Genomic DNA, 576,716 nt, shown 5'->3' with positions numbered 1-576,716 from the left:
TATTTGCTTTTCTTCTTTTTGTCTACTAATTAATTTGTTTTTCAAAACAATTTAAATACTATGACTAACAAAACCATAGGATTCTGCAAAATCTTGAAACATTCAAATCCTGACAAAGAAAAGCCACATTTAAATATTGTCTAAATAACTTTGTAGTATTCAACATGAGACAGCAAAAACCCAGTTACAGTAAAGTCTGGCAGAATAATGCAGATTCCTCATAGACTAACCTGACTCCTCCATGAGTCAGCCACCATAAAGAACTTGTGCCCTGTCCTGCTTCTCAATAAACATGTAATGGCAAAGTGTGCTAGTGAGGTCTCGTATTACCACAACCTCATTAATTTCACAAAACATACTGCAGAACATTTGCTAGCATACTCTGAAGTATTATTGTAAATTATTTAAGCTAAACTACACTTGTCAAACAAAGGACTAATTACATTTTGTGATGCAGAATCCAGGTTTTTCACTCAGGTAGTGTTTTCCCAGCTTCCTAATTGTGCAAACTAAAAATTAGTCTGGACTGTTTTTATATCCTACCCCACTGAGAGCAGTACAGCCCTGAGCTGATGCCTAGTTGCTCTGTAGCAGCCTTGTATATACCACAAGGTCCAGGGGAAAACTGCATTAAAGCATGGGCCGTTCAGCTCAACTCATGCTTGCCCAGTCTAACCTACAGAGAAGGTCAGCTTTCCACAGGTGAGGAGGCCATTTGAGCCCTCAGTAGGGAGCTCTGGGGTCAGCACTGAGTGAGAACAGGGAGTACCTTTTCCTGCAATACCAATACATCTAACAGAAATATTAATATTTACACAATACCTCTTGGTTTCATCATAGAACCTCCAAAGCTATGCCTCACCAGCACTTCAAGAACAGTCCAGAGGAAAGGCCATGCTGTCCCTTCTTTGCAAAGGTGATGGAGCTCTGCAGTTAACAGTTTCACTACAGCACCTTGTGTTGTACAAAGCCTGCTCCACCACACGTTTTTTTGGTGCTAAAACATAACCACAACTGAGAAGCAAGATAAGTGGAGCTGCCAGTCTTTTACTATCTTTAGTAAGTTTATCATTCTGCTAAGGCACACAGGAACCCACACATACACTACAGATATATCTCAGTAATGAGGGGAGAAAGAAGAACTTGTTTGCTGTGTCACTTGGGGTACAGATTGAATATGTCTTACATTAACATAATTTACAGTAATTGCAGCTATAGGTTATTAAATGTCAGTGTTGTGCTACCAAAATTAAAGACACTAATTTATTTTATAACACTTTGAAGTATTATATGGTATATTATTTCTTTATAAGCTTTCAATGTCTAACCCCATTTAATTTACATACATAGTTAGCAGCTCATTAACAGCTCATTAGAAAAACCAGGAAAAACGTGTGACAATAACAAATTCAGGGCAGCAGAGGGGACCAAAATTCTATTTGGGAAATTACACAGAAATTTCTGCTTCTAAATGACGTATCTATGGTATTTTGCCAGCACTAGGCCTGCAGGGCTTACAGTTATTACATGAAAATAGTAAAAATAACTCAATTTCTATAGCTGACTTTTCTAGTATTTATTTAGACAATACTTGAGGGCAATGCAGTGAGAGATGATCACAGGGCACATGGCAGAGAAGTCACAACCTAATGCAAATATTGCCACAGGTAAGTGCTGCATTAAACACTGCGACCTAACAGTGCATTTAGGTTGATATACAGTTCCCCAAAATTATGCTTTCCTGAAGTGCTACTCCTTTTTAATTTTTAGATCATCTGTTTTATCGTAAAAAGCAAACGTGCATAATCTAAAGCCATAGAAGTGACAGAAATGGATGTGCCAGGTCAGATTACAGCCTACGTAGCTCAGCAAGCTGTCTCCACCAGTGAAGAGGAACAGACTTTTAAGAGAGTGTAGATAGCATTGACATCTTTCCTTGGGTGAACCTTCTAGCAAATACCAAGCCAGAAATTTTCCAGGTGGGATTACCGTACATCTAGACTGTCATACTGAATAGTGACTAATGGACCTATCTTTCATTACTCTAATCCATGCCACAGAGTCCCTGTTTATACAGTAAAAATAAGGATGCTGACTACCATCATAAAGCACTGTTAGATCCATGGAGTGAAACTCATGAAATACTGTCATCGCCTCCTCATAGGAATTTGGAGACACAGCACAAATCTCTTCAATAAATCTCAGATAAAATATCAAAATAGTGGCACTCAAAGAGATGATTTAAGGGAAACTGAAGGTAAATGGGTCACAGAGGCCACTAGAAAAAGTTTCTACATTAGAAAATAAACCACACATTTTCAACAAAGATGTCAGTTTCCACATAGCGAACTCCAGCAGGTTCTCTGAACCCTCTGCAGTTCACCTGTTGATGTTCTCTGATAAGGATGTAGGATACTTCAAATTTGAGGGTGGCCCTCTCCAATTTTTACTGCCTCTCTTCCAGATCTCGTGGAAGAGATCTCAGTTGTCTCTTGGTCCTTTCTCATTCTCAGCATAATTCTTCAACTCTCCTTTACATATAATCCCCAGGCTTTCCTTTCTGTTATACCATAAAGTTTTGTTCCTGCCTCCCAGCCCTCTTCCTCCCACTAGCTCCCAAATCTTGAAAGAGAAAATTGTTTTTGATCACTTGTTTTTTTCATTCCTGAACCGTCTACATTATTTTAGATTTAAACAGTCATTTTCTCAAATCTAGATTGCCTAAAATGCTGTTGAAAAGGTATTCAAAGACAGTCTCACTCACATACCTTCCCCTTCCTTAGTATCATTTCTCCATATTCCATCTGATTATATTAAAAGTTTAAAAAAACATCTTGCTAGCACTGCCTTCTCTAGTGGGCATCTAACCTCCTACCTCTTTGCCAAAGAAATACATCACTTATTTCTTCCCTCTGCCTTTCTGATATTTCTGTATCTTTTCTGCTCCACCAGTTTGGCTCGTTCCTCTGTTCTCAAGTGTATTTTTCACAGAATCTCAGAATTTTTGGAGTTGGAAGGGACCTTAAAGATCATCGAATTCCAACTACCCTGCATGTGCAGGGACACTTTCCACTAGAACAGGCTGCTCAGAGCCCCATCCAACCTGTCCTTGAATGCCTCCAGGGATGGAGCCCCCACATCTCTGGGCAGCCTGTTCCAGTGTCTCACCACTCTTACACTGAAGAATTTATGCCTGATCTCTAACCTAAATCTCTCTTCTTTCAGCTTAAAACCATTACCGCTCATCCTCTCACTGCAAGCCCCTGTAAAAAGCCCCTTCCCAGCTTTCCTGTAGATCCCCTTCAGGTACTGGAAGGGCCACTATGAGGTCCCCCCAGAGCCTTCTCTTTCCCAGACTGAACAACCACAGCTCCCTCAGCCTGTCCTCATAAGAGAGGTGCTGCAGCCCTCGGATCATTTTCGTGGCCCTTCTCTGGACACCTTCCAACAGGTCCACATCTTTCTTGTGCTGGGGGCACCAGAGCTGGACACAGTATTCTAGGTGAGGTCTCACCAGGGCAAGAGCAGAGAGGCAGAATCACCTCTCTTGATCTGCTGGCCACACTTTTTTTGATACAGCCCAGGACACAGTTGGCCTGGCTGCAGCTGCACATTGGTGGCTCATGTCCAGCTTTTGATTCACTAGTACCCCAGGTCCTTTTCCAAAGGGCTTGAATTTTTCAAATTAATTCAAATGGTTTCTAAAAGCCAAATCCAGCAGACTCACCTACTTTACAAGAAAGTCAAGGCACCAGGATATTTACAGAACTAAACTTAGCTACCACGATCATACACAAGCGTAAATATGTGCATGTGGATGATTATCTGTAACTTAGGGGTAACTTCCTTCTTCCAATGCTCAAGTCAACTTGCCATCTCCAAGAGAGAGATCTCTTTTTGATTATTTTCTTTCTTTCAGTCACCTACCCACACATTAGCTGCTTTAGCTATAAGCAGCACCTTAGCAATGCCATCTGACACAGACATTTCTAAGCCGCTGAGACATCAACACGTTCTCTCTGCCTTTCCTTCCCTGCATCACGGACTATCCACCCGAACGAGACAGCTCAAACCACCCTCAGCACTGGCATCTCTAGGAGACGCTCGTCCAAGCCGAACCTTCAGACCCGCTTCCCGTCACCGTTTCAATCTTCCCATCCGAGGCGGCTCCAGGCGAGGCGGCCGCTGCCCCGGGCGGCTCCCCGCCCATCCCCGGTGCGGTGCTGCCACCTGCTGCCGCCCGCCCGCCCCGGCCCCGCAGCGGCCGCAGCTCGGCCGCGCGGGATCCGCTGCCCGCCCGGCTGCGCGCCGTGCAGCAGCACGAAGCTGCGGCGGGGCTGCGCGGAGCCCATCCGCCTGCCCTCGAGTGGAATTCGATAGAAATTCCAGATGCAAATTTTCCAGCAGTTCCCTTCGAGGTGCCGGGAGAGGCGCGGGACCCCGGGCCTGAACTACTGCCCGCAGCAGCACGTTCGGGCAGCGGAAAGTGCGGGGCCAGCCTCGAAAATCCGCAGGGCAAAGCGGGAGCCATCGGCATTTGTTGGCTGCTTATCTGCAGTTCTTCAAGTTCTGAACTGCAAAGAAAAAAGCTGCTGTAGAATAACGATGAAAATAAACGAGTTAATAAATCATCAGTGAGATGACTTGCCTATCTAAAGGATAGTGTCAGCTTAAAAGCACTGAAGAGAAGTTTTACAGGACAATACAGTTAAACCCACTGAATGTAGTTTTTTTAAAAAAAGTTATAACCAGTGAACTAATTTTCCTTTCAGAGTACCAGCAAGTATCCCTGGCCCGCAAAATCACATTTATTCAGTGCAGATGTTCATTCACTGATGACTGTTAATTTCAAATTAGTCTAAAAGTCTACAGGTACATTTAAAATTATTGCAGTTCCAAGCTTAAATCTGCAATAAAACTTAACAAGAGAGCAGGTTGTTGTTTTTTAAAAAAATGTTAGGTCAGTTAAGCAGTAGGGAACAAATTAAAATAGGCAATGACCACCTCTCTGTGAATTCTCATACTGCTTTAGCAATTAAGGAGATTTTTCATACTAATTTGTGTACTTAAGTTACATCTGAACCTAGTTGTAAATGCTAAACATTTTCATGGAAGCTGTGCTCTGTTATTTAATGACTGCCACACTAGTGCTCATTGTTTTCCACTCTAAATCCTCCTCTTCTACATGTGAAGATGCTTCTCATGCTAAATGCTTAGCATTATCTAAGTATAACTGCTTTTTAGTGAGCTCCCAGAGTATGACACACAAGGCCTTTATTACATTTCTGCTCTTTTGCTTTAGTCTCCGTCAAATGATATTTTAATTCTAATAAACAATTGTACATTTTATGTTCAACCTTACATTGACGGTGATTCCTTTTTACAGCAGAAAGAAGAGCTGCTTCCATAGCCAATATACAAAAGAGAGATTCCAGATTCTGAAATCAATCCATGTTGTAGCAGAGGAAGACAATTTGTTGTAATAAAGGTAAAGGAGCTGAATTTGCGGAAAAGTTAAGCATATGCTGTAGTACAAGAAAGCGGATTGATGACTACAGTTTCTGCACCATGGTAATTCCAAGTGTGTGGAAGTCAGCAGGATTCCTCTGCATGTTGCTTTTCACTGCAGTACACTCATACACAGTATTTTGTGAGCACCCATAACCAATACTGTGGATAAATGTTACTTGTGGTATGGACACTTCCTCCATGGTTTAGCATAACTAACCTCATCTTAAATACACTTGATATTCTTGGAAGCCACTAGATACCACACCATTTTAGACAAGCATGCAGAGGCTTTAATCCATTTATCCCATCAATTTCAGCAATTGCTTTGGTTTGAGTGTTTAAATCAGGAGTTTAGGTGAAGCACTGTCAGCTAGCATGCAAGACGCTTCTGACACCTTCAGACATAACACCAGGGAGAAGTTTAAGCTAGCCATGGTTCTTTCCTTGGATCAGAACAGCCCCAAACTGATACTGTGGAGCTTTTCTAGACTTGCACAAACTTCAATCACAGCTGAACTCAAAACAGACTGGAAGAAAAGTTAGTGACAGTGAATTACACCTCCAAAATCATAATGCACCCATCAGTCAGAGTCACAATGTGGCTGTCCTCTAAGTAAATTTAGGAACATTTCTACTCCATGTCATCTTGAAGTACAATGTGAGGGGGGGATGGGGAAAAAGCAAGAGTGATTTCAAATATAATACAGAAGGGAATCGTTTAAACTGGGCTGGGCATAGATTCACACTACGTGACTATCAGAAGTGCCACTGGATGACTTGCATTCCCGTTAAAAACACATGCAGTGATCATTGCTCACTGCTATCCAGCAAAAGGCAGCTGAAACCATGCCACACCACAGGAGGAAATAGAGCACAAAAGCAGCTAGGATAAGTTGTCAAAAACCCTGAGGAATAGAGAGATTTAGCACAACAGAAGTAAGAAAGGACTAAACTAATCATACAGGCATATGAGATCATAATAATTTTAATCTTCTATACAAAACCACTTGAAAATATGAAGTATGCAGATGTCAGTGCATCCTATTTAAAATCATTGATCTGAAGTGCATACAGAAATAAGGTATACAATGGGGATCAGGTACCTACCAAATTCGGTCCTTGTTCCCTGTTGCATATTTGTGAAGAGATTTCTCTTTATTGCTTTTTAATTCGTTATTGTAAGCGTAATCTCAGTCAAGTCAAATCACTTCATTAATTAAAAGGGATTGAAAAGGTCCTTAGCTACCCGATTCCACAAAGGCCCAAAAGCTCAGGCCTGTTTACAGGAGGTCGTATTTCATTTGCTGCCTATGTCAAACTAGTACCCGTCAGGCCTTTGCCAGGCCCCAGAGACGAGCCAATCAATGTCTGCTCACTAAAGCCCCTCGCACGAATCCATTTAAGCAGTGTGGATGCTTCCTGTCGAAGAAAGAAATGGTCTCTTGGTATCTCTGATAGAAATTAGCCATGAATTAAAAGGGAAGCACAGTTGTTTTGGAAGAAAGCCAGAACCAGAATTAATAGGCCATCTGAGCCTCCTGAGCGTTGAATCCCATTTGTTAGCAATTCTTTATGAAAGGTTTTCCCTCCCTATACCAGTTGTGACCCAACCCTGTATGCTGCCTCCTGAAACTAAAATCATTCAGTTACTTTTTAACCAGCAGGGAAAATATGAAAAACACTGTCTTTTGTCAAACAGTTTCAGAAACTTGTTTCATATAAGTATGACAATAACCCATTTGCCCTGTTTCCTCTAAAATACGTACTTCCTCCTGACTCATCATATCTCTGTGCTTAGATGTGGCAAGACCACTGACACAGATGAAGTTGCACTAGAGATGAATTTGGCTCAATATAATTTCAGTAGTTCTGGCAGAATCTTTTAAAGTCTCTCATTGTACATGTAATTACTATTATCATGTGTGAATGGAATAATCTATCTTGTTGCATATTCTCCTAGCCTTAAAAGCTTTGCATATAAGTTCAGTGACAATGAAATTAAAAAATTTTTAGGTATCTCATCTTAAAATGCTCCAGACTCACATTTTTACAAAGGAGAATCCGGTTTAAGTGCGGATTTCCAAAGCTAGTTGAATTTTCTCCAATTTTTGGTGTCTAAGCATAGGAATTGGTGGATAACTTGTTAGTTTACTTTCCAAAACATGTTATAAAATGCTGGTCTAATTACTAAAACCTTTAGGTTTTCCAAAAAAAACTGAGTACCCATTTTTGTCTGAAAAGCTTATGAGGACTTACCGCATGGGACATCTCAAAAATCCGCTGCTGACAGCTAGGGTGCTCAAACCCTAAGTGAAGCTGCATGATCTACAGCCAGGAAGTGAGGTACCAGGTAGACCTCAGTATCCAATAACACAGAAAAAAATGTAAATCAAAACACAACAACCCATCTATGTTCTCTTCAGCCTCCTTCCTTCTTTCAATCTTGCTATACTTACCTGAGGTATCATATTTCTCTTTTCAGACTGTAATATATTTACTATGGTCTGCATTATTCATTCTATTTATGTAATACCTGGAAAAATAAGATATTAATCCAGCTTGATGCTTAGGCTATGCAAATCAATAATTTGTTAATAATATTTATAAACTTATAATTGGGAATGTGACTAGTTTTAGAATCATCGGCTAGCTCAAAGAATCTCACTTGATGACAGTGAAAACTTGTAGCAGTAAATGGGTTTTTTAACCACTCATTCAGAATATGTTGATTTTTATTATAGGGAAGGTGAAACCTGACCTTTAATGGCTTCTCTCCTGTAGAGAAGTAGGCAGTTTTACACCTCATTCTCTCTTGTAGATGCATACACCTCATGAATTTGCAGGATAGAGGGCATAATTTGTGTAATTTAATTTTGAATTGTGACTGGGAAGAATTTTCTGGTTTCTCTAAACAGCAGCAGTCAAGTGATTATTTGGCTGCTTCCTAACTTCTCATTTGTTCTCATTATTTTCAAATACTTTGTTTTAAAATTGATTATGCTTTGAAGAACAAATAGAATTTTAACAAACATCTCTGCCAGTCTTGGTTCTAGTTGCAGTATCATTTCATCATTTAGGATGTCTTGGCAAAAACACCCCACACGTTAGAGCATACAGAAGAATCTGGTAAACAACTACTCTGCCAGGCATCAGCTCCAATTCATTTTCACTTGATTTGCATTGTCTGATTTGTTGATTTCATCAACAATCAGAAGATACCCATTTCTGAACAGTCCACCATACAAATGTTTTTCTCTTTCTCTGAAGGAAGCCTTGCTATTCAATCATCTATTCTTAGGTTGAGGAGAGAGAACTGATCCTGAGTGTTTTAAGTATCAGGTTGACACAGGACAGGCAAAGAACATGGGTAGGAGCTGGAAGAGAATACCACAGCAGCAGGAGTCCCATCAAGTATTGCATAAGCTCAGTCATATGCCTGTTCTTATCCTCACCCAGAAAGGGAGGAAAGGAAAAATGCACTCAGTCCAGCTGTACCAGTATTGGCAGACAGGTGCAAGGAGGAGTTCTCAGAAATAAATGGAGGCACAGGGTCACTGTGGGATAAAAGTGGTTTAATCTCAGTTATTTCTCAGAGCTCACCTAGAGGCAAATAAAAGAACCTACAGCAGAATGAAGTGAACCGTGAATGTTTCACAATTCTAATTTCAATTTAAGGCCAAGGAGCAGAAAGTAGAAATAAATATTTGCCTCCTTACAAGTTAAAGGAAAACTAGAATCCAGATCAGTTTTTGGAATTCCCAAATGCCATCTCTCCTGCATGTTTGTCTCCACCACAATGCCTGGTGGCCCCTCCCTTCTGTGTGGCTCAGTGAGATAATGGTTCACAGGGCACACACATGCACAATCTATATAAAGCACCTTTTTCTGGCCAACTGCTTTGGTTTGCTTCTGTGAACTTTGTGCCAGGTCTTGAAAAACTCTTCTGTCTGCTAAATGCACACCCACGATCCCCGCATCTGCACCATAAGCACCATGTTCCGGCCTGGCACCTCTCTATAGGCTGCAGAATACTGTACATTTGTACTTGCTCAGTACAGTTTGCCAGGTTTGTCTTTTAATTTATTTTATGGTCTCAAGCTGATTCTTTTCAAAGGGCTATTTTTAGGTTTGCTGTTCTCCCCCTCCTTCTTCCCTCCTCTCCTGAGAATTCAAAGGCATTAATTGATTTGAAAAGGTGTTGATGCTGGTAACGTGGCTATTACTTCTAGCCTGGCTCTAACAGTAGCAGGGATCATTGTTGCAGAAATAAATATGAATCAAGTAACATTGTTTTAAAGACATCAAAAGTAACAAAATGGCTTAGAAGCCACACATCTTGTGCTGCAGAAGGGTATACAGCTTACTGAATGCTTCTACAGTAAAAGTAAAGCAAGAGGAATGCCAGAAACAAATGTCACTTGTCAACAGTGTTACAGTGTTACATGTAAAGACATTTCATGACAAGTGGCAGAAACATCAGTCTGTCTTCATATATAGCTACCTCTGGCAGGTAAGCAGCACACAAAATGCATGCAGCATGTAAGTTACTGAGACAGAATACTTAAAGATTTTTAGGCCACTGTTATTTCAGCCAAATACGGGCAGATCTGAAAGTGAGTAAGAGGCTAAGCCAGTAAATGACCTGAAGAATACTCAGAAAGTCTATAGGGACTCCTCAGATTTCAGTTTGGTATCTTTTAGAAGCATGAAGTGTAGAATTTATTTATTTTTTCCAGAAGTTAAAATCAAGTAGATACAGAGCAGTCTCCACTTCCTTAGCCAAATCAAAAACATCTCCAGATAAGGTGTTTTGTACTTTGCTTTTCAACAAAGCTGAAACATTATAGGCTTCAGTTGGATAGCATCTTTCCTGACAATTTATGCTGTGCTGAGAACAAAGCAGAAGAGCCCCTCAGCAACTGCATTTTTCCATCCATACTTGCAAATTTTGCTATTCATCAAATCCTTCTTGTACCAAAAGTGAAGGCAGAACTTAAGACCTTTTATTCCCATCAGGCAAGGTCACAGTATGATGGCAAATATCACAGATAGAGCTGTGAAGGACCTTTAACACTAGAAAGTCAGAAAATTAATTTATTCTACCTGCAATAAGGAGCACAACCCTTCCTCTGTCACCAGATCAGCAGTTCTGGAAGCAGGAGGTCAAATAAAGTTCCCAAACAATTTTATCCTGCACACCTAGTAGATGGTGGGCCAAACAAATTTATCCTATGGTTCATAGCACTATATACTATAATAACTCTTCAATATGTGATGTGTGTTGCACAGCAGCCTGTGTGTATGCAATGTATTCATGAAATATCCAATAAACTTAGTATTTTGACTAACCACTTAATTCAAAATTTATGGCAGCAAAGTATGAGAGGACAGATGCTTAGAAAAGCCATGCCTACACAGAGAAAAATTCACAGGGATTGCTTGTCTAGGAAAAACAGAATGGCAGTGTGTCTGCCAACCATGTCCTGCTACTTGAGCTTCTGAACTTCACAGCTTTTAATGATGCAAAGGTGTGACACACACCTTAGCACCTTTCTAGTGGTTGGAGTTGAACACACTGATTTCCACACAGTATTTCTGTCGGTGTGATGTCAGCGTCATCAGTTACAAACAAGAGAGGAACTCTTTAGATGGGCAATCACTATCTCCTATTCCAAGTGACAGTGAAAGCAATGTCAGCTGAAGGTAGACCCAAGCAGAAGTCTCCTCAAATTTCCTTTTAATGTCTCTTCTCCCGGAGTAACTGCAGTCCAACCTATCCTGAGCTAAAAACCAACCAACCAAACAAAAACAAAACAAACCACATAAAAAACCCAAACCTAAACAAATAGAACTACCTACCTATTGTTTGATTGTCATTTAAGATGACTGTCTTGTACCATGCGGTGTTCACAGCCACTTCAAGATCCCTTTATACTTCTGGGGCAGTTAAACAGGCATTTAAGTACATATTAATCATGAGCCCTTCATTAATAAGGGAACATGGTCTATGGCAGTTCAAGTCTAAGACCCACAATTTGTTTTGGGCACTTCTACAACTGGAGCCAGACTAAGGTCCCAATTCAGTAAGGCACTGGGAATATACAAAAACTCAATTCTAACACTGTTCAGAAAAGCACTAAAACTAGCTCTTTCCTTCCCTTCAGAGTGCCCAAACTGCAAATGTTTCCTACTCAGGTGCCAAAAACGCTAACTTCCCCACATTAGCACCTAAGATGCTGTTCAGGTTCACTGAGAAACCAAAATAGTTCCAATGAACAGCTAAAAAGCAATTTTTCTTCTCATTAGCTTCCTTTCCCCCCCTTCTCCTTATGTTTCTTTGTTTCTTTCTCCTTCATGCTATAGCAAACTTTGGCAGCACTACAGAATGCTGATGAGACACATGCTTACTGAGTGAAATCCCAACAGCTATTTTTGGCTGGTACCTGGCATGAACTGCCTCCTCTTTGAGGACTAAAGGAGTTTGCTTTTCAGGCTGTCTTGAAAAGTTCAGTGCCTCATTATGACTCACCAAAAGCCTTGCAAGTTTTACGAAACTAGCACCACATTAACTACAATATCTAGCAACCCTTTAAGTACAGCCCCAAGGTGACTTTCCCTTTGAGAATACAAAAACCATAATAAAAGCATTTTTATTCCATCTCTTAAAACAATATCAACACTATATGTATATGCAAAGTCCTTATTCATATACCTTGACATTGTTTGGTTTTTTTTTGAAAAGTCTTGGTTAAGTGTAGGGTTATCACAAAAGGCAATTATACTGTCTTCACAATACAGTATTTCCAAAATCTGTCAATCCTGACTTGTCACAGTCCTCAGAATACCCTGAGGAATGCCTGTCACTCATGGTCTCCTGTTTACTGTGAGAAGATATCCATCAGCACCCAAACTGAAGGCCTGAACTGTGTCACAGAATTACTCAGGTTGGAAAAAACCCTTAAGATCATCGGGTCCAATCATAAATAGGTCTAATTCTGTGATATTTGAGGTCTGCTTATGTCTGAAGATTTACAAACCACTATTCCAAACCCACTCCTGCTACTTCTGAACATCAAGACTCAAAGCAAAAGATTTTTCTTATTCCATCACATACCTAAATAAATTATTCAGGAAATATTTGAGTTAAGTTTAGTAGTGATTGCATTTTATGCTGTTCAATTTCCAGTTCTTACTTGAAAGGAAAAAATTGCAACCACTGGCAAGTAAAGTTTGCTAAAGGTACTGTTTATTGCATTAATTTGAAGGTTGGAGTGTAGAAAGACTGGCAACTCCTATCTAACCTTTTCTGATCACTAACCTACCCATTCTAAATATATTTTCAGAAAGAAAAAGAACTGAGGAACAATTTGAGGGTGATTTCCAGAGACAGAGAAACAAGTCAGACTCCATTCACTCATCTAAGAGGAGGCTTCTAACCCTTTCTTCCTAGCCTTCAAAGCATCTTGATTCTTTGACATCTGAATCAAGTCCCAGGCTACTTCTATCAGAGGAAGGGGTCTCACTGCTGTGAGCCTGGATCAGGTTGGTTTTTCTGTTTTGCTTTGTTAACCTGATGAAACACAGTGTTTTAAGAGAGGGAACTGTCAGCAGGGGAATGTGCTTCATCCTCCAGTCACCTCATTTTATGAAGTTTAGTCAGCAGCTGTATCAGAGCCATTTTAATTAAATAGGTCACTAAAGGATCTACTTCTTACTTTGAAAAAGATGTGGTCAGGACTTTACCTGAGTTGAAAGGTTTCTATTTCATTAAGGCTTTAAAGTGTATTGGTTTTTTTTTTTCTCCCATGCAAATACAAAAAGCACCCTTTTTGTTCAACACATCAATACAGCTATTTGCATGAAGCATTGATTAAAAGTCATTATAATCACAAAATGTTAATTACACCAATTAATTCCCAATCTGTTTGTACCTTCAGCTTGTTTGGTTTCAGCACAGAAGGTTAAAGCAAGAGTGAATCAGTCTTGGCTTTCTCTCTGGGGACAATTTTTTATACATTTAGGACTCATGCTGTAAATAACCAGTTTTCTGTATGACCAGGCTTTTTCCCCAACTTTGTTTCCTAACTCCCCCATACTATTTGCAAGTATTACACAGGGATACAAAACCCTTGGTCTCCTAATCACTAAGTGGTTTCCTTACGGTCATCATAATTAATCTGTGGTTTTGTAATCACAGAATCACAGAATCTTAGGGGTTGGAAGGGACCTCGAAAGACCTTCTAGTCCAACCCCTCTGCCAGAGCAGGATCATCTAGAGCACATCACAGAGGAACGCATCCAGGCGGGTTTTGAATGTCTCCAGAGAAGAAGACTCCACAGCCTCTCTGGGCAGCCTGCTCCAGTGCTCTGTCACTCTCACAGGAAAGAAGTTTTTTCTGATGTTTATGTAGAACCTCCTATGCTCCAGTTTTCACGCATTGCCCCTTGTTCTATCACTGGACATCACTGAAAAAAGCCTGGCTCTGTCCTCCTGACACTTGCCCTAAACATATTTGTAAACATTGATGAGGTCGCCCCTCAGTCTCCTCCAAGCTAAAGAGACCCAGCTCCCTCAGCCTTTCCTCATAAGGGAGATGTTGCACTCCCTTAATCACCTTTGTGACTCTGCGCTGGACTCTTTCAAGCAGTTCCCTGTCCTTCCTGAACTGAGGGGCCCAGAACTGAACACAATATTCCTGATGTGGCCTCACCAAGGCAGAATAGAGGGGGAGGAGAACCTCCCTTGACCTACTAACCACACCCTTTCTAATGCACTCCAGGATGCCATTGGCCTTCTTGGCTATGAGGGCACATTGCTGGCTCATGGTCATCCTTCTGTGCACCTGTCCACTCCATTAACTCCATCACTTTTCTTAAGCTGCCAGTAAAGAATTATCAGCTTTTTACAAAATATTTCTTGGATCAAAATACTTGGTGTGCAATATTTAAGGAAGTACTGTAAAGCTCTGTTTAAAGTGATGCTATTGACTCAAGTGAAAACAATAGGCTGATTCCTGAGTCATTCAGTCCTGATTGCTGCAGTGCTTGGTTTGGAAAGATGTTATATCCAAGTGGTTAAAGTCTGACACTGAAAAGGAAAATCACTTCAGTGTAAAGTGGGGGCAACATATAAACTCTGTTATCAAAGGCATCCAGAGATCAGGTCATGGAAGATAACTTCCATGTTATCAGGATTGCAGAATTCAGAATGCAAAACTTCGTAGTTCCACCAAGTAAACTATTTCTCCACAAAAAACGAAGATAGTACTTGTCAGCTCTATACAGCATACCCACTGCTTTACTGAGACTCATTACTGACCCCTCAAGCCTCTTTCACATTTATCTCAGACATTAGATGTCCAAACAGGTAGGTCTCCTCTATTTCCCAGTATAAGCAGTTGCAAAGTTTAGAGAAAACCACTGAAATGAAAAGCAGCCACTGAAGATATTCTGACATAGACAGATAACTTAGCTAAACTTACACTGAGCTCCTCTGATTTCACACATATTGGTCAAATGAAGGAAATACCAATGTGAGAAACAGTTCTGGAGCTCAATACACCCTTCTGACATTATCTGAGCATTGTAGTGTTACCTCTACTGCGGAATAGTTTGGACTTTGTACTTGCATAGCTCAAAGAAGTAATAGATCAAATATCAGACAAAGTTATGTAATAATTGAATACATATAAGAGTTCATGGGACCAAGGAAGATTTAGACAGAAATAGTTAGGACATCAGTAGAACACCCTCTACTTAATATGGTTGATACAACATGAAAAAAACAGTTTCTATAGTTTTCAAGTTCAAAGATGGTTTTTTTGGGTTTGTTTGTTTGTTTTTAAACCCAGAAACAGATTAACAATGTCTCTTGAATACAATCACAGGATTCTGTGCTAGACGTTGGAAAGCTTGCTCTCCTAAGCTACCAGCATTTCCAAGTAAAATTAGCTATGGTAAGCTGCTCATGGTAAAGCACAGTGAAAAACAGGGCAGGCAAAATGCATAATACCAAAACTCAGAACTTCCTGACAATTTTGGCTTTTGTAATAGACCACTGCATTTTAACAGCTAAAAATCTAGGGATGGATTTTTTTTATGATTTTATTTTTATTTTTAAAGTAAAACCTCTTTGGAGACCACTGTATTATAATCACAGAAACAATGCAGTGATCTTTACTATTAAAAGGTATTAAAAAAAAAAAAACAAACACAAAAAAAACCACCACAACAACAAACACTCCCACCTTTCTATCCATCCCTTTGGAAGGGATTTTGTGGCTCACAGAAACCATCTGGCTAAAAGTAATTGAGTGCATAATCCTTTGCACTTGCATCCATGCCCTTCCAGCACCGTTTCTTTAAAGATTAAAGTCTGGGGATCTGGCTGTAGGCCCAGTCAAAACAGGCAAAGCAAGTGAACAGAGCTGACAACCACCCAGCCTGAGGCGGTATTAACTACCCTGTATCTCCTTTTATATTTGCTTGAAGAGCAATGGCTGCAGCTGATGAGAACCTCAGAGCCACAACTCCAGTTGCATTGCAGAAGTACACTGAAACCTCAGGCGTGAAAGACACATCTCTGGCCTTCCACACACCCCAGGATCTGGAAGCTTTGGGCAGGAATCAAACCTATTCACTGAAGGGTTTTGTCCTGTTACACTCCCTTGTTTCTGAAGAAAGAGATTATCTGCATGAGGAGCACCCAAAACACCAGACTATTAATATCTTCTCAGCACTGGAAATCGTGACCATCCATCAGAGGATTACAAAAGACTGGTTTATGAATGAGTCAGACTACAGACCTAGTATCATTTATGAGTTAAGGCAGACATGGATATTTCATGCAGGTCAGACAAAAAGAGCATACGATTTTCTGTCATGATCATTTACGAGGTCCTGACCTTAACATAACCTCTCTGCAGTGCCTATGACTTGTTTTCTGTGGCAATTCCCGTGAATTAGCTTTTTTGCTTAGCTGTCTAAACTAATTTTTATCACATGTAAAAGTCTTTTCATGAAGAAACAGAACAGCTTTGCTTCTTACCTTTAAGAATATCTCTGGATTCTTTCTGTATATTGATACAATTTCATAGTGAGGACAATTTTACATAAACTATTTTCTACTCCACTGAATGTTATGTTGCTCTACATGAATATATTTCCTGGCTGATGCTAAGGCAAAATATTGCTGTAAATGCTGTCTTTTCATAAAAGCTGTTCTTTGACTTTTTAATAGATTCATTCTGTGCATACTATCAATACCAAGTCTTAGTGACGGACCTGTATTAAGCTGCCAGCATAATTTCCTCTGTTGTCCCCAGAGCCCTCGCCTATGAGTCAAGGGGAAACAAAAATAATAAAAAAATCACTAGTTCTGTATTTCAAGGCAAGAAAGAGATCAAGATGGAGGGACAAGATCCAATGATTTGAAAAACTCCAGTCACTAACACAGGAATAGAGAAAGGGAATTTGAGACATTAACACAGCAAGTGGGAAACAATGGATATTTGTGTGTGTTAAAAAAATAAATATTGAAATAATAACAACATAGAATTACCAAATTCATAGCCATCTGTAGATATGGGTAAGCTAAATTCATGCCAGGTCCAGCAAAAGTAAAGCAACTGTAAGTTTCTGATAGCATATAGCATACAAGAAGTCCCTCTGATCGTAATGCTAACAACGCAGGAGATGAAAGGCAGCCTGACTTTACCAAATTTAATGTTAAGTATCATTTGGCTCACACTGGGACACATATTTTGTTCTCTTCTTCATTATTTTAAATCTAATTTCTGAGTAAGTGACTCCAGGGTTATATTCTTCTAAAGGAGACTAAAGTTCAGTGCTGCCTAGACTTCTTTATGGAAAAGGCCCAAGAATACTAGCAATAGCTACATATTTTATTCTGGCTTTTCAGCATCTTAGGAGCAATTAAACCCAGTGCATTAAATCCAAATGCAGTGACTTTGATACTTCATTAGCATATACCTAAACCAAATTTTTCCTTGGCTTTTCAGAATTTGTGATTACTGATACATTCTTGACTTTGTCTATTTTGTAACTGACTACGAGTATACTCTCTATGCCTTATCAGTCCCCTCAGCCTTAACAGGGTTCTTGAAACATCACACAAAGTTCTTATTTTTATAAAGGCATCCATTTTTACAGAGACTGAGCTTCTGAGATGTAAGTTTTGTCACTGTCTAGAAATAACAAACCCATAAAACTGTCTTTTCAAACTATGCTATATTTGTTCTGAGCCACTGCCAAATATGAAACAGCAAATAAGACATATTGCATTTAATCACCTAGCTTGTATGATTATCTAATAGAATAACACAAACTGAGGGTAGGTTGACAGTTCTACCCAACTTCCTATTGGTTCCATGGTATTTACCCATAAAAAATGTCACATTTTAAAAGCCGTACCAAAGTGATTCTGCTAATATAACTTCACAGAAGGAACAAAGAGCATGGGAAATTATTTTGGTCAATTCATGCTCCATTTTCCTAAAAAGATATATCTGCCAGTTTAATCCAGGGAAGATAACAGTGTAAAGTATTTCTACTTGAAGGAGAGTTCTGCTACAAGACTTCAGATCCACAGAGACTACGAAGGCAATAGATTCTTGCATTGTTATTTGTGTTACTATGAAAGCCAAATCTCACAAAAGGCAAGGAGTTCACATCTCCAGCTGCTTTTAGTCTGTGTTGTTCAGTGATTTACACAGGCCAGCTGAAAACATGGCTCTCTGCGGGGTTGGAATCCCATCACATATAGACAGGGAGGAAAAGAGATGAAATTGCCACAAAGCAGTCCAAACGCATTTAATCACACCTATTTCTGAACTTGCAGTCTTCTGTAGTTTATTTTGGCAGTTCATCACTTCAGAAAACACATGATCTTTTAGGAAAGTCTTTAGCCTCCATCTTTAAAGACTTTCAAGATGTGAAGTATAGGAGACAAGCTACAGTAACAGCAGTTAGCCTGGGTGTGAGACATTTCATAAGAACCTGTAAGTATCTTTCTCAAGCTTCCCACACACATGAAGTTTGGGAAACAGTTGTTTATCATCCTTATTTTGATTTTTAAAGTTGAGGCTCCACCTCACACAAAAAAAAAAAGCAGGGCAGAGAAACATTCACAAGAAGCATCTGCTGCAGCTCTGGAAGCCCAACCAGGAAATCCTTAGGAGTGAACGCAACTTGAAGGACTGCCCATAGAGACTTAAGTCAATTTGCATAACATTACCTATCATGTTGTATTATTTCTTGAGCAATATTTGGTTCCTTCATTTATGAAACAGATGATAGCAGAGAGGTGTTTGTTGATGGAACGCTAAGTTTAAAAGTTCCCTCATGGCGTTGTGAGGCATCAGTTCGGCTGCTGAATTGGCTTGAGGAGGACAAGGGGAGTCATTAGCAGTAGCTACACACACTAATTAGGTAGTTACTGGCACAGAGGCAGTGTATCACCACCTTGACTTAGTGCACAGAAAATTTCAGCTTTTACATTTTAATGTCTCCATCATCTCACTTCATGTTGTCTTGTTCTGAATTCTTTACCACTAATTAATACTGAAGCTAAAGAACCTGCCCAGTGAGCGTATTTTAATGTCATTATTAAAGCTATTAATCTGGGAACATTGTGTAGATGTGCAGACTGTGGGCTTCTTTGCTGTGGGTCACAAATTGTGACTAGGACTTCAGAAACATTGTCAATAGTCAGCTGAGTATGGATTGTAAACAATGCTGCAGCCAAATGGCTAATCTCATCCTAAAATGTTTGAAGAGTGAGTAGCAAGATAGAATCAAGAAGTTTTATTCCCCTTAGATGGACATGAGGGTAACTAGAATTAGAACACCATCTTTAGTTTTAGTATCCACAGTCCACAGACGCTATTAATAAATTAGAGATGAGAAAGCCTCGAGATTAATGAAAATTTGGAAGATACTCCATGACCAGTACCACATATACAGCTGAACCTGTACCTGGAACAAGAGAATGTTAAGACATAAACCATGATTGCAGTCTCCAAGTACATAAATGAGGAACAAATGTTGGTAAGAAATTTCTTCAAAGGCAAAAAACAACGAGTCCTAGTGCCAGGAAGCCAAAATTAAATATAGGCAGGCAAATACCAGAAACTAATCTTATTTGAGAGCTACTTTTTAATTTAATATTATTGCTGCTAACCAGCTATTGAACCTGACCAGAACCTTTGGGGGTTTCTTCCTCACTAGCCATATTTGAACATCTTTGCTAATAGTTTTCCCTTACTCTAGATGAGTTTCAACCTGTACCTTGCATACAAACATCTTTGAATCTTTCTATTGTCCTATCCTTGTGATGCCTGCTGGCATTCATTTGCTTTAGTTTTACTGCAGCCATATAGTGGGCTGATACTTTCAAGGATTTTGTATTCTAAAAAATGTCTTAAATTCTTCTCTAGACAGGATTGCTGCAAAACTGCTCTGACTAATGCATATCCCTAGCTTTGTTTTATTGATCCTAGACATTATTTTCCCCTGCTTGCAAAGCTGTGGTGAATGGAGTTAAATCCAGCTGGTGGCCAGTCACAAGTGGTGTTCCTAGGGCTCAGCAGTGGGGCTAGTTGTGTTTAGTATCTTTATCAATTATTTCTATAAAGGGATTGAGTGCACCCTCAGGAATTTTGCAGGTGGCACCAAGTTAGGTGGGAGCATTGATCTGCTTGAGGGTAGGAGACTCTGCAGAGGGACCCAGACAGCCTCAACTGATGGGCCAAGGCCAACTGTATGAGCTTCAACAAGGCTCAGTGTTGGATCCTTTACTTGTATCACAACAATCCCATACAACACTACAGAAATGGGGAAGAGTGGCTGGAAAGATGCCCAGCAGAAAAGGACCTGGGAGTGATGGTTGACAGTGGATGAATATGAGCCAGCAGTGTGCCCAGGTGGCCAAGAAGGCCAACAGCATCCTGGCTTGTGTCAGAAAATGTGTGGCCAGCAGAAGAAGGGAAGTGCTTGTCCCCCTGTACTCAGCACTGGTGAGGCTGCACCTCAAGTGTTCAGTTCTGGGCCTCTCAGGAGAGACATTGAGGTGCTGGAGCATGTCCAAAGAAGAACAATGAAGCTGGTGAAGGGTCTGGAGCACAGGTCTTATGAGGAGAAGCTGAGAGAACTGGGGGTGTTTAGCCTCATTTCAGGCTGTAATGAGGTGGGTCTTGGTCTCTTCTCCCAAATAGCAAGTGATAGGACATGAGGAAATGACCTGAAGTTGTGCCAGGGCAGGTTTAGAATAGATATTAGGAAAATGTTTCTCCACTGAAAGGCTGTCAGGAAGTGGAACAGACTGGCCAGGCAAGCAGTCAAGTCACCATCCCTGAAGGTATTTAAAAGCCATGCCTATGTGGTGCTTAGAGACACGGTTTAGTGGTGAATTTGTCAGGGCTGGGTTGCTGGTTGGACTTTATGATCTTAAAGGTCTTTTCCAACCTAAAATATTTTATAATTTGATGTTTACACAGGTAAACATGTTTACTTTAAATTCTATTTTGCATTACCTAGTCTCTTCACTGAGAAGTGACCTAGCTCAAAGTTTTCCTCTTTCTTCCTTGCATCAATTTTTAGTCTTTCAACACTAATGCATTCCACAAAACTGAGATACTTTGTCCAAATAATTGTTAGCACACACTTCAACTTGCTCCTATGCATCACAAATGGAAAATTACTTCAGAGTAAGAGAGCCAGGTTTTCAAATATTGGCTTTCATTTTTTGCACATGCAATTATTTGCTGGCAAAATCTATCACACACAAATGGCTAAATATATGATGGTACCTCACTATAATTTACAGAGGCACATTAGAGGCTAGACTGAAATTGTAGTCCTGAAGATCTAACCCGAGCCTGAAAAACCCCAGGATATTTAGAATTAGTACACTTAGTTTGGCATATTATGACTAAGTAGTACGAGGAAAACAATATGCAATATTATCTAAGGTCATCATAATCAGGCTCAGAAGAGGATGCATTACTGATGTAATGTCAGTCTTCATTGCAGAGTATTCTTTGTCAGGATTTCCTCATTTTCCTATACTTGATGCTCTTGGCCATTAAAAAGCCTTACGAGCTAAGAGACCTCAATTAATCAGAGAAAAAGATCAGGATATATATTTACTTGTTCATTCTCCCTCCCCACTCCCCTTCTCCAACTATATGTTTGGTGATGAATAGAAACATCACTGTTGCTGGCTGGTTTGTGTTTTCCTCCAGTGAGCTTCCCTGTTTGATTTGATGACTCTTAATTTTTACACTGGGAGAAAAAGATGGGGAAGACTCATCAAGGAGATCCTTACCATCCATTAGATTCTCTCCCCTTTTAATTATAAACAAAAAGAACAGGATCAAACTATAACAACTTGCAACAGGGTAAGCACAGAATACCTCCAACCTCCCTTAGCCATAAGAGAGATTACCTTTTAATGCAGCTATATGTGAGGCAAAAAGATACTCCTAGGGCTGAGGCAAAAAGATACTCCTAGGGCCCAAGTTTGGCATTTCTGCACTGAAAAAAAAATACAACTTAAATATTATGGGCATGTGCAAACAACTATCCTTGCCTCGTCTGCCCTAAGCAATATTACCTACTGTATTTAACTGCTTTGTAAAGAAGTCTGCAATTTAGGTAAGTAATCATAAAGCAAGCTGCAAACATGACCTCCATCAATCTACAGTACATGTAAGTACTTAATTTAATTTTTCCCATCAATTTCCAAATGAATGAGGCTCATTGTATTGAAAAATAAAAATAGCTTGGCCTTTAGTTTTGTTTGAGATTACTCTTCCACATTAATGTCCTGAACAGTGTTTCTTGTAGGCTTCAGAAGAATTAGTTGAAGAGTGTTCAGACAATACACAGAAAATATCCATTTGATCTTTACACATTTCCACCCACACTTAAGGTCAACAAGGCAGAGAAGCATTTAAAGTAAGTACACATTCAAACATCAGCACAATATGCCTCAAGGAGAACTGAAGGCATTGGTAAGAACTTATTGAGACGTATTGCCAAACAAAAAGAGGAGTATACACAAAGATCAGAACCTCACTTCCAGTATGCACAGTCTGCATAATACATTGGTAGCCTTGTCTCTTCTGCTAACACATTTTTCATATTTAGTGTTCCTGAAGAGAACCATTTAATTAAACACAGAGATTGAGAGAGGCTGTTCACTACAATCTGAATTTCATTTTGTTTTGAATCCATTGTCAATGAACATAAATTGTAGAGCTATTAAAGACAGAACTCAAAGTTTGACACTGCTTAAGCAAAGAAAAAGGGAGTTTAACTACACACATAGTGGCATTTCAATCAACCAGGATATATGACTGGAGTGTAGAGTCATTCATGTACTAGCCTTAATCAAGGTAATTTAATCAACAGAAGGGAAGACACAGTAGAATGGGCTTAATGCAAGCTTAGGGCAAGCAGTGAGCCAGCAGGGTACCCCATAAGCTTGCAAAGCCCATGCTGCTGCCATCCACGTCTCTTGTTCATACTGGTTGTCAGAGAGATGGTTCCAAATCCTCAGTCCTTAGGGAGGATCTCTGCCCTACATAGACAGTTGGGGGCGGGGGAGGTAGAAAGAGGGCTAATTGATATCAGCTGGCAAGATGTTTTTGCTGATCAGGTTGGGAAGTGTCCAGCACTCACCTGCTAACATATGTCTTACATCACAGCAAACAGGAGGTGATGGAAGAGTCAGGTGTTTGGCTAAGTGTTAGAGCTTCTCACACTGGGAATTTCCACCTAGCCAGGTGACAGTTTTAATGCCTTTGTGTTCATCAGATTGTGCAAAGCATATAATTACATTCAATTTTCATTCCATGCAGACAAAGTGCACCACATTTACTTGAGAAAGACCAGAGAAAAAAAGCCCTCATGTTGAGAGACTGATAAATGGAATGGATGCATCTTTGACAGTACCAGCATCTGGAGGCATTACTATTTTAATATTTACTTTGTCTAAAGTGTTTTATTATTAAAATGTAATTCTTTCTCACCTCTATGAAAAGCAACATCATGTATCAAATCATTTTGACACATTTGCTGCTAAGTATGTATTTCATGTTACTAAATTACATTCAGAAACTAGCCTGGCCCCAGTGGTCGTCAACAGCAGATGGGAGGGTAACAGATTCTACCTACAATGTCACAACATGAGAAAATGAATACATGTGAAAAACTAGAAGATAGCAGTGAAAGCATCTAGAGCCTTCCATCATTGCTGTGTTGTGAAAGAAATATTCTGGGCCACAAAGCTCTTGAAGTTTCAGTTCCAAAGATAAGCTCAAATTTTGACGAAGAGTTTAGAAAGCCTAATTTAAATCTTTCCTCTCATGGGCAGTGAACCAAATTTCAGGAAACAAGAAAAGTCAGCTTTCTCAAATTAAAGCATGTTGCTTGGCCTAAGGAACTTGGCAGGCAAAGCCTCAGGTACCATCAATTTATGCAGGTACCACCAATTTATGCAGGTCTGACTTATTAGCAAACTCTTATTATCCTTCATTGCCTATGATTTCTTTGTTTTGATGTTGGTAACACCATCAAAGTAACTTGAGTAAAGCACTAAAACTGATGACATTGTCTATGGGCAGTGTCTTTCTAACCTCTCCAGGACATACTAGGCAGCTGTGAGTACAGAGAACAAAAATGAAAGGGATTCTGCAAAGCTCTTCCATCAAAATTATTTATTTAAGGACATCAGCAGAGCTAGGAACTGCCTCAGATTTCAATGAGAAATACAGTTATTGTACTTCCATTTCTTTTTTACACAAGTCACTCAGTTTTATTTGCCCACCAAGCTCCAAGCAAAACCATTCCAATCTGTATATTCATTGGGTTGTATGTAAGTCTGCACACCTTTACCCATTTTTGCTACGTTAATTCTTTTTTCTCCACCATTTCCCACTGTCCTCAATAAAATTTCACCTTCTGCTGGGAGGTATAGCCCTACCCAACATCAACTCACAGGAGTGTAGTTTTCAAAAAACAGTGAAACAGTTATGCTATAAAATGTCTTATTTGAATCTCAAACAGTACCAGAACAAAAACAAAACTCCTGTCAATTCAGTCAATTTAGGCCCTTCAAATACAAAAGCTTCTAAATCCTTTTAGACCTTTGTGGTCTCTAGCTGTTCTGTATTCACCCCAGTTTAGGAAGATGCCCAAGTAAGCCTTCCTTGACTTGCAGGCTACAAACTGACTGCTTTGCTGTAATCGTGGTTAACCAGTTTGTCTCACAGTGCTGTTCTCACTGTTCCCAGCAAAAAGCTTTCAGAACTAGAAAGCCCAGGTGCTGCCTACCAGACTTTCCCACCCTGTTTCCTCTGTCCTCTGCAAAATAAGAGCACATTCCAAAAATATATACCCTGTAACTGAGAACTTGGAAAATACCCTACAGAAAACAGTTCAGTGTTAGAAAATAAAACAGCAACAGCTGCCACTTCCTGCACACAAGTTATAAATGACCTTCAGAGAAATTCAGCAGCAGAACAGAAAGCAGTTGTTGTTTGAAGACCTCAGACATCATCTACTGTCAAAGGACCTCACATCCTCAGATAAAGACCTCAGATAAGACATTATCACACTTTGAAAACTACTATACAGGAATCAAAACCAAATTGCCTGTGGCCATTTTGAACACTTGAGCTAACCACTATCCAGTATCAATTTAGATACTAAGGTTAAAGACTGATGTCATATTTGTAATATAACAATGAGTCAAGCACATTGTAGGTAGTAAAGACTGAGTCACTGTTTCCAAAACCGATGTGTTGGTTTCTTTTCTTCTACAGGTAAGAGGAGGGAAACATGACAACACAATCTTTGCGGTAGCAACAGGTATTACTACACATGGCAAGGAGAGAAATCAAGATTATAACATACCTTTTAGCTCAGAAGTCTTCCAAACAACATCATCCAACACTGGAGATCAATGACAGCAGCAGCTGCCAATGCACTGAAAGGGCACCGAGATGCAATTTCTATTAACACTATGGGTTAATAACTGATGTCAGGGTAACCAGCAAGAAACCTGACAGACCTTGCAACATGAAGATGACAGATGTCTAATTTTCATTATACTGCTAAATACATGATAGTAACAAGGGAAGTGGAGATGAGCTACAACTTCTTAATAAAAAAAAATTCTTCTGTATTTACCTACTCTTATTACATTAAGATATCACCTACCCTTAATAATGATATATTGTCTCAGGAAATTTGTTTTCAAGTTGCACCCAAATTTCTGTGTGTGGAGATAACTACACCATCACACAGGCTCCTTTTTTTCCTCCAGGAAATAAAAAGCCCTAAAAACACTTCTGTTCCCAAGAAAGGGAGAATATCCTGCAACATCCTCTCACTCTTAATTCAAAGTATCTCCTAGAACACTTTCAAATACAATCTCTTTTCTACACTGGCAATTGGTCTTCTTAATTTTGACAGTTTTTGGAATAATAATATTCCATAAGAAAAAAAAAAATCAGCAAAGAAGGCAGCAAATGTTTTCTCCACAATTTTGCTATGCATAGCAACCATTTTATTTTTCACTGTAACTGCAAAATTTTTCACTCAGAAATGTAAAGCAAAGTACAGAGCCCTGAGTCAAACAAATATTTTAAATATTCTTCTAAGATTTAATAAGATTGAATTTGTAACATCATTTTACAAAATGCAATTAAATTGGTAATTAGGCAAATGGGGCACTCCTAGTTTTGAAACAACCATGAGTGTACACAGTTAATCTCAGCCATATTTGCTTTCATTTTGTGTCTTTTATCTGTACCTTTGCTTTGGCTAGGTAAATTCCAAAGGTTTATAATGGGTTTTTTCTCATTTTTTCAGTCCCACTAACAGAAAAGATGACAGGTAATAATATAATGTATGGTAGAAGGAGAAATGCTGACAGACGTTGTGTTACTTTGCTTCAATTAGGCTCTAATTACTTCTTCTCTTCAATTAGAAAAATCACATGAACCAATTATGCCAGATAATGTGTGCTTATCCTATTCAAACTGCACAATGGGTAAGGTCTATTCACATTGATTATCTTCAATTTATGCTTTTAGCCTTTTTTCCCTTCTGTCTGCATGGCCCATTACAGTTTTAAAGTGGAAGCTCTTAAGTAGTTCACAGTATTATGATATCATTCATAACAATTGTTATGTTTTGATGGAAGAATAATTTTGATGCCTTGAATGCAGAGGAGAAAAATCTCTTTGGATTGAATGTATTCCAATTCTGCTATTTTGGTTAAAAATATTCCCATGTTTTTTTAAATAAATATGATACAACATGGTCTGCTGTTAATGGACAGAGCTAAGTGAAATGCTGGTTGTATGGGAACAAAGACGGATTTCAAAACCAAACACATGGTATTGAACTCAAGAACTGCTCACTCATTGTCAGCACAGAGGTATCAGTTCTAAAAGCCCTATAAGAACTCATTCATGAATGATCTGAAGAGTGGAAGGTAGTCAGCAAAAGCAAAGTGACAGGCACAAAACCTAGAAGTGGAGAAAACCTTAGAATGTTTTTCTGCAAAATAAATGGCAGAAAAACTACAATCCTCACCGGTCAAAGAACAGGATGAGCAGAAAATGCAGAGAAACAATGCTGAATACTAGAGGCAATTTAAATTATTTCACCTCTTCTTGTATAAGGATTTAAGGGATTCTGCTGATACATGGTTTTATCCACCCTTGTGCTGAACTGAGGAATTAACTCCTTTCAATTCTCAAAGAATTAAATACAGAATATACCCTTTGCTGTCCAGCAATCTCCAGAAATGGCCAAACACCAGATAAGGTGTCATCTGGAACCAGCTGAAACTATCTCTGTTTGTGGGCATCTTTCTTGCTTAAAACACACAAATTCCACTCACACTGGCTTGCTTGAAAATAATTTATATGCAAAGAGGAGGAGTCTATTTCCCGGGTAACTGAGTAGATACAAAAAGACAAGAAAAACCCCAAACAAAACCAACAAGAGGTTCTCAAAACTGATACTGTCCTTTATTTCACCTAGTCAGTAAGTGGGGAGGAGAGCAGGAAGACAACCCTTGAGTGCTCAGTCATCCCAGAAAAGGCTTCCATACACCACAAAAAGCATGGTGATCCCTCCTCCACAACACAAGACAAACCAATCCTTCTCCTGAAGACACAAAACTATCCCAGAACCTACTATTTTAAATGTGAAATTGATTATTTTCCCCTATGTACCTCATCCAGTATATGCCAGTTCTTTGCCCAGCCATTCAGTCTCTTAAGGTCCTGCTGTAATTCCTTATAGTCAGCTCCTATCCATACCACTCTGAACAGGTACAGTATCAGCATGCATTCCTCTTCCTAATGTTTGGAGAACATGGGTTTAAGGTCTTTCTTTGCTTCCCTCATTCCATTTTTATATTCATCCTAACTAATAATGGTTTATATTTTCTTATTTTGGACTCAATTTCAGTTTTTAAAGGACAATTTTTTGCTACTAGCATCCTTTCTTGCCCTAATGTTTAGCTACCCTAAACACTTTTTATCTTTTCTCAAGCGTTTCTCAAGCAGACACTATGCATCATCCCTGTGCTTCCAATACATCTTTATTAAGTGGCATTCAGGCTACATGCAAGGATTTAAGTATTTTAGATGTCCCTTTTAGCTTCTTTCAGAATTGAATACTTCTGTTGGAAATGACCTGCAGTGTTCACCTAGTTCAACTGCCTGACCAAATCATGGCTGACCAAAAGTTACAGCATGTTATTAAGGGCATTGTCTGAATACCCCAAACACTGCCAGGCTTAGGGCATCAACCACCTCTCTAGGAACCTGTTCCAGTGTTTGAGCATCCTCTCACTTAAGAAAAAAAAAAAAAGCTTCCTAACTTCCAGTCTAAACCTCCCTGCTGCAGCTTCAGCTTTACACCATTCCCATGTATACTATAACTGGAATCCAAGGAGAGATCAGCACCTCTCTCTCTCCACTTTGCCTCCTCAGGAAGCTGTAGAGGGCAATAAGGTCACCCCTGAGCCTCCTTTTCTCCAAACTAGACAAGCCCAAAGTGCTTACTCACTCCTCATAGGACATTCCTTCCAGCCCCTTCACCAGCTTTGTTGCCTTCCTCTGTATGCATTCAAGGACCTTAACATCCTTCTTAAATTGTGGGGCCCAGAACTGCACACTATTCTGTTCTATTAAAAGAACATCATCATTCAAAGAGTGCTGGAGAGGAATCAGTAGGGTAGGGTTTCTAAGGTAAGTGGGACAAATACAGAAGCATTTTTTTATATTCATACTGAAAGTCCAGGAGTATAGCTTAGCCTAGGCACTTCTTGATGGGTATATGTAAAAAGATTAATTCCATTCTAAAAGTTTTCTGATACGTTAAATATAAACTGAGAGTTAAAGACTTTGTTAACTAAACCAACTTGGGATGACACAGCCACTGAGATTTTTTTTAACTAGCTTTCAGTCAAGTACATAAGCAACTAAGGCTCTGATCTGTGAATATGACAAATATGAATACACATGAGGTAACAAATTGCACTCTTTTTACATGTGGCATACATACATTCCCTAGAAAGTAGGCTGCCCACGAACAGTAAAATCCTACTGCATAATGAAATAAAAAGAGTGCAGAAGCTAAACAGCTAAACAAAAGCAAGTTATTCTTTATAATGTTATGAACATGAAATGTGTATTTGTCAAAATGTAATTAGAAAGAACTCTTTATATTACATAATACAATGAATGCCATAACGGAAGTTCAAATATCACAGGAAAAATAGTTACTTTTGATAGGCAGAATCATTTTTCATTGAAGATGTGTGAACAGCTAAAGTATTTGTGAGACCCCACTATTTTACTGCAGAACTCAGAGTTTAGGTAAAACAAACCTGTATAAAAAAAGCCTCTGGTTTGGCTAACAATATTCTCTGTGATCAAAATGCTCCGGAAAACTCAGCTTTGGAATTTCCCCTGCCCTCCATCCCACGTGTTTTTGAAGGCCAGATCTAGGTCCTCTAAAATCAAGGTCTCACCTTGTTTTTTTCTGACAGCAGAAGGGAAAGCAATCAAGAGAGAGCTTTCTCATTCTTTTTTTTCTTCAGTGGCAAAAATTTAAAAAATTAAAATATCAGATGCCAAGAGATTTGCAGTCCATCTGCCAGATCAAAGACTGGAAAAATTTTAAATCATAACCTAAAATTTTGGAAGCTGATGTGAGCAGAAGTATTTATCTTCAGAATCTTCCCATTGCCATTCAAAATTCAGTAAAATTCACAAAGGTTTTCTGAAGCCCAAGAACACGTGTCTAGCATTTTTGAGTTACAAAAATGACAAAGAAATAGAAGTGGTTTTTTTTTAAGATGCTTTTTGCACTCAAAAAAAAAAAAATTGAACAGATTTATTTTTGAAGACCAAAGTTTCATTTCTCAATGGCTCAAACATTCTTCATTTGATGGCCATTAAACTTGGTGGCTCTTGCCAGCTTGAATGGAATGACTAAAAACCTTTGGAACCATTTGAAAGAACCCAACTGAATCAATGTTTCTTCTTTTTAAAATAAATAGTCAATTTCTGTGAAATGTCTTAAAAACAGACAGTTAGACAAGCCAATTGGTTTTGTGTGAACGTGGACACTTGGACTGGGAGAAAGGCAAGGAAGGTCATTATTTGTTTTAAACATGAAGGATGCTAGACCACATAGAATAGGTAAACTTATTTTTCCCACTTAATAGAAATAAACCACTAAAAGTAACAACTTACTGTTCCTGTCATTATACTGGCTTCTATCCAGAAGTAGAAATAGCAGTACCAACCATTCTGTGAGTAGGTTACATTATTGCTAAGGAAAAAAAAAAATTTCTTCTCTAATTCAAAGGGCTGCATTAGTGGAGGGGTCATACAAAAAGGGCTTCTATTGAGTTCAGACATGCTCTTACCTTAATAGAACTGAAAATTCTCTTTATGTCTCTTCAGCAGTATTATGTGCTCTCCAACTGGTAAGAATAAGGAGGAATAAAATAAGACCTTGCCTGTACTTAGAATTATTTGGGGCCAGGTATGCTGCAGCAATAAAAACAAGGCCAGAGGCATGAGGTAGCAATTCAGCAAGGAAGTTTTCATGCACACAAAAAAGGAAAGAAAGCCCCTGTTTTAAAATGTATGTGTGCAAATTCATTGTCTCTTGGGTATTCGTAACAGTTTAGAAGTGAAATGCAGTTTATGAGCATGAAGTATTCTCATGGTTGGTTTAAAGTATTGTAAATTGCACTGCATTTACCCCTTATAAATACTACTTAAAAACAATTATGACCTATAAGTAAATGCTTTTACTTGAAATATTATTTTTTATGGCAGGCACTATACCTTTATCATTCGCCTCAAAGTTTCAGAAATAGATTACAAGAAAGGCAGAACTTAAATATTTTGCCCATTAAAAAAAATTCACGTATGTAAGTCTCTTCCCAGATATTACCTGTTCTTGATAACAGTACAAGAACAACTTTTGCATACAAATGGAAACAAACACCCACACAGAAGTCAACAGGGATCAAACAGTGCAGGAGGGAAGTAGACACTCAGAAGAAGCAGAAGACAGTATCTGGAAGTTTTATAGCATGCATATGTCCTCGTTTTAGATATGAAAAATAATTTGAAAAGCTTGGGGTTTAAAATCACTACTTAACCAAAAGCCTAGTTATCCTAAAAACTCATCTTTGAAATAGATCGCTTGAAATTCATTTTAGCACTAAAAGGAAAAAAGGTTGATGCAATTCAGTGGGAGAAAAATAGGATTTTTCTAGGTAGACAAATGCTGTAGCAATCATTCAATCTAATAACGTAGCACATTTGTTTAGGGGGACTTATGTTTAACAATTATAATTATGGAACTGTATCAGCAATGAATACTCTGTGTTGTGAATACAATAGTATTCTATTTTTTTAAACTACTATATAATTCCTGGACATACTTTGATGATTTTTCTGGCAACTCAGCTATTTTGTCAATCAGCAGGAGGCTTGACAAGATAAGGAAAAAAAAGGTTTCCTCCTCCCTAGATTTATATATGCTCAGTTATAGTCATTGTTAGTGCTGTTCTGAACAACTTGCTCATTGATTTATGGTATGTGCTCTGTAAAACCTTTTTAATGTTTTTATGTGCCCTGCATTTATCTCATGCTTTCCAAAAAAATTTTAAAAATTGAAGAGTATTTTCAGAAATTAGGTTCAGCCGCCTTCAAAACAAGCCAAATAAATTGCCTCTTTTCTCATAAATCTAAAACACCTACATGTATATTCCTTACTCTCAGGCAGGTAAAGGAAATGCCAATGTCTTACATCATGGGTGAACTAAACAAAAATTACAAAAAAGCAACCCATGCCTTCAGTCAATCAAACATTTTTCAAGATCTCTCGTAATTCTGCATGTTTCCCCTCTCTCTAGCACTGAAGACATCTTGGGTTTTCCACTACATCTGCTCTCATGGGGATAAATTATGAAAAAGGAGATACACACATCACTTCATCAAACAGGCTTTGGCTGCTAAACCAAATTAAACATATGTTCACATGCTCTAAAGGCCCTACTGGTGGTATCTTCCTTCCCTTCCACAACCTGCTCTGCAACACACTGGCTGCTCAGCTAGGTTACTGCCCTGTGTCCCTTAATTGTTTTCCTCTCTTATCCCTGAAAAGCAGCCAAAAGTTAAGTACAGGGAAAAAAAACTGCACTGTTGGTAAAAGTTGAAAGGAAATAACAGTCTCTCTTTCTTTCATAATTATACCCATCTCAAAGGATTAAAGCAGGTGCTAATGTAATACACCACTCATTGCTCTGTAGGGCTTCCATCTAAAGTATTACTGGTGCCTTTAAAACAAAATAAATAAAAAAATACACTTAATTCCTTTAAATAACTTTTTCAGTTTCTGGGCATTTAGTCCAGCCAGTCCTTAGTGCTATTGAAACGCAAGCAATAAATAATTATTCCCTCTCCACTGACTAAGAAAATTATTGTTCCCATTTGACAGTTGAAATTCAATAAATTACTTTCCAGATTCCCCAGAAAGTCTCCTGGAAACTGTTAAGTGCCACAGCCACAATATGTCTTTACTTCTTTTTAAGGCATTGAGTGAGTTTCTCTCTGTTTCTTCAGAAACAGGGCAGAAGGAAGTATCTGGAGAAAATAGGGTGAGTTTCTGGAAGAGACTGTTCTCAGGTTCTCTCTGGTTGTGCTAGCAAGCACAAGGACGGCCTGCAAGCTTGCACATTTGATACTTGGAGCAGAGATGCCTCATAGAAAAATAACAGAAATCTCACTTGTAGTGTTCCAAATCTGAGAATCTGAAAGACAAGGGAGTAGGAACACTGAGGAATGCTCCATAGAATCAGTAAGGTTGGAAAAGACTTTCAAGATCATGAAATCCAACCATCAGCGCTACACCCCTGTGACCACTAAACCATCTCCCAAAGCACTATGTCCACCTGTTTTTCAAACATCTGCAGGGATGGTGCCTCCATCACCTCCCCGGGCAGCCTGTTCCAATGCCTCACCACTCTTGCTGTGAAGAAATCTTTCCTAATATCCAATCTGAACCTCCCTTGGTGCAACTTGACCCCATTTCCTCTTGTCCTGTTGCTGGTCACCAGAGAGAAGAGGCCAACACCTGCCTCACTACAACCTCCTTCCAGGTAGTTGTAGAGAGCAATGAGGTCTCCCCTCAGCCTCCTCTTCTCCAGGCCAAACAGACCCAACTTCCTCAGCCTCTCTTTCTAAGACCTGTTCTCCAGACCCCTGATCAGCCTAGTTGTCCTTCTCTGCACCCTCTCCAGCACCTTGATGACCTTCCTATACTGCAGTGCCTGAAAGTGCACACAGTGCTCAAGGTGCAGCCTTACCAAGGTTGAGTATAGGGGTAAGATCACCACTCTGGTCCTGCTGGTCACACTATTCCTGATGCAGGCCAGGATGCCATTAGCCTTGGCCACCTGAGCACACTGCTGATATGTCCAAGGTTCTCCACTGTAAAAGCAGAGGCAAACTGAGCAACCCAAACTTTCTTTGCAATAAAACTACAGTTGAAAGTCAACAGCTACCTCAGATTCCGCTGTGGGTATGATAGCAGCTGGGAGCTGAGGGGGTAAATCACAGCCAGAAGATAATTACGAGAAGCAGCTGCTAGTCTGGAAGCAGGGTTAAAATACCTTTAAATAAAACCTTTGAAAGGCACTCAAAGTGAGGTTGAAAAAAATGTTAATGCATCAGGTTTAGCACATAATGAGTGCATTTTGGGTCCACCCCCTCAGTGGAAAATAAGACACTACCAATACTGCCAATGTGATAGAGCCCACAGTGACAGAAAAGAACATGCTGGTAACAGCCTAAGAACATCACATACAATAGACAAGCTAATGTCTTACACCACGTCCATCATAGCTTTGGCCATGTCCCCAGGAACCTACATACTCAACAGACTCTGTGCTTCTGCTCTCCATTTGGCATTTATCATTCCTTATGTGTTTCAACCTGGTGCCTGTGATGCAAGCAACACCACACTATCTCATTGAAACACCACAGCCAAACTCAGGACAGCAGAAAGCAACAGCACTCTCCCAGCCTGCTCCCACACACCAGTGTCGACTGCATTAAAAGTGTCTCAATGCAGTACTATTCTCAGCACTGCCACCAAACCTGGCAAGCAACAGTGCACACTCCACCACAACCCTGACCCACTCACCCATCTCCCCTGTAAGCCAGAGCTGAGGAATACAAAATTGGAGACAGAGTATTTTGAAAAACAGCTTAATGGAAGTTACCAAAGAATGTGAATCCGACTTTATAACAAAGAGACATGTACCAATTTGAGTTTGAGTCCAATTCTCAGAATTACATTATCTGTGTAGTGTTAATTCTTCATTATTCAAAAGATTACTAACTGTTCATATCTGCACAAATGTGTTCATGCTTCATTCATTCCAAGTCAATAATAATGGATTCTTACTATTGATTATACATGAGCCTTTTTGTCCCATCATAATGAAATTTTAATGTTGATGGTCCCCAAACTATTATTTCAACCTAATAACAGTGAGACTTGACAATTACCTCGCTCTGTGAGTTGCAGATAGAACTAATAAGGTCATCCTTAATAACTTTTTGTTTACCTGACATTTTGTAATTTTATAGTTATTATGTATTATTTTAAAGTCAGAGGAGCGTTTTGCAAAGAAATGTTGTTTCTCTGTGGAATAAAATATGATTCTGGCAGAAGGAAGCCTTTCCCTTGCCTGCTCCCTGACCTGCAGTGTGGCGCTTGCTGCCATTACCTGAGCCCCTCATCTCAGGGGGAGAGGAGTCCAGCTCCACAGCTGCAGCTCAAAACATAATTGCAAGAGGGAAAAATAAAGGCAAGAGTCTTTAAACCTTAACAAAAAAATCTGTATGGGAAAAAAAATTTACTTTAAGAATCAGCAGGGGTAGGATTGCTAGTGATGTGGTAATAGCCTGGTTCTGTGAAATGGAGTATGTCTTCATCTCGCTGCGCATACAGCATCGTTATGGGACTGTTCTCAGGAGGTTTCCCCTCTTTCTGGCCATCAGCAGCCCTACTGTCCTTGAATAACCAAGTGCCCCACAGCACCTCCTTCACCACCAGAACACAGCCAAGGAACAGCGGGTTTGGCTCCCAAATCAAGCTGTTTCCATTACCTGGTGCTGCTCGCTGCCTGGCCTGCCACCTCGCTCCGTTCCCTCCCTGGAATGGGTCGCCCCAACGCTGCAGCTCAGTCATCAGATCCCCACTCCCCACAGCAGTGGGGAGGCCCTGAGACCAAATTTCCAAGTAAGCAAAGAGCACACTTTTCCCTGGTCTGTTTCCAGCACTTTTGATCCCGTTTTGAAGGGCTGCAGAAGCACTGTCAGCCACAGGCTGCAAGCATCGTGCTCTCCCCGAGGCACTGACAGGCCACATCTCCCCTCAGAACCCTCCAGAGCCAGCAGCGGCCAGGGAGGGGCAGGCCCCACAGACAGGGGAGGGAACAACTGCGCAGCCCTAAGAACTGGGCTTTCTCACCAAAAGGCAAAGAGTCACAAACAGTAGCCCTGGAGGTACATACGATGAAGGAAGAAGATTTAAGCTGAGGGAAACTAGCAGCAAGGAGACCACCACAAGGTTTCAGCAACTCCAAGGTGGCCTGATGGCTGCCGGTCTCTGGGGGAGACACTGGGGAGAGAAGCAGCAGCTGCAGGAGGGCTCCCAGTCCAACCAGGCGCTTAAGGACAGAGCAAGCAAACAAATGGGATTTGAACAGATGTTATTAGAGTAAAAATGTGTGGAAGCACTCTGTGTTGTTAGGTTAACTACAGGTGCAAGCATTGTCACAAGTCTGAGCTTAAGTTACTTCCCAGGACTATGTTTCCACACTCCACTCTGGCACACCTGCAGTGTGTATTTTTGCTACAAAAGAAACACTTGTGGTTATGGTCCTGCCTGTGCAGCAAGGAAATACAAAGTCCTTAAAGGTCTTTCAATTTAGGAACAAAGATTTACATTTGAAACACTCTTCTGGTTGTTCTGGTCCATGTGGTGGTGACAGGTTAGCTAAATCTAGGAATCCTTTCAGGAATTATAAGGAATTCTGATGAGAAAGCTGGCAAGACTTGCAAGGCACTTGTGTGAGGCTCCCTGATCCAAGGGGTTTTCAAAGCAAATGGCCATACTTGCTCGGAGGAGACAGATGTGCCTGTTATCTTTACCATGCCAGTGGCCCAATTGCCTGACATTACCCTGTTGCTCAAGACTGTTGGGGTAGAAGGCATCATTAACAAATGTTTTTAATGATCAACATTTCTGGAGTAGGAGACAGAAGAAAAAGCTATAGTAATAATAAAAAAGATACCCCAGGGATAATACCACTTCTGTCATCCAGTCTCATGCACACATAGTTTCCTGGTTAACCAGCTTTTTTAGTACTATCAAGATGCCAAATATAACAGGGATACAAATGCTGGGAATAGCTGTTTGCAATTATTAGCCTGTTTCACTTCCTGCATTCTCCGGATGTACTGAAGTAGTTAGGGTTTGGTTTAACTTAACACTCAGTCCAAGGCAGGCAATTTTACACAGTTAAAGAATGTATCTCAGAAGGGGAAAAATGAGTGAGTCCATACCTGGGCTTGCTGAGCAGTAGCATCCATGGCCACTGCTTCAATAAATGGCACTGGTTATGCAAATGGCAAGACAGGGCTTACATTTCCCTAATTTATTTTTCTTTCATTGCTCTATTTTTTAGCTCCTTTTGCACACTGCCTCTTTCATTACACTGTTTGAAACCCAGGCAGTAACCCATTTGTCAATACCCATTCAATATACTCTGAAATTCCTACTAAAGTTTTAGTCTCCTCAGCTAGAAGTTTGCAGGAACTACTTAAAACAGAGAAATAACATCCACTCATCAGTACCTCTAGTGAAAGTATACTTTTGAACTAAAATCTCCCTATACTTAAAAATAAAATAAAATCTTTCCCACTTTCCAGAGACTCGAAAAATGTATTCGGCTTTCTACAACCAAAAATTTAAGGCTTTTCCCAAAGAGCAACACTGATTTTATGATCACCCTTAATTTTGCAACAAGCTCCAGTCTTGCTATAATCCTGCAAAGCTGCAGCTGTTCAAGTACTGGCACTTGGATTGCTGAGAAGACAGCACAGAACCTTTGCATCAAATTTATCAGGTGTTCCAGGGGAAGATAAAATTACACAGCTAGCTTTCCAGGACAGAAATCCACTCACATCTTCCAAATAAAGGATTGGAAAGGAAACTTGATTTAAATTTCTGTACTTTCCTTTTTAGGTCCTTTCAGCTCAGAGGAAGCTCTTCAAAGCTTATTTTCAGGCATGCTAGAGGCTAAATTTTTGTTTGTTTACAAACTTGCCCAAGCTCTAGCACTCCTAAGGCTGCTGGCAAGAATTTAAAAGCACTGTAATAGGATGCCACACTGCTTAAAATCTCCCAGACTTGTCTCAAAAATGAGTAGAAGGCTCCTGCAGACAAGAGACATAGCCTTTACATCCCTCAGTACCTGATGTTGCTGCTCCAGATCAGCACAAGCAAGGTGAAATGAGTTTCCTAGGTATGGAAATTAGTGTTGCATTTCTGGTTTTTGCCACCTTTCCAACTCATGTTTTCCTGTGCTTGCACACAGCTGCTCATGCTGCATTCTGGGGAAGAAGGGAGAAGAAGCAGAAGTGTCTCAAAAATTAACTAAAAAACCCACAACTGTATACATGGAGAATCCTGAATTAAAAGACTGGAAGCAAGGGGCCTAAGTAGTGAAACACCCAGTTAGAAAACTGCAAAATATTTTGCACTGACCCTGGGATAGCATAAGGATAAAAGAACAGCTAGGAGATGAAAAAACAGTGTTAAAAGGGAAAAAAAGCAAACAACAAAACAAACAAACCCACACACAAATCCACCCCCAAAAAACAAAAAAAAAACCACAAAAAAAACCCAAAGAAACAAAACAAAACAAAAAACCAAAGACTATTTCATCTTTCTAAAGAAAAATTAGTTTTGCTGACCTCAAAAGAGAGAAAATATCTGGACTAAGGTATTCCAAAGTGTTCCAACAGTTAAAGTTAATTCACAACCAAATGTCTCAAACTGAAACAAATAAATACTGAAAAGACAGTAAGCTAGTTTTATAGCATGTTTTTCCTTTACCTCAAAAGTATATTAAAAAAAACAGTTAACAAAACTAAATGGGCTTGCTCAGCCCTACTCTCACTGCAGTCTGTGAAAGCTCTAATGTACAGAAATCATAGCCAGGCCTCTATATATTTTCAACACCACCAAAAAAAGAATTATAAAAATTCCTGTAGTCTTGCAGTGGTGTTCAGATTTCTGAACTCTTTTTTGTTAAATAATTTTAGAACATTTGTGCTGCAAGGTTCTTTTTTTAAATTTATTTTTAAAAACTATTTGGGGTAAATATTAGAGCCTCAGGGAGGGTTATTTCATAGAGAAGTACAGGTGCTGGGATCCCTTTTATGATACTAGAGTGATCAATACATTAATAAAAGTGAGAGAGCTGGTAAATTATTTCCATAAACAGAGCAAATGGAAAGGTGGAGGAAACTTGGGCATTCGAACAATGCCACAGAAGATAGAAAAGCACTTCCAACATCTACACCAAACACCCAGCAGCCAAAGCATGTGTGCACATTACACTGCTTAGAGAAACCAGACTACACCACACCAAATCCACTCCAGCTGTGATGAGGGTGAAGTACTTCAGAAACAGTCTAATCAATAGCTCTGCTTTTCTACAAGTGCACACTCTGCTAAAGCAAACTTCTTAGTAATAAAGAGGTGCTTAATGCATTGCATTAAGGGAAAATACAGCCACCTTAATGAACACACATATCCCCTATCTTTGAAGGTAAAATACAATAATTAAAAAAAAAAAAAAAGCACACACCTAAAACTTCAGGAGAACAAGTTTCCACCACAACAATTACACCAGTGAAGTTCGCTGCTGTGCTTGAGAGTCCCTAATTAAAGGCTCACACATTCCTGCATCAAATTAATGAGGTACATTTTGCTTCTAAAAGCCATCCAAAGTTCCAATTATGTGAAAAATTTTTGCTTTACTAATTGCAAAAGGTTCTCAAAAGTTATAAAGTTAACTTAGACTTTGATGGAAGTCCAACCTACCAGAGATGTTCACCACCTGCTGCCTGCTCTGTATCTACCCACATGGTGACCCTTCACTGCTTTGCAACACCTGCCTTAACCAGCTCCAAACACTGAGAGAACTTCGTTTGCATTTGAACATCCACCTTCAGAGCTCCCATAAAGCAGCAATACTGATGCTACATCATGCTATTTTAGGAATATATACATGTCATGTGTGTCTTATGAACCCAATTACTTGTAGCTAGTTTTAAAACTCCCCATACAACATCTGGAGATCCCAGCAATACTTGTTACTGCTAACTTAGAGATTTGTGTCCCTCTCAGAGTTTCTGAACATTCCTTTGCACTGCTGACCTTTCAGGGCACCTCTCCCTCTGTCTGTCAGATGAAAGTCAACTTTAACAATTCTCCTGCAACCTTCCAAAATGCTCTGTGCTATCCTATCACAGCCCCCTCTTATATCTTATCAACAGCTGTAACATTATTGACACCCCTCAGGAGGGACAGCCTTAGACATTATCAAATGCATCAAATTATGATATATAATAGATCCTGAGTCCCACAGAAGCACTATTTCTGATACTCTTTGAAATGCACTTGAAAACACTTCTCTTTGACCTTGAAATCAGAAGCAGAAACAGTTCCAACTCAAGCTATTCCTGCATAGATGTTTCTTGGACCAGCACTTGCCTTGCACAGCAGAACAAGTGTTTTATCTCCCCTGGCATACTCCCATGGAATAGTAGCAAATATAGCAAAATAATTTATTTCCTGTAATTTGTTCTATGTTCTGCATTTTAAATTTTTAGCCAGATGGAAAAAAAAAATAATGCTTTCATCCAATAGATGGTGTTGGTCTTTTTAAACATCAAAGCCAAAACCAAAGGAAAACTGCTGTTTTGAGCAAATTAGTTTGTAAGAAATTATATCAAATTAAAAAAGCTAAAATATTCCACCCCACTACCTCTTAATCATTCAAACTCAAATTTGTATTACAATTGCATATTTTATTTCTTGATGTGCCAAAGGTCTTTTAGAACCCATCACACATCTTGCCACCCAGTTGCTTCATTCTGGTTACTTTTGCTCTGAAAATAAGTAGTTCCAGCCACACTGCACTGACCCCTGACGCACAACAGATATGCTAAAACTCCCGTTAGTTATTGAAATCCTTAAGTTTCCTCTTGGCCTATGAGAGCATACCAACAACTGACTCCCAGCCAAAGCTGCCTGCACCAGGCTACCTAGGCTGACTAATACAGTAACTCAGGAGGTCTTTTCCAGAGCTTCAAAATTCTGTTCTTTTCCAAAGCAGGGCACTTTCACTCACTATGGCCAAATATGGGCCCTGGGACCCCTATGCATGTAAGCACAGACTTCTGGCTTTGCCTCTACTCAGACATATTGGTTTCTTTCTTCCCAAACATCCCTTAAGCACTCAAAAAAGTCAATAATGAATTTGCTATCTCATCTGCCTGAGAGAATGATCCACTTAACTTCTCCTCACCCACATCTCAGGCATGGCAGACATTGCCCAATTCACACGTACCAAAAATTCTCCATTCAGCAAGAGCAGCTACATATTTCTCTCAAGTTTATTGCCTTCACACTGATCATTCCCTAGAGTCCTCACTAGACACCCTTGCTCTACCACCCTCCATCATATTTTGAAAGATCAGCTCATTCTGGAGATCATCTCTAAGCACATGGAAGAGAAGCTTATCAGGAGTAGCCAGCATGGATTTACCAAGGGAAAATAATGTTTGACTAATCTGGTAGCCTTCTATGATGTTGTGACTGAATGTGTAGATGCAAGAAGACCAGTGGATGTAGTCTACCTAGACTTTAGCAAGGCTTTTGACACTGTCTCCCATAATACTCTCATAAACAAGCTCAGGAAGTGTGGGGTAGAAGAGTGGGTGGTGAGACAGATTAAGAACTGGCTAAACAACAGAGCCCAGAGGGTTGTGATCAATGGTGCAGTGTCCAGCTGGAGGCCTGTAAGTAGTGGAGTCCCACAGGGATCAGTGCTGGATCCAGTCATGTTCAAGATCTTAATCAATGACCTGGATGAGGGGATGGAGTGTATCCTCAGCAAGTTTGCTGATGACACAAAGCGGGGAGGACTGGCAGATACACCTGAAGGCTGTGTGGCCGTTCAGTGAGATCTAGACAGGTGCAAAGAGCAGTAGATTAACAAAAAAGGAAAATCCAAACTATTGGGTTGAAAAGAAAAAGTATGGTAGACACTTTATAATTAGCATTTAGAAGTATTTGAAAAAATGAAAGAAGAATCAAAGAAAAGACCACATGGAAAAAATAAGAAAGAATCCATTTCAATCTGGGCAACAGATCAGAACTTGTCTTTAAGAGACAAAGATTAAAATTAAATCATGTCTTAGGGTTCACACAACAAACTGGGATGTTCAGTTTTTAGATCTGCAACAGACCTGCATGACCTTGGTCAAATCTCGCTCTAATATTCAGCTCCTGTCTTGCAAAATGGAGATGCTAATGCTTCCTTTCTAATTTACATTTAAATCATAAGACAGTTGTTGGTGTATATCCACATACTACCACAGCAGCAGCTCTTGCACAGGCCCCATTTTAGGTGGGACATTTTTGGAGCAAACACTTAGTGACTACCTTGGAGAGAAAAACATGTCCAGGTAGAAAGAGCATTAGATACACAGCAGAGTTTAAAGATGGGGGGAGGGAAGTGGGGAGGGGATATGAATGACACAATCGAAATAATATTAATGCAACAGAAGAAGCAGGCAGTGACCTCCTCAAAAGCAAGAAACAGACCCAGGTACCAGCTCATAAAGAGAGTTGCTCCAAGAGCACTTCTATCAGACTTTTGTTTCCTTGGAAGCTACTTTTAGATGGGGCAAGGGTTGACACTTGACTGAGGTGTTATATTTGTACTGAGACATAACCTCAACATGAACTGACAGGTAACAGAGATGCACATCTTCATCCCTTTACTCCTATCTAAGCGCCAGCTCTGCTAGCCTCCAAGCTTTAAAGATCTTCCTTTCCCTCTTACCAGCATACCCCTCCATTCAGCAGCAAGCAGGTTTGCCATTTTAATACATTTTATGAACTTGCTAAAGCACATTCTTTAAATCTGCACAAATCCACCTTCACTCAGCACGCCATTAACACAACCCTGCTTGCTGTAAAGCCTTTGCTAGCTATTAAAGTGGATACTAAGAAAAAGAAATCACTAAGGTGGCTCAGGAAGAACAGGTATCAAGCTGCCTGTATTACTCCCAAACTGGCTGACAGTGTTATTTGCCAGCACAAATTATCTCAGAGTAGTTCTGCACATCTGCAATTTTTGGTACCCACTTCTCTGCCTGCCTCCCTCCCTTCATCCTTATTCCCATTAGGAATAGCCTAGATTCTTTAAATTACAAGAGACACTGCCCAGAGTTTGACATTTTTATGTTAAACTAACAGTCGCATTACTTTTTCATTTTGAAAAGGTACTATTCTTGATCAGCGCCAACACACATATTATTGAGTGCCTTTCAAGGACAGCATTTAAATATTGCTAATGGAATTTCTTTGTAATCAGTCCCAGAGAGTTGAATTCTATCACACAGCAAAGCCTTCCTGGCATCTGCCATCGACTCAAATAAGAGAAGATTCATAACTAACTCTCACTTCAGTTTTTGTAAACATGATAAAATAAGGAAGTGACTTTTCAAAAGAAAGCTTGTGAGTGGTGCACTGGTAAATCTCATCTGGAGATGAGCAGTGTTTGGGGAACCTCTGAAGCCTTTTCTGAGCATGGCAATTAAAATAATTATGCAAGGAACTTAAACCCATTTGAATTTCTTCTGTGTTGTCAGGCTCCTTCCTTTGTCAACAGAGGTAACTATTATTAACCTTGCAACAGATGCTTACTGCAGCACTAACAAATGTGGGTTTCAGGCTTATATTCTTTTCCTCTTACTTTTAAAAAATAATCTTCTTATTGCCCACTCTTGAAGTGAACATGTTATTGAAATAAATTCTGGACAAGGACAGGTTGGTGGGTTTTATTGTAGAAAGCAACCAACCAGTTTCTTTTAATCTGCTTTTACTCAAGAAGATATGATTTAACACTTCAAGAATCTATTGGCCCAGTTTGTGTAAAATACAAAACCTTTGGCTTCATTTGGGGTAACATTGCCCTAGGGAGTCGCGGACCAGTGTATCACAATTGGCAAGACAGGGGTTTCAACATTTCCCTAGGTCATTCTTTCATACATTTCTCAGCCTTAGCAGAGCTACCCTGAGAAATGCTGATCAACTGGACCCTCTCTCCACCTGTACAATAAACAGTAAATCTACTATCAATGCAAAATGCAAGTTTTAAATCCAGGACAAATTTCTACTTTTTTTTTTTTCCTCAATAATTTTGTATGAAGGTCAAACTGCCTTACAAAAAAGTTCCTAGTGCTGAAAATACTATAGCTATCTTCTTGTAACTGAAAGCTGAACCTCATCCAGACAGAGCATGTCCTGACAAGCCCTGTCCATGCCCCACAACAACTGCACTAGGGAAAGGAAACTCTTTTTTATCTATCAGGAAATTGTCTTACAGTGTCTTGCAAGCTGTGCTGGCCTGACATAATCCAGCCCTTGGGAAATAGTATCCCATCCAACACAGCTGTGGATCATTATTCCTTCTACACTGATGTCTAATCCAGTTTTTCTTAATTAACATCATGGACTCAGTGGTATGATAGGCCAATGGGTTTCACAGACCAAAAAATCCTTTAAAAGTTGATTGCCTCTTGGCATAATCAAAAATGAGAATCAAAGAATTAAGGTTAGAATGGACCTTAGAAAATATTCTGATCCAAATCCCCCACTTCCCAACACAAAGCCAAATGTGATGTTTAATTCAACCTTCACTATAAACGTAAATAAGTATTCCTAATTTTACCCCTCTCATGACCACTTAAGGAAAATAAATAATCTGGTTTCAGTTTCACGAGATTAAAATATTTGTCTTTCTTGCTTTTTTCATGCCTCTGAGTACTTTGACTTATCTGACACTTAGAGCAGGAACTGATCACCAGGAATAATCCCTTCCTGAGCACAGATGTGACAGGATGCAGTGCTCGATGAGCCAGAGTGCCTGTGGGATACTTTTACAACTATCATTTTTCTCCTCATCACTACAGCCACATCTCAGTGCTTCCAATATTGTCCTGTTTTGTTCTACAGGATCTTGCAAGTTATGGTTTACAAAGTGGCAAAACTGCCTGCAATATCCTCGTAGATGGAAGTAGTGCTTATTGAGTCACAATCCCAAATATCCCAACAGGTCAACCTGCACAGGCAGAGGGAGGCAGGCAGCTAGCAGGTACATAACACTTGATTTCACAGAGGCTGTTTTACCTCCTGTATCACATGCTCTTAGTCCTGGTTCCATGTACCACTGACTTAGTCCACTGACCATGTCTTCTAAAGATGTCACCAGCACTGGCTGAAGTGAGCCTCTTCCTTTAGCCAGTGGCTCTTAAGTGTTACATGTCCCAAAGCAGAAAATTTGCAGGAGTGGTTATCAAATGAACCGCTAGTCATCATAAACCATTCTCCAGATGAACATGGTCCTCTCCAGGAACATATCATGCTGGAAGCATCTACGCTTTCTGAGACTTAAAGAACGTCTTCCAGATTTCACTAAGTGTTTTGTCCTAAACAAATTCTCTTTCATAGTAATTTTTCCTGGTTTGTTTCATGTTTAATCTATGTCTCCCTCTGCAGAAGTGATTTTGTAGTAAAGTAAGAGTTATGCAAAACTAAAAAAAATAGAAGAACATTTAAGTAATTAAGTAGTAACTAGAATTAGAGTCTCATTATACCAGTTTATCAAAAAATTCAATAGCAGAGACAAGATGTAACTAATTCCATAGAAACAGGCAGAGGAATTCAGACAAATGCAGGAAGTTCTGTGTCAAAAACACATTTGTCAAGTTACAAATGGGTGAAAATTATACAGTAAATTTTTTTTTAAAAGTTAGTGTTTTCCACCATAAATATAATTTTCAATTTCTCAAAGATTTCTTAACAGCACTAGCTTTATGACTTGGAACAACCAGAAATTCTGATTCTAGTAAGTGCTCCTACTCAATGGCTTATCTATTAGGTTATTCCTCAGATACAAATAAATTTGTTTTATGGAATTTCAAATACATCTGAATATCTTGGGTCAGCTGAAAACACAACCATTATTAGCTTTACATGCCACCTGAGGGAGAACAAGGAATTAACAAACAACAAAAATTGCAACTCAGATGCACACAAGTGCACCCCTTGCTAAAATATATTTCTTTGTATAACATTATTCTGCCACAATTACCTCAATTGCACACAGACGAAAAATTTTCCCAATAGTCAGAGCCTGACCAGAAGCCCACAGAATCCCTAGTGACCACAAAAGTGCTAAGGACCTATAGCTAAACTGCTCCCTGGCTTGTACTGTCATATTAGTTCCAGAAATACTGCCAATATTGTGTCATTCCCACAGGAAAACTAATGGAAAGCTATTCAAAATGAGAATCCTTCCTGCAGGTGGGAAGGTATTTCTTCAATCTCAGGGTTAATTTTGTCTCTGCTGTGACCTGGAGCACCCTTGTTATTTAAGTCTACAGCCTCCCAGGGGCACAGAAATCATGCTAAGTTATGGTGCATTTATACTGTGGAAAATGACTGCTAGATGCTAATGCTGAAGCTATTGCACTCTTATTCGTGATATAAAGAAGACCTGAAAACAGGTTTCTCTCTTTTTCAAGCACAAAAAGCTTGCTCACTGACTCACTTCAGCCCTTTTCCTTCCCTCACAATTTTCCCCGAGTTGCATGGCATTTCAACTACTTAGAACCACAAGCCATAATTTCCTGCTTTTGACAATAATTTAAAATAGGTCCTAGAGCCCCATCCAACCCTCAGTTACATCCAGAGATCACTGAACTTGCACCAAGTCTCCCCACCTGCAAAACCAGGAGCAGAGTCTGTACTTGGAGATACTAACCCACTCAGTACAATGGGCCACCCATGCTTTAATTATTATTATTAATTCTTTGTTTCTTTACTGATATTAGCTGTCTGCAGTGACACAGCAGCATGAATGGAGGAGGGGGAAAATAATAGAAATTAAATAACAACCCAAAACCAGTCAAAGAGAGACCTGTGCCAACATTACCCTTGGAAGTCCAGGAAAGCTCATGGCCAAAGACATTCCTGCCTTTCAATTTACACAAACCCTAACAACGAAAAAACCCCTAGGTGGTATTTTGCCTTCTCTGTTCCTCTTGTGGCAATCATCCTCCACTTTCCATAGTTTACAGGTCTGAATGAATAATCTAACTTCAGATATTTCCTCACTTTGATTCAGAGAGCTCAATGTACCCTTCAGCAATTTCAACGTTTAGTTTCAAAAATGTTTCTAGCCCATCTGATTGCAAAGCTAGACTCACATCTCTAAATCAATACCCCACTATCTCACTGAGCCTGCTGGCAGAGCCCAGGAAAACAATCATACCTTGCAAGTTGCTCCTCTTTCCCAGTCAGTCTGATGCAGGGAAGGATGCTAATGTCAAAACCTAATTGCAACCACTTACTGCAGCCACCACTGAAAAGCACCGAGTCTCCTGAAGGTATTGCCAAGTCAGCAGGTTCCTGCTGTGCCAAACAACACACTGAAATGGACCTTCCCTGCTGCACTCACAGCTCATGGGGCCTGTAGGAACCAGCCCCGTCCTCTGCAATGATATCTACTTTATATGCTAATACTGTCAAAGCAGCACATTGGGAGAGAAACTGATCTGGGTTCTAACTTCAGTCACCCTCTAAGAACAAAAAGACAAGATACTGCAAACCTTGCTCATTGCCAGCTCAGTGAACCAAAGCAAATCTATGTCATAGTAATTATATTTACACTGTAAATCTAGGCAATAGCTCTTCAGGTGGTATAAATTGGCATTGGCCCATTGCAATCATGGAAGCCTTATTGATTTACATGAGCTAAGGTTCTTAGACGAATTTTCTATCAGTTACCAACCTAAAGCTACCTCCAGACTTGAATTGACCCATAAACAGTACACTTCTAGAATGTCTATAATTCCTCTTCACTGTGTAATTTCTATTACTGCAGCTGAAAGTTTGGCCCATGGCATTCAATTTCTGATTACTAAAATCTATGCTAGGAACATGTGGCCATAACTTCAAGTCTCTTCACTGCACCAGCCTTAACACCAAATTACATTATTTCAGACAAGGATGTATCAATGCTTTCAATTTAAATGTTGAATTTTCAGGAATCTGAAACACATCCATAAGTTTTCCTTGACAATGGAGCTTTTTTTATGAGCCCAAAGCCAGCATTTTTCTTACTTGTTTTGAGGAAACCATGGCTTTCACACGCTCCTACCTAAGCAGGCAGTAGTAACTCATAAACCCTTTTATTTTTTGCTGCCCTACAAAATAAAAGCATCTGAGACCTGGAAAAAAAGAAGTCATACGGACATCGGGTATTCCATGTTCCAAATCTGAACTATTCAACTACTGGAACCGAAAATGTGCCAAAGGTATCTGAACAGTAAGATTTCTCATTCAAAATTTCATCAGGCTAGGCTTGAGAGCCAGAGGCAGTTCTCTAGTACTTCAAGTAGCATGTTAGATCTGAAACTTCCCTGGATAGCTCATTTACTCCATACACAGAACTTTTGCATGTATAAACAGATTATTTTCTCTCCTAAATATACATCCTAAAATATTCACTTTAAATACATACACTACCAGACTGTGTACATGTACCCAGAGCAAAAGACATCTTCCTACTTTAGTGTACCCTGCTAATCACATACCATCTGGTAATACATTATGTATTCAAAGATACACATAACATATCCAAACACATCCTGTAGGCATATTATGGTGCGAGGGAAGAAGGAATATATCAGATGTATTCACACAAGTGTAAATAACTTCTCATCCAAGAGAGCAGAACAGCTTTAAAGTACAATGACATTTTGAAAGATCTGCATTATAGCTAGAAACGATAATTTTTTTAATGAGTCTGAACACTCACTGATGCATTAATTAAAGACTTCATCTGATACCCATAAAAATAATTGGAAGGACCTGCCAACTTCACCCATCTCTGAATCAGGCCCAGTAGCACATTAATTGAAGGCGAGTTTACATCTGCAGCAAGCTGAAATTAGTTCTCAGGACAGTAAATAGTGGTTTCATGCATTAGATACTGATGTGCAGTTGATTTTACCTCTTGAAAGATCTCAGTGAAAAAAGTCTGCATTTCAATGCTACTCAATACTTAATGTTTTAACACTTAGAAAAGCTTATAGTGGTAGATTTCAACTATATGCACAAGCAGGCAGTGGTCTCTTGACAGACGAATGTAGATGTTTAATTATTTCTGTTCATAGCTAAAAAATGAAAAGCAGTATCAGTTGCTCTACTTCTCTGAAAAACAAAAAAACACACCCAAAACAAAAAACCCAACAACTGCAATTTTTAAATCTGTGGCATTTATACTCTGCTCTACAGTAAATGCATTTAACTCCTGTCTCCTTTGAGATTCTCACAGTGGGGTTGGGCAGACACACTCAAAACACACCTTCAGCTGCTTCCATCAGATCTTCATTAATATGCAAAGGATAGTATTTACTCAGCTGGGTAGGATTTTCTTTTCAATTGCATTTTCATTGCCACTTGTTTCATCTCTTATTCAAAGAGAAGAATGTTTCATGCTTACATATAAATACAGTATAACAACTTACGAAAGTCACATAGGACTCGATTAGCATAAAGCAAGAAGGAAGCTGTTTGAAGGACTTTTTAAGAGAAATAGAGCAACTGATACTAGGGTGAGCAACTCCAGGGGCATCTGTGGGACAAGAGGAAATGGTCAATTTCCCACTGAAATCTCAGATTAAATTTGCTTTCCCTCTGAAACTGCAGATTGCTCTGGAGTTCATTGGTACAGATAATAAAAAACTAGATCCCCAAAGAGACCACACTCACCACTATAAGGGACAGAAATCAGCATTTGCAGCCACATAAATCATTATGAAAGAAAACATGTACAGCACACTGGAGAAGTTTATCTCCCAGGCATTCACTTTCACCTGCCTTTCTGGGAGACAGAATTTTTAGAACCAACTGACCCACATTTGCAGCTGAGGTTACTGATGCCTAATCTGGTGTTGAAGTTTCCTCCTTGGGACAGTGTAGAGAGGGCTGATTTCTAGGAGTGTCTGAGCAGGCCCCAGATCTCAGACCCTTTTCAGGTTTCTCCCACTGGGCTTCAAACATCTTAAATCACCGTCACTTCAAACAAAATATGCCTTTTACATTGCAGCTTATTACTTAGAGCAGAGTTAACCCACTTCCTCTTCACACTAACAATCCATGCAAATGCTGTCTGCAATTCCAATCAAAGGTTTAAGATGACTGATTAGACTGACACAACATTGTTGTAAAGGAGATGGGGGAAGAACAGAGGAGACCAAAGAGCACAGCCACACTGCTTTATTTGAGTGACATAGTGGACTGATCCAACTGCATCCATTTATACCTGGGCTATTGCTTTTAGATAAATTTTGGGTTAGATAAATTTTAGATAAAATTTGGGTTAGAGAGAGGCCGTTTCATTAATAGATGAACCTTTGAAGGAACATAATTAATGCATATTAGATAGTCAAGCTGGTCACTGCATCACAGTGTTAATTTCCTTCTTCTAACTCTTCCTCACACTATTTGCTTTCTTACCTCTCCACTGTCTGCAGATTTAGTTATTCAGAGACCAAATTTTGATTCCTGTGTATGCCATACTTCAGCAGCTCTAACTACAAACAAGACACTCCTACACTCTGCAGGTTGCTGAGTTACCTGGAAATTACTGTTCCCTCATTGTCCCTAGGGGGGGAAAAAAAAAAAATAATAAAAAAGAATCAGCTGTTGCCCCATTACCAGCTGTCTTCTGATGTTAATGTAACTCCTGTCTCCCTCAAGGTATTCTTGCCACTGTTGACCCCGTATTTTCTGATAGAATTTGGGATCTTTTTCATCTCAAAAAGATCACAGACATGTATTTGTACATACAGCTCACTCATCTCTAACCCAGGTCTCTAACTTGTGTTCAGGCTGCCAGAGCCTGAAGCCTGCTTCTAGTTTCCAGACTCCTCTATATGCTGCATTTCTTCCATAAAATAATTCTTCTGCAACTTTAACCTTATTGGCACAGCTTAAAACCTTGAATGCAAGATAGCATGCCATGATGATAGGGATGGTGGGGAGTGAAACCTGAAAATGGGCCTATCTTGATAGCACTTCAAGACAGCAAGCACCAGTGTACAAGTGTCAGTCATGCAAGCTGTTTTACATAGGGGACTTAGTAAAAGCATAAGGTTTGTTGGATTTTTTTGTTTTCTACTTGTGGAACATATCAGACACAGGTAGATTCAATATCCTAAATGAAATCTACCCTCAGCTGAGGTTGAAGAGTCTTTCAACAATCTCATCTCTATACTGAGAATCAACATGGGCAGCAAGTTCAACTTCTGCATGAAGGAACCTCAGTAGTGTGCAGACCCTCAGCACAAAGTGAAGTTTTTACCATTAAAAAACCTAGAAAATTGCATTAATTATTTCAAGAGATCATTTTTCTTTGGATTATCTTGGTGCATAAACTTTAATGATCACAGCTTATGCTAATTATCTTTAGTATTCTCTCACATACTTCATCTGGATACTAGCCATGTATTTTCACACAGTCTTTTAAATTGTGCTTGCTGAGTTACAGAGGTGAAGAACAGGGGAAGTGAATGAAGTAAAGTTATTTCTCTAAGCATGAAGCACCAGCCTTGTACAACAGGTTAAATGTTTACTAGAATGTGTTATTACAAAGGCTTGCATTCCCTTTAAAGGCTTTTACGGGGGGAATTACAGAGGAAGAAAAATATTAAAAACCACAAGTACCACGGGCTATTAATTTAAAATGTAAATAAACTGTTATCAAAATGGCAACAAATGAATGCTGTGCCTGCAACTAGCAACACAGTAAGTTGTATCAGCATCTGTTACCACAGCAGATGAAAAACAGGAAAATAGGAGTATAAGACTGAGGAAGAAAAAGAAAAAAGCTTCTCTCTAAAGGAGTGTCTTTTCAATGTATTATGAGATACACAAAGGGCATCTTCATCTCACCTTGTTATCTCTTCGTATTGTAGCATATTGTGCTATACATTTTATAGGATCATAGAACCATAGAACGGTTTGTGTTGGAAGGGACCTTGAAACCATCAAACCCATATCCTTTCAATTTTGAGACCAGATGTCATGTGGGACAGGAAAACTCCATGGTATCTATATACACATATGCTTCATTTTATATATATAAATATATATATATATATATTTTTATATATATATATATAACGAGAAAGAGCCTCTTCCAAGGGTGATGCAGCAGGAAGTCTGTTGACTGGCCAAAAGACATTTTATTTTACTACTGCTTCTACTGATGGACACAAAACGCAGAGTCTTGATTAACCTTTCATTTAGGTCAATAGATACTATAATGCATTAAATGTGTTATGAAATATATTATTTACTATTATGAGAGGTATAGTTAAAGAAAGTAAGAGGGGAATACAGTGGTTTCTCCTCAAGTTAGTTTACCTTTACTCTTCTTGATGCAATTCATTATTTATGATTATTTTAATTCCCAGCATCTGAAAATGAAGCATTTGTATCAGTCATTTGCTGTTCACAAGCATGTGATTTGGTCACCTACACTGTACAAAATTGTTCCTGTACCTTTTTTTGACTGAGTTGCACATTTTCAGCAGACTATTAAAAAATAATTAAAGACTGGATTTTCAAATGGAGTAAAGAGCCAAGTATCAACTGACTTCCAACAAAAAGCACCCTTATTTCTTGTCCCTTTGGAAAAAGAAAGTGATCTGGACTGTACTAAGCTGATGGCCTAAGATTCATAGAACCCTTCTGTTTCCAGGCATTTATTGAGCAGCTTTGCTCTGCTATTCACAACTAACACAGGGCTCTCAAATCTTACTGGGCAACACAGTACTTTTATTCATTAGTATATTCTAAAATATATTATTTAAAACTCACCCAGATCCTACAGGGATGACAAATTTTACACAGCAGTGTAAAATTAGAGATAGAAGCCCAGTTTATAAATAGGCCAGTATTCAAAATAGCACAATAAGAGATTGACACTAGAGGGTTGTTTCAAGACTGAAGGTAAATGCACTGCATAGATGAAGCTATACAAGTGTTACTAAAAACTGAAAAGAACAAAGGCTGAAGGCCCTGTATGGGGAAGAGGCTGGAAATACCTCTACACATGAGAAAAGGAAGCAACTTGCCATTCACACAGAGAAGTAACAGCACCTATGACCAATAGTGCATGACTTGAAGTAATTTGCTCTCTATATGTTTATGTGAAATGCTTTGTATGGTGAAACCTTGATCCTGACCACAGCCTCTAGATGCTACCAAGATAATGGCTAATACCTCTGAAAGAATTAGCAGCAGAACCTTGATTTCTTCAGTATGAATAAAATGCAGCCTTAATTCCTATAAATGTTTTATATAATACTACTTCAAAAGCTAGAAGCATTTGCCAACTACAAGCCCTACTTTGTAAGAGCTAATTATACTGCTCTAGGACTGCAGAATGTCTATTGCCAGAAAGCAGGGGAGTGACAACCATGGTGGTAAGAGGATCATGACAAATGCTGATGTACTAAAATTCATATACAAGTCTACCCAATTTTTCAGCTGCAATACACAATCACTGCATATAAATTCTTCACTCAGTGCAGGCAGTATATGTTTAGCCCAGTTCTTTGAGAACTCAGACACTTATCTGTATGCAGACTGCTTTTGTTCTAAGCCTTTCTTCATGTTCTCCCTCTCTTCTTAATTAACAGAAAATTGTTATGAATATTAAAGAAGAAATTAACAACAGTGTAAATAATTTCTGGGTGTTTGTAGATTCCACATCTCATTTTTAATTAACCCCCACTGGTTTCAAAAAGCTACTTAAGAAAAAGATATCCTTTTAAAATTTCCCTTGTGTTTAAAAAAGGAAAAATAAATAAGGTAAGACTGTAAAATGGCAGTTTGGCATTGCAGAAACCAACAACATATGAGGATGTTATTCTGACAACATTTCTCCTTCACTTAACTTTGTTTAGGACCTGCTTTCAACAGGACAATTCAAATACTACCTCCTTCATTCAAGAAGCAAAACACAGGGGGTCTGGCCAACGCTGTGTAACTATGATAGCACAAATCCACCTTCTGTGGAATGAAAATCGTCCAACCCTTTGATTCTTGCTGGGTAAAATCAGAACACAGGAACTTGGTCAACTTCAGAGGTCAGTTGAACCCCACATTGTAACCACTGACCACAGCTAGTACTAGATGCTTTAGAGGAAGATGCTAAAAGTGTCGATGCAGCCATTACAGAATCTAGCCTTTTATAGTATATCCATTGTCATCCCAACCCCTACAGCCTGGAGAATTTTGGTTTGGTTTGTATAACTCTTCTCACAGCAAATCTGTATGTCCTTGCTCGCCATTTAAACATCCAGTCATTACAGCTGATTTCACCAATCTACTGTTCTTCAACTCCTGTCCACAACCAAAGTCACAGAGCAGGCTCTTCTGGATTGCTGGAAATTCCTCTGCCATTTCTTTAAATGGGCTTATTTTTCCAGTGCTTTGGCATTCATGTAACCCAAAAGTGCAGGCCTTGAAGTCAATCACAACCATATACACAGGCAAGCATCTGTACAACATACTAATAAGAGCAATTTACCTCTATTTTATACCTCTTCAAGATACAACAAAGGAGACATCCCCTACCATCAATTTTTTTGTGCAGCAAGCCCTGTAGAGTCAGTGGGAGTTCTGCGTGTGTGACAACTCAAAGACAGATGTTTCAAGAAATCTAATTTAAAGATGCCTCAGAAAAGCTTTAAATTGCACCTCCCAGAGCATGCAATGGGGCAGATTCTCCTCTCCCTTGTGCATAACACCCATTAGTGTTAATCTGAGTTATCCTTGTTCACTAGAAGGAGAACACAGCCTGGTGTTGCCAAAGCAATTTCTTGGTTTCTCACCACCACCACTTACCCCTCTGCTTCCCTGCACAGCCCTTGTGCACACAGGTACTAGAGAAATATTTTGTGTTCTGCAATCAGCCTGGAAGCTGCACAAGAGGCAGAAATTACTATACAGTGACTAAAAATGTACCCTCAGATGGACTGATAGATACTGATGGGTCTTGTTGCCTCCACATAAGAATGACAGTACACTCACATCAAGGAAGCACATAGAAAATTACATTTAAAAGATTGTCTTTGGATACAAATTTTGAGTTATTATTTGGCAAAACACTTGTCAAGGGAAAAAAATCTGCAACACTGTCGAGTCTATACAAGCACTTTATCAAGAGCCAAATAACTGCATTCTTTGAGCCACAATTAACACATTTTATAAGAAGGAGGAAAAGAAATTTGTTTTATCCCATCTCTTCCACTTAATTTTTTATATTTTTTGAGATACCGTTTTATCCTAAAAGTGTGGTTAAGTACTAATATTAGAACAGCATGTACTTTTATGAGAAAGTGGATTAACTGCACAACTGCCAACACAAAGTCACAAACCAACAGAAACCACTGCTGAGAAGGAGGGTGGAAGCTGTCATTCATGCTGCTGGGACACATCTAGGTGCTCTGCCTCCACATCAGGAGAAGCAAAATATTTTAGGTGAGAAAGCAGGTAGGAGCTGAAGAGGTAGCACCATATGCACAGCTGGTCACTCTGGAGTGGTTTTCCAGAGAAGGAACTGGGAGCAGATTAGGAGCCTGGGAACACATCTGGGGAACAAATACAATCAAGGCTAAATCCCTACAAAGGCAACATCCAATGAGCAATACAGAACACTGCAGCAAGTGATCCCAGAGGATTGCCACCCACGTTGTATCTCTCCTAATTCTTATGTGAGGCAACGTGGCAAGTCCAGTTCCCAAACTGGAGAGGGGCACAGGGGAATAGGCTCCCATGGGAATCTACCAGAGAGAACCTAGACTCCCCATCACAACATAGGAGAGGGCCAAGAGCTGAGGTCGGGCTTGGAAGAGAGCATCCTCTTATCTCCATCCATCGTGACATTTACCACCCTGAGAGATGCCCCCTATCAATGGAAGAACAGACCTTCTCTCATGATGAAAAGCCTCAGCACAGCAAAGTGGATCTCCTAGACAGAAGCACCACGTTCCCAGTGGGTGCCAATCTTTGCCATTTCAAATTGGCTTCACTTACTGACAATAGCTACAGGTCTGACCCAGGAAAGTAGCACAAGTTCTTTCGTGTCAGCACCAGCAGCTTGAGCAGAGAGAGATCAGGAAGGCACATCATACATGTTGATTTAACCTCATACACAAAACACACCACCAGTAGCACAACTGCCTTGGCTCTGGCTGATCCTGTGACAGACCTTTTTCCTGCTCTGGAGTTGGACAGGCAGGTGGTGGCACTTTGGTGGCAGGTACAAACCCAGCAATGGCCAGATAACAGACGCAAACATGGCAAGTCACCTTCCCACACAAGCTGGTTTTCATGCTTCCTAGGCCATTAGCAATCTTCAATCCCTACACATTAGAAGTTAATCCTGCCTCAGGCAGCATGAACTCACACATTAGCTCATTAATGTAACATCTGCAGTGCTGGAAAAGAGTCACCTGGTACAAATATTTTCCCACATGTCTCCACTCACTTCCTGACTTATTACATTCCCTATTCACTCTGGACAAGGTCTTTTAAATGTAACTTCACCTTGTAAGGCTATAATTACCATGGCAATATCCCACAAAGGTGGTTTTTATCCTGTGCATGGTAAGTTTGAGCCTGGTTTTGTGGGACCTTCAAAATGCTCAATGGGTGGTGGACAGGGACAGAGGAATGTGGTGTGTGTGGCCAAGGCTGCTGCCAACTACACAGCAAAAATGTTGAATATTTTTATGCAAAGCCCTCCCTGCAGTTTGCTATTAGCAGTGGGGTCATCATAAAGGTGCTATGTATTTTTGAAAACACGTACAGATCAAAGTATCCTGAATTTCAGGACAAGTGATGGTTTATTTAAAAATGCATACTAAATGCTAATTCATAAACTATTTATAACCCAAGGAGCAGAAGCTGTACTGTTTTACAAACTTGCCTGGCAAAAACTGTAAAACAAGTATTTTAAGAACAAGCTGGATTGATTTCCAGCTTGTGTAAATCAAACTAACTTCACTGGCTCTAGTTTTACATGCACAAATTCTTCCTTGTTTATGAATAATAAATATTTCCCCCCTGCCTCCCCCGATAATTAGAATAAGATTGCATATCTTTTGCTGTCCTAAAAACACAGATAATCTATTTCATAAGGATGGTGTTTTACAGTAGTTGAGCCCACAATCCTTTAAATTGCACGTTTAAATAACACTTACAGAAATATCACAAGGAAAAAAGCATTTACAGAAATTAATGCAAGAAAGTCACTAGAATAAGAAAACCAAAATTGTCGTAAATAGGTTTCTGAAAGTGTTTCACAGGAAAGTCACTAATGAAATCCTTGGAGACACTAGGCAATCTTTAGTTCAACAATTCAACTTCAGGTTTTTTGTGTTTTTTTTTCTTTTCACATTTTCAGATGTTCCCCAAGGTGCTCTTGCTCCAAAAAATACCTTTACAGTAAGACAAGTTCAAACACAACTTAAAAGAAAATGTATTTTATGTCATTTTGATAGAGTGAGGTTGTCACCTTATTGTTCAGCAGCATCCCTGGCAGATCAACTGTTGAAAATCAAGCAGGTGTTAAGCTGAAACAAAGCTATCTAAGTCAAGGTGATAAAACCTCTTTTGGTTAAATCACAGGTTCCTTCTTTTTCAAGAAATGTCTCCTGACCTGGCCCCCCTGTTGCTGGAGGCTTCTAAAATCCTTTTTTTCATGCAACCTAATCCCCACCTAAACATAATACCCCCATCCAACTCTTATTCCTGTACAGAACTTGGCTCTCCCTCCCCAAGACCACTTCAGGTGCCACACTCCTCTTACTTTAAAGCAAACAAAAGCCAAACTAGAGATGTCAGAGGAGAATACAGCCACTAGCTCACAGCACCAGGGCAAGATCCTTCCCAGTGCTGTGTCCTAGTGCCCAGTCAGCAGGGGTTTAAGTTACCTCAGCAGCAAGTCTGCCACCAGTCCCCTTGGCAGATCACTGTACATCCTGATTGACCTAAGGGACATGAATTCCCCTGTGCCTCTGTAATTTTTTAATATTTTTTTTTTCAAACTGTCTCCTCATGGGCAGATAGGTTGATATTTCAACAGTGAATAAAAGAATTAGGTACCTAGCATAATTCCTAACCATGATCTATGCACTGCTGAAAGGTAACTATACCATAGCAAGACAAGTATAGCCCATCCATCCTACAAAGTGCTCATAGCCTCCATTATCACTGGGATAATCTACTCTGCTTTTAGTTTAAGAGTAATGTCATGTGTTGATGCCTTGCAATTTGATGGGATTTCCGTTCATTAGTAGCAATAAAAGAACCTCTTTTTATTCATTAAGTTATTCTAAGTGATGGGGGGGAAAAAAAAGCCCTTTTTTAAGAGAAGCATATGCACAGCTGCATTTTTTTTTTTTTCTCATGCAGTTGGGATCACCCCTCTCAGCACATTAATATTGTATTAGAGGATGTAGATTGCTTTTTCATTCTTAATTGGTACTTAAAAATTTCTCTCTAGTGAAAATACTGATTGATTTGGTCTTTAAATGAACTTGTTCATTGCAACTGCAAATATCCTGAATACTAAGTAGTTTAAAATAACTTGTCATAATAAAAAGACAGATTGACCATAACTAGAAGAAAGTACTATTAAAATTAAAACTCTAACTTCATAGCTATTTTGTAGTATCACTGAAAAAATAACTTTATGAAGGAAATGTGTAATAAGTCTGCTGTAATTGTGCTCCATTTTTGTGCATTGCCAGGTTCAAGGGTTCAAAAATTATGAAACTGCTAGAGAAAATGATCAGACTATTAATAATAAGAAAATCATACTGATTATATTTGCTTTTTCCTCTCCAAGTCTTTTCAGATTTCACATTTGCAGTATTTTCTCTGCATCCACAAGACCTACCATGTTGGATTGTTTTTTTTTTTAAATCTGTGTAAAAAGGACAGCACTGGCAATCCTGAAATAATCACACTACCTAAGAAAAAAATAAAGATAAAAGATTGGTAAGTGTTGAAAGTTGGTTGCATTACCCCCCTCAGCTGACAGTGTTTGTTCATCAGCCCTTACAAGTGTCCCTTGTATATGTGCTCCCAGGTGCTGCAGCATCAGGAGTTTCATGTACACAAAAGGTTCTAAAAACTAGTGGGTGTGCAGACCAAGATTGGTTTTTCCCCTCAAAAAAACCCATTTTTGTGCCTCAACAACCTTCAAAACAGCAACAGAATAATACAGCTCTAACACAGACTGCTACCTTTGCTACATCAAGTAAGCTGCAAAAACAGGGGTAACAACATCAGAAAATTGCAGAGAAACTGGAAACCCCCACGGTCAGCATCATGTTCGGATGATGTGCACTGAGAAACAGCAACAAAGACACTGTCAAAGGTGAGGATTAGAAGGAAAACTCAGTCATTACCTGTGGGTGAGCTCACTGGCCAGCAGGGCACCAAGCACCCTGCAGACCCTGGGGCTGTGGATGGCGGCAGAGTTAAAGCTGCCCAGGTGAGTGCAGGTACCTCCAGGGCTGCAGCCTAGAGCTCCTGCCACACTCAGGTCCCCCACTCTCTCCTTCCTCAGCCATGCTTAGCACAGCTGGCCCAGCCCAGCCAAGAAGGATCAATTTAGCTACCTAAGAAAGACAGGAGCCCACTAGCACCTCTTCACAGGCTGGCGAGAAGTCCTGGCCAAGCAGGGCAGCTCCCAGCACCCCCAGCCATCAATAGGCTGTGTTGAAAACTGGCTTCAGCTGGCTCCTGCACTCAGGTGCAGTCGTTAGCATTCCCAAGTGCTGTGTTAAGGCTGGGGAAGCTGGGGTAATGTGTCCTCATCTAGTGCTATGTATTAGCATGAAAGACAAAGCTTGTGATTTAATGTATGTTCTCTGAAGACCAGAATGAAAATGTAAAAAGTAGGTTCATTATAGAATCACAGAACAGTGTGGGTTGGAAAAGCCCCTTAAAAACCATCTAGTTCCAACCCCCCTGCATGGGCAGGGACACCTCCCAGTAGACCAGGTTGCTCAAAGCCCAATCCAACCTGGCCTTGAGCACTTCCAGGGACGGGGCTTCCACAACTTCCCTGGGCAAACCTGTTCCAGTGTCTCACCACCCTCACAGTGAAAAATTTCTTCCTAATGTCTAACTTAAATCTCCCCTCTTCCAATTCAAAGCCATTACTCCTTGTACTACCACTACACACCTTGGTGAAAAGTCCATCCCCAGCTTTCTTGTAGCCTCTTCAGGTACTGGAAGGCCACTATGAGGCCATCTTGGAGCCTTCTCTTCTCCAGGCTGAAGAATCCCAACTCTCTCAGCCTGTCTTCATAGTAGAGATGCTCCAGCCCTCTGATCATCTTCATGGCGTTCTCTGAACCCACTCCAACAGCTCCAGTGCTGGAGCTGCAGAACAATTAATATATTGAGAGTTTACAGTGCTTATTATTTTTGTTCTATGTAATCTAATCCAATTTACCTATTAGATACGGTTTTATTAAATAACTCATTTGCCCAATAGAAGACTCTACAGTCTTTATTTAACATCCTTTGAGGTACTTTTAAATTTTGAGTGCCTTATTCAAAGTCTACTAAAACAGAAACAAATGTCTATAACCATATACATTTTCTACTCATTAATTGTTTCCTCAATGTAAAGTTCCTTTAAAAAGTCTCTAACTTTCAGGCAATGCAGAGCCTGAAAACCTGGCTTTTTAAGTGAAGATTCTACCTTTGCAAGCATAGGTTTTATGTCAATACTTCATTTTTACCTTTGTTTTTCAGAAACGAATGTATTCTTAAAGTGGCTTGATGTTCTGCTTTGTTTTTCTGTTCCCTGTTCTGCTCAGCAGCATTGTTGATTGTTTCATCAGGAGTGGTCACAACTCAGGGAAGAGGGTTTAGGCAAGTCAATTAACATTGCTGTAGAGCAGAGCCCAAGAGAGCAATGCACATCTGGCATGTGATGATGTGCAACTTGCTATTTTTTAATTTCTTAGGAAACAGAATGGGCTAAAGGACATTCTTGGTCACATTAGGATGAAAGACCAAATACAGAGCTTTACTAACCTGGGCCACTTAATATTCACGTGTTTTATATGTCAAATAACATAACCTCTTGGAGATATACAGGAACGAGATTTTAAAAACAAGATTCTTTTGCTGTACTAAATATTTGCTTTCATTATACATTCATTAGATTGGGAGAAGTGCTAGAGGGCAGAATTTGGGCTGCTTAATGTTTATTTTAAATATCCTCTGTTAAACACAAAAACATCCTAATAGGTCATCAAATTAATATCATTGCACCACTACAGCCTGACCCCTGTTTATTTCCTCATATGCATCTAATCAATTTTTATAGCTGCTCTAGAGTAGTCAATTAAGAGTTCTATTAATAGCAATGAACCCACAGCTCCAGCAGGCAGGAAATATCTACCAGGATTTCCCTGTTGATAATTTTTTTCCCCGTGAAAAAGAGAAGTCCTCTCCCAAACACAGGCTTTATGGGGCTCTGGCACAGGTCAGCATCCTGCTTTGTGAAGCAGGGTGCTGCCCTTCTGGACATACATAATATGTCTCCCATGGCCCTATCTTGCATGAGGAGTCAAAACAAAACACAAAATTCCCCAAAGTCCTGGGTAGAGAAAACAGGATTAAGCTGTTAGAGCAGACAACCTCCTTCAAACACCTTTTTGTTTTATTTCAGTCACCAAGAAAACTAGAATCCAGGAAGGGAATGAATACAGACAAAGCCAAACACGTGCAGGTCCTCCTCAGAGCAGTCTGAGGACATTCTTCTTTTTAACAAGTCACAGTAAAAGTTCCCCAGCTTCCTTGGCAGGTGCAGTGAATGGAAGTACAGCAAAGAGCAAGCAGGGCTTATACATGGTAGGCAAACTTCAGGTACCTGTAGCTATAAAGCAATGCTGCTGGCAGTATGGAATATTTCCTTTCTATTTTTTTAATGGATCTAAGCACTCCCACCATGAATCACATTGATTCCACACAGTGCCATTTTAAGTCCATATAGACAATATTTTGCTGCTTCTTCCAGGGGAGCTTTTTTTTAACCAGCCAGCCAATCCCACTGTTTGCAAATTCCCTCACAATTTCCTCACAATTCTAACAAAGAAAAAAAAAAACACCAAAGAAAAGTTTTGAACTTTCCGGCTTTCTTATACTCCTGTTCTCCTTCTGAAATTGCCCCCCTCTCGAGAGTTAGCAAGGAAAGCCACCCATAGATCAACAGGCCACAACAGCAACAGCAAGACAGGACGTGACAGTGGTTCTGGTAGCTGGAATGAAAAATGAATCTCTGTCTCTGGCTGGCCAATTCAAAACCAGGTTATCAGTACCTGAAATTCATCACTATCTAATGTCTTTGTGAGATGAGACTGATGTCAGTTTAATTTAATAGGCCAGGCTGAAAAATGCGACAGTTCAATAATTGATTCATGAGTGGATTAGACATCACTGCCTCAGGGGTGGCAACATCCACCAGAGGGCGGAGACAATGGCTGGGGCAGGACCAGCATTAGCTGCTTCATTTTAGTCCAGCATCCAAGTCTGCCAGACACCCCAGTGGACACCCACACTCTGCAGAAGTGGGGAAACAGGCCCTGACACACCTTGGAAAGAAAAGCATCCCCTACCCTACTCATTAGGAGAGCAAACAGGGGAAACTGGAGCCATAGATGTCTGTACTGTATACCCTGCTGGCAATAAACCATGGATTACAAGGTACTGAGCTGTCAACCAGGTGCTTTCTGCAAGCACTGAAATTCACTGAATAAATAAAGGGAGAAAAGGGAGATGAGAGTCATTTTATCTCTTTCAAAGATGTTCTTGCTGAATTTCTTCATTCGAGATAGGTGCAGCTTTCTTTCCTTCTCAGATACCCATAACAGCATCACCCTTGCACTGCTGTTTTCTCTCCCTGGTCCTTCACTCCAGTCTCCTTTTCTTTGATAGCATGTAGCAATGCACCATCTTTCTCCAAAGAAGCCTCCAACAATTCCATAATGCATTCTTCAACAGGCAGTCACACTTGAATTATAACTGCTTTATCCATATGTCTTTATAGATAATTATCAAACCACTTCCTTGTGGAAAGGGAGTAGTTGGTTTTTTAGTTATCATCTTTTATTTGCAGACTCTGAATTGGGATACAGTAATTTTTGCACACCACTTTCCTGTTTTTCATGAAAATTGTAAGCATAGGCATGATAAGCTGTGCTGCACACTTCCCAGTATCCACATGAAAGATAAATTCACTTTTAGCATATATTTTAATTAAACCTTAATTCTACGTTAAGTTCAAGTTTTGCCAAAAAAAAAAAAAAAAAAAAAAAAAAAGAGTAATTATTCAGATAAACACTTCTCTTGGTATGTTTTATTGGGATGAAAAAGCCAAATAACTCCAACAGCTAAAACTGGACTTATTCCATCTGGACCCATCGATTTATGGATGTCCAGATTGCTTAACTGATCCCTAACCCAATCCTCATCTACCAAAGCAAACTTCTTCATCCTGACTTCTGAGGCTTTAGGGATCTGGATCAGCTAAAAATATAAAAATATCAAATTAAAATATAAACTGAATACAGCTCAGGTAAAGGCATTTTTATACCTGTAACAGTGAATAAAAATAGTCATGCTTGACAACACTCTCTCAAGAGCAGTAAGAGAATAGTCTGCCCTCTTATGTGTACATACTGCTGGTTCTCTGAGCCAAGGAACAATCCAGCTGTTGTTTGTGGTAGCAGAAGGACTCCAATTTAAATTGATCCAGGTAGAAAGTGCAGATTAAGAGACTTTTTAGGGTACTTTTCCCCTCCTCACAAGTACACATATACCACTCAGCACTGCCAGGACTAAGAAAATCAAACACTTGTAAAGACTTAAATTTCAACTTACCTGCAAGGCCCATCCTTTCACATAGCAAGTAAGTACTTTCTGTGTTGTATTACATGACCAGAACTCTAGTCAGACAACAAGGACCTTTTTTTGATGCATATGATGCCACGCATCTCCCCTTTTCTCTTTTGACTTTGTACACTAAAATTAATTTCAATAATACTTCTGCTGATACTGACAATACAGGAAATACACTTCAGACAAAAGAGATATTAAAAAAATAATTCAAATGAAAGATACTGTAGAAAAGTTAAATATTGAAGAAAAGTTAAATATTGAGAATTATTTTACAAAGCCAAAGGAATGAAATATGGTCAGTATAGTCACACAGCCATTTTGTAAAGGAAATATTCCTGGTGCCTTGGCCCCGTGTCAATGGCCCCATCTTGTGTACCAGTTATTTTTAAAGCACAGTAAATAAGGTTGGAGGTAGGGAAGAGAAAAGGAAAAAACACCACCAGTCTCCTCTTAGGAAAATAAGACTTAATTAAAAAGCCTGCCATTGCTCTGCACTTAATTAGGGCTAACACAGCTGTTAATAAGTTTCTGATTGATAGTAAACCTGATGTCTGCACAGAAAACTACTCACTTGGTTCAAAGATGCTGACAGTTTCATACAGAAAAAAGGTTCTGTTTTGTAATTGTGCATAATGTTAATATTTGAAACATCCTTAAGGGTGATTGTACCTATTAAAATTTCATATGTGAGATGAGAAATAAATGAATTGGTGCTCCATTTTTAAATGATCAGATTACTGTTGATTAAAGCTTTGTCTACACTTGAAATTTCCCAGTAGAACATCTCTACTCGTGGTTGTAATAATAGGAGGACAAGCAGAGATAGGCTGCCAGCAACCACTATTTAAATTACATTGTCATACAGACCCGATCTGTAATGGATTATACAAGACTGTGGTTATAGTGTGGCTGGAACAGTTAATACTGCCAACTCAGCTGCTGTTATTGAGTGCATCATAGAAAAAAAAAAAATAAAAGAAAAAGGAACAAATAGATGCAGTCAGAAAGTTAGTGTTTGTCAGTAAAGCTGAGTACAGATCCAAGTATTTATCCACATCATGGTAATCTGAATACTACCGTGAATTCTCACTCTTCCTGAGAAGTTAAATGTCAAGAAACAGTAAGTGAAAGAGAAGATTAAATGGGAGGACAAAGCAAGAAAGGAAAAGATAAGTAAAATTATTTGGAAGTAGAAAAAAGAAACATTTAAGGATGGTAAGCCTCACAGAAATAGGAGGGAAGAGAATCAGGACTCTAGAGGAAAAGGTGGAATAAGAAATTCCCATGCAATCTACTTTTAATTTTTCAATAGCACTCCTCCACATAGTAAATACAGTGAAGAGACTAAAGGAAGCTCTGAGGGCTGAAAGGGAAACACAAAGAAAAGCCACATCAAAAGGAGAAACAAGAAAGACATTTGTGGAAGAAGAAATCTTTTGACAAATGAAAAAATCAACAGAGAAAATGTAGGTATTGAAAAGGAGTGGGAAAAGGCATGAAGAAGAAAAGAGGATAAGCAAGAAAAAGGAAAAATGCATGGAGCTTATTGTAAGAGCTCTCTTTTGTTTAACAAGAGGTTTAACACTATGTATCACTGACATAATTAAAGTTTCCTCTCCATCCCTTGGGAAGATAATTTTGTACTTTCTGCAATTCCAACACAAGCTCGACTGCTTGGCACCTCCTAACCACTCCCATCCACAGTCTGGCAACATCACCTTCAAGATACATGCAGCCTGTATCCTAATTCCTCATCCCCTGCTTTCCCTGACACAACTCAGCTTTGGTCAGGGGGCAGGTTACCAGCAGTGGATGTGGCTGCTGCTGCCCTGTTTCGTGTGAGCCTCACAGCCCTCCACTGGACAGCATCAAAATGCACCAGTACATCAGGACAACACTAGACATATGTGAGACAGCATACACGGGGCAACATAGGGCATACATCTGGTCTCTGGCAAAAAGCATGGGAAGTTGTGGAAACAGAAGTGTACCTAGGCAAACCAGGACAACATAAAAAAACAAAATCCTGGAGTGCAGAGGAAAAAACAATGAAGTCAGAACAGGTGAGCTCAAAGACAAGTCTGTTGAGGAGCCAGCCACAAAAGGTGTGTTCTAACCAAAACATCTTCAGATTGACAGAGCTGGAAAATGACTTAACAGCTCAGGATGGTAGAAAGCACCCATGACAAGTAAATAGCTCACTCTCTAAAGGTAAATTCTACTTACTGTGTTCTGCCAGGGCTGCGAAAGTGACAAACCCTTTGATGTGAAGTAGTGCATTTTCAAGCTTCCTTGGTTCAAAAGAGCAGCGATGGCAAAAAATGTCAGCATGACTGCTGGGCTTCTGAAAATTTTATCTGTGTTACAAAAAAGTGTGGCTGATCACAGAACACCAGCACCCTTAGTTCTGTGCCCCACCAGGGAGAGAAGTTTACCACTCTGCAACTACAGTGATCAGGTAGGAGTGCTGCAAAGTTGGGTAATGATTCAGCCACTATTTTAATAGTGAGTCCAGACATGCCCTTCAGGTGACTGTCTCACTAAATGAAAAGAATGAGCAGTGCTGGTTAATAGCTGAGGAGCTAGTTATTGAGGCCACAATCTGACCCAACATTTTGGTGTCATGAGAACCAGAAAGCTGTCTGGACTTTGTAAAAGATTTGAATCACATCAAATAAAACCAGTGTGACTATTAGAGCTCATATATGAAGCAGACTTTGCTACTGTGTGAGTGCACAACAAAAAGAGAAAGGACATCTTCCTGCTTACAGTGAAATTCATACTGAATTCTGCCAGAAAAATATAGAAATCTGTGACTTTCTCACACTCACTGTGTTTTGTAGAACACATCTTTTTTGCCCAGCTTCTCAACAGACTTGACTTTGATCTGATTTGAAGAACAGAAACCAGAAGATTAATACTGCCAAAAAGGTGCCTGATTATACAGACAGCCATGGTCGTCAGTGAGAAGGGGATTGATCTTTTATCCTCTTAATATTGTATGATGTCAAAAAGCTCTTTCTTCGTTTACTGTAAATAAGATCTCTCCAAGTTTTCAGATATGCACAGAGAAAGATTTTGGCCCTGTGATAGAAGTACTTCACACCTAAATAAAATCAGGGCTGTAACAACTGGAAAAGGAAAATAAAGATTATTGCGGTGATCAGAAGATACTTAGGTAGGTGGTGTCACCTCAGAGTGATACTCTCAGCACACTTGCTGGAATAGGCCCTAACACAGAATGCACATATATTTAAGGAAGTGTTTTCAACCAGCCAGGAATGTGTGTATTTTGCTCACAAGGTGTACACAACGCTAGTCTACTGGAAAGACCTGTCCTTAGAGAACAGCTTTGTCTTTGGAACAGTAAATCACATTGCAATTTACACATAGGTATAATAATATGTGTAGTAATAATAACCTACTCTTAGTGGTAGGTCATCCTTTTGAAAATGAAGATTAATTAACTTGTAAAGGCGACTACTCTAACACCTGTAAAGAATTAAATCAACACATCAGAAGTTCAGTAGTGAGAACCATAGCAGTTCCTTTGTACTTAAAAATACATTTCCTATTCATCAAGCTTAAAGCAAGTTCTGCTTAAAAATAAGCAATTGACAGCAACCTAAAATAGGAGTAACAAATTCCATAGACTGAAGCACTTGTGCTATAATGCTTCAAGCAAATTTATAAGCAATTTCCTAGAACATTCTCAGAGTGTAAAGCATGCAGTTACCAGGAATCCCTATTACACATTCTGGCCTCATTTTTTCCCCCTAAATGTTTGTGACAAATGTAAAGAAAGTAAATGCAAGTAAAACACAACAAAACAGATTTGTGAAAGTAAACCACCTACCTGGCATGAGGCCCATTAGTGTAGAACAAATAAATTACATACATTTTTTGACAATTCTATAATTTGTACTCTGACAAAAATACTATCAGTGGATGCCCCCTTACAGGTTAGAAGTTCACACGACTGTTAGGTTTTCTTCAGTGCTAAAGGAAAGCTACATCTTTCTGATTAAAGGGCTTGGGAGAATAAAGAGGCAAACACTTCATAATATATCTGTACACCTTCATACAGTCTCTTCAATTTGGCACAAATAATAGTTGTTTACTCTTAAGTTGTTCAGAGTTGATGGATGTCTTATGATTTCTTTTTGGTTCTGAGTGAGGCAGCAGACTTCAGTAAGCTTTCCCAGTTCCTGGGTGGAAGAAAAGGGCTTGTCCAATTGTCCTTTCTTTTCTTGACAATCCTGATTCCACTTTGGATTTGATATAGGAGATACTGACCTACCTGTAGGGGACTACAATTAAAGAAAAAAAACAGACTAAAACTTTATAAACGTTACAAAATTGGGAAGAACACAGATATGAACAAAGTAGTGCAACAGAGAAGAATTACAAAATACTATACCTCTACTGTACTAGGTATCATAGAATATGTAAAAGTAATATACAGAAATAAAAGAGCTGCATTATTTTTAATCTCTCCTACAGTGTGCAGAGACAAGCCTCTTACCTTTTAAATCCAATCTTCTCGAGATAAAATTTTCTTGCTTTAATAAATGCATACAACTATTTTCTTTATTTTAATCACTTTACATACTAGGCTTCTGAATCAAAATCACAGATATTAACTCATCAGAATATTCAAACTCAATTTAAAGTAGTATTTTCATATTATAAAAATGAGAGACAAAGAATTACATCTATAAGATTACTGTAAGATTTATCTCTTCTGAAAACAAGACCAAGCATTTGCTAGTATTCAGCAAAAGAGCTGAATATTCCTTGGTACAGATCTTAAATTGATAAGAATAATTTAATGTAATAATAATGGTAATAACGATTTATACCTACTGAAAAGCTAAGCCTTTTGCTTCAGTACAATGACAACAATTTCTTGACTGAAAAACACAACTCTTCAAATGCTCCTGCTAATACAAATAATGTTCAGGACTAACAGATGAAGTAGTCCAGTATTTTTAAAGCTTAAAATCACACTCCTAAATAAGCAGGTGGAAACCTATATGCCTAAACCCTGGTCATCTCAAAGGGTTCTTCTGCATTGTGTTTCCCACCTGAATGCAAAATAGCATTTTACCAGGGAAACATGAAACAATGGTCTTTATTTACACATTACTCTATCTCTCAACTTAAACAAACTTTCAATAAAATGTTAGCAAGGGCACTTGGTAAGGTACTCAGCACTGGAAGTCTTGAGGACTTTTCAAGCCCTCTTTCCAAGAGCTCCATTTGGCAAAGTAGGTGTTCTACTTTTTTCCATGTCAATCCATGAAACAAAACTGAAGGGGCTGAAACAATTAGCTGATACACTTTGGAGGCTTAAAAAGGCCCTAGAGAATCAGCATAAATTAAATAATCCTGAGCATGGCTCTGTCTGGGGCAAAAGAGCAGTCCAGATAAGTGGACTTCGTCACCAGTAAAATTCTTAAACAGCGAAACTCCTGGAACACTTTTAACCTTGGGTGACCCCGTATTTCTTCTCCCTTGCAGAACACAGAGAAACAGACTTCAGAAAAGGAGAAGGAAAAAGAAAAAAAGGAGGAGAAAAAAGTTAAATTATACACTTAGGGAAAATTACTCCAAAGTATGTCTACATGATCCTGTTGTTCACTACTTCTCATATTTCTAGAATTAAGAGCTGTCTGATAAAATCAGTAGGGGATTGGTTTAAAACAGTAAAAAATAAAAAATAATGCTTTATTCTGTAAATAGTGCGTTTCTGGATCTTGCAGCTGCAGAGGCAGATGGAGTCAGCATATTCAAAAAGGAATCAGACCTATTAATTGACAAGAGGTCCATAACGAATACTAAAAAATTATGTTGAGATATTTCTTCTAACAATCCTAAGGACAATTCTGGATTTCAAGGTACTTCATGGAAGAAAATATCCAGGCTTGGTACTACATGGGAGGAAATAGCCAAGTTTCTATATTCTCCCTAAATAGCATTTCCTGTTGTCATTTTCAGAGAAAGTGCTGACCTAGATGATCTCACCCATTAAGTAATTTCTTACATTCTAGGCTTTTGTCTACTTTGCTATGACTTCCTATCCAGTTGATTTGGAAGGAAACAGTTCTCCTGAGGAGGTGTCCTGTGTAAGTCTGCGAGACATGCTGATCAACTTCCAATTTAGTAGCAGGAACAATTATCTCTGTACAGCAGTGCTACACTTTGGGTATGGAAAGACTGGGTGCTTTTTTCCCCCCATCACTACTTAAAATACCTGTGCCAAGTTCTGTCTTTTGTGTGGGAAAGGAGGAATAAGAGAAAGGAAACATAATAAATTCCAAAACAGACATTGCCACAAGTAATTTGTGCATAGATGATCCATACAGTGGAATTCAAAATACAGCACTGTCCTCTATGTGTGGAAGAAGCAGTAGGGTTCTTTGAGTGATAGTGGTGAATGATGTGAAGGGAGATAAGAAATGAAGAAGTTAAAGTCCTCCCCGAGAAAGGAACTGCCTGCAGGCAGTGTACACAGAAAGAAGAGGAAAGTGAAGTCTCCTGCAGCTTGTATTCCATGCCTAGGCGAGCATAAAAAAGAGCAGTAGCACTAACTTCACCACCTCTACCTCCTCAGGGCCCATTTCTGAGGAGTAGTTTTAAATGTTTTTTTATAAATCCTGTCCTAGCACCATCTGGAAACACCCCTTGACCTAGTTATTCAAAAGGGCCTAAGCTGAAGACCAAGACCAGGCACTTCTGGGCATGCTCAGCAGACAAAGTTGAGCCTATGGAGCCTGGAAGTAAGGGTGGCATTTTTCCATATCTTCAGTTAGGGTGGCATGAAACAGAATTTCTAGAACTTTGATTTTGGCATATAAAGTGTATTTAAATCCTTTTTTGCATATAGACTCCTTACTTATAATTCATACAAAAATATTCAGCTATAATAAATATGCATTATTACTCCATATCAAGAGCTCATTCTTTGCTAAATAGCCTTTTTGAAAGCAGAAACTGTCCAAGGTAACAATGCTGCTTTCAGACTGCAGTACTGCAAACCACCTTGACTTGACAAATCTGAGAGCCTTAGAGGTCACAGCTAACGCAGAATCCATAGTATTTGCATTATGTTTTTTCCTTGCTTCAGCTGAAGGACCAAGAGAGGCAGTATGAAAGAAATCCAGTATCTTGGTCAATCATCTGAAGAAATCACATGACTATCCTAAATGTTAAACATTGTACTTCAGTATTAATTGGGGGGTTATACATTTGTTGTTCATGAACAACTATTTCCCTTTTTTTCTTCTTTTTTGATTTCTTCCTCTAGAGATACCATCACAAGATGGCTACTTATATTATTGAGAGCTGTCTTGTGAAGGCTCATCTTCAGTGCACCTAAATAAAACTGCCTTAGGATCCTATGGTTTTCTGCCACTTTCCTCCTCTCCCTTCCCACTCCACATAGACACAGACCCCTACTCCTGAAGAGAATGAACAAGGAGATATTACCTGTATGGACTCGGCAGCTAAGTCAAAGTGGCTTCTTATAGTGTTCAGCACTTACATGATAACTCTGTGGTGGAGAGTTCATCTTAAATGCTAATAATTATTTCTGCTCTCACACTACATTACAATGTTCCTACAAACATCAGCAATTTTTCTCTGCACTGGGTCATACTTGACGTTTCCTAATTCACTCTCAATTCTACTTGTCATTTACTTGGTTGTATTTTACAACAAAGTAAAACTTACCTGTTTCGCTGATGTGAAGGGTTTGTTGCCCCCATTCTCTGTTTCAATTTCTGCACCAAGTTCTATGTTACCGTTCTTGTGCTTCACTGTTTTCATCCTGCTGACATGTACTACCAGAGTTACTTGATTCTTCTTCTGTGCTGCACACCTCGCCAAAGTCTAGATAATTATTCAATTCCTTCATTAACTCTGGTCCCTGGAAAACATGTGTGACATCTAGACGTTAACACTAAATTTTATCAAAATTTTACTTCAAGAAATCCAGGAACTATTATTAAAAACAACACAAGAGTAATAGCCTTGATTGTTTTAAGAGCTTCACTTCAATCCAGAGTCAGAGAAAAAGTTTTCCAAATGCCAGTCCCCTCTTTTATAAGAACAACTCTGCAAGCTTTAGTACTTTACTCCTTACTGCAGCCCAGAGTGAAGTAGGTGATCTTTTCACCAGAACTCCTTCAACTATGGATCACAAAAATTTGCAAAGCAATTTTAGCTCTTGAGGTTACAAAAGTAACAACAAGAAAACCCAGAGTTACAGAATGGCTCTGAGATTTTCTGCTGCCCCTCCTTCTCCCTGTTTATGTATCCATCAGTTTTTCTTTACATTGCTGAGCAAATGAACCTGCCTAGAAAACACCTCCATTTTACTCAGCCTAGAGCTGAACAGATATTTTAGCAATCTATGGGTCCAGAAGGAACAGTTTTCCTAAAACTGCTTGGGCTTCTGCCCTCTCAGCTCATACCAAATGATCTGAAATAATTTTGGTTTGTCTGCTTTGATTGTTCAGTAAGGCTGGCAATTATGTCTCTGACAGTTTGGAAAGAAAGGCAAGTGCCTAATGTATGCAGAGTTTATACACAACTCTGAAAACTGGAGTTGTCTGGTTACTTATTTTAAGGAATTATATTTTACATTAATACTACCAATCTTTAATGTTCTTAGAGCACCTCACTAACAGAAGGGATATTTTTTCAAAAAATAATTAATATTTATATATATATTTACTAGATAATTTTTTATCTGCATTGCACAGAGTGGTAAACTACACAGCAGAAAGTATAATTATAATGGCTTTTTCTGAGGTCATATAGTACATCCAACAAAAGAAAAAGGTCATAGACAGGATGGTTTTTTCAAGCTCTTTCTCTCCTTTGCAATTCTTATTTCAAATTTCTATTTGTTTTCTTTTACATCAAGACTGGTATTTAGAAAGTGTTTCTCTCATTTGAAATAGGTATCTATATATACATACATGCCAAATGATCAAAGCATAAGCACACATATCAATTAGAAAGGTAAGTTTTGATTCTGCAAACAACTTCATCTGCAGATGCAGATTTACATCTACAATTATGACAAATGTGGGCATAGCTAATTACACACACTTTAACTACCTCTATTGCATGAACAATTATGTAGTTAAATATATAGCACGCAGTGAATTACCCCCACAAAATCAGAGGCTGAGTTGAGGCCTTTTTAAAACATCTAGGCCTTACAGAGTGCTAGATAATTATATACCACATAAAAGAGAAGAAGGAGTTTATTTTCTTACAGTTTTTAAGAAAATAAGACCATTTAAGTTAATTATCTGTGTTGGCTCATTTGAACACCTGTTCGGTTTCATTCACTAGCACCTGGTGCCAACTGTGGGTAAAAGGAGTGGAGGTTTACTAACTGACAAGACTGTTCTTTGTTTCTTTTGTTTCCATTTCACCTTTTTTTTTTTTTCTGCTATATTTTTATGAAGCAAACTTTAGCAGGATTCAAAACAAAACTGCAGAGATATCCAACTACTCATGGAAAATAAAGGTTTTTTTCTCTATGAACACATCTAGCAAACAAAGTTTCAAGCCTGATCAGCCCCTTTAGTCTGTTCATCTCAGTGGCACATAAAGCAATCTAGAAGCACCAAGGAGAAGGGCAGGTTGAAATGTTCGTTTTCAAGAGCTATTCAAAGCATTAGTTAAATTCTTGATTCATTATCAGACATTCAGAATCCAATAAACATTCTACAGAACCAACTAAAATATTGCAGAGGTAAACAGAAGAACCTTCAAATTAGGTACGTTATGCAGTAAACTGAAGAACAAGATATCTGAAAACACTAAAAACCTGTCTGATTCCATGGGAAAAGTTAACAGAGCCAGAGAAAAGCCTTGATGCATACAGAAAAGTTTAGAAAAAAAGCCAATGTAACTACAGATAAGGAAAAAAGGAGCAATTGCCTTGCCTGGTTTCTTAACTTTTCTATAGAGAAGAAAGCCAGAGACAATGTTTTTGATTTAGTTCAGAGAAATCTTGAGTACAATCATCAGTTAAAAAAGGAGACTGATATGCAAAAATGGAAAACTTAAACGTAATTAAGATGGAATAAACTTAAAAGGGCAGTAATAAACCCATATGTACTTACAGATAACTTAAACAAAAGGGAAAGTGTTAAGAAAATCTCATGGAGTGCAATGCTGTTTCTTTTATGGAGGTATGACCACAGAATGCATCATTTTCCCAGTAGCAAAAATGTTGAAGTGGTTTCAAGTTCTATGTTTTGTGTGGAGTGAGGGTGTATGTGTACTAAGTGCACTTGTGTAGTACATGTTTTAGTCCTTATCATTCTTCTCAAATGCCTGCTCTACAGAATCACAGACAGTGATTCTCTCACAGCCCACCCAGCCCCGATGTCATCACTTCAGTCAAGGCAAGAAAAAGCAACACTGTGCTCTCACCCAGCACAAGCCTTTGCCTCTAAGCAGACGTGTCCTGTGTATCAAGCCTGGGTCTCCCTCATCTTCAGCAAGTAGTCTGACCACTAGGCTGCCACACAAAAATCTTGTACCTTTGCCAGTTGTTGGAAGAAAGCCATGATTTTCACCACATTCTGTCACCACGTTCTGTCAGGAAACTGCCTGGTTTTGCTTTAAATTGGCTCCAAACTGCCCAGTGCTACCAAGGGTGGGAAGTAGACATGCACAGAAAGATACAACTCCAGAGAGTTGAGAAAATATAAAATGGGAAAGTGAGAACTTTGTTGCAGTGAGAGCTCTATGTAAATTTCTTCTCAGAATCATCAGGCAGCCTCAGGCATCTCAGTCCCTCATTTGATCAAATTTTTCAAGTTCTTGCATAACTTTGGAAATATGTTTAAATAATTTGCAGAACAGGAACACACACATATGCTTTTTGCTGAACTGCGGTTGTCAGTCAGGCATGAGAGAACTTGTGCTTTAGGCATTTAATTTGCTTGTAAAAGTCAACCTGCCCCCAAAGAAACATGAAATCTCACACACTGTACACATACATTTTATATTTAGGGTCTTGCTTTTAGTGTTCAGTCAAGCATACTCAGGTACCTGTAAATTTCACCAAAATTCACAACAATAACAGAGAATTCTAAACCAGATCTCACTTTCAATGTGCTCAGAAGGTCTTCTGAGAAAAACAAAAATCAGGAAAGAAGAAAAAAATCTCATTAACTGAAACGAAACAACACCTTCTGTTAAATCAGATCTAAAAAAAGAAAATGAGGTGGAGTATTCTTATAGTTAAAATAGAGCTATCACAACACTCACAATATGTAATATAAGGTAGAAAAAATTGAAACACTGTCTTTTTAAAATCTAGCTTAAAGTAATTGCAAGTTACACTATTAACTCGAATTATGTGTATCCATAAAAATGTATTACAAATCAAGATTTACCCTATATTTCACTGGTGTTTTATGCAGTATATAAGTAATATGCTCCTGCAGATTATGCAGAAATAACACAGAGAGATAATACAACCTCTGTGTTCCTTGGAAACTTTAAAATGTTCTGTTACCCTGTCATATCATTTGCTCTTACTTTTTAGCAGATATAAAAAGTCAAACATGTCTGGAAAAGTTTTAACTGGTATAAAGATCAGAATAATCAAAATCAGTAACAGAACTGCAGTAATTACTATGTCTGATAAATAATTCATGATCAATCCTTTGCATAGCCCCTGGCCAAAACTGTGTATGGTCTCAAACTGACAACACATAAACCTCCAGAGGTATCCACTAACTTGAATGGAACTTGAGGTCATTTTTTTTAGCTATAAGTACATGGTAACTTTTAAATTAAAATTTGTATTGTCAAGGTATTGTTCTGGAATATTAAATTGCTCTACCTATGTCTGAAATGCCAGTTTTAATCATACAGGATGGCTTGTGACTTCATAAATTTTTGGTACAGATGGTAGGGATTTCCTGGTGGGAGACTGTGGTGCCAAATGCATTTATTCCTATGCAGAAGCTCATGTGTCACATGGCACCAAGGGGTTAATTTTTTTTACACACAGAATTCTCTACATGATAATGCACTTTCATGTTCCCCATCTGCCTATTGTAAAATCACAAAGGCTGTGAAGGCACAAGCGTGAAGTAGAAACTGGTCCTGATTTTCAGTGGTGCTGAGTATCTGCAACTCTCACTGAAGTAAGATGGGAGCCACAGGTGCTCAGTAGTTCTGAAACTGGGCCGTATTAGGACGTCTTAATGAGTATTTGTTAAAGAGTTCTGCATAGTATCACTCATCACTTGTCCCTGTTTCTTCTTTATACTGCTCTAAAAGTCTAAGATTTTTACTAGAAATGGAAAAACATTGAACTACCGCTTTGAACACTGCAATATCTAATACAAATGAAAGCCATGAGCAGCACAGGAGAATGCATATAAGACAACTGGGGCCTTCAAATGTAACATGCAGATGGAACGTAGAAGGCACAGAACAACAAGGGAAACTCTCCTTCACAGTCTACCTACTGAAGCTGGGGAATTCTTTGCCACAACTAAAGTTTTATATGAGTTTAAAAACATTTGGACAAAGAAGTGGAAAAAAAAAGCCAGTTGAGCTTTATTATCACCACTCTCTTTTGGTTGAGGAAACCCTGAGCAACAAGTGACTGAAGGATGGTATAATATTCCAGTATTGAATGCTTTTCCTGTTCTTATCCTCTGATAAGCATTTATACTTGGCCACTGATGATGATGATGTGAGAAAGATCTTTGACATTGCCTTGTATGACCATTCCCATGCTTTTAGCTCATTATACAAAATAAATCATTTATGTCAATGAACGAAAAACGTTATTAATTTGGAAGTGTCAGTGCTGAAGACAGATGAGGATTCATTGTAAAATTGCTAAGCAGGTCCATCAGTACTCAAGAGAACAGGCACGTTAGTTGAGGCCACATTTCAAGTAATTCAACAGAACCACACCAGTAGAACAGACACTGCACATGCACAGTGCTGAACCCATGGAGCAAGTTCAGCCAAGTACCATCTGTGGGTAGAGCAGCTGCACACTGTGTTCATACACAGTACATCCCAAGCATCTGATGTTGCTGTTACTGCTCACAGGCAGACAGCTGCCAAAGACTCCTTTAGAATTGGAGTCCCAGGCAATAAAATGGCACTGAAAGTCAGCTCATGCTAACATGGAGATATTTAAGAGACCAAAATGCCTCTTTGCAGTTCTACTGTCATAGAAAACACTGGCTGGTCACTGGAAAGGTAGAAACATGAAGGAAATGTCACTGTCTGTATCACTGTCTCTCCCAGAAAGGTTTTCCTTAACGAAGCAGCTTAAAACTGCTAGGAGTAGATCAGCTGGAGAAACAAAGAGGTTCAGTGTATTTCCAGAGCTCATTTCTGGTGGTATTTATTTCTGATCAAGCAATGTCTGCAGAAGCTGTCCATAACAGCTGACTTCAGAGGGAGATCCCTGGCATGAGGGAATTGTGTCAGCAGCCTCCAATGGCCATCTCTCAACATTTAGAAGTATTCAAACTTGATGAAAAACTCTAAAATGCAGTTCTGCATTGAAACTGATGCTTAAATGTTTTGCACACTTACTGTGAAAATGCAAATGGAAGATAACTAATACGGGGTGGCAGTCGTAGATATTTTATAGTTAAGATAACCAGCCTGCTACCTACTTCTTAAATGAAGAAAAGCATTGTAAATTAGAATCTGTTGTCCCTGAAATGTTGTATAGTATGGAGAGAGGGAATAGTTTACAATGTGCAATAGGAAGGTCTTGTTACATGCAATTTTGTTGTCATATGGAATTTAGTCTCAACCTTTATAAAGATACATGGCGAAAAGTCAGCAAATCACACAGATGGTAGCTTTCCATACCTTCAGTTTAATGAAGCAAGGGCAGTGCTGGACTCATAACATGGCAGCACAGAACCGGGTGAAAATTGTCTCATTTTTTTAGGCCATTGTTGAGTTACACATTTGTTTGTGGCCATTAAGAAGAAAGAGATACACTGGTCCAGAATTGTTCTTTTGTAGATGGAGGTGTGAGGCAAAACCAGTGGTCCATTTGGAATGGAGTGTTATTTATCCTCCCACATATCATAATATTTTTCAATTATTCACAGACACTTTTCTTTCCACATGGCATTGAAGCCGACTACAAAAGAAATTCGGGTTTGCTATCATCAGTGTCATCTTCAAGTAGCAGATATGTCCATTCCCTCTGCTTTAATTTCAACTACAAAATAGTGCAACTGCTTTATCAGCTGACAGTCCAGTATTCTCACAGTGACATGGTCTGCAGCCCAGCCAGGAAGCTGGGAACTCACTAGTTCCCTTTCCAGCACTACAATTCACTTGCCTTTAGAATAGCCAGACTTCCATGTAGTAAAACATCTGAGTTTATTTTAAAAAAATATATATTACAAGAAAAAGAATGCTGAGTGAATTAATTAAACCTGACCTGAACCCATACTTCTATATTATCTCAAAACACATGGAAATCAGGTAAAGTTGGTTTGTGTTAGGAAGGCAGTATAAAGCTTCTCCTGCTTAAGGGGCTTATGAGAAGCCCATGAGATACAAGCCAAACATGTCAATGGGTCAGGGAGCTTTGATAAGGCCCCTGCAAGTGTTCTATTGCATAGGTTGTGCTTTTTAAATTTTCCACCCTTCTGGGTTCCACTGAGAAAATACAGCATCTTTATGTACCAAATAAGAAAGAGGTAGAACACCAGGTGAAGAAGTAACACCTCCACAAAACTCATTGTTATCCACTGGCTATCAAGTGATTCATTAGATGTGGTTTGGTGAGCAGGATTGACTTTCAGAAGTAGTCTCTGTACCTGCTTTGCTAGGAAAAAAACCCACAACTCAATACACCCCATTTCTATTAACATTTCTATTAACAAGTCAACACATTTTCAACAGAGTGTTTTCATTTGGCAGAGAATATTTTACTTACTGTGTTATGAAATTAGATCATGGTATTTACATCAATTTACTTTTTAACACCAATTTTGCTTTTTAGAAAATGCATGGTACTTTAAAGAAAAAAAAACCACTAAAAAATAAATTAAAGAAACAACTACTACATTTGTGAAATTCATTGCAATACAGTCAGCATTTATTTAGTGAGAGCATTGTGTACTTACCAGCTTCACTGTTTCCCAGACCAGATTTTTATAGCACAGGTCTCCCTTTCTTATTAGTTGAAAAAGCTTTTCTTCTAAGCTTGCTCTAAAAGGTGTAAGAAAATTAGGGTCAGTGAATGGATACCTATTATTTTTCACTGGTGAGACAAAAACTATGTATTATGGGATCACCGTGAAATCAAAAAGTTCACAGGACTGGGAAAGCTTCAGAAGAACTCCACAAAGGTGACTGAAGTTCTTAAAAATGTATCTGAGAGAGATTTAAAGGAAAAAGGTTATGAGTTTAAAAGGTGATTTAATCTTGGTCACTAGTTATCCACATAAGGAAAATATAACTGATATTACAAGGATTTTAAAAGTAGCAGCCAGAAGCTTAACAAGATACAATAACTTAAATAGGAGCTAGAAAAAGTTAAACTAATACTATAAATTTTGCCATTCTGTAACTCATCCAACTCCCTGGGCTAACCAAAAGCAAACCCATTGCCACCATATACAGTATTTCCACCACAGAAATTTCATTTCCTGCAAACACTTTATACGTACCATTTATTTAGATTTCATGTCAAAGTAATAATTCCCACAAAACAATTAAACAATTAAGTCCTAACAACCACTACATTTCAGTGATAAGAAGCATCACTAAGCCATGCCCCCCTGTTTCTTGGCTAGTGAGCTAAAACTCCCCTGAGATCATAACAACTGCAAGAGCTGAAACAGCAGCAGCAAGACAAACCAGACCGCTCTCAACTTAGCCATTTAACTCCTGATCAGCTGCCCTTCTGAAAAACAGGTTTTGGATCAAACACAGGTCATGGACTCAGTATAAGAATAACTAAATCAGTTTCATTCTGTGGTCTTATTTAATATAAGAAGTCAGTTTAATCATACATAATGGTTGCTTGTGTCCCTAGACTCAAGTTTACTGCAGTTTAAAATGTGATAAACTCTCTTCCAAATTCTTGTAATCTATGAAACACATCCAATTCTCAGTCTAAGTTGCTGCTATTCATTTAATAGCAGTAAATTAAAAGTAAGTGTGATTCACAGAAAAATACTGAATAAAATTCTTTTACTGCTATGGAAGTTTCAGAACAAAAACATAAAGCAGAAACACTATGAGAAAACAAAACATCATTTTTAATTTTTCATATAGGCATGGTGTATAGGTTCATTAAAACATCCCTTGACTGCATTGTATTTATTTCATGTTATATTGAGTAAAATAGTTGAGTAAATGTGGTATCTGAATGTTTGTAAATTCCATGTACTTTTTCTTTATGCCAATTGTGTTCTTAATGATGTGGTAACAAAAAAGCATAATATATATGAAATTAAAACAAATTCATTCCTAAAAATTATTATGTCAATATCAACCACAATGCTTAAGCTTGCTTTGTATTTGGTTTTAGTTACTATTACTGTTTACCAACAGAAGTATTGATCAGAAATATCAACTGTAAGTGCTTATTAGATAATATATTTCAAAAGTAAATATTGATCTGTGTTCTATTAATCACATAATGAATTAAGAACTATGTCATGTGATCTGTGTTTTCAATCAAAACTAATAAAGACAGATTCAATTTCTAATGATTTTACATCATACTATTCATGCACAACTGACATGCAAAAATTTCACAGCAAATACTCTCAAGAAATTAATACACCTATTTGTGGACATTTAAAATTAACTTCATCAAATAAATTATTTGCATCCAGTTATGTTTTCAGGTCTACTCCCAAAACACAGAAGCAGCTACTGAAAATGTAATTGTCACATCCTACTGAAAGATGCGTGTCACTTTATATCAAAGTAAAATATTCTGGAGTTTCATTCACATGGCTTTAATTTTTAATTTTAAGGTAAAACATAAAATTAATATTTTAGAGAATTTTCCCCAAAACTTTTAATCTCATAATGTCTTCAACAAGTATTGCTGTTTTCTTTCATTCTCCAATTCTCCTCCCGAGTCTCCCACAGGACTTGAATCCACATGGAACTCAAGCTAAAAAGCAGAAAATGGGAAGAATGCATTCATTTCAGGACAGGATACTGTAAGTATTGGCTGGTGACAATGCCCATTATTCTGTTATGCACAGACAGGACTAAATTCTCCCCAGACTAAGGCAGTGACAGACAACAGATAACTTCAGCTAAAGAAATCAAGTTAAGTAGGTGAAAAACATCACTTGGAACCTTGAAAATCTGTGAAGAAATTTTCCGTGCCTTTAGAAAGGAGCACAAAACACCACATTTTCGTAATAGGTTTCTTATTGCTACAATGCAGGAAGTAATTTATTAGGCATCACACACTTCTTTAGTTGCACAAAGGCTTTTGAGAACTATTGCACAAGCCAGAGTCTCTGAGCACACTTGGAAGAATGAGCAAGAAACCCAATAGCGTGGACTGCACAGGCAAGAGAAGTCCCTGACCTCTCCCTGTTAGAGAGCAGTACGGGGGCCATGCTCCTGCAGAGTGACAGGCAGCAGGACTCTTGCTAGTCTGCTCTTTCAATGTGCTGGCATTCTTCTGTGTTTTAATGGATTTTCTTCTTGTTGGTTACTATTGTGTGTATTTCTATTAGTAGATGTTAAAAATAGAAATCAAATTGAAAGTATAAAGTACACCTCAGTTTAAATTACATATAATAATCCATCACTCTGGCATTGCCCCATTATGCAGAGGCAACCCTGTGCATTAACATTCATGAAAACAGAGTTCATGAGTCACCTCAGGGCTTATGCTCCCCATATAGGTAGAGACTGAGCCTGTCGTGGCAATAATACCCTTGGTACCAAGATGGAGAATGCCATCTGCACTGCACACAGAGCCCTGGCAGCTAGCAAATTACCAGGGAGCCATTAGCTGTAGCCTGGAAGGGTCAAAGTTGTGATGGCAGCAATCATGGCTCTAACTGTATCTTTAAGTCAGTTAGAGAAGCACCAGGAGCAGAAGCTATTATTCAGGGTGGGAAGAAAAGTAATTTGCAAGAACAGAATTAAAATCAGAAGATGATCTTATGGCTTTTGTATTACTATTTTCAAATTAAGCAATAAAAAGGAGTGTGAACTGTATTCTAATAATTCATACACAGTATTTTCATTCTTGCGTAGTCAACACAACAAGCGGTGAATTAATGTTACTTTGTTCTGACACTGTTGTGATTACAAAATGCTAATTTTAAAAAAATATTTATATTGCTAATTAAGGAAGAAGGTCAGAAGTTTCATGCTCTGGCTGCAATCAACACAGTTCACTGCTCTGAATTTTACAAGTTCTGAGCTGTGAATTGTGCTGATTACAGACACTGCTCTGGATTCTTATTAGCCAGTCAAACCATCCAATTTCTACCAACCATTTTATAATATATTCTATTGTATTACGTTGTGCAAATCCTACCACCGTGAAGCAAACCTTAATATCATGAAGTACAACAATAAAACTCATTCTGTATCAGCATAAAAAGTACACATGGATTTTAGAAAAAGAAAAAGAACAAAAGCAATAAAGCTGTGAACACTACATCATGCTGACACAAGAAGAAAAGTGAGCTAATTGTATAGAAAAGAAACTGACGAACCAAACAAAGTGGAAAGAAAAAACAAACAACAAAGAAAATCTAGAAAAGAGGAAATTATGAAACTGTGTGGCTGTGTCTGCACACCCATGTACAAAGTCTTAAGCTGTAGAAGAACTCAGCTGCATGCAACAGAATTAAAACAATCACAGGACAGAAACAGCAACAACAAAAAATTAAGTGGCAAGTGGTGAAGTTCGAAAACCTTGGCATTGAAGCATCATTTGGGGGCAACAGAGAAGAAAAAGACTGAGAGTGGGGGAAAAATAACCATGCGAAGACACTCAGAAAGAAACAAGTCCCTGTACTCCTACAAATGTGAAATTTCATTTCTTCCTCTACTAACAGCCAAGTAATAAATTTTCAAAGGACACAGAGACCTGGAAGCCCTCAAACATCTCAGTTACAGAGTTTCCACAGGCAAAGGTAAAGAAGAAAAGCCCTTACACCATGATTGTATGGTTTATGCAAACGATTCGAGGATTTGAGCAATAATCTGTAAATCAATAACTGCTTTCATACATAGATCCAGGCAACGTCTGAAAAAGAGAGCCCTAAATTCTCAGTTTAGTTTTACAGTGCTGCACTGCAATATTCTGTAACTTTCTGTTATTTCAGGATTATAAAGTGGTTCATAAATCAAATACTCCGGTTTTAACACTGAACTGTATCTTTATATGTTGTATAGAAATTTGTAATGTTTTCGTACAGGCAATTGCAAGAGTTCAGTCTTTTGTGAAGATTTAGAATGCAGGTTTCTTTTTTATTTCAGTGCAAAATTGTAACTACTTGTATTATAAATGGGTCTGTACATTTTATATTACTTTTACAAGCTACTTACAGCATGTACATAATGACACCTATGCTCCAAACGTCACACTCTTGACTCTAGTTAAAGGCACTGATAACTTCAGGGGCTGCCAACCAAGCAGAAAAAATATTATTAATAATACAAAAAAAAACTTTTAAATGCTTAAACACAAAGCATGAAGAATGTGCTGATGTGGTATAATTTATTCCCATATGTAAAGAGGAACCAACAGCAGATGTTTAAATGAATAATGTACAGAGCTTAACAATTCATGCTGATGTGTCCTCGCTTTCATCACTTAGCTGTTAAGGGGTTAGTGACATTGTGACATCAGCTGTATGATTAAACTTAGTATTCTTTTTCCCCACAATAAGTTATTAAAGCAGTACTCTTTAACATACTGACTTAAAGTACTGCAAGGCACCACACCAACTTTTATTTTTCTCCCAAGCATGTGTAGTATGTAAGAACACAGGGTGTTTGCAAAACAAAAGAGCCTCTGTTTTCATGTATTAGCTTGAATACAACATATGATGAATAAAATCAATGACAAAATACTCTAAAATAAAAATTTTCAAACCCATGTATTGATATCCTTGATTAAATATTCACAAGTTATAATCTAATCACTTTATAACATTTCAGTCACATGTCAAAACATGCTGCTGTGGGGCGAGTGTAGTGATCCCTTATCTACTACATCACAGAAGAGGTAGTTGGGAGTTCAGAGCAAAAACTATGGTTTTCACTTCCAGAATCAATGGAGGTGACATATTTAGCCCCAGTGAGGAATGGAAGATAAAAACCCTCACACAATAGAGGTGGAGATGGTCAGAGATTATATTATTTAGTTTTGTCCCACCAAATCAAAAAGCTTGGTTAACTGTCATCTCAGGTTTTTCAGGTGGGAACCAAGCTTTGAATATCTAATTATTATGTCAAGGAACTTAAACTGGTTAACCTAATGGTTTGGTAATACCGTGGCTGGTAAAACAAGACTTGAAAGGATATTCTTACTACTAGTATTGCCAAACTGGCCAAAACCTACAGTTTCATCTCATTTTTAATCAAACATTTTAAGCCAGCAGTAATATGTGCTATTAACATCCTGTGAAAAATTTGCAAACTTATGTAAGTTTATACCTTCATATCCACATCATACACAAAATGAAGTTACTGAACTTGCTATTACTTTTATAGATTATTTAAGTTAACAAACCAGTCTGGTTAAATCACAAATTACCACAAGTCTCATATATAAGAAGGGAGCACACAAAAGATGGAAACAGGAACACCAGGAAAACATAAGTGTAGAGGGGTAAAAAAGAAAGGTTAAAATGAGCAGCAACTAACAAGGGACATAACTAAAAATGAAGTAATCTATAACTGAGTATACGAGTAGTAGGAAGACAATTAATAAAGAGACTGTTTTTTATTCAATGAAGAATGCAACTGACAGATGATGCTCAGGAGGCAAATGAATTTAATGTCTTGTTACATCAATCTTAAGCAAAATGTCAGCTGCAAGCAGTGGATAGCACAATCAGGATCAATCGCAAAGGGGCAAGAGCTCAGTTTTTTACAGAGAAGCAAAAGCTTAGCAAGTACTTAGGTTGGAAATTTTAAAATGAGCTGTAACTGTTAAAACTCATTCTAGGGTACTTTAAAAACTGGCAAGAGTTTTCAGAGCTATTAGTGGTTCAAGAGCTATTAGTGGAAGGCAGGTAAAATAGTTGAAAAATGAAAAAGGCAATCATGGATTCTATCTATAAGAGTGGGGAAAACCTGCAGAAAAAGAGTTACAGATGCACCCCATTAATTTTAATTCCCAGGAAAATACTGGAAATAATAAGCACCTAAAAGAAAGCAAAGAGGTAAGTAACAGCCATTATGCACCTGTCAGGAACCAATCTCCATGTAGCACAGGTTGACAGGCTTTGGGGTTAGAGGAGGAACACTAAGTATCACATCTCTATTTTAGTAAGGCTTTTCATACCATTTCATGTAACTTTTTTCATAATACTATCTACATTAAAAATCACAGGAACAATGAAAACACGCGTATAAAAAATGCTTCTCAGAAAGTAGTTGTAACTTGCTCATTGTCAAAGTGGAAGGCTGTGTCAAGGGATGTTTTGTAGGTGTCTGTCCCGGGCATGATACCATTATAATTGATGACCTGGATGATCCAAGAGAGAACACACTTATTAAATCTGAAGACAACATCAAGGCAGGAATGACTGTAAGTATATTGATAAGCTCAGAATGCAAACATGAGAAGAGCTGGTCAGGCAGTAGCTCAAGGACAGTTGTGAATCACAAGCTGAGTGTCAACTAACAGCTCCAGTGTTACCAGACAATACTTTTGTGAGGCAGGATTAGCACGAAACAACCACTCTGGTACAAAACCTTGTTGTGCACACCTGCCCTTTCTGAGGAGGCTAAGGGCAACACTCCTCCCCTTGTCTGGATTTGTAGTCTATTTAAATATACCAGGTGAAAAACAGGCCAATGGCCTGATTCCCAGCACTTTCTTCTTGTTCTTTGATGAGGACTTTGGAGTCCTTACATAAATTACAAAATGGCAGTCACCATTTGTGTTCTACACACAAGCCTTAGGTCTGCAGTACATTCAACACAGTATTTTCACTCAGCCCAACACTGTTGAGGCTTCAATTAGATATTTATGCTCAGTTTTGGACATCCCCATTTTGATATAATAAGCACCAAACGGAACATGGTGAGTCAATTGCAGAGATAAAAAATGCAGGGTAGAACTGAGAAAACTAATTTTGTTTAGTCAAAAAAGAAGTGACCAGGAGAGAAGTGTGATACCAGATTGCTGAAAAATAGGACAGTGGTTACCTGTTCTTCATATCCTTGATGGACAGGATGAGAAAGAACAGTCTGAAAATATGAAGCACAGTTCTACCCTTTTCCTTATCCCCACACATAGGCTCCCACTGCCTCCCTTAGATCAGCTCTAGCAATTACATGGTTGCAGGTAAGTTAGCTGAACATTTACAATGAAAAAAGTTATTACATCATGGCCCATAGGCATAAGTTTAAGCTGACTGTCAAGCTGAAGGTTGAGGGCAGATAGGAGGAAAAATTTTTAGAAAGATAATGAAGTACCAGAATAGAGTACCTGGGAAGATTACAGTGTCTCCATTACTGGAGGTCTTTAAGTACATTTTGCACAAATATTAATCAGAAATGACTGAAGGATAGCTGCTTCTTTATTTGAATAGAGAAATAAATCAAATGACTTGAGGTCTCTTCCAGAGTTGAGACTCTGTGTTTTTGTCATGATTTGTAAATTGGAAAGTAATTTCATCCCATGCAATTCCCTGACTTATAGAAGTATTTAATGCTACTAGTACTTCATCAATCAACATGACAGAAGGACTAATTATCTTCCTTCAAAAAGGATTTTTTTTTTTTTTCTTCAGTCTGCTTTTGATTCAGCTGTGAAATGCATTGCTGGTATATGCCATTAAGGAAAAGAACTTCATAGAATTAAAAAATTAATGCTATATTGGATAACAAAGTGAAATATATTATAGTATGCAGATACTATAAATCAGAAAGGGGTACAAATCTTTAATAGAAGGCATTCATTGCCTAAATAGACAAAGAAAAAAACCTCTGTGAAGTGTTCCTATGGACAGGCTACATCATAATTATCTGCCTGTTTGTTTGTTTGTTTTTCAACTTCCGTTTCAATACTGGAACAGACACATTGCTTGGATGGAAATTTTCCAAGAAAAAAATGGTTTAGAATTTAATCCCATTGTTTATCTGTAGAATCCTAAAGTTTTCTGCAGCATGTCAGAAGTCACAACTGAGCTCTACATAACCAGAAGGCTGTAGTTCAGATAGCACCGCTAGCATCAAAAACACCCAGCATAAGAGAAGTTGGCTTGTAACAATGGAATATGTTACTTGCACTGAACTCAACTTATCAATAATAAAAGGCAGGTTGAGGCAGTTCTAAGACAACATGTAGAATGAAAATGCAAAGTGAGTGTTGCCTGCATGGAGACCATGATAAGGATAATGAAAAAATAAGAATAAATTAATTTGGTATATTGCCTAAGAGATTATAATGCTTGCCTGATGGGCTAGGGGAGCAGAAAGAAAAAAAACAACAGAAGCACCTGACCGTGAACAGTACAGCATCACCAAGGAGTACCATCAATCAAGAACCTGGACTTCTCTACAGCAACATCAAAGACATGAACAAAATCTTGCCTAACTGCTGCCTTCCTTTGTTGTAGTAAACCTAGAGTTAAAATTCATGCACCCTGTGAGTATTGATTATGAAGTGTCTCGTTACATGACACAGCACATCACTGCTGGCACTCTGAAGAGGTACAGTCTGCTGGCACAGCTGTTTGTCCTCACTGTAAGGACCTGCTTACTCATGTCCTTTCAGAACTCGATAGTGAGCAGAGTGAGAGCTGACCCGAGTGGTGACTGGCAGTCCTCAGCTGGTGTACCACTGTTGTACCACTTTTTCCATGAGTAGCTGAGATGTATGGAGTTCTTCCATCTCTCATATGCAGAGTTAGAAAATAATCAGTTGCCTTGTATCAAAAATGGCTCTTTCAGTCTCTGATTACCTCTGGCCACCAATGGCACATTTTCAAAAAACACACACACCTTATTCAGATTCTTTGGTCGGTAATGTCTCCTGTCAACTTTGTCTAGGCTTTAAGTATCTATAAACCTTCCAAGGTAGGCTTAAAGGATGGTACAACCTTAAATACTCTTCAAGATCTTAAACAATGAGAATTTCAAAGCAAGAGAAAGAATAAGTATGTGCAGGCAAACTGTAGAGCCAATCTGGTTGCCTGTTTTCCTCAGAGCCCCACTTACCTCCACTCCAGTTCATTGAAGCAGTAGAGACAGACTATTAAAGCCCATGACTATTAAAAGAAACCTTACAAGAAAACACTACTCATCACCTATCATTGAAAAAGTGATGTAAAGAACCTACATAGCTGTTCTATTTACCTATGTCACCGTTTGACTCAGGTCCAACAACAATGCTCTCCATCCCTTCCCCCTCCCACCCTGGTAGGGAAGGAGAGAGAGAAAAAGGGAGACATGGCTGGATTGAAAACTAAACTACACAGCTTTAATTAAACACTAATGATATAAGAAAATATATACAATTATATACAGATATGTTCAGGTATGTGCAAGAGCCTCTGGCCTCCCCTCACACCCAGCAACTCCCATAGCACTCCCCTGAGCTGGAACAGTCCTGAGAAATCCCGGAGCTGCTGCTGGAGAAAGTGGAGAGTGATGAGGGTCAGGAGAGCTCGAGCCTAAGGGTCGATGGTGCTGGATGGACGGAGTCCTCTCTGGACACTGGCCATGGATGGAAGAGAAGGGAAAAAGAAGAAGGAAGGAAGTTGTCTTCTGTGATCTCTGACCTTCCTCTGAGCTTACATAGATATATGGAATGGAATATCTCTGGCCACTTTTGCTGTCTGTCTAACTCAGCCTCCTACGGGGGGGTCACAGATCTCCCCGTAGTGTCTGAGACAGCAGAGTGAAGGTGCAACCTTGAAGACCCAGCAGTTAGAAAAACATTCCACTGTCTTACCAGCTCTAGCTAGAACACACTGTTGCTAGTTAAAAGAAAGCTTGCTGAAGGAAAAAAAAATCAGTAAAAAGGAAAATTGGCTTCGTCCTGGCTCAAACCAGGATAACCTACCAGGAATATATGCCTCAAAGGAATTACAAAGGCTGAGTGAATAATAGCACAATAAAATACTATTATTTCCAAGATATCTTAGTCACCCTTAATGTTGCTTGATAGAACATCCAAATTAAATTGATGATTCCATACCCTTTCAACAAAAGCTACAAACAGCTGAAGAGTTCATATTTTTCTATAAGAATAAACCTGAGTTTGCAAGCCATGTATCTTAGCATCCATTTCCTTTGAGTAGAACTCAAAAACAGATGATGAATCCTAACAGAAATTCAGAATACAGAACCTTGAAGTTAATTCTGCACAGTGCAGTCTTGGTAGCCAACAGTGAAAGATGACTCTGCCAAACAAGCCCAGACTCATCTCAAAAGACTGGAGGGAGGGGTAAAAAAAACCATTCAACTATTGGGTCAAGGACAGTTCTATCATTCCCTTGAGAAAAACCTTAGAAGTTCAGACAACATGTGCTTCCTGGCTGCAGGTACGAGTAATTTGTGGAACTTGGCTACCACTGGCAGACAATGACTCAAGAGATCGGACCCTTGCACATCTCACAGACAGTCTATATATTTTTAAGAAGTGATGACATCTCAGATGAATAAAACCTGTAAGGGGACACTCCTACAAGATGCCACTAAACAAAAGAAACGGAATGGCACGTAGAGTGATGTGCATATGGACAAGCGTTTGAAGAAGCCACATAAATTCACTCATTTTTTCATATATATATATATATATATATATATATATATATATATATAAACAAATGGTGAGCAACCTGATCTAGTGGGAGGTGTCCCTGCCCATGCAAGGGGGTTGGAACTGGATGATCTTTAAGGTCCTTCCAACTCAAACCATTCTATGATTCTATAAAGTTGTCGGGCTTTTGCCAGCTGCCTTGCCCTGATGCCTCTTGATACCTGATGCAACCTGTCTCCACAGATCCTCATGAGAAGGCGTCATCTCTGACAGACCTTGGAGAGAGAAAAGAGGGAGACACTGTGAGAGGTCTGCCAAGGACCATACTAGTCTTCAGCCTCTTGCACTCAAGTTATTCTAAATCAGGCTAACAAGATGAATGGGGAAAGATATGCTCTCATTCACAGGACAGAGGTGGGAAAAAAGTGCTTGCACCTTGAAGGGAAGATGATAAGAGTGTGACAGCTGCTGTTCCAAATGCATATATAAAGCAAGGCCATGAAACAGTAGTTTGCCATGATGGTTTCTACAGATGGAAATGGTGAACTGACTACAAGGATGGAAAGCCTGTTGATAAACTAGAAGATTTTTATCAACAACTTATTCACATCTAGGGTTTGCAGGAAGAAAGGTACCAACTGAAGGATATAGGAAAAACCGAAATTATGTTTCTTAAAATGAGTATTATACTACATGAAAATACATAGGCTCTAGGAAACATAGCAAACAAAGTTCTGTACCCTTGGTTTCCCTCACCATGAATTACTGAGTTGTCCACACACTTCAGTGTCTAAAATGTTTTTTGACATGGATTTTTCCACCCAAAAATTCAGTTCAAGAAGGTTATTTTAGAAGATGCCTATATTTTCACAGTATCTACTACTAAAACAGAAAAGCAGCAATGGCTATTTAGCATAGGATTTATTAAGCATCAAAGACTATATTCTTCAATAAAAAGAAGATGTAAGTATATGGCACAATGAGTTTAGGCAGTAAATATTCGCTAATATCAAAAGAATCTGAGAATATATCTGTATTTTAATCCAGGCACTGTCAAAGTTTTTTTTCATAACATTGTTTTTTTTCATAAATTACTAATAGGTTTATATTAAATTGACAGTATTCCTGGTTTCAAAATTAATAACATCTTACAGCAGCTGCTGGCTTCTTGTAACTAATGGCTTGAGATTATACTAATGTAAATCTAGATGAACAAGGTATGGCTGCTTTAAGAAACTATTATTTTTTAATTGACCTAGAAATAAACTAAAAAAAAAAGGCATTTTTCAGCAGTGGCACTTAGCTGCCAAAATTATTTTTTTCTCCCTAATAACACCATTTAGTAGCTCATTTCAAAAGCTACTAATAGGTATCAGAGTCAGGCCTCCCAGTAATATGTGGATATTAAAACCAGTTCTTGAAGCAGAACTGCTACAATTGTCTTCTTACTTCTATGTTTAATTTCATTTCATTTGCTTCATAGATGTCACCGCTTTTAACTAAAATGTTTTCCCATTTTAGATCTCTGTGAACAATAGCTGCCAAGAGAGAGCAGGAAATAAAATGTTATCAGTTGCAGTGAAGATATTCTGACAGAAATTATTTAAACTCTTTCGACTGAGTAATTTCTTTGAGCAATTCCAGTGCATTTTACTCTGAACTAGTGGAAACCTAACCAAAAGAATCTTTCCCATTTCATCCAGGGAGTCATGTAAGTATTTCAAATTTTCAAACCTCATTCCTCCCCAAAATGCTGTAATATAGGAAAAAGTTAATGTTGGTTCAGTCTTTAATATCAGTATATAACCTGACATCATCTAACAAAAAAAAGTAGGGTTTACATTGTATAATTGTCAAATTTGCATATATTCTCACAACCGCCATTCATTTTCATATCCAAAGCCAGTAGAAGTTTTTGCCCTTTCAATGAGTACGTAGAAGAAACAGGCTCCAGACAGGGCACCGTTCCATAACCCTCTGTATCTGTATGTAAAAAAAGGTAAATAAGAATTCCTAGAAGCAGTACCCTGTAACAGAAAGATTAATAACTTCAGTGAAGAAAAATGCCAAAATTATTCACAATTCTAAACTATCTGCCAATTCTAAGTCTTTGGCTGGATTTGTTAACTCTGTTGTGAACTGTACAGACTTGCAATGCTTCTGTGGGGTGGATGAAAATGCTGATGTTTACTGCATCCTAAATGCAACATACACTGTTAAGAAGTACCAGAAACAAACCACTTCTGCTTTTTTACCTCCTGTAATAGACTATACACTTAACTACTCAACTAAGTAAATGTGACAACACAAAGCAGTTGCAAGTTAGGAAAATATAGTATGTGTTATTACCCATAGCTGAAACAGAAATAGAAAGAAAAAGGGCAACAGTTATGGCATCTATAAGAAAAATAAAGTTCAAAAACAGCATTCATGTAGTATATTTTCTTTTTTTCTCTACTGGACTATTTCAATCCTACAAAATAAATAACAGATAAGAAGCTCAATCAGTACCTGTCATTAAATGTATGAATACTCAAAATCAACATATGGGAGAGGCAGAGGAACTTAGTTACCATTTTTTGGTGAAGAAACACTATTGCTGAAGCAAGTCTCTGAATGATGTGCCTTGTCTCATTTTCTGTAAAATATCCTTTACTGCAAAGACTTTAAGTTCTCCCTCCTTACACAGCTCCATTACAAGATACATCTGGTGATATTAATAAAGAGAGAACGTAATGATTGTTATTTCTGAATTTAGTTTCTTCTAATGTAATAACAAGATGTTATTAATAGCAGTGCTCCAGCTGCAGAGATGATCTAGAACCCCATTGCACTTAATATTTTATGGACAGAGGGCAAAAGACAATTGACCTGCCACAAATATTGCCAGTGTTTACTATGACAAACTCTCCAGCTTCCAAAGCACATGCATTTTTAAAATGTATAAAAATACTATAACTTTAAAACAAGGACTAAGCATGGATTTAGCTTAAAGACTGTTGCATTCAATGCATCATCAATGGTTTTTCTAGAAAACCTAAAAAAGTACCAACATTTGAAAAAAACAAAACAAAACCATAAAATGCAACTTTTCAGCTTGTAGGAATGAAAATTATAATGCATTACTCAAATGAGACTCCTGACTAAATCAATATCCCAAGAAAAAACCCTAAACTTACAGCTAATAGCAAATACTATTTTACATTTGTTACTGCAATAGTTGTAATATGGTGCTGCAGTTATAGTGTCCAGAAATATTTTCTGAGATCTTTTCTGTTCAGATCAGCAATAACACCTTTACAACAAGTAATATTGTAAGTTAAAGACAGAATAATAGTATTTTAACTTCAAAAATTAGATTTCCACCATTCTTCAGCTTAATAACAATTTCTGAAAAAACAGACATCTACAAAATATTGAAAGGCTGTTTATGGGCTGGTGTTCCTGCTGATAGAAGTGCTATGGACACACAAGAGGACCAATTTCCTTATAAATTACCACAGTAAACAAGCAGAAGGAAAAAGTATGTAATTTTCATTATGATTGTATATAATTATTATTGCAATAGTTCTGAATGGCAAAGGGAAAAAGGGAAACGGGGAAAAGGGAAAAAAAGGAAAAAGAAAAAAAAGGTGGAAAGGGGAAAAAAGGGGCAAAGGGGAAAAAAGGGGGAAAAAAGGGAAAAAATGGGGGGGAAAATGGGCAAAAAAGGGGGGAAAATGGGGGGGGAATGGGGAAAGGGGGGGAAAGGGGGGGAAAGGGGGGGAAAGGGGGGGAAAGGGGAAGGGGAAAGGGAAAGGGGAAGGGGAAAGGGAAAGGGGAAATGGAAAGAGGAAAGGGAAAGGGAAAGGGGAAGGGGAAGGGGAAGGGGAAGGGGAAGGGGAAGGGGAAGGGGAAGGGGAAAGGGGAAAGGGGAAAGGGGAAAGGGGAAAGGGAAAGGGAAAGGGAAAGGGAAAGGGAAAGGGGAAAGGGGAAAGGGGAAAGGGGAAAGGGGAAAGGGGAAAGGGAAAAGGGAAAAGGGAAAAGGGAAAAGGGAAAAGGGAAAGGGAAAGGGAAAGGGGAAAGGGAAAGGGGAAAGGGAAAGGGAAAAGAGAAAGGGGAAAGGGAAAGGGAAAGGGGAAGGGAAAGGGGAAGGGGAAGGGGAAGGGGAAGGGGAAGGGGAAGGGGAAGGGGAAGAGGGAAAGGAGAGAGAGAAAGGAGAGAGAGAAAGTGAGAGAGATAAGAGTAAAAAATAAAAAGGAGGATTGGAAGAAGGAAGGAATTAATAAAAACCTAAGCTGTAGTAACTGTCTCCACCAGCAAACAAAGAAAGCTTAGTCAGGCATTTAACTTGTCATAGACTTTTTTATCATCTATTGAACTAGTTTACATTACTTGAATATAATACTGGGGGGGAAAAAAAAGTGTATTTCTTATTAAAAGGGTGTCGTTCAATTCAACTTTCTCTTGTGTTTTCATTAAACTTCTGTGAGAGCTCAAATTGAACACTGTTTAGATGCCAGCAACTAAATAGGCAACTAGATAACAACTACACGTTCAGTTCCTAAGGGTAACAAGTGATTATCCTATATAATGCAACACTGCCCTTGTAGTAGTGCCAAATATCTATGGCTATACATCTCTAACTTCCTTGTTGAGACTTTTTGTGCCACATTTTCCACATAATTCACAAAAGCAAATAATTGGCCGTATATTCAGATATGACTACCTTAGAATGGTAGTTACTTTCTACCTATATATCTATATATGAATATAAAGAAAAAGACATGTAAAAATGCTACTTGAAAGGGGACTCGTTTATGGAAATATCCAAAATTATGTATTTTAGTCTGAATATCAGTTTCAATGCTTTTTTCAGTTTTCTTTTCAGATGTACATATAACACAAAGTCCTCCAAGCTAATCTTTTAAAGTTTTCAAACTTAAAAATTTTTAAGCCTACAATGTTCAAGAAGGGATTATGATACAAGTGTCTCCCATCAATGGGTTAACTATGGCAGAAATATAAGAAAAGAGGCTCTCTACATCAACAATAATGAGCTACAGAGAAATTAAAGACAATCCATTTCAAATCCAGGTTCTTACCAGGTTTTTTCACCTATTCTCATTAGTAGAGTATTACCATTTGCACTCTATAGCTGTGTAGTACTACACTTGAAAGACATTGGGGTACCAGTGGGTAGCAGGAAGAACAGAAAATCACCCACCACATGCAAACCCTGACTCCTAAAATGAAAGCTTAATTTTCAAAATATGATGACCACACAAATGTCATTAATTTCTACTGAATGTGTGCATTCCCAGTACTTCTATCAAGTTAGTTGCAATCAGAATACTATTCAGCAGAGCTGTAAAGCGTGTGACCTTAGAGGTCAGTTTCTGGGGAGCTGAGTCAACAAATAACCCAAATTCAGAAAAGACTGAGAATGTATTCACTGATCACGGGATGGATTAACTAATTGGGTATCACCTGATTATTGCTGACATGGATTTAACAGAGTTTTACTTATTTCTTTAACTTTATTGTTTTCCCTACACAGTTACCCCGACCTAAATCCTTAGACTAATTTATAAATTTAAAGCCTATAAACATAACCTAGTTTATGTTATGCTACTTGTAGGACTAATAAGTGCTTTAGAGCATGCATTTCCTCATTGGTTTATACAGGGATAAGAAAATACATCTACAGGGTGTGCAGACAAATCTTCTGCATTAAATGACACAAGAAGTAAGGCATGATATCACCATATCACCAAATGAATATTACTACAAACCTACATAGTCTTATGTGGGGGGAAAGATGGACTGTTCCCCACATCACTACACCATTTTAACCCCTTTTATTATATTACCTTGAGGTAAAATAATAATGTTAAATTTATCTTAAAATTAAACCGTTTTTAAAGTTTATTATTTAAAATCAGTTTGTTCAACACATCTTCCAATGAATAAATTATTTTAACCAGTGAAGCTTCTGCCATGGAATTCCTGTCATGCCTACCTGGTGTAACTACTTCCTCTGTGTTTAAATTAATTTCTTGGAAACCAGCACTTTCTATGACCACTGAAAGTAACAACAAATTGTAAATAGTGAAAGAGTTCAAAAAACATTCTCTTTGGAAGAGATTTTACTCTGTTATATAATACTTCAGAGAATAATTCATTTAGAAACATAACCTTTGCTTTACTTCAGAGAAATGAGAATAGAACTGTAGAATATGAAGAAATACACAACTCAAAAATACATAGTAGAGAAAGATAGGTCCAATTCTACTTGGCTTACCTCCTTCAGACATGCTGGATCCTTCACAAGGTGAGGCAATTTGTTATCCTTTCTGCCACTGGCTGTTTGGCTTGATGCCTCCACTTCCAAAACATATGGGATCTTTGTTTGCAATGCAAATAAATACAACATTGTTGTGTTCAAAAGAGGCTGAGCACACGGTACTTTTTATGATCTTCCCCTCACTGCTTTCAGCCATTTGTTCAGCCTTATATAGGCTTTGCCTGAATTAAATAAAAGCACAGGGACTGGCAGAAACATGTCCACTGCTTGAAGAAATGGAATAAAACCTGGGAGATGAGGGGGCTGGTGGAAAAGAAAAGCCCTGTATTCTAACTATAGCTGCCTGCTGCACTGTTGAGGAAGCAGATTGGCATAGCACAGCACACTGGTTTGGACAGCACATCTGCAAAAACAAACAAACAGACAATATTCAAAAATTATACTCCAGCTTGTCTATCTACAGAATGCTGGTTGCATTCAGAGATGGAAGAAAAGCAATTTTTCCACCAGGCAGAGCTATAATAGATCTTTCCTTCAAAGCAAATGGTATACAAGGTATTTTTAGAGGATTTTAAAATACTTCATTAAACCTGGGAAGTTGTTGATCTGGAGTGTCAAATAAAAATGAACTTTTGCTTCTAACTGATACAATGTGAGGACATACTTCAGCAGTGCTGCCAAGACACTGATAATGAAAGCAAATATTTTGGGGTACTCTTATAATTCCCCTGGACAGCTATTGATTTGCACATGATTCCTCAAAGCCTACTTTTCTCAATGAAAAAGCTGTGCAAAAAGACTCAGAGGGAGTTAAAAGAAGGTATTCTTCTCTAAGCATTTCCAGACAAGAAGTTCAGTTCTTTCACAGTGGAGAACTGAGAAGAGGCAATACCTGAAAGTGTTAGAGGATTAACTAGGGAAAATTACCTACCTTCAACTCTTGGGAAACCATCAAGTTGAAGATGCCCAAATTTATAAAAGATTAAAAGAATGTTCTTGCATTCCAGATGGCTAGCTTGAGCAAGACACTGAAAACTACTTTTAACTGCAAATACTGGATCACCTCCTGCAGGACAGGGGCCCCGAGTGCCTCCACTTGTGGTCATCCCTCACCAAGAGCTGACTCCATCTACTGAAGCAGCCACTGCCCTGCCCAGCTGTGAAAGGCAACACCCCTTATCTCAGGCAATTTGGGGCTTCAGTCTGTGCGGACTTGAAGGGTGATGGCATTTTAGAGATGAAGAGAGACAAATGCACTAGAAGAAGTGTCCAAATTTCAAGAAAATGAGAAACATTAGCTTAAACTGAGAGCATACAACCTGCACTTCTGCAGAAAACAAGCCAAATTTTCAGTACACATTCTGCATCATCTCCTCTGGTCCAATACCTCTGATACACCTTAGAGATAAACTCAGATGACATTTGACCATCCTGAAGTCCTTTGGTTCCTCCCTACTCCTTCACTTCCCAGATCTAGGACTTCTCTTTTTGAATGACAGATGGCTTATTAGAAAACAATAGTGTAAAATCCTTACATGCAGGCAAAAATTACTTAAGAGAAAGTCTTTTTCTGATATAGTGTTTCTAAAATAAGAGATTGCTTCTAATCTCACTCCATTGCCTACATTCTGCAACTTACATGGAATGTGATTAATAACCTATTTTCATGTTGAAGTTCTGACAACATTAGTACTCTAATTCCTACAACCTAAAAATTTTTAAATGTAATATGATTCTCTTAAACTTACCAGGAAAGAAAACATGATAACTAGCACAAAGAAGTGATAAACTTAATGATAGGTGGAAATATTTTTGCTTTGAAGATATTCTAAAAATATTTTGAAAGGCTAAAGTGCTGGATTTATTTTACGTTTTGCTTCTGGAAAAATTTTTGCATTAAGAAATTCTCAACTGAGTGAAGTCTTTTGTTGACAAATCAATAAACTGAAGGATATATATTTTTAACACTGTCAACAAGACCATGCAAGAAAAAGGAGGGATTACTTTCCCAGAAAACCTATGTCAACTCTGTCTAGCCACAAGATAGTATTATTATTAAAAGATTAGTTCAAATTAAACACTTAAATAAACGAAGGAAGGACATACAGCTGCTTTAAATCAAACTATTGCCAATAGAAAAAAAAGAACCAACTGATCCTGCATTAACTATTACCTGAGAATTTCTATTCTCAATATTTACTCACCTTTTGAGAGTCATGTGACCTGTCTCAGAGACCTTATGGATGCCAGTACTATAGGGCAAGACATCAGGCAAACTCTACCACAACATCTGTGTGCACTTTGCAAAGTATTGGGCAATGTTTTATTTATCACTTAGACTAGAAGCTGTAACAACACATTTAATTAATCAATTAAATAATGAACAAATCTAACCATAGGGCAGACAGCCCTATGGTTAGATGAAAATGACAGAGGAAGAGAGGAATCCAGTGTACAGCAAGAACAGAAAGTGGTGTGAAATGCACAGTACAGTTGTTAGATATCCTTTGGTAATAAATATCCCAAATCTAAAATGCTCCAACAGTGAATTAACTACATTAACTGCTCTAAGTAACTATGACAAATGCATATTTTATACAATTAAGAGTTGTACAGGAGAAGCAGATTAATATTTGCTTTGCTTTAAATAGACAGGGACAATATAATATGCATGTGATACAAACAGGGAAATAGCAGAGGAGAAAATGTTACATGACACATTGAGGCACCTAAAAACACTTCCCTATTAGACTTAGAGGTTGCTTTCTTTTTCCATTGTGAATTAACAATGCCATGAAAAGCACTGTGAAGTTATTTTTCTTTCCTAACTCAAAACTATTTTTAGGTGGTTTTGATCAAAGTTACAATGGAGAGAGATCCAAAAGGAATGCAAGCCCTCATCAGTATATTCAGTTGTTACTGGTCAAGGTGGATACACTAATAGACACGGTGTCCATTGAGAATAAAGAACCATCACACACTAGGAATTCCCACTTTCAACTTACTGGTGTTGAAAGGAAGGAGCTACTTGGCCCATGTATCAGAATCAAACATCTCAGGTCTTCTTTTGTTTCGGTTCCTCTACAAAGTTTAGCACCTGTGATACTCAATTTAAAACAAAACTAACCAGAATGTTGGGTTTTAAGATTTACTGTTACTTATCTCTACTTTTACCATATCTGCTTCTTCAGAAATTAAATCTTCTCTCAGGTGTAGCACCTCCTTTTGGAACTGAGAAGTTATATCACCTTCTTCCTACTACAATTTTCTTTATCTTTTAAATTAAGATGCCATTCATCACAATGTTGTGAAATACTAATACATGTAAAATAATTTGTCCAGGAAGACAAGAGGTATGGGTTAATAGTGTTGCCTGCTCCTGTAGTTTTACTTATAAGAGAGCAACACCTAGAAGACACAAAAGCAGGGCCAGGACCTCACTGCAGCTGGCAGCATGTGCATACAAAAGCAAGATGACAGCCTCTGCCTACACAGAGCTTAATGCAAACTGCTCTAATAAAGCTGTGAAAAATCTTTTCATGTTATGTAGGTTTTCCCAAAAACTGACAGTGCAGCATTCTTCAGAAAGAAAAGCTAGACTTAATCCTACCCCCTTGCAAAATACAAAGGCTCAACACAGAAGCCTCAATATAAATTATTTTTAAAAAAAGAAGTTGATCCCATTAGTTAATAAATAAATACATAAGCATTCATACAGAGTGTGCTTTTACCCTCATTTGATATGAAAATAATGTCATTTCCAGAAAGCTAAAAGTGAATTCTAAGAAAGCCCATGATAAATTCCTAGAAAGGAGTGATTCCTCAGAAACCTGTGGAAAATGTCTGCAAAACACATAAAAAATGTCTTAGAAAACAGAGGGGAAATTCCTAGAATTTACAGGAGAAAATATCTGGACAGAACAAAGCAAATTCCAGGAGGGCAGAGGGAAATTCCTAGAAAGCACAAAGAAAAATTTCTAAAACGTACAAGGTAAATTCCTACAAAAGGACAGAAAGAAAATACACAGAGCCCCTGTAGAATTCTAGCCTCCAGGGAAGATTTCTCAGAAAGCACAAGGAAAATTCCTAAAACAGAGGAGGCAAAATTCCCAGGAAGGTAATAGAGAGAATTCCTGGAAAGCACAGGGAAATTTCTGGAAATAAAAGGGGGGAATTGTAGAATGCACATGGACAATTCCTGGAAACAGGCGTAATTACTAGGAAGCATAGGGAAAAACCCTACAAGCAGGTCAGAAATAAACCTGGAAAGTGATGAGGAAATGTACTTAGAAAGCAGAAGGTGGAGTTTCCTAGAAAGTACAGCGTAAATGCCTAGAAAGATAAGGGCTGAATTCCTAGAATGCAAGCCAGAAATTCCTAGAAAGCACATGAAGACTTTCCTAGAGACTCACACTGTCAGATCTCTCCTACACAGCATGACAGTCCAGCTTTAACAACTGCAATAGTTCTTGTTTGTACAGAGACAGCAGAGCTGGGATGCATTATCACCCCTTCCCTCAGTGACAAAATAAGTAACTTGGCAGTGCAAACAAAGACAAAGCCATCATTTTGCTCAAACAATTCTAGATCCTTTCTCTTCTAGACTGATCCACTTGCTTTATTCTGCAGCCCCTACAGGCCAGATAGACTAAGGAAGTGAGGCAGAAGACAGGTGTAACCTTCCCTACTGTATGTTGCAGGTACTCAGAGTCTGAACACACCTGAAGTTCTGCTTTTGCGGATGTCCCCAAAGGCCACTTTTGTGCCAGGAAAAACACAGCTCAAAAGTTATCTTGCATCTCAATCCAGACCAGGTTTCCAGCACAGTCAGCCCCAGTGGCTGCTCAGCTAGGGAACCTCAGAGAGCACCTGCAGCACTCGTCTAGGAGAGCTGTCACCCCAGGCAGCCTGAGCAGCAGGCTGCTGGCCCTGCACAGCCACACAGCCAGCCATGGAGGACACATAACCCCTATCACTGACAGACCACGGGGCATATCTCATGCACTCCCCAAGGACCATGACATTTTAGGCTCCTCGGGGATCAGGACCTGCTCTGCCAGCTCCAGGTTGCACACCATGCCTCCTTCTTTGGCCATGTGTTAAGGAAAGGTACAGACCTGCTCAGTTCTTTCAAGAGGAATACTTCAGGGCTGCCCTGCAAGTGAAGCCCTGGGAACAAAAAGGACAGAAGACACATCCCTCCCTGCAGAACAAACACAACTCTCAGGCAGACACGTCTCCCTATACACAACAGAATGAGGTCTTGCACACTTCTCCGTAACTGAGACACCTAGAGGGAATGTGATGTAGCACTGACCATGAATACACTTCCAATATTTTGTTGATCTAACTCTAAACATGCCAGTGTTTCAGGGCTTTATAAATACTTACAGATAATTATGAGCAACAGTCAGTAGCTATTAACACAGATATCTCTGACTTTCATCAATTGACACTTTTTATTCAAAATTTTAAAAGACTGAAATGGAAGATTTTGAGAAGCGCAAGTAATAAACAGGCACAGCATTCCCATTAATTTCCATTGGTCAGTAAAGGATTAAAAAACACATCAGGCTCAGCATCAAATTAACTTGTCTTGTTAAAAAAACACCAAATCCTGCTGAAGGGTCTGCTGTGGAGATTTTGGCTTACAAGTCTGAAAAGTGAGCTTCCGGTGTCAAGAAAAAGTATTCAGTAGATAGCAAACATTAATGTCTGTGCCACTGAAGACATCTGTGCTATAAAATCTACTGTGAACAAGCTACATTTCTGTTCTGTAAAAGCCTAATGCCTTAGTCCCTGCTATGAAGACAGATCTCCCATTGACAGTATCGGAGGTGGAAAAAACAACTGCAGGATTAGATCCTGCATTTCAATAGTTTATTTTATTTATAGCCACTTACCAGAAAGTATTCTAGAACATGTCCAATTACTCTATCCATCCACAGACACTAAAATATATTCATATCAGCTTCAAACTGACTATAAAGTCAGCATGAAAGCTCATGAATAAAGAGAAACTCTAGCAACAAGCCGCAGGAACCTTAAAGCAAGGCAAACTGCCTGTGAGACAATGAAAATCAACTAGTGTGTGCATTTAGCACAACGACCTTGAGTCATCAGAACAAACACATGGACAGATACATGATGACAGCTTTAACAAGTGGTCAGAGATAAATGCCATTTGACTAAGAAAGCAATTATGAAAAGATGGGAAAAGTCAACCACACCTTTATTTCTTTGGTGGCTTCTGAAGAGCCTATGGTGGAACCATAAATGCAACGAAATAAATTCGGATTTCATTTACACTAGAATGTTCACAGCAATTCCACTGAAGCCAATGAAGTTACTGTGCATTTACACCTATGACAGAAGGATCAGAATAAAATCTTAAATTATTAAAATCAACAGAGCACATAATCTGCTGATATCACTACCCAAAAAATTGCAAGAAGCTTCAGGCATTCTATTACCAGATTACACAATTTCACTGTCAGGTTGATGAGTTTGAAAAGCAGCTACAAACTGTGGAGGATTTAATTTTCACAGGCAAAGGACTGTTTCTTTCAATTAAAAGGACAAGACCATGTCATTCCTTCAAAGTTAAAACTAAGTTTTGTTCTTCACTTGTACATTCTAGACAGAAACATTCTTGCCTGAAGAATTTTACCTGAAGCATTATTTTTACCTGTGACCGGAATGTGAAGAACATAGCGGTCTGATCTTGCTTAAGAAGACCATACAGTGCTTAGGGTGCAACATCACCAGAGATCACAACACTGTTGATTCCAACATTACAGTTGACGCAACGCTGTGAAGTGATTCTGCAAATGGCAAAAAGAGTGGCCACAAATTTATTTAGTTCTTAGTGATGGTAAGATGTAAAAACAGAATCGTCCTTCCAAACTCAGGCTGAAGCTTGTCTCGGTAAAGGCTAATGAGATTACAAAAATTCTGGCTCAGGAAACTTCTAAGAGAAAGTGTAATGGTATGAACTCGATACTTGTAGATATTCAACAAAGATCTTTCTTTAACTCTAACAACATTGAAAATTTGTTTATATTTTTAACACTTTCATATTTTGATTGCAGCTTTCTCTCCACAATCTTCCTAAACCCTTGCTCTCTGCATTTTAGAGTGCTAGTATGCTTGGTTAATTAGTTTGAATTAGTAAAGTAGACATAAAACTTCACAGCTTTCTCACTGAAACAAAAAATATCAACAACTATGCAATCTTTATTAACTCGGAACAATCTTTTTGAGACTACTTACACTTACTAGTTAGTAAAATTTAGCAAAGCAGAGGTCAAGATGGCAGTTTTTGGCAAAATAGAGTCCAGAAGCACAGACAAAAGGGGACTTAATTTTTCACAGCTCTGATTCAAGATTTCTGCCTGCCTTTCCACACACACAGTTGTCCTACTCCAAGTCTGGGTGAATGTTCACAGTCACCATGTGCCAGGGCAGCCTGAGATGCTTAAAACTCAGAATCATAGAATCATAGAATCATAGAATCATAGGGGTTGGAAGGGACCTCGAAAGATCATCTAGTCCAACCCCCCTGCCAGAGCAGGGTCACCTAGAGTACATCACACAGGAAGGCATCCAGGCGGGTTTTGAATGTCTCCAGCGAAGGAGACTCCCCAACCTCTCTGGGCAGCCTGTTCCAGTGCTCTGTCACTCTTACAGTAAAAAAATTTTTCCTGATATTCATCTTAAACCTCCTATGCTCCAACTTGTATCCATTACCCCTTGTCCTATCACTGGTCTTCACTGAAAAAAGCTTAACTCCATCGTCTTGACACTCACCCTTTACATATTTGTAAACATTGATGAGGTCCCCCCTCAGTCTCCTTTTCTCCAAACTAAAGAGACCCAGCTCCCTCAGCCTTTCCTCATAAGGGAGATGTTCCACTCCCTTAATCATCCTTGTGGCTCTGCGCTGGACTCTTTCAAGCACTTCCCTGTCCTTCTTGAACTGAGGGGCCCAGAACTGGACACAATATTCCAGATGTGGCCTCACCAATGCAGAATAGAGGGGGAGGAGAACCTCTCTTGACCTACTAACCACACCCTTTCTAATACACCCCAGGATGCCATTGGCCTTCTTAGCCACAAGGGCACACTGCTGACTCATGGTCATCCTCCTGTCTACCATGACCCCCAGGTCCCTTTCACCTACACTGCTCTCCAGCAGGTCAGCCCCCAACCTGTACTGGTGCATGACATTTTTCTTCCCCAAATGCAAAACTCTACACTTGCTCTTGTTAAACTTCATCAGGTTTTTCCCCGCCCAAGTCTCCAGCCTGTCTAAGTCTCTCTGAATGGCAGCACAGCCTTCTGGTGTGCCAGCCACTCCTCCCAGCTTGGTGTCATCAGCAAACTTGCTGAGGGTACATTCTGTGCCCTCATCCAGGTCGTTGATGAAGATATTGAACAACACCGGTCCCAGTACCGACCCCTGGGGGACTCCACTAGTCACAGGCCTCCAACTAGATTCTGCCCCATTGACTACAACTCTCTGACTTCTTCCTTTCAACCAGTTCTTGATCCACCTCACTGCCTGATCATCAAACCCATACTTGATCAACTTATCTACAAGGATGCTGTGGGAGACGGTGTCAAGTGCTTTACTGAAATCAAGATAGACCACATCCACTGCTCTACCATCATCTATCCACCTAGTAATTTCCTCATAGAAGGCTATGAGGTTAGTCAAACATGACTTACCCTTGGTAAAACCATGTTGACTGCTCTTGATGACCCCCATCTCCTTGATATGTCTAGATATAGTGCCAAGGACAAGTTGTTCCATCACCTTTCCAGGGATGGAGGTGAGGCTGACCGGTCTATAGTTACCCGGGTCCTCCTTCTTGCCCTTCTTGTAGACTGGAGTGACATTTGCTATCCTCCAGTCCTCAGGCACCTCTCCAGTTACCCATGACTTACCGAAGATGATGGAGAGTGGACTATCAATGACCTCCGCCAGCTCCCTCAGCACCCTTGGATGCATTTCATCCGGACCCATCGATTTATGGATGTCCAGATTATGCAACTGATCCCTAACCCAATCCTCATCTACTATGTCCTCACCTATCTTGACTACTTCTGGAGTTATATGAATCTGGGGCTCATGGGAAAAGCCTGCAGGAGTAAAGACAGAGGCAAAGAAGGCATTCAGCACTTCTGCCTTCTTCATATCCTCTGTCACCAGGGCACCCACCTCATTCAGCAGTGGGCCTATATTGCCTCTGGTATTAGCTTTGTTGGCTATGTATTTGAAAAAGCCCTTTCTACTGTCCTTAACCCGACTTGCAAGGTTAAGTTCCAAGGAGGCCTTAGCTTTCCTAGTTGCCTCCCTACATTCTCTGACAACAGTCCTATATTCCTCCCAAGTGACCAGCCCCTCCTTCCATGATCTATAGATTTTCCTCTTCCACTTGAGTTTCCCCAGCAGTTCCTTTTTTAACCACGCTGGTCTCCTAGCTCCCTTACTAGATTTTCTACCCATTGGGACACACTGATGCTGTGCTTGCAAGAAGTGGTCCTTGAATATTGTCCAGCTATCTTGAGCCCCTTTACCTTCTAGCACTCTGTCCCATGGGACTTCCCTTAACAATTGGTTGAGGAGGCCGAAGTTTGCTCTGTAGAAGTCCAGGGTTCTGCTCTTGCTGGAAATTCTGTTCCTCCCACACAGGATCCTGAACTCCACCATCTCATGGTCGCTGCAGCCAAGGTTGCCATTGACCACCACTGCTTCAATAAGGCCCTCCTTGTTGGTGAGCACAAGATCCAGCAGCGCTCCTCTTCTAGTCAGCTCATCCACCATTTGCATTAAGAAGTTGTCATCAATGCATTGGAGGAACCTCCTAGACTGTGAAAGGCTGGCTGTATAAGTCTTCCAGCAGATATCGGGATAGTTAAAATCTCCCATGAGGACCAAGGACTGCAGTTGTGAGGCTGCTTTCAGCTGCCTGTAGAAAGCCTCATCAACTTCCTCATCTTGATCAGGAGGTCTGTAGTAGACCCCCACAACTGTGTCACCCATACTACCCTGTCCTTTAATTCTTACCCACAGAATTTCAACTCGCCCCTCATCAGCCCCTGTACAAAACTCAATACATTCTAGTTGCTCTCTCACATAAAGAGCAACTCCACCACCTCGCTTCACCGACCGATCTTTCCTAAAAAGCACATAGCCATCCATGGCCACATTCCAGTCGTGTGAGCTGTCCCACCATGTCTCTGTTATTGCTACCAGATCATAACCCTTAGACCGCACACAGACCTCTAACTCTTCCTGTTTATTCCCCATGCTGCGTGCATTGGTGTACAGGCATTTCAGGAAGCAAGTAGAGCACATCGGTGGGACTAAATCCTCCTTAGCCCATCCTCCTACAGGCCCTGGTATGTTCCTCTTGGGCTTGTCCCTAACAGACCCAGTTTTCTCCCCTTCCCCCTTCACATCTAGTTTAAAGCTCTCTCAATGAGCCCTGCTAAGTCCTGCCCCAAAAGCCTTTTCCCCCTCTGGGACAGGTGCATCCCACCCGCCACCATCAGGCCAGGTGTCTCATAGAGCAGCCCATGATCAAAAAAGCCAAAGCCCTGCCTTTGGCACCAGTCTCTTAGCCATTCGTTCATCATTAAACTCTTCCTGCTTATCTCTCCACCCATTCTTGCAGGAGGTATGGAGGCAAACACGACTTGTGCTCCAGACCCCCTAACTAGCCGTCCCAGGGCCCTGAAGTCTCTCTTCATTGCCCTTACATTTCTTGTAGTAATTTCGTCACTGCCAACCTGAAAAATCAGCAGTGGGTAGTAATCAGATGGATTTACCATACTAGAGAGTTTCCTTTTAACATCTCTAATGCGAGCCCCAGGGAGGCAGCAGACCTCCCTGTGGGATGGGTCAGGTCTACAGATGGGCCCCTCTGTTCCCCTCAGAAGGGAGTCACCCACCACAACTACCCTCCTTTCCTTCTTAGTTGAAGAAGTCCTAAGTCGTGGAGCTGAGAACTGGAAGTCTTGTCAGCAAAAGGAATTTATTCTGACTCCAAAAAACCTAGACCAGCCAGTAAGACCCAATTTAGTAGCCACTACCCACCACTACATTGAAACTATCAGAGAAGTAGATACCAAATATAGAGCTAAGCCCAAGGGGCTGGGAAACTACTAAAGAAATATATGGAAAATATCTACATTTGGCAGCCAAGAACAGGAAAACAACAGTTCAGACAAGGAAAATGTAATTAACTGTTGCCTGCTGAGTTCTGTTTTAAATTCCTTCCCATACAGAGTAACTAGAATACCCAACCTGAAGCTGTGACTGAAAAACATCTCGGTATTAATACCCACAACTCAAGCAATTCTGCTTGACATTGTAACATTGATATAATCTGCTAGGCAGTCACCAGATCACAAGCCTGCAAAAAAGGACATCCCGTTAAAATAATATTTGGGTTTTATCAAATAAAGCAATCTGTACTAAGTTGTTTTAAGTAACATAGTAACAACCAGTGTTACAGACAGATACAGAAAACCTAGCAATTTATACTTTTGCTGCAAATTAATAGAAGTTAATTTTTTTAGACCAAAGAAACCCCAACAGCTAGGGTCCATCGATACACTCTTACAAAATGTACAAATACACTTGTGAGTATCTGTAATTGCACATCCAGCATAAATGCTGTTACTCTTCAGTTACACCCTGATCCCTTTTTTTTTATCTTCTTGAGATTTTTTGGAAGTGATGTGTTCTGTGTCTGTCCTACAGCACAGCTATTTGACTGACTGCTCAAGAACTGCATTAGAGGGGGTGAAATATCAAAAGCTATTGCTGTAATTTATTAACAAAATGTATTATTTTTAACAAATTAGGGAGCTGTGCTCAACACTACCTGCTGATAATTTTCATTTCCTCTTATTTAGTGTTACTGAAAGACTGTATCACCTTCATTAATAAGAAAACATACTTCTCCCTTATATTTTTCCTATAACTCTTTAAATATCACTCTTCAGCTTTCTCCCCAACAAGTCAGTATAGCTCAGTAATTCTCTTTCACCTCCTGAAATGGGATCCTACAGCTGTTGTCCAGATGGGCCTTGATTTGAAGTAGACCACAACACCCTAAGTTCAAAACACTGGGAAGGGCTTTGCCTTTAATAACCAAATGCAAAGAAAGACCTTCATGCAAGCGTTATGGCTGAGTACATGTACACATAACTTCACTGATAAATGCACCCCAAAAACCCCTTTTATCAGCTATTTCAATTTAATATTTGATGCATATCCTTATGTTGCCACACGTTTAAAAAAACTACAAAATCCTAAATTACTTTTTTCTCTTTCATTCTGTTCAAATGTTTCATAACTTAAGCCTATCATATTACAAGGCTCTTCAGATGGCTTAAATAGTATTAAAATACTATCTTCAATTTGAAGGGCAAAATACCTGGAAAATTAAGGTCAGATGATGTTACAAAACCTAATGGAGTATAGATTTCTGCTCGAAGTACTTCAACCAGAAACTTCAGTAATCTTAAATCTGTCTCTCCTAGACATAATAAGTTTTCAAAGTTTGAATGAATTTCAGAATATGTTTCCTATACCCTGTAACTTCTGAGCAGAGTGCAAAGTATTAAGATCAGAATATTGAGCTGCTGTGGGACAGACAAATATTTCAAAACAAAGGCACTTTTATGGGAGATTAGGAATGGATAGCTGCAGTAATGTATTTTGAACCAGTAAATATAATATTTATTTATTGCAATATATTAGTTTTTAAATACACAAACACCATAGCAATAATAGGTCAAGGAGTTATAAAGCAGAGCTTGGCATGCTTAAAAGATGTGCACGATCATATACAAAAAATAAGCTGCATCTGACAGTTATTAACAGAGTATTTACCAGGCTTCTTGGATGATTCTAATGTCACCAAGTATTTCCTAAGGGTACACAAAGCAGCAAAATTGAAACATGACAGAGAACAGCCTGGAACTTCTTCAAACAAGAAAATTTTTTATTATACAATGCTGCAATAGTTTTTTTAATACCTGACCTTTTATGGTCAACATCACTCAAGAAAAGCCACCACACTCCTATTCAGCCCCCAGGAGAGATGGGATAGAGCATGTCTGACAGTCTGAGGCCTGCTCAGCACAGGGAAGAGCTTCCAACCCCTCTGCAGCCCACTTGGAAGTTCATGATGATCCAGCAGGCAGCAGATTTTACTGTGACCTGGTGTCAGGAATTCTGCTACCTTTCCAGCTACCAGATAAAGAAGGTCTAATGCCATCACTCAACTAGAAGTAAAATTAGTCCTTTATAAAATAATCTGAGATTCCAGACATGAAGAAAGTAATTGCCAGCCATGACTTGCTCAACTGCATAGCAGAACCCCCATCCATGATTACTCCGGTTGTCCATACAAAAGAGAATGGACAGAAATTGCCTTTGCAGAGGTAGTCATGGAAAAGAAGAAACCTACCTACGTATTTATATACATTTATATAATCCTCCTGAAGCCTACAGACAAATCAGCATGAGCTGTATCTAAAGCCTAAGGAGCACTATGCTGCTCATAGATATTTCAAATAAGCAGGAAAACCTAGTACTACACTTTTATTTGAAGCTGTGTTAAAGAAAGCAGCTTTAAACAACTTCTTTATTTTTTTTTTTCCCCTGACTGAGTTTAGCATTTCTTAACCTGTCTTTTGGAGGCTCATCAAGCTTAGTAACCTGGTTTCCAACAGATACCGAAGTACACATGATACATTTTAAATGGAGTACAGTCTTAGGCATAAAATCTCTCAAGCAAGAAGGGAAAAAAACCAATCTACTCACCTTTCAAAGACCAATATGAGCTCACTTGAAGACTGCAATACTAAAAATAATATCACAGAATCACATAATGTTAGGGGTTGGAACATTGCAGTCTCTTTCCAGGAAATGTCTGGGTAGCCGTCTCCATGAAATATTAGAAATGCCATCACAAGACCTGCTTTATCATGTACTGTGTTCATGTAGATCTTCATTTTTTTCCTTTGTCCACTGAGATTATAAACACATCAAGCTAGGGACCCACTACCTGTTTGGCACAAGTCTGTTAGTCTATGGCCTGCTTTATTTGACTAAGTTGAAAAGAATTGCATCATGTATTTCTGGATCTCTCTGAAATTTGGACAACAGAAAACCATGAAAAACAACTACAATAAAAATGTGTTTACTGTTTAGACTAATGAGGCCATGGAGACTGTGGCCAAACTGAGGGTCAAGTACTCCCTACTGTTCACCATGAAGCCCTGATTCTTCAGTAATTCACATCAGGAACTGGACTGTGTCGTGACAGCTTTCCAGTACAGACATCAGGATTTTATGGAAATGGATGCTTTAGGAGAGGCTGGGTCTTGCTCTGCATGTTGGAGCATGTGAAGAAGCAAAGCAGAAGACAGAATCTCTTGACCAGTCTTCTACAGCTTAGACATTATCATAGGGAGGTAAGTACTTGTGCAAACTCTTATCTTTGCTATTTACAAAAATAAACCTTCTCCGCCTTGTAGATCATAATCTTCTCCAAAAACCAAAATAATAGTGTTCTCATTAAAACAAAATCTGAACACCTAGAAGTTAACAACCCTCTGAACAAGTACAAGACATGTAATGCAGAGTGAAGGTAAGGGTCTGTTTCCTTGGTGCAGGAGTACCAGGGCTCACACAAGGTAGATGATTCCACTAGAGGCTGGATTTTGACTTACAGCTGGCTTCCAGGATAACCTGACACCAGTCTTGTTAGCCCTCATGAGCTTATTTCTTGCTGCATCTGAGATCTGGGTGACTCCAATGCTCTTCCGCATGCAGACTCCCTCAACCAGCAACAGAATGCTCATGCTATATAGCAACAACATTCAAACTGTGAGTTGCGTGGGTCACACAACTCTGAGCTCCTCAACGTGACCCATGAAAAAACAGATCTTGTGCTGCATGTAGTCATAAGGGTACTTTTTAAAATTCTAATGATACTGGGAAGTTTTCCCCACACCAATGTCACATCAAAGATTCACAATGCCACAACAAGCCTAACCGATCCTGAAGAGTTTGTCATGAGATCCTTATGCAACAAAGTTTTTCTGAAGCAAAAGACCAGTAGGAATCAGCCTTCAAGAATCCATGCAAGAATAAAGAGGACACGTAAAATCAGGTAAAATGGCCAGAATAAGAATAGCACAGGTTTTATCTGGTATCTTTCACCTGAAACAATTCACACAACCCTCTCAGCTCTGCAGAAGTTGTACAAACAGGACACAGGAATGCCACACAATACTGCATGACAGGAACAGAAATAAAACTGCCTGAGGAATGCCTTGTGTTTGACTGAACTGTGGCATGGAGAACAAGCATCCCTTCTGCCCTTCAGCTGATAGGTCTTGTGAGCTGACTCAGCCACAGTCTGCTAGTCCATATTTACAAAGCTTTGTTATAATTTCTCTCAGTTATGTTCCCCATATACAGCAGCTATGAGAGGTCATCACCACCGAAGGAGGAAAGAAACCTTAAAATAACGTCCACAAAAATCCAGAACACAATTTATAAGCCTAAGAAAAAGGTGATTCAAAACCAGGGCACCAAGATCTGTAGATACCTGGTATTTCATTGACTGCTGTAAGAAATCCATTCTTTTCAGCTAAGAAAAATTTATACATGTAAAATGTTAGTTTGGGTATGTAGTGAGAAGAATTCCAGCACAGGAATGCATCACTTTTCTTTTTACATATGGGGTATATCTACAAAACCATTAATTCCAATTATCCAGTCAGGTTAAGATAACTGCATTAAAACTTTACTTCGACACATTAAGAGCAATACATTTCATTGATACCAGTATTATGTGGTGATTAGGAGCCTGAATTAAATTATATCTGTGATTTTTAGCAGTCATTTAACACTTAAGACCAGGATGTCTTACTTAGGTACTTTATACAAAATACCAAACATAAACTCCCAGAATAATTACAAATGTTTAAGAAAATGCAAGCCAAAATTCTAGCAACCAGTCACAAGTGCACAGAATCTATTTGGAAATGAAGTCACTTTGAATCATGTCTACTGTGCCATTTATTTCACCCACAAGGTGGCATCTTTATTCTGCATTTTCCTTCTTTAATAGCCTAGATAGGACCAATCTATCTTTTATAAATTTTGTAACTTCAAATGAAAAGTCATGGCCATGTTAGAATTTATATTCAGAAATCATTAATATTTCTTCCTTTAAGATCAAACGTTTACTATTCAACCACGGAGATAGGAATCAACTTGTAAGTTATGGCCTCCAGTTCAACATTTTTCCAATTTAATTTGTCTACTAAATATAAAAGACAAATTGCTTTAGACATGATTGCAGAAAATCCCTTGGTATTCTGTGTACTAATACTTGGTACTGTCAGTATGAAAGTTTTGAAAATAAAAACTCCATAAATGTGTATAAAGCTGGCCTTACACCTCTCTGATCCTGATCAAAACAGTTCTGTCATTCAATACTTACACCCAAAGATCTGAATTTTCAAAGTTATATACATTTTATCACTAAAAATAAAATTAAATATCAGCTAAATCTGTGCCTGCCATATGTAACTTCTGCACTGCATGAAGTTACATACTGGTAAATATACTACCTAGGTAAACAGCTATAGCATTACTTATTTAAAATAAATTCTAAAATGATAAGTAATTGCAGATCTTACTGCATCTGTGAAAATACACTGAAAGTAGCACTAATTAAAAATTAATCATGAATTACAGAAAGATATCTTAGATGACAGCAAGGCAGATTTAAATGCAAGGTCACCAAAAAAGTTATTATATTAAGAAGAGGAAAAAGCTAAGCAACCAAACATGCTTTTGTCTCTAGAAGTTATGCTAACCTTGCTGGCTTGTTTTCATGACTGTTCTTTTGAGTTTGGTTTTCTGCCATAAGCAAATGTGTATATTTCTTAATTCCATACTTTGTTATCATGATCTGGGAAGCTTCTTTTACATGAAATAAAACAGTTCACAGGAATACACATGGTTGTTTGCACACAAACATGTGCTAAGCTAACTGCTTTATTAAAAATAATTCAAAATATCAAATATAATTTCAAAGATTGGCTCTCAAAGATCAGAAGGGGGAAAAGTGTACAGAATACCACTCCTAGGATCTTCCTGAGTATATCACATTCATGCATTTTACTTAGATCTCTCTTGAAAATGAAAACTCAGTGGTACCAAATTAAATGTCATTCATTTATATACTGCCATCGACATGCAATTTTAACAGTCATAAAAACCAGAAATCTATCAAAATTTAATAATACAAACAGGGGAATGTGAATTATATGCACTGTTGCAAGGTCGTATTTACTGAACAGAAATGGCAAAAGTTAATTCTTACAGTTACTTTACTTTGCTCATCCAATACAACTTTTTATATCCCTTCTTAAGATTGCCTCATATTAAATTTAATGCACTCATTTTAAACTTCTTCAGTCTGAAGAACCCTAGAAGTTTTTCAGTAACAACACACACTATTTCAGAAATTTTGCAGACTGCTGTACAATGAATATGAAATAGTTTCCATAGTTAAAAAACTAGTAAAAGTTTTATAAGATATGCAAGAAAAAAGCACAGCACACCCTTACATAAATAATTATCTCTATGCATTGTCCTGTGGCAAAGAAATATCCCCCAATAAACTATATAAGCCTGTTGTTTATTAAAGACTTCTTCTAATATCATTTCCTGCCTTCCCTCTAAACTTCTGCCTTGGCCAACAGTAGATGAAAAGATAAATCACCTCAAGGAAAACCTGGAACATTTCTACTTCTACATGCTAAAAAACGTGAGAAATTAGAGAAGTTCAAATCAAGACTTCTCAGCCTTGGATAAGGAAGCAGATGAAAACTCATATCATGTCAGTGAAATGGAGCAAACAAACAAAAAGAAAAACCAAGTGAAAAGTCCACTTGGTTGGTCTTTTGGTAGCAGGTACAGCAGCATGAACAGATCAGCAGCCACCATAATAATAACCACATAAATAATAACCTTAGTCTGAGTTTATGATTTATTACTTGATGGAAGTTAAAAAAAATAAACAATAATAAAATAATAATTTTTAAAAAAACACTACCTGTCACTTTTATAGAACCATAGAATCATTTTGGTCAGAAATGACTTTTAGGATCATCAAGTCCAACCATTAATCCAGCACTGCCAAGCCCACCACTAAACCATGTCCTTAAGCACCACATCTACATGGCTTTTAAATACCTCCAGGGATGGTGACTCAACCACGTCCCTGGGCAGCCTGTTCCAGTGCCTGACAACCCTTTCAGTGAAAAATTTTTTCTTAATACCCATTCTAAACCTTCCCTGGCACAACTGGAAGCCATTTCCTCTTGTTCTATCGCTTGTTACCTGGGAGAAAAGACCAACACCCACCTCTACTACAGCCTCCTTTCAGGTAGTTGAAGAGAGCAATCAGGTCTCTCTTCAGCCTCCTTTTCTCCAGACTAAACATCCCCAGTTCCCTCAGCTGCTTCTCATAAGACTTGTACTCTAGACTATTTACCAGCTTCAATGTTCTTCTGTGGACACGCTCCAGCACCTCAATGTCCTTCTTGTAGTGAGGGGCCCAGAACTGAACACAGCACTCCAGGTGCGACCTCACCAGTGCTGAGTACAAGGGGACAATCACTTTCCTTCTCCTGCTGGCCACACTACTCCTGATACAAGCCAGGATGCTTTTGGTCTTCTTGGCCATCTGGGCACACTACTGGCTCATTCAGCTGGCTGTCAACCAACACCCCCAGGTCCTTTTCCCCAGGCCCTCTTCCCCAAGTCTCTAGTGTTGCAAAGGTTATTCTGACCCAAGCACAGGGCCTGGCACTTGGCGTTAATGAATCTCATGCAACATGAGCTGGACTAGTATAAGAAGAAAAGCTTTTTGCTGTGTGCGGTTGCCCTGTGTCCAGCCATGGTCCACAGAGAAAGTTATTTGAAACAAGAGCATCTATTGATTTTATTTTTATTTTTTTTAACTACATGCATGAGTTAAATTCCCTGAAGTATTTTAAGGTGAGGCTTACAACGTGATGTATCTAGCTGTCATGGATTAAGGACAGACAAAAAAAGAATGTCCCTCATATCTGAAAGACAAATCTTCTTGCCACAGAGATAAATAAACTACAGAAACACTTCTGACATATCTTAAATAGGAGCTACTTGTAGAAAAATACTCTGTATTTCATTGACATCAAACATGGGTAAAGGGTCCCCTCACTCCTTCATTGGAGTTTATACCTGGGACTGTCTGAATCATCAAGTCCAATTCCATGCAGTTGCAGGCAGCTACACAAAGAAGGCTTACTTTGAAAATATCCACGAAGCAATCTAATCCTAATGATAAAACACAACATTTTTCAAATCCCAGAACAATACAGCAACTGTAGTAGAAATTAAGAAAGCTAACCAAATCTCTTATTCTATTATTCTATCAATGATAATGGACCCCAGGAAGAAGGAAGAAATCAATACCCTGTGCTCCTGCAACAATAAATTATTTATTAAATAAAATATCTTTCTTACCACTTTCTGTTATGACTTCTACTCCTTTCACTTTTCATATTCAAAACTACGTATACATAAATCACTTTGATTAAAGCCATATGCTGTTTCAATACTATTTATGCATTTGGTATTTTGCTGAGAGCTTCTGGGAGCAGGAGTCCCCAGTCTCAGCAATGGATCCAATTGTTCCTGGAGCTCCTGCATGCTCTTCTGAGCAACCATAATTTGTTAGCTATTGCTAATTAGCATCTGTAATGAAAAATGCTAGGCAGAAATTATGCTGTTTCTCCAGATGAAAACATTTCAACATCTAGAGAAATTAAGCAGTGTACAAAACCTACATTTTTTCCTCCCAACTGCACAAAATAATAGGCTATCAGGAATGCTTTTCCAAAGAAAAATTTATGGAATTGATTTCCTTGTGAAATTGAAAGCACAGAAGACATTACATACAAGTTCCCATTCCTTTCTTGTTAAAGTATTCCAAAAAAGTGCTTATTTCTGACAATTATTTCTCACATAAATACAAGGAATGAAGATCACAAGATCTTGCACACCTCCTGGACCAAATCTAACACAGAAAATACTGCTTTGGAAGTCTTGCAGCTTATGTGAAAATATATCCTGACTATTTTCAAGGTAACAATTACCATTACAATTCTAGAATGATTAAATCTGTTTCTATTTTTCCTCCCCTCAATACTGCTAACCAACATATAAAACATATACCTTGCTTGAAACTACATTCAAGAATCATGAAACCCATTCGTTTTCAATTTGCCCAAGTATCTACTAATATCTAAAGGGATCACAACTTACATGATGAAAAGAAAGGTAATAGCTAAAACATTTTATTATGTTAAGACGTTTTCATAGAACAATATAAGAAAGTCTTTTCTGAATGACAGGTGGCATTTTCTATATGTAATAAATAACATAATTTGGGTAACAACATGTAATAGTCAATATATGTTAAGCATTTAAGAACCTTATATAACAAAAATGCATGTTCTGTTGTAAACTGTGTATTTATGGCATTTGCCAATTAAGGGGGTAAAGCACAATCATTTCAGTAAACCACTAATTTCAGTAATAATCCCCTACTAGGAGATCCTGATCTCTCTCAGACTTGGGGATGAAGCACATGATTAATCTCCACTTTAGAAAAAGTGGTTTCTTAGTTTCAGGGTTGTTTGCTACCTCCCAGTTGGCATAACTGCAGTGTGTTTTTGTCAAACAGAAAAAGATGAGGGTGGACAGCCCAGTTCCGAAGTCCAGTTAGGCTGTTCTTTTATAACCAGGGTTACTGATAATTAGTTGTGGTTTTGTTTCACCTAGATCACCTTTTATTTTCAAGGGCTTCTCTACACATACTCAGGAATCATTCAAACTATTTACCAAAATGGCTAGTATTTAGAGGATGTGTTTGCTCTGGAAGAGTGACAAACCACACATTCTTTCAAAAACTGTTATATTTGTGTAGTTGAATTTTCATGCCACGTGATGTTCTAAAAAAGCATATCTACAAAATACAGAAACTCTTTTCAATTGTTAGGTCAATAGGGAGCAAAGACCCAATCTTTCAGCTCTTAGTTAAAATTTGGGTTGACAGAAGAAACAAAATATGCAGGCGTGCAAAATAAATGCCACACTATGTTACTGCAGTTTTAGAAGAGTATTAATTTATGAAATATATAATTTAGATATTTTTCTTTGCACTTCAGTATTAATTATCACAGCATCTGACCAGTGCCAGGCATTGCTTCAACAATATTTTTTAATGAGTTAAGAAGTTAAAAGCTTTTGGTATACAGCAACCTAATGGACATAAAATTAAGAATTGTATCCAACATAAAAGATGAAGCATTAATGCTAATGCTGTGTATCTATAGAAAAGATTAAAATTAACATATTATATCATAAAAAACATTTAAACTACTTCAAGAAGAACAAGATTAATCTAGTGAAAGCTTGGGTTCTATTCCTTTGGATATTGACTTATCATTCAAAACCCACAAGCAACTAACAGGACACATTCAAATTTTCTGAAGGCTTAAAGGATATGGTACTCCTTCAGACATGCAAACACAATTTTCCGACCTGTGCTTGCAGCTTGTCAGAAAATATGAAACAATAAATATTAAAAACATTTAGAATTCCCAATAGTTCTGTTCACAATTTTCCACTTTCAAATTACTGAGGACAGTGAACCTGTTCTTACTTCACCAACCTTAGGGGTTTCTATTATAAATATGTGAACTCAAGTTGTTATCAAAAGCAAACAGGACTAACCCTACCAGAATTACTAACATCACAATCATTCAAGACTGACCTGCCACAGAAACCTAAGATGATCCTCTCTCAGATAGAGAGATGTGGATGAACACATTTCAAATCTGAATTGATGGAAATTATGGAGAATTTACAAACAATTAACATTTATTGGGTTTGAGAGATGACGTTTTCTCAAGCAGTCCAGGAAAGGCAATTTATATCTTGTGATTTTTCAGCAAAATGAAAAAGCCTAGACAAAAAGTGCACAACATTCTAGCTCAAGTGAGTGAGATTTATTTATCTGAATATACATTAAAATACAAAATTTTAGAATACTAAAATCCTAAACTTACCCACATTTTGTGGGCCTGTGCTGCAGCCCAGTCTACGCTTAGCACAATAAAACTTCAGGTTGGCACGTTTAGCACAACAAATGTTAATAAAGACAGAATTGTCAAAGGAGACTTTGCACAACTCTTAAGTATGCTTGTCAGGCATTCCAGGTTGCTCCACAGCGTACTTGGCACAGCAGGTTGGAATTACACTAACACGAGATTCAATACCAGGAATCTCAGGAACCTGTAATCTCAGCAAACTTCTCAATCATCTACTGATCCCCGAAAACTTCGGAATTTGCTTTAAAGGAAGAAATGTTATTACAGGCATTCAGAGAAACAATAGTCCACTCTCCAGCCATCAATATTTATAGAAATACAAACCATGAAAAAGTGACATAACACAAATTATTTGGAAGTGATCAGTATTTCCTGATTTTATACACAAGTGGTAACTCTACTGCAAAAAGAAAAAGAATGTACAGGAATCCACGAGGGGGCCTGTCCTTTAAAACATATTTGCAAAAGAAATGGTAGTGAGAAAAACTTTACACTCCATCTCAGTCCTGCCTCTACTATCTTATTCTACCAAGTATACCACTAAAGCTGCCATGAGCAGATGCTAATGCTGTAATTAATTCTCAGGACCCTTTTGTTTTACTATAGGGAAAGAACATGAAATAGTTGGGCAAACTAAATTGAGCATCAAGTACATTGTTTGCTGATGGCAAATTGATTTTTTCACAGCAGGCTATCAGCACAATTTCAGACAAGCATTTCATTAAGACACAGCATACGTAACTCCCTATAACTCTCAACTACCTTCAGCACAACATTAGGCTCAAAGAGCAATCAAGGCTTGGAGACTATTCTTAAAACAAAAAACACCATGTTCTCCAGACAGGGTAAAATAAAAATCAAACTCAAAAAGCTTGCTTGTACAGCACTTGAGTTTACTAACAACATAACTGCCATGAACTGTTGCATAGCAATTTCTATTAAAATTTCACAGCATTTTCTTTAAAATGTTTTAGACACCTGATGTCAGTTCTAGATTAAAATCCCACACAATCCCTGTTACTTTTTTTCCAAGTGGCTTGTCACAGCAGTGCTCCTCTGATGATTAGGCACAGAGGATGGCTGGCTTAGCAGTACAAGAGAACACAGAGAAATATTTTTACTAGTATCTGACAGGCAGGTAGGTCATTCTTTGTGTATCCTTTAGGAAATTTGTCACATGGGTGGAAGCAGTAATACAGAGATTAAAAAAAAAAAAAAAAAGAACTCTGAGCAATGCTACTCACACAATCCAACTTTTCTCCAACTCATCCCAGCAGAAAGTCCTCCACAACCTAGAGCACTGCCTGATACGAAGCAGGAGGCTGAAGGAGTGTGGGCTGCATGAGTGAGTTGGACTGAACTGGGGAATGCAAAAGAGGGTATTGCCCAAATCTGACATTGAATTTATTGCATTTAATTAGAGGGTCAAACATGTTAATTATTCCATTAGGTTCTAATTTAGTTTCAGCAGTGACTACAATTGTTCCATCACTTCTGACAGCAAGCTGAAAAGCATTTAAAGGCTGAACTTTCAACTAAAAATTCTCATTAAGTAGAGGTCCAGTAACCCTATCTGAAAGGTAAGAAGAAAAACAGTAAAGAAGGCGGCATTTTTTCCACTGGTTTTCATATAACTGCAGCTGATTGAACAGAACCCAGAGGAAGTACTGACTTGAACAATTAGAATTTTTTTCCTTGAAGAGGAAATTCAGCATGAACTCTTTGAAGTTTTGTCTTTCACCGTCTTGGTATTCTACTCTTGCCTCTTAGCAGAAAAGGGCTGAATCCCTCTACCAAGGTCAGGCTGACAGGCCTGTAGTTTCCCAGATCCTCCTTCCAGCCCTTCTTGTAGATGGGCATCACACTGGGCACGCTCCGGTTGTCTGGGACCTCCGCTGTTGGCCAGGATTGTTGATAAATGATGGGCAGAGGCTTAACAAGGTCCTCCCCTCAGCTTCCTTAGCACTCTAGGGTGGATGACACCAGGCACCCTAGACTTGTGTCTTGGTGCAGAAGCAAATCATCAACTACCTCCTCCTGGATCTTGGGGGAGTTGTTCTGCTCTCAGTCCTTATCTTCCAGCTCAGGAGGCTAAACACCCTGGGGGGAGCTGGTCTGACTATTAAAAATGGAGGCAAAGAAGGCATTAAATATCTTAGCCTTTTCCTCAACCTTGGTTGCAATTTTTCCCCCAGATCCATTAAGGGATGTGCATTTGTAAAATCTTTTTTTTTCATCCCTTGTATCAGTGACCAAGTTGAGCTCCAGCCGGGCTTTTGCCTTCCTAATTATCTCTCTGTATCACCTAACAAGGTCTCTGTACTCCTCCTGAGTCGCCTGTGCCTGCTTCCAAAGGTGGTAGACCCTGCTTTTTTTTCTAAGTCCCAGCAAAAGCAGAGTCGAACTCAGCTGTGAAATAAACATTCAAAACAGTTTTGTAAGTGGAACATAAGTATTTAGTTTATGTAGCCCAAATTAGGACAGAGTGTCAGATTACCATTGAATTTTTGTAATTACAAGAATTCTTAATTTTTTCACAGTTGATATAAAAAAATAAAATTGTTAACTAAGAGTTTTAGATGGCTTGTTTTGTACATTGTAACTCAAGCCAATTATTCTGCATACTTGAGTGTTTTTTAAAATGCAAATTTGATGCAAAAAAATGTCAATATGGGGAAATTAATTATTTTTTCCATGTGGAACAATGCAGTCATATATCTAACTGTATGTGAAAACTCAAAGAACAAATGTAACTAATAAATCACAACCAGAGTTTCCTCAGTTCTGTTACACTTGCTCAAGATGATGAAACAAACCACTTTTTTTTAATTGGTTGCTCCATGTTGCTTTCTATACAGTGCTGCTTTCCCTGTGAGATTTAAAATGATAAGTAACTGGAAATTAGGAAGAGAATTAGTCCATTATTCTGTAGCAATGACACAATGATTAATTATATTAGTTTACTGCCCATTCTGCTTCAAAACCCTGCAGTCATAAAACGAGTTTTGTTCAATATTCCAGAAGGGATATGAGAATTAAATTTATACAATTTAACAAATTCCTGCAGGAAAGCCATACTCATGTAAGATAGTAGACTGATGAATCCTCTAATTTACAATAATATGCAGATGGCACACCCCTTACTGAGCAATGCACAGATAGATAAGGAAGCTTCCCAAATGAATTAGAAAAAAAGACTGAAGAGACATGGGTGGAAATAGATCAGGCAAGTCTGAGCTTGTGTGCCCTCCTGAAAAGCACTCAAAAACTTTTTACTGTAGTTCTATCTATATCTAGCAATTATATTTTATTTTATCTAGTTTTTTTAAAACCACCTCATCTTTTAAACACCCCAAGCATTTTCTAAGCCCCACTGAATATGAAATAAATTAATGGCTACTGGGGTCTCGGGAGGCAGATGGAAGTTTAAAATCACTGCCATACCAACACGAATTCCCACATTTTCCACCTCTCATAAATAATGTACTTAAGGAAAAGTATCTTACTTCTGAGGAACAGTATTTCTTCCATGTTGGAAAACACTCAGCTGTAGTCTTACCTTGCCACTGTATGCCTTTCGCATGGCAGTAGTACATAAATAGAAAAAATTGCTTTTAATTAGTTCCTTTTCATAACTATGAATAATATCAGAGTTCTGGAAAACAAAATACATACCTTAACCACAATACACCTAGGACAACAGAAGCAAGACATCGCAGCTAACCTTTGTGCCTTAGCCCTGACAGGGACACTGCTTACTAGTTTTCGTAAATCAGAATAAACTGACTGCAAAGAATTAATTATGTGTTTAAATTAATAATACAAAACAAAACAAAGCTTCTATGTGAAGAACACAAGGTATTTATAGGATCAGGGTCTACATAATCATGAGGTTGATTTGACCAAATAATTTGAATGTTTGTACTGCAATATAATCAGGGCATAACTACGTTATTGGAAAAGAGGAAAAAAGTAGCAGTAAAGTTGAAGGATGTATTTATTGCTTGATTCAGTAAATTGGCATTTCATATACCAATATGCTGTATTTCAGTAAAGTTGCTCTTAGATGACCTTTTCTGTAATCTCTGGATAAACTGGATTACCAGATGCAAACAAAGTTAGCAATACACATTACATTAGAATACTTTTAATATAAAAATTAAACCCTGTACTTTACCACAAATTCAGCTCATGATGAAAACAGGCATGCCATTAAATACGAGAGAATACCAAAGTCTTCAGTTACTAACCAATAAAAAAAAAATTCTCATTTTGTGATGAATGAACTTGGCATTTTTCGAGGCATTTCGGACAAAGCGCATGACACGCATCGATCGTGTTGGCCATGCCAGTCACCTCAGCGCCACAGCAGAGCTCCAGCAGGTCCCACATGCCGGCGGAGCTGCGAGTTGAGCGCAGGGGCCTGGCCCTGCTCACACAGGGAGGGGGGAAACCACCCAGGGCCCCACAGGGGGCTGCGGGAACCAGCGAGGGCCCCACAGCCTCTCCCCCTGCACCCCGGCCGCCCGCACGGGGCAGCCACAGGCTGCTCCACCAGCCAGGGAAGGGGCCTGGAGTTTTCTGTGCTCTGCTGCCCGTGTGACAGCTGAGCATGTGCCAGGGCAACGCCAAGAGAGGGTCTCACCTGGGCAAGACTAAACACTCTCCTCCTATTTAAAGGAGAGGAAAAAAAAAACCATAAAAATCCTAACACTCACAGTGCTCTCTAAGAATCCCCTGGGCATCCACCACCCTCGAAGTCAGGCCCTAAGCTTTGGCTCAACCACCTCACTCCTGGCCCAGCAGCGCCTTCCCGAGCCCTCTCCTGCCACACAGGGCTCAAGGGGCCATCCCCACCCCACATCCCCCGGGGTCACTCCACGCCCTGAGTTTCTGCCAGAGCTGCAGTAGCATCCCTGCATGCCAGGTGCCTGTGCTGTCCTGGGTGGGCTCAACAGTTAGCAAAAGCACCATGTTCTGTTCACTGAAATTGCCTTTACACAGGACCCAGCTGCAACAACCCACGTCCATCTTGACCCTCTGCAAATGCCAGAGCCCCGATGCCCTTTACTCAGTTGTGTTTTGGTTTTGTTAGGTTTGTTTGTTTGATTTAATTTAGCTTGTTTCTAAGTCTCTTTTGTAGGTTTCTTTAAACCTACGGAGCTGCTGCTTGCTCCTCCCTAATGCTGAAATACAGAACACTCCTCTGAAGGCTCCTACATGAAGGTCTGTAGCCTGGCTATACCTCATCACCCCAGTCCAGGCAGTAGCTGAATCATGGGTACCCTGCTTTCCAGCTGGATCAGTCCTGCCTGTCTCTCAGATGTGCCATGAACAGGTACATTCATGTGCTCTGACCCACCAGTATGTACCAGTTATCACAGCAATTTTGGGTTGATTTTCGGTAGCCATGGGCTAGATCCTGCAAGTGAATCCAGGCCCAGCATTGTGTATTCACAAATTCTGGTCTTTTCATAAAACTCTGTGGGAGAAGTTGAGCAGTAAGAGTTACTGCCTGGCCTGCTGGTAAGAAAGTGTATAATCCTTAGCATCAGATTAACTCAGACCCAGAGAGGTTTGTCTTAGAAAAAACCCCAATATTCTTAAATATTGGTATTTCTAATATATGTATAAGTACAGCTCAATTACTTAAGCCTTCTCTCTCTCTTGTCCTTTTAGGCATTCTTTCCAGATTACTTCAGCTTCAGTCGAGAAAAAATGCATCACAGCCAGCAGAGACAATGAGTGACTGTGTGAGTGAGTACATATGAGAAAGGCCACTGCCAGTAGAAGTCATACGTAACATGCCAGCTAGAGAAGAAAAATTTCTTGTTTGACCACTGTGGCTTGTGAATCAGGAACAACTCAGACTCCTCCATCATGTTCCAATGCACAGCTGCCAAACAAGTGCACTATTTCTGGCATGTCTGCCTGCCCCCAGGAAAGCAGGCCAAGAGCCAGTTCACACAGCCACCCAACAGACACCTGGGGAAAAGGAGAGAGGTCTTCATGCAGCATGCAAGATAACAAACATAGGTAATCTAATCTAATGCAGGGCTGTTTTCAGAGATTTTTGCCCCATTGTCCCTGTCCAGATGTCTGACTCTCTAACTGCCTTTTTGAGTCGATTAGAGCATGATTACTCTTCTGAAGTAATTGCACACATACAATGTGTGGACTTCTTTTATAACTAGCATTAATCCCCCTATTCAGATCTGAAAGGTTATAATACAATCTCTTCCAGCCCTTCTAGTGGTTGCTCCAAGCCTGCCTGTGCTGTAATTTCCCTTCATTGTGTCTGGGTTGAGCTGACCTGGCGTGTTCACAATCTTCTACCAGTCCATAATTTGTTTATTCCATTGGTAGCTCATACAGAGGAGACACACTGAATTGTTTCTATGTTCCTTTCCACTGAAAGGTTCAAGTTCAAAATGTCTGTGTGCCTTGCCAGGAAACTTAAGACCAATGAAAGTAAACAGTCCTGACAAATAAAGGGCATCAGTTAGTAAGAGAATAATCATTCAGTGTTACGACAATATGACGACAGTAGTGAGGCTAAAAGAAAAAACACATCAAAGCCTTACGTAGAAAACGATGGTTTCTCATGCTACATTTCCTTTTTTTAGTTCAAAATGTTAAGTAAAAGCTAGATATGAAGAATGCAAAGACTGTGAAAGCTGCTGGGCTTCTCTCAGTACAAGACAATCTTGACCTTCATGCTATAATATTAATCCAAAGTTCTTGAAAAGCTGCGTTGTTTCAAAAGCCAGCTGTTTTTTCAAGGGTGAGGAATGCCTGTTAAGGACTAGTTTGAAACCCTGAGGTCACATTATGTTTGACATGTAACATTTGAATCTCTTTATCTGAAAGAGGAATTTTAGAAAGCTCTCACTCTTCTGTGCTGCTTAGCTGTGCTTTGTACAGAATCCAGCATAAGTATGTACTAACAGAAAGTCAATGGGAAAGCTTTAGATATGGCTTTAGATACCCTTGCTGTGTATCTAAATATTTATCCAGTGATGTACTAGTATACCTGCTTCCCTCCTTAGGCCTGCAGAAAGTTATTTTTGTCTCAGATAAGTATGGCATTAAATACCCAGTAGATACAGTACCACCACCACCCCACCCCCACCAACACCAGAGGAAACAATTAGCAGAGTAAAATTATGTCTTTTATCAAACAGCAGCATGATTCTAGTGAGAGGCCATATACAAACACAGACATTTTTACCTCCTTCACAGTACAAAGCATAATAAGCTTATCAAGTGCCAGTACCTTTAACTAATTGCTTTGACAGTGACAATGAGACATTAATAGCTGCAGTGCCACTGACAGTGGGTGGAATTTGGGAAGCAGTATCTGGACAGAGAGACACAGCAATAAATGCTTATCTAAATTTGTTTAGACAACCTGACTTCTCAAATCTTGCGACGTTCCTCATTTGTATTAATTCCTAAATGTAGGTTCATTCGGGGGTGGGGGGAAGAAATGGCGCAGCAAAGGGCAAATACTGGCAGCACACGAAAATGGCAAAATCTTGTGCACCTTCGGCATTAATTTTACCGTCCCTTCAGTGACTGGGATCCTTTAGCTCCATCTACTGGTACCATGTCCCCTGCAGGAGCGGCAGCCGCGCAGGGACACACCTGGACAGACCGCTCAGCAGGCAGCGGCAACTGCAGGCAGAGCGGCAAGTTTAACCTGATCCCCCGCGGGGAGCTGCTGCGGCAAGGTCCGAAGATCTCCTGCCAAGTGACGATGGTGCCTGGTCGCGATGTTCAACGGGCTGACAGCAGCAGCGCCCACCAACCCATCTCACCCGTCTGTGCGGTGAGAAAGGCTCACCCAGGCACACGACACAGAGAAGATACACACGGGTATCTGCAGGGGAGGCAGGGCATGTCGTCTTCATTTGGCTGCTGAAAGTCCCAAGTACAGAGAACCACAGAATCACAGCATCGTTCTGGTTGGAAAAGACCTCTGAGGTCATCAAATCCAACCATCAACCTGAAAATACTGCCAAGTCCACCACTAAACCACATCCCTAAGCACCACATCTACAAGTCTTTTAAATACCCTTAGAGATGGTGACAACTCTTTCAGTGAAGAAATTTTTCATAATATCAAATTAATTTTTCCTAATACTCAATCTAAACCTCCCCTGGCACAACATTAAATGAGTTTAAAAAATCACTGAGACTCCACAGTAACTTCCATGTGATACAGCACACAGAGACATTTCAAAAGGCATGAGCAGCTTAGTTTTAGGTAATTTGGTTGCACCCAGATTGTCAAATTCTCATAGGTGACCCTTTTGAAAAGTGTGTGATACAACTATATTTACACTTAACGTCCCTAAAACGGTGGTGAAAACCCCACAAGCAGAGGAGTTTGCTTAGTTTGTTTTTTGCTGTGTTGTTGTTGTTGTTGTTGTTTCAATAGTGTCTTAAATCAGTTCCTTTTTTATCCTGCCACAGTGGAAACTGGCCTTTCACAGCCCTCCACTGAAGTGTTCACCAATTTATCCCAGGTGGTCAAATAATCACATAACAGCCAGGTCATAACAGTAAGGCTCATTTGTGTATCTTCTCAGTGTGAATCCAGCTTACAGCTATTTACAAAGCTCTTTTTCTATTCAACAGCTTTGATGAAACTCCGCATATTTTTAAGAAATGTTGTGTTTATTTATTCTTACTATCTATTTATATGGCCACGGCTTTGTTAGAAATGTGGCTCTTCTTTTTCATAATTGCTGCATGAGGGTTAGACAGACTTTTTGAAAACTGCTATTTTGACACTATCCATAAACTAATAAAGCTCCTTTGACAAACACCTTCAACTTGGTTTTCTCATATATTTGAATTTAAGCACTAATGTTTTTTTCTAGAAAGAAAATAAAGGAGGAAATTAATTTCCCTCTTTCCCCATAATACCAGATTGAGAGAGAGAGCCATCAAGAGATTTATAAGCACTAACTGTTTTCTGCTGGATACTTAAGGAAAACAGATAGGTGCAATTATGGTTTTATGAAGGTGTTACCTAAAATGCTTATGCTCAACTGCCACATTACAGTTTGATTCTTGGTTATAAATACACACATTAATCTTTTTAAAGGTTTGTACAGATTTTAATCTAAAGGGGAACATACAGCTTCTATCTACTTCACATATTAAAACCAGAAGGCACCATCATACTGAAACCTCCAGGACCTAGAGGAAAGTGCATGTTGCTTAAAACAAAAAATCGTGCTGCAAATCAGCAGAGGGAGCCAACTGCTTTGTTTTAGCAGTACCAAGGCTGCGTGCTACCCCACTGCCAGCCTAGCAGCCTGCTGCCAAACCTCTGCATTGCTTTAGCACAGGCTGGTGGATCTCCCATTACCCGAGAGGGGCAGGTTGTCTTACTGTGTAACTTGGTTTAAAGAAAATACTGGGAAAATCTGAGCTTTGCTGCATCATTAAAGTTTACTGACTCACGCAGGCAGTATCACCTCTGGAAGCAACCAGTACCTAAATGCTTTTGAAGAACCTAAGAAAACACTGATTTGGTTGCAAAAGGTAACTAAGGGAGAAACAGACATCACCTTCATCTCCTCCCAGCCCTTTGCAACTGTGTAAGCATTTTATCTTTTCACATGAGCTGCAGGAGTTTTGCTCAAGTAATGGGGACAGTTGTATACAGAACTTGACTTCTCTGACAAAAACCAGCAATAACAATACTGCAATGACCCCCTTCTGTGCTTAGTCACCTTTAATTTCTTCAAAGGAATTCTCCTTTTGCTCCCATGCTACAAGACAGTGTAAAACACAGAAGAAATGATCATGAAGCAATTTAAAATTGGAACTGCAGTTTTGACAAGTAAAGTAACACAAACATGAAAGTCTATGTCATTTTGGATCCTTAGTTTTAGAACCATTTTTTTTCCCCAGAGGAATTACAAGAAGATACATACAGGGTTCAAAGACACAGTCCTCCTGCCCCCAGCTTGGAGAGCCTTTTCCCTCATGAGATCCATTTCTCTTTGTTTCTCATCTTTCATGATGGTGAGTTTGAAGGCTTAACTACCTCTGAGTGACCTCAGTTAAATCAATCAGTCTTCAATGCATTTACACAGGTACCCTTGAGGGAATAATTTGATTGGCTAATCATTTAATTACAAACTGCTGAACTAATAATTATTACCAGGAGAACTTAACTCAAAAAGAGAGACTGACAGCTGGGAAGAGGTGAGGCAACCAATGTAAATTTATCTGTAAAGTGAATATACATTATTTGGAAACAGTAAAATCCAATAAATGCAGAATTAGATTAATTCTGCAGGTATCTTCCCTTTTCTAGACAGAGGAGCAGAGGGCTGAGTTCCGTAGCTTTAAACATAACTCTGATATTTACCATATTTCCTAATTAGGACAATTGAAGTGAGAGAAAATACATACTCCTTCAAATGGATATCCTTCCGATACTTAAATCATCTAGCTAGCAGATGAAGGGTGTGCTGGAGCCACACTTTTCCCAGCTCAGGGGCTGAATGTCTCCAGGGCTCTCCCATCTCTCCAGCACGTGTCCACAGCAGGCTGCCTCTCTCCGGCCCCGGGGATCACAGGCCCCATGGCACTGGGCTCAGGCTGGCATGATGCAACACAGCACAGCCCAGTGCCAGCAGGCTGGGAAAAGCTTTGAACATGATGCAAGAGCTAGGACCAAGCAGTGAGGCTGTCACCTCTAAAGATCATCAATGCGATTTCCTTGTCCAGCAGACTCATGCCGATCAATAGGGCTGGCACTGCAGAGATTATTGTGGTATTTAAAAGATCAAAAACAAAGATGAAGACTTTAATGCTTCTCACATGGTATGGGACATGACTTTTGGGAGAGACTTTATGAGGTCTGTTCTCTGGAGAAAAATTCATCCTGTTTGTAGTATCTCCGAGATAACCTCTCTCAGCCAGAGGTTATCGTTACAGCATCCGCATTGCCCAGGCTGCTGTGACTGCTCCCATGCTGCAAGGCAGTGGTAGGTTTGCAGCAGTGGGTTGAGCAGTGCCCCATTCCTCTTCCCTGGAGGTAAGAAGAGGTTTGTGTGATTCACTCCAGAAGTGGAGCTGGTAACCTCGAGCATCATTTACAACATGTTGCCAGAGCCAAATCCCTCCATAATGAGTAGTTTTAGCTGTGCATCCCAAACCTGAAATGTCGCACAATACTTTGATTTAACACTGCTAGACGATAATCCTGCAGGTCTGAGGGCTATATTCAATTTCCAACTCTGCTGCTCATTTGTTCCATTAGCTTATCATGCTGGTTTTCACAGTTCTAAATGGGAAATATTTATAACTGCAGCACAAACATGGATGAGAGCCAGTTTACCAATGTTTCTAAAACTCTGAGAGACCACAGGGGAAAAGAACCAGAGGAGTGTCCAGTGTTTGCTTAAAGCACTGAGTATTTTAATGTCACTTCTCCTAAGCTGAAGGCCACCAGTATGTGCTAATATACTGCACTGCAGATGCCTGAGGGATTTACATTTACATATAAGATGCAGCAGATTTTGGGTAGAATGTAAAGATGATTTTTTAAAATTGATTTTCACTTTTTTAAGCTCTATATCATTTCTTTATACTTTAGAATTAAATATCCTATAAGGTTTTTGTTTAATTTCTGTGATTTCCAGGACATTTCTGCATAGTCTGCTATTATCCCAATCTATTAATAGTTTTATTATTAGAAATTAAATGTTTTCTATTCCTTGTTTGGCTGCAGGGAAGAACTGCTTAGCTTGGCTCAGTGATCTGTACATTCAGAACTTCAGTGCTGCACTATGCACCACAGACTATTCTGTATGGTATATCCATGTGCATAAGCTGTTTCCTTGATTTAAATTTGTCTGGTTTAATGCTGTCACATGAAGCATTTAAACTGTAGTAAATAGCAAAAGCTTGAGTATTTATAGAATGAACACAATGACTTACAAATTACTGTACCATCCAGAAATTATTACATAAAACATCCCCCCACTCCAATACCCTAAAACTTTCCTAATATGTTCACTAGGCCCAGTATAAAACCAGATTAACTTCTGTAAGTTTCTATGAGCATAATTCATCATTTCAAACACAATTAGAGCACTGTGTTTGTTCATTCAGCCAGGAGAGAAGTTCAGCCCAGAGCAGGCAGTCAGCACAAGACCTGGCAACCTGCTAAGTCTATAATTTCTATCAACATTCCAGAGGTATAATTAAAAAAATTAGTTCCAATTCCAATATTTTACAATGTTTTCACTGTAACTTTCCCATAATGCATCTCATGGCTTCCCTGTTTGCCCCCCCCAAACTACATCCATAAATGCCAGAAAATAGCACCAACACGTTTTCCTGGAGCAGGATATCATGCAATAATGAGCAAGTATTGAATTTATAAGAGATGTAAGATCTACTCCTACTCTAACTTCATGAGAAGCAAGAGCAGGCTAATAAGCAAACAAGGAAAAATATTCAGTTATGCTTAATTTCCTGCCCAAACATCAGGATATAAAAATAGACACTTCCATCTAAAGTGAACTCACAACTCCTAATGAGAAACATTGCAAAAAAAGTAATTCTGGTGTGGCAAGTAATGCTCACCTCAAAACATTAGGTAAGGGAGGAATGTTGGAATAAAGGACAAATATATCATCTCAGCACAGACTATCTGGGAAAGTGACATCTAATTTATGCCTAAAATAACCAAGTGACATCTCTAGAATCTGTACCGGAAACCTGGATTCCCTCACTGACTTCCACAACAAATTTAATAAGTATTGCCTCAGGACCAGGCTGCCTCTGGAACACTTCCATACTGATAGCATTTTCCAGGCATAACAATCAAGATCAAGAATAGTAACTTACAAACTAACATCCAAGGCACAACCATAAATCAGTGTTCCTGCTTCCACAAAACTCCAAAAGCAGTAAAATACTTCCTGACCTTCAGAGGCTACCCTATTTGCTCTGAGGAAATCATTTGCACATCTCCTTAACCTAAAAAAGGATGAGGGGGGCTGGTTCCACACTGGAAGAGGGTAGATTGAAGTTAGATATTATGAGGAAATTCTTCACTGTGAGGGTGGTGAGACACTGGAACAGGTTGTCCAGGGAAGTTGTGGTTGCCCCATCCCTGGAAGTGTTCAAGGCCAGGTTGGATGGGGGTTTTGAGCAACCTGGTCTAGTGGAAGGTGTCTCTGCCCATGCAGGGGGGGTGGAACTAGATGATCTTGAAGGTCTCTTCCAACCCAAACCATTCTGTGATTCTACAATTCTATTAGTTTTGTAGAGAAAAATACACTGTGAGATACAATTTACAGGGAATCCATTACAAATTACACCCCGTGCAGGAAGAAGTTTTCTGAAAAGTGTCTTTCAAGAACCTCTTTCTTCAGACACTCAGAATAAAAATGGAGCAAGTGGAGCTAGAAATTTGACAACAGATTTGAATGTTGCAATTTCTCATCTCCACAGTAAGTATCGTCACTACGGTGAACACATTTTCACAACAAAGCCATGCAAATATCACATTCCTAATGTTATATGTCCTAACATAAACTTCTATGGAAGTCTACTTAGTAGACTAAATGCTCACAAACTACTAAATGCTTTCATGAAAACACACATAACTACACATTAAAATGAACTTTCATGAACATTTACTAAGAAACACGAGCAGACAGTGGGGTAACATCTCTCAGAAAACAATCCCTTCACTTCTCACTCCTGATCTACAAAGACAGTTTCAAAAGACATGCATCCTCCTTAGCCCACAACTACTGCCTATCTTTATTTTCCCTCAGATTTCCTCATTGACATCTAATTGAAAGTCAGAGCAACTCAGCTGCTATTTAGCTTTAAAGTCTATTGCCTGTACTTTACACTCAATGGAAATGCATGCCCAGAAGTTTTAATAGATTTTCCTGGTTGAACAATAAAAAAGCTACATCTATCTACAAATTCTGTCTTAATTATATCTGAAGAGCAGCACAGTTGTAACTCTGGAAGGAGGATTCCTCACCCCTCAAACCAGGAGGTCTCCAGGTCAGAAAGTTGCTGCTGCTATTTTACGCTCTCATAAACAAAACTTGCAGGAACAAATGATGATATAAAAACATTCGCAGTGTCTTCTTGATTTTTTGCCAATACAGTATTTTTGTTCTATTGCTTGTAAAATATTCCATAATTCTTCATTTTGTAGCATTTTCCATTTTAGAGTATCTTTTATGATTCATTCTGATTGAATAATATTAAAACAGTTCTTATACCTTTCTAGTATGTTCCTTGAAACTTTAATGTAAACATAGATTTAAACTTCAAATGTTGTTCGTTAATTGTTCACGGCATGTTTGGTTCTCACTAACTTACACTAATTGGAAAACAAAAAGGCAAAATATCTACTTGATATTGAAAACTCCACCATGAATAGAAAGATGATGTCCTGTGTAAATATAGCTGCTTTTGTAACCATTCTGCTCTGCCATCACTAGTTACCAACAACTTAGCTAACACATGTTAAATTACATTATATAATCCGTATATTAATTGAAAGCAGATGCACTCAGAGTAAAAATTTCAGATTGATGTTCAAAAAATACATTTCACGTATTTTATTGTTCAGCAAAGCACATTACACATATAAACATGCAGTCATTTGATAGCTGGGATTGTGAAACACCTGTTTGTAGTAACTCTAATATCATTCTGCTGTAATGATACTGGAAGAAGTATGTCTTTGAAATTATCTGTAGGGGAATGAAGGTCAAATTTGTAGATGTCAGCTCTTCAAGAGACCTATTACAGAAGTGTTATTTAATCTCTTTTCCAACTGCTTAAGCACAAAGAGAATTTTCCCATTCTACATGTAACTCATTACTAAAGACAAAAGGAAAAATTGTGCCCTTGGTTGCATTTGCAGAAGCCTAGTGCATTCACAGAAGCCTAGTGCATTCACTGAGGTTTACAGTGTTCCTGGCATTCATTTCTGCTAGACTTACTTCCTATGGGGTTCTTTTTTGTTTCCTTCCTACACATTCTGGATTGCGAAATAGGTTGTGTGATAAAACAAGATGTAAGTATAAAACTTATCACTTCTCTTTGGGCCATGTGGGCTGTTGGATGTTAGAAAAGACCCTTCCTTTCATACCTGTTGGAGCTGTTCCCAGCGTGCTCCAACACTGGTGTGCTCCACCAGTTGGACTCCAACAGAGTAAACGCCCCAAGAATTTATGGGCCCTGGTGGTATGGTCTCCAGCAGCAGGAATGTCACAAGCCAGCAATTTTAAGGCAACATCCAAGATGGATAATGCTCTTTTGGCATGCAATGGATTGTGAAGCTGCTGATCCACAGATTTGTGTTTAAAAGTATGTGAAGTTGTTCGTATTAGTTCAGTTTTTATTCTGCTTACCAACCTGATATGAAGTTTACAAGTTGTTGTGGTTTTTTTTAAACTCTTACTATATCTTAGAGAAGTAGTCAAAATAAAGTTAGCCTTAAGAGTGCTCAGGGCATAGAGCCCTGCCAGCACAAATTCAAAGGGATATATGATGATGAACTGGTACACTTCTATTTTTAATAAAGGCATAATATACACTGGATGCATTTTATTAAAACAGGTGTTCTCCAAAACTAATGGTACAGTTAACAAATTTACAGCCTTTAAGAAACAGAAGCAGGCCCTGGTTGACTCTGCTTTTTCAGGAAAAGAGAAAGTTGCCAGTAGTCTCTCCCATTTCTACCTTTGCCCCTAAATGAAGGCTATACATCCTAACATTTTTGTGCTATTAATGGTAAAAGATAGGTCTTTGGTGCAGGAGTTAATTGCCAACTGAGAAAAGGTGATACCTGTAGCACAGATAAGGGTAATTAATTAATTTACAAACCTGCACTCAATTCTCTGTGCCAAGACACTATTTTGAGAACTGGAGCATGACAGAAAGAAAACACAGAGGAATTCACATAGAAAATTTGAAGACTATTACTTGATCTCACAGTTTTCCAGTCAGATTATAATATCCAGATTTTCATTTTTTAAAAGAAAGCAGTAGTTCACTACCAAGTTAATGGCAAACAGTAAGTCACATAGATAGTAGAATGTAACATCCATGTCTTATTTCATATATAAACCTTTACTTTAAAGTGTTATAGAAAATAACAGACATGGTTACCAGACCAAATAGCCCATATAAACTATGCTGAAAATATAATCTCTATTTACAAGAAGCTAATTAAAATTAACTTTTACTGTGTTTAAGACCTGCAACAACCCTTCTCCCTCAGAACCAGACCACAGCCCAGCTTTATGCTGCTGGGCAGAGCTCCAAGAAGGAAGATGCCCCTCACAAAAATCAAGTATTGGCCACACCTGCTTCTGAAAGAGGTGGGAAATTGCTTGCAAACCATCACTCTCAGATCAGGTTTCATGTCTTCTCACCTACCCCACCCTTCAGGCTTTACACTTAGATGCTACCCTTTGTTCAAATTAACTCTATAATTGCTCTTCCAAGCCTTGGTGGTGTTCTGCCAATACCTCGTGGAATTCAGAAATAAAAAAAGAAGCTTTTACATCCTGTCATTCTGTTTCAGCTGTTACATAAACACATTACCATCACTTTCTAGCACTGTTGGTAATCACAACTACAAGAAATAAGGAAAGGGAAAATCAGAAATACATGTTATTGTATAGGCATTTCTATAACCATGTAATTCACTTCATAGTTAATTTACTGAATTCCAATACCTACTTTAAAGAAAAACAACTGGCTTGGGTTGTAAAAAAATGCTACCTTTGAGACCCAAGAAATGCCACACTGTTTTACCAAGTAGGAATGAGATACAGGGAAAATAATTCATTGCAAACAGAGCATCCAGCATGCATTAAGAAAGAGCTCACACAGGCCCTAGCATTAGCACTATTATCACCTGTTATTTCATGATTTAATGAAAATGCTCTGCTTCAAAAGAAACAGCTAATCAGATAATCACATTACACTGTATCTCATTGGCCTTGAGCAGTGAAGCTCCCAGAAAAATCACTGAAGACAACAAGAGGATTATTACCTTTATGACTACACATTGTATTTATCACAAAGCATGGCCAACTATGAGATTGAGGTTGCAAGATTATTACATGGTTACCTATGCTCTATAAAACAGAAATGTCATGTTGAACAGATTATAAAATGGTACTGCAGTATTAGATATTATTAGCATGTTACTTTTATTATGAATATCATTACCTATCACAAAAGCAGTAGTCCTTCATTGTAAACACTGAAGAACATATACAGGATTTAACAGATTGCATATTGACAGATTCAAACACTTTGAATCTGTTCTCTATCCACAAGATCTAGAAATAAGGCATATGGTCAGCAGATTAGGAGAGTTTAAACCAACAGCTCAAGTGCTTTGCTTTCCTCCCACACACCTTAACTCTGTCAATTATGCTGCTGGATTCCTCATAGCAAATCTCAAATCTTGCAGAGGTCATACCTGAGGAAGGCTGTTAGCTGGCTGAAACATCACTCTTTTAGGGGTTTTTTTTCACTTCCCTGTGTACAAAGGAAACAAACAATGAATAGTTAGAGGGCTCTATCTTTTTTAAGATATTGACAGAGTTTTCTGCTAGGAAGATAACTGTGTGGCCTGAGAGACTTTATTAGTTCATGCTCACACATTTATACACAACTGCCACTTCTTTCCATTCAGAGGGTCTTGACATAAAACTGTACAACTGATCACATCCCTGTGATAGAAGCTTGACAGCTTTCCCACACAGCCCTGTCAAAACTTCCCATCAGTATCTGTAAACAGAATTAGCAGGGTGGCCACTTAGCAATCAAGTGCTTTTGCTTTTGCAATCTCACAGCGTGGCGGCGTCTCCTTTTCGGCGGGATGCTCTCCTGTCCGTATGGTGGCCACTGGCAGTCCTGGGCTGGCGTTTTGCTACTCTGCCTCTCCACTTCTTCTGAATCAGAGTCTTCTTGTTGCATTGAAGGAAAATCTCTATCTGGATAAATCTCCTTCAGTTTGCTCTCAAAGAATACATCTAGGCAACGTCCAGCCTCAGCAACCTCTGAATCTGGCTATAAGAGAATAAATAACCATTCGGTGTTACCATGCAATGATCAAGGATCAAAACCAAATGACTACCCTACCCTAATGTTTCACCTTGGTTCTGTCTGCTACATCTTCTTTAGTCTCCTGAACACTTTGTACAGCCCATTAGTCCCTCTGCACTTACATTGTAAGTAAAAGCCAGATGCTGCTATTAAGGAACAGGTTTCTGCACCTCTAAGAAAAAGAGATGTGCAATGAACTAGAAAGAATAGCAGTCATTATTTCTATTCACCTGAATTTTCCCTAGGTATTTTGCTGGCTGTGACTGGCTTCTCACAGCAAGCTCAACATCATTCCAAAAAGTTGCCCACTAAGATGTCCCTCTTTAATTTTAGATCCATATGTATCTCACATTCTCAGAGCCATGTATATCTCCATTTCTGTCACTAAGAGAATGTGTATCATTTCCAAAGAGTAAAATTGATTAATACTTCTGTTTATCCCAGTCCCATATCTGATGTCAATGGAACCAATAGTTACACCAGTGTGACAGCTTGAAAGAGCAACCCTCTGCCTTGCATCCCCCCACCATGCATATTAGAAACGTACATAATTGAACTTTGCACAGTTCCAAAACATGAGACGCACGTCAGTCACAAGGTCCTCCGGTGCAGAATAGTGGGACTTGTCCTTTTTTTGCAGCTTTTTCCGTATGGTTGACAAATCCATTGGCCTTTTGATGATCTGATAATAATGCCGAGCCTGCAATAAGAACAAAATGCAATTATGTAATTGTTTTAACTAAAACTTTTCCTCTGCAGTGCCTTCTTTCCAAGTTTGGACAGAAGTCACTGTAGGAGGTTCTTTGCATCAAGGAAGAGAGCCTGAGTCTTTTGGTGCCTACACTTGCATATCATCTTCCTGAGTACTTTTTAGTTTGATTAAAAACTTACTTACTTGCAAGATTTATCTTGAAAATAGCACACGTCAGTGACTACTCTGATTTTAAAGTTTATCCCCAAGTATAGATGTCATAGCTTAACCATAACTGGTAATATATGTAACATTGACAATGAGCAGATATTTCCCACAAGCAGTTACAAAAATACTGTGTGGAGACACTGGCTACAGATACTGTGGGAAATAGTCTGCCAAGAATGACTAAAGATATGGTACTACACTCTCCTTCTAAAGTTCAACAACAGTCTTTTTCAATGGGCACCAGCTACCAGGGTATCACACTCCTTAAATCTTTCTGGATCAAAACCTACTTGTTACATAACGTGTTCCATAAGCTCAGTGCAATTTTTATTACGAGGAATGTTTATTATGTTGTTATTTGGACTATTCCTTCACATAAATCTTTTTTCTTTTTTTTTTTAATTCTCGTTTTCCTCCTCCAACTCATTTCAGTGTCCTATTTTTACAACAGCATAAACTTACATCTTCCTTAAAATAGCCAGTTAATATTGCAAATGCTGAGTATATGAATGAAATATCCATCTCACCTCTTTCCCTGAACACAGTCACATTACCACCTTTGTGCGAAACACCAGAGAAGAAGGAGCCCAGGGTTATTTATAAAGCATACCTCTCTCAATTTTCAATTTTAGAATTCTACCAACATCTTAAATTGACATCCAAACCTACCCTAAAAACACTGGCCAGCATTTACCTTCCTCTAACCTGGCACCTTCCAAGCACGTGCAAGAAGTAACCACCTACCCTTCCCTAGGAAGCAATACTGTCCAGAAAAAATATATTTCAAGAAGACAAAGGAGAAACTCGTGGGGTGTGCCAGAGTGTACTTTGGATTCCCTCTGCCCCATGTGCATGCAGTACTTACCAGGGGGCTGACAGGTTCATGGAATGGGAGGCTCATACTACTGCAGAACAGGGAAAGCACCAGCTTTTCACACTTCTGTAGAGCCAAATTTTAAATGCATTTTAATTAAAAACAAGCGAGTTTCATTCTTGCCCTTAGTTAATCAATCATACTAACAAGGGGAGTTTTCATGTAGTCCATGCATTTCTGATGGAAAACAGCACACTTCTCTCTAACCTGATGCTTTGCCTCACAGCATTTTTATAGTTTTGAAAGTGAGGATAGTCAAGAAATGCAAGAAAAGACACATTATGTAAAAATTTTTGTATGCTTTCATCTTTCCTGGAAACTCCTAGGAATTCATTGCTATGACTATTTCCTTTCTGCAATCCAGACTTATTATTTTGGCTCTTGTCAAAAAGAGCAGCAGCAACAGTATGGAAACAGGTAAATTGAAAATGTTTCACACTGTTTATATCCATTCATACAAATGGATGTAAGTTATGTAGTTGGTAATACTGTATGAAAACAGTTCAGCTCAATCACCGTTAAGCTGTAAAATACTTATACTAGTCTTTGGTGTTTTCACTGATGCAAAAAAAATGGACTTCAAAAAAATTATAAGCCATGCTTGCTCACAAACACTGGAATTTCTAATCAACTCCATTTTCTAAACAGAGCCTCACTAATCAAGACCCAGATCCCAAGTATTTCTGGCCAGTTGTAGCCTGTCCAATAGAAACAGGGATCACATCAACAGCAAGAAGTTTTGTCCAGCTCTTTATGGAGAAAGTAGCTGAGGTCTGGAAACAGCATGGATGAATTTGAGCAGTGTTCACAAGCCTTGCCAAGGGGCAAGAACCATTGTTGTTGTTTTTCTGAATGGTGCTCAGACAAGACCAGTGCCTTTATTCCAGGCTTCTTTGGACAGAGCCAACCTAGCATCTGCACTCAGCTGTGTGGGCCTCCTCACTGACCAGCTGTCACCAATAAACACAGGACATTCAGCTGGAACTTGTGGCTTCCAAGTACCAAGAAGACTTTAAGAAAAGGTCTTTTTTTCATGGCACATTAGGTAGAGGAAACTGGTGATGGGGATGTAAAGAGCATTCATCTAGGCTGGGTTAACAGTGCCTAAAATGTCATCTTAGAGGGGATTGTTGGTACACATGAAGACTGTATAATGATTTCAACCCAACTGAAAGTCAGAAAGTTTCCACATCACAAGAAAATCATTGCAACTGGCCTAAGTGGATGTCTGAGAAGGTGCCAAGTCTTAAAGGAAAAATATCCAGTGGCAGAAAGCCAGGCAAAGTTGACTCAGGGAACTTTGCTCTGCTGCTGCTGAGGTCAGCCTCCCTGTTCACAGGAGAAAGAAATTCCAGATCTGCCTGTTTCATCTTTCTATAACATCATTCATTTTAAAATTGAACAGCAATGTCTAGACAGAAGAGAATGCTATCACAGAATACTAATAATGCTTTTGCTGCATTTACTACTCTCTGAACCATTCCAGTAGCAACCAAGTCAAAACAGTCTTCTTCCCCATGAAGAGGCAAAGCCTCATGCTGAGATCACAAGTCCTTTTCTAAATAGTACAAGATAAGTTATTCCCACCTTCTGGTCACAGTCATCAAGGCCATACTGGGCACTGTAGGTGTGGCTGTAGCGTGTGTTTTCACAGTCATATTCTACCTCTGGCTTCACTGGATTACGGCAAAGCGTGCACACCCATTCTCCCCTGGACAACAAGAAGCCAAAAACTTATGTTAACGTTTTCAGCAACCTTGTCAAACAACAAAGCTCAGGAATCACTGTATTTGGAAAAAGGCCTCATCCTTAACTAGTATCACAACAGCAGGCAATCTGAAGCCCATTGCTCTTTGGGAGATTTGAATCTAATTAGAAGTGTAATAATTTCAGATTCTCTTCATTGCACTTTGCCTGGCACAGAGAAAAAGACAAAATAGTAAGTGTTTGAAATCATGTACCAGCAGTGTGTGCAGCTGCATTGATTCAAGTGCTATATTTAAAAATGTATATCAAGGAAAAATAACAGTTGGGTCCTAAGACAAAACCAGTTCCGTTTGATAATTGATATATTTATTGTCCAGTAATATGATAATTGACATATCTAAGAAATCTACATCATCAAAAAAAGCTTGTGATGTGTGCTGGTACACAGGTTCCCAAACCAAACAGACATAATTCTGGAGGGGCATAAATGTCCTTCTGAGAGGATCCGTTTTCAGAAACCTCTTCAAGAATTTCATTAAGGCAGTGATGTAACTTCTCCAACATCAGGGCCTGAATAACTGTAGGTTAAGGTATATTAAAGAACTACGAATACAGAACTTTTTAGTCTAGGAAATTAATTTGCTTCATTCAAATTTAACTTTGCCTAGGAATTTTATTTTCAAGGGAAAACTTGGTTTTCATGTTGTTTTGAAACTAGAGTTTTAATAATGACTTCGCTATTAGAGAAAAGCGTGAAAAGAGATGGAAATATCTGCTTTTTGAACAGAAAGAAAAAACAGAATTTCTAAACCACTAACTTACAATTTATTTTTCTCAGCTGGAGACTGTTATTATAGCTTGTCACAGATGAAGTAGCTTCTGGTCCTACCTAGTAATGATTTGTAACATAACTCAGTATCATACACCACCAGTCATGCACACTGTTCAGCCTCACTTTTAAAGTTTGGTATGTGGACATGTACCTAATGTCTGACTCTTTGTCACATACAATTCATCTGTGACAAGTTGCTAGGGAATGTACATCTTAGGGAAACCAATGTCCTAAGCATTTCCACAAAAGCACTAGTAATCCTAAAATTTCCCATGAAAGTGGACAGAAAACTGAATAGGAACTCACTGATTGCTTGTTTCTTGTGCTAATCACTGCTCTAGCAGAGAAGAGCTGACAACTACACCACAGATGTTACATGAGGCTTTGGATATTTTTCTCCAGTAAGTTGTTGAGAATGTTTTTAAAGCTCAAGTCTGCCACCTCCTCTATTGTACTAGCTGGCTAACTGCAGAAAGGGCACACATGGCTGGAAACAGTTCTTGTTAATAATTCATCTAGTTCTTAGCGTGTCAGACAATTCTCCCCTCTGCAAGAGAAGTAACATAAAAGGCAAGTGAGAGATGCAGTCCTTGCTCCTGTGTAAGGCTGACATATTCATTCCTGAGTATATATTCTGCCCCAAGGCAGGGAGCAGAAACTAAGCACATTAGTGAAATGTCATATATACTCACACTGGAAAGCTGAGCAGGGCTGGAACATGACAGGAGAGATGGAAAACCTTGGGGCAGTGATCGCAGCACAACAATTCTCCTCCATTAAGACACACAGCACAGAAATCCTCATTTTCAATTGGATTGTCTTCCTGAGTAACTGGAGACTTTTTCATCATGGAGATGCCATTGCTGAGCTTCTGATCAACAGACAGAGTATCTACAGGAGGAGACTGTGTCTGGCTGGCTGCCTGGGGTATAAGAAATGTCCCATCCTCTGAGATCTCTTTGGATTTCAGTCCTTCAGGTGGACTATCTTTATTTATCTTGAAGGAAGAAAAATCTGGGATCACAAAATCATCATTTTCATATATAAGCATATAAAAGTAGTGGTTATCTGCAGACATAATGGTTTCTCTGCAGTGAACTCTATTGAAGAGGACACTGGTTTTCAAGAAGGCCCACACACAGCTCAACATTTGCCACTGGCTGGTCACCTTGGTCAAGTAATTTCCTCCACATACCATAATGTAATACAACTACGAGAGAGCTGTGATTTCATATCACAGATGATAGAAATAGGATGCTTTGCAGTCTTACACTGTGATTTCTGGAATTGGTTGCTATCACTCAAATATACATTCAGGACAGCTTGAAGCTATATACACTATATTTGTAAACAGACAGATGAGCCAGGTGGTTTGCTAGAATACAAGAAGACTACAGCTATCCAATCCCAAAGACAGATTTGTTAGAAGGATCAGGGAGCTACACAGCAAACCAAAAGCTGCATTGTCTGTTACTTCAACCCATCACAGAAGTATCTGAGGATAAAATGAATCAACAGTCTTGTTTTAGTGCATAAGAACTTCAGAAACTGTGAAAACAAGCCAGTGGGACAAAGGGCAGAAAGCAGGTAAAGCCTCAAGGAAATTTCACTCACCTTTATAGACATACTCGAAGACTGGGTCCCACATTCAATTATCAGGAGGAAATTGCCATCCTGCTCATTATGCTGTGGCTGGAGCTTAAACACTGGGAGCTCCCCTGCCTCCAATGTCTGAATTTTTAGGCGTTCCAGTCGTACGTAGGGGATCTTCTGCTCCTCAGGGCCAGCTCTGAAGTCCAAATGACATATGATAGAATTCAGTCAAGTTCCACAAAGTTCTCCTCCTTATTCAGTTTCAACGTTTTTCTCATGCTGCTGCTTGTGCTCCTTTCCTTTTGTAACTGAGACCCTGCTGGCTAAACACTGAAAATCTGGGCCTTTTTTCACATGCTGATTCTTTAAGAAATGTAAAGGCAGTCACTGTACATTAATTATATGTGTAAATGCCTTACTAACTTCTGGGCTAACACTTTGCCCTGCTCTGATTCAGTCGTGCTTGATACTTTTCAGTGTGACTGACTTCAAGCAAGAACACAGCACACTATCAACTTTACAATATTACCACAGCAGTAGCTGAAAACAAAATGTTATAAAATTTTTGAGATAATGTTAAATTATGCTTCCATTATATTTCTTAGGTTATTTGCTAAAGAGTTTCTAACTGTCTGAGCGACATAAGTTTGCAAATATTTATTCATTCTGGAAAATTACAGAATAACTGAAATTCATTCACTTGACTTCTTTTAAATTGTTGTGAAGTTTAAGAGAATAATTTACAACTTTCAGAATTATCATCTGTAAAGAATCTTGCATTCTTTTTAAGTTAAGTTCTCCATTATCATTAACTATGACAAATTTTCTACATACATGCATAAAATTTCAGAGCTAGTACTTTTGTATAAAGAAAGACTCCGTTACCTAACATTCTGATTGCTTTTCATATCCATTTCAAAATGTTCCTTTTCACAGTTATTGGAATCTGGAACAGAAGATAAGAATATGAATAAAATATTTATAATATCAGAGTCAGATCAGGGTAGAAAGGACTTCAATATTCATGTCCTTCTGACTGGTGTTTAATATGGTATCATAAGTGAATTATGGAATAATTTCATCTATATGTATAGAAAACGTGTATGGTATTTTCTATTCTGAGATACAGTCTTTGTCTTTCTCTTTGCTTTTAACCACAGCTTCTGTACTGAATGTGAGGAGCCTTTACAAAATATTTTGTCAAAGTGGTTACATCCCCAGGGAATTATATTTGTACAAAGCCATGCCATATTCATCTATACACATGGAACAACATAAGTAATCCTCTTTGCTATACAGCTTTTGCTTGAGAAAAACAGACCTACTGAGGTCTGAACCCCTGAGGCTCAGGAGATCTCTGAGTCTAGTCTCCTGCTTCATACTAAGAAGCTTCTGGATAATTCTAGTTACTTGAAAACAGGAAGAAAATTGGGTCTCCCATCTACCACTAAGTGATGAAAACTGCACAGCATGATTCTTTTCTGTCTCCAAGATACATAATGTATAAACATGTGAATTCAAAACTATTCCTTATATAAGCATGCAAGTAACTGTAACTCTTGTCTGATACTAGTTACAAGAGTAACAAAGCAACTTTGGAGAGGTGGGATAGGGTAGAGATGAATGCCCCAGTGGATGCCCTTGTAAATACAAGGACACGGACAAAATTCATAATAACTCTTTTTGTTAGGAATTAGCTTGACATCGACAATAGTAACAAAAAAAATATAAAATCAAACCAAATATCATGCCTATCTGGAGATAGCCAAGACAATATGCATTTAAAAAGAAAATTTAGCTTGGGTCAATGGCACCTAACCCACAGCTTGAAAGTAATGTGCTTCTAAGATACTCTGTTGTATCCGGCCACAGGAAAAACAATACAATCAAGACTGACAAGGAACAGTACATTTCATGTCACTCCGAAAGTATGATTCACTTGGTTTTGTTGCTCAGGTGAAGGGTGGTAGCCAGGACTCTGGCAGAATTACTAAGAGGTGACTGCACACCGAGCAGATCTCATTGCATGGTGTCAAACCAGAGGATGTTCCCAATACTAATCAACATTTCCATCAGCAACTTGGCTCATGAAATAATAGTACCTATAAAATCTGTGGAAAGCACCAAACTAGAGGGCTTGCAAACACACACACACAAAAAAAAAACCTCCTCAGTCACTAAGACTGAATTGAGGTAACTGCAAGTATTATGCTTCTGAAGCATCAGATGAATGTAATCACAACAGAAAATAACTGATTAGGAACTGTTCTGTAGAAGGAACTAAGGAGTAATGTGGACAATTCACTGCACGCAAGTCGACTACTAATGCTGCTGCTGCAAGAAGGGTGGATTCCATCCTGCAGTGTGCTGCCAGCAGTCAGGAATGTAAAACACAAGAAGTTGATACCCTGGCTCTGCATGGCACCCCAGAGGCCTCAGCTGCAGCACTGCCTTTGGCTGTGAGCAGCACTCCTGGTTGCAGAGAATCCAGAATTGTGCAGCAGGAATGAGATGGTTCTTAAAAAAAATCTCAACCCTGACCCAGGAGAAGAGACTGAAACCATCAAATTTGTTTAGTCTATGAAGAAGAAAGGGAGGGTGTTTATGCAAGCCATGATAAGAAGAAAAGTGGCTGTAAGAGGGAAAATGATGAAATTATGTACAGTTTTCACCACATCCCTTGGAGCTAGGGTAAGAAGAATTTTGTTGTAAATTAAGCTGAAATGTTTATATTTTATATTAGGAAAGGATGAGTCATTTAAGATATACACCAGAAACTGTGGGGTTTGGCAGGCAGCACAGCACTGCTGAAGCCTCTAAGTCCTACTGAGAGCCACTAGCAAAGATACCATTGCCTTTGCCATAGAGTTAATCTCTGTTACTGGTGCCCACTACACACAGGGACTGCATCTCCCCAGGTCTCCTCTCACTGCAGCCTGTAAACAGCCAGAGCAGGATGGAATTGCTCACTTCCTTGTGAGAAGGGAGCAGCACTGACATCAAAGCTCTGGTCTTTCCATCCTCTTGCACAACAGGACTTCTGCTTTGCACAGAGCAAATTTGCAGCATCTGTTATAGATAGTAAGATTCTGTCTTTTGGGGCTGCTTTCTGTGTGTAGTGGCACACAACTCAAACCAGAGACTCACAAAGCTGCTCCTCTCAGAGACATTTAAGCTTGACTGAAGCACAGCCTACTAAGGGTGCACCTGATTTTTACAACTCACACAAATGATCGTGGAATAATTGTCACAATTTGGCATACTATATATAAGAGAAGACAAATACATTTCCTTGGCTCACTGAGCTAGGCCTCTTTTGTACTAGTTAGAATTCTCTGAATAAAAATACAGCACAGAGATAGAAATATTAATTCATCTTTTACATAGAAAAGCAGCCAAATATTGGCATAAGTCACAGGATAACAGCTTGATCCTGCAATCCCTTGCTTGCATGAATAATTCCATTGACTTTTAGAGTCTGCAGGAATGAGGCTTTACAGTGTAGCACAAGGATGCTGGCAAGGTGCCCATGAAAAGAGTTAAGTAAGGTCTAATTCTCCATTAAGGCTGAAGAAATAGGCCCTGGCTGAGGGAATCTTCCACAGTAGACAGAGCCAAGCAAAAGCACACACTGTGCAATATATTAACCTAGAAAAAAATTGCTGTGCTACTGAGGTTAAGGATTTAGTAAAAGGCACATTCCATTTCAAAAGTTTTTTGGGGTTTTTTAATTTATTTTGGACTCTTCTAACCAGCTCTTCAACAGTCATAACTGTAGGTCTAGAAGAACTAATATTCCAGGTACTTCACACAGACACACACTCATTTCTGGTTCATAGATGAAGGATGTTACAAATTCAAGACAGATAATTTCCATGCTTTTCCTGCACAAATGAGATCAAACACTTTTCCATTGGATTATGTAGCCTAGTAATGTTTAAAGCTTCCTGGAAAGCACATTTTTATGCAAGTACATTAATAAGCATACTGCTTTGCAATGCTTGCAATGCACAGTGTTAAAAAATAAAGACATGCCAAAAACCTAAAGGAAAAAAATTAAAAGCCTGGTACCTTCTTCACTTCTAAGTTGTCTCATTCTGGCATTCATAGGCAGGAAAGAAGCGTTGCCGAGCATTTCAGAAGGAGAAGTACAAGGTTGAGATTTTTTGATTGAAAGATTAATAGGTTCTTCCAGCACTTTTTGCATAGAAAGAGTTAATTCATTAACTACATCTTGCCCAGCAGTAGCCAAGCTGTTTTCTAGGCAATGATCTACAGTATTGAAGTCTTCATTTTCCAGCTTCAGGAAAAAAAAAAATCAAAATTTATTATTAGTTTTCTTAATTTCCATCTGAGGAAAATTACTTGCAATCAGTCTTCAAATACCAGACAAAGTAAGTTTACTTACTGAAATAGCTGCTTTTGGCTGCCTGCCTAACATTAATAAGTGCTATCAATGAAAGTGGGTTCCCTTACAGCAGAGGAGTTTGAACAATTCCTACCTTGCACTTAGTGGTGCCCTGTAATGCATCACTTGGTGTGAGGCCAGGAGCAGCCCCAGGGCTCAGGTCACTTGGAGCTCTGCCTGATGCCAGGCTGTAGTTTGGAACTGAATCTGGTGGAGCATCACAGTCACAAACAACATTCAGGGATGGGTCAAGTGTTCCAGCACCTGCTCCTTGTGTCTGTGCATCGGCTGAGCTAGATAACCTTGTCGAAGGTGATTCCATTTCCAAACTGCTTGAAAAGCCCAGAATGCTTAAGGATGCTGAACGCTGGGAAAAGAAAAACATCCCCAATACATTAATAAGCCTTTCAGTAGCAAAACACTACTGTTCTTTCTATCATGGATGAGATACTCTGTTTTAGCTATATGTAATCTATCAGTTGTGTCACCAGGGCTTGAAAGTATCTATTGTGATCTTATACTATTTACAAAAGCTTCAGAATTTCCACTATTAAAACTGAAAACTGGAAAAGGAAACACCTAGGTTACTCTTCTGTGAGATAAAAAAATTGTCTTCCTTGATGAGTCCAAGGGATCCTGATTTGATGAATGGGAAATCTAAGCATATACTATCAATCCTTGGTATGAACCCTACTAGCTTCCTATAAGTTATTCCAGAAGAAATAAAATTCAGATCAGAAATTATATCATTTTATTCAAAAATCATCAGACCACTTTATTTGGAAAGAAGATTCAAAAGAAATAAGGCTCAGATCTAACACAAGTAGTTGAAACTATTTTTACTGTTAATGATGCTGAAAACTTTATGCTAATTAGTGAGTCTGTCCAATTAAAACCTAAGGCACTTGCCCTTTAAATATCATAGTGTAAATCCAGAAACATGCACTAATGAGGAAAGGATGTATATGTTTAGGTTAGTTTCCAAAAAAAGAGGGAATTTTACCAAAGTTTCTGAAATAGTTACAGTAACACGCATTTTTTACCCTCTCATTGTTTGTCAGTATCCAAACCCACAGAAACACTGTTATGCAAAACAAAGCAAATCCACCCATCTGGGTGACTTCCTTAAACTGCCTTATCTCCAGGAATATGTAACTACACTGAAATCAGGACTCTTCTATCATCCTGAAGAAGAAAATATAAGCAGTCATAAGAAGTATGCAGGCCTGTGTCATTTGAATATGTAATTTTCCATTTATTAGCATAGTTCATTGGTGTTTCACCCTTCGTAACTGACTAAATCCTTTTCACTTGATTACAACACAGTAAGTAGCACTTATTGTAATATAAATAGAGACAAGAGAAATGTGTTGACTGCATCTGAATTAGGGTTTAATTTAATTGTTGTACTTATTTTTCTGCTGGGGGCCTGTGACTTAGAATTGAATCTGAGACAGAACACATTTCCTAGATATAATCAGTAATTTTTTTCTCAACTGTTTTCTTTGTCTACCTTAATCCAACAGTGCTAAAGACATTAACCTAAGCTGAGCTGTCAGTTCATAGAATCACAGAAAGCAAGGTTGGGAGGGATCTCAGCAATTATCTGGTCCAACCTCTCTAGGTAGGAACACGGTTTAGATGTGATGGCCCAGCACCTTGCCAAGCTAAGTCTTAAAAGTGTTCAGTGTTGGAGAATCCACCACTTCCCTGGGAAGATTATTCCAAAGTCTGATTGTTCTCATAGTGAAAAATTATCTTCTGATGTCCAATTGGGATCTCCCCAGGATTAACATGCACCCATTGCCTCTTGTCTTTTCCATGTGACTCCTTCTAAAAAGGGAGTCTCCATCTTCTTGGTAGCCACCCTTAAAGTACTGTAAGGTCACCCCGAAGACTTCTCCAGGCTGAACAAACACAGCCTTTCCTTGTACAGTAGGCTTCCCAGTCCTCTGATCATCCTTGTGGCCCTTCTCTGGATGTCCCCAGCCTGTCCACATCTTTTTTTGTGGAGCAGGGACCAAAACTGATCACAGTACTCCAGGTGTGGTTTGACAAGCGCTGAGTAGAGCAGGATGATGACTTCTTTATATCTCAGCTAGTGATGCTCCTGTTGATGCAGCCCACTATCCTGTTGGCTTTCTTTGCCACTGCAGCACACTGTTCACTCATGTTGAGCTTCTTATCCACCAAGACCCCCAAGGACCCTTTCCATAGAGCTACGCTGCACCCAGGTGGATCGCAGTCTGAACTGTGCTTCTGGATTATGTTTTCCCAGGTGCAAGGACTTACACAGTTGTGTCCATGTAAATCCTACACAAGGCCAAAGTAGTCAGTCTTGAATTCCTTTGCTTGCAATGCATATCACCTATGTGCTAAGAGAACACCCTAACACAAACAGTAATTTCCACCTGAGGATGTAATTTAATTTCCTTTTCCTCAATTTGCAACAGACACGACAGTAGGAGCTTTGCATACTGATTACATATTCAATGAGATAACCTGCATTTGAGACAGAAAGAGGTCAGCTCTTCTGCAGTGCTACAGGAGGTTTCTGTCATTCTACCACACAGTGCTCTAGTAAGTCTGGTTTACATGGTCACACATCCTAATGAAGTCCACAAAGATCAAAAACGTTCATTTGCTGTCATAATTGGCTTGTGGCAGGTTCCTGCATGTGCAGGGACAAATGTGGCCTATCAAATACACATTTTTCTTTTTGTTCCATTACTCTTTTTATCACAAGTCTTTTTCAGATGACAAAATAAATGTGTGAATTGTTCTCTCATCAATTACAGAAGCTAAAAGAAATAATCAGAATTCATGCTTGAACTGAACAGATGGACTGTAACAGCCTTGCCTCTTCCCCTTCTTTCAAAGTCCATCGTGAACATTAATTAAGGCCCTGTGAGGTAGTTAAATATTTATTTCGCCAGATTCTCAAAAGCAAATCCACAAATTCCTGAGTCAATAGATCTACCTAACGCTGTGCTGCACTGGAAATGGGCACGCTGAGGCACACGTGGTAGCTACACCACCCAAAGTTGGAGAGCAAGTTAACTGGAGACCTTGTGGCTGTTGCCTTCCAATCACTGCTTGCATCTTCCTTCACTTCCATTACAAAAGGCACCTCTGTCTGCCCCGTGTTGAGACCAGAGCCTGTGAAGACCTGCCTGTGTGTAACTGCAGGCAAAATGAGAGCCCTACTAAGGCAATGGTAGGACTACTCCTGGCTTCAGTAAGACAAGTAGTTGCTGGACTGCTGCTTCATCAGAAAATAAATAAATAAATAAATACATAAATACACACATAAGACTTTGTTGCAACTAAATTTTTAGAAAGGTGAAATTCAATTACATCATATGCTCCATCTGTTTTACTCTTCTAACTAGCATCATTTTCTTCAGAGATCTTTATAGATGATATAAGCCAATATAAAACTTTACTCTTCTTAAAAGGAAAAAAGAATAATGAGGCCATCAAACTGCCATCTGTCTTTCCCTTGGGGCAAAAGTTAATTTTGTGGTTATTTTAATGATGAAGCAACATTATGATCTTTCACTGCAAAATATTAAAACTCACAGTTAAGAACAGACACATTCCATTCTGATCCAAGGAGCTGCTGTCAAGTGTGAAGTGAACAATGCACTGGGAACAAGGCTCATTAATAGCCTATTAATTCACTCCCTAAAATAATCATTTCTTTTGCCATTAGCAAAAATTTCTCTTTTCCCATGACAGTCCAGCTAGTTTTTGCAAATGGGATAACTTTGAAGAATTGATCTCTGTTTTATAAAAGCTCTATTGCTTTTACATTGCACCTTTTGAACAACAATAAGCATTAATTATGCTCTTGGGTAGAGGGTTTAGGTTAATTTTGAAACTTTTGACATTTCAGTGTACAGCCTGGCACATTAAACTACATCTGTGTCATTATAAATGGAATTCTCATTGTCTCACAACTAATTTTGGTCTGATGATGCTTGCAATATAATGGCAGCAGCATCACCACCCCAAAATGCCTTCTACCACAAATTTCATAGCTATGGTAGTGAAAGGTAAAGAGAAAACATGCAAAGTGCCTTCAGAGAACAAAAAATAAACATTGTTCAGTTCAAATATTTCTTTGATCACTGTTGCATTTAAAAAGGTCCAGTGTAAACATGCATCACTAATACAGAAGAATTCTGAGAAGCAAATACTTACCTTGAAACAGTGGGATTAGGATTTGTTAGGATTGTTTTGGCAAAGTCTCAAGGCTGTTGACATTAAGTGTCACAGATAACGAAAGCTAGAACTAGGAACTGCCAATTCTCTTTGCTATAAGAGAAATAAGATGCTGCAAATGGTTGCAGAGTAATGAACTGCTGCGATTAAGTGGAGCAATCCCCCTGGCAGCTCATTATGCTCGGAGGTTAAACAAATGTACTACTCCAATCCAGTTGTTTAACTCACCACACACAGCAGCACTGATAACACAGTCTACACATGCTTGCTATTCGTATTTCTCAATTTCAGAATAGAATCCAAATGATTTCCTTTCTGGTTCTGTGAGAAAAGAGAAACCAAATCTTCCTTAACATTTTCTCTGACTAAACTGGAGCTGGTTAAAAGCGGAAGGAGGAAGAGATTGAACGGAGCAAGCAGCATCATGTTTTATTTATCTTTTTTTCCAGGTCAAAGGAAAAGGTTTTGTTAAATTAACATTCTGGGAAATGTACCTAATTGCATTAAGCACAAAAGCATTTGTGCTGTAAGCAGCTCAATATTTTAAAGTCAAAAAAATGCTTTGATACTTCAGGAATTTACAGGACCCTAAATTCCAGGCTGTTATCATTTTCTTCATCCTTAATTCCCCTAAAATTAACAGCAAGTAGGAAAAGAAAAAAAAAAAAAAAGCAGCAACAACAAGCCCACTCCAGTCCCAAACTCAGATTCTAATTCCTAGTGTGAGCTTATTGCTTTCAGTCACTAAGTAATCACAACATGCTCGGTGCAATACTAACAAAAATGAACCTATACTGTGCCCCATAACCCTGCTCCCAAAAATTTCACATGCTTTTAAAGAAAGAAAGAAAAAAAAAAAAAAGGAAAAAAAAAAAAACACACCACAACGAAACATAAAAAACCCCAAAATATTAGTTAAGCACTTGCCACTGAGAGTTGCTGTTAATAAAGCTTAGGACAAATATGATGGGGCAAAGTACCCAAAAATGCCACCTAGAGCAGGCTGAGATCAACCGTTTTCTCATAATTCTGCAGGAACAGCAGCATTGGCATGTCACAGCCTGGAAGTTCACACCCATCAAGTCCCAAGAGAGGCTGAGAGGTTCCACCACGAGCTGTGACTATTTTAGTCTTGCATCAAATGCCACCATTGCATATAATTGGAATAAAACAGAAGCCTCTCTCAAAGTGCTCTCAAGAGCGCTCCTCGGATGGCAGAGGATATTTTCTAGGATTTCCCCATTTCACTTCTTGGTGCTTGAGACAAGCAGAGCTCTTGAAATAAGAAGCTGAGACTTATTGCAGATCACAAAGAACAATACAAAAATCAGCATTATAGCACTACACAAAATTTCCATGTGCTTGCACTTTGATTACTATTTCTGGTCACCCTGTCTCAAAGAGGGTTTATCAAAACCACAAAATGTAGGGAAAATGGCCAAAGATATAAAGGACCAAAATACAGAATGGCCTCCATGGGGGTGGGGGGGGTGGAGGGGGGAGAAAAAAAAAAAAAGACACTAGGGAGGCCAACAATCCCTTTTCAAGTCCAAAAGGAAATGTTTGAGAGGAAATTCATCATAGACCCATAAAATACAGACACTATGAAGGTGGTGAATGCGGAGTGATTATTCACTGGTTACTCTAACACAAGAACTAGAAGGCATCCAACTGAATCATCAGGCAATGGACTCAAGGTAAGCAAGCAGAGGAACTTCTCATGCAATGCAAAATTCAGTTACTTTAGAATGCTGAGGAGACAAACATTATTAAAATGGACTCAAAAAAAATGGATTTGACAAATTCATGGATGAGGGGTCCATGAAGAGCTGCAAAATACAATTGTCTGGGTACAACCTGCAGCTCAGAAAGTCCCTAAAGTGCTGCTTTTCAGAAGCTGGGATAGCATCTCACCAAGGATGAGCTTGTATTTGTCTGTTTCTTATACTCCTTCCTAAGCACCTGCTATTGCTTCAGCTATCAATGAACAGTAATAATTTACTAATACAGTCCATGACATATTCAGAGATTTATTTTAAGCAGAAGGCAAAATAATAGCTCAAGGGAAGAAACCCTCAAAGGTTGCTAAGGAACATAACTTAGCCTGAGTTTGGCAAATGCTGTCCTATCTACTCACAAGTAGTCAGTACCCCAGAAGGCAGAACCATGAGTGCCCAAGCCAGTCAGGTTTTTAGGATGAACGGGAATGGTACAGAGTGTTCCAGTGCCCAGGACCCAACCCAACAGCTGGACAAGACAAGGAATTCTCCCTTTCAGAAATAAAGGCCCTGCTTTTAAACAGAGAAAGGGGTGCACTTATGGAGTCTGAGGAGAAGAGATGTCCAGCTGGCCTCACAAGGTCTGTTGCAGCAGTTCCTGAGGTTTAAACTAGAAATTTGTGCTACAGATGTGCAGTAATTATGACACCTCTTCAAACGCTAGGTAGAACCTTTAGACCTCTTGCTCATCACAGCCACAAATGACAATTAGGTATATGCAAGGAAAACAGGGATTGTATGCCCTTTATTACTCCTGCAAATACAATTAGGCCAAAAAGACCTGATTATTCTTGCCTCTGCTCCAGAACAGGTGACCTCTCTAGTCCTGTGCACAAATTAATAACTCAATATCACACTATGTAGAAGTCACAGAAGGACCATATCACTGCAGAAGGCTTTCCACAAAATTGTTAATCTAATTAAGCACTCATTCCTTCATACTGCAACTCAGCAACTCAACAGCTTGTATAAAATTGTTTGCTAGAGCTTGGCACAATTCCCCAGAACAAGAGTGCAGGTGTTACAGAAATTATTCTGAGATTTGTGCTCTCTCTTGCTGGCATTCTTACTGGAGAGATTGGGTATTTGACAGGAATGGAGATGGAACAACTCCACAATCCAAAACAGAGGTCCTGGCTACATGAGTGAAGTATACTGGTGGGGAGCATGAAAATTATATTCATTTTGCACATAGACAGAAAGCTTCCATTTCTATTGTTGCATTCTTAAAAGGTGCTAATCAAGCCCAAAATGATGCTAAGTGCAGCACTTTACTTGTATCAAAAAAAACAATGGTCTCAGTATAGAAACATTTATTCTGCACAAAAAATTAAATTCACAGAGAAAGATTAGAGGAATACACAGCAAGACAGGAAGGCTGACAAAATATCAACATTAATGTTCCAAAGACAGTGAAACAAAACAAGCCCACACGTGACTAAAGTTACATGTTTAGAAACTATACTATATGTGTGCATACAGAGCAGGTGGGCACAGGAGGAATTACTCTCAACTTTAAGACAGCAGTAGCCTTGATGCCAATGTTTCTGATGGACATCAGCTAGAAAACCCTGTTTTATACTACTGGCAAGCCAAAATTCTGCCTGTTCAGTGAAGCTAGATTTAATTTCTGTCCTAAAAGGTGGTGAAATGTTACACATGAGGACATTTTACAAGCGCATAAGGTGTTTCATTCTTGCTTCTCTACTTCTGTTACCAGTAACCAGCTTTAAATGTGAGGGACAGAAAACAGTGATCATCAGAAAAACTTGACCAAGCATTCTTTAAACTCAAAGGCACTTGCATGACATACCAGTCCCACCATGGTGGATCGGCTGCATTAGCACTTGCCTAGGATGATCTGAGTAACTTACTTGTGGTTTCCTCATCTATGAGTGATGTTGTGATCCCAAACTATTCATAGCATCTACTCTATATTGCTTCACACACAAATATGATCCTGTATGCAGACAATTCATCTAGTTATCTGTCAATAGTATCAAGTGCATACCATATGCATGTTTCAAAACTAATGTGCAGATGGTTAACTACATGAGCAATCAAGACTTCCCTTCTCCAAAATAAATGAGGAAACCACTGAACTAATGGAAGCGTTTATACTTGACAGATCTTGGCAAACATTTCACTAAACAGTTATTTCTGAGTTTTGCTACATCCCAGTTTGCATTGCTTTCTTTTTAACAAAAGAATCCAGCAGCCAATTATCTACTCCAGCAGGAATGCTGTGCACAGCAAAGGCTGTCAGAGTTCAGCAGAACTGCAACACAAGGCCAAGAAGTCCAACACCAATTACTCTCCAAAAGGCAGAATACGGTTCTTCTCCAGGTAGGAAAAGGTTTCTCTAGACATTTTCTCTACCATATTTCCAAGAGCAACATTTTAGACTTCTCCATGTTCACTTTTCCAAGAACTTGAGAGAGATGAAATGTTCTGAATACAAGTCATATGAAAGTAAATGGATAAACACCTATGTAGAAATTTTTGTCTGGAGATGAGCATGAAAATATTTAACAGATCAAAGAGAGATGAGAATGAATAGACACATCCTCTTGTTCTCAAATAGGAATGGATCTCCCATTTAAACATAGATTTAGTCTAATTGTCAGCAAAAGCGGTCAGACATTTCTAAATAGCATTCATGAAGAATATATTTCACGGGTTTCCTTACTGTGCTCTTTCCCTTCATCATTTCTAATTAGCCATTGTCAAAGCTGCCAGTACATTATGGCTTTATCCCAAACAGCTCATTACAAGATATAAATACAGACAAAGATGGGTTACTGTGGGATACTGTAGCTGTCGAATGTCCTAATTTCTTGCAGAGGTACCAGGAATCTAGTAAAAAAGGACACATGTTCTTTCTGCACAGGTGCATACAGTTCTCAGCACCATTAGAAAAAATTTTACATGTTCATTTCCTGGAAGTATCCTCCCTCTTGCTGCCTTCTCAACTTGTACAGCAATGAATCAGCCCTTCTTCCTTTCTCTTCTTTTCCCATCAGATTACACTAGTCTTTCTCTTGCCCTTCTGCTTCCATTTTCTCCCTCTTTCTGTTTTCTCTCATTTAAGCTGTTGGAAGTAACCTTCCTTTACAGGTCCAGAAGACAAAGGACAGCTTCTTCAACATACATGTAGAAAAAGCCTCTGAAAGCTAATTGGTTAGCATCACCATTCATTTTCACAAATAACTTTGAGGATGTGTCTGCCTTAGAATAAAAGTACGTGCTTAGGTTCAAGGTCTTGCTCAGGCCTTAAATACACGCCGCCTTCAATTTTTACAGTCACATTCTAAAGTAAAGGTAGCTGTATCCTGAAAAATTTGCAAAGCTTTCCTCAGTCCTGTGCTCTGTCATCAGAGGTTACAGGAGATCTGCTTCTTCATGTGCAACTTCAGAGCCAAAGAGCGTGATCTCAGAATGTTGTGATACTATCAGCCTCATCCAGAAATTCCAATGCATCTATAGGATTGAGTTAACAACTGCAAATTTCTTTGTGGCTTCCAAATCTGATCTCCATGATTATTCCAGACCCTCAGTAATCACTAAATTTTCTTGTCTTTACAATTACAAAAAGGTTCCCCAACGACTCTGAAGAGGTATTGCATGATAAATATATTTGGTCAACAAAGCTACATACTAGAGAAGGATAAAATAAATTCCTTCTGAGGGCTACTAAGGACACACAAGTTCTTCCACAATATTCCACACACAGATTTCAATAAAAGGTAGCCATTAAAGACTTCTACATGCTACACAACATGAATCATGCACAGAAGTACCAAATAGATTTGAGCAACCAGAATATGAAGGGCTGTTTGGAGTGTTTTAAACAAACTGTACAGAGAAGTAAAAGGCAGCATCTCTGCCTCAAGTGGACAGGTGATACTCAGAGCCAGTAATGATCTACTGATAAAGATGAGCCTTTCTGGTTTTGTTTATGCTGCTTCTCCAATAATTCCACTTAGGTGGAAGGATCAAAGCATGATTATTATGTTCTGAAATACTCTAGAGATACAGAAATCTATTATTATTCTGCTTATACATGAACAAGGAGAAGGAGTATAACATAATTCTATAGCCCTTTCAGACATAACATCTTCACAGAATCACAGAATGTTTTGGGTTGGAAGGAATCTCAAAGACCATCTAGTTCCAACCCCCTTCATGGTCAGGGACACCTCCCACTAGACCGGGTTGCTCAAAGCTCCATCCAACCTGGCCTTGAACACTTCCAGGGATGGGGCATCCACAACTTCCCCAGACAATATGTTCCAGTGTCTCATCACCCTCACAGTGAAGAATTTCTTCCTAATGGCTAACCTAAATCTCCGATCTTTCATTTTCAATCCATTAGCCCTTGTCCTATCACTATAAGCCCTTGTAAAAAGTCCTGTCCCAGGTTTTCTGTAGCCCATTTAAATACTGGAAGGCCACTGTAAGGTCTCCCTGGAGTCTTCTTTTCTCCAGGCTGAGCAACCCCAACTCTCTCAGCCTGTTTTCATAGGATAGGTGCTCCTATCCTATCCTATATAGCTCTCCTATCATCTTTGTGGCCCTCCTTTGGATTCACTCTAAGAGCTCCATGTCCTTCTTATGTTGGAGGCCCCAGAACTGGACACAGTACTGCAGGTGGGGTCTCACAAGAGTAGAGCAAAGGGGAAGAATCACCTTTCTTGACCTGCTGGCCATGCTGCTTTTGATGCAGCCCAGGCACAGTTGGCTTTCTGGGCTGCAAGTGCATGTTGCCAGCTCATGTTGAGCTTCTCATCAGCCTACATCCCCCCAAGTCCTTTGCCACAGGGCTGCTTATCTTCGGCAATAATTAGTGTTATTCCCAGAACAACTATTTTGAAGGATGTTTCTCAGGTCTGATTTCATCAGAATCTCTGACTTTTATTTTTTTCCCCCACATTAACTGCTGCTAGTTTGGCAGAGCCCCTAGAGACAGGGACTGGGCAGAACTTACTCAGTGAAGAAATAGATCTTCTATGCTTAACAATCATGCCAGCTAGATATAAACGCTATCATCTTACAGAGCAGATGTTGATCCTTGCTACAGCACAGAGTGTAGGCATCTTACTGGGAGATGCATGCTAGGTTAGGCTATGATAGTCTTCCAAGATTTACAAGCCATTTTGCTGACCTTTGTGGTATTTTAATTTTTTCAACCTGGTTGCAAATTCCAATGACATATTGTATTCAGTATTATCAAATCACATTTTCCATTCAAAATAAATATATAATTTTAAAGCTCTTTATACCTTTCTCACTGGATGGAAAGTTGATTGTTGCATTGTGCTCTCAGGGGAGTAACTGCTGACACCAGCTTCTTCATCTACTGACTGTGACAGGGAGGAGCTATCACTTTTGTCAAAGGGAATTACAGGCTTCTGAGCTTCAAATTCCACAGAACTCTCACAGACCTGCAAATCAGAATTAAGAGTCTGTTTTTTCAAAATCTCAGAGACAAAAATGCTAACAAATTCACATCAGCTCACATCATACACAATATGACAAGACTGCAAAGGCTCTAAAACAAAGGTATTGAAAGAAACCCTTCTTAGACAGATAAATGAACAGAGACTTATCTCAAAGTTCAATGAATTAAAAAAAAAATAAATATTAAAAATAAATAAAGCAGCTGAAATGTACTGTTATTCCAGAAGCCTGCAATCAGCCTCTACAGGTAAGCCACTTTGAGAGCTATTCCAGGTGGGAACTCCACAGAATTTCCAAAATGGGAAGTCCCAGCCAATTTCCACTGCAATCCCCACTGTTTTGAATGAGTTCCGAAGCGACTTTTTGTACAACATGTCTGCCTTGTAGTTTGGATGCTCACCACTAAGCACTATCCCTTGTTCAAAAGCCCTATTCTTACCAACAAAGGAAAAGGGGAGAAATTAGTCCTGCTGACAAAACCGTAAGAACAGCATGTGTGAATACTGCTGAAAATCTTCAAGGACATAATGCAATAGCAAGAGCTCTTACTAATACCATGGAAAAATAACTCTCTGACCAAAAAAAGGTGCTCTTCACTTTCTTTTTGCTAATCACTCAGAATCCAAAGGGAATCTTTTTCAAGGACTCAGGGCTTAATGTTTCCAGTAAAAAGGAGTTGAAATGGAGAGTAAGACTACTGCAGTCCTCCAGTTACCTATTCCTAAAGGAAGAATGATGGAGCTTTTATTCTCCCACCTGCTGCTCACCCCATCTATTTAGAGACCCAGGTTGTTTATGCAGCATTTCACAGAAAATTTTGGCCCAGTCTGCATGAGGCATGAAGCCTCTGCTGAATACAAACATAGAAAAGACAACAGAAAGTTCAACCAAATACAAGGCATCTCAAAGGTGTCTCCCATTTCTGAGCTTACATTGACTAAATGCAATAGGAAAGGATTTTCAGAGAACTTACTTGTGCTTCATCTTGAATTTGTTGCTGAACCGAGGCTGGCTGCCTCACTATGTAGTTGATTTGACCAACTATGGTCTGTTGAACATGCTGAGGTGGCTTGGCTTGGTTCAGTTGTAAGCTGGACTGTCCTTGGGCCTGCAGAAGAAGCTCCAGATCCTTTTTCATCTCCTCCAATTCGAGCTGGTGGTGCATTATGTCCAGGCTCTGCTGGATGACTTGTTTGTGGGTCTTCTCTTTCTGACCTGATGGTGGCGATGCTGGTGGCAGCTGCTGCTGCTGCAGTGGGTGCTGCAAGTGGTTAGATTTCATCTTCTGGAGGTGGCCAAGTTGCACTTGCACAGTTGATGTCTGTAGAGAAGGCTGAGTGCGAAATGGCTGTTGATGGCTCGTGTCAACTTGCTGAGCCTCATGAGATACAACAGCATAACCCAGGGGTGCTGCCTGCTGCTGCTGCTGGGATGGTAAGTGCTTTCCCACTTTGCCAGACACATTCCCTGGCTCTGAGCGTGACTGCTGTTCCAGCCCAGACTGCGTTAGCTTCACAGGCTGGAGGGCACCTCTCTGCTCCTTGTCCTGCTGCTGCATGCTGTGCTGCAGAGGGAAGTGCTGCTGGTGCAGTTCAGGAGGTTGTCGAAAACTTTTATGGTGGTTCACGTCTTGGTAAGAAGGCTGAGCTCTGTTTGGGTGAGGTACACTGAGGCAGTGTGAGCAACAAACAGGCATAGGACACTGAACTGCAGGTGGAAACTGAGGTGGCTGGCTACTCACAGGCTCCAGCTGTGATGCTGGTGAGCAGTGCCCATGATACAAGGAGGTCTGTAATCCTTGCACATTTCCACAGAGTAGCATGTCTGAGTGAGAAATGTGTCCACCTTCCATAGTGAAACCTCCTGGAAAAAACAGCAAATTTATTCCCTCCTATGATGTTGATAAATTTACACAATAAAAACGGTGAACTATGGCTATTCTTTTTTCTTCATTTCAAATATAAAAGATATTCAAATATCCTATCTAAACAGTCCTTCAACATATCTTCCACATAATTTTTTCAAGATTTTTCAATTATTTAAAATCACACCAAATTCCCACTGATGTCAGTGGAATTCATAGTTGAATTACCAGCAAGTGCTTTGAAAAATTGACCTCAGTTTATTTTTAAAGTATGGATATGGCTTATATTTTCATTTTTACTGAAGTATGAGCATGTCTTCTCATCCATAAGCACAGATACAAAAGACTCCTACTAGGGTGAAAGTGACAAAAATAAGACACTGATGTTATGTAGGTGAGGATCATAAAATCCAGAAATAAGTGACCTATGAACTGATCTTGTCCATGCTTTTAGTTAAGAGAAGACTATTCCCTGTAATACTTTTGAGAGTGTTTTACCCCATCTAGTTTTAAATATCTTTAAAGAAGAAGTGGGAAGAAAACCAATCTTTTAGATCATTGATCAGCCCACCAAACTGAATTTGCTGTAAAAACCCACTGCAGTTGGGAAATTCATAGCTGGAGGGAAGCAAAGTCACAGTAAGCACATTCATCATATAAATAACACAGCAATTATTATACAGTTGATGTCTTAAAGCCACCTTTGTGCCTGTTTACGTGCCTCAAGCACTGCTCAGGTCCTTTGGCCATTAAGATACTAGAGAATCTGAGGAGTCTGGGCATGACTGAGTCCAGCTGCCCCTGTGTAAAGCAGAGGAAACAGTACAAGGTCCTCTGCAGGTACTCCATTTCACCCAGGGTATTCCTTACAGGACTGCCAGAGTCACAGAATTGTACAGAAATATTGCTTGATGGGACAGAACTTCCTTTCAAATACACTGGGCAAAGACAAGGCTGTCTGCTAGCCATTTAAGTCATTGCAGTTAAAAGTTATTTATTTTTTTTTGTCCTGCATAGCATTTCCACATTGTGATTTTTGTAAGACCATCAAGTATTATATTTATTGAATGTATTTTCAGGTAATGTTTATAAGGTAATATTTACATATAAGTATGCCTTTTAATAGGTAAATTGATACAACTGGAGGGAAAAAAAAAACAAACAGGGAAGTTCAGCCACACTAGCTTTCAAAGTATGACAAGAGGAACAAAACTGAAATTCAAAACAAAAAAGGGGGGTGCTTTAGGGAAAATACTATAGTATCTATATCTGCCTTGTCTGGCTTTGAGCACTCATCCAATAAACAACAGTATATTTTGCTTACCCAAATTAGACAGTTGTTTAGTCCAGTAGGAGGGATCCCAAGTAAATCTGATCTTCAGAGGGGGGCCTATGTCTGTGTTACAGTTTGTCTCTAACAAGCGTTGGATCTGAAACACAATCTGGTGACAAACCAAAGGATTATTGTTTTATTTACAGGTATAAGATCATGATTTTTATTTATTTATTTGAGAAACAGCCAATCCTTAAAACAATTCTCCCATTTACTGCACAGTTTCCATTTACTGAGAAAATAAGTATTGCTCTTACCAGTTCTTTACTGAAGAGAAATGGGATGCTGTTTTTACTGCACACTGCCCAGCTGATGAAGTTCTGCACATGTTCTACTTGTCTGCTTAAAACCACAGCACCTTGCAGTTGTTGCTCCAATTTCTGCTTCTTTTCACTGGTGATTTTCTGTTAATGATGCGAATCAATAGAAGACAGTCGTTATTCTTCAGACACACGTAATACATACAATCACTGGCACTGCACATTGCAGTCTTTGCAGTGACACTGTTATTTATAATCTCTTTAAACTACCAATCATAAAAAGAAAGCAAATCCTATTTAACAGATATATCTGAATTCAGGAAGAACAATGACTTCTCCAGGAGCAGACACCCTACATCATTCTGGCCTTTGTTTAATAGAAATATATAACCCAAGAAAGCTGTATAAGTTGGATCGAATTTGCACCTGGACCACTTTCTTATGTCTTACAATACACAGCAGAAGAGACTCAAGAAAGAAAATAAAAAGAGGGCAAGCATGCAGCATTTCCTTAGAATGGCCTTCTAGTCTCCAGCAATTCGTGTTTTAGGGACTACAAAGACAGAGGCTACATTATCACCCTCAGTGTAATTTTCTATGATTTTTTTTCTAACTACTTTGGAACCTATGCCCAAGATCTTGCAGCAGAGTTCCACGCTTGTTTACCATCTCTGTGAAGAAATTTCATTTGATGCCCCCTGCATGCATTTCAACAGAGCACTGCAAGTGTACACACAGTTTGGGTGTGGTTATAGAGGACTCAAACACTGAAATGTCAAAGAACGTGAACACTCAATTTAATTAACATTCAATAATACTGAAATAAGAACATACATTTCTCTCATTTTTGTAAAGCTACTTAGCCAAGTAGCTATATTTGAGCCAAACATGTAAGTCCAAAGGTAGCCAGCAAGTTCCGAGTGCCTTGTCTTTCCAATACATGCTAAAATTACCCAAGAAGAACTGAGAACTGGGTATTCTGATCAGATCTGATAGTAAATTTTGTGCTCAGCATATTTCAAAATAAAATACTATATACTTCAACTGGACTTCCAAAAACTGAAGAGTAAGAATTACAGGCTCTGTTACAGAAAGTAGACCAGAGGATCATTTTCAAAACAGGATATTAAATGTGCTGTTAACTGTATTCTACAAATTAAACATTAAAAAACAAAGCTGGTTTGTTTTTTAAGTGCTCAGAAAGTGCACACTTATTCCCTGTAACAGCATTAGAAGATGTGGCTAACTCATTATAAGCAAACATTTTGCCACTTCATCCTCAATCTTTGTCAACCATTGCTTCTACATACAACTCTGCAGAAAAAATAAATACAATTTGAAAATATAAGCAAAGGGACAATAGCTCTCACATTATATTATTTCAGTTGGCACTGAGATAAAATTTAATTTAGTTTGATTTCCCAAGGTAATAAAGAAACTAGTCTTACTTACTTCAAGTTGTTCAAGAAGGATGTTTGTTCGTTTATTGATTTCATTAATCAAAAACATCTTGGCCATTTTTATTTGGTTTTCTGCCCTTTTGTATGAATGTTTTACTTCAAGCAGCCTACAGGTAACAGATAACACACCCCTGGATCAGCCAGCTGGTATGTCATTTATTCAGAGCTTAGTAGTTAGTTATTTGTTAGAAGAACTGATTTAACTATAGACAAAGAATTCCAATGAAAGTTGTATTATTTCCCATAAGTGCTCAAACATGTCTCTTCAAAATTGTAATCATAGAATGGTTTGAGTTGGAATGGACCTTTAAAGATCACCTAGTCCACCCACCCCACCTCTACCCCCCCCGCCATGGGCAAGGACACCTTCCACGAGACCAGACTGCTCAAAGCTCTATTCAACTTGACTTTGAATTTTTCCAGGGGTGGGCCATCAATCACCTCTCTGGGCAACTTGTTCCAGTGTCTCATCACACTCACAGTGAAAAATTTCTGTCTTTTAACTACCCTAAATCTCCCCTTTTTCACTTTAAAACCATTACCCCTTGTCCTATTGCTACAGGCCCTGCTAAAAGTTTGTCCCTGTCTTTCATATAAACCCCTTTTAAGTATTGAAAGGCCACTATAAGGTCTTCCCAAAGCCTTCTCTTTTCTTCTCCAGGCTGAATCACCTCAACTCTCTCAGACTGTCCTCATAGCAGAGGTGTTCCAGTCTTCAGATCAGTTTTGTGGCCCTCCTCAGGGAACTCCAAAGCTGGATGCAGCACTCCAGGTGGGATGCCCCCAGAACACAGCATAGGGGCAGAATCACCTCCCTCCACCCGCTGGCCACGCTTCTTTTGATACAGCCCAGCATACAGTTGGCATTCTGGGCTGCAAGCACACATTACCAGCAAAGGTCCAGCTTTTCATCCCCCAGCACCCCAAAGGTCTTTTCTGCAGGGCTGCTCCAAATCCCTTCATCCCCCAGCCTGTATTGATATGAGAGATTGCCCTGACTCAGCTGCAGGACATAGCACTTGGCTGAACCCCATGAGCTTCACACAGTCCCACTTCTGGAGGTTGTCCTGGTCCGTCTGGATGGCATCCCATCTTTCAGGCGTGTCATCTGTGACACTAAGGTTGGTGTCATCTGCAAATCTGCTAAGGGTGCACTCAATCCTACTCTCAGTGTCCTTGATGATGATACTAAACAGCACTGGTCCCAACAAGGACCCCTGAGGGACACCACCCATCACTGCTCTGCCCCTGGACGTTTTGCTGCTGGCAATTGCCCTCTGGATGTGACATGCTAATGTCGATTGACTCTCGAACATCATGCCAAGACCAGCACTAAGTTCTTTGTCAACAAACACACACACACAAGCCATATCCAAAAAACTTCCACTTCATACTGGAGTGTAAGTAGCATGAGCAGATTTGTACTCTTTCAAGGTGCGGAAATAGTTTTACTAACGGAAAGAGAAATCTAACAAATACATCATCAGTAGCCAAAATCCAGTTCACATAAATGAACTATTTTCATTTTCATACTAGTCTTAAGTGGAATTGCAGCTTGTTTTGAAGTCTCTCAAAGAAATAAGGTATTTTAAAGGAAGCATTTATTTATAATCTTTTCAATTTCTACTCAGGAAACAGGTTATACAGATTAACTCTGAAGTCAGCTGTCACATGCCCTAGCAGGACTATGGAATCGTGTGTTAAAATGAAATTACTTGTTAGTACAACTTAAACATGAATTTTATATTTTTAATCTTCCTATGAGTTCCTACTGTCCAAGAAAAAAAAAAAAATAGCATCTGCATTTACTTGTATTAAACTACATTTAGTGACAATAATATTTTTAATGATCATCCACTTTCATGAAAAAGTGTAGCAATTACCTGTCCTCAATCTGTTTAGCTGAAACCTGAATCCCATTTTTTTTCTCTTCCACTTTAGTTATGACATTTTCCAGGATGACTCTCTGATTTTGCAAAGCTTCCTCAAGGTGTCTGAACCTTTGAAAGAAAGGGAAATTCTCACACCATGTTTTTTTTTCCTGTTGATAAGTAATCAGCTTATCAATTGATAAGTTATGGGCCTTAATACATGTCTGGACATGCTTCCCTGCTTCTTCCCTACTACAAATGTTCTCTGTGACAGCTAAGTTTATAATTCCTCACATAGGCAGGTTCTCACAGAAAGTGTCACTATGTATAGACAGTTCCTTATACAGCTCACACACTTTCCCAGCCAACCAGCATGCTTAAGAGCTGGTAACTCTGGTCTTCTACAGCCAACAAATCTTTGATAAAGACAAACATAAGTATTTCAACCATGCTAAGTACTGAGTTTAACTTGTGCCTTTGAGCACAATCAGGAAGCACTACATGCATGCATATATAGTACCCAGGAAGGAGATGCAACTGGGAAGGTACAGACTGCTGTGAGCAGTGAGGACTTCTGTAAGGCCAGTAACTCACACCTTAAATTGCTTGGGCATAAAACAACGGAACTGAATCTGCTGTGGCTTTTAAGTTTGGACTAGCCTGCTGGTACCTGTGCTCCTTGTGCTCTGTCAGAAGACAGCTGCGGCAGGTAAGGGTATCGCAGGTCTCACAAAACAGCTTGAGTGGCTCTTGAGTGTGCACTGGGCAAAATAAGGAGAATTCACCTGCTCCATCTGCAGCTGCTGAGGAATATAAAGCAGTGGTGTCACTGACAAGGATTACTGTTACAGATCAGAAAAAAAAGAGTTGCCAAACACTCGCAATGTTATTGAAAGTCTTGATGTTATTTTTAGAAGACCCAGACTCTGGGAGCATCTGATTATATGAAAAAGGGTTTGTTTATATGGAACAGGGTTTGTTTATATTTTTTTCCTGCCCTTCTACGTCCTACTAACTGTGCACATCAAAGGCGTTCAGAAACAAGTCATCAAGCCAAATTGATACTGTCCTCTAAACTCTCATGATTTTTTAAATACCTTTCATGATTCTGAGACTCTGCCTCATGACTTTGAATACCCTGGCCTAGCAAACCAGTCAACAAAACCATGTTGTAAAAGATAGACAAGCAAATACATGAAATAAACCTGAAGTCACAATAGAAGCCAGGAAATCCTTTGTTGTCAAAAGTCACATAGAGAATTGTTTTTCAAACTCATATTTGTTGTAAATGCAGTACATAAATTTCAGCAGCTAGGGGATATTGATAACAGGCACTAAAACCTACTCTTAAAAGGATTTTCTGAAGAGTAATGTGGTGAAGAGTAAGAATAGACGGTAGATATGTAAAGTGAAAACATTACTCCTGTACAATCTATTCTTGCTTTCTTTCCTGGATAGCATAGAATTGTCTTAGAAGGAGCACTGTCAATGAAAGAACACAAAAAGCAAACCTGCTAAAACATGGCAAAATGAAACCCCTTCTACTGAAGTTAGACAAATACATCTACACTAATAGTTAATACAGGGAGGAAGAAGCTCTTTTCTTTGATCCCCAAAAAAACCCTGATTCCAGAGCATTATTTTATTAACTAGTGTAAGGACCATTCATCAGTATTACTGATAAAAAAATAGTATTTTCTCAAATCTGTCACTGTACTGTAGCATTGCTTGTGCTTTTTTTAATTAACTAAACTATATATGCACTACCAACTTTGTTTTTCTTTTTTTCAGTACACGGAATTTAGGACTAAAAGATAAGAAAACATTTTAGTTTGTGTGTTTGCATATATATATATATATATATCACACATAAAACCACACTTAAGCCACAGGGGAGACCTTACAGCAACTTTCCAGTACCTGAAGGGGACCTACAGACACTGGGTATTTGGAGGAGAACTTTTTACAAGGACATGTAGTGATAGGACAAAGGGGATCATTTTAAGCTGAAAGAGGGTAGATTTAGACAAGGCATTAGGAATAAATTCTTCCCTGTGAGGGTGGCAAGACACTGGAACAGGTTGCCCATGGAGGTTACGGATGCCTGGAAGTGTTCAAGGCCAGGTTAGGTGGAGCAATTGGGTCTAATGGAAGGAGTCCTTGCCTGTGGCAGGGGCTTGGAACTAGATGATCTTTAAGGTCCCTTCCCACCAAACCATTCCATTGTTCTGTTATTTCCTTACAAGTATTTGTCATTAATATGAGATGGTAATCTTGCTCAAAGTGAAATAAAATTATGAACAGTTGGAGCCTCAAAACCAGTGTCCTTATCTTGACATCTACTCAAAAAGAAAGACGAATTGTCCATCCAATCAGGGTATTTAAGGGGGGTCCTCAGTTTATATTATTCTCTATAAAAGACCCCAAAATCATTCAAATGTCATCTGTGCTTTTTGTTATTCTTACAGATTTTTTTTTTGTTTACACTCCATTTGGCAATGGCATATCATGTCTTAACTGCCTCCAACTCAGTTTGATATGAACAGCTGGAACTCAACAAAACTCCATCTGTGGCAAGCATGAAGTAAAGGCTTCTACAAGGAAAATCTTTGCTCTGTCCTTCATCTTCCTTATAAAGAATGATCGTGCAGCACAAAGTCTCTAGCTCAAATAATGACAACATGTAAACTGAAATAAAATTGTAAAATTGCAGAATTCTTTTTTTTCAGTTGCAAATTGCTTACATAAGTTTAGGTAGGCATACTCCTGGGCAAATTTCTGGCTAATGAATAAAGAAAATAATGAGCAGTAGTAGGAGATTATAATCCTTTCTGTAGGTCATCATTGCATAAAGATGAGACACATTTGCCAGTGGGCTTCATTTGTGCTTGCTGATTACAATATAGTGTTCACAGTCAGGAAACATGTTTTTCACTCCAGCCTGAGAAAAGAATGTCCTACAGTGACCACAGTCTTTTGCTGTCTGTGAGTCTCCCTCCCACACCTTGCCTATAAGCACGGGATTTGCTTTATGGTAGTTTGCTGAAGGAAGCTACCCAAAAAGGGACAGAAATACTGAAAGGCCAAAGCCTGTTGCTGTTGTAGCCTGCCAGATCCTAGCCTATCACCACACAGACTGGAAAGGCTTGTGGAAAATGTGCTATGAAACACAAATATCCAAAATTTTTCAAAGACCACAGAATGCTTATCATAGCAATGGCCCTAAAGTTAAAGAAAAAAAAAATCACAGTCTCTCACTGACACAGACATGTGATTCTGAGTCACACACACAGAGCCTACAATTGCTCTTTTTTCAACTGAATAATTGATATGAAAAGAAACATTTCAGAGTGCATCTTCAGTACCTGTGCAGCCCTCCAGGGATACAGACAGGAAGTGGTCTCCAGTTTCCTGGTCATGCCTGTGTTCCTCCGTACAGGAGCTGCACAACCACTTATTGCAGCCTGTACAGAGACTGTGAGCAGGTCTCTTTTCTTTACATGTGGAACAGCTCTAAGAACACAAGCACAATTACAAACAAGGATAACAAATTAGCTATGCAATTATATCTTTAATTGACTGGGACACAGATTGGTAAACTTACTATTTTTCTTCCTCGGACTAATGCAATTCAAGTGATTTTAAGAATCTGGTTATTCTTGTAAAGGGGAAGAGGATAAATTTCAGATCAGAAGATCTTAAATAAAATCAGTTATCTTTCTGTGTTCTAGCATAATCCAGCATAATTATGACATGATGAAAGGATTATCCAGCAAAATTCTAGGGTTCATGTTGCATGTGAAATCAGAAGAAATAATCATAATTACTTGTTTCTCGTGAACTGAAAAGCCATGAAACTATGATAAAGACTTGTCCAATTTCAATTAAGAAGGATAAGGTTAATAGTTACTTTTGAAAATTAGTGGTGTGCTCTGTAATCCCTTTCTATTAATGTTGTACTATTTCCTGAGGGCTTTAACACATCAGGTGAGTGTCTATCTTACTTAAATATATCTATATTTAGATAAATAGATTTAGATATAGATATTTTCTACTTCAGAAAAAATAGTCTAGGTTGCCAAGCAAATATGTGAAGTGTTGAGTCAAACATAGCCCATCAAAAAGTTGTTTTAATTTAACTACCATTTCCTTTCTAATCTCAACATTATGGAAAAGCATTTGACCATATCCTTTCAGTGTCATTAATTTCCGCCTGTTACTGATTATTAAACTAAATTTAAAAAAAAAAAAAATCTATAGGCTGGAATCCACTTCTGCCTTTCTGTATACTAATTTAAATTTGAGCTTCTTCAACAGAGCTATTCTATATCTACATTGCTTTATTTGAAATTAGAGCTTACTGCACTTGCTTTAGCATTGTATGAAGCACTCTGATACAGTGTAGCTGTCAGAAAAACACATAAAACATGCCAATGGTAAGGGAATTTAGAAGACAATATGGGAACATCCACATACTATTAATGAAAAACTTGGTTCTGATTCTCTAAAAGCTGGCCAAAAATGAGCTCAATGTATATAAATTATATCACACGTGGTGAACTGGAAACATTAATTATCCTCTCTATTGATTCAACAATTTAGGAGATGCCCTTCATCATATAGGCCATGCTGTCTGCAGGTGTCACTAAAGGAGAAATGAATAAAGCAGCGTGTAAATGAAGTGGCCAATCTGATCTTTTGTATCCAAAATGAACACAAGAGTTATATCAAGATAGCCATAATTATATTTATTTTAACAAGGATTTTCACTAGGTATTAAGCGCCTTGTTTGAAAATTCCTAATATTAATTGTTTTCACTTATCATAGCCACAGATAGATGCTAATGAACAGAGTGAACAGTGATGTAATTTTACCATCATCAAAGCACAAAGCCTTTGTCACCAGCTTATCAACCTCAGACATTTCCTACAAGGTTACAATACATCTACTGTACTTATGCATAGTTCCTGAATATTGCTACTGCTCTGGGCTACCCAAGAAACACATGGCAAAATTAATTCCTGTGGTGTCTGTTCTATTGGGCATCAGCTTATCTTCAATTCAGAATAGTTACCACTGCATCCCAGCTATTCTGATTGGAAACAGGAAGAGAAGGATCCAGCAGAATGTGCTCAGCACACAAGCCCTGATGCAAGCCCTGCTGAATTTAACAGAAGAATTTCTCTTTGTGGTGTCTCATGGAACAGAAAGCCTGCAGGGACACTTATTTAATGGTTGTCTTAGTTTAAAATCGTGGCTTTAACATTAAGTAGAACATCTGTATCTGAGATTCAAGTGAGTCAAGTTCCAATTCATTTCAAGATAAGAAGAAAAAATTTTGTTCTGCTGAAACAAATTTAAAATTTGCCATTATCTGCAAAGGGGCTGTAAAATCACAACAAGTTTCTTACCAACTCATTGTTCAAGAATTTCTAAGCATTCCCAATCTTTTCCAAAGAGATCAGGCAATTCTTAACAATAAGGCAACAAAGCAAATTTTTAAAACTCTTTGATTGCTACTCAGGGAAGTATCTGTGTAAGGCATTCTGCTATTTTAGCCATTTGTTTATCAACAGTGTTTTCCAAAAGATACCAAACCAAAAAGCCTAATATAACATATAATCAAAATGCAAGGATATTTATTCTGAGAAGCAAAGCTTGCTATATAAAAAGAAGTGTCTAATTTAAAGGCACCCCTGAAGGGTTCCCAGCATAGGGAACAGGTCAAAAGTTGAGGCGTGGTCTTCCTCCTCTGCAATAACCAAAACTGCTTAGCCACAGGTTTACCTGTAACTGTTCAGCTGTCAGTCAGACAGAACTTACATTGACACTGTACTGTGTTAAAACTACTTTTAAGTTGAAGAGCACAGAATGTTCCCAGAGTTACATTATTTATGATGCGGAAATGGGTTTTTGGGCAAGAGATTCTGAATTGCATCTTTTTGAAAGGCCTGATGCTGGTACATGGCATATTCTATCATTTATGCTTCACTGTCTCACATCCTGCTTCCAAACACTTTGTTGCAAGCCTTGACAGCTTCCCATTTGAACATATTAGGTAAATTAAGAAAATGGTAGCAGTTCAGCTGTGTCTCAGTTGGATGGGCTAGCACTTCTCCTTTTGATATCACTGATGGTAAAACTATGGTTTTATTTTTGTGGGGTAATGGTGGTTTAGAGGCTAAGCAAGCTTTACTGGTACATAACTGTTAAGAACAAGGAAGTAAGCCCAAAACTATTAGGAAGGTTCATGTGTCCCTCTAGGATACTCCTACATGCCAGTGAGAAATCTGCTTTACCAAACTGCTCTTAGGACTCCTAAAGCATGAAAGAAAAGAAAAACTTTCTTTTAAATAAAGTTTTAAAATAATCTAGTGCTTCTGAAGACATTAGGTAGTCTCATTTGACTTCCTTTAGATACAAATTCTTATTGAAAGGTAAATTATGTGTCATGGTAATTAAGAAATCCCAATATAATAACTGCATTATAAGCATTTAGCATTGTCTGAAGATTTTCTTCTTTTTGAAGGGTGCACATGAGCAGAACTCTTCCTGTTTTAGATAAAGTAATGTTGTACTCCTCAAACACCTCACACCTGAAGATGTCAACACGCTTTAGTACCTTTTTAAAAAAAAAAAAAAAATTGCCCCAAAACACTCCATGGATTCTCCATGAACACTCCACTTTCTTTTCTTTTTAGCAATGGAGAATATGAAACACAGGAATGATTGACAGGGAAGAAGTACACCCCCTCTGCTTTTTTGCCACCTTTTCACTGGGCAAGTCACTTCCACATTTCAACAAAGCTTCAAGCCTTCTGCATGGGACAGAACTGACTCATTAATTGTTGCTGCCCTTACAGCAGTTAAGTGGTAAGGTTCTGTCTTACATCAGGGAAAAAGTGTTCCACTCCACCCAAAGGCCCTGAAAGTGAATATCCAACGTGGCTACCCAGTTTACTTAGGCAACAAAAGTGCAAGAGAGACAGACTGAAGTTTAGGAGCTGGTTCAAAAGGTGACATCCAGTTCTTCTGTTACTCTTCCCTTGCTTTGGTTCATGCTTTGGATAAAGCAGTCAGCAGATAAACGAACAGCTTTGACAAGTTTTCACCTGTTTTTACTCCCCGCTACAGGTAATGCTACCACATTCTGAAATCAGTCTTACTTGTGCAAAAAACACGATACTGTTTTGTAACAGATGGGGCACAATTACACACCTTTCTCTGTCCCTCCTCACACCCCAAAGCAGTAACAACTGACAAACTTTGAGAATAATCCTGCCTGTTAACTTGATATTTAACAGAAGTGAAATCCATCTACATACAGTGTCAATACAAGGCCAAGGTTGTAATCTTATGCCTCCCAATTACCCTTTGGATCCATTCCCCAATGGGCAACTAATATGTAACGTGACCTGTATCATTAAAACAGAATTCTTATAATAATGATAATTTCCCACAGAATCTAAGAGTAATCTTGGTGTAACCCTTCAGCCAACAGTCTGCTTCTGTTTATTGTGTGTTAAGAGCAGAAAGTGGACAAAGATTAATCCAAAAGAATATTTCTAATACATTGATTACCACAGATCCAGTCCTACAACACTAGTATAAATATTTTTTTAATCAACTCTATTCTAAGTATGTAGACTCAAATTCATTCTTCAAATAAAGATTAAAAAGTATTATGAAGGAATTATTTCTGTCTCTAGAGTGAAGTAATCACAGTGCTGCACAAGCAAACTGTGAGAGTCTGCTGTTTAGTATGAAGTTTGCTCTGGTTTCAGTTTTCATCTAGTAGTGTTTCAACAGTTCATAAGGCATCCAACTTAATAGTTTTCACTTACCTTTGCCATAGCTGAATTAGCAGTGGGAAAGTCCTTGAGAAGGAAATTTTCAACTACATCCCTTGCAAAGCAGGTCTGTTTGCACACAGGACAGGAAAGGATACCTGATTTAAAAAAAAAAAACAACAAAAACAAACACAACACAACCACACCATAAATAAAACAATGCACGCCAGCCATGTGAACCAGGAAATTATATCAACCACATTTCAGTACTGCTGGCTTTTTTACATCACACAGACAACCCTAGTTTCAGGAAACTGAGGCATTCTTCAAGTTGCAAGTTACTCATGGCTAGATCTAGTTCAATATATTCAAAAGAAAAACAAAGCAACAAAAGCCCTAGAAATACATCATATTTCTAATTACTTATTTCAATATTATCAATGATACCTGCATTACTAAATTCCCATTAATTCATTAGGGCTCACAGCATTCAAAAAACTGAGCTGCACTTTAAACTGGTTTGCTTTGTTACAGATCTACTTGTGCTTTTCAATTCTTGCTTCAGTTCTTCTAAACCAGCTTTATGCTGGCAGAGATAGAGCAAAGCATAAAGGACACATTGCCTAACCCTACTTTGACAGGGCAGCATGCTGTCCAAGAGAAGGGAAGGAGGAGGAACATGCTTTTAGAAGATGGAACGAGCCAGAATAAAGGTAAAGGATAAAAAATATTTCATAAATAAAATTCTTGCAAACCATCCATTACAACAAATCTACAGGTGGCAAAACGTGATCACCTGCAAAGCAAAACAAGCAGCAAAACCTGGTTCCACCTTCATTAGCTTCTTAGCACAACTGGGATTAATCTTAGTGTTTGCCTGGGCTGAGAACTAACAGTTCAAGGCCTCCGTAATTGTGTATCTGCCTTTGGCACCTCTGCCATTTCATTCCTGCACTTCTAGAAAAATGGAGGTCTGAGCTCAAGAAGATGAAGTGATTTTTTTAATTATTTTTTTAAGGAATGTCCATGTTTCTGACCACCTTTCTGTGAACTACTGTAGACGTGAATCCACTTCTTTAGAGATGGTAGTGGTGTGTCAGTCTATTTTTACCTTATCAAGCCTTCTTTTATCTAAGTTTTTCCATTACGTTGAGGACAGAATTTCAGTGCTATGCTCACCTTGCCAAGTGATCTCTTTACAATAACTAACAGTAGTATTTTCCATTACTAAATTATGCAAACTCATGTACAGCAAGAGTTTAAAAGCAAGATCAATGAGAAATTTCTACTGGAATAGAAATGTTCAATGTGCTCTTTTCCTTAACTAAAATGACTTTTTAATACGGATTATTAAATTAAATACCTGTATATTAATTAAATCTTAAGATGTCTATACCTCTTTGCATTAGACAGTTATGAGAGATTCTCATGTTTCCAGGTGCTTAATATTACCTGCCCTTGGGACATGGCTCCTGCAGGCCTCCCTGGCCAGGTACACAATTCTAACCCAGAATGTCTCCTGTTTTCAGAACTTGGCTACTTTTAACAGCAGCACTTCACAGTGACAGAGACACACAAACCCCAAACTAGTGCTACATTACCACTTCTGACAAAAGTACCATGCAGTCAGATGTCTGAATAGTTCCACTTTCATTCATAAATGTTTTGAAGAAACTTTGAGCTCTCTTGCATCTCCTTCAAAGACAACATCTCACTAAGAACTGCTTCCATGAGGTTTAGGCTTTTTTTAGCCCAAATATTGTTTTAAAAGAAGATTGTTTCCTATTTTCCGAAATTGCACGTACAACAGAACTGTGATTTGGGGGCCCAAGTGGCAAATTATGGTCTACCTCCATTTGTTTAACTGTGCATTTCATCCAACACTGAGTGTTCGTGCAGACATGAGAAGGAAGAGGCAGTATCCACAGATGTCTGTGCTACTCAGCTACAAGTCACCCCAGGGAAAAGGGCAGCACAAGCAATTGCCAATGCTTTGCTCATCTGCTGGGCATGTAATTTGAGTCTTGTTTAAGTATTTTCTGGTGACAGGAGTCACAAAGGCTAAAAATTCATCTGATAAAGATGCCCATGTTGGCAGAATGCTGTAAAGCTGTAGAAGTATTCTAAACTCTTTCTCAACTTTGCCTTCTTAACACAAGGAGTGCAGCTAAAAAAATACCTTATATTTACCTACAATATTTGTAGCTAATTGTCTTCATATGTTACACCCTAGGACAGCTAAATGCTTTTCTATTAGTCACACTGAAACCTCTCCATGCTTTCCCAAATTATAGTTGTGTGTGTTCTTTAGATATCTGTAAACAGCTCAGTTCTCTGGAGAAATGTAAAAACAGTGGGAGCTCTGCAGTACCTAAGATGTTTTATGCAGACAGTGCCCTCCTACTGCTTATAAAAGGTGCGTGCTACAAGCACCAGTGAATTGTAAAGCTAATTCCTAGAAGGTGGAACAGTTTTCAAGTTTCCCTGTGAGGACCTTACAAAGTAAAGCAGTTATAATAGCAGCAGAAATAAAAAGACAGACATTTTAATTTATAAGCTAGGAAGCAAAATAGCTATTTTGTAAGCAGCTTCTCAAATAAGCCTCACAGGACTTGCTCCAGTTCTCAGCAGAGTCCATAGGAAACCATCTACTGACTTTACAGGGAACAGTCTCTAGCCCTTTGAGACTTTGTACCAGTTTCCTACTCCCATAGCAGCATTGCCCAAGCAGTGCCAGCTCTTGATCTGGCTAATCAGAGAGAAAATCTCCATGCTGAGACTACATAATATGTCACAAGTCGACCAAAAGGGAAATTACCAACAGGTTAAAGAAATGCAGTAATCTTGCAGTTATTCCTTCATCTACATGCCCTACAGTTGGGCACTCAGTCTTAGACAAAACATTCCTGGGAACATCCGCTTACTGGGAAACAAAACCAGCAAGGACAACTTCTGTCTACACACTGTAGGAGGTAAAAAAATTCAATATTGAAGTTACTGTCGTTTGACATTCCAACACTATTCTGTTAGTGCAGACTGCTAAATCAAATGATACCAACCAAATGATATTTAATGGAATGATCGTGGCCTCAGGCAGGTTCATGTGAACTTTTAAATTCTGCTAATTTGTTACAAATGATTTAAATATAAAATACACTGTATAAAGAATGCATTGATTTGACAATAGATGATATTTTCTTTTTAATGTTTTTAAATGTATGTAAAGAAAAAGTATATAATTTTCACCCAAAGAAGACATATTTCATGCATGGATTTCAGTTCTGCACTGAGAAACGCAGTGACATTAAGAAATACAGAACAGTCATGATTTTGGAGGTAAATTACATTACTGCCTGCCCATACTAGCGGATGTCTAAAAGTGATGCCTTGAGTGCCATGGGACAATTTTTTCCCAGGTTTTAGTTACAAGTTACACTACTGAAATCAGCCTTGTCCCAGAGATATACATAGACTGAGTTGCACATACACAGGTCAGAACTTTGTATCAGAACAGACCTCCAAGACAAGTACAACTTTGATTGTGTAAATGTCAGTGTGTCTTAAAAATCCAATAACTGTGAATTACAGTTCTTTCAAATCTAAACCTCCCTTGAGATGAACATAAGCCATGTATAGCCCTCAGTTTAATATATAAAAAATCAGAACAAAGAGCATAACACTTAATGGGAAAAATAACAGGGGCACCATGGCCATACTGTATTGGAAGTAGTAAGCACCTTCTTGCCAGTCACAATATTGAATTCTAGCCTAAAGATTTATTAAAAGCACAAGAGATGGATTTGCATCTTGCTAAAAGAGAGATTTCTTGAAGGTGGTACCGTTGGAGACCATATTTGTTCAGCTAATTGGGCTTCTTATTTGATTCCTTTTCCATTTAATAAAAGCCTGTGCTCCCTGGAAATGCCCAACCTATTTCAACATAAATTCTCAAAAGAATCTAATGATAGCTTGGCATAATACATATACTAATGGTTTGTGAAGTAATTACCCTGAAATTAAGTAAAACTTACATACATTTTGACAAACAGCAGCTACTTCAACAATACCAAGCAAACACATTATGGGATGTTGGTGCTCAGAGTGCAGATCTCCAGTAAAGTGCAGTTTCCTAGAAACCCCTTACCTGTCCTCTGGATAAACAGCCACTTAGAGAGCTACACACAAACCACTTGTGTTGGGGAACAAGTGGTTATTAAGCAGAACTGCTCAGCAGTGCAGTCCCTGGAACCAGGCTCTGCTGTGCTGCAGATGGAGGTCACTACACCTTTCACAGAGTACCTGGGGCTGCTTCCCCTTCTTCAGCCAGAAACGCTGACAAATCAGCAGGGCAGAAAGATGTACTGGGCCACTACAAGGCGTAAGTTTGTTTTCCTCTTTCCTTCTTTCTTGCCCTGGCCTCTCAGATTCATTCAGGCCTCTGGTACCTTGCCTTGGTTGTATTTTTCCTGAAGTGGTGAAATAAAAATCCCACAGTGAGAATGAATAGCAGTATCCTACTTCCCTTCTTGTCCAGGTCTTCGCTCAGTCCTCAGAGTAACCTGGAGCAACTGTGCAGAAGGAAAGAGAAGAGCTTTTCCAGATCCAGGTAGCAGCAGGTCTTACAATGTCATTCCCTCCCATGGTACATTTTCCAGACCATTTCCTATGTATTTTCCTTGCCTTCCTACCTTACTACTGCCTCTAAACAGTACTGCTATTTTGTTTTATGAACCTGTACTTGGCAGACAGCTCATTTAAATATGTCATTATTACAGCACTGTGGGTGAAGGGAAGAGTAATCAGAAGCCCAAGAGACTCACTGTTTGTACGTATGAGAATGATGCAATTTCTGGATCTAAATAGCAATCCAATGTGGAATTACAGGATTCAAACAACAGCTAATGTATTAAGAGATCAGGAGCCAAATTCAGCTGTTGTGCAGTTATAATGCCCCAAAGAAGTCCATTACTGTTGTCAAAACCTCTAGAATTAACAAAAAGCTATGAGAGTTGTTGACATGCTCTATTTTGTATGGAAATTATTGGTAGGAAGTAGGTAGGAACATTTGCATAAATTATTTTTAGAAGTTCATTAGCTCCTGCTGTTTATCATTTGAAATCATTATTAATGACACCACATTTCACTGCTAAGAGATGACCACAAATTTAGAAAGGCTAGCAAAGATCCCTGTGTTGGATTTAATCCCCATTTCATTGTGATAGGCAGAATAAAATCCTATTTCAGACACATATGCAGGGTAAAACACATATAAACTATTCTCAGCGTATTTAAGTTATCAGTACTGAACAATCACTGAAGACTACATTGCATTGAACAGACTCCCACAAAGTTGCATCATGTGAGGGATGTGGAGGAACAGTCCTCACTGACACCCTCCAGTACTCCACCACCCTTTAACTACCATAGATAACTGGCTAATGCACTTGGAATATCATCACAAAAAGCCACCAGCACTAGAAAGCAACACACATTCAGACATATGTCTGTGTGTGTATATTTATACACACACATCTCTGAGCTCTGAAAAGCTTCAGCAGCAGATGTTTATTTTGCTGAATTGGTTTGCAGCCCTTTTTCATAAGCCATGTGTGTATTTCCACTCCCACACTCCTGTCACCAATCATAATTAGACAGCAGGTTAGGCAAAATGGAAATTAAAAGGCAGTGGATCCAGCAGTCACACACTAACACCCAGTCTGGACACTCCAACACCACACATGGGTCATCCAAAACCAGCTTTCAGGAAAACAACAAAGCTTTGCCATATACTGTTCAAGCTCTAGTTCCCAGTATGTCAGGTGTCTCACATCCCACTGCACTTTCATCTTGGTTAATGAAAGTTGCCACACGGCATTGAGCCCAGGGAATAGTAAGCTGACATCAAGATACTGACCTTCACACAGGGTGTTCCTTTGTAGAAGCATAAATTAAAAAATTCTGAATGCCCTCAAGTTTGTACTCCATCTATATTGTAGCAATTTGTAAGTGACAGAGCTGTGGATAATTTGCAGCAATCATCTCTGAAAGTGCAAACTCTAACCTCTCCACCATGTATGGAAACTGAGTACAAAGACCTCTGAACATCAAAAGCCACAACTTGCTGTTTTGTTTCAAGGTCTTCTAGTCTAGTCAGGTTTAAACAGAAAGAACCCTCAAGCTGGTTGTCTTGGAAATAAATCAAAGCAGATAATTAACCTGTTATTATAATGAGAATTGATTAGCATAAAGAAACAAACAGCAGAGCTATCATAAACACCACATTTATACTTGCTGTCCACATGTTGCACCTATCCCTCCTCTCTTTTTCCTCCAACAACCATCAGAATAATTATTCTCAGAGACCATTAGCTACAGCTCAAGCTGCAGGCATAATTTACACTTCCTTGGAGACCCAATTATAGGTTATACGAAACAGTTCTGAAGACAACCTCCCACTCTACAGCTTCATATTTATATCACTAAACCCCTCATTGTTTCACTTGCCTTTTGGATCTGGCAGCTTAACAACAGAGTGAGAAGGGCCAGATGACTTTAAATCCATTTTAAGATGACGGAAGATTCACATTATTTATTGTGGCATCCACTCCTAATTCAGAAAGGAGGGATAAGCACGGGAAACAGATGAATCTTGATGTTGAATGTATTCAGAACTCAGAGAGAAGGAGCCAGACCCAAGAAGCCAAGGCAGAATCCAAGAACCAATTGCATATGATTTCACTTTGTACTGTGAGTGGCAATTTGTGCAGGTGGGAGCCTGGGAAAGTCTTCCCTCATCTGAGGCATTTCCATCTCAGGAGATGGGGGAATTTTCACTATCTTTCTTATCTGATCCCTTTCTTTAAAATTATTCCTTCCCAAGCACTAAACACCCTGGAAGCACACAACATGCCATCTGCAGAGAAGAATGGGGATCCTCTGTTACACAAAGAGAGATTAAAAAAAAAAAGGAAAGTGACACTGGTCTGCAGAAAAAGAAAATAAAGACTGCCTCCTTCATATTAGAAGCACATGTAAAAGCCAAACTTAGAAGGAAAAATTCCTTTTTTCCCCTCAGATTCCTTCCAAACTCTCAGTTCTCACAGCTTTGAATAAATTCTGATGTGCATGGAGCTTTTCCATAAGCTCTAGCTATCTCAGAACTTTCATTCATGAGTCACCTTATAAAACAAGGTATTAAATAAGTTTCCAACATCAACCCCCATCAAATAACAGGACCACTTACCTTCATCTTCTCAGCAGTCTTAATACAACAGCAACAAACTAGAAAAGAGCTTTCTGTTAGTATACTACTATTTAGAGTAAAGCACACTGAAAACCATGCATTCAAGCATGCTTTTGTAGCAAATCTCAGGTTAACCTCACTTGGAAATATATTCACTTTTTCCAATCTCATATTTTGCTTAAGGAATTCACAGTGAGTAAGGAACACATTTTTATTACAGGCAAGATCTCATGTTTACTCAGCTAAAATGGTTTAGCACTTACATTTACAGTTTATCATTGGCACTTATAGATGATTATACTTAAAGATAACACTGAAAATTGAGTTGGTATTGTACTGCCTGTAACTCAGTAATTGGTGCAGATAAGACAAGAAAAATTTAGCATCTTGCCATCAGGTTTCAAAAGTTTATCCTGGCTGAACTACAGTGGTTGCAGTTTCAGTCATTGACTTAAATAAGAGACACAGATGTTTTGGTTTTGCTGCTCTCCTTGCTCATATATTAACTGAGTCTCTGCACCTGGTGTCTCACTTCATTTACTGGGTCATCACTGTTCATTATCTTTTTTTTGTCTAACCTTGCTCTTTCCCACAGATGTTCCCTATCTACCAGAGGATGAGGAACTAAACAGAGGAACTTCAAGAATACAGATATAAACTAGTCTTTGTTCCAATCTGCTATAGATAAATAATTCCTGATCCACTCCAGGAGTCTGAAGAAATATTTAGTATTTTAACAATTCATGAGAACCTCTAGCTGCACTTTGTTTAAGATCACCAAGTGGTAGAAATTCACTTTTCCACTTGGCTAACAGAAACAAGGGGGAGAGAGGAATGGCTTAGATGTCCAGTGAGGATACATACAAAGTAATGGAGAGGTTTTTTTCAACAGCATTTTATCATAAAGTAGATCTCTTGGACTTCAAGCCCACTTTGGACATTTAGGATCTTAAGGAGATGTTTACTTGAAATTACTGTTTTACTCTGTCTTGTCTACCTACATCTTTTTCTGTCTGTATCCTACACATGAATAACCTTCCTCCTTTGCCATTAAGTTATTCCCTTTTCCTTTAGCTGTTGTGTTTTGCTAGCCTTTCAACAGTGACCTCCTCACACAGTTTCCATTTGTTCTCAAACTTGAACTTGTCTAGTTTGTTACCTCGTCAGTTCAGATTATCATCACCTCAGGGAAGGTATCTTCTCTTCCCACATGTTTCTAAAATCTGCTATGGAAGAGATAATAAATGATGACTCTTTTCATCTGAAGTTCAAAGCCTGTGAAAATACAAGTAATCTACATGCCTTTGCTCTTCTTATAAATTAGTAATGAGGCTGGAATACTTCCCCATGGCAATTAAGACTCACTCAGTTAAAATGTTTGTTTTCTGTGTGCTAAGTCCTGTCTTACTCCAAAAAAGTTACATATTTTCCATTAACATCACTACCAAAAATTGTACAAACAACTTCAGCGTTTCAAAAGCCACAGTCACAAAATGCTTATCGTCCTCCCTGGTTTAGTCAGCATGCTAAGGTGAGTTATTTTCCTACAGGCAGAAGGGTTCAGATAAAGAGAAACCACATTTACAATGAGATAAAAGGAAGAGTTTCAGTGCACCAAGATACACATATTCTAATAACAATCATTATGACCTTTATTACAAACAAAGAACCAGATGTTTTTGTGGTGTTGTTTGGGGGTGGGAGGTGGCAGCACAGAATGGGGAGTGAAGGAAGAAGAAAACTATCACCACAAGTGGTACCACAGAAAGGTCCAACATGTCCAAAAGTCTGGATAAAGATGCAGCCTAGAAACTGCCTTGCAGCTAAGCAAATCAAATATTCATGAAGTCACACTTGGTAAGTGAAAGTGCATTCTAGGAAATATTAAATGTTGCCTTTCTAATTTCTCTTCAAAACATTGCTGGAAAATATAACAAAGAAGGCTTGTTCCCAATCCCCTCCTCTCCTCATACAAATCTTGAGTCTCTGAGGTTATTCTTTTAAAGTAATGCTGTAAAGGAACAGGCTACAAAAAGTACTTCTCAATCAATGTATTTTTCTAATCCTGTAACACAAAGAGCACAAGCCAGAGCTTCTTAAATATTACCTTCATACAGAACTTCACACTCAGTGGGAATACAGCTATATCCTTGGATCAGATATGGAAGGCAGTCCTTACAGAAGGAATGAAGGCAAGGTAGCATTCTGGGGTCTCTCCTCCACAAGTCCCATTTGCACACCAAACAACTCCTCAAGAGATCCAGGCTCTCCATTTCTGTTGGATGAAGTTTGACATCGAAAACACTAAGAGTCACAAAATGGCTCATGACAGCCCCTTCACTTAACAACACACTTGATCACCCGAGCACAAACTAGAAGGCAACAGCGGGACGCGCGTTCTCAGAAACAACATGAATTTAGTCCTTGTGAAGAAAGAGGAAGTTCCTCGCAGCCAAAAATCATGTACCTGTTTCACAAAAAAAATAATGTCTTTGCAGATTGTTGTGCAGGAAAGTGTGGTTTAAGGTTTACAAATCATGATCCCACTATCTCCCTATAGCGCTTGCAACTTCTGTAAAAACTGAAGTAATCTGCTTATTGATCTACTTACAAAGCTGTCACCAGGCTGAATTGTCACAAACTCTGCACTTCCTGCTCGAACCACTGAAGCTCTGCAATAAAAATTATTATATTCTCTGACTGCTTTTTCAGTTTCATCTCAATATTTTACAGTTTTCAGGTAAAGCAAATCAGAATCATAACTGATCACACCTCCATCATTTTGGCAATGCATGTTAGAAAGCTGCCTTGATAAATGTATGGCATCTTCTGCCAATCTTCTTTAGAGAATGTAACAAATTGCACTTCACAGCAATCAAATTTCAACTGTGAAGATGACTGCAGATCAAATTGTAGACCAAACCTGAGCTTCCCATAAGCAGGACAGTGTTCCTCCTGCCAACCTAAGCTCCCCAAGCTAAACCGAGAGCTTGGCAGTTCATGTTCCATCCTTGATTCTCAGATTTTGAGAGATCTTGATCAGATACAGCCTGCAAAGGGAAACTTTTCCAAGCTGCATCAGAGGAGTGAAAGCAAATACAGTCTTGTCCCCCCTGGAACCCTCCTTCCAGCTGACCAAACCTCCTGTGGCCAGAGGCCCCTGTAGCTTTGTCTTGGCATGGTGGCCTTGCTCCCAGCAGTACATAACTTCAGATTTATTCAGCACAGAGCAGCAGCAGCTCTAATCTTAGGGCTATGTATTCTCTTGAGGGATTCTGTCCTGGGACAGATTTCATTAGAAATGGTTAGTAAGTGGGTCTTTTTTTTCTTCTACAATCCAATAAAATTGCAAGTGCTCCAGAAATTTACAACCAGGAATTTTTTTAGGTGTTGCATCCTGACGTCATCCCTATTTAAAATATGTTAAATGGACCATATGATAAAGTCTGTATCATATTCCATACCCAAGAATCATTCTTGGAACAAAAGATAGGTAGGTAGGTAGGTAGGTAGGTAGGTAGGTAGGTAGGTAGGTAGGTAGGTAGGTAGATGATAGATAGATAGATAGATAGATAGATAGATAGATAGATAGATAGATAGATAGACCCCAACTTTACTGAAATCACTTAGACAAATTCAAACCTACCAATGTAGGTATAATTTCAATTACAAAACTAGAGGTTCCTTTAGAAATGAGCTGTAGTAGCTGTACCTGTGGTATAACTAATAAACACTGTATCAGTGTTTACTATATGATCTCAGTTTTTACAGTGTATCTTCATCAACCATCTTTCAGAGGCAAATGTCATTAGAGCAGCAGAGCTACCCAGCTCGCTCTATTGTTTCTTGAAACCACTGTTGCTAAGAAGACAAACCAGGACCCACAAAAACATGTGATTCCTGCAGTAGGAAGTTGAGGTCTTAGACTGCCACATTGTTTAGGCAGAGAAACCACAGCCTGGGACCAAAGCATCAAAGAACACAGAATCAGTGCAAACAAAGCATAGCACTGGGAAATGCTGTATCACCATGAAGGCCAAACCTGTGGCTGAATAAGAAGCAGTTACCAGACATTTTATTTATGCTTTGTATATAAATAGGAAACAACGTACAAGTTTTTTGGTAGGAGCGGGAAGGATAAGGGCGATAACAAGTGTTTAAAATTTCCTGCTGAAACAGGCATGCAAATCAGCAGTTGGGCAGCTACATCACCAGTGGCTTGGCTACACTGATGGGAAACACCAAGTCCAGCTGCAGGGTTCACAAATAAAATAAACTTAATTGCATTTGGACATGCGTGGTGAAAGCAAAGAGGCAGGACGTGGGACAGGAAGGTATGAAGACGGAGAGCTGTGGAGGCAGCAGGCAGGCTGAGTCACACCTGGAACGGGAAGAAAAGTGCTGGGGTTTTGGTGTGTCTGCCCAGAGGAGGGCAAAGGAATGGTATCATGCTTTGGGGCTGCCTCAGGACCAACAGATCAGCCACGGCCTCAGGAAGGCGACAGCCACTCCAAAACAAAGCAAAGGGAAGCATCCAGATGTCACAGGCCTGGATCTTCCAGTAAAAGCATTAATACTTTTCATATAAGAGAGGCTTATAATGATATATTCTCGTAACTTCGTAAGTTCTGTATTTTAAGGATAAACTCTCTGTGGAAGTCTTTCTATTTTCTGTGTTCCTGTTTCTCAGCTTTTTTTTTTCTATCTTCTTCCCACCGTTAAATGTGGATGTTGATACACAATTGACGAGAAGCTCAACAGGAGCTGGCAATGTGTGCTTGCAGCCCGGAAAGCCAGCTGTGTCCTGGGCTGCATCAAAAGCAGCGTGGCCAGCAGGTCAAGAAAGGTGATTCTGCCCCCCTGCTGCTCTCCCTAGTGAGACCTCACCTGCAGCACTGTGTCCTGTTCTGGGGCCTCCAACTCCTGGAGCGAATACAGAGAAGGGCCACGAAGATGATCGAAGGGCTGGAGCACCTCTCCTGTGAAGAGGGGCTGAGAGAGTTGAGGCTGTTCAGCCTGGAGAAGAGAAGGTTCCGGGGAGACATCATTGCAACCTTCCAGTACCTGAAGGGGCCTCAGGAAAGCTGGGGAGGGACTTTTTACAAGGTCTTGTAGTGATAGTGTTAACCGTTTTATGATAGTTCCCCAGAACACAGACAAACTATGTTTAGGAAGGAGACATTTATTGCAGGTTTGTGCAAAGCTGGGTGCTTGGTGCCTTCCCACAAGGCAAGCATACCAAAGGAGATTTTTCATGAGACATTTATACACACAACTATAGAGTTAGTAAGTTTCCAAGTCCATCCTCCTTATAGTGATTGGCTAGTGATTAACAAGTTATATAGTTATAATATGGCTACACCATTGTTTCTGCTATCATGCATGCTCAGGCAAAGGGTCTTCACCTGGGCTGGGGTCTTTTTGACCTGGGGGTGTGATTTTTAGTACTATAATGAGCTAAGTTCACCTAAAGGACACAGTATCACAACTCCTCCAGCTTCAAATGCCCAAGACTGGATTAGCCATCAATATTCTTGACTTCGGTTCTTCTTTATCACCTCCTGCATTCCTTAGGTCCAATTATCTGTATAGCCCTCAAGTCGTCTCTGCCAAGTTGGGAATTTACACGAGACACTTCTCTAAGCCTCCTGATGAATTGCCTTCTCCAAGGCCTGGTTATTGCAGGATGTCCTTGCCCAGTGCCAGCTGTGGCACTAACTGCACACCTCTCTGACTACACCTTTAACCTGTACACATACAGAGTACCTCTTACACAAAATCACCCACAGCATCAGCTCACTGACAAGATTCCCACGCCACGTCTCCTCTCACAGCACCCTCTGGCTCACTGCTACCTGCCTGGCAGCGCCCCACAGTCTTTCCCTGCCCGCACCTCGGCTCCCCCAGCTCCCAGAACGAACAGCAGGATCCCCAGGAGAGAGCACATGGCTTCAGTGCTCTAGAGAAGACCCGATGTAACACAAAGTCACCCTTCCATGGACAACGTGAAGAGGCTCACCGACTGAAGGAGCCACACAAAAGCACCAGGCATGGGTACACACCCAACGCTGGACACTGCAGCCTGGCACTTCCAAAAGAGAGTGAGAATCACAGAATCCTAGGGGTTGGAAGGGACCTCGAAAGATCATCTAGTCCAACCCCCCTGCCACAGCAGGATCATCTAGAGCACATCACACAGGAACGTGTCCAGGAGGGTTTTGAATGTCTCCAGTGAAGGAGACTCTACAACCTCTCTGGGCAGCCTGTTCCAGTGCTCTGTCACTCTCACAGGAAAGATTTTTCTGATGTTCACGTGGAACCTCCTGTGTTCCAGTTTGCACCCATTGCCCCTTGTCCTATCACTGGACATCACCGGAAAAAGCCTGGCTCCATCCTCCTGACACTTGCCCTTAACATATTTGTAAACATTGATGACGTCGCCCCTCAGCCTCCTCTTCTCCAAGCTAAAGAGACCCAGCTCCCTCAGCCTTTCCTCATAAGGCTCATTCCACTCCATCATCTTTGTGGCTCTGCACTGGAGTCTCTCAAGCTCTCCCTGTCCTTTCTGAACTGAGGGGCCCAGAACTGGACACAATATTCCTGATGCAGCCTCACCAAGGCAGAATAGAGGGGGAAGAGAACCTCCCTTGGCCTACTAACCACACCCTTTCTAATGCACCCCAGGATGCCATTGGCCTTCTTGGCTACAAGGGCACATTTCTGGCTCATGGTCATCCTCCTGTCCACCGGGTCCCTTTCTCCTACACTGCTCTCCAGCAGGTCAGCCCCCAACCTGTACTGGTACATGGGGTTGTTCTTCCCCAGATGCAAGACTCTACACTTGCCCTTGTTGAATTTCATCAGGTTTTTCCCCACCCAAGTCTCCAGCCTGTCTAGGCTCTGAATGGCAGCACAGCCTTCTGGTGTGTCAGCCACTCCTCCCAGTTTAGTCATCAGCAAACTTGCTGAGGGCACACTCTGTTCCCTCACCCAGGTCGTTGATGAAAATATTGAACACCACCGGTCCCAGTACTGACCCCTGAGGGACTCCACTAGTCACAGACCTCCAACTAGATTTTGTCCCAGTGACCACAACTCTCTGACTTCTTCCTTTCAACCAGTTCTTGATCCACGTCACTACCTGATCATCAAGCCCATACTTCCTCAGCTGATCTACAAGCATGCTGTGGGAGACAGTATCAAATGCCTTACTGAAATCAAGATAAGAAGCAGTCAAACCACTCATCAAAACCTGCCAGAATTCACTAAGTGGACACAACTTGAGGTGAACGAGTGCCTGGACCAGGGAGGGAAAAAATCAGAAACTTCTGTGAATCAACATATTTTTACACATTGTGTTTATTCAACTTTTTTGAATAAAACAAAGGCTTTCATGCCACAAGCACACAGGCACCGCCAACTTCTTTGATCTTCTCCTCTGCTCTTCTACTGAAGAACTTTGCTTTCACAATTACAGGCTGCTTGGGCAACTTCCCCTTGCCCAGGACTTTGTAGTAGCCCTACAAAAATAAAACAACCCGTTAAGTGTTGTCATCAGCTTGCAGGGCCCTGCATCCAGACCTGCCTTTTGGTTACACCAGTTAAAACCAAAGCCACAATCACCATGACCTTACACTCAGTGTTGGTCTCCAATATAGAATTGATGCAAATGCAAGAAAAATACCCTTCTTGACCTACTGAGGCTGCATTTGCTCAGGGGAAGAGCAGAAAGTTGAGCTTTTCCTGTATTTTAGAGGCTGGACATTTTTTTTTTCCCCAGAGAACACTGTGAAATCCGGTACAGAAGTTCTCAACCTTTCCCCACTTTACAGGAGAGAGCATCTGGTTGCACCTCCAAGTCCCAATGACTCCTGCTCAGTGCTCTTTAGCTTTGGAAATCCTGGTACTTCTGAACAGAGAAGAGGACACTTCTGCACATCTTAAACAGACAACTAAAGCTTTTGCAGCAACAGCTGTTCTCTGCCACTGGAATACTCTCATTTCATTCCTCTCCTTCACATTAAAAGGACAATCGTGGCACAAGGTCCATTGATGCTACAGCTGTTGAATTCATCACTTGTTAAGAGGCAGCATAACTGGCCAACAGAGGTACCTCAGCTTGGGATGCAAACCATACCCACTTCTCCGACCAGCTGGTGTCACTGATTCGGTGGCTGGCTGAGATACCAGACATCACAGCCAGTGAATAGAGACCAGACATTTCTGTCCGAGAGCTACAGCACACCATGACAAGCAAGCATGTTAAGATGTGACTCTAGTCTCGATATTCAAGAAGTGTCATTTAGTTCTGCCATGTTACTATGTGTATCTTCAGCACCATTTTAAACCAGTAATCTTTCATCACCTTCCAAAATAAGTAATTCCCTCTTCACTATCAAGCTCAAGTTTTATATAAAAGTAACAGCATAAGTACCTGTGTAACTACCTATACTGCAAGGTACTGTCCTGAGACGTTCACACACGTTCCAGCAGTTTTCCTACTTGGATACACAAAGCTAGTTACACAAGTGACCAGGAACTGCAGGTCTGAACATGCAGAAACTTACTGAGCGCACAACATCGATGACTGGGGCCAGTCCAGCCTCTTTTTTTGCATAATTGAGCCTTGTCTGTTCACTGACAAGTGTCCACAGTTTATCCAAATTGACAGTAGGGCAGAACTTTTGATTTCTCTTCAAGTGATAGTGTTTCATGCCTACTTTTCCAAAGTAACCGGGGTGACTGTGAAAGAAATACATTCCTCATTAGATCACTTAAACTCATCCTAAGCAGTTAGGACTACGAATCAACACTGAAACAAGCATCTTACTTGATCAAAGTAATCCAAATGCCACATTATACTTTCATGCATATTAATAAATGTAGTATTTAAGTGTAATAATCAGTGATTGGTACCCAAACCAAAAGGAATTTTCTCTTGTAGTGTTTGTTGTCCCTTGAACTCACAACTGAACCCCCCTCACTGGTAAGACTAGCCCAGTTTGTATTTCCAGAGCAACCCCAACTCTTGTGAACCCGAGGAGGGCTGCACTGCCTAAGGAGTGTCACTAACCTGGTGACTGACTGAGTCAGGAATGGTCACAGCCAGTGAATATAGATTAGTGGTCACTGTCCGAGTACTCTAGCACACCAGGACAACAGGCAGTGTCCAGATGTGACTCTAGCCTCGGCAACAAGGAAAGACATTCCATCCCTTACCTGTACCATATGCAGCTACACAGGATGCAGTTCGGATTCAATGTAACATTTTGAATTTTCATACCATTTTGTGTGTGCATCATTAACCACAGACCATATTTAACAAGCAAGTTTGATCAAGGTTACCAAATGCTGCACTGACCTCAAAGATGCCTGGTTTAAGCAAAAAGGCTTTTGATTTTCAGGTAAGTGGGAACACAAGTTGACTGTAGCTACAATGACATGCTCCACATTAGAGGAAAAACCACGTAAGATTGCATGGAATTTCATTTATTCACACATAAAAGTTAGTTGTTTCTACTTCAGGAACATAGATTTTGCTATTATATGTTTAAAATGTTAGCTTACTATTTATCAAAGTTAATCCTGTGATGGTGCAAACCACCAGCATTACCACGTCCTCCAGGATGTTTCCTGTGTTTGCCTAAAAAGAAAAAATTGAGCTTGTTACACTACGAATATTACATGTAATACCTGGGCTTACAGGTATGTTTAGTATCAACTTAAGGCAATTATTCTGATTCTGTCCCCTCTTCTGAATTAATGTCAACTCAATGAGATGGGAGAACTGAATGCCAGCTCTACAAAAGAGAAAAAAAACACACTAGCCATAGCACGTTTCGGGTTAGTTTACTGGAGTGCAAGACACCAGTGCTGGCACAAGTGGTGTAGTAAGAACAGGCAGGAGTGACTGAAAGTTAGATGGGACACAGCACTGGCCCATAAGCTTAACATGTCAGGCAATCAGTATCAATCCCCTGAACGCTGCTGTATTTAAGTTACAAATCCAATGAGACCTAAGAAAACGTGCAAGCCTTGGGATCCGCCCACCGGCGTGGCATATGCCCCCGCAGCACAAGCATCACCCCCGCACACTGCAGCCTTCAGTACTGCTCACTACTCCCCACCGTGTGCGAGGCACCCTGCACCCACAGTCTCCTTTTCCTGCAACCCGCCATGAAGAGCGGCACCCCCTCGGGACCGCAGCGGGACCGACGGGCACGCACCCACCGGCGGGCCTGGGCCTACCAGCGGCCGCCTCCCCACTCACCAACGCGGCCATGGCCGTGGCTAACGTGTCCCCTCAGCTTCCGGGTCTTCCTTAGTCTGGAAGGCTGCGGGGAAGGGGGAGAGCAGCCGTGAGCCACACGCGCAGCAGGAGGCCGGCCGGCCCCCCCCACCCACCCCCGCCCGCCCCGGGGCCGCCGCTGCTCCCGCCGCGCAGGCCCCCGGCGCCATGGCGGCGCGCGCCCGCCGCGGCAAGGCCCGAGCGGCCTCACCGCGTCCTGAGGGAGCCGCGGGCTGCGGGAAGCGGCCCCTCCCCACCCCTCCCTGCTCCCCAGCCACGTCCCGCCGCAGGACGGCGGGGACCCCGGCGGGACCCCCAACCCAACCCAACCCAACCCAGCCCGGCCCGGCCCGGCAGCAGGACCCACCATCTCGGCAGCGCGCGCCGGGGAAGAGAGAGAGAGAGGGAGGGAGAGAGAGAGGGAGGGGGCGGGGCCGGGCCCGGCTCTCGCGAGGCTTCCCGAGCCGCCCGGAGCGGGGGGTCAGTCTCGCGAGACCCGCCGGGACGCGGGTTCCGCAGCGGGAGCAGCGCGGGGGGCGGCCCCGCCGGCGGCCTCCAGAGGGGACCCTGGTGCGGCTCCGGGCCCGGCCCTCCCTGCGGCTGCGGGAGCCGCGGCCCCGAACAGCTGCCCCTGCCGCGGGGCTGAGTCGAGCAGGGGGACAGCGGCAGGTACTGCTCCGTCCGGATGACGGACACGACTCGCCTTCCCGTCCCTGCGTGACCCGGGGCAGGAGGAGGATTTTGAGTGGAATTTAGGAAAACTGCCGAGCTTGGTCACTTTATTAAGCATCGGTAAGAGCAGGAAAACAAACACTACGGGCTCAAACACGACTAGAGTAACAATGCCTGGGAGTGCTGTTCTTTCTCCAGCTTGTTCTCCATGTGTCTCGTGCCACAAGACCAAACAAATCTTGGCAAATACAAAACGTGGGTCTCAGGACTGGATTTGTTTGCTTCAGGAAAACTGGTAACATTCCATCTTCAGGAACACCATTTTTTTTTTTTAACAACTAATGCAAATGACTAGTTTTTACAACTAATATAGAAGGCAAAACAATTCACTATTTTTCTCGTTCTAGGTAATTGCAGGATTGCTTTATAAAGCTGTAGTTGGATTATCAAGCAGCCACAAATTTTTTAAAATGCTAACTCACCTTGTCTGGTACTCTTCCTCTGAGTAACATTACAAAAGGTGGAACACAATGAGTAATACAATGTTTTAAAGCTTTTCTACTTCAATTTTTGAAGTGCAGATGGAGAAAAAACATTTGGGAGATGTTCAGCACAACATTCTTGTGCATCAGCATTTCATGGCTTTTTCTTGCCTTTGTAGCAATCCTTCTCAGCACCTTCAGCCAACGATGATTTATCCATCATTTTCTTAAGAAGACTGTGTATTTCCCCATATCTTTACTAGCAGCTGTAGTTCATAAAATAGCCAGAGTCCACCTGTACAAGTGAAGTTACTCCTTCCTCTCTAGAAGTCATTCTGGAACTTACAGCATATTATAGAACAAAACTAATGGAAATCTACATTTGTGATGACATTTCCATTGAATCAAAAGCACTCAATGTTCTACAGACATTTCAGGTACACTTTGCAAGCTTCTATATATACACAGATGTGAGGGAGGCAAGAAAAAAGGAAATTACTTCACCTTTTTATTGAATAATCCCTCGATTTTCATCTATGAGGCTGAGAGCAAACCAGAACCACTGTCAGGTTAGGAACTGCGCAAGCCTCAAAGCCAATCTAACTAAAGAAATGATAAAAAATAGTGTGGTTTTTTATTTGGTTGTTTTTTTTTTTTTTTTTAAAGGGAAGAAACTAGCTGATCTTCATTAGCTGTCAGAATTGCAAATATATTTGTTTTGTGGTTTAGATCTTTTTCAGACTAAGGGAAAACTTACAGAATCGCAGCAGGGGTTACGTTACCAGATCAGAGGTTAATTAATAAGCTACAATCTCTGATACAGTGACAAAAAGTAATTTGTCACCAACTCATGCAAAGAAGAAACATGTTTTAAGAGATGCTTCGCTGAGGGCAAAATTAGCAGAACAGGGATATAAATGCCTTCTTTCAGCCCTAGTGAAAAACAGTGAAGAAAAAACAAACTACAGGCCATGAAAGAGCAAACCTACTGAAAGACAGGGTCACAATAACCATTTTGTATTTTAATTATAAATTCATTAAAAATCACAGGAAATTTACTCTTGATTTGGTACCTACTCAATATCAGAAACTGTAGAGGTTTGCAATGAATATAAACAAACAGGTGTATTTACAGAGTTTATTAGAAACCATACATACATACATTAGGAAAGGATGTACTGTACCTACTCATTGCAGCTTGCATGCCAAAGAACTGAGAGCTCCTCAGGTTTAACAGTCTTAGTGCAGGATGGATTATAAGTAGTTTACTGACCAGAGTTCAAACCAAGTGGAAGTTTTGTGTTGTGAACCAAGTACCTTATTATCAAGTTACTTCGTTATTTCTTTCTTTTAAAAAATAATTAGAAGGGAAAAAAAAAAAACAACCCACAACTCTGCCACATGAAAGCAGCCCCCTTGTGTACAACCTCTCCCACGTACCCGAGCTCATTCACCCCACAGTATCCAGGCACCAGTGTCACTCTCACAAACACCCCGTGAAGTCAGTGGTTCTGCTGAGACAGTCAGCTGCACATCATCAGCTACTCATTTTTGCACCAAGCATAACTCAATTCATACTAAAGGAAAAAAAAAAAAAAAAAAGCACCTGTTATTCTCAGGAATATACAAATATTTACCACAGTTTTCCTTGCTCATTACAAAATCAGTTACAAAAGCTTACAGCACATTATGTACAAGTTCTATCTAAATACATCAAGGAGCCACCATCTGGCACACTAACAGCATCAGTCGCCACTCCAGGCTGGGGTCAGCTTGCTCTGCTCTCCTCCCACATCAAACTTCGAAATGCTGCAGCTGTCTCAGGTGCAAGAGTCATAAATAGTCTTTGGGTTGGTATTGCAGCAGAAAGGAGTTAGTTCTTCTTGTGAAGGAACTTCATTTTGTTTCCTAAAGAAAGAACACCATCAGCCTCACCGTAACAAAAAGCCAAGGGCAATCAAACGTAACTCTGGAAATGGGTCTTAATTTGTATTGCAGCTGCTACAGAGTAACTGCTCTGTTTGATAGCAGCAGAGACACAGTCCTGAGAGGTCAGCCACCTTCTTTTCCTCCTCCTTGGTGATGGTTTGGTTCCCTCACCCCCAAGTGAAAATGAATGTGTTAACAAGGATCATAATTAAAGCTGGATTTGACAGCTGTCAAGCACGCTTCCCTTGTTTGTCTTTTAATATCCCCTATCACATTGAAACCGCTCGACTATCCGATTTTAGCTCAGGTAACGCTTTTCTAAACTAAAAACAAGACACCGAAATTCATTTCATAAATACTTCTGCAGATTTTTTCTCACCAAGGCCCCGCAGAAACTTGTTTACTCCGCTTTGCTCCGTGTCTGGAAGCTCCTCCAAGTACTGCTCAACCCTCTGCTCGAAGAGGCCTGTGGGGGAGGGCAGGAAAAGACTGTCGGGTCGGGCCGAGCCGGGCCAGCCCAGCCCGTGTCCCCGACCCTCCCCACCCGCCGCGGTGCCGGTCGCGCTGCCGGTCACGGTGCCGGTCGCGGTGCCGGTCGCGGTGCCGGTCGCGCTGCCGGTCGCGCTGCCGGTCACGATGCCGGTCGCGCTGCCGGTCACGGTGCCGGTCACGGTGCCGGTCGCGGTGCCGGGCGGCCCGGAAGGGGCTGCGCGGAGTCAGGAGCTGCGAGCCCCGGGCGTGCCGGGGAGGGGCGGGAGAGCAGGGGCAGAGGGCGGCCCCGCACCGCCCCGGGCCCGCGGCTCCCGGCACCGGGCCGGGCTCCTCCGAGCTGCGGCTGATTGTTCTTCTGCCGGCCGGGCTTCGTCTTAGGAATCCCGTCCTGTGGGAGCGCTGGCAGGCCGGCCCTGGGGCCGCTTCCCGTCAGGGATCGGCTGCGGCCTTCGCAGCATCGTTCCTCGGAGGGATTATGGGGTGAATCTTCCGGTGAAAGCCGCTCTCTTTTCGCCGGGGCAGCTGCCCCCGAGGCCCGCGAGGAGCCGGCAGCGGCTTTCGGGGGGTTTGTCGGCCCCACGCAGGTCACTCCGCTCCCCACGGGGCCTGCGCAACACGCCAGTCAAGAAAGAAAACCCACCCTTACCTTTTGCCCGGCATTTTCTCAGCTCTCTGTCCTGGATGAAGCCAGCGAACATTTGGGATTCCATGAAAACTTCCAAGAAGCGACGGATGCTCTTGGAGGCCACAGATTTGCGGAAAGCCTCCCTTTGGAAGGCACGCTCTCCTTTTTCATTCTGGGCTAGGAACAGGGAATAATGGCCAATGGTCTCCACAAAGAACCGGATGAAGACCTCAGACACTAATCCGTTCAGTGTGTTACATTCTGCAAAACAAGGTGGCAATAAGACATCAAAATCAGCTGCTGCCAGAGCTCTCAGCCTTGTCATCCACACGGGGCCAGGTGCTGTCACCTGGCGCTGTGCTAGTAACTGAAAGGAGTCTGTACAGCTCCTTGCAGCCCTGGATGCACGTCAGACAGGGAACAGGATAACAGCTTCATAATCGAGAGTGCCAGTCTACATAACTGGGGTTTCATAACCACGAGTCAATGAGAAAAACAAATCCTCAGGGAACATCTCAGAAAATTAAAAGTTATGCCTCATATTTTAACTCTTGAGTAAGCGTTCCTGAGAAGCTTCTGAATTATCCAGAATTAAAATATTTGCTCTGGGGATAATAAGCCTTTACCAAGAACTGATCAAAAAGAATATGTCATAGAATTTGGGTTTTCATAATTTCTGAGATGTTGAAGTAGTTTTACATATGTAACACAGATCAGTAGAAATAAATTTCAAAAACTGAATGAGGGCCTGTTTCATACCTTTCAACCACAGGCATTTAAATTCACCCTGGGCTGTTATTATAATTGCTGGAGAGAAATATGAACCTCCAGAGGCAACTCAGCCCCTCTTGCAATGAAACTATTTTCTGGAGGTACCTGCTTCACTCCCCTGAATATACTGAGCGCCAAGAGCAACTCCAAACTCAGACACACCCCTAAGCATGTAGAGTTATCTGGTTTGAATTAGGGCCAAGTTAACTGCAAACCTCTGCTTGAGTAAAGGTTTAGAGGCACTCATGGGAGTGCATGTAATTTACAAAGAAATTAAAATGGATTGCTGACAATGTATTACTGTGGGTTGATGCTATCAGTCCCATTCCCAGTGTGCTCAAAGACTTCAATGTTGCAAAAGCTATTTTGAGTACTAAAGCCCCATCTTTCTTTGTCCTGGATGGAAAGTCTCAATCCTACCTACATGCTTGTATGTATTAGTCTCTTTTTCCAAATGAACTTACCATCATCTGAATCACTATCTGAATCCTGATTTATCAGTTCATTCTTTCTCTCTAGAGCCTGCTCCAGAGCAGCTTGCAATTTTCTAGGTAATAGTGTGTCTTCATCATCCATCTGACAGAGGAAAACAAATGTTTAGATTACATTAATCTAGGCAGCCTCTACAGCAAAAACTTTTGCAAAGTTTAGAATTCAGATGAAAAAAAGAGTTTTGTATCTAAACATAAACAAACTAGTGGAAACCTATGTGCAACTATCATACATTTAAAAACAAAATTTCTTGTCGCTTTTAATGAGATTAAAGTGAGAAGTTATAATCCAGAGAGCAAGGTAAACAGCTATACAGAAATTTGGAATCAGCTCTTTACTTGAGAGAGTCCAAATAATTGTTTTTAACTAAAGACACACCATGCAAAGCCTAGCTATGTGTACACACAGCTGCTCTTGTTTGCTTTAGGCAGCTTCTTCAGTTCTTGACAGTTGTTTTTACTTATATTCTAGTGTATCTTTTTTTCTGGGTTTCCCCTTTGTTGCTCTCTTCATCTTATTTAGTGCTTGTTCAGCAAAAGCAAGTAGACACAAGAATCTCAGCTCTGCAACCACTACTCAGCAGCCATATCTTCCAGGGAATTGTACAAGAAAGTTGACTCGTCTAACCTGCAGGTTGTTATTTTTGAAATTGCTATTTTGAAATACATTACTATCAAGAGATTATGATCCTTCATCTCCTGTTTGCAAGGCTCATGGTTTTTTTACCACATTGAACTGTTCTCCTTTCCTCTCTCCCTCAGAAAATTTTCTGTGCAATTTTTATCCTTCTCACTTCCAAGAGTGTGAGTTTTCTTGCTAACATACTATCATCTTTGGATATTTCCTTTGCACTGTGAATACAGTCCTTGATGTCTTCAGACAGTTACCACATCAATTCCTTTTGCATACCTGAAGACTGGTACTTATTTGCAGGTGAAACAGAAAATGAGCCTTTTTTTTTTTTTTTTCCCTAGTCTCTTTCCCCCCACACAATTCCTGCCAAATATCTCTAATCAAAGAAACCCAATCATGCTAAAGGAGTAAACAGCTTGGTAGACTGCATGGCAACATTTCAAGCTGTACTTTACCTGTCTGATGAATCGATCAGATCCCAGGTTAACCATCAAAGCCTAGAGAAAAGAGAACACCATAGTGAAATATATCTGAAGAGACAGAGAATGTTCATTTGTGTCTGCCTTTTTATAGCAAAATATCATCTGAATGGTCCCAAACCCCACCATGAATCAAATTCCTACTGTGAAACAACAGGTTGTGTGCTTTATAAAACAAGAAGATGAAGTTTTCCTTTAGAGCTTAAAGTCTAATTTAACATAAATAGAACCAATCTCATACTAGGTGAATATGTAAATAAAAGCTAAAAGGGTTAAGCAGACCTTTCTTCTTAAATCTAAACAAGTTATTGTGAATCCTCTTTGTTAACTACATATGAAAAGTACTTCAGAGAGGTTTAAAGAAAACTGTGTCATTTGAGGCAGCAGAGATTCTGGAGGACAAGGGTGTGACATATTAATGACAATGAAGCAGCAAAGCTGAGAGATGGAGCTGGGAAGATGTGAGAGAGCAATGTTAGGAATGTGGGAGGAAAAGAGAGCACAGATTTACATGGGCCAGAACCACAAAAAGCCTTGAAAGTGAAAACCAGATTATAAAATTTCATAGAAAAATTACACAAAACTAATAGGAGTAAGAGAGAAGAGTGTGCCCTTGAGTATTTTTGTGGTATTTTACTGGAGAAGCTGATGAACTCTCCTTTGATTTCCAATATAGTATTCACAAAGTTTTAGAAGTAAAAAAAGAAAAGCCTTAAAGGTTTTATTTTCTGTGCTGTCTGTGGCTTCATGCACAACTGCCATTAGCATTAACAGGTGTCATAGCAGATGGCACTTGATGCCTTCCTCTTCTTGTTGCAGGTACAACAAAATCAGAACAAATCAGCATATTTACACTGTACTTACTTGTTGACCAGGTTAACATTCACTTTTCTCTGTCAAGGTTCCAGGTATGGGAATAGGGGCAGAATAAAGAGAAGACTAAACCTACTACTGCAGTTTTACCAAGAGGCAGTTGCCCATCAGAATTAGACAGAGAAGAAACAAAAAGACAGTTTAAAAAATAAGAGAGGATTTCTGTGCGAATGGGAGGCCCTCTCCAGGGTGAGGCCAGCCTTACTGTAACCAAACAATTCTGGTGCCAGCTCCTACCTCCTCAACAGGCAGCTCCTTCAGTTTGGGCAGAGAGCTGGAGAGCAGTCCCACCAGGAAGGGGGTAGGGCAGCACACAATGTCAATCATGGATGAGGGCAGAACAGGAATGAAGGTGTGCTGCCAGGAGAAAGGGTACAGCAGGGCCACCACGGCGTGCGAGCAGCTCGAGAGGGTACTGGAGAGATAGGAACAACCATGTTAGCAGAGCTTGTTCCTCATCCACACCACCTAACACCTGCAGATAAACTTAGTGTGTTACAAGTGCCCAAGGGGCTGCCTTTTAACATATCACATCTGGCTTCAAACTGCCTTTGTCCCCTTCCAGTCCATACCACGTCTGTACTATGTGATGTAGTAGCTCCTCTTTCTTGTGACCACCTCTAGCTACTTGAAACTAAAGTTAAAAAACTACAATCAATTCGTTTTATTACAACAGTCAGGAGACACTTTTATCTACAAAATGAGGTTTAATGTTCCCAACAGCTGTCAACAGCAGCCACTTTGAAAGATGCTCAAAATCCGAAAGCTGTTATAAACAGGTCAGTAGTAACAGCACATAATACTGAGGTTCTTATGTCAAGCCCTAATGCACAAATAGGGGAAAATTAAAAATAACATTAAAAAGAATGGGGAAAAATAATCCAAAAGAACCAACTAAATCAGAGGTAAAAAAAAAACACCCAGCAATCAATGCTTGCTCCAAAGGAAACTAGTAAAAGCAACACATTTTTCAAAGTTTGTATATGTTTGTGACAGCAGCATATTTTTATTGCAATAGATTTTGATGGGCTTATTGACCAACTCTAATAATAAAGGCATTAACCTTGCTCAGTAGAACACTCTAAAATACACATCGATATCCCCTAAATACTGAGGCTTAATATAATTAATGGGAAACATCTTACATGGTCCTTCCATCTACTGAAGATGATTCCATTTTGCAGTCACATGGTTTCCAAATGTTAAAAATAAAGGAACATCATTACCAAGCTATTTTAGTATCAGGGGAATGAAGACAGGCTCCCCATTGCAGAGCTTTGATTTTGGAGAGAGTTACAATGTCTGCTTCTCTCAGGCTGAGGATGACAGAAATTTGGATTTTTACCCAGCCTAGCATGACTGAGCTAATTTTCTCACAGTAAAAACTTCTGCTGTGCTTAATGTAGCCACAAAGAACTATAAATAACTAATAATTTTAGAGCTGTTACTGCTTGAGAATGCTGGGAGGGAAACGCTGATTTCTTGTGCTGCAAGACTGGTTGGAGACTTTAGGTGGCATTAGACTTCCACTGGTATTACCCTCACCAGCGTTTTTAGTTTTGCATTATTCCAAGGCCAGGAGAAACTTTTCACCTGTTTGTTCCTGTCAGTGACTAACCTTTGAAGTTTGCTGAATTGGAAAAGTGAGAATTAGAGGACAAGGAGAGAAAAGATTGGGGAAGAGCAAATGCTTGCCTTCTGCTGCAAATAATCTGTGTGGTTTTGGTTTTCTTGACGTTAACATCTACCAGTAGCATGTACTTACAAGATATGCTATATGACAGGTTTGTTGTAAAATGATGCATTTCTCTAATTTTTTTTACATTTGTTTAGTTGGTTTATTTTACAGCAGGCAACAGTCCTGCCACTGGCTCACATTTTGGTCTTGAGTGTCTGCCATAGCAAGTGGTGTGTTTCAGAGGAGCTGTGGAGCACAGTACAGACTCCCAGCACTTTCTCAAGCTCACTTTCATGACTCCGTGGCATTTTCAACTACTACAAATTCAGTCATCTTAGCTGAGTGACTAAAAAAAGAGCCACGTTAAGCTAAAAGCAGGAAGACAAACATTCTTCTGTTACCGGTTAGTGTTTTTTTCCTTTCTATAGAATGCCCTTTTGTAACTTGTTGTTTTACACACAGAGCTGTGACGTAAATCAGCCCCTGCATCCTCTTGTGCGTGCTATTCCCACGCTAGGGCAGGCTTCGGGCCCCAGCCCAGGACACTGTTTTCTCTTCCAGAGCTTTCCTGGGAGCTGGCTGGGGCAGGGCAGCAGCTGAACACAGCAAGCAGCCATGGGGGAGGTGTCCTGCAGCAGCAGCATCCTGTTCTGCTAGTGTCCCATGTGTCACGCCCTCCCCCTTGTCAGCACCTTGGCCTATGCGTTTTAAGGCTCTGCACACAGGTTTTCAGAATTCAGTCTCAGAAATCTTTCCTTGTGAGACATCTCAGGCAGACTCCCACGAAACACTTGCTCCAAACTTTCAATCCCCAGAATCACCTGCTGCCCTTCCTCCTGCACACTGCTGGTGCAGAGGGATTCCCCCACGCTGTTACCAAACTCTTGTTGTACAAAGGGCCTGTGTCTTCTGTAGCTCAAAAAAATCACAGAATCACAAAATGACAGAATCATCATGGTTAGAAAGGACCTCTGAGATCACCGAATCCAACCATCAACACAAAAAAACCCCCACAACCTTGGCCACTAGAACATGTTCTGAAGTACCCAATCTACACAGCTTTTGAAAACGTCCAGGCATGGTGATTCCACCACCTCCCTGGGCAGGCCGTTCCAGTGCCTGACCACTCCTTCAGTATAGAAATTCTTCCTAATATCCAATCTAACCTGCCCTGAAGCTAAGTCAGGCCATTTCCTCTGTCCTATTATTATCCAGTTGGGAGAAGAGACCAACACCCACCTCTCTACAACCTCCTTTCAGGTAGTTGAAGAGGGCGATGAGGTCTCCCCTCAGCCTCCTCTTCTTCAGACTAAACAACCCCAGTTTCTTCAGCCGCTCCTCATAAGACTTGTGCTCTAATCCCTTCACCAGCTTGGTTGCTGTCCTCTGGACACATTCCAGCACCTCAGTCCTTATAGTGAGGGACCCAGAGCTGAACACAACACTTGAGGTGCAACCTCACCAGTGCCGAGTACAGGGGCATGATCACTTCCCTACTCCTGCTTGCCACACTATTCCTGATGCAGACCAGGATGCCATTGGCCTTCTTGGCCACCCGGGCACACTGCTGGCTCATGTTCATCTGGCTGTCAACAAGCAGCCCCAGGTCCTTTTCTGCTGGGCAGCTCTCCAGCCACTCTTCCCCAATTACAGATACAAATATTTAACAACACCAGGCCCAAAACTGAGCCCTGAGGGACACCAACTAGATTTGACCCCATTTACAACAGAACTCCGGGCCCAATCATCCAGCCAGTTTTTTACCCAGTGAAGGGTACACTAGTCTATGCCATGATTCTCCAGCTTCTCCAGGAGAATGCTGTGGGACACAGTGTCAAAGACTTTACTAAAGTCTAGGTAGGCAACCTCCACAGCTTTCCCCTCATCCAATACCCAGGTCACACGGTCTGATTCATAATCAGAGAGGATACACATTTTTCACTTCAGCGTGAGGCTTTTACATTCTGTAAGGTCAAATCCAGAGATTATTGGTGTAAGGGAACCCTCAGTTTAAATCTCTAAAATACGGTTCATATCCTTTTAAAAGGGTGTTATTCATGAGAATCGTGTTTGGTAAAATGAAAAGAAAGCCCTGCCCTGGGAAACCAAGTCCACTCCAGTTTTTTCTTTCAAGATGTTCAGCCTACACATTGTCCCACTGTTCTTGTTTATGAGAAATAAGAAGTAAGGTCAGATTATTTATTTTCTTTAAGGTGTGTGAAGCACACAAAGTAAAACAACAGAATACTAAAAGAAATTAGATTTTTAAAATGTTTTCCATTTTCACAGTCCAGGGCAGCTTTGATAATACAGAGAGTTGGTTTTAAGAGTGGGCTTTTTCATTTGGTCTGTGCAGTTTTACAGGAAAGCTGCATAACATTCTAGCTGTCATCCTACTGGAAAACACTTCTTATATTACCCATATGCAGGTAATTTTATACATGGGCACAAGAAACCAAACTGTTGCATGAATCAGGCACTAACAAGGAACAGAAAACATCGCGTACTTCAGAAGGGAAGCCCGAGTCATGCGCAAGCGGGAGACGTGTTTTGATGATCCCGTGGTTTAGGCTTGTGTCAAAAGCAAATTTATATGACTTGACTTAAAAAGAACATTTACTGTCCTTTAGATAGGAGTATATCTGATATCAGTTTCTGGGTTGGTCAGCAAACAAAGAACCCCAAGTCTAGGCTATATTAATATCTAAGTACGGCACAATTATCACATTCTGAGAAATACAGGTTTTCTGCTGTTGAGCAGTGACCAAACACTGCTCTGGCTGTCGGGAGCACTGCTGATGTGGGTGCTGTGCTGGATGTGTCTGTTTCAGAGAACCATGGTTCCTTGCATGCTGCAAGTCACCAGCTATCCTGAAATCTTAGTCATATTCAGTTCCATATACTACTCACACTGGAAATATTCCACAGATACACTTGACTATTCTGTTTTCTCTATAATAGCCAAAGGTTATATTCCTTCCCACTTCTCCTTCTACCACTGACTATTTCTCACAGATCCAAGAGAGCCCCACACCCTGAGCATCTCCTAAGCCCAGGACTAAGGCTCTAGCACAGAGAAATAATTGCTGGCAGGGCTCCCTAATCCTACCTCGCTACACTCTCCACAGTCATTTTGGCATTTGCATTGAAGGAGAGGAAGGTAAGAATATCCCTTCCCCTTCCTCCTCTCCCAAGGGACAGACAAGTTCATTCAGCCAGGAGGGGAGGGAGAACCACCCCTTACAAACAGGGCCAAGCCACCCAGTGGCTCCATCACTCCAGAACTGGTTCTGCTTTGCCAGTGCTGTGGACCATGCAGAGGACAGGAGCCAATTGTCAGAATCTGGTCCCTCTGCTTCCTCGCATAGAGAAATGTAGCCAAAAATGTAAATTCACAAGTAAGTGTTTCCACTGCCTGTGCTTACTTTTCCACAACCTTTTAATGTTTCTCATTTGTCCCTGCTGATTTAATTATGTTACTCTGTCCACATTTGCTGAACTCTTTCATCTGCTGTGTTAACACACACATGCTCCAGCCCACAACTGCTCTGTGACCCAGTTACCTCCCTGACCCACATCCTTTCATCTGTTCCAGAGAGCTTCCTCCTATTGCAGGTTGGAGTCTGGAGGCTCTGTCCTTCCCAGGTGTAAGACTTCAACTCAGGCGGGTATTACACACTCATGTGCCTTGTCACAGGTCATGGCCATGCTCTTTTGTGATAGATAACTCCTACCCTTGTGCCACTGATGAACCGTGTAACAAAACCAGATGCCTGACCCCTCACTCATACACTCTTGAAAGCCTTTCCAGATCCTGGATTTACTCCAGTCTCTGAGAGAGAGAAGTCTGTGATAACGCTGCAAGATAAAGTGGTCTGAGAAGTTTGCAGAGTGCCCTGTTAAAAGGCTGTGGGAAAAGGCTACAGGGCTGAGGATTCAGCCTATCTCCCTTCCAACAGAGACTGTAGAGGGAGAGGGGAAGGACAAAGCAGTAAGCTTGAAAAGTATAAATTAAAAAGAAAACATAAGTAAAAATTGTAGCAGACTGCTGCATTTTGGATGGAAGATGGAGTATGTGTAGGATTGCTCTCACTGTAGTGAGTAGGCAGTAATTCGGTGCAGAACTGGCTGTGCTGGGTACCATACATACCTGAGCTCTGAAAAAATATGTGTTTCTCTGGGTGGATAAGAACAAATAGTAGCAGCACTTTTATTCAGGTGGATAAGACTAAGTAATAGCATTAGGGACAAGATCTACATTAAAAAGTATTAATATTGTTACAGTCTCCATATTCCAGCTGTCTCCCTGTAATTGGCTCCTGCAGCATTCCTGCAGAGGTCAGCTTTTAAAGCAAGCTCTTGAGGACTTCTGGCCTGGTGGAAGAGCTGGCTGACAAAGTGGAGATGTCACTCCTTTCTACCTGCTCCAGAGTGCAGATGCTCAGCTCCAGTGCTCAGCTTGATACCCTGGCACCCTTCTTCTGAGGCTGTGTGCACCCAAAGCCCCCAGATAAATGGCTTGTGCTTCACTCCTGGGGCTGCTGCGAGGACACGTTCCCTTAACACAGATACCACCAACTTCTCTCCAAATAAGGCAGTGAGTAATAAAATGAGCATGCAATAAAGTCTTCGATACAACGGTGCAGCTTTTTAGCAGGAAGACCTACCCCATGAACATTTAAAAATAAAACCACGTGAGTCATTGTGGCTAGAGGAAAAGAGAGGGTGGCAATGGAGCCATCTGACTGCATGGCTGCAGCCACAAATTTGGGAATGTGCAAGTACATGTGCTCAGGAGCAACGGGCACATTCAGAGGCGCAGCATCCGATACAGAGAGGGTGGGGAGGGGGCCGTGGCAGAAAATGACTGCAGGAAGTGTATGGGATAACCTTGCCAGGAACAACATGAAGCAATAAACACCTTTAGGCTTGTAAAGTAATACTGAAGCAAAGCTGAAATTGAGAGTTTTCGAGAAGCGAAGCTGTCACAGTAACGTCACTGCTGAGCAGGGATTAAAGGATACCTGTGTTTGTGTAACATCATTGCTGAGCAGGGATTAAAGGATACCTCTGTGTGCTCATGCATAAGGCCTGCAATTGCTGATGGGTCTGGGAGGCCTGCCTGCTTGTAGGACTGCTTGCATTTGTAAGGCAGTGTTTACACATGAGCGAAATTTAACTTCTTTTCACTTAAATTTTGAAGCTTGTGAGTCTGCCTTGGGCAAAAATTATATAGAATCATGAAGCAATCCAGGTGAGAAAAGACCTCAGGAGGTCAGCTAACTCAACCACCTTGCTTGGCATCAGATCAATTTGCTTCTAAAGCCAGATTAAAAAAATGCTATTTTTTCTTCAATAAAATATCTTTGCTACCCTTTTCTGTGAAAAGGTGGCATGCCTTGGTGGCAAGAACTCAAAGGCTGGCAGGAGGGGGTGACCTGTATGACAAGGACTTCTGCTAGTGATGTGTAAACTCACTCTGATCTGGTTATGTTAGAAGCCATCTTAAAATAATCATTTTGTGCATACTAAAAAGAGACTTAGATAGCTGCTAATTTCTTCTGAAGGAATTGTTCACATGAAGCAGCACCTTCCTTTGCATTGTAGCCCAAGGCAACACAGAGAAATGGGAGGGCCAGCTGGGAGAGGGGGATCATCTTCAGGAAGGGAAGGGGACTGAGTTAAATGTAAAGGCGTAAAAATAAGATCCATGAGACAGAACTGGGAGGAGAAGATGACAAAATGAGCCTGGTGGGCTAGTGAAAATGAAACATGAACTGAGAGCACAGAGACTGGGGTGCAAAACTAAGGGACAGAACAGTGACTGGCTGGGCTGAACAATGCAATGACCAGGGGGGAAATTTAATGTGAACATAATTCATGTTCTGTCACACACATGTGGCCAAATTATTAGGTCCCTGTGAAACTCTTTGCTCACTGTTGCTACAGGCAGATGGAGGGACTGCAAAGCTGGCTGATGGCACCATCATGGCACCACAGATGCTGAGAGGGGCTGCAGCTGCAGGAGGGAAGGTCAGACACCAGCACAGCTGAAGGTCTGTGGCAGAGGCTCGAAGCCTGTACAGGAGATGCAAACCAAATATAACCAGTACTGCTTCTGTACTGCTCCCCCTTGCCCCACTATGCACAGCCTGCTGATAAGCAGGCAGACACAAAACCAGTTTCTATGAGGAATAATTTTCAAATGGAAAAGACAAGTTTCCTCTACAACGGTTATATTTACCTCTCTGTGAGGGGTAGATTATGATCAAAACAAACACCAGAAATTGTGCACAGCTTACTGCTGCTTTACCCAAATTGATTCTACTACATTAATTTGTCTGGACACTGATAGAAAAATTGTTTCTAATGATTACAGAGCAGCAGGAATTATAGTCAGGCTATGCCTGGCTTAACCAATTAAACCAAAGCATGAGGGGACAAGCAAAATACTGTTTTAGGCTTTGAATGAGCAAAAACATTTTTGGCACAAGTTTCAACCTTAATTTACTTTCATTGTGCTGAAATACTTTGCTGAAATGAAGCCTCAAAGACCTTTTCTTTTCCTACTTCTATTTCAATCAGATCAGCCCACAAGTACACACACAAGACATGATCACCCTTTTGGACTGTGAGTACTCTGCTGTGGAAAGGAGTGTTGTCTGAATGAGAGGCTGTAAAGTCAGCCTCTCTCATCAGCAAGGCATGTTTCAGCTCCTGAAAGCTGAATAATGTTTTACTTTTCTAGAAGCCCTTTAGGGGTAAAGAAAATTACAGAGAATCCTTCAAGCCTTTAGAAGTTAGTTTGGAAGTAGAGACTGTAATTTTTGAAGCTATTAAATAATTTTGATTTAATTTGAATATATTATTAATAGATGTATTAACTTTTAATAATGTAATTTAATTTATAATTAAATAATTCAATTTCAGCCTCCTGGACTGAGAATTCCCTGTGGCAGAATCTTTCTGTAAAGGGGCCACACAGAGAGGACTTTCCTGCCATAGCCAATGCATCTCTCTGCACCTGACCCTCAGGTAAATCTGTGCAAATCTGGATAGCTGCAAGAAGTTTAGGATGGAATGGTTGCATACGTGACTTGACAGAGAGTTCTGAACTTTATGAATTTCCTGAATCTGACCTTTCTCTAGAATGATCCATTAGATGTTTAAAATAAAAGTAGTGAGTGCATATTATAGGGAAAATTGAGTGGGTTTAGGCTGTAAAAGCCAGAGTAATGTTTTTGCATTGGGATTGTCACAATGGGAGGTCTCTAGGAGTAACTTTTTTCTCTTGATGCCAGGGGAGATCCGCCAATAAAAAAACTCTGCTCCTAGTGTCTCAATAAAATAGAGAATTCCCTAATGTAAATGTGATCATGATGGAGGGGAACACAGATAATTCATGTGAGAATCATGGTGAGCCAAGTCCATTCAGGCCAATTCAAACACAGCCAGTTTTGAACATTTCATACTTAGTCATTACCCACACTACAACTAATACTTACACAGTTGATCTATGCAACTGGGTAAAGAGCTCCCTTAAGCACAAATAAGACATCTCCTCTGTCTGTGACGGACTGTAAATAATGACTCACTCTTAGTCCAGAAGCTGGTGAAAATCCCTCACTCAGCACAGGAGCTTGACAAAGGAAGAATATTATTCAGGAGCTGAACGTTCCACAGGGTGGGTGATCTAGCAAACCCAGAGCACTGCTATAGCATCATGCCCATCAGTCTCCAGGGTCCATCCACTGCTTCCTTGGCTCCCAAGCCAGGCTTGCCCCCCCGGGCAGCAGCAGCCTGGCACAGAAAGGAAAACCTAACCTTGCTTTTGCCAAGGGTGGAAGGCAGAGTGAAGTCACGGTGGCTTCCCTAATTTGAATGCTGACACAGTTGCTGCAAGTGACCTTCCTGATATCTCACAAAGTACAAACAAGACTTCAGGGATAACACGGCAGGGAGAGAGTGGCACAGACTGAGGAGGAAGTGCATATTTTCCACATTACGTCAGCCCAATTATCAGTTATTGTCCTTTGCAGAGTCTTTTTAGCTAGGCTTACAACTCAAAAAGTGTATGTAGCTACTTAACTCTCACAACTCCTCAAATGGTGTTGTTTTTCCCTCATGACAACAAGCCAATCCCAAACCTTGTTTTGCAAGGAATGAGTCACACTTCAGGTTTTATCTGGTGCTTTCTACAGTGCAGTCTGCCAAAAGCCAAGCTCATAAAATTCTCATAAAGGAATCACAGTGTGGCCTCACCTGACTGGTGAAAGAAGTGCTGCAGCTCCTTATTGGTGGGCCACCAGTGACACAGTTAACTTAGGGACAGACTCCAGTGACTACTGAAGGTGAGTTACAGAGTACTCAGGCACCAATTCCTCTGTACTACTATTCCAGGTAGAAGATTTTTTTTAATTATAAACACAGTGGTTACAACCTAGTTTCTGGACTTGTTTTCTCTGACTTTAATTCCCAGAGCCATGGTTTGCCACGCTGTCATGTCAATGAGTACAATTCATGGAGCAGACTTTCCCAATGGTTTGCATCGTCATCTGTGTCCTATTTCTTATCATAATTAAAACAAATTTTGTGCACAACATCTTCATCGATAAACTCTTCTCTGACCACATCCCCTTTAGCTTAAGCTTGCAACACCCTCTCCAGCCTTGTGCTATCTTATCCTACCACTATGGCTTCATCAGCAGCCCCACTGTAATTACCCGAACACATCCTCCCAGCACACTATGCTCCAGGTACACCAGGCAACGTGGAGCAGAAGAGATGAGAGTCCATCACGGCCCTTGCCTGTTCTTTCATTACTCCCCCAAGAAAGTTTGTTCAGAAGCATGTAGACAGAAAAGCTTTTCTGTCACCATAAATGTCCATCATACCAGAATAGAGAACATCACATAACTTCAGGTAATATTTTGATACACTGGGCACTGTGCTAAGAAACATGCTTAGAGCAAGGAACTTAAATTTTAGTATTTCCTAAAATCACAGAATCACCAAGGCTGGAAAAGACCTTTAAGATCATCAAGTCCAGCCTATGACCAACACCACCACATCAGCTAGACCATGGCACTAAGTGCCACATCCAGCCTTTCCTTGAACACCTCCAGGGATAGTGACTCCACCACTTCCCTGGGCAGTCCATTCCAATGTCTAATCACCCTTTTCATAAGGAAGTGCTTCCTAAAATCTAACCTAACCCTCCCCTGGGCAGTTTCAGGCCAGGCCCTCTCGTCCTGTCACTAGTTACCTGGGAGAAGAGCCCGAGCCCCACTTGACTACAACCTCCCTTCAGGTAGTTGTAGAGAGTAATAAGGTCCCCTCTGAGTCTCCTCTTTTGCTAAACAACTCCAGCTCCCTCAGCCTATCCCTGTAAGACTTTCCCTCTAGTCCCTTCACCAGCCTTGTTGGTCTCCTCTGGACCTGCTCCAGCACCTCAATATCCTTCTTGAAGTGAGGGGCCCAGAACTGGACACAATACTCGAGGTGAGGCCTCACCAGGAATGTGTACAGGGATAGAATTACATCCCTACGGCTGCTGGCCACATTATTCCTGATACAAGCCAGGATGCCATTAGCCTTCTGGGCCACCTGGGCACAAAGAGACCAAAAATTACACCTGTGATGCTCCTGGTGGCCCATGTTATGCAGGAGGGCTGCTGCAGCATGCTGTACCCAACTGAAATTTACAGTGAATGGCTGAAGGAAAGAGCAGGAAAGTTACATGGCACGTTGTAGTGCAGCCAGGAGACATCCTCAGGAACAGCCAGCACGCTGTAGCTGTCTGCCCTGCTGGGATGATGTCTCCTAGAGAAATAGAGATGGACAGAAGTATGATGTGCTCTCAGGGATTCCTATTTTAAAGCAGCTCGATTTGTCAATCAGTTAAAGTAATTCAGATTTAAAACATTTTATAATTACACAACTAATTAGGGGATATTATCAAAGAAGAAATAAGTGCAGGGTTTGTTTGACTGTACTGGAGATTTTCTTTTTCTTTTCATCCAAATATTGGAAGACAGTTCTTTTATGTAAAATTTCCAAAAGTTATCATAACTTTACAAAAATCAGTAAATTATTTACTCTATTGGAAGCTGGGTTTTCAGAATCCAGCTCCCACCTGCTTGGAACAACTGAGTGACAGTCTGAGGTCCCACAGGTAACCTGCAAAGCACAACCCTGGCTCATGCTACAGCTCAAGGTTGCATCACACGGAGCTGACAGCTGCAGACCAGAGAATACATCATCAGGAGATCTCTCTCTTAGAGGATAGATTTGAAGCACTTAATTTACAAGAAAGCAGAGAAAAATTGATTAAAGAGGAATGTGGTTTTAACAAAGACATTATTTTTTGCTCCCATAATAGCTGTGCATGAGAAGAGAGGCCCACGAAAGCCCCTGGGAAGAGATACATGCAAAGTGTCCTTCAAAACTAGGATTTGGTTTTTCAGGCAACATTCAACCATGCTTTCCACAAAGCTCAAGTAAATGAGATTTTTGGAAAAAAAAAAAAAAAAAAATCATTGCTTTGACACATCAGCCACCTGTTGAATCTTTGCCCTGTGGTTACAAGAAAAAACCCCAACATTTCAAAGTGGAAAGTTATCCTTAGTGCCCACAGAGTGATGCAACCCCTTCCTTCAGAACAGTTTCTTAGCACAAATCAATAACAAAAGTGGTTCTGGCCTAGGTGTTCCAGAGGAGTGTTAAGTGGTTGTTCTTTCCACACTGGGACCTTTGCTCCCACCAGTCCTTGTTAATGTTCACACTGGTGGTTTCAGATTTGCAGGCAATCATTGCTCTATTAACAACATGACCACTGTAAAGTAGGATGAAGACTTTTTCTAGGTAGTAATAAAGGAGGAGAAAAACAATCCCAAACCCTTAATCCTACTCATTCAAAAGCCAAAATGAGGGAATCTATCTAGATTCCCTTGCTGGTAGCTAAAGGCTTAGTTGGGAAAATGTTGCAACTTCTTGCCATATGGTTATTGTACCAATAAGCAATCCAGAAGAGAATTACCAAACAACGTGGTTGTCTTCTTATCCCTTTCCCTTTCACGGGGAAGGGAGAGAGAATTTTGTTGCACAAATCACAAGTGGAAAACTGATTATGTTTTCCCACAGTAGAGCTTTGGCCAATAGCCTGGAGTGACATTAATAAATACCACTGAAAATGAGGGCAAGAAGAAAAGGAAAATCATACAATCTTGTGATATAGCATATTAAAAATGCCATTGAAGTCTACTGCATATTAAAAATGTTATTATTAGAATTATTTTCTCTGGGATTGCAGAATCTCAAACAAGCCAAACACTTTGAAAGTTTATTTTGTTTCTTAGGCTGTCCTTTCTACCTGACAGACATTTTCCTACTGACCATGTGCAGCTCCCTGGTTGGCATCAGTCATCACAGAATCCAAGTGCCAGAGAAATGCAATCTGAGTTGTACTAAATGTAAGTATCTCTTGAGAGGGGGGAATAAAGTGCAAAATTTCCCTCAAAAACCTTGAGAGATATCTCTTGTAGTTACCTTAAATCACCAATTTCACTTCACATTGAACAGCTTCAATTCTAGCATTTAGACTGCAAGACAAGGTGCTCAGCATCTTGCAGGACTGCACAGAAACGTCCTGCTCAAAGATGACAGCTGTATTTGGTGGGAAAGAAAGAAGCAGGATATCAAGAACTTGCAGCTGTCTTAGGCCAAGTAGTCACATACATTACAGCATGTTTAAGGGTTGTTTTTTTTTAAGTAAATGTTTCTATTTAGTGGTGCTTCATAGTACAAGCAGATTGAGAGAAAACAGTCTCAGAAAAGGAAAGCAATTGCAGGGAAGGTAACGGAGACTTAGACAGGTTCCAGAAGATGCTAGAAGATGAAGAGAACTGCAAGTTTTTGCCTGATAGTTAAAGCAGGATTGGTCTGTGGGTTCTAAATCACTCCTCAACAGGGGCTGATCTGGCTCTTACTGGAGGAAATGGAAACTCTCTAGTTACTTCCATGAGAAATGGGTGTTTTTGCTGTAGAATAAATTCTGTCTACTGGGCATGATTACATATTGAGTAATTATACGAGTGCTCATTCCTTCCACTGCAGGAATTAGTGGAAGAAATTCTCTAGCTGGTGTTCAGCATTATCAGACCAGACAAGCACAATAATCCTGATCATCTTAAGAAAGCACTTCAAGATCTTTGAATAAAAAATTCCCAGAAGAAATGTCAACCATCCAACTCTTTTCCTGGGATTAGACATAAAATCTGGGAACTATTGCACATTCCACAGGTACAGTAGCTTGTGTCTAAACATCCCCTTCTTCAGTGCACAACTGATGACTGAAAAAAACAAGTTTTCCCTGAGACAAAGAACTGACCTTCTAGCTCAATGTAGGGCTGTGCCAGATGTGACCAAGAGCACAGCTGAGCCTCCTGTGAGTCTGTGCTCAGAAAGAGTACAGACCAGTCTGAGCCTGGCAACAGTAAATTCTCCCTCACAAGGTGGTTTCTGGCATGAGTTTGTTATCCAATTTATCTCACTTGTTATTTTTTTCTATAATTTCTTTCTTGTTTCCTTTCCTGGTGGTGGTTTTTGTGACAGGGGAAAGTAAAGGAAATCTTTATGCCTGGCCAAAGTTCAATGTCTGTTTACTGAGCACATTTTCTCTCTTTGTCCTAACACACGTATTTTACCTTTTAACCTGCAGGCTGGTGAGCTCACAAGTTTCCTGGCACGGCAGACCATTGGAAAGCAGCATTCCCAGGCAACAGGTGAGCCTGGTCAGGCCTATCGTTACTATGATTAGTTTGCAAGAATCATATCCTACTTTTGTTAATTAAAAAGAAACAATAAGGAAATAGGGAATGAGGTTTCACTTTAGTAATCCATCCAAAAATTTAGCTGCTCTCACTGTTCCACTGGACCTCGTTACAGGGCTGAGGTACAACAATTTACTCCTCCTACTAAAAGGTTGCCACTTATCTTCTTTTAAATTTGCATATTATAACTTGAGCTACAACGTCATGCTATGACTTTATCTGCTAGATTAAAGGATCCCTAATACTGTTTTTCTAGGTAGGCCCTGAAAGACTGAGACCAGACTGCCTCTCAACTGCTAACCGTGCTGCTCTCTAGCGTGGCCTCACAACTCCCAAACCAACAGACTCAAATATGAGGACAAGCGTCAGTGCTCCCTGAACATCCCGAGTGTAACAGGAACAGCCTTAAACTGTCCCTCTCCATGAGATTAGGGAAATGCCATTGTTTGTTCCAAAAGCCTTTGCCCTTGTATACAAGTACACTCTGCTCCCCTTTTGCTCCACAAAGCTAACAGAGACATGCCTGCGGGATGAGTCCCCCCGGTATTTACATATTTATGCCTGTCTTGTACTAGTCAGTGCTTCTGTCTGGAGCTCATAACCTTTGGTCAGGTCTGAGATGTGCCTGGACTTTCTATAGTTGTGCTGAAAGACAGATTCGTCCTGGCAGTCCAAAATACTTTGGAGAGGGGCAAGAAGGTTTTTATCCTTACCAGGCAAAAAGTCTTTTATCTTTAACAGGATAAAACCTTCCCACCTCATTGGTGCCTAGCTTCTGCTTGCAACAGCACCTCTTCACTTCATGGGGTGAGCACTGCAGGGGAGGGCTTCAGGGGAGCTGCAGCACATCAGATGACAGACTGCTGGTCCCTGTTGGGACTGGGGATGTGTGCTGGCAGAGAAACATGGAGTGGAAAACCTCTCCTTGGGAAGGAAAAGTAATCTGTGGCCATACCTAAGGGAGGAAGACACTGATGTGCAGGAGCTTTAGCTACACTATGTCTACCATCATCCAGCATTTCCTCAGCCTCATTCCCACAGATCTCCCTTCTACATAGGTAAAAGCTTGTGGATGTATTCACAAATTTTCAGTATTTCATGAATGTAAATTCAGCTGCTTCACACCTAAGGATGGTGCATGATAGACCCCTTTCAGACATCACCTTGAAGTGTGCCCATCCCAATGCTCCTGCCCATCCCCAGCCCCAGCACCCTGCTCTGCCCCTCTCCGTACGGAGGAGTTCATGGCATGACCTGGCCAAGGAGCCCATCTGGTTTGAAGAAACTCTGAAAAAACAGTTATTCCTACTGTGGCTAGGCCAGAACAGGCTCCTGGTGATGGACACTGTGGTGCATGCAGGGCAGGAGCAAACAAGGGGAGCAGGAGGCAGAACTTCCTTAGTTGGCATTGCCACTTAGAAAAACATCTTGCTCACCTTCACCTTGGGATACCTTTACAAGTTCACCTACAGGGTTTAGGAGCATAAAACCCATTGCTCTCAACTGAGATTTTTTTCCCTGAGGCTCATGCTCCTGCTTCACTGAAAAGTAGGTGAAATATCTCTCATAAAAACAAAATTCACAACAATGAGAAGTTATTTGGCCTTTTACAAGAGCAAGGACTCTATACGAGCCTTTCACAGCCCTTAAAGCTTCAGAAAGGCCAATGAAAGAAACATTCTAGGATTTAGATCTACAGCAAAAGACAAGTCTTATCCAAACACTCCCACTAACTGGCTGGTGTTGGACTGGACCCACATGTGAAATGTAAGCAAAATATGCTCAGAGTCCTTCACAATATAGTGGATTACATCAAGAGTATTTTATATTTCTAAAAAATGGGGCTATAACAAAGGAACACAGAGATGCCTAAGGCCTTCCTTTTCCCCTCTCCAGACATTCAGGGGAAAAGGCAGAGAACCTGTTCTCACAAGCATGGATACATCACCTCCTCAACAAACACATCCACAAATTTGATTCCCCAGCATAAAACTAAAATAAGCAGAGAAGTTCTTTTCTTCCACTGTTTGCTTCCTGTTTATTTTCTGTTGCTACCTTTGCGCCTGCAGCAACACCAATGTTCCCTGAGCCCCCGAACCCACTGATTTTGCATCTGCTGCTTAGCCTTTTAAACAGCGTAAGAGCAGCTCTCCCCTCACAGCTGGCAGAGCTGTGGGATTGTTTCAGAGTTGGGGTGAATGGGCAGAATGTTGGGAACATAAATAGGGGCTTCCCAGCTGGGACAGGATTGAACTGGGATGAGACGTCACCATCTCAGTTATGCTTTCACCAGATGTTTAAAGAATGGGAGCTTTAAGTTATTTCTTCATGAGTTGTTGTTTTTATTATTCCAAGTTTCTTTATTGCAATATTTGTTTCTCTGTTGTCTTCTTGACTGTTCATGGAAAGCAAAATACTGAAAGGTCACTGGCAGATTCAAATTCATTTTTGAAGGTGTGCAAATAGCCACAGGGGTTTATTAATCCAATTTCAAGCAGAAAAAAATATATAAGCTACTTAATGGGGGAGGGGGAAGCCCAACCTAACTTCATAGAACTAACTAAGCCAACCTCACAGTCCTGTCATTCAAAACTTTATTGTTGTTTCCTCATTGCTGGTAGCATCACTTTCTGTGTTGAAAAATGTCAGCCTCTTCTGTGCAAAGATCAAGAACTATAAATTTTCACATTCTGGGCTCTATAAGAACCATAAATAACAATTTCTTGAATGAATCTCACTTCACTAGGCATGGCTTTCCCAAACTTGTATAATGTGTGAAACTATTTATTGCTTGGAAAACTGTTAAACAGGCAGCCACAAAAGCCCATTGCATCTCATTGTTTGAAGTCTAAGCCTCAACGTCATTTATTTCTAAGCTACTTTTTTGGTACATGCCCTTGTAAAATCTTTTTAATTTCCTGCTCTCGTTCTTTGGGCCCACAGAATGGACCTGTAAGATATTTCACTTCTTTTTTTTCCACATTACTGGTAAACTCCTTCGGTTTCAGCCATGATGCCCATAAACAAAATTCACGTCAGACAAGTCAAAGGTTCCAAGACAGACAGTTATTAGCTCAAAGCCAGAGTGTTTCATTTTAGACTTCATCCCCATGTAAACCATGAAAACCTCAGTAAGTATTGAATTTAAATCCACTGTCACTTTATCCAGCCCTCTGTCAAAGGACTCATTATTAGCTTCTATTTTACAGTACCTCCTAGATCCCTGTGCTGAAAGGGGCTGCACTGTATCAAGCAGAGCTGTGTACACACACAGAACAAGCAGCAGTCTATGTCCTGGAGCATTTAGGATCCCAGGCAGACCAGACAAAAGATAAGAAAGAGGAGCTGCATTTCCAGCATGTGTCATGGAGCAGGTCAGAAGGTTCAGAAGGAGGGCTGAGGAACCTAAAGTCTTAATCCAGAGCCTTATCTACCACATCAGATTTTGTCATACACAAAACAAAGTATATGTATATAATAAAGGATACATGCAGATATAATAAAGGATATATATACACACTGTTTTATAAGAAAGCTTCTTTCCCTTTTTACAGGAGCAATTACAAAAACCTCCTGAGCCTCTTGTATCCATCTGAATCCTCTTCTTTCTCAAAGTACTTGCTGATGGCCCCTAACCCAAGGGCTCTCTCCCACAACAGAAACAACAGTTTGCTGGAGAACAGTTTTTGCACAAGAAGGCAGTGTTTGGATACGTATTTACCAAAAGAGATCTTAATCATTTCAGGTTCCTGTTGGTCCTGTTGCTCTATATCTGTGTGCCAAGAGGGAGAGCAGGACTCTTTTGTCTATAAGCAGGACTCTGTTATCACCTGCTCTGGGACCTGTGGGAGTAGGCAGCTATCAGGAGAAAGGTAACTGCATGGGTAAGCCTGAGCTGTCAGCTTCCAGCCAGGCTTGCAATGTGTACAAAATCCTGGTTGGATGATGAATACTACTGGGTTACCATGAGCCCTTAGCATCAGCAACATGACTACTTCCCAAGCCAAGCTGCCATGAGCCTGTCAAAGTAAGTTTAGTCGTTGCTTCTTTTCTCTGAACAGTGCCCAGAAGCATTATATGACATTATCTAAGCCAGTTGTCCCAGAGAAACACTCAGGGAATGGCTGCTTTCTGACCCAGCCCTCACAGCAAAGGATGTCTCCTGCAGCAAGCCATTCCCACAGTACTGTGCCCATGGTCCATCAACCAAGGCTCAGGGTACTTTGCCAAGCCAACACAACCCAGGAGTGACTAGGAACTCCAAAGCAGAGCAACAATTGGCAGGAGCACAGCCCTTATTTTATCTGTCCCATTTCTGTGACTTTCCACTGAAACCAGAGTGCCATTTGAAGGAACAGAGACCTGTGTCATTCTGAGTTACAGTCAGACTTGTGGGTCCCACCAATTCTGCTCAATGAACAGTAAAACAGAAACAGGCAGAATGATGTAATCACGCATGCTGTAGAAAAAGAGTCAGAAGGAACACACCAGCAGTATCTTCAAAAGCCACCTGCCCCAGTATTCATGGTGTGACTCACAGATCCTACTAAAGTACTGCAGAAACCCTGGACTAGCTCCACAACTCTCACCAGGAGTTTATGTGAAATTAAGTCACCCCAAATGGCCATTCAAACTAAAGGTTACTGACAAGGGAAGGAATGAAATAAAATGTTCCTGTTGTTCTAGACAACAAAAAAGACTGCTAAGGAAGTAACTTTATAACCTGAGAAGGGTCTGCAGCTTTAAGAAATTCTCCCCTAAAGGTTGTAAAGCTTTTACTATGCAAAGTATTTTTGCTATTATATACACTGGCGGCCACTAAGTGCAGCTATTATTTCTGGCGGTCATTCACAGAAGGTCGAGGCTGATAAAGTGTTTAACAGAGTTTGTTTGGGTAGATCCATCTGTGTTTTTAACCACCCATATAGTCTTTTCTGTCCTTTTAAAAGACACTCAATGTTCCCAAGTCTAATAAATTATGATCTTTATTTTTATTTGCCATCTTTTATTATTTATCATGGCACAACAAATAGTATCTTCTTTACAGTGCCCATGCTTTTCTGTATGAATTACACAAGCATCTAAATAGGGGATGATGCTTTGCTGTGGGGCAGGGGTGCAGCCTCAAATTTCCTTGGTAAAGGCCATGTGGAGTCGTGTCTTCTTGTTCTTGCTCCTTACACCTTGGCATGAGTTGATTCCTCAGAGGACCCAAGGAGAGGACATTGCAATCAAAGGGCAGGGAACAAAGAGGTATATTGAAAGGATGGAGCAAGGAGCCCAAGATGGTGCTTTAGAAAGGAAATGTTTTCAGGTCATGTGAGCACCAGGAAAAATGTCCAAACTAGTTGTGTGAGGGACTGTAATAGCATTCATAACACTTCCACTGGATGGGCTTAGTAGTGCAGGATTTGAAATCTAGCCCCGTCACAAACTCTGTCCTGCATGGAGCAAACCCGGTGAGCTCTCATCCCCCGCCTGGCTGCCCTGCACAGCCACACAGGAAAGGACCTCACAGGTGATATCTGCTACGGCTAAAGAATACTCTGATCCAAAACCTGAAAGGAAATGCTGCTAGGACTACTTTGCTTCACAACCCTGTGGAAACAATTGCTGACTATGAAGCAGGTGAGTATTGGTACCCCCATTTTACAGACAAGGAAGACAGAACAAGTGGCTCGTAGCTAGTGACCACTAGCAATTATGTGTGGCACCTGATGCAAATCACTTCCATTGATGTAAAAAAATATTTAAATACTACAGTGACACATCTGTCACATCTGACAACCGTTCTGGACATTTCGTAAAGCTTTTTGTATCTGGAGATAGTATTGTCCTGAACAATATGTAGTTCAGCTCCCTTTGCCACTTACCTGAGCTTATCTGCTACAAAAATCACACGCCGTTCCAAGAGGAGGGAAGCGAAGATCCTGATGATCTGACGAATGCTGAGGCACTTGAAAAGGCATTCAAAGTCCACGTGTTCCAGGCGTGAGTCCATCGGCCGCCGCAGCTCAATGACCTGAGCACATCCAACAAACATCAATCAGCATCACTGCTCAGGGCTGACAGCACCAGGGGCACCCGGCACCCCCCGCCCGGGCCCTCCAGCACTGCCCCACGCTTCCTGTTGAGGGGCCACAGAAAACGATCCCTGTCCTCCTCTGCAAACTAAGGCTGCAGGCACTGCACTCCAGAGATACGGAATATTATGCAATTCACTATCAAGTCATTCTTCTTCCCAGAATACAGTTCTGGGCATCAAATCTGCTGCCATTTCCAAGGGAAGCACAATTCTGCCTTCTGAACACCCTGTCAGAGATGTAAAGCTTGGTGGAGTCAACAATATGAAGCAAGTAACAGCAGGATACACTGGAGCTGGAAATTTGCAGTGTTAAAACAGCCATAACAACAAGGTAAATTTGGATATAAACTTGGCTAGCAATTCAAATTAAAATCTAGATAGGAGCTAAGGATTCAACTTAAAAGCTGGGCAAAATTTAAACCAAATTTACTTCATTTTCACTCTGACACATAATTCAATACATAATGTTTAAAACCCTTTTTTGTCATAAAGATATGTACATGTATATACTTAACTGGGGAGTCAGGAAAAGGTCTTAGATGGTGACTTGTGATATCCCTTTAAAGTCTAATTTTCATACTTCATCCATGACCTCAGGCCCTCTCCTTCCTTTTCTCAAATGCCTTTTGCTTGATTCCTTTATTAAATCTTCCTTTTACTCTGCAATTGACATGCTCAGATGTGGAACTTGAAGGCAGAGGACAGAAAAAAGAAGAGGGAAAATAACATGAAGAAGAGTAACAGAGGAAGAAAAATATGAGGTGCAAGACAGCAAATGATGAACTACTGAGGAATTTGAGGAAACAGAAGGGAAAGTGGAAAAGCTGGCCAGCTTGAAGCTGTGTTGAAATCTCTGAAGCCATATTAACAGGAATATATATATATATATACATCTCCTTCTTTATGTGTGTCCAAAAATCACCATAATTTTATTGCTTTAGACCACTTTTATGTTTTTATGCACACGACACCACATTCCATGAGCATAGCGTATTGAGTTTAAACTTGAGTAGCCCTTAAAAATTCCTCACAAACACAGTTTTAAGGATATGATCAGCAGCAAGACCACAGGATACTGGAAACAAAACCAGTTCATACCAGTTTAGTTGTAATATTGTTTGTGGCTAGTAACACATGACTGTGAGAAGAAAGTCTCTCTTGGAACAGTATTCATGTACAGGTCTGATTTTTTAAAGCCTGAAATACAGAAACATTGTGGTGCCAGAGTATTATATATATCCACCACTCAGCTGTTGGTTCAAATAGCAGTTAAGCATCAAACTGTGGCATGATGGTGTATGTACCATCAACCCCTCTTCAGGGACCACTGCCTGCCTGCCTGCCCCTTTCTCACATTCAGTAAAGGTGCCCACTTCCATTCCTTAGCATTGGGATTGGAAGCTCAAATCAGGTTTATGTGCCAAATCATAAGGAGCTGGTTCTACTGTAAAGGTTCCAACACTCAAATCTCGCTGTGGGGTAGGATGCAATGCAAGTTACAGCAGCTTTTACAAATGCCATGGATGTTTTCTGTTGCCTGGCAAAGCCTTCTGCTTCAGTCTGCTCATCACAAAGAAATATACTGTCTGCTTCCCAATTAATCATCATCTTTGTTTAGGCCAAGAGGAGCCACAATGGAAGGGCAAGATTCTGTTCCTAATTAAGCCAGTGCATTCCATTTGAATAACAAGTTTGTACTAGCATAAGAGAGAGCAAAGCTGAGCCAGAAGAGAGTTGTTTGTTTGTTTGGAATTATCTCAATGTTTTTCTCTGGGAGAGTTCAGAAGCTTGAGCAGAGGAAAGAGAAACTGCAGATCCATGGTTCCCAGATATATTCACATCAAAAAAGCATTATCAGGTCTTACCACTGTTATGCTAATCAGCCTTCCAGTTTTCCTATGTTTCTTCAGAAGAAAATGCTTGTGACTTAAACATGCCTTGCAAGTCACATATACAAGGAACCCTTCACATTTCATACCAACATAACAGGCTCACTCAGTTGACGCATTACACTTGGAGAAAATAAGATTCAATTAAAACCAGTAATGGCACTGTAAAACTAACCCAAAGGAGTGTAAAATAACTCTAGAGAGGAATTTTTTCCTGCTTTCACAAACTGGGCCAAAGTCTGTTCCTATCTGTAGTATTTCCTCTCTATGCTTGTCCATCTGAGTGGAGCTATTGTATACTTACATAAAGGCCTGCAGAGAGCAGAATTTGACATGGCAAATGGCTAGCAAGCCTCAAGTTACAAAATACTTTTTAAACAAGGCACTAATATTGCCATTTTCCAGTAAGGCCTATCTTGTATAATGCTAGGCTTCTAGCTACTCGAGTCAGTAACAAAAGGAAATTAAATCTATTACATGTGTCCATGCACACACACATGAAATTGTGTATGAAACATTTTTCCAAATATAGACTGTTTCTTTGAGGGCCAGTTAAAGGGTATTTATTGCCAAAAAAACCCCACATTTAAATGCTGCTGGTCACCCCTCCTACCAAGGCCAGGACCAGCAGTCATGAGGTTTATAGTGACAACAGCTACTGAATTGTTGAAGTACAGTCAGCATGGGACTTGCTTGTTATCACTGTGATAAAGCCCAGCAACACTGTAGTTCTTTTAGCTACACTAGGCCAGGCATGCTAGGACAAGTGTGTTGTGTTTTTTTCTTGAACACAGCTTATTAATAAACGTAAAATAACAAATACAGAACAATAAATTGGCTTCTAATCATCACTGGGAACTAGCACTATCATATCAACACTTGCGCAGCTCCTACACTGTTCATTTTGAGGGTGTGTCACCTCACATGCTTTGCAGTATCTGGATGTCTCCTCTTGATTGTCTTTTGCTGTTTGATATTGGACTGGTGAATCGGGAGGCTTTGACTTTTAATGTTTGCTGTTGCTTTTTACCTCATTTCCAGCTCCAGGCAGAAAAGTTTTGACTTTGATTGTCTTTCCAGGTGCAGGAAAAGGAGATTCCATCAGACTCCTCATAAATGGATAAACCAAGGCGGCAGATATTCCCCTTCTCCTTTCAACCTCATCCAGGATCTGATCCATTAGGTAAGACATAAGAGAGAAAGAAACAGGACATGTCAATACCACATACACTTTTGAAGCATCTTTTGACCCACATGTGCCTCGACATATGGCAGATCTAAGTTGAATTATCCTCTGCCATGCATTTCTTCATAATTGTCAAAGCCAAGGGATTCAATTGTACTCTAAAAATGACGTTTCCAGTTACAAAATGGAGCCCGTTTCTGAATGCAGTTAACACAGGGGCAAGAAAGAAGTAAAAACTCTGGGGAGGAGAAAGAAAACTCGGCATGGGAGATCTGTGTTGTTAGGATTTTGTCTGAACAATAAGGACACCTGAAGGAGAGAAAGATCAAGACAAATCCCATCATCCACAGGCCGGGTCAATGTCAAGTCTCAGTGGTACATCCTGAAATTTGTATAAAGTAGAAACATTTTTGCCCTGGGCACCTCTTCCACTTCAACTGAGAAGGCAAGAAAAAGCCAGACCAGCAAGAAAAGCAACACTGCCACACTATGATACCAGCAGAGCTCCCTCAGGAAGAGCTGCTGGGGGTGTCCCGGCGGTGACAGCAGCAGTCCCGTGTCAGCTGGAGCTGGGCGCCTGCACAAGGTCATCTGCTGTGTGACGTGACGCAGAGCAGGCAACCTAGTTTTGAAATGAGCAGATGGAACTTCTTACAGTTAGGGAGGACTATTATTTTCTTCTCTCTTTGGTTGCATGGGCCAACATAAATTAGTTCACAGCTAAGTTTTCCCACATTAGACAGACCATATAGATGATAAACCTAAAGATGACGAGAAAGCAAGCTTCAAAGCAGCTAGTGGTTTGACCTGAAATGGTGATCTTTTAACCAGCACTCAAGAGCAAAAGGCCATAAAAGAGTTAGTGGGTCTGAGCCAGACATTTTTCTTTGTTTCTCTTGGATATGCTTTTCACTAAAATGGAGCATTGAAAGAAACTTAAGCACAAGCTGGTGACTTACAATGATAGTGACACCAAACGCCAAGAGAGGCATTCACTGGTGTGTAGTTTCCTCTTCCTCTTTGCAACACAGTAAAGACCTAACTAAAGCAAAGTTGAGCCTATATACATAGCTTTCATTCCAGTCCATGGAAGTGGCAGATAACCATAAATGAAGACATGCATTTCATTCTTGATGTGATTTGCAGCACAACAACCATCCTCACCCAACAAAACCAGCCACCCTAATGGGAAGCAGTAATGAACCAAAGCTTTGCCTCGGGTCCCTTAGCACTGCTGTGCACTGCCAGCACACAGTTGTAATGTGCCCAACTCCTGTCTCCTTTCCTGCAGCCATTATTTGATGCTTTATATTGCTGGTGTTGGGGGCCATATGTGCATCGTATCCCAGTCCCAACAACCTCCATGATACAAATATAAAGGAGCATTTAAACTGAATAAAAGTTGAACAGAGATCTCAGAAGATAAAATCATCAAAAACATCTGTTGAAACCATGACCAAATGAGCTGGATGGAAGGACATCTGTGGTTCTCAAGTCTGTCTTAGCAGTATTACAGCAGTGAGCATAAAAGGCTTTGAGGAACATGAAAATAATGCAGGCTATCAGAAACAGGATGATAAACATTTTAAAACAGTGGACTCCTCTTGCTTTTTTGATAAATATATCCAAGGTTTAATATCTCATGGCCTTTCATCACTCATATTTTTCTGTAAAGACAACTGTTCCTTGCTTTGATTAATTTGGCAAAGGTCACCATCATGATTGGTTTTGCCTCTTTCACTAGATTTATTGATCAGGACAGCCCAAGTTCCTCTTACTAGGCTGGAGAAAGAGATGGCCTTACTTTTTTAGAATTCTCTCTCCATCCACACCACGTCTGTCTTCAAAACCAACAGGGATGCTAAGGCTCAAACTCTTCTTCCTTCATGTAACAGCTATTTAATACAAACCCTTTCCAAATGTGGTGCTTGAAGTGTGTGCTAAAGAGCTGTGCTAAATCCAGCCCTGCGTGCTGCCAACCCCCTGCTCTCACCCTGGTGCTGGCATCATCAGGAGGAGCGCAGCCCTTTGTAGCACAGAAGTGCTGTGGCCAGACTCCAGTGCGATGGGGTCCTTTTGTGGCCCAGCCCCTCCACAAGCCCAATAGTTCAAAAAGAGCACAGGTGTGTTACAGCCCCATTCAGGGCCCAGTATGCAACTGAGAGCCCTCCTTCCTGCACAGAGCAAGAACCTGAGGCCCACGTGGTGAGGGCTTGCCTGCCACAATGGCTGGGATCTGCCCCTGCTGAAGCCAGTGAAATTACACTCACTCATCAACCTTGAGTTCACTTTGGCTGGATGATCAGACACTTTTCTTCAAGTTACAAATTGAACTGGGAAAACAGCCTAATTGTAATTTTCATATGACCTTCCTTGTCTGCTGCCGACTTTGTACCTCAGGTGCAGTGATACTTGGTTGTAAAGAGGATACTTAAGTTTTCTCCTTTTTATTAGTTTTTACTTTTTTTCCCTCTCCCAAGCTTTCCTTTGAAAACTAGTGCACTATCAAAATTAGATTTAAAAAAAAACAACAGAAAAGATAAAAAAGATCCTCAGGACCTCTCTCCATACCACAAGTTTGGTGAGCTGCTATCCTCCCAGAACAATGTACTCTGTTTCACTCAGAGATATTTGTGGTTAGATACATAGTATGTCTAAGAGACAGTGTTATAAACTCTTGATTTCAAGCTTTATGAAAGATATCAGAAGCAGAATTGCAATTAACTATTGCAATCCAATTATTTTTCTTCACACAAGATTTGTGTTAAAGTTTTATCTAGAAAAGCTTGAAACCTGTTTTGGAGAGAACATTCTGTATGATTATTAGATCATATGAACAATATAAATGCTATTATTTTAATTAACTTCAATGATTCACATCTTCTTTTCAACATTATTCCTATACAAATGAACAAGAAAAATCTATGTAAGTTCTGTGAGGTTTCTCTTATCTGAAGAGAAAATCTCTGGCAAATTAAAACACTTCTATGAATACTGTATTGAAATAGGAAAAGGGGAAGGCAGCCATCTGACATTAGATATAACATTGTTCTCCACAGACCACCAGCAAATCCTACACAATACTCAGAGGTGCTCACTGGATTTTGCAGGACACATTCTCAGAGGACTAGGAGACCCTAAATTGACAGCTAGAGAGATATTTAAAACTTTAATCAAAGAGAGATGTTAGTTAATTTTAATAACCTTTTATCTTACAAAAGAAGAATGCTTGCAGCTCTGGAGCTGACTGGCAGTTAACTGTTTCTACAGCTATTTAACCCCTCAGTTTAGCTGCCATGTCCTGCTTATTGTGTCAAAACTCTCATGTCAACAAATGTATTACCTAAGTAAACCACATCAGCATACAATGCAATGTTCTGTTCTTTAATGTGGAGGCCAATTAAAAGATTATCCATGCTTTCCTAGCCCCCTAGGATAGAAAAATATGTCAATAGAGTTAAACATATAGAATTCTCTTATCAAGTAGGCATTTTTCTCAACCTCCTCATTCCAAGGGTTATTGAAGTAAAAGTAGTACTGGCCCATCATTCAAACTATGCATGCCAAGAATTACAGCTCTGCACAGAACAGCTTTAGAAAACAATGGAAAAAAAGTCAGTCAGCCAGATCATAGAAACACCCAGATGTTTTTTGAATCAAGTTCTGCCTCAGTCACAGAATAAGACATTCTTTGATGAACCCAATAATAGGGATGGAATATCCAAAACAGCAACTGTGAAATAAAGTTATCTCCCATCAAAGGAAGAAATTCTTCCCATCTTGTTCATCACTGTGGATGTGTCTCAATAAACAATCCAATTAAAATGCAGTATTGAAAAAAAAAATCCTCTTACCTTGGAAAATAAGTCAAAGCACCCCAGCCGGCTGATGACACAATAAACTTCAGGTAGGCGTGGGCCTTTTCCACTAGGCTGATAACAGTAAAAAAAAAGAGATGGAAATTACATATTAATTTGGAGTCATAAGGAAATACACTTCTCTGATCACAGTTGGCCATCATGTGACATCTTTCACTATCCATTTCTCCACCAAAGGAGCTGCTCTTGGAAGAGCATCATACTTCTTCCGTAAGATAGGAAACTAAAAAGCATAAATGGTATTTATTCACTTGGAAATCACAGTGCACTGGATCTGTATTCCAATATCACTCCAGCTTGCAGCCATAGAAGCACATTTAACTACAACTGTAACTTATGCTTGTGCAATCACTGTCCTCTGCCCCTGCTGCAGAATAAGGAGTGGAGACACCCTGGGGCCATGTGCTGGGAGAAGACAACTACAGTGTTAAGGCAGGTTATGATAGCTTTAGTTCCTCACTCCATGATGTGCAGAAAGAGCTCAACTTGCAGAAGGCAATCCCATAGACCTAAACAAAGTCAAGCTGCATGAGCTAAATCATTAACTTCCTCAGATTAATGTACAATAAACATGAAACTCCTAAATAACTTAAACAGTGTTTAAGTAGGAATCAAGTATGTACATCTCTGCCAATAATAATAATTATTATTATTATTATTATTATTATTATATTATATATATAATTTATATATATTTTATATATATATAATATTATTATTATTATTGTTATTATTATTTTAAAATGCAAAAAAAACCCCAACAAACAAACCAACCTATGCAGACCATCCCCTATAACCATCCTATTGAAGATATTTCCTAGAGAAGAAAACTGTTTAAATTGGCACAACTGATGTGTATTCCCACAGGATACTGGACTCTGCAGCCCTGCTTGTACCACTGCAGGGAAAGGCCCTTCAGCGCTCTGTGTGAAACCTCTTGCTGGATTCAGCTTATTTACTGGAAAAGAAGTAGAATTAGGCCAATACTCAGCACTTTAGAAAAGCCATGCTCACTGGAAGGTCCTTAGAGCTGAAAGCTGGTCTGTCTGTGTCCTGCATGTGCACAATGCACACAGATGGCAGTGACATCCATGCATAGCAGCTTCCCACTGTATTTTTATTAAGCTGGTTTTCTGTAGCTCTGACTGATTTCCACCAGATCAGCAGGCACAAACTTCCTAGGGGCTGTTATTTTAACAAAGCAGTTTGTTGACTTCAGATGCAGTCACAGTTCGTGCCAAGTTACAAGGCGAAGAAGTCCTGACACTGCCTTGTCCAGGAGCACTTGTCCATCCCAGCACAGAACGGCTGCAGGTATGTTAGCAAACCCCAGCAGCCCAGCAGCAAACAGCTGGAAGTGGGGACCAAGACAACAGGTGAGGCTGTCTACTTCCTTGCATCTTGTGGAGTCAGCTGTGTTTGTGCTTCATGGAGTGAAAGGTGGCTGTAAAAGAATCTCTTGGCCTCCCTTTGTCTTTTTGTGCAACTGTACATTATTGATCTGTAGCACTGAATCATCTCCATTAATAACAACTCGGTGATAAAGGTGCTCAGTCACTGTTTCCATCAGCTTCTGCCCACTTGTACATTCAGCCAAAGTGGGTGATCACCTCCTTGGTATCCACACAGAAGGCCAGTATATTTTTAGCTTTGTCTCATCATTAGACTCTGCTGATACAGTGATTGACCTCCCCACAATGTGTTTGACGTTTACATGCCACACAGATGTTATTCAAGAGAAACTGAGGGGTAGCTGTGCTTTTTAAAACTGAATATTGCAATCTAGATTTGGACAGTCAGCAGGTGCCTGCCTGTTATAATAAAGACCTCAAAAAATACCAAAGCTAAGTGAACACAGATGAGTCTATTTCTGGATCCAAACCTGCTCACTGCACGTCACATCTCTGAAAAAGCAGAGCCCTTTTTTGTCCATATTAGGTATAAAACCCTTCCTAAACGCACTGAGTGATTATATCAAGCATGTGGGATTTTGGTTAAAATCATTGTGTCAAATCTGCAGGAATGCCGAAGCCATGCCAGAAGCCTTGGATAGCTCCCAGCCAAGAGCTGTCTCACTGAGTGCCAGTAAAAACATCACATTCCTGGGTCATCTATAAGACCAGAAACAGTAACTTCTTAGCTTTTACTCAAAGATTCTCCTTTATGAAATACCATTGCTTTCAAACGTCTTAAAGGCTACATGTCTCTAAGAGCTGGCATTCTACCCTCCTTGCACTCATCGTATAGCACATCCTTTTCTGTTGTTCCAGAAGCTTTTTCTTGCAAACAGCACAGCCCCCCAGATACACACAAATCATTTAAGAGGCAGGAAACAAAAGCCTCAGGCAGATCCACTCTGAGGGGCAGGACTTCTCAAATTTTAAGACTGGCAACCCTTAACATAAACTCCCCTCTTCAGCCATTAGTGCACACCTCAAAGATGGATCTAAACCACCTGCTCATTGGGCTTTAGTTTGCTTCTTTCCCAGAGAAACATCATATGGAACATGACACTCCTCCCTTCTCTGTCTGAACTCATTTCACTAGGGGAGACAGTATTGGTTTAACCTCCCCTCTTCCAAGTTGCAGGCTGTGCTCTACAAGGTAGCTGCAAAGCCCTGAAGTCATGCTCTCCAAGGATCACTTTCCACATGACAAATAGGTCCAGTTCAGCTGTATGGTAAAGTAACCCAGCTGAGAGGCATCTGAGAGTCCCTGCATTGATGCACTGCACCCCTCCTGGAAGGATGGAGGGGATGATGTTTTGATTTGTTTTCAATTTGTTTACATGGAGCCCAGGATATTTTCAGCCTTAGTCCAGTATCACAAATCAAAATGCTAATGAGTTTTGTTGATAATGAGACGGTTTCCCAAGAGGATGAACTGACAAGAACTTGGCTACAAGATGGAAGAGCTGAGATCTGCATCAGGACTGGTTGGCAAGTGGCTGAGGACAATCCTTTTTTTCTAGTGAGTTTAGTGTGAAGTTCACTGACTAAAGTCCACTCCAAAACCTGCATTGCCAGGAGAAACTGGAGGCTTTTGCTCCCAAATATAAGCCTGACATTTTTCTCTTTCAAATTACACCTCCCTGCTTGCATGCTTGAAATCTAGGAGAGCCTTCAGAGATCTCCCAGTCTGGCATAGCACTGACAGTCTCTCACACACCTTCTTTCAAAGCAAGGCAGGCTGTCCCTGCAGTGTGCATACTCACCAGCCAGTCAGACACATAACTCAGTGGCCTGGGTTTTTTAAGATACTGGGCAGACTGTGGGGTTCTATCTCAAGGAAGCAGGAATAAAGCAAGAAACAGATTATCATCAGCCTGAAGACTCCAGAAGGGCTGTGTTTCTTCCTCCTCAAAATGGCACCAGGCAAACAGGTCCCATTGTTGTGCCAGGAGAGGATTAGTTTGCATACTAGGAAAAATTTCTTTACTGAAGAAGAGGTGAAGCATTGGAATGGGCTGCCCATGGAGGTGGTGGAGTCACCATCCCTGGAGGTGTTCAAGAAGCATTTAGATGTGGTACTTCAGGATATAGTTTAGTGGTCGTGGTAATTGGATTACGGTTGGACTTGACAATCTTGAAGGTCTCTTCCAACCTTAATGATTCTATGATTCTCTGATTCTGTATCTCTCCTGAGATCTTCTAAGTAATTTCCCAGAGAGCATCATTGGGAAAATCAGAGGAAGCAGTGAGGGCAGCCCCAAAGCCAGGTGAAAAAGGACCGTCACAAATGCACAGCAGCAGCTGAGCTGTCTGAAGGAAGAAGCCTTTGCAAAGCACATGCATTAGCTCTGCCTAAGCCTCCAACACCCTGGTCTCCCTTTGAGACCAGAACTGTAGATGCTTCAACTGCAATTAGCTGTAACTAAAGGAATGATCACATAACAGAGATAGAACATAAAAATATTTAAATTACAAAGCAAATGCTATTTTCACACACACATTGTGTGTTTACTCCCTTCTGCAGGAGAGTGAAAAGGACACTATTTTAATCCTACCTGGCTCTAGGACTGTCTTGATCTTGGAACAATGAAGGATGCAGATTCAATCAAAAGCTTAAACAGGGAAACATGGTATTCCTGAATAACCTTCCCACACATTTCTCCTGCTCAGTTGTATTATAGCCACACACAAGTTGATGGAGTGTGTAGCTTGAACAGATGACATCAAGAAGATAGAGATGCCTCCCATTAATATTTTGTACAGATATTAGGATAAGGCTTGGCAGTTTCACTAAACAACATACTGAATATCCAGTAAGACTCCTTCTTGGGAAGTCCGCTCTTTTGTTGTTGGCTTAATGTAAAGAATGATAGATCTACAAAGACTGAAAAATGGGTTTGCAGAAATCAGGTTATTGTGTCAGATCAGATCACAGTCATATTCTCATGGCCACACAAGGCCGGGCCTCACCCGGCAAGCCAACATATCAAGAAACAGAGATGTTCCTTAATGGTGTCAGGAATCAAAACAGTTCAGATGCTGAGAGTCTAAAATGAACACATCGGTCACAAGCCAGCTCCTGTGGCAGCTCTTGATCCCTTGTTAGGGCCGATCCAAATTCAGACCATGAGAAAACTGTGGGTGTTTTAAATCCAAAAGTTTGTGTTAAAGCCTTCCTGTTATATGTGAAACTTGAACTTTTAATGCCAGAGCACCCAATGTGCACAGGGTTGTCAAGGGTGCTTGGAGAGAGCAGAATGGAGGGAAGAAGGCAAGGGTGAGAAAAGGTTTTCCAGTTCCATAAACATCAGTCTGCATCCCACAAAAGTTGCTTTCACAGTGTAACAAATTCCCCTTTCCTGCCCCAGAAAATGCAGGATGAACTTGTCCCACCTAAGGATGGGTTTTTGTGTTTTAATGTACAGACTTCATGTTCAGGCATCCACTCCTCCACTGACTCCCAGGGCTGCCTTGTCTTAGCCTAGAAAAGTGCTGGAGGAGCATTTTCTGAGAGGTAGAAGAGAGGCAGGGTAGGGTGAAAGAGACTCGGCAAGTATTCCTATTATTTCTGCAATTACAAAGTTATCAGCCAAGAAATCCTGACATTGTCAGGCTTTCTGTACTGAAGGTCTGCTCTGGGTCTTCTCAGATGTCTGCCCTATATGACAGAAATGTGTGTCTCCTACTGTCCCCAGGAACCAGATGCCAGCTGTTAAAATGAACCGCAGGACACTGTTTTGAGGATGCAGTATCTTATACTCTAGTATTGCCCCACTAGCTAGAACTAGCACCCCACAGCATCTGCAGCAACCCCCATAGCAGTGAAGCCCAAGATGCTTGTGATGATCCCATAAAACAGCAGCTTACATGCCATGATGTCCCTGGGGACAGGGGCTGGCATAGCTGTGGATCCCATCCATAATGCCCCTGACAGCCTATGCTGCCAAGGAGCCGCACTGGATCCAAGCATCTCCCAAAGGCTACAGGCATGGTATTTCTCTGACTGTTTACACCCTTTCCCTGGGCTGCAGAGACCAATTGTGGCCTCCCAGTAAGGAAAGTTTTGCAGATTTTCCAGTGTGTGGGTCTTGCAGCTGTCAGCAGAAACCCACTGAGAAGGTCCCTGCTTTCACCACTGTGATCCTTGTACATCCACTGTGTTCTTACTGGGCACAAGCCAGTGGGGTTCCACAGATAGAGAGGAGCTAAGACTTCAGTCAAGCCCTTTAGAAAGCAATTGTTTACCATATTAAATCAAGGCAATTATTAGAATGAAATTATACACTAAACCAAAGTAAAAAATCTGCATTTTACAAGGTACACTAAGATTCATGTTACAGCAGCTTCACCCATGCTCCTTCCCCACCATGTGCTCCTGCTGTCCCCGTGTTCCTGCTCTCCCTTCTGCTCAGGTTGCTGCCCACAGCACTGGGAACACCATAATATCCACTGGAAAGGGCTGTGACCAGCCAGGTGAGGCTAAACCCTCAGCAGGAGCTGCTCAAATATTCCTTGCTGCTGACATACGTGTATTGCAGCCCAAGAACAGCTCTAGAAAAGAGCCCAGCAAGTTGACGGATTAGTTAGCATGGAAAAGAAAGTTAAATTAATCTGAGTTATTAAAATAAAGTGTCTTGTTTGCAGTAAAATGGCATGGTAGTGTAAGTATTCATATTTCTACTATATATCGACCTATTTCCTTTTATATGAGGATGCATACTTCTTACATTGTCACTAGGACAGTTGTTACATGGTTGCCTTGGAGGTACCAAGATGTAACTGGAAACCTCCATGCTATCTATGGAAGTGCAGATTGTTTGCTGTGGTACAAGAGGTTACATTCCATTCTGTTCCAAAAGGAAACAAAAAATATAAATACATTTAAAGGGGATACTTTAGAGGACGTGTAGTACAAACAGAACATAATTGTCACTGGTATCCCTTGAGGTAGTTTTGGCAGGATTTAAGCACACTAACCCCCACCCCCCAGAAAAACCCCCAACCAAACAAAAAGAATCAGGAAGACTGAAATCTGAAGGCAGAGAAGTGGAGCAGTTTGTTCAAGTCACAACATGCCAAAGGAGAACAAGGCTGAGAAAAAGTAATTGTTTCACAAAAAAAGGAATCCTAGCACCAACATCCACAGAAGACACAGAAAGATGTCCTCACAGGACCAGGCTGGCTGGCCCATCCAGCCATGGACCCTGCTGCCAAGGGCTGACAAATGCTCTAGAAGGTGTGGGACACCTCTTGCTTTTTTAAATTCTTATTTTATTTTTTATTTATGGTATTACAAGGCCACCCCTCTCCAGGACAGCTAGGGAATATTTTCCAAGGAAATAGCCTCACAGCAGTTGGCTTGTCTTGAAGCAGAGCAGTTCATAATTACTTCAGGGTTTTCATATGGCTCTATATTACACAGTATGGCCCCACCTTTCTCTTATGTAATGTTTACCAAAAACTGCACATAGTTCTCAAATTATGGCTATTGCACTTGACAAAACTTGTGGGTTGGGAATGGGACTAATCAGAGGAGATGTTGTGCACTCCTGAACATCAGAGTTACCCTGATTCAAGCTTTCAGAACCTGCTCAGGAAATTGGACACCCAAATACAAAAATCTGCTTTAGAGCCCAAGCCTCTGGTATACAAAGAGTGCCTGCAGAATTTACACGCTCCTTGTTGCCTGTACAAATTCTGTATTTACATCTATATAAAATAAGAAAGCATGCATTTGACTGTAAATAGAAATACCACACTGAAGTACACATCAGTGAGGCTGTTCCACTCATGCACGGACCTTTCCAGGGGATAAGAAATTGTTACTCTTTGTGAGCACAGCTGAACTCTATCAAGAAGGCACTTCAGGTAACAACCACTATTCCATTTATCCCAGCAGGACAGAAAAAGGTTGCAGGATCCAAACAACAGCAGATCTCTGCTACTTTTTTTGTTTCCCCAGATGCTGAGATATTTCTCTGCAGCTTCCAAAATCCTCTTTCTTTCTAAGCCCCAGACTGTGACAATTTTGCTCTCAGAAGGCACAGCAGGATTTGCCCCAGAAAGGGACAAGCTGGCAAAATATATTGGTATCACTCCTCTTTCTTCTGCTGGGTAGGCTATACCAGTGAGGTGAGACATGTCAGCTGCTGCATGCTAGTTTTTGGAACCAGAGGAAATTAAGAATTAATTAAGTGATCCTGAATTAAGTGATCTCCCAGGGCAGCATCAGATCACCTTTATTACTGGCTTTATAATTATTAGATAGATTTAGCAAGACAGTACTTATTTTTCCCTTTTTAAAAAATATTTTTTGCTGTCTGGTTGATTGATTTTTCCCATAGCCATTGGAAGACAAAAATAATCACCAGTGTTGTCCTAAAACACCATTTGTATAAAAACATGTAGTATCGATTTAATTCTGTTGCCTGTATTTCCTATTATGTTAATCTATCTTCTGTACCACCTGAAAGTCAGTGTCCTATTTTTTTCTTACCTTTAACATAGGGTGAATTTCACTGAGCCTTAAGTAAGTAAAAAAAAAAATCTTCATTAATCTTTCATCAACAAACTAACTCATCATTTTTGTGTATGTGTCTTTTTTATCATGTCTGATTATTTTTCAGTCTCAGCCAGGTCCAGGATCAACTGTTTTGGATTTCACAAATGTAAGTTCTGGGCATGATTTGAAACTTCCAAACATACCCAGAAATATAAAAGTTTTAAACCATCTTTACCTAGTAGAGTGAAAACATTCTTTAACTTAATTCTAGCCAATATTTTCTAAGGTTTTGTGTTGTTTTTGTTGTTTTTTTTAAATATACCTTATTATCCTTTTAAATGACAACACATGAAGTAATGGAATTGTACTGCTGCCCGACATTATTTACATCAGCAAGGATACCTTCTAGGGCCTCCACTTGTTTATCTCTGAATCACCCTCCAACCAGTCCTAGATGTACTGGAACACAAGCTTTCATTGACATTTCCTTTTCACATATAAACCTTGTTATGGCCCACACTTATACCCTGTGTTACACACAGTGAACCTCTGTGATGCTACCTACGGCAAATACCGCCCACAGAATTGATAAACAAGTTTTCTGTTTTGTTAGTTTAAACAAAACTTCTTGCAAATAGAGGAACCACACACAGCAATACCTCCCAGACAAGAGCATCTGCTGTCTGCACGACAAGGAGCTCTGCCATAGGCAAAGAGCAGGGTAAGAGCAAGGTTGGGCACAGGCAGCAAGCAGTATGGAGGGTGCTGTTCTAATGACAGTGAGTAGCTCTGTCTACTGGAAGACACTGAAAGATACTGAAAGCAGGTGATCCCTGCTTAGAAAGGTGGAAAATCATACCAGAGAGTCAAGGAAGGGGAAAGTGTCAGTGTCCCTTTCTCTTAGATGAGGGCACCTATTCACAAGTTTGCAATGCTGTGCTGGTGTAGACATTCCTCTTGCACAGAGTATGCAAAATATGCCTGCAGCATCCAATATGGGTATAAACTCTTCAACCAAGTGTAGGCAACTGTCACTTGAACAGTAAAGGAGACCTGGCTCCCTGCCTACTCACTTGCAACCAGCTCCAAACCCTTCCAAGAAGTGATGAACATAGGCTGGTGCTGCTGTATGCTTTGCTGCTATCCAGCCATATCTGCAGGGTGGACAGCAAAACTGCTGTCTGCACTGTGCTTCACCTGCCTTAATACACTTTGTGAGCTTTTGTGCAGTTTCCTCCCCACCCCTCCCCTCCCGCACACACACTGTCATGCTCTCAAATTATCATGTAACCAGTGATTTTCCAGGTGATGAGACAAAACTCCTTGGTAGGCTGTCAGGTCCCCACACCACCAGTTGACCTCCTGCCCCAACACGAGGACTGAAGAGGAGCCTGGGAACTTAGACTTCCCTGCACCGACATGGGCTTATTGCATGGTCCTAAGCAAATGCTATTGGTGACCTGCTCTCCACCATTGCTGCCCCCTACTTGGCAGGGTGGTTTATTTACCTACAGCACAGACCTGCTGCAGACTGATTAGGCAGTGCTGACAGAGCACTTTGGAGATGTAAGCAGCTGTCCAAGAGATAAATGCTACTCACAAATGTTTAGAAATACCACATTTGCCTTTGTTTGCAGTGTTGTAGTATTTCTGATTCTGCTTGAAAGCACATAATGTAAAGAATTTGAAAAGTAGAGTGCTCACATAAGAAACTTTCCACATTCATATGAATTTCCTACAAGACCTGGGATCTCTTTGATTGAAACAGCCATGACAAGTTCTTATTTTACTTGAGCTCCTTACATTTCCAGATTTCAGAGTGATTTACTCTGTTCTGTTTTAAAACCATGAGAGATACCCTCAAAGTTAAGATAATAGTTTTGAGGTATTGTTTAACATAATTCCAATCTCTGAGGTGAAGGTGATGTACTTACCAGCAGCCTCCTGCAATAACCAAACCTCCGGCTCCCATCTTCCCCAGTCAGCATGAAAGAGAAGGTCTCACTAGAAGTAAAGAAATTACCCAGATCTTACTATCAGAACTACAGCATAGCTAGGAGGTAGACAATTTAGAAAGGGATACTGCCTGGCTTCATGAGCCAGTAAAAAGTTCCATACATCTTCTTGGCTACAGTAATCCCTTTAGGTGAATGCTACTTCCTTGCCACCATTGAAAGTCCCTCTAGACACACTCCAAACAGGTCTTACTTCATTTATATGCCTCAGACCATGCATCTTAAAAAGCTGTATCATATTCTAGAGGAATATGGGGAGACCCCACCTGGAGTACTGCATCAAGTTCTGGAATCCTCAGCACAAAAAAGACATGAACCTGTTGGAGCAAGTCCAGAGGAGGGCCACAAAAATAATCACAGGAATGAAACACCTCTGCTATGGGGACAGGCTGAGAGAGTTGGGGTTGTTCAGCCTGGAGAAGAGAAGGCTCTGGGGAGACCTTATTGCAAACTTTCAATACGTAACTTGGGCCTATAGGAAAGATGAGGACAAACACTTTAATAGGGCCTATAGCCATAGGGCAAAGGGTTGTGGATGCCTCATCTCTGGAAACATTCAAGGTCAAGTTGGACAGGGCTTTGAGCAAACTGAACTAGTTGAAGATGTCCCTGATCTTGGCAGGAAGGTTGGACTAGATGACCTTTAAAGGTCCATTCCAACACAAACCATTCCATGATTCTATCCCTTTTGCCCCTTCTAGTACTTCTACACATTCAGATCAACTGGTTCTGACACATTGATGCAAGGGGAAAAAAAGTACATTTTTTTGAGATTTCTTTTGACTGAAAAAGAAAATGCAAGTCTGGCTCTCCCTTCCCTTGCTCTTCTCCTGACATTAATCTTTGAGAGAAGGAAGCTAGGGCTCCTCTGCTGGTAGAGAGCTCAGCTCCAATAACCTTCTCAGAACAGCATTGCTTTGAGCCAAATGAAGAGGTGTCCTGCAATGTTAGACAAGCATTCTGGGGTAAATTACTAGGGGAGGTGGTGGGCAGAGCCCTGTCCTCTTTGAGATTTATTTTAAGTACTTCCATTTATGCTTTTGGGTTTATCACTGAGAGGAACCTTCAAACCTCTTCCCCTCAGCCACACAGGCCTGTGAGGCAGGCAGAAGAGAGCAGAAAAATAATACAGAACTTAAAAAAAAAAAAAAAGATAAATTTTAAATACAGCGACTTGAGCCTGAAGTGGCCAAGACTCAAACTGCTACTTCCTTAATTGGGCATCGGCGAGCCCGGGGCTGCTCCAGCTGCAGTCCATCAGCACTGTGCAGCTGAGGAGCTCCAAACCACTCACCTGTTGTATTCAGAGACTGGGAGCCAGTCCTTGGCATCAGGAAAGCAGAACTGAGGGATGGCCTTGAGGCGCTCCTCTGCCTCACGCATCTGCTTGGTTGGCCTTTCTAGCTGCGGGGAGACAATGGAGGGTCAGTCAGTGAGTTACTGTTAGTGCCAGCTTCACAGCTCTTCTCAGGAGGGGGGCGTTACTAATGAGCTTTGAAGAGCAAGGACCCAGCAGCTTGTCCCTTTTTTGGGCTTGGTAGAGTGAGGCACGACCCCAGGACAGGCTTAAAGATGCTAGTACAATAGAAATAATCACTGCAGGGTTTTTTTAATTGTTCAAAACTCCCTTGTTGCACAATGGCCACTTAAAACACAGTCCTAAATCAAATTCCTTTCTGCTGCAAGAGCACAAGAGAAATACCATAGATCAGCAAAAGCGTTTTCATTGGCCTCAGTGAGTTTTTGAACAAATTCTAATACAGCTAAGATAGTGGCTACATTAGAGTTAAAAGTGAAATATTTAGCAGCTGAATTTAAACACAATCTTTAAGCACTTACTATCATGCCAAAGTCTCCAGCACTGGAAAAGATATATTTGTAAAGAGGGAAAGCTTTCAGTCACCTTCTCTACACCCTTCCAATTATAACAGATCACTTTGGAATAATTATGAAAGCTGAATGAATAACACCATTTTAAAAAGAGAATTGCTAGTTTTCTTACTGATTCACTTGGTTGATCTTAGAATGAACTCTAAGTAAGAATTTTTCTTTTACCTTAGGAAACTGATATGTCACTTCTGGGAGATAAGTGTTTTTAGAGGGCTTCTTTTTCAGTGATACTACCACAAAATACTCAAATAACTCCCGTTCCTGCCACTCAATCAGCTCCAGTTCCAGGGTTCGATAACTTGGAGCCCTCTTCAGCATTGACTGGATGTGCACGAGGCGCTGGGTGTGAGCTAGCATGGAAAAGAAAAGAAAAAAGAAAATAAAGACAGATCATTACCTGGGACTGCCATGTGTCTGTGTAAGCAACAGCCATTCACTAAGGACTTTCAACTTGCTAGTGTATTGTTCCAAGCATTTTCTGCTTTCAAAAGCAAGCCTTCATACTGTAGTCTCCCTCACTAATTGCACCCATAAATCAAAACTCTGTCCAAGTACTTAAGTGATGCAACACTAAGTCACTGAAATAATTTGCAGTTCCCAACTGTTACCCTGTCAAAGGTCTGCTTCTTGTTCCCTTGTAAAACTAGATTATAACCCCTTAGGTGGGTGTGCAAGTGCAATATAGGATCTCTAGGGTGACACCTCTCAAACCTGATTTGGACCTGGTTTACACTGGTGCAAAGCGGTTCTGTGACCTGTCCCTGCATCACACAGCTTCATGCTAAGAACCACTGAAGGTATATATCACCTTCTTTACAGCACAGGCATAGTCCACACAAGCCATGGAACCATCTCCAGGGAAGGGGGAAGGAAAGAGGTGCAAATTTCCTCCTGTGGGATTGATTTGCTTGTGCCAGTTCAGTGGAGGGGCAATCTTAGATTCATCCAGTCTTGATTCAAAGATATGCCTTGATCTAGTGATTTGTTGCTAGATGTCTATGGTGAACTAGTCAGCTACATCATTACAAGTTCTGGTAGACCAATAAGAGAAAACAGCTAAGTAAAACCAGCTTCCTGCATGCTCTTCCCTATCTCTTCATACCAGAATCTCTGTGCTCTGGCAAATGAGTTATTAGCAACACCTAACAATCCCTTAAGGCTATATTCACTGACACTGCCCACAGATTGCAGAAGGCAGACTGTCCCTTGTGGTAGGGAAATAAGATGTCACAAGCACTTGACCACAACAGTAATTATCTGACTGAAAGAAAGGGAAACCCCTTAATGACCAGGAGTCATACAACTGCTACAACTGGTTCAGCAACACAAAAATTAAAAATTATTTTGATAAAGCATTTTGGGTCTTTGTGTGACTGCACAACTGGGGAAGCTAAATCCCAAGAATTAACTTGCCTTGTTCTGCCTTGAGAAAGCCCCACACTGCCAGTCAGTGCTTCATATCTGCAAGAGGTGAAGCCAAAGAGACCACCCACCCTGACAGATTAATTCTGCTGTACTACATGTGACAACTGGATCTTTGGCTCAGGATGCCCTGAGAGCATCAATGTAAGCATAAGGTCACACAGGAGCATTTTTTCCCCTTACTTACAACATGATAGGTTTTTAGTAATAAAACTAAACTATTAGCAACTATCTGTTGTTACTGCCTTCAGATTTTTCATAGTTCTCTCCATGTACCAGGACTTTTAGAAAATGAGGGACTAATTTACTGGCTTGGCTTAAGCAGAATTTGTGCAGGTGCTGTGCACTGATAAAGGAATTTACACAATTTTGAGACTGCAGACCTAGAAAAGAATATAAGAACTGCTACAATGGATCAGAGCCAGAACCTTTTCTTCAACAGCAGCTAGCAGCAAACATTTAAAGCAGTGTATGAATAAGAAAGGAGCATATTTATCCCATATCTTCCCTCTAAGTTTGCACCTAGTACTCAGTCTGGAAAATAATCAGCATCTGAGTAGTGGTTGACTGAGCAAATCTATCAAAGGTCCTGTTCTTCATTATATGACAGAGTTGCCAAATCCTTGTTAGATCCTCACAGCTTATTTTTGCCCTTGCTTTCCACACCCAAGCTCCTGTGTTGGAAACTTTGTGATTTCTGCAGTAACAGAGTTAGCACAGTTCAGGAAGGAAAATATAGGCCATTGATGGGAACAATGTACATTGATAAGGTCTGTGACAGTGGCTGACTAGAAGTTATTGAAGGCTGATCTCTTACCTTTAAACCTGTCGTCTGAGTCACTCTCACTCTCACTGTTCTCATCTGCCAAGGAGATAGAGGGATCAGTTAATGCAAAACCAAAGCAAACACAAACTTGGTTCACTGTGGTGAAGCTGAGAAAAATCATTCCTCACACTGAGCCTTGTGATCCACACATGCTCTGTCCTTGGTTTTAAAATATCTTGAAATAAACAGTTTAAATGGCTCCTCTAGATTCTGTTTTCCTTGGAGTAAGTTTAGATTTTGTTTGAGAATAAGAGCTTCATTTTGATGAGAGCGCAAATGTAATGCCCTATTACAGCAGCTGGTTGCACTGAACCCTTATCTATGCTAAACTATAGAGGTGAATGTGCCGTTTGGAAAACGGATTTTAACCCTTCCACTTCTTATTCAGACTTCAATTTTTTAAAAAGAAAAAAAAAGGTTATGCAGAAGTCAAAGTAAGTCTTATAAGCTTTGTCTGGGCAACATTTTCAATCACCAGAACTCAGCAAACTGGGTGAGAGTAGCACACAAAACCTTCTGACAAGATGTACTTCTGAGGTTACTCACATTAAAGCTCTATTGTATTCCTACTGCAAACACAGCCTGAATTTCTTTTTGGCCCTTGCTTTTCCAGAAGCAGTCTGAAGCGCAGTGTGAGTTACATTCACATGCCAGGAAAGACATGGATGGATTACAAGGTCAAAACTGTGAATTTTGGACAAAATGTAGAGATTCCAATTACTCAAGAAGTGAACTAAAGAAGAAGCTGGGCAATCTGGCTGATCAGACTGGATAGACAACGCTGAGAATACCCCATTTTCTCCTTTTGCAGGTAGAAAGTCATCATTGTTCAGCGGAGAAAGTTCTAAACAAATTAGAGCCTGGAGTAGATGTGGAGGAAATAAAGGAATCTGTTATCCCTGTAACATTCAAATGGATTCACTGAGCCCTGATGCTTGTGTCATACCTCGTAGAGATGCTGTCTCAATATTGGACATAGAAAGTTTCTTCAGTCGTTTTTTTCCCCTTTTTGCACTGTAGATGGAATTGATTCTTTGGACAAGCTGCAAAATAACAAAATGAGGCATCAGCAAGACAAAACGATTTTGTGTTGGGGGACTTTAAATTAATCTATACAAAGAACTTGACCACAGATAGGCCAGCTAACTCCCCCAAAGCTTTTACTGTTTCAAAGTGCATTATCTCTCTTATTTGGAATCCCATTTGTTTGAATCTCTTATTTTGAATCTCACTCTTTGACCTATGGATATATTTTTAAAACCAATGAAATAACTCAGACAACTAAACCAAATTTGCAAAACTGTCAGACATTTGCAATAAAAGCACAATATGGCTGAGGATTCAAAGGATTCATCCTCTACCACCTCATTCCTCTCTCTCTGTGATGTTGTCTTTTCACTTGCATTGTCTACCTGTGATCCATTAGCCATATCCAACTTTGCCAAACTCTCATGGGACTGCAAGATCATATTCTTATTATGAATATAGGAGTAACTAATGTGTTAGCACCTCTCTGGACATCACAGAAGGAGATGGCCCAGTTTTTTAAAGTCTTTTCTGGTACAGAGTGAACCAGCTGTTTTGAAGCTATATCAGCTGAGGATCTGGCCCATATAGACTTCTCTCGCTCCCTTCCAACTCATAATGTACTTGCCTTATTTCAGAGGTGCTGTATCATACCCACCTCCCTACAACCTCCTTTCAGGTAGTTGTAGAGGGCAATGAGGTCTCCCCTCGGCCTCCTCTTCTCCAAACTAAACATCCCTAGTTCCCTCAGCCACTCCTCCAATTACTTGCTCTCTAGGCCCTTCACCAGCTCGGTGGTTCTTCTCTGGACACGCTCCAGCACCTCAGTGTCCCTCCTGTAGTAAGGGGCCCAGAACTCAACACAGTACTCGAGGTGCAGCAAGTGGCCAAAATTGCAGGGGAGGTTTCTTGTGAGTGTTATTTGGTGGAGTGTGTGTGGTGTTTGTGTTTGTTTGGGGTTTTGTTGTGTGAGGGGTTTTTGAAGTTAGCTACTAGTACGGGCTTTAGCTGGCTTTAACCAGCACTAGGCAGAATTTTAATTCCTGGTAATCACCTTTATGGCTTCCCTTATTAGGGCTAATGCAGATAATAATTGTCTATTAAAAAGTATTGGAGATTATGGAAAATAATGAGACAACTTGTGTTTAGTGCCCTCAACGAGAGGCTATGATTACTAAGAACTTGTAATTAAACATAATATTACAACTTCTGGAGAGTAAGAAATATATAGTAATTAATCTTCATAATGTTTTTATGAGTCAGGAATAGTACATTTCATTACAGTTTGCAAAAGCTGGTTTACCTCAACTTGCAGAGAGAAACTAATTCACTGTAGACACAGTAAAAAGTCAGTAAGAGAGCACAGATTGGAACAAAAACTCATGCACCCCCTGCAACAAAGGAAGAGGGTCTGAACACAAACATCTCCCTCTATTCACAGTATTTACAGCCATGTGCTTTAAAATATGCTCTCTAATGGAAACTGGAGAGAGCCTAATATACAGTAAAAATCAACTTTGTTCACAAGCCAAAAAATAAATGTATTGGCAGTTCTTGATACTGCTTTAGAAAAGGTTTGTTGAGGTTTTTTGTTGTTGTCTGGTAGCCTGGGTTTTTTTCACATCCTATTTTGAATTGGAAAAATCCTTGAAATATGGAAAAATAATTTTTACTTCAAATCCATCAAGACAACCGGGTTATTAGGATGGGTTAGGTTGTGAGTAAATGAAGGGAAACATATTAGGCCAGTAGCAGTTAATTTCCTGAGATCAGTAAACAAACGATGGGTGAAAAAACCCACTTGAGATGTTGCTGCATGTTAGAAATAAAATTTGCTTGACCATGACCCATTCAAAATCATGAAGACAGGTACACAAAAATGCTCTGGCCCACAGAGCACAGAGAAAATTGTGGAAAAAAGAACTGGCTTTAAATCATTTTTGTGCAAAGATGGCAGTCAGATGTTTGCTACTATTGGAACAAGGCAGTTAGTCCCTTCTAAGGAAGGGATTTTCACAGTACAGCTGTATGTTTAAAAGGAGCAGGTTTTGGCTTCTGAAAATTAACATTTCTGTTTTGACCTCAGTTTTCCTTTAGGATACAAAAAAAGAGCATTAAGTGATGGCTAAAGGCTGGATAGAAATTTGCAGGCTCTTGCAGACAGGTGACCTATCCCCAGCATAAACCTGATCGCCTTGCCAGTACCTTTGGGATCCTCCTGGCCCGCCGTGTAGACAGCAGCTCACTTGTGGTGCTCAGGCTGTCCTCATTGAGGCTGGAAGGGGAGGAGGGGATGCCAAGCTGAGCCAGCAGCAGCATGTCATCGTGGCTGTGCCGCTTGGGCAGGCGGGGTAGGCGGTGGCTCTTCCTTTCTGACCAGTTCCCGATGCGCAGGGACTGGCTGCTGGGCTTCAATGGCAGCTGCAGAAACGAGAACAGCTTGAGCTCCTCCCCTCCTCAGGGCAGAGAAACCTTTTTGTGAATCAGTGGAGGCTACGCAAGGCCCTCATGCCAGGTGAGACACTGCTTTGTGGGATGTGTATGAAGAGAGGGTTTAAAGGTTAAAACAAAGAGAGAGGAGTCAATATCTAGACTTTAAAGTTCGAAGAAAACAATAGTACTTTTGGCTTTGGTGCAGCCACATCACATCAGCTCTTTGAGCCTTCAAACCCAACTTAGAGGCTTGGATGACATCAGAACACTCACCTGATCTGTCTCTTTCACTTGCAGTGGTTAAAACCAAGAGCAATTAAACTGAAGTTGCTATTTTATCCTCGAGAAAGAAGGTAGAACATCAAGCTTGCTGCATTTGCATGGTGTTAAGGTGTTTTAACATCTGCCAATGTGCACAGGCACCATAACAGCTTTGTCCTGCACTCGCAAATAATTCCCTTTAAAACACAAAACTGTTATCATTGCAGGAGGAATGTCTCACTGGCAGGATTTAGCACCAAGTGACAGCTATCTTTAAAAAAACTGGAGCTCTTTTGGAGCAGTCCTTCAAGCAGCTCTGTCAGACTCTCAGGAAGGTCATCTGGCAGGCTGGCAAGGCCAGGTCCTTGCCTTCTCCTCCCAAACACAAACACTGCAAGAAGATTAACCAGCTTGTCTAGAAAACAGTGCTGTTATGTCATACAGCTGTCAGTTGGCATTTTCTAATATTCTATTAGCAGTATTATGAGCTATCAACCTGCAATAATAAATACCCCATTTGTACTACTTGGAGGGTTTTACCTACTACAGCACCCTACTATCTGGGATTAAACATAGGTGTTTGTGTATGTATCGGCTTTGCATCAGAAATACAATGTCATGAATAAAATATTACGTTTGTATCTGACTTGAAAAACTGAAAGTAATGAATGTAACGAGAAAGGAGTAGATGCAGTGGGACTCAAAATTACCACAGGTCAGTGTTTCTGAGGTCTCTGCTTACCACAGGTTAGTGTGGCCAGTAAAATCTGCAGCAGTCTATACTTTAATGAAAGGGATTATTTTTGGAGATGATAGTTGAGATCCTGCTGACCTTCTGATCTCTTCCATCTTGTTTATCATCATCTGTGACTGATAAATCATGTTGCTAATCCAACTATGTTGCTATGCTGGAAAAAAACTGGGTGATAAATCATTGCCAAAGCTGTCCTTCTTCAGGAAATTGAGAATTTTCTATTTCTGGTCACTGGAGAATCACCCAGACCCACAGCTGACCCGCTCTGAGTGTCTCTTCACTTTATACATCAGCACAATGACAGGGCAGTTATGGCAGGACTTACTCCTTGAAGGAAACTCCTGGCAGCATTTCAAAAGGAAGCTACCAGAATTAAGATAGCCCTGTTACAAAGATACCAGAGAGTACTTCTTTATTGAGCAACTTCAGAAAAGTTTTTTTAATATATATATTCTTTGATCACCCTGTGTAAAACTGAGAACAACAAACAGTATCTCACTATGGACCCATATGGTTCCTACCCTGATGGTACACCCTATTGGATCCTTCAGATGCTACACCATTCCTGCTAACACACACAAAGCTCAAAATAATTGTTATGCATCATCTGTCTCTCATGACGAGGTTATCTTCATAGCTGCAATTTCTGTTTCTCCTTAGTCTGCCTGATTACTGCTTTCCTCTTGTTCCCTTTTCAGTAGCTTTCCTGAAAACAATCCTGGTTTACAAAATGATGTATTGGGTGCATAGTCATGATCCTTGTCAGGCTTCTTTTGCCTCTTGAACTGTGCTGCTCCCATGCACAGAAAATAAGTGAAATATATTCAGTTTTGATCTAGGTCTCTTTACAAGGCAAAAATGTAAATTGTTGTGACCTTTTGTTCAACTGCAAATGTTTTTGTTTATTCAGTGCAAAATAAAGTTCCTTTCAAAGGTGTTTTGAATCTCAAAATTAAGTATGTGATGAAATTTATATTCTTCCTTATGAACACAATGATCCCATGAACAACAAAGCAACCTGGCACTACATGGCGTTCATAAAAAACAGATTGCTTTGGAAAATTCACCACAAAACTGAAAGTCTGCAGGGTTCCATGGTCTTTGTGCTATAAACACAACTTATACAGGCTTGTTAAATGCAGACACTTAGGTTTTTCTGATTATTTTATTATTCATTTACTGGGAAGCATACTTGGCCTTCTCCATTTTACAATCAAACACACCATCCTACGTGCTTCACATTAGCAAGGTCCCAATAAGTCTCACATAACAACACACGTGCAAGATTAAGCAGCTGACTTTTTCCCTTCTGCTCCTACTGAAAGCCCAGCAGCAAAAGCAGAGACAACTCACAAAGAGGCGCAGCCACACAAACAATTTAGGGGGCAGATTCAGCTCACAACCAACCGGTGGAAGGATTCTGCTTAAACTCACCAGGCTGCAGCCAGCACAAAGAGCCACCAGCTTCTGCAGCTACAGCTGCCCAGAGCATTCCCAGCAACAATTCATGCATTCTCTTTTTCCAGACACCTTTCCTCACTCAGTGCAGCTGCTCTTCCTCCTATGCCACGATTAATCTTGCCAAAGCTTCAAATAACCTTCAAGCAGAGAAAGACTGCTGCCGTGATGCCCTTACCTGGGGAGGTGATGTGTATTTCCTGTCCTGCGGCGTCCACATCCTGTGCAAAGAATCTAGGGAATTCTCCGAGAGCTGATGGGATTTTCGGCCCGCGTGACGGCCTTTCAGCTCCACATCCTCGTACGGGTTTTCCTTGGGTGACTCGCCTTCACGTTTTTTGGTTTGGTTTTTTTTTTTTAGGAAAAGAAAAACAGACAGGAATGTTAAGTTAAAAAAATAAAAAAAATAAAAATCATGTGAACCAAGTAAAAGGCTTTCAGAAAAGCTCCTCAGCTTTCAGCATGACTCATCCCTCTAGCTGCAGCTGGAAGTATTTGGAGAACTTGGCTATGAGGTCGACAAGTTTTTTGGTGGTTGTTTTTTTTACTCCTTTTTCTTTGTTTTAATAAAATGCAAAGCTTTCACAAGACGTGCTTCTGAGCATCCACAGCTGTGGAAAATTTACGGATATATAAAAGCTAAGACACATAACTACTTTAAAGTGTATCAGTAGATTTTACACATCTATAGCAGCTACTCATAGAGTGAAATTAATAGTGATAAATAACTGTTCTCAAGATACCACCCTTACATGCAGTAAGAACTTTTATTTGATGCTACCTTCACTTTTCTCTTTCCTTGAGAGTAGGCAAAGAAAGAACAAACTCCACCTCAGCAATGACATGAGAGAAGACTGGAAAATGTGTATGTGAGGGAAGAACTTCTGCCCCAGTCATACTGCATCCTCCAAGTGCTCTTTCAAACACACCATGCCTTCTAATTAAGCATCTCTTCATGCCATCCAGAGAGAGACCTGGACAAGCTTGAGAAGTGGGCCCATATGGACCTCGTGAGTATCAACAAGTGCAAGGTCCTGCATCTGGATCAGGGCAAACTGCAGTTATCAGTACAGGTTTGGGGATGAAGGGATTGAAAGCAGCCTTCCAGAGAAGGGCTTGGGGGTTCTGGTGGATGAAATGCTGGACATGAGCAAGCAATGTGTGCTTGCAGCCCAGAAGGCTAATCGTATGCTGGGCTGCATCAGAAGAGTGGCCAGCAGGTGGAGGGAGGTGATTCTGCCCCTCTACTTTGCTCTGGTGAGACCCCAGCTGGAGTACTGCATACAGATCTGGAGTCCACAGGACAGGAAAGACATGGAGCTGTTGGAGCAGGTCCAGAGGAGGGCCACAAAAAGCATCAAAGGAATAGAATACCTCTGCTATGAGGATAGGCTGAGAGTGTTAAAGTTGTTCAGCCTGGAGAAAAGCAGGCCCTGGGGAGACCTTCTAGCAGCCTTTCAATACTTAGAGGGGGCTTATAAGAAAGATGGGGACAAACATTTTAGCAGGGTCTGTTTCAAGAGGACAAGGGATGATGGTTTTAAACTAAAAGATAGTAGATTCAGTCTAGAGAGATGATAGGTGCCCCATCCCTGGAAACATTCAAGGTCAGTTGGATGGGGCTCTGAGCAACCTGATCTACTTGAGGATGTCCTTGTTCACGGCAGAGAAGTTGGACTAGATGGCCTTTAAAGGGCCGTTCCAACACAAACTGTTCTGTGATTCAATGTATGTAAAATTAATATCTTGCAGAAGGAAACTCACCCTGTCAGTACTATATAGGTGCTTGAACCATTAATCACTAAATAGACATAAATGCAATATACATCAAAAAGCAGACTGCAGGCTTTGAATTTTTAGCATTTGAAAACTGTAACCAAAATTTATAGACCAGATTTAAGTGAGATCTAGTACCCCTCAGCAGCCTAAAGATCAGTGGGATAACCCACCATCTTCTCAAAACTCCTGAAGACACTAAACCTCTCACTAAGAAGTGTGAAGATGAATGAGGTGATCAGCAAAAGCTCATAATCAGCAACTGATTTAGAAATTCCAGTTTTTGGAGTACATGGTCCTTCTAGTTTTCCAATTTTCTTACACAGAAAATCATCCTCAAAAAACTGACCTACTCAAATTCAAGACTTGAGTTTGCAGAAACTTGAGACATGAACAAAGTTCAAAGCTTATGAGCCAACTTGCTTTTGGCTTTATATCTAAAAATCACTCTAAAACTCATGGGTTTAGTACTGTGTATACATATTGCAATACAAACTATTCAATATATGAAATTCAGATTTTACTACATATTTAATAAATTAAGATTTGAGGACAGAAAGCTGTAGCATGATTCACACTTGCAGAAAATATTCACCACTTTTGAAAATATGACAGTTAAGACATAATTCATACCCAGTTCATTTGACTACCAGGGTGTTGTTGTTCTAGACAGAATATTTATTACATTTCTTTATTGTACTAAAGAAAACAAAAGTATTTTGTGTTTTCTACTTTATTGCTAAGCCTGAAAGAGTGAGACTGCTTGATTCATCAATTATAGTGATAAGAGTTTTTGCTTAGCAAGTTCACATATTCACAATACAAGTAAAAATAGTTTTGCTTCAGTAGCACATCATACTAGGACTTGTAGTTAAATATAAGCACAAGAATGAATGTTTTAGCTTTGTTTTAATTAGAAGCCTGAATAACTGCTGCTCTTGGAGAATGTTTGAATTGGCAATCACAGTGTATTATTTCATCCAGAGGGAATCTGATTCTAGAGGCTGCACCACCATCATGTTCAACCTGCATGCTGCATGGAAAGAACCTTCAGGTGCTTAATTCAATGAACAGGATAAATATTGAGCAACAAATAGTCCTACAAAAATTTAAAGCCACAGTTGTTCTGGAGGGACTACAGAACTGATTTATTCCTTCTGCAGAAGAAAAATCAACAGATATTGCACACTAATTCTTTTACTTGTAAAGTCTAGAGCTCTAGATATGACAACCATAACAAAAATAACTGTTCAACTTTGCAAAATGCTGTTGCTTATTCACAGCTAATTGGACTGTACTAGCATAACAACATTTCTTGTAAGCCCAAGTCAAGCACAGGTTAAGTAAGCATTCTAGAATGGATTAACAGATTTCAAAATACCCGGCTACATTAGGCAGTGCTGAAACATATGCTTGCTTGTGAAAACAAATGTGATTACATTAGTCTGCATAGTCTCAGGAGTCTGAGGAGAAACAAGCCCATCAGCTGAAAATAAGCCTTTTTTAAAATGTAAAGCATTTAAAAGTTTTAGAGTGATTCTCTTTCCAAGACAGAATGTAAAACAGAATTGCTTGAACTCAGTTAAACTCAGCATTACTAATGTTGTCCTAAAATATTAAGTATAGAAACAGGCCGAGAGAAGTCTTGGATGAGAAAAGAGGGAGGAGCAAGGAACCATGGGCAGAGGCTGCTTTTCTGACTCATATTCTCTACCAAAAGAAAGCTCAGGCCAAATTCCTCTTCAGTGTAACTTGAAGGTCAGTGGAGACACCACAGGGATTTTAACCCTTTCCCTAGAGCTGAGAGAGTTTCTTAGATGACTGGCTTGCTGTTCAAGAATACTTGTTTCTTTTCATTTTCTCATTTGCTTAAAAAAGTTATTTCAGGATTTTTATTTCCTTTTATTTTGAAGCTATACCTTGAGGACAAATACGCCTTACTTTTTTTTTTCTTCTTTTTTTTAAAGAATAAACTCTCCCACCAAATCTCTCATAACGAAGTAAGTCTGGTCAACCTGAAACAACATGGTCTTGCTGATTTGGCAATTGAAAACAGCATTTAATTCAGCCAGTGAACTAAAAGAGATAATTTATTTGTCTAGGTCTTCAGTAATTTTCAAACCCTAGATAACCACCCTTTTCCAGTAAAAATGCCCTCTCTAGTAGATGAGACAAAAAGACCAGACACATACAAAGAGCACTAAGCAGCCCAGACAGACTGTTTTTTTGAGTGTTGAGAGTAGGAAGGAAAAGAAACCCAAGATGGCCAGCAAGCTAAGCTGTGTGAGGGTACCCTGAACTGCCTTAGAGCAACATTTAACCCTATGACTCTGCACTGTGACTCCCTTCCATGGGAGAAAGACCTGGGAACTGATGGCCACCAGTAGACGTAGGTCCCACACCATTGTGAGGCTCTGGGGAAGGGCTGTAGTGGTGGCTGCTATTGTTTCTCCAGCACAAAAATGAGAAGAGTTTCCACACAGCTCAGCTGGTTCAGAGGTTTGCAGCTTTGATCTCTGCATTTCTTCTCAACACCATCACTTCTCTAGTCTCAAGACCCAGGCAAGGAATGTTCACAACCTGCAAGCTGCAGTGCTCTTGCATTCATCTGGATTTGTTGCAAAAGAAAAACACATTTACAATGAAAGGGCAAGGAAACATCCTTGTTCCCTCCATATGGATGTCTCTATTGGAAGCCAAAAGGAGAAACATTATTCAGGATAAAGGCCAAGCTTGTCTTAATGAGGCTGATCCAATGCCACACGCGACAACAGCAGACTATCACTGACTTCAAAGGAAGCTGAATCAGACCCCCAGAATGCATATGGTCACACAAAATAGTAAGTCTGATAAACATTGTCTCTAACCACCATCTCTGCTTCCAGATCAGTTCCCTTTATAAGCTGCTTTATTATTTTGTTTTTAGTTTCCCATTCTCTTGAATTCTACGTCATGAACTTCTGAGTTAACACAGGACATTCATCTACATGACATTTATCTTCAGAAGCTCTCACAGGCAATTTAATGATTGGTCCATAGGGGAAAGAAAAAACAAACAAATATAAAGTAATCCGTAATCTTTAGAAAAGTCCTGAGGAATGTAGTGCTTTGAGTTTAAGCATTGATGAGTTTCCTCCAGCTTTTGCAGTTCCTCACTGTGATGCCCCACTGAGCCGAGGTGGTTCACAATGTTCCTCTCCCTGCTCAGCCTCTGAGACGTGGCAAATGGGAAGCAGAGGCAGACTCAGCAAGGCTGTCTCATACTGAGAAAGGAGTGAAAAGTAAAAAAAAATGCAGGGAGACACTTCTCTATAAATGGCAGAAAGCAGGGAAATGCAGCACTTCTTTCTAGATGGGACAAATAATTATCAGAAGAATGAAGTGATTCACTGAGTGCTGATTATAACTCCTGCCTTCGGCACTGCCAAGAAGCGAGAAGAACTGAACAGCAGGTATGCAGTAAGGGAAAGGGCTCATCGACTTGTGCTAACTTAGATGCCTAAATTAGGAGCAGAGATACTGTCTCCAGAGGGTGATGCTGAATGCCCGAGCTGGGAGCCTCCTGCCTTTCTTTGCTGGCTCCATAGGAGGCCCAGGCCCCTGCACTTTACTGCTAAGTTAGACAGAGTTAGCACCTCACAAATGACAAAGTGTGTGTTTCTTGCATGCTAGAGCATGTGCACAAAATACAGGGCAATTAATGTATTTTACATTACAATGAACTGGGAGATGAAAGCTTCAACTGCCATCACAGGAGAGACTTGGGAAAAAGCAGCACATACCTCCGAGGCAAGGAGCTGCAAATAGTGGCAATAAATGTGCAGAAGAGGCCCAGATAGGCAGAATCAGGACTGAATAACAGACAAGTGGAAATACCCAAGTGAGCATTCTGTAAGAACCTCTGATGCTTGTGGCCCCTGTCTGCTCGACCTTTTGCAATGTTTTTGTAACAACAGACACAAGGTGCAACATCAGCCCCTTTCCACACATAATTCCTCTGATGGCATCTACAAATCCTTGAATTACTTTTTTTGCTCCCTGCCCATGACTTCTATTCAGTTGTAGATGTAGTAAAATTCATCCAGCTCTCGCCCATTTGCTGCACACAAGCCCTTGCAGAAGATTAAGATAAAATACAACTGGGCAAGGAAGAAGCAAGCAGAGAAGGGTGGTTAGGGAATTCTGCTTTTGCTGCCTTTGCAGAGGAAGCCATCAGAATGAATCTCTGGGTGCAGGCACTGAAGGAGGGAGCAGCACAGGATTCATGCACTCTGCATACTCACAGCTCCCCAGTGTCTCTGGGCACTTAAGTCCAAAGAACTGCTCAATGGTGAGAATCCAGGTGTGTTCTGCATATGCATTACTCATGCATTTTATTCATAAAATTACACAAACTCAGATTCACACCACCAGTCCTTGAAGGAAACAGCCACTGGGATGTTTACGAGAATGTTCAGATCAAATGGATGAAAACCACAGAATCTCCACGCTCTCTTAAAGTATCTGAGCTTAGATCTCTAGTGCATAGATGAGCTCTTTCAACATCAGAGAAGCTGCAATTATGCATCTCAGCTGAGGCATTTACCCCAGGAATCTGTAGAAAGATGAATAATTTCCATATCAAATTACAGCTAAGACACATTATAGCTGCTTTGAAAAGCTATGGCTGAACAGTACTAAGTTACACCCCATTACAATCCTACCACCCAGTGTATCTGCTCAGTACCATGTTCTCAGAAAAGCAGTAGAGCATCTGCAACAGGCAGAGGGACAAGTCTAATGTGATCAGCCTTCTGAGCCTCAGTCCATGGAGTTTGGAGGCAACAACCTGTGCTTTCTGAACTTTTCCGGTATTGCTTTGTCTTACAATAAGCAGAAGAAACACTACAGATAATTCCTGCTCCCTGCTATGTCTGCAAGGTCTGCAAGAGCTTAAGTGTTATAATCAAAACGAAGTATTGGATGGAGAAGAATTAGCATGGCTGATAATAATAAATTTCACCCCCCAAAATCCTCCATTGAACACTTCAGTCCAAAGCTATGTGCATGAAAACATCTGATGAGCAACTGTTAGCACAGCACAGCATCAGCAGGCCTAAACTGCTGCATTTCAGAGGTTTAACCCTGATGACTTCAACATGGTGTCTGAATTTAAACTAAAATTTGGGAGAGCAGCCTCATGGTCATTTTACTCTCTGTTTTACTGCAGCATTGACTAGAAAACAAGGTGATAAAGCTGATAGACTGTCAAAAGAAGCTGTAGTAGATGGTACGTATAGCTGCGAGACAGACTCTCCAGGGATAAATGAAAATAAAGCATGAGATGATTATTAAAAATAACTGACAGCCATGTATCCCAATGTAGCAACAAAGCAGCAGGAGATCATCAATAGGATCAGACAGCTAGAGTGTTTGGCCTTTCTTTGACAAGTCCATATGGATGCTGTTTGATTTAATGTGCTCTGGCTGCCATTACCCTACAGAGTCTATTATTAAAATTGTCACTATTATACTTCCCAAATCTCCCAAGCTTTTTAGATTGTGAGAGGCAGACTGGGGGTGTGGAAGAAGACAGGAACATACGTTTCTCTGATCATTATCTGCACCATCATTTTGTGTCAATTCTAGCTCTGTCTTTCAAAAACAGCTGTCCAGAAACATCCTGGTAAGGATCTGACTAAAAACACAACATTTTTTCAGAGAAGTGACTAGCACAGCACTGTTGGCAGAGGTTCAATCTCTCCAAGTTTGTTTCAACTTCACAGCAGCTCAGCAATTCCACTTTCTCCCAGATTTGTTCAGTCCTTTTGATGTGAGATGTTAATGTGACAGACAATATTGCAATACGAAACCACGGCAGGCAAAAATGTATCATGTGATGATGGGATTTTACTGGAAAGATCAGCTTGCTATCTTTTTAACCTTTTTCTACATTTACTGGAAGAACTTTGCAAATGTTCTAATTTGAAAGCAATGTCAAGCTGGAAAATCTTCCAACTGGACCTCAGTCATCATTTCTGCAGCTCTTGGAACACATAATGGAGGATTCAGTAAAACAGCTAAATCATCCAATGGGTTGCATGACATGCATTATGTACAATTTACACCAGAATTGAAAAACAATTAATTGGTTTAGGAGGGGAGGTGCCTTACCAGGAAGGATTAAGGGAGTGACAAGCTGTTCTGGACTCCATAGGGAAGGTTAAGGCACCGACATTCCCTCCACACTCAGGATCTTGCTTGTATGTCCACACATACCTATTTTAACTGCTCAGGCACCCACATGGATTAGGCTGCCCTGACACTCAGTAACACTGATTTGAGACATATTGCTCCATCTCCTCACTTATGAGTTCTGACATATTTGGAAATAGCTCAGAAACCCAGATTTGTCTGTTCTTATATCTCTGGAAAAGACTGTACTTTCACCCAAGTACAAAAACAACCTGACCCTCACTAATTTCAAGGAGAGATGGCTCCACCAAAGGAAGGATATTTGGTTCCTGAGTGTTTATCTTAAACCTGTACACAAGACATGCAAAGTGATTTTACTCCAAAAGAAACTATGAACTTTTCTAGGCCTGGTACCAATCTGACAGGTTGGAGGATCTATAAGGCTTTATTTTACACTCAACTCTCTGTGAAGAAGGCCCATGCAAACCCAGAACTAGTTGTTCTATTATAGTGAAGAATTAAGCAAGATTCTCCCCAAACTGAATTAAGATACAGAATTAACAAAGGAAGACAGCTAGACAATTGTGTATAACTACACTGTTTCACATTTCAGTCCCATTGTGTGTCAATTGTAATAAGATTCAATTCTATACCTTCAGAAGCACAGTGTTTATGTGGCTATCATCAGTCTGACTCTTCGTAAGGTGCCAAAAATATTTGCCAAGAGAAGCATCCAGCTATTGACAGGGCTCAAAATCTCCTAAACATGATACTGAACAGGTCCAGAGATCAGAAGGGTGCATAGGAAATACTCTCCAGGAGGGCCAGCTGCCCCTGGGACCATGGATTGCAGGACACTTGCAACAGGAGTCTACCAGCAAGATCTTATTCAGAAATTCATCCTGGTTTTACAGATCCCACAGCAATATTTCTTGGGGCATTGCTTTACTTTCTAGACTGCTTCAGCTCTAGCTGTCCAAGCAGACATAGTAGCTGTCAGGAGCTGCTGTTTCTTCAAACTCTCAGTTCCATTGGTTGCCACTTCTTCTCACTTTTCCCCCTCCAGAGAGATCTCCCATACTAATTAACTATGACCTTTTATTTAAAACAAATCTGAAACCACTTGACTCTGTTGACTGAGACCTCTACAGACTCCAGAAGAGCATTCTGACTGGTTTAATCAATTACTTCTCAACAAACATAAATACAACCAGAGATGGGCCTGAACCCAACATCTGCTTCTGAACATTAATTTGTGAGCTGGGGAGAAGTCTGTATGCCCATCAAGAATGTGTGGCTGACTTTAAACTCCTCAAAGGACCACAGAGAAATTGTCATGCAGAGATAGGGAGAAATGAGAATATGGAACTGAGTTCCAAGGCAAGATTTCAAGCTGGCCTCTATCAACACAGACAAACAATATCAAAACCCCACATCCAAAGACCTAACCTTTTGTAGAACCAGAAGTCAACTGCTGAATCTCAGCTTTAAAATAAAACCATTTCAACTTTTAACTTTGCATAACTGTGGCACTGCCCAGAAGAAAGAATTTTTCACGGGTATGTGTGCCAGTTGCCTGAACTATACACACACTTTTGGCTATCCTTCCTTTTGCCCAAGTTATCTGTCCCCCTTTAACAGCTAATCCATCTGTCCACATTTAGGTTCTAGTTGCTGGAGTCTCCTTGAGAAGAGCATTTCCTCAGCCAGTGGGTGTTTGATGGACTCCCATCTTCCACAGTATATCCTAAAATGTCAGTTGAAAAAACACCTGCATCTAATGAACAAAAGAGCCCCATGCTGCTTGTTTAACCATAAAGGTTATAGGAGAGGTGCTTGGCCTAGGGATCTACACAGCACTGGGACCTGCCACCAAGCAGCTTAACACAAGTTTTGGCACTGATACCTGTCATGTCTTTGGCATTGCCACCTAACTTCTGGCATAGAGCAGTCTTGGCTGTACATCACTGGCATTGAAGGTGTCCCCAGGCTTTGCTATTCCTAGGGACTCTGCTGCCAGTGGAACACCAAAACTTCCTCAGGTCCCTAGCAGACATTTATGTTCCTCCTCACAGGAATTTGATGGAGAGGACTAAACTAAAAGAGCTATTTCAACTCTGGAGCGATTCCAGCAGCTATATGCACTGGAAAAAGGTCCATGGGGAAGCTTATCAAGGGACACAGAGGAAGGGTTAATGTCACCCCAAATTGCCAGGCACAAGCCAGACAGACCCAGCATGGTGAGCATTCAAAAGAGCTCTGGCCTTCAAGCAGCCAGTCTGGTCCCAAAGAAAAGCACAATCTGATCTCAGCTGGGAACTCTAAAATAAGGTAATTCATTAGCATTGATTTTCTTGTTAATTAACAATTATAAGATACCTTGGACCGTTGCAATTTAGTGAGCAAACATGAGTCTTGTAAGCGAGCCAGCCAGACAGAAGGGGAACCTTACTGGGGCAAGACCTTTCTGCACTAGTTTATGTGGCTGAAATAAACCCATTATTATACAAACTGCTCTTCTTACTGCACCAATAAGATACTAAACCCATTAGATGACTAATAATCTGATATTCATATACTTGGGATGTGTTAATAATCCACCCATGACTTCAAAAACAGCAGAGAAGCAAGAAACCCTGTTATTGTCACAGATCTTCAGGGAATAGAAGTGTTTTAATCACTTCCATTCTTCGTGGTGCAAAAAAATGTTTTAAATGAGGGCCAGGCAGCTGCAAGAGCAAATGGCTCTTGCTCAGACAGGGCAGGTGGAGTTGTGTGATATCAAATTAAATATTCTCAATCTACAATGCAAACATTGTAGCTCACCTGAGCAATGTGTCTCCTACACATCTATGTAGAGTCCTTTTAGAGGATGTCTCCACCCATTCTACTGTTTCCAGTACACCAAGAAGTTAAAGAGTAATAAGACTCGCTTTGTCAAAGATTTCTTCCACTACAGTTAATTTCTGAATTGTGAATTCAATTTCTCTTACAAACACACACTATCATTTACATGGTTTTACTAGACATTCTCAAGTTAAACTTAATATTGTGCTCTTAACATTACTTTTACTTCAGGCATTCAGCTTTTTTTGGTGATGGTAGCAAGGGCTTTTTTCTAGATGTCAGGTGAAAAATGCCTCAGAGACACCAGAGGTTAAATAACAATATTGAAATATCTCAACTGCGTTTAGGGGAACAGATGGGAAAACTGAAACCATATGGTACAGATGACAGGAAATACTGTTGTCCACAAACACAGCAGAAGCAACCATCTCAGACATCTCTTAATACTATGATAGTTTCTTGCATTTGCACAAAGCCAAGCATGGTTTCCACAACTGGATTCATAAAGCCACATCAATTTTGGTCTGATTAAAGACTCATTTGAAACCACAAGAAGCAAAACAATGTTAAGTTTACTATGACTGCCACATTCCTGCGAGTGCTAGTATAGAAGATGAATGAAGTCCACATGGTTCCTTGCACATGGAATACAGCTCTGATTAATATTAGGAATGCACACCCCTTCGTACAACTGCTTCCTGATTAATGCAGAATGGATTGTTATGTTTCAACCCAGTAACTCTCTTGAACTTAACACGCAGATATTTCATCTACTAAAGTGTACAAAAATAGAACAAAATTAAGCAAAATATCTGATTCATTGTGTCACTGGATTTCAAAGCACAATCATTTTTGGTTTTCATGTACCATAAACTTTTTTCTGTTAATCAGCTCTCAAAATAACTTAAATTAGCCATAGGAGATCATCAGTGCTCTGATCATTAAAGAAGGAAACAGCATAAGAGCACCAGGAGAAAGCCAAAGATTTAGTGAGCATGTGCATCACATGATGAGGTGAGGAAGTAACCTCAAAGCCAATGGAGTAACCTCAAAGCCAACTGCTCTAGGCCTAGCATTTACGTGCTTAGAAGCTGTATTTTGATCATTGTATTAGTCTGAGTGAGAGCATCCAGTAGCCCAACGCAGCATCTTGTAGAGATCTAACATAGAGAGACAGACAGGAGGGCTGCGCTGCTGTCCTGGGGGACCTCAGCAAGCTGAAGGAATAGCTTGACAGGAGCTTCAGGAAGTTTAGGAAAGACATATATGGTCCCACACATGGGTCAGCATAACCCTATGACAGCACATGCCAGGCAGACTGGCTACAGAGCAACTCTGCAAAATTACTGCTTGGGGTCCCAGTAAGCAATGAACCAAACATAAAGCAGCAGTGTGTGCCTGTGACAAGGAAGGTCAACCACACCTTGGCCTGCATAAGCCAGAGTGTGCCCAGCAAGTCACAGGAAGTGGTAATCCCTCTCTTTCCCTTGCAAGGGCACATCTGGAGTAATCACAGTACCAGAAAGACATCAACAGACTGGAGCTAGTATAGAGCAAGGCTGCTTACTAAGATGGTTGGGGGCTGGAGCATACAACATAAATGAGAAAAGGCTGAAAGAACTGGGACTGTTTAGCCTAAAGAAGTCAGGGGGTGGGGCTTGAAGGAGACGTCTAACTGCTGTTTTCCATTCAAAGATGGAAGACAAAGGTCACAGCAGCAAGGAAAATTCCTTCACAGTGGTACCAAGAAAAAATTCTTCAGAGGGGAGGTTAAGCAGTGGAGTAGGCTTCACAGAGAGGCAGTGGAACCACACTCCAAAGATATTTTGAAAGCTCAACCAGATGTAGCCCTGAGCAACCTGATATAACTTTGAAACTAGCTCTGTTCTGAGCAGGGTTTGGTCCAGCTTGCTCCAGTTCCTTCCAACCTGAATTTATTTTAATGATTCTGCCCCACAGTAGAGTGCTTAGAGCATGGTTCAGGATTTAGAGCCTTTTTAGCCTTTTTTTTTGTTCTTGTGTTTTAACACTTACTTACATTAAAATTAGTAATTCTACAGGGGGTAGGGTGGGGAGAGACTTAGTTGAGTTAAACACTACAGTGACAATTTTTTAACTACTTCCAAGATTTTAGGGACACAGGACATTCAACCAGGTACAGACAAAAAAAAAACCACCACCACCCTTAGAGCAACTGCTTGCAAAGAAAACCCAAAGCAGCAGTGACAAAGTCCTTTACAGCTTGGAAGCAGATGTAGATCTCTGAAATAAGCTCACTCTATGGGCACCTGGTCTGCATGCACACACAAGTGCTACTTAGAGACTGGAGTTGAGGACTACTGGTATAAATTATGCAGATGCAATACACAAAACTACCATAGTTTCTTTAAAGCTGGAGATCAAACTACTTTGGCTTGTCTTTAATCATGCTTCACAGTTTATAAGACTTAGACTGATTTGGTGTTCCCCCCGCACTGCCTGCAAAGAATGAAGTGCTTTGGAAAGAGGTTGTTAAAAAGTAGTACAAAATAATGAAGTTCTGTGTGTCTGCAGGTCTGAAATTTGCATTCTCTTCCCACTGCCCTGCCAAAATGTCCAAATTATGATCTGCAGGGAGCTGGTCTGTAGTTCCCATGAGCTGGAAGAGCCCATTATGATTTTGTTTTACTGAACCCAAGATTTCTTCTCATTCGAACAAAGCTTCTTACCCCAGAATCACAGAATATTAGGGGTTGGAAGGGAACTCTGGAGATCATCGAGTCCAACCCCCCTGCCAGAGCAGGACCAAATTCAGAGTAGGTCACCCAGAAATGCATCCAGATGGGTCTTGAAAGTCTCCAGAGAAGCAGACTCAACCTCTCTGGGGAGCCTATTCCAGTGTTCTGTAACCCTCACAGCAAAGAATTTCTTCCTCATGTTGAGGTGGAACTTTTGTGTTCTTGCTTGAATCCATTGCCCTCATCCTATCATAGGGCACAATGAAAAGAGGTTGTCCCTTCCTTCTTGATGCCCAGCCCTCATATATTTATACACATTTAGTAGATCCCCTCTCAGTCTTCTCCTCTCCATACTAAAAAGCCCCGGGTCTCTCAGCCTTTCCTCATAAGGCAGGTGTTACAGTCCCTTAACCATCCTTGTAGACCTTTGTTGGACCAATCTGGCACATTTTATTTTCATATTTAACAAACCAAAGCAAGGAAAAGAAGCATTACCACCTAACAACTGGCAGCAGACCGACAGCTTCTGAGCAAAGATAAGTACTGTAATTGATGTACGATCCATTTTCAAGTGTGAATTGCATGGTGGTCTGACTGTTTCATGGAGAAGGCTGATGATCATAAAAGGACAGTCTCCACAGAAAAAAAAAATAAATATCTACATAAGCTCTCATTATCATTAACAGACACTGAACAGCAGCATTTTTGTGTGTGCGCTCTGAAAGCAGTTTTTTGAATGGCGTAGAGGGAGACTATAGCTGAAAATAGAAAGAGTAAATTCCTATTTTCACTAAGGCTGACACACCATAGACAGAAATGGTGTATAAGGACAAATAGCTGCAAGCTGCAGTTTGTGGCTGCTGTTCATTGCTGTATCAACTGATATGACCAAGAAGAGTTTTGTTCTCTCATATTTTTTTTGCCCTTCAAACATTTGTAAGCAGTATCAGAGTGCCTCTGGTCCTGTTTTTACCAGACTAAACAAGCCCATCTTGTCAGTGTGTCTTCAGAGGACATGTGCTCTAGGGCCCCAGACTATCTTGGTAGCCCTCCAGTTTTCAGTAGATAAAGGTTCATTGTCCAAAGTAAAATGAAGTACCCTTTGTGTCTGTTGTAATAATACAACACTGAAAGAGTTAAAAACAAAGCAGATATTCATCACTTGTGTGGAAAATCTGTGCTCTGAAGGGCTGCCCAATTTTCAGTAATTATAACAACTTTTTTTTGATGTTAAAAGAATGTATGCATAGGCCATACATTTCCTTCTAAGACCAAAAGAAACATGTTTTTCTTGTGAAGTTTAATCAAAACAACGTTTTTTGTTGCACATTCCTGATGTCTCTATAGCTAAAGGAAATTAATTTTTCTTTAACCAGCAACTGGGACCAAGGAGAGACCAGGAATGGTGCTACAAACAACTGCTTTGGGGCAGCCCACACAGGAATTCTGAAAAGCTCAGGCTGAACGCACAAGGCCTGTGAGTTTAATCTTGCTATTGGATAGTTCTATAAACACTATCTCAAGTTCAGTTCTTTGCATTTTTACACCACTCAAGGCTTCAAGCCAAAACCTTGATAAAAAGAACTACTTGGTTGTTAAAAAACATGGCAAAAACCTGACCAAACAGTTAGTTTCCAATACCTCTCAATGAAGTTCAAAAGAATCAAGGCCTTCTGCATGCAGACTGAAAGTTACCTTTGCACTGATGCATCAAACCTATTTGCCCACCATTTAATCTCTCTTTACTGACAGCCCTGAATGCTCTTGCACAGGGCATGTGTTCAACAAGGCAGGGTTTGACCACCACTGCTCAATAAACCATTGTGAGCCCAGGTACTGCAACAGGTTCTTACCTACAATATCTTCATAGGCATTTTCTTCTAAAGTGCTCTTGGATCCAAATTTATGCTGGGTCTCAGTCCCGTTTGCAGTTGGGGAGGAAGGGTACAGGGGTTGCAGACTCGACGCATCCTCAAACTCAAAGGATTTTCTAAAGTTTAAAGCAATAAGTAATTAGTAACTAGAATCAAAAATTACTGAAACACCTAGCTGAGCACTGTCTGCCAAGTTTTATATATAAAATTACAAAAAAAAAATCACACATCATGCTTTAAGGACTAACTTTTAGAGGATCTTAAGACCAGTACTCACGGCAGTCTTTACTATAGCAATTCATGACACTTCTATGAGATTAGAAGTATTGTTATCTCCCCATTATGGAGAGATGGAGAAAATACCAAGAAAGTATGTGATATTTTTCAAACCCTAAAGAGCAAGTTAGCAGCACAGTCCTCATATTAGAAATTGCTTTGCTTTTGCCAGAGTTCCCAGAAACATGTGGCCATCTCTCCTCAAGAAACAGACATTTATCTGGAAAGCACTGCTCCACCATTTGCTCTGGGAGACATAGCCCTTAGTTTGAAAACACATCTTGAACGTTCAATTGTGTTCCTGCATGAAGATCAATGTGCAAATGGCAAAGGCAGACTGGTGTGAAAGTCACCCATTCCCCTCGCACACCCTGCATCAAGCACTGGAGCACGGCACAAAGCAAGGCTCCCTGGAGTAGACAAGCAGACCGGGCTGATGCGTGGGTGCCTGAATGTTTGTGCTTTATGGCAGGAAGGTGAGGGACAACTGGGTCAAATGAAAACATACAACTTGTCTCCCATCCAGGTAGTGGAAGAAAAGGTGATTTACTGCCTCTTACCCACACCTGTCCCAGTGCTCCTGCACAACAAGGGGTGAAGAGGAGCCAAAGCCCATTCTCCAGTTCACCCAGCACTTATTCTCTGAGGCAACATCTGCACTGAAGTTGGGAGGTGCATGGTTTGCATTGCCATCTGTATGAGGAATGGCATTCAGTTGGTTGATTTCAGGCTAAGGATGAAATGGTATGGAAATTGGGCTCAAAGTGTAAATGGAGGGGTGCTGCTGTAAGGCTTGCAGTGGCTGTGCTGATGCCTGTACTTCACTCATTGATACCCAAGCTAGTTTAATGGTAAATCATCCAGCCCATCAACCCCCTTTCCTCTTCTTCCCAGCTGGAGTGAACTATGTTCACAGCATATCCATATGGCAGTGGCAGAGTCTCGTGAGACATACTTCAGCCTGTTAATTGGCTGAAGAGGATCCTACAGGCAATACAGTGACTACCACACAGACACTGCATTTCACAAGAGCATTTCCTTTTTGACTGCTGGAGCAGACTTATAGGTCTGGGGCAGGCTCAGGAGCCTCTCCTTTCTGCAGTCTTAAGAATAGTCAGGTCGCTGTTATGCACCTCAGGATAGAGGCAGAAACAAGCTGTGCATTTCAGACATTCTTTCCTCCACACTTACTGGCACTTACAAAAGGTGCTTAGGCACCAAAGACAAACCTATGTATGAAATGACACTTTCTAAAGCAGTTACATATCCTCTCATGCATTTCAAGGAAACACTATGATGCAGTGACACTGTATAGGACCATGGAAATGGTTTTGTGGACTGGCACTCAGCTGTGGTCCACATGTCCTGAGCCTGTCCTGTGACACTCCTCTCTTGCACTGTGTCTGTGCCAAAGGATCTCCAACCACCAGGGAATATCCAGCTCATGTCAATCTAAAGTGTAGAAGCTATTGTGGGCACCAAGTCCCCTGAATAAAGACTGGCTCTGTGCTAGCAGGCAAATATGAGATATTTGCTCTATTTTGTTATAATGTTGAATTAGCCACCACGAAGAACATCAGTGTTTTCAACAAAAATATCAGAAGAATCAATGTCCACAGTCCATTCTCATGACATCCCAGTGAGTGCAAACCACGCCTATGTTCAGTCTCAAAAACACAACTACAAGCTGTAGACATAATGAATTGTATCTGTTCTCAATAACAGAACAGTTTAGAGATTGAGATTTCAGTAATTAATATTAACAAAATAGTGTCATTCTTTGATGACAAGTACGGTCTGGAGCACCACGTACATGATGGAACTATCCTGCTGTAAGTAAAGGAAGGAGAGTAGAAAAGACAATAAAGTGAAGATTTTATAAAGGACTTCCACCTAGTCTTGAAGTTAGCTGGCAAAGCAGTGATTTTAGGAGGTCAATTTAAACTTACTTTTATCGTGATTAAACAGAAGTAAGACCAGAGACATCTCTAAACTACAGGAGGGAAAAAGCTGTTACAGGAAAATGGAAACCTACTTTGTATAATGCCAAACTGATTTGCAAGAATCATCAGGTGCACATGGTAACAGTGTCAATCCCACCGTTTATACTCTACGAATCCCAAATTAAATTTATAAATATTGCATTTGTTCTGGGCTCCTACCTAGTCCCACCCAAGCTCCATTGCTGAAGTGTGCTGCTCTCTAACTCAGCTATGACATGAGACAGAACCTGCAAAAGAGCAGGTGCAAGTAGGAATTGTACCTCTTTTTGAAAGAAACAAAACTTCATCTCACAAACTCATTATCACCAAATACTGTGGTTCTCAGATGACTTGTATGGTCTCAAACTCAATATGAGTATGTACTCAGAGACTGACTTTGATCCCTTAGCTGCAGGTCACTCGGTAATTCTGTTCAACAATGATCTCGTTATTGATTCGTCTCCACCACCCACTACAAAGACCATTTTAGCACTTGCCCCTTAATTTTGCAATAAAGGCTATCATTTCTAGCAGAGAATTCAGAAATTATTGTTTGTCTTCTGTACAGTGGAAGTGCTGTGCTGAACGAAATGACGTCAGCTTTATTTCACAAATTCTTGTTAAAAACTAGATTTCTCTTACCCAGATTCTTGCCAGAACTCAAAGATAAGCACTGCTAATCACAGCTTGACTTTACACACTCTCTTCCTCCTCATCTACCCCCCCCCGCCCACCTTTCCCGGAGAAACAATGCGCATCAGCAGAGCTGTGTGATCCATTTCAGAAGCTGGTGTCGCCTGAAAGTAAAGAACAGAGTCTGAAGGCTCCTCTTGTCCTTTTCTTGCCTCAGTGTACTTCAGGTCAGGTTGTGCTGACATAAACTTCTAATTAATTGAGCCAACATCAAGCACCAGATACTGAATTGATAGTGTGCATTTGAGATGCTGTTTAGCAGCTACTTGCAAAGCTCATCACTAAATACCAGGAGCATGTGTGTATCCTACACATGCACAGATAGGCAAACTTGTTCAAAATGCCACACTTCAAATGCTTAACAGCAACTATGCCTGCAATTTTCTAAATGGTGAGCAGGATGACTTGTACCATTTCCAAAATGTAATTAAATGTAATTAAAACAGGCCAAGCTCCACAGACTGCTGCGGAAATGGAGCCATATATGCTGCTCATCACGATCTCAGGAAGGATAGGATATAAAGGCCCTCTGTGCCAAGACACATTTTTCTCAGCATTAATCATTCACAGCTATTGAAAGTAATTTAGAACAACATTTCAAAGCACCAAATTGAATAAAATCATCAACTTGCATAAAACTGACACAACTGCTGCGGTAACAAACATTGGAAACAGAGACTCTCTGCAGGTATGTTTTGCAGTGAACAGGCAGGCAGGACTATGACAGGCCAGCTATGGTCCCACTAGAAGAGGGAAATGAAATTACGCCCATTTGAAAATCTGAAGTAAGGGCTTATCTGCCAAAATGAGCAAGATAACCCTTAGCACACATGACCTAGAGCCTTCTCCAGGGATCGAGGAATGCAGGTTGGAGAAATCCAAAACTGTGGCCATGCAAAGTTATTGTACCAGGGCTTCCCATCTGTGAAGTCCAGAGGAAAAAATACTTGTCTTGCACACAAATCCTAGCATTTCTCAAGTCAAAAACATTGCTTTAGAGGGATCATTTAAAATATTGTTACTAAAAAATGCCACACATTTATTTATTTATCTGAAGATTGTGCACGAGACAGTTCCTTGAATGTTACCTATTCTGGGATTTTCTGTGAAAGCGCGACTCTTTCTTCTGCCGTCTGGTCACAGGGGGTGCAGGGGTGGATGGGAGGGGAGGAGGAGCAGCAGGTGTAGGAGATGGAGGTAGGCCATTGCTTGGTTTGCTTTTGTGGTTTTTGTCTGCTTCGTATTCAAAGGTGCGTTTGGGCTTGGGGACAGGATTCACTGCAGTGTTAGCTGGGCTGTCAAGGAGCAGTTTAGGGCCAGCCAAGTTTGCAGTAACCCCCTGTTTTGTCTTACTGCTTTTCTCAGCCTCGGTAGGTGTTTCTGGTTCACTCCCCAAAATAACACTCTCTCCTTTGCTATCACTTAGGGTTTCACTCAGTCCCTCCACAGTACTCAAAGTCCCAGACTTTTTCCTCCCTTTGTCAACACTGTAACAGCTACTTGGCAACTGGGGGAGGCCCCTGCCAGGTTGCTCTTTCAGTGCCTGTTCAATCTTCTGTATTCTGTTGAGCACAGCAGAGGACTCTTTCCTCACATGGCCCTTGAGGAAAGCACCAGCAGGAGTCTCACTCCTGCCTGGTCTCTTTTCAAACCGATGGCAGGAATCCCTGTCCAGCAGCTCCTCCTCTTCTGTCTCAGGGTAAGAGCACTCGGAAAATGTTCGGCTCATTCTTCTGAGTCCTTTGAAATCAAAAGTCTTGTCACTGCAGGGAGAGGTCAGCACGCTGGGGCAGCTCTCACTGCCTGACCTGTCCCCAGCATCCCTCTTGTCCACACAGGTGCTCATCCTGGGGGATGGCTCCCGGCGACACTCCCATTCTGTGATCTTCTGCCTGATGTCCAGCGCCTGGGAGCGGACGCTCGCCCGGCTCAGGGAGAGGTTCCTCAAGTTGGTGGCAGTGCCCAAGGACAGAGTGCTCCGAGCAAGGGGATGGCTCCCTATCGTGTCCCCATCTTGAGCCTCCTTTGGACTCTCCTTTTGGTCGTCAGCCTTGAACACAGAGAGCCTTTTATCCAAAGCACCCACACTGACAGCTTTGAGAGGGTGGCTTGGGGATTCAGTGTCCGATGGGCTTGTGGAGGTGCTTTGCAGCGTAGACGTCCGGCTGCTCCAGTCCTTGAGGTGCAGTCTAGAGTTGGAGACTTTGGGGAGCCGAGTCGAGTGGCAAGAGTCCTCACTGTCACTGAGGGGGTAGGCTGGGCTTCTTCGCGGGGACAAAAGAGGCAGTGGAGAGACTGACTGACACCTAGAAGCAGAAAGAAATAAAAAATCAAGTCCTTGGGGAAACGAGTTATTTGCCAGATTTCTTCTGGCTGCAGGTACAGCAGAGGATGTCTGCACACTGCAAAACTACCCCAAAGCATCACTAAGATACCAAGTACCACTCAGCCAGACATTTAGGGCAGGGGGTGGCAGCAATTAACTGGTGTTGCTGATGAGCTGATGAGCAGGGCATTCAACACGTCCAAAGCCAGTTTTCTCACCTCTACTTGACCCCCAGCTTTTCCAAGTTTCCTGAGTGTAGGGACAGCTGAGATTCTCATAGCAAACCATTGCCTTGAGTGCATCTACCACCTCCAGCAGAATACCTGGCCTCCCAGATGAAAGATTCCCTCTGCAGGAAAAGGGGGTTGTCAGGGAGAAGATTCCCACTGCAGCAATAATGGAAGACTGATCAAACACAGGCACAGTTTACTCACTGGTTGCAAAGAGCAAACCAATTTAAAAAGTTGTCAGTTTTTAATTCATAATATCTGAAGCAAAGTACCTCTTTGATCAGCCACTGCAGTATTTTAGCCACAGTATTTCAAATCTCCAATGTATACAGTAAACTAAAAAACAAAAATAAAGCCAACAACAACCAAACAAACAAAAATCCCCACAACAAAAGGAAGACTTATTTTGTCTTTGGTCTGATGTTGTGGCCAACAGATAAAATTTGCTCTATCAAAGGGAAGAGAAGTAATTTCTTATTGAAAGAACATTACAGATTGAAAAAAAAAAAACAACAACATTAATCTGCCCACAATATGTGGTGAATATGAACTGTACAGGAAGGTCTCAGTGTGCTACCCGGGAAAAACCCTCCGAACAAATTTTTGCCATAGCTTGCAAAATCTGTAATTGTTACTGGGGCTTTGTACATTGTGGCAAAGACTTTTAAGAAGAAAAAAAAAAAAAAAAAAAAAAAAGGAAATTAAATTAATCAGTTGGCTCATCACGAATGAGACAGCAATAAGAAAATTAAGCCAAAACCATGTCAAAAAAAGGGGGTTTACTGCTCTGCCACAATGCACACATTCAAACCATAGCATAAATAATCATGATTCCTTTGATATTTTGCTCTAGCAATTTTTCTGTTCTATACAGTAGGAAAGAAGAGGAAAGATTCCAAAATAGTGTCTTGCATGTGCAGTTAATTCCTATGCTATGAAGATTGTGGCCAACAATTCGGGTTTTTTATAAACCATCCTGTACACATAAAAGCAAATGGAAGAACTATTTGACCAAAAGAAATCATGGGAGCAAATTTCTCCACTAAAGCAAAGGGAGAACAGATTCAGCAAACCCCTGCTGCTATATGCTTTTCTCACCAGCAGCCAGCCAATACCTACAGGCACAGGTGCCAAGTTCTCTGCATTAATCTGAAAGTCCAGGGCACTGGGGCAATTTCTGAAAAATTTACTTTGACACTGGAAATGTTTTCTTCTCCTTCAAACACATCCCCAAACCAAATTATTAGATTTCATCTCAGTTTCCTACAGTTGATACTTTGCAAGTAGAGCTCAGATGTATCACAAGAGAGGAAAGTTCTGGTCGGAAAGTTCCCTATCACAAAAGGGAACTTACATCTTTTCCAGAGTCCTGTGGTAATGAAATCTTTTTTGGTACAGAAGTTGCACTGCTTGGTGACTTCTGTTTCTGCATCGTTTTGAAAAATAAACATGCCCATAGGAAAAGACAGATCTTGTGCCAACAGCAAAAGCTCCACCACCAACTGCTTAAAGCTTCCTCATTTCATGACAGAAAGGATGCAAATCAGAATACACTCTCTTCATCCTAGAAGTTAAATTTCCTGCTATTCTCTACAGCTTCAGACAGGTGTCTTAAGAGATCTCAGAAGATCAAAAGCAGGTGACAGGTGATGAGTGGTTTTCGCTGGTTGTTGCAGCAGAGTTTGTAGTGAATTAGCTAGAATTACCTTGGCCTACGTATCTTTACAGTGCCTGTAGATGCAACTTAAATCAGCCTGCTCAGACCTGCTGGGGTGCCCTGATTCTTCATTGTTCCTGTCTGTCCCATCTTAATCTCTTCAGTTTAATACCACAAAGTCAAAATTTTATACTATTCTTTACACTCCTTTAGGTCAGACTGGAGGTCATGTTCTCCTAACTCCTGTATGCTGCTCAGGCCTGCTCCAGAGCTTCACTGGCATTTCTCTCCATTAAACAAGGAACACCTGGTGGAAGCATATTTTGCATATTAAGACTACAGACTCCACTGCAGGCTTTGAAGCTGCATGTTGGCTAAATCCACTGTCAGGATTCAACTAGAGAATAGGGACAAACCCTGAAAAGAGGCCAATGCAGAATGCTTTAGTGTGTTAAAAACTTACTATAATAGCAAGAGTGAAATGAAAAATGACTGGGGTAAAGTCAGCAAGGGGACAGCAGAGGTGAAGGACAGGCTGACAAATCCCTCTAAGCCTTTGACTCACTACATAGAAAATACAGTAGGCCCAGTCCCTCATCTCCTTACACTCTAAGAAATATCTTTTCAGTTGCTTTCACTCTCAGAAGGTTTTTTGACCCATCGGGAGAGCAGGAAAAGGGGAAAAGCATGATTTGCACAACCTGCAGAATTTGCACAGCATTCCTTCCCAGAGACATGAGCCACTCTTAAATCCCATGTCCCCGTAAGGCAACTGCACTTAAGGCTTGATCTTGAAACCCCTGAATTCAATTACAAAACTCCCAGTCACTTCCTCTGTGAAAGACTGGGGCTGCAGAGCAACAGCCTCTCCAGAGGTGTATGCTGTTAAGTACTTGGGATACCACAGTCGAGAAGATTTTGGTTCACATGGCATTATGCTGTATACTTAAGTAATCTAGATAGATAAGTAACCTAGATAGAAGCCATAGGACTAATTCAACGAGAAAGAGAAGCAAAGGGGTTTTTTTTATGGCTTCAGGCACATGTTCTCCAAAGGACGGTTGCAAGCCACAGAATGGGGGGGAAAAAACCCAACAAAACAAAAAAAAAAAAACAAACAAACAAAAAAAAGGCAAAAAACCAAACCAACCAAACAAACAAATAAACCCCACCACCCACCAAAAAACCCCACAAAACTGTCCAAAAGCTCACTGAGGAGTGATAGGTAATAAAATGGCGCTTCCCCAAGAAACCTACTTTCATTAGAAGAATAGCCTCTTGAAGGCACAATAGTTCCACAGACTTTAAAAACTTATTGGACGTGATTGTATTATTGGACAGAGACAAGTAGTTAAATAATTTGCAATCTTCCATACAAAGATTGTAAAGCAGGACATTTTTATTGAAGTTTTCTACATACACAATGATACACACAGCACCTTACAGAGCATATGATTGCATACACCTTCAAAATATTACATATAAACAGCATAATTAAAAATAATGGAATAAAATTTAGCTTTCTTATTAAGTTCACTGCAACAGCACCTTCCTTCGAGGCAATAACTTTGCTTTGAGAATATTAGCATTTCACAAATCACATCACAAGAAATTGCTCTGATTGCATATCTGACAAGGGTATTCTTCCAACATGCAACCTCAGGTGTGCAGCTCTCAAACCACTGGCAAGTCAGTAGTGAATTGCAGTCTCAAAGGCAAATCACCTGCCAAGCAGCCCGCAGTGTCTTGCAAACAGGTCACAGACCCTGAAACTACCTTCCTGGCAGGACATTCCTGTGTGATGTACTCTAGGTGACCCTGTTCTGGCAGGGGGGTTGGACTAGATGATCTTTCGAGGTCCCTTACAACCCCTAGGATTCTATGATTCTATGATTCTATGATTCTATGACTTATTGCTGCGCAGTGAAGGGAGCAGATAGAATCTGGTTTCAGGCCCTCACAACCATGCTTAGCTTTGCTGTTTTGAGTTGTTCCCTGAGAAATGAGCGACTACCAGCAGTAGGAGAAAACTAATAATATCATAGAATTCATAGAAGGGTTGGAAAGGACCTATAAAGATCAAGATCATCTACTCCAAGGGCTCTGCCATGGACAGGGACATCAGTGACTCCCGGTAGGCTTTTGAACTCTTGATACTATTGAGCTTTAAATTCTGATTCAGTCTTTACTCTCCAGTTTCTCTTTTTCTCAGCCAAACATAGAAAAACCTTTAATTTACAAAAACTGTTAATCTCCAGGCCCCCCTCAATTAAAGATACAGTTTCCATGGAGCAATGTATGTATTCATGTTGTTTTCTCTAATAAAGGCTAGTACCAACAGGCATCTCCCTTCACTGGTTCCAATGGACACCCATGGATAACAGTGGAGCTGTCTCATCTGCCTCAAAAACAGAACAGAATCACTTGCCAGGTTATTTTGAGATAATTCACACCCTACTCATCACAAAGCAAAAGATGAAAAAACTGAATTCCTGTCCTCTTTGTGAGGCCTCTAGCAAGGCTAACTTGTACTGAAATTCTATGGTGATGGAGAAAGGCTGGTTTTGGTGCCATAAAACACTTGAGCCCTCATCCTGTATCTGACTCAAAAGTCAGAAAGTCCCTGGTGTTGAACAAGACTGATCTTTTCCTACCTGCGAAACATGGATGCTGACACTTGGCTGTGTGCAGAAGAGGGAGAATTTAATTCTTGGAGATGACTCTGAAAGTGGGCAATAGAAAAACAGTACCAAAAGTAGTGAGTTACCTTTTGATCCAGTTGTGCAGATGCATAGGTCCTGCCTGCTCCAATTACCAAAAATTAATTCCAGAAAATAAGAGAAATTAAGGTCAGAGAGAGTGCAGACAAATGCCACAACTTCATCAGATAGCTTTCTGCAACAGGACACAGCCAGAATGGTGGCCAAAGAGCTATGTCTTTTGGATGTCTAAGTAAGGTGGAGAGTAAGAATGTGCATTTATTGAGGAGACTGCATCCATTATATCCACACTTTTTATAAACACTAATAACAATATTGAGTTGCTTTTCAGACCAGGAATTAAAGGTGACTGAAGTGACTTGAAAGAGTTATAGGACTTGGAACTCCCACTGCTCTGCTCTGACCTCTGAGCTAAGCAGCTCAGACTCCACAGCAGCCCTGCTCTAGCTCTCCTGGAGCACCAGGAGTGACTCCATGGATCCTTCTGTGCTGAGCAAAGACGAGCTGGCAGAAGCTGCTCAGCACTCTTTCAGTTTTGCAAGTCCCGTCTGCCTTGCTTAAACTAACAGTTACAGAATAATAGGATAGTTTTTAGCTCTCTGATCCAGGGAATTTCCCACTTCAATGTGCTCATGCTTGGGAGCCCATTTACTGAAAAAAAGAGCATGAAACATGTTGATGAAAAGGTACCGGGTCTTTCCAGGCTCTTGTTGATGAAGTCCTGTCATTTCACAGTAACTCTGATGTTTGATGAGCTCATGCAAAGTCACACAGTGTTGGTTTTATTCATCAGGACGTTCTCCTCCCTTTTGCTAGGAAAATGTGTCCTTCTTAGTATTTTATTTAGGTTTTCTGCTTATTTCTGATTTTTCTCAGGGCATTGTGCCATTTCATCAGGACAACCTAACCCGCTTCAGAGAAATTATAATGTCAGAATCAGTGGTGACCACAAGTATGTTACTGTGTGTATTGAGCAGATTTGGCCTGCCACACAAGACTAGAGACTTCTTGTGGCTCTAGCCAATATTTAGAAAGATCTGAAACAAAACCAACAAAATTTCTCTTTGCCAGGGCAGCAAGGTTCAGTTTTAATACAGATACTATAGCTGCCCTGATTTCAGGTAATTGAGGATGTAACTACAAAATTATGCAGAAACTTGAAATTCAAATTATTTCATACAACACTACAAATTAATAACATTTTAATATCAATTATGATCCTAATTTATTTTTTTAAATAACCTCTCCCAAGCAAAAGATTGCACAAAAATGATAATTTGAAGCACTAACTCAGATGTCTACTGTTAACACTTCACTGGAAGGAATGGTAAAGCCCACACCTTTCTGGCTTTTTGTTAGTCTATTTGGCTACTGAGCAAACAAATGGGATGCATTCAGATTTCATGATGAAAAACTGAAACTATCTTTATAACTGAATACTGAAAAGTCCCTGAATCCTGGGGATTTTATTGTGTACCCAGACAAGCTTATCTATGGCCAGATCTTAACCAGTATGTGTGACCAAACTGAAAGGAAAGTGAAATAAGAAACTCAGAGAACAAGATATAACTTACTGGATCCTTGGATTTTCAAAAGTCTAGCTTCTTACCACACTAAAAAGCTGTGCTTGCATTTTTCTATTGAGACTAAAAATGGATCAGGTTCAGACCCGACTTCTACCCATAATTCAGGATGCAGAAACAAAAATGATGATGCACATTTTTTGAACTGAGCAAGAGGCAGGACGATGTCCTCCCGAAAGCAGAGCCTTGTATGGTCAGACTGTAGCAGCATGGTTCAACAGCACAGAAAGCTCCCTTGAGTAAGGAGTAGCTCCTGCTTCCTGCCAGCCACCCTGAGTGCAAATACTGGAATTCATCCTTCCCAGAGCAAAGTAAAAAGAGAGGGAAGCACCTCCTAACTGGAACCATGTGTACCATGTGCATTTTGATGAGAACAGATATAATGCCTTGCTATGGCATTCATTTCCATTGAATTTCCACTTGAGTTGACATAATAGGCAAAGGAGAGAAAATGTGTGGAGACCAATAGAAGCTCAAATTAAAAGCAGTGTTTCTGTGTCATTACTTCCATGTCCCTGACAAAACAAGCACTTTTGAAAAGGTTTAGTACTGACAGCTCCGTGTAACCAGCAGAGTTTCTTGCCTCCCTAAGGGCACTGCTGCCTGGAAATCACCCTGGGAACAAATAGAAGAGCATTTTCTGCCCCTCAGACACAGGCTTGTGCAAGCTCCTGGTATGAATCAATACTTTTGCACAAACAAACCTGAACACACTACTGCAGTACAGCAATCTTCCAGTCAGGTCCCTTCAGGTGCACAAAAAAGGCACAGTAATTTGAAGAAGGCCAAAAAACCTTAATGGCTTTGATTGAAGCAATGTTGAGGGACATTTCCCAAAAAAATTCTTAGCTGCCAAGCACTCAGCAAGGCATTACTGTAAAGCAGCAACAGCAGAATGCTCATGGGATGAATGCAGGTAGTCAGACTGGTCTAACTGGGTTACTAGGTGGTTAGCATGAGGGTTAAATGTAATACCGTCTTAGCTGAGATGGCCCAAGAGGATCTCACATACTGCTGATGCTTTGAGTTTTGACATTTTCATAAATGAGTGTCTAGGCTTGGACAACTGCCTTCTATACTTCATCAAAGAAGATTACTTGCATCTTTCATGTATTAGTTGCACTAAGAGTAGAAAAGGACTTTAAAGTCCATGTTATTGCTCCTGGTATCTAGGGATTATGGGAACAGTAAGACCAGACAAAAGGGACCTCCTGCTCTACTGAATTTAAATCCAATTTTGTTTGGCAGCAAACCTTTCTATTACAATGTCTTCTGCACTTTGGCATTCCATTCAGTATTGTAATTTTCTGTATAAGTAGATAACTACTGAATATATTTAATTACCTTAAATCTAAATAAGAGCTTATGGCAAGTAAAGGAGGTGAACTTTTCACACTGGGTGCTGGGTACACAGTAGCAAGGTGGTTTTTGAGATGATTCAACTTGGAAATTAAGCAAGTAATACAACTTGTCATATCTTGCCTCTCACTTGGAAAGGAAAGTGATTAAAGTGACAACAGAACAACCTGTCTTCCACCAGACCCTTTATGAATTCTGAGCTCTCATCAGGAGCATTGCTCTAAATCCCCAAAAATCTGCATTCCAGATAACCTCCTCCTTTTATTGTTGACTTTGGGATTGTGACAAAAACAAGACAGAAAATACTTTCCAAACTGAAAAGTGAATTAGCATTATAAGACTGTTTGAAATAGGCTCCTACTCATGGTCTTGTGCTAGTGATGGAAAAGTCCCAGCATTTAGAGAGAATGAGGCAATAAAATCAAGGCAGATTAATATCACAAAATGTTTAAAGATAGGACAAACATAGAAACAACAATTAATTTTCTGTTTGTACTTCTGAATTTTTTTTTCCCCAAGGAATTTTGATACTTTCTACTTAAATAAAAATTGAGAGCATATCAGAACTAGTTACAAAAGGATAGGTCAATAGGACCATGAAATAAATATTTTTTTAAAAAAAATCAAGTTCTTGATGCTGTTTTTAAAAGCTCTAGTTTCTCTGCTCCCAAGTAGTACTGAGTTAATGATAACCATCATGGGATGCATTCTCTAGAGTGCTGTGGTGAATTCCTGAGTACAAAACCCCTCCAGACCTCTGGGTCTTCGCTGTTAGTTCATAAAGAGAAGCACAGAGAAACTCAGCTGACTGCAGTTGAACTGTATTTTTATGGCTTAGAAGCAGAAAGTCTGGTTTACACCAGTGAAATTCAGGAGTCATTCTGCCAAAGTAAATTACGTGAAGTGGCAACTATGCTCTACAACTGTACAGAACAGGGGCAAATAAATCAAAGGCAATGAGTCAGATCCTAAATCCTGGAATTAGACTGGATCTGTAAAGCAAAGACAGCAAGAAAATCTGACAATGACAAATGGCTGTAAAATAAAGTGTGATCAATCAACATGCACTAGGTAAATGCCTTTGCCAAGAAATTTCTAAGGGTAAAGAAGATAACAGGAAATTGTGAAATTATCTAGACTGAGAGGGCTAGATTCCCTGCTGCTCTAGATTTATGAGTGTCTTCTATTCTATTACAAGGCAAGTGCAGGATGGTTTTTAAACAACACAATGTTTAAGCCTTTTTCAATCCCTCTGTTCCAATTTTACTACCCAAATCACACAAGATTGACAAGCCTACATTGTCCTTCTGTCACAGTGCTCAGAAGCTGGCAGCACACAGAAAAAATCAAAAGCCAGAACTGAAATATCAGAGAAAGTCATCCTCTCTGTTCTTTCCACTGAAGTACAGTACACTGGTTTCAAAGGACCATCTCCCATTTTCTCCTAAAAAACTAATATGATTTAAAGTTGAACAATTCAAGTCTCCCTCACAGTTACTCTTTTCCCGTAACATGTTCTGAATAATAATTTTTGCAACAGGTATTTCCACTGTTATATCTCCACTGTTAACTTCTTTTTATTCTGTTGAGGAAATGGCTCAGCATGTTGAAGTCTTACCTGCTTTCTTAAGACCTTGGGAGTTTTGTTGCAGAGAGAGTGGCAACACAGCAAGTGATAGCATTTTCTTATATCAGGCAGGACGCACAAGCTTATTTGTCTGTTTAAGAACTGCCAATCCTTGAAACTTGTTCTTTAGCAGCATGCCTAAACATGACTCTTCAAAACCCCAGCGCACATGGAAGCTCTTAACTTAGCTTTTTCAAAGCACAGGTGATTTTTCAACATGCCCTGGAATCTCAGAGCAATGAACTCTGTGGAACTAATTCTGCCAGAGTTTAGCAAGCTTTCTGCACTAATATGCACACAATTTGGGAAGGGTTAAAAATATTTTTTATAGATTGTGATCCTTAGTTTTTAACATATCTGAGGCCACTCTGGGTTTGGCAACCTCCAAGTCTGGAATTCTGGTTTGGAAAAGCTGTTGTAAAATAGGTTCATGCCTCTTCTGCTCTGACAAGTCAGAAAACTTAGTGAGGTCACTGTATACTTTGCTGAAATACTCTGTACCCAAAGGGAAAAGAACTGAACCAGAAGCCAAAAAGTAATGAGTCCTGGCTGCACACTAATCCAGAATACAGCCAAGCCTGCTTTCACTGCTTCACATATAAATCAAATTCTAGGTCATGCAGAACTTCATCAGATAGACTTAAGAATAAAAATCTAATAGGAACAAAAAAAGAACAGGAATTCAGGGCTCCATCCCATCTTTAACAACCATTCTCAATCTCATCCACTCAGAGAGGTTGCTTTCAGAATAAAGAAAAAATCTAACTCTTTGCCTCTCCTACCAGTATCCAGATTTTCCTTCCAGACTCACCAGCTTAGGTTGGGTCCCCAATGTGCTGCCAATGTGCAGTGGGGTCTTTCTGTAGAGATTTGCTTTTTCCAGTTCTCTGGTTTTGTGAAGTAGTTTAACACAGTGAGAAAGCATCCTAGAAGCGCAGGTTATAAAACTGAAAGCCATTATCCATCTGTCTGCTATGAAACAGGCAATCTGAATTTCTGTCATTATCTCAACTCCTAATAACACAATTCACCAAGTCTGAGGCCTGAAACATCTGGAGCAAATACAGCATGTCACAACAGGATAGCACCAAATTGATCGAATATATCTGAAATGCTCTCTACTGCTTCTTGAGTTACTGCACTACATAGGAAATAAAATCAAATAAACATTAAAATAAAAATAAAACCATTTTTAAAATCCCAGCAGAACAGAAGCTCCTGCATAATCTCTGTGAACCCTGAACAACCTCAACATCTGATCAGTCTGAGTACAGCCTGTGTGACCCAACTCTGACTGCCATGCACTTGAAGCTTGTGTATTGTGCGGGTAGTTCACAAGTAACATGGACTGTCTGAGGCAGGGGAAAGGAAGGAGTAATTCTTATTTAAAACTTCATCTGTTGCCAGGACAACTCAGTTCAGCTTTGTGCAAGCTTCTTCTCTCTTAGCAAAGAGCTGAAGTGATGGTACACAATCAGCACGCTCCAGCTGATGCTAAGAAAGCGTATTTGTCTTCTCAAGGGCACTTTTTACACCTTTCTATAGTACAGGAGAAGCAGTCTGCCAGCTTTTTGTTCCTTACTCTGTTACTGTTATGATGATAACACCAGAGAAATGTGCCCTTGTTCTTACTCTTTAAAGTAATTTTATAGGTCATACACTCTCTCCTGTGTCCCTTAGAACAGTGAATTTCCACCTGCCTGGACCTCCAAAGATCTCTGTGCCTAAAACTTGGACTATTTTTCCAACATAATAAAGGGCATTACCATTCTCTGTGAACTTCCCAGTCACTTAGTTATGTGATTGGCACCCCAACAGTTGTCTTTCTCTCAATGATATGTTGACATTTATTGCAACTCTTAAAGATGACCAAAACAGTTTTCCTAACAGAGGTTATACATTCATAGTTTTTTTTACCCTTTTTTTATTTTTTAAGAGCAAGTCTAACCCTCACAAAATACTCTGTAGAGGGGAGCATTAGTAATATCTCTCACAACACATTACTTTTAGGTGAACAACTGCAAGAACAAAATTTGATGCAGGATTATTTTTCAGCATCTGAGAAAGCAGAAAAGAGAAGAACTAGGTGTTAACTGAAATACAACTCATGCAGGTGCTGGAGAAAGGGAGAGGGAAGGAAACACATGGGCACTTGCTGCTGTCTCAAATACCAGATATACACGCTCAAGTAATCACTTTGTATGTTCAGAAGAAACAGCTAGTACAGACTAGCAGCACATACCAGGACAGACTGAGGGTACAAACAGCATATCAGGAGGTGCCACTGCCTGCCATCACTTCTACTGACCTGTGAGTTGTGAGCTGACATTCCCCACATCATCACACACAACCCATCCAACCCTGTACAGCAGACCACAGCTGCACCTCCTGACATTTACAGATACACTCTATGTTTTACGGGCACGATGGTGAGAGGAGCAAAGGAACATGACTACAGGTGAACTAACACAAAATACACCTTAGAGTCTATCCTGTACATGCTAAGAGAATATACAACGTATCTCATCTTTAGAGGCTGCCTCTGAAGGAGGAAAGATTTGAAGGTTTACAACCCTGGGCTCTCTTATCATCATAATTTTCTTCAGTGTCTTTGACCTTATGGAATGCAAAATAAATTCCAGCCATGAGAGACAAACATGACCCTTGGTACACGTTATACACGTTACAGTGTGCATAGATTTGTACAGATCAAGAAGATATTGAATACTTTGATTGAATTTAAGAGGGAATTTTCTTTCCATTTCACTGATGGCTCTTTTTCATTCGCTTTCTTTTAATACCTATGAATCAGGGTTTTATTTTCTTCTGACTTATGACAGGACAAATGAAGAGTTACTAAAGAGAAGTTGCTAAAGATGCAAACTGATGAAAAACTTGTTGTTATAGAAAGATTTAAAGTGTTGACCTCGTTCAAATGAACACTTGGGAAAAAAACAGAATTTCAGTCTAAATAAAATTTACAATGAAAACAAACAAACAAACACACACAAAAAAAAGCTATGACTTGCAATGCTTGCTGCTGTTGTACTTCTTTATCTCAAAGTCCAGACAAGGTCAAATTTAACTTGACCAAAATCTTCATCTGTACCTAATTCTGGCCCTAATATTACCAAAAGAGCAATCAGCCAGTGCTGGAGCACTGTACACACCAATATTCAAAAACATGATCTGAAGGAAACTTTCCAAAAGATTCAGACATTGGCTTCTCTCTGCTTTTTACTGACCATACCTGTCAACAGGAGCAGAGTTAGGTCAGGGAAAGACACTCCCCATCACTTTCTTCACCATGATCAAGGTTAACATAAGTGTGTATGTTACTCACCCAGTTGAAATGAGCCTCCCAGACTACATTTCATCACCACACCTACAAGAGCTGTGAGATCTTATGCCTAAATTTGGAATTGAGATAATATCTGGGGAATTATATATCCTTTATAAACATTTCATTCTCACAAGGCCTTGGCTTCTTATAAAACTGTGGATTTAGTTTTAAGATCTTCTGTTGGCCTATTAGGTTTTATAAGCAGCTGTCCAATACATTTTTACTTTTCATAACTTACATGGGAATTTGAATGTATTATAACCCTGAGGATGCAAACATTTTGCTACCACTGACATGCAACTGGAACACAACATGTTAATAAGTTGCTGCATGTTTCACTTAATTTAGAGCAACTAAAAGCAAGTACACTTTTTTTCTATCACTCATCCTTTCTTTTCAGAACACAGCCAAAAATAAACCTCGTGTCCCTACAGAAAGATACATAGATAGCATCAGGCAAAGCATCAAGAAAATTAAAATGTCAAGGAACAAATGAGGCAATACCAACATCTGTGTTTAAAGGCAGCAAAAAAAGAAACTAGCAACATCTATAGACTGATCAGCTGTGAAAATATTTGCCCTCTGACGACTAAAAAAACTAACAACAAGCTCCTTGCAGTAATCCATGGGCTCTCAGCTAATGAATATTTGAAGCAACAAATTGAAATCTAGATTCTGACCATAAGTTATATTCCTAAAAGCACTAGAGAGTCTGGCCCGTTATGCTGACTTTTTTCTTGAAAAGCACAAAAACATAACATTTCTGCCATTTTTTCAGTGGGGAAAAAAACCTATCAAGCTATCTCATACCCCAGAAAGTAAGACTCTCAGAAAACATATTAAAGAAAAGAAAGAAAACTGAAAGCAGGCATCAAAACTGAAACAACACACAAAAGTATGCCAGCAGCACTGCATTTAATGTTGAGTTTCCATCCCAGCAGTTGCCCAGTCACTGCAAGCCATATTCAGCCTAGGTATAAGCAAGTGTGGCCTCTCCCTAAATGGATTAACACTTTCTGTGCAATTAAAACAAAATTAGCTTAGAATGTCCAAAATATGGAAACCACGTGTGCCAGAAAATAGCACTTCATTCCTCATACACACTGTCACCCAGAGGCGTATCTGGGGGAAACAGGGCAATGGCAGAATGCATGAGTGTGAATATCACTGCATAACTTAAAAATAATTGTTAAGAATTAAAGAGGAAAAAAATTAATCTCATCAGACTAGACAAGAAACATGGATTTAGCCAGGCAGAGAAATTAGGTTCTGTCTGAGAGCAAGAGAGGTAGCGGGAGGAGGGGAAGAGAGACTGTAAAAGTGAGCTTTTGTTTCACAAAGTCCCTTGTCCTGTACCAGAGCTGCAAACTATGGAAATTAAAGCTACTCCTATTGCTATCTTTAGTAAGCAGAAGACTGGTGTCAAATTCCTGCCTGAGTAGAAAGCCCATCTACTGCAAAACTGGTTATAGGAAAGGACATTAAAGAGTTCAGAACTACACTACTTCATTTCTACTTAGTTTCCTCCTCTAATGCCTCTGACAAGCACACAACTGTCCATCACTGTGATTGCTTCAGCCTACCCATTCCAGACTTACTCAGAACCTCTTACCTCCTGGAAAGACACAGAATGGAGACAGAAGAATTCTGCCCTCAGTCCCTCACTCCCTGCCGCAGCCTCTGTGCTTCCTGAACGCTGCCTGCTTCACTTGTCATGCAACAAATGACACATGGTGTCAGTGCGTTTGTCAAACCTCTGTCCCTTTGTGTGCTTAAAGGGAGGAAACTGACATTAATGTTTAACAAAACTAACAGTAGCAAAGTCTCTGCAATCTGACATGCTGACTTTGAAGGGACAGGTGTGTGAGAAATCTGGCAAGCTGGAAGTTTCCTCCTGGTTGCCCATGGCCTGGGAAAAATCTTCTTTAGTTTGCCTTTTTATTTTAATGTTGCAGCGAGCAGCAGTTTACGTATTCATTCCTGAACCTCTAACTGAGGCAATCTAACTGTCAGTTGCTAACAAAAAAAATCATAGAAGCCTTATCAGGTATTAAACCACATGCATGCAGACACAGAGAACAAGCCTGCCAGACTCAATGCATATCTTGAAGCCCACATGGGTAACAGTACTGTTTGACAGGAAAGGGAGAGGTTAAAAATCCACATTAAAATGCTTTCAGGTCTCTGCCAACAGTTTCAACAGGCACAGGCTATCTGCCATCTCTCCTGTTTGCCTATGTTGACATAAAGTGGTTTTCCAAGTCAGCAGCAAACCCAGGGGGCAGAGGTTTCACATGAGAGCAGGCTGCTCATGGGGCGTTTGTTCAACTGTCTGTACTGACAAGTCCTCCTGTGGCCTCAGCTGAGCAGCTATAGAGATGCTTCCTGGGGTAAGCATCCTGCTGCACTGAAAAAAGGTGAATCAGCTGCAGTTATACACTGTGATAACAGGAGGCTTAACCAGCACTACCCATAGCTGAACATTGTCAATACTACCCCATCCCAATCCTCAGACATCCCCTGTACCAGCAGCCCACCCGCCTGCCAGCTTTAGCTGAAATAAGGCATTACAAGGTTTTGCTAGGAGGATTTGAAACAAAAGGCTGAATATGAGCCAGCAGTGTGCCCAGGTGGCCAAGAAAGCCAATGGCATCCTGGCTTGTATTAGAAATAGTGTGACCAGCAGAAGTAGAGAGGTGATTGTACCCCTGTACTCAGCACTGGTGAGGCCACACCTGGAGTACTGTGTCCAGTTTTGGGCACCTCAATTCAAGAGAGATATCGAGGTGCTGGAGCAAGGACAGAGGAGGCTGGCCTAGAGAATAAATCTTATGAAGAACATTTGAAGGAGCTGGAAATGTTTAGTTTGAGAAAGAGGAGACTGAGGGGAGACCTCATCAGTCTCTGCAAGTACCTGAAAGGTCATTGTAGAGAGGTTGGTGCTGGTCTCTTCTCACAGGTAATTAGTGACAGAACAAGAGGGAATGGCTTCAAGCTGCAACTAGGTAGGTTTAGACTGGACATGAGGAAAAAAAAATTCACAGAAAGAGTGGTTAGACACTGGAATAGGCTGTCCAGGGAGGTGGTTGAGCCACCATCCCTGGATGTGTTAAGGGTCATTTGAATGTGGTGTTGGTGGATATGGTTTAGGGGAGAACTTTGTAGAGCAGGGATGATGGCTGGACTCAGTGATCCCAAGGGTCTTTTCCAACCTGAATAGTTCTATGAGTCTGTGATTCTATGAAAAGCATTTCTATCCTATTGCTACTGCAATAAATTCTGTTTCCACCATTCAGAGTTATGTTGTTACCTGGAAAAAGATTAATTCTGAGAGAGTCTGATGCAAAATGGGCTTACTCTGAATCCAAAATGCATAACACCATTTCCATCTATTAGCCACTGCTAATTGTTTGTGATCGAGGTGTACTCACTGCACAGGCACAATGTTATGGACAGACTATGCCGCAAAAGTGACCTTGCTTTGCAATCTGAACATTTTATTTCTGTAGCTAGACAGAAGAAAACATAGAAATAATTTTGATTTATGCCAGGGTTTTTCTGCAGCTCTCTTATTATAAACTTATAACACATATATGCATTAAAGCTCATCATTAATATAACAATTATAAATTATTTCCCTTATTTATTTTTCCGCCCTCTACTTAACTTTTTTCTATATTGCTTTAACAAAGTGTTTCAAGAGTTAGATTTGGGCACTCTGCACAGAATTCCCATATCTGGAAAATGCCAAACATGCAAGTTATTTAGGCTTCCAAGAAAGCAGTCAGGTTGTCACAGGAACTGACATTCCCACTGACTACAACAGAATAAATAATAAATATGTAATATTTTAATTTTTTTTTAAATAGTCATAGTTTTCTGACAGGAACATATATTTTACAATTGCTGTATTTAGTTGTGCTTTCAATACTGAAGTTCATTCTGCAAAATTCCTTCACCTTATTGTCTGTTGGTTCAACAACTGCAGTGGGTGGATGTCGATTACCTTCCCTTGTGACACATCCCTACTTCAAGACCTCTTTTTAGGGCTGGTTCTGTGTACAGGAAGTGGCCAAAATGGAAATAAGCTCAGAATGCCTGATGTGAATCATGACAAATGTTTTGGAAAAACTACATGTAATGCAAAAAATAAAGATGGATGACCCAGAAGTCCTATTCACAGCTAAAGTTTGCAGGCTCACTTTTGCAAGTCTCTGGTTCTGTGCTGGTAGTGACACTAGAATAATCAAGACCTGTTGCTCTCCTACAGAGGACTCTCACTGACACATCTTGCTCAAAATCTCCAAGGCACTATAGGCATTAGCTCCTATTTTCCTGCTTGCAGGAAAATGCTTACAGTTTCAATTTGCTTTTAAAGGTCATTTGCTGCTAATGTTCCTCAAGTGCAAACAAAATGTGATGCTAAGTGTGGAGACTCTTAGCTAATTCCCACTCTCTGTACACAATATTACCTGGTTAATCAGTGTTGCACTATTTAGAGGATAAAGTCTGTGAAAATACTGAGAGGATGCTGTCAAGGCACTTCTTGCTTTGGTTTTCTGGACAAATTGGGTTTTTTTCCAATCAAGAAAGAAACACATAATTATTTTTGTTATCTTTATTTTGTTATATTCATATCTTGCTTTCAATCTTACTCTTTACAAATTCTGATATTGGATATCTTCTAATTTTCTGTTCTGCTCAAGTGGAAAATGTCATTTTGGGACAACTATACAGTGAAGGAAACTGGTAAGAGGACACAGACTCTTTCATTCCTAAGCCAATTATTCATTCAAATCTGGACTGATTAGGGTGCAGAACAGCAATTGTTCTTCCATACTGATAGCTTTTCAACAGCTCAAGGGCAAAGAGATGGGAGTCTTAGACCATCTCCTAATGGACAGATATTCACAGAACATAAAACATCATTAGTAATGCTCATGAATTGTATCTTTGTTGGTCTTTTCAGTGAGATTGCCAGGATCTTCTTGGTCCAAAACATTTTCATCCCTAAGAATTACTTCCTTCAGAAAAAAAAAAAAAAATATTGGCACTACCATGTAAAAATGTTTTGTACACGACTCTATGCTACATCTCCTGTTGACTTCCATCCCATTTATAATCACCATCCAAAATATAAAATCACATAAGACTCCTGCTCTGATTTTCTGATATTGCACTGATGGGGACTCCCCTAAGTGTTTTAGCAAGTATCATGCTCATTGCTTATATTCATCACGTTTCAGCACAGTAAAAGCAATAGGAACACATCAGAAACATTTCCAAAACCACGCTGTTGTAATAATTTTCTGAAAACCATAGAATACTTTAGTTCAGGTCTTAGTACTACTGACTACAGTAATGTAAATATAGTGATTAAAGAAAAGAAGATTTCAGTGTTAGTCTAAGCAGTCTTTGTAATGGAACAGAACATAGTTGCATTTAAAAGGTCATTTTTAGTCTAACCTGTCAACTACAACTCTCTGCTTTTTAAAATATTTGTTACTTTTCATTTTTTTAGTTGGTTCCAGTGGTTTTAGCAAATACAAACCTTAACAGAAGAGATAATTTTCAATGATGATGGATGTAAAAGCATAAAGCAGTAAAAGTGTCATGAGAATTAAGTGACAATGGGAAGCATTTTGCCAGGGTACATTCCTGCAGCCTCCAAGTAATGATAAGCAAACTTGATCTGAAGCTGCATAAAACAAAATACAATCAAAATTTAAAGGTGTTTTTGCTTTCCTTTTTCCTTAAAAACCTGCGCAAATGGGAGGATATATTAACATGCCTCCCATCTACGAAAAAAGTGATTTGCTTGACTGACAAACGCATATAAAGTAAGAAATGCTCCTTCCTGAACAGACATCCAAAATTAAAGTGAAACAAAATAGCCAACAACAGAAACAGAAATTCCCCATTTCCCACCATCAACTGTTTGAAGAAGCCCAAAGGATGTATCCAAAAGTAGGTCCATTTTTACAATTGTATCTCTTGATGTCATTGAAAGCTGTTAGCTCATCTTACAAACCATTCTTCTATGGCTCTGGACCACTGTGCTTACGAGAATATTTCTGCAGCTTTGCTAGAGAGATTTCAAAAGATTTCAGTCTGCCCTCTGATCCACTGCCCTGAGGTCACTGCTGAGGGGAAGATCATGCCTCAGACCATTGGAAATCACCACCCCACTGATCCTACTTACCCAGATAAAGGACAGCAATAAAGTCAAAGCTTGTGTTCAAGTTGTTACCAGTTCCAGGGTCATTTGAATCAGAACATTGACTTGTTCCCACTGCTGATGTTCCCATTTCTGATGACAGCAGGCACCCTCCCACCATCCATGGCCCAGTTCAGAGTTGTGCTGCCAAGAGTTCTGGGTCCCAAAATCACTTCCAACCCCTCAATAACAGCTTTCATTCCTTTCTGAAACAAATGTAACTTTGTGCTGCTGGGATCCAACCTGCTGAAAATGTGTCAGCTGCACAGCTCAAACTGTTTCTGCTTTTAAGGAGTACAATGCTTGCTAATAGATTTCCCATCAGCTATCTGCTCTTCACAGTTGTTAAGCTGAAGTTTATTTGTACTGTGTTATAAACCTCAATGGTTTAAAAGAAAAAAAAAAAAAGTGCAGGTTGTCATGGCCAATAACTTAGCATATTGCTAAGTGTTACTGAACCACTCAGCTTCCTATTCTCAAGCTCACTGTCAAAATATTAAAACTTGATTCTTTCCTAAAGTAGCAAACATTTTCTACAGGGTTTGTTTCACAAACACAGAAAGAGCCTAAGAGATTCTCCCTGGTATTTCTGAGCAGTAGGAAATTTTTTCGGCAGGAAAATCCATCTCAGCAGTTCAGTGTGGAGCTCCTCGGTGCCTCAAGCCCCGCTGAGCTGCCAGGAGCTCTCCCGCAGAGCAGGCGAGGGCTCCGGCCCTGCCTCGGCTGCTGCCCGGCACAGGCAGCCGGGACAGGCAGAGACACTGGAGAGCTCAATGGCTGAACCGGCACAACGGGCCTCCTGGTGCTCTAACAAAGCCCCCGAGGGCTGCTCTGACTGGGAAAACTGAGAGCTGTTTTAGCCCAAGCTACCCCACAAATGTTGGAGCAAAAAAAGCTTCTATGCTAAAAGGTATAAACTGAAGACTTGGCTCCCTGCTTTAGGCATACGTAGGTCACTCTCCATGTTGGTCTCACTCCTCCCCCCCTAGAGCTTCTTGAAAACACAGACTTGTACGCCCAAATATGCATTAAATGGCAGCAGTCACCTACCAAACCATGCACAAATCTCCCTAAAGTTGTGCAAAACCATCAACCACTTCTTGATTCCCTGCCTTCTCTGTCACCGTTTTCTGCATCTACACCTGCACGTCTCCTCCACGGAAAGGCTTTCACTGAAACACACCACCCTTGGTTGGTTGATTTGTTAAGCACTTGAGCCCACAGCTGAGGCAGTAGCAAACACAGCAGCGTTTTTTTCCTATGGCATATTATTATAACACATACTGAGCTGGCATTCAAGACTCCCACTAAGCTTTCTATTAAGCACAGATGGGCACATCATCCCACAGAAAATTTTATCCAACTGTAAAGAACAGTATAGCCATCTATAGCTATCTATGACCAACGTTTTATGGAGACTCCTTAAACCATGCAACCAACTGCACAGCCCAGGCAGACTGAGCCTTTCATCTGTAATTGAAATGCAGCCACCCACAAAAGGGAAAGAAACAGCTTTTCTATCACGTGCAGCAACACCATCCACATACTTAGCAAACAAAGAGTAAGAGATGAGATAATACTTTATCAGAACTGTGCTAAGACAATAGCAATCAGACATATTAATTAGGGGGAAATTGGTATACATTAGAGTTTTAAATAAGACCAAAACCTTATTGGTTTAGAACAACAAAAGTAGATGAAAGATGCATTCTTTGATTTCCAAGTTACTGCTTTCTTCACAATGCTCTCCATTCAGAAAACTCAGGACATTTAATAAATATCATAGTCTTTAAATTTAGATCTACATGAAATACATAAATACAAAAAAAATATGTTCTGTTGATGTCACTATTTTAATATTTTTCTTACAATAGCATCAGGGCTCCATCATGGTGGATGTAGAGTTCTCTCCCTTACCACACTCTGCCACGTGGTAATGTGTAATGGTGAGGGAGCTGCTGTGCATCAGCCTGCCTTATCTGCCCCCCCAAGGCATCCAGCCCTGGACACGAACACAGCTCTTTGGCATTAGCTGAGAGATAATTCATTTGCCAACGCAGGCAGACTGGAGCACATCTGGATGAATGACCTGACAATAAATTTCGACAGTGTCTACATTTTAACACAGAGCAGAAGGGCACTGGTTTGGTTGGATTGGTTTTCTTTTATTAGAGGTGGGGTGTTACATTAGCAAAAGGATTGAAATTATATTAATTAAGTTTAAATCATATTGTTATGTACCACGTAACAGGAGGTAACAGCAAGCAAAAGGCACTGCAGTTGCTTCCATGAACTGATCTCTCCAAATGAGAGAAAGTACTGCACAGACATTGCCTCTCTGAAGGCAACACTTCTCCGTTTACAGACAGGCTTTTCTCCTGACATGAGATCAACTTTGAAATTAAAAATTTACTGTGGAAAGGTAAGAGAAGAGAGCAATCCCAGGACAAGCCAGCAGAGTGAACAACTGCCTCTGCCACCCACAATGCCGTGCTGACTGCACTGGTGCACTGCTTCATGCCAGCACTGGGCATACCTGCACAGTCTTGTGTGCGAGAATTTTCAAGGTCTCAATTCCTAGAGCCAAAATATTTCTAGTCCTCTGTCCAGGCCACAACCACATAATCCCTCCTTCAAAGGAAACAAAGTATTTCAGTTGGGTTTATGAATGTGGACCAATAATTGATTTTACTATAAGAAAATATAATTTAGCTATTTGCTGTAAAACTGAATTAATTTGGCTTGACTAGGACTTACTTTGGAAGCGACTGTACAGCTCAGTTTCTTAAGGCTAAAATATAGATGTGAACTCTCCCTTTGACTAAGATTTTTCTTAAAGCTGTTGCTGCTTCTGCCTTGACAGCAACGCAGTAATAAAGCACAAGACCTCGCCGTGCATATGAAGTAGCTAAGCATGGACATCCCTGCATGATGGGGACAGGTAACCAATCCTAAACACTACTTCCACTAACTAATCCAAATAATACTTCTCCTACATAGCTCCGTTTTACGGCACTCTGTCATGCTCAAGCATCAAGTCTTCTGCTGTTAAAACAAACGAGAGGCTTTGTTTGCTCATGCAAATGCAGTGATTATCTACTAGGTTCCGGAACAAAAGAATCAGGGTGGATACTGGAAGCCAAACACAAGAATACTACTCCAGGACTCTGGTGGTTCTGCCGACATTGCATCAGTCCTCCACAGCCCTGCACCTCCTGCAGTCATCTGTACCACCCCAATGCAAGAAGCAACCACTATAGGCTCACTTGGTTAGGAAACAGAGTCATCATTTTCTCTGATTTTTTTAGAGAATGATTAATGATTCAGTCAAAACTCTCCTTAGATACCTCTACAGTTATATTAGTTCAGTTAGCCATCTGGTTTATCTGGTGCATCTCCATTGCCTTCAATAGAGGTAAGCTAGCTCCTGCCAATTAAAATTCTGTCTCTCAGTTTCTTAAATTCTGAAGAAAGTCTGAGCCACAAAGCCCGTGTAAGCATATCTCAGTGCATGTTAGGCTAATGAGGCTAACAAATTATTAGGAAAGGTCTCACGCACTGCTGGGAGGTAAAACCCTCCCTATTTTTAGAGGTTTGTGAGTACCCAGCTTGGTTCTTCCCAGGCAAGGAGAAAAATACAACTCAGATCAGATCTCAGTTTAATGAAGCTAGATTATATTTGATGCAAAGATCCAACTGAAAGTATTTACAAATGAGAAGTTTTATTAATGTTATTAGACTAGGAACTTAACAGCTTGCAACTTTGCACCAACAGCAATTTACATGTGCAGTCCTCTCCTAGCACAAGTTTCTGATGTCTTGCTACACAACCCACTGACATCAGCACCCTCAGTTTATGGTACCATTAATCATGATGCTAAGCTGGAGAACATTCTCCAATTCAGTGAGGATGACACCTTTCCTGTGCAGATTGAGCGGAAAGATGACAGCCCACATCACAAAATCCAGTCCTAAGCAAAACTCACATGATTCCAGTTTCCCTCAGACAAGCAATGATCTTTGCTTATGACCCATAAGGAATCACAAAATGTTGATCCAGGCCATACTATATCATCAAAACACACCTTGCATCTTAGAATCATAGAATCATTTAGCTTGGAAAAGACTTCTAAGATCATTGAGTCTAACCAAGCAGTCTTGCAACAATAAATCCCACCAAAACTAGGAATGACAGGAAAATAACACTAAAAAGATGTCTTAGGCACCAGAAGACTAATCCACCTGTGTTATGCCAGTATCAGCACTTACTGAAACTCTACTCCTACAAACTGTAGAGAAAGTAGATTTGCAGATTTCCAAATCTCCAGTCAAATCCCATACTAAACTGAGACAATGACTGTTCAGTTTAAGTGGATCCCTGAACATGTTTGCAATAAATCCTGCAAGACTTTAGCTTTTATTATGCCAGCACTTACTCCACTGATTTACTGTCTGACTAAAATGAAGAATCCTGATGGTTGACTCAAATAACATCGTTTTACAGGGTTTCACAAAGACAGGTGAAGAAAATTACATAAGGCAAAATAATGGATGGAGAACTGGTGTATGGCAACCCATTCATCTCCTCACTGGTCATGCAAAAGTGCACCCCAAAGATTTTTCTTTAGCTTCAAGTCCATACCTGTGTTTATAAAATCTTCTCCTGACAAATTCTAATCAAAACAGATGGTGACAATAAGGAAAGACAGTTTACTTGACAGCTATTATCCAGTAACTTAGTATCCCACAGTACTTTTGAAGTTATTCAGAATGGAAAATATTTTAAAACAAAAGAGTAGGTCCAAAGTTTGCTGAATTCTAGACCCAAGTTCTCAACACCAATCTGTCTGCACTGGTGGAAGGATGATCTACAACTTGGGAATGCCAGATATCATTAGGGATCTGGTTTTAATATACACATATGAATACCTCTCTAAATTCCTCTAGCTGCTCCTCTCCCCACTTTATGTGTTTACTGTTTTATACTAAGAGATGCCAAACACACAAACTAACAAACTGTGAAGTACACAAGGATAGTGAGTCCATTTCTACTGAGCTTTAATGCAGCATAATATGTCTAATAAAATACACTAGAATGGATGCTGCTTATCTATGTATTTAGTCAACTCCACAATTTAAAAAGTGAAGGGAGAACAGTACCAAGAGGAAGAATGGCAAATCAGCCTAATGAAAGATTGAGACATGGGAAGGGTGTGAGAATGCCACAAAGGATGTCACTAGCATAGACAGGACTAGAGTCAGGGTTCTACCCAAGGCTCTTGATTATTAATTCACTGCTACTTCATAAGTCAACCTTTCTGGTAATCAGAATGAGGCCATTTCATCCACCTCAGGAAAATTGCTTGGAATTACTGTGATTCAATGATATGTGTAGATAAGTGGAAAGGTGTGGCAGAGAGCTGAAAAAGAGTAATAATTTATTAGATACAGAAGGCAGTGCAGAGGCAGCCATATGTGCATGAAATATGGAAAGACAACCAAAAACTGAGAACAGATCCAGAGGGTTAAATGCAAAACAGAGCTATGTCATTAAAAAAAGGTTTTCCTGTAACTAAAAAGAGAAAAGCAATATATACTGCTAAAATATCTCTTCCATTGCTTCCATCGTGAAAATTTCAGAATTCAGTTTATATTTTTTTCCATTGTTTGTGGTTGGAAAAGTTCAGAATACAATGGCAGGTATGTCAAATGAAGCCAGTATTCAACATAATTTTCAAGTTGACCTGCAGCTCCCTGCTAGGACCACAACCAATTCTCCTCAATTTCCCTGTTGAGCTTCCCTATTTATGCTGGCTCTTCTACCTGACAGCTGCCAATATAGGGACTTTTTCTCTCTGACATTTCAATTTCAAGTGGATACAATCAAACTGTTATTCTGTGACCTACTCACCTGAACCACAGTCTTTACTAATGTATTTGAAACAGTAAATTCTCCCAAAATAACCCCTGTGCAAATATTGTACTGCTGTCAGCTAGGAGCAACCCAGGTACAGCTTATCTGGTGTGTTACTCTCAGTCAGGGATGGCTAGAACAGATGCTGCCAAAGTGTTCAGAGCATTTAATTTACATTGGTACAACCCACACTCCTATCCCAAATATTTGTCCAACAAATAAAGAGGAAATCCATTGCTTTCTTGCTCTACAACACTCATTTCTGTGCACTACTTTCAATTTTACTGCAGCCTACTTTATGTCTTACAGAGTTCCATGTTGAACTTTGTAAGGCAAAGAGTGTCTTCCTTGTTTCTATGTCCAAAATCTAGCAAAAAGGTATTATTGCAGTACAGAGACTCCATCAGATCAGTGCAAGTTATTTGCACGTTCCTCCTCCATGCTGTTTATAATGGGATTAAAGTCTTGTTTTGAGCCAAAACACAGGAAAAATAAAAACATTGGCATGTTATTGTGTAAGGTAGTACAGAATAGCCCCTCAAAAGAGAGAGTACACCCATGCAAGAATCCCCTGGAGAGCTGGGCAAAATCCTACAGACAGGACAGAGAGATAAGTCAGTAGATACTTCATGCATTTGAAGAAACACCCTGAGTAGTTTTTGTGGCTTTCTACTTACCTTACTAAGGTGACACCTGAAGTCTAGAGCTTTGCTCTTGTGTGCAGTTAATTTATAAAGGTTCTCTAATCCAATGGTTGTCTGAACTTTCCCAGTTAAAGTATACTGAGGCTGCCCCAGTGGGACTGCAGATCTAAGTGAGAGTCTGGCAACTGTCAGTCCCAGAATGAGAGGAGCTTGTGGGCTTGCCCTGTGAGAAGGCCACAGGCTGAATTATTACTTTGTAGAGGCTGTGGCTGAGATCAAGACTCCTTCTGACACAGATATGTGAAATTGTTGGCTGCAGGTGAGTTGTCTACTCGCATCCCAAAGCAATCCTCCAAAACAAACCTGCCCAAAGAAAAAGTCATGTCCTGAAAACACTGCCTTTGATCAGTGTAAACTGAAAGGCAAGGGAGCAATAATTGACTCTACCATTATTGTCATTTCACTGTACTAATTAATGAGTGAAAGGTATTTATTACTTACAGCAACTGCATCACTGCATGCAGTCACATCACAGCCTTCTGATGGACTGGAACTTTATTAGGATAGTGTTTCTTAGCCACAAGTACACATGCACACATTTGCAGATGCACTTTGTTTTCTGGTCTAGTCTAAGTAGACTGATTCCCTCAGTATTGCCGGGCTTGGAATCTTAAGGTGTCATTGACTACAGTTTTCCCATAGGTGTGAGAGATTAACTTGATCTCCTTACTCTGTAAATTATTTCATGCTACAGAAAGGACAATAAACAAGCAAAGTAACAAAGATGAGCCCTGTACTTTTCATTCAGCCCTCTCATACTCCCTGCCTAACCTGCAAAAGGAGGCAGCCTCTGCCCACTGTCTGTCAAGGCAGATACAGCAGAGAAAATCTGACAGAAACCAACACAAAATAAGACCTGGAGATTGGCAATGGAGAAAAGTTGGCATGCAGCCTTTTGGCCAAGAAAATTAGTTCAAACCACCTGAGGCCTACACAGTGCCTTCCATACAGGTCCTTCCTTGCAATCACTGTCATCATAACCAGCCAGCAAGCAGCAATAGCTCAACTGAAATATTCCAGATCAGGCCTTTTTTCATAACTTTTTTCCTCCAATCCCTACCAAAAACTTCTCAGACCAGTAAAGCTCTCACTGTGTCAAAACAGAGGTCGCTTACCTTTGAACAGAGATTTTGTTCCAAATATAGCCAGACCTTTCTCAGAATTTACGAAGCCTGCAATTCACCACTTACCTATCCAGAGTGTCCTGAGGCACTTTACTCCCTCCAGCTCTGCTGTTGACACTGGCATTCTTGTTGGCAGTCATGGTCATTTCTGCTTTCTAGAAATGTGGATATCTGTGAGAAGAAAAGGCAATTAAGCTTCAACAAGCCCAAATGACAATTAATATTCAATACTGCTAGAAGCACTATGCTGTGTAAAGCATAACTGGGCTGCTTTCCATTCTGTAAAATGCAATTAATCTAGTTATGATGCTGAAAAACTAAATCCTACCTCCCCTACTGGTGCTCTTCTACATCCACAGCCAAGTTTACCAAAGCCCAGTGTTCTAAAGGAAATATCTTACAGGAATTAGGGGTATGGTTCAGGTTCTGGCACGTCTGATAAAATGAGCTTGATACCAAGTTCAAAAAGTATCACAAGTTTGGTCTGCTTCTTCCATTCACCAGTTCACATGGAAAACCCAGTAACTGCACTGGGTGATACTTGCAAATATGATAGCTATGGCTGGCATTTTGGCCACAAAAAGCTATTCCAAGGAACAAAGAAACTTTTTGCAATTTTAAATTGCAGCTCTACTATAGAAATAATTTCTAGTAGTGAAATATATTCAACAGCTAATATGTTGAATGTCATTCCAAATCTGCTTGTAATATGAAAAGATCTGCAAATAGTTTTCTCTATTTGCCACAAGATTTTTTAAGTAAAATTTCCTAATCATTGGGTAACAACCCAAAACCTGGAAATTTAATTTCAGCCATGGTAAAAACCCTATATAGCAACTTAAGTGCACAAAAGATGAACCTTCTGTAATGGTGCTGCATACCAGCAAATAAACAGCCCAGTAGCATGATTTATTTTGCCCTTCTTGCTCTATCTTTATAGAAACATCATGCTGCAACTGCAGGAAGCATACGATGATATGGGTACAGGCCAGGATGTAGTCCCAAGGATGTACGTAACCTCTGCTCACATGTGCTCTGGGTGGGTTCTTAGATGCTCCTTAGTTTATAGGCTAAAATATCCACCATGGTTTGCAGCACTGCCACCCAGGGTCTGACCAGAACTACCAACTGTTACAACCATTAATGGCACAGTTAATGCAAAAATAAGGAGTATTACAAAATTTTGTGTTTACTCAAAACCACAGTAAGTCCAAACTGCTTGAGAAGCCAACTGTAATGTCATGCTAAAAGCAAGCTGGGTACTGACAACACACAAAATCCTTGTACAAATAGACCCATCGCAGTGAGGAGGACATTGCCTAAACCACTTTATTCCAAATTGTTCTGCCACAAATAAGGTCAGAAAATCTCTCATGAATTGCAGAGTCAATCATGTTGACCACAGGCTCCAGGTCTACTTTGTCTTTCCAATTGTCTTATGTGTATCAGTTTTCCCAGATTAAGTGGAGAGTTTTTTTCCAAGCTGGTAACATTTTTTCTACACTGAAGTTCCCCAAATTCCTCTAGTGTCTCGTTGTTATTGTTAGAGTTACATTATCAAGACAACGGGACTGTAAAGAACTGCCTGTTCTGAGTGGAAAAGGGCTTGCTTGTGACAAGAAAGGAAACTTGCTGATGCTGGCCAAGCTTTCTAGGACTGTGCATTTCACAGGCAGCCAGCAGCTTTTTAATGTTTTCCACTCACCAGTTCAATGCCTTTGTTGCATTAAATCAGAATAACTTATTAGCAATTAAGGTGGGAAAACTAAAAGATATAAATGTGTCATAAGGTGAATAACTGTTACATTGACTTTCTGAGATTTGGTTTTCTGTTCAAGATCAAAAGAAACTGAATGGATCCTCAAAAAATACGGGATACTGACACAGCACATGAAAAAAAAAGATAGAAAGCAACATAAAAGCACACTGAGAGACCATTTCCCCATATCCAAAATCCAATGGAAATAAAGTATGCATAGGTGTGTATCAGGGTGTTCACTTCTCATGAGAATTTTGCCTTTCTCAATTTCAGCTTCCCAAAAGCTCGATAAAAATCATTGTGGTCAATATAAAAAAAGAAGTTATTAATTAAATCCCACATTTTAAAGCTACCTTAAGTGTCAAATAAGCCTTACTGGTTTGTTTACAAGTAAAAGAGGAATTTAGTTCTAAAAGAAAATGTCGTAAGTTAAATTTAGTGACATAAGCGTGTTTCTTCCCATGCAGTTGAGACCCTGCTATATATGATGAGATCAACTGACTTTCCTATGCACTTTTTCTTTAATGCTTATTTTGCGTGAATATTTTACTTCAGGTGATGTCAGCATCCCAGCATATACAGTGAAAACCCAATTAACTTGAACATGGCAGAAAATATAGTCAATCAGCAATTTACAGAGGTGCCTGGGCACAAGGGCTTATTACCAAACCCCTACCTCCCACCCCCCACCCCACCCAAAAAAAAACCCCACAACAAAACAACAAACAAACAAACAAGAGACCAAAACAAAAAAAAAAACAACACACAACCCCAATATCTAAACAGAGAAAAAAAAAAAAACAACTCAACTTTAAGGTCATGTAGCAAGTTATTTCAGAGCCTTCAAACAAGTCTGATAGCCCTCTAAGTTTATATGACTCATTGTATGGTAAAAATCACATCCCTTGGGCTTATGTGAGAGCATTCTCCATCACAGTACTGGCAAATGATTCTTCACAAAGCAATGAAAACCAAAACCTCTCAAGTATTGTGACATACTGTTAAAAACAAATCCAAAAATAGTCATGTCACACAGAATCTGCATTGCCTTGTTAACCTTCTAACTACGCTTTGCCTAAAAATGCAGAATCCTATTGTATTTGTAAACGTAAATAATTACTCTGAAACCTTTATTTAGCCATAATTCCTGCTTTACTCCAGGCATGGTCTCACTGTTTTCACTGGGACAACTCTCAAATTGGTAATTTAATGAGCTCCGTTTGTAGAATCTGTACATTCTTTATCCAATTTGGCTAAAACCTCCTGAAACCATTTGGTAGGATCAAAGAGTAAAGATGACAGACAAATGTAAAAAAATGGTGTGATGGCAACATGGGGTTTGCTGCTAGTACCAGGCAAGGTCATCATCTTCACTGAAAATGGCTGCTGCAATGCAGCATACTTTTTTTCATAATTAATTATTTTTTTTACATTTCCTAACAGATTTTATTGTTGCAGGAAGCCCCGATGACAGAATGTTCCTTATGGTCCATCTACCCCTCTTAAAGGCCTTCTTCCATTTCCAAAATGGTACACATGCAAGTTTGGCTGTAGCTTTTTTACAGAGATGAAAAACCATCTGGAAAAACCAGAGTGAAAACTATCACACTGTGTTAGTGAACCTTACAGCATCATGAAATCCTCAATTCCATTAACAGGTATTAGCAGGGGAGGTGTAAATCCTACACTCCTTCTCCCTGCATTTTAAAATTAAGAATAATTTCCTAAAGCATTCCAACATTCTGGAAGCTCTACTCCCCAGCCCACTACAGTGCAAGTGTTTCCTCAGCCCATTCCCATTTACAAGTGGTTCCGGGCTAGAGCTAGGTTTGGAGCAAGCATCTGAAAAGTCATGGCAATCAAGAGTGCATTATTTGTACTACCCAAGAGATTTGAGATGTCATGAATACATTCTGCTTTTTTACCCAGCGAGTATCCATCAGTTCCTGCATTGCAAGAACTGATTCTCTCCTCTCTGGCTGTGTAAGGTAACACAGTCTAGTTATTCACCTCTAGGGTCAGATGTCTGCTACATGTATTAGATCAACAGATGTCTAAGAAAAAACATTTTCATAATTTGAATTATTCCATCTCCCATTCTGTCATTCAACAGAAGCAGAAGAGGACTTTTAATTTGAAATTTCTTCTGCTCAACAGACATGCATGATGTTTGTTTGTTTGCTGGGTTTTTTTAATTGTTTTTAATACTATGCTCAATATCTCTTCCTATTCATATGGTCCTTTTCCCTACTTAGACTTGAAAGATTAATTGCACTCCATTTTCTGCACTCATTTCTAAAGCATATTTTCCATTAAATATACAGTTCCAACTAAGAGCCCTTAGACTATGTTGCAATGCTTCAAAGGCAATTTTCTGAGCATCAGGAACAGTAGCACTGTTTCTCTGGCAGCTTAATGAAAAAGAATCCAGAGTCTGCTGGTTACTGATGAGCACTGTACTTGCAAAAACAGAAGAAAATCCGTACATGGCTCCAGCCCACTGAGCCAGGCATTTGCTGGGACCCAAGTCACAGCACAGAGCAGATGAAGTTAGGAGGGTGGCAAAGAAGGGTTTCTAGTGACTGGAGAAGGCAGCATTTGAATGTAGGGTCCTGGCATTATCACTAACATAAATGCAAATTCTACAGAGACAATGTGTCCAGCAAGGACACTCAGTTCATAAGACTTCCCTGCTCTAGACTTCTGCTGGTATTTTTGAGAGAATTTTGTTGGTGACACGTCACTGCATGTAAAGTACTTCTTGTCTCACATATTGCAAAGATTAACCTACACTTAGCTGTCCTGGACTGAGCTGATGTGTACTGCAATCAATATAATCTATAAGGTATAATTTGGGTTCTTGACATCTGCATATATTCTGAATATAAGGCAGATTATTCTCCTCTTGAAATTCCACTGATCTGAGATCTGGAAAACAAGGGGAAATATTACTGGTTTTGTCTGCTCTGCAGGGCAGAGACCTGGAGACATAAAAGGAAGGCACTACAGGGCAGAACTACCAGCTGCTAAGACAAAATCATGCTTTTGAAAATTTGCCTTGTAATAAAGACAAACTCTCAGAAAGATATGATTAATAATAACCAATTTTGTCTATTTACTTTTCTCTCAACAGTACCTGCAGCAGAATGTCTCTAGGCATTGAGAAGTCAATTTAAAACATTGATACGCTTTTCTGAGTGCCTTAAGGAAATCTCAACCACATTTCAAGAGGTGAGGTATAGTTAAACTAAGAATCACAGATTAGCTTTGTGGCAATTTGCCAGTTCCCTTCCAGCAAAACAAACAATTATGTCCCCTCAGAACATCAGTTCTGATGACCTTGAAAGTCCAATAAAATCTTTAAGGATTTCTGCCTTGAGAGGGCTTTTGTAGAGACTCCAAAGAACATTTTTATAAGAACTACGTGCTTTTATCAGGTGTACCTGTTCGCTAAGCTGGGCCACTGTAAGTTTAGTCACACAACACCATTACAAACCAACATAAAGAGCTAAATTCCCTGCTCAGCAAGGATTTGGCATGGAAATATTAAGAAAGCATTAATTTAACTAGCTCATCCTAAGTTTAGTCTTTACAGCACACTGATAGCCTGACTCCAATCATATCAACAGACTTCTCACAAGACACAGGCCTGATCCTAAAGACTGGAGAAACAGACCTCGTGCTATCAGCTGTGTGTACATGCCTAAGCCATGCTATGCTCTAGTGTAATCTCTAAGTGAGAACACAAAATCAAGCCATTCAGACAGCTACATGTACCCAAGTCCCTGATAGAGAAAGAGTGACAATGTTTGTGGATAACCAAGCCAAAGGAAGAGGGTTTGTCAAACTGCTATCTGAGGCTTTCACAGCTAGGTAACAAGTTTACTTCCAGCACAAACTTCCTAATACAACCAATAGCAGTGCTGGACCTTGGCTGTCATTGCAATCTTGCAGCTCCAATACACCTCCTCAACAGGTAAGTCCCGACTGAACTGCATATGACTATACTAGGAAACAGATGTTGTGGCATGTATTGGAGGGGAAACAAGTTACCTCCCCTCAGCACAGGCTGCTAGACTGGGTGGCTGCAGAACAAACCAGATGGCTGAAAAGCAGGGTACTGCCCAGAGCAAGGACAGCTCTCCATTCAGCCCTCACCCACCTTTCCTATTGTTCTACCACATAAAGTGCCGTTCCATTCTTCCCTTATTCTTGCACCTCCCTATTTTGTGCCATCCTCTTTTTTCCCCATTCCCTTCTTTAGCTTCCTATTACTTCATTTATCTTCCCTCAAGCTGTTTTTTCCCTTTAACTGAAAACAAGCGATACCTGGGTGGAGAGAACAGACCTCACTTGAAACACACTGCAGTCCAAAACTCGTGTCCAAATGTAAGAATTCAGCACTAGTACCTTCTCTTACCTTCAGCACTGCTAAGGTTATCACAGATTTGAAATGGAAGGAAAACAAGAAAATCAGAGAGACTGGTGTTACCAAGCATACTCACTTGTCTTTTATGAAGGTATTTTAATTAACAGTAGGGTAACCATGCTCCTCAGACCATGGAGGGCACATTGTACTGTATTGTATTCACAACTGTTGAATATAATTATGGGAACTCTCTGGCACTTGGACATTTGCTTTGTCTTGCTTGCTTTAGTATTAAAAAGGACCAATAAGGTTTTGTTTGTGCTTTGCTCTCTTACGTCACTGGAATTGTATCCCAGCTGAAGAAGCTGGACTGAATCCAGCCTTTGGGCTGAATCTTTCTTACTTCCTGCATATGGAAAAGATGCCTTGATTTGTGGTACATCTAGCACAGTCTCTGATAGCCACTTTTCATCTAGCTAGTAGCCTATGCAAGACTTCCTTCCAATTTAGAGAAATTACAGCTGTTGTTTTACCACCAGGGAAGCAACTTCACTGTGACTTCTTTTGACTCATTTGTGCTAAATGAGCACTTAAAGACTCTCACTGAATGTAACAGGTTCAAATTTATTGAGAAATCAAACTGGAATAAACTGACAGATTCTTTAAAAGTGACTGCCCCCCAAGGAAGTGTGAAGGAGCCATTTAAAAAAAAAATTAAAATGGCTGCTATTGAATCAGAAGTTAGTACTTCCCTGTTCAAGGTTGAAGAAAAAGGTTGTATTTAAGAAAAAAAAAAACACAAAACAAACAACAACAACAAAAAAACATTAATGAGCTGAAGCTTAACTATGTTGATTTGAGACACCAGGGTAGACAAAGTTTTCAATACTTAACAGTACAAATAGCTGTTAACTAGTATAAGCTCAGAGGAATCTCAACTGTACACACCTTCACCATGCTCTTAAAACTAATGTCAGTCTAAAACCCTATGGTTTTACTTTCTCATGCCACATTCTTACCCCAGTGCATTCATTCAGCCATACGGTTCAGGGAACTGATTCATCTGAAAACCAACCATTTGGGATTTTTTTGTTTGTTTTGGTGAGGCTGATTTTTCAGTCAGGAAAACATTTCTTAGAAGCACCTTCCATATGTGTGTTACTTAAAACCTGCATGCTTTCTCTTTAAGACAGAAACCTTTTTCATTATGGACAGCACTCTAAATGCTATAAATATGTCCCTACAGTGTATATAATATGATTTTGGCCTTGCAAACATGTAGGCTATATTTTTGTTTAATTTTTTTGAGAAGAAAAAGGGACAAAAAGGCTAAAAACAGTCATCAAGACATTTCTCTCTCTGACATGGCTGCAGTAGGAACTTATGTATTTGATATCATTTTAGATGCAAGCATCCACATTATTTTCATGTGGCTTCAGCAAGCAACATATGTGTGCACCTCAGATCTGGCTTTACTACAGAAAAGTGACTTCTTGTTTCCTCCTGCTGTACTTGAGTGTCAGTCACAATCTGGTAAGTCCTTTCAACAAGCCCTATAATAAACTTGTTGCACACTGGCTTGTTGAAAGCCCTCAGTCATCACATTTTGCAAGAAAAACTTAGTACAAAATAATCAGAGGCATATATTTTTTGGCCTTTGTGACACCAACATTTCCAAGATGACCAGACAAGGCAATGAAAACCACATACTAATGAATTGTGCCTAACATAGTTTCTTGGTACTATACTTAGATGATCCTTTCTCTTAATTTTCAGAATAAAACCAGTTCCAGTCTCAGAAGCTCACCTGCTCCTGTTGGTTATTCCTCAATGAAGTCATAGTCACCCAATTGCAACATCAACATCATTGCACAATGATGAACTGTTTCTTGTGAGACAAAAAAGATTATTTTATTAAGGAATGAGAGTAGCTTAACTTTAAGGAGCAAAAATACTTTTTCATTATATTTTTTTTTGCATCACAAAGAGTATGAGAAAATAGAATGTCCTTTGGTATTTCCCACAGGGTGCCACAAGTCCCTAAAAACATCACAATACGATTTGAAGCACAGGTCGCTGTTTAGTACAGACTGTCTGGGGAGACACAAAGCGAACAAAATCAGCTGAAAGTCTTAGCAAGTCTTAAAAGGAACCTCCCCATTGAACTAACCCTGATGACTGAACCATCTCATTCCAAGATTGACAACGTCTGGCAGACAGCTGAGAAGCAACCTGACTTTGCAACTGCTGTAAGTTCTGATTCATTAGAGCATCACGGAAGGCAAAACATGGGTCACAGCTATAATACAGAGCAAGCTGCTGTCCCCAGTGTTGCTAGCACACCTCCCTTCCTTCCTGCCAGACACACGTGGCTCCCACTCAGAGCACCACCAGAGTGCAAACTGCAAAATTAATAGCAATTATATGACTCATACAAAGTTTTAATAATACATGATGGGAGGAAGGGAAGGAGGATCTTGATGCAGCTGCATACAGGCTAGAGAGAGGGATTCAGTCTTCGTTTTGCCATACATTTCTTACAAGCCACTGCATAAATGGTTTGAGTTATGCTAGCTGAGCTATTTCCTGACTTCTGGGTATGGGCATCTTTTCTAGAAGCAAGCTGTGCTATCCAGGAATGTCAGAAGTACACTTACCCATACAGAGGGTAGCTTAACAAGATCTCAATTCTATTGTATTTTAAACCTGAACTAACTTTCCAGAGTAGGCAAATTACTGTCATTTTCATTTCTCAATTTGTACTCTATAAAGCAGAAACAAGTCAGGTCTTGTCTGTAAGCAGAGAATTTACAGCATACTAAATACTCCACACAAATGCAGATGTTCTTAGTACATGTTTAGGGTGAGTGACACACTTTCCAAGTCACCTTATGTAAGGGCATGGAGAAAGAATATAACCAGTGAATTACCTCAGAGCAGGCAGTGAGCTTTAAATTAATAACTTGGCTTCCTTGTGCCAGAGCAAACAGACCCTGAGCTTCTTCTCTCATATCCTGAGAGACAGCAGTGAAGCTGACACTCACAAAGTTTGAAAACCCTTGAAATGCTCTTTCATTTTGCTACAGTTTGTGACAATGTGGGAAATGGCACCACTGAGCAAAGCATGGAGATCAAAGGGTTTAAATGGCCAGCTTGGCCACTGCAGCTGGTGGCACTATTTTCATCTGCTTTCAGAAGGCCACATGACATCTTCTAGCATGTTTGTGTCATACTGCTTCTGCAGAGCCCTTCCTGAGAGAAGAGATGAGGAAAGACACCTACCAAAGGCCAGGGTGGCCAGGGAGACACTTTGCTTCCAACTTCCACACAGATGAATGAATGGTCAGTGATGGCAAGGGGGGAAAAGGGACAGATTTGTACTGCCTCCTGACTCTCCTCCCTTGACAAAAGGAGCACCAAAAAAAGGAAACTGTGTGAAAGAGAAAGGAAAAAGGGAAGATAGATGTGCTGAGGGAGGCAGGGAGGAATAAGGAGGTCCTAGAGGAAAAGCAAACAAAGCAGCAAAATGAAAAATAAAACAAGGATTGATAAAAATGTTACTTCCAAATCCAGTGAAGCAACTTAGGTCATTTGCCACGCTGAGTATTCAGGTTCCGGCATGTTTTGCTAGGAAATGAGGTGACCTTCAGTGTGCTGGCCCTAGCTGTAAATAGAGGAACAAAGTAGTTGCATTGTTCAAGTCAGAGCAATAAAGCAAAAGCCTTGGATCAGCACCCAGTGAGTGTAACGGCCTTTCCCTGACACTAAGGAGAAAGGAACAGGCAAGATAGCTAACAGAGGTAGAAGAAGACCTGAGGCCATTTAAGGGCCAAGTTTCTACAGAGATCCAAACAGTGTTTTGTTCCCAGAGAAAGCTATAAGGAGCATTCAGTGAAGGACAGTCTGAAGATAACCAACTCTCCTGGCCAATGCAGATGTCACCAGGAAAACTGATTTACATGGAAGGTGGCAGGGAGCATCTGGAGAAGGATGTAGAAAGGATACTTCATGGGTGTCAGGAGGCTTGAAAAAGAGAGGTCTTCAGCAGAAGTAACTGATGGCAACTACCGATGCCGTCCTGGACATGGTCCTTTGATTTTTCTCTAATGCCATGCAATAAAAGAAAATTTAATTCATTGTGATAAGCAGAAGGTGAGCTGATACTGTTCAAAAAGTGCTGTTTAAAATTACAAACAGCAGTGGAAGATTTTTGATACTGGTACCTCAGTAAGGTCAAGAACTGATACGTGGTGCTACTATACATTTCCTTCTGTTTAGATCACTATGTCCTAGCAATTGTGTTACTGTTTTGAGTCAGTATCTCCAAGAAGTAGGTCCTGTCCATGATACATGGGCTGCCAATGCTAACAATTCCAGTGAAGCAACTATTACTTTGGATGCACTGTCTTAATATGATGATATAAAAGCATCCTGGGAGGATGAGGATGAGGAACCAGCTGTAAACTTCACGGATGTAAGAAGAATATTCTAGCCAAAACTGTCTTGGCTTGTACAAAGAGATGAGAACAACCTTGGGTCTGTCTCTTTTGCTCTTGGCAGTTACCCAGAGAATCTGTAGAAAGGCACAGAGATCTTAAATCCCCTGTCCAAAGTATATCCAGAAGTGAGCCTGGACACAGGCGTTAGCAGCAGCAAATGGGATGGCACACTAGTGTGTTGTTTGTATTAGGGATTTGTGTAAGAACCATTCAGGATAGGTATCTGGTTACATTTAGAAAATATATTCTTGCACTTAAAGCAACATCTACAGGATGCAGGAGCTCTGAGCTGTGTTTAGTTCTGACATGAATTTCTTCTTTAGTCTTAAGAAAGTACTTTAGAAGTGATATCCTCAAATTCAGTGCCAGAGAATAAACTCCAGCAGCCACATTCTGTCATCTGGTCAAGTGGACAATAAGCTCAGAGCTGCTCCTATTTTTCCTACTTCAGAAATCTATAGTTTGATCTCTCCAAATACCATTGCTCTACCAATGAACCAGGAGTAACTTTATGACTGACCTCACACACAAGCAGAGAGGACATGTTCTTCAGTAAGTTCAAGTTCTCAGCAGTACGGTGGGGCCCAGACATGCAGCTATCACCAATGGTAAACACATCAGTAACCAACACCAGCCATTCATCACCAGATTCTGTGTTCACAAAAATCGCCCTCTCCTGTTTGCCGTGGATTCCTTCCTGCAAACTGGCACCTGTTGGGGCAATGAGGACCTGTTTTGGTATAGTATTCTGATTCAGATCCCCTTCTTTCTTATGAACCTCTTGGCTATTGCCTCCCTCTTTTTCAATCTCTACACATTCTAAGCTGAAACAAAGACGACCAAGCTCCCTGTGCTCCCAGAACAATAAACCACAGCAGGGTGTGAGCAGGCTGACAGAGGGTACAGTCCGTGCCCTGCCTGTCTAAGCTGCATCTCCCACCTCAGATGACTGAACAGACAGAAAGGAAACATGGGAGGGAAGCATGATGCCAGCAAAATGAGTGATCCTCAACCCTTCTCCTAGCTGTGCCACTGAAACAGAGGATGCACACTAAGGAAGAAACAGGGATGAGTGGTAAGGACCAGACAAATGTCAGAAAAGGTAAAGACTAGTAGAACAAGGGTAAGATGAAGGACAGCTATCATACCAAGTCAGAAAAACAGATGACAAATAAGAAAGTGAAAAGACTTATAAGGAAAAAAGACAATTACAAAACCTCCAGAAAGGAAGAGAAATACACCCCCCTTCTTCCCATCCACACTAGGGAAGGCACCTTGCATCCTTCAGAGAATTCAGCCCATCTTTCCTCATGTTCAGGAATGTTTTCATTCCACAGCTAAAATTTTCCTTATGGAATAAACTTTGAACTTTCCCACAGATGCTTCAAGTAAACCTGATCTAAGACACTGTGATAACCTGATGCTAGACTTCACTGGAAGAAACTCCTACTGTCCCACAAAGACCTGTGGCTCCATGAGTGAGGGAAGTGTTCAGACTCTGGGTAGCTTCTCATTCAATATACAAGCACAAACTCAAACCCAAACCCAAGTTTTTGAGTCTCTAATTCATGGATAGAACCCTCAAGCCTCCTTCACATACAGCCCTGTAGTGATTGCAGGAGATCAGCAGTTCCCAGACTCCTGCAGTTTCTTTAGAGAATTGACTTTAGGGCACAGAGGGGGGAGAGGGGAGAGGAGAAAGGATAGGGAGAATATTGGCAGCTACACCAGAGTCACAATAACAAACTAAGCACAGCAATCTACTTCTTATTGCTTTTGTTAACAAAAATTATAGTAGCTATAGCAACAGAAGAGGGGGGGGACAAAAAAGCCCAAGGCTTTTTAAAATCCCCAAAGAGCACAGCTTTCTAATATGGAAAAATCAAGATTTATTGCACCAGCAGCTCCCACAAGGCAGGGCTATAGTAGTGCACAATGGTTTCAATTAAAAGCACGAATCATTAACCAGTGCAGCTGGGCTTAATAGTTGGCAGACAACATCATCTCTTCCAGTGAGCCACAACTTCTTCAGGGACTGAACTAGCTTCTCTTGCTGTGTGATATGTCCTTCAGGCCTGTTTCTGGTGGCTTTACCTCATATCCTCTGTCAAGCCCTGTGACAGAGTGACTAAATCTAACCAGAGAAAATCAGTGAAATAACTCCTGTGCTCAAGTCCTGCCCATACATCCCTTGCCAGCTGTCACACTCTGACATCCCTATGGGCGCAGCCCATGGCACTGCACTGCACACTCAGCAAGCACGCAGGGAGAAAAGCATTTTGGTCCCACACTGCTGTGTGACTTTCCTTCTCAAACATACACACTCACAAGCTCAAAGAGGGGAGGAATGTCTGGCACTTCTGCGGTGATTATCTGGCAGAAGCACCGCTCCATTTTCTGGCAACTCAACCAGAGTCTTAGAACAATTATTTCAGTTCCTGATTCAAGTGCTGGAGACAGAAGATCAAGTTACATTTCTCTCCAGCCATCAACACTAATTCAGTTTTCACTAAGTCAGCCTTGCTGGAATTTCACTCTTCTACACTAAAACAAAAAAAGGAAGGTGCAAATCAACACTGAAAAGCCATTAGAAGAAACATAAAGAATTTCAAGAGTTACCCTTCACATATGTAAAAAATACCAATAAGATCCAATGGAGAAGGAGCTGTTTCTTCCTAGACGCTGTATTTTTATAAGATAAACTGATTAAGAACTAAATAAATCCCAAGGGAAATGGTGCCATGGTCCTCAGTTATACCCAGTGGCTTTGTAACTACTATGCAAATAAGCTTTCTTCTCTTACTACAAGGTGGTTTGTGAATTTGCAGAGAGCACCTTCCCAGCAATGGCTCAGTCACAGGTGTACACAGCCATCAGAAGAGGTGCTTTTCTCAAGAAAAGGGTTCAGCTCCCACAGCACTGACCTTTGTCATCTGCATGAAAGGAAAGTTTCAACAAGCTACCACAAGCTTAAGTGTTATAAATCTTCTTTCATCAGGCCTCCAACCACTAGACAGCGAAACAACTGGAAACACTTAAACCTGTTTTAACATTCCTTGTAGCAGGAGGCAGCAAAACACCCACAACACCCGCCTGAGCTGACTGTGGCCACCTAACCACTATGGACTGTGGCTCTTGCCAGCAGAGGATTTCTGTTGAGACTTTGGGAGCAACAGCCACTCCCAGCAGAGCAAGGAAGCTGGGCAGCAGCAGCAGACATGCTGGCTCTGTTCCTGTGTAGACTGCACTCAGAGTGGCAGAAGGGATCAAGGGGGTTTTAGATATAGGCAAACAAAAACAAACCCACAAACAAACCATGAATGATATCAAATATCTTTTTAACCTTTCCAGGCTGCAAAGTGGTATTTGATGATTTGAAAGAGCCTCTCCTCTTTTCTTCCATGAAAGTGATTTACCTACTGCAGCATACAAGACATGTTAGAGACGTCTCAAGAGACCAGCCATTGTTCCAAGGAACTTACACTTCTATGATAGGAATTTAATAAATGAAGGCACTAACTATCTTCCCAGATGCATGTTTGAATAGACCCACTGTACTGGTGAGTTCTGCTGCGGGAACAAACTTTCTTCACAGTCTATAGAGCAGGAGTAAATCTGATGCAAAGCAGTGTTACAGACTTAACTATTTTATTGCAGCAGCAATCAGAGGAACATCACTGCCCCTGAGCCCTGCAGCTGAGACCGTGTCCCACAGCCTCAGGCAGCCTGCTCCCACACTTTGGTGCTCCCACACTGCATCTTGCATTCCAATTCTCTGTTTACATTGCACGTCTTAGCAGCTGTACTGCCAGGGAGAGCACAAGAGGACACAGCCTCAAAAACGTGTCAAGAAGAAAGTATGATTCCACACTCTTCCACTCAGCTGGATGTGTTTGATAAGAGCAAGTCATCAATGAGTTCAGGAATAGGGTCCTCTTTCTTGTTTCCAGATCGGCTGCAGTGCTGTAATATCCTATCATTTATGTTAAACAATATTAAAGCATTTAACATGAACTTGAAATATTTGTGTGAAATGATTCATTTTACCCAGACAGCATTTGAAATGTCACTCCAGCACCAGCATTTCTAACCAAAGTTTTAGCACTCATGTTCCTACTCTAACTCAGTTCAAAACTGTGAGTAAAATATAATTTAATAGCAATTTGATTTTGCAATGATCTCATTGAAAAGGCCCATCCAGCATTGCCTTTGCAACACAGAAACAGCCACAGGATAAGCCTGAGGGACACAGATTAACACTCAGATCAGATACAGTTTCAGCCCCTTCTCCCTTGCAGGGAATGTTTTGGCCTCTTGCCAAGCAGAGAGCATTCCACATGCAGTAGAGTAAATTTGGTATAGCGCCCGTATGGAAAAGTCTTCCTCAAGACAAGACCAGGATGTAAAAATTGTTATCTGAACACGTGCTCTCTCCCTCCAAAAGTGAATGAGTCTACAGCAAAGCTAGACTCAAAATTTCCCCATCTCACGGGAGTCCATATTTGAGCAAAATTTGGAATTGTACAGCCCAGCACTGAAGCTTTCTTTACTTCTTACTTATAGATTTAAGCTCAACAAAGCTGAGGTGTATTTTGGATCTGCTCCCAATACAAGAATATTTTTTATTGTCTCTTTTAAAGTGTGGTTACTATATAAAAGTAACTGCATCAATCTGTCCTTCAGAATTACACCTGTCTAGTCCCTGTGCAACTCATCAAACAAAAATGTCAAAACAGATTTTGTTATCATCAATCATAACACATAGTTCACCTAGTGAAAGGGCACACCTAAATTACACTTTGCTTTCATAGAGTTTATGGTTATGCAGCTGTCAGTTAAACTCTAGTTTCAGACACTCCTTTACTAGTGTTCATAGAGTATATAAAAAATGAAATTGCAACCCACACTCCTCTCCTGTCTCCTATTCCTTCACCACCCCCCCTTCAGTTTGCTTGTATGCACACTGATCTTTCCTCTACCAGTAAGCTGAGAACTGAAAATGTGCATCTACAAAAAGACAAATTATTACAGATATATAGGTTTGTGCAGTTATGCACAGTTACAGATGCACAATACAGGATACACAACTTGTTAATAAACTTTACAAGCAAAACATGTCTTCCAGTAAGTAAATTAGCTGAAATGAAGTATACACACAGAGCATATATAATGCTTTTCTACTAAAAACTAAAATCAAACAAATAAGGCCAGTGAGGCTTATAAAATATATTATGCAGAGACTCTTCAGTTTCCTGGGTTTGATTACTGAAAAAAATCTAAGCATTCAAGACAGAAATGTATCGGTTTCGTCTGGCATGAAGTCTGCATTACCAAATTTCACATGGTTCCCAGTTGATATCACAAACTTGGCCACAGTTCATTCAAAAGTCAGACCTAGTCCTCCAAAAGGTAGGTAAATACCTGTGAAAGCTTTTATGATGCTGGAACAGTGATTTGTACAAGATAGAATCATACCTGTGCCTAGCACACAGTGAGCAAAAGCTGATTAACAGCAATTTCATCCTGCTAGAAAAAAAATAAATGCCTTTGTGACTCCAAAAGGTAATGATATACCAGATTATGAATATCTTCAAACATATTTTGTTATTATCTACTTATCTGATGATTTGGAGATGGGGTATTTTAACTTAAAATTTGCCTTGAAATTTATAGTCATTAAAAATGAACCTGGATTCACAGGTTCCTACAGAGCACACATTTCTGCATCTTCCTGGTGGAATAACTGCATCTCTTTTCTGGTGTGTGACTAGTATCTGTGACAATCTGAACTCCTACCTCATTTTCACCAGACAAACCTTTTCCTCTTTAACCTGAAGAAAAAATGCCCAGTGGGACATCCATATACACGTGGTTTTCTATATCCTATATTTAAGATGCAAGAGTCATGCTAAGAATCCTTTTTCTGATCCTAGGAAGTCTAAGGGTGTGAAAAACATGACATTCAATTTAGCTGAATCTTCACAGCAGCTATATTTCAGGTGGGGCTCTAAAGAAAATACATGTATGAAGATGGTTTGAAGTTTGAGGGCTTTTTTTCAAACTGCAGCTTAGTTTTATGGCACAGTTTCAACGTATTATCTTTGCCATTCCAGACATCTGTATTTTCTCAACCATTTAACCAGTCTTCCTATTAAAAAGACAATACAGTTGGACTTTCTGTGAGTGACAAATTCCCTTCATACTGTAGCTGTATCACCAAAACATCAAAATAACTGTTCCACTTGGTTCTCACAGAAACAAGTTTTGGCCCTTCCAGTTTTAATGAGAAAACTGGAGCCACAACACAAAAAAATGAGAAAACCTCTTGCTAATACAACCACACCCCACTTATATTCTGCTCTGTACCCAATATCCCCACCCAGCCACAGATACATAACAGAGAAATACCAGCTGTTGACATTTTGCAGATGGCAGCTCCAATACTGTGCCATTTTGGACTTTCTCCTCAAAGGATCACTCTATTCGATTCTTTTATAGGGTCTCAATTTTTTTCTTGGGTGGGTGGATATTTAGGCATGGAAAATAGCTGTAGGGAGGAACAATGGGGAAATAGCATTTATAAACTGAAATAAAGTCTTTCAATTTGTGGAAATAGCTGGAGGGAGGAATTAATCTTATGAATAATGTAGCTGAAGCTGATCAGGCTGTTGACAGCAAGTTCTTTCAGATGTTGACTATAGCTACACACTTACATGACAGTACAACATTTAAATCTAGAACAAAAGAAGATTTAATGCACAATGACGTATTCAGCATTTTTCTCTTGTACTATGCTGATATTAATCAGTCTATCCTTTCCCTACATATAATTTTTAGGGAAGAGAGAGTGCATTCCTTTTCAGTGCTATGTGAGAGGCATGGCCTATCTGTGCCAATGTAAAGATGCTTCTCAGAAGGAAATGCACACTACCTGAAAGTCTTACTGACATATATGGTACAATCTCTATGTGGGTGCATGTAAGACTCTTCAAAGGCAGTTTTGCAAAGCACTGAATGATTCTTCTGTGCAGGAACTACAGCATGGGCAACTGAACAATCCCAGAGGTGAGTATAGGAGCTTGGCATCAAGGGAATGCATATGGGCATGTATCTGCCTCCAGGTGAAGTAGAACCAGACTTCTACTTGTTCCAACCTCTCACTGCTGCTGCTTCTATCTCCTCCTTGCTCATTTGATTTGGTGCATAGCATGTGTTCTTCTGCTGAGAAGCCACCAGGCACCCCCACTCCAGGCAAGTACCTTCCCAGGCCCAGTAATGGTTTTTTTGCTCAGGAGCCAAAGTATCCTAAAACGTCACTAGCATGTAAATTTGTAAATAATTTAGGTACTTTTGAAAAAGAGGAATTGCCCTCTGCACAGCTGATATAAACTTGGTATTATCAGCTTTAAGCAGGCAATTCATTTAATGCAAAAGTATTAAGCGAGGCAGTCAGCCTAGGACATACGCGTGCACGGGCACCTTCAAGTGAGCATCCACTGAACTTTACACTTCTCAAAAGATATTTTTCACTCCTGCCTCAGAGAACTAGGCTTGCAGGAGTCAAGGAGGAATCATGCTTCTTAACAGAAACAAGAGGGAGACTTCAAATATGTGTCATTCAGTATAGAATCTTTTCAGACTAGCTGCACAAGTAAATGTCCAATGAAAACAGACAGAAAACACAGAGCCAAAATCACACATGAGGAAACACCTTAGTAACATCTTTAAATGCATTACACAGATCTTTCACAACACTGTCAACAAGGTACTTTGCCTGTGCTAAGGACAAGTAAAATTATTTCAATAAAAACCTCTCTTTTTTATTTTGGGAAAAAAAAAAAAAAACTAGCTATTTCACAGCTCGATCTTGTCTTTCAAAGCTACCCTGCTTCAACCAAGCTCCATTATTCATTGTGCTGCTAGACAAGAAGATTGCTTTGATGTCAATGGATCATACAGATGATTTAACTCAGTAATCTGTTTGAAAAATTCAGTGATAATGTCAAGGGTAAACCAAGGTAAAAAGCATTTACTCAGTTCTAATCTAGGCAAGAGCTTTACTGGTTTCACATAAACCCAAGTATTTTATCCACTTTTGATTGTTACTGCAAAACCTCTATCTTCTGTTACTACTACTACCTGACTTGTCCAGTCACCTGGAAACTCAACCATCTAAGGAGAAACAACAACTAAATTAGAAACACTAAATTAGAAACCCTGTTGCCTAAAAATGGGCTGTAGAGAGGGCATCTTACTTCTTAATTGGATAGTGAGTCTAAGATTACAGGTTAATGTTTCAGAAATCAATCACTACACAGACATGAAGATGGGAAAAGGACATGGCCAGGATTACAGAGAAACACCACACCCAGAGAGTTGGGAACTAATTGCTTTTTGATCCAGCGAATTGTCCCTACAGTCAACTGTCAGCCCAAAAGCTCAATGAAATTAGTTTACCAAAAAATGAAGCATTTTAGCCTGCTTGCTCAACACTCTTGCAATTGGGAACAGCATTTTTACTAGTTTTTCTGTGAACAGATAGTGTTTTGCAAGTAGGAAAAGGTGTTCTGTTCCAATAGCTGTCTAACCGTAATGTCCTCACAGACCACTCCTTCTGCCAACAGGTTGAATCCCAAAGTACTTTTATTCCTGAAATCAATGGAGTTTCGTGTGAATGTTTAAGGGTCCACATAGCTTCCAGTAGGCTTCAAAGGGAGTTCAGACATCAGGACTTAAGACCAAGGTCCACTACATTGTAGCCTGAATCTTATTTCTAAGGCTTACTTTAAATGGCACCAGTAAGTTGTACAAGCTCCAAAACACAATCACAGGAGGTAGGTTTGATTTTGAATGAAGAGATCCAAGGACCCTGTTCAGACTGGCCAAGCAATTTGAGACTTTATCTTAGCCAACAAGTGGTATTTTATTATGTGCCCTTGTTCAGGGCTGTGGGGAGATGAGAGATTCCACACAGACACTGGGAGGTGAGGTAGGGTCTTCCTAAGCATTCATTATGAATGAAGATAGGTATGGCTGTAGAAACACCATCATACCCACTTTGGGAGGACACAACACACAAACAGCTCATCAGGTTTACAGTCTAAAGGACATGACAAAGACAATTTTTTACTGACTGAATCTAAAGAAAGCTCCTACTTTCTGTAGAGATCTCTTTGAAAGTTAATCAGCACATTTAGTGTCTGTTGCCTCTCGTTGTTCTCACCAAAATCTCCAGTAATGCCTTAGAACATGGGAAGACACAGGGTATGGGGTTTGTTAGGGTTGGAGGGCATGAAAACTAAAGTTCTCTTTTGGCACCATAAACAACAAAAAAAACCCACAAAAACTAGTGTCAGAAGAAGCCACTGTATGATTGAAAACTGCTTGAAAATGGTCAAGTTACAGTTTACGGACAGAAAAGTATATTAAAAAAATCTACATTAGTACTTCCATTAGGAAACCAAAAACAGAAATGTATGGACAAATAACTATTTAAACTAATCCTTTGTCGACAGAAGAATTTTAAAACACTACTTAACAAATGGATTTGACCCAGATTCCTACCCTCTGTTTTAAAAGAGCATTCTTGAGAACAATTCACAAGCATGTTAGTTCTCGTAATTTATCTCAATTGTGTAAAAATTTTCAAAGCTTCAGTAAACAACTTGCAACACCCTTTCCCACTTTGCTGCCTGCACATCTCCTTACCAGTGAGGAGAACTAAAAGAACCTGAACTACAGCAGAAAACAAACAACATTTAAAATAATGTTCATCAGTTGAAAGGGAAAGGTGTAAGTAATGCTTCTACAAACAAAGCAAGGAAACGGAAAGATCTGCCAGTGCAGTTATCCTAGCTCCCTCTGCTACTTCAGATAGTCCCTAGTTCTTGTGACAACACTGTTTTCAGTCTAAATTGCTGTTTGCTTGTCTTCTGCTTCTTGTTCCTCTTCTTCAGTTAATTTACAAACCTCCTCCCTGCTTTCATTTTGCTTTGCTTTTGCAAAGCTCCATTCCTCTGTTCCTTTTTTTTGGTCTTCCATCACACTGAGCATCCTGACAGCTACACACTGTGCTTGCTACAGGTCAAACACAACCTGTTTGAATGTGGATGACCAGAGTCACCCACAGTATAGCAGCAGCAGTCTCCTCTGTGCCTCTTCACCAAAAAAAACGCACATTAGGTCAGGTCTGCCCTTTTTAACCACATCTTGTCACTAACAAGCACACCCAGGTTCTTGTCCTCTTATTCAGGTGGTGGCACCGCCATGACACTTTAGTTACTTCCATCTGAAAAGTCATCAACTCAGCTGTGGAGAAGAAGCAAATTTAACTAACATATTCCTTTTAATGAATAATGTTCTGGTTTGGTGGGTTTTTTGGTAGCGGGGGAAGGGCCCCAGGATGGCTCCGGCAAGAAGTTGAGAAGCTCCCCCTGCTCCAAACCCAGCCAAGGAGCCATTAGAGGGACAATAGATGCACCTCAGTGATTAAGATACAAAAGAACTGATATAAGACCTGAGCAGAGCTAAGAGAGGTGGGGAAGAGCTGTGCTGGAGGAGGAGAGCGGTGCTGGTGGTTGGTGAGGAAGGGGAAGAAGGTGCCCAGCAGAAGTTTCCCTGCAACCTATGGTGAGATGACAGGCTGTTCCTCTGCACTCATGGAGGAATGTAGTGGAACATTCCCTGAAGGCGCCAGGAGGGGTGAACTTGGCCAGAGGACTCGGATTTTGTGGCCAGTGGATTTGCTGCCAGTGGACTCAGATTGCACAGCTGTAGAAGACCCCAGCGCCAGGGGAGGTGGCTGTTCCTGAAGCACCTGTGACTCTGTGGGAAGCCCAGGCTGGAGCAGCTCTGGACCTGGTGGGAAGGACTCATGAAGGAGAGGTTCATGGAGGACTCTCTCCCATGGGAGGGACCCCGTGGGGAAGCAGGGAAGGACTGTAAGGAATCCTTCTTCCTGAGGAGGAATGAGCAGCAGGAACCACCAGCCTGTGAACTGACTCTAAACCCCATCCCCTGTCCCCCTGTGCTGCTGGGGGGAAGGAGGGAGAGAAACCGGGAACAAAGTGATTTGGGGCTGGGAAGAAGGGAGGGGTGGGGGTAACATACGCAGGCCCTGCTCTTTGTGTTGTCTGTGTCCTGTGCATGTTTGATTAGTGTGAAAATTAAATTATTTTTTCCCCAAGTTGAGTCTGTTTGCCCAGGACCTTAACTGATGAAGAACCCTCCTTGTCCTTTGTCTCAATCTACTTTTAAACTCCAAGACTCCACATAGGCCTTTCCTTCCAAGTTTGGTTTATCATGACCAGAAACAGTGGCCTGCATTTTTCCCTTCTGCAACACAGACACTGTATTTGCAATTTCTCAGCACATGGCAGAAGTTCTGCCCTTAAAGGTTTCTTGTTGGACCAGCTGTTTTCATGTGCCTTTTCTTCTAATATTTCTTCTTTGCTTCCATGGTTGTCTTATCCACCAGGTTGACATTATTCATCACCCCCTTTCACTCCCTTGGGAATGGAGGCAGAACATAGTTTCTGCATATTCTGTACAGTCACTGACCCATTCTTCTCATGTTAACTATCCCACCTATCCCGTGCCTCTTTACTACTTCTGTTTTCATAAAAATTGTGGAGAAAACTGCTTTGTTTTCTTTAAATATCCTTAGCAGTGTGTAATCCAACTTCACCTCTGACAGTCCTCCCTTTGCATTTAGGCTTCTTGACCTCAAAAATGCACCTTTATTTCCCTATGAGTTTTTATCTCATTTGCTTGTAGTCTTTTCCTATTTACTGTTTGTGGCTATGCCCTAGGACTCCTCTCCAGAGGTACTGATTTCTGGTGGCTCTAGAGACCCTAACTTCAGAAAATTCCAGGCCTACTTCCTATTTAGGTGCCTGTCCAATTCAGCCCGGCTTATGCTACTAACTAGTTGCTATAGCTCTATTCCAATTTTCTGTTTGAAACAAGAAATCTTGTTACAGAGCTATTTTTAATTCTTCCCATTTATTTTAAAAATAGGAGTAATTGATGTTTTAAAAGACTGAGCATTCTGTTTGACCAATGCTCCTACATTTCCTTATTAATTACTAAAACCAAAGTAAAACCAAAACTAAACCCTATCATAGAATCATAGAATCATAGGGGTTGGAAGGGACCTCGAAAGATCATCTAGTCCAACCCCCCTGCCAGAGCAGGGTCACCTAGAGTACATCACACAGGAAGGCATCCAGGCGGGTTTTGAATGTCTCCAGAGAAGGAGACTCCACAACCTCTCTGGGCAGCCTGTTCCAGTGCTCTGTCACTCTCACAGTAAAAAATTTTTTCCTGATATTCACCTTAAACCTCCTATGCTCCAATTTGTATCCATTACTCCTTGTCCTATCACTGGTCATCACTGAAAAAAACTTAACTCCATCTTCTTGACACTCACCCTTTACGTATTTGTAAACATTGATGAGGTCACCCCTCAGTCTCCTTTTCTCCAAACTAAAGACACCCAGCTCCCTCAGCCTTTCCTCATAAGGGAGATGTTCCACTCCCTTAATCATCTTTGTAGCTCTGCGCTGGACTCTTCCAAGCAGTTCCCTGTCCTTCTTGAACTGAGGGGCCCAGAACTGGACACAATACTCCAGATGCGGCCTCACCAATGCAGAACAGAGGGGGAGGAGAACCTCTCTTGACCTACTAACCACACGCTTTCTAATACACCCCAGGATGCCATTGGCCTTCTTAGCCACAAGGGCACATTGCTGGCTCATGGTCATCCTCCTGTCCACCAGGATCCCCAGATCCCTTTCACCTACACTGCTCTCCAGCAGGTCAGCCCCCAACCTGTACTGGTGCATGACATTTTTCTTCCCCAAATGCAAAACTCTACACTTGCCCTTGTTAAACTTCATCAGGTTTTTCCCTGCCCAAGTCTCCAGCCTGTCTAAGTCTCTCTGAATGGCAGCACAGCCTTCTGGTGTGTCAGCCACTCCTCCTAGCTTGGTGTCATCAGCAAACTTGCTGAGGGTACATTCTGTACCCTCATCCAGGTCGTTGATGAAGATGTTGAACGACACCGGTCCCAGTACCGACCCCTGAGGGACTCCACTAGTCACAGGCCTCCAACTAGATTTTGCCCCATTGACTACAACTCTCTGACTTCTTCCTTTCAACCAGTTCTTGATCCACCTCACTGCCTGATCATCAAACCTATACTTGATCAACTTATCTACAAGGATGCTGTGGGAGACGGTGTCAAATGCTTTACTGAAATCAAGATAGACCACATCTACCGCTCTACCATCATCTATCCACCTAGTAATTTCCTCATAGAAGGCTATGAGGTTAGTCAAACATGACTTACCCTTGGTAAAACCATGTTGACTGCTCTTGATGACCCCCATCTCCTTGATATGTCTAGAGATAGTGTCAAGGACAAGTTGTTCCATTACCTTTCCAGGGATGGAGGTGAGGCTGACCGGTCTATAGTTACCCGGGTCCTCCTTCTTGCCCTTCTTGTAGACTGGAGTGACGTTTGCTATCCTCCAGTCCTCAGGCACCTCTCCAGTTACCCATGACTTACCGAAGATGATGGAGAGTGGACTAGCAATGACCTCCGCCAGCTCCCTCAGCACCCTTGGATGCATTTCATCCGGACCCATCGATTTATGGATGTCCAGATTACGCAACTGATCCCTAACCCAATCCTCATCCACCTGGGCAAACTCCTCCTTTATCTTGACTTCTACTGGGGCTATATGAAACTGGGGCTCATGGGGAAAGCCTGCAGGAGTAAAGACAGAGGCAAAGAAGGCATTCAGCACCTCTGCCTTCTTTAAATCCTCTGTCACCAGGGCACCCGCCTCATTCAGCAGTGGGCCTATATTGCCTCTGGTATTAGTTTTGTTGGCTATGTATTTGAAAAAGCCCTTTCTATTGTACTTAACCCAACTTGCAAGGTTAAGTTCCAAGGAGGCCTTAGCTTTCCTAGTTGCCTCCCTACATTCTCTGACAACAGTCCTATATTCCTCCCAAGTAACCAGCCCCTCCTTCCATGATCTATAGATTTCCCTTTTCCATTTGAGTTTGCCCAGCAGATCCTTTTTTAACCACGCTGGTCTCCTAGCTCCCCTACTAGATTTTCTACCCATTAGGACACACTGATCCTGTGCTTGCAAGAAGTGATCCTTGAATGTTGTCCAGCTATCTTGAGCCCCTTTACCTTCTAGCACTCTGTCCCATGGGACTTCCCTTAACAATTGATTGAGGAGGCCAAAGTTTGCTCTGTGGAAGTCCAGGGTTCTGGTCCTGCTGGGTATTCTGTTCCTCCCACACAGGATCCTGAACTCCACCATCTCGTGGTCACTGCAGCCAAGGCTGCCATTTACCACCACTGCTTCAACAAGGCCCTCCTTGTTGGTGAGCACAAGATCCAGCAGCGCTCCTCTTCTAGTCGGCTTATCCACCATTTGCATTAAGAAGTTGTCATCAATGCACTGGAGGAACCTCCTAGACTGTGAAAAGCTGGCTGTATAAGTCTTCCAGCAGATATCGGGGTAGTTAAAATCTCCCATGAGGACCAAGGACTGTAATTGTGAGGCTGCTTTCAGCTGCCTGTAGAAAGCCTCATCAACATCCTCATCTTGAGGATCCCTATCTTCTTAGTTAAGTGATAAAGAAATTCCCAGACATCAATAAACATGTGGACCCTGCATTAGCAGCAGTATTTTACACCTGTTTACTGCAAAGATGAGCATGGATCACAATAAAGCAGCATTTTCTGAAGAATCTTTCTCAACTTTATTCTAATCTGTGCTCATAAACTTAGTATTAACTGAAAATCAAAGGGGCAATTCCTATTTTCAGCTGCCTGGATGATTCAGCTGATTTCAGTACAGGCAAATTGAATTCAGTCAGTATGACGGGTTGAAAAACTCCTACTTTTGGTGGGATGGGCAACAACACCTCTTTTGGAACAACAGGGAAGAGAGCAATTCTTGCATACTTCATCAGAGTCCAATATACAAGCAGTCACCTCTGCTTGCCCAATATGCATGAAGACACTTTTGGCAAAGTGGTCAAAATAAGCTGCTTGCATCATCCCTATCATTTCACTTCCCTCAGGTACAGCTCAGCTGCTTTTGAAAATCTTGCCCATATCTCAGCTTTTATCCCAAACTTCAATTACTTAGAAAATAGTTTTTACTATCTCAGAAAAAAAAAAAATCTGACATTTCTATGTTTTAAAACAAGGACCCAGAAAAACCAGCAAGAATGAAAACTTAAATAAATCCTTAAAATAAAATGAACCTCTCCTCAGCCAAAATTACAGGAGCTTAGCATCTCTAAATACCACAGTGACAAAAAATAAATTTAAAAAAAATAAGTTTCCCATTAACACTTGTAAAATAACACCTCCAACTTTTTGCCTAAGCTTTTATTTTTGAATCTCATTTTTGTTTCTTTCAACATTATAACATAATCCATCTGAGAGGTTTAAAACTAAACAGTTTTAAGCAGTGGGTGAAACCACAGTATGTTAACTGACAGGAGCTTTTGGCTCCTTCATCTGTAAGCATCTATTTCTCAGCTGCTGTTTCTCTGCACCAGGGGCTAGAAAGTTTATAGACTTCAGTCCAAGACTCCTAACTTCCTAATACATGCTGCTTAAGCATGTTTTCTTTTAATTTGTTTGTTTCTTTGATAGCTACATTATTGTCTTCCAGCTTGTTCATCTGAATATAATCAATACTAATTCATATTTAATACAGCTAAGGGCTTTCACCTAAACATCTGATTGTCACAGGTGATAGTAAGCAGTGCCCCTGGCTGTGGAGTTACCCCATCTGGTAGGTGACAGAGCTGAGGCACAGGTAATGACCATAAAACAAGACATGGATAGTGAGAAATGGAGGCGAAGCAGAAATACAACTGTGATCCCTCTGCACATTAGGCACTACTCCTTCAGCCAAATATAAGGCTACTTTCAATATGTAAACTGCAGACAATAGTTACTAATTTGATTCTTTTAAAAAATAAAATGTTTTCCCTATGACATATACTCCGCAGCCATCTCCAGTGCAAGAGATGTTATATTTGAACAATGTGAACAGTGGAAGAAGGAAAGCTTATAAAATACATATCCTTGTCTATGTTGGAAACAGCACAATTCTAAACCAGAGGCTAACGCTGTAATACAATCCAGGGGCTGTGCTTCCATTCATAAACTGTTCCATTCGAACACAGGGTCTGGAATGAATTTTATCCTCATGTTCAACCAGAGAGCCACAATTTATTACAGAGCTGTACTTTTCATTTTCAAAACCATATCCTTAATATTTCTCCCTGTCAAGTTCAATGGAGATTAGCAGACTTCTCAACCAGGATCATCCATAAAGGGAAAATGCAGCAAGATCCAACTGCCTGGAGACACAAAGATGCAAGTCCACTTATGTACCAGATGACTAAAAGGAAAGGAAGCCTATTGCATACACACAGCTCCAACTGTTTAAGCTGGAAAGGCATCAGAAAGCATCCTTCTGCTAGGAACAGCATAACTGGGTTCTCAACTGTACTGACTTCAGCTCTGCCTCTCACTCACCATTAGACTGTGTACACAGCAGGCTAGCTTTATTACTTCTGTGTAATGTCACAGTAATGCTCCCTGACAACTTCAAACCCCAAAATGAATAACCAATGCTTTCCATTCATTGCATTTTCTGCAGATGAGATGTGCCACAAAGGTACTGAGTTATTTACACCAGTTACGTTTTCAGCGCTGTTTCAGGAGCCTCACTAGGCTCTCTGGGGAGTCACTACCCTCTGATGTTCAAATTAAAAGGGAAATTGGGATCAAACAACACTGGTCAGTATGGCAAACTTAAATATATAGGCTCACGGCTTTTCACAGCATTTTTCTGCAGTTTTCTACAGTGTCTTTAAATATTTCTCTGGTATAAAGACCATACCGAAAATGGCAACAGAGCAGACAAAAGTCTCATCAATAGTTCTCTGCGTTCAGCAGGATGAAATAAGCATCTGATGCCAGGATACCACAAGCTAAAAGCCATTTAAATAACTACAACAAAACCCCCATCAACTCCTGGGCTAGCACAATTTCCACCTTTGGGAGAGGAAAAGGATATTTTAAAAAAAGAAAAAGACGTGAGCCATTTTCCATTGGTAACATGGTCCTTTGGTTCTTGAACCCAAGGGTCAAATCCAGCAATCCAGTCTGTAATTTAACATGTAATTTCTAAATATCCTTTTTTCTCATAAAGCTTACTGTACTATAAATCTCTAATTTGATCAGAATATATTCATACCACACCACAAATCCTAAATCCACTTGGAGAAGCAGAAATGAGACTTAACATAAACCTTTAAAATGAAGTAAAAAGAAATTATGACAGCCATCCGGTACAGAACTCTTCTAAAGTAAAATTTACTAATTTGTTAACTATTAACCAAACTTCCACATGCCAGTAAAAAGCTTTCCATTTGATAAGTTAAAAGCATGTGTTTTACCCAGTGTAAAACCACTACCACATCTCCTTTGCATTATTACATTTTCTCTGCTTGGCCACCTAATAACATGTACAGCGAATCAGTCCAGATCCTTTCAAGCATTTGTAACACTGGGCAACTATTTTACAGGAGGGATGACAAGTTAAAATGAACCCTTCTATAATTACAGTTGCTGTAGAATATCTTTTTTAAACTCAGCTGTGGGTGGCTTTGTTTGTGAAGAAAAATTTTTAGTACAGCATCACTAGCTCCATCAGAAGAAGCTTCACCATCTATTTTAGAAGGTAATATTCCAGAAGAACTGTGGTGCCTTTTCATTCACTTCTTGGCTGCTACTTCTTCCAAATCTTCTGTCCAAAGGCAGCCAAGACCAAGTTTCATGAATCATAGCTTGAATAAGATCTAATTATTCAATTATTTATAAAGTCTTTCCTTATTTCTTCACAGCCTTGCACGCTTCTTCCCCTTCAGGGCATTTGTTCTCATGCCCGTCCCACATTTGGAAGTGCAGGCAATTTCTTTGCCTCCTATTAACAGCTTCCAGATTGAGAAAATAACATCCTGCACAGTCCCTTTGGATATATTGCTTTTTATCCAGGGAGAGAGGAAGAAGATAAATCTTTGCAGTCATCATCTCATAGACACAGTTTTCTGAGACCTGATCTGCTGCTTTGCCTGCATGACAGATCCATTGCCCCTACTCTAGGGCAAAGTTAACTCTCTCACAAAGATATTTGTCACATTTACCTTTACCTGAATATCTACAATTACTAATATATCTTCAGATATGAAACTCCAAATATATGAACCACTTAGCTATGTTTAAGTAGGGAAAACATAAAATGTGACTGTAAAACACTAACTGCTTCAAAAAGTGTATCACTGGAAGGTTTTGCTGATGGGGAAAGAGAAAATCTCTCAACTGTTGTTCTGCTGAACGTCCTTCTTAATTTGTATGGAGCAGACACTTCCCCCTTATCCTTTTGCTTTCTTCATTTTTATTTTTATTTTTTTCATCTCATATTGTTTTCTTCTTACTGCTCTTCAATTTCACAACTGCGAATAAATGCTGCTCAAAGCCCCAGACTCCCAAATGGATCCACTTTGCCTTTGCTGAGCCAGCTTGTGCACTGTTCAGGACAACTTGGTATCACTTTCTCTTTCCATCTACTATGTATATTGTTCACAATTCTCACTGCAGTGAAATGGCTGCATAATTGCTGACCTGTGTTATAGATAATATATTGACAGAGATACTGCTCCTCATGGGGGAAATGAAAACCCAGCAGCTAATAAGTACTGTGGAGCTCTGTGTCCAATTCTGGAGCCTCCAACATAAGAAGGACATGGAGCTCCTGCACTGAGTCCAGAGGAGGCCACAAAGATGATCAGAGGGCTGGAGCAGCTCTGCCCTGGAGACAGGCTGAGAGTCAGGACTGTCCAGCCTGGACAAGCGAAGACACCGGGGAGATCTTATAGTGGCCTTCCAGTACCTGAAGGGACTACAGGAAATCTGGGGAGGAACATTTGACAAGGGTGTGTAGTGAGAGGACAAGGGGTAATGGATTAAAACTGGAGGAGGCAAGATTTAGGTTAGACATTATGAGGAAATTCTTTATTGTGAGGGTGGTGAGACACTGAACAGATTGCCCAGGGAAGCTGTGGTTGCCTTATCCCTGGAAGTGTTCAAGGGCAGGTTGGATGGGGCTCTGAGCAACCTGATCTAGCCGGAGGTGTCCCTGCACATGCAGGGGCGTTGGATCTAGAGGAACTTTATGATCCCTTCCAATCTGAACCATTCTATGATTCTATGACCTGAAAACAAAATTTCTATCTGAAAAAAAAGTAAATATTATTTCTGTTTCAGCAATGCCTTTAGAAGTAGTTTGATGATACAGTATTTTAGCCCGCAGGGAAACAAAGACTGTGCCCACAGCAACACTTTGCAAAGGTGCTTACAGAAGTGAGTTCTGCTTTCAGAGCACTCAGGACTTCTGCATTTCTTGAAGTCAGTGGGAAATCAGGGCTTTTGAGAACATTGTCCTCTGACCCCAAAGCACATTTAGAGAGATTTCCAAGTAGCTGACTGTTGAGTGGAATTGCTACATCCATTAACATACCAAATAAATTTTTATTTCAATGGAACTTCAAACCATTTTACCATTTTAACTTTCTCTTGTGCAATAATTAGAAAACTGATTCTTTGTGTCTTTAGAGGGCACTCATGATTTTGAAGAACGGTTTTGCCTTCAAATTGGGTCATCACATTTCGACTGCTCTCTGGCTACTGTAGATTATGTTACTATGTGCACAGAGACCTAACATTATAACAGCCTCAATATTAATTCTTCAACTGATTCCTTGTGACTGCCACCACTTGTTATTTTGGCTGCTACTACATCAATACAAATAAAACCTGTCTCAGAATAATTATATCTGTTTTCTACACTCAAAAGCAAGAATAATGATTGGTAAACTATTAATTTACAACAAATTCCTAACTATCTGTTCATCTTAGTCATTAAGATCATATTTCCAGTCAACAGTGATTCCTCAGTTCCCAAGGAAGACGATCAAGTCACCTATATGGGAATACTACCTGGATTTCAAACTTTTTTTTCTGGGAGAAGCTTTTAAAGACAGAATAAAAATTCCAAACTTGGAAGTAGATAGCAAAGAGACAAAACACTTTTTCATGTTTCTAAGAAGCTGTTTTCCCCTTCCCCGCCTGTGCTGCCTGCAGGAATGTGCTGGCTACAGAAATACAGCAGAAATGCAAACTTCCCATTGAGAGACAGGATGGAAGGATTTTGTAAGTACTGCATATTTAGCCAGAGATTTGTGCTGGGACTGGGAGACAGTAACAAGCATCCGGATGTGCATTGACTTGTTCTCCCTCCTTTTTAACCAAAAAGATGTTTAGTGGCTCTTCAAAATAAATCATCTCTATCTTTTGGAGAGCTAGAAAAATGCAGATTTCTACTCCATTCAACAGTGATGCTTACCAGACCTGATTTTTATTGACCCAGTTATTATTACACCCACTACCTGAAAATTAGCCACAGACCTGGACAGGCTGGAGAGCTGAGCAGAGAAGAACCTAATGAGGTTCAACAAGAGGAAGTGTAGGGTCCTGCATCTGGGGAGGAAGAACCCCATGCACCAATATAGGTTAGGGGTGGACCTGCTGGAAAGCAGTTCTGAGGAGAATGATCTGGGAGTTCTGGTAGAGAGTAAATTATCCTTGAGGCAGCAATGTGCCCTTGCTGTCATGAAGACCAATGGACTCCTGGGGTGCATAAGGAAGAGTGTGGCCAGTAGGTCGAGAGACGTCATCCCCCCCCCTCTACTCTGTTCTGGAGAGGCCACAGCTGGAATACTGCATCCAGTTCTGGAATGCTGCTCCCCAGTTCAAGAGGGACAGGGAACTACTAAGAGAGAGTTCTGTGGAAGACGACAAAGATAACTGGGGCATCTCTCTTATGAGGAAAGGCTGAGAGAGCTGGGACTCTTCAACATGCAGAAGAGAAGGCCAAGGGGAGATGTTATTAGTGCTTACAAGTATCAAAAGGGTGGGTGCAAGGAGGATGGAGCCAGACTCTTTTCAGCAGTTCCCAGTGACAGGATGAGGGACAAGAAGCAACAAGCTGAAAGAGAGGAAGTTCCACTTAAATATGAGCGAAAACTTCTTTAATACGAAGGTGACAAAGCACTGGAACAAGCTGCCCAGGGAGGTTGCGGAGTCACCTTCCCTGGAGATATTCAAGACCCACCTGGATGCAGCCCTGAGTAATGTGCTCTAGGGGATCCTATACATTTTGCTGTAGTTTTGAAAAAGAATATCCACTACAATTGGTAATGCTGGCACCAGCTGCCCTTCAGCTCACAGCAAAGGTTCCCCTTGCAAGGCTCACTATGACTGGTTCTGCCCTTCCTCTGGTGACTGCCTCTCCCTTGAACTCTGGCTGAAGTTCTGGAGGCAGTCTTGTTGATCTCAGTCAGGCTACCTAAAAGTTCACACAGTACAAAACTGTTGTCAGCTCTTTTGATTGGCTGTCCTCAAATGATGCCCCTTCTAGTTTCAATGCCACAGATGCAATAGAATCTCAAATCTCACAGAGAAACACTGCATTCATTAAGCATCACCTTCTCTTTCTTAATAAGTCTTTTCCCCCTTTTTCAAAATAGAAATTTGCTTTTGCTTAAAAAAGTAAAACAAAAGGTATTCCCTCACAAAATACCCAGCTGAGGTACATGGCATTCTTTGAGAACAAACGCTTTTCCATCCCTAGTCTTTTATTCTTCTACTGACTATGCTTGATCAATCATAAAGGTGCTCCACTCCCTCTCTCTGCCGTTACTCCCATGGAGATCAGGAGAGCAGACATTTGCCACAATTTTTGTCTTTCTAAGGTATCTCCTGTTGTGTTTTTTTTTATAATTCAGCTTGACTCTCTGCACCTAGCAGACCCAAGCTATAAAATAGGATTCACACATTTCACTTAGCAGTTTTGTCTAGAAATTCCAACAATGCTTGAAAAAAACATTGAGTTAATTTGTAGCTGTAGGTGCATCAATAATGAATTTATTACTCATTTCTTTAAATTAAATATATTCGCCTATGTGTGTTTCAAAGTCATCACCTTAGAGTTTGGAATGACACAATGTGGCACTATAAGCAACAGTGCACTAGGGAGCAGCTAAAGCATCACCACTTCCTATAACAGAGATAATACTGGAAACCTCTAGCCAGGGAGTTCTTAGTCCTGCCTGTGCACAGGCTTGCTGCAGTCTAATGAGACAGTCAGTCCCAGTCTTGAACTAAGTAGGTTTGCCTTTACTCTCTTGGAAACCTCTCTTGGGCAAAGTTAGGATCTCCCAAACAAAAGTTTCTACCTGGTTTGGAGAGAAAATGTTCCTAGTACAAGTGTTAACACTTGGAGTCAGCTAATAGAGACAGTTGAGGCGAGCAGTAATTCATACATACATAAAGTGTATGCACACATGGAGCTATAAGCAGTGTGTAGCACCAGGATTCAACCTCATGACCTTCTGATACAGTGCTCTGGGGTATACCACTTCAGGTAAAAAAAATAAATCCATTAGCTGCCAGTATTAGCAAAGCTGCATCCTGTTTGCAGTTCCCAGGAGATGGGCTGGATGCTTTTGAGAAGATCCAATTCTATTTGGGAAAGGATAATCTTGTTACACTTCACAAAGTTCTGGAGCCCTCCTTATTTTCTCCTCATTTCATATGATTTATGTCATATTATCTAATTCCTTCAACTAGTACTTCCTTTCTTATAACTTCCTGCATAAGAGGGGCAAGCACGTATAATACAAATCCTGTTAGATTCAAGATTGATACATTATTGACAGAAAGAGATCTTTCCGTGTCTAAAACGTTATCATTTTTTTCCCTCAATCTATGTACAAGGTTGATTTGGCATGCAACATATTAATAGATAACCTACAGATAACAAACTGTTCCAGATTACTTCATCTTGTAGTGTTCACTGAGCTATCTCTAAGGGAGATACTAGCTCAATATAAATAAAATTATCCTGATTTTTTCTTCTTGTTGTGGGTTTTGGGTTTTTGTTTTATTAAATGCAGTGGAACAAGTCTGACTGCTTACCCCAGAGGTTCAACCCTGGCCAACATACCTCCCTGAATCTCCGTAACCCTCCTGCAAAACACCCAGTTTAATTCAAGGGTGCCCAAGCCTACCCTGTAATAGAACATCCATGCTTCTGCTCCATTCCTAACTTCCATCTGACCTTTAGAGTTTCCTTGGTCACTGAAACAATGACTAGAACCTTTTTGCACGTGGAAAAAGGTATTAATTCCTCACTGATTCATCCCCATACAGGAGGTACTGAAAATTACAGAGGAATGCAACTAGTCCTAGATGGCTGGTTCACACACAAAAATCAGGAAGAATAATTTTCTCTTCTTATCCATATGCTTTCCTGACTAGAGCCAGCAGGGGATTTGTTGGAGGATTTGCTGATAAAACACAGCTTTGTTACATTTGTCAGGCCTGAGGCTGTCATGGAAACATAACTGATGTGACAACCACTAATGAGCCACTGTCACAAGGGCAATCTGTCCAAGCCAACAGATTTGCTGCTCCTGTTCAGTGGTGGGCAGCAGTGAAACAGCCTAACAGGCTCCCAACCACCCTGCCACCACAAGGGTCCTGGACTGTTTTTTTGGGGGAATGCTATATGCCCACGTTATAAGAAAAATATTGTACAGGATTCCCAGTCTGCAATGATGGGTTGGTTGGTTGGTTTGTTTTTAAATTAGATTGTAAGCAAAAGTTGAAATGGTGAGTGTTACATTGACACAGAAATCAGGGCTTTAACTTCTCTTTTGCACACCTTGCAGAAACCCAAACAGTCATGCTGAGTCACCTTTTAAAAAGATCCTCTTTCCCCTTTCTCAGATAGCCAGCTGGCTCTTTTCGTCATTCTTCCTCCAACCTATTCCTTAAATCACCCTTTTCTCCTCAGCTAACTGTTCCCCCACTGTGAGCAATACATACCTCCTTTTCTCATGACAAATCATTTTAATAGTAAAAATTTTAATACTTCAATAAGCCAGCACATCATTTGGCATCAATATAGGCAGCCAAGACACCAGATCATCCTTCTTAGAACCAGTGGTGGTTCACTTTGGTAACTGTTCTGTCACTGTGTCTCCAAGGGGCACATGTGATGCCAAAGCTCCATTAGACCACATGCACTGCTACTGTGGACAAGGTTCATACCCTGCACCAGCATCACAGCCACCAGAAATTACATTACACACCTGATACAACTCAGCAAGAGATGGATGCACAAGACAGCTTCATCTCACACAGCCTGATTTTCCTTATGGGCATTTTATTCAGGTGGGAAAGGAGGAATATGACCATCTGTACAGTATTTCAGGACATTAAACAGCCTGGCCGGAGCAGCCATTGACAGTAGTCACTTTACAATCAGTCTGCCATATCCAGAACATGAACTGCATTGATTTTCCTGAAAAATTATGGGAACTTTCAGCATAAATCCACTGGCTTTTTCTTCCTCTACCTGAGGATCTGGCCATACTTTTAGAACAGGCAGGTACACCCATGTTATCAGAGTCATCAGTGCCACAGGCACAGGAACTGCTGACAAGGTGCTGCAGCTGATGACCTCAGGCTGCGCCTTGGACCCTCTCTTCTCCCAGATGGTTATAAATCCCCAGGAAGCATTCTGTACTATTGTAGTACACAGCACTCAGTCATGTTTACATTTGTTTTCTACTGTCCATGCATGTCAGCCAATAGTAAATAGAACACAGCAGGAACCATAGCTCTTTATGTGTCTCTGCAGCAAACTGGATAATGTCCATGTAGCAGAGGAAAGCAGATCTCAATGCAAATGCCAAATCTGACAGTATATTACACTATTCACTGAGTCTGGCGCAGATGAGATTATCACCTACTGATAGGATCCCCTGTACAACTACCTAGCATTGGCAGTTTCAACATTAAACCTTCTCTGGTGTGGCTCAAAGGGACAGTGTTCCTGTCCAGCTGATCACCCCACCACTGTCAAGGACACAAGCTCTCTGCATTGAAAATCATGCAGTCTCCTCCCAGCCGTAGTGACTAATGGGCAGTTTAGCCTTCTCACCTAGTGCTGCTCTTTGCTCTTACCTTTCATGAGAGCATCCCAAGCGGGGGTAGTTGGGGCAGTCTCATGACATTACAAAGCTGTGGCAGAGGTTCATTACTGCAGAAGAGGGGACACCCAAACGGATCATCTTAGGCAGCTCTGGGGACAGGACTGGCCCTATTTCTTCCCTAAAGCTACAGATCAGGGAGAGGTAGCTGTGCTTCAGCTGCCCAAGCTGAGAGCAGGCTCTTGCTTACAAGTGGTACATAAGGGCAGTGCTTTCCAAAGAAAACTACGGGAGTGGCCACATAGCTGCCTGGATGTTCTCCAGGGTGACAGCACTCAACTTGCAACGTACTGTCATGTGCTCCTGCTAATAAAAGACAAATGAAAAACAAATGTTTGCCCTTAGGTCTTCATACGTTCCCAAAAGCCAATCTGCTGTCCTGAGCACAAGTGTAGTGGGGTCAGTGCAATGGTGAAAGGCACACAGCAGGACAGCTCTAATCCAGAGCATCAGCTGATTACACAAAGCATATCCAGTGTCAAAAAGTGGGCTTTTTTCACTCCTCTTTCTGAAACCACGTTGACTCTTCTCCAAAAACCAACACTAGAATGAGTCACTTGAAATTATTTTTTAGGCAGGTTCCTTAACACTGAGTTGTAATATGTCCCCTTCCCTGTGACAATATGCCTGGAAACCCTCAGCAAGCTCCTCCAGGAGCTGTTAGGGGATGGACACATCTGGCTGAGCTGTTCAGCTTCTTACCTCCTCTCGCACGGGCTTGAAATGTTGGCAGCAGGGTGGAATAAAGATGGTCTTGTCCTCTACAAATCTTTTGGATAAACAGGATTGTGCTCTGCATCAGAGATTTTTCTTTGCCACTTTAGTAAAAAATTTCTTGGCTTGCTACTCTGGACAACTCTGTCATAAAAGGGCTTTCTCTGGAATATGCTATTCAAATTAATCAGCTGTCAGCTCTTCTCCTTTTAAAACTAATAATAGAAGGTCTGCATGGGCCTGTGAGAAACTGAAACATGGGAATGCAAGTTGTGCAGCTGCAAACGTTTCCATACTGCTGCAGCTCTCAAACTGCTTTTCACTCTCTGTGAAGAAGGCAAGAAATAGCAAAGCAAAGCAGGGAGTAGTTTTTGTACTGTCAAAGTTGCCCAGTTGTCTTCAGTATGTCCATTGCATGGTAAATGCTAAGCAATGTCTTTTAACTTTCAAGCACACTTTAAGGAGGGGAAGGATGTTCTGGTCATAAACCAACAGGCTCAGCTGGACCAGAAGCACAAGATAACGGCTTGTATCCTTTGGATGCCATCTGAACAAGGAATGTCAACTTGTGCTCTTGCCTTTGGCAGAAATTTCAGCCTCTGATTCATCTTCTTGTCATCAAACTGCAGCAGGATCGGGGAAAAAACGGTCCAAGGAAAGAGCACTGCCTCTGACAGGATAAGGAAATGGGACTCCTTTTGAACACTCCCTTGTATACAGCAGTTTGGCTTCAAAGTGGGCAGAGAGGATTAATGCTACATGAGGCTTGAAATCAGAATAAGAGCTGGCACTGGAGGAAAGCCAACTGTGCAACACTCCTCTCACTGCTTAGGGGACTTTGTTGTTGTCACATGAAACTGAGGAACAACTGGGAGTCTCTGTTCAAAAAACACTCAGGATGGAAGCACATTTACAAAACTTGATAAAGGAAAGAGCAGCACCTGCCTCTTCCAGGTCTGCCTCTAGCTAGTACTGTCAGGGGACTTTGCCTCTACTAGCAGTATGTTCATTTTCAGCCTCAAAAATATTTTTAAAAGCCTCTCCGGCTTTTAATAGAAAGAATTTTAAAACTCTGACCAGAAGCCGTAATTATAATGGATTTGTGTGAAAGTTGCCAGATCACTCCCTGCTCTGTGATCAGGGTTGTGCCAAGAGTCTGCTTTGTGTCACACTAGCAACTCTCTTAAGTCCAGCAAAGTAACTGGGTCAAAGATGCAAAAGCAGAACAGAGATCACCGATTAGCACTAATGAGAGCCTGAACCACAGAGCAGAATGACAGTGCAATCATGTCATGGCTCTTGCTGTAATTTCAAGGGAGCCACACTCACATTCAGTGTGATCTGCTCAGAACAAATATTTTTGCACGTCACATTTTACACCTTAGAAGAGTCACCATGACCAGAAAATATCACATGAGAGAAGACAACTGTGAGAACTAGTTGTTCATAACTGCTGGAATTGAAATTTACTTACAGAAAATAAGGAAAGATTTTAACATCCTCCTAAGAAGCTCTTTTATATATGCAGCACTCTTTTTTTCAATCAATTAATTCCATCTATTGTGAACATAAGGTTAGAGATGGAGAATACTGATCTCAGGTTCAAGAATTTAATGGTGTATCTGTCCACAACTGAAACACCAGGTGCTCAGAAGACCACTCAACCTTCAAAGAGAACAGCAGAAACAGAGACAACTACAATGTTTTTCAAGTGTCTCACAGCTGTCTCTAAGAATAAAAATCTAAGGGCCTGGAGTTATTTAAAGAAGGGAGTAAGAGTAAAAACAACTACTGGATGATACAAAGTCAGTCCTAGGCTTTTAAGTAGCTTAATCTCTCTCTCAGACAAAGCACTGTATTTCCAAGTAATAAAGGCAAGTATGTCAACACAGCAATTAACATGGAGCTCACTGCAACAGACAACAGTGAAACATGCACTGTCAACCTATGGATAGTGGAAGTACAAGCAATTACCCAGAAGATTATCTCATGCAAGATAAAACAAGCAATTAAAGCATTATAACTCAGAATATAAAAATTACTCATTAGATAATTAAAGAGAGAGAGCAACATATGCAAACTTCATTTGAAACCATTCAGAATGCTAGGACATACAAAAATTATATTAAAGGACTCCAGGAATGATGCCTTACTTTTCAAAGTAACATGTAAATACTACAACACCATTCAAGGAAATGCCACTCAGCCAGAAACGCTGGGAGACAACTCACCAGGCTTCCTGCTGCACACAACATATAAACACCAAAAAGCAAGTGTTGCTCTTGGAATATCAGATTTACAACACCTTGCAGAGATCTCTCAGGAGTCTCAAGCTGATCATCTCTAAAATGTAAGCATTTAAAAGCAGTGGTTCTGATTTTGATAATCAGAATCTTTTTCTGTCTTCTGAAATCTCAGGAACTAACATCTTCCCACAAACGAGTCTTAAACTTGGGTAATCATCACAGTGCTCCTTCTTAAGGTAGGGAATGGTTCGAATTATCACACCAGCTCCACAGATATTTTATTCCTGGTCAGGAACAACAGAAGGATTTCTTATTAAACTGCTCCCAACCATCAAATAGATTAATTATTATTATTGTTGTTGTTGCCATTGTCATTATTATTATTTCAAATCACTTAACCAGGTTATTAATTTATATTCACTAACTTCAGTATTTTATTTATAGAATCAAGCTGGTCAAATCTGGTGTGCAAGGGAGAGACACAAAGTGTTAGATTCTGTTGCTCAGCCCTCATTTCACAGATGACAGCTGCCAGTTCTGCACACATGTAGAAAGACTGCCTACTCCAGGACAGCCTGCTTCTCCCTCATAAGCACCCTACTGGCAGACTACAGGAGTGACAGAGTTTTCCCCCTGAAGTCTTCTTCAAACTCCTCCCTGAAGCACAGTCAGTCCTGCCCTTTAATCAAGGAACAATGTGCGCACACAGACACACGTGTCATAAACAACAGCCATTAGTGAGGAAGGGAGATGGGACAGAGGGATCCCGTTTCCATTCACTGCACTTTCCCCCTCTAGGAGGGTTTTAGGAGAAAGCGGAAATGATCATCACCATTATCTCCAGCATGTGTTAGCACCACGCTGAAACCAGTCAGCAGTGCCTGGCATTGTTTGGAGGAACACAAAAGGCCTTCTGTTGTGAAAGTTCAAGAAAGAAAGCAAAGAGCCTGTGGCCTGGTCCTACAGTCAAAAGACTGAAACTGAGGCTGAGAAGTTCTCAGGCAAAGGCTGATCTGAAGCCCTTTGAAGCTGACGGGAAAACTCCCATGGATTCCAGCACACTTCGGATCATGCCTGGAACGCACAGAAGGGAGCAAAGCACCATAGAAGTAGAAATGAGCATCTGCTTGGGGGGAGTTTAAAGGGTGAAGGGGTGACCTAATCTGGTCATCATGGTTATGGTTACAGTGTATTTTTCTGATGTTCGAGCAAGCAGGATTATATCCATGTTCTGACTTTTCACTAGGAGACAGGAGTTGTACATTAATCAATAGGTGTTTTTCCGCTTAAAATGCTACACATGCTACCCTAATGTTGAATACAGCATCTAGCAAATGTCTTTGAGGAACGGGGGTTGAAAAAGACCCTTTCAAATTGCCAAAATTACTACTTTACTGCTTCTCTCTCCCACTACCCTTACCCAAAAAGGCTGGTTTAAAGCTATGAAAAACAGTCCAGGACTGAAAACCTTATTCAGAACAATGCTGCCAGCATCATCTATTCATAAGCAGTAGTTTGAGACAGCCTAACCCAGAAGAAACACACAGCACATTCTCCAAACAATTGCTGAAGGATCCCAAGTGTGTGGAGGTTCCAAATCATATGCTTAATTATGGTGCAATTAATTTTCTCACTAAAGATGAATATAGGAGCATCCAAGAAGAAATAAATGTCTCCTGAATGCTGTAAGACTTCCATAATTATTTATTTGCATATAGAAGTAATAGTTGCAGTGGTTTTAAAGTTTGGTGCTGTTTAGGTCCCAGATAAAATTTCTGGAAATTAATTTTTCAGAAACTTTTTGGATTTTAAACACTTCTTACAGCCTTTGCACAAGATTCAACAAGGAGCCAAAGTATCTTTTTTTTCTTCTTTTTTTCAAAAGTGGAGGATGTTTCCTCTTTCCCTGGCTAATAGAATCCAACTGCTGCCGCATGACATCATTCCCCAGAGTTAGGGAATCCAAGCTCGCTCAGACACTCGGCTGGGAGTAAACACCATGGAAAAAAAAAAAAAAAAAAGCACCAAACTTTAAAAAGGGGAGGAAATAGCATTGAAAAGGCAATTTTTGTTACCTGAAATTTGCAGCATTTCCCTTTCCACTCCATGCTCAGATTTGTATTTCCCAGACAAAACTCTGTCTTATGATCAGAGGCAATTGGAAAACCAGTCCTTTAGCGTCTAATACCTGCTGTGTTTCCCACAACTCCTTCATATGACCTTTCACAGCACTGATTCCAGCTAAAATGATTGCAGAGAACACAGACTGGCCGGGCTGGTTGTCATGGAGATATCTCTCTCTCTCTCTCTCTCTCTCTCCTCATACGCGCGTGCATACACACTTATACAGATTTAAATGATTCTGGGAGGCATCCACAAAACAGCATGCCTTTTCATCAGCTAAGTTTTTGAAGCATTCCACCCCTCCTCCAAGCCTTCCCTAGAGTCAGCCCAGGAAGCTGCGTTTTGGTCATGAATTAATTGTCAAAAATAGAGATATTACCTTTTTTAAAACAAACAAACAAACTAACAACAACCAAAAAAAAAACCCAAAAAAAAAAAACACACAAAAAAAAAACAAACCACCGCTTTTTAGAGATGTTTGGAGATGTTTGCTTACCAGAGCTTGGAACTAAAAGTAAATCTATTGCATTCAAACCTCCAGGTTGTTTGTCTTTGCCCGACTTGTTATGAATTTGATATCTGAAAGCACTAAGGCTTTGTTGAAACACAATCATGCAGATTACAAGAAATGCTGCTGGCATGGCCTGACTCCTTACCTTGCTGTTCTCCCAGTACCCAGCCAGGGACTTAATTAGCATGGGCATTCATCGTGGTCATGCAGGACTTCCTGTATTCTTTCATGTTTCTGTAATTAAGAAGAAAAATCAGCAGGTCAGGAACATGCAACTCGAACAAACAAACAGAAAAAATCCCCCAGCCAAACAAGAAAAAACAGATATATTTGGAAGTTTTCTCACACTGACTATAAGTTTACAAGCCTCTTACTCAAAATTCACTATCTCCCAGTTACAGGAGAAACCCTTTTCAATGATGTTTGTGAATACAAGAACTGATTAATTTCCCATACTCACTGGCACCATGGTTGCAAAACAAAACTTACTCCAAACATAAAGACAAACGAAATTTTTTTTCACTTGACAAAAAAATTCCAAGTTAATCCCCAACAATGCCATACAGGAAAGCCTGCACTGCTAAATTAAGAGAACAGAAAATACTTTAAAGGGGGAAAAAAAAATAGTAAAAAAATTCAGTTAGAAGTATTTGGACTCAGAAGAGCAGCACAGTGCTCAAGGTTTTTGCACTTTGAGAAACTGCTTGGGTACTTAGTCTTTAGAGGATTTAACTGGAATTAGTCATTCAAAGTTTTAAAACTTCATAAAAGATACTAAAGGGACTGCATGACACTGCTTTCTGCCGTGACTTGTATAAACAACAGTCCCTCTAGTGGATGTAAAATTGCAAAGCAGACTATGCCATCCCGAGTAGGAAATCAATGCCTTTTTCTCTGTCAGGCACGTTGTTACACTGTTATGATATTCTAACCCTGCATTAAAAATTACATATGCAACTCTTTGTATGTTATTTAGGGAGCTGAATACAAGAAAACGTGTACATGCCCTACAAAAAAAAACACAGCTAGGTTTATAAGCGAGGAGATACAGAAGAGTTCCAACATGTTACTCTTATGGTTGTGTTTGTAACACGATTGCAAGGGTGGGATTGAAAAAAAAAACTAGACAGTAAAGTAGCTGACATATCTTATGGGAACACCTGTCTCTCCATGGTGCTGTTATAAAATATAAAATACACTGGAGCATATTATTGATTGTACATCTGAAAACTACCTTTTGTGAATGACAGAGCTCCCAGTGGATTGCATACTAAATCCACCTCTCTACCAAAAACACTGCCCAAAGGTGTATATATGAGGTATATTTTACAGTTAGCAAAAACTGTGTGCAGACTATTCACAGGTAGATAAATATAAAAAGACAACTACTTCAGCCATCAAGAATTCAAAAGATGCTGAAATGACATCACATGAAATATTTTTCTAGACATGAAAGCACAACATGCTAAGCTTGAAAGTTCACACTAAGTTCCCTTAAGAAAGCACCAGTGCAGCTCGGCAGAACCACAGGAGCCAAATATATAAAAAAATATGGTTTTGTCTTGAAAAGTTCCCTTTGGTGTATGACTGAGTTTAGCTCATTGCATGCTGCAAGTGGGCACAGTTTCAGCACTGTAACAGGGGAAAGAGGGAGACAGGTAGCTCCTCCCAAGAAAGGAATGTTTTACCCTAAATCACCACAAAGGGAGTGCTCGAAGAAATGGAAGTAGTAAAAAACTAACTTAGGAACTGATCATCAAGCAGGTGAAATGGTTCATCAGCTTCAGATTGTCTATAGACCCAATTACTGGTAGCATGGGAGTATGTTCCAACCATCTGCATCATGTCCCCCTCTAGAGCTTATCACAAGGCTCTGTGGCACTTCATTAGGTGAACACAACTGCATGTATGGCAAGGATCTCAGGGGAGCACGTGAGCTAGCATCTGGAAACAGCTGAAAATGCTCACTGCATTACATACACACTCAGTTACAGTTTAAAGTTCCAAACAAAACCAATGAAATTATTAAATGTGTTGTGCATGCACAAATGTGTAGGTACAAAGCACAGCAGTAAAACTACGGCCCAGGCTTTGGTCTTGGGCAGGTGACTACCACAGAAGATTCCAGAAAAGTACATTTCTATTCTAAGCTTCATCTCCCAATCAATTCCTTGCCAAAAGGTGAAACGTTTTGCTCGAACTGACCCCAGTGAAACAAGAACAATTCCCATCTTCTATTTTTTTTTTTTCTCTTTGGGCCCTTCTTTGAGCACATTAACACCTCAGAACAAAATTTAGTGTCAGGAAAGAGTTTAGTATCATAAACAGAGGACACGATGAACACCTGATATTAGGTTAATTACAGTGTCATGGCTACACTGCTATGTAAAAACATTAGCATACACATCCTCATTTCCTATAGGCGACAGACAATCCATTACTCACATGTGTCTGATATTGAGTTTCTTATTTCTGATACACTTCTCATTCCTGACTGGCTGAACACACTCCTTCCTATGCTCTGCAGTCACAAGCACAGGATGCAGAAGCCAAGTGACACACGCAGGAGCAGACACACTCTGACAAGGATGAGTGTGCAGCCAGACACTCCTCACCAGGGCACACTTGGTGTCTCTGCCCTTCAGACTGGAAAGGGAAATGGGAACCACTCCCTCCATAAGCTGCACTGTCTGAGATTCTTTACAGAACATTTTCCAGACCAAGTAGCCATCATCAGCAACAGGAGAGGAAAAAAAATCAGATATGCTCCTAAACAACTCATGAAATTCTACCACTTTCACTAGGTGAAAACACAGCATAAACTTTGGAATGTAAAAGGACAAAACCAGAGATAAGCTACAGATTAAACTGCCCACAACAGCACAAATCTCTGGTAGGTATAAATGGAGATTAATCACTGCATCAATTTTAGTAGTTTCCTCTGCATTTTTTAAATAGAATTAAGCCCCCCATAAAAATAATCTTGTAAATTGATTTATGATTTTTCCTCCCCTTCAAAAAACCTTCTGCCCTTCAGAATTGCTTCTGCCCCTTCCCCATTTTCTCTTCCTCTCAGGTCACCTCCACACCACAGTTAGAGGTCATCTTTCCAGTGACCTCAATAGATGCTTCTCTGTTTGAACTTAGAATGAATTTAAGATTCAACAGCAAAAAGTGACACATAAGAACCCTGCCCCAACACATTTTTAACCCAATACCACGTAAAGGCAGCTCCTGCTGACCTCACTGGGACAGGCAGAGAGCCAGGCAACACTTCCTCATCACCAAGCAGTGACTTGCAGAGGTATGGAAATAAGGGAAAAGGCCCCAGCCAGCTCATAATGTGAAGTGTGCAAGCACTACAAAAGTTGTGCTCTTTGCACTTTATTTAGGAAGACAGCACTCAACATTTCTACATAGAGCATTCTGTAACCACTAGGTGTGACCAGAAGATGACAACCAGGACAGCAGCCACCATACTCTTTGGAGCATTCCCATTACACCATTGAGTTCTCCTTTGAATTAACAGCCCACAGCACTGGCCCTTACTGTTAACACTCCAACACAGTGGCATAAGAGCACAGCAATACAGCAAGTGGCACAAGAGAACACTCTGACCCCCAGAGCACGATTCTATTGAAGTGAATAAAACTTCCACAGACTTCAGTAGCATGTTAACTTCAATCTGGCCTCACAGCTTCATGTTTCTCTAGGATCGTGGTATCATAACATATAATAAAAAAGTATATTATGGCCTTTCAAACAATAAGTTAAAGGGATTGACCTGACATATGAGCCCCCCAGTTGCAATGGGACTGCACAGGTGTAGGTCTAAGATCAGTCAGTTATGAACTTGTCTTCTTCTCCCATTTCAACATCAGATCCATTACCAACAGAATTTCCACAACCCTCTCTTCTAGCAGAAGAATTAAAAATTCCCATGACCTCTTTAATAAGCTAACAAGGATCATGTTTGAAGCACTGTACTCATTTCTCTAATCCAGGAAAAAAAAAGTACGTGTGCACATGAACACACACACACACACACATATATATAGGAAATGAATAATCAAAGCTGTGCACTCTTTGAGATGTTGCCAATCCCTTTATGGCCATAAATCCCATTTCAGTTTGATCTCATTCTGCAAACACAAGCCTGCCATACTTGGGTCTGACCCTGTCATCTCAACCAGGTGCAAGACAGCAATTTGAAAAAGCTGCTAAGTGATTCAGTGAAACTAAGAGGATATCTGTACCTGGGGGGTTATGACAAGAAGTTGACACACACTCAACTCCTGTGCAAACACTCATTCAGAAATAAAGTGGCTTAATTTTGTAGCTGTTATTGGTTTAGGCCCTGATTCAGCAAAGCACTTAAACATTGACTTCAAAAGGACTTAAAAATACGCCAAATGTGCTACGATCTTTTACCAAAGTAGTGCTATAATAACATTGTATATTTTAGAAAAGAGAGACAGGAAGAGTTTTTATTTGGCAATTAGAGCTTTAAGATGCTATTTGGTAATATAACCAGGACACGCTCCCCATGCTAAACATATGAAAATCTGCTGAGCAATAAGCTAAGTAACTCCCTTAATAAAACAACTTTAAACCTGGACAGTGTGGAATTAACTCACGTAAATGCCTGGTCTGAGAATTATCCATACCTATGGTCTGATTCATGACAGGAGACACATATTACAGCTCACCCTGCTAGGAAAGCAATGCAAAGCCAAACAAGCCATACAAACTGGCCCTGGGCCCAGACAGCCAATTCAGCCAGCCCTCAACATCCCAGTGCTGCAAACTGTGTCAGATGGCACCAGGCCAAGGCACAAGCCAAGCCACAGGGATAACCAAAAGGTGGGAACCTCCTGTAAATAAGTCCTTCTGCTCCCTAACTCTCCAGAGGCAGCTCTGTCTGCAACTCATCTGCACTCCAGTCAACACCCTTCCTGTGCATGGCTGTGCTGTATCTCAGAAGTGCCTGACAAGGAAAGACAGGAAGCTGTAGGACCAAAACTGATGGAGGGGGGAAGCCCCTGAGGGGAGACGATTTGTCCCGTCTGTACAAAATAAGAAAAATTTGCCCTTTATAGGTATTACTCTCTTACTATACCTTTTTTTTTTTTTTTTTCTCTGCATATATTCGCATCAAGCATGGATTTATGTTCCAAGAAGAGGGGCAAATGAGACAAGCAGGCTTCCTCTGGAAAATAACCATATCAGGAGAGATGTCAATGAGTTGCTTGAAATTCCACAGGAATACTGACTTGACCCTGCATGAATGTGAGATATCTCAATTTGTTTTTGTTCACTACCGCTTCTTTTAAGTAAAAGCCAAAGGACAAGTTTCTGTTGCCCTTGTTGACAGTACACATCCTGCAAGAGAAGATGCTATGCATGGGAGCAGAAAGCAATTTAAAAAACAGATACACTCGCACCTGGAATTGCAATGCAAGGAGGACTCAAGAATATAACTCTGGGAGGACTAAATCTTGTGTACATCTGAGCAAGTGCTGCAAAGCTTTGACTTAACGGGAACAGAGGAGCAAAATACTTCTAACAGCACATAAATGATGGGAAGACAGATGATTTAAGCCAAATCCCCACCTGAAGAGGCACTTTTCATACTGTCAGACCCCTGTACTTGCATTCCAGTAATGGGACAAAGAAGAAGATGCTGTTGGGAACTACCTCTCGTGTTAGATTAGCTCTACAGAACTAAGCAAGGGAAGAGCATCTCTTAACAAAGTAATGGACACAAGGACAGGTATATTCAATAGCGCAGTGCTGGTTTCTGAAGCAGAACATGGCTCTCCATGGGTGGCAGTTGGATTTTTGCATTTTTATCCTCTTGCAAAAGAGCTCTAAATTTAAAGCCAAAATGGAAAACTGGAGTCTAAGGCTGAGCAATCAGTATGATATCACCTTGTTTACATGAGAAAAATCACAACTGATATCACTGTGCAATTGCCAATTATGAAAGTTCACAGGAAATTTTTTCAGTGCCCTCTGACTGGATAGATCTTATCTTCCAAAGCCCATTAGCCAAGAGACTCCAAGAAGAAAGTGTCAGCCTGAGGTTCTTTTGGACAAAATGCAATTACTTTTCTGTGGGCTAACGTCTGCTATTGGTTTTCTTTATTTTAGTCATGACTTGAACCTCCAGTTGGTCTGGAGACCCTCTGAACTGCTGGTCACGTGCTGGGGAGACACCTGTGAACCCTGCTTAGCATCTCTGAGGAGGAAGAGCAGTGTGAGCATCAGTCCAGCACTACTTCCATCACCTACATCCCAAAGCCAGTGACAGCATATGTTTTCTTAGGCATATAATAAGTTTGTCTTTCATATTGCCATAACTGTCACAGCAGGCGGACTTTTCAAGCCATAGACAACAATGTTATTTTCTTCTCTACTTTTGGATAGAGCAGATAAACCAAATATTGTTCTGAATACACAACTCCTTTCCTTCTTTCACTAGCAGTGTGCTTTGCAAAGCTGGGTAAATGTCACTCCTGCATAGCTGCTTGCAACAAATGAGTCAAGTGACTTCGTGTGTGAGGCTGCACAGTGGCCCCTCAGAAACAGTGTATGACTGATGAGGCCCTGAGCACCAGGCTCTGCTGCCTCCCCAGAGAGAACAGTTAGGACCTGGAAGGCAGTGAGAGTCAGCCAAGCTCTAAGGGATATCAGAACTTCTTACTTCCTGTAAAACAATTTGCTTGGGCATGGAAAACAGCTGAAATTAAACTTTCCTTCTAGGTGGTTTCCACAGCCATGGAGGAAATGAAAATCAGTGACAGTGCAGTGACTAGGATGATCTTGTGCAAAACAAAAGAAATCCAAAACCAGACCATGCAGACAGTTGAAACACATTTTGTGAACCCTGTTTCAGTTTCTCAGTGCCTCAGTGCTTCCTGGGTTTAGCAATGACTGTGGTACAGAGATGCCCAAATGAGCCACAACCATCATAACTCCAGAAGTGGAAGCAGAACAGCCCAAACAGCACAAGGCAGTGCTTGAAGTAGTGCAGCTGTATTCTTTTGGGAAGGAGGTCGTGCCTCCACACCGTGCCCCCACTGTGCTGTGGGGCCATTCAGACCTCCTGGAGTCAGCTCCAGGGCTCTCTGTGCTGAGGTCCATTGTGCAGCACAGACATCCCCTGGGCCACATACTGCAGACCACAGAGGAAGCCAGTCCCAGCGCTGGGAATTTAGCTTCCATTGCCCAAGCTCCAGATGAATGCCTTAAAAACAAGGTCATTCCTCCTCCAATTCTGTGCTCTCTTCCAAAAAGAGCTGGGGGATGTCTCTGAAAACAGCCTCACATCCAAGGAAGGACTCTCCCTTTTAGGCTGCTGGGATATCACACACCTACCCATCTCTCCATCACTAAGAGTAAAGGTTATTATTTATGAAGAAGGAAAAATAGTACACATTCTGTCTTACTTTCATCAAAACAGATGGCTCCAAGATAAGATTTTGCTTCTTGCCATAAAAAAGCATAATTTTCTTCTTTTAATTAATGTGTTTCCCACTTTAGAGACAAAAGAAAAGCAAGACTCAAATTTTTTTACATCGCACTGGAAAGGGCGGAACTTGGGAAAGTATCCAGTGCTTTTCTTCCAAGTCTGGGAAAACTATACAGTTTATATAGGCCAGGACACTGTTATTGATACTTTTCCTTTAAAACACTGGATAATGTCCATGTAGCCACGTGATGTTCCCCATTGCTATGTACACTCTTTTAAAGGGATGGACAACGCACTCCCTGGAACTGCTGCTACTTGTTGTTCTTACCACGAAAATGGTGAAATCCCACAACACAAGCAGCATGTTAGCCATTCAGTGTGCAAAGACCACACACCAGAAAGTTTGCAAAAGAGCTCAATGCCAATTAAAAGTGCTAGTGCTCCACTAAATGTCTTGATTTCTAGCTAACCCCTAGCCCGGCACACAACAGCACGAGCCCTGGATGCTGCACCAACATCTCCATCTGCCACAGAAAGAGCAGATTTCTAAAGGCCCCAGCCATTCCCAATTGAACACAGTAATGCCAGGAGTTAAACATCTCACTCACGGGTCTTACCCTTGCAGTTGGGTGTGTGTGTATGCTCACTGCAAACATGGGTTAGTGCCCACAAAGCTGGAAGCAGTTCATGGAAAGTCTGAACTGCAAGATTCAAATCATTAAGAGCATACATCACAACTTGCTTTGGGGAAAATTCCCCATTCAAGAACAGACATGCTGATTATGACTCCAGTTTTCTAATTTCCTGATGTGTGAAAGTCCCGTCAGTAAACATGAGAGCTCTGTGCTTACTGAAAGCACAAAGCAACACACTCAGTTTTCCAGAAAAGCTGAAAAGGGCTGGGTTTTATTTGCACATACACATATGATTGAAACCCTCTTCGTCACTTCTTGTGCTATGTGAAGTAACCGAACAAAGAGTCAGAACAATCAAATGTTGTTCTCAATTTTGACACCATCCAGTTACATGACCTTGGATAGCTTTCTTCTTCTAGAAACCCAATAGACATTTAGCTTTCTGAAGCACTGAGAAATCAGAAGCAAACAGTACTTGAATGATACAGTAAGTTGCAATCTCTTCATAGATTTCAAACAAGATGTATATTTGATCACATCAAACAATTCTGTAGATCAATCAGCCTCCAAAGTTGTTTATAGTTTCTTAACCTGCCTCACATCTATGCATTATCTTATACTCCCTTCAGCCTGAAAAAGACCAAACATGAACAGGGTTTCTTCATCATCCCTACCACTCAAATAAGGAGCTTTCCTCACAATTTACACAGTCCCAAAGTACAACAAAGCAAATGCCATCCTGAGCCAGCAAAAAATTTAGAGCCTGATTTTCCTACCTTTGTATGACTAAGCCAGAACTTTGCACCATTTTTTCTTGGACAGAGGTCTTGTATCTGGCCACACTCTGAAATATTAGACACTTGCACTACAATATTAAAAAAAAAAAAAAAAATCCAAAAAATTATGTTGTGGGCCATTTTTAAAACCTCCCCCATCAGCTGTGTTCCAAATAAGCTGCAATTGTGCTTCAAGAACCTCCACAATCGTTAAAATCTCCATGCAGAGCCTTGTACTTTATCACAGGTTTCATCTCTGGTTTACCAGGGTGTGACCTGGAGCAAATCTTAGCAATCCTAATACCTCACCTCCTCTACAGTGGCCCCCGAGTGTTATTCCCATGGTTAGTGAATCAACTGTAAAATAAAACAGGACCTTGCAATCCCAGTTCCTAGAAATCTAAGACACTTACAGAAAGTCAGCAAACTAACACAATATAAAATAAGACGTTTGTAAAACACAGTGCCAATTTGCATCCATCTGGAATGGCACTTTGATACTTTAGGAAATACAACCCTCTCCTGCAACTCAGCATGAGCTACAGGTAACTGAAACAGCTTTCTGCTTTGTGCCTTGGCTTCCTTGTTGCTAAAGAGCTGAGAGTAAATTGATGTACTAGAAATACTGTTAGTGTAAATTTCTTAAGCTTCATAAGGTTGTCACAGACTGCTGGAAGGAAAACATAGCTACATTAAGAAAAAGGCTGACTGCACCTCTTTTATTTTAACCAGATTCTCACCACTAAGCCCATTTAGGAGGCTGCATTAATATAATGCTCAGAGACACTTTCACTATACAATTTTAAAATCACAAGAATGGAGAATGGGGAATGGAGAAGAAATGTCATGCACTGTCTTGTACACACAGAGAATGAGAGACAACTGCTCAAACACTGTCTGCTGGATGAAAGAGCAAGCCCAATAACAAAAGAAGGCAATAAAAAACACCCATATGCAGCACAGAGCAACTCTAAAAGCCAAAACAACAACAACAGGCATTTGAGGTGGAGAGTGGAGCAGACCACTATGACTCATAGGCTATAAGTCTAGTCAGTGAAAAATCTGGCAGAAGTGTGCTGTTTGACTATGTCTGTACATTCCCAAGAGATTTATAGCTGCTTATTAAATCATCTGTTCCTGTTAAAACCAAAGAAATTGTATATGTTCCACTGGATTTTACATCTGCTAGAAAGACCCACTAACACAGAGTAGAGGGTTTTTTTCTATTGGTTGAGCCATTCAAAAGATTTTAAGACATTAGTTGTGACAGGAAGTAAAATCTACACAAGAGAGCCTGCAGTGAGATCTGAAGCCTGCTGCATCAGGATTGGTCTCCCTCACTGGCATCTCTGGCCTGCCTGACTAACCTTCAAAACCAGATGGGTCTTTTGAGTGACAAATAGTTTCTGCAGAGAAAAGGAAGGGAAACAAGTACTTTCTACAGAGGAATGTTCTGCTGAGGAAAGACATGTCTTCAAGAAGATTACCATTGTGGCTAAAGACAGCGTTTATTCAGCAGGTCCATGGAGTATGGTGATCATAGAGTGTGGTGACACACACACACACACTGGTGGCAGAGGACCTGTCAAACTGCAAGGAGCAGGCAGTGGTTTTGGCCAGTTAGCTTTCTTCACACCAAAACTTCCAAGTTCAGGAGCTGGAGGGAAAACAACACTACCCCTGCAGTTTCATCTCAAAACCCAATGGAAAAAGTAAAGAAGCTGTGCACAGCCCTGCTTCACACATGAGCACTGCTGCTTGAGCGACGGTTATTTTGCAGGAGAGAAGGATGGGTAGGACTGTCATTTCAACCCAACCTGTTTAGCCAAGTAAGCTATTTTGTTATTTCAGAATGCTCCTTAGCACATATCCACCCTTACCACCCTTCACACTCATTATCCATTTTAAAAACGCTGCACAAACAAAGAACATTCCCTCTCCCATCTCCACTCCCCTCCCCTCAGCCTTACTTTTTATTCTCTTTTCACCCTTGGGCACATCCACCGCTTAGCTCTCCGAGATAGCCATCTCTTAATGGTAATGTACAAAGATGTTATTAAATAGAAGCCATTTGCTGAGATATACGTGGACTGAATGTCTGGAATTCCCAGAAGGTAGGAATGTTTTACACATTTTAAATTAACCCCTTAAAAATAAACAAATATCCAAATAGCTGTGCCAAACATCTGAGACTGCAGAAATACCCTATCCAAGGCTACTTCAGTGCTGACACTGGAATAGAGACATACTTTAAAAAAAACACAGGAAATGCCCTTCTGTGTCAGACCAGCTGTGCATCTATCTCAATACTCTGCTTTCAAAGGCAGTGAAAGGCAATGCTAGTTGGGGCAAGCCCAGGAACCTAGTTGCTTTCTGGCCATTTTTCTTTGTCTGAGACTGCAGGCTGCGGGTGAGCAGAGCTGAAAAGCAGCAAGATTTGCAAAATTTTGCTAACAGTGCATTTGTTACTCTTGCTGTACCAATGAAATCCCATTAAGTCTGTAAAGTGAAACATGACAGAAACCCACGTCTGAGCTGCCATACTTAGCTGAAAAGTCAGCAACTTTGGAGTTTGAGAGCAAAATAATAAAATCAAGACCCACACATCAGCTTACACATGCAGAATGCCCAAAGCCTGCAAGCGAGAGAGCAGAGCACCACCATGCCCACTGGGTGCAGCTCTGGCAGATTTGACAGCACACACTGGATGGAGGGACAAGAAGGGATGGGTTGTTCAGCACATTTCTCTTTCGTGTTTTTGAACTGCTGCCCTGTAAAAGTCAATTTGCTAAAAAACATTACAAGATAATGGTAGGTCCTGCTGAATCTGCACAGCTATGCTATGCCAAACTGATATCTGCTGTAAAGCATGTGCACTCTCAAAACACAAAGGCAGGACTGTACAGCTCTGCAAACTAGTTTACACTGTACATTTAGTTTTGCCAAAATTGACAAACTGTCTGTCAGCCCTGGGTTTTTTCTCTTTCTTATCTCTGTATTGAACTGTCTTCACTTCAGCACACTGCATCAACACAAAAGGAACTAACACTCATGGTAAATCTGATTTTCCCAGCAGTCTCTATGAAAACCTGAGCCAGTATAGTTATGTTCAATAGTTTGCCAGCCCCTACAGCTGCACAGATCCCAACCATCAGGGTCTAGGACAAGTCTCTGCTGCCAACTCTCCACGGAACAACCCTCCACCAGGACATCTCTGTGCCAGGACATCTCTGCACGGATCAGCAGACGACACAGGGCTGTGCTGGTGTCCTGGCATGCAGATGTCCCTTCCTGAGACCATCACCAGCTTCCTACCCTTTCCAGTAACTAACTTTCTGGAATGTCAATTAGTCATTGACATGTTGAAGCTCATTTAGTGGCTTTCCTCCTAAAAATGCTATAAAACAACACTAGGGGCAGCTGCAGGGGGAGCAGAATTATTGCAGTATCCGTACACAGCACAGTAATATCCCATCTCAGCCCACTCAGGGTGAGACACTGTGACCAAGGCATATCATCCCTGCAGCAGATTGCTAAGCAGGCTTTGGTCTAGTCATATGTTACACGTCTGGGTCTACTCACTCCAGATCAACACCACCACATCAGTGGATGTCACCCACACATACACAAACACCTCCACAGTGATCCAGCCGCATAATAAGATTTTCTTTGCATTGCAAAAGAGAGTTTAGCACTGCTAGGGAGGAGGTGTGATCATTGTATTTCACAAGCACAGGAAGCACACAAATATTGCTGTCTACTCTCACCAGAGGAAACACTGTATGAGAATAGTTTTGAGAAAAACAGCAGCCTTCCAAACCAGCATGAAACCTGAGTCAGCCCATAGGAAAGCTGCTAAAATGAATGCTTAGCTTTCAAGCACATGCTCAAGTATTTGGCTGAGCTGGGACCATTTTCAAGTGTGGGATGCAGAATCCCACTCAATGGTTGCTCCAATGACAGACTACAAAAGTATTCTTGATACATAATAATGCAGTAATTTATGGGGGTGCATTCTGCCTTAACCAGAACCTCAGACTCATCTGTTCTTCACAAGCAATTGTTTCTTAAAGAGCGTTGCTGTGCCCTTCATCTGCAAACACTGAGAGAACAGCTGTCAGCCACACTAGGAAATGGTTTACATGGATTGAAAGAACTTCTGAAACCCCACCAGCTTTCAGACCATCCTGTTAATTCACACAGTGAATTACAGACCTAACCAATTCTACAAATGGTTGTTCCCTGAAATCACAGTTTAAGTTTAGGTCAAAGGAAGATCATTCACATGTGAAGTGTGACTCTTCTTTGGCAAAGTAAAGCTATTCTGATTCCTGTCAATGTTATATTTAGCTTATTTTAACTGTCCTGATCTGCTGCCTCTTTTCCTCAAAATCACTGGGTGAGAGATGTCAGAAGAAAAAGATTCTGCAATCCTCAGTTAGAAAGCGAGGTTATCTGGAAGCAAGTTTGGAGTCAAGAGCCAGGCACTGCCATCCCCAATTTTGGCCAGCTTATGTTGCTTGCCCAGTGCACATCACATCAGTGCAGGTGCAGCTTGTCACCTGAAGGTGAGAGTGTGGGCAGACAAACCCTTAGGTTCAGTTTTAACATGGTACCACTGACATACCCTAAGTTACATGAAAAATCTCAATGCCTCATTGCAGTTTTATAACACTTGTTTGCCTAATTCATGGGTTGTCATAAAGATGTAGTTATTAATAAGCCAGATTGTTACTGTTTGTAGATGACTAATGCTCTTCTGATGCCCAGAAAGCTGTGACTACTACCTGTGGACTGAGACCATTGATGAAAAAACCCTGTAAAGTTGTGGGTTTTTTTAAACAAAACAAACATACATTAAGCAATTGAAGGTTAACCTTGTAACCTTCAGGCAATGCCAGGTAAATCATGTTTGCTCTCCACAAAGGTACAGAGAGCCTCTACCAAATAGAGGCTGCTTCATTAAGTGGCTAGCATCTAGTTTTGAAGTCACAGATCATACCTAAAATTAGCCAAGTTTTCAGGTGCCCAAGTACCTGTTTGCACCTGCTAATCAGGTGCTGAAATGACTGATAAGAAACTCTATCCACAGACACTTGAAGGCAAAATACTGTTCACATCATAAATGTGTCCACAAAAACGCTTGAGCTCCAGAGCTCACAGCCGTTTGAACACAGGCAGCACCCTGCTAATCTGCCCAGTGTTAAAGCTGTAATGAGGCAGTGAAATAATAGGCTGTCTGAAAACCACACAGCAGAGCAGCTAACTACACTCCACTCATTTGGTTATTACTGATGCAAAGACCTTCCTGCATGTCTTACTGTCTAAATCAACAAGCATTTTCTATGAAACTTCAAATCCTGGAAAGACTTTTCAGATCACAGGTGGTAGGGGAGGGTTGGATGGATTCTATTTTATTTTTTTTTAAACAGTTCAACGCTTTCAAACTCTTTTCATTGTAACAAGTAAAACTGGATAGTCACTGAAGGATACTAAGGACCAGTCAAACCTTCAAGGGTCTGAAAATGAATCCTCAAAACCCTTTGTGCCCAATTAAAAACCTTGTAATCAAATTAGACTAGCCTCATCTGTGTAAATGGCAGGAAAAAAAAGACTCCATGCACAATCACATTGGATTTCCTGCAAAGCTGTGCTCTGGAAAGCAGGTGTTAAAGGAGGGGAATACCTGGGTAGCAAATAGCCCTGGTCAAACACCCCTGCTCACCTTCACTGCAGACTTCAGTGCAGTTACTGGAAAAGGAGCAAAGTGGAGAGCTTGGTCATGGGGCTGCACTATCCTGATGCAGGAGAAAGCTTCCATTTTATGAGTTAGGACCTCATTTCAAATGGAAGACAAAAGCAGTAGGAGACTCTCTCTGAAAACTTATTTATTTTCTCTTCTTTTTTTACCTCTCATTCTAGAGGAAGTATTCTTTAGACAAATTGCATATACTACATGCAATCCTCCTGTTTGGAAAATTTTGCCTGTTATTAAATTCAAATGCAAAACAAACAAAAAAATAAAATCCATTTTTTATGGATTTGCTTGTGATGCCAAGGCCTCCAGCTTCCATTCTCCGGGATTTACTGAAATATGTGTTTACTTACACAGAGCTGGAATCCTGGACTACAGGGTTCTCTTCTGGCAAGATCTTTGGCTATGCTAAGAGGTGGTAACAATGTTAAATTTATTTCCAGCAACATCAGTAGGAAAGTAACTATGCTGTGTATAATGGTTACACAAAGGTAGGGGTTTGGCCATCCCTTGTAGATACTCATCCATATTAATGATAATTGTCAGCCCTGCTCCAAGACAAGCTGCTAGTTCCTTTCCATTCAGTGAATGCAATTGCTTCACAACTCCAGACACAGCTTGCTGTCGTGCCTGTCAGCTGGCTGGGAGAGAGTCTGTCACAGTCACATCTCCTGCTCTCCCTTCAACACCACACCAGCAAGTGGACATTGAGAATAAAAAGCAACTTGTACTCTCGGTTTTAAGTACTTCAATGCCTTCAGATGGGTCCCTGAGATGCTGCAAGATGACTTTAAAAAATTCACAAAATTTTAGGTATAAATGAAGGTTGAATTCCTCATGTTAGCTTTATGGATTTCAAGCTTATGAAACTCATGTTTACCAGCTTTTCCATGTAGCTACAAAGGCCAGAGCCAAAATTTCTAATAATCACTGAACTCCAGTTCCCTAAAATAAGGAAGAAAAAAACAAACTAATATTTTATTTTATATCCAATATTACAACTGATAAATGAGAGTAAGAAAAGGTATTTGTGTTTTTTTTCTTTTGCATTTATCACCCACCATCTACCACACAATCACACTGTGTAAGAGCACACTGTGACAAATACTCCCAAATGTCCTTAGCCAGTGTTACTGTATACAGAGCAAACAAACTGCTTTACTTCCTAGCAAAACACAGCAGCATGTGGAGTGAAGAGAAATCTATCAGATTGGAATTTGAATACCTGAAGGCCAGACCAGCATACCCTGACCCAAATGTCTGCACTACAAAACACAAACAAAAGATATTTGATGACCATTTACAGTTTCAACGGCACCTTTATCTCCCTCTGTGAAAGCTGACTAGTTCTTGCAGTGTGCTGCCACCAGGTTGGGGGCATAACACAGTGGTACTCTCCCTGGGGAGATGGAAATTCAGGATGTGACAAGTCCCATATTCTGTCAACATATTCTGCCTACTGAAGCTCAGCTCTTCCCTGCCCCACAGCTGCTGTGTTTGAGAAATCAGAGGAATTAATACGCTAAAAAATGGCACTTCTGCAGATGAAAAACAAAAACTTAGAAGAGATCCACCAACCCAGGGCACAAGGTTTCACACAATAAAAACTTTCTGATATCTTCTTGGAGCAACTACCAGCATATTCATCTGCATATCAAGGTTTTCTCAACAGGTTATGTTGTTTGAGAACATATTCTTCCCATTCACTGGCTGTACTCGTAACCCTCCTGCAACTGCTGTTTCCACATGAATCATTATGTGCTGACTACACTTCAGCTGCACTCCCCAAAAATATCTGTATTTACTTGAAAAATACATGCTACCAAAGATCTTTCTTCCAGATTGAACCGTAGGCAAGCAAGTTGCTGGGTACTCCTGACCTAGACAACCTGATCAGGACTTTCAGAAAATAAACTCACAAGACCCCACATGGGGTAACTTCATCCCAGTCCCCAGGAAAAGTGTGTACAACTCTTACTCCTGGGAGACCAGGGCACATCTGATGTTCCCTTCTTTGGAGAGGCCCCACTACAGATGGCAGCTGTGTGAAGGTATATATACTGTTGAGGCACAGAGTAGCCTATGAAAATTTCCCCTCAGTTGTAAAGCTCCCTTTGAACTCTCTTACAATTGCACCAGCCTTGTGCACACATGTTCATTGCCTGAACTGTGGGTGGGAGACACATCTGGTGCCAGCTCTATGCAAGCCTTGTAAGGCTTTAATTCTCAAGACCACTGAAGTCAACATGGGCCTTTCCACAGGCTTCTCCTAGCTTGGGACCAGACCCGCATACCTTCATTTCAAAGGACATCAGAACTGCACTGAATATTTAAGACAAGTGTAGAATCAGAAGCCTAACGCTGCAAGATCAGAAGAGTAACCTGCTCAGCAAGCTTTTTCCACAAGCTCTCAAGGCAGACCTCATTCATTGCACTCAGCATTCATTTTTCTTCTCTTTAACTTGAAAACAAATTAGACAGAAACTGGCCACAAATAATCCTAGGCTAGAAACTAGAAAAAAAAAAAAAAATTCTAACCACTGGACTAGCAAAGTACCGGAACAGTTTTCCAACAAGCAGAACCACAGGGTTGAAATTGTACTTGCTGCATCACTTAAAAGGGATACATCCAGCTCCCAGTAGCAAGGCACTGGCTCTGACTGCCCAAGAGGACCCTTCTAGGGCTGTTTACACCCAAGGCCCCACTGTACTGCTGTGGGGCAAGCAGGTAACCTCCCCACAGTGGGAATTTGATTTCACCACACCCTGAACCCTCCCTGCCAGGACAGCTCATGAGCACTGTGCATCCAACATCCAACAAGAGAAAACTGGAGGAGAAAGAGACTATTTTCTGAGCTTGTGTTGCTTGGAAATACCAGTCCCTGGGAATCTGCCACATGCCAATAAAGCCAGTGTTGAAGGTGGCATCAGAGAATGGAAAGGCCACCTAAGGGGTCAATAGATTACTTATCCCTCCCCAGCTTTCTCATTCACATGGATTCTGGGCTTTTCAGCAGCTCTATTTAATATTCAAAACCAAAACCATACACAGAACCAGGTTTATTTTAATGTTCCTTTAGTGTGTAGGTAGAGTGTCAACACATCCTAAAGAAAAAGATTCAGAGAAAACTTTTTTTTTCCCTTCTTCCCAAACTTATATTCATTCAAATTCTTCATTAACAGAAATGTCTTGGAAACACAGAATGGTTTGGGTTGGAAGGGACCTTAAAGACCATCTAGTTCCAGCTCCAGACAGAAGCAATGCCTGGAAAGTTTACATGAAAGACGCTGGAGGTCAGAATATGCCTACCCTGCACTTCTTAAGCATCTCCAGAGAGAAGTAGTCTCCATTACTCAGCAGAAAACTACATGCCAGCAAAGGAGTTTACAGTTTAACCTTAGGCACATGTGAAGTGTTCTTACAAGGACCAGCTGGAACAGCTGCTCAGGCATGAGGGAGGGAGTGGATCACCTACCCCATCTGCAGAGAGCTTTACCATGGAATTGCAGGGGACTCCAACAGGCAGAAGACAGCAACTCCAGCTCATCAAGACTTATAAGCCATTTCTCAGTCTACCTCTCAGGAAGTGAAATACTGGACTCTCCCTTGCTTTGGCTTGAGCTACACTCATCATTTGGTCTCCAGAAAGGAAGCCTTACTCCTTCTTACTCACACTCAGTAGCGCTTTATTCACTGAGCTATCTCACAAAGCCCAAAGGACTTCTTACATAGTAAATAACATGTGCCATCAGCACGTCAGTGTCTGGCCCACATCAGAGCAGCTGTCAGGGCCCTGAGTGCACCAACAGCCCTTAAATGCCCTGACCAGCCTGGCTTGGGACCTGCACCCAAACAGGCACTGCCAAAAGGCCCAGAGGCCCCATTTCAGCTCAGGCTGAGCCTTGGGGCAGATTTACTCATTCCCAGCCCTGTCCTTCCTGGACCTAACTTGCTGTCTGGATTGAACTTGGACCCAGCTACTTCCCTTTGCATCTGCCAAGCGATCACTGGGCTGTCAGTGAAACCTGTCACTGCCATCAACCTGGCCCCACTCAGGCACTGTGGAACTGCACTGTCTGTGCCATGGTCACCCTCCACTCCTGGCTCTTCCTCTGTCAGGGGAGGGCCCTTGCTCTTTGCTCCCAGACAGTACCATACACCCCACATTCCATTTCCATTTCCTGGTCATCCTTCCTGGCTTGATGGACCCTGAAGTAGAGCATAAGACAAGTATCAAAGGAAAAACAGAGGGGCTGCATTAAAGGTGAATTTTGGAGGAAGGAGAGGTATCAGAAAATCTTTCCAGAGGCATTCAGCACCTTGCTTTTGACCCATTGAGGAGCTAGGCTGGTGTAAGAGCAGCTTTGGGGAACTGGGTCACTGGTTTTCCTGGTGATTAATTCCAGGGAAAGATACCGATCTGGTTCAGGCAGAGTTCAAAATATCCCTGCTTACTCAATCAGATGGAGTGAACAGGAAAGGCACTTTTGCAAGCTAGCATCTTTCCTTTGAACAGAACTACTGCATCACAGAAACATACAATTTCCTGCTCGCAGAAAGGGCTGATGAGTAAAATCAATTATTTATACTTAGCAATATTCTCAGCTATGCAGATTTTCCTAGATACCCTGAGGGTAAAAACATAAAATAAGTTTGCTACCCCTGGGGGAACAACTTACCAAAAGCTTCTGCCATTTTCACTAAATGCAATGTGGAAGGGTGCTTTTTTGTGGCCCCTCAGCAAAACTAGAATTGCAAACAGAAGCTTTCCTTTCAATACACAGCAATCCTTGCAAGCACTGTGTGCTCTGGCCTTGTGCAACTGCCTGTGTGGAGCACAGGCTGGAGGCATTGGCAGAAAACTGGAGACCAGTTTTGGAGCTGTTTTATTTTGGGGGGTTTTTCTGTCCACATTGTCTAAACTGAAGTGTATTGAGATTTTTTTCAAATAAAAAAATGCACTTTGAAATATATTTGGACTTTAATTTCAAAATTAAAAAAATACATTCCATTTGACACAATGATTCAGGTTCATTTCAAGAAGAAAAACATGGATATCCTAAAATTACTCTTCCTTCCTCTTTTCCTGTTCATATAGGGATATCTCCAAAGGTCAGTGAAGTCCCTGCCTCTTAACAAAGTACATAAGTGTTAACCTCACTACTTTTCCAGAGCTTGGCAGTAACATGCACAGGCAGGATCCAAATTCTACCTTTTAATTAGAATCACAGAATGTATTTGGCTGGAAGAGACCTCCAGGATCATCCAGTCCAGCCTTAGATTTAACACTGCAAGCTCACCACTAAACCATGTCCCTAAGCACCAGGTCCACATGCCATTTAAATGCATCCGGAGATGGTGACTCAACCACTGCCCTGGGCAAACTATTCCAATGCTTGACAACCCTCTCAGTGAAGAAATGCTTCCTAATGTCTAACCTAAACCTCCCCTGGTGCAGCTTGCATTCATTCCCTCTGGTCCTATCAGGGAGAAGAGGCTGTCCCCCTCATCACTCCTGCCTCCTTTCAGGTAGCTGTAAAGAGCAAGGAGGTCTCCCCTCAGCCTCCTCTTCTCCAGACTAAACAATCCAGCTCCCTCAGCCTCACAGGACTTGTGCTCTAGGCCCTTCACAAGCATCGTTGCCATTTTTTGGACACTCTCCAGCACTTCTATGTCCTTCTTATAATGAGAGGCCCAGAATATCACTCTGCTAAAAAAGAATAAATCCATTTATCTTTCTAAATATGTTAGGCCTGTAACAATCTCAGCCACCACCTGGCTACTATCAAGGTTGTACTTGCTTAGTCAAGTAAAGAGGCAACACCTTTAAAATCAATGAGCCGCTCCATCTGCAGTGACTCATATCCTGCACAGCAAACACCACTGTTCAAAAAAGAAAAGCCACGGAAAGAGCTTTGCTCCTTAAAAGAAAACAAACCATACTCCAAGCCTCAGACAATGTTTCTGTTTCCCAAGAGCTTTACCCAAAGTCTACTTACTCAAACCATTAAAATGACAGTTCCTTATTTCAACTGACTTCAGCTCAAACACTGCTCAGATATTATATGTCATTACACACAACAGTTTCATGACACATCAGGGAAATTTACTCTTCCTTGGTAAATCTGAACAAATTACATTTTCTTGCTGAAGTGTACAAAGTAAAACATACCACTGATTAATATTTTTGTTCCCCAATAAGGTGTTGCCTCTGTAAACAGCAATGCAAAACTCTCACAGTGCCACTGCCTATATATTCTATTTTGGGGAGATTGGGTTTTGGGTGGTGGTTTGTGAAGGGGTTTTCCCCCCAGAAGAAAAGAAGGAGTTTTGCTCATCAACAGTGGCCTCTTGTGCCTTTGGTGATCATTCTGGTCCACACATCTACAAAAGACACACTCATGTTCTGTGCAAAGACAGTATGAGAAATAATAAAAAAGGGCAAAAGAGGGCTAGCATGGGCACCCTGGGAGTCCCACAGGTGGCCCAAATTTTCAGTAGGGAAACCTGGAGGAAGAAGAGATATCCTGTATGTATCCTGTCTCCATAAGGACACTTTGGAGCTCTAACATGTCTGTATTGCTCCATTCCAACACTACATGCTTGCTCCAAGAACCAAAATTCAGATTCCACAAAGGATACTCAGTTCTGCAGATACTGGTACATAATGGTGACCACACACAAAAGGCCTTTAATTAATAAAGAAAATAATAAACCAAGACTCAGCAATGAACGTAAGCTTTATGGGAACATAGGCCTTTTGGAACTGAATCCAGGAAGTTTCTGGATGTGGTGAAATTAGCCTGGCCCTATCACATGAGCAAACTTTCCCACAAGGTTCACAACACTGGAAAGGTTGTGACTAGGAATGATCGTAACTGCAACAAAAGAAACTTTATCTGAAACTAATCAGGTATTAACCATTTGAGGAACGCTATGTCAACTCCCTATATATAGGATCTTTATCAGAATTATATCTCATATAATAGATGTGAGTTGCATAAATTTGGACTTAATACACATTTTCTTAGATTAGTCTTCTCAGGTTCCTCGAAGGGACAATGGAAACATGATCAAGTGTTTTACTGTGAGCTTTTATAATGAAGCAATAAGATTAAAATACTTTCTTGATAAATTAAAAAAAATAATTAAAAACTCACAGGAGAAATAATACAAGAAAAACTAGGGCAGGTACATGAGGCAACTGAAATAGAACGATGTGGAGAAAGAATAAAAATATTTTTCAGAAGAGTGTGAAGCCAAAACATGGGTGCAAAAAGAAAGATGACAGAAAAGACAAGGAAATTTTTTATTTTTTTTTTTAAATAATCAAACTACAGTAATTTGGAAGAGGTTTGTGTACAAAGGGGAGTGCCACAGATAAGAAAACAGAAACAGATGAGCTTTCAATAACCCAAAAGATGCTCCAAAATCCTTTCGGATCTGCCATCAAGTCCAAAGTTAGCAACTTGGGATCCCAAAGTTTAAAACATGATTTGAGCACAGAGTTCAATGAGCTCTAAAGACAGAGACAGCTCCAAAAGATCACTAAGAATGGTGAAAGACCCAGAGCATCCACTAGAAGGAAAACTGAATGATAAGACATATGCCACCACTGCTTTCTTACCAACCTCTTCACAAACAACTTATGTGACTTAGGGTATTTGATTGCATTCAGAAATACAGAAATAATCTGCTGTAATGCAGGCAGAATATAGAATATTCCACAAGATTTTCTATTGCTTCCTGCAGAATTGCTGGCTAGAACTCAAGATCCTGGGGTTTGGCTCTTGATGCTTGTCCTTGATCAAGTATTAGTTTTTCAGGTGCTTCCCTAACGCCAGCCTGACAACTTTTCCAGTATCTGTTGTAAATACTCTCAAATCACACTTGTCACAGGTTCATTTGTGGTGCAAGGGCACCTCCAGTTCAGACAAAATTTGCTGGAGGCCTTAGCCATACAGCAGAAAGCTGTGCTGATTTGTCCCCAACAGAAAAATGAAAGAGCTTCACGTCCACATGCATGGATTTGTTGGAAGTAGTTTGCCCTGAATTCTGAAAGGCACAAACGAGTGGTACAATCAGTTCAGTGTCAATTATATGCTTTTATAACTGAAGGCCCAGCTCCTTCAAAGAGCTTAATTTCTTCAGCTGGAGAAGCCAACAGATGCTCCATTCTCAGGGTTTTGTTGGGCAGTGTCCTGAATTTTTACCAAAAGGCAGATGCAGGAAGAATGCCTCTCTGTGAATTCCCCGGGCATCATCCTTGCATGAAACGAAGCATAAAGGTTTTCACTGGACACATGCTTAACAATGAGAACAAGAGTTACAGCAGGTTTTGCTCTATCCCCTTAGGCAGCCTTAAGCCTCATACACAACAGCTGAGACACACTAGCTATAATCCCCTTAAAACTATTGTTGCTGATGTGGTTTCCTCTGACCAGGGGGGTCAGGGACATTTTTTGGCCAAGAACCTTAATGACCTAACAGCACTAGAGACAAACCTTTCTCAGCTATTTGTCTGCATTCTTTGGGCATGAGGACATGAAGAAGGGGAAGCACTGAACTATGTAAAGCTATGAAGGAAAAAAGAGACATTCCACTCTACAAAGCTATTAAAGTTAGCATCTCATTTATATTCTGGGATATAAACACAGAATTCTCTCCCATATGTGATGAAGATTCCCAAACATAATTTTTCAAGACCAGTGCTGTCTAAATCTGCTTAGAGAGCCCTGTCACCCCATAACATTTGAGAATTGTTAGTGTGCAACATATTGTACTACAGTTCGGTGTGCCACCAGTAGAAGGATGAAGGTTAACATGTACTACTTCTCCTCTTGTGCACTTCTTATAGGTGCCTTTTTCTGATCAAAAAGGAACCTTTGTTATTCCTTACATACTCAGTGTAGACAGACAGAGAAATCTGGCTTCAATCACTAGCTGGTGATTGTAGACAACACTGGAATATCAACAAAGGCAATAAAAATCAACCATTGGAAAAGACATCTGAGGAGATCATGGACTTGTTAGTGGACAGGATGATATGGATGATGGTAGATAGGGAGACAAAATGCAAGGAAAAGCAGGAGGCGATGTAGGAGGCTGCTATGCCAATTCCTGTCAATGCCAATGGGTATGAGAGAGATGGGTTTAGATAAACAGCCAGGCCTGTCTCCAAGCTAAAATCCTCAATGTTCCCAAAAGAAAATAGGACTGAGTTTCTCTCTCTTATTCATGCATACTTCAGAAACCTCCAGAGACCACTCTGCAAACTGGAACGATAAAACAAAATGTCAAGACAATAAATGGAGCATTTAATCTCTGCTGTTTGTTAGAGGAAGGCCTTTTCTGACTTGAAGGCAGTACCTTGTTTTTACTTCATGAACAGCAAAGCAATGCAGACTAGGTGTTGTCTTTTAGAATTACCTAAAAGCAGCTGGAGCAGGACAGCACAGCATTACTTAGCTGGATCAGTTCACTTCAAAAACTTCAACATAAAATCCATCCTGCCATGGGTATATCTTAGTATTTTCCTGCCATCTGTTCTGTAGTGTCATAACAGATACATTGTTAGAGATACTGAGAAATAGCAGGAATCTGTTTTATTCTTTAAAATCTGAGGAATTAATTCCAGTTCTGCCTCTGCTCCCAAGCTCCTATTATAATCTGAGAAAGTCAGAACTGTTGCACTGTATCAGCAGTGAAACAGTTAATGTTTTGTTCTCATTTTCACTGTAAGCATTTAGGTCTACCTTTAGCCTTATCTTCCCTCTTCTCTGAACAGGGCAAATTCACTATTTATCTATACACTTTGTTTGGAACTCTAAGTTTAACTTCTGGAGGACAACAATAGTGCTTATATAGAAGTGGTGAAGTAAGTACCTTTTTAAACTATGGTTGAAGTATTAAGTAGCTCTGAAGCTGGAGGACTCAAAACCCCAGCTCCATGTTTGGCATATTGGGCAACTCCAGTCATGCAAGTCATTTTATTTCCCTCTACTTTGATTTCTTAATCTACAAAATGGAGATACTGGCTAAAGTCATTCAGGGACATTGCAATATTCACTGTTTCATTCTTTACTTATTTAATGTTTCAATGAAATAAAAAAACCTTTTGCTTCACAATAAGACAGTTGTGCTGATACATCCATTTTCCCATAAAAAGCAATTGCTGGGTTTGTTTCTGTGTAAGTTAAGCCTTTAATCCACTCTTGTTCCTTAGGAAGCTTTCCTAGTGGCAACCTAATTCCACAGAGCGTTCAGCACTACCAAAATAGCATACTTTAATTATGTTTCATTTAATCAAAAACTTTCAATTAGCTCTAGTAATGGCTCTGATTAGCTTTGCAAAGCACTTTGGAGAACTGCAATGAAAAGCACTGTGTTTGAGCTAGGTATTATCACTACCACAAATATGACCTGAAGATTTCAAAACACATACAAGAAACACCTTTATGCCTTGACTCAAACAGTGCTGTTCCTCAAGGGAAAATTTCAAAGCATTTAACAATTAATAAACTTGCAACATGTTTGAAAAATTAATAGCAAAAAGTGGGCGCTCACAAAAATTACTTAATCTACTGCTAAAATAAAGCTGCCTCTGGAGTAAAGCATAATACCCATTTGACAGTACAAAGCCACAAAAATACAGAGGGCACAAAGGAAAAATATTGTTCTGTCTGTTTAGAGCAAGAGGGGAAGTCTGTGGAGGCAGAAGTGCAGTTAACCAAACCAGAATTTAAATAGTACCCTGTGCTTGATGCCAAAATGGTCAGAAATATCCTATGTTTCCAAATTTGGTAATGCTCCAAGGAGGAGTCAAAAGCAACAAGTCTCTGTATGGATACCAGGGAGGTATTTTCCTGGTCTGATTTACTGGGTAACTGAATCTGCACTGTTTGTGATTGTTTAACAGTGTTGGTGGGCTGAGCTTGTGTTATCTATAGATGACACATCAGTGTTGCAGGGCAATTATTATTACATTCTTGTAAGCTCAGAATGCTTAGAATGATTGTTTAAATGTAAGAGATATAATAAATCCTCAGGCAGAAAGGCACGAGTGTTAAGTCACTTTTAAGTTCATCACCTGATCCATGGTCTCCAACAGGACTGTGCCTTCAGCTCTTTGCCTTCTCTGTTCAGGGGACAGATGCCATATGCTGAATCACAGAACCAAATATGCTCTTGGGAGGTCTCCTACCCACATAATAAGCCTTTCCCAGTAGTGTTTAGCTAATGAGAAACTGTTTAGTCAGAATGTCTTAGAGGACCTTTCAAGAACTAGTTTCACATCACACAACTTGCTTTGCCAAACCCATTAGTCCTAATTCAAAGGCAGATTCCACACTGCTTCCTATCCTGCTGAAAAATATACATTCTTCTTTGAGTAAGGGTAAAACACAATCATACTGGGATTTTTTTCACCCCTTTACATATAATGGAGTAAGAAATACTCTGAGAAGCAGGGGAGTGGGATGCAGGTTACTTAATGACTCTTTCAAACATAGTTGCAGAAAATGCTGAGATTCAGCCTGACAGTAAAAGGAAGAGCATTGTAGGGTGGTCATTGCAAATTCCAACCAGGAGCCTGCTCCTCACAGTGCACTGATCCCCCCAGGAGCTGCTTGCTAGACAAATGGAGCAGAAAACCAATGTATTAAAGGGGTTGGTTTTCTTACAACTGCATTCTCAGGTGAACAACAACTGGGCGTCACTCGGCCTTACAGAAGGCCATGTAACCCTGGTCTTTCTAAGTATCCATCATGGAAAAATCTACCTTTGTTCCTGCTTTTAAATTCACTTTCTGTTGCTACTTAACATAGTACAGGAAATAATCAATGGATCAGGTTTCCAAATAGGAAAAAAAAAAAAGTCACTGGGAAGATCTAATTTTACTTTCACCTTGTTGGGATTTTTTTCCATTACTTCACTATCTTCCTCTAAAAAACACCACGTGGTGCTGCTTGCATGCACTTTAATGCACTTACATTTTGTTGAGATAACTTAAGTACTTATATAGCTCAAGGTTTAAACTTCCATTTCCCCTATTTTGAACAACATCATTTACAAAATATAAAGGACAGGGACATATCCAGGGTATTTTTCTGGCTCAAATAAAATAAAACAAAACATAAACAACACCCACAGATGGGGTTTCAGTCCCAAATATGCAACTGGCATTTGGCCCAGTGTAAAGACATGCCCAGACTGCCTGAGGATGGAGCAGCTGTGGGGCCAGGGGGTAGGTCACAAACTGCCTAAACCAAGGAGACTTTGCAGGAGTGATTCCCTCAGGCCAGAGAACATCTCTGAGGAAAACAAGCAGCAAGTATACCAAAATCACCTCCATTTGGTCTTGTGATACACGAGTTGAAACCACTTTCTGTCCCCTTATTGTTCATTCTTCCCCCATCCAAGCCAGACATTGCCACTCAGCCTGTCCTCTTTTTTAAACAATCTCCCACCATCAGCTTACAAGGAAATGAGAGTTTCCAGAGTAGCAACAAATGTCTTATGCTACTAAAAGAAACTTTTGGTAAATACAATAAAGTGCTCTCATGAAAGGTCAGCCAACTCAGCTCATTATCCAAGCTCAGTGGAAATGTCTCCATGAATATAGAAAAGGACCAGCAAAATTACTGGAGAAGGAAAAAAGAGCAGCTCACTTAGCCAGTCTGCATCCCCTCCACAAGAGAAGGGACAGAAGAGAACCTTACAGCTGGAGTACCAAGAATGAGTAAAAAGACACTTCAGAAACAAAAGCACAGTTGAGGATGTAAATAAGACTCCTGTTACCTGCTTATTCTCCTCCTCCTCCTGTGTTCCAACCACAGAACTTAAATAAATAATTAAATTTACCCAAGTGCAATCCATTTACACTGTACAAAAATGCATTTTGGAGATGTTGCAATGAGTTTTGCTTCAGGGGACTGAAGTCACTAGCAATTCAAGCAGGCACCATATATAAAAACTAAAAGAGTTCCTACAGCATCCAAGTGACTGAGAAAGAAATTAAGTTATTTGAAAGGTTTTTCAGGTAGTGTTATCTAAAACCCAATTTAACCTGAACCTGAACATTTTAGAGCCCAGTAAATGTGCAAGAGAGACCTGTACATCATTTCCTATTAGGTGGCTGCCAAGCAGATTTGTTACACATGTAACAAAGCAGTAAAATAAGGTATTTATGTAGCACCTTTAATTGTAAACATATTCATTCTATTTTGTTTAAATGCAAGTGTCACCTGATAGATGCTACAATTACTGAACAATGGGAAATGCAGTGAGAAAAAGGAAAGTCAGACCTGCTGCTGCATCACAAAAAAAGCATGACAGTGCCCTTGCACAGTGCTGCTTGAACAGGCCTATAAAACCTGCATGCTTTGAGCCTCTAACAAGAGTGCCCAGCTGGTGAATTTTCAGGTGCCTTGAAGGCTCCAGATACTCCAAGGGAGTAGTCTTGAATACTCTTTGCTGGGTGACACATCAGTGCTTTTCCTCCCATCAGGGCTTCACCTCATATCTGGTGAAGGAGCATAGCTGCAGCTCTTTCCAATGTCAACACTGATTCTTGGCTTGGCTAGAGGTGTCAGTGCAGAACAAACACAGGGTATTACCTTCACAAATTCAGAGCTCCCCAAGTCACGTGCACTTTTCAGGCTCAATCTTCTGATCACTTCAGCTTTTCAACAAAATTGCTTTCAGCCTTCAGAGTGCAATTTCAGCCCCTCACATCTTTTACAGGTTAGGAAAGAAATGCAAGAAACAGCAAAGATGCATGTCATAACAAGGAGCTTAACACAACACCTAGTAATTTTTGCTTTAACATGCAAATCTCAGGAATACATGGAGAGATCTCAGCCTTTTACAGATGGAGAGAGAAACTGAGGTTGCAGGTGATGACTTAGAGGACCTCTGAATGAGTGAACAACAAAGCGGGAAACAAGACAAGATTTGCAAGCTAGGATCTCTTTACCTGTGTTTATGCCTTTCTACAGACATTGTACTTAATAGTAGTTGCTTCTGAAAAAGAAATTATTATTTTCTGGAGAAAGATGAACACACTTTTCTTTATGGGTCATTATTCCCAGAATGGATAAAAATCAAAAGGATCAGAGTACAAAAACATTAATATTACAAAGCAAAGCTGTTCATTTCTTAGTTTGTAGTTTGAGAACAAAAGGAAAGCAACTATTTTAGGATAATATTGTTTTAAGAAAGAGGTATTTTTCTGTTTCAGTAGAGGTACATACAGACATGTATAAGCATCCTTAATACAAGGAAAAGACTGCAACAATAAGTTTCTGGCTATTGCTTGCAACTTAATCACATTCCTAATGTGAAGATCCTGAGTTCCTTCTAAGAAGAGAATGTGGATGTTTTATTGTTAAGCAATTAGGCCAAAGCCACACTGTGGATTTTTGTATCTGGTTCAAATTGACTTTAATGGAAAATGAGCATTTAACTCTCATAAGTGACTTACAAATTCTCAGCAAGGTTGTACAAAAAAAAAAAAAAAAAAAAAAAAGCAGGGTTTTTTTTATTCTGTTTGAATCTAGCCTGGTAAGGCTCTGTAGAGAACTGAAAACCCATAAATAAAGATAGGAAATTGTGAGGGCAAGAAAGGTCTTTGTCTCCTCCACTCCCTGGTCAAAATGAAGTTTAGGGATGACTGAAACATCTGCTTTACTAACTTGCACATTGAAGCTAACCTCTGTTTACATTAGTAAAAGGGGCTTTACAATCTAATTTAATGAGCATACAGAAAATGCTGCCTGGAATGTTTGTGAGATGATTGGGATAAAATGCTATCTTTTGAATAGTTACGATAAATATACTCTACACAAGATGTAAACCTGGGCTGCATGTTGATGTATGAGAGTGTATCTTTGCCTGTTGGCATAGATTTATAATATGGAAGGGGAGGAAAAATAGTAGATATAAAACTACCACCTTGCAACCAGAAATAATGGCTATGACAGTCTCAAAAATCAAACATAGGTAGATACAGAAGAACTCATGTTTTCCAAGAAAAGAAAGAAAATACATTATTAACAGTTTATCTCTGTATATATATTAGTCCATTAAGAAATATTTGGGATTAAGTATTTAAGAAACATGGTATTAAAAGCCTAAATTATCCTGCTAGTCTCACTACCTAATCATACAAATTCTGAAATTAAGTAACTTCACTTGAAATAACCTCCTAGTTGGGAAAAAAAAAAATAAATTTAAAAAATACCCTTTTGAAGAACTGAAGGGCAGCAGCAGTATTGCCTCAAAAGCACCACTCTGGGTATTTATTTACAGTTGAAGATGAAAGAAAATATTTTGCCTTGCAATATATTTCTGATTTCCTAAGGCTTAAACTGGAAATGGAGAGAAAAGGTTTTATCTTTTCCCAGGATTAACTTTCTGAACCTTCTTATCTGTATTGATGCTTCCCTCATCTGCCAAAGCTATATGAAGTCTTTCATTCATTCACATTTCAAGTGCTTTTACAAATGAAAGATGCTATGCTGCTGCAGCATCTCACCATCATCCTGCCATTGTCTAAATTCAGATTGTTTTTTATTGTCATTTGCCCGACTTTAGAAACCACTAATCCTAATTTGTTTCAGAAGTCCTCATCCTTCAGATTTTTTAAATCCACATGTTAAAGCCTAGAGATGAAAATAACTTATTTCTATTAGCCCCAGGCATAGGATTCCTGCATTAATGTTTTAGAAGTTATGGAGGTAACTCCTTTTGTTGGGTATCAGGAGAAAAAAAGTATCTCATTTATGTCAATGAGTGTGGGATCAAAAAGCCTCTCACTGATCATCCAATATTTAGGATCATGCTAATCCTCCACAAAAAGCTTTCTTTCAAAACAGCTGACATGCACTTGCCTTTTCATCTTTGCCTAACTAGAAGGGAGGGGGGGAAAAAAAAGCTGGAATCAGAAACAGTTTGAAAAGTCACAGCCAGAAATAAAGTGCCAGGTGAGGAAGTAGGAAGTGTTGAGTAGGTGCTGCCTATATGTTGGGATAATTCACCTGGTCCAAATCATGCTGCATCATGTGGTCTCCACCCCAGCTAACCTTCTGACTACACTTGTCTGGGCTGGACCAGTATATGTGGTTGCCAAACTGTTCTGCTGCAATGCATATGGGAAAGGGAAAAGGAAGTTTTGGTCCAATACAAACCACTAAGCTATCCAGAGTTGGATTCCTGCTGTTTTATCTGTTATCCATGATTTAAGAATATGCATATCCCTCAGAATTCACTGCATATTTTAATTTATCATTTGAATATGCCACTGAACTTAATTATTGTGCTTCCAGGGCATACCTCCAGCCCAGTAGCTCAGATACACTTCTACAGGGCAAAAAGCTCTAACATCTCTCCAAACTTAAGAATAGGCTAGATTCTTTCTTTTGTCTCATCAGTCTGTCCACAGTAGTTCTGGGTCAACACTAGTTTGCCAAAAACTAGTCTTGTTCATCTCATACTCTCCGTACATAACTATGCTCTCTACTAAAATAATGATAATGGACTGAACTATTAATCTTCAAAAAAGAAGCTGGTTTTACCAGGAGAGAAAGAAAATTCTCTCATCTTTCTTATAGGATGAGCTTTTATGCTAGGAATTAACCTCCTCAGTTTTCTGTTGTCAGAAATACCACAGTATACAATGACTCCCTCAACTGAAAAAAATAAGACAATAAGCAAGGACTGTCCCCACACCAGGCTCAATCTCATGGATATGGATGGGTAAACAAACAGTGTATTTTTCTCATAACTTTTTACCCTCCACTGTTATTCTCCCTCTAAAGCTTGCGCTTGCCACTGAAAACCTCATGGCTCTCTTACTGTTTCATTTGGGAGACATCATATTAGCTGCACATTCATCAGCTTCTCTGTTTATCCAACTCAGAGATAACTGTCCTGCAGGGAGAGAGCTCAATGGCAAACAATGCCAGACTTAAAGCTTAGTTTTAAGGGTGCAAAGCACAGTCTGACATTTCTCTTGGTGTTTCACTAAATACAAATCTGAACATCAGCAAAAAATGGCCAAGCAGAGGAATATGTCACCAGCTGACTTCTTGCAGCTCAAATAACTGCTATCAGAGAATGTTTATGACAGACAAGAAGGCTTGATGCTCATTAGCAACTTAAGAATCTTTCTGTCACCATTTATCCACTTTGTAGGGCCTAATGAACCCCAAGCCATAGTTGCAGAGGTACCCACAAAATCTCGGCTGTATGTCCATATACAGCCAGGACACAGTGGTAGCACAACTAGAGGATATGAAACACACACTTCATTAAAGCCCAGCTGATGGGTTTGGAGCACTTAGAGAGGGAGGCTCAAGGGCTAAAAGGAGAAAGAATAAAAGAAGCACACTAAGAAAAGCCAAAGAGAAGAGAATGACAAACATTTTTTGGGAGCTAATAGACAAGTTTCCCTGAGGCAGAGGGGTTTAGATGAAGATTTACTTGCATGTACAATGGTAGGACTCTGAGGGCCCTTGCCTCTCCATTTTTTCTAGGAGTTACCTGCATCATTCAAGTTATGTAGCCACAGGAAAAGCAGGACAGGACCATCAGTAGTACCCCCAGCTCACCTTGGCACTGGATGAGAAGGTAGCTCTGCCACTTGGCAATATCCCCCTTTGCTTCCCAGGCCTGAGGACATCTCTGGAGACAAAGACTATGGGCTCCTCTATGGGCTGCTCTGCAGCTATAGCAGCAAAAGCCTCAGAAGGTCCTACTCAAGGTGTTGGTTCAGAGGATAATAAAGCACTGAGTCAATCAGCAGGAAATCTCTCAGCACTCATCCATGGCTCTGGGGAGGGCAGAGCTGAAGTATAACACCTGTGAAAGTGGGAAGGGAGGCTTAGAGCATATCCTGAGTTCTGTTAATATCAAAAACCATCAAGGTTGTGCTATTAAAGCTCAGGAGTACACAGGAAAGCCACATGGGCTTTCAGACAAGACAGCTGCTGAGGAGACATAATGTGCTCTTAGTGCTTGTCCTTGGCTCTCCTTGCATTACAATCAAGTAATTCAGGATATTTATTCATTTCCACAGGAGAAAAGGTGATGGATACATCCATAAAACACAAACAGAGATATATGCATACAAACCTGAAGGTGTATGAATTGTATCAACAAGTACTGATGCTGTTTTAACCATTTTGGAGATTAAGTTGAGTAATATTTACATAAAGCCTATAGAGAGGTTCTGATTATTTTAGGCCTCCTCTTTCTGATCCCCTTCCGGTCTTTCCTAATCTGTTCTTGTCTGTCTTTCAAGTAAGCCATTTCTTACACAGTTTGAGTGGCATGGGAGATGTTCTGTTCAGAGACTAAAGTTAACAATATAGCAGGGATATGGCAGGAAGTAAAACTCAAGCTGGAATGTAGAACTGCTGCCCAGTTTGCAACTTAACAGAGAAAATAACGAGTCTCCCATTGCACAGGAGATTCAGTAAGCTTTTGCACTCTGCTGATCTGCCATATTTTCAAAACAATATTCCCTGCTAATGCAGCTCACTTGGAACACTGCTAAAAGGACCTTGTGAGCCTAGAGCTGGGATTAAGATACAAGGTACACTGGAAACTCCAATCAGTACAATCCTGTACAAATGAGAAGCACTTTTACACATCAAGTCAATATGCCCCATTTTTCTTTAGCACACTGTGTCCACACAGAAAGCAAGATGACTTTGAGCCAAATATATTTCCCTTTCTAGTGACCTTGAGTGATAAGAGTTTCCACCAGGACAAAGGATCAAAATCATTAGAGCTCTTCATTCATTCCACCCTGTCTTGCAAAAATTATTTGCCGCCCCTCAAAGAAGTAACTATGTTGAAAGCAAAAACATCAAGGGACAGATCCATCTCCTGACTTGAAGGACTTCTCAGAACAATGAACAGAGTCAATGCCTTGAACATCTGCTCCTCCCTGAGGAACGGTTGCGAGATCATCCGGGGCAGCCCTCCTAAAGTATTTTGGTCTCTGCCCTAATACTGGGAATAGCAGGCCAAGCAGGGTGCTTGCACAATGCTAGCCAGTTAACATCTGTCCCCTGTGATTGTGACTTGATGTTCCCTGAAGACAACTATCTTTTTCTTAAGGGGAAAAAATGCAAACTATTAATTCAATGTGATGACCCCATCAAAATAATGAAATGAATAATAGTATTAAAACTTTACACAACTAGTGCTTTTAATAACACAGGAGTTAGGGAATATTGTTAAATGTTTTAACTCAAAGACCTAGTTTCCTGTGTTGGCACCAGTGCTGACACTAAATGTTCATACATCAAGCATTTTCACATCTTCATTTTTAAGATAAATCAGGAGACAGAAATACTTAAACTGAAATAACATCCCATTCCTGTGTGTGCAAACACACAGGGTGCATTTCTGACAAAATCTCACTGTGCTTTCAGCCTGTCCTTAAGGACCTCTCCCTTCATGCAAATTCACTTAAGTTTCAGTGACTCTGCAGCTGCAGACAGGTTTTCAGCAGACAGATACAGCTCAAACAAACATACATTCAAAGAATGGCAAAAGGCGGCATTAAAAATTAACACCTACTTTTTTCTATGTTCCTCAACCTAAAAAACACACCTCCAAGTTCAGAGGCTTACAACAAAATGTATCAAAAGCAGTGTCTATATGAATTATGCAGTCTTCTTCCAAAGGAGATTGGCCAAGAGTACAAAGTACTCTGTAAGAGTACAAAGACAAGGGGCAATGGGCACAAGTTGCTCCTGGGGAGATTCCGATTGGTCACTAGAGGTAAATTTTTCACCAAGAGGACAGTCAAACATTGGAATGGTTTCCCAAGGGAAGTTGTAGATTTCCCCCACATTGGACAGTTTTAAGTCTCAGTTTGACAGGATGCTGAGCCATCTCATATAAACTATTGTATTACCTAAAAGGTTGGACCAGATGATCCTTGAGGTCCTTTCCAACCTGGCATTCTATGATTCTGTGAAAGTTACAGATCATAACTGACAAGTTGGAACTCTTACTGTAACTCCTTGCAGTGCAATCACCTTTATCTATAGTATCAAGCTCTCAGCAATTAAACTTTCATATCTATTTTCAGACGCTGATTAACAGCAACAGACTCAAATAGGGAGTTATACCCAAAAAACAGGGTGGTTTGGCCATGAAGCATTAATGTACCAGCTGATCCCTATCTCTATAGTTTGTGGTCCTTTAGAAGGTGGACTTCAGAAAGTTCAATTGCTAATGCAGAAAAAAACTTTCAGGTTTAGCCCCTAGTGAATAAAAGATTTCTAAAAAAAATCTGACAGCTGCTTAAAGCCTATATGAATGAAAAGAGGACTTAAATCTGATGCTCCGCAGACAAACATCCTCCACACTGCTCAGATCAGTCTTTGAACTTTATTTCTGCATGCTCGAGCAGCAAGAACTGGGAAAACAGTAGCTGTGGAGGGAGGAGATTCTTCTCCACCGTCCCTCTCTACCAGAGCAGGGCTCTAGAGCAGCACAGGATGCCAGGATTTCCAAAGTCTGCACAGCACCTCATAGTGGACAAGACTTCTATTTCATGACATTTAACTTTTCAGATCTCACCAGCATAGAAACAGAAAAAGATTTTGAAGTTGGATTAAGGGAAAGGGTGACAAGTTCTAACTCTTAGCTGAAATATATACACCCAAAAAACATACCAAAACTCTTCCCAAAAGGGAGGATTTCAGGTCTTGTAGGGTGTGACTGTCCAAGGCTTGGCAAAGTCACTTATAACCTCACCAAAGTTCAATATGACTATGAGTGTTTACAAGCACAAGGACTAGGCCAAATTGAGAATGTAAATATTTGCATTCGTTTACCCAAACTTGCCTCTAACTGCACTGCCAACTAAATCCCAACCGGAGACCAAAAAATCTGAAAAGCAACACTTGCACAAACTTTACTGCACAGAGGCAAAGCTAACATGCATGTCATTCAAAATTGGGGGAGGGGGAGAATATAAATAAATAAATAAATAAATAAATAAATAGAGTAATTGGTAATCAAAACTGAATGTATGTTAAACAAGACATCAGTGAAGGTTGGACTGAAACTCGACTTGACTTAGCTATCCTTTGGTACACTTTGAAAGTCTAATCAGTCCCGATTTTGGTCCTCTACCCTGCAAGAGACTGGGTTACATTAACCATAGCTAGATTACTAAAGATCCCATAAATGTCTTGATGGATCTAGCACACAGTGGTAATTTTTACCTAAAGCATATTCTCTTAAGCCATCGAAAGCAAGAACATGCATCTTCCAAGCAGATCATAGAATCAGAATAGTTTGGGTTGCGTGGCACCTTTAAGGGTCTTCTATTCCAAACCTCTGCAGTGAGCAGGGACATCTTCAAGTAGATCAGGTTGCTCAGAGCCCCATCCAACCTAACCTTGAATGTTTCCAGGGATAGGGCTTCTACCACCTCTGTGGGCAACCTGTTCCACTGTTTTGCCACTGTCGTAATAAAAAGCATCTTTCTTATATCTAGTATGAATTTATCCTCTTTTAGTTGAAAACCATTATCCCTTGTCCAATTGCTACAGACCCTACTAAAAAGCCTGTCTCCGTCTTTCTCAGATGAGCTGAGGGTAGTTTTCTCTGGATTCAAAGTAATTTATTTAACAGCCTCAGTCCCATATTCAGAATTTATTTAGGATCCCAAATCACCCTGAGTTCTCGACATCCACACTTCTTTTTTTCCCTTTAAAAATTTTATCCCAGTTCTTTTAGCAATAGATCAGGACGACAGCCAGAGAGATCTGTTGAAGAGAGCTGTGACCTTCCACAAACACAGATCTTGAGAGATACACAGTATTCTCAGCTGCCAGTTCCCAGCCCACTCAGAAAGTGTTAAATGCCTTTCAGTCCTACATCTCCATTGCAGACACTCACTGAAGGGAATCAGAAAGCTGAATGTCTCACCAAGACCAGGATGGTTTTTAGTTTTTTGTTTGTTTGCTACAGATTTAGTCATCCTCAATCCCACTAAAGTAAACTAACAAAAAGTCCATCCTCTCCCTCTTCAGTTAAGTGGAAAAAGTACAAATCTGGTTCTCTAGCTTTACTCAACTGTGGGAAACTCGGTTTTGCTCTTCAGTGCACTTCACAGTGACCTCTTCACAGGGGGCTAGTATCATTTCTTTAAATGCCCCTACACTAAAAATAGTCCTGCTTCCTAAACATGCATGCTTAGTAGTTCCAAGCATTCTGAAATCCTGCATACCACTTTATTTTTTTAAACTGGCAACATTTATTTAACCAGCAATTAAAAAAAGAGGCTCAGCTGCCCCAGTGATTCTTCCCAGAGGGTCTTAGATGTTTATGAAACACAATGAAAACAATAAAGTGGATAAAATCATGCTATTCCATCAAGTCCTTGGCAAAACTTCCCAACCAATAATAAATTGGCATGGTACATTACAGTCAACAGATTACACAATGGTTTACATGGTCACCAATAATAAGGGGTCACACACTACTTAAAGAGCTACAGTGTATGTTAGAAGTCACTTGCTTAAAGGGAAATGGCAATGCTTGGTCCTGATCTCCCTGGAGCAAATTCTGGCAGCCACAGCACCAACACACGACTTGGGCAGGAGAGGACAGAAGGTGCCTCTCCTCGCCAGCACCAGGAATGGCAGTGAGTACACTGAGCAAGCTGGCTGGGGGAGTTTAGCACCCTGAAGGGAGAAGAAGAAAACCAGGCCAGGAAGGACTATTTATTTCTGCATGAGAGGAGAACACATGCTATGCACTTTTAGGAGCAGGACAGTCTCTGTGCCCAGTGAGGCCCAGCAACACTCACCCCATCACCCCTTCCCAAGAAGCCCAGCTCCCCACTCCTCCATCCTCTCAGAGCTAACTTTTTCCACCCCAGAAGCAAGATGGCAGTTTCCTGCCCCATCTAGTCACTCTTAACAGTGTATATAGACTGTAGCCTGCCTTAAAAGGTGCTTAACTGTATTCTTAGATAATTTTATAAAGTAATCATAGAAAGTAATAATAATTGCTTAAGTGTGTTGCAGTTTTTCTTTAAATAACTAAACTTTAAGCAAAATAGAAATGGTCAAAGCCATAAATCTTGCACTCACCCTTTACCCTAGTGACAGATTTCCACTATGCCACCTGTATATAATCTGATCACCCAAAGGAAAGATAAGCTTTGATACTTCTAAATATACATTATTTTCTCAAACCTTAGCCTAAACATAAAATACTCCTGGTTTTGCTTTGTTAACTTACCCTTACACTATATGGAAACATTTAATCTACTGATTAAATCTACTATTTATCATGAATAATCAAAATATTATCAAGTCTCAAAGGCAAATCAACCTCATTTCAATTCATCCTACTCTGCATCATCAGAAAGCAGACTACAACTAACAGTTCCTTCCCTTATTTTCCACAGGTTTTGATCACTCTGCGCAGTTTCTACAGGATTGTTCAGTGTTTGGCTGAAGTTAAAGACTAACAACTGAACAAAAATGAAAGAAAACCTATTCTCCAAAGTCAGTGCAACAGTAATACAAAGGTGCAGAAAGCACTACTATGGACATACTCTACCCAGTAAGTAATGCATCCGGCTTCATTTAGCCTGGCTACTAATATTCAAAGTACATTTCAGTGATAAAACTGAAATAAACATAGAAGGCTCTCTCATATTAGCCGCCACGCTTTGATTCTGGTGACCCACTGCTCCTTAGTCAAGCAAACGCTTGGTACCGAGCCAAGAGCAGTACATCTGATTTTCCCACCGAGTGAACTGCTGAAGCAGCTCCCTCAGCTCTTCAGCTAAATCTGTCTTGAGATCCTAAAGTCTTCCGCTGGAGTCCAGGTGGCTCCTCTACTCTTTTCAACACGCATGCAAACATTTCAGCCGAGCGGATAGACGATGCGAGTGGGCGCTGGAGGCGAAAAGAAGTGCCACCGCTCTGCCTCTCTCCAGATCAGAGCCCCCCACACGGGGCGGGCTGGCTCCCCAGCTCGGTTATAGGTAGCCCGGTCCCGCCGAGGTGGTCTCCTGGCCTCTCTCCCTCTGGGGTGTCTCTGCCCTCGCCACCCACGGGAGAAGAAACGTCCCGCGAGGCACCGCGGTGGCACAGGGTGCACCAGCGCGGGAGCACTGACCCCCCCTCTCCGCCCCTGCGCAAGGACCCCACGCCCATCTGCGCTCCCTGCGGGCAGGCCCCCCCACCGGGGTCGCGGTTCCCGGCCCGCACCGGCAGGCAGCTGTAGGCTCCGTTGCCGCGGGGGCTCCGCGGTCCGGGGAGCCCCAGCGCCGCGCATCCCCGTCCCGCCCCGCTCCCGGGAGGCGGGCGGCTCTCAGGGCGCAGGAACGGCAGCCGGAGCACGCTCAACCCTTTCTCCCCCCAACCCCTCTCCCCTGCCCCAGTCCCCAGAGGGGACCACCGAGCCGGCAGCGCAGCTCCCCGAGCCTTACCGAGGCACGCAGGGTGCGCTCCCTCCTCCGGACGCCTGCAGCCCCGTCCCGCAGCACGGGCGGTTGTAGCTGTTTTAGAGAAGCTGGGAAGAGGGAAAGAAAGGGGGGAGGGAAAGGGGAGGGAAGGGACTGAGATCGAGGGAGAGAGAAGTATGCAAAGGCAGGAAGTGGAGACGGCCACGGCCAGAGCGGGAGATTAATGGGAACCAGTCACCCGGCAGCTAACAAAGGAACCTGCTCCCCCAGAGCAGCCCACCCCGGGCTGCGGCCCCGCCGCGGCCGGGCAGCCGGGCCACCGCTCCCGCCGGCAGTGCTCGGTCCTGCCCCGCGGAGGGGTGGGCGCTGCCCCCAACCCCCAATCGGGCCCAAACCCGAATCCAGGCAGGACCGGCCGGCCCGCCAGGGGATGCGATGGGCAGAGGAGGGGACAACCGAGCCTCTGGTTTGACAGTCTTCCTCCCCCTATCCCGGAGAAGAGATACCGCTTATTTTTTTTTTATTTAAAGAACTCCTAGCGCTAGGCTCCTCTCCGCACGGAGCCGCTTTCGGGGAAGAAAGGAAGGAAGGAGGAGAGCGAGCGGCGCGCTTCCTGCGCCCGGGCGCCGGGCAGATGGTTTCAATCAGGGCGCCAGGGATAGGCGAGCCCCCGGGACGAGGAGGGCTCGGCCGCGTTTTCCAAGCTCCTCGGGGTAGCCTTGGAGTAACAGTCCCTATGGAGAAAGAGGGAGAGGAGAAGGAGGCAGCCGCGTGCCTCTGAGCTTCATTGCGAGTCCCTCCGCTCAAACCCAGCCCGCTCGGACCAGCTACTGACGGCGACGCTGCAGTGCTCTGCTCCCTGGGCAGTGCTGCCCGGGGTGCCCACTCGCACCAGGACACGGGGCAACGAGCGCACAGGGGGTGAAGAAGCTGTCCCACATGGCGCAGGCGATAAAGCACGCTTGCTTACTCCGGGGAGGCCACAAACAGCGCGGTAGGGGCCAGCTCCCCGGCATGCCTGGCCGCCCGGCTCTTCCTGTCCCATCGATGGGAAACCCGCACCAGACATTTGATGTAAAAGCCTTACAAAAGGGGCAGGATACCAGCTGTCAGCAGAACCATGAGTATTGCAAAATACAAAAACAACGCCGAAATCTTTTAAGTATTATGTAGGCATTTATATACATTAACCAAATTATAATAGGAACAGAAGAAAAATAAACTTTAAGCACTTTCTTACTTTCCTTCCATTGACTAGAATGGAACTGAAACAGTGCTCAGCATTAGGCAAGCACTTCAGATCTTTCCTACACAAGGGTACTTCTCTGAACCCAGAGTCAAGTACTCAGGATAAACTATTCTTGACTTTTCCCACCTCATCAACAAAATAAGATACCTTGTCTTGAGATATTCTGATCTGTCATCCCACACAACAAGGAAATCTGGTGTAAATATCCAGCATGTCACAAACCTCCATTATATTTCAAAAGAGTGAATGCACAGGAAATAAGGGAATGTCTCATCTGGACCCTGATGTGAATATGTGTTTCAACACAAAAGCTATTTCAGCTGTCGGCCTACTTGGGACAAATGTATTTACTCAGCTGCAAAAGGAGCACTGTGTCACCAAACATCAAAATACGGTGGGAGTTTACATTTCAACACACAAGGAATAATCTACCTACTGAACAACAAGCTACAAGTACTTGGCAGGAATAAAAAAATTAATACAATTTTCTTTCCGTGTTACAAAAACAATATGGGAGGGCCTTTTCAAGTACACTTCACCAGTGCAGCAAGGTAGCAAACCCATCCAGCTCCCCAGGAGACCAATGATAACAAGGAATGATGCTTAAAGAAAGGTGCTCAGCTTCCAGGTAAGCAGGAAGCAGCCTATCCTGGATGCTTCTCCAGCACATCAAACCATCTTCTCAAACACACCAACATTGCTTTTATCAATTCAGTACCCCAGACCTCAAGCAACTCGGCAACTGCCTACATTCTCCTTTGACTTCCAGGAGACACATCCTAAAGATGTTTATTTGAAAGCTCAGTTGGGGGCTTCAATGTGGTTTAATGAACAAGCAGCCTGTGAAGGGCTTCTTTAGCACAGGAGCTGCCTGCTGCTCTCGTTTAAGGAACTGGAAGATAATAAAACGCAAACTAGGAGAGGGTTATTTTTCTTGTTTGCCAAGCAGATTACAGCTACCAAAGCTCCACAAATGAGAACAAAAGACTTGAAAAAATCAGAGCCTGCTTGTTAACCTTGACCATACTGCACTTAAGGGAAGTTTCTGTGCTTATTTTGTCCTTCCTAGTGTCAACTCAGTGCAGGCAAGGTTAGCAAAGCCACAGAGAGGCTCTAATTTGCCTGTAGCCACAGTCACTTCCAAGACTGCTTGGCAGCTTCCAGCAGTGACTGCGGCCTCACGCCCCGCGGGGCTGGTCAAGGCCTCCAGCGTATGTGCTGCCCGGCTGGAAAACCCTCCTGGGCCGGAAGCAGCTTCCGGGGAGACAACGTGCTCGTTTGGCAAATCTTGCTTGCAGTAGGCCAAAACACGTTGCGCTTTCTTTGTACGAACCGAGGTGGAAGGGCTCTCCTTGGGAGCGCAGACGCGGTGCCAGTCTGCAGGCGGTCTGCCCTGGGTGCTCACCTGGCGCTCTGCCCTCCTACCAAGACTCGCTTCACTCAGCCAACCACTGTCATTACGTACTGTAATTACTATTTTGTACCTCAGAAATAAAAAAAAAAAGAAAAAAAAAAGAAGAAAAAAAGCAACCAACAAACCCAGGCCCTGGGTTTTCCACTGTTTTCCACTAGAGAGGCCCTGGGGCTCCGTCCCTCCGGCCCCAGCTCTCCTCCCGCCGAGCCGGAACCCTCCGGCTCCTCTCGGCTCTCCTCCGGTGTCGCCCCGCGGTGACAGCCGGGCGGCAGCACCGCAGGGAGGCTCACGGGAAGCCTGTCGGGCCACCTCCCTCCCCGAGTCCGGGGCGGCGGCTTTACCTCAGGGCAGGGCAGGGCAGGGCAGGCGTGAGGGGAACACAGAAACCCCCGGCCTCTCCACGGGATCAGGCGGGGCTGGGCGGGGGGAGGGCAGCACTCACCGGGGCGGGGCGGGGCGGGGGGAGGCAGCACTCACCGGGGCGGGGCGGGAGGAGGCAGCACTCACCGGGGCGGGGCGGGGCGGGGCGGGAGGAGGCAGCACTCACCCGGGCGGGGCGGGGGCCGGTGTCGCCCCTTAGCGGCGGCGGGAGAACGGGGGGAAGGGAGGGGGCGGAGCCGGGCGGTGGCGCGTGCGCAATGTGACGGCGCGCGGCGGCGGGATGGAGGGGGCGCGCGCGGAGCGGGCGGCCGGGCTGGCGCGCGCCGTGCTGGAGCGGGCGCGAGGGCGGCGGCAGCGACCGGCGGGACGGGCCCCGGGCTCGGGCTCGGCCCCGGTCAGTGCTGCGGAACGGGCCCCGCTGCGGGCGGCGGGGCAGGGCGGGGCGGGCGAAACGCAGGAACGTAGCTAAGGCGTTCCGGGGAGCTGCCTCCTGAAATGGTGGCGGAGCAGCTGGTGCTCTGTAGGGGCCCAGCGTGTCTAGATACCGCCCGGCGCTGGCGGCGCTGCGGGGCAGGCAGGAGGGCTTCGCACCCGGTTGCTTCCCTGCGTTTATCCAGTCAGCGCCGCCGTGCAGCGGCCGGGGGCACTCACAGGGAGCGGGGCTTTGCGGGACGGCGGGGGATCCCCCCGCTGCAGCACCTGCCCCGGGGGCGTGCGGGGCGCCCACCCCCGCACAGCCCCCGCTTACCCACTTTCTACCTCTAAGCAGCCAGCGCCGCACGAGTCACAGAAAAACGCCTTGAATTGCAGGAGGAAGATTCAGAACGTCTCAGCGCAGCGTTCGCTTCGATTGTGAACCTGATGAATCGGGCCACAGCGGAATGCGAGGTGAGGCTTTGCTCCCCGCTCTGCCCGGGCAGGGCTGCCAGCCCGTGGTGCCTGCCCGGGCAGCGCGGCAGAGGCTGCGTGAGCAGGTCTCACCAGCCTGACCCTGACACCGCTATCGGCACTTTCCGTAGACGGTACGACTAGACCAGGACAGATTTTCGCAGTTTCTCCCCCTGTTGCTGGAAAGGCAACATAGTTAGAGAGGCAGAAACATCAGGTGATGTCACAAGTGACTTTGTATCGGCCACTGCACAGGCTCGTCACATGTCGCCATGTACAGAGTTGTTTCCAGTTGTCTCCACTGCTGTGGAGGGACTTTGTGACAGAGTAGCCCTTTGTTTCAGTCATGCCAGCATGCATCCCTCAGGCTGGCTGGTAAAACTAGTATGTTCTGGGTGGCAGGATGTAAGGGAGAGTTTAAATCTTGAGCTGTGTGTCAGCATTCACTCTGAATCCAGAATTAACCTCCCCAGCATCATTTCAGCAAACTCTATTAGGGATGTTGCTGCTGGATAAGGAGTGTGGGCTCAGTTCTGAACAGCACCATATGAAACTGAGAGGTAGGGCATGCAGATGTACAGCTCCACTGCTTTCAGGGTCACTCTGGCTGTCAGGTGTCAGTGCTGTCCTGGGCAGACAGACCAGGAGCCCATCTTCCAGCTCATCCTTGTGGATGCAGCTCTGCAGCCCAACTGCATTAAAGTCTCTGAAACCTCCATCACAGTTTACACCATCTGTGTCCTTCAGGGTCTGTTATCATAATGCAGCAGGGAGCTCACTCTCTGCAGAGTTAATAACAGAGACTGTCTTCAAATAAAATAGAGAAAACAGTAATTTAACACGCACCAGTTGATTAGCTCTTAAATGTTTAACTCCTTTATCATTTCAAAGCACTGAATACACAGTAACCAGTTAATCCTAAAACAGCTCAGTCAGAATTGAGTTTTACACAAGATGAAACAAAAATGTAACAGTGCATAGGGACGAATACTCCTAACAGGACAGAGGATCACAGAATAAGCAGTGAGTGACTTACACATTTACGCACCAGCCAAGACACTACTGCTTCAGTCATCTTCTGTAGAGAACAACAGTCATAACAGGGGGGTGGGGGAATTCTCAGACCTACAAGTTCATGGGTAAAGTTTACAGAGTGCAAATAAAAATCCACAGCCAAACATAACCATTTAGACACTTGAATGCAAACAATTAAAACTGTGATTTAAGATGAGTTGTTTAGAGTTACCAAGAGAACAAAGTTTACCCACAGTTCTTACCAAAAGTTTGGTTTAACTTCTTTACTTTGATGTCATGTGAAAGAATCCAGCTCATGTCCTGTGACGTATTTTATGTATTTTGGGATGTATCTCTACAGTAAACCACAGTACAAGTGACCAAACCTGTTGATGTTTTATTCCTCAGGGAATAAAGCACAGCAGTAGATTTGGAAATAAGAACTGCTATTTACCTGATTTTTGTAAAGTTTAGTCTTGACAGTCAGAGACCGGGAAAGCATAAGTGAAATAAAATCAGATCTTTTTTTAAACTTTTTGGTCCCTGTGATCAAAAAGGAAACCTTGGGAGGAGTTCTCTGGTGACAACAGATGGCAGCAGAGATGTACTCAAGTATTTACTTTGCAAGGAGGAAGATTCTAGTACTTTTACTGTGGAACCGGAAAAGGGCTGCTATGGACTTAAATACAGTTCTCAAAACCACTATGCTGCTGGTACCAGCCTTGAAAACACTTAAGCTTCTTCACCAGCTCATTTTTCAGTATTGGCGCATTCTGGTTTTGGAGCACTGCTCTTGCACGTGCTCTGCAGAAGCAGTCTTCGCTGCAAAGCACCTAGCTTGCATATACATCCTGTTAAGGACCCATAAACTATGCCTTCTTCCACAAGAGCTTTTCTTGAAGAGCCTGATCAGGTAGATGTTTCAGAGCATTCCTTCTGATATTCTAATTAATTCAGTTCTGAGGTATCAGAGAGTCCCTTATGGTTTTGTGTTGAGAGACAGGCTTCTGAAGTCAGGGCTGACAGTTTTGTACCACAAGGCAGACGTCCTGTGGACATGGAGGCATTGTTTTCATCCTCACACAAGAACAAATCAATACAGAAGGTCAGTAGCTGTGCAGTTCCATTTTTAATTGTAAAACTGCAGTAGTCGTGAGCATTGATGCTTCTCCACATAATATTCTCTGTTTCTATTGCTGTCCAGAAGTACTACAGCTTTACAGCAGCCTGTAGATGCAAAGAGCATGAAATCAAACACATCTGCAGATATCATGGTAGGCAAACGGGGGAAAGAGAGCTGGACTCCTCTGAAGAAGAAGTAAGTAGTAATTAAAGGTTATTCCTTCCCTTGCCATGGGACAATTGTTACCCATCTGTGTCTGTGACACTTGCACTAATGTATGTGGTTTGACATCACGGGCATATGAACACCTGGACTGATGTGAGCCTTGTGTTTGGGGGGAGGCAGAGTAACTTCTGGTGGCACTAGTCAGTGTCATATCAGTCTTTTTGTGGAGGGGAAGATTTCATGGACATAAACCATCCCACTCTCTCAGGGGCTGAATTTGCCTTTTGTGTTGAATCATTGGAAAACAGTATCTTTTTCTTTCCAGAGGACTGAAGCTTCTGTAGCATCTAGTCAAGATCAATCTTGCCAGCAACGTGTAAGTTTATAGAATACTTTGTTTTTAAACTGAAGTATAGTGTTAATAATTTTGCATCAAGCTGGTGAAAACTTGTGATCAGGTGTGGAGACTTTTTGACGGCAGAGAAGATTAACCAGTAGTGCATTCACAATCCTAATGTATGTGTTAGGTGGGCAGCAGAATGGGCATACAGAGACTTGCACAATTAATTATAAACCTGATTGTGGAATTCTAGCACATAACCAGTTAAGTATCTACTTTATATTTTGGACTGGTACAGAATGTCAAAGACTGTGATTAATCTTTAGGCTCTCGGGAATTGCATCAGCAACAATAAGGCAGCAGTTCTCAGTTGTTCTCTCCAAACACATTCCCTGTGCTGAGGGACGCATGCAACAAGGCATGCTTAGCCAGTTGTGCTTGGCCCACAAAGACTTCTGTTCCTCAAGGAGAATTAAGCTTTTTTTTTTTTCTTTTTTTCTTTTTTTTCAAAGCTGAATCAATCTTGGGAACTTATAAGCCACAAAAGATGAGAAACAAGGAACCCACACCACAGTACAGATTGGTGGGAGTCCCCTTGTTGTATAGATGTTTTTCCAGGTTTATGTTCAAAACCCTTTAGTTTGGTAACTTTTGGTTTTGTGAGCCAGAGATTACAGCATGTTGATTATTTCCATTGATGGAAACATTAGATTAATACTTTTGAGTATGGCAGTTGCTAATTTTTGTATTGACAGAAACATTTTAGGTTTTGTCCATGCTGTCTGTGTATTTTGAAAAATCTTAGTACAGTTATATAGCAGCTAAAAAGTAGGTTTTTTACCCACATTTAACATTTTTATTTTTGAGGAAAATCTAAGATGACAAAACAGTAATGAAACTTTTCCCCCCCACACTTAAGACCAGACAAGCTTCCAAAGACATCTACATTGAAGTTTCTCCTGGCATCTATTCTGTCACAGCAACCTCAGGGGACATGGTGCAACAAACCCACACGGTGGATGTCAGTGCAGGACAAAGTATTGATTTAACTTTTGTTCTGTGATGTTTGTCTCTTGGCAATCATGGGAATAAAATACAAGGCTGTTTTAATGCACATAATGAATTATGTATATTTTTTTTCTTGTTAGCACTTTAATAGTAACCTCCCTCTTTGGGACTCCGTTTTTATAACCTGTATATTCATTTTCTACTTAATGCAATTATATTCAGCTCACCTTGTACACAGATTTTAAAATATTTGTATATTGTGTGCCTTAAATCCAATTATGTGACTAATTCCAGGTTTTCATGCTTTAAACAAATAAAGATACTATCAGTATAATAAAATACATAATTTAGTCTTTGTGATGTCAGCTTCTTTTATATTAGCCTCAAATAGAACGTCCACCTCATTCTTGACCACAGAGAGCACAAACCATGTGGTATGAACAGGGATGTACTTTAGCTTCTGTGGGTTGGCACTGACTTTAAAGCAGCTGGCTCACAATGCATCTGTCCTATCTGTACTTTTACTATTCTGAATAATAAATAAAATGCAAATGAAATTCACTATCTAGGACCCCAACTCAGGAAAGTGCTTGAATATGTGTCAAGATGTTTAGTATAGGCAGGTGAACTGTTGACACTTCCAAGTCCTGCCTCTGCATGAGCTGGTGGTAGGGGACCCTGAACTGTCTTCAATTTCTTGCAGGGAAAAAGTACTGCTGAGCAACTGCACACTACAGCTTGTGGCCAAGTTCATGTGCTTTAAACATGAGTCCCTCTAACAAGACTCCCTGGGTGCTTAGCTCTGCCAAAGGATCCAATTCCATGGTTAGAATTAGTGACATGACCTATATATATTTGTAATCTTTTTGTAGCTGATGGTATTAAGATTTCAGTTAATTTTCATAGGAATATAAAATTCCATTACTTGAATGCTGGATCTCTAAGTATTGTGGTGTTAATATCTGCAGCAACAGCTCCTTTACCCTCTGGCTACTTTCTCTTTTCTGTTTCAATCCTCAAAAAGATATTTTTAACTGTCAGCTTGTAACATTTCTCCATTCCTTCTGGCTTTTTACAAAAAGAAATCACTATGCTGAATTCCTCTGGCTGACTCCAAAGAACTGTAGACAAATTGGAGGTTTATCAGACCCTTGCTGTGCATCTGCTCAGGCTTTTAGTGCTCATTCTAATTTACCTGATCTCTCCAGAATTGTAAAGTCAAGTCCAAATAATTAGGAATTTAATGCAACTCCTTGGAGTACTTGAAGTAAAGAATGAGGATGCTGAAATTTGATGTGGGTGGAAATAAAGTTTCTCAGTTATTAAAATTACAGTTATCCATAAAGATATTCTACAGAGACAGTACCTAAACCAGAACTTGATTTTCTTAATAAATGCAACACCACTATAGTCTAAGCAGCTTACCTGAAATTTCAGCTCCTGAACTTCATCAGTTGTACGTTTATTGAACTGTGGTTGATCATGTCTCTCTCTGCCTTGTTGCAAGAGAGCTCTTTGCTGTTTTTCTGTCTCTCCTCTTCTGACATGGTCTGTATTGCCAAGTTCATTCCCTCCCATGCAAGTCCCTTTATGTTTATCCTTTGACTTTGTTTTCTTTCTTGCTATTTTACATCTTTGGTTTTTTGCTACTGCAAAATCTTCTTCCTGGATGACAGAAAACAAATTTCTTGGAAGTCTAGTCTAAAAACAGCATCTAAAAAAAAAAAGTGTCTTTGTAACTGCTGCTTTTCTGGCTGTAAGAGAGGTGCCTCCCTCACATAGCTTTAACAGTGGTATCATTTCCATGCTAGTACAGTACAATAAGTCCAAAGGGGTTTTGAGAAGCAATTATGCTTTGACCCAAAAAAGTGCTCCTTTAGAAGTCAGGAGGATTTTTGGTGACTACAGTGGGAGGACGTTAGCTCCACAGAGAGCTCCTCTGGGAAGCCTGCTCTCTGGTTTGTTGCAAGTTACTTCTGATGAAGCCTGTGTTCTTGAGAAAACTGCCTCAGCCATCTCAAGGAGTAACAACGTATCTTCTGGGTTTGTTGTTTTTTTTAAAAAAAACAAACAAAACTCCACAACAACAAAAAACAAAACTAACAAACAAACAAAAAACCCACAACCCACGGGCTATTATCAGTATATTGTGTCCACTACTATAATTCATGCTACCTGAGGCTACAATGAAACCACTCGGGTTTCTTAGTTTTACCGAAAGGCAAAGCTGTCACTTCAGGACACAGCTGTGACACTTGCCAACATAGAGCATGTCTGCCTGGAGCTCTATTGGCCTAAAAATTCCTGGGAAATTAATTACAAAGGTGTGTAATTACCATTATTTAAATAATAAAGCAGGAACCATACAGTTAATAGGTTGGCAGGCACCTGCTTAAAATTAAGGAATATAATTGTGAGAATACAAGATACATTCCAGTATGTTCTCCATTCACTAAGACATGTCATTAACAGGTTTATCTTCTCCTAAAGAAAATCATGCACATTTAGCACATTCAAAGATGTACTCTGCAGTTAGCTCACACTAGCAAGAGCATGAAGGTACAGAGGAGCTAATATTTTATTTCTGGTACATAATTATTAACTGTACCTTGATGCTCTTGTACAGAGCAGTGCTTCTGTTCATCCTGCCATTCTCTTTCATCTTCCTCTTGTTCTTGTAAGCTTTTTTCTTGCTCTTTTCTGTGCTTTTTTTGGCATTCATGTTCTCATTCTTTCCCCCCTCTCCCCCTAAGTTTTTCTACAGCAAAAGGGGGCCATGGCCAATTAAAACCAGGCCTAAAAATCAGGGTGTTGTCATAGCTGTGACACAGTTTGCTTACTCTTTATCTCCTAGCTTCAGGGTTAAACTCTTTGCTTCTTATGAGGAGTAAAAGATGATACTGAGTAAAAGACTGTTTACTACAAAATCTGATTTTATGTTTCAGAGATAGAGATCATTACTATCAAGGTAGACTGGCAGAGCCCAGCACCTCTCCAGATTGAATCTTTTCTTGTGTTTAATTGCTGTTGACAGTCATATCTGTCCATTTCGAGGGCCTCTCATGTAGGTTCTTACTTCCACAGGACTTCATTGGGTGCATGTCAGTGGGCATTTGGACAGGTTTCCAAATTGAACTGCATTACTGAATGCTCAAGCAGTTAGTGGTATATTTTTTTCCATTTTACTAAGTAGCTTCAGCCCTTCCTTAGGGTTTTGGGATTTTTGGTTTGGTTTAATTAGTGAAAAAGTTTCCTGCCTATCACAAAACTGGTGGATGGCCTTAACAAGCAGTTACATTAGCAATTATGTATTATTTTTCTAGCCAACTTCCAGACCACTAATAAGAATATTTCTTCCATTCAAACAAACCACATGCTATTAATACAGATCACCTTACCTCCAACAAGGGATTGGATTTCTGTTCTCTTAAGATTTCTCTCCTTGTGAGATGCCCTCGGGGAGACTGCTTGATGGTTTCAAACATTGTGCTCCAATTAGTTGGGGCAACACAGGACATGTCCCCAGCAGAGATGGCTTTGTATTCCAGCTTGCCTTTTCTACCTGTGCTGCTGCAACTGCCAAGTCCTGGGAAACAGTAAGATTGTATCTAGGAGTGAAATCAGAACTGGAGAAACATTTATTTCAGAAGAGAGGAAAATGCACTTTAAGCTTGAAAGGAATTCTGCATGGACTAGCTACAAATGTTAATCAAGATGTTGGCATCATAAAAAAATGTAGGAAAATCATGGGGAACAAACTCAGAGAGGGGTATCTATGCTTCCAAATGAAATTAATTGTTCAGGCAGTTCTCTGTTGGATGAGTTGCTAAAAGAAAAGCTAGCATGCAGGATGAGGCAGCAAAAATGTTGGGGAGGGGGAACTTCTGTATCAGAGGCTGGTATGCAAATGTATAGTATTTATACCAATAAACTACAGGCAAAGTGTCTGCCCAGAACACATTTGCTTTCTTTTTCCTCTGGCTGCTGCTTCCTTGTGGGGTGTTACAAAGTACCTGAATTACTGGGTTGGGACTTGTGGTGGCATCTTTTCCAGTATTTGCATTCAGGTCTTGCAGAATCCTTTAGCTGAGACATCTCAAGGCAGCTGGAGCCTGTGTTAACAGCACTGTCCACCACAGTACTCTTACTGGGGAAAGGCTCCAGGTCACACTCTGAATCAGAAGATGGGGAAGAGACTGCCACAGCTTCTGCTTCTTGTTTTGGGCCTTGCAGTTCTAGAAGGCATGGAGAGGGCTCACTGCTGGACTCTGTCTCTTTGGTTTTGCTTTGAAAAACCAGAGACCTGGATGGAAGAGGCCACCAGGCATCAACATGGGAATGGCAGTAGCAGATGCACCTTACATATGCTGACAAACAGCATATACAGCCACAGTGATAGTGCAAGTGTGGCCAGCACTGTGAACAGAGCAAGCAGTGCTTGGCAAGGCTATTTATAGCATAAACAGGAATCAGGGCTGGTTTTGGACTGCAGGAAGAAACACAAGAGTTGGCATCTGCAGTTCCTCTAGGCTTCACCCTGCTGGTGAAGGGCATGTGGATCATATCTACAATCCTCTCCCACAGGCTAGGTGGGATCCACAGAGCCACACCCCGTGGGAGTTTCACTTTCTTGTCATTCCAGAACTGGACCATAATTTCTTCATCTTCTGAGGCTGTTAAATAAAAGGTAAGCAGCCATAAGCAGCTGGCCTGCCTGGGCAGTGCACAGACACAGAACAGGCTTTGCAGCTTTATACACTTTCTGCTCCTGCCAAGTGACAGGATGAACTACCATCCTTCTCTAGAACACCTCACCATAATGTCACAGAGGGTGGAGTGGGCAGCTAGGGCACCATCAGTGTGAAAAGAGACCTGGCAGCATATTTCCTCTCTATTTGTCAACAGTTGAAGAAGACAATCTTACTGAGTAACTTGTTATTGCCAAACTTAGCAGTAATGCTCTGGGAAAAAGTATTTCATTAAGTCAGTGGAGCTTGACTGTCAGACATGGGAAAAACTAATGAACTGTTGAAATCTCCTACATTTGGGTGATAAAATCACCCCCAGATGTACCATTCAATACAAACATGAGCATTCAAGCACAGATGTGTGCTTCCTGAGAGCTGCCTCACTTGTTTAGCTCATGAAAAGGCCACTGCCGTTCACACGGCAGACACAGCCTTGTCCAGGATGCTGGAAAATAGCATATCCATGGACTTGGAAGATCACATTTTTATGGGTCACAATTTCCTGAGGGTCATACTGGTGAGGTAACACATAGATATTAATCAGCAAGTTCCATCAGCTCCTGCAAGCTTTACGTAATGCTGAACTGTAACCTGGATATGGCTGTTTCTCTGGCAGTAGCACTGTGACAGGAGTTTATCCTGGAATTCTCACTCAAGTTCCAGATCAAGAAAAAAGAGGGCATCTTCTTACCTCGTAAGGGATCCCTTGTCTCAATGCCTGTGAGGATGGTTCCTGGGCCATACCTGGCCATATCTGGCTCCCAGGGTGCCAGCACTCTGTCTCCAGGGAGCAAGGAGTGCTTCATCCCATTCACGTATTCCAGGATATCATCCTTTGCTGTTTTTTGCACACACACAGTGTGACTTCCACGTGACACAAGCGGTTTGGCAAACTCTACCAGGAACATGCCTCTTTCAGTCTGTTACCAGGAACAAAATAATAGTTCTATGAAAAACAGTCCATAATGCATCAGATCATGCAACCTTCATCAGGAGGCCATTCTGTGGCTCTGTGGCTAGGTCAAAACACCAAGCAAGCCTGAAGAGTAGTGTGTAGTGTTAGTCTGGCACTGAGACAGGCAGAAATACTTCTGTGAGGCTCACCAGACAGCAGGCTGGGTGAAGCCTAAGTACAGATTCACTGCCACTGGGACCTGTATTTTCTTCTCCAAAAGCTATAGAGTGCAACTGGATTTCACAAACCACACCGTTTGCACCAGTCACACCCTAGTCCTTCCTCATTACATACAATACTATCTCAGCTTCTTGAGGGGACTGTTGGGAATTTATTTATATTTTTTTAAAAATTTAACCCTGCCAAGAGGTGTTCCATCAACAACGAAACAATGTACTTCCCTGTTCTCGAGAGAGAATAGGTGCTTTTTTCTATTGAGTTTGAAGTGCTAACAAACTAGCAAATTAAAGCTTTCACTAACTTTTCTGAAAAGACACCAAACCGTTGGTCTATAGCTGACTCAAGCTGGAAATGTGTACATAAAACAATAACACTTTTTCTGTGCTATTGATGGTTATGTGTCTACACACAACAGTAGCTGGCTCACTGCTCACAGCGCCACTCACACTGGGCCTGGCTCAATGCCCAGCATCAGCAGAAGCCAGGAGCCTGCTCTTGCAAGGTGCACAACAACCCTGCTCTCACCAGGAACTGGGAGTTTGGGGGGCAACCATCTTCTGCATGACATGAGGATCCCTGAAACATGCCTACTCACTCCTAGAAATTGACACAGTAAAGGAGGTTGAGCAGAGGAAGGATCTGATCATTTAGAGTTTATTGGTGCCCAAGGCTGTGCTGCGTGCCAGAGGCTCACCCAGCATGCCAGGCAGCAAGAGGTGAGGGCAGCCTGGAATCAGGCACATCAGGAGCTTTGTGACTAGACATAGCAACAAGCATCCCTCTCCTGGTGATCTGCTCTCTAATTCATGCACCAGCTGAAATCAAACCTGCTACACTAACCTCCGGTGGCACGTGAGGACTGCTGGTTGGCTGGACACCTCGTTGCACACATGCACACCTACCACACAGCAACCATCACTCACCTCTATCTCCTCTTTTATTGTGCCATGATAATAAAATCCATCTTGCTCCCCTCTCACCAGCACAGGGACATTGCTGCCTAAGCCCACTGATCTCCCTGAAATGCTCAGCCTCTTCCATGCTGGGCCAGGGGAGGGGAGGCAGCAGCTAGTCCATTGGCACCTTGACACAAAGAAAATTGGTCACTGTAAGAAACAGCCTCTGTAGGTCATGAAAAAAAATTAAACTTGGAAGATTCAAGCACTGAACCACTCCACCTCATTTTGTAGCATTCCCACAGCCCAAATCATGTGGGAAGAAACAGAAAACTTGCTTGTGTTCAGACAATTTCTTGCTCTTCAGTGCCTGTTTTTATTCAGATTTGTTTGAGTTTAGAAGTGAGCCAGGAGTATGGTGGAATCTTGGGCCAGTTGTACCTGCTCTACCCTCTTTGCTGTTTATGCAGCAAGCCACTGCAACCCTTAAGATCAGGAGAAAGGATCCATCTCCAACACAGAGTAGGTGCACTCAAGAGTGCTGTAGCTGAGAGTTTACATTGGGACATTCAGGGCACAACAGAAAAGTAGAAAAGTAAACAACAAAGCTGCTGGCTGATGACAGATTCAAGTTCAAAACAGGAAAAATAATCCCCTGTCACAAAGCATTAGGAACATTTCACAGAAAACAGCTGCTAATGCAAGATGCTTTTATTTATCTAAATAAAATTAAAGGAATGTTTATTTGATAGGAGGTTTACTCAGGCTTTGCTTTTCATAATCTCCAGGGTAGCAAATCACTCTAGTTAATATCATCTAAAAAACTGCCAGTGCAGGAGAAAGGAAAGCTCAAATGATGTTCAGGCTGGTGATTTATTAATCTGACACATCAGCCTGTTTTATCCTATTAATGAAAAAGAACAAATCACAGAGTCAAACAAGAATATGATTTTACCTCTGGGGAGTGAGGGGCTCAGTGGTCCAAGCAGGGTGCACTACAAAAGAGCTCGTGCAGCAGGGGCAGGGGGTGGCAGTAAGTAAAATGCTGGAGCATGAGAACTTGTCCAGAGCTGGCATGACACTGCAGTACCTATGACCCCTGGGCAGGAACCCTTCCAAATGAGCCATTCTTGCACAAGCAGATAGCTGCAACTCTCAGTCGTGATCTGTTGGTGGAAAAGAGACAGTGTACTGGCATTTTTCAACACAAGCAAATGCTTACCAGTGTAGCTCAAGAACTCAGTAGCTTCTATTATTTGTTTATTTTTATTAAAAAGAAATAATTCAAAATATCCAGACTGGCATATTACTGACTTCCGTGATCTTCAGTCACCCAAATCCCAACCTGGCTGAGGGACAAAAACAGCCAATGAAACAAGAAGTGCTGTGGAAATCCCTAGGAAAGCAATAGCTTCCACCTCCCTCCAACCTTTCTCTCCTTCTGTAACATCCAGCTCTCGTTTCTTACACATACACCCTCCTTTAAAGCTTTCTTGTACACAGCCACAGCCAAACCTTCCCTATTTCACAAGCTGATACAACAACTGCAGCAGAAGTTGACAACCTGAGTAAACATGACAGTTTTTGAACATTATGGCAGATTACAGTTGCCTGTTACTTGTTTAATTTATAGTGATATAAGAGGAAATATTTTGATCTTTCAGCTGTCCTATCATGTTTTATAACAGTAGGATTATGACTTGCCATAAGAAAAAAAGAGATGCTTGGATATGACACATGGTAACTATTCAGAGGCTGTCAGAGTGAGATGTGATGTGATGCTATCTCTGTTAATCTGACAAGATGCAATAGGTAAGCTTTCATTTATTTCTTTTTTTTAATTTTTAATATTGCTTAGAAATGCTTAGCATGCTCAGGGTAAAATTTACATGGAAATTCAGCTGCATAAAATTTAAATGCCCAATTTCTCTTACAAAACACAGTTTAAGCACTAAGTTTAAATGTTATTTTGTCTCTTATCTAAGAGATATGACCTTCTTATGAGGATTCCCAGATGTATGTAATTTCAGAAAACTAGCACACCAAACCCAGCAAAAAGAGTGGACTAACTGCTGCAAAGCACTGTCAAAGGTAAATATGCAATACTTCAGTTTTGGGGTTTTTTTTAATGGGTAACTCCACATAGTTCGACACAGCAGTGTTTTAAACTTACCAGCTATTGACAGCACGACATCTGGTTGATTTGGATTTATTCACAAAGCAGAAATCTTGCCCCACTGCCTGTTTGACCTGGGAAGCCATTTGCTGCCAGTGTTTCCTAGTTGCTATGGAGGTTGCCACAGCCATTACTAGCAGGATTGGACACCCTGACCTCACCAGTTAAAAACCGGTGACTAGAGAGAGGACCATTTGTCTGCCACACATCTGCTCAACCTTCAACTTTCCTTGTTGATCTGGATATTGCACTGAAAGCCTGCAGGGGCAGAGAAGGGATTGTAAAAGGGCAGAGTGTCCTCTAGGCTGCCTGTTACTGCAGGGCAGAAAATAGCATTGTACCAGTTAAGAGTTCAGATTTAGGGAAAAAAAGCCCACAATCACAGGGTGTGACAAATAAGTTGGTTTGAAATGAGGACAGAAAGGTTGAAGCTCAGACAAACTGAGGTCAAATCACTTTAGAAATAGTTTCCCTTTTCAACATAAAATGGAAGGAATAATGAATTCTATGCATTTTGCACTCTTCCCTGCAAAGACTGTATCAAAACCATGCCAGAGTATACTGCAGAAATCTACCTGTTCATCTCTGCTGTGATCCTTAATCTTCATTTTCTCCTTAACAAATGTTAACTCTTTTGGGAGGGGGGAGGAATACTTAATTGCATTGCATTTCATAGGCATTTTTCAATTCACTGCTATAAAAAACCAAGGTAACAGAGGGGATGATTGCAATTAGGGACAAGGACACAGCACTTAGGAAATCTGTAACCATTTTCTGTACATTCTGCTGCACCCACAGACTGCTCTCATGCTGCCCGCAGAATTGTTCTTTAACATCAATAACACAATTCCCCTACATGCAGCAAATAAGAACATTTTGCCAGTTATGAGCTAAACTCTGATCACCATCTTCACATAAATCTAATGTTTTAGCTGAAGTCATCAATAGTACAGAAGAACAGCTGGGGAAGACCACCCCAGACCTCAATCATTATCACTGGAAGGCCAGAAAAATTTGTCTTGCAGGATTATTTTTTCTCCCCCCCCTCAAGGCCAAGATGCTGTCAACCTATACTCTGTGTTGTGTGAGAACAGACCTAAGTCAATTTTTAAATAAAAATAGGCTATGTCAACAGTTTTAATGGGATTAAATACTCATTAATAACAAAAGGATGGAACAGCATTTGCCAGACATTATGCTCTTCCTGTGTTCAGTAACTGTGCTTCAGAGAGCTGCTCACCTCCTCTTTTATTTTCCCCCTTTTAAATTAAGTTATCCTTTCTGTTGGCATCTAACAACATTTCTGGGAACATTCAACAAGACCTTTTAAGAGATACACTGGCAATTAGACCAAAAATCTTTTAAGCAAGTGCATGCGAGAGTAAATCAGAAACATTACAGAAAATGAGAGGAATCTCAGTTGCATCAGTAAAAAGATTTTATTTTAAAGCAGGCAGGCTGTGACAATACATACAGTTACTTCACATGTATAGGTATTACTTTTTTGGTTTGGTGACAATTTCAGAAATATTTCCCAATTTCCATGAAATAACTGTCTTGGGCCATTCAGATATGGTTTCCCAATTGTCTCTCTGTACCTAAGTGTAGTTACTATCTGCAAAATTAAAATTATTTTCTGTGGGCCGACACTGACATGCATGCTATGATCAGCTCCTAAGATGTGCCAGGAGTATCATCAATATAGTGGATACTAAATTCCCAAACAGGATACCTTCTGCTTCATTTGGAATGGTTTAGATCGTTTTCATAAACTGATTTTGTTTGTTAATTGCTTTAGGTGCTTGGCTTGTCTCCATGACATTTTCTTCTGCCACCACAGAATCACTATGCAGAACAGACTGTAGGTAGCTGATGTATTTTATTGCAGCACGAAGTGTCTCTACTTTGCTGAGCCGTTTCTCCAAGTATTCCTTAGGTAGGTGATGCCTCAGTTTAGCATAGCCTTCATTGACACATTTAACCCTGTGCCTTTCCCTCTCATTCCTCTTCCTGATGAAAGCTGGCCCGTAGGAGTACTCACTTCTGCGGTAACTGGAATGGGGCATCTGGTAGGGAAAGGTGCAGGGCTCCCTGTAGAAGTTCTCCACTATCAGATGCTCAGACATGAAAGGAAGGAATGACAGATCTTCAGAGTAAGAGACCTGGTTTGGTGTTTCTGGGTACACATGGAATGCAACTTTTGGGTTGGCACATGAAGGCCTAGCCAGCTGTATGCACTGAGTCTCAGTACAGATGGACAACTTGTCCATGAGGTTACAGTAGTTTTTGACATCCATCAGGTTCTGCATTTAACCTGGAAATGCATAATTAAAAAAATGTTTAAGCAACTCATACTGAACTGTAGAAAAAATGCACCTGGACTTACCAATGCTTGGCATTACTGGCATTTTCCAGGAGAGACTTCTAATGTGATTTTTCAGAATGGTGTTGGAAGATCATTACATAGAGCAGACAATGTCCCATTAGAAGATGCAAGAAGGTGCAAGTCAGCAACTGGTTAAAAACGTTCACAACAGATCTTAAGAAAATAAAGCCACTAAGCTTCCTAAAGGAAACAGTAGTCACCTTTCACTTCAGCTTTAGAAATTAAGATCTACCTTTATATACCCACATGGGTATAGCTTGTTTTGAATCCTCCAAAACTTACACCTCTACAGACAATAAACAGAGCAGGCCAACATCCGAGCCATTCTCTCCACCCCCTTCTCCTCCCTGAAAAAAATTAAATCTACAATTCCATAACAGACTCCTTATGTGTACAAAAAAAGCCTTCAAAGACAAGTTACTTTTTCTATTCATTTGATGTCTCTTTCACCATATTATCTTAATTAGACAGAAAACCTGTGCAGAGAATGGATCTCAACCTAAATTTTACATCTGTGAAGCTTCAAATCCATTCTACAAACAAAGTTTTACAAGAAGTTTGTAGGATGCATTTCTGTGAAGCCTGACATCTCCTTGGGTCCTCGTGCTGCTTCTGCACTCACCTACATGTTTAACACAGACACAAAATAGTTAATACAGTCCCACTGCCATGAATTATGAAATAATTAACGTATCAATGAAAAAAAATGCACATCCTGATAAAATTGTTCCAACTGTAAGTTATTTTACTAAGAAGGGACTGTACATAGTGGTTGCAGCACTGCTAGAAACCTATTAACTCAGATTGGCCAACTAGAACCATATCCTCTCTCTTCAGAGCAGCACTACAGCAGGCCCAGCTAATCAAATCACCCTTATACATTAGAAAGACAACCTTGCAGTGTTTTATAAGTAGCCTACAGGAAAGCTGGGGAGGGACTTTTTCAAGAGCGTGTAGTGAGAGGACAAGAGGTAATGGATCTAAACTGGAAGAGGGAAGATTTAGGTTAGACATTAGGAGGAAATTTTTTAGTGTGAGGGTGGTGAGACACTGGAACAGGTTGCCCAGGGAAGCTGTGGAAGCCCCATCCCTGGAAGTGCTCAAGGCCAGGTCATAAGGGCTTGGAGCAACCCGGTCTAGTGGGAGGTGCCCCTGCCCACACAGGGGTGTTTGAACTAGATGGTCTTTAAGGTCCCTTCCAACCCAAACCATAAGTTACATTATAGTGCCTTCCCAAAAACAGTATTGAAATAGCTAAGTAGCAGCATAACTGTAATGACTGTTATCTAATAGCTCCTTGAAAATAAATTCTAACCAAATATTTCATTTTTAAAGAATTACTGTGAACCATCCCCACTGATTGCAAGGAATACTTGCGTACACAGAATCTATCAAAAATGCTCTTACTCACCATCCACTTCTACACCTGCACATTGCTGTCCAACTCACTTAGGTTACATTATACCCTCTAGAAAGGAAAACACACCTGAATATTACAGTAAGTTACTAGAAACATCTAAATTCCATACTCACAAAAACCTATCAAAGCTTCACACATTTGGACCTCTGTTTCACAAAATAAATGAGATCCTCTTAATACTTCACAAAACTATGGGTGTATTTTAATGTTTTCTAATTATTTCATCCCTGCCATGCTTAATACAACATTTTTACCCTGTATGGACCTATCCTCACAACACATTCTATCAAAATGCCTCTGTATTCAGTGTTGTCTCTTTCCCTAATGCAAATAGGTCACAGAACAAAAAACCTATTAGTTAAGACTTAATTTATAGCATGCTGTTAGATGAGAAAGTCACACATTTTAAACAGGTAATTCTGTAGGTTGGCTGAAAGCATGAACACATCAATTTTACATTAATATATATGCAGAAAATCAGAGGTGAATATATACGCTCAATGTAAAATTAGTATATAGCCATCTTTCCCTTGTCTAGTTACACAGGTTGGATTATTGTCTAAAAGACTTTCTACTGCTAACATCTTAAAAACATTGAGGAAAAGTCTTACATCACAAAAAAAACTTCATAGCACAACTACTACAGAGCAGGAAACCAAAACCAACACAACCCCTCAAGACACTTGCAGTGTTTGTTGCTTAGTACTGACACTTTTGCTGCATAGGAGCATCACATAAAACAGTTACCTGGTTCCTTACTACCTGCACAAAGTGCAAAATGCAAGTGTCCAGATCATTTTCCTTTTAGAGACTCACCAATCTCCAGATGGAAGGCCAAGGAAACAAGATGTGCTATTTTAAGACTGATGAAATACCTGAATGAGACAAAAAAATAAGTTAACATTCCACTTCCCTCACACCTTATTTAATCCATTAAAAAGCTAAGGAAGGATTGTTACGGAATAGCTGGAAGAAGTGATTAACAAAAACATGGACACCCAGTGAAGCTCTGCTGCCAGATACAGCAACACCCAAGTCTCTTACCTGAATTATGTAGCTTGTCCTGCTGAGTCAATGACTGCTGCAATTTATAGTCAACTGACAACATGCAAAGTTGCTTACAGTTAGGTCTGCTCATTTCTGGTTTGGCTTTTCCACCCACACCACAGCTATGATGGCAACAAAACTTGGCATTAAGGGTTAGAAATTTTCCAACTGTATTGAGCACAACAAGATTACCTGAACAAAGTAATCAAGAATGTACTTTAATTCCTGCAGGTATTTTGTTACAGCTTAATAAAGCAGTATTCTCATTTATTGGCATTTCATCCTTTAATGTCTAAATACAACAATCAGCTAGAATTTAGTTAGTTACCATCACAGCATAAGCAAAATAATTTTCATAGCTTCCATTTTAAACACAGAAAATCAGCAATTACTTAGAAAAAATTTGCAAAGCATTTGTCTCCAGACTAGAGGTGAGGACACATATTAGTTAGCTTAACACCCTCAAATTTAATATTCATTACATCTGTAATTCAGGGAAATTCCTATTGTGTTAAGAAGTATTACACCATATAAAAGGTTTCTAATAAAACATTTATGGAGGTAGACAAGACAAAATTTTAAGACAGTCATCAGTAACAAGACAATTTAAAATTTTGCTTAAACTTAGAAACACTGTATGAAGCAATCAGTCTGTATAATCATATATATATATATATTTGGATTTAGATATAGCAGTATATAGTTGTCCAATTGCACAGGTGCAAGGAAATAGGACATCTAACTTCAAACCTCCTACATTTTACAGGATTACCTTGACACTTTAGACTATCTCACTATTTGGCCCTTCTATCGATCAAAGTAAAACCACAAAAAAATCAAAAACCAAACCAGTTTAGCTTAAAACTTTCAGAAGACAAAAAGATAATAAACAATTTATTTACTACCATGAGAGCTACATACATCCAGTCTTGTCTTCTTCGTACTGTCAGTCATCAGATAAAGCACTCTGCTTCTGCTGCCCTTGGGTGCAGCCAACATGATGCTGTACTGTGCATCTTCCTTCCCATGCCAGCTTCAGGCTTCATCAGAAAGGCAGCCAAAAAGTACATCTTCTAGAACTGGTAGACTAGCATGTCTTCAACAAACAAGTTAAGTTACTTTTCATTAGGGGACCCTAGGTACATCACTTTCATAACGAGTTGACTTATCAGGATGGGATGTCAAACATGGTAACAGAAACCAAGTCTAGATTTTTTACTTATACCCTGCATCTGCAGAAGAGCTGCAGTTAGGGCAAATGCTGTTATTGGGCAACTATGATCCCAAGCTATGTGTGCAGGTACAGTTTATTTCCCACGCTCTTCTGTCCCCTAAACTGTGGGGCAAGCAAGAACTGCACCTGACAACACATAGTGCTGCTCCTTGTATATTTCCTGCCACGCTGAAGCTGAACTACAAGACAAATTGTAACTACACATGCATAGCTAAATTGGAGCTATGGGTAAGCCTTTCTTTCCTACAAGTGCATATTTCTGCTCTGAAGCATTTTCAGAGATGTGCTTCTATAGATGGAATGCACACGCAGATTAAAGGCAGAGAAAAATGATGACATACAGATAATGCAGATCCGTTTTTCAAAAATCAGTTTTATCTTTAATTGTTACATTCCAAAGGGGATATATGAAAGTTAGTTATCTAGCAACTGTATACCTCTTAAGAGAGATAAGTACAGAATCACAGATAAAAAAATACACCTAACTCCCAAGACAACAGGTGCTAGAGAAAGTATGTGCCTTACACAATCAATCCAGACAAATGCAGAAAGATTTTTTTAATAAATATTTAATCATATACTAACTCCTGAGACTTTACCCATGAAAAGAAAGGGAGAAGATCTTTTAAAGAGATATAATACACATACAATATATTAAGCTATTAAATCAAAATAGAACAAAATGCCAACACTGTCTTGATATGCACTGCATTTGAGTTTATCTACATCACAGTACTTTCAGTATGCAGCTTAGAGTCAGTGTCCACTTAAGCTTTGCCTTAGATCTGCAAACATCACTTGACATACAAGCACCTTGAAAGTATGAGTGCAAGAAACTAAATGATGAATAAAGCCAATCAGGATTTCATTCTCTGATGTGAAGACTACACTGCAAGATTGAGATTTCCAGTACCTAGCATTAGTGAGCAGAAAATCCAAGCATATTTACAAAAGGTCTTTACATAAAGTGATTAGTGAGTTTTAAGTAATTACTGTGTTACCAGGTATTTTTTAACCACATAAATAGGAGAGAAATATAGTTAAAAACCACCATCAAGTCACAACTGTAAATAAGGTACCACAGCGGCAACCCAAGGTATTTTAGGGTTTGATTTCTTTTCAGTTTTGTTAGTAAAAGCCATTTGAAAGTGTAAAGATTTTAGCATTTCGTTAACTCATCTTTATAAATGGCTTCCACTCCAACACATTCCTTCAAAGTTCAAATACGTTTGTTGTTTTTTTTGTTTTAAATCAACACTGAGCCATTCAAGAAAACCCTTCTGAATTGTCAGGAAGACCTAGGTCTCAATCAGTCCACTTTCTTTCCCAGGAGTTATTTAATTAGACTCAATTAACTCAGCACAACATGACGGTCGAAGACAGATTTGCGTTGCTCCTGGACCTGCAGCTTCCAGCGCTGCTGAGCATACTCCACCTTGTTCAACACGTTGGCGCGGCTTCGAGAACGAGCCAGCACATCATGAGCATTTGCAAAAGGCTGGTGGTCCTGGAATGGCAAAAATCATTCCTTAGATCTCAACAATTCCACTGAGCAATTACATTAGTCTTTTTTGTTGTTACACTCCAAAGGATGTGGGCGTGAGGGGGTTGGTTTTGGTTTTTTTAAGTTAAACAGGCTGTTCCAACAAGCTGGTCAGTAACAACCACCAAGCAAGTTCTTGACTCATTAGGACTGTACCTGAATTTCTCATTCAAAGTAATTTCCACAGGTTTCCCAAGCAGACCAAACTTAATTGTACTGTCAAGACAATTATCTGCTACTCAGACATCACGGGCAGCTGCAAGACTGGAACCACCATCTTGCACCATTAGCAGCTGGTGGGACAGAAGCCTAGAACAGACCTAGGTGCTGGGAGCCTCCTGTTACTACTGTGACTGCACTTCACTTTAAAACTGAATTGAAGAGTCAATTCTCTGCCAGCTCATGGCCACTAATCAACAGGCAGTTCAGGATGTTCTCACACAGCTTCTATATAAAACCAACACACTGATGTTTACCAAACTAAACCTATTGTACTGAGCTGTCTAAAAGCAAAAGTGTCAATACAGCTGCTTAGGTGACAGAGCTCAACAATAACTGAGCACTTGTTTAATATTTACTGTTTTCTATCAATACCTGCAAAGCTTTAGTTTTTTATCATAAGTACAACCAAGTTATAAACTGTAAGAGTTGGAACTGAACTACTTATTTGTTATCACACTGTTTTGGACAAAGTCATGTTGCTAACGCTATGTCAGCCTCATATAAAGAACGCAAAATTAAAAATAACAGAATTATGTCCTGTGTTAAATAACTGCCTTTTTTGTATGTCTGCACTTCATACTCCTTTTTTTTTCCCAGAACACTTTTGAAGACAGTTACACTAATGGATACTTTGTGACATGACTGCATAGAGTAGCTCAATTATAATTTTTAGTAGCACAGAAATTATCATTAATTATACAAGTCTCAAAGCCAAACAGGAGCCTCACTTCGCTAAGAGAACAAGAGACAATCCCTGACCCAAAAAGCTATAATCTCAACACAAAAGAAATGAGGTAGCTGGATATACCTAGAACAGGATGTTAACAGGAGACAAATGACTTAATTCACAGGAGAACAAAATCACAATAGCCCCACGTTTCTACAATACAACAGATGGTGGAAGAGGAGCACAGAACAAGCTAGGTGGTAATGCCTTTCCTGACAAATAACAACCTCATCTCAAAGGCCAGCTACTGTCAATTTCTATGGAGACAACAAGAGGGGGGGAAAAAGAATTTAAGAGGAAAGAAGTCTATGGAAGCAGCTGACATTCATCAGTGGCTGCTGCCATCAATGAGCAAGAAGAAAGAGCAAACATACTGCCTGAAATTCAGCAACAAAATCGATGCACATGGTATTTCCAAAGTGCAACAAGGATCAATATCTCAAGGACTTGCAAGAGGGACAGTAAGGATGGGGATAATACATGAGGGACCTTTAATTATTTCACATTCCTTGTCACAGAAGGAAGATAAAGCAGAAAGGAGCACCATGAACTAAGCCAGGATCTGAAGTGCTTTTTGTTTGAAGTACTACTGCAATATAAGCACTAGTGACTCCACAAGCACAGGTAACAGTAACAGCAACAATTACATTGGTTTTGTTTGTGTTGAATTTGGTTAAGGTGGATCTGGAATTTAAGGTAAATTCACTCTGCAGTTAACCTGAGCTCCATCACAGGAGCTCAGATCTTATTTCAGATCTTCCACCTACAACTAGCAGAGTCTAACCCAGATTTGGAGGTTATTACTGTAATTTAGATAAGGTATAAAATAAATACAATTTGTCAGAGGTATAGCATACAGGACATGTTCATTTAATTTAAACAGGAAAATGCCCAATTTGCTACAAGAATGCAGACAAGAGTCATTCAAATCCCTCCTTTCCAAAAAATCAAAATAACCAACCACCAAGAAACACCCCATTCAATATCCTCCTAAAAATGACTGGGAAATTTTGAAGATGTCAGTACAAAGCCATTTAGAATATTTCTCAATGTAATACACAAGGAAGTACAGAAACAGTGGGACACAGTAGCAAAAGTATACCTCTGTCCAAAGAGCCTTCACTCCAGACAATGTTAGCTCAAACTTGAGTAACAATCTCACATTTTTATTGTGAAGTCAAGGTAAATACAGAAGGCACAGCTAATAAAAGCTATTATCTAGGAAAATGTTTGATTTTGACTAGCTAACATCTGCCCCTGCAGAACCTATTTAAGTCAAAATTTCTGATGTGGCCACTTCTGTAGCCAATATGCTTTTCCTCAGTTTACTAGCAATGCCACTTGTCACCCCATCTGAAGAACACTTCATCAGTAAAAGCAGCACTGCTTAAGGGCTCAATATAGAAAGCACATTGATGCTGAGACTTCAGAATTGTTTTATCCGTTTGTGTGGTTCAACTCTGACACTTTACCAACAATCCAGCTGCCATTTTAGAAAGCTTCCTGGCAGTACTTTACAGCAACACCTCCCCGGGCATGCCAATTCCCCAGGCTCAGAAGCACACAGATGCACCAGATCCAGAGCCATAGTTTGCATTTGTACACTATTCTAAGTCCCCTTTCCATACACAGATGACCTACTCCCATTGACCACTGCTCCTTACCCACACAGCTCAGGTACTAAAGTGTCTCACCCTTACCAATACAAGATTTCATAAGGTCTTACATTCCCTTCTTGTAATGGCACCAGAGACAATTTTGTTCCATTCCATTAGAAGTCAAAAACACTGTGTTGGAGATTAGGAAGACCCGTAATGACAAGAAACTGAATAACTAATGGACAACTCCGCTTTTCTTTCCAAAAAAGGCTATTCTGATATGTTGGATCTGCTTTCTAGCTGTAGTACTAAGAAATTATTTCAGCATCAATCCCCATTTTGCTTCACTATAGTAATTTCTTCTTTAATTTTAACATCAACAAATTCAAGCTGAAACAACAGAAAACGCAACCCCTCTGCTTTCTTTTTGTAGAGCGAAATCTAAGCAGTAAGCAATGTGCATAAATGTCATCACTAGCAAGGCTGTATGGATCAAACACTAAAGAAGTTGCACTTCCTATATACATTTAACTCCATTCCTACTCTGTTTCTTCTCTGAGAAAATAATCTGTGTCTAGAGCTGGGATAACTGAAGCAGACCGCATCTTACTACTTTCTAGCCCAGTGAAAAATGGAAGAGTGGCTTCACAGAAGTCATCTCACAGCTTTCTTTTCCTCTTGCTTCAGGAAAAGTATTTACACTGCCTGGCAAAAAAAAAAGCTGCTCATCCCAAATAGTTCTTTAACAACTAATCATCCCAATCTTTATGTTAACCCAAGTACACAAGCACTCTGGTGAACTCACCCCAATGTCTTCATCACTTTGTATGAGCTGTGAATGCCCAAAGAGACGTCTCTTCAGTATAGGTTCCACCAGTGTAAGGTACACCATGTACAGAAGAAGTAGGCCCAAAATAGACAGGTATATGATGATTGTAACCTACACAATGCAAGCACAGTTTATGCCAAAATGGTGACATTACCCCCCACAATCTACCAGCAGGCAGCAAGGAACAAAAGAAGAGTACATGCAAAGTCTGTGATGAACCTGTCAGTCTCTGGTAGTGACACCAGATGACTTAACACCCACAGAGACAAAAACACCAAAATACAACCTGGTATTAAAAGGGCTTGGGAAAGCCAGCTTGAAACAGTTTCTCTTTATGAGGCCTTACTAAAAATCTTATGCAATCCCTCTTAAAACAACTTGGTGTTATAAATCTCACCTCAACCAAGACAACTGTTCAGTTTGGCCATTAAACTGGGGTGACAAATTTGAGGGGTGCCATTCTCTAGCACAGATCTGCATTTAAACAGTCACCAAGAAAAACCGGGAAGGGAAAAAGAAACACCAAGCTTCTAAAAGACCAAAAAAAGGAGTCCATGTTACAAAATAAGAAATGATGCACTGCACAATCTATTCACACCTGCCTAGGGCTCAATGGCTCCAATACGATAAGAATGTGAAGAATAAAAAAAAAATCTGTTAGAGCAAACAGACAATTTTGCTCTTTTTAGCTTGCCAAGTTACAAAGAAAATTTGTAATAAGCAAATAAGACAGCTGAATAAAGAGAGGCCCCCTAAAATAAGAACAAAAGCAGAGAGTCCAAAGCTTGGGAAAAAAAAAAAAAGTTGAATCTTAGGCTGCTTTAAAAAAATCTTCCCTTGAAAAAGAATGTTTCTCTAAAAGGCAGACATATTTCTTAATCAGTTAAAACATTTAATATACGCCAACAGAACTATATTGTTTACCTTAATTGTGACAGAGCTTCTCTCTTCGTATTTGCACTCACAACGTAAACAGTATGCTTCTACATCAGGTCCAGGGACAGGCATAGGCTCAACCACATGAAGACAGTCACTGAAGACAGACAGAAACTGCTCAGTCAGTTTTCAGCTGGTTTTAGCTTACTTGTTCCACTACACATGCAGACCCCAGCCACATGAGCTGAGAAACTACCTTTAAGTTCAGCCTTTCCTAATTATAGATAACCAATATTTTAAAAATAAGTAACTCACTATTCCACAATTATTTTACTTAAACAAGAAATTCAGCTATTGACAAGCTGCTGAACACGACCTTTCTTTGTAACTCAATAAAATGTTCATTTTTCATTGAAAATATCAAAGCTGTTAGTGTAACAAGTTCAAGGATGTGAATCCCTGCATGAATGCATCATTTGACCCTGACCTCATGGATGAAAGTAAACTCCAGTTATACAGTTCTTTCTTCATCATACTCAAAAGAGCCTTATTCTATCCTTCCACTGACTGAAGGGAGATTAACCTCGCTGGTGTTCATGAACAGAAGGTCTTTTTTTCTTGTCATCACAAGCATTGAAAGGAAAAAATAAAGTCAGATGGATTGTTTCTCCAATCAACAAGACAGTGAATGAGAAGCATTCAGTTTTCAGCACCAGACCCAGATGCAAAAGCATAAGTTGACTCAAAAGATTACAAAATACAAGTCAGTCCCATGCCAAAGAATGCAGCTGACAATCTTACCATAGAATCATAGAGTGGTTAATGTTGGAAGAGACCTTAAAGATCATCAGGTTCCACCCCCCCTGCTATGAGAGCAGGGACACCTCACACTAGGCCAGGCTGCAAAAGCCTCATCCAACCTGGCCTTAAACACCTCCAGAGAGGGGGCTTCTACAACCTCCCTGGGCAACCTATCCTAGTAGCTTACTACCCTTATGGTGAAGAATTTCTTCCTGATGTGTAACTTAAATCTACCCTCTCTCAGTTTAAAACCATTACCCCGTGTCCTATCAGTACCCTCTCTGGTGAAAAGCCCCCCCCCAGCTTTCCTGTAGCCCCTTCAGATACTGGAAGGCTGCTATAAGGTCTCCTGAGAGCCTTCTCTTCTCCAGGCTGAACAGCCCTAACTCCCTCAGCCTGTCATCATAGGAGAGGTGCTCCAGCCCCTTTGATCACACTCTATAATACCACAGCACTAAAATTCAGTTGTCATGAGACAACTGCTTCCACCAATAACTTATGTAATTTTGGTCTTTTTGCTGCCTGAGTTTGCTTGTTCAGCATGCACATCCCAGGATCCCTGCAGAGCACTGACAGAACAAAAATCGTGTTTTGCTTTATCCAGGTTAGCTCAACATTAGCACAGTCAGAGCAGGTAACCAAACAAAATTCCTGAAGTGACAGCAGCAGCCTAAGACTCAACACTCTACTGGGATAGATTACAATGCTGCAAACATGGCCAGACACCAACTCATCTCTGTTTTCTTTGTGCTGCTTCTTCAAAACTAAAACTATTGACTGCCAAGTCACATCCTCCAGAGGAGGGTGGAAGGCTTATTTTTCTCATTTATTTGAAATTAGAATTACATTCTCCTCTGTGGAGGAGTGTAGCATCTGAGCTACAAAATGAAAAACTACATGCAAGTTCCAACCTACACAATTTCTGTTCACAGGATTGACAGCTTGTACCATTATGCAGCACAAGTATAGCAGAAAGCTTGTACGCAGCTTAAGAACAATAGTACATCTGTTAGTGTGAGTATCACCTTTTTTTTCCTCTCCAGTTGTTTCAAGTTGCTAGGAAGTTTAAAATCTATCAGAACCTTAGAATTTTGATGATGTGTTTCCCTAACTGCAAATCCCTGGCAATTTTAGTGGAAAATGTAGAAGAGGCGGATCCTTCTCTAAAGATTTTCCCACTCAACTGCCTCTACATTATAGCTACTCCCTTGTTCCCACAGTAACAGCACCAGGGAAGCAGTTCTTCCAAGGCAAGCTAGGCTAGTCAGAACAGCAGCTTCTGCACAGACAGATTTCCAGATCATCCAGCTTGTAGACAGTGTCCTCACTCCCTTCATGTCCACCACAGTCAGCCTCTCTACACCAATACTTTAAAAGTACAAAATATGAACATTAGCACTTTCCAAGTGGGGTATTTAACCCTGCAGGTGTTTAGGCATCACCACGCTTGCCCAGCACATTGCCCATCAGGGTGGAATTGCCTGCAGAAGTTCCATACCCGAGTCCAGAAGGGGGAATGGTGTTATTGGTATCAAAGCATCCCAGCCCATATTGCTGTTGGCATAATGCCCTGGTTGCCAGTCTGAAGCCAAAGAACAGAGCACTTCAAGTGAAAGAACTTTAGCATCTAAATAAGAGTCTCATGATGCACATTACAGGTTCAACATTAAATTTTAACTTTCCATTTTACATCCGGACAAGGCTGCAGTAAGTGGTCATTATACTGTACATAATTCATAAAGACACTAAAAATTGATCTGGCTCTTGTCTCATGAGATCTAAATTGCTAAAAGATGGTGAACATCAGCCAGTTCTATTCAGTAACAAGTCACTTGCACTGATGCAGAAGTCAGAGCACAGCATAAATTTGTCGATGTTAATTGCACATAAACTAGCAATCAGGCCTTTTAGAAGTGGTAAGAAGACATCTCAAAACAGAAGATCAAAGCCATAAAATGTTCCCAGATGGTCACCTAGAAATAATCTCAACAATACCAGATTTAAGATAGGAAAACAGATTTTTTTCTGTGTGCATCAGTATCTGTCACCATAAAATCAGCCAAACCTCCAAAGACAAATTTTCCTTCTATCAGTACCAGTATTGATTTAAAGGGAAAAAGGGTCTTTTCTGCTAGTCAGGCACACACTAAGCAGTACCCACTGAAAAAAAAAAAACCACAAACCAAAACAATTTCAATGGTAAAGCAGTAGTGAACAACAAAACCAGTTAACACTGCTACTCTCACTTGTCTGCTGCAGCTGGAATTCTCCCAGTATGTTTCAACACTGCAATTTAATTTGTCATAGTAGGACTGAGGTTAAGTTAATCATGTGGAACAAAAATAGTAATTTCAGTTGGGCAGTACATTTTATGTTGATTAGTTCAGATTGAAATTTACAGTGTTGTTTCTCACAGTTCTCCTGTAAGTAATTGAATAAGTCAAGGCACAGCTCTAGGCATATCTGTATCACTAATTTTATTCCTATGACTTTCGTCAGCCTACTCAGGGGCATGAAATTCTCATAATCAAGATGCCAATCTGCTGCTACTGGTCAGCCTGAAAAGTCTTTTATAAATTCTTAATGTAACTGAAGAAAAGTCAATACATCAAGAAGTACATAATGTTTTTGTAAGCTGATCCAAAAAGTCTCTGAGCACTTCCAGTATTGATGCAACTCAAAACCATGGTGTTTTATCTGTGTGATTCACACAGACAATGGTATTAAGGTGAAATTACACAAGGGAGTTATGCCAATGTATCAGATCACTGTCATCTTTTCTTCCCCAGTTCCTCACCCCTGGCCAGGCATATCAGTCTTAAGCCAGGAGAGGAGTCTGACAAATGCCATAGGTGGTCAAAACAATACAACAGAGCAAGTTGCTGGGGCACAGATGTAAAACCTCTCTGTCTCTGAAAAATAATGTCTCAGGCTGTGTCATACAACTGCACTCTCTGGTTGCAACTCTGAGGAGCAGAAATCTCCAGAAACAATTGTCTCTAAATGACAGGATGAGTTTCAAGAGTGGAGAAAGAGGCGACAATACTCCCAAGTTCCAAGGTGCTCCCTTGCCTTTAGGCCATTTCAAATCATTGAATTCAAATTACTCTCTCTTCTCTTCTGCTACTTCCAAGTCTAAATAAATAACAAAAGCAAGCAAACCAAAACAAAAAACTGGGCAAAAAGTCTGGGTTTCAAGTCTTGTCCCTTCCTTGAGCTGAATTCTGGAGAACTTTTAAAAGAGAAGTTCCAGTAAGTCAAGCAAGAGATGGAATTTCTCCTGGCAACACCAGAGGATATTCACATATTATCACTATGGAACAAATTTTTAATGAGTAAAACTCATTCTAATTTTTTATGCCACACACACACTCACCAGTCTTTCTGTGAAACATTTTTGTTGAAAATATTGCCCGAATGGTCTTTGTAAGGAGGGCAGATGCATTTACATCGAACATCCTCAGAATTCTGTAAAGTAAAGAAGATGCTTAGAACAGATCATCAGCAGTAACCATAACAGGGTACAGAAAGCACTCTGCACATAATACATCACAGACTTAACACAAACTACTTGCAAATATCTTTGAACAGTTTTACTCAGGGTTTCCTTCAAATTTAAGAACTACCCTTAAAATTACTAAGCAAGCAGAGCAGTTTGTCAAGCAACACTGTTATTTTAGATAGTAAACAAATTCTTCATGAGAAAAATCTGGAGCATAAGTTCACTCTTCCTTTTTAAGAACACACCTCCAGAAGCTACTGACGTTGATAGCCTCAACTATTCAAGTTATAAGGAGAATTGTATAACAGACACAGTGACAAGCTTAAAACAAATAGAAGAATATTAACTCCAGATGGAGGCTGGCAAAGAAATCTCTGTGGATAATTCTGTCCTCCCCAGCCATAAGAGAAGCAAATCTGTAAGGAAAACTGCTGCAGGGACTAGTACAACCTACAGTCCTCTTCTCTTAAACAGCAGCAGAACAGTGTGAGGCAGAGAGAAAAGTACAAAACAGGAATTCCAAATGAAGGCAAGGTGAAAAATTATGGAAACTTACAAATGCAAGTTTCAGAGAAACAAGTTAACATTTGCATAAGCAACAACAGAGACTACAGAAAAGAAGTGAGGAGAATTAACTGTATAGACAGTAAGAAAGAAATAGCACCCAACATTAAAATTTACATCTCTACTGGGAAAAATGGAATTTCAGAAAAAGATAACATTGTGGAGTATATTAAAACAGGGTAATCCCTTTGTTTCCCAAGTTGCACCAGAACAAAAATTCTTATGGAAACAACAAAGATTATCAATAAGTGGTTATAGATGAAAGCATTTTCAAACCCAAATCAGAGAAACTAATTAATAATAAGAGACAGGGGACGACCACAGCTTATCTGAAGTTCAAGGTGCTTTCTAGCAGCATGACAAAAGGAATGTCTTAAGAAGCATCAGCAATAAGCTTCTACACTGAACAATCACGTCAGCTGGAAAACCTTCCCTGCACTATTCACCAAGTCATGTCTGGTCTGACCACAGAGAAGTCAAAAGCTGACAACCATTATAAAGGAGAAAACTCGGGACAGGGAGGCACTCTGACAACAGGAACGACTTTTCCTATCCAGACACACGATGCTGCCGTCTCGAATCTTAGCGAGACTAAGATTAGGGTCCCAAATACCACCCCGGGGGGACCCACACCCAGGCAGGGCCGCGGGAGCAGCTCCCTCGGGAGGGGCAGCACCGAGGGGCAAGGCGCGGGCAGCCCTGCCCCGCCAGCCGCAGCTCCCCCGCCTCCAGCCGGGCCTCCTCAGCCAACACCCGCCGCCTGCTCCCGGCACCTAAGCCGCACGGCGGGGCCCGGCCGGAACCACCGGCCCCGACCTGCAGCGACAGCAGGGCCGAGGCGCTGGAGGAGGGGAGGGCCCCGCTACCGGGAAGCGGGGATCACCCGCAGCCGTCTCCCTTCCCGCCCCGCTCACCTTGGCCTCGGCGCCCAGCCCCGCCAGGGCGGCCAGCGCCAGCAGCCAGCAGAGGGGCGCGCAGCCCCCGCCGCGGGCCCAGGCCGCCATCCCGGGCCCAGCGCTCATCGCCCCGCCGCGCCCGCCGCCATCACTTCCGCCTTCCGCCCGCCTCACGTGGGGCGGCGTCCCCGCCGTGGCGGCCCCGCGGGCCCGGCGGCCCCGCAGGACGGTTCCGGGCGGGGGGACGTTCCCGCGGCAGGCGAGCGCGCTCTTCCGCCGCCGGGCGCGCGAGGGCCGTTCCTAGAAAACTTCAGCCACGTTACAGACAGGAAGGTGGGCAGGCAGACGTTTGATCTGGGAAGAGGTCGCTAAAACCCGGCCATGGCACCTGTCGGCTGCGGGTTATCGCCCCCCCAGGGCCGTGGCCCCTTCTCCCAGCAAACCAGCCGCGCTGTGAGGAGCAGCGATTCCCGCCCCCCCGGCAGATCCAGCGGCTTCCAGGCGCTCCCTGCACGGGCAGGAGGCCCCGTTATCCCCGCTCCTCTGTCTCAGACCCGGCGTCCTTCTGACACCCGCTGCCGCTGCCGGCGCTGCCCGCCGTCCCGAGCGGCCCATCCCCTGCCCCCCCAGCCCCCGGCTCGGGGCTGCGGTCTCACGGGAGCTAAAACCATCCTGCAGATGCTCCGCGCGTCCCGGTCGTGCTGCCGCCCTCCGTGGTGAGAACTGTGCGGTACCGGCCGTGCGCCTGGCGAGGGGCCCGGGGCTACCGCGGGAACACGGGAGGCCCTCGCCCGAAGCTCGGGGACACCTGCCCGCGGGAGCGGGGTGAGCAGACATCGGGTTCCAGCCCCAGCCCAGCAGCTGGTCTGCTCCGTGCCCGTACCTGCGGTGAAGCGGGCAGGTGGCCCTGGGTCCTCCTCGCCACCCACTCGCATAGTCTGCAGCGGGGGAAGGGGCTGCTGAGTTGAAAAACAGGCTAGATCTTGAGAAAAACACGGGTTGAGCTTGGAACTGCAGTAAATCATGTGCCGTTCCAGAGGCGTCGCTGCGTCTGGAACAGCTCAGTGTAGGAAAAAAATGATAATAGATAGTCTGAGAGACCAATTTCCTAACACGCTTGAAGAGTTCTAATGCATGGGTGTAAAATGCACCTTTTGTTAGGTGGCGGGAATGACTTTGGGACATTCAAGCCCAGTCTGGGGCTTTCCTTAAATCCAGGGGGGGGGAAAAAACAAAACAAACAAACAAAAAAAAAAACCACAAAAGGATCTTGTAAGATCTTGTAAGCCATAAGCTCTTGGTGCTGCAAGAGGTAAAGGTTACTTCTAGAAGATCAGTCAATTCTTGCCCTAGAAAACTGTAAGCAGTGATTTAGTAATCAAACTGCTGGATGAATCACTAAGGAAAAGTACTGGAAGTTTTTACCTCAACATTTAAAATTTTTTAGGTTGTTTTTTGTTTGTTTTGTTGTTGGTTTGGTTTGGGTTTTGCAAAATTTATTTGCCAGCATACCCGTATGAGAAGCAATGTTACTGAAATACAGGTAAAAAAAAAAAAAAAAAAAAAAAAAAAAAAGTATGAAAATGTGATTTTAAGAAAATAATTAATTACATTCTTACCCTGACCATATCTGCTCTTCAGGTACCTCATCTTCCAAAAGGGCTGAGGGTATGTTTTATCTTCAAGGCAGCTCTCAAAGGTTGATCTGTGGGGTCTGAGCCTCAGTGGTGTGCAGGCTGCTTCCTGCACTGCCCTCACAGCCCTTACCAGGCCAGCTCTCTTCAAGTTAATGCAGCTGCATTCTCACATCAAATTTGTGTTTTGAAAATAACATAGAATGTGCTTTAATGACAGTATTTGCTGTGAGAGCTGAAACTATGCCCTGGCCTCTCTAAACTAAACCTTGTGCTCTGCTATCAGTGCACTATGTTGAATTAGAAGTGAGCTTTGTAGCTTCTGTCATATTGGTCTCCATCATCAAGATTCATGCAACTAGTCGTCCCCTTCCCCCAGAGCTGCTGGCAGTCCCTTTGATTATTCAAAAGCTCTGTTTCTGAGGCTCTGAGGAGGGCAAAATCCTGGTCCCATCCCACAGAGGGGTGAGCTGTGGGGTGCAGCAAGCCCCCCTGGGCCATCGGAACACAGCCTGAGCAGAGCTTTTGGAGCAAAAGGCAAGACTGCAACAAAGGATGCAGCACAGGTGGTGCATCCCTGGGTGCTGGGGGGGAAACCACTCCAGGGGCGTATCTTTTCCGCTCTGTCATCTTATAAAAATAGCTTAAAAAGAGCTTTGTATTTCCAGGCACTGTAAGTGCAGAGTGAGCTTCTACTTTTCCTGCCACAGGAGCTTTCCTAAAGTCACATCATCCCTCTAGCCAACAGTGCACTAAGCCGTGTCCCTGCTGCTCTTTACTGTGCTGCACTGATTCACATGTGAATAACAGCACTTTATAACCTTTTCCCTGTAAAATAACATTATGGACTAAGTGGTAATAATGTTGGACTCTTCTGTGTCAAGCAATTTGTGTAGAGTTGTTTCACACTCTGCAGCTGAATAGACATTCACTGTCACCGGGTAGATGTTCCTCAGGGCAGGTAGGGTAGACAGTATTTACCATAATTTTAATCATCTGCATTATGATTATTTCTTACTGATGCAAATCACCACATTTTTATGTCAGTTCAGCCTCTTCACATTCAGAACTTGCCTGCTTGCCTTCTTTTTCTCAGCTCAGAAAAATCTTTCCATTATCAACAATGACAGAAAAGAAAAATCTGAAGGGATTATGTAAATAAGCAATTGATTCAGCGTTTCTGCAGTCATTGCCAACATGAAAGCAGTGTGACATTTGCACAGAAAACCAAAAAAAAAAATTAAAAAAAAAATAAGATTCTCTTTTGTCTATTCCTCGAGTTCAGTTAAAAAATCAAAACGATTGCAGCACTTGTTATGCCAGCAGCCTTTACTCAGCAAAGAAGTGTGGGAAGCAATTCATTACATTGTCACTTGCTCTAGGCTAGCGACAAATACACCTTTCAGCAGATCGGGCATCAGCACCCATTTGATTACATTCTGTCACTGGTACTGCCCCCCCCTAAAATAAACAGCACAGTTTTGTCTCATGAGTTTCTGTTTTGGACCAAAACCCCAGTGGCTCTGTTCAGGTCTCGCTGATATTCTGGCCTCCCGGTCTTTGGTCTCTGGAGCATACAAAGAGAAATCAATGCTGAGGAGTTAGATGGGGTGCAAGGTTTACAATAAAAGCAATCTTTCCAAATATAGTTCATCCCAAAGACCCATTACATTCCAGTAATGCAGTGTAATGGCTTGTGGCTTCCTTCCATAACCCAGGCACTGTTTTACAATCTGCTGTTAGAAGTTACGTAAAGGCTTTCACAACAGAAATATCTGCGTATGGAAAGGGCAAGCTAGACAAACTGTTCACCTCTGTATTCCCGTGTTGTTATTGATATTTATGATAGGAAGCAAATGGAGGGAAGTGCTGAAAAAGCTCTGCATCTATTTTATCTTTCTGCCTCAGTGAGTCTGCTCTTGCCTTCTCTGCGGGCTCTGTGAGTTCAAGGTCCCCCTGTGTCAGGGCAAGGTCGGCCGGCACCTCGCGCGCTGCACGTCCCCGCTGCCTCCCTGCATGGCAGGCATGGGGAGCACGCAGGGTGCTGCATCTGTTGGCAATTAGTGACCTGTGGCATGCCCTTATCAGTGCAATTCCTGGTGTGTGTCCCTTCCTTCAGCAAAGGAGACGTGCTGCAAATGCAAGGAGCAGCAGCGTGGAGATGAGAAGGTGGCTTTGACTGGTTAACCACAATCTTTAAGTCTACACCTCTGACTTTATCCTTTGTAGCATGAAAACCAGCTTCTGTGTTTATTTAATCTAAAAGTGATTACCAATCTCTGCTGGGCCTGACACAGCAGGACCTTGGGTACTCTGCATGTTTTGCCTGTAGGAGAGACAAGGTTGGTGCTGCTCCACACGCTTTGTCTTGTACTCTCTTTTCCCTAGAGGAGATTTTGCCAGAGACGTTTGCATGGAGGCAACTATACCCAAGGAGAGCACACAGTTTCTTCCCCATACAGAGAGATCCACTGTGATTAGTGAATCCATGCACCTTATTCTCTGTTCAAAGGGATTAGCACTAAAAGTCAAGTCACTATGGATCCAGAGCATGCTCTCTACCCAGAGCCAGCCATTTCATTCCAATCTTTGTTGCAACCTGCATGGAAACACCATAGCCAGTGAGAGCTCTGTTAAAGGCCGTGCAAGACTATGATTATAATAAAACTAGAGGGTTTTTGGCAGTTTATCATTCATTTTCTCAAACTTGTTGCTAAGCAGAGTGGCTTAAATCCATAACATCAACAAGTCAACCAGGAACCCCTCCATGTGTTGGCTCCATTTTATTCCCTTGCTTGCTATTTTGGTCACTTTTCCAAAGCACACACCAAGCAAGCCCTGGATGGATGTGAGCCCCTCATTCACACTTTGGTGCTGATAGGAAATGAGGAGCACATAGCATCTTGCTGGCCTGGGCCAGTGGCAGCAGTGTGGTTACACTGCAGATGCCTGCTCTAATTAGGAGCTCTTTATCAGCAAACCTGAGGAAGGCAAAATGAAAGGTTGGACGCAATGAATTGAGTTTTGCTATTTTGACCTTTTTCAGTTAGCATTTTCAACCTTTCTCAGACCTTGGCTTACCTATTGTGTTTCATTCTACTTTCACTGGTCTCTGCAGTGTAATGTTAACAATATATTTTTTCTTTTTTTTTTTTTTTTTCTAAATACATTGTCCCTTTTAAGTGCAAGAGCAGAAATCTCCATGTTCCTTATCCATGAAATCAGTCTTAATCATTGCTTATCCCTAGCCACCACAGTATCACACAGGATATTTCTTATAAACATCAAGGAAATTCTAATAATTACACATACGTAGACCTACACAGAAGAGGTGAGTTGTGCACAAAGACAGCACTGTGCAAAGGGAATCAGATACTTCAGATGACCACAAATATTGGCACTATGGCAGTATCTTGTATTCTTAGCTCGTTCACCATGGTGACACACACACCAGGCTCAACCCTTTGTCTTTAGCCATTCATCATTATGGATGCCAAATTCATAGGCTGCTAAAATGTGCACAAACAGTGAAGACTGAGTGAAGTCATTTAAGTAAACAAGGCCCTCAGTAACTGCTTTCTAACATGACATTATATGACAGTTCTTAGAAGAAACTATGGTTCCACCAGGTGTTTGTGAAGTCAGTCTTTTTGCTCTGATGTCTGTGCCTAGATGCTCATTCAGTTGGCATAAAGTCTTGCTCCATTCAGATCAGAAGGAGTGACACCCTTTCCACACAATGGGAGTCTCTGGCCTTTGCATTTCATTCAGATTAAATCCCTACTAGAGACAACCTAATGGCTGGCTCTCCTAGTGCTGCTCAGCTGCATTGATTTTATGCCACCGCTTCGCCAGAGTTTGTGCAGAAGACGTGGCTGGCGATGCCCTACTTGCTCCGTTCCCATGACAACAGCCTGCAAAGCAGCTCCCTGCCAGCTTCCCCCTGGCTGCCTCATCACATCCACTGCCATGCCCAGGCTGCAACTTGCCACCCCAGACAACACCTCTTCCTTCAATTAACAAAGAGTGTTTTACAAGGGGAAAAAAAAAGGTCTATTTGAAAGAGTGATGTTTTGATTGTCAGACCAGAGAGCATTAAGCTCAGCAGCAGTTTTGATTGTCAGAGCAGAGAGCATTAAGCTCAGCAGCACCCAGGCCCTGGGAGGTTGCTGAGTGTGGTTTCCCATTTTACACTGTGCTCTGCTGCGCCGTAATGTAATCAGAATGACTTTTGTTTTTGCTCCAGGGACTATATTTGTTTTCATTGGTGCTGTGTACAGTGTGCCTGATTCTCCATGTACGCTGAAGTGAATTAAAATATAAACAGCCCTTCAAGTAACTCCTGATTTCATGTAGTAGAAGGCAAGGAGTTGCTCAGACTAATTATTGTGGAGAGGAAGATCTGCTTTTGTCGGGGGCAAACCTCATCCTCCCCATCCTCCAAAAGCTGTATGCCCCAAGATCAAGGCCTTCACATGGGCCAAATACAGATCAGTCAGGCCAGCAGCTCTCCAGGCAGAAGTTTTTGGATGCTTCTGGCTACATAGAGGAGAAATGTGGATCCTAAGGATGAGTACAGGGCATTGAAGCTGGGTGGCAGTGGAGGAAAGTGAGCTAAATTTTCATGCCTGTCAGTCCAGTACAGTGCTACAGCGAGTTGGAGGATTGTATTCTTTTTCCTTTTTTAAGGTAAGGCTGCCCAACTGAGAGAAACTTGCAGCTGAACCCTTTCCCACACACAAACAACCCTGGGGGCTGGCAGCTGCTCTGTCCTGGAACAGCCATGGCTACACCAAAGACAGATTTTTCTGAGGTGTGAGCAACAGGCTGACTTACCATCTGTGGTGTCCTGCAGCATGAGTGTCCGTAGGAGGGGATCATGGCTGTGTCAGTGAGTAGGACCCTGTGCACCCTTCCTGCCACAGCAGTCCTCTAAGCACCCCTCACCTTGCACCTCCGTGTGGGACTCGAAAGGCCCACGTTGCCTGACTGGGGAGCCAGGTTCATCCTCACAGGGCTCAGCGTGAGATGCTCCTGCCCCACATCAGAGGGTGCTGAGAGGCCCGTAGGTGACAGCACAGAACCCATCCCAGGCATTTTCCCCACCAGCAGCAAGTGAACTTGTGCCCTGGCTGCAGTGTCTGAGCTTTACAGCACTGCAAAGACTTGGTATAAAATCTACTGCACAAGCTCGTTGCACTGGTAGGCAGAAAATGGTTGTTGTGTTATGAGCTCAGGGTATCTGCTGAACAGCTGTTCATCCTGCCTCTTGGTGACCACAACCTGCATATTTTGATTTGGTCCATTATTCAGTGTTGTCCAGCCAAAACATTTCTGTGACCCCCAGCATCAACCTGCACATGACCTTCCACTCCATTTGATTACTGGCTAATCTGCCATTCCATTTTATTTGATCTGAGCCTTAAAATCACGTCCTGCAAATTACACAATGTCCATCCCTAACTTGGACAGCTTCAAGCAGGTGCTGAGGAACAATTGGATCACTGGCTGTAGAAGCTGCCATTTAACTAAGAAAAGACAACTCTAAATAAGACAGATGCAGAGAGAGCTCAAAGATTGCTCACACTGATAATGAAAATTAATCAAGCATTATTAGCAGTCTCCAGAGAGCTCAGTACATCATGTGCTTCTGAGATGTGCTTCTGGTTGTCTTCTTCCTGACGAGATCACCCACTTCCCTCAGCTCAAGGGCCAAAAGGAACATTCAGAAAAATATTTAAAATTGGAGCCTTTTTTAAACAGAACAGGGTGGCTTTTTTTGAAAGCCATTTGGGCCAGCCTGCAGCTTGGTGGTGCTAAGCAGCCATGGTCTCTGGAAAGGTAAATAAACACATGCAGGTGATTCTACTAAATACACAGCCACGCTTTTCTTCCGAAGGAGTGGGACTTACCTGGATGTGGTCCACCCTGAGCAATGCTCCCTGGGAGGCTTTTTCTACACCCGCCTAAATGCAACTGTGATGGGCTTTCATGTAGGCAGCATATTCCATGCAGGAGAGCCACTGGTAGAGATGATTATTAATTTCAGTCTCTCATGTATTATTTTAGCATACAGTTATTTCCAGTAAAACTTCATATCCTTCCTTTTGCCATTCTGCCTAAGTTGCCCTTAATTTTAATTCACCATCCTCAAAAGCTGGACACTGAGTCCACTCTTTTTGTATCATGTTTAATATACTGGAACCCTGATTAGAGTTTCTGGTCTTTACGACAACTGAATGTTTTGTTTCAGTTTTGTGCATGTGTCTTTTGGATTCCTTTGTTTGTTTACCCACCACCACCACTTATGTTTATAGTTTGGTGTTGTGGGAACTGTGGGGAAAGCAAATAACTGACCTTATTTGTCGAAGATGTGTCAATTCAGGCTTAAAAATTCAGAGAAGAAAATCTAAAAGAGTGAAAGAAGTTCAAGGTTTCTGTTTGCACATAAGCATGTGACTGTGGAGGCCTCCAGCCCTCCCACAAAGCAGTTGTATTGTTGGTGCATTTTATCCCCTTATCCTGTCAAGCAGAGTCCTGAGACTTTCTCTCCCAAAGCCGGGCCCTGGGGACAGCCCACCAATCTCACGGTGCCCGCGGCACTTCACACTGCTGAGGATGGGGCTTTACCTTTGCTATGCCTTGCCTGTGTTGCATTAGTTACCTGTGAGCCTCAGGAAAAAATAAGCCCTATTTTTCTCCTAAAGCAATAAGAGGTGCATCTGTATGACCTTAACTCAATTTGGGATGGCAGAGAGCAGAAGTGCAGGGAGAGCAACTCGTGGGCTCATCGCCATCAGCGGCCTCTAATACAATTTTTAAATGAGAGCATCCTGTTAATTCCCCCTTCATACAGTCTATGATGATTCATTATGTTCATTCTTTGTCCAAGCTGAATTTTTTCAGCTGCCTCTGTGCTCAGTTTCTCTCTGGATAGGTACAGATGGACCCATTTTCCCTTCTTTACAATAACTACCTAGGTAATGCATGAATTCCCAGGAGCATCCTGATGTTCCCTGGGGGTGGAAATTGATCTTGGGAGGAGAGGGAGGACTTTGGTGAGAGTTAAATAACACCCAAATAATGTCAACGTAAAGTCACCACCCTTTGTCAAATCAAGCTTAGGTTTTCTATCTTCAGCTCTGCCTCCTTGCTGCATGGAGCAAGCACTGCCCTGTTGTGCCACGTAGCCCTGAAGCACATGCACAGCACAAGCAAACAGGATTTTGGAGCTCCTGTGGTGGGACAATTTGCTGATGAGCATGTCCTGTGCACCACACCGGGGGGGCCTGCAGCAGCAAGGACAAGAAATTTTTTTGCCTGTCCCATCCTGCCCATGCACCCAGGATGTCCATCCCCCCAGGCCTGCTAACCATAACCACAGCATGCTCAGAGAGCAAACTATTTGTCAAGGTCTTGGTGTCAGAGAAGGAGATAAATTCCTCACCTGCATAGTCTCCTTCCCCTCATTAGTATGATCTTTTCAGAGCTCCTCTCTACAGTGGGCAGAAACAACAGCAACTATGCTGGTTAAATATCATTCTGTAGCAAGCTCCTCTAGGAGCCTGTCCCATGAGACTCTTTCTAGCTATTAAAATATTGACCAGGACCTATAAGGAGCCCCACTGAGAGATGTCTCAGCCCTCACAGCTAAACTGTACCTGGGATCTCCGCTTTACTCATTGCTTAATTGGAAGGCACAGAACAGGACATGAGAAGATGGCTTGTGACCTTAATATCACAGCATGCGAAGCAGCAGAAGGAGAGAGATGCTAAGCAGAAGCTTCCTTGCAACAAAATGTGGTCTCAGTTGGAGCAAATTCATCTAGAATACTAAGCTGTAAATGCCAAGTTAATTAGCTCTCGTACATAATTTGTTTTTAAAACTACACTGTCATCTCCTTCTGGAGGAACATTTCCCCTTCTGTTAGGCCAAAAAGTCAATCCAAAAAATGTCACTGAAGCCTAAACCAATATCCATCAAAATGTTTTCAGTAGAAGAGCTCTCTGTGAGTAGAAGTAGCTTAAAACCCAGATTTCATCTCTAAACCTGTCAAGCCAGAAGGCCAAACAGCCCTTCCCAGGGCATCAATTACAGCAGACTCACTTCACTGGCTTTTCAGACATCTGAGACCAGGCAGCCCAGCACCAACACTGAGACCCAGTTTTCCTCTTAACCCAGCTCCAAGTCCTAGTGTCCTTATCGTTTTCTGTGTGACCTGATCTCTATGAGTCCAGATAAAACCAGGTCACTCACTGGGCTGCAGTTGCACTGGTCTTTGTCTTCCACACAGGGATTTTGAAGTGGTTTTTGGATTTGTCATCCAGGAAAGACCAATGATTCACCCCCACTTATATTTTTCTTTTCAAATTAATAGCCAATGCTGTCTGGTGTTGCAGAGTTTCTCAGATGGAGCCTGTTTGCCCTTGTTCTCTATGACTCAGTATGTTTTGCAGCCATCAAGTGCCTGATCACTTGCCTTGCTCCATCTGATCTGTTTGTCGAGGAACAGAGGACTGGGGCTTATAGCAACATTTTAAAATACATTGTTTTCCTCACTGAGAGCACAGGTCTCAATATTGTTCTTTCCCTTAAGCAGTATTTTTCAACACTGCCTTTGCCAGTGTTGGCAATGAGATGCTCCCCAGCCAGGAATGCCTGGAAAACACAGTGTCCAGCTGTGCACCACAGGGATGCAGGGAACAGCAGTACTTAGGCCAGCCTACCATTTCCTTACAGCAGAGAGTTTTTAGTTGACAGGGTCCAGTCTTTCCAGCTGCCCTCTCTTAGTGCTTCATCCCTTGGGAGGAAAAAACACTGCCTTTTTCCTGCCACCCAGCTAGGGCACCAGGTTTCTGTACCCCTCGTGTCACCCGTGGGGCTGCTGCCCAGCAAAAGCAAGGAGCTGTTGCAGCCTGCTGCACCCCAGCACATCCCCATGGCTGTAGTGTGGGCCAGCCTGGCCAAGTGGGACACAAAGAGCAGTGTGGCACAGCTGGACAGTGCAGGCTGTGCCAGCCCCACTGGCAGTGAACCCCCGAAGACACCCCTGGGTGGTAGAGGTTTCCTTAACTGTAATAACAGTGTCTGCATGTCCACTGCAGGGAGGAGGTTGGGTTTACTGGTTTTTGAAAAAGAGAGGTGAAAGGAGGTGAGCAGTAAATCAGTGCTGGCCCTGCCACTGCCCAGGGGCAACACGTGGGCAGCAGAGGTGAGACACACAGGGCTGAAGTGGCAGTAAGAGCTCCCACCTTCTGCAGATACACCACCTTTTCTAGGATAACGGGTGGTTTTACGCATAAAGAGCACGAAGCTTTGCACCTCCTCCCCCTGTGCCAGCCAAGAGGCTCTCCTGCAGAGTCCAACTGCGTCTCAGGGCAGGGGCAGCCACGGTGTCAATCACTCTCTCTCGAGCACCGGGCATCCTGCTGCATTTGAAAAAAGGAGAGAAAGTCCCTGTAGCATCCACCTAGCTAGATCTCCTGCTGCCATGGCTTCCTGTTATTCCTGAACTCCCAGTATTTTTAGGTTACTGACTGTCTCACACCCACTTTGAGAGTGATGAAGTCTCATCCTGGGGAAGTGGTAGCAGTGCCGCTCTAGTAACAACATCATTAAATCGATTTGCCTTCACAACAATGCCCTCCCTGGTGAAATGTCACCGACACCTAGAGTGTCATCACCAGAGTCTGTAGCCTTTTCTCAGTGATGTGGTTGTTAACAGAGAAGGATGAGACCAGCACACAGCTGAGCTGGCTCCAGTGGTACATAGCCCAAGGAAACAGGAGGTAAGAAGAAACTCAGCTTATGAAAAGGAGCAGACTTTCAATTGATGGAAACCCAATACCTCACCTCCATCTATCCAGTGAGGTGAGAAAGCAATACAGACCTCAACTGATGTTTGCCCCATAAAATAAACAAAGCAATTTTCAGCCCTGAAATGTATGTTTATATCAAAATAAGCCAGCTAGTTATTTGCTTCTGGGACACACAAATCAGATTTGTTGTCACAGCATGTTGAGCATCACATTATCAACAGCAAAACAGTAATAGAAAAGCCCATAAAAAGGACCTCTCTGGAGAACTATCAGATAACAGAGTACCCTGCAGATACCTGTGGAGAGACACACCAGCAGATCTCATCTAATCAGCTGCTCTGCTGACAGAGGTGATGAAAAAACACTGGTGGATCTCCGCAGGATATAAACTGCCTGTGAATAATGTGGCTGTTGCTGCAGGGCTACTCTTGGCCATGTTCTCTGACTTCCACTCACATCAACACCAAGTGCTGCTGCAGAGTGCTCAGTCCAGAAGGAGTTAAATTGGACAGTCAGCTCCATAGCTGCTTGGACTGATGTGAAGGGGAAGGTGATGGGGTCATGGGAAGTGCCCCACTCCACAGCCCCAGGGTGCTGCTCCTCTGCTACTCCCTGGCCACATGGCCGCCAGTGCATCACTTACAGTGAAATATAGACATGAACTGGGAGCCTGAAAACCACCCTCCACCAGCTGTCCAGATCTCTAATTTTCAGCAAGCGTTGATGTCTAAATCACACAGACTGTCTTAATTTCAGGATCTCAAGCATCAAGATCCTGCACATTTGACCAGCTTTTGAAATGCTAGGATGGACCCGCTAAGGCTTCTGTTAATGCCTTTGTGTGTCTGATCTCCCCTTAGGCATGACCAAAATGAAGAAAAGACAGTGGAGGAGGTGTTTTGTCCCACCACACTTTGCTGACTACATGAGCACCATCAGTAGTGCTGGGGAGCCCTTTGGCCAAGGAGCAGCTGGCCCACTTTGCCTTAGGCTGCTTTGGGGGATTGTGCTTGTCCTCACCTGTGAGGTCTGTTTGCAGCATGCCAACATTCAGCAGCTGGGGCACAAGTCATTCAATAGAGCCTTCCACCACCCCAGAGGCTTCTCGTAACATCTGCTCGTAGCTGCCTTTTTATCTCTGAGTCCTTCTAGTCTCAGATAATTTCAGATATTGCCCTCTTCTTTGCCCCAAGCCATGAGGCAGCAGGTCCCTTGGTTGCAAGGCCATGCACAGGCATCCTCCAAACCCATGTCAGGGAGAGGTTGCCAGATGTGCATAGGCACATGCCTGTGCTGGAGATAAACAGCAGCAAGGACTCAGGGCTTGCTGAGATTATCTGCAACACTCAACTACTTACCTTTGTAGCCATGCAAGTGCTTGTGTAGATACAGAGATCTGAGATTGCTTTCCATAGTCTATAAACCCTCTGGACTGAGGTGAGTGCCTGTCTTCTATAGCAGCTGTCCTAGCATCTTGCTCACAGGAGCCACCTCTGAAAGGCCACCAGCACCAGGGCAACACCACTCTGCATGGAGGGATAACATTTTACCCATTGATTTTTCATTTGTGTGTGCTAGGACTTTGCTCTCTAGCATCAGGGATAGTCTGAGTGAGTCTAGAAACGCATAGCAGCTCCAGAAAGCATGAGAAATTATTGCCTGTACATTTATCCTCCTTATTTTTCCTCCATTTTATTGCTGGAACCTGGTTTCTTTCTGTGCCCAGAGAAAGGCAGCCCAGGACCAAGAACAGCCACTTTTACTGGGCTTGGAGTATTGCTGCTTCACCAAAGGTTTTTGCTGCAGAACTTGGGTGTGTAAAAGGATAATTCCTTATTGGTAGAAGAAAGAAAAGCTACTGCTGAAGCAGCCTAAAGCCTATCCAGGCAGTGACAGGAAGCCCCTAAATCCACATTCAAATCTTTGGGGAAAGCCCTGATCTCAGACTTTAGATCTTCTGTTTGTGATTGCATAGCTGCTGCACAGGTGCCATACCTGTCTTCTGCTCTGAATACTTTCTTTTCCTAGCTTCATACAGTTCTAAAAGTTGCTTTTGTATTCCCCTCCACCGGCTGCCTTTGCCCCAGCAAGCCAGCCAGACATGACAGAAACAAACTCAGCTTTCCAAAGGTTAAAACTGAAAGCAGCACAAGCAGGATCTCACAGCTCCTTTGGGAAGGAGCTGCCTGGCAACATAAGGCTGGGATTTCAAATGCTCCCATTTCACTACAAGTGCCATGTGCCATTTGGCATGCCCTGTCAGCACATCCCCACTGCCACTCTCTGATAGCAATTCCCAACAGAAGCACAAAAGCACTGTGGAGTCCCACCAGGGTAAAGAGTGAAATCAACTCCTGTTCTCAACAGTTAAGTGCACTGAAAACAAACCACCAGCATATCCAGGGTACAAGCAAACCAACAGCAATAACAGTGTAACTTTATTCAGATTTAATTTGACATTTAGCACAGTAATAAGCACAGAAAGATGTACCAAAATACCAAACTCATAGCATATAAAATAATCAAATCTATTTCATATTTAGTGAAATATTTCTAGAACACATTGGTGGGACTGCCCTGGGCAGCCCCTGTAAATATACATATATAGCTGTGTTATATAAAATACTGTATGTAGAGAAAGCACTGAAACTTATCACCAAAATAGAAAATAGCTCAAAATATGGATAGTTCAGATTTGCTAGTCATACCCAATATTGAAAAGAGGTTCAAACCCACTGCAGGAGATAAAGCTCCAGCCCAGATGCAATGGGAGGAATGAGATGGCTTTACTGGGCACAGACTAGCTAAAGCTGGCTGGAGCCTGGCTTGCAGGACCTGAGCCAATGGCCACAAATTGAAAAAAGTCACTGGTCCTTGCCCAGGACTGCTGAGACATCTCCTAAGTGGAAATGCCAGCATCAATGGGGGTGATTGCAGCTGATGCTGCACCACAGGATGCCTGGGTGAGCCCTGCGTTAAAGTCTGCGGGGAGGCTTAAGCACACGAACAGCCACTTGGATCCCACAGGAGAAGCCCAGCTGAGCTGTGCCACAGCCTGTGCCTGCCTGGGGCCAAAGGGCTTTTGCTAAGGAAGAGCTGGAGCAGCATTCCCACTCCTTCAGCACACAGCTGGCCCTTGCAGATCTGGCTGCAGTGGGACTGGCCATCGGCAGATGAACAACATCTCGAGGATGTTATTCTGAATTTTAAAGATGCCTGCTCAGCAGATGACAGCAATTAATTCCCATTAGCTTTTAAAAATCAAGAAAGCTGCTTTTGCACAAGACCAGGCTCCCCCAAGCAGTACCATGCATTCGTTCTGGTCTGCAAGTGAGCAGCATGTGAAGTAGCAACCCTGCTGCTACAGGACAGGAACACTGAATGAAGTGTTTGTCCTGGCAAAAACACTGCCCAGAGGGTGACGGAGCTTAGTGTTGTACTGAAGATCCCAAGCAATCTGTAAATAGTTATAAAAAATATGGCATATCTGGCAGCAACACTAAAGTCCACCTGGAGTCGATAACCCGCAGCAGCCGTGCCCGGGCGCTGCCACTGCTCCAGGCTGAGTGCTGGGCGGGCAGGGGGAGGCACCGGTCCTGGCGGCAGGGATGAACCAAGGGCAGGTGGGGCCGTTTGGTTCCTGATATACCAACGAGTCTCTGTCTCTGCTGCTTTTCAGACAACATACTTTTGTGCTTGTTTGTTGCATTTTGGCTCAACACACTTACTAATTTTCCTGCCTACTGCTGTTAGGAAGGCAGCTGAGACCTGCCCAGAGGATTCTTCCTTGGGAGGGGTTTCAAGCGCCAGTGACATGATGGGCTGCCCCAATGTGCTGGTGCCAACCCCGCAGTGAGCTGGGGGCTCCTGGAGATCACCCCAGCAGCCCTCTCAGACGCTATTTCTGTGCTTCTGCCACTTCACTGCAGAGAAACCTATAACCCATTAATAATTCTGTAATTGCTCTTTCTCATCAAGCCAGCAGTTGCATCCCTAATTACATGGCAACAATACTATGCTAACAGGATGATCTATAATTCCTAGGTGGTATTAGCATTGTTATTTTACTCTGAGTAACTTCCCGGTAATGGCCATTTGAATGCAGCAATATCAATTAAGTGAATATAAATACTTAGGCCCTGGAAAAATCATTAATAAAAATTTAATTCTGATAGCCTCTAATCACAGCTAAATACAATTACTCATATGAGGCCACTATAAAAAGAATTTTTATCATCAGAAGGTATTAATAAGGTTTTCCCAACTGTTTGTAATAAAGAGGACACTATATAGAAAAGTCCAGAAAATAAGCACATTTGTTTCTCAAAACCCATAGATAAACATGACAATATCTCTAAATTACTGGCTACTGAACAGGATTTCATTCAGCTCTACTCAAGCTGTAGCCTAGTATAAATATTTCAAAGCAGGGCGCTGCTGTTTCATCTGGAACAGCTGCATAGGATTTCTTTGATGTCAGGCTCTTCTGTCGGGACTGTGTTTCAATATCTCTTTATGACTCCAAATCACTGAAACAGGAAGGAAAAGACATTCAATAAAATACATGTTTTTCATTTATCTAAAAAAAAAAAAAAAAAGCATAAAAAATTGACCTTGAGTACAGTACTAAGAAATAATTCATCACTGCAGTGTCCTGGGCACACACAGTGGGTGCACATGCGCTCTTGTCCTGACTCCTTGCACTAGCGTGTCCATCCCTCATGTACTCCCCAAGGAGTATAAACCCAATTAGCTGAGGAAGGTCTGCTCCTTCCCAGGCTCCTTGAGCTCGGTGGTGTGCAGCACAGCAGGCTCAAGCTGCACAGGGGCTGCAGGATGTCCAAAATGACTGTGGATATTCACGACAGGCGGCAAACGAAGGTACCACCCTGTATCATTCCCCAAAGATTCTTTCTTATGTAGTGAGCAAATGTCATCGCTGAGCAACCACAAGTGCTGCCTACAAAGCTCGAGAGGCACAAAAATGCAAATCCACCTCTCAGGCACCCAGAGTCTGCCAGTTTCGTAAGTCAGAGTGATAGGTCTCTTTTTCACAGTGCTCAGTGAGGAAGAGCTCTGTGCAGTGCCTGGAAGAAAGGAGATTGCCCTGCCTGCTACTTGACTGCCGGCACAAGCTACACATGTTGAGGAACCAGAGTGGGTGGCACAGATTTCTCTGTCTACAGGGAGATAAGGCTGAAAAAGTCCAGGACATCAGGAGCAGCTAGTGGGAGGGCAACCAGGGCGAAGAGGCAACACCGTTATCTCCGGGAAGCATCTCTCTCCTCTGCACTTTGCGAAACATTCATGTGGGTTTGTTTGCCTTGCTTCATAAATATATTCCAGAAAAAGGTTTGTTTGGGAACACGCTCAAAGCAGTGCTCAAGGAGTCTCCTGAGTGACCTCCAAAAAGTCCATTTCCTAAGGCATTATTTCCACGTGCGTGTCTTTTCAGACACCTTGGCTGCTGTACAAGGCTTACTGGAGGGGGGGGGGGGAAGTGGCTGAAAAAGGGAGACTCGGTTTCAGAACTCAATGAGCTGATTAAAACAATTTCTGCCAGTGACGGTGAGCTCTTGCTTGCCTGCAGCTCAGGTCTGTGCTGGGGGGCAGGGCTGTCAGGCTCGGCGGGCACACACAGCTCACCTCCCCAACCCACTTACTGCTCTCCCGCCGCAGCGCTGCCACCGCCCACAAACGGGATTTCTTCCCTGTCCGTCTTCCCCAGAACGAGATGGTGCTTCTCCATGTTTATGACACACTACAGAATAAATACCTTTAGGTAAGAGGGAAAACTGCAGTTCGCAGTGGTCCCAGCTCCCCCAGCCTGGGGAAAAGGTCTGCTGGAAAACCCCTACCTTCAGAGATTTCAGTGTCTGCAGCCCAAAAGAGAAGGGTTTCTCATTGTCTTCTGAAAAATAGGAACATTCAGATTTATACATTCAAAATGTTCTTCCGTGTTTTTTGTAAGTTACTCCATCCTTCTTTGCTGGCTGCTCTGCTAAATAAAACCCTGTTTATGAAGTGACTGAGTTATTCCAGAGGGGAAGACAATCAAACAAGGGCAGGCTGATGCACCTGCAGGGAGGCACAGTGGTCACTCCATCAGCGCAGCAGAGCACAAGCATGGTGCTGCCAGTGCAGCCCTGCTGAACGCATCCCCCCCCCACCCTCCATTTGAAGGGCCTAACAAGGGCTTCTGCAGCAGAAAAGCAGTATTTCTATTTTAATATTAACAGGTTTCTGAAGCTTGGTTTCTCCCCCGAGGGTAAGAGTGAGCAGAGCCCCAGCCCGGGCCCAGAGGAGCACACACAGACTCACCCAGAACGAGGACCGTGCACTCCACAGGGATGGCTCCCACTGTCAGGGCCAGGCACTCGATCTGACCAATCACCCTCCCCTTGTACAGCACTGAAACCATCTCGTCTTCACCAGGGAGTGCTTTGAGGTGCTCCTTTAACCTGTGCATTGAAAACACTCTGACGTGAAACAGCCACAGTTCAGTTGCTCTGGCAAGCAGCAAATGGCGTTTGGAGGGTACTAACAAGCTCTTAGCTTGCTCGTATTACCACATTATTATTGGGAAGCTGCTTTCTTGGCAGGTTTTCCGTGATGCTCAGCATACATCCAGCAGCCTACACCCACATCAGACCATCACACGACCCATGATGCAGCCCTGGGGCCACAGACCCTGCCCAAGCAGAACTCCTGCCTGAATTTTGCTTTTTACCTGAGGAATCATTTCCCTGCATTTCCTCAAAAATCAGGGAAGCTGCTGATCTAAAATGGCTTCTAATGCAGTGTGAGTGTAAGGAAGGGATGCTTCACTCCTACACCCACCGGTGGAGCCACCAACACCATGTCCCCACGTCTCACAGCTGGGCAGCACGTCCGATCCTGGCTTATTAGAAAATGCTGCTTCTGGGTTTAATCAAGGACATGGGGACAGATCAATCACATTCTGCCCAAAAAAAGAAAAAAGGGTGTCAGGGATATCTCAGGTTCAGTAATTTCTTCTATCTATGCCCCATATACTACTCTAACAACACTGATTAATTATTTAGCTTCAGTTTCATTTTTAAACTGAATGAGAATCTAATGGAAAGGCAGTTGAAAGTGGTGATCTCTCCCTTGGATAAAAGCTGTATCACTTTTTAGATATTTGAGGGACCTTTCTGCTGAGCTGCACTACAGCAGTGCATTTGCTTGCCTGTCCATCTGTTTTAGGGGGAACCAGCCCCCCACAAAGGTCCTGGGGCTCAGGTGGGGACTGCCCATGCCATTCAATGCAGGTGCAAGGACCAGGAGATGTAGCAGAGAGAGGGAGCTGGATCTCCTCTGCTGCTTTCCTTAAGGGCCAGCCATAAAAAGCAGTGGGAACACAAAAAGATGTTTCTGAGCATTTTGGCCCTGAGCTGGCTTTGCTCTGGCCCAAGACAGGTTGGAGTGGCTTTTTGAGTGCAGTGAACTCCAAAGCCTTCTGTATCTGCTCAGGGGAAGACGTGGTCTTTGGCTGTGGGTTTTGTTGCCCCCCAGTTGTCCCCACCACAGGGCACAGGCTGTGGTGCTGGAGCCAGGACATGAACAGAGTCAAGATACAGCTGGAGATGGCTCCTTGCTCCATAACCCACTGACCCAGATGTTTTCACAGATGCGACCAGGGCTATTGTCAGGCTGCAGGGGGGGTGACAGGGTAAAGCCACCTTCAAGGGAGCTCTTCATTACAGCTGGGGCTGACCCAAGGACAGACAGATAGCACATGGGCAAGGCACGGCTGAAAGCCAGCCAGGGAACTGCAGTGAAGTGAGGAGAAGCACAGAGGTATGATGCAGTGGCACATCTTGGAGTTGGGTTTGAAAGTGTAAAGTTCTCAGCAGCGTGCAGTGACCAGAGCTGCTCACTAACAGCTGCACCTGCATCTCCACAGGAGATATCTTAGGTTGTGGCAACTTGCTGGAGAACCCCACCACTTTCCCCAGAGGCAAGAAGAGCTGGAATGGCAACATAGCAAGATGCAACAAGATTTTTTTAAAAAATAAGGGAAGAATTGACCCTGTTACTCAGGGACATACACACTGCTTTTAAACATTGAGCCCCCAGACACATCAGCAGCCGGGCCCATCCTCAGAGCTGCTGAGGCTCAGCCACAGGCAGCAGCAAAGCACACAGCAGGGACCTTCCTGCCCCAGCAGGAACAAGAGCAAAATCACCCAGCATGCCTCTTCCCTGCTGCTTTCCAGGGCTGGATTTAAATAAAACTCGTGTTTTATCATTGCCACACATGCTGGACTGCTTTGAAGTGCAACATCCTAGAGAGGTGCCTGTTGTCGCACGGGACCCACCACAGCAATGGCAGAGCAAGCCAGGCATCAAAGCCCTGGTTGCAACCCACTTTGTTAACCTGGGTTTAGCTTCTGTCCTCGGCAAACATAGGCAGCAGAGGAGCTGCAGGAGCTGCATGTGCTGCCATGCAAGCCCTGCAGCAGGCAAGGCTGCCTTGCAGGCAGCTGCCTGCAGCTCCTGACCACCCTAGGCTCCATGGGGACCCACTCAGCAAGAACCAAAGCTCTATCATTACTGATGCATAACACTGGGCAGGGACATGGGTCTTTTACTGCAGCTCTCCAGCTGATGGCTACAGAAGTAGTCTTGCTCAAATCAGGAGGGAATCCCCATAATCTGAGAGCAGAAAGTGGCTTTAACCTGTTTTTTAAGCCCTCTTTGAAGGACAGGACTGCTGAAGCAGAGTGGTTCTGCAGAAACTGCACACGACACACCTGAGTAACACAGCAAGCAGATGAACTGTCACAGAGCATTGCTGTGCAACTCAGACATGTTGAGCAGCCACTACAGCATCTTGCAAGATGAGACCCCACCAAATGCACTGTTACCATCCCAGAGCGAGGCTGACCAGCTCCACAGTTTGTGACAAGCTTGTCACAGCACAGCCACCTTCTAGCCCCTAAATGCTGTTACGCAAAGAAGTAATTACTGTCTGGACAGAAAGCAAGCACCATTCATTCAGGGTCATGCAGCAGTGCTCAGTGAGCAACTGCAATTGATTTTTACATAATCACTGCAAGTCTATGCTAAAAATAAATTACTCTATGGGAATAAAGTGCCAAAACCTCCTTGATACCCTGTGAGATGATGCCTAGATTGCTGCTCCTTGGAGATCAGCAGTTTTGCTGCAAATGGCTGGCAGTCAGCTCTCTAACACTACGTAAAGACAGTTCCTTCCCCTTCCACTGGGAGAAGTTTGTAGCAGCAGACACCAAATTTCAAGCACGTGCATCTACAGAACCCCACAGCTGCTCTACACCTGGTGCTGGGGCCAGCTGTGCTGCAGCCACCAGCAGGAGCACATCTAATTCCCTGCCATGAGGACCCGCAGGGCTGGTTTGACCAAGCCCCATGCCTGCCCCAGGGACACAGGGGGCTGGGGGGCAGCAGCGAGGCACTGAAAAGATACCGATACATCCAGCCCTCTGACGGGATTTATTCAGAGGTCATTACGTTGGTACAAGTGGATTTTTATTTCAGCTCCCTGCAAGGATAAACCAGGATTTGGTTGTAAGAGGATGCCTGGAGGCTTGCCCAGGCACAGCCCAAAGCACTCCCTTCCAGAATGGCCATTCCTGGTGCAAGCAAAGCCCCAGCCCTGGGACCACTGCCTATGCCATGAGTTCCCACAAAACAGAAATCCAGCTGGATATTTACCCTAGCCTGTCCAGGCAGGCTGATGACATGAGGTTGTGCTGTGAGCCAGTGTCCACCACGGCCTTCAGCTCCTTCCCTGCACACTGCAAAAACAAGCAGAGACAGGAGATGATGTATGGAGTGCAGGATGAGTGCAGGGTGTCTGGGATCTCTGCTCTGCACACGTTGGTCCTTGCCAAAATGCCAACAGCTCCTCACGCCAGCCCATCCTCATTCCACTGCATGCTCAAGAGTCCACAGGGTATCGCCTCATCCACCCCAAGTCCCTGAGCCCTTCCTGGCAGTATTTGCCCCTGCAGAAAGCAGAAGGGGCAGCCCCAGGCAGGAGGGGCTATTGTGGAGAGTGGGAAATACAAAAGAGCATGGGGGTAAGGAGGAAAAGTGTGAAATTACCCTTGGGGAAAGGAAAAAGGGATGGCACTTGAGGAAAACAGGCTGTGAGCACAGGGATTCACTGTGGATAGTATTACTCCTCAGGCCCTTAGCATGCTGCCCCAACCTGGCTACTGCCACCACCCTGATGTCCAAGGGAAGACCATCAGACCAGTTTTCTCTGTGACACCCAGGTGGGTGTCTGTGCCACAGCAGCCCTGAGCTGCAGAGGACAGCTGTGACAGCCTGAGTGGCATGTAACTCTCATCAGGAAACGTGGAGAACAAGAGTATTGCTTGAGGCTGTCAGACATAAAATTTGCTGGGGAAAAAAGACCCAGAAGGCTGGGGAGGGGCTGTTACCTGGCAGTTCACCTCTATGAGCTCCTCGTCCTCCATTTTCCCTGAGCTGCCCAATTGGGTTTGATTCAGCCTGTTGGCCTGCACTGAGATGTCACTCTTGGGAGTCCAGCTGCCTCGGCTGCTTCGTAATTTTGATAGATTTGTCTCCATCAGGCGCTTCTGCAGGATATTATGTGGTTGCTTTAAGAAAAAAACACAGAAGAACAGGGTGAAGTCAGAGGGAGGCCATGAAATGACCTGCATCACCAGCCTGCTTGTGGTGCCCATGGGCCAGCACTGCCCTCACAGAAGGGATGCTCTAAAGTCTCTCTCTCTCCCTGATTCCCAGACTACACATACTCTTCCTAGCCTACATAATCTATTTGCTCTCCTGCCAGCTCTGGCTTACCTGGCTTTGACTAAGTACTACTCTGTATTGGCAAAGGAATCATCCTTTCAAAATATTAAACAGAATTTGGAGGGGTGCCTTTCTTTTTCCAAACTCAAGTTGAAGTTGAAGATTTGAGTCAGACTTTTCCAAGCTGGTGTTTCAGTCATAATTACCTCCATCTGTTGATAAGGAGATCGGGAAGTCTACAGTGATGTGAAAAGTTAAAAGGTAACAAATTGCATTTCCAATTACATATACCACTGAGGCATGAAAAAGGTATATGGACATACTGAACCTAGCAGGTGTTTTCATTGAGCACTGTCATTGCTGGCTTAGGAAACGTGTCCAGCCTCCATCTGTGGCAATTCTCTTTGCATGAACTGACCCAGAATTTAAGAAGCTGATTCAGGTATCTGTGCATTGGCTCTTACACATGTGAGTGAACAAGGTACAACTGCACAGAGAGCTACAGATGATGTCTCTTTTAAGACCTAGTTTGGCCTTTAGATCAGAATTTGGTCTAAAATTACGCTGCACTTCTCTTCCCTCTACATTTGTATTTACCTGCTAAGGGTGAGTGAATGGGACCAATCCTGGGTGCCATGCCACAGGAGGGAAAGGAGAAAAGGAGAAGAGGTAAGATTGTCTAAGGTATGTAAGTAAGTATGTAGGTAGGTAGGTATTCTCCTGGGAACCTGCACTCTTCATGCTGTGGCTTCTTTTTTAGTCTGTCATTTCCATTTGCTCTGTGAGTAACATGTTGCCTCTCAAAACCTCCTCCAACTGCTTTCCCAAAAGCCATTTATGTTTAATGTTCATCACGGGTGGATGCACATACTCTGCTGGAGGTGAAATGACTCTGCTTGATTATCTGCTCATTTCTCTGCCTGGCTAATCTTTCCCCCTCGCACCCCCATTACTGCCCACTCCTTCAGATTTTAATTTATCCACAGTGAGATCTTCTTACTGGCTAACCCCTGATTTTTTGCATTCATATGAAATATGCCTGTGCATTTGCAGAGACATCTAAACCAGCAAACCTCCTCATCCCAAGGGAATTTCAGTGAGATCAGGGCAACTTTGAAAACCTCACGCTGCAGTTCCTCAAGTTGGCCAGCATGGACCCTCGTGCACATCTTCAAAATATTCTGTGCAACGTTAAATAACAGCACTTACAAAAGGCTAATGCAACTTGGCATCATCCTAAAATAACTGCAACCATGTCCGTGCTTCACATCCTGCTGTAGGCGTAACACGGGTGGTTAAACTGGACCTGACTGGTGAGATCAGATAGACGCAGCCAACACTAGTGGTCACCGGGCAGATAAACTCCTTTTTTCTCCACGTGGCACTGTTCTTACTACTGCATACCACTTGAGACTGGAAAGGAAATAAAATGTCATTACCTTACTACTCTCTAAAACTACCTTCAAGGAGGTTGTAAAGAGGTGGGGACAAGTGATAGGACAAGAGGTAATAGCCCAGGTTGCATCAGGGGAGATTTAGATTGGATGTTAGGAAGAATTTATTCACCAAAAGGGTTATCAGGCATTGGAACAGACTGTCCAGGGCAGTGGTGGAGTCACCATCCCTGGAGGTATCTAAGAGTCATATAGGCATAGTACTTTGGGATATGGTTTAGTTAAGGACTTGTCAGTGTTAGGTTAACGGTTGGACTCAGTGATCTTGAAGGGCTTTTCTACTGAAGGTAATTCTGTGATTCTGTGACTTTTGATTGCAGGTGCTATGTCTGACCAGCATGCTAGAGAGAATGACCTGTGTAAACACAATAATGTTAATGAGTTCCTAATGACAGGGAGAAATCAGATCCAGCATTGCACTATCTCCTTCAGGCACAAAAAGTAACAAAGCTCCAGCACTGCTCTGGTGACCACTGTCTTCCCAGTGAGACTGAGCAGCAGAAACCACTGTTACTCAACTAGAATAAAGGCAGGCAGACTGGCTCTACTAGTAATGGACCCTGTGCTGAGGGACAATGTTTGGAAGTGAAGGCTCCCTTCCACGAGGCAGAAGCTGTAGGTGCATAGTCAGGACTGTGATCACCTCCAAAGCTTCTCACCTGAGAAAAATGCAAGGCAGGGTTTGCCGACAGTGCATAGTGACCCTTCTTACCCCTCATGTTTGCCTGCAACTCGGGCACATGTCTGGAGGACTAATTCTTCACATCATCAAAAAACAAAATGAGGGCATAGGGGACTAAAGCAGTAGATAGGTGAAGTTCCCAGCAGGCCAGAAGACAGCCTGTTGCACAGTGGTCACCTCCTCACTTTCAGCCTTGCTCAGCACAGGCTGAGAGAAATTTCTGAATGACACCACCCAGGACAGTCTGGGTGCTATTCTGATCTGTTTGGCCTCAATCACAAATACCTTTGATAGAACAGGCTGGAGAAGAACAATTCACCAGCACAGTCATCATTATTAGCTACATGTCATCTATCATTTATTTAAAACTTGTTTTTTCTTTTTTTTTGTCCCTGAAACTTCTTCTGTGGATTGTTAACCAATTACATATGTGGGTTTTCTCAGGCTCTGGTTTTATGAATCCTATTTGTGATCGATCTCCAAAAAGGAAAAAATCCAGCACTCAGTGAACACAAGTTACCCTCACAAACAGGACTGTCTTCTGTTGATGCTTGCTCTTCTGAAAGCTGCAGTGAATCCTGCCTTCAGGGGGACAAATGTTGCTTATGTTGTGCTCCAATACAGAAATAATCTAGCAAGAGGGGGCTGAAAAGGTTCCCCGCAGCACCATCTTGTCTCAGGCTATTAATTATCTTGCTTTAACTTGTATTTCCCTGGACTCTCCTGTGCAACAGAGTGAGGGATGTTAGTCATGGAGATTACTCAAGTGACAGATACGTACTTGGTAAACAGATAATGTGCCAGGGAACATTTGAAATACACATTTGGCTGGAAAACTGCAAGCAGACCATATCTGAGAGTGAGGGAGAGGAGGAAAACCTCCCTCTGACAGTGATGGGGAAGGCAGCTCTCCTTCCAGCACAAGCTGGCCACACAGCTAGGACTGTGTTTGAAGTAACCCAGATTATCTGGCACTGTCTACTGTGCATTGCACAAAACTGTTGAAAGTTTTATAAAAACATAAAATGTTACATACCATTGCATGTGTGCAAGAAATAAGTTATTCCTTAATATCATTCAACACAATATAAGTACAAAGCAGGATGTTTTTGATAAGATATCTTCCTTTCCATCCGTGAGACTTTGAAAAAGTCTATAATCACTAAAAAAGTCACAGTAGGAACCTAAAAGGAGTGGAGACACCAGCTATTGCTGAATCTATTTACCACTGTCTGTGAAAACGACAAATCATTTGGTTCAGTTTGATTCCTCTCTAATGCTGCAGAACACAGCTGCACCTTGCAGTATCCATCTCTCTGGCAGGTTTCCCACTATTTCAGCTTCTAGATCCAAGGATAACAAGACCCATCAGCAACAGTTTCACTGAGGTGGAGATGAAAGTCCGGAAGATGCCAGCTCCTCCCCTCCCCAAACCCATCTCAAGTTTGCCCTCCCTTCTGCACTTAGCACAAAAAAAAAAAAAAAGAAGTTTTAACACAGCAACAGAGCTTGTCCCAAGAAATAACAAATTTCTCTCTCTTCTTCCCATCTTTCATCCAAACTTTCCTCTTCTACTAGCAACCTGTGCTCAGGTGCTGTCAGTCCTTCTTGCAGGGGGATGAGGTGGGACAAGGTATGCTCCCTGTCCTACTGCACCCTCTGGGCCAGGTCTCTAAGACAGTGCAAGTAACATCAAAGTGTTTTTCCTTTTAGCCAAGACACAACAAACTGGGGAGTGCACAGTGGGAAAGCAGGGAAAACTGAATGTACTGCAATTAACTGTGATGTTGCACCAGCTGCAGGAGCAGTGGACAGGGCCACAGGGGCACCCAGAGCTGTGCCAAGGACCTGGGCATCTAGGGGAGGCTCTGAGGGCATTTTGGGAGGAGGAAATGGTTTTGTTGTTGTTCTTGCTTGTTAATATTTATAGCTTTGTTTCACAGCTTGTAAAATGATGGGGGACTGCTTCAGGCAAAGCCCCTCCAAACCAGTCCAGCACCTCTTGGGGTGACGACAAAGTGTCAGAGCATGAGGAGGAGCCTCCAAGGTCCAGCACGCCCTGCACAAGTCGGGGGGTCATGGTTACAGTGTCAGGAAGCCCAAATCCCAGCCAACAACCATCTCATGTCTATTTTCTGGGCTTCAGGGAGGAGGCTAAGAGTAAGGCATCAAAACAAACCACATTCTGCTCTGTGTCGCCAGCCCTGCATTTGCTGAGTGCAATGTATGCAATTCTATAGCTTGATCTTATACCAGGCAAATGAAGTGGAATTTGTGGATGGAATGAGAAGCTAGAATAGTTTGGTCCAAGTCAGAATAATGTACTGAAAAATATTGGAGGCTTAACATAGATAGTTACAACCAATGTTCATCAAGCCTGCCTTTACAAGGCATCATCAGGAGAGACTGTTCAGGAGCTGTGTAAGGGCACACAGCTGGGGGATGCCAGCCCACCCATGCTGATGCCCTGCTGCTGCCTCACTGAGCACAGCAACCCCCTGAACTGCTGCCAGAAGGCATTTCTCCCCAAAATCAGGAAGACTGCTGCCAGCTGTCACCATGACAGACAGGGTCTGTCCTCACCACCTGTCCCATCTCTGGGGAGCTGTTACCTCCTCTCTTCTCCTGCCAAAGCCACTGGAAAATCCCCATGGGAAACCCTGCATTAATAATGCCAGTCACGTCAGAAGCCCTTCCACCCACATCACCACAGCTGTCACACAGCTTTAGACTCGAAAATTTGCTGCTTTGTTAGGAGGCATGCAGTTATCCACAAGAAAGGCAAGCAAAAGCCCTGGGCAAAGAACCCTGTTGCTCTGGGCCTCCTGACTGTACAGCTCAACCCCTCTGGACCTGGACCTCTCACTATGAGGCCATGCCAAGGTGCCGTTCCACATTTTGGAAGCTCTTGGTGCTTCTCCAGTCTTAGAGATGCATGATCTCCCTCTCCTCCTGGGGACAACACTTGTGAGTCCCAGGGAGACAGAGAGGGTCCTCTTGAAGCACTGTGGCATGAGCCTGGCAGTGCTGGCTCACTGTAACGTGACCCACGGCAACAACTCTGAAGTTTATGGCATCTATTCTGGGGCTGAAGAAACAGGTCTGGGGATGTTCCAGTACTGTCTCTTTGGGGATTTCCCATAGGTCCCATAGCAAGCCCTGGCCTCATGTGCCCACTGTCCCATCACCCCTTGCTGTGGTGTGGGGGCAAGGTGGTTTTGCAGTGGGGTAGCCCACACCAGCTCAATTCTCACCCCATCCCTGGCTGGAGAACCACCACAGCCAGGGTAGCCAGGACAGCCAGGGCAGGCAGCACAGCTCTGCCATGCCACGCCTCCTTTCTGTCCTCGGATGGATCAGGAGCTGAGGACCTCTCCAGGGGCTTGGGAACATCCCTGGAGAGAGCCCTCTATGCTGACCCTCCTCTCAAGGGCTGTGGGTGCAGCAGGGACGATGCTGCAGCCATGGCTCAGCTGAGACAGACACAGGAGCAGGGAGGAAAACTTGGGTGACGTTTGTGGCCAGAACCATGGAGAGGAACCCCATGCTCTGCCCCTGGCATCGGGGCCAAACCTGGTCCTCACTGCTGTGGGGATAAGGATTTCAGTGCTCAGTGCCCCTGACTCTTGCTACCTGTTGCCCCTCTCATCTGAGCAGAACAAAAACCCCTGTCATTGGGGTCTCATCCCCACACGCTGTGGGTTGCTGAGCCATGACACGTTATTTAGACTCTGCAGGTAACAGTAATAACACCACCCTTATGCTCTGAAAGGCACTTTGTAGCTCCCCAATGGAGAGCTGCCATTCAATGGAGACCAGGAAAGATCCTTTTGAGCCTTTCCCTGGGCAGGAGTTTCATTCCCTACAACTGCAAAACACTTGGGATGTCAAAACAATCACATCCATGTACACTGCAGAGAACAACCAACTCATTCCACATATCTCAGCCAGTCAGAGGCAATCCTAACGCAGATGTGCAGGGAAGCACAGAACAGAACTACCCCACTAAAAATAGATTGGTTTTTCTCAATGTGCTTCTATTGGGCATTGAAAGAAACACCTGTTTTGTGTTACAAGGTGCAACAATTTTGCAACAATTAGGCAAAAAAAAAAACCAAACAGACACAAACACACACACACAAAAAAACAAACCCACAAAAAAAAAAAACACTAAAGGAGCTTTCCTTGGTAGGATATATTTTCTAGATTTTGCTCTTTACATCAGAAGTTTTGATATTACATTTAAGTATCATTTTCCATTAGAGAAAACTCAAACATCTGTGCATGTTGGCATTTAGAAATGATCTCCAGCCCTGGGACATGGTGAAAAATATTGTATGTCAGCTATAGGGTCACATGGATCATTGCACATGTGAATATTTTAAACCTAAACTATGTACCTTCATTTTTAAAAATCCAAATATAAATATATATACATATATATATATATATAAAACTTTATCAGAGTGTAATCTTGGCAGTCTTATATTTGGAAGTACTAGTGACTGCACTTTACAGGATCTTTTATTATTTTATGTTTTGAGTATATATGCATCACACATCATTATATGTGTATAAATGTATGTATTATATGAAGCCATTTTGATTGATTCAGAGAGGATTTTTATAATGAAAACAGTTTCCTTCTTCTGACATTCATGCAAATGTAAAAAAATAAAAATACAAAGCTTTTTCATCTGCGTGCCAGACATCTGAAAACACCTACAAGCAAAAAGCAACCCTGGTAATAACTAGCAAAATTCCACTCCCTTCTTTTTGCACACAAAAGCCTCATTTTTATACCAATTTCGACTACCAACCAACTTCACCTCCTAACAGAAAAATGGCACAAATGACAACGAAAATAAAGCTGACACTGCCCGACCAGCTTCTTAAGTCTCCTTCCAGCAAACACAATAAAGCCTTACAGTATCTTTTGAAGTGCCCAGCTTCTTCAGCCCGTCCAGAGGCAGGAGATCTGCAGAATCCTTGTGAATAAACTGAACCGCCTGCTTCATTCTCCTCTGCTGGCGGAGAGACGCCGCTTCCCTGATCTCCACTTCTTTTCTACTCGGCTCTGTCAGGATACCCGAATAAAACATCCTTCCGCCCGCGTACGACTCGCTTCTTGAAGATGTGCCTCTCGGGGAGATGGAGCTGGGAGATGCTCTGTCGCCCGCACTTTATAGGCAGAGCCCGGTGACGCCTGCAGCCCGGCAGGTGCTCCAGCCAGCGCGGCCGAGCAAGGAGGGGCTGGGCACAGAGAGCGGCTCGGGCTGAGGGAACCACCCGGCGCTGCTCCTCCCCGCTGCCTGTCCTGAAAGCAGGACTCGCTGCAGGCGACTGCCAGCTCTCAAAGCCCCCCGGCAGCCTCACGGGCAGAAAAGAGAGCTCTGTGCCAGTGCTCCTGCACTCACAGAATGTCCCTGGCTGGAAGAGACCACCAAGATCACCCAGTCCAGCCCCTCCGAGATCACCCAGTCCAGCCCTAGACCTAACACTGCAAGCTCACCACTAGACCACGTCCCTAAGCACCAGGTCCACATGCCGCTGAAATGCATCCAGAGGTGGTGACTCCACCACTTCCCTGGGCAAACTATTCCAATGCCTGACAACCCTTTTGGTGAAAAAATGCTTCCTCATATCTCCCCTGGAGCAGCTTGCATCCATTCCCTTGTGTCCTATCACACACATCACCAGGGAGAAGAGGCTGTCCCCCTCATCACTCCAACCTCCTTTCAGGTAGTTGTAAAGAGCAATGAGGTCTCCCTTCAGCCTCCTCTTCTCCAGACTCAACAACCCCAACTAAACAAATCTTTTCTGTCCAGGAGGCTGCTGGGGGGCTTTGAGAGCTGCAAAGAGCCCTGGGGGCCAGTGCTGGACACGTGGAGGTTTGCTACCCTATGCCTGGGGCCAGCAGGCTAGGGCAGGCTCTGGATGCCACTGGCCTCACTGAAGCACCACAGGCACTGACCTGCATTGTCACTGTCTACTCAAGTCACCAGGAACAGTAAGGACTGCCACAAAAAAATGGCCCAGACAATCCGGGGCACCCCAAATGTGTTTTTATATGGTGTTCCTATGTCTGTCAAAAGTTAGGTACAGCACAATTTGACTAATGACTAGCATCCGTTCCTAATCAGAATAAAACTTTGCAAAGCAACTTTAGTTTTGCAGCATTCTTGCTGCTTGTCTATTGATCCAGGCGTTGCTGGAGTCAGTCTTGCTGTAGTTACTTACCTCTGATGCCAGATGATGCTTGGAGGGTTTCAAAGACATGTTAGAGGGTGAGGATGCTGGTGTTACATTGGTTGTCCAGGGGCATCCTTTATCCTTCATGGGCAGCCCTAGGCTTCCAAGAAGCAAAGTCCTTATTACTGAGTTCAGGCTGTCATTTCACTTGTTTTTCTTAAGCATGAATACCCAAGTCTCCAGTGAAATACCACCACTGCATTACATTACTGTGTATACCATGAACTGATACATATTAACAAACTTCATACACTTTCATAGCCTTAAGATATCTTGATACAATAGTTGGGAAGGGGTTTTTCTTAACAGGATTCACTGTGGAAGAAACATGGGTTTCTTTCACTACAACAGTGAGGTTTTAAATAAAACTTTCCTCCCTTCCCTTCCCTCCTTCCCCCAGAAAGGCGCCCACACTTTCAGCAGCTGGCATTCACCTGAACCTTCTCCTTTCCAAGTAATTTGCTTCAAGGAATCAGTGCAGGAGAAAATGTAGCTGTCTCAGAGAGAGAGTGTAGATCCAGAAACACCTCACATGGGTTTGGTTCTTGTTAAACCAGCAGAGATCCTTGATATGCCAGATAAAGAACAAAGCAAGCAGAGTTTATAGCCCAGGATTTGTGCCAAGCCTGACTTTCAGGGCACTCCTAACATTCAGGAGGAGCTGGGTGCTTGACCCCACTTTGCTCTCCCCCACCAATGCAGCCTTGACTCACACTCTCTGCTCACCAAAACACCATTAGCCTTTCACCAGCTTCAGCAAAACCCTCCTGTCTCTGACAGGAAAGGGACAGGGGAGGCCGGGGAAAAATTATTCAGAAAGAGACCCAAAGTCATGTGGAAGAGAAAGAGGAAAAAGAAGGGTTCACCTGGAAGCAGTCAGGGAAAAAACATTTCCGTTGCATCAACTGAGATATATTAGAGGGGGGAAAAAAAAAAAAAAAAAGAAAAAAGAAAAAAGTATATAAACATAATGAAAATGCCAAGCAGGCAGAATCTCTTTAAACCACAGCACCAGTTTCTCCTTCCTCCCCCTCCCGTGGGCTGCTGCAAAGCCCTGAGCAGGGAAGGACAAGGCAGGATCCAGCCCTCAGCAGGTGTGGGCTGCAGCCAGCCCTGTCCTCTCACCCGGGACCCACACGAGTGGGCCAGCCCCAGCAGCGCAGAACTAACCACCTCTATCTTTATCTTAGCACATTTTAAACACAAAGCTGAGCTGACAGCTAGGCCGCAGGCTGCCACCAGCCTTCCTGCCCCCTTGCAGGAAGGTTGCTGAGAGAACAGCAGCGCCCGCAGCCCCGGCGGCCTGAGCCTCGGCTCTGGCGTGGGGAGAGGGGCTGACACCCAGCAGGGCTGCTGCCAGCTGCTGTGGTGACACCAAAGCAGCCACGCTCCGTGGGTAAACTTACACATCTGAGCTCTGTAGCCGTGGCCAGACTGTGTATGTTCAGCCCTTCTTCGTATGACCTGAGAGAAAGGGGGAAAAAAAATCATCAGATAAGAGTGCAGAATACAATTAACCCCAGTATTGCACAGCCTTGCATAAAGGCCCTTAAACGTGAGCCAGCCCGAGCTCAGGGAAGGGGTCAGTCTGCAGAAGGACAACAGGGCTGACAGTCTGAGAAGGGATGTAATTTTTTCTCCCCACACTGACTCAGCTCGTTACATGGCAGGACCATTGTTCCACTACAGGCAAACATGTCCAGGAGGATAAAAGCACCTTCTTTTTCACCTTGGGAGCTATTTGGCACTTACCCAGCTGATTAAATAAAGACATATGACTACATTCACACTCTCCCAAAGGCAGGGAGGCACAGAAGAAAGCCAAAGGACTGCCAATGAAACCAGGGGATAATTTTTAGCATAAAAGCTCCATGAAGGAGTGGCACTCTGCCTGGCATACTAGCGAATGCCCAGTGCACTCTGACTTGCAGCAGAGGAACAAAGCTGCAGGAGCAGGTGGAGCATGAAAAGCCCCCTTTGACACTACAGCTCCAAGACTGCAGCCTGCATTCTCATTCAGCAAACAAGCATTTTGTCTGAGCCCTACAATTTCACTTTTGCTGTATGTTATAAATGCACCAACAGATCAGAAGAAAACCTGTCTAGAGTTCAAGAGTCATAAATGGGATAAAGGCCCTAATTCCCCTCTTGATTTTTAATCCTGGGAAACAGGAAAGTGGGAGGAGCAGTAAATCATACACTTAAATAGAGGGGCTCAGTTTCGATACTTCAAGCCCAGCAGTTAACATCCGAGTTGGTGATTTGTTTGCAGCAGATTATCCAGAGGTATCACTACCCCCCCTCCCATGCAGGATGTCTAAATAGGGACACATTTCAGGAAAATTCTGGTCGACTCACTGGAAACAGGTCTGTGCACAACCATTGTCCCTCACTCCTGAAAAGCCCTGAGGGCCAAAGCTACCTTTCCTGCTCATTCCTGACTGCAGAGCAGCACGTGGATTCTTCTGCACAGTAGAAGATCAAGGCTGATGGCAAAAAAGAGGCTTCACAGGGCTGTGATGGAAAAACCACCCCAGCCTGGGAGGCCTGGCCCTGCCCTCCAGGACTGGCTGGCTCTGCTACAGAGCTGAAATACCAGTTTCTGCTGGAGACAGCATATTCTGGAAACCTTCAGGCAGATGGCCATGGTGACTACCAGCAAAGCTGCTGCATGTTTGAAGTGGGCTCTGCCTGACACCCACAGTATCTGTTGGCCCAGAAAAGCTGAGGACAGGGGTGCTTTTTTCCTCAGCTTCCAAGCCCACTGCAAAGAGAAAAAAGAGGGAAATATTGCTCTCCCTGGCCTTCCCATCACACCCTTTGCTGTCACAGCTGGGGACAGGGAAAGGCAGCACCAAACAACAGCACAAGCAGTCCTGAAGCCCAGGACACACAGCCCTTGGGAGCTCATTAGCCACCCTGCACAGAGATAAAGTGACACAGGTCATGCCTGCAAACATGATTTGCTTTACACGTGATGTAGACTGAGCTAAACCCCAGCAACTTTATACCCCCAATTACAGCTGATTTATACTGGCTTTAGTACCCAGTCATGCTTGCAGCTCAATCAGCATGAGGAAAGAAGAGATGCAGAGTTTTGTTCACACCCCCATTTAATCTTCTCTCCATGAAAGGGAAAGCAGCAGCAGACAAAGCAGGAAGTGGGTCGGTCCTTTTTATGTTTTTCTTTTGATTTCTCATCTTTCCTTAAGAAGTGATTTGTTAGGGGTTGCCATATTCTGAAGAGATGCAGCAATGCCCCAGAAAACTCAGGAGAAAGGACAGACTGGTATAATTTAACAGAAACAGAAGCAGGCAAGAGTCCCAGAAATAATAATTCACCCCAACCCGAAGGCAAAACTTTAGAGAAAGAGTCAGTTTCCAGAGGGAAGACACTGAAGAGCTCAAGAAAATGAAACCACAATAGTTGATGCAGAAAAACAAGTTATTCCATCCATCAGTGCAGAACACATACGAGTCAGCTCTAGAGTACTCAGGCAAATAACTGCAATAATTTGGAGACTAAAAACAGTCTTTTTCTAAAAAGGTTGGATACAAAACACCAGAAGGAGTTAGTGAGCTTCTTAATAATTGTTTATAGCAAGACAGACTACAGACAGAGCTGAAGAAATCCTATAACATACAAAGGTAGAATCACGTTGAGATTCCTGAGATGTGGCCCATTTTGTACAGTAACTCCAAACCCACTGTCTGAGTTTCCAGAGTTGATCACAAGAAAGGATCTCCTGGGCTGGGATACAGGTCCCATCACAAGTACGAACACTTCACAGAGACAACCATTCCCAGAGCAGCTCTCCCCACTTATGTGGGGTCCAGCTCCAATCTCCTTTCCCACTGTGCATGTTCTGTGCTGTGCAGGAGCTGGTGGCAGCAGACACAGAGCAGGACACTTGTGATGCTGGGAAAGGAATCAGACATTGTGCAGCTTCTTGTAAGAGACTGAACTGAATTTTTCTGTCTAGTTCTATTCATATAGAGACACCAGGTGGATGATAGCTTCAGGAACACAACTGCACATAGCACTTTAGTTTCTCAGTTCCACAAGTATTGCAAGAGCCCCCTTACCTTTGTTTTTCCTGTTTTAAAGAGGCTGAAACACACCTCTAAAAAACCACAAAAAATCAATCAAACAAACAAAAAAAAAACCCAACCAAAACCAACACAAACACAAAAAAATAGAAGCACGGGAAGAGTTGCTCAAGGAAACAATTGGTACAATTCCTGGAGTCTTCCACCACATCCCTCAGTGACAGCCAACTCCTGGCTAGGAGCTATTTGTGGCTGATGGAGCATAAGACCTGGTCCTACCTCTGGAGCTTGCAGAGCCATGCTGGTAACTGTGCTGCATTGGGAAAATGGGCTGAACCCTTTACAGGTCTCATGATCCAGGAAAGAAGCTGCATGTTCCTTCCATGTGCCAACAAAGGGGCAGATGAGGGATTTGGGACAGGGTGCTATGGGGAAAGGGAGAAGCTGGCAAGGTCACTTGCTATGCACTGGAGAAGGGATAAGAGGACATTAAGCATCGGGACCAGCATGGGGGAGAGAAAGCCTGACCTCCCCTGACCTCCTCCTAGAGCCAGCAGGAACAACCACAGCCCTTAACAGAGGTGACAGTGGCTGCTGTGCACCGAACTGTGCATCTCCTGCTCACAGGTGGGGGAAACAGGGCTGATCATGCCCCCAGCATTGCTCACTAGCTGGTTCCATCCAAGACAAGATGAGAATGCAACTCAGATTATGTTGCTCCTATGAAACCAGATGCACACACAAGCACAGACATGGCCACTGGGTCTTTCAGGCTTTCCATGAAGCTCATGACACCAAGGAAATTTCCTCTCAAGCAAACTGACAAATTTGTCTCTCTCTCTCAAGAGAAAGCCTTGTATGGCCATCTTCAGGAGCTCCACCTGGGCAGGCAGGCAGGTGAGCAGGTGTGCAGAGAGAGCAGGTGACATTTCTCCCAAGTATGTGCCCACAATGACCTCTGTTTATTTTGTGCAACAAAATTATTTCAGTATAATATTTTCAGAATTACAAATTTTAAGAAACATTGCTACATGCTAGTTCTCTCCGTCCCACACATATGCTGGAGTGGAATTGCAAATATTTAGTTTTAAGTAAGCTACACATATAGTCAAAGTTCCAACCATAACTACATCATTCAGACCTCTCAGTCCTCAGGGGATTTCACTTCCTCTCCTATCCTGCTAAAGGCATCTTGTGTGCTGCAGGCTTCCTCTGCTGCTGGGGCATTCCGCACCATAAATTTTATATTCAGGTCATTAAAGATATAAGAGAGATCTTGTTAAGGCTAAAACAGCACGAGTCATTTCACAGTACACAAACACGATCTTCTCACTCCTTTTCTAACTTTCCAGAGTCTGACACCCAGAGACCAAGGAGCAGCATGAAGGAATTCTGCTGCTGCTGCTCAAGATTTCTGAGCCCTGAAAGGCAGGAGGAGGAGGGAGCTACTCTCCTTAGCAGCAGGTTCTATGTCAGGCCAGCATGAACTGCTAAGAAATAGCAGGGAGCCTGTTGTTGCTCTCCTAAAGGCACAGGGCTGGTGGGATGAGATGCTGGCTCTGAGGGCTAGGAAGGGGCAGGGAAACTCAGGTTGCAGCTGGGTGCTGAATTTAAAAATATCACCTTTACAGTCAAGCAACGTGGTTGGGATGCCTTGGGCTCATCCTAGAGTCAGTGAAAGATGTTGTGCAATAACCAGATTCAGACTCTCTTCACAGATCCAGCTTAGAGCACCTGGACAAAGCAGAGCTACACAACAAACTGTAAAAACCAGAACTTCAGATGGTACCTAAGGGGTGTGATGGACTGAACAGCAACCTCCCCACAAGGTTGCTGTGAAATTTTGCTGAATCTACTCCTGGGGACTTCTTGAAATAGTTCACAACCATCCCTAACAACGGGGTTATGGACTCCCCATGTGCAGGGAGCTGCGAGATGCTGTCACTGTCATAAGCCATTGACAGCTGAAAAGCAGAGTATCTAAGACATAGATAAACAGCCATTACAAGAGCAAGAAGAGCTCAGAATTTGCTCCAACAGAGATGGGCCATTGTTTTCATCCCCATATATTTTCCTTGCCCCATCAGCAATTTTCTCACTTTCTTCAGCCTATGGGATAAAGGCTCTGCACAGCACCCATTACAAAGCCCCACTTACACTAGCAGCCAACAACCTTTCTGTGTTTTATGGACAGAAAGGAGTCCATTCCTGCTCTAAATAGTCCAATACCTTTTTTAGTTTCTATCCACCAATGCACTTAAGTACCTGCTTAAATGTTTTACTGAAGTTTACAAGCAGAGGGCTCTCTGGGCAAAAATCCTCCCTCCCAGCACGATGAAAAGTCACTCTTTAGCACAGAAAATATGAGTACACACACAAAACCATGCGAAATATTTGTTGGGGCAACGGTACTAAAGCAAAGCCTTTCCAGTGCTTAATGTATACATTGCCCTGGGAAACTTAGAAGATCTGTGTTTGCTTTTAGATTTGTGTGGCTAATTAACCATAAGACAGCTGGCCAAATTCTTCCTTGAGTCAATACCTTGAACATTAGTGGAGATGCAGCGGGGATACCTGATGCCCAGAATGACATCCATGCTTAGCTACAGTCACAGACACAGTTTACTAACCTGATGCTAACTTGGCAGCAAGAAGTTTTAAATATTTACCCATCAATTCCTGTAAACATGGAACAATAGGCTGTCATTTTCTGCCTTGTACTTTCTTTTCAAACTAATAAATTACTCTCAGAAACAATTGGCACCATAGGCAGTTGCCCACAATGGGCCAGGAGAAGACCATATCACATTAATTTTCCACTAAAAAGTGCCTTGCTTCCTGTTAGCCAAGGTGGTTATGTCCAGGGCTACCTTCTCCATAACCCCGTGTCTTCATCAGTGTGAAATGCACACTGGCTCCAGGATAAAAGGTGCTGTGCTGTGGAAGAGTGTGAGGCCACAGAGTCAGCACTCTGCCCTCACTGTGTGATGACAGGACTGAAGTCGTCACTGAAACTTTTTTAACTCCCTTGTTTGTGGCTGACAAACTTAGAGCTGGCACTGAAGTGTCAAGGCACAGAGAAGCACGGGTATTTGAAAGCTCCAGGCCACAGGGGGGAACTCTTAGTCCTGAAAGGAGTTATAAAACCTTTTTAAAAGCTCTGCTTTTTCTTGCATTCCAGCTAGAGAACTTTCCCCTGCCCAACTACAAATCTGCCACAACGCCATTTCTCATTCAGGATGCTCTGAATTAGTGTGATTCCTGAATAGCAGTACTTGGAGAGAGGGAGAGGGAACTGCTCAGGCAAGGTCCTGGAGAACACAAATTTCAGAACATAATTTAATATAGAGCAAAACCAACAATCACCTGGTTTCAGAATCAGGACTAGTACAGGTCAGCTCTGAAAAAGTATCACCTTTGGAAAGGTTCCTGCAGGACATAACCAGCTCACCAGGTGATGGCGACCAAAATGACAGTATCTCCGATGAAGAAAGCAAGTGAGTTGAGCAGATGGAATTTCCCAGCTCTTCTGCACAAGCCCTGAGAACAGGTGCTTATTTCAACTGGTGCCAATGTGGGATTCACTGAGAAACAACATTCTTACTATACTTTTTAAAAGACTGACTGTGAACCTCTCCTGCCTCTACCAGTTAAAGGAGTATTCATAGAGAGATTTCATTTGACATATATTTCCACCTTCTTACAGAGCTCAGATCTCAATTAGCTTTGCACCCCTCCTTCAGAGGGGATGAAGAGAGGGTAGGTTGTTTTATATAGGTTCTTTATCAAGTCTGGAATTGCTCAGGTTTCCCAACAGACTAATGTTCTACAAACTCAGGATGTGAATATATATATATATGCACATGTTGGATCATAAAGCGTTCACATCCTGAGTTCCCCAAATGTATCTAGGTATCTTTATATCGGACCTCTAAGCCAAATCAAAACCTGATCCTAAGGTATTTTACAGTATCCATTTAAGATAAAAATATTATTTACATCAGCATTAAAGAGGAGGTCACCACAGTGTTAGTTAAACACAGGATCTCTCACCTCTGTGGAGCTCTTATGTTTACTTTATGAAGCCAAGACTCCAATCCTCTCAAGTGCTGCAAGTATAAGTGAGCTACCATTGTATCCCCCTCCACATGGCACACGCAAAACTGCAGGAGCTCCTAACGGGTAAGATTTAGTGAGACATGTTACTGGATACTCAATGCTAATATTTGCTAATGTACAGAATCATCAACAGTACTTCCATGTAACTCTCCTAACACAGAGGTCGTGTTTGCCATGTTGTGGTTTAGTTAAATAGCTCCACCTTCAAGCCCAGTCAACTGAAAGATATTTCAGCTCACACAGCGTCTGAAAAGCAAAGCAGCTGCCCCAGGAGGGTGGGAGCATGAGCACTGTGGGCGTCAACCATGAGACACATGGTGCTATTGATTACCTGTGCTTTGAGCTGTTTCTGCCCTACCTTGGGTATAATTTCCTGCAAGATCATCTGTCCAGCCACTGATAAAAGTCAAGCTGTGATCATGCTACACAACCTCTCCTGAAACAATGGAGGAAATCAGTAGCTGATTATTCTCACAACTTTGTCTCCAAAGACAAATTTTCAGAGTCCATTATTGACATCTGTAAGAACTGAGCTGCAAGAGAGATGGGGCCAGGCAGAGTGCCAGAATCACTCCCTGTTCTCAGAAGCAAGTAACAGCAACAGAAGCCACATTCACAGCCCATTCCCTCCAGCTTCCTTTGAGATTTATTCTGCCTGGAAATCAACAACTTGCAACCTGCATATTTCCTTGCTAGTAATTTGGAAAAGAAGAGGGAATGGCCTTGACTGCTGGTCAGAATTTGGTACCTCTCCCACTGCAATCTGAAGAGGTAGCAGCATGGGTCTTTCTAGGCCCCGTGTTTGCTTTTTGTAAAAATAGAATAACACAAAATTAAAGGTCATTTACAAAATCACTCCCTCTTTTTCAAAAAGATTGATCAGAGGCAGCAGTTGGGACTCAGAGCTGCTAAACAAAGAAAAGCTGAGTTGTGTATTTTGGCTAACGCTGCCAATGCCCTCGGGAAAGCTGCCTGGAGCTCCTTTTACAGCTGCCCAAAAGAACTTTTCACTCTCTGGCACGTGTCCTGCAGAGAGTTGCCAGTGGATCGGGAAATACTCCTTCAGATTCCACCAAAGCTGCAGAAGCCAGCCCAAGGCAGCAAGATGCTTTTCCTCAGTACATTCACACATCTGTACAGGAGGGCAGAAGCACACCATGAGCTGCTGTGTTAACGAAACCCCTTCGTTTCAGCAGCCTGGTGTTTTTTAGGCCTCCTGCTGCGGAAGACCTAACCCAAAACCTATCGCCGTTTGTCCGCATGGGCTTTAACAGCTATTTTTCTTTCCTAGGGCCACATGCTGCCCTCTCGTGGGGAGCCCTGCAGATGGTACCCCGCTGCCTTGGCACAGCCCTGAGCTGCAGGCAGCACAAACAGGGCAGGTAACACAGGGAGCTGCAGTCTGCCAACACCCCCAAGAACAGCAGCTCCACGTAGGCCACCACAACCTATGCCTCATTATCACAAATCCTCAAAAATCTCTTTATTTGAGCCCCTCCCCTCTATGCCAGGCAAGAATGGACCGTGAGAGGTGTCAGAGAGCTGTGCCTCAAGCCTCTTTATATGAAGATGTGCCAGAGCATGTGCCCACAGCATCGCTACTCCAGACCATCTTCTGCATCAGATTTTAATTCTCCCTTATTGCATGTGGAAACACATCTTGCTGCGACAGAGAGCTATGGGTCTTTGTTTCCCACTCCAAAAGCACATGGTCATGTTGGGCATGTCTCTTGTATAGAGCAGGGACAGGTATTTGTTACACGCTTCTTGCAGCACTGCTGCATCCATCGCACACCACAGGCACTGGCTGGGGGGCTTTCTGGACTAGCTGAAAAAAGCAGCAATGCCTGCAGTGTTGGGTGTTCAGTTCCTAGAGCTGAGCTTCCTTTTCCCACTGAATGAAGGTGCTGTTCTCAGCATGGATGAGCCTTTTCAGGGTTTTATTTTTGTAAGTTTGCTGAGAGAATTAGCACCTACGGGAGTCGGGGCGCAGTAGTTATACTATGTAAGCCAGACAGGCCCCCTGAGCACTTTTCTGCCCTTCCTGATTTTAATAACTGGTAGCTCTTGGATTGTCCACACAGCCCCTCACATCAGCACTACCTCAGTAATAGAAAACTGGGGGCCACCTAAATTCATGAGCATGGTTGTGCCACAAACAGGTTTGTCTGCTGGGCACAGAGATGTTAAATTTCCAGTTTTCTGAAGTGATTTCTTAATTTCCACACTAAATCGCGATCCCCTTTCTTACTCTAAGCTACTCTCCATGGCTGGGTTTTATTCCAGGCAGAACCTTCAGGAGCCAGCTGAGCTGGCATTTTCCAACAGGTGAGATGATGTGTAGCTGCAGAGCCTGGTCACAAAGCAGGCATGAGGCAGATGTTAGTGCTAATGCAGTGAAAAGCAGCTCTAACCTCTGACTCCAGATCCAGAGCAAACTCTGAGGCTCCCTGCTGCACCACACCAACAGCAAACAGTGCACAACTAAAGGACTTTTGGTACCTCCAAATGCAAATGAAAGGTGTGTTTGAAGCCTTGTTTGCTTAACCTCAGCTCTTTCCTGTTGTTTCTGGCCCTGTAGATGAACACAGAAAACTGCAGCCTTGCAGGTCCTACAGCAGCCCCTGAGGGCTGCCAGCACACCAACAACAAGCCAGCAGGCTCCTCTGCTGTACTGCTGGCCAGCACGGAGTGCCCCAAGTTGTCCTAGCCCTAAGCTGCCTGCTCCTCGCCCTGTCCACCCTTTTGCACTTCTCTAAGGCTCCCAGCATGAGAGACCTTGTTTCCTCATCTTCGCCCAGGCACAGGTTTGCCTGTGCCCACAGCCACCACAGACCCCTGCACCAAGGGCAGGGCCCCAGGAGCCTGCCCAGGCCAGCCAGCCCTGCCCGTGAGGGCCCCTGGGCCACCAGCCCATGCCAAGGCAGGGCATGAGAAGCCTGGGGGGGCTGCAGGCAGCAAAGCCCCTTGCCATTGCACTGCAGGTGGCTGCCCCTGAAAAGGGTGAAGGGAGGCCTGGGCAGGCACAAAAGGAACCAAAGGCCTCCAGCAAGCATGGTGTCCCACCAGTCATCCACATGTGGAGCCCACTGCGCCCACCCCACCCAGCATCCCGCTCCTCCCAGGTTCACATCCTGGGCTGGCTTCCTGCTTTTTTTTTTAACTATCACTCTTTTTCTTTCTGCTCAAGAACTGCATTTTTTGCATTCTCCTTTCATGATAGGCAATGCACACATGCCTCTCTTCTTGTCAAATATGTACATAAGTAACATATATACAGATACACACACGTACATATATATGTGTGTACTTAACATACCTGTACACTTCACGTCCTGAAGTTATTTTGAGATGAGATTCTCCATCTGACTCACATCAAGGCTCCTGTCCATGCTTAGTATTTTGTTTTCATTTTTTCTAGCACAGCAAGTGGAAAAGAACTCACAGAGCACACCTTCAGGCTACCACTGCTGTATCAGACTCAGGCACAGAAGATGACGCTTTCTCTAAACCTAGTCAAGCATAAGCTTGCTCTGTACATTGTTTCATAGATGTTTGTAGTGTTATTGGTATGACACAAAACACTCAAACTAAGAACTATTAACCAATTGCATCTCAAGTGACCATTTCAGAGTATTTCAGCTGTCAGCGCAACTTCTTCTCTCCTTAAAACTATTATCCCCTTTTTTCCTGATCCCCAGAATTGTCATGGATGGAAGACTTCATGGCACATGATTAATATCTAGGTTTGTGAGTCTACATTGTATATTGAATAAACTTCCCAGTGAAATAAGCAGGCTTCATTTGTATTAAATCAAGTTCAGCAGCTAGCCAGCATGAGGGAGCTTTCTTCATGAATTCTGTCTTTACAGACACATTCAATAAAGAAAAAGATTCCAAGGTCATCTTCTCTGACCTACTTTTTTCATTATGTACTAAGCAGGCTTTACATCATGGACATAAAAAAAACTTTAGTACTCTTCAAAATTTGTTTAGTCAGAGCAACTGATTAAACCTGCACTAACAGGTATGTTTAAACTATTCTATCTTAACACTTCAGGAGTTTTAACAGGGTAGTTTAAAGGAGCGGCACAAAAAGTCATACATTTGCACTGACTCGGAGACAAACTAAATGAACTTACCTTCTGAGAGTGGAATCTGTCCCTGAATACTCTAAAGACTTTTGTTTTCCACACTTGTAACACAGGAGAAGCTTTTAGAATAATTATTAGAATACCAGGAGTGCTATGGTAAGCAGATGTTCCAGGATAAAGTCTATCTGATGCGTGGTAACTGGCTACAGAGCCACTATTTTTGTCACAGAACTATTACTTAGCACAGCAAAGACAATTCAAAATACTATCCCAGGTTTTCATGCAACTAAAAGTTCACTGGTTTATTTCTCTTATTAAGAGTAACAGTCTGAAACGTTTTACATTAATTTACAATAATGGAAAAAGATCCTTATTTTTTCTCATGTAGGTGACATTAAGTCATCCAGTTAACACTAATTATTATTTTTAAAGTTCAATCCTGTTTTATAAGGTTAAACATTTTTGAGTCATTTGTTGTCAAAAAGTAACAGTCTACAACCACACAGAAAGCAGAAATTAAAATTTCCACAGAGCCTCTACCATTGCTATGAAGATCCAATGCCAAGTGTTACAACATTCTGCAACAGTTAACGCTTCTCCCAATATTTAAGATGGCAAAAATTCCCCCTTCACTTTTTACTACCCACACAGGATTTACAGTAAAAGGGAAAATCTTTATTCATAGTGTTACATTCAAGGGTAACAGAAGTGCTTCCGAGTCATTTACTTTTTATGTAGAAAACCAACAGGGCTGTGGAGAAAAAGGAATCTTCTTCAAGAAGGGGCAGGTTTTTCTCCTACCCCCAGAGTATGCACCACACTGATACACTCCTCTCCTTCCACAGACAACAACAACCATGGCCTGTGCACACGGGGGCAACAGAGAAGCAAAGTTGACACCCACCATTCAGACGGAAGGCCAGACACTGGTCCTGGAGCAGCAGAGCAGAGCTAGAACAGCGTGCCTACAAGATGAGGTTCCATGCCACCAACCCAGAACCCAGTCAGTAACTCATGCACAGGGCAGGAAAGCCCCATTTCACCAATTATAAATATTTGGATGTTTCACAACTTTTGTTTCGCTGAACCTGTGTTGAAATCTCTCACTCTGATTTGTGTGTCACTCAGCAACGTTGAAACAGAACAATGCAGATCTGTAGCTTTCTTGGGGGGAGGAACACAGCAAGAACTGGCCTGCTTCCCTTGGCAGAGAGCACACAGACCACAGCAAAGCCGCTCAGCTGAGCCTGGCCCAGAAGCTGGCATACCATGGTCCTCTCCTCCCAGTGCCCCACCAGCAGGCCTCTAATGCACCCGTGCACTCAGAGCATAACTGCAGCATCTCAACCATTTCCAGATGCTCCATTGCCACATAGAGATGGTTGGTGGGTCATTGTGACTTGCTGACACAGTGCACCTGGCATGAGAAGCCATGAAGCAGAGATGTAGGAGCTGTGCAGCTAGAGGGAACTATCTTGAAATACCTTCCTGGGATCTCAACACAACAGTAATTTCACCACAGAGGCAGCACACCTTGCTCACCACCCTTCCTCTTGTTTTGCCATCTCCTAGCCATTCCTCTCACCGATCACACTGCCTCACACCTTCTTCCAGATAACCCCTGTGTTCCCTCCCCACTAAGGCAGCAGGGACCCTCTTCAGGATGAAGCTCACCAGCCAGGAATGCACAAGGACCCAGGTTCTCTCCCCTCTGTTCTGCTAATTCACAACCCTGCCTCACTCCTCCTGCCCAAGCCCATTTGCTCCCCTTTACTGCAGGCCCAGCAGCCCTGTTCTTGGAACGGGCCCTCACCACCCTGCCACAGAAATCTACAAGCAGCTCTTGAAGTGGAGCAGGAGTCCCAGCACAGCCAGCTAGGACAAAGTCCTCCCTCTTGACAGCAACACAAGTCATTTCCCTCCTCCACTCAGACCACGGCAGTTCTTTCTGGGCAGTAGCAAGAGGAACACAGGATCACATCTCCCATCCTGAGAGGCTCTGCTCCCCAGCTGTGGCCTCAAACCACTGCCCCATCCCACCACACCGTGACCAAGATGTGCCCTTACCACAAGACAGGCTGCACTGCCTCACGTGCTGCAGAACAGGGCTGCCCTGGAGGGACAGCTCAGCAAGGCTGCAGTTGGTAGTCATTTGCTCCTAACAGAGTAAGGAAGAGGTTCAGACCCTGGCTTTTGGTGAGGGTTTCATCTGTCACACTGTGGATGTGGTATTATTCACATGCAACAGTTAAATACCACATGCCAATGCAAAGAAACCCATGGAGATCTGACTCCACACCTTAGGGAGGGGAGCATTTGTCCTGGCTACACTGTGAAATTTCAGTGCCTTTCCTAAGGGGCACACAGAGGAAGTTTGGCACCCACTGCATCACTGGGCATTGCAAGTGACTGAAACATTGAGGTGGTAAGTCCATCTCCACGTGAGTGGGACTGCAGCCATTTCCCTTCAGTACAGAAGGCACGTTACACTGAGGAAACAGTCTGCATGGCCAGATAATATAAGTGTGGACAGAAAAGTATGGAGACAATATTTTAATCAGCACAGTTCTCCCTACAGGCCTATTTAGAATAACCTTCTCTCTCATAAGAAACACAACCTGAGTTGTGTGGACACAGAGTTTGGGAACCTTGAGCAGCATTTTGTCGGAGAGACTTTTGTGGCCCAGTCTGATTGAGGAATATCTTTCTACGTCTGCTTCTCTCCAGCAAGAGAGGGAAAGCAGCCCTTCTCTGCTCAACAAGGTCATTGCAAGGTGCTCAGACAAGGTAAGGAATATAAGGATAGAGGCTCAGGTAAGAACCTCATACAGGTTTAAACAGTTATGTACATCAGCATAATTCATGCAAAGCCTGCATTTAAAGTAGGGCTTGTATGTTCAACTGCAGGTGCTTAGAGGACAGAACTTACTATTACTTGGAAGAGCCAATGGCCTCATGCTGTCCCAGGCCCATGCACAGGGAGAGCACCAGGATTTAGCAAATAATCTGTTCTGCTGTAACATTTGCAGCCAGCCCAAAACAGAAGTGTTCAGTGGGTCAGCATCTGTTTTCCATTGCTGTGGTGCCCTGGTTCTCTTTTGGTATCACTCCATTTAAACCAATAGGTCATTAACATGAATAGAGTATGATCCAGACCCAGAGCATTCAAGCTAATATTCCCAACCCTTTGCTTATTCCTCCATATGCTTCATATAATATATAGTTCAGAGAAATATTACCTTGGACTCACTGACTTGGACTCAAAATACTTCAGTCTTAGCTCTGAATTTCCTGCATAGCAAAAGCTGAGAGAGACATCAATCTTGTTCTCACTTTCAGCAAGATCAAACATGACCCCAGCTTTGTTGAGGTAACGTGCATTAATGGCAGCCCAGAGCTCATCCCAAACCACACTACTTTGTCTGTCCTCATTAGCTTTTAGAGTTACTGATGAAGCAATAGGGCAGAGCTCCACAAACTTCTGCTTGGCACCATCCAGTTACAGAAATAATAGGCAGTCTCTAATTCAGAGATCCATGAAGTATCTTTGGTACCCAAAAGGTATTACCTGGAAAGGAATCAAAATTATGTTCATCAGAATGTTTATATTAGCTGAGAAAGCCAAACTCTTCCAAGAACAGAGCTGGCAAGCTTCCCTGGAGTTTCTCTGCTAGTGTATAAAACACAGAAAGCAGCCCCACCTACCACAACCCCCCTGTGCATGCCCAGGGCTGGTTGGTTAGTTTTTTAAGTCCAGTGCCAACTATTTGTAAGGCCTCAAAAATCTAGAAACTTTAGAGCGCAGCAGTCGAATGAAGGATCTTGGGAACATCTCTCTTGACTCTTGGGCTGTGTATTTGAAGTAGTTCTGTGGATGTGCCAACACATCAAACAATGCTTTTATTAGTTTCTTGTCCTAGAAAAAGGAAAGCAGATTTTACAGTAATTCCACAGAGGAGTTAGGGTCAGTATTACCAAAGCTTAATGACTGATTAACTCATAAAAGATTACAGGCATTTTACTGTTCAAGTACTAATGTTTCAGGGGCTCAGAAACCAGTAAAGCAAAACTGACATTTGGTCCCCTGGGAAGTCACTGAATTTTCGCATTTACTATTAGTGGCACCAGGATTTCACCTCTCCTCATACTCCCAACAACAACAGAACAAAACAAACAAACAAAAAAACCACGCAGAAAAGCCAAATGAAACAAACACTGGATCTGACATCCAGAAAAAGTAAGGTTTAGTTGGGAAAACATCCACCCAACTTGCCCATGCAATTGTCCCCTAACCAAGGTCAGAGAAGTGAAATCCACAAAGATTTTTTTCACCCAGGGAGGAAAAGCCCTTGCTAACCTACAGGCTACAAGTTGCAGCACTAAGTGCTTCTCCAAGAGATCAAATCCCATGTCCTTCAGTTTGGTCCACTGACTCCTTCCAGTACAGCCTATGTAAGGCTCAAGAGGCTATCTTCACCACAGATTTCCCTAGTATGTCTTGATCCACCCGGTCTCATATCCATTGCTCTGCACAATCAGGATGTGCTGACTGACCCCACTTCCCTGAAGTACCAAGATACCAAGCTGTGTGGTGTGGTTGACACCCTAGAGGGAAGGGATGCCATCCAGAGGGACCTTGACAGGCTGGAGAGCTGGGCCAGTGCCAGCCTCATGAAGTTCAACAAGGCCAAGTGCAGGGTTCTGCACCTGGGTTGGCACAAATACAGGCTGGGGGAGAATGGATTGTGAGCAGTCCTGAGGAGAAGGACTTGGGAGTGGTAGCTGATGAGAAGCTCAACATGAGCTGTCAGTGTGTGCTGGAGCCCAAAGAGTAACTGCATCCTGGGCTGCATCAAAAGAAGTGTGGCCAGCAGGGCCAGGGAGGTGATTCTGCCCCTCTACTCTGCTCTGGTGAGACCCCACCTGGAATACTGTGTACAGTTCTGGTGCCTTCAGCACAAGAAAGATATAGACCTGTTGGAAAGGGTCCAGAGAAGGGCCACCAAGATGATCAAAGGCCTGGAGCATGTCTGCTATGAAGACAGGCTGAGAGAGTTGGGGCTGTTCAGCCTAGAGAAGAGAAGGCTCCAGGGAGACTTTATAGTGGCCTTCCAGTACCTGAAGGGGCCTACAGAAAAGCTGGGGAGGGGCTTTTCGTTAGAGAAGGTAGTGATAGGACAAGGGGTAATGGTTTTAAACTGAGAGAGGGGTGATTTAGGCTAGATATTAGGAAGAAATTCTTCACTCTAAGGGCGGTGAGGAATTGGAATGGGTTGCCCAGGGAGGTGGTTGATGCCTCATCCCTGGAGGTTTTTAAGACCAGGTTGGATGAGGTTTTGTGCAACCTGGTCTAGTGGTAGGGTTCCCTGCTCACGGCAGGGGGGTTGGAACTTGATGATCTTTAAGGTCCCTTCCAATCTTAATGATTCTATAGTTCTATGATTCTAAGTAGCACGTGTCTAGTGTAGCAAGGTACAGACTTGATGCAGAGAAGAAGGCAACCTCACTGGCACAAGATAGTGTCATTTTCAATCAAAACCAACATGATTAGTGAAAGGAATATACCTTAAGTATTTCTTGATGATTTTCAGATGCATAAAGTCTACCATCCCGAACAATGTCTTCTATTAGTTCTTGGTAATCCTCTGTGGGGAAAGCACATGACAGTCATTTGCAGGTTCAGTTCACTTATATATCAACATCTTCCCTGGTTACACATGTAAGCCCTACCCCCAAAAGAACCCCCCAAGTGGTACTTGGCCCTCAGATTAGTAGTCAGAAAATATTTCAAATGCTTTTCTGTAAAGAAATGACAAATACTGTTTACTATGAAAACAGTGTACTCTGCTGAGCTGCTCAGCATCAGTCTGCCAACAGCAAAAGAAGCCACAATGCACCCAGGATTGTGGTGCATCCTGCAACCAAGTAGCCTGCTTTGAACCAACTGCACTGCAGAAACATATCTGCAAATACCCAAAACATGTTATTGACTTCTTTCTACAGCAAAAAGGAAAAAAGGGTAAGAGGAAGCTTTCTTAAAAGGCAAACCCTCTGGTCAATCAGAACTTAAAATGCTTCAATAGGAGAGGTCTCCCCTGAAAAATTTATTGTCCACTGTTGATGAAACTCTGCAGACCACAGCGAGGACGACTCCTTCACAATTAATCCAGTGTGAACAGAAATGTGTCATTTCATTTTCACACCACTTAGGCTGAAGTGCGAAGCCTCAGCTCCAGTTTCACTCCTGGTGACTGACAAGGATAGGGTGAACATCTCTTGCCCCTCAAGCCTCTTTTCAGTACAGATATTTTGCTATCTTGTACTGGATTACAGATGGTAGCAGCAATACAATAAATCAGAGGCACTTGCACTAACTGGGTGCTCTCCACAGCCACCTGAAACAACCCAGAACTGGAAAGGCACAAAAAATGCATAAAACCCAGATTCTGGCTTGGACTTCAGCATTTTGCCAGTCAGAGCCCAGAATCCCAGCTCCTTGTTTAGGTCTGTGGAAAACTGGAAATACAGTATCATTTATACCTGCAGTGCAAAGCAGAATTCCTTCAACTAGCTTTAAATGAAAACAGCTACTGAAGTAGTCTCATAGTGATAGTGCAGAGACCAGGGTTCCCCTGCTGCTCAGCAGGGCTGAGGAGCCCACAAGGAGCTCTGCACTGCTGCAGCTGCACCACCTGCTCAGCTGCCGACATCCACTCACCATCATATGTTACATAAGGAACCTGGAATCCTTTGGCACTGTTCCCTTCATTCGACTTGAACTGGATCCACAACTTCTTAGACCTAGAAGTGAAAGCTATAGGGCGTTCGTAGGTTTGACAAGTTTCATACGTGGTCACCGAGTTGGAAGAAGCTTTGAAAGGAAACACAAAATAGGCAGTTACCTGACAACACTTCATACTAATGAACAATTGGAAAATAACTTCAACTACCACAACAAGAAATGCTTGCTGGTGCTAAGAAAACTCAAGATGTGGCAGGCCATGAGTGGGAGGTAGGCCATCAATGAGTGACTTCTTGGTCATGGAATATTTTCCCTTTTCCTAAAAAACAGTCTACTGTTTGAAGGATGTGCCTATACTAGAAACTGAAGCTGCTTATTCACACCTCAGGTACCTGTAGGAACTAGCAAACATTTCCTCTTAATTCAGGCTAGAATTGCTTAGCATAATTGATGACTAGTTAGCTTGAAACATCTACCCCTTCTTAACAATATTCCTCTCAGAGTTCACTGGCACATGACAGCCTTGCACCTTTGCTTCATCTAAACCTATGGAGCAGCATTCCCAAACAGGACTTCACCATTTGTCCTTTAAAGAAATTTCTACTCTTAAACAGAGGCCAGCCAGGCTGCATTTAGTTGACATAAACAGCAATGCATGTAAGAAGCCCGTGTTGCACCCTGAGACAGATGCCACAAGCCTCAGCAGGTGTTGCAGACTTACAGCTTTTCCGCATCACCAGGTAGTCTCCACACTCGTCTTCTATTGGTAGAAATATTTCTGGAACCACAATCAGAATGCGGCGTTTTGGCGGGGGGTTAATATTCCAAGTGCACTCAGTGTTTGCAGGATAGTCCCCAGGATAGTTTGGTGATTCAATATATCCAGTGTAATCTCCCAGTGCACCTCCACACTGCCTATCTGAAAAAAACAGTGCAGCTTGCAAGAGCAGGCAAATCAAGGTCATCCTACAGCTCTCCCTGCAGTCACTGTCAGACACAATACCTGGATGACAGATGCACAAACTCTTCAGATTGCATCTGATGCAAGGACACTTCTTTTTGCCAGCTTCACACTGCTGCCTGCTTCTGCCTTTGTGTTTTAATCAAGGCTGAGACATAATACAGTCTAGTCCCTGTTACCACAGCAGGTGCTAGCAACCAAGCCATAGCCAAGTGGCAAGGTAGTTGTAAGAGGACATAGAAACGGTAAAGCAAAGATGCTCCACCTGCTTGTACCAGACAGAATGTTTTTATAGAAGTATCGTCTGAAGTCTAACTGGAATCTGAGGTGTTCTGCTCAGGCACCATGCCTGGAGCAGCACAGAACAGGGACTACAGCAGCCCTTTCTCTGCACAGACTAGCATTGCTGGCAATAAGAGGGTGAAGCCCAGTGCAGGATGCTCTGCCTGTGCTTCCCAGCTCTGTGTGGCCACAAGGGCACCACAGTGGTGTGTGGGTGTGACATGCCCAGGGAACAGACTCTTTAAGTCAGAGACATGCAGTTCCCAGAAACATATTTCTATGAATGTATGTGTATACACGTCTGTATATATGTAAATGCCTCCAGAGGTTCTTTTGAGGAGTTGCCTTTCTGCCCTCTATTTTCCCTCATTAATTTACCTTCAGCTTTCCACACCACAGCTACAATAATCTTGAACAGCGGCTCTCTTTGTAACTGCCACTTCCAAAGATTGTTACTAGGAAGAAATTATTACTAAAGCTATCAAGCTTTGTGAGACAACTTCCATTCCTTTTAATAGAAGGTAAAGAAATCAGAGTGCTAAGAACACAAACTCCATCTGCTGTGCCATGGGAGAAAACATTTAACAGCAAGACCCAGAGTTACCCAGCACCAACTGGCAAGACACAATCATCACTTACCTTAACAAGAATGATGGAACTAGTCTGCAGAAATGGTCTCTCACAGACCTCAGTACATCATGCAGGACGAGATGCAGGCCAGCAACAAAAAGGAGCAACACTACTGCCTTCTCTCCAGGCTCCCTGGAGCAAAGCTAAATTTTGCCCTTAGGGCCACTCTGAGTATTAATGGACTAGTCTTCTTGTTTGTCAGCTATTAAAACCATCTTACTATACTTACTTTTGCACTGCGTTATATTTGTTGACCCATCAAAATCAGTAGTGGTGTTTCCAGGGCATGAAATGCAGTAATTTTGTCCAAACTCAGGCTGGTATGTCCCAACTGTGCAGCGAATACACCGGTGAGTTGTGGTGTTATAAAAATGGCCAGGTGAACACTGAACTGGGGAGTAATTAAATATGCAGCATGGGTTAAAAAGAGGCAGTAGCACATTAGAATATGATTTTATACATTTTTATAGAACTTAATAGAATTTCAGTAAAAGAAGTGCCATATTCATAAACTACAAGGATAATAAAGCAGAGGTAATTGAACATATTTTAGCTTATCAGGTCATTTTGTGCAGGTTTAAAAGCCCCAAATGCAACACGATAAAGCAGTTCTGTGTGGAAGCAGCAATAAAAGGTATGGGGGAGTGAGTACAACCACCATAATGTCATAAGCAGGACACCAAGTACAACAGTGTGTCACCAAATGGTCTGGCCACTGACATTTGACCTGGAAGATTAACTGTATGTGGAAATAGTAACCCAACCTTTCTTTCTTGCCAGCTTATGCCAAGCAGCACGTGCACTGCTGCTGCATCCTGGTGTACCCCTGTGATCAGCTCACCACAGGCAGACTTCGGCCTTCTACAGGCACATTGCAAAGTGGCACATTGCATCAATATTAGTGACTAAACTGGTACTTTGCTGCCTTCTCTCATGAGCACACACTGTCCTGCAGCAACAGCCCGTGACTCAGGGTACAGCCACCTCCACCAGATCTGCTGCTACTTTGTTTCATCATGCCACGCAAATCATCCTGTTACCGAGACAAACAAGCTGCAGCCCTCACAGGGCTTGCTGAGAGTATCACCAAAGCAAGATCCCTTTCTGACATGCAAACTCGTTCACAAACAAAACAGATGTTACTGAAGTTTTAGACTTCCCTAAGGGTAAAAATCCTTCCTAGCAGACTTGCAACTTTTTTTTCTACTTCCCAGACACCTTCACTTACATCTCTAACATGCTTCTTTGCATTTGATTTTACTTAGCTCTTCTGCATATCTGCCTATCATCATTTATACTGAAACCTGACAGAAAGCAGTCAAGAGCATCAGCCACATATTACCTTTGCTCTTAACTCCACCACAACCTTACTTCTTTTTCCTTGCCCTTTTTCTTTGTGGGACTAAAAAAAATTAAAATCTTTTCCCATTCCTTTTATTTCAACTGGCAGGTTTACCTCTTTCAGCTCAACATCAAATAATTTACTACCTTGCCTTTCAAATGTAGTTCTCTGTGCTGCACAGTCCTTTTTTTTTTTTTCTCTATTCTTGTTAAGCTCTGCTTGCTCCCAAATAGCTCTAGTCCTGTTGAGCTTTGTAAGTCAGCTCAGCCTGGAGTCCTTCCTTACATGCTCAACCCCCCAGTACAAATGTTTCAGATACAAGTTCCAAATAGTTCTTGCATCTGTGATTCGGTGTCTCATGTGGCCCCTTCCACATGCAAATCCCTCAACTCTCCATTCCAGTTAATACAAAAAATTCCTTTAATCTCCACTCTAATTTGAAAACTGAACCTTATTTATAGACCTGTTTTTGTTTATGTTAAATAAAACTGAAATCAGTTCCTCTTATCTTGATCCAAGATTTTTAACATGGTGTTTTAGTGCCTTAACTTTGCAAAATCAAGTATGAAACAGCACCATTTGTGGATTCAGTGATTCTTCACTGAAGAAATCTATTAGTTGTCATATTATTACCAGTAATATTAATTCTTCAACCATACTGCAAAAATTCTCCTCTTATGTTGCAATTCTCAATAGTAAACATATCTAAACTGACACTAGAGAGATCTCTTAATCCAAACAACTACTAAATGTTTGCATTAGGACCTTGTTTCTATCCCTTATTTCTATTCTATGGCAGTACATTTTCCATTAACACATTTTCTTCAGGTGATTTTTATGTGAGTATTGTCCTTTAATACACACTTTAAGACATGGAGCAAACCACTATATTGATTAACACTTCATCTCTCTCCACAAATACGTTTTATCAGCATTTTCAAAGACAACTGCACAGCTGTCTTTCTGCTTTTTAGATTTTAGATAAATAACATGAAATTTCTTTATTTTTAAAGGTATGATCCCCATCCAATTTTCATTCCTGTAAGGAAAATCTTGGGAACTGATTGCATGCCAGTTCCACTGTGACCAAACTGACAAGGCTGTCTGAGCTACTGCAGGGTTAAGCTGACTGCTGGCTTTTTAGGTATATCCCAAGGCATCCAAGCCAGTTTCTCACTATGAACATGAAGAAACTATTTCCTTACTTATCCTCCAGGACTGCAATTCCCTCCTTCGCATTTTCATGTTGCTGTTGTGCTTGAACTCAATATGGCAATGATGCATACTGGTCTGGATTTTTCTCTAGGGACATTTTTTCTCCCTGCTGTTCTTTCACAGATCAACGATTTCACTGACAACTTCCATCTCCCAACTCTTTCTCAAGTCTTATATAAAAATCAGTTAGAAAAAGAACTGAGGCTTCACTGAGTTTCCTTACAGCCAGGCTAGGCTGGCCAACTGAGATCCCTGGAAGGAGAGCTCCTTGAATTAAGAACGACCCTTCTTTGAATGCCCCACCTGTAGCAGCACCGTGATGTTTGCCTCAGAGCAATGCAGTTCATCAAATAAATCTTAACCTTACCTTTGGTCTCACAGTCCTGAAACAAGGATGCACTGCCATGTCTTGTTGTCAGACCCCCTCCACAGGGAAAGCAGGACACTCTCCCAGCTTCAGGCTGGTATGTTCCAAGGGGACATGGCAGACAGGGCTTGAAGCCATCAGAAGAATATTCACCTGGTGAGCACTGATCTAGAAAATGAAGAACACATTTTCTTCAACCTGTACATTACAGGTAAAAGCATATTAGTGAGCCTGCACGGGACCTGAAACCCCACCGTGAAACTGCTCTCTGCACTTGGGAAGCAGGAGCCAGAGTTTCAGAACTGAATGGTAGCAATAGGCAACTTCATACCTGCAATGTATCCTGTAAAAGTGAAGCAGACACTGATCACCTCTGGTGCTAGCAAGCTACAATGCTTTGTTGTGAGGCTACACTGGACATTAGGCCTGTCCAGCACTCTCTTAATCTGCACAGTGCAGTTATGTAGTGATTTTCTCCTCTTTCTAGCTAAAGAACTCTTGGACTCCTCTCAAATGAAATAGTTTATTACTGAACCTAAGTTGCCAAAAATGTACTTCCACGACTTATATAAGTAGTTTAATCTTAATATTAGGGAATATTCAAACTTCATAAGCAGTGGTGTTACTGAATTGTGTGAAAAGCTCAAGTGCAACAAGTAGTTGTTCAAATTCACTAAACTAAACGTTACTCCAAAGATTTTTAAAGCAGAAACATTTTTGTCGTTCCTCTGACACTGGATCTTGGACAAGGATTACCTGTGCACTGAATTGCTGTGTTCTGTGCATAGATAACACTAACTCAATCCAGCTGATCTTTCTTAAACACACAATTCAAAACTGCCTAACAAGCCCAGCGATATTCGTGGCTATCTTCGAAAAATTCTGGTTTTCCAACTTTTCACAAAAGAACTGGCTTCAGTGCCAGTATTTAATAATTACCCTGCTATGGAAAGGCACAAAACACTGTTGCAGTTGTTCAGCTGTGCTGAAAAATTCTGTCCTTTTAAAGACCTGTTACGATAATAAACTGTTAGTTTTAGTTTATAGCTCCAATAAATCACTCAGTGAATAGCTGTCTTGTTAGGAAGTTAAATTGGCCTTGGCTTCATTTCAGGATATATGACTAACAACAAGCAGGGCATTAACTACCGGTCATGATCAATGATGAAGAGTTTTGTTTATGGCTGACACACGGAGTGGAATAGCGAGTGTTCCTCCTTAGCTTAAAAATAAAACCCAGCAGGTTAAGCAATGCTCTGTAGCTTACCACTGAAAGCTAGTGAGGAAGTCTCAGCTCTTGCTTCTAACTTTTTCCACCACACGTCACTTCTGCTCTCATAAGGACACACATTGATTTGCTCCCACACTTTTCAAGCCCTTCTTCATTTAATAAACATTCCTACAGAACATTCATCTCTGTACCCACTGTGCAACTCAACAAACATGACTCAGTTAAGGCTTTCATTGCAGCTCTCCTAATAAGGTCAGGAAAGAGCACTATTTACAATTACATGGCTGGGAAAGACAATCAAGATTAGTAAAGGTGATTTTGAGAAGTGGCTACTGACTTCAGAAACCCAGGAGCAATGAAAAGACCAGTGCAAATCCCCTTCCCCCAGAAAACCTACAGATCCAAGAGAAATCAATGCTGAGTGGCCTCACTAGTCACTATCTGCTCTCTCCTCTTAACCTTCTTTTCCCTTTTATTGTAATAATATGTCAAGTTTAGGGTGATCTGGGTTTTTTTGCACTGGGGGTGTGTCTTTCTTTGTTTTGGTTTGGTTTTGAACAGTATGCTACTTTACACTGACACATATAAAACCATAGAAATCTAACCATAAAACTAGATTTCAGGTTTCCTAACTTGCTCAGAGTCCAGTGCAACAGTAGGTCAGTTATCAGAGATCAAAGGAAAACTGTCCCAGGCAGGAACCAATCCCTCCACTTATGTGGAAATGTTATATTTAAGAATTTATTCCATCAGATCTCTCTTGACAACTTCATAATCTGAGCCTTACTTGCCTTGAAACCACACGTTGTAAAACTGTAGAGCTCCCTGTGGAATAAAGCTGAGTTAATCTAAACCTTCCATGATTATTTAGCAAAGTGCCTAATTTTTGAAAATTTGTATTGAGGAAGTAAACTTAGAAAGATCTCCTCAGACATCACTGAGATCCTAAACGTAGAGCTTTCTGACATGCATTGCACAACTGAGTTCTGAGACCAAGAGCAAGATGGGACAGAAGCATAAGAAGGTCTGTTTCTTTGCCTCACCTCCACATGGAGACACACTGTGAACTCCAGCTAATTTTTGGTTTCCAGGATTCTGAGGACTAGGGCAATAGTCACAAATTATTTATCCTTCCTCATCCTGTTAAGATTTACTAGTGCATGAGCCACAACTTGCTCATTCCTCATCATAGCACGTTCCCACACTTCTGCTAGCTAGCAACACGAAAAACACACCAGGTCTCTAAGATATTGTGTCTGTGGATTCAAAGTCAAGTTAGGTGGGTAGCAGCTAGATCACTAGATAAAGTGCAATGTTATACAAAGACTACATTTCCACAAGTATTGGAACTGATCAGCTGTCAGGACTCCTGGAGTTTGGCAGATTCTGTGCACTGAAGGAAGGATGATAATTTGCTTCAACTTTGTTCAGTGATAATCTGAGCTCTGTTGAGCTGCACAGAGCTGCACTCCAATTTCTTCAGGCTCTGTTTTCCTCCTGTCTTCCACTTGCCCTGGCTGCCCCAGGGCTGATGCACTGGAACCGGGCAGCAGGCTGGTAGGCTGTGCCTGTGACAGTGCCCACAGACCAAACACAGGGCTGAGAGAGTGAAAGGCAGGAAACGTGTAAAATCAACCTGGGCCAAACAAAAACTTTTCCATTGGAGCTGAGCCAATCAATTCAAGTATTTCATTTTGATTTATTAAAAGGTAGCAACAATAGAAAAAAAATGAAGGAAAAAAAAGTCAACTTAGCTATTAGCACTGTAATAGGGTGTGCAAAACAAGCTAAAAAAAAAAAAAAAAGCTGTGTACAGTGTGATGGTTACAGTTGTGAACTAGCTTGGAGAGAGAGGACAGGCTGACTCAGCATGGAGAAAAACCTAAGTAATGACTACTCAACTCTTTCAGCACAAGCTACTGCTTAAAAATATCTGTTTGGGCAACAGCATCTTGCTGGAGACAAACCAAGCTGACAGAGGAGTCCAGCTGGATGAGCAATGGGCTTGTTCTTGTCCATGGGGTCTGGATTCACAGGACATCACCACCTTAGCTGGCTGCTCTCTGCTCAGAAATCACACCATGATCAGAGCCCCAGTGTGTGGAGTGGCCTTCCAAGCCAGAGCAGGCGAGGGGAACACTCTATACCTCTACAACTGAGGTAACTGGTTTATGAAGCAATATGGATGGCAGCTCTCCTGGCATCAGAGAGATTAGGCTCAGGTTGATGGATTTAGGAGAGTTCTCAGCACCTACTCAAATCTGGTGTTACTGTACGCAAGAACGAGCCTTATTCTCAAGGGTGTTGCACATCCATCCTCAATTTGAAATAAGTGAGACTTGAAAAAAGCAACTGATTCTGGATTAAGTTTATAAATGATGTAAAATTATGTAAAGAAACTGACAAAATTAAGTTCTAAATAGAAAAATGTATAACCCTATCTCTCCTCCCACTATGACTTCTGAAACACGTTAAACACTTCAAGCCTTAATAGATCCTACATGCATATGAGAAAAGAGGTCAATGCATCCAGATACAGTTCAGCTATTTGCAATCTAGCAAATACTCATCATTCAATGCAAATGTTAAAATTACTCCAAGAGATGCCTAAATTTTACTGCCTTAAGCTCTTAAATATTTAAGATTTTTCACATGACTACATCAAACCAAGATTTTCAAAGTGGTAAAAGTGTCCAGACAATTTGCTCCACGAACACATTCCCTGTAAACTGCTCCCAGTTCCTTTCCATCTTCCACCTAGAAATGTTCCAAACATGTGGCACTGGTGCACAGAGCAGAGGTAATGAGGAAAGCCTGTTTAGAAGCTCACAGCACTCACCAGGGTTCCATTTAGCATAACAAACAGACTTGGTATTAGATTCAATTATAGTAACATTAATTGTAGGGACATTATGTCAACACATGTTCCCCATGGAAATATCCAGGACTGTGTATGAAATTAGGATGACACAAGTGAACCTTCCCTTAAGAAAAAACAACACCAACAACAAAAACCTCTCAGAGTTCAAACTTTTCCTGTAGTCTCTTTAAATGAAACCAAAAAAGGTTATGAGCTTCATTTCACAAAACTAGAACCTGCATGGTCCCACCCGACACATGGGAAATACCCAGTGGAAACAAGATCCGAAAATTTGCAAATAATGACATTAAATCAGAATTCCACCGGCTGGCTTTGCACTATTTTCTCCAAATTAACAAAAGAACCAATTGCCTCCAGTACACTTCATTTCTGCAGCCACTGTCTTTCTTTGTCTTCATTAACCACTAAAAGCCTGGTCTTGAGTCTCATGCAGCTGTTTTAAAGTTAAAAAAAAAAAAGAAAAAAAAGGAAAAAAAAGTGAGAGCTTTTCTAATGCAAAAACAAGAAGAAAGGGCTGGGGGATGGGGGAGGAGGGGCCCACAGGGAACCAGGATTAACAGTTACAAAGACATTTAAAGGCTCTTCTCTTCTTTTCAACACGTTAGCCTTTGAGCGTTTGCTTCTATAGACAAATGCTGTAGTATCTCAGTGGCTGAGAAGGTGAACCTCATAAAGGAGGTCATGATCCACCAATTCACCATGTTCTTAAGAATGATGCCTTGACTTTATAAGGAAAATCACCAATAACTGATGCAAATTGATTCTGAAGTGGCATTCTTTAAGTAATTGTGTTTCACTGGTTCACACATTTAGGTCACATGAGATGGTTACACGTCCTAAGGATTTATGTCTTCAATCTATGACTGTCAGAGAAAGCAGGATAGCAGAAAAATAGCATCCTTTCTCCCATTTAATAATTCATTTCTTCTTGTCAGATTTTTATAAAATCGAAAAAAAAAAAAAAAAGGCAACATAGTTCTGTGTAATACAACTATTAATTGTAACAATTGCAAAGGCAGGCAGCACTTTGCTTTTCTCTTTAAATCTCTCTCGTATACTTTTGTAACAACAGCATCATACCACATCTAAACACTGAGATGTGGTTCATAATTTTGTATGAAATGCTAAGATTTTATTTGCATCATCTAAACTTGGGGCACAAAATTGCTGAATGCTGAGCAATAAAATGCATCAACGCCTCCCACACAAGATAAAGCTGCTCAGCATTTAACTCAGAGCAGAGCCTGTACCCAGTGCTGCTCATGTTTGCTGTTCTCTGAAGCAACAGCTCTTTGGATAAATCCACTTGCCACTACTTGTGCATCAAGGGGCTGCTCACACTTCCTGTTACACAGCAAGTTCATGGAACGGTCCTTTTCATTGCCTCCTATTTCTTAAAGTATTCATGCATCTAACGTAAAAAAAAAACCAAACAACCCACATGGAACAGGCAAGGTGTGCTTTCAATTCCATGGGATGTCATCAAGGTATGACAGAATTTTAAAGAATGGGAAAGCTACATTGCTTGCTGTTTCTCCCTCTCTCAGTGGAAAGTGCCTGGGGGCAAAATGGTCCCAACAGATACCAGCTTCTTCTCTTTCGATACAGAAGTTTCTCATAAATCAGTTTCTGATAAGGAATTGCTATTTAAACAGTTGGTCTTTAGCTGTTAAACCTGTCTGAAGTCTAGCTCACAATGCAGAATGAATACTCGTAGCCAGGTTCGTGAATAAAACTGCAATCTCCCCATGACAAATCTCTCAAAGAAGCATGTAGCATTTCCAGCATCCTTGGATGGTTCATCTAGTCTTGAAGCAATGTCATTTAAATATGCTTGTTTTCTACCTTTTTTGAAGGTTTACTTCAGTGTGGAAAGATCATGCTTCTGCTACGAGAATCTAGTTCTCTGAGAAGGCTGATGAAGATTCCATTTTGGATTTCCTGTGATATACATTGGTAGAGACCTACTGCTGCTTGCTCCTTGGAAGCCATCCAGAGGACTTCATTAAATTAAACAGCATGAGCCAATGCTAAATATGCTTACTCACTGACACAGAGCTCAGACATAAGGTAGACAAATGCAACATTTGAACCTCTAAAGCATCAAGAACTGTTTTCTGTACCTTACACAGCACAGTTAAAATACACTATGCCTCAGAATCAGCAGTGAATTCCCTTTTACCATCAACAGTTTGTTTTAAGAACAGCAGATCTACACATGCAGCCATTCAGCATAGTAAGAATTATTGAATACCTTAGAAATCACACCTAAACTGTTCCTGGTGCCCTTCAGGAGATTTCATTCTGTGCTGTGCCCCGCTGCAGTCAGTAGGAGTTAAGACAGGAAAATCAGGAAAAGTACTGCCTCACCAGAAGTGTGACACCAAATGAAGCCCAGCTTGCTGCTGCAACTGCAGGCCAGCTGCCCAAGTCAAAAGCTGTCAGAGCAGGAGCTGGACTTTCCCTCTTATGCTGCTCAGGGGCAATTAATGTTTCAGACAGTGTCGTGCCAGAAGTCTACCACAGGAAGAAGACCAGTACAAGACTGCCTTAATCAATAAAAGTCCATCTAACCTAGATGTAATCCAAGCATTTTGTTTTAAAAAATGTATTTGAAAACAATGGCCTGAAACCTGCACTTTACTCACTATCTGCATCACAGAAGTCCCTAGACTGACTTTGCTCCCTCACTGCTTCCTGCTCCTCTGGTCAGACTGAGCAAAATCCCTTTGCCAAAGTTCTCTGTCTGTCCAGAGACCACATCCTCCACCTGCACTGAATCCATCAGCTGACCTGGTCTCTTTTGCTATGGACCCACTTTCTTCCCAGAATCATTAGTGTGTTTAGATAAGCAGGGCCCCGATCCTGTCCAGAAGTTCTCAGCAACTCTGCAAAACAATCAGACCAAAACAAAACACAAAACCCTGACTCACCCACGCACATCCCTGAGCTACCTTCTTCCACACTGCTCCCACTCCATTCTCTTCTCCTCAGTCTATTTCTTTGCTCCTTCTGACTGGCAGCCAAAGCAGCAGCGCTGCCTTTACCATCCACAGTGGGACAATTAGCTTTTTCTAAGGAAATGAGGCGTATGTAACAACACTGCCTCTGTGTGTACTTTTATGTCCCCTCAGCAACTAGGTGAACCTTCTGTCGAACTCACAGCAGTCTGACAAAGGATGCAAAGAGGTTTCAAAGATGGTGGGGAACATGCAAATGGAAGAGATGCCCTCCTAGCATCCATGCAAGTAATAGGCTGTGGTGCAAGTTCCATCTCCTGTTCAATCACAGCAAACCAATACAAGGGTATGGTCTGAATACTCCAGCTGAAGAAAGAAAGATGCATTTAGTGATCCCACTCTTTTAGGCACCAGCAAATCTAACCATAAGGCTTAAGACCCACAGGGAATCCTATCAGTACCTGCTAAGATGTAAAATGTAGCACCAACTCAGCAACAGAAGAGGCTTGACTTTTACAAGTTGTTCTTCAAAACATTTGCCTTCAATATGCCTCATGTCTCTGTTTTAACCATGGACAGGCTCTTTGTGTTTACCATGCCAAAGAGGTTTTCCAGGCATTCTCCAAAAGCCCCCTTTCTCCCTGAACTAGCACAGAAATGTCATGTAAGCTTCACATTCGTAATGAGAAATTAAACTGGTTCTGCAGCTACCTAAAAAAAAAATATTGGTTCTTTGTTGGTCTGATTCCTAATTGTAACTCGTGTTGCCTTCCCTACCTGCAGCCTTTTTAGCCCACTCATTGCTATTTTTTCCAGATGAAATCACAAATGGCTTGAAATCCATATTGTACTCTGTACAATGGACTGACAGAGGTTTCCAGAGCCTTCCTTGAGCATCCAACACAACAGCTTGAAAACATCAGTATGAACTCATCTTGGGTGAACTTTCCAAAGTTTTTCAGACTTACTACAATGTTACTAAAAGGGGGAAAAAAAAAAAAAAAAAAAAAGAAGAAAACACAGTTTTCTCCTACAGAATTCCTGAGTAATTCCCTAGCCTGCTTGCTTGCACAGATGTTTTAAAAAACACTAGTTCAGTTTTCTATTCTATGAATCCAAGTTTTTCCAGAGTTAGCAAAACTAGATTGGAAAATCTATTCCGAGGCCAAATAGATTGCTGCTGGAAGACAAACTAATTTGATCTGACAACCATTTTAAAGGCTTGCTGATTCACAATACCACCTACATGCTGCCTACCCTATGCAGCCTGAATTAGCTGTCATGGTTGTTAGGCCCATTAAGATAACATCTGACCCCTCTTCTTAACTTTTGTGCTTTGGAAGCACTTATTATGGGCTGCATTATGATGGTGCCCTCCAGTGCCATGATAATTAAGATCTTTCTCAGTACTGGCTTATAAAACCCTTATTCTCCATGAATTTATAACTCTGTCATGAAGATTCTCTAGAATTCAGAGCTTAATCAGTGAAAAGAATGTGACTGCATCAAATTCTGCTCAGCCTTTTCTTTGGAACAAGGGAGAGATGACACGTTCACAAGCTGAGAAACTGTTACACTGGATATTAAATTCAATCTTAAAAAAAAAAACAGTGATGTCAAGGCCACTGGTGCCTGAGGTTCCTCCCAGGGTACCCACCTCTGAGCCTCTAGGCTATGCATCAGCTGTGACAATGGACAATGCACTGAGCCCTTATTCTACTCTGTGACACAGCAATTGCCAGCAATAAACACATGGAGGGGCACATCTCAGCAGCACAAACAGCAACCCCTGCTTCCTACGCAGTCCCCCTCTCTCCAGACAAGCACCCCAGGGTCCCCGCAAGCTCACCAGGCCTGAGGAAAGCAGCAAAACACACGTGATGCTTCGCTCTTGATTTACATTGACTTACCACATCTGCTACCCACGTGCATCTGCCCTACGCCACAAGACTGCTGGGGCTCCGACAGCTTGAGAGACTTTCTGGCCACTTCATGGTCTGTGCCAGAGACACGAACGCGGAACTGGTCCCTGCTGACAGTTTTCCGCAGGGTGCGGATGGTTTTACGGAACCTCTTCTCCGTCTTCTTCCGCGCACAGCGCAAGTCACACGTGTCTGAAACGTACCCAGAGCGAAAGCTGCTGTAAGTGACCACGCACAAAAATCCACCCCATTCAAAAGACCAACCAGTGCAAATCATTGAGAAAGCAACTTCCGTAGACAAGTCTGAAATCCTTAAGGGCAGCAGCACCAGGCTAGAAGAAAATTACTCAGATCACAAGACTTCACGGGAAGCTCTTTGAGCTTTGAAACTATCCCCGTCCCTCACTCTTTTTGAAGCACTAAAATTCATTTTCAAAACAGGAGATACTTTTTATTATCATTTTGCATACAGAGAGAAGTGAAAAAATACAGAAGTTAAGGAGCAACCAGCAAAAAGCTTCAAACTGCACCTTGGGTTATTTTCCAACCAACCTGTCACCTCCTTTTGGCTTGTTTCAAGCTCAAAGTCCGCAGTGATAAAGATTTCTTTAGTTGCTGCCAGTCTACTGAGGGCTCCATGAACTTTCTTGCCAGAGCTGCATGTTAGGTTTACATAGTGGAAGCTCTCCATTACCGAATTATGTCTCTCTGTATGAACAAAATTAGAGGAAGCAGAAGCTTGGCCAGCTATGTCATTGAACATTCACTAGTGGTCAGCAATAAGTTGTCATGAAGAGTCAAAGGGGAGCAAATGACCATCTCCACATGCCAGCAAACAAACAGCCTGGCCAATTTCTCAACTGTACACCCTCACACCGAATCATGACTCCATCCTACAGATGCTGAAATTCTGACACTGCAGTGGGTTTGAGGCATGGTGCACTGCTGGCATGAGAGCCTGACTGCAGTGCTCAGCCTCCTTCCCCTGGGTTTTCCTAGCAGGCTCTAATGAATTGCAAAGCATCTTAAAGCCATGACACTACCTGCATCAGGCAGGCTACTGGAGGGAAAAAAAAATTGCACTCACATGAAGCATGTGTAAAACATGTTAGTTTACAATGGTGTTTAAATTAAGCAGTGGCTGCATACATGGGGCATTTGGAGCCCACTGTCAGGATTTCAATGAGGAAATAAGATTTAGTTAAAGAAAACACCCCGAATAAGCTTTCGTTCTGGAGTATGTAACTTTTCACTGAGCATCTAGTGCAGTTTCTCACTGTTACTCTTATAAGGACAAAGAAACTGACATGCTGATTCATCATTGTGTTTAGTGACTTCTTCACCCAGCTCTTTTTTTTTTTCCTAAATGTACTCCTCCTCATTTTCTGCTGACTTTGTAAATTCCCAGGCTATACTTCCTGCTTTGGAACAGATGGAAGAGCTGACCTCACTGTGTCCATCTGTAGCTGCTGAAGTATAAAAGGAAGACAAGAGAAAAGAGCAAAAACCCTTTGGCAATAGAGTTAGCATAAAAGGCCAGGAGATTCTTCACTGGGGCATCAGACAGTAAGGAGCAGGTGAGAAAGGAAAGAATGAAAGAAGGGAGAGTAAGAGACAGGAAAGGAAGAAACTGAAAGAATGAAAAGAATGGTTGATTTTACTGAGTATTTACTGGCAGTAGTATAAACAAAGAAGGAGAAGGGCTTTCATAGCAAGACTGTAAGGTTGTGACAGGGAAGTCCTGTGCAAGGACTGCAAGAATCATTGCTAGGAAGGGGGGTGATTCATGAGGTCAGTGAAAAGCAGAAAGTTTGAAGTCCTCTATGCTTTGCTTATGGAGTACTTCATATCTGGAAGGCACTGAGTAACCCCTGAGCTGTGGCTCTAACCTGCTTACCTGCATTTTTATATTCATACCTGGTATCATCTGTTCCAGACCTTCTTGAAACAGCTCAGTCTTTTTCAAACTACATTTTCCTTCATTTAATTTAAAGGTTACACTTATCTTGATGGCTGAAGTATCTTCAGGAAGAAACAATGACATGTTATTTTAAAAAAGGAATAGAAAATTTAGGTAACCCTAATGCCACATTTTAATGATGACCCCAAAAATATGCTGACAAAGTGAAAAAGTGGTCATTACAGAAAACCTAGAGATGCCAGCTTCCTCCTGCTGCAAAGCTGGTTCACAGCTGGAATTGGCATGAACTGTGACAGCTTGTATTAAAAAAAAAAAGTCTGGACTGGGCAAATCAAATAAAGGTTAGCTGAAATCAAATTAAACACTCCAAAACAGTTCAGAATGTAATTTATGTATATATAAAAGAGCACCACCTCTTATTTATTTAGCTTTAAATGCTTTCTAAACTTTAATGTCCAACAGCTCAACCTAAAAGTATTTTATGCTGCCAACACTGTTCAGTCTGGATGTCTTGCTGTTTATTTCACTACTAAACTTTTTCTCTTTTCTTATTTTTAAGTTTTAGTTTGGGTGATGCTGATGAAGCATCACAAGGCAAATTTTCTGCTGTAATCTTGAACTGCAATCATGAGGAAGAAAAAACGGAGTATAATGGAGAGAGAAAATAGGAAGTCAATAGAAATACCCTTATTTCACAGTTATCTATTACACAAAATCAGTCAAAACATGCAACAGTGAATCTAGTGATTACCCAACCAGCTGGATGCATTTGTATTTTCCTGCTTTTTCTTAAGCTGAGCTGACCTGCCACAGGTGAGGGTGTAGGCATCTTGTGCTCCTAACAGACAGACCAGACAGAAAGACAGTAAAGACACAGGCATTGTGCACAGACTGAAGACTCCTGTAGTATAAAATATATTTTTAATTTGTTGATTGGCACCATCATCTTCACCTTTTTTAATGTGGTTCATGAAATACCCTACATTAGAGCTTCTCTCTTCCTAAGAGATTTAAAGGGTTGAGGAAGAAAAGCAGCATCTGTCCCATAAGCACCACCCGAGCCTGCATGCTGTGTCCTGTGGGGCTGGAGGGTTTGTGCAGGGAAAATCTCAGGCCCCACGCAGGGCTGGAATGTCTTCACCCCATTCAGCAACAGCTCTCAGGGCCAATTAAGGAATGGCCCAGGGAGCACGGAGAATTCTGCCCCGTCCTCCCCAGCTTCAAAAAGACAGTTGTCATGAGAAGGGAATCTAAGGGTAGAGTGGTTATAAAAGACAAGCAAAGGGGGGGCTTTCTTGGGACACTGGCAGGGATATAGCCCTTTATTATCCATAGTGAAAGAGGAAAGGTCTCTGTTGATTGTCTGCTTCTTGGGGCTTCTGTGCTAGGAGTTTTGCTGTTCTTACACTATAGAATCACATGCTTGGTTTTGACTTACCAGAAAATACCTGGACATCCGAGGAGCAGCTTAAGAAGCATCTATTGCTCCCACCACTCTTAATGCAGTGCAGCAAGACCTTGGGTGACACATTATCAGGAAAGGGACCCTTTGTCTCTAAATTGGATAAAACAAATACTTACAGAAGTAAAACATCTACTTACACTATTAACAAATGAGCATGCATCTGCTTTTGTAGCTGATACCTGAGAGCACCTATGTAATTAATGTGCTGTTTAGACAGAAAATCAAAGCAAAATGAAATCACTTGGAAGATCACCCCACAGAAGTAATTTCCTTTTAGGCAAAGCTATCATCAGCAAACCTTCTCATGCAGAGAAACAAAAGGAAGTAGAAGAATTAGCTGGATAAAAGCAGAGGAAAGAAAGCATCAAAATCCCTCAAAGTATCTCCTGTTTTTGGGGAGGTTTTTTTGCTTTTTTTTACCAGTTTCAACATCAGTATCATCATGCCTGACTAAAAAGTGAAGTGAAATCCCGGGAACAATGATTCACACCACTTAACTGGACAAATAAAGATGTTCAGATTTGACTGTAACCACATGGCCATCAGACACATCAGGAGTGGAAATGTATTTACCAGGCATCTTACCAACACAATCCTTTTTATTCCAGTGTAATTTGTAGTTAGAGTGACACAGGCATTCATAGTCTCCCGGCGTGTTCACACACAGCTGTTGGCAACCACCATTGTTGACGCTACATTCATTAATATCTACAGAGGAAAGGTAAAAACACTTTTTAAAAGTTACTCTTGCCAAAGTTATGTAGTCTAAATCCACTAAGTAAACATAAACAAATACCACTTAGTAGGGATTGGAAAAGATTTCAGGAATGCTATCTGGACACCCACCTAGAAATACTTCTGTTTTCATGAAAATCCTTTGATAAATGTCAAAATTGATCAAATGCTGTGATAGAGGAGCTGTTAGGTATGTCCTTAAGCCACATCATTAAAAACAAACTCCAGCCTCAGAAATACAATAACAAATTAACTCAAAGGAGACCAAATCAAGACCACAGTGCATTACACTGTGGATGGCTAATTAAGATTTCTAACTTGGAATAAAGACAAACAACGTGGACAGGATTCATACTGATCAGTCCTCTAAAGTGCTCAGATACAACTGCCGTGGAACACTGTTTGATTCCATGTGAGCAAATAACAACCTTGTATCACTGTGGGCCTTGCCCCACCCAATAAATGCCAGTAGCAGAAACCACTGACAGCACAACATACACAACATGCTGCCTTTGGTGCAACCTTGCATGCTGATGCAGAATACACCATTCACCAGTGCTGTATCCCAGGGGTCAATACTAGGGCCAATACATTTATCCTCTTCATTAAACCTGGATGATGAGACAAGAGTTCACCCTCAGCAAGTTCACAGATGATACAAAACTGGGAGGAGTGGCTGATACACCAGATGGTTGTGACACTATTCAGAGGGACCTCAACTGGCTGGAGAAATGGGCCGACAGGAATCTCAATAATTCCAACAAAGGGAAATGCAAAGTTTGATGTCTCTGCTTCTCAGATCCACCCTGATAACTGCTTTGCTTCTCTCTGGTAGCTTTATGGCAATTATACATAAACCTAGAAAGCTGCCATCAAGAAATCTCTTTCAAGTCCCAGAGTTTGTGCAACTGAGGGTACTCACTTTTACATATGCATTTCTCAGTGGTAATAAGTTCTTGTCACTGTTCTCCCCCAGCCACTTGTTCCCCCCTCTAGACAGGTAAAAAATTGGTAGAAAACACTGTGAAACAGATTACAAAACTGAGCTGATTTCAGTGGGAAAATATAGTACTAACAAAACTGAGACAGCAGAGATAGGAATGAGCAGCAGAGGAGTAATGGAGAAAGAAGAAGCACCTTAAATTGCTACTGCTGCCTAAGATTCCACAAAATCAGCCCAAAGCATAACTTTTTATTGACCTTTTGTTAGGATGCTGCATGAAATAGGAACCTATTATCTCCAGCACTTATTGACTTCTTCCATATAGGTCAGAAGGTGTACACTCAACATCCCTACCAGCTCTGACACAGCCTGCAAATGCCAGTAAATTAAGGCCTTAAGATGGAAAAAGGATTAACATCTTCTGCACAGGAATATGATATGTGGAGACCAGTTAGCAGCCAACAGTAAAATCACAATTACTTTCCCTCACTGGTGGCCAAAAGAAATGGAATTAATGAGAACAGACTTCTTTTAGCAAGTAGAACACATGAACAGTGTTACTCTCTACCCAGACGGGTTTCCCTGCTCATCAGGATAAAATACAGGGATGCTGTAGCCCTGTAATCTCCTTTGCAGTCTTTCTAGAGGCAGAGGTTAGAAACAGATCAGGCACACAGACATCTCTGATTTGTTATCTCCAAGTGCCAATGTGCTCATTCTGCCTCAGAGATAAACAGGTCTTACTCAGAATTAAGTAAGCATATAGAGTCAGTAAGGTACTGTCTGGAGCTGAAATAGAACAGGTTTCATTCCATTTAGTGTCCAGTTATTCATGTTTCCTTGTGTTAATTCTAGGCATTTATTGCAGAAATATTCCCACTTGACACACACTGAGGTTCTGTGAATATCTTTTTCTCTTTCCTTGAACTTTTCTTGTAGGAAAGAGCATTATCTTGGCCAATGTAAATCAGTGGTACTACATCAGCTGGATTCCAAAATACAACACATTTGCACAAGGGCAATCTGCAAACCCATAATATTCTAAGTCATCCAGAGCTTCCTGTTCTTTAAGTTCTATTCCTCTGACTTGTCACTGGAGCCAGTGAGACTTCTCCATGTGAAAAAATCTATCAAATTATGGCTTTCATATCCAGGTGCAAAATGCATTAGTTTGTTCTAACAGCCACAGGTGCTTTCTGAAAGGGAAGGGAAAATCACTTGAGCAAAGACAGAAATATGCAGGACTAGCTTCTAATTTTGCTGTGCCTCCTCATCGTGGCAAAGAGCACAATTTACTCTACATGCCTATCGCACACACATAGGTTTATGTCCCGCACAGTCACTCACTACACAGGTAGCAACAGCACTCAGTCAGCATGGCTGTTATCAGTAGTGTCTTTTGATAACTCACCTCCACAATGTGTGAAGCCATAGAGAGCATATCCTTTGTTACAAGTGCACTCGAAGGTGCCGGGGTGATTGATGCACGTGTGGTCACACGTCCGTTCAAAAGAGCATTCATCAATGTCTGCAAGTTTTAAAGGGATACATCAGTACTTTCCAGTCTGAAGCACTGGTGAGCTAACAAAGTTGGACAGAGAGATGTGCAGATTTATGTAAACTAAGCAAATTCTTTTAAAGCAAATAATGTAACATAGTGAAATGACAACTTTTAAAAGAACAGTTAATTTTCCAAACAAGCTTTTTCTTGGCAAACACAAAAAACTGCTACATTTTTAACAATCATGTTTAAAATAAATTATTTCTCTTCTATTAAAAAAAAAAAAAAATGCTGACAAAACTCTTCTTTCATTAAGAAAAGTCGACATAAGATCTGCATAAATCCCCAAAAATGAAATGAAAGGCCACATTTTTAACTCTACATGAACATGCAGTGTCTGATTTAAGTCTGCTGAGAATCACCACGTTCTCTGAGATGCAACTGAAGATGGATGACTGGAATAATTGGGTGACTTTTTCCATGGATCCATTATAGTGTATATTTAGCCTTCAATGTTTGTCATTAAAAGCTGCCAAGATAGCAGTTTTCTCCAACGAATGTTCTCCTTGGCATTACAATCACTTTATAAACATCTTCTTTGTAAGGTTTAGTTAGTATATCTAATAATCTCAGTGAATGGAATGGTAAAACGGTAAAATTCCCATCCTTTTTTGAACCCCGGATGTTCATTATACCATCAAAAGCACCTAAAATTTCTGTGCTAGCACATTATACGTGCCAAGCAAGAATGTTGAAAGAGACAAAAAGTTTCCATCAACATCACTGACACATCACATCATTCTTTTTTCTCAGGCTTTGGCACACTACAAGATACCACTTTTCAAACAATCTAGGGAAAGTAACAGAAGTGACAGGGACAAAAGTGAGATGCAACTCTTTAAAATACATTCACAAACAGATTTCATAAAAAGCCCCAAAAGTGTCTTGAAAATCATATTTTATAGTAAGTTTGTTCCATATAAAGAGATGTCCTTCTTTTTCTGGTTTAAAAATTATAAGAATGCACCAAAAACCCAGGTGAAAATTATTTTCTGTTGATCAGCTTGGCTTCCTGAAATTCGTCATTGATGTCAGCTGGTTGTCTAAGAGATGGGATTATTCAGCTCCCCAGATGGCTGGTTTGCTTTATATTGTTCATACTGCAGCTTTTACAAAACCATGGACCATTTTGATCTTTACATTTTGATGTATTTAAGTAGCCTAAACAGGATTGCTAACTCTGTATGTATAAAACACTACACAGAAAAGCAAATACAGCTTGTAAGTCTCACAGGAGAAATCCATGCCATCCTAAAAATCAAATGCTATATGATCTTTTAGGGAATAGTGATTCCAGTCTGCCTACAGGCCTATAATTTCATAGATCGTGTTGCATCTTCTTTTCTTTAAATAATGAACCCATGGCATCTACATGTGACATTAAAAAAGAAGTTTTACTGTGATGGTGAACTAGCCAGTAAGATGGACAGTGAGATATTTTTCCCCTGTAAATTATGTTAAGATCATTAATAGAAGAGGGAGAAGGAAGCATTATCCTCATAAAAAGCTTTTAATATGATGCTGTCTCTGTCACTTCCAGATAACAGTTCACTGTGCCATTAAACATACTTCCTATGATAGTATCAAGCCAACTGTATTAACTCAACAGCTGTTTCAGAAAAAAAAAAAAAAAAACAAAAAAACAGAACAACACAAAACTGAGGCATGAAAATTATTCTGGAGTTCATTATCACTTCATCATTGCAGTAGATGTCCAAGCCATGCTAATTTGTTCTGCTTCCGTTGCCTCTCTAGTACACATACCTTGACAAGACTTCTCATCTGTTAATAATTTAAATCCTTTTCTGCAGCTGCAATCAAAACTGCCAACAGTGTTTTTACAGAAATGATCACAGCCTCCATTGTTGGACTGGCATTCATCAATATCTGTAACAAAAATAGTGCTTCAGCAAATAAACATACTTCCACTGCCAGATCCAGAAAATGGTCACATCCAATTGGTTAGAGAAGCCCAAAAAAAAAAAATCTAGCAAGACATTATAAATTTTAAGGAAGATCAGATCCAGCTCTTAATCATCTGGGCCATTCAGCCCCATGACAGTGTCATTTGCTTTCATTTGACATACTGTGGTCAGTTACGTTCGGGCATCCACTCACTAAAGACCATTTCCCTAAGTTCTGCCTGGAAACACTTGGGCTTAAATGCTCTCTAACAGGTTTTAGCTTTTTGAACATTCTCTCAGTTTCCTCTTCCTAAGCCCTGCAGAAATTTCAGACACAGACTTCCTGAGCTACTCTGTCTTTTTCATGCCAATATTAGAACGAGTTTTTTATCTAATAGTAATTGACTCAGGCGCAGGGATTCCATCATTTTTGCCTAGCAGAACAGGCTTAATATCTAATTACTAGAAAATTTATTCAAATATACAAACTAAACATCCCTTTGCTCCTTGACAGTACTCTCCTTAGAGCTGCTTGGACCAGTATAAGTAATTCTACTCACACATCCCTGTTTACACACTGATATTTACTTACAAACTGCTCTAATACCCAACTGACTGAGGGTAAAATAACAGACCATTGGACTGTATGTCCATAAGAACTCACACGCCTACTTCTCCCAGTACTGACCCCTACCACAGAACTTTCTTACCTCCTGCCAAACTTCATCTGTGAAAAATGAGGCCACCTTGGCAGGAGGGGTGGAAGTGGTGAGAGGGAGGGCAGAGGAGCAGAGATTCTCTGCACATGTTGCACCTGATGCAATGGAAGCTGCGTCTGTCCCTGGCTGCAGTCCTTTCTTAGGTCAGATGACACACATTGGTTTCCTCTGGACACTGGATAAACTTCACTTGGAGATGAATACCTTACAGCAAGGTGTTGGTATGCATGTGTCCACAAGTATAGAACTCACCTTTACATGTCTTCCCATCAAACTGGAGAGTGAATCCAACAGGACAGCTGCAGTGAACTCCAGTCGATGTATCTTTACACGTACGGTCACAGCCACCGTTATTTACCGCACATGTTTCTGGTCAACAAGATGAAGCTGAAGTTTGCTCAGGGATATTATAATGGTAACAAGAGACATCAAGTGATACAAGGCACAGGTCCAAGCACACTGCTGCTCCACCACATTTAGTCTAGTATACATGAGCAAGTACTAAATGAAGGTGCTGGAAAAGCCCCTGCCTCAGCCAGGTGCAGTTTTTTCAGAGTCTACAGACTAAGATACTGTCTCTGGATATTCTTGTCCTTAGACACAAATCCTTGCTCCTTCCCATCTGTCAGTGTCCTTGTGCCCACACTCCATCCTGGCTGATCCTCTGACACTTCCCGTCAATGCTCAGACACCTGGTTAGACTCAAAACTACTAAACCAGTTTTCTTAATCCCTCCCAATAGTCCTTCACGTGCTTCCTGTCCTTCCACTCACGGCTGGTTACCCCCCCACTGAGCATTCTGTCAGGGTCATGACCCAGGTGCCATCTCAACCTACTGTTCCTCTAACTTCCCCCTATGCAAACTATGTCTAGATCTCACCAAACCTTCCTAGTGAACAGTCCTAAAATACAGTTCTTCACACCCAACTAAACAGAAATAATTGGAGGAATTGGCATTCCTCCTCTTGCAGTCAGTCTCACCATCTTTTCACTGGCTGGACAAATACTGCTTTATCCAGCACATATTGATTCAGAGAGCTGCAAAGATAATTTTTCTATGTCTGAAACCCTTTTTCTAGTTCTGTCTCATAGTTTTATGCAGCATCAAGCATACATTACTTCTTCTCAAGTTTATTCCCTCCCATTCTCTCATCTCATTGGGAGGCTGTGTCCAACCTGAAGGCAGAATGACTCCTTTTTCTTTCCCTTTCCACAGAAATGTCTTTTTTCTTTTTAATGAGGCTATTCATGTAGATGATGCAGGAGCTCAGAACTAACCCCATACTTTTGGTGGTTTCTTCCTCAGCCTCCATGCCACTTCTGTGGCAAATGCCAATAAGGACAGAAAACCACCATGACTGCCTAGAGTAAGGGCTTTTGAGAGGTGGACATCCACTGACCCAGCTGCCCTGAGACCACTGTGATTGTTTCTCATGTCAGTGCCTGCCCAGTAGTGACAGACCCTCAGAGACTGGCACTCTGGGCCAGATTGGAACACCTCTAGGAAGAACAACAAGATGGCCTTGTATCCTAACACATCCTTCTAGATGCAAACCATCACTGGACCCAATTATCTTCCATGCAGAAGTACACTTTCAATCTTTCAGTTGAAGAGAAGCAGGTTAAACTCTGATTCCTCCGCAATCACTTGGCTATAATTGTAGCACAGAGGGATTGTACTGCATTCCCATGATGAATAAGAACCATGGAAACATGCTACTTCAAGGGCAAGTTTCTGACACTTCCTTCTGACCATCACAAACAACTTACATAGCTTCTTATACATTATGGAATAAGATTATTTTCTTAAAAGAGACTGGAGCATCTCAGGAAGAATTCAGCCCAGAGTTATTTAATTATTATTACAATTAAAAATAAACAAACAAACAAACAAAAACCAAGCCACCAGTTCTTCAATCTAAAATGTTTCAGCAAACAGAAAAGTTATTTTGGATAAGCACTGTTACCCATGAGCAACCGTCGCTTCACCCTCTTGTCCACATCAGCTCCTGCTGTAGTGTTGCCCTCAGAAATTTCAACAGCAGCCTCTTCCCTCTCTGTAAGGAACATGAACATAGGAAATGAGTAAAAGTGTCCTGACCAGAAGCCTCATCTGCTACTCAATACATATGTACATCTATGTATTGAATACACATGCAAACAGCTGCAGAACACACTGAATTATCAGACAGTCAGAACTAACTAGGCAGACATTTATTTAAAAGAGAAAGTAATAATGAACATCATGAAGGCCCGTAAATCAAAACCATGAGATACTTCGCTTTTACGGCTTCCTTACAACTCACGTTTGCTTCAGTACTCCTTATAAAACAGCAGATGTGCTATGGATGCAGTGAAGACCAACAAGATAAAAGAAATGTCCTGTTAAGAGCACACAGTCATCTTCTATCATGGACCAATAAAAGGACCAGACAGTTATCCCTGAGCATTTGATTTCAATCAACAGACAACAAACTCTTCCAGAGACTAAAAGAGTTTATAAATCTTAAGTACCCTCTTTACTGGGACAAATGCTTTGCAAAAAAACAGTACTTTAATTGAATTCAGAGTTCTGGTTTTAACAAGCATACTGTTTGGTTACACTCTCTAGCTCATGCTACATAAGAAACTGAATCTAAAATAAACCAGAGGGAAGAGAATCTGCTTTGGTGAGTGACAGGACTCAGTGGGACAAGTGATAATCGCAGGCTGCAGGAGTGTCAAGTATTAGACAGCTACTTATATAGGGACACAAGCTGCCTGAACCCAACCAACTCACTCATGCACTAGCAGGTATCTTAGCGCTGGATTCCTTCCCATTTTCTAGCCATACAATTATGAGGAGCATTAATCATGCACACACAGCAATGCCACAACACTCTAGAGTTAGTCACCAACAGAAAACTACTTCCCTCCACTGTATACTGACCCAGGCAGGTTTTCCCATCCACATGCATGATGTACTTGGGGTGACATCCACAAATAGGCCCATTATCAGCATCATCACAGGTATGTTGACAGCCACCATTTCCATGATTACATGTTACTAGGAAGAAAATATATGTTACATCTCACAAGCACTTCCAGAACCTTTGAAAGACACTGTGCAATTTTGTCTCCATTTTGACCATCCAATAGCCCTTCCTAACATGCCCCTTTCCTGAAGAATCCTGTGAGACTGCAGAGCTGTCTTGTGCAGCTGAACAGCTTCACTATGAATGATGCCACAGCTCCCAAACTACAAATACTGTAGCAATCAATAGACTGGTGTGATCAGTGTCCAGCAAAGCCACTGATTCTAGTTTAATTCAAATCCAGACAACTTAGGCATGACATCCCAGCTGAGCTATGACATACCAAATCCCACATCACTGCAAACAGAACACAATTTGTTCACTTTAGGAAACCACAAGCACATGCAGAATGTTGCATACAAATGCAGCTCCTCTGGTTCTTGGACAGTTCAAATCCTGGTCGGCATTCGCAGGCCACTCCTCCTTTGGGTGTTTCTCTACAGATGTGGGCACAGCCATGATCTTTATTCATGCAGCTCATCCCTTCTGCAAAACAGGACAAGTGCAAGAGCATCAGCATCTCTGTGTGCAGGCAACAGCCAAAGTCAGTTCGATACACACAGAGACAGACAACAGTCTGCTACTTCTGGGAACACTCTACAGTGTTAGGAAAGAAGTACAAGCTGACAGACAGGAAAGGCAGAAAGTCCAATCCTGCAAAGTCAACTGCCCCCAAGTTTCTTGATCTGTGATCCTTTCTATGTCCATGTTCTTTGACTGCAAGGTCAAAAAGCAGATTTGTAAGGCATCTGCACCCTTATACAATGCTCCCACTTTATACCAGTGTTTATAAAACCTCATTATCTCTTTTATAAAAAGTGCAAAGTGGCAAGATCAAAGCTTAAAGTTCTTAGTTCTCTGCTTAAATGAGCAGCCACCAGACACAGGAATTCCTAGACTGACAGTCACAGAAGTCATCCCTATTTCAATTACTGGCCTACAAAGCAGGTTCCCAAAGTCATAACCTACCTCAGCAGTGACCAAGTAGTGACCAGACAGTTGTGCAGTTTGTACATATGCTGTATGTCAACTTTTTTGTTAACTTTTTTTGTTTGGTTGTGAGGTTTTTTTCCTCATTTCAATAAATTCCTCCTGAAGTAACTCCATGGGGGAATTGTTTTGTATTTCTACACATCTTCCAAGTTGGACAGAATGTAGTGCTGGTGCCTCTTTTAATCAAATGAGAAAGCACTGTGACACTAGTGACTTTCTTCCTTTTGGTGCCTCTCCTAAAAACATCCTGTCATTTTTATCTCTGACAGTTACAGGCTGTTCATGCACCAGACTGCCAGAGAGTCTTGTCTGGCCTTGGCAAAAAGTTGAAGTCAATTCAACTGGGAGGAATTGTTCCTAGAATTATTGTAAAACCTTCTTTCATCTTGTCACATGGTCCAGCTAAATCAATACCTTTGCCACTGGCAAGATGCTGACACAGTTTGTACACACACAACTTCAAACTACACAGCATCTGGCTGAGTTATCAAATGGGCTCACCCAACTAAATAAAAATACCTTTTTTTTCTTCTACAATACACCACAGATTTTTGCTGAAGTATTCTACAGTGCTATCAGACTGGGAGAGAAGACAATGAATGCTCTCCTCAGGTATATGTGGAGAATACACTTTTGCCATCAAAATCTCTGCCTTTAAGTAGGTTTGGGTTTTCTAAGACGTGTTACACCAAAATACTCTCTCTTCTTGGTGAGAACACTTCATTGAGAAGACCAAGTGAAGCAGACTTTGGCTGCAAGGGCTTATTATCCACGTTACCTCAGTGAACTTCTACTGAGTTGACCAGGTGCACAAGCAGGGAGAATGAAAAGGGTGACCGTTCTGCTGAGAAGGGAACAATTGCACTCCATGTATATATTTTAAACTTGCACAGCCATTTTTGCAGCCTTATTACTAAGTGAAACAGAAATACTGTCTTTTGAGCAGATCAGCTCATCACTGTTATCCCACTGCACTTCAGCGAGGTCCTTGCTCTGCAAATGACTGTTCCTGCCACCTGAAGCACAAGCTACAGCTCTCTATGAAGACAGCTTTAAGCAACAAAAGAATGGACTCTGCAGAGCCTAGATTATTCTGCTCTACTGGCTTTTTGATTCCTTTCCCACAGTGAGGACTCTGTAGAAGTCTAATAAGACAATGACACTTCAAATCCTGCAGCACACAGACACAGCCCACATGAAAGCTGTCATCCATTGTTGTGCTGTCACTCCAGGAAGGAGACAACCTATGAGGCCACAAATTAGCCTCATTAGCTCTTGTGTTTTTGTGACATTTCTGTTCTTAAGCATGCAGGATAGTTTGGTCTGTTAGCTCCGAGGCTTTAGAAAGCATTAAGAGAATTAGCAGCTTCATTTCTGTTAACAAAGTTATTATTTTGTTTCTATTGAGCTACCAGAGTGGAAACTGTTCAAGCAGGTACTTTGGTAAAGTTCACTGACATCAGAGTAATTATTTCAATGCTCCATTTGGGATTGCTCCACTCTGAGCAAGCAGAATTCCATCAGGCCTGCACAGAAGGCTAAAACTGCACTTTCCAAACCAGGGCACATTTTAATAACAAAGTATCCATTGTGTAACAAGGTACATGACCAAACCCACCCAGATCTAGCTGACCCAAAAGACAGCCTTTCAGAGGAGATACATACATACATAAAGTTCTAGCATTTACTATGAAGCTGCTGCTTGTTTCCCAAGGCAGTAGATTTCAACTCAGCCCTATTTTATAAGGTTATATGAAAGAAATGTCTGCAAAACCATAAAAGCTTTGCAACTGCAAACTCCTTCAAGGACACAAAGTCTCCCAGGTCACATTGCTGCATAGCAGCTGCTATGGCAGATTTTGGTCGAGAACCAAACCCGACATTTCGGTCAAATTCCGCCACGTGCTTCCCAGACCTGCAATTTCTCTTACAGGACACCCTGCCCTACTGACACAGGAGTGTCTTGGGATGGGTGAGTCTCTTCATTGCCAGGCTTGCAGCCGAGACAGCTGAATCCAGTGCCAGCCTGGCTTCCTGGACCCTCAAGGCAGATGAATCCTTCCTGGTGCTTGGACCTTTGCCAAGTTACCCAGCAAACTCCAGAGAGATCTCAGCATTCCTGTCACTGGCAAGACACAGGCAAAAAGCCAGGATGTTATTTCCCTATCAGGGCATGTAAAACTAATCTCTTTCATGTATGATCTGTGTTTAAATCTTTGTCTTTTTTTACACAAATGATGTAGAGACATCACCACCAATCTGATAAGAATATGAAGGCTCCATTGATAGGGCAGAGGATGCAATTGTACAAAGAACTTCTAGAGATTCTCAGAGGAACCATCTAACAGCCAAACAGCAGGAAGCATCAGCACAGCCAGCAGAATATCCCAGGAGTGCTTTAGTGTTTTTTCATGCTTCCTACACCCTAGTGTTAAGGCAACTTTTTTCCAAAAAGCTTTCCAGTTATCACTGTTCTTCACAGCCAGAAAGACTGCAAGGTGATGCAGAGCTGAGGTGGTTCCCTGTGTACGAGCTTCAATCCACACTGTGATTTCACATATAGTTTTCATCTTGCAGGTCCAGTTCACTCCCATTGATTCAGACTAGTAAATAGAGCTATTACTGTGAAACTCCACAAGGGAGAGTAGGAAGATCTGTCATCCATAGCAGCAGCAACTACAGGATGTACTACATATTTACTCATTAAAAACTGTTTTCCTTCAAATTTTTGTATTCTCTAATGTGGAGCAAGTTAAACAGAGAAACAAGTTACAAGTGCATGGCTGCCCTGCCAGCTACTGTAACAGTTTCCTAAATTAAATCCATTCTCCCACATGTAGATGAAGAAGAGCTCATTCACAGCAGCCAGCCAAGAGATAAAATGGGATTGTGCACGACTTCCCAAGACATTCTGAGTTCCTGTGGTTTAAGCAGTGCCAAGGCAGAACCATCAAGCCCCTCAGAGAATCCTTGTTCTTCAGAACAACAAAGTCATATCAGATGAAAAATAAAATTTAATTATCAAGCTCTCCTGTAATAGCTTCCTGACCTTGAGTCCCACATCAGACAGGTGACAGGGAGTATAGAGGGTAATTGCAGATAAACTTGGAAGGGAAGGTGACTCTTAGGGTTTCCTGTTACACTGGTCATCAGGAGGAATACCACCACCCCAAGCCTCTCTGTTTCTCCTATCTCAACTGCAGTTCACTGTTTCTCAGTGTATGTAAATGCCAGCGTTGCAGATCACTAGGAAGGTCTCTCAAGCATGAATGCATGCACTCCTTTAACTGGGCTGTGAGACAAGAAAGGAAATACTTCCCTATATCACAGATAAGGATCAACACTGAATAGGTGCCAAATGCTGTTTCAATCAATGCTGTGAGGTCCCAAAGAGAACTAATAAAGTATACACTGAGAGATGCATACACAAGACAGAGAATAGAAAACCCAGCAATGAGCAGAAAAGTGGGGAACAAAGTGAAGGGAAAGATAAAACAATGAGATTAGGTTTACAACAAACCTTCCCATCCAAGAAAATAAAAAAGTGGGGAATCCCAGGGAGCACCTCTTCACAATTAAGGGGCGAGGCAAGAGGGAAACAGGCACAGCATGATAATCTGAAAATATGGCTTTTGAAGAAAACAAAACAGATATTTCTGTGTCCTAGTATGAAAACAAAAGACATTTCAGGCAAAAACAGTAAGGATTTTTTTTCTCTTAGGCTGGTTTTCACAAAAACATATTTAGTTCACTAGCTTTTAGGGGAAAAAATGCATCATTCTTCTCCCTTTTAACTTAAAAACAAAACAAAAAACAACCCACAACCCCAAGTTAATTGGAAATTTCGAAAAAAGGTCCTTTTTTTTTTTTTGCTAAAACATTTAAATATATTAACTGCATTTTGAAAAATAAGATAAGAGAGATAGAATTCCAAAGGTAGACTTTAGTGAATAAATATCAATGAGAGGAAATGCTACTGCTGTTAGTTCAGGAGCATAGAATGTACTCAAGTAGCAGCAAGTAAGAATAAAAAGATTTGGAAGTTATTCCTCTCGGCATTGGTCAAGACAAAGACTTCAAGCAACTGATTTCTGTCCTCAGATCCATCATCCATGCACACGCACCCATCACTGAAGGGAAAAGCCCTGCCCCACCACTGTACCTCTCCTTCTTGTCCCCACTCCTGGAGCAGCTCCCTGCAGTTGCAAGCTGAGTGATGACCTGAAAAATCACCATGCCCCAGCAGAGTCCGAGACCAAGCCCAGTACCAGAGAAGCTGAGGATACAAATTCTTAATTCAAACAAAAGATCAATCCAGCTATGACAGACGACAGCCACCTCAGCATACTCATCTGTGGATGGCCATATATGTCTATAAATGTTGATCTTTCCATTATGGGGATTTTTAAAGTAAGATTTGTTTATTCACGCTCAGATTCCTCTTATAGTCATGCCAACAATAAGCCATAGATTAAAAAAAGCTTTGCAGCTTTAAATACTTCTTAGTAAGATATTCACTGTACAGTTCAATGGACAAGTCCCTGATCTGAACAACCACTTTAAAGTATTCCTTAAGGGCATCCAAAATAATTTTGTTCAATTCAATGTCTAATTAGATATCCAAGGCTCTCTGATCTCTCAAAGGTTGCTTCATAAAGGTTTCACTCAAAACAAAGAACGTGATTTGAATACCTTAGGGGCTGACAAACAATAAATCTCTCAGCCGAAACCTAAACACTGTACAGGGAATCTAAAAGGTATCTGAAGGTAATGTAGGTATTGCCCTGTAGCTAAAGCCAATGGAAATGGCCACAACTCACTGTCCTTCCATCTGTTGCTATTCCCTAGATGAGGACACAGCTGAGTTGCACAACAAAGCATGAAGCACACTGGGAGCACAGCCTTTAAGAAGCATAACTCTGCTGACATACAGGTGGGATCAAAGGGGCAGAAGGGATGTAAAGAGTCTTCAAAGTCACTTAGAAGATTCTGATACACTGCTCCTTTTAAAAGGAGGGAGGACTTCAAGACCCTTCACAGCTTTGGAAAACTCAACCAAAAAAATACTTTTGAAGCTGTTTTAGAGATTTTTTTGCAATTAGGTTCTGTCAGAAACTCCTGCTTGGTGCCTAGAGGGAAGCAGCAGCCAGTACCTTCAGAGCGGTGGATGCAGGTATGCTGGTTATCACTCAGAAAGAACCCCTCCTTACAGCGACATTCGTAGCTCCCCACGGTGTTGACACAAACATGCTGGCAACCACCGTTGTTGAACATGCATTCATCTGTATCTGAAAGAGAGACAGAGAGATCAGCTTTGTTCTAACACCAATACACTCATACTGGCAGCAGCTACTCAATACGCAGCACAGACACCTACTTGGCGTGTAATCACCCTGGCAGCTTGGGCATCCCAGGCTATCCTGTTGTTGTTGTGCTTTCACCCTTGGGAAAGCATATTTTTGCTGCTGCTCTTCCCCTGTTTGCACTTTGCCCAGTCAATCACAAGGCTCCAAATAAATGTTGGCCAACTAACTGGAGTTACTGGTTACAACTAAGGCAGAGCAGCCTCGGTGGAGCCAGAAGCAGGGTTCGACATTCCACCTATGGGAACATCCTCTGCCTCTCAGTCCAGCTGGATAGGAGCAGCTTAGCACATTTACATCTAGGTCAAGAGCCCATACACAGTTTTGTCTTGCTCAGTGGGGTGCAACTTTGGCTCCAACCCCATTGAGACTATAAAAGGTGTTTTTCTAGAAAGTTCTGCCCCAGCAAAGGTGGAACAAGAAAAACACAAGCCTCAAAATAAATTTAGCTTAAAACCTATTCCTTGCTCCTTACTTTCACTCAGGCTAGAATTCACACATCATATCTGATACTCAGTTTGAATTATCATCATCCTGCCTCCACTCTAGGTCACCACCACTTACCATCAAGGCTGCTGCTGTGTTGCCTGACTGCACTCAAGGGCTAAAGCAGAAATTCTGGAAATAGTGTTAATGTTGATTTTGCAATATTCAGATCTTAAAAAATACCAGAGAATAGAGAAAGGCTCTGCTTGCAAGATAACCAAGGGAAACAAAGAGTAGAAAAAGTTCAGCTAAGCCTCTGAACAACAGAATGTTCATCCCAACCTCCAATGTTTTGGAATTTTACCTCTTAAAATGCACAGTTTTTTGTAACTACTACCAACAGAGAATTTTCCTACCCTAATTTTCGGAAATGTCAATTTAAACAGGAAGTAAAAATGCTCAGTCCCTTTAAAACCAGGGCAAAACGTTGCTGAGGCAAAGCACTGGTCTCATTTGCAAATTCATATGAACATGGTGTTTGCTCCCTGTTCTGTTCATTGTTTCTGTGTTAAATAGTACAATGTTTTTAATTTAACATTGTAGCATTTCTGGCATAAAACAGCTGTCTTCTCAAAAAGGAGAAAGACAGAGGCTTTCAGTAAGGAACATATCACAGTATTACAACAGATTTAATTCCTACTGAAGGCATTGAGTAAGCCAATTGGATGCAAAGGAATGTGACCTGCTGTAGCAAAAAGAGCGGCTGACATCTCTCCATCACAGAGAAGCTGGGTATTTCAGAGTTCCACAGTGATGTGAATGTGCAAACAATCATGAATAAACAGCCACCATGAGTCTTTAGTGCTACAGATTTGAACTCCAGCAGATGTTTCTGTCTTACAGACTTTGGAACGCTTTCAAAAAAAATCATCCCTTTCCAACAAGTAATTGTCTATTTGGCTTAAACCCAGGCACACAGCCGAGACCTTAAAAAATACGGGTGAGAGCGGGGCAACCCTGACATGAACAAAGTAAATAAACAGATTAAGAGAAGATGTGATTCAATTTGCTGCATGCCCAAATATTTATTTAATGTTTCCATCACATCTCAACATTGGCAGGTTGGTGGTATAAATTGTATTGTATGACAGTGACATTTTATTTTTATCTTTTGAAGCCTGCCATGCCATAGTGAGCAGCTTCCCAGTAACACAGCAGGTTTTAGATTTTGGTCTAAGTTATGTCTATGTCTTAATGACCATAAACAAGTTGGCTGAAGTATGCTCTAGAGGGGCTACCGGATAAAAAGAGAATACACCAGTAGAAAGGGAAGCAGAATATCTGCTGATACTTAAAAATAATAGGAAGGCTATCTTATTTCTCTCTAGTGCATTCGTGTAAATGCACAGTGGAGTTCAGCTGAGGTTACCATGAAGGGCTGAATGTGAACGAACACATTGCCAAGGTTTTGCTTCACACTAACCGCCCAGGGAAATTCCAAGCATTTGGCTTAGTCCCTCTGTACTTCAGTGGTCTCTATCCTATACAACTACTGCACATTCCTAATTATCCTTTCCTTACAGCTTGCATGTCAGGAAGTACTCAGACACAGAAAGGGTGACAAGCCCACAGTTACAGGCCTATGAGAAAGAAGACTTCTTAGACTAGAAATATACCTGAGAAATTATTCTAAACTAACTTTGGAACAGAAAAGACAATGGTAGTACATGTTCTTTTACATAAACTCATTAAGTGTAATAATAGATAGCACTTCGCACATTTTAACCCAAAGTACTTGAGAAGAATGTAGCACAATTATCCTCCTCATTTACAGAGGGGAAAAGAGTCACACTGGGAGGTACATCAGTACCTGCCATCCTGTATGTAACAATCTTCTCTAGCCAAGCAGATTCAGCCCAACAGATCACCATGCATTTCCCATGGATGCAGGTACAGGATCACCACTCACAGTGTTCATGAACACACTACTTACCCAGGCAGTTGTGGCCATCATGAGCCAACATAAACCCATCGTAGCAAGTACAGCGGTAGTTTCCTGGGATGTTGAAGCACTCGTGGACGCAGCCTCCATTGAAGTCATTATCACATTCATCAATGTCTAAGGAATAAAGCTAAAGTCAACATGACGGATGCTTTCTTGAGCGTTACAGACAGTTAGAGATACAACTGTGTAAATGTGAGTAGCAGCTGCTGTCCAAAATCACCATTAACTAAAAAGGGACAAAATGCCCCAAGGTTCCATGTAGCTTAGAGCTTTTAAGGCTGCTGGTTAAACAACAAACTAGTTACTAGACCAAGTGATGTTACTAAGTGAAAAGCCATGCAGCCTGTTTGCCTTTGGTTTTATGAACGGTAAGTAAAGCAGGTGAAGAAACAGTGAATATTTTTCTTTAGAATCATCCTCCATATTCTAACGCCCTTATTTATAATAGGTCTGTCTTCTTAGAAATCCCTCATGTTGACACAGGCAGGGCTCAGTGCTCGCATCACTTTACCTTCACATTTCTTCCCCTCGCCAGTGTAACCCACTTTGCACATGCACTTGTAGAGCTTTGGGGTGTTTTGACAAATAGCATCTGGGTGGCAGTCATCAAGGCCCAGGGCACATTCATCCACGTCTGTGAAAAGACAAGATTCAGAAGGGGTATCAGCAGGTGGAGAACAGGAGACTTGTCCTGTACACATCACTGACCAGATGACCCAAGGCTGAGCATCTGTGGTGCATGTGCACATACTCCATGCATGGTGAGACAGCACAGAGACATGCAGAGATTGTATCTGAACTTATATTTTTATCATGCTCTACCTGCATATAGATGTACTGCATGCAATTCAGATAAGCTTGTATTAACCTTTTGTACCCACTTATAAACACATCCAAAATAATCTATTATGGGCTAGATCCTCCATGAGATTTAGCTGAGTTTTACAGAGATTCATTAGAGATTGTCAATATTTCTGCTTAAGAAAAACCAATTAATGAAAGAGTTCTTGATCACATCCATGACATCACCCTCAGGAAGCCTAATTATTTTAAGCTAAAATGAGGAATTTACAGAAATGTACCTTCAAAGTCACCATCAACAAGTTAGAAGACTGACTTACCATTAAACAGATGTGTAATTTATAAATAATGCAATTTTTTAAAATATTAGAATAGTATCTGGTGAGCAGCACTGCCAAATCACCTGGCCAGCCATCACAAAGAACAGCATACTGAAGCAAAATACCCAGGTGGAAACTTCAGGGCAGAGGAAATGAGGAAAAAGGTAAACACCAACAGGAGAAAGTCCTGGAGATGAAAAAGTGTAGACAGAAGAAGAGAAAGAGAAGTTATGGGCAGCAGAAGACATCAACAGAAGGTTTTCATTGAGCAGAATAGAATTCAAACACAGAAACAGGAAGATTTCCAGCAACCGGCTAACAGGAAGAACTGCAGAAGCAGCACCCACCGTGTGTACAGAAAGTGACTCCTAAAATAACAGGATTAATTGCAGGAGTATCAGCAGAAGGTGACTACTTAAATAGTCAGCCACTTTTTATAGCAGGGATCATTTTCTAACAGGGAATTTCAGCCAGCACCTCTCTCATTTACAATTATAGCATTCATCTCTGTTTTTTTTTTCCCCCCTCAATCACAAAACACGCCTGTAGGTACTGCAGGAATTGCCAACTTCGGGAAGCACTCCTGTAGTTTTAACTCCTAACGGCGTTTGGCAGCAGGAAACAAGGTAAAAGCCAGAGCTACAGCAGCAGTGCCCTCCTGTTCTCAGGTGCACACACACCTAGCCGTGACGGGGTCCTCAGATACCACCTCCAGAAAGCAAGGGAAAGGTAGAGAAGAGCCAGAGAGAGCAACAGAATCCGCTTCTTCTCAAAGTGGAAAAGTCAAGCCAATGAAAAACAGGGGAAGTGGTGAACTGAGGGAGCAAGTCACGCAAGGCGGGGTGCAGGGAATTGCTGAGGGGCCGCCAGCTAGTGGGATTCAGGGAGAAGAGGCAGCAGGAAAGGACAGGTAAGGAAGGAAAGGCAGCAGGCAGAAGGAGGCATTGGCTGCTTGCGCGTTCCCCTGCACTGCCAGAGAACTCCTTGGCGGCCCGGACCCGGCCCGGCGGGCACACCTGCCCCGGCCCGGCGGCTGCCGCCAACACGCAGCGGCGAGGGGGCTTCTTCCAAAGCTGTGGCACAAGAGACCCCAACCAGCCCTCACGCCAGCGGCAAGGCAGCCGTTCTGCTCCTTGATTTTTTACACTAATCCTCTGTGGTCTGCAGCACACTGGGAAGAGGAGCAGCAAACCCCCCCGGCACTAATGCCAACAAAAGCATGGAAAAGACGGCTAAGGAAAAAAATCACTAGGCACAGGTAGCGATATTTCCTCATGTAGTGACAGTAGCCTGAGCTGGAGAGAGACCCTGGAGGAGGGAGACGGTGAACGAATATCACAGCATTAAACTTGGCAGTTTAAGGAGGAGGCTGCAGGAGGAATTACTGGCTTTATTCCTCGGCGACCCAAGGCAGATGAAGCCATGAGAGACGCAGGCTCTACCTCCCCGCTCCTCCGGCCGCGCTGCTCCCCGGGGTTCGGCCCTGCTTCCAGACGGGACCGCCGGGAAATCGGCGCTTGGAGCCACCAGCGGTGCCCGCAGCGCCCCGCAAGAACCAGAACCACCCCCCCCCCCATCACCTTGCCCACGCCTCCCTTCCCCTCGCCCGCTGCCTCCCCGCCCGCCCGGCGCCCCGAGGGGGCAGCGCCCGCCGGAGCCGCCAGGTGCCCGCGGGGGGAGCCGCTGTCCAGGGCTGAAGGCAGCGGGCGGGGCGGCACTCACCGGGCAGGGCGGCGGCCGGGGCGGGCAGCGGCACCAGCAGCAGCGGCAGCAGCAGCAGCGGCACCGGCAGCGGGACCGGCGGCAGCGGCACCGGCAGCAGCAGCAGCGGCACCGGCAGCAGCAGCAGCCGCCCCGCGCCGCGGCGGCCGCCGGACCCCATGGATGGCGCTGCGGTGGCGGCTGCGCTGGTGCTGCCGCCGCCGGGCGGGAGGAGGCGGCGGAGGGAGGTGTCTGCGGGCGGGCGGCCCGCCGAGCACTGACAGCGGGCGCGGGGCTGGGCGGGCCTCCCCTGCCCGGGCCTCCCTGCCCTCCCCGCTGCCCCCGCGGGCCGCTCGGCGGCACCCAGGGGTGGGGAGCCCAGCCCCCCGCCCGCCAGCCGCCCCAGCCCACATGAAAACCTTCCATCGACCGCAGCAGCACGTTCAAACACCTGCGCAACGCCCTAAACACAGATGTCCGGGAGAACCGGTGGATGCTTCCTGAAGGTGCATCTGAAATACCTCACACGCAGACTGTGGGTGCCAGCGGCAAGTGCACTGGAGCCGGTGCTCCCCTTTCTGGAGCAGCACACAGATGGGTCTCTTTCTAGTGGAGACAAGCCCGTGCAAAGACCCTGCGTGTGCCTGCATCCTGTCCCAACCCACAGACGCACACCTCACTCGAGTCTCGCTTCCACTTCTTCAAAAATACAGTATTACAATTTTCACCACGTAATTAGACCCCACCGCAGCAAGGGCAGTACCAGAACCCACAACAACACACCACCAGCCCCAGCCCCCATCCCAATCCCACCTCCTTTCCCAGCCAGGGATTTCTCACAGCTGTCCTTCCTTTGGCAGGTAGAAGTGGCCTAGCTGTTATTCCCTGGAATTATAATTTCTGAAATGTTGTTTGACCTTTCACTCTGCAAGCAAAAGCGGGCAGTATTCTTTTCCACCCCTCCCTCCCACCCCCATTTTGCTGCCTCTTTTGTTTTGTTCTGTGAGAAATACCAAGCTATTTCTAGTTGTAAGGGTAGTTTATACACATTAGTAAATCTTCAGGGTGAAACTTTCCCTCAGTCTTTGCCTTTGTTTCCTTAATGGTAGCTATAAATTACCACTTTCCTTTCTCACTGGAACATCAGGCTTCATTGCTTTTGAAATGATCAAAGTTATTCTCTTCTAAAATCCAATGAGAAACAATCTATTGTATCTCCTGGATGGTTTCAGTCTTAGTCAAACTCATCTATAAATGCATAAGGCTGCTCATTAAACGCTCCAAGGATTCTCCAGCTCCACACTATACCCCAAGCTTCCACTGCCAGCAGAAACTAATACTTAAGACTTTCTCAACAGTTTCTACAATCTCATTAATTAAACAATCATACTTACGATGGGAATTCAGACATCCGTGCAATTCTCATCTGGGGATATCAGTCAAGGTGTCTCTACAAAAAGTCTACAAAAGGCTCAGAGGAGCCGTCTCCCATAGAGGCACGAGACTACAAACTTCCTCACAGAAAAGCTGTTACATATTTCAGGCTCTTTCCAGTTCAGGTACCTCAACAAACAACCAATATTTATTTAATTACATTTTATGAAAGACAAAATTTACATATGAAGAGTGTAGCAGAAAAAAAATAGTATGAGACACTGAGGAGAAAAGCCATATACAAAACTAAAGCTGAGACACAATAAAAGCAAAGCGTCTTATTTACTTCTGTAAACTAAAATATAAAGTGACACAAATATTTGTGAATGCCTGAGTTAGATCAAAAGATCTCAATACTGCTTGGAAACAAACAGGAACAATATTTATCTTAGTTAATGAAACCATTTCTTATATACTTAAACCTCAAAGTGCTTTGTGAAGAATCCTAGCAATTATTTCACATTTAACACTCTTTTTTTTAAATGATGAATAATTGACATTAAAATCTCTTTAAAGACACAAAACAGAAGAAGCTCAAACCTTAACTCAGACATCTTTCTGTAGCCTTCTAAGCTACTTCTATTTAACTAGAGAATCACAGGGACAGATGGCTGCATCTTACTGGGAGAGAGAAGCTAGAAAAAATCTTAAGACTCAACTTCAGCAATAAGTGAAGCATGATTAAATAAAAACAAACACCCCAGGGGCAGTTCAACAGGAAGAGACCCCAAATAGCACTGTTTCAGGTTCTTCCAGCATAAAACTAAAATCACAAAGCTTTAGGTAGGAAAATTGCTACAGATAAATATCTGCCAAACAGAGTATTTTCATCATTATGCATACTGATGACCTAAAACCAATAGCAAGGGTTTTGCTCATTTAGGTACTGTACAGCATTTTAGTTTTGAACTAGCTTTTATCAGTATTGTGTGGACCAAAGTCCCATCCAGTTATGTTTCACAGATATTTGAGGGGGGAGAGGTCTGGCTCTTTTAGGTTTGGAGAAAGGCTGCTCATCAGAAAACTCGTCTGCTTTTTTCAATGGCACCAACGTTTGTGCTGCTTTACAGTCCTGCAAAGCCTAGAACTTCTTCCCTGGACCGCCAGGGTCACAACACTGCTATAAACACTGCCTGCTGCTCCAAAGAAACTCTTCCACACAGACAAGACCCTCAGCTCCCCCCTGCTCTCCACTTTAAGCATCACTCGAAGCTGCTTCACACAGATCAAAACAGCTGCCTCAAGAGCAGCTGGATGTAAAAACCACTCCAGAAAGTCTGCACCTCATCTCCTGAGTCAAAGAATTCTGCCTGGAAATTTGGGATAAAAACTGCTTTATGCTTTATAATCCCTGTTAAATTTTATTATTCAATGACATTTTGTGAAGACATTCAGACTGCCATTTGTACTTCAATGTAGTGAGAAGCAGTGGGTGTGCTGAGCGAGCTATGGTGCATCGTATTGACCCAACATTTAACATAACTGAGCCAGCTTAATGAGTGCTTGTGGCAGAACCTGCAAACAACTGGGGGAGGAGGCCAGAACAAAAGAGGGAAAGCGGCAGACAGACAAATGAGGAAATACTTTAAAATATTTAATTATTCTAAAGCTTTTCACACATGCTTCAGAGCCATAGTTGTAAGCCTTACCTCCATATGTATACTACATTTTGAACAATTGTTTTTCTTTGAAATTAACCACTCAAACTTTTGCCCTTTCACTCTTAATCTTAATATCCAAGTGTTTTCCAAGCTATCAAATAGGGTCTTAGTTCTACATAGAATAACACACCTTCAATAATCAGCATTCTATTTTGCAATTTAACAGTGGCTTCCACTGGGAGCAGGACCTGCACATGGCTTATCCCAAACAATGAGGAAATCTAGGCTTCCTCTGGTCACAAGGAGGTTAAAAGATCTCACATAATTCATACCCCTTCTCTGTCTTTTTATGCCACTAGTAGAAAAGCTTCCTTGAAACAAGCATCGGATCCATCTACGATACTTTCAATGTTGTATGATCTGCATCTTAAAATGCCATTGTCACTGAAGAACAGCTTCTGTTTATTGCAGGGCTGAAGACAGTATGTTCTCTTAAGAAATACACATCTTTTCATTAATAGGGAGAAAAGGAGACTTCTTGCTATGTGCAAAACTTTCAAAGATGTGCTTAGTGCAGAACTTGGACATTTGTACTTCGTAAGAACTTTCCTAATCATCACTACAACAAATCACAACACAAGCACTTTTCTGAACCCTTGTGTACAAGCCAGTTAGTTAACAGACAATCACTAGCACTCCAGCCCTCCTCACCAACAGGCATTAGTAAGTATCCCCTTCTATAAAACCACCTCAGACCCGACACTCAGAGAAGCGCCCCAGCAGTTGCACAACACACTCTGCTCACCAAGGCTCCTGTTCTTTTTGTTCCCTCCCCTGACAGGAAGTCTGAAAGACTCAAGGTCACCCATGATGAAGTGAATGTTTCTGAAACCATACTTACCTCACTGCTCCATCCAGGCCTGCCCTGTGTCCATCCTCGAGGTGACCTGCAGAGGAATTAGAAGCAGCAGATCTAATAAGCCTAGGGAACTGAGATGGTCTCAATTTCCAAGACAGGCAGGTTTGGCAATCTCACACAAGTGTGGCATGCCAGGCAGCAGGTATCAAGTTCATGACTGCACCTCCCAAACCTGCCCAAGGCTCAGGCCACCAGCCTCATCAGAGCATGGGGGGGCGAGTTCACCCTCAGCACATCCCCCAGTGAGCCCAGAGGATGACACCATCAGTTGTCAGCAGTGCAAAATTACTGCCAGCTCAGGAAGACTGATGTTGTTCCTCCAGGAGAGATCTTAGCAGCCTTTATTTTGCTTTGCTTCTAAAAAAGTCTACACCACAAACTAAGTGGGTGTGTGTGTGTGTGAAGAAAAAGAGGTGCAGGCAGCAGAGATGCCTCCAAATAATGATCAACATCCTTCCCTTCTGTGTTTTCCCTGGTGGTATATAAAACATCCAATGATTACCTCATACAGTTTGACACAGAGTGAACCTCATCAACTTCAGAAGAGTCCTAACTTGAACCAGTGTTCCCAGGCTGAGAAAATTACCTACTGTATTTGTCAGCTTCAAAACAGAGATCTGTCAAAGCAGAAGTCAACCATTGCTAACATGCAGGTCAGGAGAATAAGCAAGTCTCCCTGGCTATAGCTGACAAAAATCAGCAGCTCCCTAAAACACAGGAGGATGAGCACCTGAAGGATGAGCTCTTCTTTGCAGCTGCTGGGCTGCTAAGGAATAGCAAAATCCATACAAGATGGAGGAGTGGCATTCAGCCTTCTTACCTGTCATTGTGCCTGGGAAGGAATCGTAGAACCAGTGTGACTGAGGTTGGAAAGGCCTTTGCTGGTCATCTTGTCCCTTCCCCCCCAGCTCAAGTAGAGATGTTCTGGAGAGTGCATTTTTGTTGAAGCAGGAAATGAAAGCCAGTAAAACTGACTTGGTCTCCCTGCTTCTCACACAATTGACACAGATAGCTTTCAGGACACAGGCAGCAGAAAAGTTACAAAAGCATAACCACAAATGAGTTGTTATCACATCAGTTTACTACCCCCACTCAAATCTTAAAACTAGATTTAATATATAGTAAGGCAGGCAGAACCAGTTTCAAGGAGATATAAGGAAAGCAGTACCTAATGAACTGAGATTATACATGGAGAAGCAACCCTACTTCTGCCTTTGTGCCAGTACAACCCTTCCACTCGGTAATCCCTCCTCTGGGACTGTCTAGTTAGATCTTACCCTGGGCAAAGATGGGGTAAAAAAAGTAGGAAACAATCAATATAGGCAAAAACATCCAGGCACACACGTGTGCTACAGATGTTCAGTCTCAGAGATGGAGGAAACTATTTTCTTACTTAACCTTGTATTTGAATCATCAGCTAGTTACATTTCCAACAATTCCAACTTCTCTGTATGGATCTTCCCACATAAAGAGGAAGGTTAAGTACATAGAGGTGACTACTTGCATTTTTCAGAACATAAATAAAAGCTAATATAAATGGTAGCACATACATGTGTGTGTATTCACAGATACTTTCCAAGATGTGCATTAGTCCCTTTGCATTCCTGTTCTTCCCACTCCCCAATTACTGAATAGGCTGAATCTCTTCCACTGATGGCAGTCTGATCAACTACTGCTTGCAAGAAGGTTGCACTGGTGCTGGGAGGGAGAGAGGTGTTTATCTGAACAGATACAAAACTGTGCAAAAAGCAACTCCTGAAATCAGAGATTAAATGTTATAGGTACCTGCAGTCAAAGAAGAAAAAATTATTAGCCAAATTATAATAAGAGGCTTTTGAAAATAGCACATTAATGCTATTTCTCATGTTAGAAGACAAATTTTATTGCAATTCAGCAAATGAGCTACACCTGTAAAACTTTTGTATATCCATTTCACATTTAATGTCCAATGGATTGAAACGTCACAGGAAAAATAAAAAAGGGAAACAGTACCTGGTTTTATCATTATGATGTAAACTTCAATGTTCGCCCATAAAAAAAACATGCCAGTGATTTCCCCACATAGTAAAATATATATAGTTTGTAAGGTATTGATGCTTTACCTTAGTTTAACAGTCAATCTCTAGATACAAAATAAAGAACTACAAAGATGTGAAGCATGTGTACAATATCTTCAAGTATTTTCAAGTGTCCTATAGCATCTTCCACTATGGACAAAAATAATTTGACAGTACACAGGAAAAGTTAAATCTGAACAGTTTCACTGCAGAAATCTTAATATATTCATGAATTAAAACCATAAAAATATGGATAATCTGGCTAGAGGTTTCATTTGATCAATTTGAACAACTTGAAAAATACTCTTCATAATGGAAAAACTTGTGGAATAGTCTTCAGTTTGTTATGTTTTCAGATATAGAATGTCAGGTGGTTAAGTTTATGGCAGGTAAAGGCTATTATTTAATAAAGTTATTATCATGGCATTTCATTACATTTAAAACAAGTCTTTATTAATTTGCTTTTTCTTTTTATTTGAACTATCATTGTATCACCTCTGACAGCATTCATCAAAAATGCATGACTAATGGATAGGTGATAGTCTGGGTTTTTTTCCTCAAATCAGGTATCACCTTGTAAATGTGTCTGACCAATTTAGCACTATATATTTACTGCATTATGAAGTACTTGCTCATTGTATTTCTTTCTACAGAACGTATGCCTGCAGTTAAAACAACATTCTTTCCCCATTAACTGTTACAAAAACAAAACAAAAAACAGCCACCAACAAAACAGCATAGCCACATTAACCTGCAGCTACCAAATCTGCTCCCTTATTTTACAGAAGAAGCAGGAAAAAAAGGTTACAATTGCATTATTCTATTTCTAAACAAATGATGTGGTGCAAGTTTTAAAAATTGAGATGGATTTTACAAAGCCCCAATTAAAAGCCTGAAAGATGCCAACTATACAATTTGCTCTTATCCAGGGTCATCCAATTCAGCAGAATGGCATGGAAGGAGCTAATGCTGGAACCAAACATTATTCTGTGAGATTGGTGACAGCTCCAGCAATGAAAGCAGGAGGCTGGTTTGTGGTAAACACTTAAGAGTGGTAGGGATTATGGCTACTACAGCCTGAAGTGTCCTTAGATATGCCAGCCAAATCTCTTCCCAAGATCCTAGCACAGGCTACCACAGAGCTGTATTTAATATCTTATTCTTCCTTGATAGCCTTGGGATTCAACAAAAACAACTTTTTTTCTCTGCATTTCAGAACCTTCTACTGTTCTTCAGTGGAGCACATCCTTCCAGATTCAAAAGTCCATACCAAAAAGTGCTTTGAATGCTACTGGGATTAAACATAGTCCCCACTGTAAGAGGTGCAGAAAAGGTCTATCACAAAGTGGTCTTTCCTGTGACTGTAACTGAGGAGCTGGGAAGATGACCTCTGCATCTTCCTTTTCATTTGGACAGCAAGCAAAACAGGGTGCTGTCACTTATGGGCAGCTTCATCCTCATGTACCAGCCTAAGAACCCACCACTTGGGAACCAGCAAACCCAGCCTATGCCCAACCCAGGTACTGCTCATTAGCATAATGAGACCAAAAAGATCCACACCAAAGAAAGCCAATTAAATCTCTGGTATCATGCCACACTAGGTAAACTTGTGCAAAGAAAAAAGAAACAAACAAACAAACAAAAAACAAACAAACAAACAAACAAAAACCCCCACAAAACCAAAACCAAAACAAAACCAAACACCTTAATTCAGGGTTAATTACCTCATGCAAGATAAAATTAATCCATACTTAATACTAAGCAAGATAAAATTTTAACTGGATCAACTAATCTGTTAAGGTCAAAATAATGAATCCAACCCTCCTTTCTTATGTAGGCATATTCCCTGTGAAATACACAGGCCCAGTAAAGCCATCTTAAATATAGCTGAAAGCACTGTGCATGATGGTTTTTTTTCTAATATTAATATATAAACAAACAATTTGGGGCAAGTGTATAAAGATTATCCGAAAATATTAAGTGGAATACATGAAATTCTAAGAATAAAGTACACTTGGTTTATTTTTGTCCCTCCAGAGATGGGGAAAATAATTTTTTTAAAAAAATAATCAATAAAACCAAGGCTACACACACACAAAACACTTCTGTGAAATGCTCCTGTAAGCCCCAGACTGTGGAAGAATTCACATCCACCCAGCATGAGGAGTGGCTTGGACATTGCCCTTGCATCTTCCTAATGCTACTGTGAAATCAAAAAAGAATCTTGCTCTGATAAGTAGTGACAAAGGAACTTCTCACTTTAATAATGAAATAAATAAGACAAAAGTAAAAATAGTCAAAATTTAATACATGTGCTATACTTATAAATTATGGAAATGAAACTATCACAAGATGTGACTAAGCTGTAGGTAAAGAAAAGGTGCTACAACATGGTATGAACCAAAAAACTTGGACTCTGCTTCTCAAAAGAGAGACAATACTGAGATAAGTTTATACAGTGGAGACCTCTTAAATACATAGCCCTGATTTTCTGTACAGGAATTTGTGATGCTGATAAATCAGCCTGTTCTTAACTCACATATCTATTTCAAAGAGATTTTTATCAGAGGTTTCAAATGAACAGAGATGCCTTTAGGCATTTGCCAAGTTCCAGATCTCCAATAAACTAAGCTTTCAAATTGTTCGTATTTTATTGTAGAAGTGGACTAAAGCTTTCTCTGTGAAAAAACAAAAGCATCCCAAATGAAGCAGGCTGTGATAACAGGATCCAAGACAATTTCCTTCAAAAGGAAAAAAAAAAAAAAACAAAAACAAAAATAAGTACTACTCACTGTATTTTCTGAAAAATTAGGAAATCCTTATCTTTGTTAGTAAGATATAGCATTATTATTCTGTGGGAGCATAAACATCTTTATTTAGTCATCTGGCATTTGGGGGAAGGAACACGTGTCCCTTTTTATTAGCAGTTAAGAGAATTACCAGCAGCAACCATACACCAAACTTCAAAAGGCTAGTTCAAGTGGAAACGTTTTTGTGTTAGGAACAATTATTCCAGGTTTTTCATTTAAGTGGGCTGCACTGTAAATTCTGAATTACAGCATGATATAGCCAGTTGTATCATAGAAGTTTTTCTGTTTGTTTCAAGACAAACTTACAAAACACAACCATAGGTTAAATAAATAAAAAACATCAGTTAAAAAACACAAGTAATTTCTTCTGTGCAATTATGTACTAATATGAAAAATATCACTTTGATCTCTGCACATTTCATGGTTCAGTCTCCTGGATTTTCACTAAAAATAATACTGACAACAAAAACAAAGGAAAAAATTATTTGTTGACAAATCAGTGCTTTGGAGCTATTAAAAAAAGCACACATCAGATTTGTAGTTCCCTTGCAGCAGAACATGACCCGATAAGTTAAAAATCAAACATTGGTAATAATGTTAATATATAAAATATTAGTTTAAAAACTATAGAATGACCTTCTCAGCAGAAATGGAGTGTATACATTGGGCTCTATGACATACAGCATATCTGAAGGCAAGGTCACAGAATGCTGAAAGGCTCACTGCACATTTTCTATGGCAAGGAAATACTGCAGCTTTAAAATAAGCTGCACAATACTCATCTCTATCTCTTTCACATGAAAGTGTGTAAAAAGCAAACCAGCAAATAAACTCTAAAATAGATTTATACCAAAATCCTCTTTTTTACACCGAGTTTACAGCTTCTATCCATTTGCCTGTACTGTTTTTGGAGTTTCCTTCAAGAAAAGTCAAAGTCTCATTTTAGGGCCATGAACAAGTTCACGATACTGGCAGACAGAACTTCTGCATACGAATAAGAATCACTCCTTGTTGCTTTTTTTTCTTCTTTTGGGCTTTTCCTGTGGGACAAGAGGTCAAATATCGATTCCTTTGACAAGAGATGCCTCCAGGGTAATGTTGAACTCCTGTAAGGTCTGCAGCACTCGAATCAGAGAATTCACAAGAGTATGATCCTTAATCAGTGCTATGTCTTCATACATCTGTGCTGTGATCGGGCAGTCTGCGAGCAGGGCGATCCAGTGGTGCAAAAGGTGGTCTCTGACAAAGTGGGAAATTACAATTTGGAAATAAAAATAAAGCCAAGTTAATGTCTCGTTTTCACTGACCTGATTTTTAGTCTTTGCCTTCTAAACAGGCTCACCATCTTCTCCACATTTTATAAAGCAGGGAAAGGGGGAGTAACTGTCTGTGGGAGTAGGGAGTACCTGTGAGAGCCACATTTCTGGCTTTTCCACCCCTCACATCAAAACATACAGTTGTCAGGAGACCTGAAAGTCCCAACCAGGCCCTAAGTCACTAGTCTGCTCCATTCCCTTTGTGTTTAAGGGCTTCTGGATGGTCCCAGCTTCCCTCCTACCCATCTCCTACAAAAAGTAGGTGGAGGACAGGAAATTCACCCAGTCATTGACTGGAAAGTCCTCACTAACGGATAGTTGTCTGTTTCTGTCTTCCAACATTGCCAGCTGTACAGGACAGGGAGGCTATTTACACCAGCCGACTACCTTTCTCTCTTGATTCAGCTGCTCAGCTCTTTGGGATACTCAGTTTTGTATCTCAGATTTCCCAAACTTCACATGTCCAAGAACTCAGTCAGGGCATGGTTCACTTGATCCTTCTTTGGTTACATCAAGGAACTGCATAAGTAATAGTCAAACTGCACAACCTAATTGTGTGGATTTATCTTACTAATAAACAACATCCTCTTCATTTTCGTAAGATATCAGTAACAATAATCAGAACAACAGTAATAAAGATGTTGATTTATACCTGGCTCCAAGACACACCAGCATCTGAAACTTGCCATCCTTCCCAATGTTTCTAGGGGTGTTGTTGATAGCAGTGATAAAGCGACAGAAATTCCTGGCCCTTGTCTGCCAGTTCTCTTCTGGGACCATTTCATTCTGCTCAAGGGTCTCATAGTATGTTTGTGCTTTTTCTTAAAAGAATGGTGGGAGATAATTAATTTTCATCAGTGCATAAGGCAGTCCTAAAATATCTGAAATATCATTCTCCTCTGCTTGGAATAAAATAAATAGGCACTACGACCTTCAAATGTAGATGATTCAATGTAATACCTCTTCAGTGTAATGCTTTCCCCTTAAGTGTGCTTACAAATCCATGGGCTATCTGATGACCATAAGGGACCACTGGCAAATCAGCATGACTGTCTGCCTCATGGAGGGGACAGTTAAAGTTGAAAGATCTAGATTCTAAGTTCATCCATTAATTTCCTGAATTATTACATCTAGGCATTGTTATTTTCTTTTTGATTCAGTCCTGTGTTTTCCATGTAAAACTGGGATTTCATTTTCTTCCCACTGAATTTTGAGATGCTACAGTAAAATGATGATATAAGGAGATGCTGCTGAGATGCTTCCAAGAAGTAGGCTGCTCACATGGGCTGAGACACAGCAGCAATGATAAGGCACACAGATACATGGCAAAGACACAAGCAGGCTTGGGTATGTCTTCCTCCCACTTACCTAAGAAGTCCCAAATAAAGACATTTTTGAAGAGTCTTGGTGATTTAAATCCATGCTGAAACACTTGCTCAAGAGCTGAAACAAGTCCACTTTCTCCACACAGCAACAGTGTCAGACTGCCTCTCTGCCAAGCACAGACAGAAAGCACACACACTTATTATCTCAGTTTGGAAACCTGGGACAAAAAGTGTCTCATGCATCTACTACCAAAACCAGTTTTTAACTAGACACCCCAAGTTTCAGTCTAATGTCAAACAGTGGCTCCAGACAGGATGGCCCAGTTTTCACAACTCCTGAGCATTCAAAAATTTGTTGACCTCTCTAAAAACAAGGCTGAAGAGAGGTATCTCAGGGCCTTGTCATCATCAAATGAAGCCACAAAAAGACCAAGATAAAGATCATGAGTATGTTTTACCTATAATAATAACCACTGTACAGAAAATTAAGAAAGTATTTTCCTAATTTACTAAGTAACAAAGATCAGACATCCATTGTAGCAGGTGTCTCAGACTGTTTATCACTAAAACGAACATTTAATGCAATTTTTAAACCTCAGAAAAAACCCAAATTCTTCATTAGAACATGATGGTAAGTTTTATTTTGCAAAATGAGTGCATGACCACTTGAGATTACTGTGTAAATGGGATTATCAACCAGAACTACCTGCCATGCTATACTGAACTTAGAGAAGATAGGGAGGGGGGACCTATTTGTAAAAAATCAATTACTTTTAAGATATTACCCATACAGGAGCCAGCGCTGCTCTACACCACTCCTGCTCATAAGGGCTGGATTTTGATGCTTTGACAGAGGCAAGCTTCTGAAGTTTGGTTCAGGAAATTACTGATGTGTCAGTTAAGATTATTCCACGTATAACACAGAAGTGCACCAGAGTATTTGAGAGCACTTCTGCTTCCCTAGTGGGGGAAAGTGTGGGGGGGTGTTTGGGTGTGGGTCTTGTGTTTATTTTGTTTTTTTTAAAGTGGCCCATGGGTTTTCATGTTTTAAGTATGAAAGATATTACCAAATGGGCATAAAAACCTACCCAGTACTCAGTGTAGATGTAAAATGTCAGTTAATCCAGAGCAAACTAATCAGGAGGCAACACTGTTGATAGTGACACAAGTAGAATCCTTGGCACAAATTGACTAATAACACAGTTTCCAGTAACAGAATGTTAACTTTTAATTAAAAGAATGCTCCAGTTAGCAGCAAAATTGAGGTACTGGAAGATTAACTATTCCCACAGTGTAGCCTCAGTATCTCATTTTTGCTCCACTTAGGGAATTTTCAAATGGATGGCTGCTCATTTAATTTAGTAATTTCTGTTATGTATTCTACAATGCTCACTAAGAGTTTTAAAGACAGGAGTGCCACTACATAGACAACACAACTCCCCACCTCCTTCTCTGGCTTGTGGAAATGCTTGACAATACCATTGACAGCTTCACCAATAGCTTCCTGTATCTGACCAGTATTTAACTCTGCAAAACAGAAAAATATATTCAGACACTCTGTAACAGCTTTAGAAATAGCACCTGTGCATGAGGAATAAGGCATATCACAAAAACAAAAGAGGAGGACCATGAACCAGTATAACATACTGTTAGTGAAAAAATGCTGGACTGCAGGTAACAGAAAACTAATTCTACTTCTATTGATTGTGGAAGAGGTAGAAATGGAGATGGTTTGTTTTTATATTGAAGTTAACACTGTAGTGTTTCAACACAACAATAGGTGGAAAGGATTTTTATATTTTTTTAAATTATGTGCAACTTCAGTAAGTAATCTAAAGAAACGAGATGTGCTTTGATTAGCACCACCAAATCTGGGCATCCTGGAAATACTTCCTGTGATAGTTTCACTGTAAATTCAGGCAGAAGCAAAGCAATCACCTGATTTATCAGGAATAACACAACCCCAGAACAGTGGTCTCAGTGGAAAACTGAAGTCCATGAACAGAAACCACTAGCAAGCTTTTTCATCCATGAAGGACAGAAAGAGACAGGACAGTAAATTCCTACATGCCTCCATAGCGTTCACCCCACAGGTGAAGGACAAGAATACAGAAAACACCACTAGGGCAGCTAAGCATTGGACCAGAAGTCCAGAGACATCTTTCTTCCATCTTTGGAGACTTTCAAAACTTGAGTAGACATAACACATTGCTCAGGACTGTCACTGGGAAGTTAGCTGGACTTGGAGTAACAGCTTGGGTTAAGAGAGTTTCACATGTCCTGTCCAAGTACAGATCTAAAATACAAGAAACCCTACAGGTCTGTCTGTAAGCAGCTCTCCTCAGCAATGTTGCAGAACAGTGCATTACAAGATATCCCCCATCACTCACTTGGCTTATTGTTTGGTGATATAGTGACAAATCTTCTGATCATGCTTGGTGACTGCTGCAAGGGAGGGGTTCGGCACTGCCGCTCATCAGCCTCAGTGTGGGAAGTCAACAACTCTCCCACCAGGATCCTCTCTAAGCTGCCGTCATCCATTCCCTTTCCAAGCCACCTTCCACAGGGAAACCTACAAACATAAAGGAGATACTTGGATCAAGTATTTCAACCCAGATTAAATTCCATGCCAAAGACTTTCAATTGCAGTTGCATAAAACCCAAATTCTGCTAGTACAATTATTAGAAAAACTTCGCTCATCTAGCAACAAGTAACAAAGTCTTGGTTTGGCTTTTGCCAGTAGAGGGAGCAAAAGTAAAAGCAGCCTTTCCGTTCCAAGGTAGTGCTAAATGTCACACTAAATGATTGACAAAGCAAACAGTGGAAGATTTTGTCTTGTGTCCTGTGCATAGCACATGATTTGTGGGCTGCAGAGCAAGAAGAGGTAAAAAGGGAAGACCCACTACACACTATAGATGGGGGGTGAAATACCTGTGCTGTCATTGCATGAGTTATGTAGCAGGCTAGCCCCCAAAAAAAACCCAAACATGTACTTACATTCCAGAATAGCAATACATCTATTGAAATTGGAATATTGTCAGACACTAGAAAGCACATGTGCTCACTTGCTCATTATCCCTTTCTATGAACCAATGTTGATGACAGTTTAATCAGCTTAATCAGAAAACTGAACTGCATCCAAAAATAGAATCTTGACTCTTCCTTTAATTACAAACAAGCTGGCATAGAGAATTGAGTAGACTTACTCACCAATTTGTCATCAACAAGAACCTGGCATTTCTCTAAACAAAGGACAGGGCATCAAACTATGCTGTACCTAACACAAATACATTTAATTGTTACTGTAGATCTTGTTCCTTCACTTTCATTATGCAAACACAGGTTTCTAATGCCCATAGACCCTTGTGTTCCAGCTTGTGACCAAAGGTCTCCCTATTAACAGCTAGAGTCTTCAACCTTAATATAAAGTAATACTTCTATTTGGTAAGCAGCAAGCTCTAACATGCTACTTCTTCCTTGGGCTTAGGGCAGATGATTTTTAAGATGCACAACAGTCAACTCATCTTCTCCACTAATGTTTTAACACTAGACATAAGAGTCTGCAAACTGTAAAGTGTTTAATTTTGTAAGAATCACTGTTTACTTAATGCTAGAAGCCAAGTGACCTTTCTATGCCCTTCAGGTAGCAGCAAATGCAGACACGGAGTCTCAGGAGGTAAGACCTTTCTAATCAAACAAGCCCTACTGTGCCAGCTCCCTGCAGAAATTCTACTTACCCAACAAGAAATGTCAGGATGATACTTACTTGTAAGTATGCCCTGTTATTTCATTTCTGACCATAACATATTCCACTAGCCACTTGGCATACAGCCCTGAATTATCATGTCCTATTTGCACCGTGGTCAGCTTTCCCAGGTTCTGGCACTGCAAATTAACGAAGAGTTTGTCAGAGTAAACTAGAAGAAAGCAGCATGTTAGAGGAGTAAACAGAGAAAATGCTGAGACAGGGAATGACAAATGTGGTTCATCTTTTCTGATTGTGTGATCGATTCTGGACTTTTTAAGGGCAGGTTGCTTTATTTGTTTTTGTTTATATGCTTTGTTTTGTTAAATACTATTTTGATCAGCAGAGACCATCAGTTGAGCTAGATTTTTCAATTCAACATTACTCAATGCAAGCACACACAAAAATCAGAGCAGAATCACTTCTTTGTCTCCAGTAGGAGAGGATATGACACCTCCCACCACTACACCACAAAGCTGTAATATAAAGACAGTCTTGTCCATGCTTGCACTAAGGATTTGCCAGTAATTTTGCTCTGCGTGTTATTAAATATAGATTAAATTTGCTATGTACAGGCACAGAAAGTATTTGCTACTAACCACATAGACTAAAAATATTAAATATATGGCAAGATGATACAGCAATAAGAGCTTAAAACTGAAAAAACAGAACAGCCAAAGCATTTTTTGTATCAAGCAATACAAACCTCAAAAGTCATTTCTAATATATTCCTGGGAATCTGCAGGACTGCTGTTTCACCCAGTTCTCCTGAGATACAGATCCAAGGATTGGCAGTAAACATTGAGCCACCAAGTTTCTTGCTAGGAACAATCAATATATGGTATGGTATCACTGCAAACACAAGAACAATTAACACTTCAAAAACTAAGGAGGATAATTATGTAACCTCTTTAATGAGGAGGGAGGGGGGAAGACAAGTCATAAAATAATACTGGAGCGTCATGAAAAGTTAAAACAACAATCAAAGCTGCTTTTTAATCATAGTAGCACTTGTCATTAAGAAGTAGAGCTGATGGCAAAACAAATGTGAAATGAAAAAAGCAATATGGATTAAATAATGACTTAATATGCATATAAATTCTCAATTGCCAGCCTCCAAACATGTCACAAAGATGGTTACTTCTCCTCATCTTAGAGACAAGGAAATAAAAACAGAATATTCATGTACCCAGGACTGTATTGTAGCTCAGCATGCAACTTGATGCTCAACTCTTAACTGCCTGCTTTTGAGCGTTCATGTATGCACACTACACTGCTACCACCAGTTCCCAACCAAAGCCTTTGCAGGGCTTGTTTGCAGCACCATGCACTACAAAGGCTGAACAAATTCGGTGAAAATACATTGCAATGCTGCAAGTTTCTCTGTACCCTGTTGCTCTTAGTTATGCCAACTGTATAGACTTCTTGACTTTAAAAAGAACACACAACCTTTTTTCCTCTCTAACTGGCACCACACACACAGACAAACACTCTCTGGTCCTCTGGTTTACCAGTGACTAATTCAGCACAGTATCACCCAAGTTACAGCCCCTTCTCTGACTCAGGAGGTATGTGCTCTTCAATCACCTAGCATCTCATGCATGGCCTTCAATTAACCCAACTTTTATAACAAAATCCAATTAACTCAACGGTCACTGTGTTTCTTGGCAATCTGCCCTTATTTTGTGGTGCATAAATGGATTACAGTCAGGGCTTTTCAGCTGAGGTGTTTACTATGTTTCTCCCTCAGCTGCCACTGCCTCAAGAAAGCAGCATTTGATGGTTGGATTTTCCTAAAAAAGCATTTAAGAATGAATTAAAATGTTTGGCCTTTTATCTTCTGTCCTGACAGTCTTAAATTAAATGACAACTTAACTGCATCAAGCAGACCAGGTTTTAGCATTGTCCTGAACTTGCCCACAACTGGATCAAAAACTGTTTTGTTTAGACATTTGCTTGCTTTGTCTGATATGGATCATAACATACCATCAAGGATAGCTCCTGCCGTAGAGGGATCTTTTCACACACCCCCACCCCCAATTTTATAAGCCTTGCTAAAGTCTCTCCTTATTCTGTCTTACTGGTGAGGTCCTATGGCAGCAGGCACACAAATACATGAGAACTCTAAGACATTTATGCATCAGCAACAACAGGTTAAAAGTTTCTCTAGGACATCTTTTTAAATAAAAGAAATAAAAAAAGAAGGAAAAAATATTTAATTGTGTTACATGTGTTGCAGAATTCTGATGCAACCCTCGATGGGCATTTCATTGTTATCCTAATGTTATCCTCAACTTGGAGACAGTCATGCAGCAAAGTAGGCTGAGTATGAAATGGGGTACTTTTATTGTTTTGCTTTTTTTATTATTATTTCCAAGCATGTTAGCTAATATTCTTACCTCCATAATGAATAATCCATACTGATCTTGTTTAGTATGATGCAAACAAGCCCACCATAAAATTTTCTGTTGAGAAGTCTTTCTCAACAGAATTAAAGCTGGGGTTTTTTTTTCCTAACTTGGTAAAATACAAAGTCTTTAGTGACAGAGACACTACTGTTTACCAGAGAGGATCACAGAAATGGTGACACAGCATACACAGGTAGATATCAGGAAGAAAGCAGAACAACTGCATTAAGGCACCTTGCTCAGAGAGCTGTTTAAGAGTTTTGGATAAGGAATCAACCATATGTAGAAATCAGAGTTTCAGGACAGCAAATACTTACAGATTGTTGTGAAAACATTGGTAAAGCAAAAGTAATCAACAGCATTGAATGACAGGAGATGATACAAGAATTGTTCTTTCTCATCATCACAGCGGAGGAATGCGTAACGCTTGTAGAGCTTTCTGAAAATGCAGAACAAATCATTTGCCACAGTCAAAAGACACTTTCAGTGAAACGTTTTCTATTGTGCATATTTATTACGTAAACTATAAAGAATGTGCAAGCGATTCCAAATGACAAGTGATACTGGTAGAGGCAAGAGTATTTAATGTGCCAAGGTATGTCAACACTCTGCAAGTCTCTCAAGTGCACCAGGCCAATACTTCATGCTGTTTTCCACCCCTCAAAAGCCATGTTTGGGGTGGTTTGAGGGTCTTCTCCCACCCAAAAAGACTCCAAAAGACAGAAAAATAAATTTTGTACTTTCTTGGAAAGAATCATCCAACTTCTTTCATCCATGTAAAATTACAGAATTGGAGTAAAGAGACAGTCCTCGTAAGTTACCTTCAAGCAGACAGTGCCCTTGGAGAGCCCTCCAGCACACAAGACAGTTGGAAGGCTCTTCTCATAGGACATGAGGGCAAACACCGGGGCTTGTACTTCTGCTTCTATTATGTTATAGGCAATAATGCAAGGCCAGTATCAACCTGCACCTTAAGCTACAGATTAACTTCAGTGGTGAGAGTACACAGCTCCTGACGTCACCAAAATTATAAGCATGCAAAGGTGGCCTTAAAGTCCTACCATTCCCTTTACTGGGTTGCAAACTCTTTGCTAGGACTGTGATTCTGCACAGAAGTGCAACTTCTTTTAGGTGGAATTATCAAAAGATGTAGTTTAGCAGCCTTCTCACTAGTGGAGATGTTAATGCCTATGCAGAAGAATGCACTGTAAACAGAAATAACCCTATATACTTATTGAAATTACTCAAACACATTAGAGAATTTAACACTGCAAGACTTGCAATGGAGAAACTTTGAAAAAAGTTTACAACCATAACCTCTTCAAGTGCAAATTTTGACTGGAAAACACTCTTAGAGTTACTCACTTGTATATAGCCATTACCACTATTTTTGTTAAATATGCAACCAGCAAGTGTTGGTGAACAATCCTAAAATAAGAGCATGCCAAGATGTATCAAAACCCAACTGATGCTAGAGGAATATTCAAAACATCAGGAAAGCATTAATTAGGTGTCAGAAATGCCAACAGAGCTATGGCTAGGTTGTTCCTGCAAGGAGGGCATCCTGACAATTCCCCTCAATTTCAGATATCAACTACAAAAACTCAGCAAGTGATCTACAAGCCAGAAATGTGCAAAACAAATCAATGACCATTAATGTACATGGACATTCTCATTTGCATAACAAACATAACACTAGAGATTGACAGGAAATGTTCAATGGAAATAAATACACTAAGCCTTACATCAACATAAGCTGCCTGTAGCCACAAGAGTAGCAAACCCACAAAGGTCTCACGGGTGACCATGTGCATGTTTCATCTGAACAATCTGAACCACAGGTTTAGACAGCCTGCCCACAAGGGTATGTGCTGTCTTGTCTTTTCAATATGCAAGATTTCCCATTTTACTTGCACATATAAAGGTCTCAGGGGAGTGAAGCTATGTGACTTCCACCTCTTCCCTAACTCTAGTCCCTCAGCAGACTAGAAAGAAATCAAACGTTTCAGTTTCCTTATGTTTTTTGCCAAATGTCAAGTGAAGATAATGGGTTAATTACAATATCTAAGAGTTGCTTTAAAAAAGAACATCACACAAGCATGTTAACTGTAAGATGGCAGACACTGCACAATTAGTTTTAGTACCTCACTAACTGGGCACTGCTTCCTCTAAAAACAGCCAACAAAGCATGCTCTAAATCCATGCTGCCTAAAACACCCCTCTAAGTAGCACTTCTAAACACACAGCACAAAGCACACAAGACTCTAAAGAACTGATGTCATTCCTATGCCAATTGTTCCTTTGCTTGTCACTTTCATTTTAAACATACTTTTGCTGCTGCCTCCCTCTGTTCTAGAGAATCGGAGTCTGTCTGATAGACAAACAGTGCATTGGTCAGTGTTAAGAGAGTTGAGTTGTTTCCATCTTTTGAGGTGGGAGGGTGGGGTGGAGTGTGGTGCTGTGTGGGAAGTCCTCACAGCACTTCTTCTGCGTGGGACAAGCACTGCTAAATTTAACCTGAGCTGGACTGCTGAGTTCACAGGAGAGGCCTAACTTTAGAGATATAAGTAGATTTATTAGCTGTCCTCAACTCTGCCCTTCAGCTTTTCCTTGCTGTCAGAAGACCACAGCTTCATCAGGAAGTCCAACATAATTCAATACAAGGCAAATCTCAAATACTTAGCAGTTGGGGCTTGGGGGATTAGGGAGAGGGAAAACATTTCTTGGAAGGTAGTGTGAGTGTGAGGGAGGAAAAGCAAAGTACACACCATAGGAGAAGCTGTGCCCAGAAAGAAGTCTTCAATTAAAGCTAATGACAATTACTAAGGCCCACACAAGAGAACCTTTAATTTCCACACAATAAACACAGCATATCCAACCTTATCAGCAACACACTTTTTTTCTGCACAGGTTATACTAAATAAACTTCAAATTTTTACTCATAAAACAATTATTATGAAACATGGCCTGTACTCCTATTTGTGCCACTACTTAACAATTAATTATGTTTACAAAGATAACAATGTACGTGTGCTCTGGACAGCACCATGTTAAGTAAGTAGCTCCTTGTGCTGAGGATTCTTCTTTTGCCTTTCAAGATGCACATGTATAACAAGCACTAGCATGCAGCACTTCTGACAGAGTTTAAGCCAGTAGAATCTTGAACTCTCTCTGGGTTCAAGTCTTCAGTTTTCACTCCACCATGAGATGGTGGAGTTCAGGATCCTGTGTGGGAGGAACAGAATTTCCAGCAGGACCAGAACCCTGGACTTCTACAGAGCAAACTTCGGCCTCCTCAACCAATTGTTAAGGGAAGTCCCATGGGACAGAGTGCTAGAAGGTAAAGGGGCTCAAGGTAGCTGGACAATATTCAAGGACCACTTCTTGCAAGCACAGCATCAGTGTGTCCCAATGGGTAGAAAATCTAGTAAGGGAGCTAGGAGACCAGCGTGGTTAAAAAAGGAACTGCTGGGGAAACTCAAGTGGAAGAGGAAAATCTATAGATCATGGAAGGAGGGACTGGTCACTTGGGAGGAATATAGGAATGTTGTCAGGGAATGTAGGGAGGCAACTAGGAAAGCTAAGGCCTCCTTGGAACTTAACCTTGCAAGTCGGGTTAAGGACAGTAGAAAGGGCTTTTTCAAATACATAGCCAACAAAGCTAATACCAGAGGCAATATAGGCCCACTGCTGAATGAGGTGGGTGCCCTGGTGACAGAGGATATGAAGAAGGCAGAGGTGCTGAATGCCTTCTTTGCCTCTGTCTTTACTCCTGCAGGCTTTTCCCATGAGCCCCAGATTCATATAACCCCAGAAGTAGTCAAGATAGGTGAGGACATAGTAGATGAGGATTGGGTTAGGGATCAGTTGCATAATCTGGACATCCATAAATCGATGGGTCCGGATGAAATGCATCCAAGGGTGCTGAAGGAGCTGGCGGAGGTCATTGCTAGTCCACTCTCCATCATCTTCGGTAAGTCATGGGTAACTGGAGAGGTGCCTGAGGACTGGAGGATAGCAAACGTCACTCCAGTCTACAAGAAGGGCAAGAAGGAGGACCCGGGTAACTATAGACCGGTCAGCCTCACCTCCATCCCTGGAAAGGTGATGGAACAACTTGTCCTTGGCACTATCTCTAGACATATCAAGGAGATGGGGGTCATCAAGAGCAGTCAACATGGTTTTACCAAGGGTAAGTCATGTTTGACTAACCTCATAGCCTTCTATGAGGAAATTACTAGGTGGATAGATGATGGTAGAGCGGTAGATGTGGTCTATCTTGATTTCAGTAAAGCATTTGACACCGTCTCCCACAGCATCCTTGTAGATAAGTTGATCAAGTATGGGTTTGATGATCAGGCAGTGAGGTGGATCAAGAACTGGTTGAAAGGAAGAAGTCAGAGAGTTGTAGTCAATGGGGCAGAATCTAGTTGGAGGCCTGTGACTAGTGGAGTCCCTCAGGGGTCGGTACTGGGACCGGTGTTGTTCAATATCTTCATCAACGACCTGGATGAGGGCACAGAATGTACCCTCAGCAAGTTTGCTGATGACACTAAGCTGGGAGGAGTGGCTGACACACCAGAAGGCTGTGCTGCCATTCAGAGAGACTTAGACAGGCTGGAGACTTGGGCGGGGAAAAACCTGATGAAGTTTAACAAGAGCAAGTGTAGAGTTTTGCATTTGGGGAAGAAAAACGCCATGCACCAGTACAGGTTGGGGGCTGACCTGCTGGAGAGCAGTGTAGGTGAAAGGGACCTGGGGGTCATGGTAGACAGGAGGATGACCATGAGTCAGCAGTGTGCCCTTGTGGCTAAGAAGGCCAATGGCATCCTGGGGTATTAGAAAGGGTGTGGTTAGTCGGTCAAGAGAGGTTCTCCTCCCCCTCTATTCTGCATTGGTGAGGCCACATCTGGAATATTGTGTCCAGTTCTGGGCCCCTCAGTTCAAGAAGGACAGGGAAGTGCTTGAAAGAGTCCAGCGCAGAGCCACAAGGATGATTAAGGGAGTGGAACATCTCCCTTATGAGGAAAGGCTGAGGGAGCTGGGTCTCTTTAGTTTGGAGAAAAGGAGACTGAGGGGTGACCTCATCAATGTTTACAAATATGTAAAGGGTGAGTGTCAAGACGATGGAGTTAAGCTTTTTTCAGTGAAGACCAGTGATAGGACAAGGAGTAATGGATACAAGTTGGAGCATAGGAGGTTTAAGATGAATATCAGGAAAAATTTTTTTACTGTAAGAGTGACAGAGCACTGGAACAGGCTGCCCAGAGAGGTTGTGGAGTCTCCTTCGCTGGAGACATTCAAAACCCGCCTGGATGCCTTCCTGTGTGATGTACTCTAGGTGACCCTGCTCTGGTGGGGGGGTTGGACTAGATGATCTTTCGAGGTCCCTTCCAACCCCTAGGATTCTATGATTCTATGATTCTATGATTCACTCACATCCCTCTCACCCTGTACTTTGCATACTTTGCACTTTTTCTTCCTATAGAACAATTACCCCTTAAACAGTTTTGGATCTCAGTTGTTAGGTCTTTTCTTATTTTTTTCCATTATTTCACACACAAAGAACTGAAAGTGAGGTATGATTTTGAAACGTTAAGAAGAAGTAATTAAAAATGGTTGCAATAGCAGATATTTTACTATTACAAAAGCAACTCACCTTCTTAAGCAGGCTATAAATGCAAAATCTTTATTGGACAGGAGAGGACAAACAAAGCTGAGACACTGACAGTTTGATCTAGAGATATAGACATTCATGCTCTGAAAGACTCAGATGGATGATTTCAAAAGATTACCAGATCTCATCTTGAGCTTATTGACTCAAAATGAGATGCAAAACCTGATCACTACAGCCTCCCTAGTCACCTTCAAGGTACTGCACGTACAACATTTATCTGCTCTCTTAAAACACACCAGAAGTTGATTTTATCTGCATTATTTTACATGGTGCTGAAAAGAGTTTAAAAAATGTCTCAGATTTGGACATAGAAGTGAGAAGCTAAGGAACAGCCACTTGGAGTCACACTAATAAGAACGACAGAAGCACATCTGGATGTGCCTTTACACTCCTCATGTCATGACAGAACTGCAACCATGCATTGCAAAAACCCAAACAATCCAAGGGAAACAAAATATCCCACTGTTACAAAGAGGGTCAACATAAAAAGCTTGACTCAGCAAAGTAGTGACATTTGGACTGATGTCCTGTTTCACTTAATCCCTAGAATATTTTGAAGATTTCACCTCAAAGTCACAGACCAATTATGATGACAGAACTGATCCTGTACCTGAAGAACCCCAACACGGAATCATAATTCCTAATTAGTTCATACACAGGTACAGAGACACACTTGGAAGTCTAGTTTGTTTTGTTCATTTTGCAGAGAAGATAAAAGGCACTCCGGGTTTTTAAGTCAAACAACTAAGCAGGTTTATTTTCAAAAAGCTTGGCCCAAGATAAGCCACCTTACTTTGTGAGTTCATGATCTGAAAGCAGCTGTTTTAGATGCCTAGAGAGCAACTTCTTTTCCATAGAGAGACGAACCCAGGCTCTGGCCTTGCCAACATCTGTTTTGATCTCACTAATGTTCTGGATATGTCTGGAAAAAGAAAAAAAAAAAAAAAAGAGACACTACTCAGTATTTTCAAAATATGACAGTACTTTTGAACCAAGCTAGGCTGAAGAAGGTACTTTGCAAAAAATGCAAACTGGAAAAAGAGGCGTAATCACTTTAATATTCAGCAGTATCTAAATTCTTTGCATATCCAGCTGAAAAAGAGTAAGAGCTTGAAAAGCATACATCTGCAATGCAGTGCCTTATTTACAAAATTCTAAACCAGGACCGTTGCCTCACATGATTTAAGAACCATTCTGGACCTTATCACTGCAATATTTATGGCTGAGTGCTTTGGAAAATTAAATACTGTCTTTGTCACCAGTAGATTTTCTTGCATAGAAGTCACAAATGAAATTTTTTTAAAAGACAAGCATGTCCCTTCAAAATCCTCAGTTCACTCCTATCCACTGAAAAAATTAGATGTTGGTATGGAAAAAAAATAGGAAAGAAAAATAATTTCAAAATTAATTTAGAAGTTCTGTATATTGTTTTTAATGTAAGGAAAACAGGGCATTGTGCAGAAGTTATAACTATTCACACCACAGTACTCCATGTTAGATAAACTTCTCCTTTATCTCAAAGAAGTTCTTTAAACTGCTTTCTTCACTGAGAAGAAAGAATGAGCTCAGACTACACAATCAACTTGGCTTTGATGGGGAAAATACATATGCTACACCCCATCTCTGGAAATAAAACCATACAGAATACTTATAAAAATGATGACAAGTCTGTGAGGGTTTTTCTATAAGCTAGTAGCTGTGACAACATAAAATCTCAACATAGCACCTGTTTTTGTAAAAGTCAATGAAAAGGTTGCACTAAATACTCTAAAAAGTTTAGCAGGTTTCTTCCCCACATCCTCCTCCTGCTGTATGAAACAGATTTTTCTGTAGGGTACACATTATACACAGAACAAGAATGCAAATCTCATAGGTGTTCTGTGCTGGTTTTAGTAGTTTAAACTCACCTCATGTCCTGGATGAGAGAGATTCTAAGAGGTGACATGGCTGGACTGGAATCAGACTTCCTCCTTTCTGAATCAAGAAGTATTCCTAGATTCAGAAGAAGAGAATTCCTTATTTGTAAAAATCCATCTAAAGATTTTAAAATCAATATAAAAATAAGAAGGTGAATTAACAGCAACTTGCACTCCTGTGTTATTGGTGAACCAATGTTTTGTGAAGACATTGACTCATATTTCCACTTAAAATGACATGAAAATCTAATACCCTACACAGATGATTATTCAGATCAGCACACACTAATCATCAGCACATTAAAGGGCTTAGATTCAGCTGAAATTGGTTTGACATCAAATGGCTTAAAACATATACTAAGCAAGTGTTATTTTTAAAAGACTACCCTACCTTTTTTCTACGCAGTAAAACTGGCACTGCTGACATCAGAAAACTGTGTTCAATGTATTTAACTCAGTACACCATGTATCATACACTTAAGTAATGTATCACTTTGCACACTTCTGTAAACCCCACCACTCTTGTAAATAGCATGGTTTAGATTTTTTTTAAGCGATATTACTACTCTTTAAAATTCCACTCTAGAATCAAGCTGTATAATAAATACAGGCCCTGCCCTCATTGCCAATTTAGAAAGCATAAAACTGACTGTAACTTCAGTCTGATGTGCAAAAACACTATGAATGAAGTGACACTCAGGAGACTTTGATACTTTCCAAGCTATTGTTTTAGATTCCTTACAGGACTTTGCCCATGTTAGTAATGCTCAGCTCTTTGCCTACAGCAATTTAAAAAAACCCAATAAACTCAACAAACACCCATCACCTCCCCCAAACCTATTTTTCTCTGCAAAGTTACACCCTATGCCTCCATCTGACACAAGAAGTACTGCTTGAAAATTATATTCATAACCTCAGAAACAGATTATTAACCTTATGTGCAATATTACTTTTACTGCAACGTTTCATATAACAAAAAGTAAAAGGTTTATTCAGTGTTTTTTGTACTTTTAAAAATGCCTTTCTTTTAAGCATTAAGTTCAGTTTTTTTCAAGAGGGACTTTAAAACTCCACGATGCACAGCACGATTTTATATGCTTATACTTGTTTTCCACCCCCAACCATAACGTAATATGCTTTGCCAGTCACACAGTGACTATGTGTCATATGGAAGAAGGCACATCAGAGCAGATCCATTTTAAAACCTCTCTCTAAAACATTAGCTATTTCAAGTTACTTCCAAACAAGAGGGGCCAATGCAAACAAGTTCATTTTTCACAAAAATCTATTGAGAAAATGCACAAGGTCCATGTTAATTCTGTAGTGGATACAATACCTTAAATAATTTTAAATACTTTAAAAAGTGCAAATCTGCAGGCAGCTCTTAATCATAGGTGCATTTTTTTATCATCTTCTTCCAACTGAAGTCAATCTTACCTGAGGTACTGAAACTGCCTGATGTAGTTTTTCTCTGTCTGTTTTCTAGGTAATGTAGCAGATGAGACCACAAAGCAGACTTTCCCTAAAATTAAAATAAAATTTAAAAATTAAAGAAATCACTATCAGCTGAATTTAAAAAAAGTTTAAATCATCATTGAAAATATCAGCCATAACAAAAACTTGCTTTAAGTATGTTTCTCCCTATAAAGTCATTGGTGACAACAAAAACAAGACACAATAAGTGCTCGGGATCTGTAAAGAGGCTGAGAAAGAAAATCTAATTATTCTGGTAACAGGAAAAAGTCAACTGAGCATTTCTCATTGTTCATTAACATAAGAAGAAAACATTTAGAGGCTTGCAAAACTCTGTGTGCAAGTCGAGTTCTAAGTCTGAGGCCATAACCTGTCCTATGTGTTTTTCCCTTCCTGCCTCTCCAGCAGTGAGATGACAAGAGATACAGAGCCAGCCTGAGTTAACCCTCTTACACCCAAGTCTTGTGTATCTGATTCCTTTCAGGGTAATTCAGAGAAACAGATGCACACTGTCCATTTTCAGAACCTCAAAACACTCCCTTCAATTTCATCAGGCAAAGGATTTGGATAATCACAAACAGAGTAAGAAAAGACAACCTAAAATCAAGTAGGACAATGAAAGCTCATCAGCCAGAATACTCCAGCTCTACAACAGTATAAAACCAACTGAAAAGTTGCCATTTGGGATGTAGTATTTAGGCCAAGATAAATCCATCAAATTATGTCAAAAGGTGCATTTTGCTCATTATGTTGCTTTCTTAAATCTCTGGTGGCTTAAAACAATGTAAGGAAATCTTCCACTGGCAAACCAAAAAGATTCTTGGATTCATCCCAAAATATTCTGCATGATAAATCAAAAGCTTGCAAAGCCACAGAAAGGCAGCAGTAAATGAACAGGGGCTCTTCAGCACATAATTAGAATCATTTCAATCTGGAATAATTAGGAAATTAATTAGTATTACTTATCATCTTCCTAAATTATTATATTAACTGGAAATCTCCCAGTAAAGAATTAGCATTTCTGCTTTCAGAAAAGCAGTCCTATTACAAAGTCATATTTTTATTTACAACTTGGTGCAGAAAGAAACCATGACTGTAAAGCAACAGTTGTTAATTCAGCACTATCAGTGTAATCAAAAAAATCATGTAAGTATCTTCCTGGAGGTGCAGTAATTATGGGTCAGATCTGAATTTATTTTTTTTAAGCCAATTTTAAAAATCTCTGAACAGTTAAAACCTGTTGCTTCCTACACTTGACATAAAGAATTAATGGCCATGAGCAATTATTCCAGAAGTAGCATGCCTCCAGAAGATAAAACCTAGAGTGTCTGTGTTAAGAGAAATTTATTAAAAACACGTGTTCAGTGGCGAGGATATTGAAAAAAAAAAAAAATCCAGGGAAATTCAATGCCTCATTTGTGTACCTGACAGATCCAACATGAAAAGCCAAAATTGTAAGTCTTATAAAAACATAAAAAGAGAGCATTAAAAGTATCAACTAGGGAACATTATCATCCAAAAATGGCCTTCCTCTCAATAAACACACACAAGCACACAGTCCAGTGTTCAGCAAACAGCTGCCACAGCAAAAACTGCAACAGATTACATAAAGCAGCAAACAAAAGTATCCTGCAGCAAACAGATGTACAACGTAGCAACAATCACGATGAATGTAGTAGCTCATGCAGTTTGTATCTGCCCACTTCCTTTAACATGGTGTTACTCTCCTTTAACCTCACCAAATAGCAACGGTGATGCTAGCTGTATCTATAAGGGAAAGGAAGACAGAGTAAGGAAAGCAGTGGGACAGAGAATGGGCAAGGGAATAACCAAGGCCACCTGAAAGTTGACTACTTCAGTCATTAGACCCTACATCTGACAACTCTGCTGCACATGGAAGCTAATGTACAACTATCAGGGCTCATCAGCAGGGAAGAGGTAAAAGCAGGGATTGGTGGAAGGAAAGCCATCGACATTACTATGGTCAATTGAGTAAGAAGAGATTTCCTTGGCTCATGACTGAAAAATAAAATAAAATCAATGTATAAAGCAGAAGGCTTTGCATATTTAATAAAGGCCAGAGCACACAAATAAATAGTGGTGCTTTTTTTTTTTTTTTTTAAACTGTGGATCATAATACAAGATGCACTGCACTTCCTCCATTAGGCCTCTATTATATTCCACCACTCTATTTATTCCACCATTCAGCACTGTTTGCCAACATCTGCAATCAATCCAAAGCATTAACCTTATGTAGGGTTGGCCTCCTGGTGGTCTGAAAGGCCCAAATCTGAGTTGAAGCAGAGTATGCTGATGCTCTGTCCTCTAAGACGAAAGCAGTACAGCTTCTATCCTAAGTGATATACAAGAGGGAAGGGAGAGAATCACATGATAAATCTTCACATAGAGAACTGCTGCATAGTTTGAAGGAAAGCAGATTTAAACACTGGCGTTTGGGTGCTGGGAACAGAGATACTGAATTACAGTTGTCTGGATTACATACATTTATCCTGCACATACTTTTTAAAAACCAGTTATAAGCCTCACTGTCCTTGCTATACCTTTGTACAAAGGAGGACAAAAGGATAAAGGCCTTCCAAACTCCCCTTAGCCCCACAAGTGACTCCAAACAGAAAAGCACAATAAACAAGTATTAATTTCATATGAAAAGTAACACCTCTAACTACTGATCTTGTAGGTATCTCTTAACTATCTCTACATCATTCAGTAAGAACCAAACTCTTAAAAACTAAATTACCCTTCAGGAAAACAAATTCCCCATGTTGTATCCCACTGACAGCACCTTCTAGCATATTCTGTCTTATAGCCTAACAACTTCAATAACACAAGTATTCAGAACACAGAAATAGTTTTATTTGCAATCCTATTTAAAAGAAAAAACAAAACAAAACATCAAAACCGCAAATGAAATAAGAACCCCAGGTTAAACAGAAAGTCTTCCAAGAAGTCATCTGTAGAACACATCTACATGTGCATCTGCACACACCCCAGAGCAGAAAGTGGAGACGGGCAAGGTGGCAGTAACCAACATAAAGGACACGAGGAACACAAGTATTTTTGCACATCTACATACACACAAGAGGTGTCACCTGAAAGCAGAGGGAGGAAGAGCATTACACGACTTCAGGAAAGTGCACTCTGCAAATTACAGGAATATTTGTTCCTCACCTGCTTGACTTGCAGACCGTGGCTCCATATCCTTTCTAAGAGGTCACACAGACTGGCTATCAGGGTATTCTCTTCTACGCCTGTGATATTCACTTCTCCATGACCTAGCTCCACAGCTTCTCGACCCATTTTTTCAACCAACATCCTCTTGGTCTCAAAAAGGACAAGGCAAAAGAGAGTTTAATTCTTTCCATGGGAACTTCCACAATTACTTACACTTTTAAAATAACCAACAAGGAAGCACAAGATAGCAAAGATGTAGCAGAGTAACTGGGTGTCTGCAGTATTTCTGAAGCTATCGAGGGGCTTGCAAATAGGCATATAAGCCTCCACAGAGCAATGCCTTCAAAGGCATTGCCTACAGCAAGGCCCTGCAAGGCAGGCTTACGTGTTTCTGAAGCCTGGCAAGTGCTGGACTGGGAGCAGTACACCATGTCCATGAGGAGGTGCACGTGCACAAGCACTTCCAGGTAGCACGGGGATATGCCTTTCCTGTGAGACCCTGTTCTGTCAGAAGGGCATCTGTGTTCAAACCAAAGCCATTCCGGGGTGCATCTCTTGTGCTTCCCTGATGAGCCACATTCTCCTAAATCATACACAATTTCAAAATGGTCAAAGCTCTCACTGACTCTTAAAGTACAGTCTCCCAGTCACTAATATATTAATCATATAGTTACCTGGAGGGAAAAATTACTAGAGGACCACTTGTTCTCATCTTTTACACATTTTTTTAATCTTTTTTGCTATTCTAGAGTAGCTCTCAAATGAGCAATACTCCCTTAGGCACCTATGCACAGTCTTAGTTCAGACTAAGGACTCTTAACTTAGTCTCTAAGTTCTTCTCCTCAGCTCCCCTGGAATTTCTCTCTCTGCTAACAGCAGGCTCACTACATTCCCTAGAGTTGCATTTCCCCAGTGAAAGTCTATTTTCAAGGATTGTCAGCATCATATGCCTCTATTGAGTGGGATTATTTGGAGAGTTTCATACACACAGAAAACTAAAGTGAAATCAGAAGTAGATACCTGTATTAAACACTGTTTTACAAGAAGTTGTACATAATTGCTATATTACCTCCACTGACTTAAGGTAAGAATGTGTCTATTTGATAATGATTCTCTTTACTGCATTAGTATGAACATTAACAGTTAATTCAGATTAATACATTGTCAAATGTATACTGGTGAAGCACGTCTGTAAAGTAGTGCCAAATTTCTTCATTAAGTGCTTGAAAACTTATATTTCAGAAGTTTTTTAACCTTTAGTTATGAGCATTTTCAGAACCTCCTCTTTTAGAATATTCACTCTTGTTGAAATAGTAAAGTCTCATTAGTGATAACTGAAATAAGCTATAACAAACATTGGTCGCAGGATGACAAAGACCCATCCGAATATTCAGTATCTTTCTAACATTTTACATTCTCTACCATAAATCTGTTTGATAAAGTTTCCACTCCCTGCATAGTTTCTAAGTACAGTATCTTCATTAATTTCTCACTACCGTGCAAAAATCTTTATATGAATAAAGCAGAAAGAGCCGAAGAAGGGGGTTCAAACATATTGGCCAAGAAATGGTCCATAAAGGATGGATAAGATGTGCAAGAGAACAGAAATATTCCCTGCATTACCTTATTTCGACATTCCTTCAGCAAACCTTCCACAAACTTCCAGTTGGTTTGTGCAATTACCGATGGAGAGAGGTTAGACAGCTTGGGCTGCCGAATAGTGCTGCCCAGATTCCTGGCTTCCTGGATATACTTCTGTATTGGGGAAGAAAATTGACAAATACAGACGGAAGTGCAAGTGAGACTACTTTGCCAAGAGAAAAGAATAAGCTTGTCTTTAAAACCCAGCCCTGTGCAACCAGGAGGAAAGGATCAGATCTCCCATTTCAGAAAAGGCCCCTTTTCATACCCAGCATCACACTGGGCTGAGACACTTCAGGTACTGTCTCCTTGGAGGTCTAATCCCCATTTACATTGCCCAGGTAGTATAGAACACACATTGCTGAATAACAAAAACACAATATAAACTGTCAAGGATACTTAGATGCATAGAGATTCAGTTACTCCCTCCACCACTGAGAATTGTCTTGTTCTTTTTTCATATAAAACAAAAGTTTGTAATAATTACCCAGACTATTCAAATGGCAGACTAGTCTACACGGGGACTGCAAGAAAACTTTGTGGGGAGCTTGACATCATCTGAGATCTGTGCCTTGTGTTCCTGCCAATCTTCTGTTTCTTAGCCAACCCCCCAGTCTTTCAGGAAGCAGCTGCATAATGCTACTAACAGCTTTCAGCTGTGAACCATCTGCATTTATGAGCAAAATAATTTCCTGAACTCACTATAACTGAGATTGCTTCTCTGCTCCTGATACTGCCACCAAGGAGTTGCCATTGTTCTCACCTCAGAGACAAGAATAATTTGACAAATGTTTTGAAAGACAGGTTGGTTGGCACACAGCTAACTGTGAATAAGTGACATAGAGAAGGTCCTGTCCAGGCACTGACAGAATACTCACTATTAGGACATGTTTCAGATTAATAGGTAACTTGTCTGCCTTATACTGAAATAATGACCAACTGAAACTTCAGTGAATAGACAGATTATCAAACATGATATGATCTTTGCAAAGAGGGAAAACAACATGTTCTACATCAGCCTTGCACTAAAGAGCTATGATATATACATGTAATTATGCATCTTTACCCAGAACTGTAACAGTCATATTGTGCATTGGACATACCAGATAACGCTCTGACACAGATTTTATAGAGGGCATGAAGGGCCAATCATGCTGGTCCCAGTCTAAACATAACTGCAACTGAAGCTCTGACATGGAAAAGTCCAGGTGCTGGTAGGGCAAGTTGGCAGCAAAAAGCCAAGCAGACCATGTAAAGCGAAAGTGTAAGTACATATGAAGTAATAAAAGCAAGCATGCAAAACAGAAAAGGAAGAGAGTGAAGACATAATACAATGCAGAACTTCCAAGCATTAAACATAAATATACATTCATAAGTAATGAAACTGAAAGGGAAAAAGAAATTATGGTATTCAATCATTGGATTGGTGTAAACTCCACTCTCCACTGGGCACAAATATTTGCAAGTTAAAAGCTACTAAGTCTAAATTCCAGAGAGCTTTGTTTGCTGCCCCAAAGCTTCAATCTAAAACTCAAAACACTGCACTTTGAAACCGTTGCCTTCTGCTCAGCCTGATACCCAGCCTTCATCTCAGAAGGGCTCCCTCCCCATTCTTTCAGACTTAATAGGAAAGTCTCTGGTTCACCTGGGAGAGGGGGTCAATGTCCAATCAGTAGTATGTAATCAACAGGGTATAGCATAAAATCCTACAACACCAGCAGAGATTAACCTAGCAGTCGGTACCCTCACCTGAGCATCTATTTGTAATTTCTATGCCTCATAAATTATTTTCCTTGAGCGACAGAATAAAACCTACAGGATAATCAACATGTGACGAGTCAGTTAAAAAACAAAACGAAACAAAAAACCCCAGAGACTAGAGGTAGATTTTTGTCTTTGTAATAACCTAGTTGAAGTCTCAAAAGTTTACGTGTGCTGAACATCGTAATTGATAAAAGCAACAATGAGCTTACAAATCAACTATTCTTCACTTTTGTTGAAAAATTTGTATTATGTAAATATTTGTAAAAAATACTTTAAGAGTTATCTGAGCATATGGAACATGTCAAAGCCAGAAGCTGCTCATAGCTTTTTTTTTATTATGCAGACATTTTTCTATTACATGGCTATGGATGATATGGATAACACTATACAAAATTTAAACAAACCAATTAGAAAATTCTGGAAATTAGCATACTGGAAAGGAAATTAAACTCATCACTACCATAAAAGAATGAACTGGACAGATAAAGCTATTTGACTTTGACAACACTATCTAACAAAGACCAGACTAGACTACTTTAAAATTCCAAATGAAGCTTTTCTGAAGATATTTAACAAGGCAAGAGAATATTGTCTTTAATGAAAAACATACATTTAAACAACTGTAAAGCTCTGAGGTTACTAAACAGAAATATTAATTCTGATCTTTTAAACCCGATTATTCTTGCAGTTATGCATAAATCAACACCCAGTGTAACAGTTTGCGGTCTGTATCATATGAATCAAAAACTGTACTGCAATTAGTTCACATCACCCAGATCTTTCAAAATCCCTTCATCAGAAAAAATAACTGTCAGCTGTAGAAGCACTGGTGAGAGAAGTTACCAGGCTCAGAAGGTGGGTAAAATCAGCAGCCTGTGCCATGTAAAAACAGACAGACACAAACCTGACAGAACAGGTAGGGTTCACATTCCCACCTTAGTATGAGGTTGTCTCTGTCAGTTTGCTACCTTAAAACCTCTTTTATGATCTATCTACAGTAGAAAAACAGGCAACTCCAAAAGGCAATGCTTCTGATTTTAGGATGAAATTATTCACTCTCTGGAGGTCATTATCTTTCCTCCATCAAGTATACAAAATAATAGGGTGGATAAGTTAATTAGAGACAGGAAATAAATGGCTAAAAGCTGTTAAGACCAATTCCACCCTTCCCTCCCTTTAAAAACAAACAAAACAAGAAAAACAACACACAAAAAAGAACCTTGAATGCACATGATGACTCTCCTACACATAGGATAAATAAATCTGTCCTGAGAGGGAGTAAAAATGATGTAACTTTTAGAGTAAGCAAACTAAGTATTTTTGGTCTGCTAAGAACCAGGAACTTCATCTGTATTAAATACAACTATGGGAGAGCAGAGATAGACTGCAAGTAAGAGTCTAGACATTTCATAAAGGTTACAGAGCATTATTCAGGCAATTAGGAAAAAAAAAAAACAAACAACATCAGATCTCTATAGTTGAACAGTTTTCACCTCTCTCTGATCATTGTCAAGACGCAGGTGCTCGGTGTGTTGCTTCTGTCTGTCCTTCCGCCTCCACTGTGCAGGGGCATTTCTCTTTGTCCATCTACAGACAGGGAGTATTATTAAACAGATGCCAAGAGTTAGGTGAAGGGGAGCAGCAAGGGGGGAAATAAGAAGTTTATCTTTTTGTATATTGAATATGTAGACATCAACTGCATCACAGCATGTGCAGCTGCAAATACATACAAAAAATCTCTGAAGACGAAACCAGCCTTGGGCAGCCCAAGGATTTCAGAAAACAAGATCACACACTCTTTGTTTGTGGTTTTCCATTCTTTTATGATATCCAGTTACAGACTACCCCTTTTTCCTCTTCCTCTAAAGTTTTTATAGGGCAATATCCTAAAATATTTCTAGCTCTTTACTGAGATCCAATGAGATCTGCTTTTATATCAAGAGTAATTATGAGTAACTTGAAGTACATCAACTATAACCTCAAACATTGTAGGGCTTTCTTAAGTCCATTTGCCTTTGTAAGTCATGATTTCAAAAAAGAAAAAAATAAGAAAAAAACAAAACAAAAAGCCCAAGGAACACAAGGAAAAAAAATAAATAAAAAAACCACCACACACAACCCACCCATATAATCTGTTCTCACTTAAAAAAAAAATCTACTGAGTGTACTTTCTAGTATCTCTGCTTTAGTACCATTCCATAGATCTCAACAAGATCCAGCACCTGCTGTTCAAGCTTACTCACTTGTTGCTTGCTGGTCCAGTAGATAAAACATCAGACTGAAGCTTGGGAAAAAATCCAAGCTCATATTTCCCCTGTCCAATTTTCATGTCCAGCAAGTGTGGATGGACTGCAGTGTGATCTATTTTTGCTAGTCTTAGTTCAATCGATTTCTCTGAAAGAGTAAGAAATTTATTGTTTTAAAAGGTGTCTTAATCAGACGTGTATCTATATAACCACACATCCTTAACTAAATGCAGATCACAAATTTAAGAGAGGAGATGGAAGTTTCTGACTGACCCCAACAGGTACACTACTAGTACAAGAGACTGTTAGATATGAACAGACACCAAAAGGAGAAAAATGTTTCTCTTCTTAAACTCAAACATTTTTCACACAAAGCATGTGGGAAAAGAGTTGAGTTGAATATAACTTTACATTAATTTCATTTCACATCTCAGCCTGCTACACAACATTTAGTTCCAAATTCAGCTTTACACCTCAGCTTTTTTGTTGTCTCTTATATTTTTTTTGAGGTTTCAAAGCATTAATTGTTGCTTAACTTTAACCTAATGTCTACAAGAAGTAGCACGAACTAGTTGTATTTTAAGTGTCAAGAAAGTGGTTTATTTCTCTTACCAGCCTCATCAATGGTTGTACACTTTTGATACATAGATGTGCGCAGAGTTGGTGTCCTAACATTTAGCAGCCTAATTTTATCCACTCTAGAATCAAATACTCTCAAAACAGGATCTTTATCATCATCATCATGGCACATAATCTTATTGTCAATAAAAGATGCAAACATTTGGGTCTCCAGGAATCTTGAGAGGAAAGGCAAGTAAGGTTCAGGCTGGTCCGACAAGAAAGATGCCTAACAGACAAAAAGAGATAAGAGTGTTTGGGAGTCTGCAGAGTGAGATACATCCACCAAAAGTACCAAATTATCTAATCAAGGGTGCATTAGAGTGCTTTGGTGCCACTTACACACACTCATTCTACCTCTGAAACAGGCTATGTAGTTTCATTACAATCACCTACTACAGTCATTAGTATGAGGGTGGCAAGACACTGGAACAGGCTGCCCAGGGAAGCTGTGGATGTTCCATCCCTGGAAATATTCAAGGCCAGGTTGGATGGGGCTCTGAGCAACCTGAACTAACGGGAGATGCCCTGCCCATGCATGGGGGTTGGAACTAGATGATCTTTAAGTCCCTTCCAACTCAAACCATTCTACGATTCTATGATATCACAGGAATCATTAAACTGCAATTCTGGCATTTCTTTCATTTTCAAAAAATTTCAACAGAATCCCAGCAAACTACAACAGTACCACAGGTGTGGATATTACGTCATTCTGTCTGGGCTCAAAATCAATGAAGCTGATGAGAATCTTTTCGTACAATTTGATGGGAATCAGATTAGTGCTTAAGCAGGCACCATTACAACATAATCTTCACCCACATGAACCATGACAAATATCTGAATTTAAGTAAAGAAGACAAAAGTAAAATTTGAAGAACTGCGTCTTGTTTATCCCTAGCTCTTTTCTAGGGAAACATTTGGTACACACATACCCAAGTGTTGTGTGGAGTCATGGCTTTATCCAGTAACATATTCAGCAATTCCTCTGGTTATTAAAGAAATAATAATTTTCACTAGTAATATTTAACCTTAATTTAGAGGTTAGCCACTAAGTGAGTTTTTCTACAGTATCCTCAGAATAATAACTTTATCCCTTAAGTGTATGTATGTATTTCTCCACACAACATACAAGATGTGACATTTTTTGGGAACACTGACATTTAAGGAAGAAATTACAATTTTGACAGTACTGTTGTCCATTTTATGGCCCAATGAACAAAGGTCTTAGGTTTGAATACTGCTTTACTTTTCACATTGGCATACCTTCTTACTGCAACTTACTTTATCAAAGTTTTGCATCTGTTCCCTGTTTGTAAACCAAGATTCCTTGTCCTGACTGGGTTGAATGACAAATACTTCATAATCTGCAAACATTTGTGTAAAGCGGTTGGCAAAAACTTCTCGGATTTGAATGTTCAGCTGGTAGATTTTGAATTCTTCTTCTTCACACTGAATTTTAAGATCCTTTTTGCTACTGGTCTCCTCTCGCACCTCCAACTGAGAAAAAAGTAAGGGAACACACACAAAAAAGTTGTATTGTTGCTCTGTCAGGCATTCTAGGTATACAATAGCTTAATCTGCCATTCAGCTGCTACTCCTCATCAACATGCCAATAAAAAAAATTACTTACAGTTTCAAGCACTGTAACAGCAACATCAAAAACTCTAGAATGAAACCTCTGTCCAGAAAAGTTCTAATTTAAATAATAAACCATAATCTACCTTAGTACTGCTTGCACTTGATATGCATTAGATTAAAACAGGACAGATAACAACAATATCCATGCCCATGTATGCCATATACTTCATTTACTTTCCTTTACCCTTTAATCACCTGCATAGGCTTTTTACCACCCCTGCATATTAGTCAAACATATTTCTGTCTGGTGTAATACAAGTCCAGGTTTAGTACTGTTACAGTTCAATACACACCAGCCTTTCAAACAAAGACAGAAACACACAGTAAAAAGCAGCTGTGCATGCCTAGTAGCCAGTTTCCTTTAACCTAATGCACAATTCATCACTACACAGCCCAGAGTAATCTCTGATTAAATAAAACGCTTTTTCAGTTAGTACATGGCCTAAAATTTATGAAAACAGCAATATGAGATTCAGATATTCAATTCATATTAGTTTTGATAGGAACTGAGTACCTAAAAACCCCAACAATCAAAGCCACAAGCATTCATGCACTATTCTGAATACACATTTGATACCCCCATCTATTTTAATTATTATAAGAGGCACCACCACACATAATTAGACATAAAATCTAGAACTTGCAACATCTGGACCATGATGCAGTTGCTGCATCTCTTCCATCCTTCTTAAAGCACCTTGGTTACAGCAGTCCAAGGCCAGCTATAAGTAACATCCTCAAGCCAAACTTTCTGCTACAGAGAGCTCTGCTATTCAGCCATTACTTCTAACTGTATCCCATAAGTAGCACTTGGCATCTATGCATTACCTATTAACTGGGTATTGTTATTAAACAGATTTTTTTTAATTATTTAAGTATTTGAGAAAATGTTGACAGTTACAACCTATAGACTCCTATCATCACAAAAAAGGCTAGTAAATGGGACTTTAACTACTATTGAAGAGTGTAGATAAGGCCTAAATGTGCAAAAACCTACAAGACATGTAAAAAGACCTGTACTTCTCCCATCACTTCCCAACCCACTCAGCAAAAGAACAAAAGCTTCTTACCAATTTTCCCTTGAACAAGAAGAAAAAATGTAAAAGAAGCTCCCTCCCCACAAAGTGGCCCTCCTCTCCAACCTACTGCAGGTCACACAATTTCTGTCTGTTTGGCTCTGCCTTTAGACCAAGTCACAGTCACATGATTAGGAATGAGACTCAGCAATAAAGAGCCAGTCAAGGTAATTTATACAAGCATAAAATAAAACCTTTGCAGAGTACATCTTCATTCTATTCTACAAAGGCTAAAAAAAAAACACTTCACAATGGTCTTTCAGATAATCCCTGGTCTGCAAAAAGTACAACAACTTTTCTTCCTCAATTCTACTCACCCAAAAAAATCCAACCAGAGTCACCATGGGCTGTGCAATCACACACCAATGCACTTTGCAACATTCAACAGAAAAAAAGCATCTCAGTTTTCTTATAGGAAGCATATTGTATATACAAGTATTCTACACACAATGAGAAAGACAGATACCTATAGAAACCAAGACCGGATTCCAACTTCAGGATTGAGTGTCAGTTTTAGCCACATGTACCATAAGAAAGTGGTGTAAATTTAGAATAAATTGTAAAATCAAGATTAAACAAGCTGTAATATTTAAATACATTATATTTGTTAAAAAAAAACAAACTTGGGGGACGGCCAAAGGTTTCCTAGATGTTATGGGAATAAATCCCACTTCCCTTCTCCCCCAAGCTTGCCCTTGTCTCTACAGATGTACACAAGGTTAGTGAACATGCTAACATAAAGAACTTTCTAGTGAAAAGAGACAAATGGAATCTTTGGACCATGACTTCAGACTACTTGCTGCTCCAGGTCAAGAGAGAGTGCAGGTAATTTTTTATCTTACCTTTTCTAGACTCACACCTGTTCTTTTAACAAGTGCTTGGAGTCTTGCTATAGTCTCATTTTCCTTTAGCAGTTCATAGGAGTTCAAAGGTGATCCTGCTATGTTCCCATTTCTTTTATCAGAAACCAGGTCACATGCTCTGAGGCTCTTCATCTTGGAGGCACTTTCACTGCAGTGAAGGTTTCCCTCAGGTGGAATTCCAAAAGCCATTAGTATCTCTGAAATTTCCTGAATGAACTCAAGTTTATTTGGGAACTGGGGCAAGTCTTCTGGCAGCTCGATGAAATGGTTGTCTACATCCACAAAGCACAGGTTAGCCTGGGATTTAATTTAGAACAGGATACCATTACAACATCACTAAGTACAAGGGTCACATTTTATTAATCCTTGAGATTTATGCTTATTAAAAGATTTAAAGACATTTGCATTTGTTTGGTTATTTTGTAAAATAGGTTTGCCCCAACCATAACTGAACTGGTTGGTTGGCTTTGAAGAAAGCAGCATAAGGCCTACATTTCCTGGTCTTTCAAGGACGTATTTGCTATTTACTTGTTTACTAGGCACAAAAGAGATTGTAGAATGTATTAGGCACAGATGTGCACAACTTTTTTCACACAAATACAGATAGATTTTAACTACAGGATATTTGCAACACTACCTCATAAACATGCATTTGAAAGCAGGTGACTGCCTGCTGCTCAGATTATCAGTTCACTTCTCTAAGAGACTTGGTGAACTCCATTCTAAAAGGTGTACTGATATTACAGAAGCTGCAGTGAAGCTGAGAACCTGAAAACTAAGGCAATTCCTTGAATGAGTTTAGAAATCTGTTTCTGAGGGGAGAAATAAATCCAACTAGCAGGAATTCTGTTTTCCTGCTCCATTCTTTGTCTCATTTGACATCAAAAAAGATCAAGAGGGAGGGTGGGGGGAAAGAAGAGAAAGAAAAACCACTTATGTGGCTTCAAGGGCAACATCAAAAGAAGCTACACATCTTAGAAGGATTTAACTCACTCTGTATTTGGGGGGGGGGGGGGGGGGTGTCCCATTTTGGCTTCTGAATTGCAAAATCTCTAACAAGTGGTTTTCTAACATGACATTATTACATACATCACAGCAAGAACCCCATTCATGTGTGAAATCTGCTTGGAAAGTTAAGTATACAGAAGAAAATTTGCTTTTTTTTTTAGAAGCATTTCAGTTTTTCTTCACTACAGAATTAACACAGGCTGTCACCTAGCCTTCCCTATAAAATCTCTCTTCACTCAGATTATGGGGTACTGCCAGCCTATGTTCATCACATTATTCCAAGAAGCATGCCTGGACTCAGCTTTCACTATAGCTTTGCAGCAAAAATATGTATCAAGTCACAAGAACTAACAGATCTCCAGTTATTTCTTATGGCTCAGTTAGTGCAGAAGGACAGAAGCACTCTCACCATTTAATAGGACACAAAGAATGGGAAGAGATTAACCTTACACTGAATGAATGATGTCTGATCCCAGAAATCAGAGCAATGTATACAAGCAGTGAAGCACCAGTAAGAACCAAGTAGTTCCAGTACAATTTTGCTGTGGGACTCATCATAGGTAGACTAGGATAAGCTGTGCCTGATGAAATCCCTTCATTTAAATAAACTGGTGTGAAAACATACATTTAATACTTGTGACAGATTTAGCTTTCTTGGCATTTCTACAGAACACAGATTGTCAGTTCTCCTTCACATGCAGACATCTGTTGTGTTTGACTTCTTGAACTTCAACATTTTTTAAAAGCCTGTAATTCTTAAAGCAGAACTCCACTGGACATATTACACTAGATTTGCACCTAACTTGGCAAGAAAAAGTCCTGTTTATACCCTGCCACAATATTACCCAAAGTTGCAAAGGTGAGTAGAAGAATTCCAGTCCTCAATTTCCTGATGTTTTAGTATTTTAATACTGTTATTTATTTCTTCTGCTCAAAGGAATGCATATAAAATAGTTTAGGATCTCTTTTATGGATCCTCTACTGTAAATTAAATCACAAACTTAATTAGGAGTTGCAAAAGAACCCACGGTCAATAAATAGAACCAAGACCTTGATTCTGAAACAGCTCCTGGCACACCCTCAAAACGTTTTAATTTTATAAATAGAGCAAGGATCATTGTTTAGGTTTCCCCAGTACCCACACTGCTCAAACACAGCAGGTGCTATGTATGCCTACCTAGCAAGGCAGCTCCAGTGGCAGGCTAGGGATGCACACAGAGTGCCTCTGCTTCTCCTTCAAGGAAACACTCAGCACAAAGAGACAGTATGTACACAAGAAGTTTCATAATTCAAGTAAGCACTTGAATTTAGGAACTTCAAGATCCCCACTATACACATGGTTCTGTGATTATTAGAAGTCCAGTCAGATAATATTTATCAGGAACATAATAAGCACTTCAAGACATGAGAGAAATAAAGCCATGAGACTGGGCACAATGCCTGCCAGTTGGTGCCAAGGGAGGAACAAAAATCATTGAATCTATCACAAGCTGTCTGAGAAATGCCAAGACAGACTCATTAAGAAACTCTTCCAGTAGTTTAATTGTATTTCTTCCTTTTAAAACTCTCTTTAATTTATGTCATTCAACTTTCCTTCTTTTTTGGATTATCTTAACCCAGAAGCTGCAGAAGACATCACTCTTGGTTAAGCTTGGCTGTAGCTAAAAAGTGCTTGGCCAAAAAGTAACCAAATGTTAACCTTATCACTGTAGAGATTCCAGTCTCCACACTGAAAATAAACTCTTCATCAATGAAGAAAAAGACACATTTAAGTAAGTATCTGGGCACATCTGGCTAATTCTTCTAACAGTTAAATATAGTTTCAGGACAGACTCTCTTTAAAAGCAATAGAAATAGTATAAACACTGTAAGTCACTATGAAGGATTGCTTATCATGAAACTTACTATTAAAATTTCTCAGAATTTGGCCTACATGCAAGCATTTAAACAAAAATAATTATGTTAGTGTGTAGCAATATGGTACAGAGTGTAAAAAGCTTTTTTGGGGGGACACTCTACACTTACTCAGTATCTGGTTAATAATCCTGTATCAAGAAGACTACCTAGAGCAGCACAAGCCAAGGAGATTCTGTAGATGGCTTTAGCTTCTCTCAAATTAGGGAGACTAAGGGCATCCCTCAAGAGCTGCATAAGCACTTCTTAAAAGGCCATATTCCCCAGGGAACAGAAATGGCAAAGACACCTCAACTCATAAGCCCTTTGAGAAGTACTAAACCAAAGATTTCTGTAAAAAATGAAATCTCAAGTAAATAAACTCAGTGACAGACACAAACAGTAAGTCTCACAATGCTGCAACACTACAGGTCAAGCAGAAAAGAATACCAGTAAGCACAGAGGGGTCCACACCTTCAATTTGTCTTAAGAAGCAAGATAAATTAATTGGCACTTTTTTTTTTTTCATGAAATCATGGCCATCCAAAGAATTTTGCATGCCAGGAACTGTGAAAGTACACATAATAGAAAAACAAAGGCATGCTTTCAACCAAAAGTTTTATTTTATTTCTGGAGGCAGTAGTTGAATGACCTGTGAATAGCTGATAGTCCCACAGGTAAGCCTCTATGGATATATTTATCACCATTTTTCACACACAAAATTAAAATGATATAAATGACAAAATACTTCACAACATGTGAAAGTAGAGATACAATTGAAAGGGCATCCTTAAGTTACTTGCTTGCTATTTCAGATCTCTAGAACAGTCAAATATTCTTTTAGTTGTTGCTGAGGTATTTGTTTTCTGACCAAAAAAACACCCTTCAAATAGTTACAGACCACTTTAATGGCAGATTGTTACAAGAGAGGACACACAACTTACCACACAATAAAATTATTCTCCTGAGATGCTACGCCTCAAGCTGTGCCAGGGGAGGTTTAAACTAGACATTAGGAAGAACTTTTTCAATGAAAGGGTTGGCAGACATTGGAACAGGCTGCCCAGAGAGGTGGTTGAGTCACAATCCCTGATGTGTTTAAAAGCTGTTTAGAGGTGGCTCTTGGGGATATAGCTTAGTGCTGGACTTGGTAGAGCAGGGTTAATGGTTGGACTCGATCTTGAAGATCTTTTCCAACCTAAGTGATTCTGTGATTCTGTTTTCACATGCCCTCTGAGACACACAGATTGAAACACAGATTTGATTTAAGGCTTCTGCTGGAATACAGCATGGAAAAACTAAAACTCATTAATCTACGTAGTATCTACAGCATTTCCACAGCATTTATCACTTTTGTGCATTAAGTCCCAACCTTCAAAAAAATCACCCACTCCACTTAATCGACAGAAAACAGAGATATGCAAATGTATACACACATGGCTGGCTTGTGGAAAATTTTTTTACAGTGGTCCTAAACTCTAAAGGATGTTCCTGTGTCATTCCTGTAAGCAAATAGTGACCTTTTGTATTTATTCTCAACATTACTGTTCTTTATGTCAATCCAAAATTTGTGACTGAGAACACCTTACAGCTGCAGCTTTCAGAAACATAAACTTAAGTCCTCAAGTGGCTGTTTAATACTGCAGTAGAGGAAAATATAAAACTGAAGTCTGTCAATAAATGTGCAGGATCTATCACACGAGCAGATCACCTGAGAATGCATACAGAGCAGTGATTATATTTCAAAATAATTATCTTGGACAGTCTGGTCTAATTGTGTTGCCATGAAGAGGGAAAAAGGCTTTTCAAGAAATCTTTCTTATCTTCTAAAACAACATACATAAATAAAACCCCACAGCATTAGTTATGTTTTAGCACTGAATAACATCTTTTAAATGGTTGGAATAAAAATACTGAGAATATCTATCTTATATTAGCAGAGAACTGGATTTTTAGCTTTTGTGATCTTTCAGCTTTTCTAAAAGAAAAAGTTATTGCCCAAGACCCTTGAGATGTCTCCATTAAAAGCAAGGGTTTTAATGATACTACTTCTGATTGATTTAGCTAGAGCTAGAAGACTCAGTGTTGATTACTTTTACTCATAATAATTTAAATTTCCACCATAATCCTGCATTACAGAGTGGCAAGATGCACAGGCAAATCTAGTAGCATGAAATGGCCCAGATTAACTTGCTTGTTAAAAATATATTGCCATAGCACTGCAAAAGTTTCTTCAAAAGGAAACTCCAAGACACATCAAAAAAAAACCAACCCAATTTTACTTTAGTATTTGCTGGGTTTATGATCTGCAAGAAAACTAGTTTAACCACTTTTTGATCAACTTTACTGATAAACAAACCACATTTTTGCCAGCATCATCTGAAACAGCCACATGCTCTTCCCTTCCCCTTTGATTTCTGCAGCACAGTATTCTAGCACACTTCTCCCATGCCCCCCCTTTCTCTTCTGGGTTCCTTACAAGCCTCTGATGCAGCTACCAGTGAAACCACAAGGACGCTTACACATACAGAAAGAGCCCTCAGCAAAGCAGCAATTCATACAAGAACAAGCTTAACTTTAGGTGCCCTGTATATCACTGACATGTATAGAAAACTCAACCCTACAGTAAGCCTTGAGTCTTTTCTACAGTTTTACTGGGACACAGTCAGGTCTTCAAGTCTCGGTGAACTTTAATGAATTCTCCATCAGGCACCATTTTCTGATGTACCCAAGGGATAATCTAAACTTGAGTTTTGTACTAATACCCTTACTTTGCTGAGTATTTTAACCATCTGACAAACCACTGACAAAGCTTCAGCTTCTAGGATACAGCTGAGTTTCCATGCTCCCATGGTAAAGCATTCCCTTAAAGCACCAGATGTGACCAAAATATGGGAGACTGCCACCACAAGCAAACCAAAACAAGCCTTAAGCCATATGTGTGCAAGACTTACAATCTGTCCTAACTTGGTCACGTTTGGTTTATTTTTCACAAATATTAGCCTAAAACACTCTAAGAAAAACAAATGAGCCTTTTTAAAAACTTCATTATAAAACCAAAATCAAGAAGCCTACAGTGACACCAAAGCATCCATGCTATGCTAGATAACAATAAACAATGCCCTTCAACTGAAAAGCACTAACTACATTTTCTGTCTAAGCTCATTTTTTTGGCCCTTGTCTAAATTAGGTATTGCTTTAACAGCAACTGTAAATAGATTAGCAACAGAGATGCAGTTCATGTGGTTTCAAGATCAAGAAAAAAAAAACGTTTGCAGAACTCAGAATAAACTAGAACATAGAACAGCTCTTCATACACTCTCTGTTGTGAGGAAAATTCTGCTACTTGCTACATCTATGAATCACAAGTCTAGAGGCAGGACTTGGAAATTAAGCTCCTTGTATTACCCTGACAATTTCATAAAGTCTCATACACTTTCCAAACTCCAGAGACAAGCAATGTTAAATAATAATATCCCTTCTGTTACTGATGATAACTTTCTCTTTATTGAACTATATAACAAGTAGAATCTACATGCCCTCTTCTATTGTTCTACAACTTTTTTAATGCATGTTCCTTGTCAGTTTCTAGGTCAAGAACTAAGTGTAGAGCTTCTTTGGCTCTTTAAATGAAAGGTATCTGAAAGCCTAATCATAAAACAAAGTAGTTTTGAGAGGAACCTGTAATCAGCAGTTCTAAATATATTAAAGCTGACTGATTAAGATATTAGTATGATACTGGTCAATAGTTACATTTAGTGAGACCAGCATGCACTTTAAATTCTGCTTTACACTTTCAAATGGTACATTTGCTACTTTTTGCAAAAGCAAGTTCTTATAGGTTGGGGTTTTTTCTTGGGAATGTTTTTTGGATTTTTTTTTTTTTTTTTTTAAGGAAACCCTCTGTAATGAAAAATCTCAATAGTGAGCTCCTGTTCTTCCCAGTCTATTTTGCTTCTTGGATAAGCAAATCTATTGCTATAAGGTAACTTCTTAGTCACCATTGTAGTCCAACACATATTAAGTCCCTCTCTCTGCCATGGTTACATTTGCAGCCTGCAGGGCTAAGGTCTTCAAAAGTTTGCAAGAAACCTTACTCAGCAGTGAATACCAAGGGGATTTCTCAGACTAAGATGTACTCATCATGTACAAATCTTTAAAAGCTCACTTGTTGAACAAGAGCAAAGCTGAAGCTTCAGAAGGACAAGTTCAAGTCCTGCAGCAAATTCCATCACATGGGCACATTGCTGCTGCTATCAGTCCTCTGTGTACTCCTCTCCCTGCCCCCCAGACAATTCTTATCTCTGCAAAGTACTATCAAAAATCTACTCCAACAGCTTCATAAAATGCTACCTGTAAAACAAAATGTAAACTGAGGTGCCAGATTACTTTTTAAATACTATTTTTATTTCATTTTTAACATAGCTCAACTACCTTACTTTAAACCTCCACACTCAGCTGATAAAGATCTTCAAAACAATTTGCCTTTTATATAATTTAAATATCTATTTTAAATTAAAATGTTTATTTAGTTGGAAGTATTAAAGTGACTTGAAAGCGAGTAAATTCTTTACAAATGGAGGACAGTCTTTTAGAAGATTGTTGTAACAGTGAAAACATTTGTGGTGTATATTAACACACCTATCCACACACGCATTTTACTTCACCAGGTATCCTTTCTAAAAAGCATACTAACCTTATTAATTAGGCCTGTCACTACCCAAAGTTTTGTGAAAATGTAGTAAACCAAGGCAATAGACTGTTTTCATGGCAAGAACATATATTACTCTGTTACTAATTATGCCAGTGCAAAAAAAAAGAGGGGGAGAAAAGAAATCAAGGTACTAAATATTTTAATTTTCATAGAAAAAAAAGCAAACAACATACCATTTGAAGAGAAAATTTCCTTTGAACTTGCAAGGAAAAACAAATTAAAACTATCAGCATATGGATTTGAGAAAAAGAGCAATGTTGGCATGGTGACCAGACTGGAGGTTCACAAAAATATCTTGTCTTTAATTTCAGGCAGCTTTTTTAAGAAGGTTTTTTTGTGTCAAGCTATGTTGCAGAACTGTCTGACAATGTAAATAAAAAAAACACCACCACAAAACCATCTGCCTGCCACACTTCTGCTTTCCCAGTAATACAAACTATAGTAGAAGAAAACAGGCAACTAGAGAAAACAGCAGAGTTTAGAGAATCCGACCCGTGCCCAGAGGCAGGGTGCTTCCCATGGTTTACCCAGCCCCTCCCCTACAAAGTGACACCTCCGAGTAAGCAGACTTTAAAGCTGTGTTGTTCTGCAAGCACTTGCTTCCCTCAGAGCTACCTGATAGAGGTGTGCAGCTTCTTGACAAGAGCCAGCCAGATCATACTGTAACGCTCAACCTGTTTATGTACACAAGAGCAAATAAACCATTCAATGGTGCTTGATGAGAGGAGTCATTCCCATGACTGATGGAACTGCCTCAGGAGCCAGCCAGCCACCAGCCACCCCAACTGCTTCCCATGGGTGGTTCCTGGCTCCTGCAGACATTTATTTCCTTTACTACCGCGGGTAGTGCTCAACCACTCTTGGTCCCCTGACCCACACAACCAACTCTTAAACTCTCTCTTGGACCACCCCTAGAAAGAATATTCATGAACAGTGGGATAAAGTAAATAAAAACAACCTCTAAGCAGTTTGAATGTAGCCCCAGCCCCATGTATGAGCTGCATGCCCTTTACAGACAGTTTTCTTCTCCTTTATACACTGGGTGGTGTTAACAGAGCCACACTAGAAGGCAGGACTTCCTGAGCACTATCCCAGTTTGCACTAGTTTGCTCATGCTGACATTTCATTGCAGACTGAAGTATGCATTCTAGAAGAAAATTTGAAAGAATTCTGGTGCAGACACCTGACAAACTGGATCCATGTAAGCCAACCCCAACTCAGAAATGCAGTGCATGGAAACCCAGCCTAATCCCCAGCAGCCAGGAATCAATCCAAGCAGAGCACAGTGCTGAAGATGGTCAAGATTTGCTCACTCAGCACCATGCAGAAGCAGCTGTATGGCCTTTTGGCCACAGTTAGTGAATTCACACTGTATCTTCTTGCATTTTCTAGCACTACAAGGCTAAGTTTTGCAGAACAAAAAATGTTCTTTCTGTAACCCTGCAGCATCAATACCTGTAAAATTACAGTTTAATTTGGGGGAGGGGGGTTATATCTCTATTTCACCAGATTTTTTTGAGCACCTGCAAAAAATAAAGAGCTATCCCAAATTAGACCCAGCAAGAACTTCAAAAATGGCTATTACAGCTAGCACTAGTGTTTTGGCTCATTTCTCATTTCCCTCATAGTCACATACAATATTTAATCATCAAGACGAGCTCCTCTCACCTCTTGAGGAAGTTCCAACTTAGACCTGTCATCCAGCCCATTAGAGTGCAAACCCATGAGGTAAGGGACAGGAGCATCTAGAAAATGAAGGAGGGATGCTGGAAGGATAGGAACATACACATGCTGCCACTGAAATGGAAACATTAGTGCTGTGATGGTCTCTGCCACAGTCATCAGTCTCTGATAATCTGGAAAACATCAAGAAAAAAATATATTTCTTTCAAAAACATTTTTAAGTAAATGAATCTAAATTAAAGAAATGAGAGTTTGTTTTAAAACCACAAAACCCAGTACTAGCTGAGCAGCATCTTAATGAAATCCCAGACTTGTACACTCATGTATATTTTGCTGAAGCAACAAAGAGAGCTCAACACAAAGTAGGTCATTCTGCAAGTCATATGGAAATGAGCAAACTGAATCTTAGTGTGCATTAAGTTACCCTCTGCTACCTATACCAGGGTTACCCAGAACACCAGTTTGAGTATGGGAATGAGTGTTGTAATCAGCTAAGAAACACATAGGAAATAATTCCTTTGTGCTTATGCCTTTCTATGGAGGCTTTTGGATGAAACCCAAGCATTTGGTATCTCTCAGATAAACATTTTTTTAAAAGTGTTTAAATCTCTGTAATGCATGCTGCATAGTGGCCAACCCAACAGTGTGACTGAAATGACTGTGTGGAAAATAAAAATGATCAGCTTTGTTTTTCCTTTGAATAAGGTTGGACTTAATGATCTTAAAGGTCTTTTCCAACCAAAGCACTTCTATGATTTTCAATGTATGAGTGAAGCCTCAGTTCACTGTAAAAACAATTCACCTCCTCCTAGAATTTAACTGCAGTGTTAAATGCACCTGTGCAACATGCATACAAAAAGATCTTCTTCTCCACCAGCTGGTGGCTAAAACAGTTAACACTGCAGTATGCTAGGCCAAAAGCTGACCCTCCTCTTTTAGGCTACAAAACCATCTTTAATGGTTTTTGATATCTATGCACCAGAATGGAGGAGGCAACATCAGATGAACTCAGAGTGTGTGGTCTAACAAAAGTGCTGAAACATTCAGAATGCTTTTGAGCTACCAGGCTGGAAAGAGTATAAAACAAGCTTGCAAGACTAGGACAATTTCTACCTTCAGTCAAGCTATAATGATACTTTGACAATATCCAATTCCATCCAGGAAAAGAGGATGAAAGTGGGAGGTAACTGGAGGAAGGAGAAAAATAAATCAGTATCCTTCATCTGTGTGTTGAGGTGTGGGGTATGTGTGTCTTCTAACCCACACATAAAACTACAGACACTGTGAAACTGGAAAAGATACTTGAATGCACAGGTTCAGGTGCTGAGGTTTCTGAAGCTATTTGTACACCACTGCAAACGAAAACTGCAAAAAGAACATTTGCTCTAAACAAACACCCTGGAGATAATTTAAGCTTAACTGTGCACTTCCTCAGGTTATGGCTTTAATTCTCTTAGCCATCTTCCACTCAGACTTCAGACAGCTGAGGACAGAGGGTCAAGAAATCCAGTTCCTGGCATTTATTATTAATTTTATTTGCAGTCAAAGTTGCAGAATTTTGGGTCCACAACCCAAGAGGAACTCAGCACAAGTTCTGCTCCCACGAGTTATAATTCTGCCATTTAGGATTCTGATTTTTCTTTTCAGATCAAGCTCTGCTGGTTGTAAAGGCTACTGCACAGAACTTTTTGTCACTGCCTCAACAGTAGATCTACTGTGACTGAAGAAGCCTTCCACCAAGATGAGCCAGAATAACTTAAACAGCTTAAAAGTTTTCACCAAAAGCTTGCTTGGACTGAAACATGTTAGGGAACAATCAATGAACACCACCAGCAGCACTGCCCCATTCCACCTGGACACCCCTTGTTTCTTCCTGCACAATTACTCATTGGTTTGCAGCTCTAATCACAGCCTGACTGCAAAGAAGTGATGAAACAATTATAAGCTTTAGGAAGAAGAATCCATTCCATGCCCTATTTTCTTCAGCTTTAAAAGGAACTTTAAATGTAGCCATAGATATACAAACATTCCAGCTGGTTCATATTCAGCCTGTTTATTTGAAAGAGCAAGTCTCAAAATAGCAATAGTGTTTTCCTGCTATACAAAACCCCCCATCTAATTCTGCATGCTAATTTAAATTCAACTTCTTACTCTGTCATTAAGCTAACTTTAGTATTAGTCTTTCAAATTAATTACAATAACATCAATAATTCAGAATTTCTATCCACTTAGCAGCTACCTCCTGCAACCAAGTTATCTGCAAATACAGCTCACTGATCCTGGATATCCACATGGCTTAAGCCATTCCCAACTGTTTCACCTGCACAGTCACAGCCTGCCAGTTACAACAACTACATTCTGCAGGCTTTATGCATGTCAGGAGCTGTTGGCAAAAGGCAAGGAAAAAGGCAAAAAGCCTGCAAACATAAAACAAAATAAATGTTTTCTTCAGTGCTACTTATCCTGAGAGGGTATGGAGGTTTTTTTGGTTTTAAAAAAGAAAAAAGCAGCACACTTCTAGTAACAAAGCATGATGTAAGACTTAAAAATACTAACAAAGAGAAGTCTATCAAGTGCCTATGGAAATTCTCTGACTTGCCAAAATTGAAGTCATTACACAATCACATTCTGGAATATTGTTTCCTTCTAATCTTTCTACTTCATGGATCAAAATTAAATACTATTGTATTTCTCAAGTAATTTCCATTCCAAAAGCAACTCCCATGTTGCTGCTTGAAGGCAAAGAGTTGCCCGTACAGTGAAGGGCCACTACTACAAACTAGTTTGGAGATCTTCAGAAAGTATATGGATAAACCAGAAAGATGGACTACTTGCCAGGATTAAGCTTCTCTTTAAGGAGAGCAGAAGTGGAAACAATCATAAACACAGTCCCTATGGATAGGTAGTATGCAGTGCAGCTGAGGCACCAGAATAAAGCATTGCCTGGAGAGTTCCCTTCAGTCACACCTGTTCATAGCAGAAAGCCTGGTGCAAAAGAAACATTTCTCAAAAATTTTTCTGAGCACAGCCATCCAGTATGTCAGACTCCTTAGAAAAAACAGTTTTTTTAATTAGGTCTTTTACTTCAAAAAACCTTTAACGGCAGTAAAAGAGAAACAGTTAACTGTGGTTAGCAGAAGCAGTGGGTCAAAGTACTTCCTATTTGTGTTCATTTCTGTGTCTAGCAAGCTGATTAAGGACACCTGCAACAAACAAAGTTTCCTAAATGACTGGAGGCATAAGAAACTATCCCATGAAAGCGATAAGAGTTGCACAACATGGAACTAATACTGGGGGGGGGGAACCAACAAAAAACACCCACTATTTTAAATTTCCAGAGTGAACATTATTTTAAGCAATGGGAAGAAAGATAGGGAGAAGTGATTCAAAAGCAAAGCAGAAAAAAATCCCAAAACTTTATTTGTACTTAAAAATGGCAGCAGACAGCAAATACTCAGAAAATAAAAACCACTCAAGATCACAGTCTGTGGAAGTGATGCATTATCTCCTTTTTATTGTTTTCAGCTGTTAAGAAAATCTCCTCCAAGCAGATTTCACAGCTGTCTTAACTCAGTGCACACTTTCAGAAGAACTCTAGGTGCTCTACAGAGATAAGGAATAAGTCTATTTTACAGATAACAAGAGCAACATAAATTGCAGGAATGCAAACCAGCTCCTGCAGAATAATTTGGTGAGGGCTCTACTGAAAGCCTCCTTCAGCAATACTGTCTCTACTGGAGTTCCTGGGCACTGGCTCAGCACTAGAAGCAGCTTCAGATTCTTCACTGTCCTATAAGCACCTGCATTCCTCTAACACTTTCCCAAATAGGAGACAATTCTCCAAAGAGAACAATCAAATCAAGGAATTCATTCCCTACATTTGGCTTGCACCGATCCCAAACATACAGACTGTGCTAATATAGTGGGACAAAAGAAGGATTTCCAGAAGCATAGAATCAGAAACATGTCAAAGGAATCTTAAAGCAAAACACACTCACTGCTAAGTGAAGTGGTTCCTATTCCAAGGAGCGACTGCAACTTAAAGATGCTAAATAATTTGTTTCAAGAAGGATTGCATCTGGCTAAGCTTTCCAAGAGCTTTGGGTTGTTCTGTTTTGGGTGTGTTTGTTTTTTTTTAAAGTAAATTTTACAAGCAAACCCTCTGATCCTTACATAGTGTTCTATAATCTAAATCCACCCAATGGGTATCGCAATGTCATCTGACTCAGGAGAACGAGAATGATCCCAATCACCTCAGTTGTCACAGGTTTGAGCATCAAGAGATTTAGCAAAACAAAAGGACAGGGGAAAAAAAAAAATAGTATTTTTATTCTGAAGGACAACCTAGACCTCACACTACTACATGTGTGAGAGAATATGAGCAAGCCCTTATAAAAGTGCAAGCAATTTCTGATTTTGCTTAGAAGTAAATGCATCATCACCTGTTATCTACATGCAACATTCCCCAATTTACAAAGAGGAAAAACTGGAAGAAAGAAGAATGTATTTAAAGCATATTCCAGTTTAAAAATAAACAAACCAAAATAAAGCAAAAGAAGGAAACTGATAAGTGAAGGTACTGAACAGAGTATCAGTCAGAAGTTCTATTTTCTTACCGATATCCTCCTTTTAAGCAAAGCAAGCAATCACTTACTAAAACAATTTTCTAATTTGCTGCCATATAGAAAACTGAGTATCATGGTTGGAAAAGACAAAAACAGAAGTCACAGGAAACAAAAGTTTACTTCCAAGAACATAAAATATTTCCAGCTCCCATTTCAAATAATACAAAAAATACCATACCTGTGCATCAAAAGCATTTTAGAAAAGAGTCTTTCACTTGGTGGTTGACAACACCACCAGTATGCAGTAACTCCTGCTCCCAAGTGACTAGAAGCTTTAAAGTATTCTGAGGAAGTATTAGCAAACTGTGACAAAGGTTTTTTTAAGAAAAAACAGCAGGTAAAAAAAAGCGTCAGAGATTAGATCCCTCAGAAAGCACTTGAACTGTTTCCATAAACTATGGCTGCTATTATTGAGAAGGCACTGCCACAGGTAGCTCAGCCAAACTTAGGGCCAAAAGTCAGCAAACAAGTAACTAAAATTATTTTTCTACCAAAAGAAGACTTTTCAGCCCAAAACTGTAGGTGATAGATCAATTAACTTGATAGAGACAAGACACTCCCAATAAGGTGCTACACAGCCCAGCTCAACCAATGCTCTGGATGAGGTGGAGAAACAGTGGACAGAAACTGTCAAAGATTCAGGCCCACAGGCCTTCAGCTGCATGGATCCCTTTGAATCACATATGTCTGTGCATGCAAGCAAGAATCTCAAGTGTTCCAGAGCTATTTTAGGCTTCTCTAATTAGTCACTGATCAGACACTTGGAAAGTGCCCAAGAAAAAAAGCTGAGCACTACTTATATGACTTGCAAAGACAGCTCAGAAGGCAGAAGCCTAGTCCAGAAGCAAGCAGAGCTCCAGGCTAGGAGAAAGGAGCACTCAACACACTACGGCCTGAAAGAGAGCTCAGGGAGCACTGTTCTGACAATGCCTGCGTTGCTTTCTTGTGGTGCTTCCAACCAGCCAGGCACTCACACTTGCCCCACAGGAGGTGTCCAGAACAACTACAGGCCAACTGGACTGCACCCCCCTTCAGATGGAACAGCTTATATTTGAACTTTCCACTGGTGGGACACAGACACCCAGAGAAACAAACTCTCCCTACGTGTCAAACATGTAAACACCTAATCCTTTTCTGGAGAAACCAAAGAAGAAGTTTGTCTGTTAGGAAAATATTTGTAGATTTTTTTGTGAATTAAGTACAATAAGTTTTTCTTAATGTCTTTAAATTACTGTATCATTTTTCTCTGATGGTTAATAGTGTTTATACAATGCAACAGCTGTGGCATAACACCCTGCTGCCATTATACACTTTTAAACACCTTGACTATACACACAAAATTCACCTTTGGCTTCAGTCTGTGCACTCAACATACAAACATCTGTATTTAATGCTTGGAGAATGTTGCTAATAACTGCAGGTTATATTTTATGAACAGTTACCACTTGTATTCTATATATTTCAGAGACAGCTCAATGGAAAAGAATATCAAAAACAGATTTCAGTAACACCATGGAGTGCCCCTGGATTTGTCTTGGGGTCTTCTAGACTTCTTTACCATTACTATAAAACAGTGTTTAAAATGCAGCCTGTCAACTGTAAGCCAAGCCACTATGATGAGTGGGGCTGGACCAGCTTGAAAAAAAAAAAAACAACACAGAAAAATTATCTTTTTGCATAACTCTACATAGACTGTGTTAGCATAACAGGATACAGAGTAAGAAGCCCAGTATTCACAAATTTTGACACAGAAAACAGGTACCACTACCTCATCACTTATTAATTGATCTACAGCTGCCTGCTCTCTTCAAATCAAGATTTACCTATGTGACATCAGCAATAACTGTTTCAAGGCCTCAAAAGAGAGTTGGGATTCAAATTCAGCTAAATAAAACTTTTTTCAGGTAATTTTATTTCAAAGTAACAACTGAAATGTGACTTTGGGTACTCAAAGAGAAAATTATATTGGCATCATTAATTCTTCTTCAGAACCAAATATAACTATGTATCTTCTCAAAATGCATGGATACTTTGGCAGTGATGGGAGAGAATTCAGCTAAGCAGCTGGAGAGGAAGATGGGAGTAAGCATACCAACCTATCCAACAGCACACTTCCAGAGACAACAATAAAGGGGACAGCCAGTCCATGGATACAGCAGTTTATGTAAGAGCCCAAAGTTTCAAGAGTCTAAAAACAGCAGCCAATGCAACACTCTCTTTGCAATTCCAGTTCTTTCTTTACAGTAAAACCTGCACATAGATCAGCCTGACTGCATTAGCATGCTAATGTCACTTTAATGCAGCTATTCTGTTGTTTGTGTGGTTTTTTTAACTAAGGAAACAAAGACCTTGTGCCAGTACAACTGCAAGATACAAAAAACAAAAACCAAGTACTCACGCTGTGAATAAAGCAGTATCTGAAATTCCAAGAGGGCACAGGTAAAGAGCTGAACAACGTTTTCTACTCCAAGCAATTCAAAAACTTCTTTAACTGGAAAATCAAATAATGGTAGTTCACTGGTGCTTGGCCTCTGGCAGATAATTGGTCCATAAACACCTGAAAATTTTAATGACCTTCCTGCTGGGGGAAGAGGAACCTCATAGAGAATATTGTAGATGTAGCTTTCTAAAGGTAGAGGTGGTGGCTGAGGCGAAGTCACTGCTTGGTGAAGTTGTTCCAGTACTTTCTTACAAGCTTTCATAAAAGACATTGGAGTAATCAGACAAATGCACTTTGAGACATAAAGTGTGTCTCTGCTGATGTCATAGGAGTTAAAACGCTGTAGCTTTGAAACAGAAGTGCCATTGCAGTCTCCAGTGCTGCTGCAGCTATCTTTCTCATTTGTGGGTGGAGTATGAAGAATGTCATATTCAGCATTGTGCATATGGTACAATGTCTGCATTGCACTGCAGATCTGTTTGCTAGTAACTTCCTCAAAAAATGTGAGAGAAAATCCAAATGTCCGTGAGCCATCTTCACGAGTAATAATAAAAGAGTGGAACTGAGGTTCTCTGGAATCTGCTTGTGTCTTGAAAGCAAGCCCTTTAGGCATACACAGCTAGAAAAAAGGGGAGAGGGGAGATAATATCAATTAAAACTCACTTATCTCTCCACCTGCCTCCAGAAGCATTGTTGAAAATAGGATTTAGAATCCACAGACTGCCATCGCATTTCACTTAAAACTCTATTAAGTGTTACATCTCTGTACAATACTGTAATATGTATCTAAATAAAAAAAACTCAAATAACATATTAAAAGGTCTGTATGTAGTGTCTATTGAAACTCATAACCATTTTGTTACAAACGTCAATGGGAATAAAATAACAGAATTCAAATTTGGATAAAGCAAAGTATTCTGGGCACCAAGAACAGAAACCTGACAGAGAAAAGTACTACATCTTATCTAAACTAAGAAACTACACCACATTCTATTAGACAGGAAAATCAGACAAAAAGAAAATTCATTAACTGCAGACTGATTTATTTCTCTACCAATTCTCTACAGTATAACAAAAAAGTTGTAAAAGAACAAAAAAACTCTCGTCCTAGGGACTTATAAAAGATAAGTTTTAACTTAATTTCCTTTTAAAAATATCCCAATGAAATGAAAAGGCTTTTTCAGCCCACAAAATTTAGAGGATATTATTTCCAATCTATAATAGACACTGAAACTACTTTGTCAAAGAAAACATAGATTAATTACTTCAGTTGTTAAGGTAGGTTTTTGTCTTAAAAACAAAAAGCCATTAAGTGCTACTGACCATTCCCACTGCATCCTGATCAAAAGGGTTCCATTCAACATTCTCAGGATAGCGAGCAAGAACTTTGGATTTAAATGTGCGTCTTAACGGAGTCTGTTCAAAGTTTTCCCCTGCAGGTGAAAGAAAAATATAGAAGTAAATATTCCATTCTCTTTTTAAGCTCAAACAAGGCCAAAAAGCAGGACATCAGGTAGATGCAAGGATAAGTTAAGTAAGCACACACACTCCTTTTAAGAGAAACAGAAAATGCAAGACAGTTAGTTAGCATACAACCAGACTGCAAGTATTAGCAAGAATTAGCATTGAAACATTTCCATGCCATTAAGTATCTGTGCTTTTCCTTAAATGTGACTATTATGGTCACGACAGCAATTATTTAAGCTACTCTTCAGATATTTCAGATTCTTGGTAAAGCATAGCTAAAGCTTCAGTTTCAGTAGAAATTTGTTACTGAAGAAAAGCACAAAAAAAACAAGTTGCAAAGACAATGCAAGTTTAAGATAGATATACAAGTGGCATCACTTAATTTCTTCCTCAAGACTTAGGAAAAAAGGGTATCCACCACCTATTAGAAGAAGTTAGCTGTGAAGAAAGTCTAGAAGGTTAGAAGATTAAGAACCAAGTAAATGCCCATGAAGAAAGGGTATCAGATGAATAAAGAACTGTGTGCTTTTTCACCCCACACTTTTTCCTTTACCTTCTGTTGCACTTGAAATGAAACGGCTGGCACCATCTCGGGTTTTAGAGGCCTGAATATACTGGCATAAAGCTACATAACAAATAAAAACAACACCATATTATACATTTCATACTGTTGACTGTAATTACATAGCTAACACATACCAGTAACAAACATACAAGTATTTTATACAGAATTAGCATGCATAATAGATAGCCTACTCTTCTAGTATGCTTTTCGTAATTACACAACTTTATACAAATTTCTCAAGTTTTGTGAAGGAGATGATCAGTATGTGATAGAAGCCCAGAGTTTCTGCATACACAACCAGAACACTGATGCAGCAACAGGAATTGCTTGTTAAGCCAAAGTTTTACGTGTTAAACTATGGAATATTCCTGAAAAGCAGATGATTAAACTAACCCCAAGGACAAGACCATTTCAAGGCCTTTAGAACCACATTCATTTAAGTGGCATTGTCCAGCTTTTCACAGATGCTATCCATACACTAGACTGGCTAACAAGCCAAGAATTTTGCTAATAAGCTCTCAAATTTCCTCTAAAGCAATGATTGTTCATTGTGATGGCACACAACTTTCCAAATGTGTGTAGTTGCTTTAAAAAAAAAAAAAAAAGAAAAAAGAAAATTGCACAACTGCGTAACTCAAAACAAGCTTAGCTATCTTACTAGAATGCAATTAGCTAAATGAGCATGCAGCTGTCGGCAGCTGCACTAACAATCAGGCACAATTGCATGAAATCATATGCTTTCAATAAATTGAACTATTTCAGCAACACCTGCAAAAGATAAAGCATACTTCAACTCCTTAATTGTTTTCTTACATGCAGCAATTACATGGCAATAGAAATGGATTCCAGAATTGGTCGAGTTTCTTCTGCACTTCTACAGTAATATTTAAAGTTCAATTTCTAACCCAATTTAGAATCTTTATTTCATATAACATTATTTTCACCAAGTAGCCATACATGGCTATAATAGTGCCTATCCACAACAAAGAACTCAAACACATTACACCAAACTAAGCATTGTTTCCAAGGGATGCTTTAGTTCTTGGACAGCTGAGAAGTCATGTAACTCTGATTTTGGTTAAAACTAAGTATTAGGTGTTACCTGGAACACCTAAGTTTACCCCATATCAGGACCTAGGAGAGGTCTCACAATACCCAAAATACATCTGTTTTGCTAATCCCCTGGGTTTTAGCACTGAACTTGAAGGAGGGACTGTTTTTCCTGCTTGTCTGAAGAATTAACAGCTCAGCTGATTTTCATACAAAACCACTCAGACAAATAATTTATTACCTGTTCAATAATATTATTGTTCAGAAACAGAGAAAAAAAAAAAGCATATTTGGGAAAACCTGAAAGATGTACAGGGAGAGGAATAGTTAGGAAAAAACAGAACACAACTTCACAGAAACTAAACTAATTTGGGAAAGAGTAGAGTCAATGACAGAAAACATGGCATTTCTGCAAGAGCTAAAAACAACCTTAAAATATTAAAATAAGCATTTAAAGAAACTTACAATCTCCCAAAAAGAAAAACTGACATAATGCCACATCTGTTTACTGACACGAACTCTACTCAAGTAAAGACAGTCCTCTGTAAAAGAGGTTTTAAAAGTGAGTCAGGAGATTTAACACACCTACTATTTTCTATATTTACATCCGTGCAGATGATGTAATGCCACCTTTTAGATAATTAAGGAAAACTTCAGGCTTTTATTAAGCTGTATTGTTCCTGTGTTTTTTCCTTCCACATATATGTAAGAGAGAAAATATCTGAATCACTATAATTTAGTTAAAGTACTGAAATTCATTTCTGGAAACCCATCCAGCCCTGACCCAGACAGAAACATAAGACAACACTTGCATGTTTTCCTGTAACTCAAACAATTCAGCTGTTCCACAGACACTGCTCTTGCCCCACTGCCTCTATATCACACTTCCTTCCTACAGCCATGCTACTCAGATACACATTTGTCCTTTGACTTCTGTGTGAGTGTGATGCTCATTTTCTGTTTCACTGCAAGCACAGTCTTCCATCCTTAGCTATCTCTTTTTGTAAGAACCTTCATGTTTGTAATACAGCAAACCACTGGACCTTCATATAGGGCAATGCAGACTTCAAAGATACTGACATGGAAGGGAATATCAAGTGGCAGCTCACAACAACATCTGGGAAGGTCAACCCAGGAACAGAAGGGTGATATGTGCAGCTTCAGGACACTGGCCACCCTATTCTCTTGCCATTTTAACTAATGAGAACCTAGACACCACGAAGTCCATTATCTGGACTGCCCCTTTACCTCTCCCATGAAGCAGCTAGTGGTTGTCACTAGAGAGCCATCAATGGCAAGGGGTGGAGGGGGGGCGTGGGGGCGGAAATACCACCCATAAACATTATTTGCTTATATCTGGAGAAAAAAAGCTATTTAACATAAAATTCAAAATTTATGATCCGTGATAAGCCTCAAACACAAACATTCTGCTCCAGCAAAGTACCAGTTGCTGCACATCACCAGCAGGCAATAACTCATGGTTGTGTGAATTAGACATATGATTAATTCAGTACTGACTGAAACAGCTTTGCTAGAACACTAAAGAGCAGATTTAACAAATGCAGAAGATGAACCCATCAGCAATAACAAAGCTTTACTCTAGAATCGAGAAAATTAAGATGCAAGAGAAGATAAACTGGTAAAAATTACATATCCCACAAGTTTCAGTGAGTACAAGTTTCTCCACTGAACAACTATCAACTATCATCAGATCATGCTCTGCATGAGATTTCTCTTCTGTAACAGAAGCAATGGCTAGAAAGTACTTTTCTTACTGATCCGAGTTAGAACAAAGAGATCCTCAAACATTATTTATCTGTAAATAATTTATTTTGTGCAAGTTCCATGTAGAAGGGACTTTTCTTTTTAATGGAAGACAGTATTGCTAGCTGAAGACTAAGGAGGCCTTTCAAACATGTTTTACGATCCTCACATGCTCATCACCACTCAGCTGTTTGTGACAGCACAGAAAAAGCTCTACAAAAACGAAGATGCAAACCACGCCACAGACTACAAACTTTCAATTAATGTTTATTTAAAGCAGAAACAATAATCAAATAGCTACACCTATTAGATCATCAGGAACTGTGATACAGTATATAAAATCCATAAACATACAAAATTCCAGGAAAAAAAGGGGGGGGGGGGAACCCACAAAAAAAACCAAACCAGGCATACCTCAGAAAGTTTTGGGTCAATATGCTTCTCAACATCAAGCCTTCACAACAGTAAGAATCCCATTGTATTTTGCAATTTAAATAATACCATAAAACCATAGAGAAACATTATTTCACTAGGCACTGTACAAATCCACAAACACCAGTCTAGAATGAGACCTGGTATTGCACCCAGCAGAGGAATGACAGTGCAGCAGAGAATCTCAGAATTCATTTTTGGAAAAAATGCTATCTGTGGCATCCCACTCAAAGTAAGATCAGTGAAACAATTTGGATTAAAAATAAATGAACAAAGAATGAAGAAGGGGTTCACAAAGATTAATATTTCATTAATCTGGTTTAACCCACATCCATAGTGGTCTCCTAGAACAGAAGGAAAGCTGAGTACATCACAGACAGAGATTATTAAACTGGTGCCCTGAAGAAAACATGGTAATACAGTAGAGTTTTAATAACGTGCACAGGTAACTGAATGACTGCTAAAGCTGTTTCTCCTCCTGAGGCCCGGCTTCCCCACTTGCTGGCTCCTGCCATGCCAGGTAATTGATTTTTTTCAACACCAGCAACCACAATCTGGCTTTGGTAATGGCCTTTCCTTCTTCTCCCTTCTTTCACACTTCATCAACCCCCTCAGACTCCACCACAGGGTGGAAAAGGAGCAAAGACTACAGCAATCAGAGACTTGAAAAGATTTTATCCATCTGAACTGTGGCAACCTCAAGCTGTTTCTTCAGCCTATTTACAGTCCTTGCTCTCTCCTTATTTGCTACCATGTAACTTAAAAAAGACACGCATAAAAGACTGAAGTTCTTAGAGTAAGCTTGCTTATCAGAAGAGAAGTCACCAGCTAGGAATAACCTTGGAAGCAGTCTCCTTGGCTGAGGGATGTCCAGGACATGGAACACTGCTGCTACCAGGCCTGTGGGCTTGGCCCAGCTTCTCGTGTCAGGCAGGCAGAGCTCAGCTCACAGCAGTCTCCCTGCAGTGAAATACACCCAGTACTGACCGGATTAAATCTCACATTAAGAGGCAGGTCATTCTCCAAGCCACCTCTCTTGCATCTCTTCAGGAAACCAAACTTGACGGATTGTATTGCATGCATAAAAGAAACTACACGCCTGCTTGAGATGACCAAAGACTTGAAACACATATTTACTTGGAGCATATAGTTAAAACCAGCCCCTTTTCACAGCTGCATTGAAGCTCACACCACTCCTCTGATAGCCATCTAATACAATTTACAGTCTACAGAACAGTAAGGCTTGACAGACTTCCAGTTCAAACATTATTTATACCACCTTAAATGATGCTGCCTTTGCATCTGTAATTTGGACTGCCTAACTACAAGCACACTAGAACAGCTAATGCATGTGCTCCAAGTATCCTACATTTGATCTAACAATTACACCTCATTTTATTGAGTGACATCTTCCCGAGTCACCAAATGCTGAACACAAGCCGTATTACAATGCAGAGTTGTGCATGGAGGAAACCACACTCTGGCTCTCATTTTTATGCTCCTCCCTGTATTGTTCTCCTTGCTGCTCAATCTGTGAGCAGAAGACTGCTGTGTCTGTGTCTTGGTCTAATGAGAATTAGGAATTACAAACTCAGAGAAGCTAGATGGAGTTTCCAACCTGTGCGGGACACAATATTGCTTTGGAAGCATCTGCATGAAACTATACACATCAATGGACACCACTTTTTTACAAGATTATACCAGGGGGAAGTTACAGAAACTAGAATTAACTAAAACATTATTCAGCAACCTGCAGAACAGGTTATCTACCAAGATCTCCTCAGCTTTGAGGAGGGATAAAATGAGTAAATTCTGAAGGTGTAATTTTAGGTATTTCCTGATTCACCCCAAGAAAAATCTGATTCACTGTCTTCCACATTACTTAGGACCTCCCCCTTAATATATAAGCAATTAAAAGTTTCATCTGAAAACTGGATTTAATATAAGTGAAAGAGAAAAAAATTTGAATTTTCAACAAAAGAGGAAGATAAGACCTTTTTAAAGGGATGGAAATTCAGACTTAAAACCCTGTCACCACAGACACACACCTCTCCATTCCCTTTAATTTTTTTACTATACCATATGCATAGTTCTCTTTACAACCTGAGCCATGGGGGAGAGCAATTTATGCTTGCTATCACTATTACAAGGTACATGTAACCATGCTAAGTAGTAACATATTTCCTGTCAACCACCCATGTGAAGTCATGAAATAAACTAGACCTGTACTGAAAACTCTTAACACATACACTGTAAATTCAAGCTATGCCTGCCAATCATATATATTTTCTAAAGTAGCTTACAGCAATAGAAGCAACACATATCCAGATGGATTGCTTGCATTTCTAATGCAAATTCCCAAGAAAACTTCTACATTATTGTAACGATTCAGTTTTCCCTGCAGAGTAGTTTGTTTCTTTGTAAGTATGCTTCTAAGAACTGTACAGGAACAGCCTTTGTGCAGCTACTTCAGAGGTTGAGTCTAGCTCAGTTTTCCCTCTATAACAAAGAGGAGTCAGAAGAAGCTACCCTAGTTACCAGAAGAAGTGCCCAATAAAAGAACAGAATGGTTGTACAGCACTGATTTTAAAGAATTGTTAGAACTGCCACCTTTGTCTGCTCGTTGAGTCCACTGATCTGCTCAAAATAATTACAAGACAGACATCCAGAAAGCTCTATTGATTCTGATTAAGTGGTTTGCTACTTTCACCCTGCCAAGCAGCTTCTTTCTTTAAATTATTGTGATACAGCCTGTTATTCACTGAATTCATTCAGTTCTGGTGTACGCTTCTTGTATACATGACAACTTCAATCAAAAAAATATATTAGATTGAATGCAAGCAAAATACTGTTATATTTTCCACAAAAGGACACTCTTATGGGAATCTTTAAGCATACAGAGGCTGTATATGCAAATCTTGCTGCCACTAAATTTCTTAATGAAGCAAATATAAAACAGCTTCAACACAACAGCCATATTGCTGTAATTAATTGAATTAATAAGAAGAATGGGAGTCTGTATCAGGAACAAAAGCTATGAGCCATACACTTAGGGCAGCTCTCCTGTATAATGCAGCATGCTGGAGAAACTGAACCCTGTAGAACCCTGTAACTATACCCTTTACCTCCACATTTTCCACAGCACAGCTGAAAGAACCTTGCAATGGTGGGAGTCCTGCCAACTTGTGCAGAGTGAGAGCTTGAGGCTGAGCTGACCAAAATAGCCAAAGAGTAGAGGTTCTTCCCAAGTGTGGGTTGCAAGTCAGAAGTCAATCAACAAAAGAATTTGAACAGTGCATTAATTATAAACACCATACAGATAACAGCCTAATTCTTACCTGCTTTCAACTAAAATGTATAGTAAAGCCCAAAGAAATACTTAGGTGAAAATGGACATTATAGGACATTTTGAAAACCCTTCTCAGGTTTTGGGTGAAAACACAGTAACTGCAACAACAAGCCTGTCAAACGGCACAACACACAGGCAAAGAAGTCTGAATTGTTTCCAAAGATACAAGAATGGCAGCAGTCCATAACACATTTAGAATTAAGTTAATCTAAAACCAGCAGCTAATGTCATAAACAGCAGTAGGATTCCTGGTTCAGCCAGCAATCATTCTCAGCACACACAATAAAGGCTATGGCTATTAAGGTAAATAATTACCTTTCCCAAACATAAAATTACTCCAGCTCTAAAATTCATGCTCCAAATACAAATAAAAATAGTTGGCTAGCAAAACAGATAGTGTGCCTACTTCTGGAATCCTTACTGTAGAAAAAGTGAAAGTATGAAGCAACTGACAGCAACTTGAGGGAAGGAAGGCACTGTGGGGATGTGGTGGTACATACAGAGATTGGAGGACTGCTTGATTAGTCCAACTGACAAACGACCAGTAGTTGACCTGGTTACACTGTAAAAGCAAATACAGGTGCTTAAGATGCATGTAGGTTTGGAAAGACAGTCAAGCCAAGATCAAGTGTCTTAAAATCAAAAGCAAAACAATTCTGTTAAAATTAAGATTTGCCCTATTTCCACTTACGAATAGAAACAGTCAAAGATTCTACTTCCAAGTATTAAAAGCAAAATTGGAATAATCAAATTACTACATTATATGGCCTGTACCATACTAGATGTCAAACGTGATGACAATCTGTTGCTTCATTCTAGCCCCTAAAAATAAGACAAGGAAAAAAAATTTTAAAAAAAAAGGGGGGGGGGCAGGGCAAAAATCCCAGATGTAGCCATCTGGAGAGCAATACCATTTTTATTTTTCAGAACTTCTTATTCTAATATTAAGTTAAAGTTCTCTCAATATATACCTAGAGAGCTATTAATATACTAATAATTATCCAAAGTTTATTTTTTTTATTTTTTTTAAAGTAAGATTACTTTTCTAACAGATATTAAACCACAAAGAATTGGAAAAAAAAAACCCTCTATAGTGTAGGAAATAAACATCCAAAGTTTGGCAGGCTAAGGTAAGAAATGAATTAAATAAGAATTCTTGGGGGAAAAAAAAAAAAATCATGATTCAAGAAAAGCTGCAGCTGCCAAATCTGTAAAGCAAACAGCCATTTCAGCAATGGACAAATGACTTCATATTACGACTTGTTTCCTTCCTTCCAGTTCCTCCTCCTTAAGCATAACTGCATGTATTTCTCATCACAGAGGACTCCATTCCCCAACAAACCTCTTCCTTGGGTATATACAGAAAAAATAATTATTCCCTTTTAACCTGAAACACAAGCTCTCAGTCTTGCTCTTATCTCCCCCCTTCCCTCTGCTGGCAAGACCACACAGCATAGTGCAAGCTGAAGTGGTGGTTAGACCAGATAATTTGTTACTGGAATTGGGACTTTAAAAGTTTTTAAAGTAGACCAGGTTATCCATATGAGAAAATCTTCAGGGTGACATTCATTTTATTGCAGCACTGCTGTTTAAGCAACTGGAATTAGGGGTTTCACTGTCTCTAATGAATCAGAGGTTTCAGTCACTGTCTTTAGCAGCTGACATTTCATTGGCTTTGAAACAGATCTACAATCCATGATTTTCACATTTGGGACTTCCTCTAAAATCTTCTTTATGTAAATTACTGTTCCACTTCCCCTGGCAAAATTTCTCAAAGGCAAAAGAAGTCCACCCTCTGCCTTTCTAAAACAAAGGTGTAAGTATGTGTTAAGGGCACCCTGCCCTATGTTTAGGTACCTATCTTAAGTGCAGCTGAAAGGTATGTTGGGAGAGTTGCCATTCTTCATCTGTAAAAGTTAAAGGACTTTCTTCAAAGGAAGTAGAGAGAAGAGGAAGAAAACAATAAGAGAGTGATGAAAGGCTCTATGTTTTTTTGGCCTGTTTTTCATGTAGGGGAAGGTAAACTTCCTTATAAGAATTTCTTATCCCAATTCCACAGGAACACATTTTTTCTGTCTACAACATACATCTGAACATTCAACACACAATACAATTCTTCCTCCTGCAGTCACTAAAAAAATAAGATGCAGAGACAAATTAACCCTAATCTGTCAACTGTAAAACATTCTCTTGTTTTCCTGCTTTTTTTGCTTTCCAGAATTCAAGAACTGTAGCATGAAGAACTCATTTGGAACTGAAATAAAATGCAAGAGTTAATTTCACTAACTGGATACTTAAACTCCACTGGTTACATATAACCTCTTGACCATCCATTGCTTCAATAGCAAAAATTCTTCCAAGCTCTCAATGGCAAATGAAAATTTAGAAATGAATAGACATCCATTCAGCATTTAAGTTCCAGCATTTATCTAGTTGATAACAAAACATATTGCCATACACACTCTGGAATAGTTTCAAATGCTGTAACAATTATTTTAAAGCACCACAGAAAAATAGCTGAGGAGATCTGTATTCTGTGATTATAAGGTCAGGAAACCAAAAGCTTTTGTTTTTATCTTTCTGGTACTGTTCCAAGGAAGGCGGGAAGAGGTGGGACAGGGAAGTGGCAAAAGAAACCATCAGGAATCTAAGGCAGCTTTAAAAAAAAAAAAAAAAAGATAAATAAATAAAATCACCAAAAGTCCTCAGCTTGCTTTTTTTTTTAATATTACTTTGCACATAACACAAAGTAGATAAACACAATGTATTTTAATCAAGACAGCCTGGCAGAAATTTTCAAGGAAATTATCTTAAAAACAAAATCCTTTTACAAAACTTCTTTTCTGTTTTAGCCACAGTGAAAAGACTTACAGAAAGCTATTTAGGTCTGTTTCCAACTAAACAACAGAAGCAGCACTCAAAATTACAATGACAGGCGGGTCCTCAACGCCCGGGCTGGAGGGGGGAGCATTTCCATTACACAACAGGTTAGAAATGCATGCAACTGAAGAAACTAAGAAAGGAAAACAGAACACAATTCTTTTATGTGTGCTAGAAATACAAAACAGAAGTGGAGATAAGCATATTTTAAGTATATTTAGTATAGAAATCAGCTGTTCTTCTCATGCCCATCTAAGGTTGGCAGACCCAGCGAGCATGTTTCAGGGAAGTCTGAGCAAATAGAAGCACAGACCATCTCAGGCAACCCTCCTGAGCCACTGTGGATCTCCTTGTACAGTGTCATGCCCCACCCAGTCAAATGTCCCTACTTCCTGCACTCCCATTGCCCTCCAACTCCATATCTGAGGACTAATGGAAAAAAGTCTGTGTAAAACCACAAAAAACCAAATGTTATTGAAGCATCTGTTCAGTCCTTTAACAAAGGATTCGTATTCTTCTGGGATACCACTGAGGTTTGTCACTGAAGAAGAAAGTCACATTTTAAAATTTACACGAAGCCCTTCAAGCAGGTTAAAATGACATAGAGAGATCAGCAGAATATAAAAAGTCCAGCTATACAACCATCTCAATACACAGGTCCTGTATGTTTTACTTTATTATCTAACCTTTGAAAACAGTGTTTTACACTAACCTACCTTAATTAGGACCACTCTCCAATAAAAATAAAATTAAAATTAAAAAAAATAAAAATTAAAAAAAAAAAACACACAACATGACCTTGTAAGACAGTCAGGTTGCTTGATGTTTTAGATTTTTTTTCCAATCTTTAAAACAGAAGTGATTTCTAATACCAGAAAATTAATCAGATGTGCTGACAGTTTGGTCAACAGATATGACAAACTCTAAAGTTTATCTTAGCTCCTTCATTATCATCTCAACAACCACTTCTCTCCAGCCTTGTATGTAAAAACATACCATACCAAGTTTACCTTTTGTCTTCACAAGGCATAATTCATGATGTTTAAAAAAATATTTTCTGAAACTCTGATTAGAATGGGAAGAATAAAGTCCAGTACTTTTATTCAGTCCTGAAAATAAGTCACAGGTCCAAGTTAACCACTTATAATTGCATATCACCCTTCTGTTCAAAGTCATAAACAAAGATGATGGTTCATGGTTCCACAGAACCCAGATTATGTGTTAAATCTCTTTTCTAGTCGAGTACGAGGAAAACAAAACATTAGGTTATATACAGTTTTAGCACTGGAAGACTTCATAGGAAGGAAAAGGAAAAAAGACGAAGTCCAAATACCCCACACATACACCACAAGTACCTCCCAGAGCATACCTTGTCACCCATGGGTAATAGACTCAGGACTATTTATGTAATGAATTGTCAAAAGAACCATCACTTCACCTCATTCAGTAGATATATCCAGAGTCCTTCATTTTCCAAGCTGAGATTAGGCCCTGTTTGTAAGGCCTCACCTGTGAATGGCAGCCATTCTCAAAGCTACTAAAACATTCAAGGGCAGACCTCTGCATGGGGAAGGTTAGCTCATGGATCTTGAGCACCATTCCAGGGGAGACATTAACACTAGGACACCTATCATTGCTCACTGCCTGCGCTGACCTTGCAGCATTAAAGCAAGATCACAGAGCATAAGTAACTTGCACCCTCTGGATCACAAACCCCTTAGAGGTCAAGTCAGTTTTCTATAATATCATTCACATGGATTTCAGCCTAAAGAACTTTTTAAATATGGCTCCCAATGGAGATGGGCTTCAGGGCACCTGTGTCAATTTAGTCAACAGCTGCATATTAATAACCTCTTTCCTCACACCAACACCTGGTGCTCCCTGGAACCTGCTGCACTGAAGCACAGCTGACACAGCAAGTCTTCATGCCAGGGAAGGAGGCAGGAGTGCACCCAACACACTGACCCTGCAGTAATCTACAGCAGTGTGGCCTGGGCTGCCAAAAAAATCTCTGCCATACTCATTCTCAGAAATGACCAAGATACTGATAAATAGAAACGTTACCACCCTTCAGTGAAAATTCTGAATGAGTTATTTCACATTTCAAACTCCCAGACCACACATATAAAAGAGCCAGAAAGGGACATGACAGTGTTATGCTGGTTAGTGTTGGCACTGATGTTTTTAACTTAGGGGACTTTTCCCCAATGTATTTTTGATGACCACTCAGTAGGACAGCGTTGGGCTTGGGGAGCAAAATCAGGATTCAACAGTTGGTAAGGCAGCTCACTCAAAGTAGCAAGTTCAGGAGGAGTAAGTAACATACACAAATAGTAGAACAGCTCGTAAAAAATTATGCTTGTAGAGGATGGAAGCAATGCACAGATCAGCACTTTGCAGCAACCTCAAGATCTCTGACCACATAACACTGTAACAGAGTGCAACTGTAGACATAAGCAGCAGCAACTACAATTGCAAAAATAACTTCTCAAACTCACTTGAAGTCATGATGAAAGAGTTTCTGCTAAACCAACCTTTTTTCCTCACTCGGATAAACATTAAAATGTTGCCTATCTGAAAATGAAAAGGTTGCTTATGACTACTATGTTACTTGTCTGCAGATCACTTATCCATGAAATGCAATAAAGTTTCTTTCTCAAGATGCTTCAGTATCAATCTGTGAATGAGTCAAAACAGAGGTACACATTGTATCTGACTATGGCTGCATACAACCAGTAAAACAAAACAAAACAAAAAAACCCTAAAATTAAACCAGCAACATTCTACAGGAAAGTCTGAAAGCAAAGGTCTCTTTCCTATCAAACCATAAGCAAAGCAACATTTTCCTGGAAAGACTGAGAAACAAGCTTTGAGAAGAAGCACTCCAAATAAATTCTTCATCATTCATCAGTTTGTGTTGAAATGCTTGATAATTTCTCCATACAATAATATTTTATGCCTCCCAGGATTAACGTTCCAAACTTGGCTACAAACCACAAATCCAAAAGGGTTGTCAAGAAATGCAGAAAGAATAACCATGACACAACACACATCAGTAAGTAATTGCTTCTGACATTGTCAGTTCATGTGCATTATTTCTGCTACATGAGCCGTGCAGGTTAAAGAGAATTCAAAAGATAAGTCATCATTACCAAGAACACTCAAGTAGGACATCACTAAGTCAAAAGGCAGATAAAAACAGCTGTAGTATTTTGTAACTACAGGATGAATAACTTGGAGATTTACGGGGGGGAAAACATTTTATTATTTGCAAATGGCAATATTCCTCATACAATCAATTTAAGATTGTCTCTCCTGCAAAATAAACAGTAAAGAACACAAAATACCACCAAAAAAATTTAATAATAATAATAATAATAATAACAACAACAACAACATCAAAGGAACAAAAAGACAAATCAACCCATCTTTGTATCATAGAATCACAGAATTGTAAGAGTTGGAAGGGACCTGTAGAGATCATCCAGTCCAACTCCGCTGCTAAAGCAGGATCCCCTAGAGCACATTACTCAGGGCTGCATCCAGGGGGGTTTTGAATGTCTCCAGGGAAGGAGACTCCACAGCCTCCTTAGGCAGCCTGTTCCAGTGCTCTGTCACCCTCATAGTAAAGAAGTTTTTTTCTCATATTTAAGTGGATCTTCCTCTGTTCCAGCTTGTGCCTGTTGCCCCTCATCCTGTCACTAGGAACTGCTGAGAAGCGTCTGGCTCCATCCTCCTCGCATCCACCCTTTAGATACTTGTAGGCATTAATAAGGTCTCCCCTCAGCCTTTTTTTCTCCAGGCTAAAGAGTCCCAGCTCTCTCAGCCTTTCCTCATAAGGGAGATGCTCCAAACTCCCAGTCATCTTTGTTGCCCTCCACTGGACTCTCTAGCAGTTCACTGTCTCTCTTGAACAGGGGAGCCCAGAGCTAGACGCAGTATTCCAGCTGTGGCCTCACCAAAGCAGATTAGAGGGGGGGGAAATGACCTCTCTCGACCTACTGGCCACACTCTTCCTTATGCACCCCAGGATTCCATTGGCCTTCTTGACAGCAAGGGCACATTGCTGGCTCATGGATGATTTACTATCTACTAGAACACCCAGATTCATCTTCTCCTTATCTCTTACCTTCAGGGTCTGGGATTTAACAATGTGAAATTCCTATGGCTTTTTTAAAAGGCTTCAAAAGTCAGACTTGTAAACTTTAATTCTTTATACACTGTTTTAGGATATTCAGTTTGTTCTAAAATGAAGAGCCTGTAACCTTTCTCCTTGCCCACGTCCTACTTAAGAGCCTTACAAATAAGCCAAATTTGTAACTGAAGCTTGAAGAGTAAAAGAATGAAGAGTTCTGGGGGTTTTGAGGGGATGATTCTGTAAAGCACACAGCTCTGTTTAACCTAAGATACAAATATAATAATCACAGGATTGGCATTAAAGAAACATCATCTAATAAACTGTAGCTTTAAATGTAGTCCAGCAAAGTACAGCTGCTTCCTCCTGCTCTCCCATTCTTTATTCTACATATCAGCTACCCTAGCACGTCTGCCTCAGTTCCCAAAGAGACAAAAGATCTTTTTGGCACTCAAACATGGCAAACAGCTCCAGCTTCTTGGGAAAAGATAGAGGGGGTAGGGAGGAGTGGAATAAATGATTATACAGATTAAAATGTTTCACACGTGCCAGTGTAAATCCAATACTGTCTGTTCACAGTGACCTATATGAAAACAGTATGTGGTCTCAGCCCTGGTGCTACTGGACAGGCTCCCCACAGAGCTAACACCTTGGTGCTAACACCTTGGTTAGCAAACTCAGAGAATCAAAGAAACTGAAAAGCCTCCCTTTCAGTATCAGAATGAATCCCCAAGGAAAGAGGCACACCAACAGTGAACTATGGGAAGATTGCACCAATACCATCAATAGTATGGACAAAGAGGAAGCAGGAAAATAACATCAAAACCAAAATCCCCAAATCATACAACACTTCAGCCTTTGGAACAATCCATCAATGGCTCACACAAATACAATGTACTTCTGCAGCAAGTGTTGGTCCTACTACCATAGCAAATAGAGATAAATCATCTCCTCTGAAGGCAAGCTGAGAGAGTTGGGGCTGTTCAGCCTAAAAAAGAGAAGGCTCCAGGGAGACCTCATAGTGGCCTTCCAGTACCTGAAGGGGCCAACAAGAAACCTGGGGAGGGACTTTTTATAAGGCATGTACTGATAGGATGAGGGGTAACCATTTCAAACTGATTTAGATTCAAAATTAGGAAAAGTTTCTTTCCTATGAGGGTGGAGAGACACTGGAACAGGTTGCCAAAGGAAGTTGTGGATGCCTCATCCCTGGAAGTGTTCAAGACTAGGCTGGATGAGGCTTGGAGCTACTTGGTCCAGTGGGAGGTGTCCCTGCCCATGGCAGGAGAGTTGGAACTAGATGATTTTTAAGGTCCTTTCCAACCCAAACCATTCTATGGTTCTGTGATATACCCACACAATATTTACCCAGGGAATAAACAGTACTGCAGAAGAGCTTCACTGCAAGAATCACAGCTGGCTCCAACCCCAAACAGCCTGTCTTAACTCCAAGATAAAAATGCCTAAAAGAGGAAAATACAAAACAGGTAAAATGTCAATCTGATGAGTATATCTGCTAATTTAAATTAAGCTTGCTCCTCTTCTTACTCTTTCCCTTTAGCTACCCCTTACAAATATATTTGAGGAAAACCAAAACCCTGTAACTATTAAAGTTTATTGAACTTGGAAACTAACACAGGCACTGATAACAGCATTGATACAGGAACTACCACAAAGTAAACTACTACCCTAGTTCTGAAATCCTAAGCAATTTATTGCTTTAAATATGTGACAAAAGCCTTCAAAATAATTTCATCACACTCATTTTTTGAAAAGTTCATACTGACACAGAATGCTGTTAGAATAAACTCTACCAACAGGAAACACATGAAGATAAGCTGTCATTTTAAATCTGAACCCAACTAAATAGAAAAACAGCGACATTTCAATTACAGATGGAGATATGAGGTGAGATATTTCTGGTTTACTGGTGAGGAGAAAGACTTGCTCTAACATCAGTTTGTCAGATTAATTATTAGTGGAGGTAGGTAAATGCTATAGCATTTCACACACTAACCCTAATAAAGTAGCTACTGCACTAGCATATAGATACCTTGTTCATAATCAGTCCTGTTATGCCACACAATCAACACACACACAGATCTTGCCTCAACACCATTAAAAAAAAAAAAAATACAAGAAAGATATGAGACTAGGAACAATTTAAATGGTATCACATCATCATTTACTAGAGTGAAAGGAGGTCTAATACAGATCCTGAAAAGGCACATGAAGGGTCTCTACAGACAGGACATTTCCTGGACCCATGGGCTTCACCTAACACTCATTTTCATCTTCTTTTAAGGATGTCACTCATTATCAGAAAGACAATTCAAAGCGCCATAATAAAGTCCTTGGCAAAAGGAACATGAGTCCATCTACTGAATAAATTAATTTTTAAGCCAAACCTAAAAGACAAGCTCAGACTGGGAAGAAAGGCAGAAAGAAATACAGATGATAGACTAGTCACTGGCTTTAGTCTTCCACAATAAGATTTTTTAAAAAATAAATCTATTATTAAATCTTCAATCTTTTCTTCATAGATTATAAGTTGCTGCTTTTTTTTTCACTATTTCTTATTTGTAACATTTATTTCAGAAATAATTATCATCATCTTCATGATATGCCATTCAAGATTAATAAGGCACATGCAACAGAAAATCTTTTATTAGAATATGGTGTCCAGATATTTGGGTCCGAGTTCCCAGACTACAATTACACATAAGTGTAATGCAATGGCAAGCTGATTCTTTGTTTTGCCACCCCATAATAAACTATTGACAAGAGACTGTTAAAAACTAACATCACAGAGGAAGAAAACAAAATCTTCAATGGAAAAGAACATAGAACAAAAACTCCAGCAGTTCCATACAGTGTATTTCCACCATCATTCAGATCACTTCTAACTCAACACATAAGGGACTCCAGCTGAAAGATGAGATAAGGCACCACTTCATTCTCATCATCTTTCCAGAGCACAGTGATACAACCTAAATTAAGAAACCTAACATAATGTTGCAGCATGGCAGTAAGTTATATTACACACTGAAGAGCATTGGTTGTTGATGTATTTTGTATTTTCTGCTGGACAACAAGTTGACCAGAAGCCAAGTGCCCTTGCTGCAAAGAAGGCAAATCCTTTCTTGGGCTGCATGAGTCACAGCATTGCCAGCAGGTCAAGGGAGGTGATCCTTCCCCTCTACTCTGCACTGGTGAGGCCACTCCTGAAGTGCTGTGCCCAGTTTTGTGCTCCTTGGTACAAGACAGACATGGACATAGTGGACAGAGACCAGCAAAGAGGCACAAAGATGATCAAGGGTCTGGAGCATCTCTGTATGAAGAGAGACTCAGAGGGCTGGGACTGTTTAGCCTAAAGAAGAGAAGGCTCAGGGAGGAATCTTATGAATGTATATAAATACCTGAGGAGAAGATGGAGCCAAGCTCTTTTCAGCAGTGCCCCATGACAGGACCAGAGGCAATGGTCATAAACTGAAACACAGGAGGGTCCATCTGAACATCAGGAAACACTTTTTCACTGTGAGGGTAACTGAGCACTGGCACAGATTGCCCAGAGAGGCTGTGGAGTCTCCATCCTTGGAGACACTAAAAAAAATCACTCATCGCTGTCCTGGGCAACTGGCCCTAGGTGGCCCTGCTTCAGCAGGGGGGTTGGACCCAATAATCTCCAGAGATCCCTTCCAACCACAACCATTCTGTGATTTCCTCTATACAGGATATCTATCTGTAACAGATCTTCACAGTGTCCTTAGATTTCTGTCATCACTTGGCACATCAACACTGTCGGGAAATATATCTCAGCTCCTCTCTTGTTCAGCTCAGCAGCTGACACTAGACAAAGCTTAACATCCAAGTGTTAGGGTTTTTGTTTGTTTGCTTCGTTTTACTGCTGCCTAGTAAATTTTTTTTGTATCTGCTTTTACAGGTCACCCAGTGGGAAGACAATTACCAAAATCAGAAAGGATGCCCAGATAATCAAATCACTTGAATTTAGGGATAAAAATGCCCTAGCAATAGAAAACATGCTGTCTTTAACCCACGATAACTACAAAGCCCTAAGTACAGTATTTCACACTATATTAAAAGAAAATAAACATATATAGATATATTGTGCATTTTCCATCAGTCAGCCAGCTCTTTTAGGAAGAAGTGTTACAGCTATGCTATTTAGTAAGCTTCCAACAAAGGAAAAACGCTTTCAGAGGTGTCTCTTCAAGCCAAGTAACTATATTGAGCATCAATTAATGATCCTATGCTTCATTTTTAAGTCTGTAAGAAGCGCCGTGCCATCAATATTAAGGTTGAACACCTGAAGTGCACAGTTTGATTAGCTTGGTGAGAACCGGGGCCCCTGGCAGCCCCCGGCAGCTCCCTGCGGCGGGATGGCGATGACATCATGCCAGGCTGAGCTCCGGCAGCCCTGATGCAGGAAAACCCTGGACAGACCCGGTGTCCCTGGCTTCCCTGTGCTGGGGAAGCATCCTGCTCCCCACCCCTGCACCCACCAGCCGAAGTGCCAATGCCACTCTTCCCACAACGGGCACTTATGAAGGCAATTGTTTCAACAGTACAAGGATTCAGAATCTGTTTTTCAGCACAGAAAAACAAGGAGGAGGGGAAAAAGCAGAGCACAATAACCCTTTCATTCAAAAAAGAAAGCCTTCCAGGAAGTGCAAAGTGTTTCAAAGCTTTATCCAAAACCCACTGATTTCAATAGAGGCCCTTTCCCTTTGTATCAGTGGACACTGAAGGAGACTATAACCTGAGACCCAATTGGAAAGCATTAGCAGTCATACTGTTGTGCATTAGCAAGAGCACAACAAACTCTAGAACATGCATTGGAATTCCAGCTAGCTCATATGCTGTGACATCATCATAAATTTATCCTCCTCCTCCTTGTTTCTCCCCTTCTTTTTTTAAACCCTTTCCTCAAATACTGCAAAAATCAGTCTCCTCCATAAATGCTAAAAGCTATTTTCCCACAAACCCCACATCTTGCCACAAGCAAGACCATGACAGGGGCAAGGCAGAACAGCAGACTGTAAGATATACTGCACACTAGGATGTTACAAACTATAGATGTAGCCTTTGACAGGGAAAGCAAACACAGAAAGAACATCATGCTCCAGCTTTGAGACCTGAGCTCTCAGACAGTGTATTTTTTAAAAAGGCACTGATGTCTTCCAGTTTACTATTAGATAGCTAGCCCAAAGTAAAATACTGCTGGTTTTCTATTTAATTATGTGAGGACAATTATTCACCTTCCTATCAATACCAAGGACTATTACCGACTGTGCCTTGCACTATGTTACATAAATAGATATATAGTAAATTAATAACAAAATTAACATCGGAAACCGTTTTCAATCTAGAAACTTTGTTCACTTATGATTTAATAAAGAAAAATCTGTGGAACCTCAAATATCCTTCAATCAAATTATACTGCATTTTGTTCTCTTGGGTTTCTTAAATTAAATTGATTCTGTAATTTAAAGTGCCATTATGGAGCAGAACATTATGCTCTGTTCACTCCCCAAGACTCAAACTGTAGTCTACAGTTATTTAAACATTAGACAAACATAACTTCTTTTAGTGTAAGCTACTGCTCAGCATGAGGAAGAGATGAGAAATTTTAAGTCCTACAAGAAAAACAAGAAAGTTTCCATCATAGCCAAAATATTGGAGAGTTCAATGTAAAAAGTGAGTTCTAACAACACATATTTCACTCTACAGGAAATGAGTGTTTATTTAGTGGGGGTTTTTTTAAATACAATGAAGTATAAAAAGCACCCTCATGACATCTTCTAACAGCAAGCTAATACTGATAATAAAAAAAGAAACCAAAACACACACCAAAAATACCCGTATTATTGGTCAAGTTCTGAGCTCAAACACACAAGGTAAGTACTGATGTCAGGCCAGGTTTTCACCACCACGTTCCAATATTTCTCCAAACAGCTGAAGATGCCAAGCAGCAACCTAATTTAAGTCAGCAACAGCGAAACTAAAGCTGAAACAAGATGCTGCTAAAACAAAGAGTAGATTTGTAACCTTAAAAGCACAGGTTTGACACGGTGCTGTGAGACAGACGGAGATGCTTTACCTGTGTATCCGGAGTGAACACTCCCATCTAACAGAGTAATTACTTCCAAATCGAACTTACTTTCAGGTACTGCTGGAAGAGAATTCTCCTCCTATGCTACCACAAAACGTAACGCGGAACAAGCAGAAAGTCTTTGTTTCCTCAGAAAACCCTGGTTCATTAGGAGCACCGGCGGGTCTCAGACGCCCAGCAGCCTGATGAAGCTGGCACAGGCAGCCGAGCCCCGCGGAGAGCGCGGTACATCGCTGCCGAGACAGGCAGGACCTGGCACAACATCCCCCCGCCGCACAGCCGGCGCTGTCAAGGGGCCGCTTCAAGGAGGCCGGTTTTGGGGCTGTTTCACGCAGTTGGCTGCTCTTCCGCAGCCACGGGGCTGCGCTCAGGCGGGCGCTGCCGCCGGCCGAGCCCTCGGGGCGGTCACACGGAGCCGAGGGGCTCCCCCCAACCCTCGCCCGGGCCCCGCGGAGCCCGCCTCAGGGGCTGCCGACCCCCCCTCCGCGCGGAGCCGCCGCCGCCGCCCCCCGACACCGCGGCCACCCACCGGAGAGCTCGTCCGGCTCCAGCCCGGTCTCGGTGTCCAGCCCGCAGATCACGAAGTAGTCGGCGAAGCGGCCGGGTGCCGAGGAGCCGCCGCCGCTGCCGCCGCTCATGCTGGAGCGGGAGGGGTGCGCGGGGCTCAGGGGGTGCGGGGCCGGGCGGGCGGCGGGGCTGCGCCAGCTGCGCCAGCGGCGGCGGCCGCCTCCATGGCGGCGCGGAGCGGGCAGCGCCGCGCGGCATTGTGGGTACGGCCCCAGCTGTGCCCGCGGGGGGGGCCGGCACCGCAGCGCGCGCCTGCGCGCTGGGCTGGGGGTGACGTCATCGGCTGCTCCGGGGGAGGGGCGGCCACGGGGGGGGGCGGAGCCCGCGGGGGGGGGGGGGTGTGCCCTGAGCGCCTGACGGCGGGGTGTGCCCTGACTGACTGACCTCCTGCGGGGTGTGCCCTGACTGACTGACTGACCTCCTGCGGGGTGTGCCCTGACTGACTGACCTCCTGCGGGGTGTGCCCTGACTGACTGACCTCCTGCGGGGTGTGCCCTGACTGACTGACTGACCGCCTGCGGGGTGTGCCCTGACTGACTGACCTCCTGCGGGGTGTGCCCTGACTGACTGACTGACCTCCTGCGGGGTGTGCCCTGACTGACTGACCTCCTGCGGGGTGTGCCCTGACTGACTGACTGACCTCCTGCGGGGTGTGCCCTGACTGACTGACTGACCGCCTGCGGGGTGTGCCCTGACTGACTGACCGCCTGCGGGGTGTGCCCTGACTGACTGACTGACCGCCTGCGGGGTGTGCCCTGAGCGCCTGATTGACCTCCTGCGGGGTGTGCCCTGACTGACTGACCTCCTGCGGGGTGTGCCCTGAGCTCCTGCGGGGTGTGCCCTGACTGACTGACCTCCTGCGGGGTGTGCCCTGAGCGCCTGACTCACCTCCTGCGGGGTGTGCCCTGACTGACTGACCTCCTGCGGGGTGTGCCCTGAGCGCCTGACTCACCTCCTGCGGGGTGTGCCCTGACTGACTGACCTCCTGCGGGGTGTGCCCTGAGCGCCTGACTGACCTCCTGCGGGGTGTGCCCTGACTGACTGACTGACCGCCTGCGGGGTGTGCCCTGACTGACTGACCGCCTGCGGGGTGTGCCCTGACTGACTGACTGACCGCCTGCGGGGTGTGCCCTGAGCGCCTGATTGACCTCCTGCGGGGTGTGCCCTGACTGACTGACCTCCTGCGGGGTGTGCCCTGAGCTCCTGCGGGGTGTGCCCTGACTGACTGACCTCCTGCGGGGTGTGCCCTGAGCGCCTGACTGACCTCCTGCGGGGTGTGCCCTGACTGACTGACCTCCTGCGGGGTGTGCCCTGAGCGCCTGACTCACCTCCTGCGGGGTGTGCCCTGACTGACTGACCTCCTGCGGGGTGTGCCCTGAGCGCCTGACTGACCTCCTGCGGGGTGTGCCCTGACTGACTGACCTCCTGCGGGGTGTGCCCTGAGCGCCTGACTGACCTCCTGCGGGGTGTGCCCTGACTGACTGACCTCCTGCGGGGTGTGCCCTGACTGACTGACTGACCGCCTGCGGGGTGTGCCCTGACTGACTGACCTCCTGCGGGGTGTGCCCTGACTGACTGACTGACCTCCTGCGGGGTGTGCCCTGACTGACTGACCTCCTGCGGGGTGTGCCCTGACTGACTGACTGACCTCCTGCGGGGTGTGCCCTGAGCGCCTGACTCACCTCCTGCGGGGTGTGCCCTGACTGACTGACCTCCTGCGGGGTGTGCCCTGAGCGCCTGACTGACCTCCTGCGGGGTGTGCCCTGACTGACTGACCTCCTGCGGGGTGTGCCCTGACTGACTGACCTCCTGCGGGGTGTGCCCTGAGCGCCTGACTCACCTCCTGCGGGGTGTGCCCTGACTGACTGACCTCCTGCGGGGTGTGCCCTGACTGACTGACCGCGGGGTGTGCCCTGACTGACTGACCTCCTGCGGGGTGTGCCCTGAGCGCCTGACTGACCTCCTGCGGGGTGTGCCCTGACTGACTGACCTCCTGCGGGGTGTGCCCTGAGCGCCTGACTGACCTCCTGCGGGGTGTGCCCTGACTGACTGACCTCCTGCGGGGTGTGCCCTGACTGACTGACTGACCGCCTGCGGGGTGTGCCCTGACTGACTGACCTCCTGCGGGGTGTGCCCTGACTGACTGACTGACCTCCTGCGGGGTGTGCCCTGACTGACCTCCTGCGGGGTGTGCCCTGACTGACTGACCTCCTGCGGGGTGTGCCCTGAGCACCTGACTCACCTCCTGCGGGGTGTGCCCTGACTGACTGACTGACCTCCTGCGGGGTGTGCCCTGACTGACTGACCTCCTGCAGGGTGTGCCCTGACTGACTGACCTCCTGCGGGGTGTGCCCTGAGCGCCTGACTGACCTCCTGCGGGGTGTGCCCTGACTGACTGACCTCCTGCGGGGTGTGCCCTGACTGACTGACCGCGGGGTGTGCCCTGACTGACCTCCTGCGGGGTGTGCCCTGACTGACTGACTGACCTCCTGCGGGGTGTGCCTTGAGCGCCTGACTGACCTCCTGCGGGGTGTGCCCTGACTGACTGACTGACCGCCTGCGGGGTGTGCCCTGACTGACGGCGGGGTGTGCCCTGACTGACTGACGGCGGGGTGTGCCCTGACTGACTGACCGCCTGCAGGGTGTGCCCTGACTGACTGACCTCCTGCGGGGTGTGCCCTGACTGACTGACTGCGGGGTGTGCCCTGACTGACTGACCACGGGGTGTGCCCTGACTGACTGACCGCCTGCGGGGTGTGCCCTGACTGACTGACTGCGGGGTGTGCCCTGACTGACTGACCACGGGGTGTGCCCTGACTGACTGACCACCTGCGGGGTGTGCCCTGACTGACTGACCTCCTGCGGGGTGTGCCCTGAGCGCCTGCGGGGTATACCCTGACTGCCTGCGGGGTGTGCCCTGACTGACTGACCACGGGGTGTGCCCTGACTGACTGACCACCTGCGGGGTGTGCCCTGACTGACTGACCTCCTGCGGGGTGTGCCCTGAGCGCCTGCGGGGTATACCCTGACTGCCTGCGGGGTGTGCCCTGAGCGACTGACCGCCTGCGGGGTGTGCCCTGACTGACTGACCGCGGGGTGTGCCCTGAGCGACTGACCGCGGGGTGTGCCCTGAGCGACTGACCGCCTGCGAGGTGTGCCCTGACTGACGGACCGCCCGCGGGGCGTGCCCTGACCCCGCAGCCCGGCAGCGCTGCGCTCCTCCTCCGGGCGAGGAGCCCGTGGTGACCGCCCCGGCCTCAGCGCTGCCCCGCAGGTCCGTGGCCGAGGCGCGCTCAGCCTGCCCCTCTGCAGCTCGAGAGGAGCAGGAGGCGCTGCCAGGTCGAAGCACGGTTGAGTGTCGCTGCTTGAAAGGTCACCTGGGCTGAGGTCTTCCCCTGTCACCCGCAGCTTCCCGTCGTCGCTCCCTGAAAGGTTGCTGTGACTGCCCAGCTTTGGGGAGCACCCGTACCCTGAAACCGGCCCAGGTCATGAGGGAGGGAGGGAGGGTGGGTGCGTGCGCTGGGGATTGCTTAGTCGTTTGGGTTTAGGGGTTGGTGGGTTTTTTCCTACGTGAATTAACATGACAGACATAACTGCTAGCAGCTGGGCTTGCACAGCTGAGTGAAATCTTCCCTCCTCTACCCCAGCACGGAAAGAAAAACAACCCGTGGGAAACAGGCAAAGAACGTCTCAAACCAAGTTGCTGAGGGATTAATAATGTGTACCCATGCTCCACATTGACACCATGTCTTTCCCGCAGAGAGACATGAAATAGACTAAAACTAGACCATAAGCAGCTCCCCGTTCTCTTTTCACTCAGCTCTGTGGCTTTCACATCAAAATTCTTCCCTATCTTGCAGTGCTTATAGGAGAAAAAAC

The 576,716-nt window shown here is 41.2% G+C and overlaps 10 protein-coding genes and 2 non-coding genes across 21 annotated transcripts; 1 reads left to right on the top strand and 11 right to left on the bottom strand.

Moving 5' to 3' along the window:
• Window positions 1-135,657: 135,657 nt before the first annotated feature.
• TRIM66 (tripartite motif containing 66) lies at window positions 135,658-182,182 on the bottom strand. The gene is made up of 20 exons (XM_051620905.1): window positions 181,963-182,182; window positions 172,667-172,770; window positions 168,187-168,334; window positions 165,492-165,624; window positions 164,834-164,950; window positions 162,943-163,057; window positions 161,488-161,634; window positions 161,222-161,339; window positions 159,007-159,896; window positions 157,856-158,017; window positions 146,663-146,935; window positions 146,232-146,460; window positions 143,046-143,106; window positions 142,182-142,356; window positions 141,260-141,564; window positions 139,616-139,739; window positions 138,020-138,094; window positions 136,783-136,935; window positions 135,981-136,199; window positions 135,658-135,660 (listed from the first exon to the last, which is right to left on the bottom strand). The coding sequence occupies exons 1-20, from the start codon at window positions 182,180-182,182 to the stop codon at window positions 135,658-135,660; spliced, it is 3,771 nt and encodes a 1,256-aa protein (XP_051476865.1).
• Window positions 182,183-187,196: 5,014 nt separating this feature from the next.
• Window positions 187,197-191,880, bottom strand: RPL27A (ribosomal protein L27a). 2 transcript variants are annotated; one of them, XM_051620922.1, is made up of 5 exons: window positions 191,298-191,880; window positions 190,126-190,189; window positions 189,423-189,498; window positions 188,423-188,597; window positions 187,197-187,375 (listed from the first exon to the last, which is right to left on the bottom strand). In XM_051620922.1, exons 1-5 carry the CDS (start codon window positions 191,325-191,327, stop codon window positions 187,247-187,249), a joined length of 474 nt encoding a protein of 157 aa, XP_051476882.1. In that variant the 5' UTR covers window positions 191,328-191,880; the 3' UTR covers window positions 187,197-187,246. The 2 variants fall into 2 exon arrangements, with proteins under 2 accessions (XP_051476882.1, XP_051476883.1); XM_051620923.1 differs by lacking the exon at window positions 191,298-191,880 and adding an exon at window positions 190,511-190,569.
• Window positions 188,010-188,141, bottom strand: LOC127386119 (small nucleolar RNA SNORA3/SNORA45 family). The gene has a single exon (XR_007889811.1). It is a non-coding gene; the product is annotated as a small nucleolar RNA SNORA3/SNORA45 family (small nucleolar RNA).
• On the bottom strand, window positions 188,916-189,047 carry LOC127386118 (small nucleolar RNA SNORA3/SNORA45 family). Its single transcript, XR_007889810.1, has one exon. It is a non-coding gene; the product is annotated as a small nucleolar RNA SNORA3/SNORA45 family (small nucleolar RNA).
• A 541-nt stretch (window positions 191,881-192,421) lies between the features above and the next one.
• DENND2B (DENN domain containing 2B) lies at window positions 192,422-373,006 on the bottom strand. 4 transcript variants are annotated; one of them, XR_007889634.1, is made up of 22 exons: window positions 372,896-373,006; window positions 333,919-334,007; window positions 292,385-292,489; window positions 264,603-265,820; window positions 260,543-260,679; window positions 245,354-245,502; window positions 242,475-242,690; window positions 240,190-240,286; window positions 239,235-239,279; window positions 237,161-237,345; window positions 236,400-236,509; window positions 235,025-235,094; window positions 225,114-225,191; window positions 221,104-221,244; window positions 217,973-218,121; window positions 197,829-198,006; window positions 196,695-196,736; window positions 195,579-195,690; window positions 194,365-194,604; window positions 193,606-193,692; window positions 193,039-193,205; window positions 192,422-192,874 (listed from the first exon to the last, which is right to left on the bottom strand). XR_007889634.1 is itself a non-coding variant. In XM_051620907.1 (21 exons), exons 3-21 carry the CDS (start codon window positions 292,462-292,464, stop codon window positions 193,171-193,173), a joined length of 3,369 nt encoding a protein of 1,122 aa, XP_051476867.1. In that variant the 5' UTR covers window positions 292,465-292,489; window positions 333,919-334,007; window positions 372,896-373,006; the 3' UTR covers window positions 192,422-193,170. The 4 variants fall into 4 exon arrangements, 3 of the variants coding, with proteins under 3 accessions (XP_051476867.1, XP_051476868.1, XP_051476869.1); XM_051620907.1 differs by having other exon boundaries at window positions 192,422-193,205; XM_051620908.1 differs by lacking the exon at window positions 264,603-265,820 and having other exon boundaries at window positions 192,422-193,205; window positions 372,896-373,004.
• A 3,173-nt stretch (window positions 373,007-376,179) lies between these two features.
• On the top strand, window positions 376,180-380,564 carry AKIP1 (A-kinase interacting protein 1). Its single transcript, XM_051622103.1, has 5 exons — window positions 376,180-376,309; window positions 376,726-376,803; window positions 379,022-379,135; window positions 379,431-379,481; window positions 380,365-380,564. Exons 1-5 carry the CDS (start codon window positions 376,196-376,198, stop codon window positions 380,506-380,508), a joined length of 501 nt encoding a protein of 166 aa, XP_051478063.1. The 5' UTR covers window positions 376,180-376,195; the 3' UTR covers window positions 380,509-380,564.
• Window positions 380,565-383,858: 3,294 nt separating this feature from the next.
• Window positions 383,859-388,360, bottom strand: C5H11orf16 (chromosome 5 C11orf16 homolog). The gene is given in 6 exon segments (XM_051621614.1): window positions 383,859-384,039; window positions 384,467-384,517; window positions 384,519-385,126; window positions 385,893-386,121; window positions 387,260-387,419; window positions 388,188-388,360. Coding segments are annotated over 6 exon segments (1,380 nt in total). The 3' UTR covers window positions 383,859-383,880.
• A 2,475-nt stretch (window positions 388,361-390,835) lies between these two features.
• Window positions 390,836-395,752, bottom strand: ASCL3 (achaete-scute family bHLH transcription factor 3). The gene has a single exon (XM_051621502.1). It carries the CDS (start codon window positions 391,715-391,717, stop codon window positions 391,163-391,165), a length of 555 nt encoding a protein of 184 aa, XP_051477462.1. The 5' UTR covers window positions 391,718-395,752; the 3' UTR covers window positions 390,836-391,162.
• Window positions 395,753-395,848: 96 nt separating this feature from the next.
• TMEM9B (TMEM9 domain family member B) lies at window positions 395,849-407,212 on the bottom strand. Its single transcript, XM_051621501.1, has 5 exons — window positions 407,072-407,212; window positions 405,468-405,559; window positions 401,339-401,447; window positions 400,391-400,525; window positions 395,849-397,002 (listed from the first exon to the last, which is right to left on the bottom strand). The coding sequence occupies exons 1-5, from the start codon at window positions 407,177-407,179 to the stop codon at window positions 396,847-396,849; spliced, it is 600 nt and encodes a 199-aa protein (XP_051477461.1). The 5' UTR covers window positions 407,180-407,212; the 3' UTR covers window positions 395,849-396,846.
• A 13,715-nt stretch (window positions 407,213-420,927) lies between these two features.
• NRIP3 (nuclear receptor interacting protein 3) lies at window positions 420,928-436,680 on the bottom strand. 2 transcript variants are annotated; one of them, XM_051622298.1, is made up of 7 exons: window positions 436,362-436,680; window positions 428,961-429,140; window positions 428,227-428,309; window positions 424,828-424,967; window positions 424,365-424,417; window positions 424,170-424,267; window positions 420,928-423,035 (listed from the first exon to the last, which is right to left on the bottom strand). In XM_051622298.1, exons 1-7 carry the CDS (start codon window positions 436,533-436,535, stop codon window positions 423,020-423,022), a joined length of 744 nt encoding a protein of 247 aa, XP_051478258.1. In that variant the 5' UTR covers window positions 436,536-436,680; the 3' UTR covers window positions 420,928-423,019. The 2 variants fall into 2 exon arrangements, with proteins under 2 accessions (XP_051478258.1, XP_051478257.1); XM_051622297.1 differs by having other exon boundaries at window positions 424,170-424,417.
• A 13,539-nt stretch (window positions 436,681-450,219) lies between these two features.
• SCUBE2 (signal peptide, CUB domain and EGF like domain containing 2) lies at window positions 450,220-492,662 on the bottom strand. Of its 2 annotated transcripts, XM_051621774.1 has the most exons (21): window positions 492,102-492,662; window positions 491,579-491,704; window positions 488,950-489,084; window positions 483,164-483,289; window positions 482,659-482,775; window positions 481,697-481,786; window positions 479,982-480,098; window positions 478,871-478,993; window positions 476,957-477,073; window positions 474,453-474,575; window positions 473,841-473,957; window positions 473,154-473,240; window positions 472,399-472,503; window positions 471,034-471,189; window positions 470,470-470,673; window positions 461,488-461,655; window positions 458,793-458,954; window positions 457,412-457,609; window positions 456,667-456,819; window positions 455,514-455,593; window positions 450,220-453,864 (listed from the first exon to the last, which is right to left on the bottom strand). In XM_051621774.1, exons 1-21 carry the CDS (start codon window positions 492,337-492,339, stop codon window positions 453,712-453,714), a joined length of 2,895 nt encoding a protein of 964 aa, XP_051477734.1. In that variant the 5' UTR covers window positions 492,340-492,662; the 3' UTR covers window positions 450,220-453,711. The 2 variants fall into 2 exon arrangements, with proteins under 2 accessions (XP_051477734.1, XP_051477735.1); XM_051621775.1 differs by lacking the exons at window positions 471,034-471,189; window positions 472,399-472,503; window positions 473,154-473,240; window positions 473,841-473,957.
• Window positions 492,663-500,283: 7,621 nt separating this feature from the next.
• On the bottom strand, window positions 500,284-573,010 carry DENND5A (DENN domain containing 5A). 4 transcript variants are annotated; one of them, XM_051622545.1, is made up of 24 exons: window positions 572,800-573,010; window positions 552,516-552,587; window positions 551,819-551,928; window positions 550,454-551,114; window positions 543,416-543,603; window positions 534,112-534,429; window positions 531,837-532,052; window positions 530,550-530,784; window positions 529,935-530,085; window positions 529,185-529,278; window positions 525,910-526,041; window positions 524,284-524,436; window positions 523,343-523,447; window positions 521,059-521,143; window positions 519,613-519,697; window positions 518,499-518,627; window positions 512,346-512,467; window positions 510,327-510,472; window positions 509,642-509,760; window positions 508,265-508,446; window positions 507,319-507,401; window positions 505,918-506,041; window positions 505,202-505,370; window positions 500,284-504,472 (listed from the first exon to the last, which is right to left on the bottom strand). In XM_051622545.1, exons 1-24 carry the CDS (start codon window positions 572,906-572,908, stop codon window positions 504,289-504,291), a joined length of 3,972 nt encoding a protein of 1,323 aa, XP_051478505.1. In that variant the 5' UTR covers window positions 572,909-573,010; the 3' UTR covers window positions 500,284-504,288. The 4 variants fall into 4 exon arrangements, with proteins under 4 accessions (XP_051478505.1, XP_051478507.1, XP_051478506.1 ...); XM_051622547.1 differs by lacking the exon at window positions 523,343-523,447 and having other exon boundaries at window positions 572,800-573,009; XM_051622546.1 differs by lacking the exon at window positions 552,516-552,587 and having other exon boundaries at window positions 572,800-573,009.
• Between the last annotated feature and the right edge of the window lie 3,706 nt (window positions 573,011-576,716).

The sequence above is a fragment of the Apus apus genome, chromosome 5, assembly GCF_020740795.1.
Source record: "Apus apus isolate bApuApu2 chromosome 5, bApuApu2.pri.cur, whole genome shotgun sequence".
Taxonomy (NCBI): domain Eukaryota; kingdom Metazoa; phylum Chordata; class Aves; order Apodiformes; family Apodidae; genus Apus; species Apus apus.
Note: the sequence above shows the minus strand (reverse complement) of the source record. Positions and strands in the feature narration are given on the sequence as shown.

Coding starts and splice junctions, on each gene's coding strand:
- TRIM66 (XM_051620905.1), bottom strand. CDS start 182,182: ATGAGCCATTTTGTGACTCTTAGTGTTTTCGATGTCAAACTTCATCCA. Junction 142,357..143,045: donor AAAAGCAATCAGAATGTTAG/GTAACGGAGTCT, acceptor TTTGGACTTCAG/AGCTGGCCCTGAGGAGCAGA. Junction 136,200..136,782: donor ACTGTGCAAAGTTCAATTAT/GTACGTTTCTAA, acceptor ATTCTCTTATAG/CCAGATTCAGAGGTTGCTGA.
- RPL27A (XM_051620922.1), bottom strand. CDS start 191,327: ATGTTACTCAGAGGAAGAGTACCAGACAAG. Junction 190,190..191,297: donor GAGGAAGAGTACCAGACAAG/GTGAGTTAGCAT, acceptor CCTTCCCCGCAG/CCTTCCAGACTAAGGAAGAC. Junction 189,499..190,125: donor CCACGGCCATGGCCGCGTTG/GTGAGTGGGGAG, acceptor TTTTCTTTTTAG/GCAAACACAGGAAACATCCT.
- DENND2B (XM_051620907.1), bottom strand. CDS start 292,464: ATGACCATGACTGCCAACAAGAATGCCAGTGTCAACAGCAGAGCTGGA. Junction 240,287..242,474: donor GGGCCAGGAGGATCCCAAAG/GTACTGGCAAGG, acceptor GTTATTTTGCAG/CTTGTCCAAAGAATCAATTC. Junction 193,206..193,605: donor CAAGTTTCTGCGGGGCCTTG/GTGAGAAAAAAT, acceptor TTCTTTCTTTAG/GAAACAAAATGAAGTTCCTT.
- AKIP1 (XM_051622103.1), top strand. CDS start 376,196: ATGGAGGGGGCGCGCGCGGAGCGGGCGGCCGGGCTGGCGCGCGCCGTG. Junction 376,310..376,725: donor CGGGCTCGGGCTCGGCCCCG/GTCAGTGCTGCG, acceptor CTTGAATTGCAG/GAGGAAGATTCAGAACGTCT. Junction 379,136..379,430: donor TGGACTCCTCTGAAGAAGAA/GTAAGTAGTAAT, acceptor TTTTCTTTCCAG/AGGACTGAAGCTTCTGTAGC.
- ASCL3 (XM_051621502.1), bottom strand. CDS start 391,717: ATGCAGAACCTGATGGATGTCAAAAACTACTGTAACCTCATGGACAAG.
- TMEM9B (XM_051621501.1), bottom strand. CDS start 407,179: ATGAGCGCTGGGCCCGGGATGGCGGCCTGGGCCCGCGGCGGGGGCTGC. Junction 401,448..405,467: donor AATGTTTCACAGAAAGACTG/GTGAGTGTGTGT, acceptor GTCTGTCTTCAG/TGACTGTCTTCATGTGGTTG. Junction 397,003..400,390: donor AAAGTGATGAAGACATTGGG/GTGAGTTCACCA, acceptor TTGCCATTCCAG/GACCACCAGCCTTTTGCAAA.
- NRIP3 (XM_051622297.1), bottom strand. CDS start 436,535: ATGTTTTATTCGGGTATCCTGACAGAGCCGAGTAGAAAAGAAGTGGAG. Junction 429,141..436,361: donor TGGGCACTTCAAAAGATACT/GTAAGGCTTTAT, acceptor TTTTTCTTAAAG/CAACCACATAATATCCTGCA. Junction 424,418..424,827: donor GTGCACGGTCCTCGTTCTGG/GTGAGTCTGTGT, acceptor CCTATTTTTCAG/AAGACAATGAGAAACCCTTC.
- SCUBE2 (XM_051621774.1), bottom strand. CDS start 492,339: ATGTGCACATGCACCACAGATGCTCAGCCTTGGGTCATCTGGTCAGTG. Junction 482,776..483,163: donor GAACCAGAGGAGCTGCATTT/GTATGCAACATT, acceptor TTTTCTTCCTAG/TAACATGTAATCATGGAAAT. Junction 478,994..479,981: donor TGATGGGAAGACATGTAAAG/GTGAGTTCTATA, acceptor TTTTTGTTACAG/ATATTGATGAATGCCAGTCC.
- DENND5A (XM_051622545.1), bottom strand. CDS start 572,908: ATGAGCGGCGGCAGCGGCGGCGGCTCCTCGGCACCCGGCCGCTTCGCC. Junction 530,785..531,836: donor AGATGCAAAACTTTGATAAA/GTAAGTTGCAGT, acceptor TTTGTCTGTTAG/GCATCTTTCTTGTCGGACCA. Junction 506,042..507,318: donor TCCACAAGCCAGAGAAGGAG/GTGGGGAGTTGT, acceptor TGTGCTTGGCAG/AGAGGCAGTCTGACACTGTT.